Raw genomic sequence first — 576,716 nt, 5'->3', positions numbered from 1 at the left:
TCATAGCTGCAAGGATTTCCTGCTCAGAAAGATTTTTGTCTAGGAAGTCTAGATTTTGTTTAGAGAGTGTAAGGTGTGCTAAATCTTTTGTAAAATCTTCAAATGAGGAGTAGGAGAAGAAGATTTCTGGGCTATAAAGTGATTAATAGAAAATTTGGAACTGTTGTGCAATATTATTATCAGATATTACGTTCATTATTATCTGAATCTATTATTTGAGGAATTCTGGATACCTTTTGTTTGGATTTAAGGTATTGGGCTAGTGAACAGTTGGACTTATTATTTCCAGCATAGTATAAGGACTTTTGTGAATGAATACAAGATCAAGCTTCCTGTGATGTGCAATATTAAATTATTATATTCACATTTGTATTTTTGTAGTTCTGAATATGTAGAGGTTTATTGTCAATGTATTGGTTTTCTAAAGATTTAATTGAATTCTGCAGGGAATCTATTTTACCTTTCCATTCTTTATGTTTCACAGCTGTGTGATTTATTATTGCTTCTCTGGTATTGGCTTTAAATGTGTCCTACCAACTAGCTAGTTTAACATCCATAATTGGATTGTTATCAAAGTAAATCTGTAATTATTTTTTTCATGTAGGCAGTGAACTTTGAATCTTGCAAAAAGGAGATGCAAAATCTCCAGGGAGGTCTATTTATTTATTTGTGACATTTATATCCCACATTATCCCAAACAAGTTAAGTGATAGTAACATAGTAGATGACGGCAGAAAAAGACCTGCACGGTCCATCCAGTCTGCCCAAGAAATGTGCCACTTTTTTGTGTATACCTTACCTTGATTTGCACCTGTCTTCTTCAGGGCACAGACCGTACAAGTCTGCCCAGCACTATCCCTGCCTCCCACCATCGGCTCTGGCACAGACCGTATAAGTCTGCCCAGCACTATCCCCGCCTCCCAACCACCAGCCCCGCCTCCCACTACCGGCTCTGTTATCCAATCTCGGCTAAGCTCCTGAGGATCCATTTCTTCTGAACAGGATTCCTTTATGTTTATGTGGCTTACAATAAACAGCATTGGATACATAACTAAGAATAACCCATAAGAAAGTAATTTGTTGTAAGAATCCAATTTTACAATACAGTATCATAAACATACTGGGATAGCTATGGATGTTTAACATTTAGAAAATCTTTTATGAATGAGAAATTGTACATGAAGAGAAAATCAATGGTAAATAGAGTAATAACTAATTCAGTTAATAATTAATTTAGATATGGTTGTTCTTTGTGAGATAAAGAGAGATGGCAGTTGACTACAAAGGGAAGAAGGGAGGAGGAGATCAAAAAAGAATCAATCCTAGAAAATCTTGCATGAGTGGGGGAAGAAAAGGTGTATTCTCTGAGTGTGGGGTGCTGTGCCAGGGGTCACATAAACCAAATATTTTTTAAATATTATCAATGGCTAAAGAAGGTTTGGAATATCTTAAGGGACATTTGGACTGTCTAATGTAGGGTCTTGAAGGTAATTAAAATCTCCACCTAGTATGGCAGAGTGTTCTTGGAAAAATTCAGGGGAATCCCAGTTAGGAGCATATATGTTTGGTATGACAGATGTTGATCCTGATAAGTGAAACTCCATAAATATCTATCTACGCTGAAAATCTGCTGACTGACAAATAATGGTAATTGGGAGGGTTTTTTTTTAAGGTGAATAGCAACACCATTACATTTACGTTGAGCAGGAGAGTATGCAGCGAATATAAAATGCTTATCTACCAGATGCTTATTATCAGCTTCTAGGAGATGTGTTTCTTGAAGCATGATAATTTCTGGATCAATCGTATTAAGATATAAAAATAGTTTTTTTTTCTTTTTGTTGGGTTATTTAACCCATTTACATTTGAGACAATATGCATAACTATGGAGAGGAAGGAGGAATACTGATAAGTGGACACATACTAAAATTTGCAGTATTGGAGATAAACAGAAGAAATGTTAGTGAATAAGGGATTATGGACATTCTGTATTTGTGCATCATTAAGGACCAAGCAATATAATAATACATTTGCAAAGCCTGAGAAAACATAAGTTTATCTAGAGTAACACACAACTAAACTAGGCAAGGGTATTGTAGGACGAGAGAGAAGGCCCCGGTAAACCGTTAGAGAAGACATTGTGAGAACAAGCTGTTATATAAGAAATACATCACTATAAGGAGAGAAGAAAAATATTTATAACATCGAACTAGGTTAATTTAAGATATCTTAAAGCCAGATAACAATTTCAGCAGAATGGCAAAGACAACTAGTAAGTATTTTAAACATTAGTATAATTTAGTAAAAAGGTATATTGCAGTAATTATTGTCAAACCTTAACAGAGTCCAGGAACGCCTGAAGGGCTTTGGGTCTGTAAAGGATCTTGTTGTATTGTGAACCATGGTACTAAATCGGGCCAGGTAGAAGAGTTCGTATTGGGCTCTGAGCTTCTGAGTTGGTCTCTGTATGATAAGAATTTCTTTCTTTTCTGAACCGACATTTTATTCAGGTCATGGAAAAGCATTGTCTTCGAGCCAACATAACATACTGAATTGGAGATTTATCTTTCGCCAATTGAAGTACAGAGAGAGCCTATTGATATTGAAGTAGATGAAGTACAATGGGTCTAAGATATTTCTGGTTGGCAGTTGACGACGAGGGAACTAGATGAGCATGTTCGATTTCCAGTGCTGGGGTAAATGAGAGATCAAGTATGATAGGAAGCAGTTTTTCTAGAAACACTATCATGTTGTTGCCTTCGGCACCTTTGCATATTCCAAGAATATGTACGTTGTTTCTTCGTGATCTGTTTTGAAGGTCTTCTATTTCTTGATGAAGAGTGTCAATTTCCTTGGCTTTACGATGAAAAGCTGTAATGGCTGCGGCATTGGCAGTGCATTTGTTATCCAGTGTTTCCATGTGATTAGTAGTTTCTGCTATTCTCCCTTTGATTTCTTTAATTTCTTCTCTCAGCTCAATGAGTGAGTTAAAGTTATCCTGTAGGAGACCTTTTATTGTAAGTATTTCACCCATGACTGACTGTAAGGTGATGTCGATCTCATCTTGTGCTATAGATTTGATTGGACACGGCAGAGCATGTTTTTGTCTTTTAGAGGCAGAAAGAGACTGCAAAGTCATTTCAGATTTGGTATTTTTAGAAGCCATACTATGATGATGAAAGTTCCAAAAGAAAATTTAAAGTTGATCGTAGTCTGAGCTTGAAATCACCGGAATCTTATATCAAATGGAGGGAACAAACGGATCAGGTGTCCATTTTCTCTCAGGCTCACCAGCGCCCCCCCCCCCCCCCCCCCAAACTCAGACTCTTTAGAATGCTCCACAGCAGAGGCGTAGCCAGAAGTCCAGTTATGAGGAGGGAGGGGGAAGGAGTGGATAGGGGTTGGGGGCAAGCAATTCCTCTCAGCTCTTCTCTCCTCTCAACCCTCACCTCCTTCTGATTCTCCCCCTTCTCCACTGATACTTTTGTTGACGGGGATGTCCAGGCCCTGCCAGCCAAAGAGATTTGCTTGCCAAGCCTCACCTCAGCAGTGAGGAAGCTGGCAGAGTGCTTCAGCTGAGAATGCTGGCACTTCTGTGCATGCTCAGAATTTAGCATAAATGGAAATGCCAACATCTGTAGCTTAAGCAATCCACCAGCTTCCTCACTGCTGAGGCAGAACGGGCGGAGCTCGGGCAGGAAATCTCTTCAGATGGCCTGGTGGGGTGTGGACATCCCCCGCCAGCCATTCATCCAGTGCTGCAATTTTAGAGGAAGCCTACAAAGTCGGGGGAACTCAGGCCCCCAAGGCCCCCCTAGTGGCTATGCCACTGCTCCACAAACAGCTTTAATTGATAACTTCAAAAATACTGCAGTACAAAAGGTCTGAAGGTCTCCTCAGAGCTGATAGCTCTGATAGCTCTGATGAGTTGATATCTCCTGTACTGAAAGCTACGGTTGTTATATTGAGATGCTTCTATGCAAAGATATACAAATATAATTCCAACAAATGATACACCAAATAATGAGATTTGATGATATCCCTACCACCTTCCTCCTAGTTCTGATTGCTGGTGAGGAATATTTTACCTTTGTGTTGTCTGATGATCCTGATGCTTGTTTCCCTAATTTTATTAAATTTTAGAATTTTTCTTGCTACATGCCATATCTGATCTAATTTGAAATGACCAGCTGATGACCTTGATTTTACGTGGCACGCTTCAACACACAAAATACTACACAGAGGGTAGGCGTGCACATTTGTGTACTTAATTGTGAAGCTCGGGTTTCTTACAGTTTGCACTATTTATCTATCTTAGCATGTCTTAAGTAAATAATAAAAAAAATCCATGCCTGCTAGCTGTTTCTTCAGCACATGTGACTGCAGTTCATTAAACATTTAAGGGGAAGTGACATGCCTAAAAAGTACATTTTATGGTACAGGAGGCAGAAGTGCTGTTTAAAAAAAGACGCTGAAATGCAAGTGTTGGATCTCATTAGAGTCAAACCTTTATAAGACTGCATGACAGAGATGAGACAAAATAAGAGCAATCTTATCCAGATGAGTGACATTTGGTTAATAAAAACAGGTTAGGGAGCTGAAAAATTGTGGCTCTGTCTATATATAGTAACATAATAGATGACGGCAGAAAAAGACCTGCATGGTCCATCCAGTCTGCCCAACAAGATAAACTCATATATGCTACTTTTTGTGTATACCTTACCTTGATTTGTACCTGTCCTCTTCAGGGCACAGACCGTGTAAGTCTGCCCAGCACTGTCCCCGCCTCCCTCCACCGGCTCTGGCACAGACCATATAAGTCTGCCCAGCACTATCCCCACATCCCAACCACCGGCTCTGGCACAGACCGTATAAGTCTGCCCAGCACTATCCCCGCCTCCCAACCACCAGTCCCGCCTCCCACCACCGGTTCTGGCACAGACCGTATAAGTCTGCCCAGCACTATTCCCTCCCGCCACCGGCTCTACCATCCAATCTCGGCTAAGCTCCTTAGGATCCATTCCTTCTGAACAGGATTCCTTTATGTTTATCCCACGCGTGCTTGGGATATAAGATCCTAGTACTTTCTTGTCATGGACTAACTGCACGCAACCGCACACACACACAGGTATGTTACATTCTTGCTGCCCAAACACTTCTAAAATAATTTGGTTGGCATTTAGAGCAAGCAGGTTCATTAAATACTTATCTTTTTTATTCCAGAAATAGACTTTGTTACTAAGTAAAAGGTGTGGAAATGCCAAGGTTAAATTCAAACAAGGCAAGTTCAGCCTAGATTTGAGTTTGACAGGATTTTCTGATTTTTCACCAGATTTGTCTGGAAACTTTTATTGGTGATATGCTCTCTTCTGTGGGTCTGGGAGAAAACCTGAGTATATTTGCTTACCATAGGCGGCCTGTGAAGAATGCACGGCTGTGTGCACAGACTCATTGCAGGGCTTCATTTTCATAAGTCAGTAGTGGATGAAAAGCAGGGCCATGTGTGAAAAACACATTGTTACTCACCTGTGTCTGCTGAACATTTAATTATTTATTGAATTTATGACTTGCCTATTCACTATAGTCCAGGGGTTCTCAATCCAGTTCTCAGGACACACCTAGTGATCAGGTTTTCTGGTTATCCACAATGAATATGCATGAGATAGATTTGCATACAATGGGGGCACTGTATGCAAATGTCTCTCATTCATATTCATTGTGGATATCTTGAAAACCAGACTGGCTTGGTTTGTCCTGAAGACTGGATTGAGAACCCTGCTATAGTCCAAAGTCAGATAGAATACATGTACGCATTAATCAGATATAACAACAAATGAACATGAATGACAATATTACATGAGCATTAGACTTGTGGTGTAGCAACCAGTGAGCCCAGGTGGGCAAGGACCCACCCATACAGCCGCAGCACATGCCACTTTTATAGCTGGCCGGCCGGGATCCCTATGTCCTGCCAGTTGAAGACATTTTCCAAGGAACTCTCGAACCTTCTGAATGTTGTGGCAGTCAGTGGCTTTACTTTCAGCCACCGATGCTGACACCTTCTGCATTCTCGTTTTTCACATATCCTCAGTTCATGCATGAGAACTGAGCATGTGTGGCTGGGGTGCCGGCTTTGGTAGAAAGGACTGGGGTTATATGATCATACCTTGATTTGTTTGCATGAAGCCTTGCTGCTGAGTTCTGTGCAGGTTATAGCACTCTAATAGAGTAAGCAGGCAGTCCATTATAAATAATTCATAGAAACATGATGGCAGATAAGGGCCAAATGGCCATCCAGTCTGCCCATCTTCAGTAACCACTAACTTCTCCCTTTCCTAAGAGATCCCACGTGCCTGACCCACGCTTTTTTAAATTCTGACACGACCTCCACCGGGAGGCCATTTCATGCCCTTTCTGTGAAAGAGTATTTTCTTAGATTCCTTCTAAGCTGATTTCTACTTAACTTCATCCTATGCCCACTCATTCCAGAGGTTTCCTTCATTTGAAAAAGGCTCACCTCCTGTACATTTATGCCACTGAGGTATTTAAGTCTCTATCATATCCCCTCTCGCCTGCCTCTCTTCCAGCTTATACATGTTGAGGTTCATAAGCCTGTTCCTATGCGCTTTATGCAAGACAACCACAGAAGATGGAAGGAACATAACGATCCCATGAGGTGAATAGAGACCGGGAACAAGGAGTGGGGAATGGATCAGGCTCTTCAAAAACAGACTCAGGCTCTGTTTTTGAAGAATCTGATCCAGTTCCCACTCCTTGTTCCTGGACCCTTTACGTTTTATGGCAGAGACCGCTAACCAATTTTGTAGCCACCCTCTGGTCTGACTCCATCCTGTTTTTATCTTTCTGTAGGTGCGGTGGCCGTAGCGAGAAGGTTGCTAGGCTGTATAGAGAGAAGTGTGACCAGCAGAAGAAAGGAAGTGTTGATGCCCCTGTACAAGTCGTTGGTGAGGCCCCACCTGGAGTATTGTGTTCAGTTTTGGAGCCCGTACCTTGCTAAGGATTTTTTAAAAATGGAAGCGGTGCAAAGAAAAGCTACGAGAATGGTATGGGATTTGCGTTCCAAGATGTATGAGGAGAGACTTGCTGACCTGAACATGCATACCCTGGAGGAAAGGAGGAACAGGTGTGATATGATACAGACGTTCAAATATTTGAAAGCTATTAGTCCGCAAACAAATCTTTTCCGGAGATGGGAAGGTGGTAGAACGAGAGGACATGAAATGAGATTGAAGGGGGCAGACTCAAGAAAAATGTCAGGAAGTATTTTTTCACAGAGAGAGTGGTGGATGCTTGGAATCAGTGGCGTAGCCAGATCTGAATTTTTGGGTGGGCCCAGAGCTAATATGGGTGGGCACTATATATATAGGTGAGAGTACCAGGCATACTGTGAACAGAAGTGGAGCCAGGATGAGGCAGGTTGATGGTACGGGGGGAGCAAGAGCGGACTTCCACCGGCACCGGCGCACATTTTCTGTGCAACAGGATGAAAAAAAATAGGTGCCGGAGCTGGCAGAACTCCGTTTGTGGGCGCAGCCGCTCCCCTGGCGCCCCACCTAGCTATGCCACTGACTGTGAAGTAATACAAAACCCAACAAAAATCACTTAGGACCTATAAAGCAATTCTACCATAACACAAAACCTTCAGGAGTCACCATAAATTGCAGTGGGCAGAACATCATCAATATACCTATTGGAAAGCTAAACAAGCTGGATTAGTACAGGTCAGTCCTACACAGACACTCAGTGCTAACAGAATACCCAGCCTTTTTCATACATGATCACAAGTAGACCCTCATCAAGTATAGAATAAGTAACCACAAACTAAAAATAGAAATATGTAAACAAAGATTAAACTGAACCCCAAGAAGCGAGAATCTGCATACAGTGCAAAACCAAACAAATAGAAACAGTGACACATCCCTTTGTACCATGAAAAATCTAGAAATCAGATGTAAATGTCAAAAAACTAAGATATTTCAATTGCTACATTAAAAATTAGCAAATAAAACAAAACCAAAAAATAAGGTGATATCTTCTTATTCAATTAACATAACATTTTTTGCTAGTTTTCAGAGACCAAAAACTCCTTAAGTCAGGACAAGCATACTGTTACAGCAGTATACTGTCCTGACCTGGAGAATTAGGTTTTGGTCTCCAAAAGCTAGTCACAACAATGTATTTAGTCCAATATAAAAGGTGTCACCTTATTTTTTTGTTGTTTTGTTTTTATTTTATAACTATTTATTAACTTTTAAAGTGGACTAACATGGCTGCTACATTACTTATACATAAGTACATAAGTACATAAGTACATAAGTACATAAGTAGTGCCATACTGGGAAAGACCAAAGGTCCATCTAGCCCAGCATCCTGTCACCGACAGTGGCCAATCCAGGTCAAGGGCACCTGGCACGCTCCCCAAACGTAAAAACATTCCAGACAAGTTATACCTAAAAATGCGGAATTTTTCCAAGTCCATTTAATAGCGGTCTATGGACTTGTCCTTTAGGAATCTATCTAACCCCTTTTTAAACTCCGTCAAGCTAACCGCCCGTACCACGTTCTCCGGCAACGAATTCCAGAGTCTAATTACACGTTGGGTGAAGAAAAATTTTCTCCGATTCGTTTTAAATTTACCACACTGTAGCTTCAACTCATGCCCTCTAGTCCTAGTATTTTTGGATAGCGTGAACAGTCGCTTCACATCCACCCGATCCATTCCACTCATTATTTTATACACTTCTATCATATCTCCCCTCAGCCGTCTCTTCTCCAAGCTGAAAAGCCCTAGCCTTCTCAGCCTCTCTTCGTAGGAAAGTCGTCCCATCCCCACTATCATTTTCGTCGCCCTTCGCTGTACCTTTTCTAATTCTACTATATCTTTTTTGAGATACGGAGACCAGTACTGAACACAATACTCCAGGTGCGGTCGCACCATGGAGCGATACAACGGGATTATAACATCCGCACACCTGGACTCCATACCCTTCCTAATAACACCCAACATTCTATTCGCTTTCCTTGCCGCAGCAGCACACTGAGCAGAAGGTTTCAGCGTATCATCGACGACGACACCCAGATCCCTTTCTTGATCCGTAACTCCTAACGCGGAACCTTGCAAGACGTAGCTATAATTCGGGTTCCTCTTACCCACATGCATCACTTTGCACTTGTCAACATTGAACTTCATCTGCCATTTGCACGCCCATTCTCCCAGTCTCGCAAGGTCCTCCTGTAATCGTTCACATTCCTCCTGCGACTTGACGACCCTGAATAATTTTGTGTCATCCTAAATTAAAAATAAAATTCTTTTTTCTACCTTTGCTGTCTGCCCATTTAATTTTTCTAATTGTGTTGGTCCTGGTCTCTGGTGACTACTTCCTTGTTTTCTTTTAACTCTCTTTCCATGGGTCTCCTGTCCATGTGTCATTTTTTCTTCTTCTTCTTCTTCTTCTTCTGTCTTCTTCACCTCTTCCATAACAAGTAATATCAACACTAATCTGTTCCTTTCAGCTTTCTTCCATTTTTTGTTACCTAGCCATTCAGATTTCATTCATATTATCCAGTCTTCCATCTCCCTCTTTTTACTGCACCTACCTATAGCTTTTCATCTCTTTTATCTAATTCTCCAGTCTTTCACTAGCTTTTTCCTCTCTCCTACTGCCATTCAGCTTCTCCTCTCTCTTTACCTCTGCCATCCAGCATCTCCTCCTTTCTGTTTCTATCACCTGCCATCCAGCATATTCTCTGTCTCTCTCTCTCTCCCACCCACCACCATCCAGCATTACCTCTCATCTTTCTCTCCCACCTGCCATCCTGCATCCAGTCTCCTGTCTCTCTCTTTCTCACCCCCCCACCAGCTAGCATCCGTTCTTGTCTTTCTGCCCCATGTGCACCTATTTTTTTAGCCTGCCCTCCTCAGATCACGTCACGAGCGAGCGGAGGAGCCAAGCCGAGCGAGATCGAGGCTGCGAGCACACCACCGCACACAGCCACGTCCGGGTCCGCTACCGCGTAGGAGGATGGAATCTTTCTACCACAACAGCGATTCACTCTCTGCCTTTCTCTAAGCCAGAACTTAGGTAGGTGGGCTGAATCTGATGGGATCAATCATCGATAATCTGAGCCTGAGCGCGGGTGCCCGCAACCGCGACGCGATGTACGCTACGGCTACGTGTGTGCACTTGGGTGGTGGGCAGGCCTGAAATCAGAGCCTGTGTGGAGAGGGGAGATCAGCTGCTGCCAGAGCGCCACGGGTGCCGTCTCTGCCTCTGCCATCACGCTAGGCTGCTGCTGCAGTTGTGTGGCGCGCGGGCGGGCCTGGGCCAAAATTGGGTGGGCCTGGGCCCACCCAGGCCCACCTGTAGCTAAGCCCCTGCTTGGAATGCCCTCCTGCGGGAGGTGGTGGAGAAGAAAACGGTAACGGAATTCAAACATGCGTGGGATATACATAAAGGAATCCTGTGCAGAAGGAATGGATCCTCAGAAGCTTAGCCGAAATTGGGTGGTGGAGCCCGTGGGGGGAAGACGGGTTGGTGGTGGGGAGGCGAAGATAGTGGTGGGCAGACTTATATGGTCTGTGCCAGATCCGGTGGTGGGAGGCGGGACGGGTGGTTGGGTGGCGGGGAATAGTGCTGGGCAGACTTATACGGTCTGTGGCAGAGCCAGTGGTGGGAGGCGGGGCTGGTGGTTGGGATGAGGGGATAGTGCTGGCCAGACTTATACGGTCTGTGCCCTGAAAAAGACAGGTACAAATCAAGGTAAGGTATACACATGAGTTTATCTTGTTGGGCAGACTGAATGGACCGTGCGGGTCTTTTTCTGCCATCATCTACTATGTTACTATGTTACTATCCTGCTTATTTTCGAAAGAGAAAAACGCCTATAGTGTGACCTAAATCGGGAGATAGACGTTTATGTCGCAAGGGCGCCCAAATCGGTATAATCGAAAGCCGATTTTGGGCGTTTCCAACTGCACTCCGTCACGGAAACGAATAAAGTTGACGGGGGTGTGTCGGAGGCATGGTGGAGGCAGAACTGGGGCGTGGTTATCGGCCGAGGAGAGATGGGCGTCTTTAGATGATAATCGTTAAAAAAAAGGCGATTTTGGGTCACTTTTTTTTTTTACCCTTTTTTTTCACGAACAAGTCCCAAAAAAGTGCCCCAACTGCCCAGATGACCACTGGACTCCCCCAGTGGTCACTAACCCCCTCCCACCAAAAAAACCCCACTTTACAAACTTTTTTTCCAGCCTGTATGCCAGCCTCAAATGCCGTACCCACCTCCATGACAGCAGAATGTGTTCGATCCTGTCACAACCTTTCCCTGGGTCAGATGTGGCTCTCGGGTGCAGTACAGGATCACATCAGCATTGCATTGTGGTGGATGTAGGGTACTGGGCTCCGTGATTTCATTAGCTTGTGTTACAGTCTCACGATGTTGGTAGTTGGTAGGCTCTTCTCCCATGGTGCTTTTCCCCCTGCCTACTGGGTCAGAGTGTGCCCTGTTGTGTTTCCTGTTGTAGTCCATGCGGTAGTGGCCATTTTTGTAAGCCAGTTTTAGTTCCCTTTCCTGTGTTAGCCACGTTACAGAACTTAGTTCTTCCCTTGAATGTGGCTGAAAGAGGGCATTGTACAGCATTCTGCCAGCTCTGACCTACTGCTCATCTCAGTACCAGGGAGACTCGTTGCCAGTGGGGCACAACCTCTGATCTGCAGTTAACTGTGAGTAAACGCGGTTATTCCAATAAAGGATGTTTTTGGAGAGATTAGTTTTCAGGTGTCAACTGGTGTGCCAATGTTATATAGCAGCAACCAGTCCTAGAGGCCTGCGTGTATGCAGGTCCCTGGAGCACTTTTAGTGGGTACCGCAGTGCACTTCAGCCAGGTGGCCCCAGGCCCATCCCCCCCTACCTGTAACACTTGTGCTGGTAAATGGGAGGCCTCCAAAACCCACTGTACCCACATGTAGGTGCCCCCTTCACCCCTAAGAGCTATGGTAGTGTTGTACATTTGTGGGTAGTGGGTTTTGGGGGAGGGGGGTTGGGTGCTCAGCATCCATGGTAAGAGAGCTATGCATGTGGGAGCATTGTCTGAAGTCCACCACACTGACCTCTATGCCCAGTTGGTGTCCTGGCATATCAGGGGGGCGAGTGTACTACGAATCCTGACCCCTCCCACGACCAAATGGCTCAGATTAGGACGTTTCTGAGCTGGGCGTTTTTAGTTTCCATTATCGCTAAAAAAAACAAACGCCCAGCTTTAAAAAGGTCCATTTTTTCGAAAATACGGTTCTGCCCGCCCCTTCACGGACCCGTTCTCGGAGATAAATGCCCATGGAGATAGGCGTTTCCTTTCGATTATGCCCCTCCACATATGTTTCCAGAATAGTACTCTAAATGGGACCTCTCCAAAGACTTATACAAGGGCACTATCACCTCTTTTTTCCTGCTGGTCAACCCTCTCCTTATGCACCTGAACATTCTTCTGGCTTTGACCATTGCCTTTTCCACCTCGCTGGCCACCTTAAGATCCTCAGAAACAATTACCCCCAAGTCCCGCTCTTCTTTCGTACACAGAAGCATTTCACCTCCTATACTATTCTGTTCCCTTGGATTCTTGTAACCCAAGTTCATGATCCTGCATTTCTTAGCATTAAATCTTAGTTGCCAATTTTTAGACCATTCATCAAGTTTCGCTAGATCCTTCCTCATGTCATCCACATCCTCCGTGGTGTCCATTCTATTATAGATTTTGGTATCATCCACAAAGAGGCAAACCTTACCAGACAGTCCTTTTGCAATATCCCTCACAAAGATGTTAAAAAGAGCCGGCACAAGGACCGTCCATAAGGTACACCATTGATAACATCCCTTTTCTCAGAGTAAGCTCCTTTTACCGCTACCCTCTGTCTTCTTTTGTTTAACCAGTTTTTAACCCGGTCAGTTACTTTAGGTCCCATACCAAGGGCATTCAGTTTATTTATCAGTTGCCTATGTGGAACTATGTCAAAAGTTTTGCTAAAGTCCAAGTACACCACATCTAGTGCCCCTCCCACATCCAACTGCTTAGTTACCCAATCAAAGAAGTCAATCAGGTTTTTTTTATTTTATTTTATTTATTTATTTATCATTTTACTTAATTACATTCACATTTATCACATAAATGTAAGGAAATACAGAAATTAATATAAAAAGGAAAACATTTTCTCTCAACAATATATATTTACATAATTGTCCACAATTGGAAGATCCAAGATCAGGAAAACAATCTTAAAGAAAATAAGAAAAACTCAAAATGGTTAATCTTACACTTCACATTTTCTGAGGGAGGAAGGTTAATCGGTTATTGCAGCCGGTACAGTGGTAACTGAAGGAAGTTGCTGCAGAGCATTCTTCATCTGTTTCCACAAACTCTTATAATTTCTTAGGTTCAAACAAATAAGTAATAAGGAAATAAAACACAAGGGAATCGCGCTAGGAAGGTCCCACCTAGGGCAATGATTCCTGGCTTAAAAGCCAAGACTTCACATCTCCCAGTCTGCGATTCCCTTGATGTGTCAGGAAATATATTCATCTTTGAACCCAAAAAACTATCAACCATGTATCGGAAATACAATTTCAAAACATTGTTCCTATCTAAATCAAAGACGAAAGTCACTAATAATATAACTCTATCTATAACTTCTGATTTTTCCAAAATGTCAGTTAAACTTACATCTCTTTTCTCTGATAAAGAAGATTTTAAAGGAAATATAATTTTAGTCACCAATAGGTGGCTATAAGAAGGTATTAGCAAAGTATCAGAGAAATATTTCTTCAAGAATTCAGTAGTTGATATATAGGATATTATAGGTAAATTTATCATTCTCAAGTTTTTTTTCCCTTAATTGGTTCTCCAGAAATTCCAATTTTTACAAGAAAGATAACTATTCTTCATTACCAAATTGTCTGATTTTCATAGAGAAGCCATTTCCGTAATCAAAGTCTCTATTTTTATATCTTGGATTTCCGCTTTGTTAGATAGGTATTAATATAAATTCTTTAACTCACATAGTGAAAAATTTTAAACATCCGAAGAAGAGAGTTATTCACATTCTGCTGCAGTTCCTATGGTACGTCCATTATGACATTATTGGCTTCACCAAGTCCAATTTCTCCACAGAAACCGCTCCAGATATCTTCAGGGGGAAGAGCTCACTCTCCAATCCCCCAGTTGGTTTATTATCCGAGTCGATGCTGCGCCAGGACCTCCTCGGGTCACGTGAAAATCCTAACCCACTTCGGGCGTTTCTATTATTGACCTCCATAGCGAAGCAATACTGTTTCCGGGTCTTGGAGGGGTTGTGCCAACAGGGGGACTGAAAGTCACTCCCTCGCCACTGAGATTTGACAATAAAGCCTTGCTGTTCCCCAAAGCAGGAACTGATATCCCCGACGTTATGACCCCCGAATCTCTCCAAAATAGACTGAGAAGTGGTGGGAACCCCAGCCATGTTCGAGGAGGACAACACCATGGCTTTGCCTTTTCTCTTCCCCATTCTCTGGGGAGCGCGCCTTCTTCTTCAGGCATTCTGGTGTAAAACGGGAACTCAACTAGCGTACGTCCTCCCTCAACGCCATCTTGGATCCTCCAGGTTGGGACACTCTTTGTCTGGTTTCTCCTCAGAGGCCTATCTGATATGGGTAACCCTACAGCATAGCCCTCTGAGTCATTGAAACACGGAAGCCCCTCCACCAAGTCAATCAGGTTTATCTGACAAGACCTGCCTCTAGTGAAACCATGGTGCCTCAGGTCCTGCAGTCCATTTGATTCGAGAAGCCTCACAATCCTCTTTAGAAGCATTTCAATTAATTTACTCACTACTTAGGTCAGACTGACAGGTCTGTAATTTGCAACCTCCTCCTTCTGCTCTTGTGCAGAGGAACCACATCTGCCCTTCACTAGTCCTCCAGGACCGCTCCAGACTCTAAGGAAGCATTGAAGAGGTCAGACTGTGGAGCTGCCATAACTTCTCCAAGTTCCTTGAGTACCCTCGGATGTATCCCATCAGGTCCCATCACTTTGTCTACTTTTAGTTTAGCTAGTTCCTCACAAACACAGTCTTCCGCGAATTGGTCCTGGTCTACCATACATCCATCCCCATTAGCATTTGTTTTCTGTGGTCCCATTCCTGGCCTTTCATCCATGAACACAGAGCAGAAATAATTGTTAAGCAGTTCAGCTTTATCCTTATCAGCTTCAACATATTCCTGCCCCTCAGCCTTGAGCCTTACAGTGTTAATGTGGCACTTCCTGCTTTCACTTACACATCTAAAAAATGTCTTGTCCCCCAATTTTACCGTATCGGCTATCTTTTCCTCCATTTGCCTATTTGCTTTCCTGACATCTTTTCCAGCTTCTCTTAGCTTTTCCAGATATTTTTACCTATCCCTCTTTCTGCAATGTCTTGTAATGCATGAAGGCTAACCTTTTTTCCCTTAACTTTTCAGCTACTGCGTTCGAGAACCAGAGCGGCCTTCTTTTCCCCTTACTTTTATGTAATTTTCTAACATAAAAGTATGTCACCTTAAAAATAGCTCCTTTCAGTTTTGTCCACTGCTGTTCTACTTCCTTCAGCTACTCCTATCCAACTAACTCTTCCTTGAGAAATTCTCCCATCTTGGTAAAGGTTAGTTCTTTTAAAATCTGGGACCTCCAATCTTGAATAAGCCTTCTCTTTCTGTCTCTTAATATCGAACAACACCATTCGGTGATCACTAGATGCCAAATGATCCTTCACCATAACATTAGAAACATTCTCCCCATTTGTAAGCACCAGGTCTATCTTTCCATCTACACAGATCTGTAGAATGTGTTAGCTGTGAAACCTATCTCCAAATGCTATGCTAAACCACCTTACTACACCTCTGCTTTGAAACAAAAGCCTGCCTCCAAGATCAGGTAACTACTTTAGAGAAAAGGTGAGGGAGGGGTCAGAAGGCTAATACAAATAACTTTTAAAGTCTCAAATGCACAGATAGAGTAACAGAAGAGAAAGCCAGGAGTTTCAGTTAGATTAATAAAATAAGATAATGCAGATATCTGGCTTAGCTTGAGAGGGCCCAGCAGCTGCAGGACCAGTAACAGGCTTGACTTCCCTAGAGGTTCAATGTGGATTTGGAGAAATATGCATTTGATAACTTTTGGTGAACAATCATGAAAATTCTTCCAGAATTGTTGGATCAGTTAGCAAATCATTTTTCTGCAACATTTAAACCTCCCTAAAGGGAAATATTTTGGCTCCTGGCAGTAGCGTTCCGTGCTTGGCTGACACCCGGGGCGGAACGCCGCTGCGCGCACCCCCCCCCGGGTGCAGTGCAATACGGCGCCCCCCCCAGTGTGGAACGGCACCCCCCCTGGTGTCGGCACCCCCCCTGGTGTGGACCCTAACCCCCGCCCCCCCCGGCGCAGCACCTCTCACTCCCCCTGAAAGTCCCCACCTGCCTACCAGCTGAGCTCCGGCTGGCACCTCTAATCTGCAGTGCTGCTGACTTTCATTGAAGAAAACCATCTCGTCGTTGGCCCTTCACTACTGAGTCCCACCCTCTGATATAACTTCCTATTTCCTCGAGGGCGGGACTCAGTAGTGAAGGGCCAATAACGAGACGGTTTTCTTCATTTAAAGTCAGCAGCGCTGCAGATTGGAGGTGCCGGCTGGAGCTCAGCTGGTAGGCAGGTGGAGACTGTCGGGGGGAGTGAGAGACGCTGCGCCCGGGGGGGGGGGGGTGGACGGAGCACCCCCTCCAACCCGGTAACACCCGGGGCGGACCGCCCCCACCGCCCCACCCTTGCTACGCCACTGGCGGCAACTCTACTGTGCTGCAAGCCAGTTGGGTGTCCAGGACAGTCACAATTAATATTCCATTAGTGTGTGGTCATTTTGAAACATCACAGTGGGAACACTTACTGCCACCTATTGTGGAGGCAGTAAGGGTTCATTTGTTAACTATGCACTAACCAGGTAGCGCGCAGTAATGTAGATGCAGTAACTGAAAAAAAAATAACAAAACATATTTACCATGTAGTTAGCATGCATAAAAAGTAATGTGCAATGCTTTAACATGGCCCGTGTTAGACCTTTTTTGCTGCATTAATGTAGCTTAGTAAATGGGGGGTTATTTATGGTTGCCTTAAAAATGGCCTTAGCACGCAAGAAAGACCAACGTTAAGAGCTTAATTACCACAGCTTAGTAAAAAGACCCCTAAAAGATTATCTTATATGTTGATATGATCCTGAATATATGATTTTATTTTGGATACTTCAGGACAAAAATGTATCAACATATATTGATATAGTGTTGTTAGTGATTTATGGATCTCGGGTAAAAAGTATACAGTTGGTGTCACAGAATGTTTCTGGATCAAGAATTGAACCTCCTTTGTTGTTAATACATTTTGTTGGAGTCCTTTATCAGTCACATTCCTGATATGAGATTGATCAGAGACAGTAGAGTTTGATCCTAAAAGTTTATGAAACAGTTTATCTGCCAACAGCCTATTGACCTCTTGATCCATAATCACTATCCCCTCACCCTGGTCTTCTAATTTAATAATAAATAACTCATCATTATTCAAGCACTAAGTTGTTTGACACATTATTCTTCACACACATGAACTGTTCATCTTTTGTCAGACTCCAACGAATATGTTGTTAGGTAGATTCCAAACTTGATAAATCCCAATAAGTGGCATTATCGATTTGATGTCTAAGTCAGCCTTTGGACGTTTTGCACTAAATGTCCCATATCCAAATAGGAAATAGAGCCATTTTTGAAACAGTAAAATGTCAATCTTTTTTATCTCAAAAATAGCCACATGCTAGATGGTTTTGTGCTCTGTGCGATTATCTATTTTTGTCCATTTTCGAAAAAAAAAATGTCCAAATGCAAAACACACAAAATCAAGCCATTGGGATGTAGGAGGAGCCGGCAATTTTAGTAGACTGGCCACACAGACATCCCGGGAGAGCAATGGGGCATCCTAAAGGGTACTGCTGTGGACTTCATATAAAAGCTCACAGATACACTTCTCACCATTACCCCCTTATCTTATCTACTGAGCCCTCCAAAACCCATTCAAAACCTACTATACCCAACTTAGCACCACTTCTATAGCCCTTATGGGTAAAAGGGTCACCTATATGTGGGTACACTAGGTTTTTGGTGAGTTTTGGAGGGCTCACAGTTTCCACCACAAGTGTGACAGGTAGAGTGAGATATGGGCCTGTGTTCCCTTCTCTTCAGTGCACTACACCAACCACTACACTACTCTAGGGACCTGCTTGTTGCTCTAATAGAAGTGGCTATAACATCTAAAGCTGTCATGGAGGCTGGTAAGTACTATTTTTATTCACATCTTTGGGGTGAGGGGGAGGGGTCAATGACCACTAAGGGAGTAAGGGATGATCATCCCTGACTCCTTCCAAGTGGTCATCTGGTCATTTGTGCCTTAATTGTTCTAAAAACAGGTCTAGATCAAAACATTGAAGTTTTAACCCTAGACGTTTTTGTTGTGTTCCTTTATGGTTGTAAAATGTCCAAGTGTCAGAACACCCCCTTGTGATTTGGATGCACTACAGACAAATTACATAGATAATTGTCTGCAAAATAGGTTTCAAAAATACCAATTTGAATGTTTTGAGAAGACATATGTCCAAATGCTGCTCTATTACACTTTTTGGACATTTTTCTCTTTCACAAATGATCCCCTATGTATACGAAATTCAAAAAGAATTAACAATGGATGAATGGGACTCAGAGGAATCCATATAGATGGATTTTCACAATTGAAAAATCATGTTCAGAAGAATTAACTTGATAGTAAAACATTTAAAAATTGTTAAAGACACAGCTGTTTGTTTCAGCTTTTATGTAAGAGTAACCTGCTATACTTTTCTGAGGTTGGAAGAGCAGTACTGTTTGTCTGATGATCTGTAATGGTAGTTATGTTATTTTTTGTTTGTTTTACTTTTGTATGTATGTTTTAATTATGTATGGGTTTCATGGAAACTGCCTAGGTTGTAGGCAGTGTATAAATTTTTTAAAAAATAAATAAATGCAATGCCCCATTATAAAGGGAATAACTAAAGATCATGAGAGTACTCTCCAGAGTTTCTGAGGTGAGGGTTCTGAGGATGTGGATGGTAAAGATCCAGCCCAAGAGGTGGGTTTCGCCATACGTTGCAGAGGAAAATGTTTCTGGTTATTGAATTGCAGTAGGAGAGGAGTTAGGAGTTGATAAATGTTATGATATGGTTCGGGATTGCACAAGGTCTTTGGTTGCCTGTACCCCCGCCTGGACCCTTGGAAGAGAGGGGGGAGTCCTGGATGGGTTCAAGAAACTAAGGCTGACCAGATAGGTGGTTTCTGCAAATTCAAGCATTAAATGTGAGAAGGAGGACTAGTCCAGATGGAGTGGAGGAGTGGCCTAGTGGTTAGGGTGGTGGACTTTGGTCCTGAGGAACTGAGTTCAATTCCCACTTCAGGCACGGGCAGCTCCTTGTGACTCTGGGCAAGTCACTTAACCCTCCATTGCCCCATGTAAGCCACATTGAGCCTGCCATGAGTGAGAAAGCGCAGGGTACAAGTGTAACAAAACAAAAAAAAAAGGTGATCCCCAGTCTGGGAGCAGGAGCAGTGAAGAGCTGTTTAGAGCCAAAGGTGGTAGCCCAGACAGGTACTCCTTTGGAGGAGAGGAGAGTGGACAGATAGGGAGGTCTGATCCAGAGGAAAATCTGTTTGTTGCACAAGTGCTGCAGGCACAGCCATAGATTGTTACACCCAGAAGGGATGGGTATGGACAGGAGAAGTTTTAAATATGTACATACTGTAGGATTATAAATTGCATTTAAGAAGATACACCATATCTCTATATTTGCTCTGGATTTATAGTTTGCATCTGCTATCAAGTTGGATTATAAACTGTTTGTTTCAAAGAAGATTTGAACTGCTTGTTGTAGAATATTCGGTAAAGTTGGTTATTTTGCATAACTCTCTGGACTGGAGTCTTTTCTTAGAGTGAGAGTGAAATTTATTTGCTCTTAGAGTGGTGAAGGAGAGATCAGAGAATAAAGAGAAATAAAGCCCCAGCTCAAAACCCTATGGCCTTCTGGACTTTTATCTGGCCCAGTGAGTCAGATGTGATTAAGAAACGTTCTTGGTTTTGTGGCCCTGGTCTCGGGTACTGACCCATGACAAGCCAGTTGGCGCCCGAACAGTGTTGTGTGGTAAAATCAGGGTTATATAAATAAATAAATAGTGGGGGCAATTCTACAACTGGGTGCCTCCATTTAGACACCCTAAGGACATTCTGTAGGAACCCATTCTGTAATGGCACTTGGGTACCCAGATTCGGTTATAGAATACTAGGGTAACTCAATATCGGCATGCAGAACATATAGGTACCTGCAGTTATACCAGCCATAGATCTGGCATATGTGTAGACACCTAAATGCAGTAGACATGCATGTAATGTACAGTATTTTCTAAGTTATGCACATGTTTCACCTATGCTCCACCTGTGAGTATACCTCCTTGCAAATACGCAGTATGAGGATGGTGCAGAAAGCCATGCCATAGAGCCCCATGCCGATGGCTGAACGCGTGGCATCTACTGTGAAATTATCAAGAAAATAGTCCATGTGATGCAGGAAGCTAACGAGTACATAGCACATGCACACTAATCAAGGAAAGCCCGCTGAACACATGCGCAGAAAGGTTCTGCGACTTCACCGTGCACATGTCTGAAGCAAACAAAAGTACCAACACACATCCAAGTATGTTAAATATAAACCTCAAAAAAAAAAATTCTTGTGCATAAAGTTTTTGTGAGGCAGATTGTGTGCAAAATAACATTCTGGTTCATGTGCAGATGTGTGCTGTTGCTTTCACTTTCTTCAGACACACACAACTGCCTTTTAAAGTTGCAAGTACCTACTATGGTTGCAGGAAAAAAAAAGAAAACAAAAAACGATGGCAGTAAATGCCAAAAACTCAATTACATCTTCTTGACTAATCATTCTATGGTACTCTGACATTCCCTGTATGATACTGAGGATGGGGACATAACTGTAAAAAACAGATGTCAATTCAGAATGAAGAGGATGGACTGTTCTTTCTTGAAGAACTGCTAGATCAGTAGTTCCCAAATCTGTCCTGAGGGATCCCCCAGCCAGTCGGGTTTTCAGGACATTCACAATGAATATGCATGAGATAAATTTACATGCAGAGGAGGCAATGCATGCAAATCTCTCTCATGAACATGTATTGGCGATATCCTGAAAACCTAACTGGCTGGGGGGGGGGGGGGGGGGGAGGCTCCCCCAGAAAAGGTTTGGGAACCATTACGCTAAATGAAATAGCAAAAGATACTTTTTAAATTTGACTTGATTATACTGTATCTCTGTTTCATCCACGGGTAAACACAACCTTTTCTGTCAACAAATTCATCCTGTCTGAATTCAGAATTTTATTTTTTCTTGTATGTTGCCTGAAGGACTCCATTTATTTTTGAAACTTCTACACTTCAATATTAAATTCATCTGTGAGGTTACAAGGTTAGTTCTTCCACACTCAATAGATTGGCTGGTTTGCAAGAAAGGCCTAAAGGGATATGATGTCCAAGTTACATCCTTTCCAAATGTCATATATGTCACCTATCCTCCATGACATCTTCCATCCCCAGGTGTCAGAACATAGTTCTTTCCCTCCCTTGTACCGCACAGTGTGAAATCTGAAGCCCTACTCCTTGGAGACAGACTCCCGTCCAAATGTCAAGAAAGCCCCTATTCCCCACTCCCAACCCCTGTTTTCCAGAACCCCTATGCAAAGGCAGAAGCAATCACCAGTTGTTCCCACCTCAGTGGTACCATCATTCAAAATTATTCTGGCTGATCCACAGTTCCCCTTTTTTCTGTGAGCATTATAAGACAGCTGTATTCTAGAGAAAATGCAGCAGCTCTGAGTGTGTCACCAAATTTTGGAGCTAAGAAGAAATATATTTCATTGCTGAAAATTTGTCTGTTAAGTAATAGGAAAGTTTGATTTGATGGCTCACTGGCCTTTAGCCTAATCAACTATGGACAAAACCCTCCAAATATAATAAGTATGTGAATTATCTGAAAGTTAAGTGTCCCCCCATGCCAATACTCACTGTAATTTTCAGAATACCTCTGGAATCTAAGAGGCTGTTGAAGGTGTGCAATCTTAAATACATTGGAAGTATGAGTCGCGGCTTGGTTTTGAAATAAGATAGGAATTCAGGAGTAGTTGAGGATTTAGGTCAAAATAGGAAACATACAGTCACATCCTGCAACTGAACTGCAATATATCCATCCAGCTATGAGGCAATACTTAGTCACTGATAATATCTAGAAAAAGATTGACATTTTAATGAACTCCAGTTTTTAATTTGACAATTTATTAACATTACAGGAAAGGATTTATTTCCTATGAGAAAAGAAATACCACAGTATGTGGCATATAAAAGATTTGTGTGTGTGTGTGTGTGTGTGTGTGTGTGTGTGTGTGAGAGAGAAATGGAGGCAGCTAAGGAGAACCACAAGAAAAGGGGAGTATGAACATATGTGAAGAAATTCTACTTTGTGCTGTAGAACATAGTAACTGACAGTAGATAAAAGACTGGTTTATTAAGTATAATATACTACCCTTCCTAAAATAATAGTAAGCTGGTGTACAAAGCAAAATATAGAGGAAACAGAAAGGAATGCCATTACAATAGGAAAGCCAAAGAAGAAATTTTATAACATAGCTCCATTTTACAGTCTGACAGATTGAGCATGTAGTTACATGAATAAGCGGAGCCTGGAAAAACCAGAGCCACACAATGGGTGAAGAACAGAAATTATATTTATTAAAGGGGTCAGGTGTGTGTGTGTGGGGTGGGGGGTCCTGTTCAGTTTACAGGTGGAGAAGAAAGTAAATATAAAACTTGTCCGTAGAAGTAAGAATGTCCTCTTGTGGCCTGCTCCTGTAGGGCCATGGCGTGTACTACTGTCCCTTAGCAAGGCAGCACATGTCGCTTGAATCTGGCCTGGTTCTCCAGAGTTATTGGTACAGTCTTTAGCAATTAACATAGGCTGACCTGCATCGGGCTGGGTCAAAGCACAAGTCAGCCAGGTCCCAAGTTGAACTTGTCCTACCTGACTGTCACGGCTGCAGTTCCAGATTCATGGGGGAGGCATATGCAGTTGGGCATCACTGCTTCTCTCTGGGCCTCCTTAACCTAACTGTGGCCTGTGCTTTTATACTTCCTGGACCATGCCCTTCTGGCTCTGCTCCTCCTATTTCACTTTCTCCCTGGGTGGGGTACAAATGTGACATATAAATAAATAAATACTCTACCTGTCACACTTGTGGTGGAAACTGCGACCCCTCCCAAAGTCATCAAAACACTACTGTACCCACATATAGATGCCCCTTTCACCTATAAGGGGTGTTGTAGTGGTGTACAGTGGGGGACAGTGTGTTTTGGATGGGTTTTGGAGGGCTCAGGGGACAAGATAAGGGAGCAAAGGTGAGATGTGAACCTGGGAGCATTTTCATGAAGTGCACAGAAGTGCCCTCTAGGGTGCCCCATTGCTCTCCTGGGATATCTGGGGGACCAGTCTGCTAAAAATACTGGCTTCTCCTACATCCCAAAAGCATGAATCTCTACATTTTACACTTCTGTGTTTGTTTGTTTTTCCAAAAATGGACCAAAACACAAAACATCCAAAGCACAAAACCTTATTTGAAACAGTATTATAAAAAAAAAAGATAAACGTTTTTCTTTTTTTCAAAAATGACCTTCTTTCCTATTCGGATTTTGGGTGTTTTGTGCAAAACGTCCAAAGTCGGACTTAGACATCATATCAAAAATGCCCTTCCACGTATCTTTGAAAATAGGCAAAACATAGGCACCTTTCTGCCTAATGAACCTAGCTGCCATTGTAAAATTATTCTCCTGAAGCTTGTTGAGTCCTTTTACCATGCTGCGGGGAAAAGGGCCCTGCGGTAGGGGTGGGGGTCATTTTTCCTGCACACCAGGGCCCTTCTTGTGTTTTGTTTTGTAAAAAAAAATCCATTGTATTCACAAAGAAGGTTATTTTAGAAGCCCCGTTCGCAATTTGCATGTGTAAATGCCAGCATTTACTTTTGCATATCCAATAAACATAGAAACCAAATCTTAGAAAGCCAAGACTTTTACAAGCAAACTGTAAATATGTGTATATGACGAGGGGGCATGGTTTGGTCATGGTTAGGGTGGGACTAGGATGAGGTCAAAGTATACATGTGTATTCCCCATTTCAGAATAGGAATGCACATCCATGCACACCAAAATCAGTGTTGGGTTTACACCTGCTTCCAGGCATGCCTTCTGTTATATTACTATCATGTATTCCATTACCATGTAACCCAAAATCCTTCTGTAATACCAAATGACTATTATCTTCTTATTTCCACTATTCATGATGTATTGTAAGCCACATTGAGCCTGCAAAGAGGTGGGAAAATGTGGGATACAAATGCAACAAATAAATAAATAAATAAAAATTGTCTAGGTTTCGGCATAGTGCTTGTTTTAGGCAGCTCTCTACAGGAGGAAATGGGGGAAGGCTGCCCCCCCCCCCCCCCGTATTCCTCCTGAAATGTGATTGTGCCAAATGATTTTTGGCCCTATCTAACTGAGGTGCCCTTTTACTAAGGCGCACCTAGAAGTGGCCTTCACGGGTGGTAGGCATGTGTTTTAGACACACGCAGGTCCATTTGCTCAACGCACCTGGAAAAAAAGGCGTTTTTTTGTGTGCTGGAAAATGGACATGCGGCAAAATTAAAACCAGTGTGCATCCATATTCAGGCTGATACCTTACCGCCACCCATTTTAGTGGTAAGATCTCATGTGCTAACCGGGCGGTAAGTGGCCAGCAAGCGTAAACAGACAATTACCGCCAGGTAAGCACCATGCAGTAGAAAATAGAAAATATTTTCTACCGCATGTTTTGGGCACGCATCAAAAATGGAATTATTGGCCAGGGCACGCGGTAGCTGGGTGGTAGTGCCAATTTGACGCACATTGGACATGCGCAGGCGCCTACGCGCCTTTGTGAAAGGGCCCCTGAGTGGAGAAAGATGTGTAGGTTTCCAAAATGCAACATATGTGTCAATCTGTTGGCCAACATCTAGGATCTGAATTACTAATTTGCATGTGTAAGTACTGACACTTATATGTGTAAGCTGCCTCCACTAATGTTTTAAAAGACATTGACAGTTATGAAATGTTTGCTCCTGCTGAATCTAACTGGAACATACATGTGCATTCCTGCATGAATTTTAGAAAAAGCTCTGTGTTGGCAGATCCTGTTTGAAAGTACATAAGTATTGCCATACTTATGGTCCATCAAGCCCAGCATCCTGTTTCCAACAGTGGCCAATCCAGATCACAAATACCAGGCAAGATCCCCAAAAAGTACAAAACGTTTTATACTGCTTATCCCAGAAATAGTGGATTTTTCCCAAGTCCATTTAATAACGGCCTATGGACTTTTCCTTTAGGAAGCCATCCAAACCTTTTTTAAACTCCGCTAAGCTAACTGCATTTACCACATTCTCTGGCAACAAATTCCAGAATTTAATTACACGTTGAGTGAAGAAAACGTTTTTCAGATTTGTTTTAAATTTACTACATTGTAGCTTCATCGCATGCCCCCTAGTCCTAGTATTTTTGGAAAGTGTGAACAGACGCTTCACATCTACCCGTTCAACTCCACTCATTATTTTATAGACCTACCACATATTGACAAATCCTGACCTGGCCATCTCAATTCTGAGTTCATCATTCTATGTAGTAATCTGAATTTACTTGCTTAGTGTGTGTTATTCTTTTGAAAAGTGTGTGCTAAAAACAAAATGGAAATGAAACAAAATACTGAATTCTCCCCACTCTGAAACAAAACACACACACACACACAAAAAAAACCAGTGGCGCACCCTTGACTCCGGAGTTCACTTTCATCTTATAAGAATAGCATTAGCATCATATCTATGTTATTTGAATGTTCTTCCTTGCTGTCTATTATGGTATCATTTGTATTGTACGGACATTTATCATATTTCTGTTATATGATTGTTCTATAGTGCTGTTAAATGTGTATATTTCCGATACTGCTTTATATTAGTTCTATTATTTACACTTATATTTGGTCATTTCACAATTGTTATGCTGTTAACAAAATTGTAAGTTTTATGTTAAACTGTACCTGCTGTACAATGCCTTGGGCAAATCTCTTTATAAAGGTGGTTAATAAATTCAAATAAATAAATAAAGTTTTTTTTTTGTTTTATTTGTACCCTGCGCTTTCCCACTCATGGCAGGCTCAATGTGGCTTACATGGGGCAATGGAGGGTTAAGTGACTTATCCAGAGTCACAAGGAGCTGCTTGTGCCTGAAGTGGGAATTGAACTCAGTTCCTCAGGACCAAAGTTCACCACCCTAACCACTAGGCCACTCCTCTCAGAATCGCTATGATTTAGTGCTATGTATGTATTAATTCTTCTTCTGACTGAGTAACACGCCTGGAAGAGATCTGCAACTTTTTATTGTGCAGCTTTTTATTCCTGAATATCTCTTACAAAAGTGACACTCAGCACACTTTAAATGACAGAATACAGTACAGTGAAGAAACAATGCCACAAGGTGACAGCCGTGGCCAGAAGGATGGTAGGCTGCATAGAGAAGGGTATAACCAGCAGAGGAAAGGAGGTGTTGATGACCCTCTACAAGTCATTGGTTAGACCCCACTTGGAGTATTGTGTTCAGTTTTGGAGGCTGTATCTTGCTAAAGATGTATAAAGACTGGAAGTGGTGCAAAGAAAAGCTACGAAAATGGTATGGGATTTGCATTGCAAACCATAAGAGGAGAGATTTGCTGACCTGAACATGTACACCTTGGAGGAAAGGAGAAACAGGAGTGACATGATACAGACGTTCAAATATTTGAAAGGTATTAATCCGCAAACAAACCTTTTCCAGAGACGGGAAGGCGGTAGAACTAGAGGACATGAATTGAGGTTGAAGGGGGGGCAGACTCAGGAGTAATGTCAGGAAGTATTTTTTCACAGAGAAGGTGGTGGATATGTGGAATGCCCTCCCGCGGGAGGTGGTGGAGATGAAAATGATAATGGAATTCAAACTTGCGTGGGATAAACACAAAGGAATCCTGTTTAGAAGGAATTGATCCACAGAATCAGCAGAGATTAGGTGGCAACACCGGTAATTGGGAAGCAAAACTGGTGCTGGGCAGACTTCTACAGTCTATGCCCTGATTGTGACTGAATAGATAGGGATGGGCTGGAGTGTAAATTTTAAGGGGCTTCAACGCTAGTTTTATAACTTAGTACAAGAACAGTGCTGGGCAGACTTTTATGGTCTGTGTCCTGAGAATGACAAGGACAAATCAAACTCGGGTATAAAGTATCACATACCATGTAAAATGAGTTTATCTTGTTGGGCAGCCGTCATTTACTATGTTACAATGTTACAATAAAATTCTTATAAATCGCTGCTACCCAATAGTCTGGTTCAGTGCAGTTTACAGGAAAAAAAGCTAGTACAAAACTAGGAAAAGAAATTACATAGGGGTTCTTTTACTAAAGTAAGCCAAAAGTGGCCTGTGCTGCTGTAGACACTTGAATTGGATGTGTACAGGTTCATTTTTCATCGCTCCTGCAAAAGTGGCCTTTTTTTGGCCAAAAATGGACGTGTGGCAAAATGAAAATTGGGGCATGTCCATTTTGGGCCTGAGACTTTACCACCACCCATTGACTTAGCAGTAAGGTCTCATGTATTAACCAGGTGGTAACTGTCAGTGCACATACAATGCCATTTACCACCTGGTTAGTGCTGTGTGCCAGAAATTTTCCGGTGCGTGTACTGGGTGTGCGTTAAAAAATCAAATTACCAACCAGGCAACATGGTAGATGGGTGGTAGTTCCGAATTGGCGAGTGTTGGGTGTGCGTAGGCGCCTACGCGGCTTAGTAAAAGAGCCACTTAACAAGAAACAGTCACCATAACACTAATTTTACTAAGCCACATAGGCGCCTATGCACGCCCAATGCGTGCCAATTTGGAACTACCACCTGGCTACCACTTGGCCTGGGTGGTAATTTCATTTTTTACGTGCGCTGGAAAATTTCTGACTCATGGTGCTAACCGGGCAGTAACCGGCATTGTACGCGTACTGACAATTACCGCCCGGTTAACATGTGAGACCTTACTGCTGTCAATGGGTAGCGGTAAGGTCTGAGGCCCAAAATGGACACATGCCAATTTTCATTTTGCCGCACGTCCATTTTCGGCCCCCCCCCAAAAGACCTTTTTTGCAGGTGCTCTGAAAAATGAACCTGCGCGCATCCAATACACACGTCTACACCGACACAGGCCACTTTTTGGCACACCTTAGTAAAAGAACCCCTAAAACAACTGAGTAACAGAAAATAAAAAGGTTTTCAGTTTACTCCTGAATATCAAATAGTCTCTAATCTAAAACTAACAGGCAAAGAGGGACATAATCGAACGCGAACGCCCATGGGCGTCTATCTCCGAGAACGGGTACGTGAAGGGGCGGACAGACCGTATTTAAAAAAAAAAAATGGGCGTCCATCTTTTTTTCCCGATAATATGGTTTGTGCCGGGCAAATGCATCGGATTTGTGCGGATCTGAGCTGGGCGGTTTCGTTTTTCAGCGATAATGGAAACTGAAGGCGCCCAGCTCAAAAACGAACAAATCCAAGGCATTGGGTCGTGGGAGGGGCCAGGATTCGTAGTGCACTGGTCCCCCTCACATGCCAGGACACCAACCGGGCACCCTAGGGGGCACTTGTAACAATTAAAAAAAAAAGTTAACTACCTCTGAAGTCCATAGCTCCCTGAGCCCCCCAAATCCCCCACAAAACCCACTGCCCACAACTCTACACTATTACCATGGCACTTATGGGTGAAGGGGGGCACCTACATGTGGGTACAGTGGGTTTTGGGGGCGGTCTGGAGCGCTCCCAATTACTACCACAAATGTAACAGGTGGGGTGGGTGGGCCTGGGTCTACCTGGCTGACGTCCACTGCACCCACTAACAACTGCTCCAGGGACCTGCATACTGCTGTGATGGAGCTGGGTATGGCATTTGAGGCTGGCATACAGGCTGGCAAAAAAAGTTTTTAAAGTTTTTTTTTTTTTTGGTGGGAGGAGGTTAGTGACTACTGGGGGAGTCAGGGAAGGTCATCCCCAATTCCCTCCGGTGGTCATCTGGGCAGTTGGGGCACTTTTTGGGGACTTGTTTGTGAAAAAAAGGGTCCAAAAAAAGTGACCCAAATTCGCGCTAAAAATGCCTTTCTTTTTTCGATTATCGGCCGAGGGCGGCCATCTCTCCTCGGCCGATAAACACGCCCCAGTCCCACCTTCACCATGCCTCCAACACGCCCCCGTCAACTTTGGCTGTTTCCGCGACAGATTGCAGTTGAAGACGCCCAAAATCGGCTTTCCATTATACCGATTTGGGTGCCCATGGGAGAAAGACGCCCATCTCCCGATTTGGGTCAAAATACGGGCGTCTTTCTCTTTTGAAAATAAGGCTGAAAGTATTTCATATTTGTGCAGCTTGGAAGTTAGAAAGTTCGAGAGTGTAGCTCTTTCAATTTAACTTGCACTAAAGACAGAAACTGAAGGATTTGTGTGTAGGAATATCTTACACAATTACTCCTTTTGTAAAAAAGAATAGAGAAGTTCTATAAGGGTTTTTTTTCTTTCTACTGAGGCATGCTAGCAGATTTAGGGGTCCTTTTACTAAGTCATGGTAAAAAGTGGCCTGTGTCAGTATAGGGACGTGTATTAGGTTGCACTGGGCCAGTTTTTATTATGTCTGCAAAAAATATGTTTTTTTTTTTAATGTGATGGGAAAAGGCATGTGGTAAAAGTGAAACCAGCGCGCATCTAAAAATGGCCTTTAGCCCTTAACGCTACCCATTGATCTAGAGGTAAAGGCTCACGCGTTACACTCGCGGTGAGTGGTTGGCACATGTCAACTGCTGATTACCATCAGAAATGGTGTGAGTGGGAGGAAATAAATAAATAATTCGACCAGGCATTATGGCCGTGTGCCAAATCTGAAATTACCTCCAGGGGGGAACGCTGGCCTGGCAGTAGTCTCATTTGGGGGCATGCTGCATTTGCGTATAGCCTACTGCGGCTTAGTAAAAGGACCCCTTAGCGTGTGCTAATGCTTAGTGCACATGCATGATAAGACACCCATAAGGAATAGATTGGGTAACATATCATTTAGCTCATGCTAATCGTTAGTGCACTAAATCCATTAGCACACCTTAGTAAAAGGACTCCATAGTCATGTGCCTTTCCATAAATGACCAGAAAACAAATTGGGCAAAGGTTAAACAGCACTCGGGATTGACTGGATAACCAACGAGGATTTCCTTTTTCAAATCTCAATGAAAATTTTGAACACAGTAGACATAGCTTTAGTTTTTTCGAATGCCTTTGGGTTTGGCATAATAGTTGATTGGCAGCTGTTCTGAACTTGGTGCACTTCGCTTGAAATAGCCAAACTGATTTTTGTTGTATTGGGTGATTCGGTTGCAAGGCTCTTCTTCGATCATCTGAAAGCGTAGGATTGATCTTAGGTGACGGGAATAATATTGCAAAACTTCTTGGACTTTACAGACAACATGGTCTCACAGATAAAAGGTTTACATTTTCACAACCACTGCAGGACTCTGCCAGCAAGTGAAGTTCTGAAATGCGGCCTGTAATACTTACATTGGGGTATTATATTCTTTTGTGGAATTCTGTAGCTGAATCTAGAAGGTCTAGGTAAGAATGTGCTTTCAGGAAGTCACAATCACTTTGCTTTGTAGGTGATACTGTAGGGGGCAAAACTTGCGCTGAACTTGCAAAACTTGCAAGTTTCCTTTATTTGGACTTTTGCACTAGCAGCATTTTCTATTTGGACCTTGCATTCACACTTGCACCTTTGCATTGTACCAAAACCTCAGCTTTCCTATGATGAGCCTAAACTAGAACCTAAAACTGTGCAGTTTGGATTTTTACTAGTAACATCTATTTGTTAACCAGCAGCTAGATAACAAGTTGTAGTAGTCAGCAATTTAGGGTTGTAAGGGGACGGCTGGCACTGTCCGTGCAGTCTCGTGATCCATGTACAGAGGCTGTATTGTGTGAATGTGCTGAAACACTGCAATAAGTTACATTTCTTGCAAAGTAACAATTTCTATGAAAGCTATGAAACTGACGTATCTTTTCTCTGTGAGAACTACAGAACTACTAATGTATTGCGCATGTGCATGTACTGTGCATGTGTATGTGTGTTGTATGGTGTGTTTTATGCGCATGACCACTAATTTGTATAAGAACGAGTGTCAGTTGATGCTCGGGGTGCAGTATCCTGAGTCTGAACTTAGTACTGTGACAGCTAGCTAATAAAAGTTGACTTGCTTTGGAAGTCAGCGTCTCGGCCTCCTGATTTACTTGCTGATTAGTCCGGTTACAATACTGAACAGGTGAGGCAGAGTAGGTATGTGTTTGCTTTTCAAACATTTTGGTATACATTTAGTAGTGCCAGTTTTCTGTATGATACAGGATGGCTTATGAATTAAAACCAGTGCATTATTCATAAATTATTTTATGCTTTCTCACCATTGGTGCTGTACAATGTGTATTAATATAAAATGTTATTTTTTGGATAAGACTTTGGACTTTCCTTTTTAGTGTGCAGAAGAACATTATTGAAACAAAAAACTCCCCCCCCCCCCAATATTAAGCCTGTGACAGTTAGCATTCTCTTAAAACATCTCCCTTATATGGTAGTGAAGCCCCACCCAGTGTATCCCAGACTGCACTGGGCAGTGCTGGGCACCACCATTTTTAAGGCGGTGCTGAAGAGAGGATGGAGTGTGCTACTCCCTCCTTCATTGCTAACGTATGGGGGGAATGGGGCCGCTAGACCACCAAGTGGGGTGGGGGGTCTGATTGCAGCCCAGTGGCCACCAAGGCTTTTTTTTTTAATTGGGTGTGAGGGGGGTAGGGGGACTGGAGATCCACTGGCTCTCCAGCTTCCCATGAGCTTGTGTCGGGGAGGGGTGTTGGGGGCAGGCTTTGATTTTATTGGGGGGGATGATGGGGGGCCTGCTAGCATGCAAATGCATGCTGGACAGGACTCCCCATTCCTCCCCTGTGCTTTGGAAACCCTAATGCCAGCTCCGAGCTGGCGTAGGGTTTGCCGAAGGCAGCGTACCATTGTTTGGCACACTGCCCGCTGAGCATTGGGGAGGAATAAGTTCAGCATGCATTTGCATCTATTTGTGGTCAGAGCTCATGAGCATTCGTGTCTGCTTCTGATCATCTATGAGGAGCAGAGAGGTCTGGAAGGACAATAGGAAGTCAAGTGGTGGGATAAGTAGGGGGGGGGGGGATGACTGGATTGTAGAATCTTTTGAACTAGGAGAAGTAGTTTATACGCGATCCTAAATGTGACTGGCGACCAGTGTTTGTCACAGAGAAATGGCGTCACATGGAAAAGGCATGAAACCCCTGTCAAAAGGCAAACGACCACTTTCTGGACCATTTGCCGACATTGAATGTCTTCTATTTGGATATTGCCACTCAGGGCCCTAGCGAGGGCGGCTGACACCTGGGGCGGGTCGCCGTTGTGCACCCCCCCCCCAGGTGCAGCACGATGTGCACCCTCCTCCGCGGCGCACCCCCCCCTCTGGAGCGAATTCTTACTTACGGGGGATGGGCGGGAGGGCGGAGTGGAGGAGTGGCCTAGTGGTTAGGGTGGTGGACTTTGGTCCTGGGGAACTGAGGACCTGAGTTCGATTCCCGGCACAGGCAGCTCCTTGTGACTCTGGGCAAGTCACTTAACCCTCCATTGCCCCATGTAAGCCGCATTGAGCCTGCCATGAGTGGGAAAGCGCGGGGTACAAATGTAACAACAACAACAAGTGCACGTCGCTCAGAGCTGCGTCGGCTCCGCTGGTTCACTGCTCTCTCTGCCCCGGAACAGGAAGTAACCTGTTCCGGGGCAGAGGGAGCAGGGAACCAGCGGGGCCGACAACCCCCCAGCGCGTGCACCCCGGGCGGACCGCCCCTCCCGCCCCCCTTCCTACGCCACTGGTGCCACTGGCCACTGAATATCTGTCTTGGCAGGACTTATCCTCATACCAGATGCTGCAACCCAGATAAATCATTTTAAATCAACCACTTACATTCTAATAAGTGAGATATTCTTAAATACAGCTAGATATTAAAATATGTTTGTAGGTGAAATGCAACTACTTTTAATAGAGCAAAGGGAATAGTGTGAAATCATTTATTTTATTGGGCTGATACCTTTATACAAATATCAGTGTTAGAAAATGTCCATTCATTTGTCATCATGGGCAGTTTGATTCAGATTTTGGGATTCTCTTGACCTCCACAATCGCATTAGTAAGACAAAAGTGCTGCTTCCATGCTTTGGTTAAGAAAGCTGACCAACTTAATTGTTTCCTCAGATGTGAAATTATTCTTCCTCAGAGGTACTTACTTTGCCGCGGCCTGCTGATGGATTGCTCAGTGCAAGAAATGACATGAAGAGTTTTAGTTTCATTAATCTGTTGGGAAGGTGAAAAACCTCTGGAATTTGTTAGTTTTTCACCATGTCTTTTAGACAGAATGTTGGCTGCGTTCACGAGAAGCCTTTAAGCAAAACAGCCTGAGCAGCCCGATTACTACATTTTTTAGAGAATGAAAGAAAATACTTAAGGTTTTACATTAAAAAGACTTGGACTTAAGAGAGAGGTGAGCCTGCGGTTAATGTTCTCTCGTTAGTTTACTTTATGTACATTTTTGATGTATAAATGTATTATTTTTAAGAATTGACAGATTTAAAATAAATCCTTGGCTTCTGGCCTTAGAGAAGACAATGGGATGTGCACATTTATGGGGGTCATTTTATAAATGATGTTTTTTCTGTGTAAATCCTATTTAATACAAATAAAAGAAATCTTATAAAATTACCATACCGGCTATGTGCATAATGGGGTTGGGGGCCCATTTACTATGCCGCATTAGGCCCTTAATGGGACTGCCACAAATGCATTAAAGGTTTTACAGAATTTCCCCCTTTTCTACATGCTGACCACGTGCTAACTATGTTTAAAAAACATTTTTATTGCAAGGGGCATATCATGGGCGGAGAATGGTTGTGGAAGGACTAGCATTGGCTCTGGAACTACTATTAGATTGTAAGCTCTTTGAGCAGGGACTGTCTTTCTTCTATGTTTGTGCAGCGCTGCGTATGCCTTGTAGCGCTATAGAAGTGATAAATAGTAATAGTAGTAGTCTCTTGTAACCAGAGCTAATATTGTGATGTCATAATGCCTCAGGCCACCAATAAGAGCCAACCTCATCAGTGATGTCACAATGGCTTGATTGTCCTATACTTGGCTTACTTTTATTACATAGCTCTTTGAGCAGGGACTGTCTTTCTTCTATGTTTGTGCAGCGCTGCGTATGCTTTGTAGTGCTATAGAAATGCTAAATAGTAGTAGTAGTAGTAGTAGTACTGCCGGCGCCCACGTTGGGCCGGCAGCAGCTCCAGATTATTATGCGGTGAGAGACTGGATAATAAGAACAATCCAGGAAATGACAGACTTAGGTGCCCTTTTATGAAGGTGCGGTAGGGCTACCACACAGGTAGTGTGTGCCAAAACAGCACTACCACTGGATACTCCCAGGTACCCGGTGTGCACTGTTTCCCATGCTAGAACCATATAAATATCTTATGTGCACAGACATAAAAATGAATATAATACCATACATTTTATAGTTGAACTGGTGCATTCAAGCAGTACAACTTAAAATGCTAAGGAGTTGTGACACAAAACTGTTGTGAAATTATAAATAAATAATAAAAGTGCAGAAATAGAAACACATAGATTAATACTCTAAAACCAGAGCAAGCATTCTGAGTGGCTTAAACAGTATGAAAGCGTTGAGTGTGATCAAAAGACTATTATAAACAAGTAACCACATGTAATTGAATAATACTACTGCAAGGACTAATGCTCTGCAAAACGATGTAAAAAAAAATAAAACAGACATAAGTGTAAATTAAATAATAGCCTTAACAAATTATATAAAACCAGTAGAATACTAGGAATAGTGCAAACCAATCTATGTCCGGCTTATAGAGATCAACAGCTCCACAGGGATTAAACAGGGAAGTAGAGTGGATGACATTAATTTAACTTGGGGGGGGGGGGGGGGGGGGTAGGTGGATTTTAGTGTGTGGTGACCTTAGCACGTAGTTAAAAGGGGAAGTAAGAACAATGTCGCCATCTTGCCGAGATGAAAATACTGACTGGTAAAGGTAACTGACAGGTAATTTGGGGGTATAATGATAAAGAAATGAAAGTTTTTGTAAGTTGTAATTTTAGAGTAGCTTCTAACTACAATGCTTTGTTTGTAGGGGGCTTTCCTTGAAACAGTTTTTGAGCAAAACATGAGTCTTGTCGGATAGTCAGTCCTTGACCCGGCAGTAAAACGACAAATTTCAGACGAGTAACAATTGATATATTTGATAAAGACATTAGAAAAATGAATTTGAAAAAATGTTTTTGAGAAGTTATCGTAAACTTGATGAAAAGTGCAGTATGTGTGTTACCGATGAGGAGGTGGGTGTGTAATTCTCGCTAGTGATGAAGTACATATTGCTTTCAAAATCTGCACCCTGGTTCATAAAATTATCTACGGCGAAGCCCCGAGATACATGACAGACCTCATAGACCTACCAACCAGAAACACAACAGGATCAACACGAACATACCTAAATCTCCACTACCCAAACTGCAAAGGACTCAAATACAAATCAACCTATGCATCCAGCTTTTCCTACATAAGCACACAACTATGGAACGCATTACCAAAAGCCATGAAAACAACTTATGATCATCTAAACTTCCGGAAATCATTAAAAACTAACCTGTTCAAAAGGTATACCCTACCGACCCAACTTAAATGCCTGTACCCTGCAACACAACGAAACCAAAGCTCGTAATGGACATATAATAACTCTTCCTCTCTACGATTCTCTTCCTCTCTACGATTCCCTAATGTGTCTGTACACACGAACCTTATTCTACCACAACATTACTGTATTTGTTCATACCGGAATTGGCGAACGCCTTTACGGTACTATGTAAGCCACATTGAGCCTGCAAATAGGTGGGAAAATGTGGGATACAAATGTAACAAACAAATAAATAATATTGAGTGGCACCCCTGAGGTACACAGAAAGCTATTTAATAATTCAGTGGGAATTTGACATGTTGGATATGGTTGTTAGTTGATCCCACAAGAGAATATTTGGCTTTAAATAGAAGGTTTCTTAGTGGTTTATTCATAGCTTATGTGTCATGATCAGGAATGCTGAGTGTCACCATAAACCTTGGTGTAATAGCAGAACACAGGCATGCAAAGTTCAGATCTAGCAGCTGTGTGATGCCAGAATATTAACAGCCCCGACCCCCACCCTGGCCCCAGGTGTGCACAGTTCCTGTATTAGGACAGCCCACTATCAGCCACCTGCATTATTGCACCATAGGGACTCACCTTTGTGCATGCGTCATGAAATGTGAGCAAATAAGGCCCCCACAAAAGAGGGGGAAGTTGCTGGAGTTCAGCATGTCATGTTGCCAGATATATGTAGACTAGACAGGCCCTGTACATCCTTTTATGTGCCAAATGTAACATCAGACCACCAGTCCACAACACAGGGAGCCTTGACAACAGACTAACAATGATGCAAAGTGAAGCACTTAGGGAATAGAAATCCATGGGAGACGTATGTGTTAGGCGGGGAGAGTCTGATAGGTACGGGCAGAGAGAGGGATCTTGGGGTGATAGTATCTGAGGATTTGAAGGCGACGAAACAGTGTGACAAGGCGGTGGCCGTAGCTAGAAGGTTGTGAGGCTGTATAGAGAGAGGTGTGACCAGCAGAAGAAAGGGGGTGTTGATGCCCCTGTATAAGTCGTTGGTGAGGCCCCACCTGGAGTATTGTGTTCAGTTTTGGAGGCTGTATCTTGTTAAGGATGTAAAAAGAATTGAAGCGGTGCAAAGAAAAGCTACGAGAATGGTATGGGATTTGCGTTACAAGACGTATGAGGAGAGACTTGCTGAACTAAACATGTATACTCTGGAGGAAAGGAGAAACAGGGGTGATATGATACAGACGTTCAAATATTTGAAAGGTATTAATCCGCAAACGAACCTTTTCCGGAGATGGGAAGATGGTAGAACGAGCGGACATGAAATGAGATTGAAGGGGGGCAGACTCAAGAAAAATGTCAGGAAGTATTTTTTCACGGAGAGAGTAGTGGATGCTTGGAATGCCCTCCCGCGGGAGGTGGTGGAAATGAAAACGGTAACGGAATTCAAACATGCGTGGGATAAGCATAAAGGAATCCTGTGCCGAAGGAATGGATCCTCAGGAGCTTAGTCAAGATCAGGAGGCGGGGCTGGTGGTTGGGAGGCGGGGATAGTGCTGGGCAGACTTATACGGTTTGTGCCAGAGCAGGTGGTGGGAAGCGGGACTGATGGTTGGGAGGCAGGGATAGTGCTGGACAGACTTGTACGGTCTGTGCCAGAGCCGGTGGTTGGAAGGCAGGGCTGGTGGTTGGGAGGTGAGGATAGTGCTGGGCAGACTTATACGGTCTGTGTCCTGAAGAGCACAGGTACAAATCAAAGTAGGGTATACACAAAAAGCAGCAAATATGAGTTATCTTGTTGGGCAGACTGGATGGACAGTGCAGATCTTTTTCTGCTGTCATCTACTATGTTACTATGATGGGAAATGTTCCATATCCATCCAAAAGTGCCAAGTTATGTTGAATCCTGGATGCCCCAGCAGCTGATTGGTCACTCCACCCATCTAACCTCCCCTCTGCTTTTCCATACAGATAGAAGAGCTGAAGAAAAGAGCCAGATACCTGGGCCATGTGAGCCATACCTTCAGTGTGTCCAGGAGCAGCTCATCAGAGAGGCACTCTATGAGGTCCCTAGTACAATCAGTGTAATACATAAATAGCAGTGCTGGCCCCAGTAATACATTGGCCAGGCATCCAGCCAAGCTGGCTGCATTGGTACCATGCCATAGAAGGCTGTCTCATATAGCCAAGTTGTCACATGGTTCCATTATCTCTGCTGGGACTACCCAGAAACTGGGTCCCCCTGGGTCATCCAACGCTGGAGGGGAAAATCATGAAGCATCAGTGCAGCTCTGCAGTAGTAAACACAGGCAAGAGCACTGCTATGATATGGCCATGCCCCCAGCCACTGTGATTCTGGACGGTGGGGTGGGAGACAGCTCACTGGGCTAAGCGGACATGGTGGTCACAGCATCACTACCTCAATGTGTGCCCTGCAATACTTGGAAAAGGTTGGTGGACCACTACAGGGGTAGGCCTGTTGGATTATTTGTAGTAAATAATTAGCAGATTTTATACACACAGCTTCAGCTTTAGAAATGTTAATTTCTTTTCTTCATCTCTCTCATACACCCCAGAATAATTCACTGCTGAGTCACTTTAAAGTTGAAGTAACAAAACATCTGTTTACTCACAGTTTGTAGTTAGATTATATTCAGACAGGCTTATATATACATAATACTATACATTTGGATTATCAGCTCTTTCCATGTGCTTAGATGGTAATGGATGCTCACACCACCATAGATCCTCTCAGCTTAGGAGAGATCATGAGCACCATGTGCTGTGCCTAACCCCCACAGGAAGTTGCATAGCTGTGACCTCTCTAAGTAATTCACATCAGAGGTCACAGAGTAATCACAGAGACAAACATTTGTGACAGGCAATGCATGTAAAATACAATACATTCCAACAAACCCCTTCTCATGCATAACTGTCATGCAATTATTAATTCATACAAAGTCCAAGCTTTATACGCAGATTCTCAAAACGTTCTCTGGGTAACGGTTTGGTCATGATGTCAGCTGTCATCTCACTGGTGTGACAATAGTGTAGACTGATGACCCCTTCTTTCGCCAGCTCTCGCACGTTGTGGTATTTCGTTGCGATGTGCTTGGTGCGTGACTGAACCTTGTCATTCTGTGACAGTCGGATGCAGCTCTGATTATCTTCCATTAACTGGATTGGTCTCTGTTCAGCTATTCCAAAATCCAGCAAAAGTTTTTCAATCCACATCAGTTCTCTGCATGCTTCTGATACAGCCACATATTCAGCTTCTGTAGAAGACAGACTCACAATACTTTGTTTATGACTGGCCCATGAAATTTGTACATTTCCATACATAAACAGATATCCACTTGTGGATTTATAATCAGAATGATCCCCTGCCCAATCTGAATCACAGTAACATATTAGTTTTGGATTACTATTGGCTGAAATCTTTAATTTACAATCAATGGTACCTTTTAAATACCTTACCATCCTTTTAACTGCAGTCCAATCTGATTTGGTAGGTGAGCTGACCCTTCTGCTCAAAATTCCTACTGCATTTGCTATATCAGCCCTGTATGTGGTAGTTAGATATAAAAGCTTACCTATGGCTGATCTATATTGGATGTTATCTGGTAAAGGTTCTCTTACTGTTTCATCCTTCAGAAAATCAGTGATCATGGGAGTGCTTACAACTTGGGCATCTTGCATACCTAAACTTTCAATAAGCTCATTTATTTTCTGCTTCTGGCTTAGAAGATAAGAACCATCATTTTGTTTCTCAATTTCTATACCAAGATAGTATGACACATTACCAAGTTCTTTTATCTCAACATTCAGGTTTAAATATTTTACAATGTCCTTGTACTCTTGCTCACTTTCGCTTGCAATGAGCAGATCATCAACAAAAGCTAAAATGTATGCATATTGTCCATTTCTGCACCTAGTGTACAAGCATTTATCTGCTTCACCTTGCTTAAATCCTAAATTTGTCAATATTTCATGCAATTTGTCATTCCAACATTTTGCACTTTGCTTTAATCCATAAAGACCTTTGTTTAATTTACACACTAGCTGTCTTTGTTTTGTATTTATGAAACCTGTTGGCTGTTCCATGTACAAGTCTTCAGTTATATCTCCATGAAGAAATGCTGTTTTCACATCAATGTGGTTGACTTGCATGCCTTTTGAGACTGCAATGCTCAGAAGTGTTCTAATTGTCGTGTGTTTCACTACAGGTGCAAACACTTCATCAAAATCTTCTCCATATTTTTGAAGATATCCCTTTGCGACTAATCTGGCTTTATACCTTTCCACTTTTCCTTGTGCATTCCTTTTTAACTTGAATACCCATTTGCATCCTATAGCTTTCTTGCCAGGAGGTAATTTTGTAAGAATCCAAGTATTATTTTTATGCAATGCATCAATTTCTTCTTGTGCTGCTTTATGCCATTCAGCAGCTTCTTCTGCTGGCATTTTCTCAATCTCATCCCATGTTAAGGGCTCTTGAGCTTCTGCTGACTTTGTTAGGTAAGACAGTCTTGGGGGTGGAACACCTTTGTTTTCCCTGGATGAGCGTCTGACAACAGGTTGGTCTGACCTTTCCGCATCCTCTAAATCTGAGAGTCCTTCTCCAATTTTCCCCTTCTCCAACTGTACTGTCTTCTGCAATGATCCTTTCTGTGTCTGCTTCCTCTGCCTGTTCCTCATTAGATACAGATGAGTTGCTTTCAGACATCTGCCTTGGTATGGCATTTATATACACTGGCATGTCTATTATGGTTCTAGTTTCATATTCTGGATGATAAGGCTCATCTGGGATAATCCAGCCTTTATCAACCCTTTTGTTTTCATCAAAATATGTAACATGTCTTATGCCAACAATGCCAGTTTTCAGATTCAAAATTCTATATCCTTTGTGTCCTGGAGCATAGCCAACTAAAATGCCCCTTTCTGTTGTGGAATCCAGCTTATGCCTTCTTTGCTTTGGTACATGAGCATATGCTGTACTTCCAAATGTTCTTATGTGTGACAGGTTTGGCTTCCTACCATGCCATGTCTCATGTGGTGTGCGCTCAGCGCCTTCAGTTGGCATTCTGTTTTGTAGGTACACTGCTGTGAGAATGGCTTCCCCCCATAGTCTTTTAGGGAGATTGCTATCTGACAGCATACACCTGGTCATTTCCACAAGTGACCTAAATTTTCTCTCTGCAACAGAATTTTGCTCTGGTGTATAAGCTACTGTTGTGATATGCTGAATGCCTTCTTGTTCTAGAAATGTGCGCATGCTTTGTGAAGTGAACTCACCACCATTGTCGGTCTGAAGAACCTTTGGTTTTCTTTCAAATTTATTGCTCACCATGGCTACGTATTTCTTCAGCATGTCTGTGACTTGACTTTTTTCTTTCAGCAAATAGGCCACACAGTATCTAGAGAAATCATCCAAGAATATTAGCACAAATCTGTTATTTCCCAATGATGGGATATTAAACGGTCCACATAAGTCACTGTGTATTAAGTCCAGTACTTTATTACTCCTATTTCCTGTGTATGCAGGAAATGAGGGTCTCACACCTTTTTGAGTAACACAGTCTATGCATTTCTCCATTTTACCAGTATCTGCACTTATCTGAATGCCAGTGGCTAGTTGCCCACTGTGAAGATCCTGGATCACCTTAAAATCACGATGTCCCAGGCGGCGATGCCAGATTTCCAGACTACATTTACCATCATTCTTCCTTACTTGCGCCAGATGTGAGGCTTCACCTGAAATGCTCAGTTTATAAATATCATTATGCATAAAAGCTTCAGCATACACTTCATCATTTTTAGAGATTGTGCACTTACTGTTTTCAAAATGAATCACAAATCCCTTCTTATCTAATGTAGATACACTAAGCATATTGCAAACTGCTTGGGGAATATACAAGACATCACTTACAGGAATTTCTTTAACTTCATTAGACACTTTGCATTTTAGGAATCCAAAGCCTTTTGCTTGGATCTTAGCAGTCCCTGCGTTTGCAGTATTAAGAATACCTTCTTCTGGACTCATTTCCTGAAAGAAATCCTTACAATTGGTTAAATGGCATGTGCTCCCCGAATCCAAAATCCAAGTACTTTCATTTGAATTATTATTTACCATAGTCAAAGATTTTTCTACCATTAGAAAGCTCTTATGTTTATTATTGTCCTTCATACATTTCCTGGTTGGAGAATTCTTTTGTTCCATTGGCTTAGGTGAGCTAGAGGGAGTGTTTTGTGTTTCCTTACACCATTTAGATACATGTCCCTCCTTTCCACATGAGTAGCAAATCAGCTTGCCCTTGGGTGGAGTTTTCCCATAGCTCCGCCTTCCTCTGTTCTTTGCCAAGAAATTTGTTTCATTTCTCTCTGACTTGCTTTGAGAACACATCTCCTCAGAATCATTAATTATGCATTCCTGCCTCAGTTTTGATGCTGCTTGTTCAAAAGATTGCCCTTCAATGGCTTCATTTACAGACCTAAAAACATCAAACTTCTTTGATAGTGAGGTAAAAAGAAATGCTCTTTTCAATGCATCACACATGGGAATTCCAGAAAGTTCTAACTTTTGAAATGAAGACATAAGATGCATAATGTGATCATTACACTTACTTTTATCCCTTAATTTGGTTTCATTCAACTCTGCCAACCAAATTGGTTGCTGTTTTGCATATGTAGTTGCATACATAGTTCTCAGTTTATATAAGATGTCCTTTGGTGTATCTTTTCCCTCCACTAATATGGCTTGTTTCTCTGAGAGAGCTTCCAAAAACATGCACTTCACATAATAGTTTGCATTGTCCCATTCAGCCATATTTTCAGCTGTTCTGTTTTGGTCTAAGCATATATTTAATTTCTTTGCTTGAAGGAGACATATGAATCTTAGTTCCCACTGCTGATAATTAAATTCAGTTAATTTAGGCACCTTGAGAGAGTAGAAAAATGGTGAATTTCCTCCCTCAGCCATTTTCTTAGCCTTCTGTCTGGTGTGTGGGGGGAGAGAGAGACAGACTGAATCTTTCTTTTAAAACTTAAGAGAAAAATGTGGCTTTTTTATTGCCTGGTAATATTTCTCCCTTTTTCAATTCCTGGACCCTGGGCCCATAACCCTTTTGTTGGATTATTTGTAGTAAATAATTAGCAGATTTTTATACACACAGCTTCAGCTTTAGAAATGTTAATTTCTTTTCTTCATCTCTCTCATACACCCCAGAATAATTCACTGCTGAGTCACTTTAAAGTTGAAGTAACAAAACATCTGTTTACTCACAGTTTGTAGTTAGATTATATTCAGACAGGCTTATATATACATAATACTATACATTTGGATTATCAGCTCTTTCCATGTGCTTAGATGGTAATGGATGCTCACACCACCATAGATCCTCTCAGCTTAGGAGAGATCATGAGCACCATGTGCTGTGCCTAACCCCCACAGGAAGTTGCATAGCTGTGACCTCTCTAAGTAATTCACATCAGAGGTCACAGAGTAATCACAGAGACAAACATTTGTGACAGGCAATGCATGTAAAATACAATACATTCCAACAAGGCCCAGAAGCAAGAAGGGATGTTTGGAGAAACAGGTCACAGGGAGGCTGAAGCCATGTTTCCCTCATGCATAATATATCTAATGAGTGCTCGTTAATGAGGTCTGCTATCAGGAAACCCTTGTGGTGAAATGAACACACATTTAGTAAACCAATTTTAAGTGGCCCATTATTGTGGATGACCATAAATAAAGCATTCATCGATTGTGATGGGACAGAAATCAAACAGCAGAAAAGAGGACATGGTTTATCTACAGTGGAGGCGGAAGGGGGAGGTTGCCTTAATGGACTAGAAACTGACAAAGGATGGAAGATATGCCAGTTGAGATGGAGCCATTAAACATGCGGCAAATGACGATCAGGAAATGAAAGGGTAGTGGTAAAAATGAGAAGAATTCTCCAGACAGCACCCAAAGAGCATCCAAGGAGTGCACAAGGAGCATGACCTGTTCCATTGTTGTGCTCCTTTGGCACATGCCAGCAACATACCTGTGGCACAAGCACCTTGTGACTATGGTCCTTATGGGCAGAGGTAGAAATGATGTCACCATGGGCAGTTGGGTACGAAAGGTCATGGTCAGGTGAGTAACAGCAAATGTTGTAAAAGCTGAAATGAGAGAGCAGAAGAGATATAGCAACAGCAAAACAGGTAAAAAAAACATGAGCACATGAATAAATCACAAACACCTTGTGACTATGGTCTTTATGTGCAGAGGAGGAAATGACATCATTTTGGGCAGTTGGGTATGGAAGGTCAGAATCGGGCAGGTAATAGCAAGTGGTACAAAACCTGAAATGAGAGAGCAGAAGAGATATAGCAAAACAGATAACAGCCTAAGTACATTAATAAATTATACATTATTTGCATATCTTGAACAGATTGTAAGCTTTGTTGAGTAGGGATTTTCTCTTTACATGTTTGTGGATGACGCTGCACACATCTAGTAGTGCTATAATGATAAGTAGTGCTAGAAGCAGCCCAGTATTATCACCTCTCTTCATTCCCACTTTTATGAAACCATAGATCAGATCCCTGTCCAGTTCTTCTGCTTGAGTTGGAGGTCTGAAGACTACACCTGTGAGGATTTAAGTGCCATCTTCTCTTTCTAAAATGATCCACAGCCTCACCAATGTACTATATTTGTTTGAAGGGGTGAACAAACGTGGATAAAGGTGAACCGGTTGATACTGTGTATCTGGAATTTGAAAAGGATTTGACGAAGTACCTCATGAAAGACTCCAGAGGAAATTGGAAAGTCATGAGATAGAAGGTAGTGTTCTATTGTGGATTAAGAACTGGTTAAAAGATAGAAAACAGAGAGTAGGGTTAAATGGTCAGTATGCTCAATGGAGAAGGGTAGATAGTGGGGTTCCCCGGGGGTCTGTGCTGGGACTTCTATTTTTTGACATATTTATAAATGATCTAGACATGGGAGTAACTAGTGAGGTAATTAAATTTGCTGACTACACAAAGTTAATCAAACTTGTTAAATCGCAAGAGGATTGTGAAAAATTACAAGAGGACCTTACAACACTGGGATACTAGGCATCCAAATGTCAGATGACATTAAATGTGAGCAAGTGCAAAGTGATGCATGTGGGAAAGAGGAGCCTGAACTATAGTTACGTGATGCAAGATTCCACATTAGGAGTCACCAATCAGAAAAGGGATCTAGGTGTCATCATTGATGAAACGTTGAAACCCTCTGCTCAGTGTGCAGTGGTGGCAAAGAAAGCAAATAGAATGTAAAGTATTATTAGAAAAGGAATGGAAAACAAAAATGAGGATGTTATAATGCCTTTACATCGCTCCACGGTGCGACCGCACCTCGAATACTGTGTGCAGTTCTGGTCACCGCATCTCAAAAAAGATATAATGGAATTAGAAAAGGTACAGAGAAGGGCGATGAAAATGATAAAGGAGAAAAGACAACTGAAGGGAGATGTGATATACTGTAGATGTATAAAATAATGAGTGAACTGGAACAGGTAGATGTGAATCACTTGTTTACTCTTTCCAAAAATACTGGGACTAGGAATCATGCAATGTAGCTACAAAATAGTAAATTTAAAACAAATTAGAGAAAATATTTATTCACGCAACGTGTAATTCAACTCTGGAATTTGTTGCCAGAGAACGTGGTAAAAGCAGTTAGCTTAGCGGTGTTTAAAAAAGGTTTGGATAACTTCCTAAAAGAAAAGTCCATAAGCCAGTATTAAGATGGACTTAGGGAAAATTCACTGCTTATTTTTAGGATAAGCTGCATAAAATGTATTGTACTGTTTTGGGATCTTGCCAGGTACTTGTAACCTGGGTTGGCAAGGATGCTGGAATTGATGGACCTTTGATCTGTCCCAGTATGGCAACACTTAGGAACTTATGTACTTATGTCCTCTTTTCCCCACACCCCCTGCATTTGTGTTGCTTTAATTTTGTTATTTTTTTTCACATAGCCCATTTCTCCCCCTTTTCTGCTTACTCTATCCCTTGTAAATAGATTATAGCCAGATATGGTGATATCCCAATCATGTAACTCATTGAATCATGTCTTCATAATGACCACAATATCCAAGTTTATTTCCACCATCATGGCTTCCTGATCAGGTATTTTGTTGCCTAGACTTTGAATATTTGTGCATATAGCCTTTCATTTTTTTTTTTTTGATAGCTTGCTTAGATTTTGTATAGTTTTTACTTTGGTCCCTCATCCTTTTTTTGTTGTTGTTGATAAGTAAGTTAAGATTTATTTATTTAGATTTTGCTCACACCTTTTTCAGTAGTAGCTCAAGGTGAGTTACATTCAGGTACTCTGGATATTTCTCTGTCCCAGGAGGGCGCACAATCTAAGTTTGTACCTGAGGCAATGGAGGGTTAAGTGACTTGCCCAAGATCACAAGGAGAAGCAGTGGGATTTGAACCAACCACCTCTGGATTGCAAGACCAGTGCTCTAACCACTAGGCCACTCCACTCAAAAAAAAAAGATGTCTCCTTTTATTTGTGCTACTATTGTAATGCTTTTGCTGAGGCTGATATCCTGAACTTTTCTTCCATCTGCCTCCTCCTTGGTCTAATTTAAATGCCTATCCACATATTGTTTGAATTTTTCACTCAGGATCCTTCTTCCTACCACAGAAAGACATAGACAATCTTTGCAGAATTGCCTCTTGTTTTTCTATCTATTGATTGATTGGGATTTATTAACTGCCTTTATGAAGAGATTCACCCAAGCCAGTGCACAGCAGGCAGTTTAACATAAAACTTACAATTTTGTTAATAACATAACAATAGTGAATTACCAAATCTAAACATAAATACAGCAAATGTAGACCTAGTAACAGGAGTAACACAAAACAGTATCAGAAATATAAACAATTAACAACACTATACAGCAATCATGATAAATGTCAGTACAATACAAATGATACCATAATAGCAGAGAAGAACAGTTACTAATGGCCCCACGGCCCCACAAAGGGCAGTTTAAAGAAAGTTGAACTCAACGGAGCAGCTCTTTGAGTCAGTAGCCGGCACGAGCCAGCTGTGGAGCAGAAGAGGAAATACAAAAATCTGCAGAGTCAGGTGTAAAATTTTCATTCTAGTAATTGTAAATATAGAAAAAACACAGAATTTTGTTGTTGGCATCGAGAAGGTGCTGGAGGCTCCGGGAGGCAGAGAAAGGGTGGAGCCCCATTATGTGGGCTGCTGGCTCTGGGAGGAGGCAGCAGCGAAGAGAGGAGGGAGAGCTGTGCCCCCGTGAACCTGGAAGTGCTTCGGGCCGTGGGCCATGGCTGCAGTCTGGGCTGCCCCAACCACCTATATATTCAAAGCCTCCTTGCTTACACCAGGTTTGAAGCTATATATTAAAGCTGGTTGTGTGGTACAGCCTCTCATCTCCATTACCAAGAACAGACTGGACTTCCAAAAAATGTCATGAAGGGCAATTCAGGAACTGGGTGCATGAAGTTATGTGCTCCTTAATATTATTCTATACAGGAACACATACATATTATAGCACGTAACTGAAATGGGGCATTCACATGGGAGAAGCATGCCCCCTTACCACAGTCATAGACCTGGCATAAGTGGGCATGCCTAAATATAGGCATGTCAATGCCTACACTAGTATTCAATAATGGAATCGTGGTGCCAAGATGCCGTTATAGCATTGGTGCTCAACAGATGGTATTGAGGCTCTTAACATAGAATTGCCCCCATAGTGTTGACAATGATTTGTCTCTCAAAATTTGGGAGTCTTTCTGCACTTCAGAGGTGCTGTTTTTAGCCAAGTAAGTTATTTATTTATTTATTTATTTGCTGCATTTGTATCCCACATTTTCCCACCTTTTTGCAGGCTCAATGTGGTTTACAATGTTCCTTCATGGCATTTGCCATTACAGAGTGAACAAGGTACAATGGATTACATAGAGAGCATGGGTGACATAATAGATATGTGGATAACATAGTGGATCGTCTTACAGAGTAATAGAAGCAATTGGTGCTATCTAAGGACATTGATGACCTGGTAAATTAAGCAGATAGAATTAATAGAACGGCGTTTCATAGTAAGATGCACTTGGTATAGAACATATAGTATAGATGAACTAAAACACCATCAATTTTAAAATCCTTACTTTTCTTTTTCTCTGATTCCACTAACAATTTTATTTGTTCCTGCTTGCTGAAGACTCTGGGAGACATTTAACCTTTTTTTTTGGCCCCCTGAGCTGTGTTTCCAAATTACCAGGAATGCCTCTAATAATAGAGACTCCTTCATGAAGCGTTTTGACATTGCCAAGGAATTTTTGCATCATCATTGGCCAAGGAAGAGAAGGCATATTTCTGGAGCATCCTTTGTGGGTGTCTCTCCGTTAGAGGACATATCTAGCCAAATCCCACTGTAATCCATCTATTCTTGTGTTGTTTGATTTTTTTTTTTTTTTGTGGGAATGGGACTGGATTGTTATGTTCTGATAATCTGGGGGAGGACATTTTTATTGCAGCTAATTGTTCCTTGAGCCGAGTCACCTTTTTCGAAGCAGAGATCTGGAGACAGATGGGGCAAGCTCTAAGGCTCCAAATGTTACGTTTTAGGATCAGAGCTCTGCAGCAATTGCATTGAAAAGTAGTCACTTTGGGGTTAAATAAATGTCAGTTGTACTATCAAAAGCAATACATGTGTGTTTGCAAAACTAAATTTTAGGAAGACTAATAGGTAAATACAGCTTTTGGGGATGATGGGAGGGAACTGAAGTGCTGAAGGCCTACAGACTGTCAGAAATGAGAGCAATCTAAAATTTCTCTTTTGCAAAAACCAAACAGGTAAAAATAAAGAAGTATTTCTAAACACAAGATCCACAAATAGTTAGCAGTTTACCAAGAGTCTGCCGTGTGTGAAAGACCAGATAGCTAGCAAAACTAGTAAACAGTTTTCTTTGTTAGTGAAGCAGGGCAAGTTTTTTTTTTAAACTAATGTAAATGACAACCATTTGAATCTAAACACACATTCTAAATACCCCACCTAATTTTATAGGCAATTAAATCCTGAATCAACTCTAGAACCTATTGTCTTTCTACAGATTTGTTATCTAAGAAAAACTTCAATTGGGAGAGCTCAAAGAAAACATACTTAACCTCCTCTAAATGCAAAGTACATTAGCAAGGAGATCTTACAACAAAAGCCACATCAAGCCCTAAAGCCTCTGAACACATCTCAAGAAGTTTCTTCCTTTTGATTTGGGTCTCAACACAACAAAAATCTGAACCTTATTGTCCATAAATAGAGCTTGTCATTTTCTAAAGTACATTTGCATAACTAGAAGGGTAGCGATTTCCACCTCTTTTCTGCCTGATGATTCTCATAGGGCTGAGATGTCCAAACTGTCCATGGAAAATCCACCAACAGCCCTTATGCCTCTTCACTCCCTATCCTACTCCCTATCTTTATCCTATGAGTAAAAGGGACAATAGAAAATTCTGCCAATCGGACGGACAATTCATGTCTGAAATCCTGAGTATCTCTCTCAAATACTTCTGAACGAGATGCTGGGGAGTAGAGAGGGCTGACTTGTGGAAATTTAGGACACTAAAATTGAGATCTTTCAAAACAGTGTCAATGTTTTCCAGTTTTCAGTGGCTAACCGCCTTATCCTAGATCAGACCCAGGGCACCACCTGGAGCAGAGCTGTGGTTTGCTCCAGTTTACTAATCTTTTCTCCTTGCTGGCAAACGGCAGAAGCCTCAGCTTGTTTCTTAAAGTGAATATCCACAGTCAGAAAAGCAGCCAAATAAACCAAACATTCAACAGACGCCATGCAGTTTTAGAGACTGCGGTTCATTTAATCAATACTGACTTGTTCTGGGGGGATGTTAGCATGGTCTCCTACCTAAGTAGGCACTGAAACCTACAAACTTGGAGTGGTGGCCCCAAAGACCTCCACTACAGCTGATGACTCCAGACATTCAGCTCATCTCTTTGGTGATCGCTGGTCCTGGAAGGCAGCAACTCTCACGAGGCTCTTATCAGTAGCCCTCTCATTGGCTCCTCTCTTCATGCCAATCAAAATAATATAAGAGAAGGCCTGCTGCAGATCTGATGACTCCTAAATAGGAGGCCAAGGATGTATGGGACCTTTGGAAGAGAGAGAGGGAGACATCCAGCTCAGTTGTTTGAAGACTGCTGGCAGTGAATGACTTTCCCATGATGATTCAACACATCTCACTGAAATACCATCTTAGATGCCCCTCTAAATCAAGAATTTTTGTTGTAACACATTTTGAATAATAATGAACTGTGAAGCATGCAAATGCTTGCAAAGTAGCTCATTATATTATGCTAAATTAATAATGCACCTTGCATTAAATTCATAAGCTACACTATTCAGTGAAAGTTAAAAACATGTCAAGAGGTGATGCTAACTGTTCTCTGAAAGCATCAGTCCAATTATGCCTGAGCTAGTGCTCTGAGGATACAAAGAGGTCAGATCATGTAGTAACCCCCCCCCCCCCCTCAGTTTCTAATGCTTGAAAACAAGCGTGGGATCCTGTCATCTATCCTTCACTCCTTACCCTAGTGGGTATCTCCAGGAGTTGGGTTGCACTTTAACTTTTATCAATGGTTTGTGGCTCAAGAGTGGCACTTTTAAATCCATCAATGGATCAGGGGCTAGGGGAATAGGTGGTAGATGGGGAGGGGGGCAGTGACATTTTAAATTTAATCAATTGAGAATAATATATTGATTTTATTCAGAGCAATCTTGATTAATATTTTCAGTACATGCAAATGAGAGGGCCACTCTTTTGTTAACAAAATTACACTGGTTACCGGTAGAGGCCTGAATCAATTTTAAATTCTGTGTGATGATTTTTAATATTTTATATGGGAATGCTCCATGTTACATGTTGGAATTGATAGGTTTCCCTAATCCAGATAGGCTAGGAATCCTTTATTGTTGCAATATCCAAGTCCGAAGAAAGTATGCTTCAAATCTGCATTTTCTACTATTTTTTTCTTTTTTAGCTGCCATGATATTCCCAATTACAGCAGCAGAAAACCACATTTAATATGGGGTTCACTATCCCACAGTATTGAGACCCTACGGGTCAGTAAATCCTGTGATAATTAAGCATACAAATATATTATTTTAGCACAGGTTAGTAAATAGGGCCCTAAATGTGTAGCTGGAGTAGTGGAGATTGAAATGACTAGATCAAAGTAACAAAGACCATCAACTGGCAAAGCAGGATCTGAACACCTGTTATCTCTTGTTCTCAGCCCACTACTCTGTTCAGTAGCCCACACCTTCTTCATTCTCTATGCTGTTTCAAATGGTAAGCTGAAGAGAAGTTTCAAGTTTATTCTGTGTTTGATATACCACCCTGGGATATACTATCTGAGTGGTTAACAATTTAAAATTAAGGAAAAGAAAAAAATGAAACGAACTATGAGGGATGTAATTAATACCACTGTGATACTGCGAGCGAGGGATGAGGGTGGGCCTTCCCAATAACACGGCCGGACAAGGTTGTAAACATGAAATAAGTGCTTTATTAAACTTCAATATGATGCTTCTTACTTCACATGCCCAGAAACAAAGCTAAAATCTCTTTACGTCAGAGAACAAAGTCTTAACCACGGTCATGGGTGGCAGAGCCCAAACATAGTCTGTAGCTTGTGATTACCATGCCCCCAAACAGCCTGTAAGTTCCACTCCCTCTCTTTCTCTCTCTCTCTGGGTTTCTAGGTCTGGCCCCAGTCAGATCTCAGAACAAGACTTGCATGTTTTCAAATCAAAAGTTGGCTTACCTCAGCCAGGTCACACAATATGGTTTGATATAAGGGCAAAGGCAGAGTGCAGATGCATAAAACTCAAAGTACTGGATTTCAGACGTACTGATTTTGATAAAATGGGGGAATACCCAAAGAAAGTGCTGTTGGCATGGGAAGGCATAGGAGAAATGGAAAATCAGTGGTCCAAGCTAAAGGCTGCTATAAATATGGCAACTGATCTTTACGCAAGGAAAGTAAACAAAAACAAGAGAAACAGGAAGCCTATATGGTTCTCCAAACAAGTAGCTGAAAAAATAAGATCAAAAGAGGCTTTGTTCAAGAAATATAAAAGAACGCAATGAGAGGATCATTGAAAAGATTATTGGATTAAACTCAAAGAAGTGAAGAGGTAAATACAGCTAGCGAAAGCACAAATGGAAGAAAAAATGGCTAAAGATGTAAAGAGAGGTGACAAGAACTTTTTCAGATATATTGGAGAAAGGAGAAAAGATAGGAATGGAATTGCAAGACTGAAAGATAATGAGAATGACTATGTGGAGAGTGATGAGGATAAAGTGAACATGCTAAACAATTACTTCTCTTCGGTGTTCATGGAGCAAAATTCTGGAGAAGGACCATGGTCGGCTGCAGAGGGAATATCTGAGAATGGAGTGGCTATTGTGTCGTTTACGGAAGAAAGTGTTTATAAACAGCTTGAGAATCTGAAGGTGGACAAAGCTATGGGACCATATGGGATACATCCCAGGGTACCGAGGGAGTTCAGAAAAATCCTGGCGGGACCTCTTAAAGATTTATTTAATAGATCTTTAGAGACAGAAGAGGTTCTGTGGGATTGGAGATGAGTGGATGTGGTCCCTCTTCACTAAAGTGGAGACAGGGAAGAATTGGGAAACTACAGACTAGTAAGTCTCACACTGGTGGTAGGAAAAATAATGGAGTCGCTGCTGAAAGAAAGGATAGTTAACTTTCTAGAAGCCAACGGGTTACAGGATCCGAGGCAACATGGCTTTACCAAAGGAAAATCCTACCAAATGAATCTTATTGATTTCTTTGGGTGACCAAAGATCTGGATGAAGGACGTGTGCTAGATGTAATTTACTTGGAATTCAGCAAAGCCTTTGATACGGTCTCTCACAGAAGACTCATGAATAAGATGAGAGGGCTGAACTTAGGACCGAAAATGGTGAACTGGATAGGAAACTGATTGACCAACAGGTGGCAGAGGGTGGTGGTAAACGGAATCCGCTCGGAGGAAAGGAAGGTGAGCAGTGGAGTTCCTCAGGGGTTGGTGCTGGGGCCAATTCTGTTTAATATATTTGTGAGAGATATTGCTGAAGGGTTGGAAGGAAAGGTTTGCCTTTTTGTTGACAACATGAAAATAGCCAATAGAGTGGATACCCTGGAGGGAGTAGAAACAATGAGAAGGAATCTCCAAAAGTTAGAAGGATGGTCAAGGGTCTGGCAGTTAAAATTTAATATGTAATTCAAAAAGAAACTTTCATCTTAATGTATATATAATTTTCCTAAAACATTACATTTATAAAAAATGTGATTTGTGCTCAGTGCTTGGTACATTGCACATGACCAAAGTCAAGAGACATGGTTAGTAATGCCACCATCCCTACCTATAAATCAATTGCCCTGCATAGCAGTGCATCAAAAATTTCAAAAATATAGATGATAAATTGTACTTAGCTTCAAAGGTGGTAGGCTTGCTTGTGTAAAAAAGATTCTGTGGTCTGTTTTTTCTGCTGGTAGAACTCTGATGAACTGGAGCTCTGTCACAGGTCACTGTATTATCGTCCTCCTGATGATGCCTGATTAGTGAAACATGATTCATGTTGAGGACACAGAGGACTACAGGTTCCATTGAGAACATTTGCTCTTTTGAAGAGATGTAATATGGAAATGGGAGTTTATCCCTAAATTTCATAGGATTCACAGCGTTATACAGGACCGGGTGCATTTAACAGAATCCCAACCACAGAATCTTTTTTACACAAGCAAGCCTACCATCTTTGAAGCAGGAAAGAACATGTCCCCCCCCCCCCCCCCCCCCCGCGGAGACCACTAGATCACCACTGGTGGACCTTTAAAGGTAGGACCGGGGAGGGCTGTAGTGTGCAGCTGGCATTGGGGCAGAGCCTCTGGGCCCCCTAGAGCCAGTTGCCCAAGTGGTCAGTTCGTCCTTGGGCTGGGTTGCTTCCAGGACCAGGTTCAGGAACCACTGTTCTAGTCATTTATGTGTGTGTAAGTGTCCACTTCAGCACGTACATGACCTCTTATAGAACACTGCCTAACAAACAAGCACCATGATTTGATGACTTATACTTTGCTGGTACACGTACACATGGGTGAGGTGTAGACAAAGTGTTAACATCTAGGTGTGAGCATTTATACCAGTATGATTGATCGTCAGGCTTATTTTCAAAAGAGAAGGGCGTCCATCTTTCGACACAAATCGGGAGATGGACGTCCTTCTCCCAGGGTCGCCCAAATCGGTATAATTTTGGGCGTCCTCAACTGCTTTCCATCGCAAGGATGACCAAAGTTCAAGGGGGTGTGTCAGAAGCATAGCGAAGGCGGGACAGGGGCATGCTTAACACATGGGCATCCTTGGCCGATAATGGAAAAAAGAAGGGCGTCCCTGATGAACACTTGGTCGACTTTAGTTGGTCCTTTTTTTTTTACGACCAAGCCACAAAAATGTGCCCTAAGTGACCAGATGACCACCAGAGGGAATAGGGGATGACCTCTCCTTACTCCCCCAGTGGTCACTAACTCCCTCCCACCCTAAAAAAAATTTTTAAATATTTTTTCCAGCCTCTATGCCAGCCTCAAATATCATATCCAGCTCCATGACAGCAGTATGCAGGTCCCTGGAGCAGTTTTAGTGGGTACTGCAGTGCACTTCAGGCAGGCGGACCCAGGCCCATCCCCCCCACCTGTTATAGTTGTGGTAAATGTGAGCCCTCCAAAACCCACCAAAACCCACTCTACCCACATCTAGGTGCCCCCTTTCATTCCTAAGGGCTATGGTAGTGGTGTACAGTTATGGGGAGTGGGTTTTGGGGCTCAGCATACAAGGTAAGGGAGCTATGCACCTGGGAGCTTTTTCTGAAGTCCCCTAGGGTGCCCGGTTGGTGTCCTGGCATGTGAGGGGGACCAGTGCACTAGGAATGCTGGCTCCTCCCATGACCAAATGGCTTGGATTTGGTCATTTCTGAGATGGGCGTCCTCAGTTTCCATTATCGGCGAAAACCGGGGACGACCATCTCTAAGGTCGACCTAAATGTTGAGATTTGGGTGTGTCCGACCGTATTATTGAAACAAAAGATGGCCGCCCATCTTGGTTCGATAATATGGGTTTCCTTGCCCCTTTGCGGAGACGTCCTGCGACGACATCTTCAGGAAAACTTGGGCGCCCCATTCGATTATGCCCCTCCACGCCTCAACGTATGCATGTTTTTGGCTGTTTGCACTAGTGTTCTATAAGGAAAAGTGCCTACTTTTTGCTATATATGGACTTTTTAGTGAACAGTTAAGTGCCTTTTTTTTTCCATTTCTTCTTCTTCTGTTAATGGAAACCCATATCTCCTAAGATTTTCTGTTATACAGACTTTACAGTGTTGTTCTTTGCATATGGCTAAAGACCTGAACTAGCATGGAGCATCAGCTTGTTTAATGCCTTAGCATTATGTTGGTGGTTTCCTAGTCTGGTTCCTTGGTAAAGTTGTTTTTCTAAGGGTTCTTTCTGTTCACCACATTGTACTGCTCTGTATTGCTACTACACTGGCACAGTCATACTGTTTGTGAAGGTGTATCCATGAGGGAATTAATGAAACTATAAAAGGGGGAGGCATTCTTGGCAGGAAGAAGGAATTCACACACCTAATCCAATAGATCATCTTTAGATGCTGTAAATTATCCAAGAAACTTGCCAACGAGCTGACATCAAATCTTAGCAACTGGGTATTATTCATGCTGAACTTCTTTTCTTTAAAGGTGCATTATTTCCACTAAAATTTCACCTGCATGAAAAATAGTTGCACGATTTATGGGTGCTTTGTATCCATGGGCTGTTTTCTAAGGGAAAATATATACAGTATGTACTTTTGCATTAGAAATTAGATGCATGGTTCATGGTGACATGGCACCTAAGTAATTTGCACTCCAAAGGGGCAATTTTCTAAAGTAGGGGTGTCAAACCTTGGCCTTCGCCAGGTCAGATTTTCAGTATTTCCCCAATGAATATGCACGAGGCAATGGAGGCAGTGCATGCAAATAGATCTCATGCATATTCATTGGAGAAATCCTGAACACCCAACTGGATTGCAGTCCTCAAGGACTGAGGTTGGAAAACTCTGTTCTAAAGCAATCCAAGAGGCTAAATAGTGATTTATGTGAATAAACTATCTAAAAATTGCTCTCCCTTAATGCAATTAAAAATATTCATGCTTTTATACAATGCACATCCTTTTAGCTTTACTTAGGTGAAGCATTCCCTGCCAAAGAATGTACTCGTTTTTTGAAAAATAGTAAAACACAATGAATGAGGCCATTTTTCAGTATATATACCACTAAACAAACTGAATAAGCATGGGTTCCAAATGATCCTAAAACCTGTTTGTTTTTCAACACCCGTTATAGATTAGGGGGACAGAAAATCAGCAGGAGACTAAGCAGGGATCAAATCCATGACCCTTGGGTAAAAAGGCAATTGACCTGTAGATAAAGCTACAGAGCCAAGCAGTGGTTATGCTCTAGGCTGCAGAAGATAAGCCAAGCCCCTAGAGGAGCCCACAGGACCAGCATTTGGTCAATAATCAAGGACAATCCCCATATTGGTCCAATGGGCTCCTTGTTAGGGGGGGGGGGGGGGTGTCTTGCCATCTGCTGCCCAGAGGATATTCACTGACTTTTAACTTAACTGTATAGCTCCCATGCTTTCAGATGTAAATTTCTAAGCTTTTCTCCTGATGGTCATGAGTTTAATCCCCAGTGACTGTAAGGGCTGGAAAGAGTGGTAATACCTTTCTACCAATGTTAGTGCCATGCTATCCCTCTCCCAGTGCCTTGAAGTGCTTCTGCCAACATCTTTATTGCTATGTTGCTCTCTGGATAGCTTATGGTCTTCATTCCATTGTTTGTGTTGCTTTGCCCTTCTCATGGCTTGTAGTTTTCATGCCACTGTTAGTGACCTTTGACTCTCTTTTGATGCTGTAGAATCTTTGTACCACATTTGATTTCTTGTAGTGGTCTTGCCTCTGCCATAGATGCCTGTAAATCTGCAAGCCTGTTTGAAAATGTGTAGAAAGACTCACTAGAATAGTACAACTTCGCTTATTCCATTGACTAATTGAAAGAAATCAAATGGGTGACTGATCGGAAAATAAAACAAATGGGTGATAGATCAAAACATGAACTGCAAACAATTCTGTCATTCACAACCCTACTGGAGTGTAGTTTGGTCAGGGAAGAATATAACATGCACAGTTTGAATTTTCACATCAAAATATTGTTGCCTTCAGACCTGAGCAGGACGGGGTGTAGCCAGACTGCCCCCTTGCTGCCCTGCCACTCCTCCCCGCCGCCCTGCTGCTCCCCACCCACTGCTGCTGCAAGTACCTTGGCTGGAGGGGGTCCCCAACCCCCGCCAGCTGAAGCCTTGTCCAGCGCCGGTCTCTGGCACCACCGTGTTGCCTGTCCTTCTCTCTCTGCCCCCTCACATCCTGTACGCTCCTTTTAGTGAAAAAATTGGTGCACGTCCATTTTGAGCCTGAGATCTTACTGTCACCCATTGACTTAGCGGTAAGGTCTCATGCGTTAACCTGATGTAATCGTCAGCACGCGCATGCTGCCAATTACAGCCCGGTTAGCGCCACATGGTAGAAAATAAAAATATTTTCTGCCACACATATCATATGTGTGTAAAAAATGGAATTACTGCCCAGGGTACATGGTAGCTGGGAGGTAGTTCCAAATTGACGCACATTGGATGCGCATAAGGCACCTATGTGCCTTAGTAAAAGGGCCCTTCGGTGAATTAATATAAATTCTCATGCTTTATAGTTAAGATGTAATACTTATCTTCCAGCTGATCTAAGTTCCTAGGCTCAATGGAGCCATCCATTTCATCAATCCTGGGTTCATTGGGAGCCTAAATCACAGTGCCTTGTAGCTGGAGTTGGGGAGCTGATTTGCAATTTATTGCATTTTTTTACTGCTCTAATAGCCTGAAATAAAATACACAGTTACTACTACTACTACTTATCAGTTCTAAAGCACTACTAGACATAAGCAGCGCCGTACACTTGAACATGAAGAGACAGTCCCTGCTCGACAGAGCTTACAATCTAATTAGGACAGACAAACAGGACAAACAAGAGATAAGGGAATATTAAAGTGCGGATGATAAAATAAGGGTTCTGAACAAAGAGAATAAGGGTTAGCCACAATAAGGGTTAGCCACAAAATATCTAAAAGACAGTGCCTGATGGACAATTCTTAGGAAAAACTACTGACATCTTACTGAAAAGGAGCAGCAGCTGGCAGAGGTTCACTATAATAAAGGTTCACTGTAAGTAAAGATGGTGCCCATCATTTATAAAGGACGCTGTTGAAGTCAGCAATGGAAAGACAGAGCCTGGAGCAGATGAGAAACAGATCACCAGCTACTTGTATAGAAACTTTGGAATGTAAAGACTGCTTGCAAAATCAATTTCCCACATTGAATACCAATGGCAGAATACCAGAAGAATTATGGGAAGACATCAAGAAAATTGTACCAGAACAAAGGGAAAAGTCCCCGCAAAAAATGAAAAAGTATAAATGGCCAAAATGGTTGTCTGAAGAAACTCTCAAAATTGCTCAGAAACACAGAGAAACTAAAGCCAGAAGAGAAAGAGAGGCAGTTGCAGACTTTGGCTGGAATTTCTAATGAACTGCAAAGAAATAAAATCAGAATATTTAACAGGGTGAACAAAATTGACTTTCCTAAAGTTCTGAGAGTTAAAGAGAAAATTCCAGGCCTGAACTGGAATGCTAAAAGACACTCAAGGATCCCTGTTGAATAATGCTGAGAAGATCAAGAAAAGTTGTAAAGAATACATTGATTCATTATAACATACGGATCAAATGGATCAACAGCTGTTTCAACCTTATGATTAAAAAAAAAAACATCGGTGATGAAAGAAGTTGAAGCAGCATTGAAAGATTTATCAGACAGGGCACCGGGTACTGATGGCATTCCCATTAAAGTATTACAGCAATCAGATGCATTTGTTGCTTTACCTACAGTACAAGGCTCTGCAAGGAAATCTGAAAGACAAACATCATGGCTGACTGGAAAATGTCTATGTTCATACCAATATGGAAGAAAAGACATTTGACTGACTGTGGAAATTATTGCACAATCAGCAAGATTCTATTCAAGATTATTCAGTGGAGACTACAACCATATCTGGAATAAGATCTGCTTAAGGTTCATGCAGGGTTCAGGAATTGGGAAGGAATAAGAGATATCATCACGGATCTGGGATGAATCCTTGAAAAGACAAAAGAATACCAAAAGGATATTTACATGAATATCATTCACTATAGCAGGATCTTTGATATGTAAATCACAAAAAGCTGGACCACAATAAGAAGCATGGGTACACCAGAACACCTGAGAGCTCTTATGCACAACCTTTACATTGATTGAGAAGCAACAGTTCAAATGGAACATGGAGATACAGATCTGTTTAAAATCGGCAAACGTGTACTACAAGGTTGAATACTTTCTCCTTACCTGTTCACCCAATATGCAGAAAAAATCCTCAGAGAAACAGGTCAGTATGAAGAAACCAGAGATGTGAAAATTGGTGGAAGACTCATCAACAACCTTGGCTTTGCTGTTGATAACACATTACTACCTTAAAGTGAAGACAATCTGAAACATCTGATTATCAAGATGAAGAAACATAGCCTCAAAATGGGCCTGCACACTAACATGAAGAAGACAAGGATCCTGACATCTGGTAAAATCAATAATTTTATTCTTGACAGAGAAGTAATAGAAATAGTCAATAACTTCAACCTGCTTGGACCAATAATCAATAATAATAATAATAATAAACAAGCAGTCAAGAAAGCTGATGACATATAGCTCTTGACAGAATGGCTTTGAAGGACCTAGAGCACATCTCAAGTGCATAGAAGTATCTCTGAATACAAAGATTCAATTTGTCCAAGCCATCATTTTAAAAATAATATCATACAGATGTGAAAGTGGAGAAGCAAGGTAGTACGAAAATCGATGCCTTTGAATTATGATGCTAAAGAAAAGTACTGCTTATATTGTGGACCACCTGAAGAACAAATCAGTAGGTATTGGAGGAAATCAAACCCTAAATGACAAGACTTTAATTTCCATATTTTGGACTCTTGTGAAGAGAAAGATTATTAGAGAAAGACAACATTCTTGGCAAGTTTGAAGGTCAATGCAAAAAAGGAAAGGAAGCAATGTAATGGATCAATACAATATCAACAGCTATAGATTTATTTATTTTATTTATTTTATTGCACTTGTATCCCACATTTTCCCACCTATTTGCGGGCTCAGTGTGGCTTACAATACATTGTATTAATGGAAGTACAATTTGTTACAACTCGATTGTGGTTACATTGTTATGCATTGAGTTTAAGACAGAGTCTACGTATTGTTAAGAGAATAGTACAATGGAACAAAACAATGGAACAAAGGAAGAACAACGGATACTGATAGGACTATAGAACAATAGCGCAAAAAATTTTCGGGTATAGCATTTTACCTGTAGATTAAGGTTTAAGTATGTTAAAATGAGAGTACAGATGAGAATGTGTTGATGTATTACTAACAGCGTGCATAGATTTCATGTGTTTTGATCCTTTTGATAGATATTTTCGAAGAGATGAGTCTTCAATAGTTTGCGGAAGTTGGTCAGCTCGTTGGTCGTCTTCAGGTTACGTGGAAGATCATTCCAAAATTGCGTACTCATATAAGAAAAGGTTGATGCGTGCATCACTTTGTATTTTATGCCTTTGCAATTTGGGAAGTGGAGGTTCAGGAAAGTTCGGGATGAACTTTTAGCGTTTCTAGGTGGTAGGTCTATTAAGTCAGACATGTAGGCTGGGGCTTCACCATGAGTAATTTTATGGACTAGTGTGCATACTTTAAAAGTGATGCGTTCCTTGAGTGGGAGCCAGTGTAGCTTCTCTCGTAAGGGTTTTGCGCTTTCGTATTTTGGTTTCCCGAAAATGAGTCTGGCAGCTGTGTTCTGGGCTGTTTGAAGTTTCTTCAGTATTTGCTTTTTACAACCTGCGTATAATGAGTTGCAGTAATCCAAATGGCTAAGTACGAGTGATTGCACTAGGCTGCGGAAGACGGATCTTGGGAAGAATGGTCTTATTCTTTTCAGTCTCCACATGCTGTAAAACATCTTTTTGGTTGTGGTGTTTGTGTGATTTTCGAGTGTTAGGTGGTGGTCAATAGTGACTCCAAGGATTTTTAAAGTTTCAGAAATTGGAAGATTTAGTTTTGGTGTGTTTATAACGGTGAATTCATTCGTGTTGTATTGGGAGGTAAGTATCAGGCATTGAGTTTTTTCTGCATTCAGTTTCAAACGAAATGCATCTGCCCAGGTGTTCATGATGTGTAAGCTTTGGTTGATTTCATTGTGGATTTCTTTAATGTCTTGTTGATAGATGCCACTCTATCAACAATTAGCCGCTTGACTGAAGACCAAACATAGTTCAGGGCAACTATCCAGAGGGTCACAATGAGTCAACAGTGACTTGACAGCACTTAACAAGAACAATATATATATATTTTTCATCTAGAGAAATAACTTACTTTGGCTGCAACTTTCAAACAATGCAGCTACAGGTAAGTCCAACTCAGTGCAGCGAAGGGTGACTAAAATGATAGTGGGGATGGGACAACTTCCCTATGAAGAAAGACTAACGAGGCTAGGGCTTTTCAGCTTGGAAAAGAGACGGCTGAGGGGAGACATGATAGAGGTATATAAAATAATGAGTGGAATGGAACAGGTGGATGTGAAGCGTCTGTTCATGCTTTCCAAAAATACTAGGACTAGGGGGCATGCGATGAAACTACAGTGTAGTAAATTTAAAACAAATCGGAGAAAATGTTTCTTCACCCAACACATAATTAAACTCTGGAATTCGTTGCCAGAGAACATGGTGAAGGCGGTTAGCTTGGCAGAGTTTAAAAAGGGGTTAGACGGTTTCCTAAAGGACAAGTCCATAAACCACTACTAAATGGACTTGGGAAAAATCCACAATTCCAGGAATAACATGTATAGAATGTTTGTACGTTTGGGAAGCTTGCCAGGTGCCCTTGGCCTGGATTGGCCGCTGTCGGGGACAGGATGCTGGGCTCGATGGACCCTTGGTCTTTTCCCAGTGTGGCATTACTTATGTACTTATGTACAGTATATGGACATCCATGTCAGTACTTCACAAATGGATGTCCATCTTACTTGCATTTTAGAATAGAGTAGAGCCTGTTCTAAAAATATATGTGAGATGGAGATTCAAGTGCTGGAAATGTCCAGCATGAACATTAATTTTACAAACCGAAATGTCCAAATTATGAACTGGGGAAAACAAGGGACATGGATGGCTGTGTGGTAGCATAGAAATACCCATCTTATAAAATGGCCAAACTGACATCTATGCAGAGCAGAGGGGTAACCTAGTGGTTAAAACAGTGGGTTGAGAATCAGAGGGCCCAGGCTCATATCTCTTGGAACAGAAAAATACCTAATGCAGCTGAATATACACCACTTCAATAGCCTTCAGGTATAGTAGGTATTTTTCTGTCCCTAGAGGGTTCACAAAAAAACAAAAACAAAGAGCTGAAACAGGATTTGAACCTTAGTTCTCAATCTACTACACTAATCATTAGGTTACTCCTCAGGTTTGCACACTGATCTGTTAAGAATGTCCGTAGCACCTGAAGCTATCATAAAACCTAGCATTCCTTGCCATTTTCACACTGGGGGAGAATAAGTGGAAGCGCAACCACTGGGAGATAAATGAGGTGTCGTGCCTTAATCCCTCCAGTGGACAGCAGCTCAATCAGAACACTTTTCTGTAACCTGTATGTGCCAAGTATCAGGTCTAAATATCCTGCATCCATCTTTTTAGACATGGACATCCCTTCCCCTTCTGTGATCAGAGTTGGAAGTTCCGATTTTGGTCCGTCTCTAGTCCAACCCAATACATGCTGAGACCATCAGGTGAATTTTCGAAAGAGAAGGGCACCCATCTTCCGACACAAATGAAGAGATGGGCATCCTTCTCGCAAGGTCGCCCAAATCAGCATAATCAAAAGCCGATTTTGGGCATCCTCAACTGCTTTCCATCGCAGGGACAACCAAAGTTCATGGGGGCTTGTCGGCAGTGTAGCGAAAGCGGGACTGGGGCGTGCTTAGAAGATGGGCATCCTCGGCCGATAATGGAAAAAAGAAGGGCGTCCCTGACGAACACTTGGGCGACTTTACTTGGTCCATTTATTTCTTACGACCAAGCATCAAAAAGGTGCCCAAACTGACCAGATGACCACCCTAAAAAAAAACTTTAAAAATAATGTTTTGCCAGCCTTTATGCCAGCCTCAAATGCCATACCCATGTCCATCGCAGCAGTATGCAGGCACCTGGAACAGTTGTAGTGGGTGCAGTGTACTTCAGGCAGGCGGACCCAGGCCCCCCCCACCTGTTACATTTGTGGTGGTAAATGTGAGCCCTCCAAAACCCACTCTATCCACATCTAGGTGCCCCCCTTCATCCCTAAGGGCTATGGTAGCGGTGTACAGTTGGGGGTTTGGGGGGCTCAGCACCCAAGGTAAGGGAGCTATGCATCTGGGACCTTTTTCTGAAGTCCACTGCAGTGCCCCCTAGGGTGCCCGGTTGGTGTCCTGGCATGTGAGGGGGACCAGTGCACTAGAAATGCTGGCTCCTCCCACGACCAAATGGCTTGGATTTGGTTGTTTTTGAGATGGGCGTCCTTGGTTTCCATTATCGCCGAAAACTGGGGACGACCATCTCAAAAATGACCTAAGGACGACCATCTCTAAGGTCGACCTAAATTTCAAGATTTGGGCATCCCCGACTGTATTATTGAAATGAGAGATGGACGTCCATCTTGTTTCAATAATACGGGTTGCCCAGCAAATAAGATAAAACCAAAATAGAATTGAAAAAAAAAAAAAGAATGATCACTTCAGCCACTGGAGACTGGCACCCCCTCAAAAGTCTGTGCATAAAGAGGTTCTTTAGTCCAACCTTAAGTTTTTCATATGGCTTCTAAGTTGTAAGTGTTAACATTGCATCCCTATGACCTCTATTTAAACTCAATCTTAAAACATAACATTTTCTGGAACCCCAGAGGCTCTATATGTATTTATTTCCTCATCATTTCGCAGAGTCAAAACCTAAATTGCTACTGTATTTTCTTTCTCAACTGGGAGATGAAAATATGTTGAAACATGCAAAATTGGAAGCTTCCACAGGTTCTGTCTTATGTTTTCACCCTAATGTTTGTGACCCAAAAGAGATGGTCTTCCAATGCTTTCCATATTTTTGTCATTGTGATGCAAATGGCAACTAGCCACAAAAAGTCCCTGATGATATGATATTCAAGTTTACAAAAAGATTAATAACTTCAGACTTGTTCTGACACAGAGGCAAAACATTGTGCTCTTCATCCATTTAATGCTGTATTTTGGGTTTAGAGAGGCATGGCATGCAGATTTGGCATGTGAAGTTTGCTGACTAAACATTTACTTTATTGCTAATAGCACTAGGACAAAATTTCTAAGGTTTTTGTGTAGGAGTCTGAATGTATGTATATGCGTATGCTTTTATAAATGTTTTCCATTTTTAACACCATGAAGGTTTGTACTGAAAATAGAATGTGTTGATACAGTGGCAAACAATGAATACATTTATACACTATGGGGTGAATTCTATAAATCATATCTAAACAATCAGCGCAGAAAAAATCCACTTAAGTGCTGTTCTATAAGCCGAGCCTAAAGTTAGGCATGGTTTATGGAATAGCGCTTAAGTGCAGGGTCACATGTAAATTTAGGCACATCCATTTGCACCAACGAAACCATGGTGCAAATGTCCCCTCCTAAATTCACATGCGGAACCCCCTTATTCTACAGTTGCACACATAACTCAAATCCATGCCCATGCTCCACCACAAAATGCCCATGTCCTTCCCATTTCTGCACTCCCTTTTCCGGGATGCGTGTAAATTTAGGCACAGATCACATCCTAAAATTATGCCCGTACATGCTTATTGAGTTCAATTAGTGCCAATAATTGCTTTTTAATTAGCTTGTTATTCAATTAAATTGCATATGCAAATTGGGCATGGGCTCAAATTTGCACGCACAATTTTTAGTGACTTTTATAGAATTAGGGGCTATGGGTTCCATTTACTAAGGTGCGTTAGTGTTTTTAGTGCGCATACACTTAACGCATGTGCTAACCATGTAGGCACCTATAGGGCTATTGTAGGCATGTACATGGTTAACGCGCCTTAAAAATGTTAATGTGCCTATAACGCTGCTTAATAAACAGGGCCCAAGTGTCATAAGATATATCGACTCTTCTTTGGAAACTATGTAATGTTCTAAGGAACAGAACCCTGGATTCTGTATAGGTCATCCAAATTTGGGCATGGATCCTAGATGCACATGGAAACTAATTAGTCAATTGGGCTCTATCAATGAATGGAGTTAATTGGCAACTAATTGGCACTAATTAGAGGTTATACATGCATTTGCCCTACACTCCAATCTATAAAATAGATGCTTAAATTTCATAGCACACAACTCAAAAGGAGTTTATTTATTTATTTGTGACATTTATATCCCACATTATCCCAAACAAGTTTGAGTTCAATGTGGTTTACAATAAACAGTATAGGATACATGACAAAGAATAATGCATAAGAAAGTAATTTGTTGTAAGAATCCAATTTTACAATACAGTGTCATAAACGTACTGGGATTGCTATGGATGTTTAACATTAAGATCTATTATGAATGAGAAATTGTACATGAGGCAAAGAGAAGGTTAATAGTAAATAGAATAATAACCAATTCAGGTAATAATTAGTTGTTTGAGATGTGGTTGTTCTTTGTGAGAGTTTGCTTGAATGGGAACAATTTGAAGATTTTGCAGAATCCAGTATATTCATGTTGTGGTCATGGGAGGTGCATGGGCAGTTAGCAGTCTCCCCAGAAACTAGATGAGATGCTATAGAACACATGGATTTATGTGTCCAACTGCCATCAGTCAGGTGACAGGATTTACACCAGCTTTTGGCAGGTGTATGTTCTCACACCCACAGTTCAGTGCAGGATATGAACTATGCTAGTATTCTGTAAAGGGCACTCTGCACAGGGCGCCCTTTACAGAATACTAGCTTAGCACAGATATCAATGATACCTAATTTTAGCCAACAAAAGAAAAGAGTGAGGCGGATCCAGAGAGGATAACAGGTACAGATGTGACACTTTCTGGGAATGTGGATTGTGGATTGTGGAGGATCCTGAGTTGTCGATGTTGATGGACTTTGAGCCTTCCATTTCGATCTGGTACAACCTTCTCAATGATTCAGTTGCCTGTGTTTTTACATCATCTGGGAAGATAATTGGATTTTGAAATTAGAAACGTTTTCAAGAGCACTACTTCATTTTGACTTATAAGATGCTGCAGCTCCATTTCAATACCATCAATTGAATGACAAACACAACAAGTGAATTTTTTGATCATAAAAGACTCCTGATGCAGGCCTCACAGGCTGAAACACAACTGTGTCGAGTATTGTTCATCGATCAATAAATAGTGTTTTTTTTTACTTGGAGCTTCGTTCATTTTTTAGTCGACTTCACTATTTTGTTCTACAATCTATATCCTTGCGAAGATTTGTTTCTTCTGTTTTTGCATTGCATGATGCAGACATTCATGTATTTGAAAGGTGTTAATCCGCAAATGAACCTTTTCCGGAGACGGGAAGATGGTAGAACCAGAGGACATGAATTGAGGTTGAAGGGGGGCAGACTCGGAAGTAATGTCAGGAAGTATTTTTTTCACAGAGAGGGTAGTGGATATGTGGAATGTCCTCCCGCGGGAGGTGGTGGAAATGAAAATGGTAATGGAATTCAAACATGCGTGGGATAAATACAAAGGAATCCTGTTTAGAAGGAATGGATCCACGGAATCTTAGTGGAGGTTAGGTGGTGTCGCTGGTAATTGGGAAGCAAAACTGGTGCTGGGTGGACGTCTATGGTCTATGCCCTGATCATGACTTATTAGATAGGGATGGGCTGGAATGTAAATTTTAAGAGGTTTCGACATTAGCTTCAGAATTTAGTACAAGAACAGTACTGGGCAGACTTTTATGGTCTGTGCCCTGAGAATGGCGAGGACAAATCAAACTCGGGTATAAAGTATCACATACCATGTAAAATGAGTTTATCTTGTTGGGCAGACTGGATGGACTGTACAGGTCTTTATCTGCCGTCATTTACCATGTTACTATGTTAAAAGCAGCTTTTTTTAATCATTCAATTCAGTTGACATTTGTGTTAAGTTTTTACATATTATTTATTTATTTGTATGGATTTATTTACTACTTTTTTGAAGGAATTCACTCAAGGCAGTTACAACAAGAATAATTGCAGCACAGGGTATTGTACTTTGGACAAGAAACTTCAAAAACAGCAAAAAAAAGGGTAGAAAAAATTGATTCTGTAGCACTGAAGTATTACATACCTTGCCACTGGTGAGTTACTTGCATTGATACTAGTATTTTATAGATGCTGTTCCATCCAGTTAGAACAGCCTGTTTAAAGCTAGTCTCAAGCTTTTACAGAATGAAACATGGAGTGGACAAAGTTTGTCCCCGACCCGGCGGGCTCTGTCCCCATCCTCATGGTTAACCGTGTGTCCCCATCCCTGTCATTCTTTAGTAGTGGCGCTGTAAGCTGATTTTTGGTGATAGTAGTAGAGATTTCTGCTGCGCCTTGAGTTATACCTTCCCCTAGATGGTAAGGGACACTCCCCCTGCTGATAAAGGAGATAGAAAGGGGGCTACATCACAGGTTTGCTTTTCAGTATAAACTAGAGTTCATTGTAAAATAGTTTTAGCACAGGAAAACAATAAAGCCCCTCAGAGTTGCCAGTAGATAATTTTTCTAGTGATTCACCCCTACAAAATTTGTAATAAAACTTTGCACCACACCCTTCTCTTAGTTTGGCACAACTCCTTGCCAGTTTTATCTTTGTTTTATGCGTGTTTCAATTAATGCAAATGATACTGAATAATGCTAAAGAACCTTGCAATTTTTTTTATAGCCATTGTCAATCACTGATCCAAAGGACCACAACTCAGTATATGTATAAATTACCTGGCCAAGCACAATAGTCACCCATACTGCATTCAGGTCCCTTCTATGTCTGGTATAATGTACTTATTTTTCATAGTCTATTCAATGTTGAATGCACCTTAAACATCATGAACTTATCCCTGCCGTGATAATGCACTGACTTGCTTTTGAGGCCTATTGCGGTTTGTATCTTCTAATTAAATTTGTGAAACAGATTTTGGGCATTTGGGAGGTCTGTCTTTTGGTTTCACAGTACACGTATTATCCATGTTAATGGTTTCTGTGTTCTGTATGCATACCTAGCAGACCTGTCATCTTTCCTGAGGGGGTCTATGCTTCTTGGCTGGGTTCTGATTTCCTGCCCCAGCAGTTAAACATTTCATAGTTCATTCTGCTTTTCCTTTTCTAGTAAACTTAATCCTATATAATAATTCTCACCTCCAGCGTTCGAATGTGCCTGGGACCGTGCCTCCCTCGGAGGTGGTCTGCTAGGCAGGCACGCACTGACGTCAGTGACAGCTGATACCAAAGCAAGGGGAGGAGTAGGGAAACACGTGGAGCGTGTTTACCTACTCCTCCCCCTGCCTGGGAATTAGCTGTCATTGCGCCGCTCCCTGCCACTTCGGAGCAAGTGGCAGAGAGCGGAGCAACACATACCCCCCCTCGCCCACCGAGTTCCACACTCCGCCCTCCCTCCGATTACAACAACCCCCCCCCCCGCATTACGGCCCACTGGACCCCCCTTCCGTGACCCTGTCAATCCCCCTTCTCGGCAAAAACTGTCCCCCACCTCCGTCCAGTACCTGTGCTGATGGGGGACCCCAACCCCCATCAGCCGAAGTCCTGTGCTGGCCTTTGTGGCGTTGCTTCTTCAATGATCTTTGGTTCAAGTTCCTCTGCGTGCGTCTGACGTCAGACGCATGCAGAGGAACTTGAACACAAAATCATTGAAGAAGCAACGCCGCGAAGGCCAGCACAGGACTTCGGCTGATGGGGGTTGGGGTCCCCTGTCAGCACAGGTACTGGACGGTGGCGGGACCGGTTTTAGCCGAGAAGGGGGATTGACAGGGTCGTGGATGGGGGGGTGAAAAAGGAGGGAGAGCAGAGTCTGGAACAGCGAGGGACGGGTGGGGGATGACCTTGCTAGCGCCCGTTTCATTCCCTTTTGAAACGGGCATTTTTTACTAGTATACATTAAATCCTCCATACAAATAGCACTAGAAAATAAAGTCTTGTACTTTTACTCAAAACAGGTTTAGTACAGGTGGCTCCAGCAACAAGCCTGTAACAGGGCTCCCCTCTTCCACCCCATGTATCTCTGCATGGTTGTCGACCCAGTCCTTAGGGACACACCTAGACAGACAGGTTTTCAGGATACTCTTAATGAATATACAAGAGACAGAGCGGGCATTCCACAGGGCACATGAGAAAGGCAGAGAAGAAAGGGAGAGGAGAGGAACAGAAATTAGATTGGAGACATTGTGGTGTGATCTGCATGAATAGGATGAGAGCTGATTTGGAGGATCAGGATTGGGATTGATATCCCCAGCAAGAGAGTAGGAGAAGGAGCAAGAGGCATGATGACAGCGATAAAGGTGAGATGCAGTCAGACAAAATGGAGATGGTTGAAAGGAAGAAAATTTTGAAGCTGGAGAGATTAGAAGAAGGGAGAAAATAAAAGGGATGGTGAGGTGATGAAAGCAGAAAGTGGGCAATGTGGTCTTGAGATATACAGTGGTTTCAGATGGAGAAAGAGGTTGAAAAAAAGAAATTGTACTGGAGTCATTGGGAATAGCAGAAAGCAAATAAAACCTGTAGAGATAAAATATTTCAGCACATGGCACCTGGAACAGAGGTCCTGGGTAGATCGGGGTGGACCTGGGAACCACCCCAGAGAATGATGGGAGGATATGCAGATGGGCTGCAAGTCCTCCACAGCACCTGGTGGGTAGCTGGAAGGAGAGCTAGGCACCTGGAGCGGAGGCCTTGGGTGGATCGGGTTGGACCTTGGAGTCACCCCAGAGAATGCTGGAAGGATATGCAGATGGGCTGCAAGTCCTCCATAGCACCTGGTAGGCAGCCAGTGGAAGTGCTAGGCACCTAGAGTGGAGACCCTGGGTGGATTGGGGTGGACCTGGGAGTCACCCCAGAGAATGATGGGAGGATATGCAGATGGGTGTAAGCTCTCCACAGCTCCTGGTAGGTGGCTGGAGGGAGAGTTAAGCACCTGGAGCGGAGGCCCTGGGTGGATCGGGGTGGACCTGGGGGTCACCCTGGAGAATGCTGAGAGAATATACAGATGGACTGCAAGTTCTCCACAGCACCTGCCTACTAAGAGGAATTATACAATTGGTGAGCTACTGGCTATTAAGATGGTGTTAGGGGAGTGGTGCCATCTCCTCAAGGGAGCCAAGCACCTATTTACCATGACTACATATCATAAGAACCTCTTATACCTATAGGAGACCTAAAGACTTAACCATTGCAAGGCCCATTGGTCTCTTTTTTACCTCGATTTGACTACCAAGTGACATTCTACCTGGCTGAGAAGAACGTAAACCTGGCACTCTCTCTCGATCTCTAGAAGTTACTGATGAAAGCTCAGACCTTCAGACCATCCTGGATCCCCTCAAGATTCTGACTGTGACCTGAAGGCTGGTTTCTCCAGGCAAGAGTGTGGTGTCCAAACAACTTTGGGACTAGGTGTTGAGGTGGAGACATGAATACAAAATTGCTGGTCATCCCGAAGTTCGGTGCATATTAGAACTCATTTCCCGAGTCTATTGGAGGCTGCAGCTGAGTAAAGATGTACAAGATTTCATGATTTCTTACCCTGTCTGTGCCTGTGACAAGTCATCCCACTCCTGCCCATGGGGGCTTCTTCAGTTATTCCTGGTATCAGAAGCACCATGGATCCACATATCCATGGACTTCACCATGGACCTCCTGGAGTCAGACGGATTTACCACCATTTGAGACATAGTAGATAGATTCTTCAAGATGGCTCATTTTATTCCTCTATCCAGCTTACCTTCTGCACCCATTCTGGTATGGAATTTCTTTAAGGAGGACTTTCAACTTCATGGCTTACTGGAGTCTACCATCTCAGATTGTGGAGTCCAATTTACCTCCACATTTTGACGGAGGCTCTGTGGGTCCTTGAAGTTTGGCTACTCTTCTGGATATCATCCACAGACCAATGTATGTGATTTCTTTTGCAAACCATGAGGTTTATATTGAGCTGGCGAACACTCAAAGGTTTGCTGACTGCCACCAGTGTTGTGCCTGGACATTCAAAGCCAGGCTTTGGCATTGAATTTCTGGGTTTTCACAGCCAGCTACACCTTAGCTGGTGAAGTGTGATATCTAGCAGTTAACAGACTATGGAAAACTGCATAAAGATAGGCCTGACTTGTATGCAGTACTATTTATACAGTTACTCTGGTCAGTTAAGTACTGAATATTGGCATTTAACTGGACAAATGCCAAATCTGCCCCCGGAACGCCCCCAGAATAGCCAGTTTTTAGTTGGGTGCTAAGCAGATATTTTCAGTGGCACTAACTGGTCATAAGCCAGTGAAAATGACCGGTTAATCCTTAAGAGGTGATTTATTCAGCCAGGAGCTGTTGCTGGCTGTTTAGCAGGGCTCATATTCAAAAGAGAAAAATATCCAAAAAGTGGCATAAATCTGTATTTGGACGTTTTTCTCACAAAAAACATCCAAATTGATATTTTTGAAACCAATTTTTAGATATTTTTCTATGACGTTCATCAGAAGTGCGTTCAAATCACAATGGAGCATGCCAGGGGCATGTTAAGGATGGGATCTGGGCATTCCTAGCACTTGGAAGTTTTTCTGCCATAATGGAACAAAACAAAAACAGCTATGGATGTTTTGGTCTAGACCTGTTTTAATAATAAATAACTAGTCACTACACTTGAGCGTCTACGAGGATCAACCTACTCCAGTACTAACTTACTAAAATCCTATTCCTAATCCGGAACTCTACATATTCATGTCTATGTGATCTTCTATGAGACGGAGGAAAAAGCCTCAACAGACTCCTTAACGTAGCTCTATGGCTCTTAATAATCCGGAGTTCTTGCTCTCATCATTGACAATAAACCTCCACAGTCTCTTTCTTTCCGGATTACTGTCTTTATGTTAAATAAAGACTCTGAAGCACCGAAACCTTGGCCATTGTTAACCGTAGAAAGGAGAGACTGAGCGACAGCAGATTGAACACAACAGCAAGTTAAGTGCTGGTTTAATATTTAACAGGAGTGAATAACGGGCTGCAGTGAAAGTTGCCAGTACCATGGACCCTGAGGCAGAAATTGAAGGAAGCACCGAAACCTTGGCCATTGTCGGCCATGGAAAGGAGAGACTGAGTGACAGCAGATTGAACACAACAGCAAGTTAAGTGCTGGTTTAATATTTAACATAAAGACAGTAATCCGTAAAGAAAGAGACTGTGTAGAGAGGAGGTTTTTTGCCAATGATGAGAGCAAGAACTCTGGGTAATTAAAAGCCATAGAGCTACGTTAAGGAGTCTGTTGAGGCTTTTTCCTCTGTCTCATAGAAGATCACGTAGACATGAATATGTAGAGTTCCAGATTAGGAATAGGATTTTAGTAAGTTAATAATAAATAAGCCACAAAAAGTGCCCTAAATGACAAGATGACCACTGCAGGAATAAAGGAATGACATCCCCTAACTCCTGACCACCTCCCACCATGCAAAGATGTAAATTAAACAGTACATACCAATCTCTATGGCAGCTTCAGATGTTATGGCCAGTCCTATTAGAGCAGCAAGTAGGTCCCTAGAATAGCCTAGTGGTCAGTGCGGTGCACTGTAGAGAAGGTGACCCAGACCCATAATCTACTCTAGCTATTACACTTGTGGTGGAAAGTGTCAGCCCCCCAAAACTTCTGTACCCACCTATAGGTGACACCTGCAGCCATAAGGACTATTGTAGTGGTGTATAGTTTATTATATATTTATTTAATTATTAGGATTTATTTACCACCTTTTTGAAGGAATTCACTCAAGGCGGTGCACACTAAGAATAGATCAAACATGAGCAATAAGCAATCACAGCAGTAAAAATATTCAACTAACAGATTGTTGCCTATCTGATAGACAGGACCTGAACCAGGCATACTGGTTGATACATTGATACCTGTTTCTGTCAGTCGTGCTAGCTAGATATCATGATCCATAGTGTCAAAAGCTGCTGAGAAACAGCAGTACTAACATCGCGGCGAATCCCTTGTCTCGGTTTCTGTGAAGATCATCTAGCAGGGATACGAGGACAGTTTCTGTTCCATAACCGGGTCTGATTCCAGACTGACATGGATCTAGCCAGTTACTCTTTTCTGGCCATTCATTAAGTTGAACACAGACTGTTTGTTCTAAGAGTTTCCCTAGAAATGGGATGTTGGATACTGGCCTGTAACTTTCAAGTTTGTCCTGGTCAAGGTTGTTTTTCTTCAGCAGAGGGCAAACCATTGCCCTTTTTAATGCTGTTGGTAGTTGCCCATTAGAAAGAGAGGTGTTCACAATTTTTGTGGCACCTTCTATAAGGCCCATACTTGCCTGATGCACTATCTTTGATGGGCAGGGATCGAGGGAGCAGGTAGCTGGTCGAAGGTCTCTTAAGATTTTGCAAAGGCTCTCCTCTGTCATTAGGTTAAAAGTGTTCCATCTGTCTCAGTAGGTACAGTAGGCTTTATGTGAGTTTTGAAAGGCTCACCATACAATATAAGGGGGTAATGGTGAGATATGTACCTAAGACCTTTTATGTGAAGTCCACTGCAATACCCCCTAGGGTGCCCCACTATTCTGCTAGGATGCCTGTGTGGTCAGTCTACTAGGAAAGCCTTTCTCCTCCTAAGTCCCAATGGCTTTATTTTACGCGTTTTGAACTTGGATGGGTTTTTTTTTTAAATGGTCCAAAAATATAGACACACTTAATACAACAACATCTAGGAAATGGTCATTTTCAAAGAAAAAAGATAAACATTTTCTAGTTTGAAAATGGTCGTTCTCCCTATTTGATTTTTGGACGTTTTAAGCAAAATGTCCAAAAATCAAGTAGTGAGAATGACCATTTTAAGCAAAACGTCATATCGAAAATGCCCCTCTAAATCACTTTGAATATTGACCCGCTCGATTTTAGCATGCATACCCTTTATGAGTTCTCTCACACAATCAGTGCTAATGAGTGATTGCCATACAAAAGTAGGTAAAAGCAGCTGATTAAAGTTCGATTATGCACACTCAAAGCTTTGCAAAAGCAATATCTCATGATATGTAACTACACCCCAGGGAAGCGCAGTTAAGCATTTTGCAATGATGTGTGCAGTGAAAGTATATGCATTATTTGCAGTTCTTATGTAACTCAGTTACGTAAGTCGGGAAGTTCACACTGCCAAACTGGGTGGCTAGGTGTGGCTCCTGAGCACAGATTTAAAATGCTGCAGCGAAGCTATGTTGTACTTATTAAAAAAAACAAAACAAAAGAAGAACAACACTCTGTAAGTCAAATCTTTCTGAAGATTATTTTACTTTACATGCATATTGCATGAGGAGAGGAACTTGTGCCCACAAAGTGCCACAGTCACGTGGACTTCCATAAGTGCATCCAACGCTGTTGTTCCAACAGGAACCTTTGACAGTAAATACACCCAATAATACAGACAGCAGCCAAAATCCACCGTTTTGATGCCGCACATTCCATCATCTGTGTTCATGAGATGAGTAGGATCACGGAGAACCTAAAAGGACTGTAGAAGAAGATTAATGATATTTATAATCAGAATAAACTAGTGTCCTCTCCTTTTATTATATACTAACTAGCCGTTAAGCCCGTTAAAATGGGCGAGACCCTCCTCGACGCCACTCCCGCCCCCCTCTGTACCGGGCCCCCTGCACTGAACTGACAGCGCCTCTCACCTCCGTGAGAAAGTGCACTGAAAAACGGCCTGCAGTAGAGTAGGTGCGTGTTTTGGCTGCATGCAGGATCATTTTTCAGCGCACCTGTAAAAAATGCCTTGGTGGGGGGGGGGGGGGGGGGGGGGGCTGAAAATGGACATGCAGCAAAATGAAAATTGCCAAGCATCCATTTTGGGTCTGAGACCTTACCACCAGCCATTGACTTAGCAGTAAAGTCTCACGCGTTAACCGGGCGGTAATGTTCAATGTGCGTCCAAATGCCGATTACCATCTGTGCATCAAATATTTTCTGATGCTCGTATTGGACTCGCATCAAAAATGAAATTACCGCCCAAGCCACGTGGCAGCCGAGCGGTAACTTGGAATTGACGTGTGTTCGGTGTGCGTAGGTGCATATGTGGCTTAGTAAAAGGACCCCATAATTATTTTTCTACATCTATTTGGCTTCAATTTTTTTGTACCATAGATCAAATTTTTACTATTTCAGAGCAAGTTGTGGAATGGTTTAATAATAAGTTTTTGTATAGAAAAACTAGACACAGCACTGTAGAGTGATGAGAAGTATTCAATCTAAGCTTCTACGCCAAAGATCTGACAATCTAAATAGGCATCTACAGGAGATAAAGTGATTTGTCCAAGGTCACATGGAGTGTTAATGAACTCATTGTTATTGTTTTAAAAATATGTTAAAGCATTTAATATGAAGGAAAACCTAATGTTCACCACCTAACTGCCTTCACGCGATTGGTGGTATATCAAATAATGAAAAATAAATAAATAGTAACATAATAAATGACAGCAGATAACGATCTGCATGCATGGTCCATCCAGTCTGCCCAATGAGGCAGCCAGAGCCTATAAGCAGTTATATGTGATGCAATCTTGAAATATAATACAACAGCATACCAATAGTCTGAAGAGTGGTTTATTATTATGGCTGCAGCATGGTCACATTCATTAATACATGCTTAAACTAACAATCTAAAAATACTGTTAATAACATGTTACTTGCTAATTTCAGCCTTAAGTTGTTTTCTCCTTTCCAATTAAGATACACTCATAGCATATGATATAAATGTGATATATACTATGCATCAGTAGCTACGTGGGGCCACGGGGGCCTGGGCCCCCGTAGATTTGGCCCTGGACCCCCCTGCTGATGACCCTCTCGACCCCCCCTCCCGCCACCAACCTGCCATCGCCGTTGCCTACCTTTGCTGGCGGGGTACCCCATCCCCCGCCAGCCGAGGTCCTCTTCTTCTGGCGAAAGGCTTCGTTCTGTTTCTGTGAGTCTGACGTCCTACACGCCGTCAGACTCAGAAACAGAACGAAGCCTTGTGCTGGAAGAAGAAGAGGACCTCGGCTGAAGGTAGGTGACGGCGATGGCGGGGGAGGGTTGGCGGCGGGAGGGGGGGTCGATAGGGTCATCGTCGGGGGGGGTCAAAGTTGCTGTTGGTGGTGGCAGCAGCGGTGGGGGTCGGCAATGGCAGGGGGGGGGGGTCGGCGGTGCCGGGGGAGGGGGGCTAAAATGTGCCCCCTCACCTCGGTCTCTGGACCCCCCTCCCGCCGAAGTCTGGCTACGCTCCTGCTATGCATACTTGATCCTGATCTGTTTTTGCCATTTCAGGACACAGACCATAGAAATCTGCCTAGCACTGGCCTTAATTCTCAACTACTGGAGTTGCCATCAAAGCCCACTCCCGCCCATCTTGATCTGCTGTTTGCCATTTTCGGGACTTGGACTATAAAAGGTCTGGCACTGGCCTTACTTCCCATTATAACATGCCGACAGCCTTGGGGTCATAAGTTTTGTTTTGATTCCATCTTCTTTCTATATAGAAATCCTCTGTACATAAGTACATAAGTACATAAGTAGTGCCATACTGGGAAAGACCAAAGGTCCATCTAGCCCAGCATCCTGTCACCGACAGTGGCCAATCCAGGTCAAGGGCACCTGGCACGCTCCCCAAACGTAAAAACATTCCAGACAAGTTATACCTAAAAATGCGGAATTTTTCCAAGTCCATTTAATAGCGGTCTATGGACTTGTCCTTTAGGAATCTATCTAACCCCTTTTTAAACTCCGTCAAGCTAACCGCCCGTACCACGTTCTCCGGCAACGAATTCCAGAGTCTAATTACACGTTGGGTGAAGAAAAATTTTCTCCGATTCGTTTTAAATTTACCACACTGTAGCTTCAACTCATGCCCTCTAGTCCTAGTATTTTTGGATAGCGTGAACAGTCGCTTCACATCCACCCGATCCATTCCACTCATTATTTTATACACTTCTATCATATCTCCCCTCAGCCGTCTCTTCTCCAAGCTGAAAAGCCCTAGCCTTCTCAGCCTCTCTTCATAGGAAAGTCGTCCCATCCCCACTATCATTTTCGTTGCCCTTCGCTGTACCTTTTCCAATTCTACTATATCTTTTTTGAGATACGGAGACCAGTACTGAACACAATACTCCAGGTGCGGTCGCACCATGGAGCGATACAACGGCATTATAACATCCGCACACCTGGACTCCATACCCTTCCTAATAACACCCAACATTCTATTCGCTTTCCTAGCCGCAGCAGCACACTGAGCAGAAGGTTTCAGCGTATCATCGACGACGACACCCAGATCCCTTTCTTGATCCGTAACTCCTAACGCGGAACCTTGCAAGACGTAGCTATAATTCGGGTTCCTCTTACCCACATGCATCACTTTGCACTTGTCAACATTGAACTTCATCTGCCACTTGCACGCCCATTCTCCCAGTCTCGCAAGGTCCTCCTGTAATTGTTCACATTCCTCCTGCGACTTGACGACCCTGAATAATTTTGTGTCATCGGCGAATTTAATTACCTCACTAGTTATTCCCATCTCTAGGTCATTTATAAATACATTAAAAGCAACGGACCCAGCACAGACCCCTGCGGGACCCCACTAACTACCCTCCTCCACTGAGAATACTGGCCACGCAATCCTACTCTCTGCTTCCTATCTTTCAACCAGTTCTTAATCCATAATAATACCCTACCTCCGATTCCATGACTCTGCAATTTCTTCAGGAGTCTTTCGTGCGGCACTTTGTCAAACGCCTTCTGAAAATCCAGATATACAATATCAACCGGCTCCCCATTGTCCACATGTTTGCTTACCCCCTCAAAAAAATGCATTAGATTGGTGAGGCAAGACTTCCCTTCACTAAATCCGTGCTGACTTTGTCTCATCAGTCCATGTTTTTGTATATGCTCTGCAATTTTATTCTTAATAATAGCCTCCACCATCTTGCCCGGCACCGACGTCAGACTCACCGGTCTATAATTTCCAGGATCTCCTCTGGAACCCTTCTTAAAAATCGGAGTAACATTGGCTGCCCTCCAGTCTTCCGGTACTACACTCGATTTTAGGGACAGATTGCATATTTCTAACAGTAGCTCCGCAAGTTCATTTTTTAGTTCTATTAATACTCTGGGATGAATACCATCAGGTCCCGGTGATTTACTACTCTTCAGCTTGCTGAACTGACCCATTACATCCTCCAAGGTTACAGAGAATTTGTTTAGTTTTTCCGACTCCCCCGCTTCAAATATTCTTTCCGGCACCGGTGTCCCCCCCAAATCCTCCTCGGTGAAGACCGAAGCAAAGAATTCATTTAATTTCTCCGCTACGGCTTTGTCCTCCTTGATCGCCCCTTTAACACCATTTTCGTCCAGCGGCCCAACCGACTCTTTGGCCGGTTTCCTGCTTTTAATGTATCTAAAAAAATTTTTACTATGTATTTTTGCTTCCAACGCTAATTTCTTCTCAAAGTCCTTTTTTGCCCTCCTTATCTCCGCTTTGCATTTGGCTTGGCATTCCTTATGATCTATCCTGTTACTTTCAGTTGGTTCTCTTCTCCACTTTCTGAAGGATTGTTTTTTGGCTCTAATGATTTCCTTTATCTTACTGTTTAGCCACGCCGGCTGACGTTTAGTCTTTTTTCCCTTTTTTCTAATACGTGGAATATATTTGTCCTGAACCTCCAGGATGGTGTTTTTAAACAGCATCCACGCCTGATGCAAGTTTTTTACTCTGCGAGCTGCTCCTTTCAGTCTTTTTTTCACCATTTTTCTCATTTTGTCGTAATCACATTTTCTATAGTTAAACGCTAGCGTACTTGATTTCCTAGTTTCACTTCCTTCAATGCCAATATCAAAACCGATCATATTATGATCACTGTTATCAAGCGGCCCTCGTATCGTTACCCCCTGCACTAGATCATGAGCACCACTAAGGACTAAGTCTAGTATTTTTCCTTCTCTTGTCGGCTCCTGAACTAGCTGTTCCATGAAGCTGTCCTTGATTTATCCTATGCATGTCCTGTGTTTATCCTATGCATTTTAAAATTCTGACAGCTTTTGTCTCCACCACTTCCACTGGGAGGGTATTCCAGACATTCACCACAGTCTCTGTGAAAAAGTATTTCCTGATGTTACTCCTAAGTTTACCACTCTGCAACCTCAACTCATATTCTCTCATTCTACTGCTTCCCCGTCTCTGAAAAAGCTTTGTCCACATATTAATAGCTTTCACGTATTTAAAGGTCTGTATCATATCAACATTGTCTCTCCTCTCTTCTAGGATGTACATATTTAGGTCTTCAAGTCTCTACTGATGTATCTTCTGGTGCAGACCCCATACCCATATTGTCACTTTCCTCTGAATTGAATCCATAGGTATTATGTTACAATGGGGTCCTTTTACTAAGGTGAACTGAAAAATGGGCTGCGCTAGTGCAGGCATGTGTTTTGGGCATAGATCCAATTCTCAGCACAGCTGTAAAAAAGGCCTTCACTGGCTTCCTATCCATTTCCGCATACAGTTCAAACTCCTCTTATTGACCTATAAGTGCATTCACTCTGCAGCTCCTCAGTACCTCTCCACTCTCATCTCTCCCTACATTCCTCCCCGAGAACTCCGTTCACTGGGTAAATCTCTCTTATCTGCACCCTTCTCCTCCACTGCTAACTTCAGACTCCGTTCCTTTTATCTTGCTGCACCATATGCCTGGAATAGACTTCCTGAGCAGGTACGTCAAGCTCCATCTCTGGCCTTCTTCAAATCTAAGCTAAAAGCCCACCTTTTTGATGCAGCTTTTAACTCCTAACCCTTATTCACTTGTTCAGAACCCTTATTTTATCATCCTCACTTTAATATTCCGTTATCTGTTGTTTGTCTGTCCTAATTAGATTGTAAGCTCTGTCGAGCAGGGACTGTCTCTTCATGTTCAAGTGTACAGCGCTGCTTACGTCTAGTAGTTCTTTAGAAATGATAAGTAATAGTAGTAGTAGTACTTTTTAATTTTTGCAAAAAATGGATGTGCGGCAAAATCAAAAATTGGCTCGCGTTCATTTTGGGTCTGAGACTTTACCGTCACCCATTGACTTAGCAGTAAGGTCTCATGCGTTAACCAGGCGGTAATCGTCTACGCACGTAGAATGACAATTACCACCCGGTTTCCGCCGTGCGCCAGAAAAAAAAAAATATTTTCTGGCGCACGTAGTAGACGCGCATCAAAAATGAAATTACCGCCCAGGCCACACAGTAGCTGGGCAGTAGCTCTGAATTGAAACGCATTGGGCGTGCTTAGGGGCCTACACGGCTTAGTAAAAGGGCCCCTCTGTTTGGATAGCTATCTGGGTACTGACATTGATGGGTTGATATTCAATGCAATTTAATTGGGCAGGAGAGGCTCCTGCCTGGTTAAATTGCCTGTACAGCTCTATCCAGGGATATTCAGCGGCACTTAATCGGGTAGTGCCCCTGAATAGCCCCTCTAAGTGCCTAAGCTGGGGGTGAAGTCAGAGCAGAGTCGGCACTTCTGTGGTTACATGCCAGTGTTCAGCATTTAACAATGTAACCCAAGAGTTAAAATAATAATAACAAATTATCTAGGGGGGGTAGTCTTGGGGTTTCTCCCATTTATTGGTGATCAGTGTTGACCCTGTCCGTGAGGTCTGAAGAAGTTTAGGGGTTTTCGGGGCAGAGCTGAAGAGTTTGGAACCTGCCATGATGCCTCCTGGCTGGGAAATAAGCTTTCCCAGGCAGTCGCAGTCAGGAAAATGACTGGTTTGAGGCTTGGCACCGGCTCTGAAGGTTCCGGAGGATCCATGAATTATCTCTGGAGCCACATTTAGGTCCAAACTGAAGCTGGGGCCTCAATTTTCGAGCTGCCTGGCCAGAACTCCAAAGGATTTCACAGTTTTTGCGGCTGGCATTGGGGGTCAACTCAGAGGGAATCTGACGTTTTGGCTGGCCCGGTGCAAGTCTGGGGACCCAGGTAAGAATCCCTATGGGACTGCTTTAATTTTTTTTTTTTTTTATGAACACTTTTTAATGTTGTGGAGCTTGGGCTCCAAAAGTGATTTTAATTTTCTTTTTGTTTCTCAGGGTTCTTTTTTTTTTTTTTTTGGGGGGGGGGTCTATAAATGCATGTTTTCTGTTTCTGTTAGTTGTGGCCATGAGTGGGGAATTTTATTAAATGGTTTATGTAATTTATTTTGAATTTGGGGTATTATACGGTTTGTTTTTTTAATTGAGAAAAATGCATGGCGTCTTAAAAAATTTATATTTTTAAAAATTTTAAAAACCATGATATTGGTATAGATGTGCTAGTGCAGCATGGACATTTTGTTTTTTTTTTTTAATACAAAAATATATAAAAATGTACTTTTCCCATTCAAACCTATGGGGAAATTAATTTCAAAATGGAGAGTGGTGTCTGCAAAATGTGTAGCGTGCATAACTGCCCTAATTAACCCCTAATTAACATTGATTTGTTATAACTCTAATATTATTATTATTTTTTTTATTATTATTTATTGCATTTGTATCCCACATTCCCCCACCTATTTACAGGCTCAATGTGGCTTACATAGATTTGTTAACATTCTCATATCAGGATATCAGATACAGTTAGTAATGTGTAGTGCTTAGGAAGGGGTGAGGGAAGAGGGAAGAGAGTTGTTAGGGTAATTATAGGAGGTGTGCGCTCATAGTTGAGTGGACTTAGTGAGGTTATAAGTTCTCATTGTAGGCCTTGTTGAAGAAGAATGTTTTCAGAGATTTTCGAAAGATAGCTGTTTCTTTGATTGCTTTCAGGTCTGTAGGTAATGCATTCCATATCTGCATGCTCTTGTAAGAGAAGGTAGTGGGGTGCATCAGCTTGTATTTAAATCCTTTGCAGCTGGGGTAGTGCAGGTTGAGGAATTTGCGGGATGATCTTGTGGCGTTTCTGGGAGGTAGGTCCACAAGGTTTAGCATATAGATTGGGGCGTCTACATGAATGATTTTGTGTACAATCGTGCACAGATCTTGAACGCAATGCGTTCCTTAAGTGGGAGCCAGTGAAGTTTCTCTCTTAGGGGTTTTGCGCTTTCATATTTAGTTTTTCCAAATATGAGTCTGGCGGCTGTATTCTGGACAGTTTGGAGTTTTTTGATTGTCTGTTCTATGCACCCAGCGTATAGTGCATTGCAGTAGTCCAGATGACTTATTACCATTGACTGTACTAGGGTACGGAAGATGTATCTCGGGAAGAAAGGTTTTACTCTTTTAAGTTTCCACATGGTGTAGAACATCTTTTTCATCGTTTTTTTCACGTGGGTATCAAGAGTGAGGTTTCGATCAATGGTGACTCCAAGAATTTTCAGGTTTTGTGAGACCGGGAGAGAACAATATGGTGTGATTATGGTGTTGAAGTTTTTTTGTGTTGTGTTGTGAGGTGAGTACAAGACATTGTGTTTTTTCTGCGTTAAGTTTTAGTTAGAATGCATCTGCCCAAGTGTGCATTATTCGGAGGCTTTGGTTGATCTCGTTGGTGATTTCATTTAGCTCACGTTTGAATGGGATGTAAATTGTGATGTCATCTGCATAAATGTAGGGGTTGAGGTTTTGAGTGGCTAGTAGTTTGGCTAGAGGTATCATCATTAGGTTGAATAATGTTGGTGAGAGAGGGGATCCCTGGGGGCTCCACACTTAGGTATCCATGGTGGTGATCTGTCTGCGTTCGTTGTTACTTGGTAGGATCTTGTGGTCAGGAATCCTTTGAACCATTTGAGAACAGTGCCTCCTACTCCGAAGTATTCTAGTATATGTATTAGTATTTCATGGTTAACCATGTCAAAGGCACTGGACATGTTGAATTGCAGGAGGAGGATATTTGATGGAAGAGTTCCACAATTCAGAGCCTTTTCCTCATAAAGTTGAAATAAAGGTCTTCTTCGGTTGACATATAGATTTTATAGGGATTATTAATCTAATAATAGAAATTGACCTAAAGGTTCTTTTTGGTTGATACAAATTAACAAAATTCAGAAGATAACCTAGCCCTATACCATATAAAACCATGAAAATCAGGGTCGGCAACTTGAACTCTACCCTAGCCTTACAAGGGAGTCAATTTCTTCAAATACAGTGTGGCTTGACAATCTGAACACCACCACATATCAGCTTTGTAGCAGTGTTTTTAACTATCTGCAGTCTTTTCAGTTGTTTATCTGGCAGTCCTATGTACACAATATTACAGTGATCTATGACAGATAACGCCATAGACTGAAAATCCACCTAGAAAAAAGAGAAGGGATCAAAAATGCTTGATCAGTTGCAACATTTTCATTTTAAAAAACGATTTATGAACCACACTATTCACTTGTGTGGGCATTGTTATTCCAGAATCTATCAGAACCCCCGATAATTTTATCTCTTCCCCAGCCAACTTAAATGGCATTTGCGTTTACAATGTGGAGAACATCCAACCCAAAGAACATTCATTTTATCAGGATTATAAAACATCAGGTATATAAAACATCAAAACCCCTATTCATAAAAGCATATACTAAACCCCCATCATTTCATTTTTGAGTTCTTTCAGTACTCTTGGGTGTATACCATCCGGTCCAAATGATTTGCTATTCTTTTGCTTGTCAGTCTGGCCTATTACATCTTCCAATTCACTAAGATTTGTTTCAATTCATCTGAATCTTCACCTTTAAATACAATTTCTAGAATGGGTATCTTACTTACAGGTAAATCTTGCTCTGTTAAGACTGAAACAAATAATTCATTTAGTCCCTTGTAAGCTCTATCAAGCAGGGACTGTCTCTCCATGTTCAAGTGTGAAGCGCTGCGTACGTCCGGTGGCGCTATAGAAATGATAAGTAGTAGTAGTAGTCCCTCTGCAGTGGCATTGCCCTCCCTGACTGGCCAATGATCAGGAGCAAACACAGGCGTTAGAGGTCAATAGCGCCGTACTAGCACACGTGTTTGCTCCTGCCTGATGATCGGAAATGGCAAGTGCGTATAATAATGTTATTATGCTAATTGCATGCAAATGCATGCAAACAAGGGTCTCCCGCATTCCTCCCTCATGATCAGCATGCAGCATGTCAAACAAGGGCACTGTTCCTGCTGCAAAACCTACGACAGCTCAGAGCTGGCGTTAGGGTTTCCCAGCAAGGGAGGAATGGGAGAGACCCACAAAAGAGGTTTGACAGGTCCGGGATTTTCTCCCAAACCTGTCAAACCTAAGCCCGCTAGCTACCTAGCTTGCTAGATAGCGGTCCCACTGGACCACCAGGACATTTTTGTTCGATGGGGTGGTAGGGGAGGAAGGTATAGGTCCCACTGGATTACCAGGGTTTTTGTGTTTTGGAGGTGGGGAGCCTGGAGATCCACCGGACCTCCAGGGCTTGTGTTTGGGGTGGGGTGGGGGGCAGGCTTAGGTTTCAAAGGTCCTGGAGAAAATCCCGGACCTGTCAAAGCTCTTCTGCTGTTTGACAGGTCTGGGCTTTTGACAGCCCAGACCTGTCAAACAACTTCTGTGGGAGGATTGTGCCTAGGATACATGTCCAGGCACAATCCTCCCACAGAAATACCCCTATGATCAGAGCTAATAACACACATAAATTTGCATGCTATTATCTTTGATCATAGGGGCATTATAGCCCAATGCTGTTCTGGCGATATTTTTAGAGTGTTGTTTGGAACAGCGTGGGGTTTCTGATCATCTGCACCTGAGTGCCCCCTTTACTCCATGATGATCTAGTGGTCCGACCAGATAGTGCTGTGATAGTCTCCCTGGATTTTCCATGACACTATCTAATTATGTACCACTGAGAACATGGGAACACATGGTTATCTCCCACTGAAAATTGTTTCCTATTTATTTTGTTAAGACTATTTCCTTGGGCACAACATCAAGAGTGACCCACAGAATTATCTTTATGTTTCATTTGGCAATAAACAGTGGAAAGGTATCTAGCCAAAAGGAGATTTACAGAAATTGTTTTGAGTCCCCTTTTGGGGAAAAATACATTATATAAGTATGAGAATAGAATAGAGTAGCAGTCACTGCTTTGAAAAATCTTTGGTAGAAAATGAAACTGGATCAGAACCTCTTTTTTAGGTAGAAGTTGCGTTTGTGCCCTATGCAATTTGCATGCAAAGATCATAGACTACTGCTTAGTATCTGACCACCACTTATGCTCAAATCTGTAACATTCTCACACAGAAACAGATCTGTTCAAGAAGGCATACCATAAACATCCATCTTAAATACTATATAATAAGACTATACACGCCCTAGACACAACTGAAATCTTATCACTTGACTGATTAACCTCTTTGCTATTAGTGAACAAGCACTACCACTTCAATCCTTATGTTGAATATGGTCTCTCCATAGTCGATGACCTAATGTATGTTATAATTCAATTATTACTCAGGAACCGTCATGCAATACCATAATGTATTCTTCTTTACCATGTATGTATGTATATGGTATATATATACCATGATCTGTTCCATGTATGTTATGTTCCATGTATGTTACCATGCATGTATGCACCTTAACGCAACAACATTTGTAATTCTGTTACCCGGAAATGGCAACTGCCATTACGGCAAATGTAAGCCACATTGAACCTGCAAATTGGTGGGAAAATGTGGGATACAAATGCTACAATAAATAAATAAATAAATAAAATAAGTGCTAGCTTTCAATAATATGAACCTGCAAATGGCCCTTACATTTTTTTAATTTAGATTTTGCTCACACTGTTTTCAGTAGTAGCGCAAGGTGAGTTACATTCAGGTACACTGGGTGTTTCTCTGTCCATGGAGGGCTCACAACTTAAGTTTGTAACTGAGGCAATGGAGGGTTAAGTGACTTGCCCAAGGTCACGAGGAGCAGCAGTGGGATTTGAAGGACCACTTCTGGGTGTCAAGACCTGTGCTCTAACCACTAGGCCACTCTTCCACTCCATTTATAGAATGCGGATAACTTTTTAATGAGCCTTTCACTTCTAACTAAATCACCATATTGTGGGTTATAAAAACCTGCAATTAAAGTTTTAGTCCTCTAAAATCACTCACTTGTGCACTAAAGTATACATTAAACTCCACCTACTGCTGTTATTCAATTCTTTCCTTTGCCCTTGTCTGTGAACCTGGTCAACGCTGCATTCATTCATCCAATTAACTCTGAAGAGCATGGTTTCCTTCCTAAAAGCATGTTAGGTCAGGCAGATAAAGGGGAAACGACACCTAGCAAATTGCTACATTTGCTAAATGGGTGTTGCATGCTTGTGAGGAAAGGACATGGCAGCGCAATCTCCAAGAATGACGTCTCCAGGTTTGAGGTGGAAAATCTAGCTGGGAATCATGTTATGAGGAACAGGAGGGCTTAACTTCTGGGGACATCTGGACGTTTTAGGCCTAGAGGGCCAAACAGTGAGCTGATTAGCTTTTCACTGAATGTTTCATGTCAGAACATCTTACCCTGTCTGACTTACTGAACTGCAAGAATGCTTGGCTTCTTACTTTTCTGGTCTGTTGCTCAAGGGAGCCAGCCTTGTCATGTACCTGCCTCAGTCATGTATTATGATAAACACCAGGCAAAACAAAAATCAATTAGCTCCTTGTTGAACTGTCCTAAAGCTAAGCCACTAATAGCAAATATTCTTTCGTGTCCAGGTTGCTACGATACAGAAGGAGCTAAAGGAGCTGCTTGTACAAAGTATTTTCCCTATAGATATAAAATGAGAGAAAATCAATTTAGCACATCTGGCCATGGTGAAGTAAAATGAACTGATAATTGACCTGATTTGCTCTTTTAGTAGTAAAATCATCTGGAGAGTAGTGAAATACTTTCATTGTAGCCTAGTTAGCCAACCTATTGATTCCTATCATAGTTGTGAGTCAGCAGCCTGGCTGGAATCGAAATCCCACTGAAAAGAATGAACACTGGACACACATGGAAAATGTTCTCTTGAATGGAATCTAGTATACTGTCTAGCAATTATATTGCAAATCATATGACACCTAGGAATTTATTCATTTCAGTGATGGCCTTGTTCTTTTGTTGCCTCAGGTAAACTCCTTTTGGGGGCTTTTCATACTCACTAATTTCAGTTTTACTTGGTGTGAAGAAACAGTGGGGCCCTTTTACTAAGCCACATAGGTGTCTACGCGAGCCCAACGTGCGTCAGTTTTGAGTTACCGCCTGGCTACTGTGTGGCTCTTGTGGTAATTTCATTTTTGCTGCGCGTCTGCTATGCACACTGGAAAATATATATTTTTTTCTGGCGTGTGGGTGGTAATCGGCATTTTATGCACGTAGACCATTACCGCCCAGTTACTGCATGAGACCTTACTGCTAGGTCAATGGCTGGAGGTAAGGTCTCAAACCCAAAATGAACATGTGGTATTTTTCATTTTGCTGCACGTCCATTTTCGGCAAAAATTAAAAAAGGCATTTTTTACAGGTGCGCTGAAAAATGATTCTATGTGCGCCCAAAAAATGCGTCTACACAACCGCAAGCCATTTTTCAGCACACCTTTGTAAAAGAGCAACAGTGTGTTTTAAGCCTGTAAAATGTGTTGGATATTTTCCTGCATTAATTATGTCTTGAAGTGTATTTCTCCAATTTGGCCAGCAGGTGGTATTTCTCTGCTCTAAAGCTGTTACAGAGAATGAATGCTCTTTTCTTTAGTTTAATACAAACAGGAAGCATGATGCGGTATATTTTTGAAATGTTGTGTTCTGGGCCTGGAGTTTAAAGCTAATTAGCAGTTACTGGTTTTGAGTTCAGTCCTAGCCAGGAAGAAAAGAGAACAGGATCTCTTTCCTGAGGCTCAGTGAACAATTATATGTCCTGATCTTCCCAGGTACATTTTAGAAAGTAAACAAATGTTTAGTTAGTTTTCTAATTGATTTATTTTTCAGTTACCTGTTATTGTTTGCTGATTGCACATTTTCTGTCCACCGTTCAAGTTCTTAGAATAAACATGTGTTTGCCCTGCCTGTCTGGACTGATAAAGAATTTTGGTGATTTGTGTGTTGGGTCTGTGAGTGCTTTCTGGGAACTGTGAGACCACTGGGAATGTGGCTCCAGTAACCTAGAAATCACTGGGGATCATTTGAAAGCGGGAGACTTGCCCAGAGGCGGTTTTGACCCAGTTGGTGGGAGTAGGGTTACCATATTTGCCCTAAGAAAAAAGAGGACACGTGCCCCGCCCCCTGACACACCTCTTCTCCGCCCCTGTCCCACCCATGCCCCACCCCTTGCCCCGCCCCCTATACAAGACTTCAATGGAAGTCTCCAACCCTAATTCTTGTTTAATGTGGGATATAACTGCCATAAATATGTAAATAAATAATTAGAAAGAAACTCTGAATGTTGACCACCTGATTTTTATACCTTGATGTCTTTACCAGGAGAAACAAAAATCTCTGCAGTGCATGAATATAACACATGCTAAGGTGTCCTTATAACCAGCCTCTCCAAATAACACACCGTTTATGATTTATAACAAATTCCTACAATACCTATGAAAAGTTATTCCGTTATTTATACTTCCATCTGTGTACATCCGTGTGTTGCACAAGGCAGCATGCATGGGCCACATGGCAGCCTACCAAGTTACCTACCAGCTCTAGACCAGTACCATCCGAAAGAAAGTGGCTCTGACCTCGGACTCAGACAGGGAGGCCGCCCTTGGAGGAGAGACAAGTCGGAATCAGGATTAAAAAAATTGACCTCATCGTCGTCGATATGGCAGCGGCTGTGCAGGCGGCAGGCACTAGAACTGAAGCGCTGCACTGCGCGCCTGCCTGTGTGCTCGTGCAGGAGGACGGACGGAGGGCGGATCATTTTAATCAGCTGACTGGGGCGGGCGGGCTGGGCTGGCTAGCGCACACGCACGGACGCTGCACGTCGGCGTCGGATGACGGGAGGAGTCGAGTCAGACAACGGGAGGAGTCGAGTCAGGAGGAGGAGAAACCCGGACAAAGCCAACAAATCAGGAAATCCGCCCGGACTCCCCACGGCGCCCTCAAAAAGAGGACATGTCCGGGGAAATCCGGACGAATGGTAACCCTAGGTGGGAGGAGGGTGTAGTGTAGAACACAAACAGCAGGTGCAGGCAGACCTGAGCTTTGCTGGGGATAGATCCTCTAAGTGGCTGTGTGGTAACCCCAGGCGGGTGGCTAGGTGTTTCGTGACACTTGGGCACATAGTAAAAAATATTAGAGTTTTAAAGGCAGCAGTGTAATTACACTCAACGTGTAATTAAATTCTGGAATTCATTGCCAGAGAATGTAGTAAAAGCAGTTAGTTTAGCAGGGTTTAAAAAAGGTTTGGATGGCTTCCTAAAGGAAAAGTCCATAGACCATTATTAAAATGGACTTGGGGAAAATACACTGCTTATTTCTAGGATAAGCACCATAAAATTTATTATACTTTTTAAGGATCTTGCCAGGCACTTGTGATCTGGATTAGCCACTATTGGAAACAAGATGCTGGGCTTGATGGACCTTCAGTCTGTCCCAGTATGGCAATACTTATGTACTTTTTGTATGGCATCTCACACCCTAACCGTTCAATGTTAATCCACTCCCAAAAGTCTCTGCAGCATTCTATTAACTGAAGCACTTTATTCTCTTCCTGGCTGGCACAGTAAACCAGGACACAGTAAACAACGGCCATAATGACTCAGCACTCTCTTCCCACCCTTTCCCAGGTATTCACAGTTCTGGCAGGATTTTCTGTGGTCCGTTAGCACAGGCTTTCTCTGGGAAAATTTAAACTTTTACCGGGTCTGCTCTATAGTCCTTTCCCAGTCTCAGTAACAAATTTATAAATACCAAGCCCTCTGATATTTGTAATCCACAATATGGGAGTCCCTTTTCTCTGTTCTCAGTCACAGGGCAATACATTTGTAATTCACGGACAACAAAGTTCTTCTCTTCAGCCTCCCAAAGGCCCCAGGTTGGTCTCTCTACAAGCAGAGCAATACGTTTGTAATCCACTAGTAAGGAAGTTCTTCTCTTCTGCCCCCCATATGCCATTTTTGTGTATCCCAGGTCTCACCCATGCGCTAGCTCCAGCCCCAGGTCACAAAACAGATCTTCAGTTCAGCTTCATATTCAGGGCCAATCTCCCCTTACTCATCAATTCCAGCACATACGCAGCCAAGCTTGGGAGTGGATCAATGGTCCAGAATAGCGATGCAGGGGTTTCAGAGACACTTTTCCAGTTCTGGATTCCACTCAGCTCTTCAGTCCAGGAACCACCCAGCATTCCAAACGGTTTAATAGCAACATTAACTTTTATTGCAACTTCTGCAACAGGCAGACTTTAACTTTAACCTTCTTCCCAGTCACTTAATAAATTCCAACACAACTCAATCCCAGATGTCTTCCACTATTCTTCTTAGGTATACTTACAGGAGCACTTTCTTTCAGGGCCTATATACAAATTCATGAGGCTCCTGTCCATGCCTACCCTGTAGAGAGATTTTATTTCCAAAGGCTGCACTCCTCATCACAATATAATTTCTCTGTATTGGGCCCAGATCCCCTTTGTCTGGCCCTCCTCCAGCAGTAACCCCACTATAGATCCACCCTGGTCCTGGGACGAGCTCTCCCTAGCTCTGGTCCCTTGTTCCTTGACTGGGCCTTCCTTTACTCACCTGTAGCACAATCCACTCCTGGTTGCCACTTTATGGAGCTGCAGCTGGCCTCTTACAACCAAAGGATCTCTCTGCTTTCCAGGAATCCCCTTTCCCTTCCTCCAGGTCAATGGCATGGGACAATGCAGACAGCTTAAACCTGCAGGCAACCAAAGACCCCTCTAAAGGGCAAGCACTCCTCCTCATTTCCTTCCACTCTCCTCCCCATCACTCTTCAGTCCCCAGGCACTATCTCTATGCTTCAGCAGTGAATATGGGCGGTGCCTGGATAACTTCTGCGTCCACCCTGATTGTTCCTCAGGACTTTCTCAGATATAAGTGAAGAATGTTGCAGCCATTGGTCTGACCCAGTATGGTTATTCTAATGTTCTTATGCTATTTATGTTAAATTGATATTTTAAGTCTATTTACACCATTCCATATGTGGAATGGACGTACAGGACGTCAGACTCACAGAAACAGAATGAAGGAAGAAGAGGACCTCGGCTGGCGGGGGTTGGGGTCCCCCGCCATCAAAGGTAGGCAACGGCAGGTGAGGGTTGTCGGCAGGAGGGGGGGTCGAGAGGGTTGTCGGCGGGGGGGGGGGTCAAAGTTGGTGGTGGCGGCAGTGGGGAGGGGTAGACAATGGCGGGGGGGGGGGGGGGTCGGCAGCGCGGGGGGGGGGGGGCTAAAATGTGCCCCCTCACCATGGGCTCTGGACCCCCCTCCCGCCGAAGTGTGGCTATGCCCCTGATCTGGATAGTAGGCCAAATAAGTGGCCAATACTATCTGATATTCAGTATGATAGCCAGGATAATGCAGAGGCTGTGGGAAGACAAAGCAGCAACTTATTCATATTACAACAATGGCATGAGGATAACAACTTAGAACAGCCAGTGGTGATCCTAGGTCGGCTGCCACCCGGGGCGGATCGCCGATGCGCATCCCCCCCCCGGGTGCAGCACAACACCCCCCCCCCCAGCGCAATGGCCCCCCCCCCCCGGGTGCATTTTTTAGCTGCTGGGAGCAGCCGCGCGGCTCTTGCCTTCGCTGGCTCCCTGCTCCCTCTGCCCTGGAACAAGAAGTAACCTGTTCCGGGGCAGAGGGACCAGGGAACCAGCGGAGCCGACAGGCACGTGGCTGCTCTCTGCCCCTCCCCCCCCCAGCAGCGTGCACCCGGTGCGGACCGCCCCCACCGCCCCTCCCTTGGTACGCCGCTGAGAACAGCAAAAAGGATTGTTATAGTTGATACCAGTACTGGATTTCACTACTATCTGGATAATGCTGCGGAACTCCACCCTGTCCAGATATTCAGTGATAGCCCCTTTCCGGATACCTGTGCTGATTATTCAGATATTTGACAAGCGCTTAGAAAAAATGCTGACTCCAGAGACTCAATATTGGGCCACACATTACTAAGGGCCCCATTTACTACGCTGCGGTAAGCACTAACGCATGCTTACTGTAGCAAAATATGGTGTACCGTGGGGCACACTGAGGCATCCAGCAATAAGTTTGCCATGTGCGTGCACTACCCACATGCTAAAAAATAAAATTAATTCTGTTGGCACAGGAATGGAGAGTGGACACATCTATGCAAGTTGGTAGCACATAGTGCTAACCACTTTGCACAGGTTTAGTGCGTGAGTCACTACTGCCTACAAAATTGATGCCGGTAGGGACTCATGCACTAATGGGAAAATTAGTACGTGTCAAACTACAAAAATTGTTAGGGAAAAGGATATAAAACGTCTAACAACACAAATAAACAAATAAAGATTCCTTAGATGATGATAAATAAGCAATGAAAATATAAAGGGAGGAAAGAGCGTCAAGAAGCTTTTGGCTGGAAGAGCAAGGCTTCATCATCATTGGCAAAGAAACCTCCCAAATAGACTTGTAGATTTAAATAAATCACAAATTTAGCTAAATTTAGCTAAATTATCAGCCTTAAATACTTAGCTGCATAGTCTCGTTCTTCCAACTGAACCAAAAACCAGACTGTGACCGACGATGGGCAGCATTTCCTTAGGCTGCGTCAGGGTCAGTTGGTCAAAACTCTGTGGTGAGAAGACAAAATAGCAGTATGTGTTCAAAAATATTTTCACGTTAACATCCACAAAACATTGCTTACTTAAACTCCGTTCGGTGCTGACGGAACTGCAGAGACACAATCTGAATGGCGATCCCTCTAAATATTCATTACATGACGTCAGACGCTTTGACAAGCAGAAGCCAATCAAGGAAGTTCCAGCTAAAGGATAGGACCAATCAAAAAAGAATAGTCAAAATATTAGAAAAAATGACACCATTCAATTTTGGCATTTAAACCACGTGGTGTCAGTGAATTCAGTCTAAAGATCCACTGTTGCTCTTTTTGTAATAGCAGATGCCATCTATCACCGTCCCTCACCGATGGCGCTATTTGTTGTTGTACTAGACATGGCCGTTAATATCAAATTCTGAAAAGTGGCCATTTTACTGCTGTGGTTTAAAAAATGGCCTTTGTATGCAGCAATATGGAATTCTTTTCCTTCTTCTGTCCGTTCTTTAAATCATTTGTGGCCTTTCCGTAAACAACTGAAGATGGTTTTATTTACAAAATATGTGAAATGATTATATTTGAGGTATTGGTTTTAGGTTTTGTAAATTCCCAGATGATTGTTCTGGTTTTCTTTTAAACTATGTTATTCGCATGGAACTGAACAAATTATTGCGGAATAGAAGCTCTTGATGTAATGTAACGTAATGTAAAAGATCCATTTAAGGGTGTGCTAAGCAAGCAGGAGTAGAGACTGACCAAAAGAGGAATCCAACACTGAAGAGAGTGTGAGGAAATCCCTAGTGGTTAGTGCAGTGGACTTTGATCCTGGGGAACTGAGTTAGATTCCCACTGCAGCTCCTTGTGACTCTGAGCAAGTCACTTAACCCTCCATTGCCCCTGGTACAAAATAAGTACCTGAATGTATGTAAACCGCTTTGAATGTAGTTGCAAAAACCTCAGAAAGGCGGAATATCAAGTCCCATTTCTCTTCCCTTTCCCTTTATTGTTGCTGATACAAAGGGACCCGACACAGTCAGTGTTTCGGCGTTACAAAACGCCTACATCAGGGGTCTTAGTAGTATTCATTGAATTGTGCTGTGTACTTAAAACCAGTCAAAGCCATCAGCTCAAGGGACTGTAGTGCAGCCAAAACCGCCAAAAGGCATGTGTTCTAATAAGAAACACACTCTGCTTTCCCCGGTGGGGTCTGCTTCTTACTGCATCTTAGTAAATGGGCCCCTAAGATTTTTAAGTGCAATTTAGTGCAGAGGTCCCAATAGGTTTCAGTGCCAGGATCATTTTCATTTTCTTGCTGAATCATTTTCCAACATTAATAACACTGCAGCTCTGACCCCAACAGCTTAATTTAATTGTGAGAGCAGACTGTTGGGTACTTTAATTATTCTTGGTGCTGCGATATGGAAAACATCTTCTAATCATATTGTTGAAATCCCTTTTCAGCACTCTCAGCCCTGTGCATGCCAGGCAGCTGTGCCATGTAATGAGTTAGGGAGACCCAGGCAGTTTCCTGGGTGAAATGTGTCAGATACATTATAAGCTCCCATTGTCATATTAGCTGGCCGGTAACCATAAACCTGCACTCACTTCCCTTTCACTTTGTTTCTAATCTGGCTGAGTAGCCACCTTTCTGTGCCACTCAACACACTCTGTGCATATAGCAAGACTTTTTTTTATTAATTTAGTGCATGAAACCATGGAAGCAGTGATGATAAACTACGAAAACATATCAAGTCTCTTCTGCCTCTGTGTAACCAGGTTGTACTTTACTCCTTCCTCCAACACGTCTTATCAGTCCTTTCAGAAATGCCCCCATTCTTGGAGTCTGGGTTGTAGTTGATGACAATCCATTCTTCAGTTGCTTGTATATTGCAGTATTAAACCTAATGAATATTCATTGTCAATATCCTGAAGGTGAGAGCTGATGAGGATGCATATGGACTACATTTTGGGATAACTCTATAAAACAAAGGCACAGAGGAGCAATTTTCAAACTGTCCACATGGGTGTAAAGTCATCCAGAATTAGTACACATGGTATGTGCATACTTTTTTTTTTTTTTTATCAAAATTGCTGTTTAAAAATTCTATGGAAAATAACTTACATAGATTTGCAAATACAATCCATGTATGTTATTTTGTTATCCTACTCAAAGATGTCCCCCTGCCTCCTCCAGGAATGCCTCCCCACAGTTTACGTAAAGTGTACATGCTAGGGAAACCTACATATTTACTTTTAGTTGGAAAGCAATTGGTAGACTTCCATTTTGCTTTGGTAAATTGCCCTGAAATTTACCCTCCAAACGCCTACAGAAGTTGAAGTTTAGGAAGATTGAGGATTTTAGGATTAATTGTTAAGAAGATGTATTTACTCAGGGTCAATGTGAAACTGTGAATTATTTATAGTAGGAGTGGACATGATTCCCCCCCCCCCCCCCCATAACCAGGTAGCTAAGAAGGAAGTGGCTCAGCCTCCTGCAGTAACAAGTGTAATCCTCCATTATATTGTGGATTACTAAGTGTTATCTGAGAGAATGCTCCAGAGTTTCTAATGGAAGGGATCTGGAGTTGTGGGTGGTAAAGGATCCAGCCCAAGGGGGTGGGTTCCTGGGCAAGTTACAGAAAGAAATGTTTCTTGCTATTACGTGACAGTGTGGGAAGGTTTTAGAGTTGATAAATGTTGGTAGTGGGGAGTGCACAAGGTCTTTGGTTGCCTGTACCCCTGCTAGAACCCTTGGAGGAGAGGGGGAGTCCTAGATGGGTTCAAGGAATTAAGACTGACCAAAGAGGTGGTTTCTGCTAATTCTAGCATTAACCAAGAGAAGGAGAAGTGCTCCAGGTGGGAAGTAAGGGATCCCAGCCTGAGAGCAGTAACAGTGAAGAGCTGTTTGGACCCAAAGGTGGTAGCCCAGAATGGTACTCCTTTGGAGAAGAGGAGAGTGGACAGACAGGGAGGTCTAGACCAAAGCAGAAGATCTGTTGTTGCATAAGTGCTGTAGGCACAGCCTTAGATTGTTTTAACCAGAAGGGATGGGTATGGACACTCGAGACCCAAGTTAACTCTACAATCAAGAAAATGTTCTACTCAATGTGGAAACTTAAACGTGTGAAACCATTCTTCCTGAGGGTAACTTTCCGCAACCTGATACAATCAATGGTATTAAGCCATGCTGACTATTGCAACGGACTATATGCAGGATGTAAAGAACTACTTACAAAGAAACTACAGACTGCTCAAAACACAACAGCCAGGCTTATATTTGGTAAATCCCAATTCAACAGCACCAAATCCCTATGAGAAAAACTGCATTGGTTCCCAATCAAAGAACGTATTACTTTCAAAATCTGCACCCTGGTCCACAAGATTATCTATGGTGATGCCCCAAGTTATATGGCTGATCTCATAGACCTACCAACCAGAAACACAATTAGAACATCACGAACATACAGTGGGGGAAATAAGTATTTGATCCCTTGCTGATTTTGTAAGTTTGCCCACTGACAAAGACATGAGCAGCCCATAATTGAAGGGTAGGTTATTGGTAACAGTGAGAGATAGCACATCACAAATTAAATCCGGAAAATCACATTGTGGAAAGTATATGAATTTATTTGCATTCTGCAGAGGGAAATAAGTATTTGATCCCCCACCAACCAGTAAGAGATCTGGCCCCTACAGACCAGGTAGATGCTCCAAATCAACTCGTTACCTGCATGACAGACAGCTGTCGGCAATGGTCACCTGTATGAAAGACATCTGTCCACAGACTCAGTGAATCAGTCAGACTCTAACCTCTACAAAATGGCCAAGAGCAAGGAGCTGTCTAAGGATGTCAGGGACAAGATCATACACCTGCACAAGGCTGGAATGGGCTACAAAACCATCAGTAAGACGCTGGGCGAGAAGGAGACAACTGTTGGTGCCATAGTAAGAAAATGGAAGAAGTACAAAATGACTGTCAATCGACAAAGATCTGGGGCTCCACGCAAAATCTCACCTCGTGGGGTATCCTTGATCATGAGGAAGGTTAGAAATCAGCCTACAACTACAAGGGGGGAACTTGTCAATGATCTCAAGGCAGCTGGGACCACTGTCACCACGAAAACCATTGGTAACACATTACGACATAACGGATTGCAATCCTGCAGTGCCCGCAAGGTCCCCCTGCTCCGGAAGGCACATGTGACGGCCCGTCTGAAGTTTGCCAGTGAACACCTGGATGATGCCGAGAGTGATTGGGAGAAGGTGCTGTGGTCAGATGAGACAAAAATTGAGCTCTTTGGCATGAACTCAACTCGCCGTGTTTGGAGGAAGAGAAATGCTGCCTATGACCCAAAGAACACCGTCCCCACTGTCAAGCATGGAGGTGGAAATGTTATGTTTTGGGGGTGTTTCTCTGCTAAGGGCACAGGACTACTTCACCGCATCAATGGGAGAATGGATGGGGCCATGTACCGTACAATTCTGAGTGACAACCTCCTTCCCTCCGCCAGGGCCTTAAAAATGGGTCGTGGCTGGGTCTTCCAGCACGACAATGACCCAAAACATACAGCCAAGGCAACAAAGGAGTGGCTCAGGAAGAAGCACATTAGGGTCATGGAGTGGCCTAGCCAGTCACCAGACCTTAATCCCATTGAAAACTTATGGAGGGAGCTGAAGATGCGAGTTGCCAAGCGACAGCCCAGAACTCTTAATGATTTAGAGATGATCTGCAAAGAGGAGTGGACCAAAATTCCTCCTGACATGTGTGCAAACCTCATCATCAACTACAGAAGACGTCTGACCGCTGTGCTTGCCAACAAGGGTTTTGCCACCAAGTATTAGGTTTTGTTTGCCAGAGGGATTAAATACTTATTTCCCTCTGCAGAATGCAAATAAATTCATATACTTTCCACAATGTGATTTTCCGGATTTAATTTGTGATGTGCTATCTCTCACTGTTACCAATAACCTACCCTTCAATTATGGGCTGCTCATGTCTTTGTCAGTGGGCAAACTTACAAAATCAGCAAGGGATCAAATACTTATTTCCCCCACTGTACCTAAATCTTCACTACCCTAGCTGCAAGGGACTCAAGTACAAATTAATTTACGGATCCAGCTTCTCCTATATAAGCACGCAGCTATGGAACGCATTACCGAAAGCCATAAAGACAATGCACAATCACCTCAATTTCTGGAAATCACTAAAGACCAATCTGTTCGAAAAGGCATACACTACTGATCCAACTTAAGTAACTGAACTCAGCAACACAACGAAGCCATAACCTGCAATGAACAATATATCACTCTTCTTCTCTTGATTCTCTAATGTTCTGTAACAACATCACTCTGTATTTGTTTCATCACTGGAGGTGGCTAACACCTCAGGGTACTATGTGAGCCACATTGAGCCTACAAAGAGGTGGAAAATGTGTGGTACAAATGCAACAAACAAATAAATAAATATACATGCTGTAGAATTATAAATTCCTTTTAAGAAGATACACCATATCCCTAACTTGCTTTGGATTACAATTTGTTCTTTGACTTATAAATTGACTGTTTGCTTCAAGGAAGAATTGAACTGCCTGTTGCAGAATGTTCAGTGAAGTTCACTTATTTTTGCTTAACTCTCTGGACTGGAGTCTTTTCTGTTAGTAAGAGTGGAATTAATTTACTCCCACACTGGTAAAGAAAAAAAGAGCAGAGATTAAAAGAGAAATAAAGCCCCCAGCTCATAACACTACAACCTTCTGGATTTTTATCTGGCCCTGGCCTATGCCCAGCTCAGTAAATCAGAAGGACTAAGAACTTAGTAAGGTGTGGTCTCGGGGTGCTCCAGGCCCGCGATGAGCTAGCTGGTGCCCCAGAACTGTGAGTGTGGCAAGACCAATGTAATACAAGGACTTGTCAGCAGTAGCACCAACACTTACTTAAGGACTCACGGATCAGCAATCATTTAATGGAGTTTTAGTACCTAGAAGACATCTGAGCCAACAGAAGGATATATCCAAATGATCGAAAGATCACACACTTAAGTAGAAAGAGAGTCTGTAGCTGTGTAAGTCAACATGGAGGGGCATAATGGAACGGCGCCAGTCAAATCGATGGCCGGCCATCTTCGGGGCCAGCGCCGTAAGCGGGCGGAGCCAAGCGTATTTTCGAAATACGCTTGGCGCCGGCCAAATCGCTCGCCGGGTTTAGAGAAGGATCGCCGGGTTCATATGAGATGGCCGGCTTCGTTTTTCAGCCATAATGGAAACCGGGCCCGGCCATCTCACACCCAGTGAAATGCAAGGCATTTGGCCGTGGGAGGAGCCAGCATTTGTAGTGCACTGGCCCCCCTCACATGCCAGGACACCAACCGGGCACCCTAGGGGGCACTTAAAAATATTTTTTAAAAAACCCAAAATAGCTTCCAGGTGCATAGCACCCTTACCTTGTGTGCTGAGCCCCCCAAATTCCCCCCAAAACCCACTCGCCACAACTCTACACCATTACCATAGCCCTAAGGGGTGAAGGGGGGCACCTACATGTGGGTACAGTGGGTTTTGGAGGGCTCTACATTAACCACCACAAGTGGAACAGGTAGGGGTGGGATGGGCCTGGGTCCACCTGCCTGAAGTGCACTGCACCCACTAAAAACTGCTCCAGGGACCTGCATACTGCTGTCAAGGAGCTGGGTATGACATTTCTGGCTGGCATACAGGCTGGCAAAAAAAGTTTTATTTTTTTTTTGGGGTGGGAGGGGGTTGGTGACCACTGGCGGAGTAAGGGGAGGTGATCCCCGCTTCTCTCCGGTGGTCATCTGGTCAGTTGGGGCACTTTTTCCAAACTTGGTCCTAAAAATAAATGGACCAAGTCCTGCCAGCGAAATGCTCTTTCGAGCTGGCCTCTTTTTTTCCATTATAAGGTGAAGCCGGCCATCTCGTACCCATGCCCCCACCCCGCCCCCTTCCCTCCTTCGCTACCCTACCAACATGCACCCTTCAAGGTTGGCCGGCGCCACGACGAAACAGCAGTTGAAGCCGGCAGTAATGGCTCTCAAGGTAATCCAGCAGTAACTGGGCAGCACGCGGTGATGCCTGATTACTGCCACGTTAGCACCATGCTACAGGAAAAACTTCTGGAGTTCTAGAAATGACACGCGGTTCAGCTGGATCTACTGCCGGTGGCTGCAATGGGCCAGCAGTAGTTCCAGATTAGCGAGTGGTAAGCCCACGTTGGGCTTACCACCACTTTATAAAATACCCCCTTAGAGCAGGCTTCCCTCCTGCCACTAACAAAGACTTTGACTCACTAGCCATCTTGTTTTCCAAATTAGGCATCTCTGTAAATAGAGCCTGGAAGGAATTTGATACCCTGCAATAGTCTGACTTCACCAGATTATTCTCGAAGTATATCTCCTCCTATTAGACATCTGCCTCCACTACTTAATGAAAACGGCCCTACCAGCATTCCATGCTAATGTCTACATAGGGATTGAAGAACAACTGTCACATGGAAATTTCCCTCAAAGCTTGGACAAAATTATTATCACACCAATACCAAAAGACCTAAGTGTTAAGTGAAGGAAAAAGTGCATTATTACTCCAATTTGATCTGTCCTCCTCAGTGTTTGATCTAGTAGACTACATTCTCCTGCTATGGAATATTGAGGAAATAGGAACCACAGGAAACGTATTGAAATAGTTCAGAGGATTCTTGGAAAACAGGTTGTACAGGGTTAAACTACACACAGACCTATCCCTAAACTGGAGCAATAGGTGCAGAGTCCCACAGGACTCTACTCTTTCCCTAATAGTGTCTAATGTCTTCCTGTGATCCTTATGGTCACCATAGGTGCCGACTCCGTGGGTGCTGTGGGTGCTCAAGCACCCCCAATAATTCAGAAGTGGCACGTGACGACATTAAGTGGGGCATAAAGTCCCTCCCGGCTCCCGCCCGGTCCCGCTCCCTGCACAGTTCTGACCCGACTCCGTCCTTGCCCTGCTGCACCGCTGTCGCTGTGCTGTCCGTCCGCTCCGCCTCCTCCTTCAATGTTCCGGAATCCAGATTGACTCTGTCTTTGTCTCTGTGACATTGCCTTCGCCGTCGGAAGCTTTCCCTCTGGCTCTGGCTGCTCTTTCCGGTCCTGCATAGGCGGGATAATGATTATCATGCTGCACAGGCACAGTCAGAGCTGAGGCAGAGCACAGAGGAGCTTCCGAGACCGGAGCCGCCGCCAAAGCCCGAACTTAGGCAGTGGGCCGGTGGCGCCATGTGTGCATGTCTGTCCGACTCCTGTCCCTCCCGTGCCGCCTCCTGCTGCAGTCCCTGCATGCTTCCTGGACCGCCCTGCACACAGCTTCATTGTTCCAACTTCCGGGCCCGGAAGCTGTGCAGGGCAGGCTACAGTGTAGAGTAAGCAGTTTCCTTTTCCTGTCCTGCATAGGCGGGAATCTGCAGAAGGAGAGCGCCGAAGGCGAAGCTGTGTAGTGTGTGATGCTCACGGACGGTCGGTGTGCTTACTAGCGGGCGGCCCTGCCCCCGATCAGAACAGAACTGAAAAAGGGCAGAGACGTCTCAGAGAGCGAGCCAGCCCAGAGAGAAGTACAACAAGCCAAGGAAAGGTGCCAGCCCAGCGGCCCCAGACAACAACGATGTTAAAAAGCTGAAGTAGTCAAGAAGGAAGGTAACTTTTACTTTTCCCTCCTTTGCTCTGCTGTCGGGTGGGGTCAAGTGCTGATGTTGGATCGGGGGGGAAAGAGATAGAAAAGATATCCAGGGAAAGACAGATGGATGATGTTGGATGGGGGAAAAACAGAGAGGAGATGTTGCATGGCCAGCACAAGAGAGAGAGAGAGAGAGAGAGAGAGAGAGAGAGAGAGAGATAGAGAGGGGAGATAATACATGGAGGGGGAGAGGGACAGGAGATCCTTGAATGCAAACTAAGATTTCTTTTTTGTAGGGAGAATATTGGGTTGTGTTCAGCACCCCCAATCATTTTGAAAAGTTGGCTCCTATGATGGTCACTATTAGACAGAAACAGTTTCCTACGCTACATTTATGCGGATGACATCACAATGTTAATCCCCATTCAAATCAACTCTTAATATTGACTCACCTAGGATCCAACAATGCATCAACCGACTAAAACACTGGATGTGTGCTCACAAATTAAAGCTTGATCCGGATAAAAACAAATTTTTATGTTTCAAAGTACGAAATAGAAATAAATCAAAACATAGAAAAGAAAACAAGATGATTCCTTTTCTATTGGACTAACTTAATACATCTTTTGATTTGCTTTTGAAGGTAACTCTTCGTCTTCAGATCGGAAATAAGCAAAGGTTGACAAATATCAGAATATAAAGTGAAATACAGAGGCATTCTAATGACAGTCTCACAGGAAAAGGAAAGGGTAGGTTAGGTGAGAAACAGGGAGAGCTGAGTGGATGAGAGTCAGAGACAGATGTGTTTATTTATTATTAGGATTTATTTACCACATTTTTGAAGAAATTTTGCAGTAGACAAAGCAGTAGAATTTTATGGTTTAGAGTGGGATAGAAAATGCAGATCTTTGTTAAGTCCTGTCTGGAGGGTGTCAAAATATTTCATCATTTTGACTTGAAAGGTCTTGGATTGTCTTAAAATTTCCTTTTAGTGTTCTTACCATAAGATCATTGATGCAATGTTCTGGTTTTGTAAAGTGCTGTCCCACAGAGGTGGCATCCTGGTTGGCATTGAAGTGTTTAATATTGTGTCTGTGTTTCAACGTTTCAATGCAAAGTCAGAACAAACTTCTGAGATAATTACTATCAATAAAGTCGACTTCATACTTTCCCCAACTATTACATTCCTAGGCATTCAAATTGATTCATCCCTTTCCCTGGAGGTACAAGTCAATGCCTCAGTCAAAAATTGTTTTTCCTAATGAGAAAATGATGTACTATTTGAAAGTTCTTTGAAGCTAGTCAATATGAACAGTTGTTACATACACAAGTAATATCATCTCTGGATTACTACAACTTAATATACCTGGGCTGCGCAAAGACCCTAATCAAAAAGATCCAAACAATACAAAACACGGCAATCAGATTAATCTTTGGTTCATCAAAAGTTGACAGTGTCTTCACTTATTATATCAACCTCTACTGGCTGCCCATCAAGGCAAGAGTTTGTTTTCAAACTAGCATGCCTCCTCTTCAATACAGTACATGGCCTGATCCCCAGCTACATGCTAACTCATTTCTGCTTCACGTCCTCTGTCGGAACTAGGAGACAAGAAGCGGCCAATATTTTCACCTTCCCCTCGCCTAAAGGTAAGAAATGACTAGTGCTCTTCGACAAATCACTCGCCATTCAAGCAGCCAGATTCTGGAAAGATATTGATCATAAGTAGATAAGTATTGCCATACTGGGACAGACCAAAGGTCCATCAAGCCCGGCATCCTGTTTCCAACAGTGGCCAATTCAGGTCACAAATACCTGGCGAGATCCCCAAAAAAGTACAAATCATTTTATGCTGCTTATCCCAGAAATAGTGGATTTTCCCCAAGTCTAATTTAATAATGGCCTATGGACTTTTCCTTTAGAAAGCCGTCCAAACCTTTTTAAAACTCTGCCAAGCTAACCAACTTTACCACATTTTCTGGCAACGAATTCCAGAGTTTAATTACACGTTGAGTAAAGAAAAATTGTCTCCAATTTGTTTTAAATTTACTACTTTGTAGCTTCATCGCATGCCCTCTAGTCCTAGTATTTTTGGAAAGTGTAAACAGACGCTTCACGGCTACCCATTCCACTCCACTCATTATTTTATAGATGTCTATCATATCTCCCCTCAGACGTCTTTTCTCCAAGCTGAAGAGCCCTAGCTGCTTTAGCTTTTCCTCATAGGGAAGTCGTCCCATCCCCTTTATCATTTTCATCGCCCTTCTCTGCACCTTTTCTAATTCCAGTATATCATTTTTGAGATGCGGCGACCAGAATTGAACACAATATTCGAGGTGCGGTTGCACCATGGAGCGATACAAAGGCATTATAACATCCTCATTTTTGTTTTCCATTCCTTTCCTAATAATGCCTAACATTCTATTTGCTTTCTTAGCCGCCGCAGCACACTGAGCAGAAGGTTTCAACGTATCATCAACGACGACACCTAGATCCCTTTCTTGGTCGGTGACTCCTAATGTGGAACCTTGCATGACGTAGCTATAATTTGGGTTCATCTTTCCCACATGCATCACTTTGTACTTGCTCACATTAAACGTCATCAGCCATTTAGAAGCTCAGTCTCCCAGTCTTGTAAGGTCCTCTTGTAATTTTTTCCACAATCCTCCTGCGATTTAACTACTTTGAATAACTTTGTGTCTTCAGCAAATTTAACTACCTCACTAGTTACTCCCAGCAGTGCTCCCAGCACAGACCCCTGGGGAACCCCACTAACTTGACTTCTCCATTGAGAATACTGACCATTTAACCCTACTTTCTGTTTTCTATCTTTTATCTTTTGCCAGAACGTTTTCTCCTTCACAATCATACCTCTTGTTTTCAAAGAAGATAAAAACTCCCTTATTTAAGAAATATATATTATAATTAGTTTCTTACTGTTCCACCAGCAATCAATGTAATTGTCAGAGGAATGTTCTGATTTCCCTTTAAAAAGTCTGTAAACCACTTAGAACTGAAAAGATAGCAGCAGGATATAAGCCCCCCTAATGTAATGTAATCTGCCACTTTGTGCCTCATTTTGGACATTGTTCTGTTTTGAAAATACTACTACTACTATACTACTATTTAACATTTCTAAAGCGCTACCAGGGTTACGCAGCGCTGTACAGTTCAAACATAGAAGGACAGTCCCTGCTCAAGGAGCTTACAATCTAAAAGACAGGTGTACAATCTATAGACAAGTGTCCAGTCAAAGACAAGTGTAGATTCCGAATAATAGGGCATACTATATTTCATTTTTCACAAACATATGTGTGGACATTAAAAATAATATATAAAAGTAACTGATTTCATGGGATATTGTTTATGATCTATGAAAGATAATTGGAACTGGATCAGCTGAGACACCTCAAAATGGTCTCTGATATGGTCTCTGAGGTCTTTTTCTCTCATTTAAGTTCAGTTGCGTCACTTATAGGGGCCCTTTAACTAAGGCGCTGCAGGCCTAATACGGGCCTACTGTGCGGTACAAGGACATTACCGTGGATGCCTCAGCATGTCCCACAGTAGTTTGGCCTGCAGTGCTACTTCCATGGTAACAAATTAGCGCAGGAGCCCTTACCGCCTCCTAAATAGGTGGCGGTAAGGGCTCCCAGCGGTAGTACTACTACTACTACTTGACATTTCTAAAGTGCTACTAGGGTTACGCAGCTCTGTACAATTTAACATAGAAGGACAGTCCCTGCTCAAAGGAGCTTACAATCTAAAGGACAACGGTAGTGGCCCTGTGCTAATGAGGAAATTATTGTGTGGCCATTAAAAAAAAAAAAAACAGACTGTACATTTTTCAGCCACGCTAGAAAGTGGATGAAGTGCGCAGCAAACCCACATGCTAATCGCAGAACCAGCCACTTTCTAGCTTGCTAAAAGTACTCCATAGTTTTGAAATGTAATGCTACTACTTTTAATTCAGATGTCTTTATTTTTATAGTCCCAAGGAACATTTCTGAAGCTGCCATTAGCTTTTAAGGCCATAAACAGTAAGACCTTTCTTCAAAGGTAAAATCTAATTATCTATTTCATGGGTCTAAAAGTTAAAGCCTGTGAAAGTAGTGCAGAGGTTTAAATTTGTAGATTTTTCTCAAACCATATACTTACGTCTTTGGAATGAAGACTTTATGTTATTATTTATTTATTTTACAATAGGGTGGTGTGTGGTCCCAAACCTTCCAGCATAAAGCTGTCAACTGTGAGTCTGTTGTCTGTCACTTCCCTTTGAGCTTTTCATTTACAGATAGCTCTGGTTTAATGGAAGATAATTTCTTAAATTATTTTGTCCTGGAGCTAAAGTCGTTCTAATTCTTCCATACAGGATACTCATAAGAACATAAAAATAGCCATACTGGGTCAGCCCCATGGTCCATTTAGCCCAGTATCCTGTTTCCACAGTGGCCAATCCAGGTCACACGTACCTGGCAGAAGGTAGACCAAAAAGATAAAGGGGATGGATCTCCTCCCATTTGAGAAAAAGCTAAAGAGGTTAGGGCTCTTCAGTTTAGAAAGAGAGGGCTGAGGGGAGATATGATTGAGGTCTACCAAACTCTGAACTCTGAATGTTGTAGAATGAGTAAAAGTTAATTGATTTTTTCACTCTTTCAGAAAATACAAAGTCCAGGGGACACTCAATGAAATTACATGGAAATAATTTTAAAATAAATAAGAGGAAATATTTTTTTCACTCAAACAATAGTTAAGCTCAAGGATTGGTAACATGAAATATTGCTACTATTTGGGTTTCTGCCAGGTACTTATGACCTGCATTGGCCACTGTTGGAAGCAGGATACTGGGCTAGATGGACCATTGGTCTGATCCAGTATGACTATTCTTATGTTCTTATGCTACCAATTCCAGGGCAAGCAGTGGCTTCCCCATGTCTATTTCAATAACACAATATAGACCTTTCCTCCAGGAACTTGTCCAAACCTTCTATAAACCCAGATATGCTAACCATTGTTCCACATCTTCTGGCAACGAGTTCCAGAGCTTAACTATTCCTTGAGTGAAAAAAACATATTTCCTCCTATGTGTTTTAAAAGCTTTTCCATGTAACTTTATTGAGTGTCTCCCTACTCTGTACTTTTTTAATGAGTAAAAAATGGATTCACTTTTACCCGTTCTGCACCATGCATGATTTTATAGATCTCAATCTTATCTCCCCTCAGTTGTCTCTTTTCCAGGCTGAAGAGCCCTAACCTCTTTAGCCTTTCCTTAAATGAAAGGAGTTCCATCCCCTTTATCATTTTGGTCGTTCTTCTTCAAACCTTTTCTAATTCTGCTATATCTTTTTTGAGATAAGGCGACAAGAATTGAATGCCATACTCAAGGTGAGGTCTGACCATAGAGCGATACAGAGGCATTATAGTGTTCTTCGTCTTACTGACTATTCCTAATAATTTCGCATATCCTGTTTGCTTTTTTGGTGCTGGGCAGAAGATTTCAGCATTTCAGATCTTTTTCTTGACTGCTGACTCCCTACCTGGACACTCGATCAGGTAACTATGATTTGGATTATTCTTCCCAATGTGCATCACTTTGCATTTGTCTACATTAAAATTAATCTGCCATTTGGATGCCCACATTAAATTTCATCTGCTTTTTGGATGCCCAGTATTCTAATTCCCTAAGGTCTTCCTGCAATTTTTCACAGTCCGCATATGTTTTAACAACCCTGAATAGTTTTATTTCATCTGCAAATTTAATCACCTCACTTGTTGTTCCAAGTTCCAGATCATTTATAAATATATTAAATAGCACCTGACCCAGTACAGATCCCTGTGGCACTCCACTATTCCTTCCTCTTCTGAGAAAAATGGCCATTTAACCCTACCCTCTGTTTTCTGTCCAATAACCAATTTCTAATCCAAAACAGAACATTGCCTCCTATCCCATGACTCTTTAATTTTCTTAGGATTCTCTCATAAGGATCTTTGCCAAAAGATTTCTGAAAATCTAGATACACTACATCAACTTACTCACCTTTATCGACATGTTTATTCACGCCTTCAAAGCAAAGAAGCAAATTGGTGAGGCAAGACTCTGTCTCATTAAACCATGTTTTTCTATGTGTTCTGTAATTTTATTATTTATAATAACTTCCACCATTTTGCCCAGCACTGAAGTCAAGCTTGCTGGTCTGTAATTTTCTGGATCACCCCAGAACACTTTAAAAAAATCGATTTGGCTCAGTATGTTACTATGAATTAAATACATACATTCATATTAGGACTGCAAGACGAATTGCTCGTTTTCAAACTGGTTTTTGTGGTAGTAGTTGAATTTTTCCAGTTTGCCCCTTTTTTGGCATTTTTTGAGTTAGTTTAACAATGTAAGATAATATTAATTCTTTTTTCCATTCTTGGAAGGATGCTCTTTTGGCTCTAATAGCCTCTTTCACTTCACATTTTAACCATGCTAGCTGTCATTTGCTCTTCCTTCCACCTTTTGCAAATACATGGAATACATCTCATGTGGGCTTCCAAAGTAGCATTTGTAAACAACGTTCATGCCTGATTTAAAGTCCTAACCTTCATAACCGATCCTTTTAGCTTCCTTTTAACCATTTTCCTCATTTTACTCATACTACCCCTCTCCTCAAGACCCTTCACTGGCTCCCTATCTGTTTTCGCATCCTGTTCAAACTTCTTCTACTAACCTATAAATGTACTCACTCTGCTGCTCCCCAGTATCTCTCCACACTCGTCCTTCCCTACACCCCTTCCCGTGCACTCCGCTCCATGGATAAATCCTTCTTATCTGTTCCCTTCTCCACTACTGCCAACTCCAGACTTCGCGCCTTCTGTCTCGCTGCACCCTATGCCTGGAATAAACTTCCTGAGCCCCTACGTCTTGCCCCATCCTTGGCCACCTTTAAATCTAGACTGAAAGCCCACCTCTTTAACATTGCTTTTGACTCGTAACCACTTGTAACCACTCACCTCCACCTACCCTCCTCTCTTCCTTCCCGTCCACATTAATTGATTTGATTTGCTTACTTTATTTATTTTTTGTCTATTAGATTGTAAGCTCTTTGAGCAGGGACTGTCTTTCTTCTATGTTTGTGCAGCGCTGCGTATGCCTTGTAGCGCTATAAAAATGCTAAATAGTAGTAGTAGTAGTATTTTTATCATAGTCACCATTTCGAAAATTCAATGCTGCCACAGTGGATTTCCTTTGTGACCTTACTCCAGATATTAGCTAAAATTTGATTATGTTATGATCACTGTTTCCTAGCGTACTGTGCCCTGCATTCCACCAAAAACTAGATCTAAAATATCTCCTCCCCTTGTCAGTTCTTCTACCAGTTGCTCCAAGAAGCAGTCATTTATTACATCTAGGAATTTTACATCCCTAGTGCTCCCTGATGTAACATTTATCCAGTCAATTCTGGGGTAACTGAAATCACCCATTATTATTCTGTTGCCCATTTTGCCAGCTTTCCTAATTTTTGTAAACATTTCTTCATCTGTCTGTTCATTCTGTCCTGGCAGATGATAGTACAGCCCTACCATTATAATCCTTCCCTTCACACATGGAATTTCTACCATAAAGATTCCATGCTGTTATCTGTTTCATGTAGAATGTTTATTTTGTTTGACTCGATTCCCTACTTGACATATTACACAACCCCCTTTCCAGTTTGATCCACTCTATTATTATGATATAATTTGTACCTGTTAACACAGTGTCCCATTGATTGTTCTCCTTCTACCAGACATCTGAGATGCCTATTATATCTATCGTTTCATTTAGTGCTATATACTCTTAACTCTCTCATCTTATTTATTAGGCTTCTAGCCAGTGGCGTTCCTAGGGGGGCTGACACCTGGGGTGGATCGCCGATGCGCCACGCCCCCCCGGGTACAGCGCCCCCCCCTGGATGCAGCACGACCCCCCCCCCCCCCGGCAAAAGGACACCCCCGCGAAAGACCCCCCCCCCCCGGGTGCACGCCGCTGAGGGGGTGCCGCGCGCACCTGTCCTTCATTCGTTCCATGCTCCCTCTGCCCCGGAACAGAGGGAGCATGGAACGAATGAAGGACAGGTGCGCGCGGCACCCCCCCCAGCGGCGTGCACCCGGGGCGGACTGCCCCCACCGCCACCCCCCTTGGTACGCCACTGCTTCTAGCATTTGTATACAGACACTTCAACTTGTGTTTTTTCTTTTCACCTACAAGTTGCTTAGATGTTGATGGGGATAATTTGCATCTTTTACTCTGCTCTCCCCTTGAACTCTTCTGGCTTTCTTTCACCATTGTTGAAACCTGTCTATTGGGATTCCTTAAATGTCCTGTTTCAATAGTATCCTTCAAGGATACTTCACAACGAACCATGCGCTCCTTGTTGACTGTTGGCTTCTTTCCCCCCCCCCCCCCCATTTTAGTTTAAAAGCTGTCTCTTTTAAAAGTTAGTGCTAGCAGCCTGGTTCCATCCCACTTAATATGGAGTCCATCCTTTAAGAATAGGTTCCCTCTTTCCCAGAATGTTGCCCAGTTCCTGACAAATCTAAATCTCTCATCCCTGCATCATTGTCTCGACGATGCTTTGAGACTTCAGAGCTCCGCCTGCCTCTTGGGTCTTGCGAGTGGAACGGGGAACATTTTTGAAAATGCTACCCTGGAGGATGTGGATTTTAGCTTTCTACCTAAGAGCCTAAATTTGGTTTCCAGAACCTTCCTCCCATATTTCTATGTCATTGTCACTCACATGTACCAAGACAGCTAGCTCCACCCCAGGACCATCTAAAATCCTATCTAGGTTACACGGGAGGTCTTCCACCTTTGCACCAGGCAGGAAAGTAACCAGATGATCCTCATGTCCACCAGCCACCCGGCTATCTAAATGCCTAATGATCAAATCACTTCAACAGCTGTCCTAACCCTTCCTTCCTGGGCAGAAGCTCCTGGAGACACATCCTCCTGGCTGCAGGATTACATCCTACTTCACCACGGGTGTGTGGGAGTTGGGGAAGGTGGATGAATATGAAGACTGAACTAGGCCCTACTGTGCCTTCTAGAGGCTATCTGTTAATGCTGTAGGCTATGACAGTTAAGTTTTTACCTCTAACAGAAAGTTCAAGTTTAAAACTGTGGTGAAAAGAGTTTTACACTAAGGAAACTAGTTAATATAGTTTGTTTTTAAAATTCAAACTGTCTTTATCAATAAACCTGGTGCAACTGCAGAAGAGAGGCTCAAAATACACACAACAGTGGGAATACAAAAATGCACCAAAGGCCGTTCAAGCATGGGATAGTCAAGAGTCATTTACTGGTAGACCCAACACGGGCCGTGTTTTGACGTAAGACGCCTGCATCAGGGGTCCATGAGATAAATCTAAATTGTGGCATAACCTTCTTAATCTAAGAAACTGTGAATATGGTAAATTTTCTTTTAAACTTCTGTTATGGAAACGTTCAAAATGCAGAAAATGATTCCTATCTGTGGGTTTTCTATAGATAGTGGTTTCAAACCCATATGTAGGCTTGATGGATGTTTGTTCTGTCCAAGTATGGCAACGCTTATGTTCTAGGACATAAAGTTTGAACCCTTCTCTGCTACTCTCCTTTTTAATGATCTGGGCCAGGGGCGTAGCCAGACAACAGATTTTGGGTGGGCCTAGGCAAGAAATGGCTGGGCACCAAGTGTTCTTCCCAACCCCCACTAGAAAAATATCTGAGCTGGGAGGAAAACGCTTCTTTCTACCTTGTCAGTCTGCAGTAGGCATGCGCTGAAAACTGAGTATGCACAGGTGCCAGTATTGTGGAGAGCAGCGTTTTAATTACTTTCAGGAGGATGTCTTCAGCTGGCGGAGCTTGAGATCCCAACAGGCTACTGCTAAACGTGTGCTACTGTTGGGTGGGCCTGAGCCCTAAGTGGGTGGGCCATGGCCCACCCAGGCCCACCTGTGGCTACGCCACTGATCTGGGCTGTTACAGTTAAGTTTCTACCTCTTGCAGAAAGTTTCAATTTAAAACTATGGAAAAAAAAAGGTTGTACTCTATAGAAACTAGTTAAAAAAAGTTTGCTTTTTATTTTTGTTTAAATAAAGACTGATCTAGGCCCTGCTGTGCCTTCTAGAGGCTATCTGTTAATGTTGTAGGCTGTGACAGTTAAGTTTCTACCTCCTGCAGAAAGTATCATTATGGGTCAGAGCTTTCATATTGATCCTATGTGGCAATTGGGCAGAAACATAGGGTGATTGTTCATGCCCATCCATTATACCACCAGGGCTACCCCAAAAAAGAGTTGGGGGAGCAGCAGAGGTAGGGGAGGGTCAGGTATACTCTTGGGGTGGGAGTATTTGATTGAGGATTGCTGCTGTGATTGGGGGGTTGGGAGTATGTTCATGGTTAGTTGCACTTCACCAGTGATTTTTTTTTGGGAAGGGGATTAAGCAGCGGTAATGCTAACTGCCTGCTGGTAGCATGGGGGCACTTAATGCCACCTCTTGATAATCACATCACCACACAATACCACCCACTTCCCAAATATCTCCAACATGGGCACTTCACTCCCAATATCAGACAAACTAAAGATACTAGGAGTCACCATAGACCGTAATATAACCCTTGACACACAAATCTCTAACACTACGAAGAAAATGTTCCACACCACGTGGAAACTGAAATGCATTAGAAACTACTTCACAAGAGATATAGTCTGCACACTAGTCCAATCTATGGTCTTCGCCCATGCTGACTACTGCAGTGGACTTTATGCAGTGGTGTGCTGGTAAATTTTTAACAACAGGCTCTCTCCCTGGTCCACCTCGGCGCCCCCCCATCCACGTCTGTGCCCCCCCCAAAATTGCAGAGCCGGCTATAGCCAGGGGGGGGGGGGGCAATGCATTACTCTCTCCAGGAAAAAAAAATTAAATGATCCCAGGTTCCAATCTAATTCATGTTTAATGTGGGATAAAATGCCATAAATAAGTAAATAAATATAAACTTTTAATGTTGAGCACCTGATTCTCAAAGTGAACATATTCCAAACACTATAATGAAAATAAAATGATTTTTTTTCTACCTTTGTTGTCTGGTGACTGTTTTTCTGATCATGCTGGCCCAGTATCTGATTCTGCTGCAATCTGTCCTCTTAACTCCGTTTCCAGGGCTTCCTTTCCATTTATTTCTTCCTTTCCTCCTTTCTTCTTCATTTCTGGTCCTCAGCTTCTGCCTATTTTCTTCATCCATGTGCAGTTTTTCTCCTCTCTTCCTTTCCCCTCATCTCATCTCCTTCCTCACTCTTCTCTCCCCTCCATCCATGTCCAGCATTTCTTCTCTCTCCCCTCCTCTCCCCTGCCCTGCATGCACCCATGTCCAGCAGTGACCCTCCATCTACCCATGCCCAGCAGCGACTCCCTTTTCCCCCCTGCCACCCCCTCCCGAGTTGTTTGGCGAATTCTTCTCCTCCCTCCCTCCCTCCGGATCTGGTCCCTCACTGCCCGCTTGTTCTTTGAATTTTTCAGGGCAGGCAGTCTTGCCTGCCCGCTTTCAGCGCTGACTGTCCCCTGCTGACGATTCACGCTTAAAAATGGCTGCCGAGACTTCAGCAGAAGTCTCGCGAGGCCGCCTCTGGAAGTCTCGGCGGTCATTTTTAAAGCGCGAACCAGCAAGGGAGAACAGTCAGCGCTGGAAGCGGGCAGGCAAGACTGCCTGCCCCGAAGAATTCAAAAAAACAAGCGGGCGGTGAGGCGGATCCATAGGGAGGGAGGAGGGAGGGAGGGAGGAGAGTCAGAGCCGGCTCGCAATTTTCAGCAACCGGCTCGCAAGCCGGAAGAAAATTTAACAACCGGCTCTTGCGACTTGTAAGCCACATTGAACCAACCACCTGATTGGAAAATGTGGGTTACAAATGCATAAATAAATACATAAATTTGATGGTTTACAATATAAAAAAATGAAATATTTGAAGCAGAAAGGAACTACAAATTATTATAGACAGTCACTCAAGAAGCAAAAAGCAGAGATATCAGTAACACATTCAAACAGCAATGACAAATTCACTGTTGTCAACACATATCATGGTAACCTATCATGTGCTGTCTGTGCTATCCAGGCCCGTTCTTCACCTATACCCCGTCCAGGTCCCACTCTGCAGAGCCTTATGCAGTTAGCACATGATTTTTAGTGTGCTGCTGTTTTTAATATTTTAATATTTTAGATTGTAAGCTCTCTTGAGCAGGGACTGTCCTTCCCCATGTTTAAACTTGTACAGCGCTGCGTAACCCTGGCAGCGCTATAGAAATGCTAAGTAGTAGTAGTAGTAGTAGTAATATGCGGTATTATTATTATTAGCATTTGTATAGCGCTACCAGACGCATGCAGCGCTGAACACCTGATACAAAGAGACAGTCCCTGCTCAAAAGAGCTTACAATCTAAATAATACAGACAGACAAGACAGTTACGGGTGAGGGAAGTAATGGGTGAGAAGGAAGGAAGGAAGGGACAAGGGGAGGACAATTGAGTAGTGGCTAGGAGCTAAAAAGCAGCAGTGAAAAGGTGGGTTTTCAGCATAGATTTGAAAACAGGTAGAGATGGAGCTAGACGTATAGGTCCAGGAAGTCTATTCCAGGCATAAGGTGCCGAAAGAGAAAAGGAGTGAAGCCTGGAGTTAGCGGTGGAGGAGAAGGGGGACGACAAGAGAGATTTGTCCAGTGAGCGGAGTTCACAGGGAGGAATGTAGGGAGAGATGAGAGTGGAGAAGTAATGGGGGGCAGCAGAGTGGATGCATTTAAAGGTCAGTACGAGAAGTTTAAATTGTATGTGGAAGCGGACAGGGAGCCAGTGAAGTGACTTGAGGAGTGGGCTAGTGTGGGTATAACGATTCTGGCGGAAAGTAAGTCATGCCGCAGAATTTTGGACAGATTGGAGAGGAGAGAGTTGGCTGAGCGGAAGACCAGTGAGAAGTAAATTGTAATAGTCCAAGCGAGAGGTGACAAGGGTGTGGATAAGGGTTCTGGCAGCGTATTCAGAAAGGAAGGGGCGAATTTTGCTAATATTGTAAATAAAGAAATGACAGGTTTTGTCAATCTGTTGAATATGCGCAGAGAAGGAGAGAGAAGAATCAAAGATGACTCCAAGGTTATGAGCCAAGGAGACAGGGATGATATGAGAGCCATTAACAGAGATAGAGAAAGGGGGAAGAGGGGAGGTGGGTTTAGGAGGGAAAACGAGAAGTTCAGTTTTGGACATGTTGAGCTTTAGATGGCGTTGAGACATCCAAGCAGCAATGTCGGATAGCAATGCGGTAGCCATTAGCATGGCCCAACGCAAACAGCACATGTTAAAATGCATGTTAAATGCTTAATGCAATTTTGTAAACATGCTCCTATATACTGTATGCTTTCCTGTACTGAAGCTTTAAAAAAAACTATGTTCTCATGGAAGTTAGAATGTCTTCTTTAACTGATATTTTTGTGTACATGAAAATATTTCTGAGAGGTATGAACCCAATTCATTCTTGTAGTGGTAGCAATTAAAAGTCTGAATTCCTTGCTGCTTTCTTCCTATTATTATAGCCTGGGAAGACATATTAAAAATAAATCCTTTATGTTTAAAATTAAAATGTCATGTCTAATTTGGCGCTAAGTTCTTGAAGCATGTGAGACTGGATTTTGAAGAACGCTTGATAGAGCAGCTGTTTGTGTCAAACCAGGCCTTGTGACCAACAGTGAACTTGTCAGATTAATGCTTTGCTGTTACTCCAACATAAGATTCTTCCTCATGAGGGATTTTCTTGAACATTAAAAAAAAAATGTGTTCAGTTTTCTGCACAGTATTCATATGTTTTATTGGCAACATGAAAATTGGATATCAACTTTGATAACCTGGTCTGCTTCAGTACATCTAAAATTAAACCAATTCCTTCTAGATACCTCCTTGTCTAGACATTGATCTGTACCACTGGACAGTATTAATAAATTGCATCCATTTGAAATTACAGCATAGTAACATTAGTAACAGTATAAAATACTGAAGCGTTTTTTATAAACTGAAACGTCTTTAACCAACATTCATGGGGAATTTTTCAAAATAGAACAGGTATTTGTAAAATCTACAATTATTTTTATCCTCAAACCTTGCACTGGTTCTCAAAGGGACACTCAATGAAATTACATGAAAATACTTTTAAAACAAATAGGAAGACATATTTTTTTCATGCAAAGAATTGTTAAGCTCTAGAACTCGCTGCCAGATGATGTGGTAACAGTGGTTAGCATATCTGGGTTTAAAAAAGGTTTTGACAAATTCCTGGAGGGAAAGTCCATAGTCTACTATTGAGACAGACATGGGGAAGCCACTGCTTGCCCTGGGATTGGTAGCATGGAATGTTGCTGCTGTAAAACACAGAAACATAGAAACATGACGGCAGATAAAGGCCATATGACCCATCCAGTCTGCCCATCCTCTGTAACCCCTAATTCTTCCTGTTCCTAAGCAATCCCACATGCTTATCCCATGCCTTTTTAAATTCTGGAACAGTCCTCGACTCCACCACCTCCACTGGGAGGCCATTCCACGCCTCCACCACTCTTTCTGTGAAATAATACTTCCTTAGGTTACTCCTAAGCCTATTCCCTCTTATCTTTGTCATATGCATTCCAGAGCTCTCCTTTATTTGAAAAAGGCTCTCTTCTTGTACATAAATGCCCTTGAGATATTTAAACGTCTCTATCAAGTCTCCTCTCTCCCTCCTCTCTTCCAGCTTATACATGTTGAGGTTCATAAGCCTGTCCCTATAATTTTTGCATTCAAGACCGCTTACTAATTTCGTAGCCGCCTTCTGGATCGACTCCATCCTGTTTATATCTTTCCGTAGGTGCGGTCTCCAGAACTGCACGCAGTACTCCAAATGAGGCCTCACCAGAGACTTATACAAAGGCACTATCACCTCCTTTTTCCTGCTGGTCATGCCTCTCTTTATGCACCCAAGCATCCTTCTGGCTTTGGCCGTAGCTTTTTCTACCTGTTTGAAAGCTTTAAGGTCGTCAGACACAATCACCCCCAAGTCCCGTTCTTCCTTCGCACACTGAAGCACCTCACCCCATATACTGTACCGTTCCCTCGGATTTTTGCGACCCAAGTGCATGACCCTGCATTTTTGGGGATTAAACCTTAGTTACCAAATATCGGTCCATTCCTCTAGCTTCGCTAGGTCCTTCTTCATGTCACTCACACCCTCCAGGGTGTCCACCCTGTTGCAGAGTTTAGTATCATCCGCAAAGAGACAAACCTTACCAGACAGCCCTTCCACAATATCGCTCACAAAGACGTTAAAAAGAGCCGGCCCTAGGACCGATCTCTGCGGTACTCCACTGACGTCATCCATTTCTTCAGAGCAAGCTCCATTTACCACCACCCTCTGTCTCATGCCAATCAACCAATTTTTTACCCAATCACTTACTCTAGGTCCCACACCGAGGGCACTGGAGTTTGAATTGTATGTGGAAATGGACAGGGAGCCAGTGAAGTGACTTGAAAAGAGGGCTAATATGAACATAGTGATACTGGCAGAATATTGTATAAAAGTTTGTCTTAAATCCTGAGGTACATGAACAGGTAGCTAGGAGATATTCTGATCTAAAGAGACAAATATTGACAGATACCATTCAGATAAATGATTTCATATTCTACTTTAGATATGGGAGGAAGTTCAGGTATAAAAGGCCACATTTCATTCCACTCACGCTCTGAATGCCAGATCTCTTGAATTGGAAACCTACATCTGTATGCCACATTTGTAGTTCTGAACGATGAACAAATTAAAAAATATTACTTTTCATCTTCGAGCCATTGAAGCATTTCTTGCTGTAGTCAACAACCCAAAGAAGTGAGTTTGTTTGTTGATTCATCTTGCATCTGTTGCTAAAGCCTTTTCTTTGTTCTCAAATCTACTCTCCTCTCACTCCCCCATTCATTTCTCTAATCTCACTCACCTCCCACCCCTTTCTTCATTCCTTTGCAAATATCTAGTCACTGATACACTGCAAGGCTTTTTCAGAGACCAGGGTAATAATATCTGGCATTTGGATAACAGCTTTCATTTCTCCAAGCACTGTCCTAGGGCATTTTATAATTTCAGGGCCTGATATTCAAACAAGCAATGAATTTGCCAGTGGGTGGCAAATGCATAACTCACTTATTCTTTGGTTTTTAGCACTTACACAGATAAGATTGGAGCTTTTAACTTGTGCTTGCTAAACAGCATAATTTATCTATTGGACATAGTTTGGGCTAAGCAGAGAAGCAGTTATGATGTGTGCACATAGGACTAAATTTGATAAATGGCGCCTAAAAAATCAGCACCAAAAAAACAAGCTTGCCGCTATTCTATAAACTTCACTTAAAGTTAGGCATGGTTTTATAGAATACGTATAGCGCCTGTCCCCGTGATTAAAATTTAGGCACGACCATTTACACCAACTAAAACCTGGTATAAATGCTTGCATCTAACTTGGATGTGGATCTGGCATATTTTATAACAGTGCTCACAATTTTCAGGAAGACTCACAACCCACCCATGCCCCTCCCATGCCCAAGCCCCCTTTTGTGATCTGCACATTATAATTTACATGTACCACTTTACAGAATACACTTAGAGCCCTGTTTACTAAGATGCACTATCGTTTTTAGCACATGCACAAAATTAACCCACACTAACTGAACCAATTCAATTTCCATGGCGTCCCACAGATCAATCCAGAGACTTGTGGGTTGTGTCCCTCTACCAGCAGGTGGAGATATAGAGAACCTCCGAGGTTTGCTATATGTGGACCTGTGCAGCCAACTGAACCTCAATATTCTCTCTATCTAGCAGGTGGAGGGACATCTCTGTGCAGCTCGGGTTTGATCTGGCTACTGGTGTCCTTTAGGCCTAGTTTAGCACAGACAGGGGTTGAGTGGCTGTTTGCAGCTTGTGGTGTACATCTGGTGGTGTCAGGTCCCTCCCAGTCTCCCCAGACCTTTCCTCCATCGCCCGGGGCTGTTGGCCTGATCGGGTGTTTCTTTTCTCTCCTGACAAAAAAAAAAGGTAAGAGTCTTTGTTTTTGTTTAATCATACGGAGGAACTAGACGTTCTGCCGAGTCAGTTTTGGGGCAGGCGTTTGTGGCGCATATCAGTTCCTTCTGAGGCGGCTAAGCACTGCTCCCGGTGTGGGGGCCAGAGAGCAGCATTTGGGGAGTGTGAGTCCTGCCGCCGTCAGTCCGCAGCGGGTGTTCAGCATGACAGGGGTTCCCCTTAGGTGTCCGGTGAGTCGGAAGCGCAGGGGATAGTTTTGGCGGTTTCCTCAGGGCAGTTAGTGCAGCACACATTGGCGGGCACCATTTTTTCCTCTCAGGCACGACCCACTCCGCATGTGGCGATTGATAGACAAGAGGCACAGCATGTTTCTGTGGCACAGGCTCCGATGGAGGGAAGCGATGTACAGGGAGCAGGGGAGTCCCTTGCAGTTCCTTTGTCCCCGGATTTTGTTTTATTAATGCACAATGCCTTTCTTTTGAAGAAGTCAGGAGCTTCTCTTCAGGCAGCCCCGTCTCTTCCTCAGCAAACTTCGATTGCTGCAGCCTCTCAGTTTTTCCTGCCAAAACACAGATGGCCCGGTTTTGTCTCCGGGCTCTCCCTCAGAATCTTTGGATTTGGCAAATGAGGTTACCCTGCCCTCTGAGGAGGGGGATGATCCGACGGCTGCCCGCCTTTTTATTCGCAGGGAAGAACTTCCCTCCGTGATTGTTAGGGCTTTTGAGATTTTGGCCATTTCCGTCAGGGGGATCAGGTCCGGTGCCCTCTATTATGTCTGGCACCAAATGCCCACATCATTCATTTCATGTGCATGAAGCCATGAAGATCCTTATTTCAGCAAAGTGGGATACATTGGACAGTGGGCTTAAGGTTGCATAGAGCTATGTCGCGTCTTTACACGCTACTTGCTCCTCACTTAGACTTGCTGAAGATCCCTACGGTGGATTCCTTAATCACAGCGGTCACTAAGAAAACCACTCTCCCTGTGGAGGGGGGCACAGTGCTCAAGGACCCTCAGGATCATAAGTTGGAGACTTGCTTGAAGCTGTCCTTTGAAGTAGCGGCCCTTTCCCTGCAGGCCTCAGTTTGTGGCTTCTATGCGGCTTGGGCATGCTTATTGTGGGTACAGAAAGCCTCCTCTCCGGAAGATCTCATGACTGTTTTGCCAGCCTTGGAGTTCGGTTTAGCCTTCCTTGCAGATCTTCTTTATGATCTTTTGAGGGCTTCGGCGAAGGAGGTTTTCCTAGCGGTCACCGCGAATCGCTGGCTGTGGTTGCGGCATTAGGCTGCAGAAATGGCCTCTAAGTCACGTTTAGCAAGTCTTCCTTTTAGAGGAAAGCTTTTGTTTGGGACAGACTTAGAACAGATTATATAGGACCTTGGTGAGTCTAAGGGCCAGTGACTCCCGGAGGACAGGTCCAAGTTTGTACGAGCAGCGGGACCTTGACCTAAGTTCAGGGATACACGGCATTACCGTCCAGGTCATGGGGCCTCTTTTTAGAGAGCAAAGTCCTCAGCCCTTTCGAGGTGACAGGTGGGCCTTCCTTTCCAGTAAAAGAAACCAGCCCGCAGCCAGGTCTGCCCAATGATGGGGCCCTGGTCCATATCCAGTCGCTTATTGGGAGCAGACTGTCCCTATTCCTGGTGGAGTGGACCAGGGTAACATCCAACGAATGGGTCTTGGAGGTTATCAGAGATAGCTACAAGTTAGAATTGGCTCGTCTGATAGTAGACACTTTTCTGGAATCTCCTTGCAAATGTCCCGTCAAGGTGCGAGCCGTTCTACACACCCTTCTCAACTTACAACGGCTGGGTGCCGTCCAGCCTGTACCCCCAGCAGAAAGAAGGTGTGGTCGATACTCCATTTATTTTGTGGTGCCAAAAAAAGGGCGGTTCTTTGCAACCCATATTAGATTTCAAGTGCATCAACAGGTCCTTACGCGTTTGGCTTTTTCGCATGGAAACCCTCCGATCGGTGATCGCAGCGGTACAGCCAGGGGAGTTTTTGACCTCTCTCGATCTCAGAGGCCTATTCCAATCTGGCCTCCCCACAGGTGCTTTCTTCGCTTTGCAGTGCTCGGTCGTTATTTTCAATTCAAAGTGATGCCCTTCGGCCTAGCCACAGTGTCTCGGGCCTTTTCCAAGGTCCTGGTAGTAGTGGCGACCTATCTCAGGAAGGAAGGGATTCAGGTCCATCCCTATCTAGACAACTGGCTTGTGCGGGCATCTTCTTTCGAGGAGAATCGGTGGGCAACCGACAAAGTGGTCGGGTTGTTTCAGTCGCTTGGTTGGGTGATAAACTCCCTGAAGTGCAGCCTAACGCCTTCCCAAACGCTGGAATACTTGGGGGTGTGCTTTGATACTCGAACAGGGATAGTTTCTCTTCCTTCAGCTCGAGCACAGCGGTTACAGGCTCAGTTACGAGCGCTGTTTCAAACTCCGAACCCGCGGGCTAGGGACTATGTACAAGTTCTAGGTTCCATGGCCTCCAACTTAGACATGGTAAAGTGGGCCAGAGCTCACATGCGCCCCCTCCAGTGGCACCTTCTGAGCCATTGGTCTCCGCTCTTGGAGGATTACGAGGTTCGGGTGCCATGTTCAGCCCATCTTCACACAATCATGCACTGGTGGTTCATTCAAAAGAATCTGGGGTCAGGCATTCCTCTGGCAACCCCGGACTGGAAGATAGTAACCACGGATGTGTTACTGTCTTGCTGGGGGGCTCATTGCCTGCAACAGATGGCCCAGGGCGTTTGGACTTCGATGGAGGCGTCATGGTACATCAACCGCTTGGAGTTCCGGGCGATTCATCTGGCCCTTCAAGAGTCTGTCTCTTCACCGTGGTTGCCCAGTTCGAGTTCTTTTGGACAATGCAATGGCAGTCACCTACGTAAACCATCAGGGGGGCACCAGGAGTGCACCCTTAGCGTGCGAGGTGGCTCTGATCTGCCGTTGGGCAGAGACTCATCTCTTGTTCTTGACAGCGGCTCATATAGCGGGGTCACAGAATGTGCAAGCGGACTTTCTCAGTTGCCACCAGTTGGAGCTGGGGGAGTGGATGCTCTCCCCTCTGGCCTTTGATCAGATAACTGCCCATTGGGGGATGCCAGAGATAGACTTAATGGCCACCGCATTCAATTTGAAGGTTCCCCATTTCTTCAGCAGGGGATGAGAGCTGGGCTCAGCATCGATGTCTTTCCCCCGTGGTCAATGGAGGGCAGGTTACTGACTGGCATTGCCAGTCATCTCGGTCGAGTGATCCTAATGGCCCCGGATTGGCCCAGATGACCCTGGTACGCAGATGTGATCAGGCTTCTGTTTGATCGTCCTTTTCTGCTACCGGTGCAGGAAGGTCTCCTGCTGCAGGGGTCAGTCACAATGGAGGATCCCTCCCCCTTTGGTCTTACAGCCTGGCCCTTAAAAGGGCGAGGTTGAGAAGAAAAGGGTATCCAGACATGGTTATCGCTACGATGCTGTAGGCTTGGAAAAGATCCACCTTGATAGCTAAAGCTAGGGTATGGCGTACCTTCGATTCGTGGTGTGCAAGTTCTAGATTGTCAGCGGCTTCGGCTTCAGTATCGGTTATCTTCGCGTTTCTTCAGGAGGCTGTACAAAAATCAGTCTCTTAAGGTGCAGGTGGCAGCTCTGGCATGTTTTAGAGGCCAGCTTCAGGGGGCGTCCATTGCCTCCCACCCAGATGTGGTTCGTTTCTTGAGGGGCGTAAATCGTTTGTGCCCTCCTCACGTGCCAGTTCTGCCATCCTGGAACCTTAATCTCCTTCCCTCTCAGGTACTGCTGTGTCCTGATGGCAGTTCTCTCCGCCACCAGTGTGCACAGCTCCTCCCCTTTGGGGGCAGTTTCTGGATTCCCTTCTCCTGACATCAGACGCCTTCTCCTTTTAGGGAGGGTCAGTCCTTTCTTTAGTGCCTTAGCTACAACTTTGGTTGGAGTACTCAGATGCATTTATTCTTTTCTATTGTCTTCTGCTTGCCACCTGCCTGAACCTAGAGCCTGAACTTGATACTGTCTTCTGCTTGCTTCCTGTCTGAACCCAGAGGCTGAACCTAAAGCTGTCTTCTGCTTGCTTTCTGCCTGAACCTGATATTGTCTTCTGCTTGCTGCCTGCCTGAACCTGATACTGTCTTCTGCTGTTCCTTCAGTGCCCAGATCCTCTCCAAATCCTTCTGGTTGCCAGAACCCAGAGGCTGAACTGCTAGGGAATGGCGGTCATCGCAGGTGAAGCACTGGGCTTTCCGACTGCTGGTCCTGGAACAGAACTAGAGCCTCCAGGCTTGCCGACTGCTGGTTCTGGAACAGCTCAAGGGCTCACTTGTCATGACATGCTGTCTGTTTTATAGGTAGGGTCCTCGCTGTTTGAATCATAGGATTAGTGTTACTGTTGAATGACATGTTTGCTACTTGTATATTGAATTAGGATTTTTTTTCAAGTATTTCACATTGTGCCTAGTAGTGGTGAGATTTGTGTTGATATTGCTCAGATGACATGAAAATCAGGATTTTTAAAACATTTTCTATTTATTTGTTTATTTTTGATATGGTGACTTCCATGGAGAAATGTTCTAGTTCTGCTCTGTACTTGCTGTGGTGAGGTTGAATTTTTGTGGATGCAGATCATGTTTACATTTAACTCATAAGAACTGCTATGCTGTGTCTCACCAAAGGTCTGTGAGGGTCATTAATGCAGTGTGTCACTCATGCAAGCATTGTCCATGAGTTGTGTCCCAACTGAAAAAAGATTGATAGTTATTGCCCTCAGCAGTATTTAGAAAGCAAAACAACATGCAGATCTTTCCAAATTTATACCCCAAATATATTGCTATAAAACCTCATTCACTGGCCTTCAATCTCAGTCCATTGTGATGGTGTATCTCACTCTTTGGGATGGGCAGGGCCGGTCTTAGCAACTGTGGGGCCCTGTGCAGACCAGTTCGCTGTGCCCTCAGTTTTCACAGCCCTCCTTTCCTTCCAGCCGCCCTGCGCTTAAAAAGTCACAGCAGCAGCAGCAGCAAAAAAGCTGGCTTGCCTCTAGCCTTTAAGCCTTCCCTTCTCTCTCAGCGTGCACTGTGCCGCCTTCGCAGAAACTGGAAACAGGAAATTGCATCAGAGAAAGGCGGCACAGTGTTGGCTGAGAGAGAAGGGAAGGCTTAAAGGCTAGAGGCGAGCCAGCTTTTTTGCTGCCACTGCCGTCGCTGAAATTTTTTAAACACAGGGCGGCTGGAATGAAAGCTGATGATCAAATGGCAGGGAGTGAAAGGAAGCGCCGCAGGGCCCCTGGAGGTGCGAGGCCCTGTGCGACCACTCCTGTCGCCCCTGCCTAAGACCAGCCTTGGGGATGGGCCTCCATTGGCATTCTGATTTGGAAGGGAGGCGGGCACAGGGTATTATCCCTGGCCTGCTGGCTCTTGACCATCAAAATTTGTGCCAGATCCTTTCTACTACCTGCCTTTCCTAGTGCCACTAAATCCACTACAGAGTGAGGAGCTCCTTTTTATTCGCTGCAGCCACTATCCTGCTTATAATCGAAAGAGAAAAACGCCTATATTGCGACCCAAATCGGGAGATGGGCGTCTTTCTCCCGTGGGCGCCCAAATCGGTATAATCGAAAGCCGATTTTGGGCGTTTCCAAGTTCAATCCGTCGCGGAAACGGGTAAAGTTGACGGGGGCGTGTCGGAGGCATGGTGAAGACGGAACTGGGGCGTGGTTATCGGCCGAGGAGCGTCTTTAGCTGATAATCGAAAAAAAAGGCGTTTTACCGCGATTTTGGGTCACTTTTTTTGGACCCTTTTTTTTATCACTAACAGGTCCCAAAAAAGTGCTCCAACTGCCCAGATGACCACTGGAGGGAATCTGGGATGACCTCCCCGGACTCCCCCAGTGGTCACTAACCCCCTCCCACCAAAAAAAACCCACTTTAAAAACTTTTTTCCTCAGCCTCTATGCCAGTCTCAAATGCCGTACCCACCTCTATGACAGCAGAATGTGTTCTATCCTGTGACAGCCTTTCCCTGGTTCTGATGGGGCTCTCGGGTGAGTGTGACACCTTGTCTGTTATGCGCACTGCAGAGTCACATCAGCAATGCATTGTGGTGGGTGTAGGGTATTGGGCTCCGTGATTCCACTAGCTTGTGGCAAATCCTCACGATGTTGGTAGTTGGTAGGCTCTACTCCCATGGTGCTTTTCCCCCTGCTTACTGGGTCAGAGTGTGCCCTGTTTTGTTTCCGGTAGTCCATGAAGTAGTGGCCATTTTTGTAAGCCAGTTTTAGATCCCTTTCACGTGTTAGCCACGTTACAGAACTTAGTTCTTCCCTTGAATGTGGCTGAAAGAGGGCATTGTACAGCATTCTGCCAGCTCTGATCTACTGCTAATCTCAGTACCAGCGAGACTCGTTGCCAGTGGGGCACAACCTCTGATCTGCAGTTAACTGTGAGTAAGCGTGCTTATTCCAATAAAGGACGTTTTTGGAGAGATTAGTCTTCAGGTGTAAACTGGTGTGCCAATGTTATATAGCAGCAACAAGTCCTAGAGGCCTGCGTATATGCAGGTCCCTGGATCACTTTTAGTGGGTACCGCAGTGCACTTCAGCCAGGTGGACCCAGGCCCATCCCCCCCTACCTATAACACTTGTGCTGGTAAATGGGAGGCCTGCAAAACCCACTGTACCCACATGTAGGTGCCCCCTTCACCCCTAAGAGCTATGGTAGTGTTGTACATTTGTGGGTAGTGGGTTTTGAGGAAGGGGGTTGGGTGCTCAGCACCCGTGGTAAGGGAGCTATGCATGTGGGAGCTGTTTCTGAAGTCCACCGCACTGACCTCTAGGGTGCCCAGTTAGTGTCCTGGCATATCAGGGGGGCCAGTGTACTACAAATCCTGGCCCCTCCCATGACCAAATGGCTCGGATTAGGACGTTTTTGAGCTGGGCGTTTTTAGTTTCCATTATCGCTAAAAAAAACAAAAGCTCAGCTGAAAAACGTCCATTTTTTCAAAAATACAGTCTGTCCTGCCTCTTCACGTACCCGTTTTCGGACATAGACGCCCATGGAGATAGTCGTTCGCGTTCGATTATGCCCCTCTATGCCGGCATCGCATAGCTGCCAAAATCAGAGAAGCTACTTCCTGTTTTGTGTACAGAAAGTACTTGTTCTCTGCTTTCATCTCCTACGTAGTTCTATCAGTCAGAGTGGCTGGAGAGAAGAAAGGAGCTCCTCACTCTACAGCAGATAAAGTGGCACAGGGTAAGTAGGAGAAGGGGGGTGATTAGACCAGTCATGCTGGAGATGGAAAAAGGGGGCTGGGGGCTCACAAGGGAGCAGGTGGGAGACAGGTGCTGGGGCTTGGAGATGGGTCTGATACTGGGATGGGAGGAGGGCTTTTGTAGTGGAAGAAGGACAAATATTGGGGGGAGGGGAGCGAAACATGGGTATATATAGGGGAAGGTTAAAATAGAGGAATAAGGAGATGGCATAAAGTATAAAGTACTACATGCATCAACCTTCTCATACAAGAGCACGCAACTCTGGAACGCACTGCCACGCGGCCTGAGAGCGGTCTATGAGCTGACAGACTTCCGCAAACGATTGAAGACCTATCTCTTTGACAAAACATACCGCAAGGATCAAAACATATAAATCCCATATGCACCATAACAAAGCCTCAAGATATTACCCCATGTACTCCACTTCCCCGTACTCTCCCCCATTCAACAATCTACCCACAGATAAAAAATGTCTACCCCATCGCCCTCTTGCTATTACTCGATCAGCGTAGTAATTCCCCAACGTCATATCCTTAAGCTTCTATGCCCCAAAGGTGATTGATCTGACTCTGTCTTCCTTAACTATTCGCAATGTAAACCATAATCGTAATGTAACAAATTGTACTTCCATCATTTACAATGTATTGTAAGCCACACTGAGCCCGCAAATAGGTGGGAAAATGTGGGATACAAATGCAATTAAATAAAATAATAAATAAATGGGTGCTGGAGATAAGGTGGAGGAAAGATAGGGTAAATAAATATTGGAGAAGGAGATAAGTGGGTGGATGCTGGGGAAGGAGAGAAGGAAGTGTAGGAGAAGAGGCAGGGACAATAACTGCTGGAGAAAGAGGAAAAAGAGACAAAGGGCTATGAAGACTGTGAGGGATAAAAGGTAATATAGGTGAGAGTAAAAGGGGGAATGTGAGCCTAAACAAGGCAGTAAGACATAAGAAGGGGAGGGAATGAATAGTGAAGGAGCTGGGGTGGGTAAGAGAATAAGAATGAGAGTGCCACACGTCCCTTTTGGGTCTGAGACCTTACCAACAGCCATTGACCTAGTGGTAAAGAATCCAGGCGGTATTGACCTACATGCATCAAATGCCACTTGGCGCATGTTCATTACGCGTGTCCAAAAATAAAAAAATATTTTTCAGACGCGTGTATCAAACGTGCGCCAAAAATGAAATTACCCAAGCGCCATGCGGTAGATGGGCAGTAACTCCAATTTGGCGCACATTGGGTGTGCATAGACGCTTATGCGGCTTAGTAAAAAGGCCCCTATGTTACTTGTTTTCTTCAAGATGGAGAAGGATGGCTAATAATGTTTAAATTATTTTGTATATGTTACATCTTGCAGTATTCAATTCTAAATCATATAAACTGCTTTGGTTCTTCTTGTGGGGGAACGAGACAAGCCTGAGGACAAAATAAAATAGATACCCTGAAAAGAGTATTCCGGACTTGCTTGAGAATAATTGGTCAATCATTTTTACTGTAATCAGCATTCAGACACCCAATCACCCTCACGATCCCTGAATATACATACAGTTACACAATGGTTTAGATTCCATCACAGATATACACATTTATGTGGGCAGTTGAATATGGAATGCATGCTCAGTCCTGCAATGTCCAAAAATCCACTGAAGTATTTGCCCCTCCCTTTCTCCCCACCTCCAGGCCACATGCTCTTATGCTTGAATCAGAAGGAAACACTATCGCCTCAACATGAGCTGATGCACAACATAGTAGTTTGGTCCAGTAAGGTGCTTTATTAAGCTTTCAATGGCCGATTTTCATGCCTTGTGAAAAATAAGGCACTTCCTCTTTAATTTTGCCTTCCTGAGCTAAATAAAGAAGCATTTTTTTTTCTCTCATGACGTTTTCAGTCAGGCAAACACTTGCGTTGCTAGTGAAAGGCCTCTCTATTAGTATTTTTTTTTCCTTGATCACACCTGCCTAGCTCAGGGCAAAATAAGAAAGCTACGTAGCTGCCAGAAGAGACGGTTCTTGGTTGGTTTAAGCTACTGTATGTAAGAATCTCAAAAGAAATGTCAGATGGTTTTAATTGAACCATACTGAAAACTTGTTTGACAGTAACATTGTGAGAGATCAGGACCTTCACTCTAATTGGAATTGAGTTGAAAAGGTCACTTCAGTGAATGGAGTTTATAGTTATTGCTTTTTTAAAAAATAATTATTGACCGACAGTACCCTAGGTGAGTGATAATCTAATCAAACGACTGTGCTCCGGCAGACTGGCTTGGATTAAGGTTGGGTCATGAGGTGGAGATCAGCTATGCAACACACCTTGTATGTTTGCTCAAATGTACAGTTCTTTTCACAGCTACTGCGAATATTATGCAACAGGGTAGAAAGAAAAATTATCTTCCAGGTAGAAAAATAGGAGAAACGTCACTTATTTTGACTGAATGGGAATATGTGTTTTCTGCTATGCAATAGGTTATCAATAGAAATCAAACAAAATAAAACATGGAAAAGAAAATAAATGATACCTTTTTTATTGGACATAACTTAATACATTTCTTGATTAGCTTTCGAAGGTTGCCCTTCTTCGTCAGATCTGACGAAGAAGGGCAACCTTCAAAAGCTAATCAAGAAATGTATTAAGTTATGTCCAATAAAAAAGGTATCATCTTATTTTCTTTTCCATGTTTTATTTTGTTTGATTTCTATTGATAACCTTAAGAGTGGACTAACATGGCTACCACACTCCTCTGCTATGCAATGAAAGAGATACATTGTTGAATCAAATTGTAAAAAAAAAAATGAATGCACTTTAGAGGCAACTTTCAAAGAAAGTGTATATATGTAAAGTTTCACAATTTCCCTTTTGAAAATTGACTTGATGTGCATAGATTTGCATATGATATTTGTGTGATTTTCCCCTGAAAAAGAAATTCGACTCACGAAATTAGTTCGTTACTCTACTATCCTGTTTAACTATTATCATGTTACCCAAGATCCTCAAGCAATACTAAATGTGTATTTTCCTATAGATTTCCACTATTCATAATGTAATGTAAGCCACATTGAGCCTGCAAAGAGGTGGGAAAATGTGGGGTACAAATGCAATAAATAAATAAATAAATAAAATATATGCATGTGTTTGGAAATCCAAAAGTACACATGTGCGCATACCTCCAGCCCCCATGTTGCTGGCTTGGGGTGGGGGTTCGGTGTGGGGCACTAGGTTACCAGGGCCATGATGTTTGGGGTCTGGTGGTCTCACAGACCTCCAGCTCCTGTGTCTGACAGGTCTGGGCTTTTGACAGCCCGGACCTGTCAAACAAGTGTGGGAGGATTGTGCCTGAATATGCCTCCAACACTTCTACCCTATGATCAGAGATAATAGCGTGCTTAAATTTGCATGCTATTATCTCTGATCATAAGGGCAGTAAAGCCCCGCGCTATTCCAGCGTTGCTTTTAGAGATATGGAGAACTCTCCTGAGTATGAATCAGCAGACTACAGATTGTATGCAACCTTTAACTAAAATGTTTAAAGAGCTGAAACTGCATTCATTGAATCAAGAAAATAAAGATACTGAAACTGCTAATCATGTCCAAGTTTTGAAAAACAAATGTATGTCACTGTAAAACTTTTCTTCTAATATTCTTAAATGGGAAAACGATGTTATTAAGTGACATAGAGGGGCATAATTGAAAGGCGCCGGCCATCTCCGACGCTGGCGCCGCAAGCGGGCAGAGCCAACCGTATTTAAAGATGGCCGGCCATCTTTTTCTTCGCTAATACGGTTGGGCAAACATGGCCAAATGTCAGAGTTCGCCGGGTTTGAGATGGCTGGCATCGGTTTTCGGCCATAATGGAAAAAAATGCTGGCGATCTCAAACCCGGCGAAATACAAGGCATTTGGTCGTGGGAGGAGCCAGCATTTGTAGTGCACTGGTCCCCCTGACATGCCAGGACACCAACCGGGCACCCTAGGGGGCACTTCTAAAAATTAAAAAATAAAAATAGCTCTCAGGTGCATAGCTCCCTTCCCTTGGTTGTTTAGCCCCCAAATCTCCCCCAAAACCCACTCCCCACAACTCTACACCATTACCATAGACCTAAGGGGTGAAGGGGGGCACCTACATGTGGGTACAGTGGGTTTTGTTTTTTTTTGGAGGGCTCAACATTTACCACCACAAGTGTAACAGGTAGGGGGGATGGGCCTGGGTCCACCTGTCTGAAGTGCACTGCACCCACTAAAAACTGCTCTAGGGACTTGCATACTGCTATCAGGGAGCTGGGTATGATATTTGAGGCTGGCATAGAGACTGGAAAAAAAAGGTTTTTTTGTGTGGGAGGGGGTTGGTGACCACTGGGGGAGTAAGGAGAGGTCATCCCTGATTCCCTCCAGTGGTCATCTGGTCAGTTGGCTCACTTTTTTGAAGCTTGGTCGTGACAAAAAAGGGACCAAGTAAAGCCGGCGAAATGCTTGTCAAGCCTGGCTTTTTTTCCCCATTATTGGGGAAGCCGGCTATCTCGTGAGCATGCCCCCATCCTGCCCCCGTCCTGCCTTCACTACCCTACCGACACGCCCTCTTGATGGTTCGCCGGCTCCGCAACGGAAAGCAGTTGAACCCGGCCAAAATCGGCTTTCGATAATACCGATTTGGCCGGGTTCAGGAGATCGCCGGCCAGAAGAAAATGAGCTGTAGTGCCAACCTACACCAACTGTTGGCTCACTCCAAAATTTGTCTCTGGCTATGCCACTGATTTGCAGATTCTGGACTAGATTCATGTAAGCTATTCTTTGAGAAAAAGAAAGTTGAGTGCCTGGTATTCAAAAGATTTATGTCTTAACTTTGGGTGGGGTCCTTTTACTAAGCTGTATTAGGCACTAATGCATGCCTAATGCAGCTTGAGTGCATCCTGCGGAAATGTCCAAATTAGCGCTAATCCAGGTATTAAAAAGTTTTGGTAATTTTTTGTGGTGGGGCATGTCAGGAGGTGGGGAGTGGGTATTTCTGTGCTAATCAGTTAGTGCATCTGCATTACTGCACGCTAACTGGTCAACAATTAACACGTTAGCCTTTACCACCTACAAAATGGGTGGTGGTAAGTGCTCATATGCTAATTTTTGTTAATTGCCATACGCTAATGGCATATCAGCACATGGTCATTAATACTGCTGCAGTAAAAATGGCCTTAGCATGTGAGAAAAACACACGCAAGGGTGAGCTAAGACCAGTTTTTGCCACAGCTTAGTAATAGGACCTCTTTGAGAGTTATGCTCCTAAATTGGCATCTTTGATAAATTAGTAGGGCTGAGTCCCTAAATTTCTACTCAAAATTTCACTAAATTACTAAATTTAGGAGCACAGCTTTTAGGTTGGGGAAAAAAGGTAAGGGCTTAGCACTGATTTTCTTCACTAGGCATAAATTAGGCTCATAAATGAAGCAGGGGCGTAGCCAGACAGCAGATTTTGGGTGGGCCTAGGCAAGAAGTGGGTGGGCACCAAATGTTCTCTCCCCCACCCCCACACCAAAAAAATATCTCAGATGGTGGGAAAATGCTTCTCTCCAGTCTCCACCTTGGTAGTCTGCAGCAGGCATGCGCTGAAAACTGAGCATGCAAAGGTGCCAGTATTGTGGAGAGCAGCATTTTCATTACCATGTGCTACTGTTGGATGGGCCTGAGCTCTAAGTGGGTGGGCCCCGGCCCATCCAAGCCCACCTGTGGCTACATCACTGAAATGAAGGCAAATGAATGGCAAGCATAAATGTTATCAGCATAACCTTTAAGTTAAATAGTATTTTAGCACCTAACCACAAATATTCAGCAGGAGATAACTGGTTAGTGGCTAGCTGCTAATCGTCTATATCGTGCGACACAGCCAGTTAGGCACAGATATTCAGCACCAAACCGGCTATGTTTAGCAGTTAAAATAGGTTGCATAAATAGCAGGCCCAACTTTAACCGATAAGGGCTAGATTCTATATATAGCACCTGAAAAATCCGCGTGATAAAGAAATACACCTAAATTTTATAGAATAAGCTTAAATTTCCATGCGGTATATAGAATACGTCGAGCAACACTCCATGTGACCACGTCCATTTAGGCCATGTTTTACTTGGTGTAAATCCCAACACCTAAATTAGGCACAGAGCAGGTGTATGATATAATAATGCACACGGATTTTAGAAACACCCGTGACCCTCCCATTCCACACCTATAACCACGCCCCTTTTCAACTATACACCTTGGACTTTATGTGCACCACGTTACAGAATACACTTAACGAGTTCTGCACATAAATCTTATTTAATGCCAATTATTGCTGATAATTGCTTATTAGCAACCAATTAACGCTGATTAGCTAGTTAACCAATTAAGTTACGCACATTGTTCAAGAAAACATTTCAATTTCTGCACGGAAATTAAGAAACGATATATAGAATCCGGGGATAAGCACTTAACTGGCTACTGCTGGATATCGGCTTAACCGGTTAAGTTGTCACAGTCGAAAATGAAACCGGATATTCAATGCTGGTCACCGGAGATGGCCCGGCATTGAATATCTGGTCTGACCGCTGGTGTCGGGCGGTCACTGTACAACCCGACGTCGGTTGAATTTCTGAGAGACAAAAACAAGCCATAGGGATGACTGTGTGACACTATTTCTAGCAAACTAGTCCTATAGACATCCCTACAGAACAGAGGGGCAGCCTTGTGGTCAGTGCTGTGGACTTCACATAAAGGGACCCAGGTACAAATCCCACCTTAACATCCTTATTTTGTGCTTTGAGCCCTCCAGGAACACCTAAGAACCTACTCCACTAAAATCCAAAGCTAATTAACTGGCCAGACACGACCACTAGCCGGTTAAATAGCATATCAGCACTTAACCGTTAATATTCAGCTGGAGATAACTGGCAATTTCTTCTGAATATTGCCAGTTGGTACCTAGTGCATAACCAGCTCTATCGCATGACTTATCTGGTTAGGTGCCGATATTCAGCGGCTAACCAGATAAGTTTAGCAGTCAAATAGGACCACATAAATATCTATCTTATCTTTAACAATGAAAGCAGCAAGATCATACCTAACCCTCCACTACCCCAGATGCAAGAGCCTGAAATATAAATCATCACACGCCTCCAGTTGCTCCTTTATAGGCACCCAACTCTGGAACTCATTGCCAAAAGACCTGAAACTTTTGAACGATTATCTGAACTTCTGAAAAAAAACCTTAAAGACCCACCTTTTCAGAAAGTTCTTCCCCCTCAGCACCAGCTTAATTTTCGAGATCACTGAAACACAAATGAAATACTCACATAAATGGACAACAACAACGCAAACCTCACTATTCGCCAGTTCAGCCCAATCCTCCCCATACGTACCGTAAACGCAGACTATGCAATCTCTGATCAATTGTACTAAGTACTCTGCATCAAACTAAGCTGAATTCTGTAACTGTCTCTCTTGAAACATGTAAGGCACATTGAACCTAGGTGGGAAAATGTGGGATACAAATGCAATAAATAAATAAATAAAATAAGTAAATATAACTGCTAAAACGTTAACTAGTTTGCGCTGAATATTGGCCAGCTAGCTTTTTAGCAGTTAAAAAAGTCTGGGTATTCAATACCGATCTCCAGAAATGGCCCGGCATTGAATATCCAGGTTTAACATCGGTGACAGGCAGCAAAAGTGCTGCCAGCTGAATATCGGGCCCACTGTACCTAACTGTACAACCCTAAAAAAGCCCTCAGGTCTGCAGGTGTCTCCTATCTATAGGTACAATTGGTACTTTGTGATGTAGAGAGGTGTGGTAGCCATGTTAGTCCACTCTTAAAGGTTATCAATAGAAATCAAACAAAATAAAACATGGAAAAGAAAATAAGTTGATACCTTTTTTATTGGACATAACTTCATACATTTCTTGATTAGCTTTCGAAGGTTGCCCTTCTTCGTCAGATCGGAAATAAGCAAATGTGGTAGCAGGTAGTATATATAAGAGAAACATCAAAGCATTACTTTGACTGTCTGACAGAGTGGGAGGGTGGGGGTATGCATGGGGACATCAAAGCATTTCATTGATATTCTAACAGAATGGGTGTTGGTAGGTGAGAGGAGGGTAATAAACAGAGAAATAAACAGAGAAATACAGCTTTATGGTTTATAATGAGTTAGAAAACCCAGATCCTTATTAAGTCCTGTTTGTTGGGTGTCAAAATATTCAATCATTCTTATTTCAAAGGTCTTACATTCCTGTATTGTTTTAAAATTACCTTTCAGTATTCTTACTGTGAAATCACTGGTGCAGTGTTCTGGTCTAGTGAAGTGTTGGCCCACAGGGGTGGGGGCCTGACTGGCACTTTGTGATGGAAATTGTGAGCCTTCCAAAACCCACAAGTGTACCAGTTTAGAATGGGATATGGATCTGGTTCCCTTTCTCTACAGTCCACTGCACTGACCATTAGCCTATTCCTGGAACAAGCTTGCTGCTCTAATAGGAACGGCCATAATATCGGAAGCTGTCACAGAGCCTGTTCTGTACTGTCATTGTCACATCTTCGGGGAGTGGGAGATGGTCAGTGACCACTGGGGATTTAAGGGGGGGGGGGGGGTCATGCCTTAATCCCTTTAGGGGTCAGCTGGTCAGTTAGGGCACTTTATTGTGACTTGTCCAGATAAACATGTCCCTGTTTGGGCCCTAGAAAGTTTTATTTTGTTCCATTATTACTGAAAAATGACCACATTCTGGCCCTACCCAAATGCTGCCCAGAACACACCCCTAGCACACCCCCTAGTGATTTAGATGAACTGTAGAGAAAAATGTCTCAAATCTGAGTTTCGAAAATTGTGATTTGGATGTTTTTTGTGAAAAATGTCCATCTGTCGCTTTGTGCCGCTTTTGGGACATTTTTCTCTTTTGAAAATGAGCTCCATAAGCTCCTAAGTTTCACTAAAAATAATGCACAAATTTAGGAGACCAACTTAAAAGCATAAGTTTATGAGCTCAGCCTTTTTGAAAATCGAGCCCTTAGTAGATCAGAACCATAATATATGCTGATATTTTTATGCCAAATGTGTTTGCTTGAGACATGTTATATTAAGAAAAGGAAATGCAAATATATCAGTTCAATAAGTGCAGCTAGTACATCTTTTATGCCGATAGCATTTTGTAGTCAGCATTTTACAGCTTTGGCAGGGTAAGCCCTCGAACTCCATTCTTTTCTCTAGATGCCATTCTGGGAGGGGGGTGGCATGGGATGCATGGCAGCAGTGGCGTAGCTATGGGTGGGCACAGGCTCACCCAGTCTTGGCTCAGGCCCACCCAGCTGCAGCACCACACTGCTCTCTTCAACCCTCTCCTCTGCTGAGTCCCGGTATCTGCGCTCCGGTCTCTGAACCCCTTCCCTCCCCGGTGTGGTTACAGGTGTCCTAGGCGCCTGCAGCGATTCATTCTCGCTGCTTACGCCGGCCCTGCAGGCTTCCATCTGCCACGTTCTGCCAGACAGGAAACAGGCAATGACGTCAGCGAGGACAGACATGGCAGATGGAAGCCTGCGGGACCAGCGCAAGCAGCGAGAATGAATTGCTGCAGGTGCCGAGGACGCCTGTACCATCATTGGGGAGGGATGGAGTTCAGAGACAGTCAGAGGAGCACAGATGCCGGGACACCACAGAGGAAAGGGAGAAGATATGGGGTAGGTAAAATAAATGAAATAGTCACAACAAGGGTGACAAAAGAAAGAGCTACAGATGATGTACAAACTAACACCTTTATTTTGACATCCAGGACTCCTTCCTCAGGAGTCTTTGTTTGGATGTGTGCTAATATTAAGCTAAGCTTAATGTAATAATGGTGATGTTCCATATCTGGCTGCTTTGCTCCAAAAAGCTTCATAAAACTTCATATATCGCTTGGGCACTCGGCACTTACGGGCCGAAACACGACTTGTATCAAGTCCTGGATGTCAAAATAAAGGTGTTAGTTTGTACATCATCTCAGGGGCGTAGCCAGACAACAGATTTTGGGTGGGCCTAGGCAAGAAGTGGGTAGGCACCAAGTGTTCTCCCCCTCCCCCCACCACCACAAAAAAAAATATCTCAACTGGCGGGAAAACGCTTCTTTCCACCTTGGCAGTCTGCAGCAGGCATGTGCTGAAAACTGAGCATGCGTAGATGCCGGTATCATGGAACGTAGCATTTTTGTTTCCTTCAGGGGGAAGTCTTCAGCTGGTAGAGATTGGGAATCCCACCAGCTACCACTAAATGTGTGCTACTATTGGGTGGGCCTGAGCCCTAAGTGGGTGGGCCCTGGCCCACCCAGGCCCACATGTGGCAATGCCACTGCTTCGTCTGCAGCTCTTTCTTTTGTCAACCTTGTTGTGACTGTTTCATCTGTTTGACCACAAGGGTTACTGTTCTTCTGATTTTCTGTAGGTGAAATAAAACTTCTTATGTTCTTAAAAAATATATCCAGGAAGATATTTGTGGTATGTGGTTGGGGGGGGGGGGGGGGGGGGAAGAGGGGACAAGTGCGCGTGCAATGGCCCATCCAATTTACCTCTGGGCCCATCCAAAATACCAAATCTGGCTACGCCTCTGCATGGCAGGCAGAGAGGTAAAAAAGCAAACTGCCTTTTGTTGATTGAAGCCAAAGGGCTGAGGGACCTGCCTTATCTGAGGCATGACTCCAGACATCCTTAAACAGCAGGGGGCAGTTATTAAGGAAACCATATTGTACAATGTCAGTGTACCAGAAAACACGGACACAAAAAGGACTAATGCTCCCCAAACCCCTCAGTAAGGCTTTGCCATTCTTTAGAAAGCTGGATCATGCCAGATGCTCCTTAGTTGATGATCTCTTGTTTATATTTCTTAATCCCGAACTATTCTAAAAACTCCCCTCCTTTTCACAGGCAGACACAACCCAGCCACCTAGCTGCAGACGAGCAGAGATTTTGCTATTTAGAAGCATAATCTCTACAGAAAGAAGTCTGAAGAGTTTGACAATCGCAGCAGATCTGTCTTGAAAGGTGACTGAATCCTAAATGTTTACAGAAACTTAGTTAATGTTACAGTAGTAAGGTTGAAAGAGTGATGATCGGCCACACTGCTTACAATTTGTGTAAATCAATATGGAAAATAAAGCTTTTCAAACTCCAATTCAGACATGGAAGGCATGATTTGAGGCTTCAAGTTATAATTATTTTTAATAAATCTGATGAATACCTTAATGGGTTTTTTTTTTATGTTTTACAAAACAAAACACTTTTGCATTACCTCATCTTATTCACTACAGGCTCTATTTTATGCATATAAAGCCTGGTGACATCTTATATCAGTGCTCTTCTCTCCCAGTCCTCAAGGGCCACTAATGAATCAGGCTTCCAGGATATCTGTCATTAATCTGCATGAGAGAATCCCTCCTTTGACTCTCAGTAGCAGTGGCTAAAGATTTGTAGCTGAAGCCACAGAAAAGTACAGGGAAAATAGAAGCCACTGAATACTTATTCTCTCATTAGCAGAAACTGAGCCATATCCCAAAAGAAGTATATTGGAGGCAATGGGCATGCAAATCTCTCTCATACTTATTTATTAATCAATCAATCAATCCGGGCAACCACAATAGTGCAATTAAATATACATAACAATGCTACAATAAATCATTGTTACATTATATAAAAACTAGTAAAAAAGGCCCGTTTCTGTTTTAAAGGAAACGGGCACTAGCAAAGTTTTCCTCGGAGTGTGTATGTTTGAGAGAGTGTGAATGTGCGAGTGTGTGTGTGTGTGTGACAGAGAGAGCTAACTGGGTGCGAGTGTGTGTGTGAGAATGAGAGTATGTGATTTTGCATTTGTCAGTTGTGGCTGTGTGTTGATTTTTTGGGGGCGGGTTCAAGTTGGAGGCATACATTAATTGATAATTGGTACAGTTTTGAGAGTTGCTGACAGCAAACCCTAACCCCCTTGATTAGTGCAACTGCTGCTGGATTAGGGTTTCCCAAGGTTTCCTCCCAGTCTGCCTTTGCTGCTGAACTCATAGCTCCACTGCCTCTTTAGACTTATAGTTCCCCCACTTCTTTGAGTAATATGCACCTTTTCTTATTTTGTTACATTCCTCACCTCTATGAGGGACACTTCCCGCTCCGTCTGACGCCGGCGATTTGGGGCGCTCGTTCCTGCGGCCATCTTGGCATTCCCGTGGCATGCCTGTTCCTCTGCCTACCTACGATACGGAGCACCGGCCATCTTGGCGGGCCCGGCGCTCCAGGAGCCCTCTCTGCCTGTTCCAATCCTCGTGGGGACGCTGAGATCGTGGTGCCGCCCCCGGCTTGTCAGATTGGAGCCTCGGGTCTACGCTCCGCCCCCTCTTTCAGTGGGTCAGCCAATTGTAGACTCTCCTGGCCAACTGATTCCGATTTCATCTGATGGTGGCCGACCCCTGCCCTGAGCCCTCACCCGCCTCCTCTGCTCGCCGTGTCGCCGCCTTCCCTCTTCGTCCTCTCCGACGCTCGTTCGCCGTGTCGCCGTCCTCCCTATTCATGCTCTCCGATTGAGGGCGGTTAGTTCTGTATGTTGGCAGGCAGTCTGCAGCGATTCCTAGGCAGGGGGAGGAGTAGGGAAACACGCTCTACGTGTTTCCCTACTCCTCCCCCTGCCTGGGTCGCTGTTTCATGCTGGCTGGGTCGCGTTTTGTTGCTGGGCATCGGGCTGGAGGCGCAGCCAATCAGTGGCACTTCAGGAATGACGTCACTTTTATCTACTCCACTTTCCTGTGCAGCTCTAGCCGGAATCCACGGTTCCAGGCAGCGTCAGAACGTTGGAGGTGAGAATTATTATATAGGACAATGCATCTTTATTAATACACATTTCGAAAAAATACGCATTAAAAACTAGCAGAACCCCATTAAAAACTAGCAGAACCCCATAGTACCTAGCGCGGCTACTAACTATAGCTAAAATACAGAAAATATTTTACAACACTGCTTTGTTTTATACACTGCTGCCTGTGTGCATATGCTAAACCTAGTCCATGATGTTAAACATACAGTCCTTGAACAACTCCCAAACTGTTCTCACTACAATTGCTCCTTGTCATCAGCATCAAAGTCAAACTCCCGGAAGACCAATGCAGTTCACTGTTGCCGAGCAACATCCTGTGGGAATGTGTAATCCGCAAAAACCACAGCAACTTAACCACGTTCTTTATATCGTGTGGATAGTTTCCACTTAATATGGCAATAATGCAATTGACACGATGTAATTCTAGGTGTTTGTTGTTCAGCAGTAGTGCTGAATTAGTCTCAACATAGCATTGTGTTTTGCCAAATGCGGCGTTCTCAGGAGACTAAAACTGAAACACATAAAAAAACCAATAGAAACTTCCAAAATAACGACCAACACATATAACCCCTCTATATAGCAAAGTTAAACATACCTTACAGCAAAATTGAAACCATACTCGCACAGACGCTGCCAGTACGGACATTCTCCCAGCGAGGACCTCCCTAACCGGAAGGCTCCAGTGGGTGCTGAAGCAAACAGGAGAAATGACTGAATATATATACACCCCTCTAGAATAGATTTATACCTGCACCCAATCAATTTCCTTATTGAGACTAATTCAGCGCTAGTGGTAAACAACAAATGCCTAGAATTAAGGTTTCCAGCTATTTACATCATGTCATTTGTACTATTGCCATATTAAGTAAAAACTATCCCTCATTAAAAGAAATTGTACAATGTGGTACCCACCAGCAAGCCTTCTCAGGAGTAGCCTCCACTCTCTGGAATTTACTCTCAGAGGGGCTATGTATAACTTGAGACTACCTCTACTTCAGGAAGCAGGTGAAAGCCTGGATCTTCTCCCAAGCCTTTAATGCTCAGGGTGACTGACTATACACCCATTCTGCACCTGCACTAGCTTGCTACACACACTGTAACTTAGACCTGTTCCTTATGTCTTGCGTAACTATATAAAGAACTTGGCTTGATTTTAGCTAACCATCAAATTATCCCAACTGACTCTGTACCACTCTCGTTCCCATCATGTTGCTCCCGGCCCCTCAGCTATATCGTAAGCCATACTGTAGAAAATCTTCAGCATCATATCTATGTTAGTTGAATGTTCTAATGCATGCTTATTAGGTTTATCATTAGTATTATGCTAACATTGAATCATATCTCTAGTATTTGAATTCCAGTGCTACTAAATGTGTATATTTTTTATATTGTTTCACAGTAGTTCTATTATTAGGTTTCAATTTACTGTTTCAAGTTTACCTCATTTATTGTATTTATGTCTATTCTTGGTTATTTTACTATTGTTATGCTGTTAACAACATTGCAAGTTTTATGTTAAACTATACCTGCTGTACATCGCCTCATAAAGGCAGTTAATAAATCACAATAAATAAATAAAGTTGCTGTGGTTTTTGTGGATTGATGAATAAGGCCTTATGGGTTAAGCATGGTATAAAAAGAGACTATTTCATCCAACAAAGGACTTTAACAGCAATAATAAAAAATCAACCCACTTCTTCGTAGATGTCAGGTTACTCACCTTTCCAAACCCAAGCTCAAAAATAGTTACATGGAGGTAGATGGCCAAATATTCAGCCCATGACACTAAGCGGCTTGTAAACCACTCATAGCCAGCTATTCAGTGTTGGGGCATGTCCGGCCTCTGGCGTTCAGTATCCAGGTTAGAGCAGCAACCCGGAAGCTAACTGGGCACTGGCTGATATTGAGACCAGTGCCCAATTCACTTGGCAAATAAAGTTAAGACAGCCAGTACAGAGTTATCCTGTGGTTAGCAGGTGAGCCACAGGATATGTCCATACTAGTAATCATTTTTTTTTTTTGTTACATTTGTACCCCATGCTTTCCCACTCATGGTAGGCTATGGAATGTTAAGTGACTTGCCCAGAGTCACAAGGAGTTGCCTGTACCAGGAATTGAACTCAGTTCCTCAGGACCAAAGTCCACCACCCTAACCACTAGGCCACTCTCCAGCTCTATAGTGCTACTAGACATATACAGCACACATTATATGCAGGTACTTTCGCTGTCCCTAGAGGGCTCACAAACTAAGTTTTGGTACCTGGGGCAATGGAGGGTTAAGTGACTTGCCCACAGTCACAAGGAGCTGCAGTGAGAATCAAACCCAGCTCCCCAGGATCAGAGTCCACCGCACTAACCACTAGGCTACTCCTTGATTAGGGATCAACTGCTGCTCCAATTTTCTCCTCCAGTGGCTGCCACACCTTCTGCTGCCCAGATGAAAAGTACTTACTGGTTTATAGTGTGGCTTTGACTACAGCTCTGTAATTTCCATGTCCATTCAGGGACTCGGTTATTAAGGTTAGCATGGGACTTAACATGCACAAATGACATCCATGCAGTAAACACAGGCAGAGTGATAACAATTCTATGCTCACTGCATAGCTGGTGATATCCTGCCTGTGGCAGTCAGCATTTAAAAAAAAAAAAATTATGGCCACTGGGAGCATTTTATACCCAAATACTCAGAGCTGAGCCATCCTCAGATTAGGAGGCCAGTAGCACTCATTCAGATGCAGGTGATATTCAGACCCATACTAGAATACATTTAGGAGATTCTTTGTACTGTCCTAATTTTATCCAGGTAGTTGCCTGGTTAGAGCACTGGAAATTGTTACTAATTGGGTAACTGCTAGCTCCACTGGATCACACCAGAAACTGGATAGTGCCAAGGTGGTCTGAGTGCCAGTTAAGTGTCACTGAATGCCTGAGGACAAACTGGTCAGTGATTGAACCAGGTAGGAGCTGCTCCTATCTGGTTAACTTACGATGAATATTGACTTCTTAGTGTGATTTGGGGTGGACCACGGGCAGACATAGGGCATGGACCGCACTTGCAGTTAGCAGATGGTAAGTTACCAGGTGCCATCACTATGGCATATAGAGAAGTTGCATTTGACTCCCATTCAAGAAGAGACATATGCGCACAGGACATCAGACGCACACACACAAACAGATTAAAACTTGATCACATCATTCGTCCACGCCGCACAGCCGAGAAGAGGACTTTGGCTGACGGAGGTTGGGGTTCCCCGCCAGCACAGGTACGCGATGGCGGCGGTGGAGGGTTGGCGGCAGGAAGGGGGGCTAGAGAGGGTCAAGGCAGGGAGGTCCAGGGGTCAGGAACTCGGAAAGGGGTCTGGAAATTGGAGGGAGGGAGGCAGGGAGATGGGGTCTGGAACTCGGGGGGGGAGGGAAGGGGGTCTGGAACTCGAGGGGGGCCTGGAATTCGGGGGGAGGGAGGGAGGGGGTCTGGAACTCGGGAGAGGTAGGGGCGTGTCTGGAACTCGGTGAAGGAGAGGGGTTTGGAACTCGGGGGAGGGGATGAGAGGGGAGGAGGAAGGAAATGCACCACCTGTACACAAACTAGGAAAAAAAATGTGGGGGGACGACCCTGGAACTGGGAGGGAGGGGGAGGGAGGGAGGGGGTGACGATGACCCTGGAACTGGGAGGAAGGGGCGGGGGCCCCTGGCACACACTCTCACTCTCACACACACACACTCTCTCACAGACACACTCGAACCCAGTCTGCATCTCTCTCTGTCACACACACACACACTCGCACATTCACTCTCTCTCTCTCTCACAGTCACTCTCACACAATCTCTCAAACATACACACTCCGAGGAAAACCTTGCTAGCGCCCGTTTCATTTGTGTCAGAAACGGGCCTGTTTTACTAGTTGTTTCATAATGCCATTTTTGTCATTTTGAAAAATCAATAAAAAGATCTGGGAAAGAAAAAACTTGTAAAAGGCAGCAAAACCCTAAGCACTATTCTCTAATGATGTGTGTAAGTGGCATAGCTTGCAAATGCCAGGGGGCATTCACATGGGCAGAGCATGGGAGGGGCAACTTATAGAAAACAGTAACTTACATGTGCTGCTGGTGCATTTGGGTTCCTGCAGACATACTAGATCTATAGCCCAGTGGCATAGCCAGACCTTGAAGTGTGTGTTTGTGTGTGTGTGTTGGTGTGGGGGGGGGGGGGGGGTTCAGAGCCCAAAGTGAGGGGGCACTTTCCCCACTGCTCCACCCTGCTGCAACATAATACCATGCCACGCCACATACCTTGGCTGGCAGGGCCCCCCAATCCCCGCCAGCTTGGGGACCCCCGCCAACCAATGTTTCTGATGTGGTGCTGCGATGGCAGGGGGGAGCAGTGGGGAGGCAGGCCAAAATGTGCCCCCTCACTTTGGGCTCTGGACTCCCCGCTTTGAGGTCTAGGTCTAGCCCTGCTTCCCCTCACATTGCAGATGCTCTGAAATGGAGCATGCATGAAGTATTGAGCATGCTCAGTTTCACTAAAACCAAACATATACACGAAAGGGAAGCAATGTAAGAAGAGCAGTGCTGGAGAAACATTTCAGATGGCAGGAGTTGGGGACCCCTGCCAGCCAAACCAGGGGCCCTGGATCTATTTTGGGGGGACCCAGGCCCCCTTGGCCCCCCATAGCAGATGCCTAAATGTTAGGTGCGCTGATACCAGCTTACAGTATTGATTAAACACTGTTTCAGTATAGGGATATACCATACATCTCCTTTGTATATATCTGTGACCCCATCACACTTTTTCTCAAGTCTTTTGCTTTAGGGGTTTCCTCAGTGCTGGGTAACCTTATTCCCTACAACGGATCTTGTAGTTTAAATATATATGGGCCCCTCCCCTCTACTATGGAATCCACTTCCGCACAGAAACTTTCCACATGGAGATATCCCATTCATTGTTAACTTGGGTTCCAAACTGGTGCTTTCTCTTGCCTCCTTTAGCTTGTACTCCAGGTTCCTGAGTTCACACCTTGTTTTATAGTCAGGCAGAGGGGTGGGCAAAACCTTACATGCACTTCACAAGGACGTTAACTTAAAATTCAAGGGAGGTTTCTTCACATGACATAAATTCCATAGGCCCAGGCAAAGGATCAAAGAAATGTATTGTTTCCTACAAAGTCTAAAGCAAAGTCCATGTTGCCACCTAGAAGGAGATGCTATAGCAAAATAGTTTAGACCTTCTCGCTATACTAAGATGGTATGGCCTGCAGCCAGGAATATACTGGGTTAGTGAGGGTCCCAAAGGGATCCTTACACACATGTAAACCCCCTAGTAATACCAGTCTTTTTTGACTCTTCCTGTTTTACATGACACCAAATATATGTGCTTCTTTGGGGAGGGCTATATGTATTTTATGAAAGGCTCTACATTTGTCAAGTCTTTTATATATTTATTTTATTGCATTTGTATCCCACATTTCCCCACCTATTTGCAGGCTCAATGTGGCTTACAGAGTTTGGTTATGACATAATCATTCCATGTTATCAGATACAATTAGTATTGTACAAAGATTAGGAAAGGGAAGAGAGAAGGAAGGTGTTAGGTAGGATAGAAGGTGAACTTTAATAACTGGGTGGATTAGTGAGGTAGTTTTGTAAGGCTATGGGTTCTCTTTGTAGGCCTTGTTGAAGAAATGTGTCTTCAATAATTTGCGGAAGTTAGTTATTTCATCAATAGCTTTTAGGGCTGTAGGTAATGCATTCCACAACTGCGTGCTCATGTAGGAGAAGGTGGTGGCGTGTATCAGCTTGTATTTTAGTCCTTTACAGCTGGGGAAGTGCAGATTGAGATTGTATAGTTTTCAATCTCCAGACCTAAACGTCAGTTTTTGAACCCAGATGGCCTATACAAAGTGGTTATCCAAGTCTTTTCTACCATTACTATCCCTTATATTTCATACTCCTATAGTACACAGTTCCTTGATTAACCCCAACAGTGGAGGAAGTATTAGATTCAGAGAAATACATGTATAACAAGCACACTTCAAAGGGTTAGTTTAATGTGCTATCAAATCTGCTATTACTTATATGTGCTGGATTACAACACCAACCATCCAATTTGTCAAGCACTATGCAATAAATTATATATGTTGCATACTTTGTATATCTAGGCAGCTGAATTTAGGCCCACCCTTTGTGGAACTCTGAAATTCTTCAGGCGAGATGAATCAGAATTCAGCTAGAATCTATTTGTTCTTGGGGACATCCATCTCTTGCACAGATATGGCTACCAGCAAGACTTTCAACAAGCTGGTGCAGGTAGATAGCCCCGGGACCTCCTGAAAGCCCAGCAGTCTTGGCTTTGTAATTTGATTTTGTTTCATACTCTATCTGATTCTTTATGATTGCATTATATAATCTGAAGATGAAAAAAAAATATTATCAGAGAGATTAGAGCTTTCATAAAAGTTCAAGAGGATCTTTATTCCAATATTCAAGTCTTCCTCTGAGCAAAATGACATTAATAAAAAATACAGATGTCTTACATTCCATGTTAGCATATGTGCAACCTGCTTGATAATTGTTACAGGTGTTTCTTGGATGTTACAGGCAACAGTTGGAATTCTATAAAGTTGTGACCTTCGATGATACGCTGAAACCTTCTGCTCAGTGTGCTGCTGCGGCTAGGAAAGCGAATAGAATGTTGGGTGTTATTAGGAAGGGTATGGAGTCCAGGTGTGCGGATGTTATAATGCCGTTGTATCGCTCCATGGTGCGACCGCACCTGGAGTATTGTGTCCAGTACTGGTCTCCGTATCTCAAAAAAGATATAGTAGAATTGGAAAAGGTACAGCGAAGGGCGACGAAAATGATAGTGGGGTTGGGACGACTTTCCTATGAAGAGAGGCTGAGAAGGCTAGGGCTTTTCAGCTTGGAGAAGAGACGGCTGAGGGGAGATATGATAGAAGTGTATAAAATAATGAGTGGAATGGATCGGGTGGATGTGAAGCGACTGTTCACGCTATCCAAAAATACTAGGACTAGAGGGCATGAGTTGAAGCTACAGTGTGGTAAATTTAAAACGAATCGGAGAAAATTTTTCTTCACCCAACGTGTAATTAGACTCTGGAATTCGTTGCCGGAGAACGTGGTACGGGCGGTTAGCTTGACGGAGTTTAAAAAGGGGTTAGATAGATTCCTAAAGGACAAGTCCATAGACCGCTATTAAATGGACTTGGAAAAATTCCGCATTTTTAGGTATAACTTGTCTGGAATGTTTTTACGTTTGGGGAGCGTGCCAGGTGCCCTTGACCTGGATTGGCCACTGTCGGTGACAGGATGCTGGGCTAGATGGACCTTTGGTCTTTCCCAGTATGGCACTACTTATGTACTTATGTAATTCTGGTGCTAGTGAAGACTATAGGGGAAAGTCGTTGAGACAGCCTGTGGAGGCAAAACATGCATGTTATTGTGTCCCCCATCTGACAATTTCTAAAGATGAGTACTTTATTGAGCAATCATTAATTGAAAATTATTATTTGGAAATATATTAATGAGGGATTTGTATATCAGCATTTGCTTGCTAACAAGATTGCTTATATATACTACCTGGTGGGAGTGAAGGGACTATACTTTTTCAGTCTCCCGCATAGTAAAAAGAATTTATTCCTGCTTTTTCTGGAGAGTACATTATGTCAATGGCAGATGTAAATTGCTGTGTTTAGGTGCACCTTGCAGCTCATAGAGTTCAACAAGTTGTGCACGTCGCTAGGCACCCATTACGTGCCCATGCTCCATCAACAGGCATGGCTACATGCAGTTGTGCACTAAGGGGGTCTTTTAAAACTAAGCCAGGTTAGCGTTTTAAGCTTGTGGAAGAAATCAGCTGGTGGCAAACGCTGAGACACCCATAGGAATATAATGGGCGTCTTGGGTTTTATCACCAGCTGATTTCTACCTTGAGCTATCAATAGAAATCAAACAAAATAAAACATGGAAAAGAAAATAAGATGATACCTTTTTTATTGGACATAACTTAATACATTTCTTGATTAGCTTTCGAAGGTTGCCCTACCTTGAGCTAAAAATGCTACCTTGGCTTAGTAAAAGACTCCCCTAAGCAATAGGCGCCCCATGTTTACAAAATAGCACCTAGCACTTACACGTGTGTTTGACAATTAAGGACGCCAATCCCATGCGTAAATGGTAGTATTCTGTGTACACTGGTGCACAATTGGTGCCTTAATTTACATACACCTTATAAGATTGCCCTTTATGTCTATTGCTTTTGGATCACTGAACAGCCCATATCTGATTGGTTGGTAGCCAACCCTGAACTTATTCTGTCAACTATCAATGCTCTGCTTGTGAATTTTTCAGGTGCCAGAAAAAAAGAGCCATTTGAGCTCAAGGGAATGAAATAGGGATGTGCTTGGAGGGGGGGGGGGGGGGGGGATTTGGTTCACTTCATTTTCAGATCAATCACCCATAAAGTTTGTCCTTGGATTACAAATTATGTGTTTGATTTATGTTTTCTTTCATTCCAATAAAAGTCAATGAGGCAAACAATTTTCTACTCTAAAAGCATGCTTTTTTTTCCATCCATTTTCAATTGTCTTCTTAAAATCTGTTGGCAGGCATCATCATCAGAGGCAGCAACATTACAAGGAATCAAGACTGACCTGAGGACCCTGTGGCACCAAAAGAGGGGCACAGGGCACTAACAGTGGCATGGAGACTCCAAGCCATCATGAGAAGGGCAAAGCAGCACAAGCATATCTCCCCTCAACAATCTCTTTTCCAAGCTGCAGAGCCCTAACCTCTTTAGCCTTTCCTCATACGAGAGGAGTTCCATCCCCTTTATCATTTTGGTCGCTCTTCTTGAACCTTTTCTAATTCCGCTATATCTTTTTTGAGATACAGTGACCAGACTTGAATGCAATACTCACCATGGAGTGATACAGAGGCATTCTGCCAATACTGGGGTTGCTTTGCCCCTGTCCCAGAGTCTTGTACATTCAGGTACAGTAGGTAATTGACTGTCCTTGGAGGGCTTACAAACTGATCCCCCCCCTTTTACAAAGCCAAGCTAAATGCTTCTGGTGGTAATGCCGACACAGCCCATTCACTGAATGGGCTATGTCAGCATTACCGCACCGGCAGCCGCTAGCGTGGCTTTGTAAAATGGGGGAAGTCAGTTTGTATCTGGAGCAATATAGGGTTAAATGAGTTACCCAAGGTCAGAAGGAACTACAGAAAGATTTAAACTGGGTCTCCCTGGTTCTCAGACCACTGCTCTAACCAAATACACATCCCTAGAATGAAAGATCTGTACGCCAAGCATTGTCAGTCCTGTGTGATGACAGGTTCTCAGTTGTATCTTTTCATTTTACATCACATGTTGAACGGAATCTGATTTCACTATGTAATGGGTAGGGATTTTGAAAGCATACACGGTAATAGATCAAAACAATGCACCAGCTGCTAGAAAACATAAATAAACTGCCTGCTTCTTAAATCGTATTTACTGCCAGTGTTTCAGTCCAATTTATCAATGTATGTACTTTTCTTTAGTGGTGGGTTTTGATCTTTCCCATTGGCATTTCTACTGCATACTTATGGTTTCATTTAACATCTAAGGTGGAAATGAGTCATACAAAGATAAAAATCCCAGATTTCAAAATGCTAGAATAGAAATACTTCAAGGAGGCATTGGAAAGTTGGGAGAATATAAGTGAAGTTAAGGAACACTAGGGCCCAGATGCACTAAACGTTTTTCATCGTTAAATGAGCCCTTAAGGAAGAATTTCCTATTCTTTCCATGCACTAAAGCCTATTTTTCGACGGCAGTAGCAGCTAACGAAACTGGAATGCAAATGAGAAACTACCATTGAAATGTAGACAATTCGGAATGCACTAACCATACCGACGATAGCAACGATTCACTTACCGCCAGAAATTTAACGTCAGTTCAGACCTGTCGTTAAAGCCTGAGCTGTCATCTCCCCACTGCCCCCTGCACGATGAAAAACCAAATTGCTGGCATGTTTTAAAAGAAAAGTGGCTCCCTGCTTCCCTGTGCCTACAATAAAAAAGGAAACTAAATTAAAAAAGGATCTGGAGGGGGCAAAGGCGCTCATCAGCAGCGTCCTATATGGACGGCCTTGCCTGGCCTTGCCCCCCCCCCCCCCGAAGTCCCCGCTGCTCCCCGCTGCTCCGTTTGTGAAATAAAAGCTTTTAAAAATGAAACCTTTGCAGTTGCTAGGCTCCCCCTCCCTTCCTGTGTCTCTCTTCTTTAGTCGGCAATGCTCCGCCTCCTGCCCTCCTCCACCTCCATGCCCCGCCCCCCGATTTCATCCCCGCCGCGCCCCCCCCCCCACCGGACCCCCCTCCACCATAATGGCCGGTGCAGCGCCTCTCACCTATGTTTGAAGGCGCTGCACAGGATGGATCAGCTATTCTTGAGCTCTTCTGTCTCCTCCGATGTCTCCTTTTTCTTCCTGTGTCCGCCCTCCTCTGACGTCAGTTATCTACGTAGATAGCTGACGTCAGAGGAGGGCGGACACAGGAAGAAAAAGGAGACATCGGAGAAGAGCTCAAGAATAGCTGATCCATCCTGTGCAGCGCCTTCAAACATAGGTGAGAGGCGCTGCACCAGCCATTATGGTGGAGGGGGGGGGGTCCGGTGGGGGGGGGGGAGCGGCGGGGACGAAATCGGGGGGGCGGGGCACAGAGGTGGAGGAGGGCAGGCGGCGGAGCATTGCCGACTAAAGAAGAGAGAGACAGGAAGGGAGGGGGAGCCCAGCAACTGCAAAGGTTTCATTTTTAAAAGCTTTTATTTCACAAACGGAGCAGCGGGGACTTCGGGGGGGGGGGGGGGCAAGGCAAGGCAAGGCCGTCCATACAGGACGCTGCTGATGAGCGCCTATGCCCCCTCCCGATCCTTTAATGTTTGTGGAGACATGCAGGGGAAAGTGGGGAGCCACGTGTTTGTGTTTTCTTTTTTTTCTTACGTTTCTGGTATGCGCAGAGCAGCCAGCATAACGCTTGGCTGCTTTGCGCATGCTTTACGAGCCGATTACCGACGGGGATTAGTGCATCGTTCTTTCCACTACCGCACCAAACTTTTTGGGGCTGTGTTTTTGGAGCATGCTTCGTTGTTTGAGATTCGGTAAAGGTTTTTACGTTTCTGATTTTTTTACGTTTGCTTGATGCATCTACCCCTAGGTACATTAAAAAGAGCTACAGTATATCAAAAGCAACAAATCTCTATGGGACTGATGTACTAATTCACAAATTTGTGCAAGATAGGGATGCACATTTTGGAGGTGATTCTGTAAGGAACCATGCAGAATTAGGCAGCAGGTACATGAGTAAATGCCTGTATTCCAGTCATGTGGACAAATGCAATGTGATGCACATTGGAAAGAATAATGTGAATCATAATTACCTTATGATAGGGTCCAACTTGGGGGGGGGGGGTCAGCATTCAAGAAAAGATCTAGGAGTCATTGTAGATAATACGCTGAAATCTTCTACTCAGTGTGCGATGGCAACCAAAAAAGCAAACAGGATGCTAGGAATTATTTAGGAAAGGGATGGTGAATAAAATCAAAAATACTATAATGCCATTGTATCACTCCATGGTGTGACCGCATCTTGAGTATTGCGTTCAGTTCTCGTTGCCATATCTCAAAAAAGATGTAGCAAAATTAGAAAAGGTTCAAAGAGGAGTGACCAAAATAATAAAGGGGATGGAACTCCTCTGGTATGAGGAAAGGCTAAAGAGGTTAGGGCTCTGCAGCTTGGAAAAGAGATGGATGAGGGAACATATGATTGAGGTCTAAAAAATCCTGAGTGGTGTAGAACGAGTAGAAGTAAATTGATTTTTTTACTCATTCCAAAAGTACAAAGACTAGGAGGAAGTTACATGGAAATACTTTTAAAACAAATATGAGGAAATATTTTTTTCACTTAACGAGTAGTTAAGTTCTGGAACTCTTTACTGGAGGAAGTAGTAACAGCGGTTAGCGTATCTGGGTTTAAAAAAGGTTTGGACAAATTCCTGGAGGAAAAGTCCATAGTCTGCTATTGAGAAAGACATGGGGAAGCAACTGCTTGCCCCAGGATTGGTAGCATGGAATGTTGCTGCTATTTGGGCTTCTGTCTGGCACTTGTGACCTGGCTTGGTCATTGTTTGGAAAACAGGTTACTTGGCTAGATGGATCATTGGTCTAACCCAGTATGACTACTCTTATGTTCTTATTTTGTGATCACATATATCTGTAAATACAACATTCTAGCTATGAACTAGCCTGTAAGCAGGCATGTGCTTTATAGGTGGGGGTTTATAGAGCAGAGTCTGGGTGGAGCTCACATTTACTACTGCTACTAATCATTTCTATAGTGCTACTAGACATACGTAGCGCTGTACACATTTTATACAGGTACTTTCTCTGTCCTTAGGGGGCTCACAATCTAAGGGGTCCTTTTACTAAGCTGCATAAGGTCTACATGCGCCCAACATGTGCCAAAATGGAGTTAAATGGAGTTGTCGCCCGACTACCACGTGGATTTTGTGATAATTTGCATTTTTGGTGCATGTCTCAAAATATTTTTTGTTTTTGGATGTGCATAACGGACACATGTCAAGTGGCATTTGATGTGCATAGGTCCTTATCGCCTGGATTTGTTACCGCTAGGTCAATGGCTGGCAGTAAGATCTCAGACCCAAAAAGGACGCGCAGCAATTTTGATTTTGCCACATATATATATATGTATATATATATATATATATATATATGTTTGTCTGACTGGGAAATTGCGGGTTTTAAAGAACATGGCAGCTAGACATTTAACAGATCATGCAAGCAGTAAAAGTGCATCACCTTTATTAAGGTCTCTACACTGGTTATCAATAAAAGAACACTGTGGCCCCCTTTTACCAAGCTGCAGCAAAAGGGGGCCTGCGTGGGTGTCGGTGCGTGTTTTACATGCGCGCCAAGGCTCGCTTTTACCACAGCTGGTAAAAGGGCTGGTCTTGCTTTCCTTCAGGGAATGGCCAGGTGGCAAGTAAAGCACTTGCCGCATGGCTATTTTGTGGGGGAGCCCTTACTGCCACCCATTGAGGAGGTGGTAAGGGCTCCCGTGCTAAGCCTGCGGTAACCGGGCAGCGCACGGCACTGCCTGATTACCATCAGGTAGTATCTGGCGCTACAAATTTACGTAGCGCCGAAAATGATGGTGTGGTAGGGGTAGGAAGTACCACCGGCTGCAGCGGTAGCCCAGAGGTACTTCCTAAATATCGAGCAGTAAGTCCATGTTGGGCTTACTGCCGCTTAGTAAAAGCAGCCCTGTGTTTTTAAATGATCAGTATTGACTTTTAAAGTGTTAAAAGATCTAACACCCAAATTATTTTATGAATGATTATATCAGTACATTCCAAGTCCATCCTTGCACTCAATAGAAATAACTGGTTAATGTACCGTGGCAAAAATGTTAATGAAAACAGAGGTCTGGAGAAGGAAGACTTTTAGAGTAATAGCAGCTGAACATTGAATAAGTTACCGGAGGTGTTAAAATCAATACACCCTTGTAAGGGTTACAGTAATATTTAATCTTTCTTGTTTAAATTGGCTCTGGGGTTAATTCTCTATATTTTGTTTTATGGGAGTGTTTTGTTTGTTTTTGGTATTTTCCATAAAGAGGGTATATAAAGATTTATAAATAAATACATTGATTTAACAGACTTGCTTTCCCTCCCTCCTCCTGACACTTGGGCATTCCTGGGAGGATAGAGAGGTAAAACCATAAAAGAGCTGTAAAGGCCAGTTTAGTGCAGTTATCAGTGATTAAGCTGACGCCTTGGGAGACTCCGACTGCCAGAAACTGAGTGTGAGAATTATGATAGGAATGCTACATCTACCTCCAATTTTCTAATTACCAGAAGAAACTTCCCAGTATCACTTCCCTCCCAATATCCTCTCTCTTGAGGTAATAGCAGCCTCATCAGCACCTTTGTCATTGATATGAGCCCTTCCCAACACCCACTTTCCTGTTCCTATCCCACCCCATCACCTTGCTGCAAATTGCTGCTTTCACAGAGGTGATAATGTGCTAGTTTCTTTGACTTCTGCATAGGTTTTCTCAGGGAAATTGCAGCACTTCATTGACCTGTTAGTTATGACAGATAGGCAGGTTTCAAAAAAGAAGGCCTGCTTGGGAATTTGGCTGCCAGAGCATTCAACACAAGGCTATGGTCTTGTGTTGCACAATTACCCCTTAATGCTATAAATGATGCTTTAAATTGCGTGTGCAAATTTGGGCATGTGCCCGATTTGTGTGTGCAATTTAATTGAGCACTGATAAATGTGAGGCTAACAAATATTGATGCTAATTGGCATTACATAGTAACATAGTAAGATAGTAAGTGACGGCAGATAAAGACCTGAATGATCCATCCAGTCTGCCTAACAGTCACATTCATTATCAATACAAGATTTAAATCAACAACGTACGTGATATTGTATACTTAATCATGGTCTTTCTTTGGTGTTTCTGGGACATAGACCAGAGAAATCTGCCTGACTCTGTCCTTGTGTTCCAACTACTGGAGTTGTCGTCAAAGCCCACTCTAGCCTATCCGAATCCATCTTGTTATTTGCGGGACAAAGACCGTAAAAATCTGCCCAGCACTTTGATTTGCTCAATCTATACTGTAGATACAGGGAAAACATAAGCTGAAAAAGCCCTCCCCCCCCCCCCCCCAAGAAAACCTTTACATCTGGTACAAATAACTACACACTTACCCACATCAACATGGAGATCTTCCATTATCTTCTTATGTTTAATATACATGGGCCAGACATGACCATCAAACAGTCCAGGTGGATCAGGAACAGTATAATTTCTTGAACTTCTTCATTAATGAAAATTTACACACGTAAATAGTATGGCTGGCTATGGGAAGGACATGGGTAGTTTAGGGGCGTTCCCACAATTTCTGTGCACTATTATTGAATAAGGGGGATCTGCACCTAATTTAAGCATGGGGATTTACACCAAGGTTTTGTTGGTGTAAATGGTCATGCCTATATGTAGTTGCAGTTCATGGCACCTAACTTTGAGTGCCATTTATAGAATAGCACTAAATGCTATTTTTTTCAATGCTGATCTTACTGGATTTACCCCTTAATACATACAGCAAAGACTAGTGTTTCATACACCACAGTGAACTGTGATTTAAATTCCTATACCAGGCATGGATAAGAATTTCTCTCCAGAAACCGATTCACTTGGCAGCTTCAGTTAGCTATGTAGCTCTGGCACTGAATATCGATCGTACTCGCACAAGTTCTAGGTGTCATCAATAACCTGGATATTCAGTGCCACTGAATCTATAGGTTTAATTAGCTGGCACAGTCAGTGCTTAAAGAAACACTGACTGTCGCCGACTGAATATTGATCCATACGAGTTCCCATCCACAAATCCACATCTGGATCTTGAACTGCCATTCTAAGAGCATAAGAGCTGCCCTACTGGATCAGACCGATGGTCCATCTAGCCTAGTATCCTGTTTTAAACATTGGCCAGTCTAGGTCACAAGTACCTGGCACAGTCCCACAGAATAGCAACATTCCATGTTTTCTTAACCTCAGGGATAAACATTGGCTTTTCCCATGCCTATCTTAATAGCAGATTATGGACTTTTCCTCCAGGTCATTGTCCAAACCTTTCTTTAACCCAGCTACCTAACTTTGAGTAACGCAGAAGTTCTGCGATATAGAGGAGTCTCTTGTGATGGTAACAATTTTTTCATCAGCAAGGGTTAATATGTGGATATTGTTCACTGAACTGCCTCTTGTACCCATAAAACTTAGCAAACCTCTTACATAAATTAATTAATGGAAATAAAAATAAAATCATCCTGCTCAGAAAATTACATTACAGCATAGTAGATGATGGCAGATAAAGACCTGTACAGGCCATCCAGTCTAAATTGATAGCATATGGTATGATGTGGTACTATATCTGAATACTTGATCTTGATTTGTCCTTGTCATTTTAAGGGCACAGATCGTAGAAGTCTGCTTGGCACTGTTCTTGTTTGGGAAGTTGTCATTGAAACCCCACTCCAACCCATCCAAATCTGTCCAGCCAAGATCAGGACACAAACTGTAGAAGTCTGCCTAGAAATGGCTATGCTTCCCAATTACTGGTGGTGCCATCTAATCATAGCTAAGCTTGTTTGCTTCCATGCCTTCTATACAGGATTTCGTGTTTATCCCACACATTTTGAATTCCGTTACCTTTTTCATCTCCACCACCTCCCGCAGGAGGGCATTCCAGGTATCTACCACTCTCTCCGTGAAAAAGTACTTTCTGACATTATTCCTGAGTCAGCCCCCTTGCAACATAAGTACATAAGTATTGCCATACTGGGACAGACCAAAGGTCCATCAAGCCCAGCATTCTAGAGGGACCATTGGGTCTGACCCAGTATGGCTATTCTTATGTTCTAATAGTAAACATAGTTTCATGTTTCTTTTTCTTTTGTTGAACCAATCATCTCACCCTCCAAACTCCTCTATTCAGCGTTTCCTAGGAATGGGAAGGTAGGAGTCTTTTTTTTTTTTTCTATGAATTTGTGAGAGAATGGAATGGCAATCAAGGCGGGAATGGATGTCAAAAGTTCAATTTCAGGTTTGTTTTCTCAAACCAGTTCAACTTCCCAGTCAGTTATTCATTACAAAAATCTACTAAATTTACTGAAGCAATATTCCTCAAAGAAGGGGACACCCAAGTTTTGCTGAGGACGTCCTCGCAAAACATCCTGGTGGAGGGGCGGGGAAACCCGTATTATCGAAACAAGATGGACGTCCATCTTTCGTTTCGATAATACAGTCAGGGACGAGGAGTGGCCTAGTGGTTAGGGTGGTGGACTTTGGTCCTGGGGAACTGAGGAACTGAGTTTGATCCCCACTTCAGGCACAGGCAGCTCCTTGTGACTCTGGGCAAGTCACTTAACCCTCCATTGCCCCATGTAAGCCACATTGAGCCTGCTATGAGTGGGAAAGCACGGGGTACAAATGTAACAAAAAAAAAATCTTGACATTTAGGTCGTCCTTAGAGATGGTCATCCCTAGACTTGGTCGTTTCTGATTTTCGGCGATAATGGAAACTAAGGACGCCCATCTCAGAAATGACCAAATGAAAGCCCTTTGGTTGTGGGAGGAGCCAGAATTTGTAGTGCACTGGTCCCCCTGACATGCCAGGACATCAACCGGGCACCCTAGGGGGCACTGCAGTGGACTTCAGAAACTGCTCCCAGGTACATAGCTCCCTTACCTTTTGTGCTGAGACCCCCAACCCCACTACTCACCACTGTACACCACTACCATAGCCCTTATGGGTGAAGGGGGCACCTAGATGTGGGTTTCTGGTGGGTTTTGGAGGGCTCACATTTACCACCACAAGTGTAACAGGTAGTGGGGGGTGGGCATAGGTCTGCCTGCCTGAAGTGCACTGCACCCACTAAAACTGCTCCAGGGACCTGCATACTACTGTGATGGACCTGAGTATGACATTTGAGGCTGGCATAGAGGCTGGCACAAAAGCTTTTTAAAGATGTTTTTTTTGAGGGTAGGAGGGGGTTAGCGACCACTGGGGGAGTAAGGGGAGGTCATCCCCCGATTCTCTGTGGTGGTCATCTGGTCAGTTTGGGCACCCTTTTGTGCCTTATTTTATTTATTTATTAGGATTTATTTACCGCCTTTTTGAAGGAATTCACTCAAGGCGGTGTACAGTAAGAATAGATCAAACATGAGCAATAGGCAATTACAGCAGTAAAAATATTCAAGTAACAATACAAAATATGACATGGTATACTACTTGCAATGACTACACAATATGTAATAGAACATTATAATTGATAGTGAAGGGTAAGGGAAGGGAAATGGGACTTGATATGCTGCCTTTCTGAGGTTTTTGCAACTACATTCAAAGTGGCTTATATATATTCAGGTACTTATTTTGTACCAGGGGCAATGTAGGGTTAAGTGACTTGCCAAGAGTCACAAGGAGCTGCAGTGGGAATTGAACTCATTTCGCCAGGATCAGAGTCCACTGCACTAACCACTAGGCTACTCCTCTGTGCCAAGGCAAAGTTATAACATATAGATGAGTAAGAAAGTAGGAAGAATTTGAAAGTAAGGTGACGGATTTGAAGAAAGTTGCACATGAGGTCAGAGAGATGGTTAAATATTATCTCAGTTAGGCTAGGAGTGGATAAACATGTCCCGCTGCAGTATGTGCCTTGGTCGTAAGAAACACAGGACCAAGTAAAGTCGTCCAAGTGCTCGACTCGTCAGGGACGCCCTTCCTTTTTCCATTATCGGCCGAGGATGCCCATGTATTAAGCACGCCCCAGTCCTGCCTTCGCTATGCCTTCGACATGCCCCCATGAACTTTGGTCATCCCTGCAACGGAAAGCAGTTGGTGACGCCCAAAATCGGCTTTCGATTATGCCGATTTGGGCGACCCTGTGAGAAGGACGCCCATCTTCCAATTTGTGTCAAAAGATGGGCATCCTTCTCTTTTGAAAATGAACCTGATAGTCAACCAATAAAAATCCTGAAAGCTTGTTTCAGATGTCACTGTAGGAGTTCTTGGATGAAATAACAAGTATACGTTTCAGACTCCGTCATTCCTTGCTGTAATGTAGGAGGGTTTTTTCTGCAGTAACAGTCAGATTCTTGTATCAAAGTGTGAAGTTTCAATATGTGCAGATGAATTTTGTGAACCCAGTAATTCTAGATTAGCCTACGAGAGGTGCGTTTGGCCAACAAAAACCTTTTTGATGTCTCTAAACTAGAATTAGGATCTTAGAAGAAACCCGATTGCTCTGTGTTTATTTTCTAATTGTAGGATCCAGATCAGTGAGAAACATCAGAGTTATCATTACTTATGTCATCAATTTGATCATCTGCAATAAAAAAAAAGTTGCTTGAATACTAGGTTGAAGGAAAGTTTTATTGTGTACATCACAGGTCTAATATGCACAACCTGCAGTTAACTGAAATCTATTGGGGGGGGGGGTGTTATTTTATAAAGCTTTTACTGCATGGAAATTCTGCTATATACATAGAAAAGGTACACGAGTAAAATGTACATACATGGATGTAATTTGCATGTATCCTTCCCAAGGGCATAGGATGAATGGACAGGCCCCAGAATTGTGATGTAAGCACACATATTAAAAAAATAAGTGTGTACCCATGTAAAGTACAGACAAAAATGTATATCTCCTTTGGAGCAGGTATGTTTGTGTCTCAGCATTTGTGTGCTATTGGTGCCATACAGACATTATGTTCTAAAATGATCTTGTAGTAGCCAAGTGGTTAGTGCAGTGGACTTTGATCCTGAAGAACTGGGTTCAATTCCCACTGCAGCTTCTTGTGACTGTGGGCAAGTCACTTAACCCTCCATTGCCCCTGGTACAAAATAAGTACCTGAATATATGTAAACCACTTTGAATGTAGTTGCAAAATATCACAGAAAGGCGGTATATCAAGTCCCATTTCCCTTGTAAGGGACACATGCCTTTATAGGTGCACAAAAATCTCTAACTTCAAGTTGGTACGTACCTGTATGCCGGTGGCATACCTACCTTGGTTGCTACCCGGGATGGAGCACCCCCTCCTCTAGGTGCAACCTCCACCCTCCATCTTCTGAGCAAGGGGATGCACTGAGCAGTCATTTGGCTGTCTGCTCTGTAGATCCCCTGTCCTCCCTGACATCAACTTCCTGGTCCGGGGCAGGGGCCCAGCAAAGTTGACAATCGCATGACTGCTCAGGGCACCCCCTGCACCCAGGGCATACCCTCCCCCACCGCCCCGCCTTTGGTACACTAGAGCTGTATGCAACTTCAGTATAATGGTACTTAGGGGCAGGGGTTTGGGTGGAGTGTGGTTAACATGCATTAAATTAATTTAGGGGTCCTTTTACTAAGCTGCAGTAGCAAATGATCTTAGTGTGCCCTTATGCGGGTCATTCCCATGTGCTAAGGCCATTTTTACCATGGCTACAAAAACCCATAATATTTTATTTATTGCATTAATGGCCATGGGGTAATGTTAGCCAAAGGACGATCCACCAGAGGAGATGCTGTTTAATCACACTTTATTCAATTGTCTATTCAAAGCACCAGTCAAAGGACCCGACACTGGCCGTGTTTCGGCAATGAAAACCACCTGCCTCAGGGGTCGCAGTCAAACTCTTTGAGCACAAGAAGTGTTTAGTAGCTGGTGCAGAGATACTTGTACTCACAAGAAAAGCAAATGCAAACGCTAAACAGTGGTTTGCTTTGGCTTCAACTTCTGTTTAGCGTTTGCATTTGCCTTTCTTGTGAGTACAAGTATCTCTGCACCAGCTACTAAACACTTCTTGTGCTCAAAGAGTTTGACTGCGACCCGAGACAGGTGGTTTTTATTGCCGAAACACAGCCAGTGTCGGGTCCTCTGACTGGTGCTTTGAATAGACCTTTGTATAATGTGTTATTAGACAACATCTGTAGTGGATCGTCCTCTGGCCAGCCTCTACTCCTTCCTGTTTGTGCTGCTGTTTCATAGAGGTTTCTCAACGCTTGCTGTGCCTACATGGAGTAATGTTGCCCTTAGCACACAAGACATTTTTAGAAATGGCCACGGGAGCACTTACTGCCACCTCTTTTGTAGGCGGTAAGGGCTGCTGTGTTACTGTGTGCTAACCAGTTAGTATCCAGGAAGACAGATATGCTAACTGGTTGATGGAGGAATGCCCACTCTCTGCCCCTGACTCGCCCCTTCAAAAAATTACAAACAGATATTTACCATAGAGTTAGACTGCATACATGCAAAACCTAACACGTGGTGACCAGTACCAGCATTATACATGGAAATTCAATGCTGGGTTACGGTATATGGAGCCGACCTAAACAAAGCTGGTTAAGTGCAATATCAGTACTTAACGGATTATGAAGAACCACATAAAGATAGGACTGCTTTTCATGTGGTCCTATTTATTTATTTATTTTAGCACATTTATATCCCACATTTTTCCCACATGTTAGCAGGCTCAAAGTGGCTTACAATGTACTGATTAGGCTAGCGCCAGACCAGTGGTGAAACGGTTACAATTAAAATTGAGAGGATAGAAGGAACGAAAAAAAAGAAGTCAGTTAAGTGCTGAATAACATCAGGCTTATTTTCAAAAGAGAAGGACGCCCATCTTTCGACACAAATCGGAAGATGGGCATCCTTCTCGCAGAGTCGCCCAAATCGGCATAATCGAAAGCTGATTTTGGGCGTCCTCAACTGCTTGCCGTCGCGGGGTTGAACAAAGTTCATGGGCATATGTTGGAGGCATAGTGACGGCAGGACTGGGGCATGCCTAACACATGGGCGTCCTCGACCCATAATGGAAAAAAGAAGGGCGTCCCTGACGAACACTTGGTCAACTTTATCTGGTCCTTTTTTTCTTACAACCAAGCCACAAAGATGTGCCCTAAATGACCAGATGACCACCGGAGAGAATCGGGGATGACCTCCCCTTACTCCTCCAGTGGTCAATAACCCCTCTCCCACCCTCAAAAAAAATTTAAAGAATATTTTTCCAGCCTCTATCCCAGCCTCAAATATCATACCCAGCTCCATGACAGCAGTATGCAGGTCCCTGGAGCAGTTTTAGTGGGTGCAGTGCACTTCAGGTAGGTAGACCCAGGCCCATCCCCCCCTACCGGTTACACTTATGGTGATAAATGTGAGCCCTTCAAAACACACCAGAAACCTACATGTAGGTGCCCCCTTCACCCATAAGGGCTATGGTAGTGGTATACAGTTGTGGGGAGTGGGTTTTTGGGGGGGTTTGGGGGACTCAGCACACAAGGTAAGAGAGCTATGTACCTGGGAGCAATTTATGAAGTCCAATGCAGTGCCCCCTATGGTGCCCGGTTGGTGTCTTGGCATGTCAGGGGAACCAGTGCACTACGAATGCTGGCTCCTTCCATGACCCAATGGCTTGGATTTGGTCATTTCTGAGATGGGCGTCCTTGGTTTCCATTATCACCAAAAATCGGGGACAACCTTCTCTAAGGGCGACCATCTCTAAGGTCAACCTAAATGTCAAGATTTGGGGGTCCCCAACCATATTATCGAAATGAAAGATGGACGCCCATCTTGTTTCGATAATACGGGTTTCCCTGCCCCTTCGCCGGGATGTTTTGCGAGGACATCCTCAGGAAAACTTGGGTGCCCCTTTCGATTATGCCCCTCCATATTAACCAGCTAAGTCAGGGGTTTTCAACCCAGTCCACGGGGCACACCCAGCCAGTCAAGGTTTTCAGGAATTCAGTGAGGGTATCTTGGAAACCCCCTGACTGGTTCGGTGTGCCCTGAGGACTGGGTTGAAAACCTCTGGGCTAAGTGCTGTGTCTGCCCCCGGAACACCACCAAAATAATTGGCTTTGGCTTGGGTGCTAACCAAGCACTGTCAACGGCATTATTCAGTTCAGTGCCACTGAAAATACCAAGTGAGCCCTGGACGGGAGATTTAAAGGGCCAGAAGCCTCTCCTGGCTGTTTAAAAGGTTTTGAGTATCGGGCCCATGATGTGTTAGTGTGTCCTGCCTTAGGCCATTTTTCCTGCATTACACACACGCTAGCACCTAATGCAGGTTATTAGTATAAGGACCCCTTAGTGTGCAGTAAAACGTTTAAGGCATTGTTATTGAACCAAATGCCTGCTAACGGTGAACATCTCTAGTATTTTTTAACACTGCACCTGCATCTGAGAAACAAAAGCAGTTGTACAGTGCTCTATCAACATTTTTTACACAGGCTTACAGAATATTCTTTTGTTGTATGTCTTGCTAACTATCTATTTGTGTGTGGAAGCTTTATAATGGAGCATTCATTGTTGTTGTGACTGCATCAATCCATCTTATTGCTGGTTTTCCACACACCCTTTTTCCTTCAACCTTTCCCAGCATAATTTCTATTTCTAGAGACTCTGGGCATCGCAAAATGTAATAGTTTCAGTCCAGTCATATTAGCTTCTAGTGAGAATTTGGGTTTTATTTGGTCATGGACCTATCTCTTCTTGAGTGACCTGGTATTTGTAATAGTCATCTCCAGCACCACAACTCAATTGCTCGGTGATCTTTCTGTCTTGGTTTTTCATGGTCCAACTTTCACAGCTATACAGTGTAATAGAAGAAAACATTGCCTGAATAATTCAAATCTTTGTTGAAACATCACATGACCTGAAAATCTTCTCCAGTCCCTTCACTGCAGCTCTACCAAGTGCTATCCTGTGATGCACCTCTTGACACCTGGAGCCTTTGTTGCTGATGGTAATTTTGTGAGCTCTAAGGTGACCATAAAATTATGCACAGGAATAATTCTTCATGGGACAGAAACGAATATACCCTGAACTGGCCTGACTGTTTTCTTTTTGTGTTAGAAACCTGATGACGATTGAATTCCAGAGGCCAAATATACCTTGCAAATGTGACTATTTGCATAGCTCACAAATTTTGCAGAACTGAATGATAAGTGAGGGTATTAGGAACCAAACATGCACCTCCAAAATGTTACAGGATTCTGTGTTCTGACTCCTAAGCTACTTTCCTAGCTCTCTTTCCACACCTAATCCTGATCTTATAAATAATTACTAACCCCATAACTCAAAGCCAATGCATCTGGCTACAGCTATTTTTTCTCTTTTGTGGTAAGGCTTGCTGTTCGGTCCCGTGAGCTGACTTTAACCAGCTGGTGGCTCGGGAATGTAAACACCGTGGCAGAGGTTTAGGGGAGGGGGAATTTCTGAGAGCTGTTTGGGTTTGAAAAGGATAGGGAATAGGTGATTGGTTGGGTGATGAGAATGTCAAGAAATTGAGAGCAGGATTTTGGGGGAGTGTTGCTTCAGTGGGAACCAGCTCACTCAGCTTTGGCTGGTCCTTCCATTTTCTGCTTGCTCTCTAGGTTGTCTAGGACTTAGTGATTTATTAATGAAAGTGGGGGATCAGTGGCGTTCCTAGCTTGGATTGCACCCGGGGCGGATCGCCGATGCGCCCCCCTTGGGTGCAGCGCCCCCCCCCTCGCCTGCGAAATTACACCTTCCCCCCCAGCGAAATGACCCCCCCCCACGGGTGCACGCCACTGGGGGGGGTGCTGCGGCGTGCGCCTGTGGGCTCAGACTTCACTAACTTCGCTCATTCGCTGCAGCTCCCTCTGCCCCGGAACAGGAAGTAACCTGTTCTGGGGCAGAGGGAGCTGCAGCGAACGAGCGAAGTTAGTGAAGTCGGAGCCCACAGGCGCACACCGCGGCACCCCCCAGCGGCGTGCACCCGGGGCAGACCGCCCCCCACCGCCCCCCCCCTTGGTACGCCACTGTGGGGGATTCGTCACAGTTGGGCATGGGGTGTCTGAGCCAAGGATTCTATATGGGTGAAAAGTTGTATTGTTGGTACGAGAGCTAGGATATGTTTTTTTTTTTTACAATATCATGGGCTTGGCAGGCACTGACCTGGGGGCTGTAATAGTTCACAGCTAGTAACATGACATGAACTATGGATGGTAGGGTTCTTTGAGATACTCCATTGGGTACTGAATAGCTAGATGGCATTCAGGTAACCATCTAGTTATTAATATGGTGGGTGGATATATTGGGTTTATAGGTTAATTTTCTCTATGGATATTTTCTTCTTGGTTCAGGCTTATTGTTTGATCTGATCAGAATAAAGCTGCGATCAGGTTGAAGCCCTGCTTTTTTGTGTCATATGTACTTTAAGATGGTTTGGGAGTGGGAAGGTTTGGAGGGTGGGGGGTACTTGGTGCTGGACGTCTGGCTGCCAGCTACCTATGTTTATTGTGCAATACAATATGTTAAAGGAGGCTGAAAAGGTTTTTCCTTGGTCATTACTGTGTCAGCTTGAAACCCATTTGTTTAAGCTGGCTTCTGGGGGTCTCATTTTGGGAAGATGACTTGGGTGGATTTGGCCCTATACCCAGTAATAGGTGGCCTGAGCTAGGTGCGTTTGTTTGTTCTTATTGCTCTGTATGAGTGAGCTCTTTTCTCTTTTAAACTGCATTCTTTTCAGTTTTCCAGATTTGATTTTAAAGTTTGTAAACTGCTTTGTCCTGTGATTCAGTAATAGTGTTATATCAAGACCTAAATAAACATAAACATTTACAATATATAAACAATGCCCATCTTCAAGTCCTTACTCAAAGCCCATCTCTTCTCCCTTGCTTTTGGCGCATAACCACCTTCTCCACTCATGATACCTACACTGACTACATAGTTTGTAACCTTTAGATTGTAAGCTCTTTTGAGCAGGGACGGTCCTTCCCCATGTTAAACTTGTACAGCGCTGCGTAACCCTGGCAGCGCTATAGAAATGCTAAGTAGTAGTAGTACCTAACAAACTTCCGAAAATCACTAAAAACCAACGTGCTCAAAAAGGCATACCACAGTGATCTATCCTAAATACCAGATAACGAAACTTATACCACAACTGGACAAAACCGAACCCTGTATACTTGATTGCTTAACTTACTCTATCACCATTGAATTTTAACGCAATAGCACTTTATTTCTCATTCCGGAAATGAACTCTCTATACCTGACTGCTTAAATTATTCTTGTCACTTATGAACTTTAATACAATACCACTCTGTATTTCTCATTCCGGTAATGGCGATCTCCATTACGGCATAATGTAAGCCACATTGAGCCTGGATATAGGTGGGAAAATGTGGGATACAAATGCAATAAATAAATAAATAATCAATAAATAAATAGCTCATTTAAAGCACTTAAATGGCATTTCTTTCTTTTTGCCACTGCTGTCATGCATTCTATACAATTTTTTTTAAGTAGTTAGTTATGAGCTGATATTCAAAGGGGAAATATCTGCTGCCAATATCTGGATATTTCCCTTGGCCGCTACTATCTGTGCCAGATAGTACCAGGTCTGTGCAATGGTGGAAGCCCAGACCAGATGCATTTCATGTATTTACAAAGGTGGAAAGAAGAGAAAACAACAGCCAGTATGATTAAAAGGTGAAGGGAAAGAGGCTATTAGAGTCAAAAGAATGTCTTCAAAGAATGGAAAAAGAACCCAAATGAGGAAAATGAGAAGCAATATAAGCACTGGCAAGTCAGATGCAAAGCATTGATAACGAAGGCTAAAAAAGAATATGGAGAGAAACTTGCTGCAGAAACAAAAGCTCACAATAACAACTTGTTCAGGTACATCAGAAGCAGAAAGCCTGCAAGGAAATGCGTGGAACCATTAGATCATAAAGGAGAAAAAGGAGCACTTAAGGAGGACAAGGCCATAGCGGAGAAACTGAATGAATTCTTTGCTTCAGTCTTTATAGAAGATGTAAGAGATCGACTGTACCAGAAATGGTCCTGAGCCAAATCTACAAATTAAAGAGTAGTAAATCACCTGGACCAGATGGCATGCATCCAAAGGTACTGAAAGAACACAGACATGAAATTGCTGATCTGCTGTTAGTACTCTGTAACCTGTCATTCAAGTTGTCTGTACTACCTGAAGATGGAAGGGTGGTCAATGTGATGCTGATATTTAAAAAGGGTTCCAGGGGTGATCCAGGAAATTACAGACCGGTAAGCCTGACAACAGAGCCAGGTAAAATAGTGGAAATTATTATGAAGAATAAAATTACAGAACATATAAATAAACATGGTTAGATGGGACAGAGTTAGCATGGTTTCAGCCAAGGTAAGTATTGCCTCACCAATTTGCTTCATTTCTTTGAAGGCATGAATAAACATGTGGATAAAGGTGAGCCAGTTGATGTAGTGTATCTAGATTTTCAGAAAGCTTTTGACAAAGTTCCTCATGACAGACTCTTGAGAAAATTAAAGAGTCATGGGATAAGGAGCAATGTTCTGTTGTGGATTAGGAATTTGGTTATTGCATGGAAAACAGAGGGTAGGGTTAAATGGCCATTTCTCTCAATGGAAGAGGATGAATAGTGGAGTGCCACAGGGATCTGTACTGGGACCGGTGCTATTTAACGTATTTATAAATGATATGGAACGACGAATTAGGTGATTACATTTGCACATGATACAAAACTATTCAAGGGTGTTTTAACATGCTTTGAAAAATTGCAGGAAGACCATAGGATGAAATTTAATGTGGACAAATGCAAAGTGATGCACATTAAGAAGAGTAATCCAAATAATAGTTACCTGATGCTAAGGTCCATCTTGGGGGTCAGCACCCAAGAAAATGATCTGCCATTATAGACAATACGCTGAAATCTTCTGCTCAGTGTGCGGCGGCGGCCAAAAAAACAAACAGGAAACTAGGAATTATTAGGAAAAGGATAGTAAATAAGATTGTGAAAATACTATAATGCCTCTGTATCACTCCATGGTGCAACTTCACCTTGAGTATTGTGTTTAGTTCTGTTTGCCTTGTCTAAAAAAAGATATAGTGGAATTAAAAAATTTCAAAGAAGAGCAACCAAAATGATAAAGGGAATGGAACTCTTCTCATATGAAGAAAGGCTCAAGAGGTTAGGGCTCTTCAGCTTGGCGAAGAGATGGATGAGGTCTACAAAATCCTGATTGGTGTAAAATGAGTAGAAGTGAATTGATTTTTTTACTCTTTCAAAAAGTACGAAGACTAGGGGACACTCAATGAAGTTACATGGAAATACTTTTAAAACAACTATTCACTCAACAAATAGTTAAGCAGTGGAACTCTTTGCCTGAGGATGTAGTAACAGCAGTCTGCGTATTTGGGTATAAAAACAGTATGGAGAAATTCCATTGTCTGCTACTGAGATAGACATGGGGGAAGCCACTGCTTGCCCTGGGATTGGTAGCATGAAATGTTACTACTATTTGGGTTTCAGCCAGGTACTTGTGACCTGGTTTGGCCACTGTTGGAAGCAGGATACTGGGCTAGATGGACCATTGGTCTGACCCAGTATGGCTATTCTTATGTTCTTGTCAAGAGAAGCTTCCACAAGCAGGCCATGTGGCACATAGCTGTCAGCACACACTGGTAGCAGTGTTAGAATGTGCTGATAACTACAGTGTCTGCTTACGTGCTACATGGCTGCTTTTGAAAGCTTTTCCTGATGAAGCGTGTGATGTGAAATGGATGGCTCAGTCGAGAAGATAGTGATTTTGAGCTTCTATTGGTAAGATAAGTGTGTACTTGTAAGAATTATAATGATTATAGTTGTATGAACATTTGACAAAATTCAAAAATTGACTGTTTAATACAATATTGAGTGAGAAGCTTTTTCTGACTAGTGATGTGTTCATTGTAAGGGAAATGGGACTTGATATACTGCCTTTCTGTGGTATTTTGCAACTACATTCAAAGCAGTTTACATATATACAGGTACTTATTTTGTACCTGGGGCAATGGAGGGTCAAGTGACTTGCCCACAGTCACAAGGAGCTGCAGTGGGAATCAAACCCAGTTCCCCGGGATCAAAGTCCACTGCACCAACCGCTAGGCTGCCTAGCAGAGTTTTGGCTAATAGAAGTCACCAAAGTTTTTTCCTCCTCATTCATAATTTTTTTAGAACGTTTTGATGGATGGACTTTTTTGTTTAACTTCCATATAAATCTTTTCTTTGTATTCCTGAATGAGGTTCTGTTGCTATTACTGGACTTCTGTTGTTTCATATTATATAATGGCCACATGGACATCCATGTAGAGAAGTAGTCTGATGGTTAGACCAGCTTGTTGTCAACCAGGGTGGAAAACTAACAGGTGCTGGCTCAGGTCCCACTGCAGCTTTTCGTAATTTTTATTTGTTTTGTTTGTTTGTTTTAATTGTGAGCCCTCCAGGAACATGAAAATACCTACTGTGTTTTTCCTTACTTCATTCAGTGGAGATGTGCTCAATCAGAGCACCTCTCTGTCACTGGACATGACAACTACCAGGTCTAAATGTGGATGCCCATTTTTTGAACATAGATGTCCATTCCCCTTCTTCAATTGCTACTACTTACTACTACTTATCATTTCTAAAGCGCTACTAGACGTACACAGTGCTGTACACTTGAACAATTGCAGTTGGAAGTCCATCGTTTGGCCCCTCCTTAGTCCCGCCTAAAACATGGCCAGTCACACCCCCTTGCCATATGGATGTACTGCAATTTTAGACATCCATATTCTGGCTTTATAAAATTGCTATTTGGACGTCTATGCAATATGGATGTCTAAATGCCAATATTCAGCTGTCCAAAACATGAATGGAGCTTCCAAAATAAGCCTCACATACTCCAGGATTTTATTATTGTATTGTGCCCCCAGTGTGTTTGAGGACAGCAAGGGAAAAAGAGGCAGGTGAGGTAAGCTGAGGAGAAAGAGAAAGGACTGGGCTGAGCATAGGATGCAGTAATAGTCCAGGAATTGCTTCTTCATGCCACAGCTAGTCCTGGTCAGCAAACCTTAACATAGGAGGCAAAGAAACTTCTCAGATTTTACTCTTAGAAGGTGTTTTATTTATTTACGTCAATTTAGCTCAGGAATTTTCATTGGTCAGTCAAGGTAAATACTTCCAGGCAGAGTGAAATACTTCCCTGCCCCTAGATGGTCTGTTCTATTCTAATCTATTCAGGGTATTTACATTTCGCTAAAATCAATAAAGAGTCTAAGCAGGTTACACAAATATAAAACATAAATTGGAAAGTTAGGAAAGCTGACAAAAATTAGTCATTCAAATATTTATCAAAAAGATACGTTTTTAGCCCCTTGCAGAATTGTAAATAATTATAAATCACACAGAGTTGTTCAGATATGGGATTCTACAACTTAATAGCCTGAAAAGAAAAAGAATTCTCATAGATTCTTGTATAATGAATTTTGCTAACAGATGGAAACCCCAACAACAAAGCAGAATGGAAAAACGAGAGCTCCTTTGCAATGTTCTCGAGATAGAATGTCAAATTTCAGCATCCTACCTTGAGTAGAGGAGTGTGGTAGCCGTGTTAGTCCACTCTTAAGGTTATCAATAGAAATCAAACAAAATAAAACATGGAAAAGAAAATAAGATGATACCTTTTTTATTGGACATAACTCAATACATTTCTTGATTAGCTTTCGAAGGTTGCCCTTCTTCGTCAGATCGGAAATAAGCAAATGTGCTAGCTGACAGCATCCTACCTTGGAAATCAAATTGAGGTTTGCAAATTCTTCCTGTCATATTTGTAGTCTGCTCCAAGTCTTCAAGCCTACAGGTGCAAAGTATAATGTTAAAGAATGCGTGTGGAGTTAAAATTGAAATCCTGCATATACCTCAGCTGGCCTACCTGGGCTCACTTCCAGCCCCACACCTTGTCCTGGTAAGGAAAGTCTGCCCGCTATTGACAATGTCCGTATTTTTCCCCACACGGGATGTGCTAAAGCACCATAATTTTTTTTTTTCACGTTCTTGTGCTAACTGCACGGTAAATTTTATTTTGTATTTTTTAGGGGGGGTGTCACAGGCGGAGAGTGGGCGTTCCAGTGCTAACCAGTTACAATATCTACATTACTGTATGCTTTCTGATTAGCACACAGATAACAGAGCAACCCTTACTGCCTACAAAATAGGTGATGGTAAGTGCTTATGTGGTAAAAATGGTTGTATGCAAATGGCAACGGTAGCGCACAAAAATTCTGTAGATACTAACCCCTAAGTTTACTAAGGTGCGCTATGGGCAGGTTAGCATTTTTAATGTTCGTAAATGGCTTACGCGCATTAAACGCTAATGCACCCATAGAAATGTATAGGTGCGTTAGCGTTTAACGTGCCTTAAATTTAAAGGTGTATTAGAAATGCTAACACACCTTAGTAAACATACCCCCCCCCCCAAGTCAGCAAAAATCACCAGCACTATTTTTTGAGTTCAGCGCATTGGCGATGACCAGCAAGCGTTATATTCCACTGTGTGTTATGTTTGTAAATTCATTTTACCTGCACTGCTGGTTGATATCAAGGAGTTCTTGCACTGTTGGATACTATTAATGAGTTCCTTTTTTTTAGGTTCTAGAAGCACTTAGGCCCAGATGCATCAACCATACGTAAAAAAAATCTAAAACGTTAAAGTCCTTAACGAATTTGAAAAAACGAAGCATGCACCAAAAAAACAAGTCGCACATGTTCGGTGCGATATTGAAAAGTACAATGTATCAAAGATTCGTAATCCCCGTCGGTAATCGGCCCCTAAAGCATGCGCAGAGCAGCCAAGCATTATGCTGGCTGCTCTGTGCATGCCACAAACATCCAAAACAGCAACAAAAAAAAAACTCAAACACGTGGCTCCCCGGCTTCCCCCTGCATCAATAGAAAAATAAACATAGACCGCTATTAAATGGACTTGGAAAAATTCCGCATTTTTAGGTATAACTTGTCTGGAATGTTTTTACGTTTGGGGAGCGTGCCAGGTGCCCTTGACCTGGATTGGCCACTGTCGGTGACAGGATGCTGGGCTAGATGGACCTTTGGTCTTTCCCAGTATGGCACTACTTATGTACTTATGTAAAAAAGGATCTAGAGGGGGCAAAGGCGCTAGTCAGAAGCATCCAATATGGAAGGCCTTGCTCCCCCCCCCCCCCCCCCCGAGGTCGCTGCTGCTCCACGCTTTTGCTGGTATAAAATAAAAAATTAAAACAAAACTAAAAAGTTTAGCAGCCCCGGTCCCCCTCCCTTCCTGTCTCTCTCTGTACTGCTTCTCCCATAGCTCTGCCTCCTGGCATCCTCCGCCCCTGTGCCCCACCCCCTGAGTTCGTCACCGCTCACCCCCTCTACCGGACCCCCCCTCCGCTTTACCGGCCCGCGCAGCGCCTCTCACCTCTGTGTGAAGGCGCTGCACAGGATGGAACAGCTGATCGGCGATCGCTTCTGCCTTCACCGACATCTCTCTCCTTCTTCATGTGCCCGCCCTCCTCTGACGTAAGTTACCTACGTAACTGCCTTACCCCCCCCCCCCCAGTGTGTCCGAGCTGCAGCTGCAGAGAGTGTGGCACTAGGAAAGGAAAAGCTTCTTGCCTCGCCTGCAGAGTCTGTCAGGTGGCTCTGTGCAGCTAGGATTTCAATGAGAGACAGAGCAAGAGAGAGAACAGCTCAGATCTGAAGCTAGGATGTGCTTTTTCATGGTCTGAATCCCTTGTGAGCCTTCCTCATTCAAAGGGGGCGGAGGATGCCGGGAGGCGGAGCTTTGGGAGAAGCAGTACAGAGAGAGACAGGAAGGGAGGGGGAGCGGGGCTGCTAAACTTTTTAGTTTTGTTTTAATTTTTTATTTTATACCAGCAGAAGCGGGGAGCAGCGGCGACCTAGGGGGGGGGGGGGGCAAGGCCGTCCATACAGGACGCTCCTGATGAGCGCCTTTGCACCCTCCCGATCCTTTTTTGATGTTTGTTTCATTTTTTATTTTAGGCAGAGGGAAGCGGGGAGCCAATTGTTTGTGTTTTTTTTTCTTTTTAAACATGCCAGGGGATTTTTATGGTGCAGGGGCCAGTGGGGAGATGACAGCTCAGGCCTTAACGACAGGTCTGAGCTCACTTAAATTTCAGACGGTAGATGATTCGTTGCAATCGTCGGTATGGTTAGTGCATTCCGAATTGTCCACATTTCAATGGTAGTTTCTCGTTTGCATTCCGTTTTCATTAGCTGCTTGCTTTGTTGGAAAAAGGCCTTTAATGCATGACACGGTTAGGAATTTCCTTCCTTAAAGAGTTGTTAGAGGGTCGTTAAGGTTTAGTGCATCTGGCCCTTAAATCCCTGATGAAGCCTTATAAAGAGTGAAACGGAAAGCGCTGTTGGGAAAAGTAAAAGCTAAGTGACCTCATATATAATTTTTGCTTATGAACTATTTGTAGTCAAGTACTGCTGTTGAAAAAGTTCAAACCAAACCATATGAAGTTAACTACGGTGCAGCTTTTTGAAAGAATTGAAAATGAAAAAGTACAAAAATAATCAATTTAAATAATTTGAAAATTTGAAAGATTTGAGAAATAAAAAATATGTTTACATAAAACTGATTGAATTGAAACTGTTGGAGGTTTTTTGACCAATGATAGGACTGGAGTCTGTGATGTGCCGGCACTAAGAGATTTATTTGCTGCCGAGCCTGGATTTTTGAGGTCTTTTTCCTCCATTTATTAATATATTACATATACAACCCACAATGAGAGTTAAAAAGCATGAAGTTAACAGCAGCGCACAGGCATAAATGTAATAAATAGAAAATCAGGGCTATTTGCAGCTATGGTGAAAATGGCCTTAGCATGCAGGAAAGATTCACGTACGGGTTCGCTAAGGCCATTTGTTACTGCAGCTTAGTAAAATGACCTCTTTGAGAGCTTTTTAGGGGGTCTTTCACTAAGGCGGGCTCATGTGTTTGGGGTGCACTAAAAATAGGCTCATTCTAAATGTTAGAGACACCAATGCATTCCTATGGGCGTCTCTAACATTTAGTGCACGCCCAATTTCAGCATGCGCCAAAAACGTGAGCGCGCCTTAGTGAAAGACCCTCTTAAATGTTTCAGCTTTGATGAACTCCATGTAAGGCAAAACTATAAATTATAAATTGAGCAAAACTATAATGTATAAATAGAGCAATAAACATATACAGGTGGAAGAATTGCATGCCTTCTGGAATCTAGAGTTTGAGCATACAGACCTGGACATCACCATGAATTCTCCACTCAGACAGAAGGCTGACGCTTTGTCTATTTCTCTCAGAATATCAACACAATTTGGGAAAAAACCCTTTGAAGTCCTCACAAATCTTTGATGTGTTTTTCCTTCAGGTGTAACAGTACACATCTTACTAAATCCAGTTCTCTTCCCCCTCATCATCCTCGTCGCCCTACCTTTCCCCTGATTCTGGTTAAATTTAGTAAGCTGAGTCATTTATGAAAGCCAAGAAAGGTTTGAACTGACTTGCCCTTGCAAATGAGAAACAGCTGCAAGAATGTTCTACCCTCAACATTGTAATTATTCATGATAACTGAACTTGAAACAAGTGCTGACCTAGCCATGAAGGAGTTTCGTAGGATGAAGCAAAACCAGTCTTTTGCTCTTCTTGGGCCTGACCCATATGACATAAGTCACGAGGCGAGTTCTTTCTTCTATTAATACAAGTTTGGTTTCTCGTGCATTTATGCAAACAGTTTAATTTTCACAACTGGTGTAAACACTCATTTGGAGAGCACCGCAGAGTTAAATTATTATTTACAGGATTTTGGCATGGCTGAAGTAAAAGAAGCTCACAAACCAGCAATTAGTGCTTTACTATTTTTGAGGTGTATTTTTTTCTGTGAGGCCAATGTTGTATGCATCACACTAGATAACCCCCCTTTGGGGCTTTTATGCTAAGCCGTGAAGGCACGTACACATGTCCTATGCGTGTGAATTTTGAACTACAAATCGGCTACCACATGGCCTGGGCAGTAATTTCATTTTTTATGTGCATCCGCTCTGCGTGCCGGACGGTAATCGGCATTGTACACGTGCTGATGATGACTGCCCAGTTAATACGTGAGACCTTACCGCTAAGTCAATGGGTGGCGGTAAGGTCTCAGGCCCAAAATGGACGCGCACAATTTTCATTTTGCCGAACGTCCATTTTTGGCCAAAAAAGAGAGGCCTTTTTGGCAGGTGCGCTGAAAAATGGACCTGCGCGCATCCAATTCCCGTGTCTACATCAGCACAGGCCATTTTTCAGCGCACCTTAGTAAAAGGACCCCTTTGTCCCTTTATGGTATGCCATTCATGCAAGTTCTCGAATTTTGACTGCTTGTAGAGTGTGATGATTGCAACTGTAAAATGAAAAGAAATAGGAAAAATGATAGGGAACAACTGTGATAAACTGCAAATGTGAATGGCTGGAGGGGAATTTATTGATCAGCAAACATCTAGGTTTTACAATCTTGTTGATAGCTCATTTAATATGCATTTGTTCTGTTAACAAAAAGTTGCTTGAGAGAACCTGTGAATTAAGTATTTGTAAAGGAAAATAGGCTCAACATTTCTTGTATTTCTGGGATACCATGTGATCAACCTAATATTTTTCTGTAAGAGCAAAATAATTAAAGATTGCTACCTATTTCTTATTAATCAAATTGAAGCACAGGGAGATAAAGAGATTTGCTTATGGTCACAGAGGAAGATGGTTGAAGATTGGTAACAAAGTAACATAGTAGATAACGGCAGATAAAGACCTGTACAGTCCATCCAGTCTACCCAACAAAATAAACTCATACCATAAGGTATGATGCGATACTATATATGCATACTTAAACTTGATTTGTCCTTGCAATTTTCTGAGCACAGATCTCTGAAGTCTGTCTAGCACCGGTCATGTCTATCACCGGTCTGTCTAGGACTGGAGCTGTCATTGAAGTCCCACTCCAACCCATCCAGATCTGTTCAGCCATGATCAGGGCACAAACTTTAGAAGTCTGACCATCACTGGCTTTATTTTCCAATTACTGGAGTTGCTGCCTAAGCACTGCTAGTAGCCCAAAATTCTCATGTTCAATTTACAGCCTTAAGAGGTCATTTTAGAAAGGTTAGGAGCCTTTACACATATAAATTGGTGTATATGTGTCAGTAGCAATTTTTAGAGAACCACACTTACAGGCATATACCAATGACAAGCACAGATTTCAAAGGGGTGTGTCTGGGATAGTCTGGGGGACTTTAAAAGTATACACATATTTCCTATTTTACAATGACTCCTCCAAACATTTCCCCATAATATTTTCACCTGATCAAAGTCTCACATAAGTATCAGCTAACTACTTGTTTGGATCTGGGATTTGATGGAATGATTGATGGGGTGATGGTGCTTACCTTGCTGGTGTTTAAGAGCATCTCCATTTTTTTTTTTTTAATTAAGGGTCCCTTTTACTAAACTATGTTAAGTCCTGCCTCAGACCTCAGAAACTCTTGGTTCTCCCAACTCAGGATCCTTGACTTTTATTCCTCACACCAGGTCCTTTCAGGGGATTCTTTCTGGCCCCTCCCTCTGCTTCTCTCAGTTCTCGACAGCAGGGCTCTCAGAACATCCCCCCCCCCCCAAAGAAAGAGTCCCCTTTGAAGATTTTCCTCACTTACATGTAGACCCCCCTCCCTAAGAACCCCCATCTCCTGAAGACCACCCTGGGTCTACCTTCAAAGTTCCCTGGTGTGTAGAGAGTCGGGGCAAGAACAATCCCCTGTCACTCCTGCCTCTTGCTGGTCTTCAAGATGGCAAATAAGGCCTCGGTTCCACTTTTATCTTTACATTGGCAGCATGAAAGGCTTTATTTATGATTGATATACTGTTTATGGTATAACTTTGGGTTAAAAGTATTTTAATTGGTAATCATTTCAAAAAGGGTAAATGTAATGATTATTAAGCTGATCCTTTTTTTATTTACCCAAGATGCAATTTGTTCCACAATCTTGGTTAATAATATTTGCCATATACTACTACTACTACTACTACTTATCATTTGTATAGCGCTACTAGACGTACACAGCGCTGTACACTTGAACATGAAGAGACAGTCCCTGCTTGACAGAGCTTACAATCTAATTAGGACAGACAAACAGGACAAAAAAGGGATAAAGACAAACAGCAGCAAGATTCCCGAATCCCAAAGAGTAGCAACATTCTGTGCAGAATCCCAAAGAGTAGCAAGATTCCGGAACCCAAAGACTACTACTACTACTACTTATCATTTCTATACTGCTACTAGATGTACGCAGCGCTGTACACTTGAACAGAAGAGACAGTCCCTGCCTTTAGCAGTATCAAATACAGCAGTGCGCTCATAGTCACTTATGGTTCGATTGTAATTATGGTTTGCTATTGTACCTTTGAGAATTTGGGAAATTGATGTACCAATATGTTGGTATTCCATCTTACCTAAAATTTGTTTTATAATAAACAGATGTCAAATGATTTATGGTTGTACTATGGGGCCAAGTAAGTGCTCTTCAAAGATTGTAGATATCTTGTAGTTTTTAAAAAATGAAACCTGTTACACAGGATAGTGCGTTTTGTTTGTGCTTCCAAGTTGGTCGGTGTTAGTCATTGTTTTAGAACTGATCAAGGCACCGTGTGTATAGTTAGTTAATCCACTTCATTCAAATTTGATGTATTAAAATACATGTGTTGAAAGTTTATGTGCTTTTTAATAGATTGGTAAGTAAGATGGATCATGGTGATTAGAGTTTCATCATTGCATGGACAGATAAGATCACTGTTCTTGTGCATAATTTGTTTCTGTACCATGCAAGTTGTTACTATATAAAACATTTTTACAAATGGTTTTACAAACAAGATACATTATTCGTAGGCTATCCCATTGCTTTCAAGTTACTAATAAGATTTGTTTGATCACCTGCTCTTCTTGTGTTTTCAGATAGTTTTATTATTTGGATCCTTCTGAAAAACATGGGGGGGGGGGGGGGTGGAGTTATCTATCTGCATTAGGGCAATGACCCACATTATTTGCCCCTTAAAATGACTTAAAAAGCACTAACAGAATAATAACATTATGTATCTGTTAATCTCTGGTAAATAGGTACAAACTATCTCTCAAAGAAACCAGAAAAACTGTTACCAACAAGTGGTCTATTTACTACTACTACTTGACATTTCTAAAGTGCTATTTCTTCATTAGCTGTTATATTAAGGAGCACCCTCAGATATTCCCACTATGAATAACGCCCAGACAATCTCTGTGGCTTAGTGGTGTAGCACCTCATTCATCAGAATGCTCCTGTTTATCTTTTGAAAACGTTATATCCCAGTGCAAGTGCTAACAGACTGGTGCAACAAATTTCTACATTTCTTTTTCTTTTTATGTGATTTTTTATGTGTGCCCAACTAGTCTAAAATTCCTTGCCTCACTGATATTTCAACATGCTTAAACGTGCAACGTAACTGCTATTAAATATAACCAATCACTTATCTGGATCATATGTCTGAGTTGTGCCCTGACTGCGTTGTTATGGTAAGTCATCCGCTTTCCTCTTCATAACTGAAGGTCACATTAAATCCTACACCTTCCCCTGAAGACGCTCGACGCCATGGGTTTCACTCTTCTTTCCTCAGGGACTAGGTTTAAGGCGGGCTCGTTCTCATCAAATAATCAAAGCGCCAACTGCAATTTTGTAAGTTGGGTGCCCTTTTACTAAGGCCTGTTAAACCCATAATGCATAATCAGCACGAGAAAATGGGCTATCGTAAAATGTGTTAAAGGCTTTTGTAATATTTTGCCTGTTAATGCATGCTAACTCCCACGTTAGGCATTTTTTTAAAATATTTTTTGAGGGGCATTTCATAGATGGAGAATGGGCATGGAAGCATTAGCATTCCTGTTTAATACAGAGTTAACATAGAAGCCCTTAATACCTTCTTAATAGAAGGTGATAATTCCCTGGTAATGCACACTATTGGTAAAATTAGTGCATGACTGGAAAATTAAGGAAAAAAAAAAAGAAAATAGCCAAAAAATATGCCACATAAAATCTAGGCTTAACATTCGCTAAAGTCTCACTTTAGGATGCATTAAGCCTAGATGTCAGCCCACTTTAGTATAAGAGCTCCTAGGTTAGGAACATAAATCCTTTGAATACCTGGCCTTATGTCTTTTACTACTGTTTTAAAATTATTTGTATGATTGATTTATTTATTGGAATTTATTAACTGCTTTATGAAGAGATTCACCCAAGGCTGTGTACAGCAGGTACAGTTTAACATAAAACTTACAATTTTGTTAACAGCATAACAAGAGTAAAATGACCAAATATAAGCAGAAATACAATCAATGAGGTAAACTTGGAAACCACAAATTGTAACCTAGAAATAGGTCTAACATGAAACAGTACCAGAAATATACACATTTAACAGCATTGTAGAACAATCATATAAAAGAAAGATAATATATATGGTAAATACAAATGTGTTGTGGTTTTTAGATCCCTGATGTAGGCTTTAAGCCAAAACATTTTCTCAATAAAATCTCTTGCATTTCGTCAGTGAGATCTTCATTTATTGCCATTTGATAAAGGGGAAACTGTGATTTTATAGTTGAATGTGGAGGGTATCACTCCAGCAAAGAGGGACTTACGTCAATATATTGTCAAAGCCAATAATGCTTTTCTTGCAGGATATGTATCTGAATGATGAAAGCAAAGCTAACATCCTAGGTTTTAAACTTTATGCCTTTATAGGAAGTCTTCAACATACATAGGCACCAGCTATGTGATGTTCACAGTTAATATGACTATATTTTAACAGTAGTTGTATCAATATTCAGTCAATGGCAGTCAGCTTTTTTTTTTAAATGCTAGCTGCCATGGGCTGAGAACTGGTTATTCAGTAGCAGCCCATATCCGTGTACTTGCTTTGCATATCCAGGTCTTCAGCAGCTCCTGGAAGTTATTTGGATACCACTGATATTCAGGTCTGGTCAGGGCCGGTCTTAGGCAGAGGCGACCAAGGCGGCCGCATAGGGCCCCACGCCTAAGGGGGCCCCACTCAGCGTGCCTCAACTCTGCCTCGTGCCTCCGCTCCGACCTGGACCGGGACCGCATCGAGTCACTCAACCTCTCTCCAGCCATAGGCAGATAAAGCATTCCTGGCATACCTTGTACACTGTAGCACTGTGCTGGATCTTTTCTTAATATTTTTCCTTATTTTCTCCTTTGTTATGAGAATTGGAACTACTAATTGTAGTGGACTTGAACTGAATAATTTCTGGGGAGGGGAGGTTTCATGATGATAGCATTGTGCTTATTATTTCAATCAGTTTAGCTTTGTTTGTCTTTATTTGAAATTTCATAAGTAAAAAAACATTTCAAAAAAATTGAATAATCTTATCAATGGGGTGAAGCTAGGGTGGGGGCAGGGCTAGGATGGGGCCCCACCAAATTGGTCTGCACAGGGCCCCGTACTTGCTAAGACCGGCCCTGGGTCTGGTAACCAGATAGCTATAACCCTCAGCTCAGCTTCTGATTGCTCTAGCACTAACAGGAGAGTACCATGCAATAGCATAACCATGGGGGGTCTTGGGAGCCTGGGCCCCCCCCCCCCCAATTTGGGTTCAGGCCCCCAAAGTCTGCTGGTTTGACTGGCGGGGATTCCGAAGTCCTGCCAGCAGAAGCTTTCCTGCGGTGATATTTGCCGCTACGCTGCCTACCATGCTTCACCCTCCCTTGCACACATGTGTTTTCACTAAAATCAAGCATGCACGCCAGGGCGGGAATGCAGGGTAGGCAGCACGGCATCGAGTATCGCCACAGGAAGGTTTCTGCTGGCATGGCTTGGGACCCCCACCAGCCCAGGTTTGTGGGGTTGTAGTGGGGGCAGAGAATGATGGGTCAAAATATGCCCCCCCCCCTTCGAGTTCAGCCTCTCTCTCAAAAATCAGGGCCTGGCTACACCTCTGGTACCATGGTGGTCTGTGCTGATATTCAGCAGCAATCTCTGGATAAGAGCTTCTGAATATCAGCACCAGATCTGGTCAGTGGGATTAACTAGGTAGGAGCCATTCTGCTCAGATAAATCATGCTGAGTGTCAACCCCTGTGTCTCCATGTGATAATACATAATAATAATCATCAGTGCACATTGTAAATGTGAACACACTTCTACCTGCACAATTGCAATCTAGCAATCTCCCTTCTGCACAATCCTCTATAGTATAAAGAGTATGGCCTAAAGCAAACGGGGAAGTCCTACTACTACTTGACATTTCTAAAGCGCTACTAGGGTTACGCAGCGCTGTACAATTTAACATAAAAGGACAGTCCCTGCTCAAGGAGCTTACAATCTAAAGGACAAATGTACAGTCAGTCAAATAGGGGCAGTCTAGATTTCCTGAAAGGTATAAAGGTTAGGTGCCGAAAGCAACATTGAAGAGGTGGGCTTTGAGCAAGGATTTGAAGATGGGTAGGGAGGGGGCTTGGCGTAAGGGCTCAGGAAGTTTATTCCAAGCATAGGGTGAGGCTAGGCAGAATGAGCGGAGCCTGGAGTTGGCGGTGGTGGAGAAGGGTAGGGAGAGGAGGGATTTGTCCTGTGAGCGGAGGTTACGAGCAGGAACGTAAGGGGAAATTTTATTTATTTATTTATTTATTTTTTTTATTTACGTCAATTTATATACCGTATCTTATTGCTACTGCAAGACAGAATGGTTTAAAATTTATAAAAAGAAGCAATACAATAAGTACAAATTGGACAAACATTAGAACTCCAATCTACAGGAAAGCACAGCAAACCCACAAACTAGCTACATAAGATGAAAACAGTATAACTCATGATTAGTACACAGGAGAACACCGCAAATACAAAAATTAAATACGTAATATAGACTACACAGACAGATAATACAGTTTTGATTTAGTATATATTACAGATGCCCATTTATAACCTTTCTTCCATTATTCTAAATTCTGGTCTACATACTCGATAAAGTAGAAGGTTTTCAAAAGTTTCCGAAAATGAAAATAAGATTTCTCAAGTCTGATCTCTTTTGGAAGGCCATTCCAAAGAGAGGGAGACAAATAGAAAAAAGCCGAATTCCGTGTAGAGAGGTAATGAGGGGCTGCAGACTGAGTGCATTTGTAGGTACAGTAAGTCCTCTGCACCATCTCCTATTATCTACAGAGTACAGGGCTGTAACTACTCCAGAGCAAACAAGGAAGGAAAAAAAAATCTATAACTGGGTCTCAAAAAACTTAATCAACAGTCAGGCACATTTTAGGTAAGCCACTGGAACACTTAAACAATCCACATTTGAAATGATGGAAGAACAGTATCTGTGACACATCAACCAGGACAGTTCTTGGTCCCTTCACTCATTCTCATCATAAATCTGTTCTTCGCAAAACATTCTGGTGTCCTTTCACTAAGCTGCGGGAAAAAGGGCCCTGCGGTAGCGACGGTGGGACTGAGAACTAGAGGAACTGGGTTCAATTCCCACTGCAGTTCCTTGTGACTCTGGGCAGGTCACATAATCCTCCAATGTCCCCTGTACAAAATAAGTACCTGTACCTAAAATGTAAACTGCTTTGATTGTAACCACAAAAGACAATAAATCAAATCTCATCCCCTCTTTCTTCTGTTGGCTGAATAGTGAAGACCATACAAAAAAACAAAACAAAACACAGGAGACTGTTGGGATTGGGAGGAAACAGAGGGCTATGAGCAAGTTGTCTCCTGAAGATATTAGTTATGACATTTATATCCCACGTTATCCCAAGGAGTCTTGAGTTCAATGTGGCTTACAGCAATTAATCGATAGAGAAAACATTGGAAAGTGAACAGAGGTATAAGAAAAATATTGAATATAAAGTGTTTCAATTATTATTATAATACTACTCCTACTACTACCACTGATCATTTCTATATCGCTACTAGACATACGCAGCGCTGTACAGTTGACCATGAAGAGACAGTCCCTGCTCGAAAAAGCATACAATCTAATCAGGACAATAGAAAATGAGATAACAACAATGAAACAATGAATAGTTATAGGTGGGGATGCCGGAGATTAATTGTGGGGATGGGGTTAGAGTCCATTGGGGATGGGTAAAATTTCTTTCCCTGTGCAACCCTGAAGCAATTAAGACAAAACTTACAGCATTGAGTGCCATAGAGGCGTTTACTTTGGATGATGAATTATGGATTTTGCTGTTTATTTTATGACACGATAAATACATTTTGGGCTCTTGTACTTAACTATTGATTTATACTTCACCTTAGTGCACTGTTACTGGAGGTAGCCCTATGAAAGAGATTTTTTAAATCTACCCGCTAGTGGCTAAATTACAGTAAGGCTGGGATATGGGTGAGTTATACTTCTGAGGACCATTCCGTTGCACACCATTATATATTTATTTTTGTGGGATACTGGTTACCTTGGATTATATTTTATTCTTCTTCTTTGGCATACCAGTGGTTTCTAAGATTTTTTGTTTATTTCGACTGTGTACATTTGTACCACATACTGAGCAGGTGCATTTTAGCTGCAACTGTGCTGGTTTTGTGAGGTTATTTTATAAAGGGATAATTTTATAGCAGTGCACCAGAGGGCACCTGATTGGCATATATTCTATAGAGAAAACTAGGGGCCTACTTTCCTTTATCGAATACTAGCATAACCAGATAGATACACGCTTATGCACGTAGGCGTGAGCATTTATGTCAACCACAGAACACTTGTAAGTGGCTGCATCTATGTTCCAGTAGTATAAAATATAAGTTACACATGCAACTTGGAGGGGCATAATCGAACGGGGCCGGCCATCTATAAGGCCGGCCATCTCTAATGACGGCCCCGTAAAGCGACGTACCTGACCGTATTATCGAAACAAGGTGGCCGGCCATCTTTCATTTCGATAATACGGTCGGGGCCGGCCAAATCTCAACATTTGGGATGCCCTAAGAGATCGCTGGCGTTAGAGATGGCCGCCATTGGTTTTCGCCGATAATGAAAACTAATGGTGGCCATCTCAAACCGGGTCAAATCCAAGCTCTTTGGTCATGGGAGGAGGTCCCCCTCACATGTCAAGACACCAACCGGGCACCCTAGGGGGCACTGCAGTGGACTTCACAAATTGATCCCAGGTACATAGTTCCCTTACCTTGGGTGCTGAGCCCCCCAACCCCCCCCAAAACCCACTACCCACAACTGTACAACACTACCATAGCCCTTAAAGGGTAAAGGGGGGGCACCTAGATGTCGGTACAGTGGGTTTCGGGTGGGTTTTGGAGGGCTCCCATTTACCACCACAAGTGTAACAGGAAGGGGGGATGGGACTGGGTCTGCCTGCCTGAAGTGCACTGCAGTACTCACTAAAAACTGCTCCAGGGACCTGCATACTGCTGTGATGGAGCTGGGTATGACATTTGAGGCTGTCAAAAAATGTTTTTTAATTTTTTTGGGGGGGGGGGGGGTGGGGGGTGGGAGGGGGTTGTGACCACTGGGGGAGTAAGAGGAGGTGATCCCCGATTCCTCCAGTGGTCATCTGGTCAGTTCAGGCACCTTTTCAAGGCTTGGCTGTGAACAAAAAGGGACCAAGTAAAGCTGGCCAAATGCTCCTCAGGGCCGGCCTTCTTTTTTCCATTATCATCCGTGGCTGGCCATCTCTTAAACACGCCCCCGCCCCGCCTTCGATACACTGCCGACACGCCCCCTTGAACTTTGGCCGGCCCTGTGACGGAAAGCAGTTGAAGTCGGCCAAAATCAGCTTTCGATTATACCGATTTGGCCGGACTTAGGAGAAGGCCGGCCATTTCCCGATTTGTGTTGGAAGATGGCCGCCCTTCTCTTTCGAAAATAAGCAGGTTGGTGTACTAACCATGCTTTGCCCAGACTCTGCCCATGCGTAAGCCCACCTGCAAACTATGCAGTATTGGAGATATGTATGTAAATATCTGGTAAAAACCAGGAAAAAAGACATATAAAACGTGAGAGTGCTGCCCTTATACAACTACCACACCCATGAGGTGGTCATAATGAACAACCGCTAACAGGGTGAAATAGTGCACTTCATTCATTGGGCAACACTCACAGCTTTTGCGATTTTGTAGTTATAAAATAATATTTGTATGGATGCACATAACTGGATATCCTACATTATAGAATGACCTCCACAAAGCTCATTGTACATAGAAAGTAAATATTGGAATTGAGACGTCTAGTTCATGAGGTGCTCAATTCTAGTGGCATTTTAGAACACGTGTGGTGCTTGTACATGCGGCAGAAGCAGCCATTTTACAAAAATACATGTTGAAAAAATGAACAACACAGACCTAAAAGTTTCCACATGTACTTGCTACTATCTACACTTACAAGTGCTTGCATCATGTTGTAAAATCAAATGAGTTTAGGAACTCAGGGCCCCTTTTACCAAGCTCCCTATCCGTTTTCGCATCCTGTTCAAACTTCTTCTACTAACCTATAAATGTACTCACTCTGCTGCTCCCCAGTATCTCTCCACACTCGTCCATCCCTACACCCCTTCCCGTGCACTCCGCTCCATGGATAAATCCTTCTTATCTGTTCCCTTCTCCACTACTGCCAACTCCAGACTTCGCGCCTTCTGTCTCGCTGCACCCTACGCCTGGAATAAACTTCCTGAGCCCCTACGTCTTGCCCCATCCTTGGCCACCTTTAAATCTAGACTGAAAGCCCACCTCTTTAACATTGCTTTTGACTCGTAACCACTTGTAACCACTCACCTCCACCTACCCTCCTCTCTTCCTTCCCGTTCACATTAATTGATTTGATTTGCTTACTTTATTTATTTTTTGTCTATTAGATTGTAAGCTCTTTGAGCAGGGACTGTCTTTCTTCTATGTTTGTGCAGCGCTGCGTATGCCTTGTAGCGCTATAGAAATGCTAAATAGTAGTAGTAGTAGTAAGCTGCGGTGAAAGGGGCCCTGCGGTAGTATCGGTGCGTGGATCTGCTGTGCATTGAGGCCCCTTTTAGCAAAGCGGGTAAAAGTTAAAAAAAAGGGAATGGCTTTGCGGTAAGTGTACACTTGATGCACAGCCATTTCCATGGGGAGCCCTTACTGCTACCTATTTAGAAGGTGGTAAGGGCTCCTGTGCCAACCTGGTGGTAACCGGGCAGTGCACAGCGCTGTCCGATTATTTATTTGTTACATTTGTATCCCACATTTTCCCACCTATTTGTAGGCTCAATGTGGCTTACATAGTACCGGACAGGCCTTTGCAGGCTCCGGTGTGAACAAATACAGGGTGATATTGTGGTAAGATCAAGTTTATGTGGCACAGCCACATTAGGGAATTGGAGAACGGAAGAGTTGTGTTATGTCCATTACGTGCTTTAGTTTGGTTGTGTTGCAGAGATTAGGCATTTAAGTTGGATCGGTAGGGTATGCCTTTTTAAACAGGTTGGTTTTTAGTGATTTCCGGAAGTTTAGGTGGTCGTCAGAAGCATAGCGAGGTTTTGCCACCAGGGGGAGCAGACCTATTGTAAAACAGGCTCCAGTGCAAGGCTGAAGGGCCAATCCACATAGGCGCCATTTCATTCAAAATCCATTTGGGGGAGCGACTGTTCCCCTTCCACCCCACCTGGCTACGCCTCTGGTGGTCGTACGTCATTTTCAAGGCTTTTGGTAGTGCGTTCCACAGTTGTGTGCTTATGTAAGAAAAACTAGATGCGTAAGTTGTTTTGTATTTAAGTCCTTTGCAGCTTGGGTAGTGCAGATTTAGTTAAGATCGTGTTGATTCGGATGTATTTCTAATTGGTAAGTCGATCAAGTCTGTCATGTAACTCGGGGCTTCTCCGTAGATGATTTTGTGAACCAGGGTGCAGATTTTGAAGGCGATGTGTTCTTTGATTGGGAGCCAGTGTTTTGGAGGGGTTTTGTGCTTTCAAATCGCGTTTTACCAAATATTAGCCTAGCTGCTGTGTTTTGAGCGGTCTGAAGTTTCTTTAAGGTTTGTTCTTTACCGCCAGGTAAGCCCCAGTGCCCCCCAAAAATCTGTCATGCCAGAAATGGTGCATAGTGGAGGCAGCACTGCTGCTAACTCTCACAGTGAGCCAGCAGTAGTACTAAAATGACGTGTGAAAAAGCAGTGGTACTTGTAAAAGGGGCCTTCGATCTTTTATATTGCAGGTCCCTCTTATTGGAATAAATTGCCTCTCAGGATGAGAAAGATCCAAGATGTGAATGAGTTTTAAAAAAACCTGAAAATTCTTCTTTTTCTGCAAGTATTCGAGGGGGTAGATGGCTGATAACTTCCCTCTTCTTTGCGTTTATCAGTTTCACATGATGTATATTTTGTAAGAATATTTTATGTCTTAATAATAATTATTCTTGCATGTATGATTAGTGATCAGCCAAGAACTTTGGGTTGCGCAGAATTCAAGTTTTTAAATAGATAGATAAACAGACAGATGCATATTTTCTACTGTTTTGCTAGTATTCTATAAAGGAAAGTGGACACCAACATTCCTTTCTACCAGATGTCCCCTTTCTATTACCAGGTGTCTCATACTAGTCCACAGGAGTCCTTCCCACCCAGCCAATCTGCTTTTCCTGTAATGAATTTGCATGAGATAAAATTGCATGTATCAAATAGGTTCTTAGACTTAGGGGCCATTTAACTAAGCCACGTAGGCGCTTACACGCGTCCTTACACACATCAATTTTGAACTACCACTTGGCCTGGTCCATCATTTATTAGTAAAAGGAGGATGACTAAAAAGGGAATTGTGAGTCTGAAAGATGCTGCAAACCGCTATGTAGATAATGATGAAGAAAAATTTACTAAATAGATACTTTGGTTCTGTTTTCACAGAAGAAAATACTGGAGAAGGACCATGATTGACTGGCAAAAGTACATATGAGAATGGAGTGGATATAGCACCATTCATGGAAGAGAGTGTGTATGAACAACTTGAAAATCTAAAGTTGGACAAAGCCGTGGGACCGGACGGGATCAACCCCAGGATATTGAGGGAGCTCAGAGAGGTTCTGGCGGGTCCTCTTAAATATTTCTTTAATAAATCCTTGGAGACGGGAGAGGTTCAGTGGGATTGGAGAACAGTGGATGTGGTCCCTCTTCACAAAAGTGGTGATAGGGAAGAATCTGAAAACTACAGGCCGGTAAGCCTCACTTCGGTTATTGGAAAAGTAATGGAAGCGTTGCTAAAGGAAAAGATAGTGAATTTCCTGGAAGCCAATAAGTTGCAAGATCTGAGACAACATGATTTTACCAAAGGTAAATCGTGCCAAACAAAGCTCATTGAATTCTTTGACTGGGTGACTGGAGAACTGAATCATGGACGTGCTATAGACGTAATCTACTTAGATTTCAGCAAAGCTTTTGACAGGGTTCCCCACAGGAGGCTCTTGAATAAACTTGACAGGCTGAAGATAGGACCCAACATGGTGAACTGGATTAGGAACTGGTTGACGGACAGACGCCAGAGGGTGGTGGTTAATAGACTTCTCTCAGATGAGTGAAAGGTGAGCAATAGAGTGCCTCAGGGATCAGTGCTGGGGCCAATTCTGTTCAATATATTTGTGAGTGACATTGCTAAAGGGTTAGAAGGTAAAGTTTGCCTTTTTGCGGATGATACTAAGACCTGTAACAGAGTGGACACCCAGGAGGGAGTGGAAAACATGAAAAAGGATCTGAAGAATCTAGAAGAATCGTCTAAGGTTTGACAATTAAAATTCAATGCGAAGAAATGCAAAGTGATGCACTTAGGCAGTAGAAATCCACGGGAGACGTATGTGTTAGGCGGTGAGAGTCTGATAGGTACCGACGGGGAGAGAGATCTTGGGGTGATAGTATCTGAGGATCTGAAGGCGATGAAACAGTGTGACAAGGCGGTGGCCGTAGCTAGAAGGTTGCTAGGCTGTATAGAGAGAGGTGTGACCAGCAGAAGAAAGGAGGTGTTGATGCCCCTTTATAAGTCGTTGGTGAGGCCCCACCTGGAGTATTGTGTTCAGTTTTGGAGGCCATATCTTGTTAAGGATGTAAAAAGAATTGAAGCGGTGCAAAGAAAAGCTACAAAAATGGTATGGGATTTGCATTACAAGACGTATGAGGAGAGACTCGCTGACCTGAACATGTATACCCTGGAGGAAAGGAGAAACAGGGGTGATATGATACAGACATTCAAATATTTGAAAGGTATTAATCTGCAAACAAACCTTTTCTGTAGATGGGAAGGCGGTAAAACTAGAGGACATGAAATGAGATTGAAGGGAGGCAGACTCAAGAAAAATGTCAGGAAGCATTTTTTCAGGGTGAGAGAGTGGTGGATACTTGGAATGCCCTCCCGCAGGAGGTGGTGGAGAGGAAAACGGTAACGGAATTCAAACATGCGTGGGATAAACATAAAGGAATCCTGTTCAGAAGGAAAGGATCCTCAGGAGCTTAGCCGAGATTGGGTGGCAGAACCAGTGGTGGGAGGCGGGGCTAGTGGTTGTGAGGAGAGGCTAGTGCTGGGCAGACTTCTACGGTTTGTGCCCTGAAAATGGCAGATACAAATCAAAGTCAGGTATACACATAGAGTAGCACATATGAGTTTATCTTGTTGGGCAGACTAGATGGACCGTACAGGTCTTTCTCTACCGTTATCTACTATGTTACTATGTTACATGCAGTTAATGTGTGAGACATTACCGCTAGGTCAATGGGTGGCGGGAAGGTCTCAGGCCCAAAATGGACGTGTGCCAATTTTCTGTTGGCCGAAAATGGACATGCGGTAAAATAGCTGCATGTCCATTTTCGGCCAAAAGAAAATGGCCTTTTTCGCAGGTGCGCTGAAAAATGGACCTACACTACACCAGCGCAGCTATTTTTCAGCGCACCTCAGTAAAAGAACCCCTTGATGCTTAAAGATATAAAGCTTTAAAATCAAACTGAAGGGGTTGTCGAAAGGGCAGTTTTGAGAATCACTGATCTAACAGAAATCCAATTGTCATAGGAGTAATTCTGACAACCCAGACTGATTTTATGTTTAATTTATTTATTGATTTCAATATAATTAACAAGCATAACTTGTTTATGAAATACAGCCAAAAGAAAATATACATTCCACTTCTTTTTAAATAAGAAACAATATTTTAGCTTCCTCAGACCACAATTTTAGAAGTGGAGGAACAAAGAATAGAGGAGATTACAAAGTAGAAAACAACATATTTAAGGAAATATTTGCTGCATACTCCCAATAATTACTTTTTAGATTTTATTTAAGTTGCTTCAAATCTAAAAATGATTTTAACTGGTCTGGTGAATAGAAGACAAAGAGGGGCATAATCGAACGGTGCGGGCCATCTCCGGGGCCGGCTCCGCAACTGGCAGAAGCCAACCGTATTTTCAAAAAAGATGGCCGGCCATCTTTGTTTTCGATAATACGGTTGAGGCCGGCCAAATGTCAGAGATGGCCGGGTTTACGATGGCCGGCATCGGTTTTTGCCAATAATGGAAACCGAAGCCAGCAATTTCAAATCTGGCCAAATCCAAGCCATTTGGTTGTGGGAGGGGCCAGGATTCGTAGTGCACTGGTCCCCCTCACATGCCAGGACACCAACTGGGCACCCTAGGGGACACTTCTCAAAAGTAAAAAAAAAAATTTAAATAGCTCCCAGGTGCATAGCTCCCTTACCTTGGGTGCTGAGCCCCCAACCCCCCCCCCAACCCCACTCCCCACAACTCTACACCACTACCATAGCCGTAAGGGGTGAAGGGGGGGCACCTACATGTGGGTACAGTGGGTTTCGGGAGGGTTTTGGAGGGCTCCCATTTTCCACCACAGATGTAACAGGTAAGGGGGGATGGGCCTGGGTCCGCCTGTCTGAAGTCCACTGCACCCACTAAAACTGCTCCAGGGACCTGCATACTGATGCGATGTACCTGAGTATGACATTTGAGGCTGGCAAAAAAAGTTTTTAAAGTTGTATTTTTGAGGGTGGGAGGGGGTTAGTGACCACTGGGGGAGTCAGGGGAGGTGATCCCTGATTCCCTCCGGTGGTCATCTGGTCAGTTCGGGCACTTTTTTGGGACTTGGACCTGAAAAGAAAGGGACCAAATAAAGTGGACCAAATTCTCGTTATGGCCGGCTTTCTTTTTTCCATTATCGGGCGAAGCCGGCCATCTGGTAGACACGCCCATGCCCGCCCATGTCCCGCCTTTGCTATGCCACCGACATGCCCCCTTGAACTTTCAGCAGCTCGGCGACGGGGAAAGCGGCGATGGTGTCAAAACAGCAGCTTTTGATTGTACCAATTTGAGAGATCGCCGGCTATCTCCCGATTTATGTCGGAAGATGGCCGGCGATCACTTTCGAAAATAAGCTGGATACTTATTTAAACCCAATTTTACACTGCATTTAAATGAGTATGCAAGTAAAAAAGAACCCCCTATCTCCAATGTCCTCTTTCTCATTGACAGGAAAAGTTTTCTTCTTTGCTGGGTTTGCTTCGTAACGTCTGGGTATATCCATATCCTTTCCCCTCCGAAAAGAGTATTGGAATTTTTGAAGTAGTTTCTCATAATGGCATTTAAGTCCTGCTCAAATACCAGAGAAACTATGAGGGTCGCCCTTTCAGTACAATTGTCCAAAGTTTGTTCTAATAGAGCAGAAATATCCAAATTTTCATTTGTTTGCTTCAAATCCGGTTTTTTCCCAACCTTCTCCATGGAATTCACAATATAGTACATTTTATTTATTTCAAGAGGAAATTTTAAATTCTCATTTAAGTATCTTTTAAAGAGATCAAACGGAGAATTTCCTAGGAGTTTTGGGAAATTAAGAAATCACAAGTTTAATCTTCTGTTATAGTTCTCAATCTGTTCAATTCTACGCCGAACATCACCACTATCTCTTATTGCTGCATTCTTAAATTCATGGAGTAAATCCACTTCTTCTGGATATTCGTAATCTTTATTGACGTTTCTCGTTTTACTTGCTCTATTGTTATTTTCAGTTCCTCAAATTTTTCATTTAGGACGTGGACTTCCACAGACGTTTTTAACAAAGTTTCATTCATTCCATTCAACATTGTCCAGATCAAATTTAAATTTACCTCCGGCTTTTCCCCCGAGATAATCTTCTCAGGGCTTGGCAGCGACTGTAGCAGCTCGAGTCCCTCTCCCGACGCCTCTCCAGCCACACTTCCGGTGGTGTATTGGGTCGCCCCTAGAACTGCTGACGCTGCCGGATATGGAGGAAGCATCTGCGATGAAGGAGACAGGGAGGTCTCTTCAACCGGTGGAGATTCCGCTTCACCGGTTCACTCCACTACGGTACTACCTCCCCTTGGTAATTGAGAAATTGATGTCAAAAATCGATCCAGACTTAGCTGGGTTGGTGTTGAGGTAGTGGAGGGCGAGGGAACCCTCTTCACAACCCCTTTTCTCTTTGTATAAGGCATTTTGAAAGAGGAAAAACGCTTTACCCAAGTAAGCTGGAACGCTGTTCACAACAGCTCTATGCAGCGGCAGCCATCTTGTTCCTCCACTCCCCCAGACTGACTTTCTGAGTATGAGTGAAGGACTGAATTGAAACTCCTACTAACAGTTTGATACCCTGATGTTACCAAAGCAGTAGTAAAGTCTCTACTTTACTCATCTTGGTACTTACTTGTATAAATATTATAGCCTGTCTGTGGAGTGCCTCAGGGATCGGTGCGGGGGCCGATTCTGTTCAATATATTTGTGAGTGACATTGCCGAAGGGTTAGAAGGTAAAGTTTGCCTATTTGTGGATGATACTAAGATCTGTAACAGAGTGGACACCCGGGAGGGAGTGGAAAACATGAAAAAGGATCTGAGGAAGCTAGAAGAATGGTCTAAGGTTTGGCAATTAAAATTCAATGTGAAGAAATGCAAAGTGATGCACTTAGGGAATAGAAATCCATGGGAGACGTATGTGTTAGGCAGGGAGAGTCTGATAGGTACGGGCGGAGAGAGGGATTTTGGGGTGATAGTATCTGAGGATTTGAAGGCGACGAAACAGGGTGACAAGGTGGTGGCCATAGCTAGAAGGTTGTTAGGCTGTATAGAGAGAGGTGTGACCAGCAGAAGAAAGGGGGTGTTGATGCCCCTATATAAGTCGTTGGTGAGGCCCCACCTGGAGTATTGTGTTCAGTTTTGGAGGCCGTATCTTGTTAAGGATGTAAAAAGAATTGAAGCGGTGCAAAGAAAAGCTACGAGAATGGTATGGGATTTGCGTTACAAGACGTATGAGGAGAGACTTGCTGAACTAAACATGTATACTCTGAAGGAAAGGAGAAACAGGGGTGATATGATAAAGACGTTCAAATATTTGAAAGGTATTAATCCGCAAACGAACCTTTTCCGGAGATGGGAAGATGGTAGAACGAGAGGACATGAAATGAGATTGAAGGTGGGCAGACTCAAGAAAAATATCAGGAAGTATTTTTTCACGGAGAGAGTAGTGGATGCTTGGAATGCCCTCCCGCGGGAGGTGGTGGAAATGAAAATGGTAACGGAATTCAAACGCGTGGGATAAGCATAAAGGAATCCTGTGCCGAAGGAATGGATCCTCAGGAGCTTAGTCAAGATCGGGAGGCGGGGCTGGTGGTTGGGAGGCGGGGATAGTGCTGGGCAGACTTACACGGTCTGTGCCAGAGCCAGTGGTGGGAAGCGGGACTGGTGGTTGGGAGGTGGGGATAGTGCTGGGCAGACTTACACGGTCTGTGCCAGAGCTGGTGGTGGGAAGCGGGACTGGTGGTTGGGAGGCGGGGATAGTGCTGGGCAGACTTTGTACGGTCTATGCCAGAGCCGCTGGTTGGGAGGCGGGGCTGGTGGTTGGGAGGCGAGGCTAGTGCTGGGCAGACTTATACGGTCTGTGCCCTGAAGAGCACAGGTACAAATCAAAGTAGGGTATACACAAAAAGTAGCAAATATGAGTTATGTTGTTGGGCAGACTGGATGGACCGTGCAGGTCTTTTTCTGCCATCATCTACTATGTTACTATGTTACCACGCAACCTGTTTTTCTCACTGAGAAATTGTTAAACCAAAACAAATACAGCTGCTTACAGAATCTATCACTTGACTCACCTCCACTATGATGACAAAGACGAACTAGCATCTTCTGAACCATAAATTGGTATTACTGTCTGCATGCAAATGCTGGCCTTTAGAAACCCTAATCACATACTCTGGGCACCTCAAAGTGTTTATCCTAGTCTTGAATGAAAGATTTATGAGTTTCAATTTGCCTTAAGTATCCTTAAATGAATTGTGTACAGTGTTGTAGAATGAGCTGAAGGACTTTACTGCAATCAATCTGAAGTTCATTTGCAATAAGAAAGCTGAGCTCTTAATAAAAGAAACATTTACTCATTGTGTGTGTAATAACACTGAAAATAGTGTCTGAGGCTCATCCTTATTATTTAAGGGGCTTGTTTCTATCTACTGTCGCTTTCTCCTTTTGCTCCTGTGAATTGAGCAGGTACATTTTGTTGTTCAGTCTTTGTCTGTGATTAGTGTTCTGACCTAGTAATTATTCACATCTGGATAGCGCTTTTTTGGACTTTGAAGTCTTGAAATTATTTTTTTTTGTCACAGGTTGTCCCTCCTTTAATAATTTTCAAGAAGGCTAGTGGGCCTGGAAAGAAATATAGGTAGCCCGAGGAATTTCTTCTGAATAGAGCCAGAAGCTGAAAGGAAGGTCTAGACCTGAAGTCTGACCTTTCCAAAGTGTTGTTTAAGTCAATAACAGTTTACGTACCCTATTGCCCCCCGTTGCTACCCCCCTATAATTGACAGTGACTGTGAACTGGGTCTCCTTTCTTCTTGTGCTATGATCTTTTAATCTGAGAGATGGAGGATGGTGATAACGGATAATTAGTTGACTGCAAAGCAACCTAGCTACCTCTGACTCTGAATCCTTTCCATCCATGTTGCATATTAAAAAAAAAAATCCATTTTTGTGCAGAGAGGAGGAGACAAATGCCTCTTATATATTGGAGATGGAGACAAAAAAATTACTTTTCTCTAAAAGATGAACTTATGAGGACTTGAAATAAATCATGAGGAAATAGCTTTACATATTCCTTTCTAGCATTTTAATAACTATCTTAATTACTAAAAAATGATGATCATTATTTTATCTTCTTTTAAGTTTTTATTTATTACATCAGTGGTTCTCAAACCTGGTCCTGGACGCACCCCAGCCAGTCAGGTTTTCAGGATATCCACAATGAACTATTCATGAGAGATATGTGCATGCACCACTGCATGCAAATCTCTCATGAATATTCATTGTGGATATCCTGAAAACCTGACTGGCTGGGGTGTCTCCAGGACCAGGTTTGGGAACCACTGTATTACACTGATGTACGCAGTAGTAAACAAGATAAATATGCATATTTCATTTCATTTATTCCAAGTTTAAATTCCTTCATATTCACAAGCTATACACCTGACAATCAAACTTATATAATTAAAGTTTGACAAAAGGGATTGAGACCCAATTGCAATAAAAAAAAAAGCCACTGTAATCTGACTTTCCTGCTCAGATAAGTCCCGGGTCCATATCTTCAGCAGTGCTATCTTGATTAAGCCGCTGAAAATGAGGAAAGATTGTCTCAGGATTACCCTGGAGTGGAGGGGGGGGGGGGGGAGGGGAGCAGGAACAGAGCCCACATTTACTCTGTCTACTGTCTTAACTTTAACTGGCTGCTTATCTTGGCACCAGTCTGAATATTGCTGGTATCTGGATAAGTAACCGTGGCCACATTATACCCGGATGTTCAGTGCAAGTTAATATCCACATACCAGCACTAACCAGATGACCACCATGAGAGGAATATGGAAGGGGGGGGGGTGTAAATTAACATATTAATCTGATTATAAAATTATCTCTTGCCTTTCTGTGGGTATAGCCAAAACAGTTCTCAAATATAAGATGAGGTGACGTAAAATCAATATTTAAGATGAACAAGTGGGAAGAAGGATACCAAGTTTATAGAGAATCTGGGTAGGGTGGGCATAAAAGTTCTTGCTGTGCCAAAAGGGGTCTCCTTTCCCTGGAGGTAGAACATGGTTATGTACAGGCAAGGCTGAAATATTGAGCAAAGGATAGTCATTCATTATGTTTCATCAACAACACAGATCACAGCAGCAGCAGAGCAAGAAAAAAGACACATGGTGCAATTATACAACCATACAAAAAGAGAAGTCCAAATCTCCCGTGAAGACAAAACAAAACAAAACACAAAAAAGGCGGAAGACAACCCAAAACAGACCAAAAACAAGGGAGTTAGAGCGCCAGAAAAGTTTAATAGGACCCTACACAGTCCGTGTTTCGGCCAGAAGGCCTTCCTCAGGGGTCCTGAATCTGACGTTTATAGGTAATCCTCCAAGATATTCATGAAACAAAACTAAAAAAAACTTAGGTGATTGCCAAGGTCCATGTTAGCTTCTGGTGACTGTCTACAAACTGTATCACTGGCTACTTCAGTTTGTAGACAGACACCAGAAGCTAACATGGACCTTGGCAATCACCTAAGTTTTTTTAGTTTTGTTTCATGAATATCTTGGAGGAATACCTGTAAACGTCAGATTCAGGACCTCTGAGGAAGGCCTGCTGGCCGAAACACGGACTGTGTAGGGTCCTATTAAACTTTTCTGGCGCTCTAACTCCCTTGTTTTTGGTCTGTTTTGGGTTGTCTTCCGCCTTTTTTGTGTTTTGCAATTATACAACCAGCAGGAGACATCTCTTTGCCTCCACAGCAAACTGAAACCTATGAAAATTGAGACTTAAGGATGAGAGATGCGAGCATGGAAAAAAAACCTGATACAATAGACATTTGTAGATTCTGGAAATGGGTTACTTATCTCAAAGATGGCTGCAAACTGCTGATGGCAGAATTTTTTTTTTTTTTTTTAGTATGGAAACGCACAAGGTGGCATGTCATATTCATGGGAAACGCTATAAACATTACAACATCCCTATGCCAGAAAAGCACTAGGATCATGGCCCTAAGCGAATCGTGGAAACCAAAGAGCTTATGATCACCTGGGACATCCCCATCCCAACAGTTAAAAAGCTGGATGTAAGAAAACCGGACATAGTGGTAAAAGAGAAAACACCTGAATAGCATCGATTGTAGAGGTGTCAGTCCCAAGCAATCATTGTGCGAATAACATTGAGAGAGTGAAGATCCTCAGGAAGCAAGAAATACAGTCTGAGACTAAGAAAATGTGGTAGAAAGTTACAGAAAGCAGTGGCATACCAAGGGCGGGGTGGTGGGGGTGGTCCGCCCCATGTGCATGCTGCAAGGGGGTGCAGGGAGCAGCCGCGTAGCTGTCAGCTCCACCGGTTCCCTGCTCCCTCTGACATTACTTCCTGTTCCGGGGCAGGGTACTGGCGGAGTCAACAGCCATATGACTGCTCCCTGCACTCCCCAGGAGGTAAGAGCAATGTGCTTGAAGGGATGGAGGTGATCTGCCGGGGGGGGGGGGGTGATTAGCTAGGGAGGGGGCACAGCAGCGATCCGCCCTGGGTGACAGCTGACCTAAAAACACCACTGACAGAAATATTTCCCATCATTTTGGGTGCCACAGGCTTGATTAAAAAGAATTCCTAGCACATATATGCCACATCTTAGGAACTCCAGAGGGAAGATCTCTTTACCACAATGCATATTTTATGGTGCACCTGAGCAGTAAATTTGAGAGAGTGAGATCATAGTCCACATGCCCTGCCTGAGGAGTGAGGATCATTCCTGTCATAGTATGTGCAAAAATAACCCATTTAGAGAAATTGCCTCAGTGACAACCCTCAGGGAAGGCATCCACTTCTGGTATGACTAGTAGCCCTGGATTAACCATAAAACAAAATAAGCATGTGCTTAGAGCCCTTAACTCTTCCACTACCATTAACCAACATGAAATATATAATGTTTTGTTTCATACAATAATGATATTTTTCAACATTTATGGAGGGGCATAATCGAACAGGGCGCCCAAGGTTTCCTGAGGTCGTCCTCACAGGACGTCCCCACAAAGGGGTGGGGAAACCTGTAATATCAAAACAAGATGGGCTTCCATCTTTCGTTTCGAAAATACGGTTGGGGACGCCCGTATCTCAACATTTAGGTCGACCTTAGAGATGGTTGACTGTTGAGATGGTCGACCTTAGAGATGGTCGTCCCTGGTTTTCGGCCATAATGGAAACCGAGGACGCCCATCTCACAAATGACTAAATCCAACGCATTTGGTCATGGAAGGAGCCAGCATTCGTAGTGGACTGGTCCCCCCCACATGCCAGGACACCAACTGGGCACTGCAGTGGACTTCACAAATTGCTCCCAGGTACATAGCTCCCTTACCTTCAGTGCTGAGCCCTCCAACTCCCCTCCCCCAACCCACTCCCCACAACTGTACACCACTACCATAGCCCTAAGGGGTGAAGGGTTGTACCTACATGTGGGTACAGTGGGTTTCGGGTGGGTTTTGAAGGGCTCACATTTACCAGCACAAGTGTAACAGGTAGGGGAGTATGGGCCTGGGTCCGCCTGCCTGAAGTGCACTGCACCCACTAAAACTGCTCCAGGGACCTGCATACTGCTGTGATGGAGCTGGGTATGACAGTTGAGGCTGGCCAAAAAAAAAAAAAAAAAAATTAGGGTGGGAGGGGGTTGGTGACCACTGGGGGAGTAAGGGGAGGTCATTCCCTATCTCTCCGGTGGTCATCTGGTCAGTTTGGGCACCTTTTGAGGCTTGGTCATGGAAAAAAATTGGAACAAGTAAAGTTGACCAAATGCTCATCAGGGACGCCCTTCTTTTTTCCATTATCAGCCGAGGACGCCCATTAAGCACACCCCAGTCCCTCCTTCGCTACGCCTCCGACACGCCCCCGTGAACTTTGGTCATCCCCGCAACGGACTACAGTTGAGGGCGCCCAAAATCGGCTTTCAATTATGCCGATTTGTGCGACCTTGAGAGAAGGACGCTCATCTCCCGATTTGTGTCAGAAGATGAGCATCCTTCTCTTTTGAAAATGCCCCTGATTGAGTCTCAAACCCCTGCTTATTAAGCCGCATGGCAATGCCACCACAGCCCAGTCAAAGTGAATGGGTTGTGTCGGCATTAGTGCACAGAAGCCACCAGTGTGGCTTAGTAAACAGGGGGATTAATGTCTTGTCAGTTAAGCAATGGAAGGGCTAAGAAACATGATTGCTGGGCTGTGCTTAGGGGATCAGTTGGCCTTAACCCAGTCCTGATGACTAGCATACAGCACACCAGCCTTCTGAAGAAGCTACTGTTTATTCTGAGAAGCCTCAAGAAAAGTTATTTCATTGCATTTAAGCTTCTTCCCTCTTAACTGGGAGGGCTGACTGGGTACCTACAGATGACATCATGATCCAGGAACTATTTAATGAAGCTGTGCTCTCTCTCACACTGCCTTTGCAATGGGTAGCCCACCTTGTCTAGTGTGGAATTGCAGTCTTGTTCCAGTCCTTGTACCAGCCCTTGTCCTTAGTTTTGTTCCAGTATTCATCCTCAGAATTGCTCCTGCATTGTTCCAGTCTGTGTCTGCCACCCTGTTTCAGTTAATGGCTTCCACCTTGTTCCTGTCAAGTCCCGGCCTGGCAGTCCAGCTTTCGGATCTCCTGATCTTCAAGTTTCCAGCTACTTCCTGCTACTTCTCTTAAGACCCACTCTCCACCCTGACTTGTCGTGGCGCCCCCCCCCCCCCCCCAAGATGAAAAGGGAAATGTTTTTTTTCAACTACATTCAAAGTGGTTTACATAGTACATACAGGTACTTATTTGTACATAAGGGCAATGGAGAGTTAAGTGACTTGCCCAGAATCACAAAGAGCTGCAGTGGTAACCACTAACAACTAGACTACTCCTCCACTCTTTTAAGAGCTATTTCCTGGCCTAAATTCTCTTTGGCCGGCCCCCAAGGGCTCTTGTAAGAGCCACTCTGTGGTTTAGTCTTGCCGAGGTGTGACTCACTTGCCACCGGCTGGGGGGCCGCCTAGCCTTTGGGCTGGTAGGCAGCATAAACCCAACTGAGACCTTAGGGCTCACCTACTCTGAGTTGTGACACCTTTCATATAATAATGTTCTTCTGCGGCCTGCTCCTGTAGGGCCACAACATGCACCATACACTGCTGGGCTCTGGTCTGGTTCCCCAGAGTTACTAGTACAATCACTAGCACTTCACCCAGACTGGCCTGCATGAAAGATATCAAGTTGCAAGGTTCAAAATCAAACTTGACCTTCTTTACTGTTGTGGTCAAAATTCATAGTTATGTGGTGGAGGTATATACAGTCAGGCATCACTGCTTCTTTCTAGGTCTCCTCAACCTAGCTGTGCCTCGAGCTTTTATACTTCCTGGATCATAAACTTACAATCCCACCCAAGGAGGAAGTGACACTGGAAGGGCAGACACAGGATACTGTGGTCCACAATGAGTTCATGCTGTGAAAGTTTGAAATTGGGTTCCTTGACAAAGCAAATAGCGAAACATGGTCCGTGTTGGGACTCTACTAGAGTTAAGACAATAAAGATTTATATATTAAAGACTTTTGCCATATAACTATTTGGTTCTTTCGGAATATGTTGGAATTTTTTTCAAGTGTCATGTGAGCTTGCATCATACATAGCCCTCTATATTTTATTTTTTGAAACAATTTTTTTCCCGTGGGGTTATTTTTGTAGTTGTGAACTGTTAAAATGTTGGCATGACAATGCACACTAATTCTTGCTAATTGCTCGTTGTACTATGGAGTGGGAACTGGGCAGGTTATGGATGGAAATTGGGTGCAGTCTGCACCTTAGCATATGATACTTTACTACATGCTGTCATGGTTGCCAAATAGTCTAGATGCATGTACTGTCTCCCCAAAAAGAAGTGGTAACTGCCCTGGTATTGGTATGTAGCTACAGGGCTTGCTGTAGTTTAAAAAAAAATTAAGAAGAAAAGAAAAAAAATAATTCCCCATGATCAGGATCCAGACCCCCCCCTTATGTCCCCAATCAAGATCCTGCTCCCCCCCCCCCCAGCACTATCTCAAGAACACTATCTCCTCCTCTGGTCAGGATCCAGACTCCTCCACTTCTGATCCCCCTGGCACTCAGCAGAGGTATTCCTAGTGGGTTGGTGGGGTAGGGGGAGCAGGAGTGATCTATGAATGTTTCTGACTTATTCTGAGGTGCAAAATGGCAGCTCTGATCCTTCACGACAATCGCATACTACTACCAATAGGATATTTGACTCTTAACAGTGGTACCATGAGACTATCGCTAGAGGTCAAAGCAGCCATTTTGATCCTTGTCTGTTCCCCACCCTCCCCCACTAACCCACCAGAGACACTCCCATTGAGTGGAGGAGTAGCCTAGTGGTTTGTGCAGTGGACTTTGATCCTGGGGAACTGAGTTTGATTCCCACTGCAGCTCCTTGTGACTCTGGGCAAGTCACTTAATCCTCCATTGCCCCTGGTACAAAATAAGTACCTGAATATATGTAAACTGCTTTGAATGTAGTTCCAAAAACCTCAGAAAGGCAGTATATCAAGTCCTGTTTCCCTTTCCCCACTAAGTGTGTGGGGGAGGGAGGGAATCAGGAGTGGTAGAGTCTGGCTCATGATCAGGGTTGGAGGGGGTCCTAATTAATGGGAGGGGGCGGGTAGGGTCTTCATTCTGATCACAGAAGTAAGAATAAGTCTGTATTCTAATCATGGGGAATTTATTTTTACTGCAGTGGGCTGTTGCAATGGCATCCAGATAGTATGGATACATTTACCTCACTGTGTGCTGACACATTTGTTGTATTTGACACTCCCAACAGTTACTACACAGGCTATGGTACTCTTTGGTGCTCATTTTCAAAATAGAAACGATACGAGGGCCGCTTGATAACAGTGATCATAATATGATCGGTTTTGATATTGGCATTGAAGGAAGTGAAACTAGGAAATCAAGTACGCTAGCGTTTAACTATAGAAAAGGTGATTACGACAAAATGAGAAAAATGGTGAAAAAAAGACTGAAAGGAGCAGCTCGCAGAATAAAAAACTTGCATCAGGCGTGGATGCTGTTTAAAAACACCATCCTGGAGGTTCAGGACAAATATATTCCACGTATTAGAAAAAAGGGAAAAAAGACTAAACGTCAGCCGGCGTGGCTAAACAGTAAGATAAAGGAAATCATTAGAGCCAAAAAACAATCCTTCAGAAAGTGGAGAAGAGAACCAACTGAAAGTAACAGGATAGATCATAAGGAATGCCAAGCCAAATGCAAAGCGGAGATAAGGAGGGCAAAAAAGGACTTTGAGAAGAAATTAGCGTTGGAAGCAAAAATACATAGTAAAAACTTTTTTAGATACATTAAAAGCAGGAAACTGGCCAAAGAGTCGGTTGGGCCGCTGGACGAAAATGGTGTTAAAGGGGCGATCAAGGAGGACAAAGCCGTAGCGGAGAAATTAAATGAATTCTTTGCTTCGGTCTTCACCGAGGAGGATTTGGGGGGGACACCGGTGCCGGAAAGAATATTTGAAGCGGGGGAGTCGGAGAAACTAAACAAATTCTCTGTAACCTTGGAGGATGTAATGGGTCAGTTCAGCAAGCTGAAGAGTAGTAAATCACCGGGACCTGATGGTATTCATCCCAGAGTATTAATAGAACTAAAAAATGAACTTGCGGAGCTACTGTTAGAAATATGCAATCTGTCCCTAAAATCGAGTGTAATACCGGAAGACTGGAGGGTAGCCAATGTTACTCCGATTTTTAAGAAAGGTTCCAGAGGAGATCCGGGAAATTATAGACCGGTGAGTCTGACGTCGGTGCCGGGCAAGATGGTGGAGGCTATTATTAAGAATAAAATTGCAGAGCATATACAAAAACATGGACTGATGAGACAAAGTCAGCACGGATTTAGTGAAGGGAAGTCTTGCCTCACCAATCTAATGCATTTTTTTGAGGGGGTAAGCAAACATGTGGACAATGGGGAGCCGGTTGATATTGTATATCTGGATTTTCAGAAGGCGTTTGACAAAGTGCCGCACGAAAGACTCCTGAAGAAATTGCAGAGTCATGGAATCGGAGGTAGGGTATTATTATGGATTAAGAACTGGTTGAAAGATAGGAAGCAGAGAGTAGGATTGCGTGGCCAGTATTCTCAGTGGAGGAGGGTAGTTAGTGGGGTCCCGCAGGGGTCTGTGCTGGGTCCGTTGCTTTTTAATGTATTTATAAATGACCTAGAGATGGGAATAACTAGTGAGGTAATTAAATTCGCCGATGACACAAAATTATTCAGGGTCGTCAAGTCGCAGGAGGAATGTGAACGATTACAGGAGGACCTTGCGAGACTGGGAGAATGGGCGTGCAAGTGGCAGATGAAGTTCAATGTTGACAAGTGCAAAGTGATGCATGTGGGTAAGAGGAACCCGAATTATAGCTACGTCTTGCAAGGTTCCGCGTTAGGAGTTACGGATCAAGAAAGGGATCTGGGTGTCGTCGTCGATGATAAGCTGAAACCTTCTGCTCAGTGTGCTGCTGCGGCTAGGAAAGCGAATAGAATGTTGGGTGTTATTAGGAAGGGTATGGAGTCCAGGTGTGCGGATGTTATAATGCCGTTGTATCGCTCCATGGTGCGACCGCACCTGGAGTATTGTGTTCAGTACTGGTCTCCGTATCTCAAAAAAGATATAGTAGAATTGGAAAAGGTACAGCGAAGGGCGACGAAAATGATAGTGGGGATGGGACGACTTTCCTATGAAGAGAGGCTGAGAAGGCTAGGGCTTTTCAGCTTGGAGAAGAGACGGCTGAGGGGAGATATGATAGAAGTGTATAAAATAATGAGTGGAATGGATCGGGTGGATGTGAAGCGACTGTTCACGCTATCCAAAAATACTAGGACTAGAGGGCATGAGTTGAAGCTACAGTGTGGTAAATTTAAAACGAATCGGAGAAAATTTTTCTTCACCCAACGTGTAATTAGACTCTGGAATTCATTGCCGGAGAACGTGGTACGGGCGGTTAGCTTGACGGAGTTTAAAAAGGGGTTAGATAGATTCCTAAAGGACAAGTCCATAGACCGCTATTAAATGGACTGGAAAAATTCCTCATTTTTAGGTATAACTTGTCTGGAATGTTTTTACGTTTGGGGAGCGTGCCAGGTGCCCTTGACCTGGATTGGCCACTGTCGGTGACAGGATGCTGGGCTAGATGGACCTTTGGTCTTTCCCAGTATGGCACTACTTATGTACTTATGTACTTATGTCATAGAGGGGCAGAAGGACTTTTTCTCGTCAAAACGTTTGTTGCAATTTTTAAAACTCTGATTTTATTATTATTATTATTATTATTATTAGCATTTGTATAGCGCTACCAGACACACACAGCGCTGAACACCTGACGTAGAGAGACATCTAAAATAATACAGACATACAAGACAATTAAGGGCAAGGGAAGTACTGGGTGAGAAGGATTTGAGATGTTTTTCTCTGCAGTTCATCCAAATTTCAAGGGAATGTGTTTTGGATGGGACTTGGGCAGTCGTTTTCCTACCATAATGGAACAAAATGAAAACATCTGGGGCAAGAATTGATATGGTTTTGTCTAGACCTGTTTCAAGCACGACTAAGTTACAAAAAGGTGCCCTAAATAACCAGATGACCACTGAACAGATTAAGGCCTGACCCCCTCCCGCTCCATAATCCCTCAGTGGTCACTGACCACCACCCAAAAATATAACAGTAACAGTGTATACCAGGCTCTATGGCACCTTCAAATATGATCTCCATTCCTATAAGAGCAACAAACTGGTCCCAGGAGTAGGCTAGTGGTTAGGGCAGTGGACTGTTCAGAAGGGGACCCAGATCCATATCCCACTCTAACTGGTACACTTGTAATGGAACATGTGAGCCCTCTAAAAACCACTAAATATCTGCTGTACCTATATATAGGTGACACCTGCAAGCTTGAGGGCTACTGTAGTGGGGCACAGTAAGGTACAGTTGTTGTTTTTTTCTTTCCTGGAGGACTCACAATACAATATAAAGGAGTTAAGGTGAAAGCTGTACCTGGGACCTTTTATGTAAAGTGTACTGCAGTGTCCCCTAGACTGCCCCACTGCACTGCTGGGATGTCTGTTTGGCCAGTCTACTAAAAATGCTGTCCCCCAGACATCCCAATGGCTTTTTTTTATGTGTTTCCCCCCAGGACAGTGTTTTTCTCTGAAACTGATACCTAAAGAAAGATGCACCAAGCGCAAAAACATCTAGAAAATGGCAATTTTCAAAACAAAAAAAATAGACATTTTTCTGGTTTGAAAATCGCTCTACTCGTCACTCGATTTTTGGATGTGTTTCACAAAATGTCCCAAATTTGACTTAGAAATCATATTGAAAATGCCCCTCTTTGTTAATTAAACCCCTTAAATTACTGAGAGGTCCTTTTACAAAGGCGAGCTGAAAAATGGCTTGCGGTAGTGTAGGCGTGGGTTTTGGGCGCATGCCAATCCATTTTTCAGCGCTCCTGTGAAAAAGGCCTTTTTTTTGCCGAAAATGGACCTTGCCACCAGCCATTGACCTAGCGGTAAACAATCCAGGCGGTAATGACCTACGCACATGAAATGCCACTTGGCGTGCATCCGTTACTTGCGTCCGAAAATAAAAAATCTTTTTCAGACGCACATATCAGATGCATGCCAAAAATGAAATTACCGCAAGAGCCACGTGGTAGTTGGGCGGCAACTCCATTTTGACGCATGCTGGGCATGCGTAGATGCTTACACGGCTTCGTAAAATGGCCCCTGAATGCTTTCCTTTGAAACACCTGTTTGGCATATGAAATGTTGAAGTACTTGCCACTGTTATAATGGTAGGTATCTTTTAGTCAGGATACAAAAAGATTTGAATGTAGCCTGAAAGTCCTTTTTTTTGCAAACATGTATATCAGTAGGATGGGGAACAATCTTTGGAAAATATGTTTGCTCCCGTAATTTGTAATGAAACCCATAACCGTATAAATATTCCACCTGTTTCTTTTTCTGCTTAACCCTCCTGACTGATACCGTGTTTTTAGTGTTGATATCAGATTCAGTTCGTAATGACAGACACTTTCAGGTGTCTTTGATGAGTACTTAGAGAACTCTTTCATGTTCGGTTGCTAATGCCTGGATCATGAGCTGACTACTTAGCTTACCTCTGTTGAAATAAACAACATGAAAGGAGAACAATTGTCAAAGATGCATGTGTAGGTAAATGTCATTCCCATTGGACAGAATGCTGGTTTGGAAAATCAGCCATTGAGTGCAGTTACTATATATGTAATGCTTCACAATATGCAGGTTTAGCCCCAGTTAGGAAAAAAGAGTGCCTAGGAGTGTGTTTTGGGAGGAATCAGAAAACAACTCTTTCTAGACTGTATTTTCAAATCTTTGTACATCATTTTTCAGATAAAATGTACTGACAACAAAATTATTTTATGCATGCCACTTTTCAAGGAAAAATGCATACCTACTTTCCTTTTCAAAATTAGGTACAGCATGCTTGCAGACTTCGTAACCAGGTGGGAAGTTTGAACATTTTCTGCTTATTGCTCAGTTATGAATAGAAACATAGAAACATGACAGCAGATAAAGGCGGCCCATCCAGTCTCCCCGTCCTCTGTAACCCCTAACTCCTCCTTTTCCTAAGCGATCCCATATACTTATCCCATGCCTTTTTAAATTCTGACACAGTTCTTGACTCCACAACCTCCTCCGGGAGGCCATTCCACGCCTCCTCCACACTTTCGGTGAAATAATACTTTCTTAGATTACTCCTAAGCCTATTCCCTCTTAACTTCATAGTATAGTGAGGGAAGTAAAAATAGGCGAGGTGGGTAGGGAGGGAAAAAGGGTAAAGAGAAAATAAAGATCCATACTTTACAATTAGTCAAAGGAAGTTGTGCAACATTGCCGTTTCGTTTCTTATTTTAGAATTCCAAGTACCTCAGAGGAAGTATTGTTCTAATATTTTACTATGTGCTTGTTTATGGATTATTAATAAAGATATATATATATATATATTTTTTTAACTTGTCTTGGTCATGAATCTATACTGAAACAATTGCAAAGCCAATGCTTAAACTATTGAGCTGCAGAGAGACTAAAAGATCTGTGATTCAACTATCAGTTTGCACTTCTGCTTCTTCAAAAGTGGGTAAAATTATGGGAGTCATAAGAGACAGGATAAACCTCCACGTAGAAAGTACAACCAAACCCAAGTAGAGGCTGGCCAACAGACACTCCAACACAGTAAAGTTGTGTTTGCATTTAACATAAAACCTGGAGTGGAGAGTTTTCTTAGAGTGACAGAGAAACCAATTTACTCACAGACTAGTAAAAAAATAAAATAAAACTGTGGCTTAAAACCCTACGACCTACCAGGATAAAGCATGGCCTGAGCTTGCGCCCAGCTCAGTGAAATAAAACTTTTGTTTGTGGCCCTTGTTCAGGTACCTGACCTGAAGAGCTAGTTGGTGCCTAGAACTTTGAGGTGATACCAGAGCTACACAGAGCTATCTGTGTTTTAAAGGGGGTCATAACTGACTGTCGGAATGAAACCCAACCCTAAGACCAAAAGCTTTCGTTGTTGGTTGGTCAATGTAGTTTCTGCTATAATCATCACTACCAATCTTGAGCTCTCTTGGCCCTGGTTTGCAGGTCCATCTGTTGATGGTCTTGAAATTCTGCTTGCCAGTCGCCTAAGTCCCAAGCACCACCTTTCTTGTTGACTGAAAAGAACACACTCTTGTCTTGCAAGAGGAACACCCATATCATCATCTTTGGAGTCAGAATCCCCAGAAGAATTGGCAAATACTGTCTGCCAGTCCCCTTTTCTCCTTCAATCTTTATTCAAACAAAAATACACATTATTGGTTTGATAATCACGTTCATCACATTTAAACTTCTTAATTTTAACTTGCTGCACTGTGTCTTTAAATGGCCAAATCTCTAAAAGCAAATCTTGATGTCATTATCATAATTTTCCATTTCCCCTGTTTGCTTTTCAACATATTGGGGACAGACTCAATCTCAACCTTCAATTCCTATTCAGACTTTGTTGTGGTCTTTATAATAAGCAACATCAAATCTTTACTGCTTGTTAGCAAAGGTGGTATAGAAAGTCTGAATAAATAAATATTTAATATTGCATTCCATTTATTAACGAACTCCGAGTCATAAGTTAACAACTTGGGCTCAGTATACACCCTTAACCCTTGAAGGATCATATGACTTAATACACTGCATTATAGTATTACCATACAGCTCAGCCTGAATCAGATCTTTATGTAATTCTTCCAATTCAATCCAAGATGCTTTCAATGTCCCCAACATGCCAAAGTTCAGTAAGGCTGATCGCTGCAATATAATGACTTCCTGGTCTGCTGAATAACTAAAAATCTCTGGTTCTGGCTGAGCCATAGCTGTTTGGATTTAACAATATGATAAATCAAAATTTAGCAGTCCAAAAATTATTAGTGGGGGTATACCACAAACATAACAACTCAACACATCTAAATATTCCTTAATTCATAAGGTATGTAGATCAATGACTTCTAATACACTATAAAGGATCCTTGTGTGAAAAGAGTGCTGCCGAGGCTCCTCTCTACTATATTAGGAGCCATTGATCCACATATCTTATCAATTAAGGAATATTTAGAAGTGTTGAGTTGTTATATTTTAACATTTTTCAACTTGTTTCATGTCATTAAAATTCAATGGAAAGAAGTGCAAAGTGATGCACTTAGGGATTAGAAATCCATGGGAGACGTATGTGTTAGACGGTGAGTGTCTGATATGTACAGGCAGGGAGAGGGATCTTGGGGTGATAGTGGGGCTCATTTTCGAAAGAGAAGGACGTCCATCTTTTGACATAAATCGGAAGATGGATGTCCTTCTCCCAGTGACATCCAAATCGGTATAATCAAAACCTGATTTAGGACGTCCCCAACTGCACTCCGTTGCAAGGACGGCCAACGTTCGGGGGGGGGGGGGGGGAGCGTGTCGGAGGCGTAGCGAAGGAGGGACTTAGTACTTAGCTCAAGTGTTCATTGCTCCTAGGACCATTCGCTGACATATGGCATGTTTCGCTTAAGCTGCGTCAGGGTTGGTCCTCGCACCACGTATCATAATCATTCTGATAAGCAAGTTCAGGATGATTATGTTATGTGGTGCAAGGACCACATATCATAATCATATCAGAAATCATACCACATTTCCAGGGAAGAAGGTTTCATGAAAACACATGTGTTGAACAGTATATTGAAAGAGGAAGTTATTCTCTTTCCAGCTCACTCAACCTACCTTTCCCTGCAAAAGGAAATGGGAATTTTTCATAACCACTGTGTGCTCTACCTGTCTTCCCAGCAGCTGAATATCAATTTTTTTAAAAATGCACATGGCCTCTCTAGTGTCCATTTCATTTTCTTTTCATTTGAAGTTATGGCATTCCTCATCAGTGACTGCATGAAAGGAATAGCCCTCTGCTAGGGTCACAGGCATTATTTGCTCTTGTTACTTAGCCATCCACAGGTGACTGTCACAGCCTGGGGGGAGACTAGGGCTGTTCATCCCTGACTAATACATACTTAAAGTAAGATGTCAAAATTTAATTGTCTGCCAAAACAATACAAATAGGGACTTCAAAAGAGTTCTTTCCCTCCCTATGCTATATAACTAGGGCCAATTAAATAGTTTAGGATTTTTTTTTTTCTTAATAAGCTAAACCTACAGCTTTATTTTCTTTAAACTGATTGATTTCTTTTATGATTTGGGGACATTTCAGACACTCTGGGCAGACGGAGGAAGGGTTGGAATAAGCAAAGGGCATTCTTTTAACCAACTTAGAAATATGTCATACACTGAAATTTCCTGCCAAATGTTTAACCTTTAAGGGAAAGGGAAAAGAGAAAGGGGATAGGATTTGATAGAGCACCATTCTGTGGTTACAATCAAAGTGGTTTACATATTAAGTACAGGTATTTATTTTGTACCTGGGGCAGAATTAGAAAAAGTTTTAGTGACCTCTCATAGTCAGCACATACCGACTGCAGGAACTGGTAGTATATTCTGTTACTCTTGTTTAATTTAATTTTAAGTTGTTTAGTATTTAGGCTTAATAAATATTTTTCTATGGCTTCTCCCACTTTATTCTGGACTAAAGGATGTCTATTTTTTCTTGATTGTTTACTGTATATTTCTTGCAATTTTCTGTTTCCTAGTTTTAGTATATATTGCTTGAATATATATATATATATATATATATATATATATATATATATATATATATATATATATATATATATATATACACATATAACTTGTCATGCCCGTGGTCGTGCAGGAAAGGACGAAAAATAGGTTTGAGAAAAGCAGCAGCCACCGGCGCAGAAAACTCGAATAAAACACAACCAGGGTGTCAGCTTTAAATCTAGATTGAAAGCCCACCTCTTCAACATTGCTTTTGACTTGTAACCACTTATACCTCTCGCTTCTACCTACCCTCCTCTCCTCTTTCCTCTACACATTAATTGATTTGCTTGCTTTATTATTATTGTCTATTAGATTGTAAGCTCTTTGAGCAGGGACTGTCTTTCTTCTATGTTTGTGCAGCGCTGCGTACGCTTTGTAGCGCTATATAAATGCTAAATAGCAGTAGTAGTAGTAGTAGTCAGCTGGTAGATTAACACTGCAGAATTCAAGCAAGATTTCAACAGACTTGTAGGACCTCAGGACCCCCTCGGACAAGCACCACACTTTCAGGTCAGTGTCCACATTTATTCCAGGAAAGGCAAAAAACTAAATCCAAAACAGAAAGTAGAAAAAATATCTGTATGTAAGTCCAGTGCTTGGCAGCGAGCAACTCAGTCCACACAAACAAAAATGTTCCTGTTCACCACAATTTTCAGTAGCATGGTTCTCTTCATCTCTAGGACAAAAACCCCTGCCCCACAAATTATAAAGGTCCCAAACTTTGAAATAGGGCCCTTTCAGAAGTGTAGCCAGGTTGAAACATTGGGGGAGCGGAAAGCAGACTGCGCAGGCACACGTAGGTGTGACGAACCTTTGGGACCACGTAAAAAATAGGTGCCGTCGCTGTCAGAAGTCCATTCGAGGGAGCGACCGCTCCCCTGGCGACCCATCTGGCTATACCACTGGGCTCTTTATGTCCCAGTTATCTTCACAGGCAGCATTCTTTCCAGCAGCTTTACACAGCAGACCACTTTTACTAAACACCACAGTCTTCAGGCTGTCACACAAGGGCTTTCTCCTTTATAGCCCAGCAGGTGGTTCCCACTGCTCCCCACCTGGTTCAGTGCTTCTCTGCCACAGAGCACTGGTCTCTGCCTTCCAGGGCTAATGAAGGCAGAGGGGGAATGGTCCTTTCCTGTATCTCCCTTTGCTTTGGAACCCTCCCACTGACCATTTCCCAGAGCAGAGGCAAATGAATTACATTTCATTCACTGTTCCTTTGAAGAAAGCCATCAGCTCTCTATAGCTTCCTGAAACCCCAAATCCTTATTTTCTTCTGGCAATGCAGTTTTAAGGCAACCCCATATCCATAGCTTCAAAGGCAAGGCAAGGCAGGACAGGTCAGGACCATGACTTTCTGGGGAGTGGCTGCCTGTCTCTCTCCCAATGCTCCTCTCCAGGCTGCCCTTTTTAGTTGCCTCCTCTCTTTCAGTGGTTTCCCATCCTGCCCCTTCCTTCCTCCCAGCAGTTTCCCCTGGGCTCTCATCCTCCAGCCTTTAAAGGGACACACTCACACCCTTCCTTCCATTATCATAGGCCAGTGATTCCCAAACCTGGTCCTGGAGACACCCCAGCCAGACAGGTTTTCAGGATATCCACAATGAATATTCATGAGAGATTTGCATGCAGTGCATGCAAATCTCTCATGAATTTTCATTGTGGATATCCTAAAAACCTGACTGGCTGGGGTGCCTCCAAGACCAGGTATGAGATCCACTGTCATAGGCTCTGTTGGGCTACTAAAACCCCTTATATGGGCCCCGTTGTTTATTCAATCAGAGGGGTTATTGCGCTACTTCAGTGAAAGCTAAGTGCTGTTTTGAAGATTTTACTGTCGTTTATTCAGATAGCAATATTCAGCAAAAAGAATGATTGTCTTGATACGATTAAAAAAATGATTTTTTGTATATAAGCAAATCATTACAGTTATAAAATAGCCCTATGAAAGAGATAGGACCGCAGACATTATAATCTTATGCAGATATTGGAGTCTTGCAGGTCAGACCTTGGTTAATCCTTGGTCTCTGAGGGCTATACCCATAGATTAAGAACTTTAAATTATTTTACCCTTTGGGTTTATTTTTTGCTGTTCACCAGTATCGTGGTATTAGATTACGGAAGTAAAGGGAACAGCTCATACTGTTTTCTTGCATTTATCACTTTCTACTAAAACCCCTTCCATTATGAAGGTACAGTTCCAGATTTTCCTCATCCACTCTAACAATACGTTCTGGGACATGTAGTTTCTGACTTTCTCTGCTACTGTGACAAGCAATGGCCCTTTACTTGTTACATAAAACATTTAGGGACCCCTTTTACAAAGGCGTGTTAGGTGCTACGTGCATGCAGCGTGTGCCCACATGAGACTACCACCAGGCTACCACACCCCCTGGTGGTAATTTCAGATTTGCCACGCGCCCATAATGCCTGGATGATTTATTTATTTCCTCCCACACGCGTCATTTCTACCTCCTCCCCCCTTCCTCCCTCCCCTTCTCGTGTGCCCTGTGGAATGCCCACTCAATCTGCAACAAACTTACCTTCACCCATGATCTCTTCATCTCCCATTCCCTCCATCTGCTCGCCCTAACCGAAACCTGGCTCACCCACTACTTCCAGGAATCTCCAGGCTGTTGACCCCCCCACCTTATCCGCTAGTATCTCTGATCTCCTCCCGTCCATCACGCCCTCCGAGTCCGTCGACAAGGCTGTTTCCAAGTACAATGCCACTCTCTCCTCTGCCCTAGACACCCTTGCACCGTCTGTTTCCCGTCCCACAAGGCGCACTAATCCCCAGCCCTGGCTTAACCCTTGCACCCGTTACCTTCGCTCCTGCTCCCGATCGGCTGAACGCCTATGGAGGAAATCTCGCACCCATACTGACTTCATTCACTACAAATGCATGCTATCCTCCTTCCAGTCCTCCCTATTCCTCGCCAAACAGGACTACTACACTCATTTGACTAATTCCCTCAGCTCTAACCCTCGTCGTCTCTTCTCCACCCTTAACTCCCTCCTCAAAGTGCCCTCCGCTCCCACCCCCCACTCACTCTCTCCTCAATCACTGGCTGACTACTTCCACGACAAGGTCCAGAAGATCAACCTCAAATTCACCACTAAACCTTCTCCTCCTCTTCATCCTATCACCCACTCCCTCAACCAATCAACCCAGGCCTCCTTCTCCTCTTTTCCTGATATCACCGAAGAGGAAACCGCCTATTTTCTCTCCTCCTCGAAATGCACCACCTGTTCCTCAGACCCTATCCCCACCAACTTACTTATCACCATCTCTCCTACTATCACCCCTCCCATCTGTCATATCCTCAACCTCTCTCTCTCCACCGCAACTGTCCCTGACACCTTCAAGCATGCTGTTGTCACACCTCTCCTCAAAAAACCTTCACTTGACCCTACCTGTCCCTCCAACTACCGCCCCATCTCCCTCCTACCCTTCCTCTCCAAAATACTTGAACGCGCCGTTCACAGCCATTGCATTGATTTTCTTGCCTCTCATACCATCCTCGATCCGCTTCAATCTGGCTTTCGCCCACTTCACTCGACAGAAACGGCATTATCCAAAGTCTGTAATGACCTGTTCCTCGCCAAATCCAAAGGTCATTACTCCATCCTCATTCTCCTCGACCTATCCGCCGCTTTTGACACTGTCAATCACAACTTACTTCTTGACACACTGTCCTCTTTTGGTTTCCAGGGCTCTGTCCTCTCCTGGTTCTCCTCTTATCTCTCCCATCGTACCTTCATTGTACACTCTCATGGCTCTTCCTCCACCCCTATCCCGCTCTCTGTTGGAGTCCCTCAGGGTTCTGTCCTTGGACCCCTTCTTTTCTCTATCTACACCTCTTCCCTGGGCTCCCTGATCTCGTCTCATGGCTTCCAGTATCATCTTTATGCTGACGACACCCAGCTTTATCTCTCCACACCTGACATCACTGCGGAAACCCAGGCCAAAATATCGGCCTGCTTATCTGACATTGCTGCCTGGATGTCCAACCGCCACCTGAAACTGAACATGGCCAAGACCGAACTTCTTGTCTTCCCACCCAAACCCACTTCTCCTCTACCTCCACTCTCTATCTCAGTTGATAACACCCTCATCGTCCCCTTCTCATCTGCCCGCAACCTCGGTGTCATCTTCGACTCCTCCCTCTCCTTCTCTGCGCACATCCAGCAGATAGCCAAGACCTGTCGCTTCTTCCTCTATAACATTAGCAAAATCCGCCCTTTCCTCTCTGAGCACACCACCCAAACTCTCATCCACTCTCTCGTTACCTCTCGCCTTGACTACTGCAACCTACTTCTCACTGGTCTCCCACTTAGTCACCTATCCCCCCTTCAGTCCGTTCAGAACTCTGCTGCACATCTTATCTTCCGCCTGAACCAATATACTCATATCACCCCTCTCCTCAAGTCACTTCATTGGCTTCCGATCAGGTACCACATTCAATTCAAGCTTCTGCTACTAACCTACAAATGTACTCGATCTGCAGCCCCTCCTTACCTCTCAACCCTCATCTCCCCTTACGTTCCTACCCGTAACCTCCGCTCTCAAGACAAATCCCTCCTTTCAGCACCCTTCTCCACCACCGCCAACTCCAGGCTCCGCCTTTTCTGCCTCGCCTCACCCCACGCGTGGAACAAACTCCCCCGAGCCCATACATCAGGCCCCCTCCCTGCCCATCTTCAAATCTCTGCTTAAAGCCCACCTCTTCAATGTCGCCTTCGGCACCTAACCTCTACACCTCTACCCAGGAAATCTAGACTGCCCAACTTGATATTTCGTTCTTTAGATTGTAAGCTCATTCGAGCAGGGACCGTCCTTCTTTGTTTATTTTGTACAGCGCTGCGTAACCCTAGTAGCGCTCTAGAAATGTTAAGTAGTAGTAGTAGTAATCGGCAGTTGGCACGCACTGACCGGTCACCATGCATGTAGCATATGAACCCTTACCGCTAGATCAATGGGTGGCATTAAGGGCTCAGGTCGGTTTTAGGTGCGCGCTGGTTGCCCCGGGCCCGGCTCAGTCTCTCGGCAGCCCTGATGCACATTAAAAACGCTAATGCGTCCATAGTGCCACTTAGTAAACATAGGCATTAGTGCGTGCTAATGATTAGCACAGACACCCATAGGCAATGGAGGGTTTAGTGACTTGCTCAATGAGGGAAGGTGTGGCAGTGGGATTCCTTAAGTTGTTCTTGGTTGCAGGTGAAGTTTTTTTGTTTGGGGGTGGGGGAGAGTGGTGAGTGGTGATTTTAAAATTCTAGGTTTGTAAGTTTTCATAAAAATTGCACTCCTTATAACAGTGACCTCTGCATTCTTTGATCCCAGGGGTTAGGATAGCATATATTTTTGTGTGTTGAGCTATAATTACAATTTAAAAAATATTTGTAAGAAAAATCACTATTCTTTAAGCGTTTATTGTGTGTTTGGTTTGAGTAAGTAAGAATGGAACGGGTTTGCACTGAGGGGCTAGATTACAACAGTCTTCAGCACAACACTGACTTTGATTGGTTAATAGTAAATCTGCTTGCTATATTTAGATGTGATCAGTTCTGAATCATGTTTTGGCATCTTATAAGCCAAAGGTTGCTAAGATCAGCAGTAGGGAAGCAGCCAGCAGTAAAAATCTTTTTAGAAATTTGAAATGCATTATTGATCCTTGGATTGGCCCAGAATCAAAATAGCATCACCGGTCCTTTTAATCAGTGATCGAATACTTTAAAACACTGACAGCCTTTAAGGATGTATATTTGTTAGTATGCATTCAGTTCTTTAGCATGCCTTAAATATGAGCACAAATTATTCCTACTGTACTCTGCCTTGAGTGAATTCTTTCAAAAAGGCGGTAAATTCTAATAAATAAATAAAATAATGGACATCTTATCATTTAGCGCACGCAAATCATTGGCACACCTTAGTAAAAGGACCCTTTAATGTTTTACAACAACCTAGATGGCAGAAGAGAGGAGGAGGGTTATATTTACATTTGAGGGTAGCTACAGGAAGTTTTATTTCTGGAATTTCAAAAATAAATTACAAGAATAAATTTTGATTGGAAGGTGAGATAACAGTCAGGAAAGTTCACTTTAAACTAGAAAATTATGAATAAGAGAAAACAAGTAGCCTTAGCTTTCACAAAGTCCTCCATATATGGGAGGAGAATCAGAATATCAGGAGCATTTATAAGGAAATTCCAATTAGATTTATAAAAGAAAATCAATGACAGCATAACCATCCGGTTACATTAATTTAAGAGCAATCATGAATAAGAACCCACATGAGGGGTAGAGGCAGCAAGTACTACTACTACTTATCACTTCTATGGTGCTACAAGGCATACGCAGCGCTGTACATCATACACGAAAAGACAGTCCCTGCTCAAAGAACTCACAATCTAAATAGGACAGACAAACAGACAGAACAACTAAGAGGTAAAGTAAAGTAGCATCTTATCAGCAAGACGTAATGATAATTGAGAAGATTCAGAGAAAACAAACCTAGGGATCCTTTTACTAAGGTGCGCTAATGGATTTAGGGGTTCTTTTGCAAAGGCGTGATGAAAAATGACTTGCGGTAGTGTAGGCGCGGGTTTTGGGTGCACGCTGATCCATTTTTTAGCGCGCCTCTAAAAAAGGCCTTTTTTATTTGCCGAAAATGGACGTGCGGCAAAATCAAAATTGCCACGCGTCCATTTTGGGTCTGAGACCTTACTGCCAGCCATTGAACTAGCGGTAAAGAATCTAGGCAGTACTGACCTATGCGTGTCAAATGTCACTTGGCGTGCATCCGTTACACGTGCCCGAAAAAAATATATTTTTCAGACGCGCGTATCAGGCGCGCGCCAAAAATGAAATTACCACAAAAGCATGTAGTAGTCGAGCGGTAACTCCATTTTGGCAAGCACGTTGGGCGCATAGACGCTTACGTGGCTTAGTAAAAGGGCCCCTTAGTGCGTGCTAAATGCCACACAGCCCATTGTTTACCTATGGCTGCATGGCACTTAACGTACACTAATTCATTAGTAAAAGAACCCCTTACAGGCTCATTTTCGAAACAGAAGGACGCCCATCTTTCATCACAAATCGGAAGATGGGCGTCCTTCTCACAGGGTCGCCCAAATCGGCATAATCGAAAGCCAATTTTGGGCGTCCCCAACTGCTTTCCATCGCAGGGACAACCAAAGTTCATGGGGGCATGTCGGAGGCGTAGCGAAGGCGGAACTTGTGCACGCCTAACACATGGGCGTCTTCGACCCATAATGGAAAAAAGGGCGTCGCTGACGAGCACTTGGACAACTTTACCTGTTCCTGTTTTTCTTATGACCAAGCCACAAAAAGGTGCCCGAACTGACCAGATGACCACCGCAGAGAATCGGGGACCACTTCCCCTTACTCCTCCAGTGGTCACTAACCCCCCTCCCACCCTCAAAAACATCTTTAAAAATATTTTGTGCCAGCCTCTATGCCAGCCTCAAACGTCATACTCAGGTCCATCACAGCAGTATGCAGGTACCTGGAGCAGTTTTAGTGGGTGCAGTGCACTTCAGGCAGGTGGACCCAGGCTCATCCCCCCCTACCTGTTACACTTGTGGTGGTAAATGTGAACCCTCCAAAACCCACCAGAAACCCACTGTACCCACATGTAGGTGCCCCCTTCACCCATAAGGGCTATGGTAGTGGTGTACAGTTGTGGGGAGTGGGTTTTATTTTTTTTGGGGGGGGGGGGGGTTGGAGGGCTTAGCACACAAGGAGGCATATTTTCAAAGCACTTTGGGAGGCTAAGTTCCATAGGTTTCTATGGAACTTTGGGAGGCTAAGTGCTTTGAAAATAAGCCTCAAGGTAAGGGAGCTATGCACCTGGGAGCAATTTCTGAAGTCCACTGCAGTGCCCCCTAGGGTGCCCAGTTGGTGTCCTGGCATGTGAGGGGACCAGTGCACTATGAATGCTGGCTCCTCCCATGACCAAAGGGCTTGCATTTGGTCATTTCTGAGATGGGCAACCTTGGTTTCCATTATTGCCGAAAATCAGAAACGACCAAGTCTAGGGACGACCATCTCTAAGAACGACCTAAATGTCAAGATTTGGACGTCCCCGGCCGTATTATCGAAACGAAAGATGGAAACTGCATTGGCTTCCAATTAAGGAACTATCATCTTCAAAATCTGCACCCTAGTCCACAAAATTCTTTACGGAGAAGCCCCTGGATACATGACAAACCTAATCAATGTACCTTCCAGGAATACATCCAGATCATCCTGTTCATACTTAAACCTCCATTACCCTAACTGCAACGGTCTCAAATATAAATCCACTTATGCATCCACCTTCTCCTTTATAAGTACACAACTATGAAATGAACTGCCAAAAGCTGTGAAAACAATCCACAATCATCTTAATTTCAGGAAATCACTCGACCAGCTTATTCGGAAAGGCATACCCCAAGGATCCAACATAAGTCCCTATATTCTGCAACACAGAAAATTAATGGACCGTATTGACCACTTTTACCCTTTCACCTTTTGCCCTTTATACCCTGTTTTTTTGATCCCCCTGTCATCTACACTATGTTATTTGTATAGTTACCGGATTGGCGACTGCCTTTACGGTTTGATGTTAGCCACATTGAGCCTGCAAATTGGTTGGAAAAGGTGGGGTACAAATGTGTAAAATAAATAAATAAAATTATATTGCTTTGAATATTTTTAAGGTGAAGACAGATCTATATATTTCTCAATTTCTCAGAGTACTGGTCTCATTTATATGCCATTAAAAAATACGAAACAGCTAACTCTATACACTTTCATACCTTTTCTTATGGGCTTCCCTTGGACAATTTCTGTGAAACCAATAACTCTTAAATATTGTACATACCTTTAGAATCCTTTCCCTATTAAATTTCAATATTGCTGTTCAGCTTAACATTTGAAGACACACTGTATACACAGTGATAATGCTTGAATTTTCTGTATTATTATTCAGGAATATAATGCAAATCTTTTGTTGTTAATGCAGTGGTTCCCAAACCTGTTCCTGGAGGCACCCCAGCCAGTTAGGTTTTCAGGATATCCACAATGAATATTCGTGAGAGCGATTTGCATGCACTGCCTTCTTGGTGTGCAAATCTCTTTCATGAATATTCATTGTGGATATCTTGAAAACCTAACTGGCTGGGGTGCCTCCAGGAACAGGTTTGGGAACCACTGTGTTAATGATTTTTGTAATATCTATACCTCGTTTTGACGACATGTATCTCATTCATGTATGTTCACATGTTTAAGAAAATCTTTGAATAAAAATATTTTAAAAAATACAAAAGCTTTTCCTTTCTTTTTTTTCCTAAGGAAGTAAAACTGATACAGATAGACATACGCCTCTTAGAACATTGCTGGCATAAAATTGATAATCAAGATTTGAGGGAATTATGGAAAGTTGTGTTTCATGATTATAGGAGATTGTTGCATACATTGAAAAGAAATGATTATACTGACAAGAACCTGCGTGTTAAGGACTCATCAAAAGATCTCTTTATTGTTGTGAGGGAACTCTTAGATGGGCATAATAAGGATTAGAAGGAGATTTCTTCTAAGCCTTGTAGTGATGAGTTGGCAATTTTTTTTTTTTTTTAGGAAAAAAATCAAGGATATTCAAAAAGATTTTTAATCAGGGTAACTTCGCAGTAATTTTAAAACATCTAATTCAAAAGAGAGGGTCAGAAATGCCCTCCATGCACTCTCTGAATTTTATATCTCACATGAAGACTAGACTTAAAACAAAACAACTTTGTTTGTTTGCAAAAGGTAATAGCGTAGTAGTTCCTTGCCCTGCATGGGTTTTGAAGACACTGCCTGAATCAGGTATATCCTGGTTAAAAGATTATGGTCTGCATTTCATTGGAAAGTAGGCATGTTGAGGTCTAATTTGAGACTTTAGGATTTTTGAATGGTGGTCTAGACAACTGTATTAAGACATTTGAACTAGTCTAATGCAGTATTTGGGTCTGCTAAAAAAAAAACGTAGTGAAACTCCAACAAGTACAAAACTTTGCAGCAACATAATTACTCGGAATGAGAAGTGAAATGGTGTTGAAATTTAATAGGGAAAGGATTCTAAAGGTTTATACAATATTTAGGAATTATTGGTTTTGGAGAAGGTTGCTTTAAAAGAATTGGAAGATTTTGTGGGGGAACTTGGGTGTCTCGATCCTTTTCAATTCAGGTACCAACACACACAGGGGGTAGAGACATTGCTGGTTTCTACAGTGGATGTCTTGAGGACAGGTATGGGTATTGGTAAGAATTTTTCTGTGGTATATTTGGATGTATTTAGTGTGTTTAATTCTGTAAATTTGGAACATTTGTTGAAATTTAACGTTTGTTGTTGAAATTGAAACAGTTGGGAATGAGTGGATATGTACTTCGCTGGTTTTCATCCTATTTATTGGAACGTACGTTGCATGTAAAGAGTGGGGAGACAGTATCTCAAGAGGTGCATATGAACAGAGGTGTGCCACAGGGTTCTGCTCTCCTATTTAATATCTACTTGGCGTCGCTAGGAAAGGTATGTTTTACCATATGTACGCTGATGATGTTCAAATTTTTCTTCCAGATTAATGAGTGGGGGTATGCGTTGGTTGCCCAGTTGACATTGTATATGTATCGGGTACAAGTGTGGATGTCTGAACATAGTTTGATGTTGAATATAGCTAAAAGAGAACTTAAGATTGTGGGGAGATCTGGGGAAGAGCTTTGGCTGGATTGTTTGTGTGTAAATGGTGTGCAGATAGATGGTCAGAAAGAAAAGAAATTATTGGGGGTTGTGTTTGATTCTAAGCTCTCAATGCAGAATCAGGTTGTGAAAGTCATTCAGTTTTCTTTTGCACAACTTCATATATTGTAAAAATTGAAGCCTTATGTTGTTACAATATGACTTCCGGAGCATACCATAGAGTATGGTTCTCTCTAGATTTGATTACTGCAATGCTGTTTACCTCGGGCTGTCTAGTGCGAGGTACAGGGCATTGCAGTTGGTTCAAAATGCAGTGGCAAGAATTGTAGCTGGTATTTCTACGTTTGAACATATAACACCTGTGCTAAAGCAGTTGCACTGGCTTCCTGTGCTTTTTTGAATTCGATATAAAGCATTGGTATTGATTCATCAAGCATTATATCTTGGAACTCTGTTTTATTTTGCTCAATCTGTTCATGCATATTGTCCACGACGGTCGTTGGATTCAGAAAATGCGATGTATTTATCTTTGGACACAGTAGCAAGAGTTCGTTAATCTGATATGAGTTTGTCTGCTTTTTCTATTGTTGGGGTTTGGCTATGGAACACCCTTCCTGGACAACTTCAGTTGTGCAGCTATGTAGTTCAGTTCAAGAAATTGTAAAAAAAAACGCAGTTGTTTCTGGAAGCTTTTATGTAGGATTAATCGTTGCTTAATCTATTAATGAAGAGCAGTATAAGCAGTTCATAGTTTGTTTGTGATATATGGCATGTGATTGTTTTTAAGTTTTGTTTTTATTATGTATATTATGTTTGTAAATCGCCTAGGTTATAGGTAATATATAAATATTAAACATAAATAAATAAAATACAGTGACCTGCCACTGTGTTCTTTGTGCTGCCTCCTTTAGATCTAAGGAAATGGATTAAAATTGTTCATTTGGCATTTTCAGCTTACCATGATATTGGCCTAGGGTATTTGATTGAAAATTAGTTCATTATTTGCTTTTGAGGGATCTCAGATGAATAATGCCTGTTATCTGGTGTTATCTTCTCCATGAGAAGTTTAATTAGTAAGGATAAGAATGTATGTCTTTTCTCGTATTGTTCCTGCAATTTGGAATGGATTGCCCAGTAAACTGAAATATATCACTAATTATCTTCAATTCCAGTGGTTATTAAAAACATGTTTCTTTTATATGTATATGAATGATTGAGATGTAATGGGAAAATGAACGCAAGGGGAGAGGCTTGATCAATTAAGGGTCCATTTGCTACAATGTACAAAACTTTTAACACTTCATTCAGTGTCCCCTAGTCTTTTTACTTTTTGAAAGAGATAAAACATTGATTCACTTTTACTCCACTCAGGATTTTGTACACCTCAATCATAGCTCCCCTCATCTGTCTCTTTTCCAAGCTGAAGAGCCCTAACCACTTTGGCCTTTCCTCATACAAGAGGAGTTCCATCCCCCCCCTTTTTTTTTTTTGATACATTTGTACCCTGTGCTTTCCCACTCGTGGCAGGCAATGGAGAGTTAAGTGACTTGCCCAGAGTCACAAGGAGCTGCCTGTGCTGGGAATCAAACTCAGTTCCTCAGGACCAAAGTCCACCACCCTAACCACTAGGCCACTCCTCCACTGTCTTATCATTTTGGTCACTCTTCTTTTCAGAATGGCACTCCCATGGCAATACCCCCTTTTGAGTTATGTGCTATTGGTGATAGGCGCTAAGTCAGATGCACATGCAAATTTTAATGAATGCCAAGTAACATCAAAACTTGGTTGTCAACATCCAATTCTTGATGTGAACTGGCTCATAAATTAATTTGCGCATGCATCTTGGGTGCATAATCCTGGAAACCATATATAGAATCCGGGCGATAGTGCACATTTTTCTTAAAGATTGCATTCTATTTGCACATAGGGCCCCTTTTACAAAGGCACACTAGCATTTTAGTGCACGCTAACAATTAGTGTGCCCTAAATGCTAAAATGCCAATTATATTCCTATGGGCATCTTAGCGTTTAGTGTACGTGAATTTTTAGCCCACGCTAAAAATGCTAGCATGCTTTTGTAAAAGACCCCCATAGTGTGCACTCACAAACCAGTACACATGCATGCGTATGTGTACAAAGTTGCGCACACAAGTTATAGACTACTGTCAGTTACACACGTAACTTGATTGATTAATGAGTTGCTAATTGGAATTAACCAACAATTCTTCACTATAATTGGTGCCAATTGGCACTAATTAGCAGTTGTGTGTAACTGCCCTCATTTGGTATTCTATAAACTGCGCGTGCAAAATCCAAACTACAAAAGAACATAAGAATAGCCATACTGGGTCAGACCAATGGTCCATCTAGCCTAGTATCCTGCTTCCAACAATGGCCAATCCAGGTCACAAGTACCTGGCAGAAACCCAAATAGTAACAACACTCCGGAATCCCAAGTACTAGCAACATTCCGGAATCCCAAATAGTAGCAAGATTCCATGCTATCAATCCCAGGACAAGCAGTGGCTTCCCCCATGTCCATCTCAATAACAGACTATGGACTTTTCCTCCAGGAACTTGTCCAAACCTTTTTTAAACCCAGCTATGCTAAGGGATGTTGACCTGGGAGGGGCATGGCTGCATCAGGGCCACGCCCAGCATGTGAGTGAACATGTTATAAAACAACTAGCATTTACACGCCTGACAGCAGTTAGTCACGAGCATTTACACCAGCCATTGAGCTGGTGTAGATGCTCATGCCTAAATGAGGCACTTAACTGCAGACTTAGGCTAGTATTCTCTAACAGCAATTGCATTCACCATTGCCAATATAGAATTGAGGCTTAGTGTGCATTGTGCTGGCAGCTAGTTTTAGGTGATCTATAGCAAATTACCGCCTATGTGCTCAGAGGGTAGATTCAGTAAGTGGTGTTCAAATTTAGGCACCAGATAATATCAACTCCCAGTGCGACTCTATAAAGGGTGCTCCAGGATGAGTGCTCTTTATAGAATAGTGCTGGTACTGAATTTTATGTCCAACTGTGGGAGTGAGGACCTAGACTAGCTCAAACCTGGTATAAATGATGATGTGCAAGTTGGGCATGCATCAGCAATATTCTGTAACACTGCGTACAATTTTCTGAAATGCCCTGACCTGCCCATGCTCATACCATGACCACACCCCTTCTTATTTATATGTGAAAACACTTAGGCACTATCTTATAACATAAGTACATCAGTACATACATAAGTATTGCCATACTGGGAAAGACCAAAGGTCCATCAAGCCCAGCATCCTGTTTCCAACAGTGGCCAATCCAGGTCACAATATACCTGGCAAGATCCCAAAAAAGTACAAAACATTTTAGCTTATCACAGAAATAATGGATTTTCCCCAAGTCCATTCAATAACGGTCTATGGACTTTTCCTTTAGGAAGCTGTCCAAACCTTTTTTAACTCCGCTAAGCTAACCACCTTTACCACATTTTCTGGCAACGAATTCCAGAGTTTAATTACATGTTGAGTGAAGAAAAATTTTCTCCAATTCATTTTAAATTTACTTTGTAGCTTCATCGCATGCCCCCTAGTCCTAGTATTTTTGGAAAGCATAAACAAACGCTTCACATCTACCCGTTCAACTCCACTCATTATTTTATAGACCTCTACTACTACTACTACTACTACTTAACATTTCTTGAGCGCTACTAGGGTTACGCAGCGCTGTACAATTTAACAAAGAGAGACAGTCCCTGCTCAAAGAGCTTACAATCTAATAGACAAGTGAACGGTCGATCCGATAGGGGCAGTCAAATTGGGGCAGTCTGGATTCACTGAACGGTAAGGGTTAGGTGCCGAATGCAGCATTGAAGAGGTGGGCTTTAAGCAAAGACTTGAAGACGGGCAGGGAGGGGGCTTGGCGTAAGGGCTCAGGAAGGTTGTTCCAAGCATAGGGTGAGGCGAGGCAGAATGAGCGGAGCCTGGAGTTGGTGGTGGTGGAGAAGGGTACTGAAAGGAGGGATTTATCCTGTGAACAGAGGTTACAGGCGGGAACGTAAGGGGAGATGAGGGCAGAAAGATAGTGAGGGGCAGCAGACTGAGTGCATTTGTAGGTAAGAAGGAGACCTCTATCATATCTCCCCTCAGCCGCCTTTTCTCCAAGCTGAAGAGCCCCAGCTGCTTTAGCCTTTCCTCATAGGGAAGTCGTCCCATCCCCTTTATTATTTTTGTCGCCCTTCTCTGCACCTTTTCTAATTCCACTATATCTTTTTTGAGATGTGGTGACCAGAATTGAACACAATATTTGAGGTGCGGTTGCACCATGGAGCGATACAAAGGCATTATAACATCCTCATTTTTGTTTTCCATTCCTTTCCTAATAATACCTAACATTCTATTTGCTTTTTTAGCCGCAGCAGCAAGCTGAGCAGAAGGTTTCAACGCATCATGAACGACACTTAGATCCCTTTCTTGGTCTGTGACTCCTAACGTGGAACCTTGCACAACATAGCTATAATTCGGGTTCCTCTTTCCCACATGCATCACTTCGCACTTGCTCACATTAAATGTCATCTGCCATTTAGACGCCCAGTCTCCCAGTAACGTAAGGTTCTCTTGTAATTTTTCACAATCCTCCCGCGATTTAACAACTTTGAATAACTTTGTGTCATCAGCAAATTTAATTACCTCACTAGTTATTCCCATCTCTAGGTCATTTATAAATATGTTAAAAAGCAGCGGTCCCAGCACAGACCCCTGGGGAACCCCACTAACTACCCTTTTCCATTGAGAATACTGACCATTTAACCCTACTCTCTGTTTTCTATCTTTTAACCAGTTCTTAATCCACAATAGAACACTACCTTCTGTCACATGACTCTCCAATTTCCTCTGGAGTCTTTCATGAGGTACTTTGTCAAACGCCTTCTTAAAATCCAGATACACAATATCAACTGGCTCATCTTTATCCACATGTTTGTTCACCCCTTCAAAGAAATGTAGTAGATTGGTGAGGCAAGATTTTCCTTCACTAAATCCATGTTGACTTTGTTTCATTAATCCATGCTTTTGAATATGGTCTGTAATTTTGTTCTTAATAATAGTCTCTACCATTTTGCCTGGCACCGACGTCAGACTCACTGGTCTATAATTTCCCGGATCTCCTCTGGAACCTTTTTTAAAAATCGGCATTACATTGGCCACCCTCCAATCTTCCGGTACCATGCTCGATTTTAAGGATAAATTACATATTTCTAACAATAGCTCTGCAAGCTCATTTTTCAGTTCTATCAGTACTCTGGGATGAATACCATCCGGTCCAGGAGATTTCCTACTCTTTAGTTTGTAGAACTGCCCCATTACATCCTCCGGTTTACAGAGAATTCATTAAGTTTCTCTGACTCGTCAGCTTAGAATACCATTTCCGGCACCGGTATCCCACCCAAATCTTCCTCAGTGAAGACCGAAGTAAAGAATTAATTTAATCTCTCCGCTACGGCTTTGTCTTGCTCGATCGCCCCTTTTACACCTTGGTCATCTAGCGGTCCAACCAATTCTTTTGCCGGCTTCCTGCTTTTAATATACCTAAAAAAAATTTTACTATGTGTTTTTGCCTCCAACGCAATCTTTTTTTAAAGTCCCTCTTAGCCTTCCTTATCAACGCTTTGCATTCGACTTGACATTCCTTATGGAATTCCTTTCGGAATAGGCTTCCCCTTCCCCAGAATGTTGCCCAGTTCCTAACAAATCTAAAACCCTCCTCCCCGCACCATCGTCTCATCCACGCATTGAGACTCAGGAGCTCTGCCTGTCTCTTGGGCCGTGCGTGTGGAATGGGTAGCATTTCAGAAAATGCTACCCTAGAGGATCTGGATTTGAGCTTTCTACCTAAGATCCTAAATTTGGCTTCCAGAACCTCTCTCCCACATTTTCCTATGTCATTGGTACCCACATGTACCAAGACATCCGGCTCCTCCCCAGCACTATCTAAAATCCTATCTAGGTGACACATGAGGTCTGCCACCTTCGCACCAGGCAGGCAGGTCACCAGGCGATCCTCACGTCCACCAGCCACCCAGCTATCTATATGCCTAATGATCGAATCACCAACTACAACAGCTGTCCTAACCTTTTCTTCATGGTCAGCACTTGGAGACATATCCTCGGTGCGAGAGGATAGTACATCCCCTGGTGGGCAGGTCCTGGCTACAAGAGTACTTCCTACTTCACCAGGGTGATGCTCTCCTCTTAGGAGACCTCCCGCCTCCAAGGTAGCACAGGGGTGGGACTTCTCTACAACATCCCTGTAGGTCTCCTCTATGTACCTCTGTCTCTCTCAACTCCACCAAGTCTGCTACTCTAGCCTCTAGAGAACAGACACATTCTCTGAGAGCTAGGAGCTCTTTGCATCGGGCACACACATATGACATCTCACCAACTGGGAGATAATCATACATGTGACACTCAATGCAAAACTGGGAGCCTACGTGTATTTGCCTGCTGATCTGCCATTTCAATCCCATTTTGGCATCTTCTATCCATTAGAATGTGTTTCTGCATTGAAAGTTGGGTGCTTAATTCCCCAGATAGTATTTACTCTTAATGACTGCTCATTCCTAAGAAATACCTGTCTCACCCTTTGCAGGTCTTCAAGCTATATAAAGCGACTCATACTTGTGGGGTGAGAGCACACTCCTCAGGTTTTCCTTCTTCTCATCTGGGCCTCCCTGCTTCCTTCTGGATTCTGGAGCTGTGCTTTTCACTTGCTACCCTGGGCCCCATCCAGACTTAAAGGCTTCACAGCCATACCCTTGTTGAGATGGGCTGGGTGGTTGTCCTTTAAGGTGGACCAGGAATCCCTTCTATATATCCCTTCACAGGACTTCACTATTACTTATTAGCGGCAATATTTATGTATTTATATATTTTTCAAACTTTTATACCTAAGCGGCTTACAAAACACAAACACAGCTATAAAGAAATATTTTAAAAAACACACAAAATTTGTAAAACAATTAAAACTCTCTCTCCAAATAGCATAATCTGCTATTACACTCAAATTAAAGCTGTCATTTCATATGGCTGAAATTACATATATGCTCTAACAAACATTAAGATAGCATTTAAATTGTAAAATCTGTGTACATAAATGTAGCTGCCCATTCCACATGGGAATCCCTGCAAAAGAGAAGGTTGAAAGTCTTGTATCATTATATCTCACACCAACAAATGGATCAAGTGAAATGCACAGTTCTGTCTCAGATCTCAAGAACTTCCTGGGACGATATATACAAAAACAAGTATTCAAGTATTGTGGAGCTGGCAAATAAAATGCTTGATACACAAAATAAAGTATCTTAAACTGTATACAAAAATTGACTGGCAACCAGTGCAGACGTTTCAAAATGGGTGTAATATGGGTCACCCTAGACACACCAGCATTTTGTACCAATTGCAGAGCTCTGAACCTGGACTTACTCAACCCAAGATATAGAGTGTTGCAATAATCAAGCTGTGACAAAACCATACTCCTTATAAATCCACAAAAATCGCTTACTGGTAACATAGGTTTCAATCTATACAAGAGTCGAAGCTGAACAAAGCAAGATTGAACAATATTCACCATTTGTTGTTTCATTGTAAACCTTGAATCTAAACACACACCCAGCAATTTCAGCACTCTTTGTACAGGTAAACTTACCCCATTTAGCATCAAAGAAGAGGGCCAGAAATCTTCTACCTGTCCCAAAATCATTACCTCAGATTTTTCTGGTGGTTGGGAGGCGGGGATAGGGCTGGGCAGACTTATACGGTCTGTGCCAGAGCCGGTGGTGGGAAGCGGGACTGGTGGTTGGGAGGCGGGGATAGTGCTGGACAGACTTGTACGGTCTGTGCCAGAGCCGGGGTTGGGAGGCAGGGCTGGGGAGGTGAGAATAGTGCTGGGCAGACTTATACGGTCTGTGCCTGTGCCAGAGCCGGTGGTTGGGAGGCGGGGATAGTGCGGGGCAGACTTATACGGTCTGTGCCCTGAAGAGCACAGGTACAAATCAAAGTAGGGTATACACAAAAAGCAGCAAATAGGAGTTATCTTGTTGGGCAGACTGGATGGACCGTGCAGGTCTTTTTCTGCCGTCATCTACTATGTTACTATGTTACTATGTTTTTCAACATACAGTCAGAAACCATGTTCACATATTCAAGCATTGATTTCATTCATGTAAAACTGTACTTGTACCTCTTAACAGGCATCCCACACATGAATAGGAAAGAAAAACTGGATATCACCAGCATCAGTAGCGTAGCTACGTGGGGCCACGGGGGCCTGGGCCCCCTAAAATTTTCTATGGGCCCCTGGTTTTGCTGGTGGGGGTCCCCAACCACCGTCAGCTGAAGCCTTGTCCAGTGCCGGTCTCTGATGCTGTTGCCTTGCCTGCCCTGCTCTTTCTTCCCCCTCATGTCCTGCATGCCGGTTTTAATGAAACCCCCGTCAGCTAAGGTATTTACTGCAGCAGTGGGTGGGGAGAGGCAGACCAAAATTGCCCCCCACCTCGAGTTCTGGCCCCCTCCCACTGCAAGGTCTGGCTACGTCCCTGAGTCAGCATATATATATATGGTAACTAACCTGCAAGTTTTTAAATATTTTCCCTGAAAAAGCCAGGTATACATTAAACAATAGGGCTGAAAGAACAGAGCCCTGAGGCACCCCCTTTTCTAATACAACATCCTGGGAAACCTGTCCCCTGCTCCTCAGTCACAGAGAACTTCACTTCAGGTAAGAAACAAACCACTGTAATACTCGTTCTTTGATTTCCATCTTACCTAATTTAGATAACAACATCTGCACAGTGTAGAATGTAACTTTAAATTTATGTCTTTCCAAATGTTTGCAATTTCCCATTTCTTAATTAGATAATGTAATGTGCTATAAATTATCATTAATTGCAATTAAAATGCTTCACCATTAAGAAAGTGGGTGTTTTCATGATGTTTCCTGAATGATACAAGTATTTTCATGTTCTTTTTGTTCATGTGTTAAACCTTTTACACCTCTACCTGTTCGTTCTTGATTTCAGCACCTACTACTTCAGTTATCCGTGAAATATTAAATGGCAGGTTGAATTAGTCAGGTATGGACCATGCCCGATGTATCAACCCCCACCCTATCTCCTCCCAGTACCAATCACTCATAGCACTGAACCTTCACAGGGAGATTTGTGAAAAGTGACTGGACCAGGGAGATTAGGAAATGGGGATATGGCCCTGGGGAGGAAATACTTGCTTAACAGGGCAAAGTCACGTCAATCACTTCATTTCACATCTATGTTCACCAGAGGTTAGAAACTAGTCATACAAGGATGTGGTCCCATAATCCCCGAAAGGCAGACAGTGATCATTTTTGTACATAATTATTCTGTAGAACTATCAGCGTCTTCTTTTTGGTAAAGAATAATTTCATGTGGAGGCGCATTTTTGATTTGATGTCTGAATGGTGAAAAAAAATGTTTACCGGAAAACATTGAAAAACGTAATATTCTAAAATACACATACACAAAAAAAATGTTTAGAAAAAGGCAGTGGCGTAGCCAGACTTGACATTTTTATTTTTTTTGGGGTGGGGGGAAGGCTTAAGATGAGGCATATAGGGGGAGATTCAATAGATGGCAGCTAAAAATTCAGCACTGAAATCTGTGCCGACTAAGCATACTTTAGAATTGGTGCCTAGATCTAGGCACCGATTACAGAATATGCTTAGTTGATATTTCAGCGCCATAGTCGTGTCCTTAGGACCTACATAGATGATTCATCTTGTTGCATTTTAACTTCATGCTTTTGTCATCTCAGAGCTTGATTACTGCAATATCGTTTATTCCGGCTTTCCCAAATACTTAATAAGACCTCAATCTTCATTACCACACCTGCAGGCACGTAAAATACAAGACTCTTTATGCTTCCTCCTTCCCTACATCAGTACACAATCCTGGAATGTTCTGCTGAGACAGCTTAAGGAGCTCATCGACCATCAACAGTTCAAGAAGTCCTTAAAAACCTTCTTGTACGCCAAAGCTTATTCCTTTGGCTCCTCCATTGTTTAACCTCTCTCACAGGTTGGCTCTTCACCCCTGTCAGTTACCTGTGTCATTCCGTGTTCCTTCCCCTCCTGTCACATTCTGTTTCTGTGCCATCTCTGTGTTGCATTGTATCCTTTTGACTTAATGTAAGCCACATTGCACCTGCTTATGTGGGAAAATGTGGGGTAAAAATGCACCAAATAAATGAATAAATAAATCTACGCGCATCCATTTATCCCAATTGGTGCGTAGATTTAGGTGCACCGGGTCATACTCTATAAGGTGCATAAATTCTGGAATGCCCATGAAATGTCCATTTCCCCACCCATAACCATGCCTCTTTTGGCCTGCATGCATTAGAAGTCCTGCACGGATCTTAGTGATCTGTGTGCCTATATTATAATCAGTGCCAATTACTGCTTATTATTGTTCGTTAAGTGCTGTTATCAGCGCTCATTACCTTATTAAGCCAAGTTAGTTGTGTGCATTGTTGTAGAATCTGTGCCAATTTCAGTGTGGATTCTCTAGGCACGCTATTGAGAATCCAGGGGATAGTGTATGGTGTACTCTTAAATAATGCTTTAGCATGCACTTGATAACAGATTTCTAAGAAAATAGTCTATCCTGCACCAAATATAAACCCTATCCTGCTTATAATCGAACGAGAAAAACACCCAAGTTCCGACCTAAATCGGGAGATGGACGTTTATCTCACAAAAACGAATAACGTGGTATAATCGAAAGCCGAACTTGGACGTTTTCAACTGCACTCCATCGCGGAAGCGTACAAAGTTGACAGGGGCGTATCGGAGGCGTGGGGAAGGTGGGACTGGGGCATGGTTATCACCTGAACAGAGATGGGCGCCTTTCGCCGATAATGGAAAAAAAGTATGCGTTTGTAGCTAGAATTTAGGGCACTTTTCCTGGACCCTGTTTTTTCACAAATAAGGCCCCAAAAAGTGCCCTAAATGACCAGATTACCCCCAGAGGGAATCGGGGATGACCTCCCCTGACTCCCCCAGTAGTCACAAACCCCCTCCCACCACAAAATATGCCGTTTCACAACTTTTTATTTTCACCCTCAAATGTCATACCCACCTCCCTGGCAGCAGTATGCAGGTCACTGGAGCAGTAATTAGGGGGTGCAGTGGACTTCAGGCAGGTGGACCCAGGCCCATCCCCCCCCCCACATGTTACACTTGTGCTGGTAAATGGGAGCCCTCCAAACCGCCCCCCAAACCCACTGTACCCACATGTAGGTGCTCCCCTTCACCCTTAGGGCTATAGTAATGGTGTAGACTTGTGAGCGGTGGGTTTTGAGGGGGATTTGGGGGGCTCATCACCCAAGGGAAAGGTGCTATGCACCTGGGAGCTCTTTTACCTTTTTTTTTGTTTTTGTAAAAGTGCCCCCTAGGGTGCCCGGTTGGTGTCCTGGCATGTGAGGGGGACCAGTGCACTACGACTCCTGGCCCCTCCCACGAACAAATGCCTTGGATTTATTCGTTTTTGAGCTGGACGCTTTCATTTTCCATTATCGCTGAAAAACAAAAATGCCCAGCTCACAAATTGTCGAATAAAACATGGACGTCTATTTTTTGCGAAAATACGGTTCGGCCCGCCCCTTCACGGACCCGTTCTCGGAGATAAACGCCCATGGAGATAGACGTTTTCGTTCGATTATGCCCCTCTATATATACTTATGGAAACTTTAGGCTCCTTTTACAAAACCACAGCAATGATTCCTGGCATGGTAAATGCAACAAAGCCCATTCAATTCTTTTGAGCTTCGTCACTTTTGCCAATTGGGAATCACTACCACGGCTTTGTAAAAGGAACCCTTTTGAAACACTGCCATTTTCAAATAAATTTGCGTTATCCCATAGCTTAAACTTTGCCATTAATAGTAGAGTTGAATCTGGCCAACATATCAACACACATCACAGTATCCTGCAAAATAATTCCTACTATGGTGCATATCCTTCAACTTTGCTGTATAATAAATACAAACACCTTAATAAGCTTTATTAATTAAACAGATATATACTTTTGAAGTAGCAGTTTAAATATGTAGCCTAAGAAATCTAATATAAGAAATACCAACCCCTAACACTGCACACTAGACTATCAAGCTGTTAATTTAAACATATATTTTGCATCCACAGAAATCTCCATAGCTCCTACTCTAGGAATGGATGCAAAGCAGAAAAATGGTATTTTCCCAGGAATGATTTTGGTGTAATCTCAATAAAAGCATAGATTCTTTCTAGTCCCAAGCATATTGTGAAGTACTGTATCTATAACACAAAGCCTACAAAAATCACTCAGGACCTACAGAGCTAATCTACTTTTTTACCATAACACCGCTAATTTAAGGGTTCTTTTACAAAGCCATGGTAAAAAGTGGCTTGCAGTAGTGGGGGTGCATCTTTTGGGCATGCACTGGACCACTTTTTACCACGGCTGGTAAAAAGGCCATTTTAATGGGATGGGAAATGGGCGTGTGCAAAAACTAAAACTAGCGTCTGCCTATTCATGACCTGAGCCCTTCCTGTCAGCCACTGACTTAGCAGTAAGGGCTTGTGCACTACCGGTGTGGCAACCATGCAGCATGTGCCAACGTGGCCACACTGCTGATTACCATCAGGAATGCCACCACGGTAGAAAATAGAATAATATTTTCTACCATGGGATTTGCACGCATCAAACATGGAATTACCACCGGGCGCATGCACTACCCAAGAATTAACTTTCTTGCGGCTTTGTAAAGGGTCTCTTACAGAATAACACAACAAGGACCCCACCTAGGATAATGCAACACAATAAATATTGCAGTCAGACCTAGAACATCAATATGCCTGCTGGGAAACTGAACAAACTGAATTATTACACACTCTTATCACCTCTCGCTTAGACTATTGCAATTTGCTTCTCACAGGTCTCCCATTTAGCCATCTCTCTCCTCTTTAATCTGTTCAAAATTCTGCTGCACGACATATTCCGTCAGTGTCGCTATGCTCATATTAGCCCTCTCCTCAAGTCACTTCACTGGCTTCCTATCCGTTTCCGCATACAGTTCAAACTCCTCTTATTGACCTTTAAGTGCATTCACTCTGCAGCTCCTCAGTTCCTCTCCACTCTCATCTCTCCCTACATTCCTCCCCGGGAACTCCGTTCACTGGGTAAATCTCTCTTATCTGCATCCTTGTCCTCCACCGCTAACTCCAGGCTCCATTCCTTTTATCTTGCTGCCCCATATGCCTGGAATAGACTTCCTGAGCCGGTACATCAAGCTCCATCTCTGGCCGTCTTCAAATCTAAGCTAAAAGCCCACCTTTTTGATGCTGCTTTTAACTCCTAACCCTTATTCACTTGTTCAGAACCTTATTTTATCATCCTCACTTTAATATTCCCTTATCTCTTGTTTGTCCTGTTTGTCTATCCTAATTAGATTGTAAGCTCTGTCGAGCAGAGACTGTCTCTCTTCATGTTCAAGTGTACAGCGCTGCGTACGTCTAGTAGCGCTATAGAAATGATTAGTAGTAGTAGTAGTAGTAATTACGGAGGCTTAAGCAGAAACTCCATGCATACAGACTACCTAGCATCAGTCACACACACTGAACCCAAATAGACCCTTTCTAGGTACAAAATATGTGACCACAAACTTAAAATATAGATACGTAGACAAAAATTAAACTTAAAGCCCAAGAAGCCACACTCTGCAGGCAGTGCAACACTAGAGAAAGCAGTATAAATTCAACTTACTGTAAAACTGACATTTTCCATTCACTGAATTAAGAATAAAATTCTACCTTTGTTGTGTGGTTGTTTTGTTTTTTTCCATTCATGTTTGTCCCAGTCTCCAGTTTCTGCTTTTCTCTAGCTTTTCTTAACTTTCTTCACAAGATCCAGTCCATCTCCTACTTCTTCTCTCCCTTTCTGCCTTCTTCACTTCTCCTACATTCATCTCTAACTTTGATCTTTCACTTCTCCTATAAACATCTCTAACTTTGATCTTTTCCCATCAGCTCTTCTTCATTTATTTTTCCGCCTCTCAGGGGTCTTTTTACTAAGCTGCAGCAAAAGGAGACCTGTGCTGGCATCAACTCGTGTTTTTGACACGTGTTGAGACCCCCTTTTACTGCAGTGGGTAAAAGACTGGGTTTTTTTTAAAGAAATTGCTGTATGGCAAATGAAGCAATTGCTGCATGGCCATTTTGGGGGCGGTGGAAGCACTTACCACCACCCATTGAGGTGGCAGTAAGAGCTCCCGTGCTAATCTTATGGTAACCGGACAGAATACTGCTGGGTTAACACTTACACTACAAAAACAAAAAATATTTTTGTAGCGCTGGAAATGGAACACTCTGGGGGTAGGATCTACCGCTGGGCTGCTGCGGTACCCCATTGGTACTTCCAGGTTATGAGCAGTAAGCCTGCATTGGGCTTGCTGCCACTTAGTAAAAGACCCCCCCCCCCCCTCAATCTGCTCAGACTTAGCATTCAATTTTCCTCTTTTTAAAGCCACATCTACCTACAGATTTCCATCTCCCTTACCCCAATCATCCCATTCTTCATCCTCTCTTCCAGCCCCTTCTCTTTATATTTCCTCCATTCAGTACAGCACCCACTCTCTCTATTTTCATTTCTCTGACCAGTATCTTCTCTCTCTGTTTCTCTCGCCCCTTCTCTCCAGCATATCCTCCTTCCCTTACCTCAATCAGCATCTCTGTCTGTCATCCTACTCCCCCCTCATATCCAGCATCCCTCCATGTCCCTCTCCGCTTTCATGTCAGCATTTCCCTTTATATTCCTATTCCTCCAATATCCATCATATCCTCCTTTCAGTCTATATCCCTGTCCAATGTCTAGCACCCCCCCCCCATTGTTTTCCTTCTCCTCACATTTCTAGCATCTCCTGTCTTTCTACTCATCCCATGTCCAGCATCTCCAATATTCCATTTTCCTCTCTACAAAATCTAGCATCATCTCTTTCCCCTCCTCCAAGCCAGCATCTTCCTCCATCCCATTCTAATACATCTCTTCTCTTCCCCCCATCCCAGTTTAACATTTTCTTTCTGTCACCTTACTCCCCCCATGTTCACTACATCCCTTTCTCTCCTTCTTTGTTGTCTGGGCAATTTTTTTCTAATTGGGCTGGTCTCAGTCTCTTATCCACTTTCCTTTGTCTGGCTCTAATTTTTTTTTTAAACTTTTCTCTCTTCTGTGTTTTATCTACCATTTAATTTTACCCTCATTCTCACTTTCTCTCACCCTGTAGCCATTAGTCTCCTCCTTTCACATCTCATCTACCTACTGGTTTTTCCCATTTCCCTCTCAACCCCTCTCCAGCACTCCCATACCACATACTACTTAGTGAGAAAAAAGAAGAAACAGAACTGCTACAGATCTCTACACAGAAACCACAGGCTAGTAGAATACCACACCTTAGTCAAATGCACAAAACACAAACAGACCCTCAACAAATAGGAAACAAAGGACCACAGGTTAGCAATATAGAGCTGAACAGATTGAAATGAACCCTGCAAAAAATCAAACCTTGCATACAGCAAACAGAGAAACCAAAACTAAAGTAAGGCATCAGAGATGCACATTTCCAAAAGTTGGAAGTTGACCATGAACTCAAGAGACAAGAACTGCACTGTAAATTTTCCCAAATCGATTTTATTTAAAGGAGACTCAAAACAGTACTGTGTTTCGGCCAACGGACTGCTTCAAGAGTCTAAAGTAATAAACATATATATATCATAAATGTAAAAAATAATGAGATAAAAACATAGAACATAATAATACAACAATAACAATGTGTACAGAGACATTGTATAATTCATTTTTAAAAAAAAATATATTGTACCTAAGAAATACATATATACATAAAGTAATTAAAAAGAAAATCTGCTTTATTGTTTGGTCAATTCATACTAGCGTGTCATCAATAAATATTTTAGCAACAATAAAAAAACAAATTAAACAATAAAATAATTGATAATCAGGAATGCGACGACAGTAATGTAACTTTAAATAAAAGGAATATAGATCATACTTGACACCAAAAGACAGTAATAAAATGCAATGGTAAAAAAATGTGTCGGCACAAAAAATTTATAAAAAAGTAAATAAATGCTGAGACTTATAAAGAAACATATATAAAAAAAATGAATCTTACAATATCTCAAAAATACATATATAAATATCAGTCATAAAAGATTTAAATAATACATATGTATAAACTATGAAAGGGAATAAACTGAATGGCTAAGTGGTTATTAAATGCTTGACCGAATAAATAACAACAGTAATGCACCATCTGATTAAAAAGTACAAATAATACCTGGCAACGAAAAGCAATAATTGGATGCAGTGGATAAAACCAGTCTATATAAAAGGTAAGCAAAATGCTAACCCTGGAGAATGGTGAGTTGAAAAAATGAAAACCTGCTTAACTGGATCTAGTGTTCAAATACTCCAAAATGCAGTATGCTTGAGTAACGAAGAAGGGCAACCTTCAAAAGCTAATCAAGAAATGTATGAAGTTATGTCCAATAAAAAAGGTATCATCTTATTTTCTTTTCCATGTTTTATTTTGTATGATTTCTATTGATAACCTGTAAGAGTGGACTAACACGGCTACCACACCTCTCTACTTGAGTAACAATAAACCACTCTGGTCTATGAAGAAAACAGTAATGCAATGATGAAACATGGAGTAATAAAATAATGTATTTAAAACATAAACAAGAAAGGTAACTGAAAACTTGGATAGATATACATAAAGAAAAAATATGAAGTAAAATTAAAATTAAAAAGAACATAGACGTGGAATAAAAAAGTGGAATGAAAAAAGGGGAGGGGAAAGCAGATGATGTTATCACAAAGGTCTGGTGAGAGTGTGGCGAACAGTAGATCATGCAAAATTCAGTATTCAAAAATAAGCGATCGTTAAGGATGAAATAAACGACTGAAAAAGAAGATAATTAAAAATACATGATAATTTATAGTGAACACCTCAAGAGTATGTGATAACACATGCAATATATAGTGCCAATAAAGCAATCCACAAAATGAAAAAAAAATGATTGGAAAAGATGTGTTGGAAAAGAAGTGTTAAGTTCATATCTAGTGAATATAACAATGAGAGAAAGTGAGTACATTTGTAATTATAAAATATGGCACATGTGTGTTGATAGAACTACATAGTAATATAGTAGATGACGGCAGAAAAAGACCTGCACGGTCCATCCAGTCTGCCCAACAAGATAACTCATATTTGCTACTTTTTGTGTATACCCTACTTTGATTTGTACCTGTGCTCTTCAGGGCACAGACCGTATAAGTCTGTCCAGCACTATCCCCGCCTCCCAACCACCAGCCCTGCCTCCCACCACTGGCTCTGGCACAGACCGTATAAGTCTGCCCAGCACTATCCTCGCCTCCCACCACCGGCTGGCTCTGCCATCTAATCTCGGCTAAGCTCCTTAGGATCCATTCCTTCTGAATAGGATTCCTTTATGTTTATCCCACGCGTGTTTGAATTCTGTTACCATTTTCATTTCCACCACCTCCCGCGGGAGGCTTGTAAAATTGAATGGCAGAATAGAAAAATGATCCCATAGGGACATAGTGAGGTGTGAAGCTAAGCAAATGTGGCCAGAAACTAATGCGAAGTGGCCGCTACTGTAATGTGGAGATAATGGAACAAGAATAAAGATTATGTCCAACCTGGCACGGTGAAATAAATAACATAAAGCAAAGTGAGAGAAGTATCTGGATAGTGACACCATGTGACATCTTTAAAAAGTTGAGGGGTCCTTTTACTAAGGTGCGCCAGAGGATGTGGTACCGGCGGTTAGCATATCTGGGTTTAAATAAGGCTTGGACAAGTTTCTGGAGGAAAAGTCCATAGTCTGCTATTGAGATGAGCATGAGGGAAGCCACTGCTTGACCTGGGATTGTTAACATGGTATGGTGCTACTAATTGGGTTTCTGCCAGTTACGAATGACCTGCATTGACCACTACTGGAAGCAGGATACTGGGCTAGATGGACCATTGGTCTGACCTAGTATGGCTATTCTTATGCCCTCAATAGCTACACCCCTGGAAAGAGGATGCACTGTGAACGTCATGGACATTTGGAGATAAACGTGTCTGCCAATCATAAATAAACTATGCAAAACATGCAACAGCAGTATTGGTTCCCACGTCGAGAAAATGTTCATGACAACGACAGCACAGTCCCTTCAGTGCATATTTACCTCCTGCACATGGAGGAGCGTTCCTCAGTGTGACTAGTGATGTCTCTTCACAGGGGCCTAATTTTACTGTGCCAGAGACAGAGCTCTTGATTCTCCTGTGCATCAAGCACTGAAGAGAGATATTCAAGCACCACCACCACCTGCCACCACACAATGTCTCCTTGAGGGCATGGAGATCCATTAGAAACAGCCTGGAAAGGTGAGTTTGAAGCAGTGCCCCCCCCCCCCCCCCCCCAGAATCACTCATATGCAAGCTCCATATATAGGCAGAGTCACATATAGTGAGGTTCCTTTGTTGTTGTAATATACTGTTATTGAAAGTTTCATAAAAATGAATAAAAAACATATGTGATATCAGAATGTCCAGAATATTCAATGACATGTAATTATGGGGATCCCTCCATTCTCTGAGGACAAGCAGGCTGAATTATTCTAACACGTGGGTCGATGTCTGCGTCGGCCCGGGAATCGGCATTTGCCATAGCAAAACCAAAAACTTTGCTAGAGCCTTCTGGCACGTGTGCAGCATGCACCGTGCATGTGCGGACTGACTTCCTGCCTGCCACGCACGTACCTCAGTTTCTTTTTTTCTGCGATGAGGTGTGGCAGGTTCCTCCTGTGCTCCTTGTTTTGGTCCGGGAAGAAGAGCCTTCTTTTTCAGCGATTTTTTATCGTGTGTTTTCCCTTCATTTAGTTTCTCTAACAAAAAAAAAAAAAAAGAGTGTTTCCTTATTTAAAGCCTCAGTTCTTTTTCCTTGTTTTAAGTTTTCTTTCTTTTTTTGACACGGCCGTTTTTAGGCTGAATGGTCGAGTTTCTCCCTTTTTATGCCCTTTTTACTAGGCAGAATTGAGCCCTTTGATTTCGCTGGTGCCGCTGTTCCTTCCATGTCATCGAAGACACCCAGTGGCTTCAAATGTTGTACTCGGTGCAACTGGACCATCTCAGGTACTAAGACCCATTCTTGGTGTATGCAATGCCTTGGGCCCGACCATAGCCCAGCTAATTGTGCTCTGTGTCTTCGTATGAAGAAATGGATCCAAGTAGGTCGAGAAGTCCAATGCGAGAAACCTTTTGGGGATCGGTCCGGTCCTTCGGCGTTGACATCGACATTGAGGGACGCATCGACATCAGGAGCAGAGGTAATGGCTGTGGAGAAGTCAAGAAACGCTGGGATCAGTGAGGCATTGAGTGGGTCTCCACCTGTCTCAAGGCCTCCTGCTGTACAGGCCCCCTGGGACTGACCATCGTCGGACCAGACCCCGAGGCGACGTGAGGATTCAACGTCATCCTCGTTGGTACCGAGTAGCCTCGTTGACGGGCATCGAGCAAAGGCGAAGAAGAACCGTCACCGTTCTCCTTTGACACACGGTGCCGGGAGCTCCAGGGCTTCGAAGGATTTGTCACCCAAGAAGCATCGGCGCTGAGAGGATCACTCCCCCTCCATACAGGAGGTGCCGATGCGTCGGCCTCTTTGCAGTCCGGTTCCTGCTCCTGAACCTCAAGCGATTTTGCCACCGGCTGCTCCACTGGCCCCTCAGCCTTCTCCGATGGCAGCTCTCAATGAGCGCATCCAGGCCCTGCTTCCAAAACTTCTGTAAGGACTGCTACGCCAGTCTGCTTCAGCATCGGAGGTGCTTGCACCTTCCATACCGCCTGCTGCAGCGATGTCTGGCCCTTCACCTGCGATGAGGTCCCCATCCTCGGTGCTGCAAGCGGCACCAGTGTCGGCTACCACCCAGGTTGACTCTCCTTCGACATCGGTAGAGGAAGCTTCACCGCAGTTCATGCGGGCATTGGACTCTTGACATCGCCATCGAGGATGTCGATCCTCGGCATCGAGGCAGGCTCAGTCTCGGAGATCCCTAAGGGAAGTACTTTCTGATACTGAGGAAGAGCGCTCATGGGAGTCAGAGGAAAGTCCCAGATACTTCTCCTCCGATGTGTCTTTTGGGATTCCCTCTGAACCTTCCTCTCCACCTGCAAGGAGACTGTCTCCTCCCGAGAGCCTCTCCTTTACCTCATTTGTGCGGGAAATGGCTGAGGCCATTCCATTCCCTATGGAAGTGGCGGATGAGCCCAAGGCTGAGATGCTGGAGGTCCTGGACTACACCTTTCCACCTATGGAGGCTGTGATGGCTCCTTTGCATAAGGTACTCAAGGAAGTCCTTATGCAAAACTGGTTGTTCCCTCTGTCTGCCCCCATGATCCCTAAGAAGACTGATTCTCAGTATTGGATCCACGGTGAACCTGGGTTGATGAGATCTCAGTTACCCCACAATTCTATGGTGGTGAACTCCGTCCTCAAGAGAGCCAAGAGTACTAGAGACTATGCTTCAGCGCCCCCAGGCAAAGAAGCTAGGACCTTGGACTCTTTGGGAAGAAAGACGTATCAAGCCTCTATGCTCACTGCCCGTATTCAATCTTACCAGCTCTTCACAAGCATTCACTTGTGGAACTCAGTGATGCAGCTGTCTACCTTGGTTGATGCTCTCCCTCAGGAGCAGGCCGAGCCTTTTTGCCAGGTGGTCAGGCAGCAGAAGGCGTGTCGTAAATTCCTGTCCAGGGGCATCCAGAATTGCTGCTCAGGGTATAGTGATGCATAGACTCGCATGGCTGCATGTCTCTGACCTGGATCATTTGGTCCAGCAGAGGATGGTGAATGTACCTTGCCGGGGGGATAATCATTTCGGAGAGAAGGTGGAAGATCTAGTCGACCAAATCAAAAAGCACAATGATGCTATGGCTTCTTTCTCCCACCGGACGCCTTCTGCTACAGCCTCCTCAACCAGGAGTTTTTTTTTGGGGGGGTGCGGAGTGCTCCCTATTCCTATGCTAGGCGTAGGTACACTCCGGCATCCCGACAGCCTATTCAGGCTCAGCCCCAGCGCGCTCGTTCTCATCAACATGTGCCTAAGCCCCTGCTGCTCCACAACAAAAGCAAGGGATGGGCTTTTGAATGGCTCCAGCGAAGCATAGCCAAAGTAACAGTGTCCGTACTGGACAACTTGCCGGTTGGGGGGGAGGTTAATGTTTTTTCACCAAAGGTGGCCTCTCGTAATCTCCGACTGGTGCGTTCTTCAAATAGTCCGGTTAAGATGCACCCTCAATCTGGAATCCAAACCTCCAAATTGCCCACCAGGAGCTCATTCATACAGCTCCAAGCACAGGCAGGTACTTGCAGAGGAACTCTCCGCCCTTCTAAAGGCCCATGCAGTTGAACCCGTTCCACCAGGGGAAGAAGGGCTGGGATTCTATTCCAGGTACTTCCTTATGCAAAAGAAAACAGGGTAGATGCGTCCCATCCTAGACCTAAGGGCCCTGAACAAATTCCTAGTCAGAGAAAAGTTCAGGATGGTTTCCCTGGACACCCTTCTTCCCGTGATTCAAGAAAATGATTGGCTATGCTCTCTGGACTTAAAGGATGCTTACACACATATCTCGATACTTCTAGCTCACAGAAAGTATCTTTGATTTCGGCTGGGAACACAGCACTTTCAGTACCGTGTACTGCCCTTTGGCCTGGCATCTGCGCCCAGAGTGTTTACAAAGTGCCTAGCAGTAGTCGCAGCGTCGCTACGCAGACTGGGAGTGCATGTGTTCCCTTATCTGGATGATTGGCTGGTGAAGAGTACTTCGGAGGACAGATGACTATTCAGGTGCTCGAGCTACTAGAGTTCATAATAAATTACACCAAGTCCCATCTTACTCCTGTTCAAAAATTTAAGTTCATTGGAGCACTGCTGGACACAAAGACAGCTCAAGCTTATCTCCCTGACATGCGGGCGAACAACCTCCTGTCCCTGGTGTCCACAGTTTGAGCATCTCAGCAGGTCACAGCTTGGCAGATGTTGAGACTCTTGGGGCATATGGCCTCCACAGTTCATGTAACACCCATGGCATATCTACATATGAGATCAGCTCAATGAACCCTAGCTTCCCAGTGATATCAAGCTGCGGGGAATCTGTAGGATGTAATCCAACTTTCCACCGACTTTTGAAATTCTCTTCAGTGGTGGACAATCTGATCCAATTTGACCTTGGGGCGATCATTCCAAATTCCTGAACCGCAAAAATTGTTGATGATAGAAGCATCCCTCCTGGGGTGGGGAGCTCATGTAGATGGGCTTCACACTCAAGGAGCCTAGTCCTTCCAGGAAATGAATCTTCAGATCAACCTCCTGGAGCTCCAAGCAATCTGGAATGCTCTGAAGGCTTTCAGAGATCGACTGTCCAACCAAATTATCTTGATTCAAATAGACAATCAGGTTGCAATGTACTACACCAACAAGCAGGGGGCACTGGATCTCAGGAAGCCGTCCAGATGTGGCTTTGGGCATGGCGTCAGGGCATGTTTCTCCAAGTCATTTATCTGGCAGGCGTAAACAACAGTCTGGCCCACAGTTTGAGCAGGATAATGCAACCTCACGAGTGGTTGCTCAACTCGGGTGTGGTACACAAGATCTTCCGAGAGTGGGGCCCCCCCTTCGGTGGATCTTTTTGCCACTCAGATCAATCACAAGGTCCCTCAGTTCTGTTCCAGACTTCAGGCACATGACAGACTAGCGTAGGGTGCCTTTCTCCTTCATTGAAGGAAGGGCCTTCTGAATGCATATCCTCCCATACCTCTGGTGGGAAAGACTTTGCTGAAACTCAAGCAAGATCGCGGAACCATGATTCTGATTGCTCCCATTTGGCCGCGTCAGATTTGATTCCCTCTTCTTCTGGAGTTGTCCTCCGAAGAACCATGGAGATTGGACTGTTTTCCAACTCTCATTACTCAGAATGAGGGGTCGCTTCTACATCCCAACCTCCAGTCTCTGGCTCTCATAGCCTGGACGTTGAGAACTTAGAATTTGCCTCCTTGGGTCTTACAGAGGGTGTCTCCCAGGTCTTGCTTGCTTCCAGGAAAGATTCCACGAAGAGGTGTTACTTTTTCAAATGGAGGAGGTTTGCCTTCTGGTGTGACAGCAGGACCCTAGATCCTCTCTCTTGTCTGGGTCTCAAGACCAACTCCGTAAGAGTTCACCTCAGTGCAATTAGTGTTTATCATCGGCGTGTAGAGGGTAAGCCTATCTCTGGACAGCCTTTAGTTGTTCACTTCATGAGAGATTTGCTGTTGTCAAAGCCCCCTGTCAAACCTTCACCAGTGTCATGGGATCTCAACGTCGTTCTCACCCAGCTGATGAAAGCTCCTTTTGAGCCACTGAATTCCTGCCATCTGAAGTACTTGACCTTGAAGGTCATTTTCTTGGTGGCTGTTACTTCTGCTCGTAGGGTCAGTGAGCTTTAGGCCGTAGTAGTGGATGCACCATATACTAAGTTTCATCATAACAGAGTAGTCCTCCGCACACACCCTAAGTTCCTGCCAAAGGTGGTGTCAGAGTTCCATCTGAACCAGTCAATTGTCTTGCCAACATTTTTTCCCCGTCCTCATGCTCACCCTGGCAAAAGCAGCTTGCATACCTTGGACTGCAAGAAAGCACTGGCCTTTTACACAGAGCGGACGAAGCTCTACAGACAGTTTGCCCAGTTGTTTCTTTATTTTGATCCCAACAGGAGGGGAGTCGCCATCGGAAAACGCACAATCTCCAATTGGCTAACAGATTGCATTTCCTTCACTTATGCCCAAGCTGGGCTGACTCTGGAGGGCCATGTCACGGCTCATAATGTCGGATCCATGGCTGCTTACTTAGAGACAGCCTCTATTGAAGAGATTTGCAAAGTTGCAACATGGTCGTCAGTTCACACATTCACTTCACATCACTGTCTTGAACCGGATACCCGACACGACAGTCGGTTTGGGCAGTCGGTGCTGCAGAATCTGTTTGGGGTTTAGAATCCAACTCCACCCACCTAGGCCCATTTTATTCAGTTCCAGGCTGAACTCTCAGCTAGCTGTATATAGTTTCAGATCAACCTACATTATGTCCTCACACTGCAAGGCCCAATTGACCAATGTTTATTGTTTTGGTTGAGCCTGGATGCTAGGAATACCCCATGTGCGAGAATAATTCAGCCTGCTTGTCCTCGGAGAAAGCGAAGATACTTACCTGTAGCAGGTATTCTCCGAGGACAGAAGGCTGATTATTCTCACAATCCCACCCACTTCCCCTTGGAGTTGTTGTTATTTGTTTATGCTTTTAGACTTAACTGAGGTACACGCTCGAGCGGCAGGCGGGAAGTCAGTCCAAGCATGCGCGTCAGAAGGCTCTAGCAAAGTTTTTGTTTTTGCTTTGGCAAATGCCGATTCCCAGGACAATGCGGACGTCGACCCACGTGTGAGAATAAACAGCCTGCTGTCCTCGGAGAATACCTGCTACAGGTAAGTATCTTCGTGCTAACCCTTCAATGCAGAAATGAGGGGCTGCAAATATCTGGACTGCCTTCCCCACCCCACCTCCAGCACTTTGTCCCATGCCTATATATTGATGGAAATGTTGGCTGCAGCACTCTAAAGTATATTGAACTACCCCAAGGCACAACTGTTTTACCCCTCTACCCATCCTTACTTCTGAGCAACAGTGCACATTTTCCACAGAAAAGTCATCATGCCATCCTCTGTCCCCATGGCCACCTCAGCCTGTACCTGTGTACTGCATACTCACCCCCTAAGCCCCCCCCCCCATCTGACTGTGGCCATCTGTCACAGGCTATATGAGGAGCTTAAAAAAAAAAATCTATGTGATGCCAAGAAGGCCCATCACATGAATCTTGTCTCCACCAACTTTATTTTGTAGGATATTCAGCATACACAGGGACCTTGAGGCACTCAGGCACTGTTAACGTAAGATACGATGGGAAGATCCAGCCTTATCAAGCACATGAGGGAGCGCCTCAGGGCCCAATGTAAGTACCACTGACACTGGGCCCCTATAACAGCAATGTTCTGGATCAAGGCCTGAGTATGCAGCTACCCCTATTACAACATGCTTATAACCCCCATATCCACTAGAATGTTTTGCAGCTAAACCCAAACCTATGAGATGACATGGAAAGGAAAGGGGGAAGGGATGTTAGACAGCACCCTCCTGTGACCAAAACAAAAGTGGTCAGCATGTCACACACAGCTACCTAGGCCAATGCAGCAGCAACGGCAGGATAAATAGGACAGTAACCAAAAAGACCCAAAGTGGGAATCAAACTAATCTCCCCCTGCATTCAGAGGCCACAGCCCTAATCCCTATGCAAAGGATTGTACAAGGAGGACAGTACACTGACCACAGAGGGCTGTGAGAGCACAAGCTGCCACCCAAATGGATGGCCTCTCATGGCCCGGACCCCTCATTGGGTTTATATATCACTGTGAAGTCTAATGCTACCCAGTGAAACACCCTCAAGGCCCAAGCTGGGGGCCCTTCAAAACTCTATGTGATAGTAGCATACTACCTCTCAGCCAGTGCCTGGTCACCCAGGGCCCTCCAGCAGGAACAGGATCCATCCTGTATGCCAGTAAGTTGACAACCCTCTCAGTGGACAAACAGATATCACATCAATGGCTTCAGGTCACCCTTCAGATGACACACAGCCTGCCCCAGACCAGCTAGCTCTGGACCAGCCTGCAGTCAAAAGGGCCTGGGAGGAGGTGGTAATGGAACCTGGCCACTGGGAGGCATCCCTCACCCATGACAGGGTAGGGTTACCATATTTGCAGTGACAAAAAAGAGGACACAGAATAAAATTCAGCCATGCCCCTCTCACACCCCTGCCCCCTATCATATCCCTCCCCCTGTCACACCCCCACCCCACTAGCTTAACCTCATTCTTTATGCAAAGAAATGTCTTCTAATCTCTTTTTTCCTTTCCCATAATCAACTTGTCTATAGCTCTTTCTACAAAAAAAACCTCTACCATTTATTTTATTGGCATAGAGTAAACCTACATAGTAACATAGTAAATGATAGCAAACAAAGAGCTGTGTAGTACATACAGACTGCCCTGTCAACTTTCTTACAAAGGGATGCATCAATCTGGACCATACTACTTCATACCCAGGTCCCCACAAATCATTTAAATTCTAGTAGGAGCAAAAGGCCTTTGAACATCTAACCATAAAGAAATGGGGGGGGGGGGGGGAGAGGAGCTGAGGATGAAGCACTGTCAGATTTTGACACAAAGAGGAAGATGTGAGGAGAAGAACTCAACAAAGGTACAGTAGAAGAACAATCAAAGGAGTGTAGCAGAAGCCTACAGAGGGGATTATGGAGGAGAAAAGAGTTATCACAGTAACATGGGCCAATATTCAAAGCAAGTTATATGTGCACCAGCAGCCGTATGTTTTTAAAAAATATACAACTAATATTGTGCTGTTTGAATCACTAAGGGATGTAGTTTTCAGTGTGGACTATTGTTAGATATATTATTTTACTACTAATTTCTGCTGTTTTAGCACAGGTCTCATTTCATGCAATGAGACCTAGTTACTAATAACTCTGGTTACCAGTAAAATAACACAGCCCAAGTTGATAACTTCCTTCCTGAATGGACAAATACTATCCATATAAAAAGGGGTGGAGTAATGGCAGGTGAAAAACACCTATCTAGTGTGACACTTGTGAGGGGTTAGGCAGATCTAGGAGCCGGAACTCCGGACCGGGGTGCTGTAGAGGCAGGTGTGGGTGGGAACAGTGGAGGGACTACCAATCCCAGCATCCTCGGGAAGGATCACCTGAATCCTCTAGGAAGGCTAATTAGCGCTGCAATGCCCCTGACTCCCAGAGGAGGCCACTAGACTCCCTTAGAGAAGGTGAACCAGACTACAACTCCCAGGTTTCCAGGGGGGAGGAGGAGGATGCTTTTGAGCAGGCTCATGATAAAGATTGGGAGCAACTGGAGAAAGGAGAGAGACAGATAGAGCCTATGAAATGGATGCCTGAGGAGGTGATTACCGAGGCCAAAGAGGTTGGTGAAGGAATGCAGGTAGAGCCCATGGATATTTCAGCCTTAGCCTGGGTGGAAAAGGGGCAATCGCAGGGCTTGTTAGCAACCTTGATGAACCGGTTAATTCAATTCATTGAGAGAAAAGCCCATTTTACGCCAAAGTCACTATGTTCACATTAGCCCTCTCAAGTCACTTCACTGGCTCTCTATCCGTTTTCGCATTCAATTCAAACTTCTCTTACTGACCTATAAGTGCATTCACTCTGCCACTCCCCAGTACCTCTCCACTCTTGTTTCTCCCTACACCCCCCCCCCCTCGGATACTCCGCTGTGTAGATAAATCTCTCTTGTCTGTCCCCTTCTCCTCTACTGCTAATTCCAGACTCCGTTCCTTTTATCTCGCTGCACCTCATGCTTGGAATAAACTTCCCGAGCCTGTATGTCTAGCCCCGTCTTTGGCCGTTTTCAAGTCCAGGCTAAAAGCCCATCTCTTTGACACTGCTTTTGACTCCTAACCTCTCTACTCACTTGCCCTGTACCCCACTTCTTTAATACCCTTTAATTCTTAGTTGTTCTATCTGTTTACCTGTCTTTTTAGATTGTGAGCTCTTTGAGCAGGGACTGTCTTTTCATGTATGGTGTACAGCACTGCGTATGCCTTGTAGTGCTATAGAAGTGATAAGTAGTAGTAGTAGTAGAAGTATCTGAGCAGGGTCCCTGGGGAAGTAGCTTCCACCTGGCCCTGGGCTCAAGCATGACCCTTGGGGAGGATACCAGGAGTTAGTGGCTGGTATGAATAGGAGGGGGTCCCCTTTCCTTAGGTTGCTGTGAGGTGAGGGTTTGCTAGGGTGAGTGTGAAGTGCGCAGCAGAATCTTTTTCGCTGAATGAACTTTGGGGAACTTTTGGGTGAAAGATCTTTGGGGCTTTTTGCTGAATGGACTTTGGGAACCCTTTTTGCTGTGGAAAGTGCTGGAACTTTTGCCCAAAGATTAGTGGACTTGATGAACTCGGGGAGGGAAGGATTTGGACTGTGTGTGTGTGTGGTGGTGGTGGTGGGGGGGGGGGGGGGGGGTTAATACCTGTGGGAAAATAGCTTGTTTTTCTGTTTTTCTTTTTGTTACTGAGTTGAAACTACAAGAGCGCTGGAGCTATGTACTAAACCCGGGGAGGCATATAGCCCCAGAGAAGAGACTGTTCCTAATTAAATACAGGAAATTCCTGACTGGTTTGATGTTGTTTGAACTGCCAAGCATCCAGAGTTACTGTACCTAGTAAACCTGGTGTGGAGTTGGGCCTAGGACTGGGAAAGTCGAAGCACAGCCAAGTGGCGGGGGAAGTGTTTACACTAGCTAGCAATGATATTCAGCTGTTATCTGGATAAGTAATGCTAAATGGCCAGTTTAGACAGATGGCGAACCACACTATCTGTGTATTCAGTGGCACTACGTATATAGATAGTGGTACTGAATACAGTACAGTCTCGATTATGCAGCATAAATGGGACCGATCCATTATCAGATAAGTGAAGAGTCAGATAATACTGAAAACACTATATAAACCCCTCAAACAGTGCATACATAAAAGCATAGAGTTCCCGATTTTTGAAAATTCAATTCAATTCTTCTATATGTCTAGTATCCCCTTTCCAGGGTTCAGTGTGGTTTACATTCTAGGTGAGACAAAAGCAGATAGTGTTAGTGACAGGTATGAGAAACATTAGAGACCACTGGTGTAATATATGAGACTAAAAACATTAAAGGAAAGGATAATAGATGATATTAGGAAGTAGAAGTCATGGTTGATTATTATGAAACAGTCTTTGGGAAGAGAAAAATTGTTAGCCTCTTCCTGAAGTTGAGGTAGCTGTTTTCTGTTCTGAAGGGAATAGGTTGAGAGTTCCATATTTTGACTCCAAGTACGGGGAATAGAGAGCTGAAAATCTTCTGATTTCGGATTGACTTTTGAAATGGTGATACTAGCATTAGTTGTTGTTTCAGTCTGTTAGACTGGACCAGCTATAGAGAAACGGTCTTGGTCAGCAGTTCAGAGGTGAAGCCCTGTAAGATTTGAAAAACTAAACAAGCAGCTCTGAACCTCTTTCTGCTATGGGAGGCCAGTGCAGTTTGTTTAGATGAGTTGAAACACTAGCATATCTATTCAACCTGTATATTAGTTTTGCAGCTGTATTCTGTATGATTTGCAGTTTTTTCTGATATTAACACTTAATACCAAGAAATAGAACGTTACAGTAATCCAAGTGAGGTAGGACTAACATTTTGATTAGTAGTGCGAAGGCTTTTTGGTCAAAGAATGGTCTGACTAGACATAGCTGTCTCATTTTGAATAGTATTTTCTTTCATAGCTGATTAATATGGGAAGAGAAGGTGAGTGAAGAATCAAGAAAGACCCCTAATACTCTGGTTTCAGATTTGACTGTAAAGCTTTGACCATTGTACAAAGATATTGATGATGGGACCTCAACTCTCTAATTTTGGATCCACAGGACCTTGGTTTTTTTGTGCATTCAGTTTCAGTTTATTGGTCAGGGCCCAGGTGCTAACAGCAGTCATACCATTCGCTACAGACTGAGTTGGTTCTTTGTTTGATGCTCTTACTGGTAAGAGAAGCAGGATGTCATCCGCATAGGATAATAGTAGTTCATTAAGTCCCAGGTGTATTGAGGCATGGGATGACATAAAGAGGTTGAACAGAATCGGTGAGAGGGGAGATTCCTGAGGGACCCTGCAGTTAGTAGACCAGTAGTTGGAAAATTGGTTGACAGAATAGCTTCAATTTGAAAGGAATTCACTGAACCATTTTAGCACAGTCCCTGTTATTCTTATGTGATCCAGGCGTTCGAGTAGCGATGTGTGGTGGTTATTATTATTATTATTATTACATTTGTACCCCGTGCTTTCCCACATAATGCAGGCTCAATGCGACTTACATAGTAATTTGAAATACAAAGTTAATGGTCAACCCATCAAACGCCGCCGATATATCAAATTGGAGAAGAATTACTTGCTTGCCTTTGCATAGGTGTTTGACATATGTAGTTAGAACTAGCAGTAATGTTTCCATACTATGTGATGATCTGAAGCCAAATTGTAACCAGTGTAAAATAGAAAAATTTTCCAGATAAAAAGAGAGTTGTTTACTAATGTACGTTTCTAATGCTTTAGTAAAAAGGGGTATGCTTGCCACTGGACAGTAGCTTGAAGGCAATGTTACGTGTAGCCCAGATCCCTTCAGTAGTGGAGTGAGAACAATTTTGCCCATATCAGGAAGAAGAAAGACAGTATTTAACAGCTCATTGAGATCATTGAGTAACCCGTTTACTGCTTCCATAAGGATGGATTTGAGTAGGTGTTTTGGGCATTGATCCAGGGAGCAGTTGGTGCGGGAGCATTTCAACAGTATTGATTTTACTGTTGTTAGTGGTTGAAAAGATTCCCAGTTTTGGTTGGTTTTGAATCCTTGGGTTGTAGGATCTCTGGCGATTAAGGCTGAACTATGGGTTGGGCTATTTTTCTCTGTTGGAGTAGCCTTAGATAGTTCAGACCTAATTTGGAGGATCTTATTGGTGAAATGATCAGTGAGGTCTTGGGCAGAGGAACATGTTTTCTGTGAATGTTCATCCTTATTAGTGGAAGCTAATGTTTTATCTAAGAAGAAAAAAATGTTGTTGTCAAGATCATCTTGACCTATTAAGCTGCTATAGTGTTGTCATTTTGAGTCAGCTACCTTCTTTTTGTAGTGTCAGAAGGCTGACTTCCATTTGGATTTATCAGTAATATCTTTGTTCTTTCTCCATTGCTTTTCAAGGTTTCGACATTCCTTTTTTAGGATGATTAGCTCCTCTGTAAACCATGGCAAATTTCTGGATGTCTTGACCTTTTTAGTGGGAAATGGAGCAATTTTGTCTAGTATGGCTTTCACCTTGGTATCCCAGCGAGATTTAATCGAACCATTGTAGGAGATGCGGTAGTGAGGGAATCTGTTAGCTCTGACCAGAAAGTGGCCTCGTTGATTTTACCTCTGGTGAAGATGAGTTTGGATGACTTGTGTCTGGTTAAGCTTGACATACAGATATCAATGGTGAAGTTCAGTTGGAAATGGTCAGACCATGGTACTGGCTTCCATTTGAATGAACTAATCAAGCTATTAGGATAGTTAAAATTCTTTGTTCTAAAACAAAGATTTTTAATAGAAATAAATGCGATGATACCACCAGGGAGCCTGTCAGGTATGCCAGATGGTCAGATTAGCGAAGGTTGGATAATCAAGATGGAACTGCATATGGATTAAGTGAAATGCTTTTGCTGCATTCTAACATTACAATCATGGCTTGAGCTGCCAATTGGCTTAATAGTAACATTAGACGATTGGCAACTCAAGCCATGATTGTAAAGTTAGAATGCAGCAAAAGCATGATAGGATGATAGGATTGTAATTGATGTTCTATGCAAGGTACCATCATGCCTTCATTTAGAGCTATAGCTGCCACTTCATACTGGTTACTACTCTTGCAAAAAGTCATTCACTGTTCTTTTTAGCAGTAATACTCAATATCTGGTTTCCATCAGGTGCACTTAAAATATGTAGAAAGAACTGGAAGAATAAGCATGGAGCAATAACAACTCATTTTTGTGAGCAGATGTTATCAAGAGAAATGTGAGTGCTATGGGTGAGGCACAGTTGATTGTAGGAAGTTAGGTAGGGCAAGAACAATAATGGGAAAAGTACAAATTTAGTCCAAGTTCCTCAAGTAGCTTAGAGTAAAAAGAAGTGCAGAAGTGGGGAAAACATTGAAGGGAAGGGGAGCTTTCCATATGACTGCATCCCTCTTCCTTACATTGGGTTGACTTGCAATTGATGTTCCTTTTGATAAGTAGAAAGATCACCATCAGGTTAATTTTGATCAGTAGAATTCCTTATATTGAATCGTCACAAAAATTTTTTCACCTACAACGTTTTGGTTGACTCTTATTTGTACATATTCAATCGGCCTAGCACTGCAACCTTGCTTACTTACTTACTTAATTTAGATTGCGCTCATATCTTGTCATTCTGGATTTTATTTAATTTTACATTGGAGCAGCATTATTTCCCACTCTCTGCAGAATGTAAGTTTGCTGTGAGTAAGAGACTGAAAGAAGGGGATAGGTCATAAACGGGGATTAGAAACATAGAAACATGATGGCAGATGAGAGCCAAATGGCCCATCCAGTCTGCCCATCCTCAGCATCCACTATCTCCTCCTTTTCCTAAGAGATCCCATGTGCCTGTCCCACAATTTCTCAAATTCAGACACAGTCCTTGTCTCCACCACCTCTACCAGGAGACTATTCCATGTATCCACCACCTTTTCCATGAAAAACTATTTCTATAGATTACTCCTGAGCCATAACCCCTTAAGTTCATCTTATGCCCTCTCATGCTAGAGTTTTCCTTCATTTGAAAAAGGCTCATCTCCCGATTAAGATGAATACAAAAGGGTTGAATAGCAATGGGGAAAAAATGAGGCTTGAAGTGAGACGAGAAAAATGTGGAATAACAAGAGAAGGGAGATAATAGGAAATGAAATTTCCCCCAGTTAATAAAAGGTCCTGGAGAGTTAATATCTGAGTCGTGTTTCAGAATAAACTGAGCTCTGTGAAAACACTTGGCATCTTGCTGCAACATTTCTTCTTAAGCTCCTTGATATCTAGTCAGTGGCCTAGTCACTAACTGGGTGTTGCTTTAAAGACAGATAAACCATATTGTCTAGGGCTTATAATCACAGTAAAACTCTCAGGACCAGGCATGTACTGCGTTGGGTTGAGGCCATCAACCTTGATACTGTAGACTACAAAAATCTTTGATGGGACTAAGTCATCTCAAAGAGATGAGGACTGTGATGTCATGCTTGTGCAATTATGGTACAATACATCTTTTCAAAATTCCATTTCATAAAATACATTATTAAGGAACCATTGTCTAGTAATCATTTTGTAAAGAAAAGTAGAGTGCTCCTAATTCCATCATTTAAATGTTATTGTCATTGCTGCCAATAGCATAATAATCAAATGCAAAAAGATGCATTAGCACTAAATTACATTGTTGTGTCTGTTGCTGAGACTTGAGAGGAGCTTGAAGAACTGTGAGTCAGAGTTTTTGTGGCTGGAGAGTTTGCTGAATGTGTGTACGTCAGCAGAGATGGTGGGAATGGGTAAAAAAAGCATCTGCACTTCTTCACCAATTGTCTGTTCTTCTTTCAAGAAACAATCCTAGCTATATACAATCTGAACCATGAAACAAATGTCTGACTCTAGAGGTGGAGCATGGGCATTCCGCCCAATTCATTGAGCCGTTATGGGGTAGACACTCAAATGATGTGTGCTAAGGTAGTATTCTGTAAAAGACACTCTGACTGGAGCATCCTTTTTAGAATACTAGCTTAGCGTGCATTTCACACCAGTGGCGTAGCCAAGGGTGGTCCCGGATGGGCCCAGGCCCACCCACTTTGGGCTCAGGCCCAACCTGTAGCAGCACACCTATGATGTGGCTGGTAGGGATTCCCAAGCCCCAACAGATGAAAACTCCCAACATCTGTCTCTTCTGCACACATTTTCATCTGCAGAAAGCAGATACATACCGCTCACTCTGGCCCCACAGCCTTATTCCCGCCTATGCGGAAATAGGAAGTTGCATCAGTGGGAAGGCTGTGGGGCCAACATGAGCAGTGTGTATTAGTTGCTGCTCGCTGCCAGTGAAAATCTGCTATTTAAAAGGTATGTGGGAGAGGCGAGATGATGTTTGAGAGAATATATGGCATGCAGGCGAGAGATGGAGAGACCAAATCACCTGTGGGACGGTGTGGGGTTCTTCTGCCCACCCATCTTGGGCCCAGCCCACCCAAAATTGGGTGTCTGGCTACGCCCCTGGTTCACACCTAGCTTTGGGTGAGAGCATGTTCGCCTGCCAAAGGCTGATGAAATGCTGGTGCTCAACCGTTGGCAATTAGACCATGCAAATGTAGGTACTCTATAACTATTACCCCTAAATTTTGAGAGTGCTCTTGACCTGCCCGTGCCCCTCCCATGAGCAGGTCAGGGGCATTCCCAGAAATGAGGTGTGTTGTTATAGTGTCATTTATTCACCCAACTGCCATTAGCTACATGCTAGCATTTATACCAGGTTTCAGCAGGCATGAGTGTTAATCCCAAAGGGGCCCTTTTACTAAGCGGCGGTAAACCCACCGTGGGTTTACCGTGTGCCAATCTGGGACTACTACCGGGCTAGTGTAAGAACCCGGCGGTAGTTCCTACCCCCAGCATGCACCATTTCCAGTGCTACAAAAATATTTTCTACTTTTATAGTGCTGGTGCTTACCCAGCGGTAATCAGGCAGTACTGCTCGCTGCCCGGTTACCACCGGATTAGAGCGCGAACCCTTAGCATCATCTCGATGGGTGACTGTAAGTGCCCCCCCCCCCCTGAAATAGCCACGCAGTAAGTGGTTCACTTACCACATGGCCACTTCTTTTTCAACAACAACAAAAAGCCTTTTACCCACGGCGGTAAAAGAGGGCCTCAGTGTACAGGCCCCTTTTACTGCAGTTTAGTAAAAGGGGCCCAAAGTTCGATGTTAAATGCGCACTTAAGGGTTCCTTTACTAAGCTGTGGTAAAAGTGACCTGCGGTTGTGTGGGTGCATGTTTTTAGCACACACTGGGCATTTTTATAATGGGCCGGGAAATGGGCATGCGCTAAAATGAAAATTAGCATGCGCCTATTTATGGCCTGAGCCCTTACTGCCACCCATTGATCTAGTGGTAAGGGCTCATACACTGCTGAAATGAGCACACGCCAAATCTGAAATTACCACCAGGGGGTGCGTTAGCCTGGTGGTAGTCTCATTTTGGCGTGTGCTACATGCATGTAGGCCCTATCACAGCTTAGTAAAAGGACCTCTAAGCTAGTATTCTGCAAAAGGTGCTCCTTTATCGCATAGGCTCCAAATAGTTATCTTCTTGATAACTACAAATAGGCACCTCTTTATACAATTGACCTCAAAAAGTACAAATCTACACTTACACCTTCATCAACACAGATGTAAATTTATGGGATCAAATTTATGCTCTATTGGGGAATCCTTGCCAGGGCCGAAGAAGCAAGCTATGTGCGGCTGGTGCAGCTGCACAGGGCATAAGGAAAGCTCTCCATTGATTTCCCTTGTGCTGACATCACCAAAGTAGGCGGGACAGGGGCACACAGTTGGGGGCATATTGCATAGGGTGCATTTGGTGTTTCTGACGCCCTGATCATTGCAAAAAATAATTAGGGATGGACTTGTGTTTCGGTGCACAGTGCCTGTGTCAAGAGTCATTTAATCTGAGAAGTTTGCTCTGTCGAAATTGCATCAGAATAGGCACCCAGAGAGAAGCCAATTACAACAGCACAAATATAGGCATGTATGGTCACAGCCCTTGCGGCTAGTCCGTGCACATGACTGTTGTGTCTGTTATTTTTCCAGTCACCACCAAGCGCCTCATTGGATTTCATTGGAAGGCTGTTTGTCTATCCCTATTTTTTTCGGTTCTGATTTTTTACATAGGGCTGCTTATCCTTTTGCTGTGTTGCTCCTGATCATTGCCCACAGATATTTTGTTTTTAATTGGATTTTGCTCACATCTTTTTCAGTAGTACCTCAAAGTGAGTTGCATTCTTATAAACTGGGTATTTTCCCCATCCCTAGAGGGCTCATAATCTAATTTTATAGATGAGGCAATGGAGAGTTAAATGACTTACTCAAGGATTTAAACCATCTACCCATGGTTATGAAGCTTGATGCTCTAACCACTAGGCTACTCCTCCACAGATATAGGCCCTAATTCAAAATTACACTCCATATGTAGTACTTCAGTCCTTAGATAAATCTAATTTTCTTATTGCCAATTAAACTTATACAACCAAAATATGTTTATATTTCTGACTCTGGCTTTCAGTCTCTCTTTTTCACTCTCTTTTGTTCATCCAGAAGCAGGCTATGTGGGACAGGGGTGGAGACAGAGGGATCAGACACTAGAAGCCTTAAGGCTATAGACAGAAAAGAATCAAGTCCATATTCAAAGCACTAATGCGGCCAGCACCTGATGTTAAGTGACTAATATTTAGGTCATTTGTTTAAAATCTAGTTCCAGCTAAGGAATAGGTGTTTGTTGGGCAACATGAAGCCTTGGCAACATTTATCTGTATGGTGGTGAAATTCAGCTTCTAGCCAGATAAATTTATCATTTTAGGAGGACAGTGCAAATAGCAAATCTAACTTAAATGGATAAGTTTAAAACCTTATAATCAGTCGCCTACCTAAACAGCTGGATATAGATCATTAAGGGGTCCTTTTACTAAGGTGCGCTGAAAAATGGCTTACGGTAGTGTAGGCGCGGGTTTTGGGCCCATGCCGATCCATTTTTCAGTGCGCCTGTGAAAAAGGCCTTTTTTTCAGTTTTGCCTAAAATGGAAGTGCAGCAAAATCAAATTTGGCGCGTATCCATTTTGAGTCTGAGACCTTACCACCAGCCATTAACCTAGCGGTAAAGTTTCACGTGGTAGCCAGGCGGTAATGACCTACACGCGTCAAATGCCACTTGACACATCCAATTGGACACACATCCAAAATTATTTTTCAGACGCGCGTATTGGATGTGCACCAAAAATGAAATTACAGCAAGAGCCACGTGGTAACTCCGTTTTGGCACGCATTGGGCGTGTGTAGATGCTTACATGGCTTAGTAAAATGGTCCCAAAGATAGGTGGATAAATCATCTGCTTATCTTTACACAGCAACCATGATTCTGAATACGGTCTCTAATATATAAAAAGACAATGTACAGTAGAAAAATACATCCAGAGGACTTATAAAGGACAATTTTCAAAGCTATTTACCCACATTGATAGCTATGTGCTGGTAAAATGGCTTAGCTGAAAATTAACTCAGACAAAATAGTGGTTGGGAGGCGGGGCTAGTGCTGGGCAGCAGGGGCGTAGCCAGACACCCAAATTTGGGTGAGCCTGGGCCCAAGATGGGTGGGCAGAAGTACTCCGCCTTGTCCCCAAGTGATTTCATCTCTCCCTCTCTTGTCTGCATCCGTATGGTCTCTCAAACATCCGCCCTTCACTGAATACCTTTTAAATAGCAGATTTTCACCGGCAGTGAGCAGCAACTAATACACACTGCTTATGTTGGCCCCATAGCCTTTCTTCTGATGTAACTTCATGTTTCCGCAAAGGCGAGAATACATTAGAGGGAAGGCTGCAGGGCCGGTGCGAACAGTATGTATCAGTCGCTGCTTGCTGGAGGCAAAGATCTGCTGTTTAAAAGGTATGCAGGAGGGACAGTTGGGAGTTTTTGGCTGGTGGGGCTTGGGAATCCCTGCCAGCCACATTATAGATGTGCTGCTACTGGGTGGGCTTGAACCCAAAAGTGGATGGGCCTGGGCCCACCCGAGCCCACCCTTGGCTATGCCACTGCTGGGCAGACTTCTATGTCTGTGCCCTGAAAATGGCAGACACAAATCAAAGTCAGGTATACACATAAAGTAGCATATATGAGTTTATCTTGTTGGGCAGACTGGATGGACCCTACATGTCTTTCTCTGCCGTCATCTACTTATCCTGCTTATTTTCGAATGAGAAGGCCAGCCATCTTCCGACACAAATCTTTTTCAGACGCGCGTATCGGACGCACGCCAAAAATGACATTACCGCAAGAGCCACAAGGTAGTCGGGCGGTAACTCCATTTTTGTGCATGTTGGGCGCGCATAGACGCTTATGCAGCTTAGTAAATGGGCCGCTAAATTAGGCTCCTTCTCCACTCCGTATACATAGAGGGGCATTTTCGAATAGGGATGACCATCTCTAAGGGCGCCCAACTCTAAGGATGGTGCCACGAAGGGCCAGGGCAACGCATATTATCAAAACAAGATGGACGTGCATCTTTTGTTTCTAATACGGTGGGGGACGCCCAAATCTTGACATTTAGGTCAACCTTAGAGATGGTCGTCCTCGGTTTTCGGCGATAAACATGTCCAAATCCAAGCCCTTTGGTCATGGGAGGAGCCAGCATTTGTAGCGCACTGGTCCCCCTCACATGCCAGGACACCAACTGGGCACCCTAGGGGGCACTGCAGTGGACTTCACAAATTGATCCCAGGTGCACAGCTCCCTTACCATGGGTGCTGAACCCCCCCAACCCCTCCCCCCCCAGGTCCGCCTGCCTGAAGTACACTGCACCCACTACAACTGCTCCAGGGACCTGTATACTGCTGCGATGGACCTGAGTATGGCATTTGAGGCGGGCAAAAAAGTATTTTTAAACTTGTTTTTTATGGTGGGAGGGGGTTAGTGACCACTGGGGGAGTAAGGGGAGGTCATCCCCGATTCCCTCCGGTGGTCATCTGGTCAGTTCAGGCACCTTTTTGAGGCTTGGTCGTGAAAAAAAATGGACCAAGTAAAGTCGGCCAAGTGCTCGTCAGGGACGTCCTTCTTTTTTCTATTATCGACCGAGGACGACCATCTCCTAATCACACCCCAGTCCCGCCTTCGCTACCCTGCTGACACCCATGTGAACTTTGGTCGTCCCTGCGACGGAAAGCAGTCGAGGGTGTCAAAAAATTGGCTTTCAATTATGCCGATTTGGACGATCTTGCGAGAAGGATGCCCATCTCCCGATTTGTGTCGAAAGATGGGCGTCCTTCTCTTTCGAAAATAAGTGTGATAATGTATAAATGTGTTATTTGACCTTATCCACAGCCACAGATGAGGAGCATGCCAATAGCCTACTAATTCTGTCAACTTTAATTTCTTACCACTATGGTACATGTATTCCAATGCACCTGATCTGACTGAAGCCCCAGTCATCATAGAATGAATCCACTTTATTTTATCTTAATGCAAACTCATGAAGTCAGGGGACTGAATTTTGAGCTGAGATCTTTCCTTTTTTTGTATGTCCCTTAACATTAGACAGGAAGAAACAGATTATAATAACCTGCATACCATCCTGTATCCTCACAGACATCTAGAGCAGGAACCTTTGCAGCAGTAATTGGTGACATCAAAGGCTAAGGAGACAACAGCTACCTTATTTGACCTCTTGTGTGACATTTTCCAGCAAAAGCAAAGGCTTGGGAAACCATGTAAGCCTGAGGCATGTGAATAGAGCAGCCCACAGCGGTGGGGCTTATAGAAATGCGAAACCATGTGCCTGTAGGCGCTTCTTCTAGCAGGGAGCTGGGGCACTTGGTCTGCTTTGAGGAGGAAGGGTTGAGGAACTGATTGCAATTAAATCTATTGTTGCTCTTTTATATGGTTATTAGCCAACATGAATTGAAGAGCCAAAGTGCAAGAATTCTCACGCCTTCACCTCCCTTTCCAGTCTTCTCTCAAGTACCTGCAAACAGTTAGATTTCTCTTTAGTCACAATGGCAGGTCCCATTTTTGATCAGACAGCCTTCTAGGTTGTGAGGGATCAAAGAAGTTGAAAATATTTCTTTTAGTCTTTTAAAACTTTGGGTTATGTGTTTTGAGATAGTGTAAAACCAAGATGCACAGATGACACATGTCTCTCATGCCTCAGCCCCAAATACTGTTAATTGCTTCTTGTGAGGTTTGTTGAGGGAGATAAAAGTATAGCAGTGTTTAACTTAGGTTGTGAAGAGGTCATCAGGTATTGCAACAAAAATAAAAGGCTAACTGAGAGATACAGGATGCCTTAAGAAACAGAGTACAAGTACCCTTAGCTATCTCAACATAACTTTTCATCTGCTACTTTACCTAGATTAATCCTAATAGACTGATCCAGCTCCATTTTTGCACCATTACATGCATGGAGATATAACTCTGTATGCCAAAATTAAAGCTACAGTTATATGTATGTATTAGGGACTGGATCAATTTATTTTACTTTACCTGGGGATTATATTACGCTCACACCTCAAAAGGTTTGAAGCGGATTACATTATAAGAAGCCAGTAACAATAAACTGTGAGGTACAAATGAGATAATAAATAAATAAACTGGGGCATATTACATAATAGAACAGAAAACTAATATAGAGGGGTCTTTTACTTAGGCGCACTGGTGATTTTAGCGCATGTTAAAAATAGGCACGAGCTGAACGCTAAAGACGCCAATGTATTCCTATGGGCATCTAGTGTTTAGTGCATGCCTATTTTTAACGTGCACTAAAAACGCCAGCGCACCTACGTAAAAGACCTCCATAGAGGGGCATAATCGAACGGGGATGACCATCTCTAAGGTTGCCCATCTCTAAGGACGTCCCGACGAACGGGCAGGGAAACCTGTATTATCGAAACAAGATGGGCGTCCATCTTTCGTTTCAATAATACAGTCGAGGACGCCCAAATCTCAACATTTAGGTCAACCTTAGAGTTGGTCGACCTAATTGTTGAGATGGTCGACCTTAGAGATGGTCGTCCCCGGTTTTCGGCAATAATGGAGCCATTTGGTCATGGGAGGAGCCAGCATTCATAGTGCACTGGTCCCCCTGACATGCCAGGACACCAACCAGGCACCCTAGGGGGCACTGCAGTGGACTTCAGAAATTGCTCCTAGGTGCATAGCTCCCTTACCTTTGGTGCTGAGCCCCCCCAACCCCCCCCCCAAAACCCACTCCCCACAACTGTACAACACTACCGTAGCCCTAAGGGCTGAAGGGGGGCACCTACATGTGGGTATAGTGGGTTTCCGGTGGGTTTTGAAGAGCTCCTATTTACCACCACAAGTGTAACAGGTAGGGGGGTATGGGCCTGGGTCCGCCTGCCTGAAGTGCACTGCACCCATTGAAACTGCTCCATGGACCTGCATACTGCTATCAGGGAGCTGGGTATGACATTTGAGGCTGGCATAGAGGCTAGCAAAAAAAAAAGTTTTTTTTAGGGTGGGAGGGGGCTGGTGACCACTGGGGGAGTAAGGGGAGGTCATCTCCAATTCCCTCCGGTGGTCATCTGGTCAGTTTGGGCACCTTTGTGAGGCTTGGTCATGAAAAAAAATGGACCAAGTAAAGTCGGCCAAGTGCTCATCAGGGACGCCCTTCTTTTTTCCATTATCGGCTGAGGACACCCATGTTTTAAGCACGCCCCAGTCCCGCCTTCACTATGCTTCTGACATGCCCCCAGGAACTTTGGTCATCCCCGTAATGGGAAGCAGTTGAGGACGCCCACAAAATCGGCTTTTGATTATGCCGATTTGGGCGACCCTGAGAGAAGTACGCCCATCTCTCAATTTGTGTCAGAAGATGGGCGCCCTTCTCTTTCGAGAACAAGCCTAATAGTGATCTAATAACATACTACAAGAACAACTTCCTTGCACGACCTATTAGTCTGATCTCAGTAATATATAGGCAATTTCTTAAAAAATGTATGATAGTACATGTTTCTTAAAGAGTACAGTTTTTATGGCCTTACAAAATCGAGCATAACAAATAAATGTTAAGCACCAGTGTTGGCAAGTTGTTCCAGATTTTGGCAGCTGGAGAAAATTCTCTTGAAGGGTGGAAAGGATAATTTGAGGAGGTCTCTTGTGCCGTGACCAAAATTCAGAAATGAAATTGAGGGAAACATATATGATAGATCAAGACCCTTAATAATTTTAAAGACAAAGTAACAAGGTTTAAAGGTAATTCTTGTTTCTATGGGTAGCCAGTGAAACTGAATGTAAAGTTTAAAGACCCTTCCAAGCTTTTTCAAGCCACAAATGAGTCTTATGGCCATATTTTGTATTGTCTTTAGTTTCCATAATAAGTTATTAGGATAACCTAAGTAGATTATATTGCAATAGTCCAATTTAGTTAAAGTCAGAGCCTGAGCGATAAGTCTGAAATGTTCTCATGTAAAGTACTTTCTTATTCATCTGAGTTTATGCATTTGAAATAAACATCTCTTTACAGTCCCATTCACTGTGCTTCCCAGGACAGATTCTGATCTATTTTGATATCTAAAATTTTCAGGGAGGATTCTAGTTTATAGGATAAACCATTCACAACAAAGGAGCAATTCTGACAGCTGAAGTTTGCCTTACCAGAAGGAATTTTATTTTGTCACAGTTTAGTTTTAGGCAATTGATTGGCCTAGGTGAGGTGGCATCTATGCTTGATTGATGCCTCAGAAAATCGGGGGTTTAGTGGCTAGTGTATGTTAATATTTCCTGGGTTGAATACCATTTTCTTTGACCACATAAATTAGATTATTTGTCCGTGTTTTTTCCACATATAATCAACACTGGCATAAACACTACTGTCCCAGGCCTAAAGTTGCAAAAGGAATAGTAACATAGTAAAATAGTAGATGACGGCAGAAAAAGACCTGCATGGTCCATCCAGTCTGCCCAACAAGATAACTCATATTTGCTGCTTTTTGTGTATACCCTACTTTGATTTGTACCTGTGCTCTTCAGGGCACAGACCGTATAAGTCTGCCCAGCACTATCCCCGCCTCTCAACCACCTGCCCCTCCTCCCAACCACCGGCTCTGGCACAGACCGTATAAGTCTGCCCAGCACTATCCTCACCTCCCAACCACCAGTCCCGCTGCCCACCACTGGCTCTGGCACAGACCGTATAAGTCTGCCCAGCACTATCCCCGCCTCCCAACCACCAGCCCCACCTCCCGATCTTGACTAAGCTCCTGAGGATCCATTCCTTCGGCACAGGATTCCTTTATGCTTATCCCACACATGTTTGAATTCCGTTACCGTTTTCATTTCCACCACCTCCTGCTGGAGGGCATTCCAAGCATCCACTACTCTCTCCGTGAAAAAATACTTCCTGACATTTTTCTTGAGTCTGCCCCCCTTCAATCTCATTTCATGTCCTCTCGTTCTACCACCTTCCCACCTCCGGAAAAGGTTCGTTTGCGGATTAATACCTTTCAAATATTTGAACGTCTGTATCATATCACCCCTGTTTCTCCTTTCCTCCAGAGTATACATGTTTAGTTCAGCAAGTCTCTCCTCATACGTCTTGTAATGCAAATCCCATACCATTCTCGTAGCTTTTCTTTGCACCGCTTCAATTCTTTTTACATCCTTAACAAGATACGGCCTCCAAAACTGAACACAATACTCCAGGTGGGGCCTCACCAACGACTTATATATAGCTTAGCAGTAAGAGCACCAGGCTGGCAACTAGGGCGGCCTGGGTCCAATTGCACTGCTGCTCTTTGTGATCTTGGCCAAGTCACTCAACCTTATATTGCCATAGGGACAAACTTATTTTACTAAGGTGCGTCAGCACTTCTAATGCGCCTTTAAAGTTAAGGCATGTTAAATGCTAACATGCCTATACATTTCTATGGGCGCGTTAGCGTTTAACACGTGCAAACCATTTACACACATTAAAAACGCTAACGCGCCTATAGCACACCTTAGTAAAAACATAGGCGTGGATATGCAAATATTTATTGTATCTTAATTTAGCTCACATTGAGCTACTATTGGAAAGGGTGTGAGCTAAATTCAAATAAATAAACTGACTGAGGGCAACCTTAAGAGGCTGATTCATTTCTAATTTTCCACTCATTGCATTCATAGAAATGTATTTTCGCTTTTTTCTTTATGAAATGTGATTCAAACAAGATAGATTCGACTGATCCCACCTAGTGATACCTTAAGTACTGATTATATGGAATATAAAATAAATATATCAAAAGAAATCAGTTTGGCTCCCTATAACGTGACACCTAAATTATATAATGTGACACCTAAATTGTCAGTGTAAACTAAGTCAACTAAAACTGGTAAGAACATGACTGCAACTGATACTGAATACAGTTAAAAAAGGGAGCTAAATATTCAGAAACAAAACACAATCCAGGGGTATAAGGCCAAACAGATCATATCAATCATTGTCCACTGGTCGGTGAAGGCATCTACCAGTAAAAAAAACTTGGTATAGTTCTGTGCCTGGAAGCATCAGCATACAATCACAGTCCAAGGTTATCTTCCCATCTAAACACTTCTGACATTGTTTCAGACCTGTGGTTCCCAAACCTGGTCCTGGAGGCACCCCAGTCAGCCGGGTTTTCAGGATACCCACAATGAATATTCATGAGAGAGATTTGCATTTACTGCCTCCACTGCATGCAGATCTATCTCATGAATATTCATTGTGGGTATTCTGAAAACCTGACTGACTGGGGTGCCTCCAGGACCAAGTTTGGGAACCACTGTTTCAGACTGTCATCTGTGCAAGATCCAAGAGGAGGTTGACGAGGATGCCTTGTACCACAAAACAATCAAGTGAGATGAAAGATGAAGTCAGAAATGCTGTAGCAGGCTTATATCTATATCTACATATTTAATAAAAGGATATGGATCTGTAGTCTGGCATTACTCAAAACAATATCAAAGGGACACAAGGGTAAGGAGTCCATGTACCATGCTATAAACTAATCAGTACTTAAAGTGTCGTACACAGTTCTCCATCTTAAGTCCCTAGTGGGTCTCAGGCTTTCTGGGAATAGAAAGATGCCCTTTGATGGTGAGAAAGCATCCTTCCAGATGGTATCTAGGTAGAAAATTAATATTAGGAAGAGTATACTGAGCAGCATGAACAAGTAAACCTTCTAACATGGTGCAGTATCAGAACAAAATTCACCAAACTTAAATTGTTTTTGAGATGGGGCTTGGGGCTGATGAGCAGATTTGGAACATGGGAGCTCAGAAGTCACTTTCTTGCAGAACCAGTATGGTAAACCTCACACATGTACCTGTATTTGTGAACACATAATGCCAGTATTCTAGTTATCTGCATATGTAATTGGCATGTAACTGTGCAGGATAAACTAAATGGTCAGTGCATACAGTTGTCTAGACAAGAGCATTATAGGACCTGCTTCTCAACTGAATGCTATCCTACCCCCTAACCACAAAACATGTAATCCACATGGAATCCACTAACGTCTTAACCTAACTCAGTACTTCCATGGGAGACCTCTACAGACTCTCACTGTTTCCACTGAATTGATAACCCCATGCAATACATTGTAAGCCACATTGAACCTACCAATAGGTGGAAAAATGTGGGATAGAAATGCAAATAAATAAATAAGACACTCTAGAAAGCTCTAAAGGAGTTGGACCATATCCACAAGAGGTTGGTTGAAGTCAGATACTGTCAAGATTTTTAACAGGTAACCATGAACCATCCTGTCAAATACTTTCTCCTGATCTAACATGACTAGTGCAATTAATAGAGCAATTCCATAAGTGAAGTGAGTCAGATCACAGAACAAGAAAATAGCATTGAATATGATTTGTCACAGGATAGTGTAGGGCTGGTTTTAGGTGAATCATATCTGCCAGCATAGACTTGAACTCTAGTGAGATGTTTAGGCTAGGATCAAATAATCTTCACATAGCAGCAAGACTTGGCACCAGTTGTTCATGTCAAGCATCCCTCTTTCCTTAGTAATACAGTTAACACTATGCAATGCCATGACAGTGATAACTCTTTGGTCTTGAATGCATGTGCCTCCATTTGCAGAAATTTGGACCATATTTCACTCCAGAAGTAATGTGAGAACTCTTGAGGGTTCTGCCAGACTTAAACTTCTGTCTAGCCTCCTGTTACCCCAGTTGAACATAGGAACTTGGGAAACCCAAGCATAAACTCATGTAGGCATTTTGATCATAGGATCTGGAATGAAGAATGCTGAGTAAAACTCTTGAGCTGTAGATTTAATATTCTCTCAATCTATGAAGAGAAATCCTTCAGCAGACACCTAGGCAGGTTATTTCTTAGCTGACCTTCCTTTCTCCAATTTATAGTGTGAAACATAGCTCATCTCCTGTAGGTTCTGAACATGAGATCAGACATAACCCTCATGAGGCCTTGACCTTCGGCAAGGTCTCAGATTGTGCCATTCTTCTTTTCATACAGGTTCTGCAGATCTTGGCCTCTAAATATAGGCAGATGTTTCTCTGGATGGAGCACTTTCCCCTAAAACTGCTTATGCCCCTGTCATACACTTATGCTTATGTTTATTGTAGAATTTGATATATCGCCTTTACTAACAAAAGGTCAAAGCAGTTTACAAATGTTTAATTATAGATAAAATGTAAAGAAACTCCAGTTAAAACAGGAAAAAACAGATGCTCACACAAAGTATATAAATAGATAAGTGAAAAAAAGTGTGTGCGTGGGGGGAGGGTGCATCTCTGAGGATCTGCACAGGCTGAAAGTGGCAGCATTCAGTTGCTAGGCAAATCAAATACCTGCTGAAAAGAGTGGGTTTTTAATGGTGATTTAAATTTTGACAAAGAAAGTTCTCCTCTAATATTGGAGGGAAGATTGAACCAAAGACTCGGTGCCAAATAGAACTCCGATGACCTAGTGGCCTCATAATTCGCAGATTTTAATGATTGTAGAACCAATTGATGATCATCCAAGGAACAGAGGGAACAATTTGGGGTATATGGAATGATCTGTGAGGAAAGATACATAAGTACATAAACATTGCCATACTGGGACAGACCGAAGGTCCATCAAGCCCAGCATCCTGTTTCCAACAGTGGCCAATCCAGGTCACAAGTACCTGGCAAGATCCCAAAACAGTACAATACAATACATTTTATGCTGCTTATTCTAGAAATAAGCAGTGGATTTTCCCCAGGTCCATTTTAATAATGGTCTATGGACTTTTCCTTTAGAAAGCCATCCAAACCTTTTTTAAACCCCACTAAGCTAACTGCTCTTACTACATTCTCTGGCAATGAATTCCAGAGTTTAATTACACGTTGAGTGTAGAAATATTTTCTCCAATTCTTTTTAAATTTACTACTTTCTAGCTTCATTGCTTGCCCCCTAGTCCTATTCTTTTTGGAAAGCTTAAACAAGTGATTCACATCTACCTGTTCCACTCCACTCATTATTTTATAGATCTCTATCATATCTCCCCTCAGCCACCTTTTCTCCAAGCTGAAGAGCCCTAGCTGCTTTAGCCTTTCCTCATAGGGAAGTCGTGCCATCCCCTTTATCAATTTCATCGCCCTTCTCTGTACCTTTTCTAATTCCACTATATCTTTTTTGAGATGTGGTGACCAGAATTGAACACAATATTCGAGGTGCGATCACACCATACAGCGATACAAAAGCATTATAATGTCCTCATTTTTGTTTTCCATTTCTTTCCTAATAATACCTAACATTCTATTTGCTTTCTTAGCCGCCACCGCCGCACACAGAGCAAAGGGTTTCAACGTATCATCAACTATGATGCCTAGATCCCTTTCCCGGTTGGTGACTCCTAATGTGGAACCTTGTATTACATAACTCTAATTTGGATTCTTCTTTCCCACATGCATCACTTTGCATTTGCACTTGCTCACATTAAATGGTAGAGAGGGGATCTTGTGTGCAACACTTTATGTATGAATGATAGGATTTTGAACCAAATTTGGAACTTTACGGGTACCCAATGGAATTGCAAAAAAAAAAAAAAAAAAAAAAAGGGTTGATGTGATCATATTTCTTAGCCTGAAGTAATAAACATATTGCTGAATTTTGAATGGTTTGGAAACGTTGAAGCTGAACTTGAGAGATACCAGTATAGGCAGTCTTACTGTAGTCCAATCTAGAGATAACGAATGCATGGAACAGAGTATGCTTGGAAGAGAAATCAAGGAATTTGTGAATAAAGCGAATACGGCAGAGCCAAAAGTAACCTTTCTGGACCTCCTGAGAAATCTGGTGTTCAAATGACAGTGTAGAATCAATTATTTATTTGTTACATTTGTATCCCACATTTTCCCACCTATTTTCAGGCTCAATGAGGCTTACATAGTGCTGGAGAATACACTGTTAGAAGTGAAATGTTGAAGAGGGTAGGGATCCAAGTAGATCCCTTATATGCTCTGGTAATCCATCATACCATGTGTATTCCCCCATGTTATTGTCATCCTTCCATACTTGAAGCACCTAGAAGTCTCCAAAGGCCCTGGGGGAGGGAGGTCCCTAGTGGGCTGGAGAGAGAGTGGGAGGCCTGTCCAAGGGAGGGGTTGGCCAAGAAGTTGCAGAGGAACAATGGGTCTCTGTGGTGAATGGCAGCAGGGGTGGAATTTGGGAAAATGATAAAAGAAGTTGTAGTGGGGAACATGAGGTCTTTGGTTGCCTGTACCTCTACAAGGACCCTTGGGAGTATTGGGGATCCTGGAGTGAAGAATAAACTCAGGCTGAGTAAAGGGAATAGTTGCTGCCCATATAAGTGACAAATGAGAGAGAGAGTTGGAGCTTCAGGTGTAAAAGGGGAATCCAATCTGAAAGCAAGAATCAGAGCAGGGGAAGCCTGTTCAAGGCCGGGGTCCAGCCCTGGGAGGTGCATCGCTGGAAGAAGGACAACCTAAAAGGCCTATGCCTGAGGTAAGCAGATTGCTATAAAGAGTAAAGGAGCAGCCTTGAAATTGTTCCTGGTTCACAGAATGGGAAATGGACTGGAGGAATTGTACTTATGTAAATAATAAGACTCTGAAAATTGCTGGTGTAAATACAAGTGGAACGAGGAGAGTGGAGAAAGATAAAGTACTATCAGTGCTGAAATTATCCCTGTACCCCCAGGTGTAGTTTGACTGTTTCGTTTGGGGGGGTGGGGGATGGAACATTTGCATACATACATATTCATTACAGTTATTCAAAACACACAAAAGCCTAAAACACTGAATATGAAGCCAGTATATATATATATATATTTTTTTTTTTTTAAACTGAAATAAGCCATCACCATGGGAAAATTTCTCTCATTATGCCTCCTGTCACATTCACATAAATTAACAAGGGGAGAGTGCACTTACCCTTTCCTCTTACCTAGGCCTGACACCATCACACACCCATTTTCTCCTTCTCCAAATCCCAGCTCTTTCTCCCTTCCTTCCTCCTTACCAGTAGTTCCCCATACCATGCACATGGATAGAAACACATAGCCCCCACCCCCCAACCCCACTCCAAACAGGCAAAATCTTCTTTCTTGAGCCATCCACAGGCAGCACTTTTTCTGAAATGGAGACCCCCCCCCCCCCCTCCCCTTCGCCCAAGAAAACCAGACTCTACAAGCAGGGCAATACTGGTAAGAGAGAAACAGAAATGTTTTTTTTATTTCTCCTGAACTCTAAAAAATACAAAACTAAAAAAAAAAAAAATGTATATTTCACAAAGCAGGCATATCTCAATCCTTAAAAAAGTATTAAATAAAAAAATATATATTTTTTGTTTTCTACCTTTGTTGTCTGAGCACTTTATTTTTCTGATTGGGCTGGTCCCATTCTCTTCCACTTTTCATGTGTAAGTCTTTAAATTCTTTTCCAGGTTGGCTTTTCCATTTCTTCTCTCTCCTCATGTTATCTTCTTTTCCTTTTCTACATTTGTCTGGTGCCGATCTTTTATTTTATCAGTCCTAGCTCCATCCCTGTCTCTCCTTCCTTCCCTTGCCTCTAAGGCCATTCTTCCATCTCTTACCTTATACCCCATGTCCTATTGCCTCTTTTTCACAATCTTTTCAGCCTCATTTCCACCCTCACTGAACCCATTCAGAGACACATCCTCTTTCCCCCATACTCCTCCCAAGTACCCCCATCCCCTTTCAATACCTCATCCTTTCTCTCCAGTCTTTCAGGTCATTTGCATTATGTCTCAACCGTTCCCCACAATCAAACCCTTTGTTCTTATCCCTCATTTAACACCTTCACTCATTCTCTCAACCCATCAGTATACCCCCACTCATACTTAAAATTGCCAAGTATTCACTATCTCCACAAAACTCCCACTCCCATCTCTCCTATGCATAATTCCCTGCTCTGCTTCCCAACATTATCCCATTCAGTCACCGAGTTCCACTCATCTTCTACTCTGTTCCCCTTCCTCCCACACCCCTAGTCGCATCCATCTTCTGTTCCTTCTCCCTCCCTCCCACCCACACTCCCTAGTCCCATCCATCTTCTGCTCTTTCTCTCTCACCTCACCCATACCCTCTAGTCCTATCCATCTGCTCCTTCCCTCTCCCTCCGTCCCTCCCCCCACACCCACACCCCAAGTTCCATCCATCATCTGCCTTCAGTATCTCCTGTCCATTCTCCTGTATTCATGTCCACCATTATTCCTTCTGCGTCCCTAGCTGATCTGTCCAGCACTTCCCCTCCACCCCCTGATCCCCCCATATACAGTATCTGCCCTCTTTCTCCTCATCATTTCCCCTGTGTTCATGTTCCACTTTCTGTCTGGCTACTCCCTCTTCTTCCTCCTGCGCCCCCACCCCAGGTCCAGCATCTCTCCCTCTTCTCACCCCTGCCCCCTCCTTATGGTACTGCATGTCTCTCTCTCTCTCTCTCTCTCTGGATCCAGCGTCTTCCCATCATTTTCTACCCTCATTCCAGCATCTGTCTGTCTCTTTCTCTCTCTCCCCCCACACACATCCTATTATTCTCTGCTCCCATTCCAGAATGTCTCTCTCTCTCTCCCCCACCCCTGTGGGCCCAGCTTCTCTCCCTCTCTTCTCCATCGGAGCTCTCACATGTATCCAAAACTGTCTTAAAATGTTCTCTTGTTATATTACCAGTGCGTTTTGTCTAGCAAAAAAGGTGCCAGAACTCAAATGCCAGGCCAACTTTCAGGGGTGGAGTGATCATTGAGGGACTCACCCCACAATAGCCAGGACCTCTGCAAACAGTCATAGAATCTATGACAAGGCAGAATTTGTATGTAGAACCTGAGCTCTTTCATTAAAATGCGAGAACCATGGGTCAAGTTTAGCAGACAGTGGAAAAGGTGCCGGTACTCAGTACCCCCAAGTACCCCCTCAAAAAAAGCCCTGTATATTACTATCATGTTTTTCATTATCATGTAACCCAAAATCCTTCCGTAATACAAAACGTCTATTCTCTTCTTATTTCCACTATTCATGATGTATTGTAAGCCACATTGAGCCTGCAAAGAGGTGGGAAAATGTGGGAATCAAATGCAATAAATAAATAAATAAAATCCCCCCTCTTTCTCCCCTGCAGTCTGGCATCTCTTTCTCTCTCTTTTTCTAACCCCCATGGTTTCATTTTCTTTTTACCCTTCCCCGCTCCTGTCTCGGTCCCCTTCCAGTCCCGCGGTGCCCATTATCGGCCCCTGCCTGCTGCAGCAGCAGCAGCAGCAGCACTGAAGTCTTCCAATCTCTCTTTCTCTCCTTCTAGCCCCATGTCTCCTGGTATCACTCCCCCCCCCCCCCCCCAGTCTTCCAATCCCCCAAGCTGCTGGCAGCCTAAGCAAGAAAGCAGTATGCATGCTGCTTTAGACCTGCCCCCAGAAGCCTTTCTCTCTCCTTCAGCTTCCTGTTCTCGCGTAGGCGGGAAGCTGTAGGAGAGAGAAGGGCTTCCAGGACAGGTCTAAAGCAGCATGCATGCTGCTTTCTTGCTGAGGCTGCTGGCCGCTTGGGGGATTGGAAAACTCGGGGGGGGGGGGGGGGGGAGAGATACCAGGTGTTGCAGGGCTGGAAGGAGAGAAAGAAAGATGCCACTGTAGCTGCACCACTCAGTCAGGGGGATGCCAGGCAGAAAAATGGTGTGGCAGTCTGGAGGCTTTCCACTCAGGTGGCAGCTCATTGGGGGGGGGGGGGCAATGCCCCCTCATCCCCCCAAACTACACCTCTTTAAGTGCTCTGATGCCGTACAGTCAAAACATTTCTCCAGATAGTGGCTGGTGCTGAATATCTGGATAATGCATTTGGCACCCTAACTTATCTGGATAACTTAGTCATCATTTTCTGTCCTAAGTTATCTGGATAGCAGACTGAATACTGCCTCTATCTGAATAAGTTCTGGGATTTCCCTGGCTCCGCCCACATTCTGCTCCAGGACTATATAGATAGTACTAAGGCGATCTGCAAGGATAATTCGAGGACGCTATTCAGATAGTGCCACTGAATATCCCAGTCATCAGCACTTATCCAGATAGCCGATTAAGTACTTGCAGGAGAATATATTTGTAACACTCTTCAAAAGTAGGTTTTAAACAGCACTATAATACATATTTTAAACTTTACTCTGCATTGATTGGTAGCAAATGTAATTTTAACAGCTATGAAGAAATACGGGCATTCCTTGTGAGCCCGAAGATTATCCTTACGGCAGAGTTCTAGGCCATTTACAATGCTTTCATAGACTACTTTGGAAGACTTGCAGATACTGAACTACAGTAATCTAATGAAGACATCACCAACATTTTAAATGCCAAACAGAGGTTCTGCTGTGACAAATAGGGTTTAAGTCATATAAATAATTTACAGCATAGGAATCGACTCTGTGGGTGATATGGATGCTTGAGCACCCCCAATATTGAGAGAATTCCTGGTATGTATCCAGGGAGGGGTTATTTCCATTGGGTTTAGCACCCCCAATAATTTTGAAAAGTTGGCTCCTATGATTTACAATAACCTGATTTCAGAACCGATCTTAACAGATTTCATAGATAGGAATCTAAATAGTTTCACAAGTAGTAAATCTTTAATTTTATGAATAACTGAGTACTATGAAATTGAAATATACTCATTTATGGATCCTACCTTCCTACAGTCTATTAGCAGTGCCTCTGTTTTAGTGCAATTAAAAGTAAGCTTCCTAACTTTCAATCAATCAGCAATTTCTAAAAGGTTACCTCTCATTCTATCAATCATCAAAGCTAAATTAAACTTAAAAGGTAAAAAAACATCATCATGTCATCTGCATAAATGTAATAACTCAAGTCAAATTTTTTAAACTGCTGACATAATGGTCAGAGATAAAGAGAAAAGGTAGCACAGACAGAGCTAAGACTTGCAGAATTCCCCAGCACAAAGGTACCTCTTCTGTCCTTGTAATGTTGCATCACAACGTCTGACATAGAGCTAAACCAGTATTAAAATCACCAGTGAAAGCCTCAACTCCTGATCCAATTGTTCTTTAATGCAGTTAATCCAAAGAAAAAGAAAAAAAAACACTTACTATTGAGATGTATCGGAATAGAGTCACTTCCACTGCAGATAAGAGTCTGTTAAGTATCCAGCTCTAGGGAATTCAGTTACACAAGCTGGCTGGTGAAGTTGCAAATACTTAATCTTGTGATATAAACACAATGAAATCACAGGGACTTGAAAAAGGCTCAAGCAGCAAGATAACAGCGGAAGGTGTATCAAGAGGACATTTTGCTTCTCCAGACATGACGGGAGCAGAGTTGCCAGATGGCAAAAAGCATTTCCAGCCAAATTTGTTGCCAAAAGTAGCCCCAAAATTAGCAATATTAATATTATTAAGGTTGATATGAATATTAAAAAGGTTGATATAAATATTGATATTGTAATCATCATAAACATCAGCAGCATAATTATCATCATAATATTATTCATATTTTCAAGCTATCTTCATTTTCTTTTTCATAAAAAGTAGACGTTAACATTAATTTGTGTAAGCACTTAGCAGTCCACAACACGTAAAGTCAGAAACAACACAGTTTATACCTGATTGTGCAACCGCCCTTAGGATTCACTTTTGGGTTTAAAAGCAAATGATAGAGAGTAGGAGATGCATCAGGATTAATGAGGGAGAGCAAGACTGATTGTTGAGCAGCACCTGATTTTCATAACATGATGATGTCTGTTTTGGTGGCCATTGAGGTGAAAACATCTGCACAAATACAGGGAGTCCCTATAACCAGCCCCTCCAAATGACACAATGATTTACAATTTAGAATGAATTACTACTCTAACTGATGAAACCAATACTTCCTCTGTGTACATCCATATGCTGTACAAGTTGGCATGTTTGAAAATATACGCGAGATCCAGTGGCGTTCCTAGGGGGGCTGACACCCGGGGCGGATCGCCGATGCGCCCCACCCCTCCGGGTGCAGCGCCCCCACGGATGTAGCGCGCCCCCCCCCCCCCGGTGAAAGGACACCTCCCCACGAAAGAACCCCCCGGGTAAACGCCACTGTGGGGGTGACGCGCGCGCCTGTCCTTCGGTCCTGTTCCGGGGCAGAGGGAGCATGGAACGAACGAAGGGCAGGCGCGCACGGCACCCCCCCCAGCAGCGTACACCCAGGGCAGACCGCACCCACCGCCCCCCCCTAGGAACGCCACTGGCGAGATCAAATACAAATGCTACCCAACAATAAAGAACAATGCAGCTGCGGCCCCCCTCCTCTCTCATGCTGTCTCCTGTTACCAATTTAACCTCCGTCCTTGTGTGCAGAAAAGGAAGGGACTACCATATCTGAAAAGATGGATATCTGTATTTAGACCTGGTACTTGGTATGTTCAGCTTACAGAAAGGTGCCCTGATTGAACAGCTGTCTACCGTAGAGATTAAGGCGCAACATCTCCTTAATTCCCCTTCCTTTCCCCCAGTTTGAAACCAGTAAGGGATACCAGGCTCTATGTCAGCTTCAGATACTATAGGCATTCTTGCAAGCATAGTACTCATCTCTGAGAAGTAGCCTATTGGTTAATGCAGTGACTTAAGAACCAAGGTGCTCAGGTTCAAATCCCATTTTAGCTCTCTTTTTTAAAAAATTATTATTATTATTTTAAAATTGTGAGCCCTCCAAGGACAGAAAATAACTACTGTGCCTGAAGATATAAGACACTTACAAGCGTAAAGGCTACTGAAGTGGTGAATATTTTTTCTGTCCCTGGAGGGTTCATAATTTACAAAGAACATTAAAAAAAAAAAAAAGAAACAGCTGAAGTGGCATTTGAACCTGGATCCCTTAGGTCTCAGTTTACTGCTCTAACCTTAGGCTACCCCTCTACTCTACATAGATGACTGTGTGGCCATTTTATAAGACGGATGTTCCTATGCTACTACAGATATCCATGTCCCTTGTTCCCCCTCCCCTTTCATAATTTTTACATTTCAGTTTGTAAAATGGATGTTCATGCTGGATGTTTTCTGTTCTACAATATATGTGAGATGGTCATCCATTTGTGACATCCTGACTTGGACGTCCTTTCTAAAATGCTACTCTGTACTTTCAATCAACTGTACTTTAAAACAAGTCCTATTAAGTCCAACAATTGTCTGTTATATTAGCTGTAAGTAACCAAAAGCTATTTTTAGTTCACCCATTTGCAAATCTGCAATAAACTGTCTCTGCTATGTGTAACCTGAGTCTCATCCGAGTAAACTCTAGACCTAGGCCCATCACGCTTCTTCAACTCCACAGCTTCTGTTTACTCTCAGGCCAAGCGTATCTCATACCTTCTCTCCAGGGACGTAGCCAAGGGCGGGCCTGGGCCCACCCAATTTGGGGTCAGGCCCGCCCAGCAGCAGTGTTCCTGCACAGCGATTCCGGTCGCAGGCTTGGCTCGCAACGAGGGCCACACACTGCCTGTCGGCTGCCGCTCAACAATCTCCTTGCAGCTACAAAGCGCTAACCTGGAAGCCTCTGCCGCATCTTGACTGGGCAGAAGCAGGGAGTTGTGGCAGAGGAGAGGCTTCTGGGTTAGTGCTTAGTAGCTGCAAGGAGATTGTTGAGTGGCAGCCGTTAGGCAGCGTGTGGGAATCACTGCGAGCCGAGCCTGCGACCGGAATCGCTGTGAGCTACAGGTACACTGCTGCTGGGCGGGCCTGCAAGGAGGGTGAGGGAAGATGGGGTGAAAGTTGCTGCATGGGGGAAGGGATGATGGGGAAAAGATGTTGCACAGGGGAGGGAAGATGAGGGACAGCAGCTGCACAGGGGGAAGGGAAGATGGAAGGAAAGATGCTGCACAAGGGGGAGGGAAGATGGAAAGATGGGGCATGGTGGGTGGGGGAGATGCTGCACGGGGAAGAAGGGAGAGGAAGGGAGAAGTCTTGGCTGCATATGAGGTGGAGGGGACGGAGACATGCTGCATAGAGAGGGGATAGTTGGTGAGAGGGGGAGAAATGTTGAACATAGACATGGAGAGGAGGGTAAAATGGTGGGCATAGGGGTGGAGGGAAGGGAGAAATGTTAGACATGATGGTAGAGGGGAGGTAGGGAGAGATGCTGCATGGGAAAGGGAGAGAGATGTTGGACCAGAACACAAGGGAGAGGGAGAGAGAAATGTTGGACATGATGGTAGAGGGGAGGAAGGGAGAGATGCTGTATGGGAAGGGGAGAGAGATGTTGGACCCAGAAAACAAAGGAGAGGGAGAGAGAGAGATGGTGGACAGTGGGAATGAGAGGAGGAGGTAGACATGGGGGTGGATGAGAGGGAGGGAGAGGTACACAGTAGGTGGTGAGGGGAGAAAATGCTGGGCCATGGGGAGAGGACAGAAATGAAGAGAGAAGGGGCAGGAAAATATAAGGCTACCAGGGTGGGGTGGGGAGGAGATCAGATGTTGGTTAGAAGGGTGGAGGGAGGAAGATGATGGGAATGGTGGAACCCTGTGGGAGAGGCCAAAAGGGGAAGGAGGGGGTGGCAAGGAAATGAATGAGATATAGTGATAACAGAGTGTAGAAATATGGTAATGGGGAGTAGATTAAAGATAAAAGAGAAAGCGGGGATGGGGAGGAGTAAGATGGGGAATGGGAGAGCTAGTGGGTGAAAGAAGAAGATGGAAATTTGATAGGTAGTTGAAAAGTAAAAAGGAGACGAAGAAGGGTGAGAGAGAGGCAGAAAGAACTAAAAAGGAATGATCAATATGTCAGAGGCAGGAATAGTGAGGGAACAGACAGGAGAGAGGAGAAAAGACAAATGGACTGCAGCCGCTTGAAGAAGAATTAGCAGAGGACAGAGAGGAAAGCAGAAAAGAGAAACTGGAACCAGCAAGATGGAAAAATAAAATGTCCAGACAACAAAGGTAGAAACAAAGCATTTTATTTTGAATGTTTTAAATGGAATATGTTAGCTTTTGGAAATGTGCATAGCAAATGTCTTTGTATTGTGTTCTGTAGAAAAGGAAATGCATCTCCGTTTTATGTCTCCAGTGTTGCAGTAATGCTATGTTTAACTTCTTGGGGTTCCCTTTCAACTTTTGTCTAAATATTTTTAGTTCTTTTTTTTTTTTTTTTTTTTTTTTTATTATTTTATTAAACTTTTAACAAACATAATTTCACATTTATGAATGATAATACACTATATAGAAATATCCAACAGAAATAATTTCTAAACGCAAGTTACAAACTTTATATCGACCACAAATTAAAGAAATGATCCAAGAGGAAAGATTATTCAAATAACCTAAAAAGAAATAAATCAATAACACAGTTTACAATGGTGCGCCCGACTTGGGTAGTTCCACCAGCTCCGGTTAATCAGTGTACATATAGGATTACACCTTGACATTTACCTCCTCCCTACTTGTTACAAATTCCTCCAACTGTTTGGGATCAAAGAATTGAAATTGTTTAGATTGAAATACAATTCTACAAACACAAGGGAATTTCAACAGGAAACTAGCTCCTATTGCCAAAGTTCTTGTACGCAAAGCCAAAAAGGCTTTACGTCGTTTTTGAGTTTCTCTTGATAAGTCAGGATAAATTCTTATTTTAGACCCCAAAAAGTTTGAATCCAAGTGTCTTAATGAGAGCCTCAAAACTACATCCCTATCAATCTCTAGAGCAAAGGTAACTATTAGCGTTGCTCTCCTCGTAATGACCTCCAGTGATGATTCCAAAAAGGCTGTTAGATTCATCTCTCCACCCTCTTGAGGAAATTTTTCTGAAACCCTAGGGTCAGTTTGTAAATAAAATGCACGAGTAATGGGTGGAAGAGAAGTGTCCAACATACCCAGTATTTCTACAAGATATTTTTTTACCATTTGTACTGGAGATACCAGAGGAGAGCTAGGAAAATTTATTAACCTTAATATTTTTAGTTCTAATTTGTGATCCCTTGTTCTGTATTTGGTGAGGATCTGTTGGTGTGATAGTAATGGCAGTGGGAAATTGGAGGGGAGGGAATCGGGTAGGGGAGCCCTCCTTTATTTTCTGACCTGGACCCAAGCAGGTCTAACACCAGTCCTAACCCTTGCTGTATAGCTGGTGAGGATTCCCAGGCATCCCCAGCTAAGGACCTCCTCCAAAGGCGGCCAGAACTCCCTTCTACCAAGCTCTGGCAACAGCATCCTTGAGCCATCGACAGCTAAGCATGTGTGGGGTGCTGGCATCAGTGACTTAGGGTCATTGCTGCTGCCTGCCAAGCTTGGTAAAAGAGAGTTCTGGCAACCTTCAGAGAAAGTCTTCAGCTGACTGAGCTTGAGGATCCTCATTAGCTAAAGTATTTATATTTTGAGGTGGAGGTAGGGCGGAGCAGATAAAAATTTGGTCCCACCCACTTTGGGCTCAGGCCCACCTAAAACTGGCTGTCTGGCTATGCCACTGCTTCTCTCATTCTCCTTTTCAGTCAAGCTGAGATGGGTAACAGTCCGGAATGACATGTGGGGTCTTTGGTAGACACTTATCTAATTCCTGGTTCCATTCAATTCTTCAGTCCAGGAACCACACGGCACTCCAGGAGGCTTAACGATAACTTGGACTTTTATTTGCAACTTCAGAAACTGGCAAACTCTTGACTCAATGGTCCTCAACACAGTCAATGAAATAGGTGCTCCTATAACTCAAGGTCAGACTTTAGTCACCATGCGGAACATCTTTCCCCTACACCTTTCAGGAGTATAAGTAAGGAGCAGTTTCTTCCTAGGGCTATACACATAGGCACAGCCTCTCTATGCCTGTCCTGCAGCCAGATGTAACCCAGGGCTGATTTCTTCTCCTGATGCACTCTGGACCCTTTATAACTGTCTTTCTCTCATGGGTATCACCTCTCAGCCATGGCTGATCACATCCTAACGTGAACCCCACTTAAGGTCCAGACTCCCCAATCTGCCCGAAGCTCTGGCTCCTTCATTGGCTGTTGTGAACTTGACAACAACTGTCCCTTAAATTCAGCCAAACTGGATTTGGCACTTCAGGACCCCACTTATTCCTCTGCGGGTCACTTGGCAGAGGGTTGGTAGGCAACTCAAGACCATAAGCAACCAAGGACTCTTTCCCACTCTAATTATGCTCTTTTAAGTCCTCCCAAACTCCTCATAAGCTGTAACACTACAAATCATGGACACTATTCTGTATTTTATTGCATACACCCTCCACCCACCACCCAGGGACATCCCAATCACTTCCTCCCAGTGACTCTCTATTAGGTCTATCCTTTTACTACTACTACTTAACATTTCTAGAGCGCTACTAGGGTTACGCAGTGCTGTACAAATTAACAAAGAAGGACGGTCCCTGCTCAAAGGAGCTTAAGCAGGGGTTACATATGGGTCTCCTGGTGTACGGAAAACTTTCTGAAGTAAATTAATGTAACATTTTTAAAAGGAGCAATATATGTTAAAAGAAATGCATCACACAGATTAAATAATGCATAGTTCTTTTTTAAGGGGCCCTTTTACTAAGCCATGTAGGTGTCTTCGTGTGCCCATCATGCGTCAATTTGGAGTTAACCACCCGGCTACCACGTGGCCCTTGAGGAATTTCATTTTTGACGCACATCTGCTAGGCGCACCGTAAAACATTTTTATTTTCTGGCATGCGGGCGGTAATTGGCATTTCTTCGCGTAGTCCATTAATGCCCAGTTACCGCTTGAGACCTTACCACTAGATCAATGGCTTGCGGTAAGGTCTCAGACCCAAAATGGATGCGTGGCAATTTTCATTTTGCTGCACATCCATTTTCGGCAAAAAATTTAAAAAAAGGTATTTTTTACAGGTGCGCTGAAAAATGATTCTGCGTGCGCCCAAAACACGCATCTACACTACCGCAGGCCATTTTTCAGCATGCCTTTGTAAAAGGGCCCCTAAGCTTTTGTTTTCTTGTTCTTTTTTAAATGTATCTAGATTTTCATTTATCATAGTTTATCCTCTCTTTTGATGGTGCTCATGTTTTACAGTAATTCAGTCAAAGTGGAGAGGAGTGGCCTAGTGGTTAGGGTGGTGGACTTTGGTTCTGGGGAACTGAGTTCAATTCCCACTTCAAGCACAGGCAGCTCCTTGTGACTCTGGGCAGGTCACTTAACCCTCCATTGTCCCAGATATAAATAAGTACCTGTATACAAGATGTAGACCACATTGAGCTTGCCATGAGTGGGAAAGCACAGGGTACAAGTGTAAAAAAAGTAACTCACAAAAATGGTTTTTGAATATTTGCTTCACAGTAGATGGAGATCCGTATGAAAATGGTTATCTGAAAAGCCAGTGCTGCTCTACAAGAGATAAAATTTAAAGTAACACCCTTCTATAACATTTTAAAATAGAAATAGCCTCTTCAAAAATCTTTTGTATCCTTGGTCAGAGAAATTTTTATCCCATTCAATTTGAACAAGATTAATTTAGCAACAAAGAAGGAGAACTTGGTGGGAGAGAAAGGGAGAGATTGGTTGAGAAGGAGGGAGGTAACATTGTTAATACAAGCATCAGCTGGGGGGGGGGGGGGGGGGGGGTCAAATGTCTATGTCTTACACTTAATATATGAGATCCAAGATTGCTAAAAACTGCATCACCTTGAGACAATGAAAAATGCATTCAGTTTGTGCATGGTTTTCACCCTGCTGAGGCTTCTGGGAAATAACCTTTCTGAAACCTTACAAGTCTCTAATGAACTGTTACAACCCCTCTCCAGGAATTCGGCTGATTGTGTTCCCGTTGGTAATTTGTGTGTGTGGCACAATTAAGAACTGATATGGTAAATATGAATGGGATACTTCACGATGCCTGAATAGTACTGAAAACATTGTTGAAAAAGTTCCACTCATCCTGGGAGGGAAAGTTGTGTATCAATCTACTTCTATAATAGTGTAATTTAGTGTCTAGGCCTGGACTCTGGTGGTGATATTGTAGTGGAATGAATGAGACAGAGACTGCAGGCTGTGCCTCAGCGCTAGGCCCTGCCTGGCTCTATTCAGGCCAAACCTAATCGGCTTCAGCTCCACTCTGCGCCAAAGCTCCCCTCTCAGTAGTGGGTTTTTCTCTGGGTTTTGTTACCATTTCTTAAAGAGCTCAGCTGGCTGCTGGGACTGAAAAGAATCAAATTATTAAAGATTTTGTGGAAAATCCAATGAGAATGGGCCCATGTAATAATGATAGCATTGTGCCACTGTGGACCATTCCCAGCTTCCAGTGGGGTGAAATTGTCAACTCTGTCTTTGTTTTCTTAACCCTTTCAATGGAAACAAAATAATATTTAGCTTAGCACAAAATGCCTTCTTTTTATTTTTTTAATCCTTTAGGGATTTTTTTTTTTTTTACTTTCCCATTTTTGGCCCTTCTCCCAAGTAGATTAATATATGCCCATACATTCTTCACTCACTATCCAGTTGGCTTAGCTCAGTAACAAATGCTACTTTGCCCCCCACCTTAATATCTACAATTCAAGCTAAAATTATCTTTCTATTCGGCAGTAATGCTAAGCAGCTTTCAGGCTATATTCTAACCTGGCACCCTACACTATTTCTTACATACAAAGGACTTTCATTGGTTCCTGAAAGTTGTTGCCTCTGTGCAATCTCTTTTCCCCCTTTACATTCGGAGGAACACAGGTGCTTTAGGTATTCGGGATGCTGATAAGACAGTTTGCTCCTTGGATCGTCTATTCCGTTGCACCTACTGTCTGATGAGGTGGTTTCGGTGGTCTCCTGTCCTTGAAAGCCTGTGCTTCAATAAATTGGTTAGTCTCCAAGGTGTACCAGCCTGTCATTTTTGCTATACGTTGAAGAAATGTTGAACACGAGTCCAAAATTTCTTGAACTTATAGCAAAAATGACACGAGTCCAGTCAGAACTTAGGGTCACCTTTACGTTAAGCTGTTAAACAGCTAACACTCGACCATGGTAACAGGATCTGTGGTAAAATATTCACTAGCGTATGATATGTCACATGTTAATGGCATTTTTTATTAGGAGGTTGAATTAGGCAGGGCTTAGGCAGGAAAGAAGTGTTGCCAGCAGACTGTGGTTAAGACATTACACATATGCCCTTGGATTCCATATATGGCACCTAAAAATCCATGCAGAAACTGAAGTATATTCTATAATAATGCATATAACTTAATTGGTTAACTAGCTAATTAGCGCTGTTAATTGGATGGTAACAAGCAATTAGCACTAACTGGCATTATTTATAATTTACACTTACAACTTATTTAGGGCTCTTGTTGCTAAGCCGCACTGTAGGTGCGCTAACTTTTTAGCGTGCAATATAAATTAATGCATGCTAATGCTAGAGCCACCCATATATTCCTATGGGTGTCTTTAGTGTTAGCGCATTCTAAAAAGTTAGTGCACCTACAGCGCGGCTTAGTAAACAGGGCCCTTAGTGTATTCTATAATGTGATGCACCTAAATCCTGAGTCACATAATTGATGAGGGGGCTTGGCAATAGGTAGGGCGTTGGCGTTTCTAAAATCTATGTGCGTTATTACAGAATACACCTGATCTGTGCCTAATTTAGGCAACGGGATTTATACCAAGTAAGACGTGGCCTAAATGGACGTGACCAAATTTAGTCATGTGGCGAGCCGCTCGGCGTATTCTATATACTGTGTGGAAATTTAAGTCTATTGCAGAAAATGTAGGCGTATTTTTGAGAATAAGCCTAGGTGTAATTTTTTTTCGTGTGGATTTTTCAGGCACCATATGCAGAATCTAGCCCATGGCAAATGTGACATTAAAAAAAGTGGGAAGTGGACCAATGACTCCAGGATGCTGAGACTGTGGTGGTATATAAAGGCGCAAACTTTATTGCAGACTCTACAATAAAGTTTGCTCCTTTATGTACCACCACAGTCTCAGCGTCCTGGAGTCATTGGTCCACTTCCCACTTTTTTTATTTGTATCTTTACCTCGTGGGATTTTATGTTCATCCACTTAGGTGGATAGCCTACCCCAATAAATGTGACATTAAACCAGAGGCACTTAGGGCATCCTAAATAGGAGGTGCTCAGTGGCAAATTCTATAAAGTTGGGCACCCATGCTTACATGTAGAGTGCAAATTTGCACAATCAAGTTAAAAAATGAGGCCAGTTGCCTGGGCAAATTAATTTAATGATGAGGAGATAATTGGTGTAAACAAGTAATAAATTGTAAATAGCCTGAATTGGCACAAATTAGCAGTTTTATTTAGCTAGTTAGTTGGATTTTGCTCACTCCTTTTTTAGTAGTAGCTCAAGGTGAGTTACATTCAGGAACACTGGGTATTTCCCTGTCCCTGGAGGGTTCACAATCTAAGTTACGCATGCATTCTAAAAGTTGCGCACAGCTTCTAGGGGGAGGGGCATAGGCATGCTCGTGGTAAGCACAGGTGGGATATAGCTGCTGAAAGTGCTGGAACCTAAAGGTTCCACACGTAGATGGACACTTACACTAGTGTTCTATAACAGTAATTATGCACCTAAATGCCATTATAGAATTTGTGCTTAGGGACCCTTTTACTAAACTGTGGTAAAAAGGGGTCCTGTGCTAGCGGTGGCAGCCATTTTTGCCCCACACCAGGGCCCCTTTTACCACAGCATGTGAAAAGGCCAAAAAAGAAATGGCCATGCGGTAAGTTTGCACTTGCCAGACAGCCATTCCGGGGGGGGGGGGGGGGGGGGGGGGGGAGGGGGAGCACTTACTGCACCCATTGAGGTGGCGGTAAGGGCTCCCATGCTAACCTGGTGGTAACCCCCTGTGGAAACATTTTTTGCAATATTTCTGCTAGCACTGTTTGCCACACAGCAAGCCCATTGCTATGCAAGAACCATTTAGTAAAAGGGACCCTTAGTGCGTTCTACTGGGGCACCTAACTTTAAGTGTCCTTTCCTGAATTTACCCTTAAGTGCCTCTGCATTTATTTCAATTATAGTAGCATCCAGTAATGGGCATTTTAATGCAGCATCAGCTGTTGCTCTGTTAGTTTTGTGCTTACCACGCAGTAATATCTTTGTTACAGCATGCTAAGCACAAATTTTAACACACGTTAATAAAAGGTCCCCTTAGCGTATGATGCGGACATATGGCAGTTGAAATTACCTTTAAACAACAAATTATGACAGCTGTGGTGAACCTGAATTCAAACACAGCCTTTTGTAGAGGTATAAGATGCAGCGGGATTTCAGTACCGCTCAACTAAATGAGCTAACCTTCAGGATAAGGCCACAGCTCTAGTCTGCTTTCACCTATTGATGCCAGAAGTGGGTCATCATGTGGCTGAATAGAACAGATTTTCTGCTGCCGTACAGCTTTGGAAGGAAGAGTTTGCTCTGTGTTACAATGACTTTGTGTCTGTACTTCCAAACAGCGACAGTGCTTGCATAACAAAAAGGCTTAGTGAATCTGCCAAATAGCTCCACGTCATTGGGGGCAATTCACGGCACTCCTAGGTTTCAAGCTGCCCATACCAAGTATTCTGGGATTTTGCAGTCTCATACGTGCAATGATAAAAGAGGAAAAATCCACACTGCTTACTTAGTGCTAGGAGATTTTATTTATTTTATTTATTTATTTATTGCCTTTGTATCCCACATTTTCCCACCTATTTGCGGGCTCAGTGTGGCTTACAATACATTGTGAATGATGGAAATACAATTTGTTACAGTACAATTATGAGTTACATTGTGAGGAGTTAGGGGAAGACAAAGTCAAAGTCATTTGGGGAATAGAACAATGGAATTTAACAATGGGGAAACGATAGGGCGATAGAACAAATAGTCCTTCTCTCAGGGTCGCCCAAATCGGCATAATCGAAAGCTGATTTTGGGCATCCTCAACTGCTTTCCGTCGCAGGGATGACCAAAGTTCCCGGGGCATGTCGGCAGTGTACCGAAGGCAGGACGGGGGCGTGCTTAACAGATGGGCGTCCTCGGCTGATAATGGAAAAAAGAAGGGCGTCCCTGACAAGCATTTGGGCGACTTTACTTGGGCCCTTTTTTTCATGACCAAGCCTCGAAAAGATTTGAAACACAGGATTGACTTAACTAGTCTGGATGGTTTGGAGCTGGCATGCAACGGTAACTACACATGATTTTCTTCATAACAAATAGAAAATCTGTGCATCCTCATCTGAAAGTCACAGGATTGTCTCCTAGAAGGAGGTTATGAATGTTGGGAGATTCCTTATGAATGAAATACTGGTGCCAGTAGGGCTCCCACCCCTGTTGGTCAGCATTTTACAGGACCAGGACACTGTACCAGTGACTTCACAGTGAGAATCCTGAAAGGTAACTTTAAAACCATACAAGAACGTAAGACCTTTGAAGTCAGAATGATTGAATATTTTAACACCCAACAGAAAGGACTTAACAAGGATCTGGGGTTCCTAGCACATTATAAACCATAAAGCTGTATTTCTCTGTTGATCCCCCCCACCCCTCACCTATCCACATCCATCCTGTTAGAATATCAATGATATGCTTTGATGTCCCCATGCATACCTCCGACCCACCCCCATCCTCCCACCCTGTCAGACTGTCATAGTAATGCTTGAATGTTTTCACTTATATACACTGTCAGCTAGCACATTTGCTTATTTCCGATCTGAGGAAGAAGGGCAACCTTCGAAAGCTAATCAAGAAATGTATTAAGTTATGTCCAATAAAAAAGGTATCATCTTATTTTCTTTTCCATGTTTTATTTTGTTTGATTTCTATTGATAACCTTAGGAATGAAACAAATGAAGCTGGTGAGTATTACAGGGCATCACCAATCATTCTGCCAAAGTGTCCAAATCAGAAAAGATCATCTGGTAAATCTATTGTCAAAGCCCTATAATACTTTCCTGCTTTTCTCATTCAGCTCTAACCTACCGTCCAACATGAATAATCTTCTGTGAAAAGTTTCCAAATCAGAGAAGACAGTGGAAAAGCGCTCTACTCTTCAAATAGGAAAATTTGGAATGCAAGGTATAGGTACACAGATGAAACAAAGTTTGACAGAAACTGTTTTATGTAGGTAAAATACTAGACAAAAAGAATAGAAACTGAAGTTTTCACAGTTAAGACCTGTCTTTTGCTAATATGCTTGTATTTACCATTTACAGGACATGACAAAGAGACTCTTTCCATAGAAATGAAAAGCAGATGACAGCCACAAGAAGATATCAGCATGGAATGGATCAGAAGAATAGTTTGAAAAGAGATGGAGTTGGGGGTCCTTTCTTTTTAAACAGATGGTATCTAAATGGCATTTAGTAAAAATAAAAAGTAGGTTCTTTTGCAGCCTACATACGGGATCAAATGACTGACCAGATAGAGTATGTGTGAGAAAACCTTAAAAAAAAAAAACAATTAAATTGTGACTTAATGATGCCCATGATACTGTGCAGTTCCTACATCTCTTGTTCTTCAAGGTCATACCATGACATATACTTACATGCTACGCATCTTGGAAGTTATCTTTCACCCCAAACTTACATTCAAACACCATATTAATAAAGTTATTCAATCTTCATTTTTTTTGACTTGCACCGGATCAGCTTGGCTAAGTCCTGTCTTCCTCTTTCATATTTTCACACTTTCCTTCTCTCTCTTGTTATCACTCACTTGGATTACTGTAATGCACTTTTTCAGGCTTAATTCTATCTTCATTAAAGTGCTTGCAACTTGTGTAGTCTACCTCCATTAAATTCCTATTTAACGCTCACAAGAAAATTGGCTGCCATCTCCTTCTGAATTTAATTACAAATTATTCCTTCTGGTTTGCAAAGGTCTCCTTCCATCTGCCCTAGAATACATTTCCAATTTCCTTATGCCTCCACTTGATCCCTGGGTTCTTCTCAACAAGCTCTTCTTCACCTCCCTCTTTCCTCTGTTATAAGGCTTGTTACGACCTGAGCCAAGGCTTTTGCATATGCTAGGCCTAAACTTTGGAACGCTCTACCTCCTCATCTTAAATCCGAATCCTCACACCTTACTTTCTAAAGCCCTCTTGTTTTCAGAGCCACCTGATATGACACTTCCTACGCCACTTCTATTCTGTGATGTACAAGTCCCACTGGGACCCACTATAAGACTTCTCAGAATTCGACTTGACTATCTAGCTTATAATCGAAAGAGAAAAATGCCTATATTGCGACCCAAATCGGGAGATGGACGTCTTTCTCCCGTGGGCACCCAAATCGGTATAATCGAAAGCCGATTTTGGGCGTTTCCAACATCAATGCGTCGCGGAAATGGGTAAAGTTGACGGAGGCGTGTTGGAGGCGTGGTGAAGGCGGAACTGGGGCGTGGTTATCAGCCGAGGAGAGATGGGCGTCTTTAGCTGATAATCGAAAAAAAAGGCGTTTTTACCGCGATTTTTGGTCACCTTTTTTTTGGACCTTTTTTTTTCATGAACAGGTCCCAAAAAAGTGCCCCAACTGACCAGATGACCACTGGAGGGAATCGGGGATGACCTCCCCGGACTCCCCCAGTGGTCACTAACCCCCTCCCACCAAAACAACCCCACTTTAAAAACTTTTTTCCCAGCCTCTATGCCAGCCTCAAATGCCGTACCCACCTCCATGACAGCAAAATGTGTTCTATCCTCTGACAGCCTTTCCCTGGTTCTGATGTGGCTCTCGGGTGAGTGTGACACCTTTTCTGTTAAGGGCACTGCAGAGTCACATCAGCAATGCATTGTGGTGGGTGTAGGGTATTGGGCTCCGTGATTCCACTAGCTTGTGGCAAATGCTCATGATGTTGGTAGTTGGTAGGCTCTACTCCCATGGTGCTTTTCCCCCTGCTTACTGGGTCAGAGTGTGCCCTGTTTTGTTTCCGGTAGTCCATGAGGTAGTGGCCATTTTTGTAAGCCAGTTTTAGATCCCTTTCACGTGTTAGCCACGCTACAGAACTTAGTTCTTACCTTGAATTTGGCTGAAAGAGGGCATTGTATAGCATTACTACTACTACTATTAAACATTTCTATAGCGCTACTAGACTTACGCAGCGCTGTACAAATTAACATGAAAAGACAGTCCCTGCTCAACAGAGCTTACAATCTAAATTGGACAGACGAACAGACAGCTAGGGTGCCAGCTCGGACCTACTGCTAATCTCAGTACCAGGGAGACTCGTTGCCATTGGGGCACAACCTCTGATCTGCAGTTAACTGTGAGTAAGCGTGGTTATTCCAATAAAGGACATTTTTGGAGAGATTAGTCTTCAGGTATCAACTGATGTGCCAATGTTATATGGCAGCAACAAGTCCTAGAGGCCTGCATGTATGCAGGTCCCTGGAGCACTTTTAGTGGGTACCGCAGTGCACTTCAGCCAGGTGGACCCAGGCCCATCACCCCCTACCTGTAACACTTGTGCCGGTAAATGGGAGGTCTGCAAAACCCACTGTACCCACATGTAGGTGCCCCCTTCACCCCTAAGAGCTATGGTAGTGTTGTACATTTGTGGGTAGTGGGTTTTGGAGGAGGGGGGCTGGGGGCTCAGCACCCGTGGTAAGGGAGCTATGCATGTGGGAGCGTTGTCTGAAGTCCACCGCACTGATCTCTAGGGTGCCCAGTTGGTGTCCTGGCATGTCAGGGGGGTGAGTGTACTACGAATCGTGGCCCCTCCCACAACCAAATGGCTCGGATTAGGACATTTTTGAGCTGGGCATTTTTAGTTTCCATTATTGCTAAAAAAAACAAATGCTCAGCTGAAAAACGTCCATTTTTTCGAAAATACGGTCTGTCCCGCCTCTTCACTTACCCGTTTTCGGACATAGACGCCCATGGAGATAGGCGTTCGCGTTTGATGATGCCCCTCCACGTCCTCAACTTCCAGCCACAAATTTCCTCATTGATTCAACATTGCTTCTTTAAACTACATTTTATTCAATCAATTAGATCACTTCTCCATCCCCCTGCTCTTCAAATAGTGGTCCATTCTCTTGTTCTCACCCAAATAGATTACTGTAACTCATTGTATAATGGTCTTAGGCAAAAAGATTTATACTGCATTTAACTAATTCAAAATGCATCTATCAAACTGATCATAGATTCAAAGAAATTTGATCATGTTACCCTTCTTCTTAAAGGTGCACGTTGGTTGCCAATCTCACACAGAATCACCTATAAAATCCTTCTCCTAGTTTTTAAAATCAAGAGCTCTGGTTCCCCTTCTTTCTTGCAGCATGCCCTGACTCGTTCTCCATCATGTGCTCTTCATTTATCCCAACAGCATCTCCTAGGTCAGGGGTAGGCAACTCCGGTCCTCGAGAGCCGGAGGCAGGTCAGGTTTTCAGGATATCCACAATGAATATGCAGGAGATAGATTTGCAAGTACTGCCTCCATGGTATGCAAATCTATCTCCTGCATATTCATTGTGGATATCCTGAAAACCTAACCTGACCTGCCTGCGGCTCTTGAGGACCGGAGTTGCCTACCCGTGTCCTAGGTATACCCTCACTCCAACAAATTAGATATGATACTAGACGTCATTTTTTTTCATTAGTTGGCCCCACCTTATGGAATGCCCTACCCCTTCATATCAGACTGCAGACCTCCGTAGTGAAATTTAAATCTGATCTTAAAACATTTCTTTTTGAAGCTGCTTTTATACAGATGCTTTTATATTCTCCTGAGGCTGTCGTTGGGCTCAGATTTGCCAACTCAGATTTGCTTCTTTAATCCGTTGCTGTCTCCCACTACTGCCCATCTTTCCTTTCATCTATTGTAGTTCCAATTTCACCCTCCCATAATTCTATCTTTCCCTATTTCTCTCCCTCTCTCTCTCTCTCTCTCTTCATCTACTATCTCTAGAATTGTAATCCACTCAGATAATTGTTTGATAAACTTGGAAACTTGGCAAAGTGATGGGCACTACATTGTTTAGTTGCTCACGTTCTCGTTCTTTCTCTTCTCCCTCCATACCTAACAATATTTTATGTATTCAATTTAATGTACTCCCTGTTATATAGCATTTCTAGACTTCAGAATACCCTAAGGTCATATTCAAAATGTGGCTAACTTTGGATTTACCTGCATATATTGTTGGCCTTTAAATTTCGACCTCACAATTCACATTGATGTTGGCAAGACATCAAGATGTCCAACCAAATGTTACATGACTAAGAGGCTTATTTTCGAAAGAGAAAAACGCCCAAATTCCGACCTAAATCGGGAGATGGACGTCTTTCTCTTGTGGGTGCCCAAATCGGTATAATCGAAAGCCGATTTTGGGCGTTTCTAACTGCACACCATCGCGGGAACGCATAAAGTTGATGGGGGCGTGTCGGAGGCGTGGTGAAGGCGGGACTGAGGCGTGGTTATCGGTTGAGCAGAGATGTGCGTGCTCGGCCGATAATGGAAAAAAGAAAGGCGTTTTCAGAGAGAATTTAGGTCACTTTTGTTGGACCCGTTTTTTTCACAAACAGGTCCCAAAAAAGTGCCCTAAATGACCAGATAACCACCGGAGGGAACCGGGGATGACCTCCCCTGACTCCCCCAGTGGTCACTAACCCCCTCCCACCAAAAAACAACGAATGTTAAACACTTTTTTCCCAACTTGTAAGCCAGCCTCAAATGTCATCCCCAGCTCCATGACAGCAGTATGCAGGTCCCCGAAGTAATTTTAGTTTAGTTAGTGCTGTGCGGGACCCATGCAGAGAGGAAAAATCGGAAAAAAAACAAACAAACAAGCAAGTGCAGTCAGGGACGTCTAAATTACCAGGATAGTAAAAGGGGAAATCGAACCAGCAACCTTCTGATTACAAGCTCAGTGCTTTAGCCACTGAACCACATTATTCAGGTGCTTAGATGTCCGTCCCTTTCCATTAAGTCCCTCCAAGTTTCTGTCAGCCAATCACCGCTGTTTAGCTGACACAGATGTCAGCTAAATGAGCTGTGATTGGCTGACAGAAACTTGGAGAGACTTAATGGCATGGGAAGGGCATTTAATCAGTGGTGCACTGGCTAGAGCACTGAGCTTGTAATCAAAAGGTTGCTGGTTCAATTCCCCCTTTTACTAACTTTTAATTTGGACGTCCCTGACTGCACTTGCTTGCTTGTTTTTTTTTTCTTCCGATTTTTCCTCTCTGCATGGGTCCCGCGCAGCACCAACTAAAGTAAAATTGCTCTGGGGACCTGCATACTACTGTCATGGAGCTAGGTATGATATTTGAGGCTGGCATAGAGGCATCTCAGGGGGACCAGTGCACTACGAATGCTGGCCCCTCCCATGACCAAATGCCTTGGATTTGGTCGTTTTTGAGCTGGGACGCTTCGGTTTTGATTATCGCTAAAAAAACAAAAATGCCCAGCTCAAAAAAACACCCTAATCCAATGTATTTTCGAAAAAAAAGATGGACGTCCATTTTTTTCGAAAATACAGTTCGGCCCGCCCCTTCACGGACCCGTTCTCGGAGATGGACATTTTTACAAATGGGCGTTCGCATTCGATTATGCTCCTCTAAGTCTGGAGAGATCAAAAGGGTTTTTGGGGTGGGGCTAAAAATGCATCAGATAGCACCTATATTTAGTGCAACATAAATGGCAGTCCTAATTTACACAGCTAGGGCTAGATTCTATATATCATGCCTAAAAAACCTGCATGGAAAAAATACACCTATGCATATTCTATAAAGTATGCCTAGATTTAGGTGTACTTTATAGAATATGCCTACATTTTCACGTGGCTTATAGGATATACCCAGTGGCTGTTCACATTAGTTGCAGGCTTTTTCGCCATTTGTCTAGGTTGGTTGGGGTCTTTAGGTATTGTTGTGATGATGATTTTGGCCAAGCTTTGAGAGAAGGTGCCCCGTGACAGTTGCTGTTTCATCCATGAGTGAAAATTAGCACGGAATGAAGATGAGACCATAGTCATTAAATAGGAAGGCCAGATATATAGTATGCAATAAGAGGGAACATATTTTGAGAATAGTTTGGTAAAGACGGACCACTGTCAAGTATCAAATTCTTTCCAGGTTCTATTTATAGGGATGCCTTCTTTAGGAGACAGGGTCATTGGTGATTCAAAATCTTTGTCAGTGGCAGGGTAGAGACCATATCTGAGCTTATTAACTTTGTCTTGGAAGTATATGTCTAATTGATTAGATATGGGAAGTTATTCTATTGCAGCATCTTCAGATTTTGAAGGTATAGTAAACGATTGACAATGGAGAACAATTGTTTCATATTTATTTATTTATTAGGATTTATTTACCACCTTTTTGATGGAATTCACTCAAGGCAGTGTACAGTAAGAATAAATCAAACATAAGCAATAGACAATTACAGCAGGAAAATATTCAAATAACCATACAAAGTTTAGAGTTGTATACTACATTACAAATCAACACAATACATAATAAAACATTTTTATAGACAGCAAAGATGGAACATATTACTTGTGTAGATGCGATAGGATGTGTAGATTTTAAGTGGTTATATTACATCCTCCCTTTTGAATCAGTTATGAATAATATTTTTTCATGGCTAAAATTGCAATTTTTTTGTAGGTAAGGACTGCTGCTTGCCAGTTGGTACTAGATAGATTGAATTTATCTTTATTCCATTTGTGCTCTAGTTTTCTGCATTCTCATTTTAGTTTCAATAGATCTGGAATGAACCATCAATCACTCTTCCATACCAACTTAGTTTTGGAACAGAGAGTTGCTGTTTCATACAAAATCTCGAAGCCAACTTTAGGCCAGTCGATTTCCAGATTGAAAATTCCATCTTCAGGCAATCTTAATAGTACAGCATCCCAGAAAGTATTGGGTTTAATTCTCTCTCTGGATGTAACATGCTGTTTTTGTAGGTTGGAAACTGTCTTAAAGTGGTTCCAATTAATTGTGAAAGAACATCTATAGTGATCAGACCATAATTATTCTTCCCAACAGATATCTGACAATCTGATAGTAGGTTTTATGTTTCCAATATCGCTGAAGGTGTCCAGTCTAATTGGTGACCTTTACTATGGGTTTGGGAGGGGAAAGGTATTACATAGTTGAAGGAAAACAGAAAAGCGTAGAAATCAGTCCAGCTAGTATCTGACAAGTTTTCTAAATGGACATTAATGTCTCCCAGTAATAGATTATAAGAACTGTCAATAGAGTTTTTTGAAACAAATTTACAAAATTGAGGATAAGCTTTAGACCACTTATTTTGGGGGGGGGGGGGGAGTCTGAAGTTAGAAATGAGTCAGTAAGAGAAACGTCAAATATGTCCTTGTATATGAGGGCAATGCCTCCTCCTCTTTCCCCATTCTGGGACAGTATAATTGTTTTATATCTTGCTGGAGATAGTTCTTTAATTCAAGGGTCTTCTTCAGAAAATAACCAGGTCTTCTCTTAACAATATTCAATCCATAAGAAATGTACCTGTTATCACAAAATGATTATGTCATAACAACACTCTGTAAGCCACTTTGAGCCTGCAAATAGGTGGGAAAAGGTGGGATACAAATGCAATAAATAATAATAAAAAGAGGCATTCTGGCCGGTGTTCCTCTAACCAATCTCTAAGGAATTGTATTTTGTTGCCCACTGATCTAATATTAAGTTAATAACAAGGAATGGGAATAGAGGAGGAACTGAAAGTTTTTTGACGTTGTATCTGTTTGAAAGATCAACCCTGGTTCTTTGATCTTAGACCGGTTTTGTTTTTGTGTCCTTTGAAACATTTGTAGTTGGAACTACATTGTAGAACTTCAATAGGGTGAGGCAGAACTTGCGTACAATCGATCAAGTTACTGGTAGGCAGTCCCCAATTAGGAAAGTACGGGTGAGCTGGGAGGGGGTTATAGTTGTGTGCTAAATTGAAGAATTGGGTATGGTGCCATTCAACTAGTAAGGATCAGAAACAAGCAAAGACAAAGCTTTGACACCATGATGATTGTAAGTTATGTCAGTGTTTTACAACAGGAACCTCTATTTTCTTCCTCTTTATATTGTTCTTATGCTCTGTCATTTGAACATATAATCTCCGTGAAATTTATCTGACATAAATTTTGTCACAAAGATAAATAACAAAATCAGTTTTACAAGAGGTTGTATATTTAAATCTATACCCTTTATGAGCCAGTGTATTAACAAAAATCTGAGTAGTTTGCATATTGTCACAGATGTGACGTTTACCACAGGGACCATGACCCCTGTCCAGAGAATTCTGTACTTGAAAAGGTTTAGATAGAGCTGTTGGACAAAAAAAATCTCTTTCAAAGTTTGGTCCCTGCAATAAGCGCTTCTTAGTGTCTTTCCTTTCAAAACATCACAGGTTCTTAACAGACACCAATGTTTCTTCAGAATGTGTGATAATTGGAAGTTCTGTCATGTATATTTCATTACACAAGTAATAAATTCCTCTGGTTGAGAGGAGGCTGATTTTGGTTGCAATAGAAGCTCTATGTTATTATATAATGCTCTTTTATTTGTTAATTAATTTGTTATTTGTCAATTATGACAGTTGTTTAGGGAATAGATTCTACTGTGTGGCACCTATGTCAGGTTCAGCAGTCTGTAGTTCCATGGATCAGCCTTAGAGCCCTTTTTAAAAGTTAGTGTTGCATTGGTCACTCTTTTGGTCCTCAGGTGCTGTGGTCATTTTAAATGATAGGTTAATTGTTTAGCAAATTTATGTCTACATTTTTTCACAACGGGGAGGGGGGGGGGGTATCATCCAGTTCTGGTTATTTGCTATTCTTTAGGCATCTATTTATCTACTACTACTACTACTTAACATTTCTAGAGCGCTACTAGGGTTACGCAGCGCTGTACAAATTAACAATTAAGGACGGTCCCTGCTCAGAAGAGCTTACAATCTAAAGGACGAAATGTCAAGTTGGGGTAGTTAAGATTTCCTGAGAAGAGGTGTAGTAATTAGGTGCCGAAGGCGACATTGAAGAGGTGGGCTTTGAGCATTGATTTGAAGATGGGTAGGGAGGGGGCCCGGCGTATGGGCTCAGGGAGTTTGTTCCAGGCATGGGGTGAGGCGAGACAGAAAGGGCGGAGCCGGGAATTGGAGGTGGTGGAAAAGGGTACTGAGAGGAGGGATTTGTCTTGAGAGCGGAGGTTACGGGTAGGGACGTAAGGGGAGATGAGGGTAGAGAGGTAAGGAGGGGCTGCAGATCGAGTGCATTTGTAGGTGAGTAAGAGAAGCTTGAACTGTATGCGGTATCTGATTGGGAGCCAGTGAAGTGACTTGAGGAGAGGGGTGATATGAGTATATCGGTTAAGGCGGAAGATAAGACGTGCGGCAGAGTTCTGGATGGACTGAAGGGGGGATAGATGGCTAAGTGGGAGGCCGGTCAGGAGTAGGTTGCAGTAGTCAAGGCGAGAGGTAATGAGAGAGTGGATGAGAGTTCGGGTGGTGTGCTCGGAAAGGAAGGGGCAAAGTTTGCTAATGTTATAGAGGAAGAAGCGACAGGTCTTGGCTATCTGCTGGATATGCGCAGAGAAGGAAAGGGAGGAGTCGAAGATGACACCGAGGTTGCGGGCAGATGAGACGGGGACGATGAGGGTGTTATCAACTGAGATAGAGAGTGAAGGGAGAGGGGAAGTGGGTTTGGGTGGGAAAACAATAAGTTCAGTCTTAGACATGTTCAGTTTCAGGTGGCGGTTGGACATCCAGGCAGCAATGTCGGATAAGCAGGCCGATACTTTGGCTTGGGGTTTCCGCAGTGATTTCTGGTGTGGAGAGATAAAGCTGGGTGTCGTCAGCATAAAGATGATAGTGGAAACCATGAGAAGAGATCAGGAAGCCTAAGGAAGAGGTGTAGATTGAAAAAAGAAGGGGCCCAAGGACAGATCCCTGAGGAACTCCAACAGAGAGCGGGATAGGGGAGGAGGACGAACCATGAGAGTGTACTCTGAAGGTACGATGGGAGAGATAAGAGGAGAACCAGGAGAGGACAGAGCCCTGGAACCCAAAGGAGGACAGTGTGTCTCTTCCTTGTGTTTCTTCTCTATTTATATTGGACTCCCATCTCAGTTATAACTTTGGTTAGTCAGAAAGTAAGGAACTGACTCAGATGTTTTTTCTAGCCTTGTGTTTTCAGGGCAAAATAATCAGAACTAGAGTTTATAAAAAGTTAGAATCATGGCGCTTTGATGCTTTGGAGGGGTTCACAGTCTAATTGGAATAGCCTTTGCTTTTTTAAAAGTGGATAACTGCTGTAAACATTTCTGGCAAAGGTGGAAATTTGGAAAAACTGAAACAATGATCCCATAGCAAATAAAAAAAACTCTGCATGTATTTCTTCAGCTTCCACTCTGTAATTCTTTCATGCTTCTAATTCAAAAATGTTTACATTTATCTTTCACAGGCAACCTCCTCCCTCCCAACAACCCCATCCTATTATATAGGATTAGTGCAACAAGTAAAATACACATGTATAATTTGCTGCAAGCGCTGGTGCAAATGCTCACACCTGAATTGCTATATAATGTGTCTAAGTTATTGCATTCTATAATTTGTATGCATAACTATGTGCCTACCTACACTGTGTTCAGGCACCACCCATGTATATACCCACCTTCAAACTGTTCACCGTCACATTTAGACACCAATTCATAGGATAGTGCATAGGTGGAATATTGGTTAGGTACTATTCTATAAATATTTTGGCCAGATACATGCATTCTTGATGCCTAAGGGGCTGTTTTACTAAGCGCAGCGTGCGCCAAAATAAGACTACCACCAGACCAGTGTGACCTCCTGGCAGTAATTTCAGATTTGGCATATGCCCATAATGCTTGGATGAATTATTTATTTATTTCCTCCTATGCGTGCCAGTTTCAGCAGTAATCGGCACTTGGCGCCAACCGGTCACTGCGTATGTAGCGTGTGAGCCTTTACTGTTATATCAATGGGTGGTGTTAAGGGCTCATGCCAGTTTTGGGTGCATGCTGGTTTCATTTTTACCACAGGCCCTTTTCCCGTCCCATTAAAAAAAACATGTTTGTAAATGCGGTAAAAACTGGCCCAGCACACACCCAATCCACGCAAATACAGTACCATAGGCCACTTTTTACCGCAACTTAGTAAAAGGACCCCTAAATGTTTGTGCTTGAACCTGAATCTTCTTACCTGAGAAACAAGTTGACATGCAGGCTCATTTTCAAAAGAAATGGACGTCCATCTTCCGACATAAATCGTCACTTGGACGTCCATCTCTCAGAGACGTCCAAATCGGTATAATCGAAACCCGATTTTGGACGTCTCTAGTGAAAGTCCTTTGCAAGGATGTCCAAATCTGAGGGGGGATATATCGGAGGTGTGGTGAAGGTGGGATTTGGGCGTTCCTAAGACTTGGACGTCTTTGAGCCATAATGGAAAAAAACAGAGTCGTCCAAGACTAAAACTTGGACGTTTTCACCCAGACCTGTTTTTATTGCAGATAAGGCACAAAGAGGTACCTGAAATGGCCAGATGACCACTGGAGGGAATCGGGGATGACCTCCTCTTACTTCCCCAGTGGTCACTAAACCCCTTCTCACCCTCAAAAAAATCATTAAAAATATTGATTGCCAGCCTCAGATGTCATACTAAGGGCAATGACAGTGCATGCAGGTCCCTGGAGTAGTTTTGTAGTAGGTGCAGTGCACTTCAGACAGGAAGACCCAGGTCCATACCCCGCCCCCCTACCTATTACATTTGTGGAGGAAACAGCGAGCCCTCCAAAACCCACCAGAAACCCTCTGTACCCACATACAGGTGCCCCCTTCACCCGTAAGGGCTATGGTAGTGGTGTACAGTTGAGGGTAGTGGGTTTTGGGGGGCTCAGCACACAGGTTAAGGGAGCTATTTACCTGGGAGCATTTTATGAAGTCCACTGCAGTGCCCCCTAGGGTGCCCGGTTGGTGTCCTGGCATGTCGGGGGAGCAGTGTACTACAAATGCTGGCTTCTCCCATGTCCAAATGGCTTGCATTTGGTCATTTTAGACTTGGACGTCTTTGGTTTCAAAAATTGCCGAAAATCAAAGACTTCCAAATCTAAGGATGTCCAAATCCAAGGACGTCCTTGGTATTTTTGAAATGAAAGATGGACGTTCATCTTTTATCGAAAATAACCTTTTCCCCGCCTCCGAATTTGGATGTTTTACAAAGACACCCAAATTCCAACTTAGATGTTACTTTTGAAAATGCCCCTCATGGTATAGTCCACTGTGAGAACTATGTTCTTCTCAGTCAACATTGATGAGTGCTATCTGATAAGGAAGTGAAAAGGATTTTTGTTTGCAGTAGTGTATTCTCTGTTGCAGTTCCTTATTTATGGAATAATTTGCCAGCTATGATTCATACAGAAAGAAATGTTTTCCTTTTAAGAAAAACAGTAACTCTTGGATTCCATATAAAGCGCGGCGAATTGCACTTTAAATTGGAAACAAGCCCAATTTACATGCACAATTTAATTGAGTAATGAACCAATCAGTGCTGATAATCGGATAATAAAAAAAAGTATCAGCACTAATTGGCAATATTTGGGATTTACGCATGCATCTTTTTAGGTGTTTTCTAAAAAGAGGCATGCATTAATTTTAAATTGCGTAGCTGAAAAGGGCGCATGGTCATGGGAGGAGTGTGGACTTGTTAGGTCTTTCCTTAAATTTTCACATGTGATTATAGAATTCAGGGGAACTACGTCTAATTTAGGCATGGGTATTTACACCAGGTTTTCAGTGGCATAAATGAATACGCCTAAATGTAGGTGCGTTCCCCGACCCTATGTGCTATTCTATAAACCGTACCTAAATTTAGGTGCAGTTTATAAAATAGCACTAAGTGCTATGTTTGGACACGTCTATTTTTTTAGATGCCATTGGTGCAAAGTGCATACAGGGAGATGAAATGCTGTTTGATGAAATGGTGAGGCATGCTTAATAATGTGAGTTGGGCCATATTATATAACTACGTGCGTAAATTTTTGAACACCCATGAAACGACCATTTCCCCACCCATAAACATGCTCCTTTTTGTCTGTGTACGTTAGAAGTTAGGAGCAGTGTATTACAGAATACGCTTAGCAATTTGTGCACGTAAATTCTAATTATTGCGAATTAGTGCTTATTATTGCTTAAGTGCTGTTATCAATGCTAATTAGCTTGTTAAGCCAATTAAGTTACATAAGTTGTTACAGAATCCACCTGGATTTTGGCGGGTCCCTCTAGGCGCTATATAGAATCTGGGGGTAAGCGCTCTTCTATAAAGCTTGCTTAGTGCTAAGTGACTTTTATAGAACTGACACTTGGTGTGGATCCTAGCAGTGTCTAACTTTGGGCACCATTTACTGAATCCAGTCTGTGTGTTCTATTTGCTTTTGGATTTGTACATAAGATGGTTCCCATTTTGGACCCAAGACTGCAATATATAAATTTTCTTTTAAATACAAACAGAATTAGCTATAGCTGGATCTGCCAGTCTGGCTGTCCAGAGGTTAAGGTGTCTCTTTTTTTTTCCCACTTGGCGCTCCAAGATACCTGTTGGGACTCAGTCATGGTATGTTGGTGCATCATCCTGTCTACCCATATAAGTCTTTCTATCACTTTTTACATTTAGATTTTAGCTTTGTATGTAAGTGGTGGGAAATTGATATATTCTAGTATTATGAAGAGGATGATTCAAAGTAATAAATGCTTGCCATGATTAAACAGAGACATATGGAGGCATATTTTCAAAGCTCTTAGACACACAAAGTTTCATAGTAACCTATAGAGCTTTGTAAGTCTAAGTGCTTTGAAAATGAGCCCCTTAGTCAGCTGGGAAAGCTTGTCATGGTAATATAATGTTCCTTGGGACAGACTTTCTTTGAAATTATATTGCAAGAAGTTGCTCCATGAGAAGTGAGTAACTGAGTAGGCAGGGTTGGATTTAAAGTATGAATAGCCAGGTAATACTGTGGCTTCTATTAAACAACTGTTTATGTGACTGGCCAGTCACCATTTTCCTGTGGTTTGCAAGAGTCATCCTCAGGGGCCCTGTTTCCAAGAACACACATTCGTCTTAGTCTTTGAAATGAGAACTATGGCAGATCTGCCTGTTGCCAAAATTGCAGCGTGTGCATACTCTATTTTTCACTGAATGTTTTTATTCTTGATTGAAACATTCTCATAGCAAGCTTTGACACTGCCAATCACAGTAATAGAGGCTCCTTTAATTTCACACATCAATTTCTTCAGGTCAATCCAGTGTATTTCTCTGTTTAATAATAATCCAAGTTTCCAAGTTGAATCATGAGTAAAGTGGTATGGTAGCCGTGTCAGTCCACTTTTAAAGGTAATAAACAGAAATAAATCAGAACACCGAAAAGAAATATTGGATTATTGGCCCATTGCCGGCAGCACTGCAATTCACACAGGCATCTCCGCTCCCCTTTGCCACGTCCATCCGGCCCTCTCTGATGCACTTCCTGTTTATGTAGGGTCAGATGGACGCGGAAGAGGGCAGTGGAGCTGCCTGTGTGAATCGCAGCACTGCCAGCAATGGGCCAAAAAAAGAATGCTGCAGGGACCGAGGCAGCGCCGGGGAGGTGCAGAATTTGAGGCAGGCAACACTCCCGGACGGTCGGACCCGGAGCTGCGGGAGAAAAGGCAGCGAGGGAAGTTGGGATGGGGGCTAGTTAGGGCGGGCCTCGAGCAAAAGTGGCTGGGCCTGGGTCTGTCCAGGCCTGCCCGTGGCTACGCCCCTGGAACTGGTGTCTCGGGGACTCCAGGTCCCACCGAATGCCAAAACGTCTGCAAGATACAAGTTTGTACACCAGGAGTCAGGCGATGGCCCTTCTTGCTTTCACAACACAAATTCATTTGGCAGCCAAATTGTAGAGACACACAACACTGCTGATTGGGGGGGGGGGGGGGGGTGAACGTTACATTGGTACAGGTGATGTCATTGAGGGCATGAGGACAGAGAGCACCATTTGTGTGCAGTATTGTAGGGATGTGGAATGCTTTTCCTTTCTAGTACATAGATTCTATTAGTGAATGTGCATGTGCACATATCACTGATTACCCTTGAATGCAGACTACAGTTAGTGCTTACATTGCTGAGGGAGCTCTTAAATGTGGTGCTACAGGAGGGGGACCTGATAACCCAGGAGCAGTGGGTGTGTGTGTGTGTGAAAAAAGCAGTTACCTTTCCAGGATCTGTCATATCTGTGTCCATGTTCTAATGGACACAGTCCTGGGGGGCAGGTGGTGGTGGTGCATGAAGAGCCTGTGCCGGTGCCTCAGGCAGAGCTGCACCAGGAGCAGACTCTCAGCGATGCTGTAGTTTGGCTCGCATCTGAGAGACATGTTTCTCAGTGAATAACCATTGGAAAACATGCATCGCCTTATATGGACACCCATGCATGATGGACGTCCGTACATGAACAGTTCCATATATGGACGACCATCCCATATATGGACGACCATGAGGCATAGATGCCCATGACATGCATGGACCGTCGTCATGTGTGTGGGGCCTTATTTGGATGAGTACGTGTTCATACGTGCGGAGCCTTATAAATCATTATCAAGTGTACGAACCTCTTCATATATACACAATAAAATATGTATGTTCCTTATATTTCCCATAACTGCATGTTCCACAAGTACAGTGCATGTAGTTGCGGACATCCAGGTATGGGAATATAAGGAAACTTCATGTGTAAAGTACAGTAACAAGGACGTGTTTCTCACAGAACTGCAGAAGGACGTCCCTCTTACAGGCCCGCCGTCCTTCGGTGGGCCTAGTAAGATGGACGTCCTGTGGCAGTTCTGTGAGAAACACGTCCTTGTTACTGTATTTTACACTTATGAATGTTCCTTATATTCCCATACCTGGATGTCTGCAACTACATGCACTGTACTTACGGAACAGCCAGGTACATCAGAGAAGTCCAAAGTACAGTAATAAGGACGTTGATATGACAAATTGGCAAGTACAGTGAATGATTTAGGGACATCCTTTTGTGGTTCTGGAAGATGGACGTCCTTTTTACTGTACTTTGGGCGTCCCTGATTTGGGCGTTTTGCACTGCGATAATGGAATGTCTAAGGACGCCCATACTGTTTTTCAATTATACCTACCTGATTTTGGCCGACTTTGCGAGGGCATCCTAATTCATACTTGGACGACTTTCAAAAATGCCCTTCCACATCAACTGGCTTATCCTTATCCACATGTTTATTCACACCTTCAAAGAAATGAAGCAAATTGATGAGGCAAGAGTTCCCTTGGCTGAACTAGTGCTGACTCTGTCCCATTAAACCATTTGTCTATGTGTTCTGTAATTTTATTCTTTATAATAGTTTCCACTATTGTGCCTGGAATTGACGTCAGGCTTACTGGGAAGGGAGAAAATGCTGCATGGCGAAGGAGGAAGATAGATTTTGGGCACAAAGGATGGAAAGAGAGAGAGAGAGAGAGAGAGAGAGAGATGGTGGATAATAGGATAGAGGGAGAGATTTTGGACATTGGTGTAGATGAGAGGGAGGGTGAGATATACAGGAAGTAGAGAAGAGAGAAAGAAGGAGATGTTGGATCCAGGAGCAGAATGGAGTGATAGAGACATGCTGGACAGTGGAAGTGAGGGAAGAGAGAGGGAGAAATGCTGTAGAAACGAGGGAGCAAGCATGAGGAAAGAGATGCACAGGGAGATGTCAGGCTACAAGAGGGGAGAGAGAGGGAGCAGCTGTTAAGCTAGAAGGGTGGAGGGAATGGTGAAACCATGTGGGGGAGGCAAAGAAATGAATGAGAGGATAGTGATTACAGAGAGTAGAAATATGGTAATGGGGATTAGATTAAAGATGAAAGAGAATTGAGGGCTGGGGAAGGTTTGAGATGGGTAATGGGAGAGCTAGTGGGTGAGAGAAGATGGAAATTTGATAAGTGGCTGAAAAGTAGAAAGGAGGAGAAGAGTGATAGAGGATGAAATTTGAGTTGACAGAGCAGAAAAGAAAAAAAAGAGAGGAAAGAGCTAAAAAGGAACGATTAATATGTCAGAGGAGGTGTAGTGAGGGAATAGACAGGAGAGAGGAGAAAGACAATAGTCAGCAGCCGCTTGAAGGAGAATTAGCATACAACAGACAGGAAAACAGAAAAGGGAAACCAGAACCAACATGGTGGAAAAATAAAATGTCCAGACTACAAAGGTAGAAAAAAGAATTTTATTTTGAATGCTTTAAATGGAATATATTAGCTTTGGGAAATGAGCATAATATTATGTTTAGTAGAAAGGGAAATTCGTTTCTATTTTTCCTTTCTCCAGTGTTGCAGTACATGCTAAGTTTAACTTATTGGGGTTGCCAGCTCAATTTTTGAATAAATATTTTTATTTCTAATTTGTGATCCCCTTGTTCTGTATTTGGTGAGGGTCTGTTGGTGTGTTGCTCAAGTTTCTACAGTTCTGTAATCTGCATTCTCACATAAGTAAACTGGTCGTTGTTTTGTTGTCTTTAAAAAAAACGTTTGTTGCAGAAGTGCATTTCTATGTAAAGATAAAATAAGACATTGGATGCAAAAGCTATTCTTGATCCACTTCAATCTGGCTTTCACCCTCTTCATTCAACTGAAACAGTGCTTGCTAAAGTCTCCAATGACCTGTTCCTGGCCGGATCCTCATCCTTCTCGATCTATCTACTGCTTTTGACACTGTTGATTACAGCCTTCTCCTTGATACGCTGTCCTTGCTTGGGTTTCAGGGCTCTGTTCTTTTCTGGTTTTCTTCTTATCTCTCCCATTGTACTTTTAGTGTATACTGTGGTGGATCCTCCTCCACTTCTATCCCACTGTCAGTTGGTGTATCTCAGGGATCTGTTCTGTGACCTCTTCTTTTTTCCATATATACTTCTTCCCTTGGTACTTTGATCTCATCCCATCTTTACCATCTCATCAGTACCATCTTTATGCTGATGACTCCCAGATCTACCTCTCCACACCAGAAATCTCAGCAGGAATCCAGGCAAAAGTATCAGCCTGCCTGTCTGACATTGCTGCCTGGATGTCTCAGTGCCATCTGAAACTAAACATGACCAAGACTGAGCTTCTTATCTTTCCCCCTAAACCATCCTCTCCTCTTCCCCTATTCTCTGTTTCTGTGGATAACACTCTCATCCTCCCTGTCTCATCAGCTCGTAACCTTGGGGTCATCTTCGACTCCTCCCTCCTTCTCTGCACATATTCAGCAGACTGCTAAAACCTGTTGTTTCTTTATAATATCACCAAAATTTGCCCTTTCCTTTCTGAGCACACTACCAGAACCCTCATCCACACTCTTATCACCTGTCGCTTAGACTATTACAACTTGCTTCTCACAGGTCTCCCACTTAGTCATCTCTCTCCTCTTCAATCTGTTCAAACTTCTGCTGCACGACTTATATTTTGCCAGTGTCGCTATGCTCATATTAGCCTTCTCCTCAAGTCACTTCACTGGCTCCCTATTCGTTTCCGCATACGGTTCAAACTCCTCTTATTGACTTATAAGTGCATTCACTCTGCAGCTCCTCAGTACCTCTCCACTCTCATCTCTTCCTACACTCCTCCCTGGGAACTCCGTTCACTGGGTAAATCTCTCTTATCTGCACCCTTCTCCTCCACCGCTAACTCCAGACTCTGTTCCTTTTATCTTGCTGCACCATATACCTGGAATAAACTTCCTGAGCGGTACGTCAAGCTCCATCTCTGGCTGTCTTCAAATCTAGGCTAAAAGCCCACCTTTTTGATGCTGCTTTTAATTCCTAACCCTTACTCACTTTTTTCAGTACCATTATTTTATCATCCCCACCTTAGTAATTCCCTTATCTCTTATTTGTCCTGTTTGTCTGTCCTAGTCAGATTGTAAGCTCTGTCGAGCAGGGACTGTCTCTTCATGTTCGAGTGTACAGCGCTGCGTACATCTTGTAGTGCTATAGAAATGATAAGTAGTAGTAGTAGTAGTGTGATAGTAATAGCATGAGGGGAGGCACAGAGGAGAGGGGTTTATTTATTTATTGCATTTGTATCCCACATTTTCCCACCTTTTTGCAGGTTCAAAGTGGCTTACAATGTATCGTTCTTGGTGGTAGTGGATTAGAACATAGTTACTTATTGTTACATAGAGAATTAGAGTAACATGGTAAAAGTTTAAAACAAGCAGATATTATTAAATAGTTACATATTGTTGCACAGAGATTTTGAGTAACATAGTAGAAGTTTAGAACAAACAGATATTATTAAAAAAAAAAGGAGATGGTTCTGGGAGGGGGTTCCTTCTTTGTTTTCTCACCAGGGATCTAGCATGGCTAATAAGTCCTGACCCTTGCTGTATGGCTGGTGGATATCCTCAAGCATCCCCAACTGTGGAATTCATCCAAAGACAGCCATAACTCCCTTCTCCCAAGTTCTGCAGTCGACATCAGCAGCCTTGAGCCGCCATCAACTAAACATGTGTGGGGTGCCGGCATCAGTGGCTTAGAAACATTGCTTCTGCCTGCCAAATTTGGTAAAAGGGAATTCTGGCTACCTTCAGAGAAAGTATATTTTGAGATGGGGTAGGGAGGAGCAGAGAAAAATTTGTACCCACCCACTTTGGGCTCAGGCCCATCCAAAATTTGTTGTCTGGCTATGCCACTGCTGATGGCTTATTGCAGCATTCTATACAAGCGTTGTGTCAGAGGAGACAACGAAGCACGCTCACCTTCACAACGGTCTTTCTAAAGACCTCCCTTTGTTGAGGATTTGCCTTCATCAAATAGTTCTCAAAAGCATTCAGCATTAAGACTCCTGATGCAGGCCTAACGGCCGAAACACGACACTGTGTCGAGTCTTTATACCTCAATAAACATCTTTATTATTATATATCCTTTCAGTCTTTGGAATCCTTGGTCGTCCTCCCACTTTTATTTTATTTCTTGTTGTTGTCCGTGGGGCGTCTAGAGTTCTCCGCCTTCTGGCGGATATTTTTTCTCTATACATACTGCTGATGGGCAACATTTATCCAACACTGGCATGGATATATTCTTGAGTTCATTACAGCTCAGTTTGGGGGGAGCTATGGGCTATCACTGCTTTGGTAGGAAAGTTTGATGTGGATTTAAGTGACCTTCACATAAGGGCAATACTTCAATTTGATTGGTGGATTGACATGATGTAATCTGCTTAAATACGGAACTGCCATAAGCAAACGTGAGGCCTTGATGTCAACACAGGTCATACTTTACAAGGGCAGTGTTGATATTTATTGCATTTGATGAAATATGTATGTAAATCTAGGTTGGCACCAACTAACTTTGGAAAGTCAATAAAGTGAGGTGACGGTTGTATTGAGTTTGACAAGCTAATTTTATATGTTATGATTATAATATTAATTTGTTAATAAAGCTGCGCCCAAATTAATTTTCCAACAAAACAAGTTGTCCTATGATTTATTCATGTGTGAATTTTGAATGGATGCAGTGCAACAGTTTAATCAGGACAGACGAACAGAATTAATAAAGAATAAGGGAATTACTTAAAGTTGAATATTTTTACTTCTGTAATTGGCTATTGCTAGTTTGATTTATTCTTACTGTACACCACCTTGAGTAAATTCTTTCAAAAAGGAGGTAAATAATTCCTAAAAATAAGTAAGTAAGTAAGTAAGTAAGTAAGTAAATAAATAAATAAATAAATAACGTGTCAATCCATAGATTTAACTATGGGCTTATAACATTGGCATTGCTGAAGCAATATAATTAATATTATGTTGGGGGGGGGAGAGGTAGTGGAGACAAAAGGTTTTGGTTTGGGGGAGGGTAGGAGAGAAATTAGTAATAAAAAGAAGAATTTATTTAACTGAATTAAAATTAAGAAGAAAGAAATTGGAATTCATGCTATTAAAACTTTAAGCTAACTAGTACTGAGTTTTAAAATTTTAGCTATTTCATTTAATTATTTAATTAATAAATTGTGGGGTTAAAATGAATCCAAATAGGGAGAATTGGGGTTTATTCTAGAAGGTATAACAAATGATGAATTGAGGGATAATTTTTTAAAACTAATGATAATTAAGGAATTTTAAATGGGTTTTACAATCAAAGCTTAGGGGGTGGGGCTGAAGGAGCACGAAGAACGTGATAGTTTTGGTGGGCAGTGGACTGTGGAGATTCGGTGGACAGGTAGGAAATGAGAGGCTACGGTAATTAGGTGTGTTAAGTTCATTTCTACCCTCTCCCTCCCTAATTTTGAACTGATGTGGGTACAGAGGGGTTAGCAGTATATTTTGTGGTTGGGAATTATTCAAGTTGTGAAAAAGTGATTTTAGTTGCAGCATCAGTAAAGTTTGATGTTGATTTAAGTGACCTTCACTTAAGGACAATGGTTCAACATGATTGGTGGATTGATATGATGTGATCTGCTTATGTGCAGAACTACCATAAGCAAAAGTGAGACTTTGATGTCACTGCAGGTCACATATTACAAGTGGAGTGTTGAGATTTAATTCATTTGATGAAATATGTATGTAAAGCTAGGTCGGCAACGACCCTGCTTTGGAAACTCAATAAAGTGAAGGTTGATGAGTTTGGCAAGTTAATCTTATATGTTATGATTATAATATTGATTTGTTAATATATTTATGGTCAAATTATTCATATGTGGGCTTTGAACAGATTCAGTGCAAGTGCCAAAGTTATGCTATATTGTTACATTTCTACTTTGTTGTCACATGTTGTTTATTCCTATATCTTTTGCCACTATTTGGGTTTCTGCCAGGTACTTGTGACCTGGATTGGCTACTGTTGAAACAGGATAATGGACTAGATGGACCGTTAGCGAAACATGGACCATGTTTAGGGGTCTCAGATGAGGTATAGTCTAACCATGTTTTTTTTTTTACATCTGAAAGTTCTTTTTAAAATTTTCTTTTATTTGATAAAGTATACTTGAAATGTGCTGGAGACTAGCAGGTGCTCTATTATGAACACACAATCACATAATTTTTTTTATTGCATTTATATTTTAAATTCTATCTCCCAGGATATATCTTCTGTTTATATTACAACCCTTCCTGTAGGTGTTTGTGATGATTGATTTATCCATATTATTTTGGTACTTACAGATGCATTTGCTGTCATCAAGAAAGCACCTTCTCAGCAGCATTTTTTCCCCTAATAGTTCTGTCTGATCTGCTGACTTAGAAAAGCCTCTTTGTGGTCTTGATGTAAGCCCTCCTTGGCTAATGAAAGCTGAAAAAGGCTTGCTTGCATTTGTACTCTCATAGAGGGCTCAATGCAAAAAGCGGCGGGTTCGAATCTCTGACCATACAGTTTCTAATATGAAGTTTGTGCTATTGCTACTGGGACGCAGTAATCAATGAGCATATAAATTACTGCCATGTTAAAATCATTGCCAAACAAATGTGGACCTTCACTCTATCAAGTGTAAAAAATCGCAAACAAAATATACACAAAGTGTATGAATGCAAATATAATGAACGTAGAGACTAGATAGTTGCTGTAAAGTGAGGTAGAGTCTCATATATTTAACACAGTAATATTTTTTCACTCAATAGGTGAATAACTAACTCGTGTTCATAGCTTAATCATTGACTCAGCTTCCACCATCCTATTTCTATCATTAATTCATGACTGTAAACTGGTACAATGTTCTTAATCCAAAAAATACACACAACACTTATCTTAGGCAGGTTGGGGCACTCTTTCGAAAATGAGCCCAATAGTGGTCTTTTACCAGGTCCCAGTGGACTGCACTAAAACTACTATCACAATAGGCTGACTTTGCCCTTTGTTTGGTAGTCTGAGTAGTATAAGTAACATTGTTCTATTATTGATCACTAGGAAAAAATGCCCGTTTCTGAGCAGAATGAAACGGGCGCTAGCAAGGGGCCCCCTCCCTCCATCCCTCGAAGCTACTTGCCTTGTTCGCTGTGGGCCGTTTCGGCCCTCGAGTGTCAATAGCTCCGCCCTCGACGTCATGACGTTTTGACGCGTCATGACGTTTTGACGCAAGGGCGGTGCAGACACTCCAGGGCACACCGGATATCTCGGGCGCCTCAACTTCCGTGGAGGCTTCAGAACGTTGGGGTTGCCTTTTATATATATAGATGTTGTAAATATTTGAATGACTCAGGATATAGTGCTGTCAACTTGGGCAGCTTCCATGAACCTGATTTTTTTTTTAAGTTAAAAGGTTGTGCAATTTTAGTAGCTGCATTGATTCTGGTGTAAAATTAAGTTTAAAAGGATTTTGATATGCTCTAAAAGATCCATAAAAGAGATGCGCCATGTTCTTCATGACTTTTCAAGACCACATAAGTCCTTAGTATGTTCGAACTAGGGACCTTTGTAAGCTTATGAACTAGAAAAGCTCTTACTTTGGTTTTGAAAAAGCATGAAAACTTACTAAGACAAAATTTAGTGAAAATAAAATAGAGAACATTTGTTGCAGGTCTTACAGCACTGATAAAACAGGTGAGTCAATGTATTTCCCATGGATCTTTTTCCATTCTCCGTCTATGAATAAGGTCATTGACTAAGGGGTCCTTCTACTAAGGTGTACTAATGGATTTAGTGCGTGCTAAATGCTGAACAGCCCACTGTATACCTTTGAGCAGCATGGTACTTAATGGATTTAGCACTTAGCAGGTGCTAAATCCATTAGCGCACCCTAGTAAAAAGACCACTACATCCTATAGCATCATCTACAAGTCTGTAAAGTATGAGTGGCCTGGCCCAAGCCATGCCTGAGTTTTGTCCTCAAAAATCCAGTTTTTGTACGAGTTTAAAATTCCATCTAATGTTCCATGATGAGCAGTATATAGTAGCAATAATACAAACTGTCATCAATAGCAGAGGGTAAAATTAATGCATATTTTAATTATCATAATAGAGTTAACACATCTATCAACTTATGTGGTAACAAAAAACAGTTACAAATATTTAACATTACAAATGTTCTGTCAGTAGAAAACAGGGTAAGACTCTGAGGTCACAAGCACAACAGTAGAGCAACAAGAACACTGTCCCAACAAGTTATTTCTGCAAATATATACTCTTACTAATATATACATTTATTCATAAAATAAATAGTCATAAAAAATCATCAGACTTAAGAAACACAAAAAGGTGAAAATCCTACTTTGTACATAGCTTTGGAATTTAAGATTTTACAATATGTGCATTTTGTGAGGAGGAACAGGACGGGGAATATTGAATGGAGAAAATGTAGAGAATAAGGGAGCAATGAAGTGTAACTTTAAAAGAACGTTTGACTAATCAAGAACTAGGCACTTGTTTGAGACGTTCATGAAGAGTAGAATTACCTACCCTTTATGAAATACAGATTTCAATTTTAAGTTATCTTTAAATGAAGCAACCTTCTTTTAAATCTTCAGCTCTACTAGAGAAACCATGTTGGCTAGTGTCTAAAAAATGGCTATCACAAACTAGATCATGATAGACTTATGCAGTGAATCTTGCTGATTGTGACATCATTGACATGATAGACCAATTAAATCTAAGGAATGGTATAGGTTTTCATGCTATGAACAATATGGCGGCTTTTGGAGGGAGCCAAGGAATTTTAGACAAGTTGCCTAGAAAATTTGGAAAGTGATAACTCTGAGAAAAATTCTTAAAATTATGAGCATGAGTGTGTGCTTCAGGTATTTATTTTGATAATGTTCTACAATGCATGAGGGCCAGAGTTTTCTTTTTAACATGTTGTTTAATAGCGAGGCTAGCTTTGAAGTTGAGAAGAATATATATTGTGGTAGAGACAGGGATCCTTTGCATATAATGAACTGATGCACTACGACATCAAAATAACTAGCAAAGAATCCTTATGATGGCTGCTTCCTGATCCAGGCACATTTTAGTAAGACTTTGTGGACTTTTCTGCGACTATTTGAGTTCCAATTTTGTCATTCAAGATAAACCTACCATACATCATAACATGTTGTCATTCATACCAGCAGTGTCCCTATGCACCAACACCTTTAAGACCAGTCTATATTGTGAACATATATTTCAGAAGATGAATTAGTACAAAACTTCACATCTTTAACATAACAACAACTAAGTCTAAACCATTTCTTTCATAGAAAGAAAACAATTATGTCTTTACAGCTATAAGTCAGATAGCAGCATTCAAAGAAAAGAATCCATTTATTGACATGCATCACTTCTGTGTTTTGCTTTCCCCCTCCATTACATTGTACAGATCAAGATGGTAAATGCAATTTGTACCATATGTAGTCAAGTAAAATATAGTTATGAAATAGATATTTAAAAATTAAAATGCCTCCGTGATGTTATGCAACAGTGTTACACAAGTGGAGACTCAGGTTTATCTAGTTTCGATTATGTTATCACAGCTTCATTGTAGTTATGATTGGTTTAGGTCTGTCATTGTATCATAATCACCCTAACATTTATTTAGTGATTTATCTACCCCCATCTAGGGTTAATACAAGAGTATTGGACTCTCTAGGCAAACTTCCAGCTTTATATCTCCCCCCCTTAATTAACTTTCAGGCCCTTAACCTGTACCCCAAGAAATGAAGAGGGAAATAAGAAAAGGATGAAGGGAGAACAACCTTAGGAAGGAGGAAGAAAGAGAGAGAAGAGGGAGAAAGGGAGATCATCAGAAAGGAGGAAAAGAGAAAAGGAGAACATTCTCAGGAGGGAGGGTGGAAGGAAGGAAGGAAGGGAGAATATCCCCAGGAGGGTCAGAGATAGTGAGAAAGAGAGAACATTCTTAGAAGAGAGGAAGGGGGGGGGGTAGGGAAAACATCCTGATGGGGAAAGGGAGTGAGGAAGGGAGAACATCACACACATACACACAAATAATGAAATCTTTCAAAAGTCATTGACATAGTTAAACTGGCTATTTGAAAATTGCCCACCCTTCCTGCAAAGAAAAGTGTACATTGATGACCTTTTGTGTTTGTGTGACTGCAAGAGAGAACTATTCAGGCATCACTTACTTTACAGAGAACCAAGACTTTCTTCTAAGTTAAATTTAACTACATACCCAGGTGCTTAAATAGCTGTCTCAAAGTTACCCACTTAAGTTTAACTGACTAACTAACTAACCAGTTAGATCCAGGAGTAGGATTTACCCATTTTGGTAATAATTTTACAAAGTCATTTTCATGTCTATGTAGCCATGATGGTGCATACTTTGCTGGTAGGCACGTGTAGGGGAGGAATCCACATGAATACATATAGATTAAGCATAATTCACACCATACCTCAATAATCTAGGTTCAGACATTTAAACCTGCACAACTGCAGGTGTAAGTGTCTGTGCCTGCAAGCTAAGTCCAGTTTCTGCCATTTATGCTAGTACTTTATAAAAACAAACAGGTTCTCATGTGTCTTTATAAAATAATGCCTAAATAGGCACATATTTAAACCAGATGCCGTGTTTAAAAATTATACTATGTAAGTCCACTGAATTTGGTTAAAGTTTATCCATATGACGGATCTGGAACTGTAAGCAGACATTTTTTTTTACTGAATATCAACTAACGAGGTTGTTCCATGTATGTGTGTGTTTGAGGTGGGGAGAACAGGGGAGGGGTGAGTCTATGTAACTATTTGTTATATATGTGACTAGCTACAAAAATCCCAGATGACAAATAGTAGAATTTTATCACGTAGTCATGTGATCTTTACTGCCCAATCATGAGACTCTATTTCTTAATTCTGATCCTTTTCCTCATAAGTTGCTCAGGTGTACATTTAATAGATATACCTGATATCTTCTAATGATGGCAGTTAGGCAGGGAGAATGGCAGTGTGCTTGTAAGTGTAGGGGAAGGTACCATAGATAAATGGTAGAGAAAATGCTGAGAGAAAGTTGGGCAAAAAAACAAAACCAAAACCCTTGCCTCTTCCTTTTTCTGGTCTGTAAATATTTTGCAAACTGTGAAATAAAAGCATTTGTTATAGATGCAGCGGTTTTCTTTGTTAGTATAAACTGTTGAGTCTGATCTAAGCAGTCTGAAACAAATGTGAAGGAAGGAAGATGAAACACTATCTCAGATAAACAGATAATGTAGTCCAAAGGATAGACCTTTCTTTCAGCAATATCAGAATTCCTGAAAGTGGGTGAGATTTACTAAGTGCAGTTCCCAATATTGGGAAAGGTAGATTGGACTCAATTAGTTGCTCTGAAGATTACGGACAAGGGAAATCCTGGAACATGATGCACCTTGGCTGGAATTGCTTTCATCCATCTCTGGTTTGATCTGCTGAGTCTTTGTCCTATCTAAAAGGCAACTGGTGAAATGTCTCCTGTGGCGATGACCACAGTAAATGTGAGCAGTCTCAGAGGGTCAATAACACCAAATTGATATAAATGCCGGTTTATTAGTAGACTCACTCCCTAACATGCACTGAAATTTCAAAGATTTAAAAAAAAAAAAAAAAAACCTGGTAAAAATAGACCATCTGTCAAAAGCTATCAGTTTTCTTCCTCTGTTGATGTGTTCACTGCTGCCATCCTTGATGTCAAGTCTGAAAACTACTACCTGAAAGTTTACATGTGAGAGCTTGTCCATTCTACAGCACTAGGATAAGATATGTGTACAGAAGTTGCTTTTCCAGAAGACCTAGAAAGAGGATATATGAAAATTCTTTTTCCTGTTATTTACCATTTTCTGCTGATTAGTTATATGTAGGTCTGCTGTTCAAGGTTCAACTTCACTCATGACTGCTAGAGTTGTCCCTTATTACTGCTGTGTCGCCCTTTTGCTCCATGTAACCAGGATAGATTTTGTTCTGTGACATGTCTTTAAAAGTCATTTCATGATATATCTCTCCAGACAACTATGGGGAGGAGCTAAGACCCCTCCCTCCCAAATGCTGATCCTTGGTGATCATCTTTAGTCGGAAGCCAGTCTCCTACAGGATGTTTCATGAGGGTTTTCTCTTTTACAGAAAGTTCATTTTTTTGTAGGGTTAGCCTTCAATTCATCATTGGACATTTAAGAAGTCTTTAGATCTACACTCTTCAGGGGTTCTTTAGCCTCTTTTTAACACACCAAAAAAAAAAAAGACCTTTGACATATAAGCATCACGGAAGAAGTAGGCTACAACCCATTTTTTTTGAATCAAGCCTACATCAAAGCTTGCTTATTTACATGTATGAACATCATAGACTCGTACACATTCCTGGCAACTCACATAACAGCACCAGTGAAAGATACAGTGGCATTTTTCTTTCCTTTTCTCAGTTCTCGTGTTATGTCCACGGCCACAGCATAAAAGGTCACATCCGTCTATTCCATGAGAGGACACATTGCATATCCTGTCACGAGTGCCAAAGGACCCTGTCTCTGGATTAGGCTCACAAAAGTTAGGTGAACTCTCATAGTAAACCAGATCTCTCTCGGTTGGAGGCTTGAAGAACGTGTATTTGGGTCTGAGGGTCTCAACCCAGCCACGAGATTCTCGGTGCTTTTCTACCACCATCTCAGAAGCGCTGTCATATTTATCCTTGAGGTAGTCACCGATGACCCTAAAATCAGGTTGGGACCACCAACACGTCTTCACTTCACAGCTTCCAGATAACCCATGGCATTTGCACTTCAGATGCATGTGATCTATGATAGACTAAATAAAAAAGGGCGAGAATGTTAATTAGTCCTGAAAGTTTGGTTTTGATAGCGTACTTCCAAGGCACACAGTAATCAATATAAATATACTTTCTCAGCTAAAGAAACTAGTATTAATACTAACAAGCATGGCATTTTTACTTAACAATGTATAAAAATAGGAATAAATCAGTCAAATAGTGGTAATAACATACATATACCTTTTCCATCTATACATTCAGGGGTCCTTTTACAAAACCATAGTAAAAAAGTGGCCTGCGGTACTATGGGTGCGTCTTTTAGGCGCACGCTGGGTCACTTTTTACCATGACTGGGAAAAAGGCCATTTTTTAATGGGTCAGGAAATGGGTGTGCCCAAAAATGAAAACTAGTGCATGCCTATTTAAGGCCTGAGCCCTTACTGCCAGTTGTTGACTTAGCGGTAAGGGCTCACGCGCTACCCACAAGGTAGCCACGCAGCATGCGCCAAGGTGGCCACGCTGCCGATTACTGCCAGGAACACCCCCATAGTAGAAAATAGAAAAATATTTTCTACCATGGGATTCAGCACTCCCGAAACTCAGAATTACAGGCGGCCGCACATGCTACCCCTGCGTTAGCCCTCCCGCGGCTTTGTAAAATGGCCCCCTCAGTTCTCCATCTTTATTATTAAGCTTCATTATAACAGATGTATTTAGCTTCTGGATCATAGTTTTCACAACAGTAAATGATATCTATTGTACTTAAAAAAGAACTCTATTGGCAAAACAAAAGCCTTTTTTACTGCCGCTGAGGATCTGCAGAAAGGAGTCAGGGCAAGATGTGCTAAACTAAACGAGCCTTTAACGAACCCTTTAATGAACAAGTTTTTAACCCTGGCATGTACTAAAGCCCAATTTCCGACGACAGTAGCAGCAAACGAAAACGGAATGCAGATGAGCAAATTGTATAGAAACCCTATTGAAATGAGATGCACTAAGGTTTTCCGCTTGCCTTAACGCTGGAAAACTCCGGGAAAGCTAATGAGAGGTCTGTACCTCTCGTTGAGGCTGCCCGGCATCCAAAATAATTTGAAGAAAAAAAAATTGGGAGGGGGCAAAAACGCTCATCAGGAGTGTCCTTTATGGATGGCCTTGCCCCCTCACCTCGTCCGAGGTCGCCGCTGCTCACCGCTCCCCTCTGCATTAAAATAGTGACTTTTTTTAGGCAGCCCCGGCCCCCCTCCCTCCCTTCCTCTCTTTCTCCTTTTTTAGAAAAAACAGCTCCCGCCATCCTCCGCCCCAGTGCCCCGCCCCCTCCCCCTGAGGTCTTCGCCGCCGCTCCCCCTTCCACCAGGCCCCCCCTACGTGGGTTACTTACATCAGACGAGGGCGGGCCCAGAAGGAACGGAGGGACGTCTGAGGAGGCGATCAGCTGTTCTTGCCCATGCAGCGCCTTCACACAGAGGTGAGAGGCACTGCACGGGCCTGGTTTCATGGAGGGGGGCCTGGTGGAGGGGGGAGCGGCGGTGACGACCTCAGGGGGGGCAGGCGGGGGTGGGGCACGGGGGCGGAGGATGGCGGGAGCTGTTTTTTCTAAAAAAGGAGAAAGAGAGGAAGGGAGGGAGGGGGGCCGGGGCTGCCTAAAAAGTCACGATTTTAATGCAGGGGGGAGCGGGGAGCAGCGGCGACCTCGGGTGGGGCGGGGGGGGCAAGGCCGTCCATAAAGGACATGTTTGTTGGGGGGGGTTTGACGTTTTTGGCATGGGCAGAGCAGCCAGCATAATGCTTGGCTGCTCTGCGCATGCTTTACGGGCTGATTATCGCCGGTTTTAACGAAGGGTTAGAGAATGCAAGTGAGCTGCAACGAGCAGCTCATTTGCATTCCCTTTCCTTCATGCATAGCCGTTCCTTACCAATTCGTTATGGAATTTGGTACGGACCGGCTCTAACAAGGACTTTTGTGCATCTTGCCCTCAGTCTTTACTTAAAGATGCCACCTGATAACTGGATTTAGGATCCTTGAAAGTAGAGTTCTGGAATAAGCCCTGCAGCTTGAGCTGTGTCTCAATACCATCGCTGCCTGTATGACCAAAATAGGGGTCTTTCGGACTAACATTTTTTTTTACAGTTTGGCATTAATGAGCTGCTGCAATGAAAGTTTGCGCAATGCAGTTCATTAATGACAAACACACACACAGAGTTCTCCTTTGGAGGTATAGATATTTTTTCAGATCTACTGGATAAAAAAAGATCTACTTGGGGGTTCTTTTACTAAGCCATGGTAAAAAAAATGGCCTTCGGTAGTGTGGGTGTGTGTTTTGAACGTGTGCTGGGCCATTTCTTTATCATGGCTGGGAAAAAGGGTATGTGCGGAAATTAAAACTAGCTCTTGCCTATTTATGGCCTGAGCCCTTACTGCTACCCATTGACCTAGTGGTTAAGGGCTCACATGCTACCTGCACGGTAACCATGCTGCACGTGCCAACCGTTGATTGGCGCTGGGAACGCCCCTGTGGTAGAAAATTATTTTCTACTGTGGGATTTGGCCCATGCCAAACTCAGAATTACCGCCAAGCACACATGCTAGCCAGGCAGTAATGCTGATTTGGCGCATGCTATCCGTGGTTAGCCCTCCCACGCCTTAGTAAAAAGGCCCCTTGATGTTTCATTGTGGAAAATTTCCAGAGACTTCTAATTTATTTATTTATATATTTGGATTTTGCTCACACCTTTTCCAGTAGTAGCTCAAGGTGAGTTACATTCAGGTACACTGGAGTATATGAATTTGAATGTAAAGAGTCCTTTAACTTGCAGCCACTGGCATGCAAAGTAGCTTTATTTATTTTTCTTTTTGTTAAATTTTCACATGTTGCCAATGTCAGGAATGTGCAAATTTCCTGGCTATGGCAATATGTGAAAAATGTCTTGCAAAATTTAATTATAGGATGCAAATGAGTAATGAATTCATTTTCATCCTATAGCTAAATTTTACAAAAATGGATACTAACCCGCAAATATTTTCACAGGTCAATACATGGGGCTCTAGGTGCATGAAGGAATGGAGGTTAAATAAAACAGGAAAATATCCCTGAGTGGTTCAAAGTGAAGGCTGATTGTGTCAGATTACTTCCTCGGTTCTTATGGAGCTGAAATATAAAACAGCAGATACTGCTGGGTCAAAAAAAGAGTGCAAAATCACAGGATCAAATATGTCTTGCTCAGAAACAAACAAGGAAACAATGCATGTAGAATGTAATGCATGTGAAGTGTGAAGATACATTTTAATAGGAAAGCCCTAGATATTTTTGATATAAATAGAATTTGCTTTGGTAGACTGTGGCTTTTCTCAGTCTGACTCAAACCAGAGGGGCCAATGCAGAAAGCTGTGTCAAGCCTAACCATAGGGTGCCCTGCACCTTAGATACCAAACAATGTACAGAGGGGTTGAGCACAGGTGTTAACTTGTGCAGAAGACATGGCTGTAGATTCTATTACAATGTATGTTAATGAGGCCATTAAGTATTTCCCAGCAGGCGGAGAAGGGAGCAGTGGGTTTTGAGGAGAAGACAATATGAGAATTTGTTTTGCAAAGAGGACTTAATGCCAGCTTTTAAGGTTTAACCAGCCACAACAAAAAGAGGAAACCCTACACAGAACATTGGGGGTAATTGACTAAAGCTTAGCTCAAGTTATCTGCAGCAGGGCCCATGTTATTCCTATGGGCCCTGCTGCAGATAACTCGAGCTAAGCTTTAGTCAAAGACCCCCCAAAGCATGCACAGGAACGAAGGTGATCAAAGGAAGGAGGAGTCACCAGATATCATGCAACAATTGTTTATTGAAGGAAGACCCAACCTGACCAAGATTCAGCTAAACAGTCCCTGATGAAGGCTGTTTAGCCATAAGTTGGCCAGGTTGGGTCTTCCCTTAATAAACAATTTTTGTGTGATCTCTGGTGACTCCTCCTTCCTTTGACCACCTTCGCTCCTGTGTGTGCTTTAAGATTTAACTGCTAATTTTATCTTCTTCTACAACCAGAAGTGTCTACAAGTTTAAAAGCCTGATGGGAGGTAACAGAGCTTTTACACCTGTTGGAACAAAATCAAAAGTATCAGTACACATCAGCCCCTATCCTTCTACACATAAACATCAGCTTTGGTAAATTTTTATGTGTTAGAAATTTTGCAAGGCTGATATCTATATGCAGATGGACAGGCGGCCAATGTGTGCAGACACTTCTGTTTTTGTTCTAATATGTGCACAAGAAATTATGTTTACTGTGAAACGTTTGTGCGCTTGCATCTGGCAAGCTTTCCCCCCTAATTTGCATGCAAGTTCTGCATGCAAAAAATTTGCATACGCTTGGCTTTCTGCATGCCACAGTATTAACTCACAGTAGAAACTGACCTCTGCCCGTGGTCTATCTGTAGCTTTCTGCATTGGCCCCAGAGTTTGTTTTAAAGAGGAACCATTTTGACAAAATAAGACTAAGGTAATCTTACAGTCCTTCCAGCTTCATTATTGTGTCTGTTCATGGCCGACCTCGCATCTGGCCGGTTCTCTCGGGCATCTGCAAATTCTCGAGACACCATACTTCCGAACTCCACATCCTCACTGCATCCTCCCCACTTCCATCCTTCTCCGGGTGGGCCTTTGTGACGAGTGTCACAGCTGCAGATGGTGGCAGACCCTTCAGCACAGGACCTGGTCACAGCAAAAGCTACTCCTGCTGATGCTATGGCATGAACAAATGCAGACTCCCTCGTAGCTGGAAAAAGAAAAACGATGACACCTATTATTTACAATATATTTTGCCCTCACTTTCTATGTGTGAAATAAAGTTATATTGAATTTGAAGGAAAGCTATTGCATGGTAAGCACCAGCTGTGAGAGTTACATTTTCTGAGAAGTCAAACCAAAAGAGACTGCCCGAGATGACATTAAAAGAGAGCCATGTAGATATAGGTGACAAGAAAGCACACAAATACTAGCATTCTGGTTAATTACATGGGTATGCGAACACATATGTAAGGGTAACACATTTTCGATATACTGCCTTTCTGTGGTATAGTTTCTGTCTGAGCACTAATCTGTAAATACATGCTAGTCTTCAGTGGCTGGTGTAAGTAGTCAAATGTATTTGACTTGCTACGTTAGCATTCTGGAAAGGAAAACGGGTGCCTACTTTCCCTTATAGATTAGGCTCCAAACAGATACCTTTTTGGTGCCTAAAAATAGGCATCCCTTTACAGAATTACCCTCAAAATGCTTATTTTATAGAAGCATTAATTCACACAGAACAGGGGTTCTCAACTCAGTCCTAAGGACACATCAAGCCATTTTGGAGTTCAAGATATCCGCAATGAATATACATGGGGTAAATTTGTATGCACTGCCTCCACTGTATGCAAATCTATCTCATGCACATTCATTGTAGGCATTATGAAAACTTGACTGGCTGGGTGTGTCCTGAGCACTGGGTTGAGAACCTCCGACATTGAGCAATACAGTTGGTAGAAATTAGAAATAGGTTAAAGACCAAGGGCATCTAGAATTACTTCCACTGAAAAAATGAAGTTTAAATATTCCAATAGAAAGCTTCAACAGGTCAAATAAGGGGAGCTTCTAGGCTCGACACTCAGTGATGGTGTTGTTGACTATCATGCAGAGAGATCTGGGTTCATATTCTAGCTTAGCAATTCTGTTCTACAGATTGGCTCAGGGCGGCAGTATTCACAGCCCTTCAGGGTGGGAGGAGCCATAACTTTATGGTGGCTCTTAGTGGCCAAATTTTGGAAACATTATTGCAGAGTTCCAAGAGGTGACCTGGCATGTTGTCTCTGGTCAAGATCTGCTGCTGGTCTGACAGAACAATAAACTAGGATGGAATATAAAATAAGAAATAAATCCCCAGATGGTTGCAAATGAAGGCATCATATTCCAGCTTGGGGTATGAGTGTGCTAGAAGATCAAAGCAATAGCACAGCTACTGAGCAGAAAGGGAGGTAACCAAGATGGTTGTCCTCAGGATGGGTTTCATTAGAGCGTAAGAGGGGAAGAGAGTGTAAGGAGACAGAAGGAGCTCCAGGAGGGTCAGGATATTGAAGTATTCTATAACATTGTGCCTAACCTCTGGGAACATTAGAGGGGCTGTGTTGCAACTTAAGGTCACTGACATTCAATCTTGCTTCAAGCAGCCTAGTTCAAATGCTGGTATTGCGGCTGACCGATTGTGGTCCTCCTTTCTGTTACCCATTCAAGAGACTGTCACATCCTTTCTCACAAAGGATTTTTCTTTACATTGCCTTCTGGATGCTTGTCTGAGTAATTTATTAAAAACTGCACCAGTAGGATTCATTGACCTTCTTCAAGCTCATATCTCATTTATGCTGACTCAAGGGGCTTTTCCTCAGTGGAAAGGTTCCATAATACTTACCCCAATCCCTGAGAGCATCTTGGCTTCATTGGGAGACAATACTAACTACAAGCCTGTCACTTCTATCCCATTGTTGACTAAAGTAATGGAGAGAATAGTTGGTACTCAGCTTATGAATAACCTTTCCTCTTTCTCCCTCTTGCATAAATCCCAGTCAGACTTTAGGCCTTGTTATAGTACTGAGACAGTCTTGACCACCTTAATATTTGATTTTAGGAAAGCAGTCAGTCTTGGCTTTTAAGTTTTTAGTGATGCAATTCGATATGTCAAGTGCCTTTGACCTTGTTGATCATGAGTTGCTTTTAGGCCTGTTGGATCAATTTGGATTGTGTGGGAAGGTCCACCAATGGTTCCACAGCTTCATAAAATCTAGAGCATATCAGGTGAGGTTGGCAGAGGCAGCGGGGTTCTTTACTTTTATTTACACAGATGATGTCACAATCTATATCCCTTTCAAGATTGGTCTTCTAGAAATTGTCCGTAAGATTAGGCTTGGTCTGGATTTCTTGGAATCTTGGGCTTCCAAATTTAAGTTTAAATTAGAGATATGACTAAATTTCTTGTGGTAATATATTAAACAGAATTGGCCCCAGCACTGACCCCTGAGGCACTTCACTTTCCTTTCCTCCAAGTGAATTTCATTTACCACCACCCTCTGTCGCCTGTCAGTCAACCAGTTTTCACTCCAGTTCACCACTTTGGAGCTTATTTTAAAAAGAGAAAAACATCCAAACAGTGGCATGAATCTGCATTTGGACGTTTTTCTCACAAAAGCGTCCAAATTGGTATTTTCAAAACCAATTTTTAGACGTTCTTCTATGAAGTCTGTCAGAAATGCATTCAAATCACAAGGGGCGTGTCAAGGGCATGTTAAGGGTAGGATCTGGATGTTCCTAACATTTCAGCCATAATCGAACAAAACAGAACCATCCAAGACTAAAACTAAGACATTTTGAGCTAGGCCTGATTTTATAATGAATAAAGCACTAAAAGGTGCCCTAAAAAACCACTGGAGGGAATCAGGGGTGACCTCCCCTTACTCTCCCAGTGGTCACTAACCCCCTCCAGCCCCCCCCCCCCAAATGTGATTAAAAACATTACTTGCCAGCCTCAGATGTTATACTAAGGTCCATTAGAACAGCATGCAGGTTTCCAGAGTAGTCTGTGGTGGGTGCAGTGCACTGCAGATAGGTGGACCTGGGCCAATACCTCCCCCTACCTGTTACACTTGTGGAGAAAACTGTGAGCCCTCCAAAACTCACCAGAAACCCACTGTACCCACATATAGGTGCTCTCTTCACCCGTAAGGGCTACGGTAGTGGTATACAGTTGGGTTTTGGGGGGCTCAGCAGACAAGATAAGGAACCAACGGTGAGATGTGTACCTGGGAGCATTTTATGAAGTCCACTGCATTTCTCCCTGGTGTTCTCTGGACCATCAGGGCTTTAGATTTAACAGCTTAGACCCTTCAAACCTCTTTTGCCAGAGGATTGTGCTTGGGCTCTTGAGCGAACGCATATGCACAATTCTACTTCAGAACTGGAAACAGCTCCCTAATTTTCAGTGCAGACATCACACCTAAATTTGCATGTCATTAACACTCAACACAAATAGCACCAGAATTTTGAGCATCTGCCCTAAAGTGCTTACTAGATGGTAATGGACCTATGGACTCTTTCCCCTTTCTACTTCTAAGCCTGCTGCTTGCCAATGTAGAATTTATCGGACTATATCAGAGTGCTTTCCTTGGAGGCCATAGCGTCTCTTTGAATTTGAATTTTATTCTAGTTTCCTAATTATTGTTGTTCCAGTGCATGTATCATTTTATTGTTGGAGTTTTTTGTGGGTGTATCTGAAGGATGGGTGATTGGTTCGAGTGAGTGGGGCATATGTTTTGGATTTTTGTATAACTGTAGTGGATATTGTGTTCTTTTGGAAGGGTATGGATGGTGGGTATGAGTGTGTATGTTGATGGTGGTGGGGAGTGAGGGTGATTCGCTAAAGAGAAGATCATCTGGAAAAGTTTGCAAGAGTGGCTCTCTGTAAGCTTTGTTCCTTGCGTCTGGTATCTACAGGGACCTCCTTCCCTTTTTCCTTAACTTTCCGTTTATGCACTAGGATGGTCCTGAAAAGTGTTGTTTTTTTGCTTGTGTACTTGGCTTTATAGCAATGTTAGATATGGCTTTTCTACTACACATCCCTGTATCTTGTAAACATTAATAAAGATCTATCTAGCTAGCGAGCTAGCTAGCTATATTATAATTAAGAGGCCTTGCACCATTCCTGCTCTCTTTCTTTTCCTTTCCTAGATTTGAAGCTTCTACACTTTCCTGTAAAATACTAGCGTTCCTTTCCTAATTTCTACTTATTTGTAAACTGCCTTGTGCAACCACTTGGTAAAGCGGTATGTAAAGGAACAAATAAAGCTAAACAGAAATATTTCTGCCTGACAGCTGATGGCTAGAAAAGTTTTTTTTTTTCTTTTTTGTTGTTCCTTGATCACTGCTGTTTGGATGTATACTTGTCCAAAAACTTCAGATAAGTAAGTTGCTGTATCCAGTCAGAGTGAAATACAGACATGCTAAGATTTTTCCTGCCTGTAGACACAACATGGGAGAAACTCTTTAATGCACAGGTCCCACAGTGAAGCTTTCTGACAGCCCCTACAGACAAAAATGTGAGCCTCATGCCTCTGGCACGCCCTTTGCTCATGGGCATTACTTGCAGGGCACCTGCATTCACTATGTTTTAGTCTTAGAGGAGTTCCTGTGATGACGAATGAAATTTCTGTAGAGTGGAGGAGTAGCTAAATGGTTAGGAACATCAAGTTGAGAATCAGGAACACCAGGTTCAAATACCACTACTGCTCCTTGAGACCTTAGGCAAGGCACTTACCCCCAGATTCTATACATAGCACCTAGAGTTATGCGCAATTCCATGTGTAAATCTAGACGTATTTTATATCTACATTGTTTTAACAAGCTGTTAAGCATTGTTAACAGCTCTTAACAAGTGATAATGAGCACAAATTGGCAAAAATTAGAATTTACGCGCGTACATTGCTAGGCGTATTCTGTAATGTACTGTGCCTAAATTCTAATGTGCGCAGGCAAAAAGGGGTGTGGTTAGGGGGGCATGGAAACGGGCATTTCGTGGGCGTTCCAAAATCTACATGCATTGTTATAAAATATAGGCCAGTGCTCGCAAATCTACATGCAGGGATTTACACCAGCTTTTCATTGGCATAAATGGACTAATATAGATTCAGTTGCATTAACTATGCCTAAGCATATTCTAAATATCACATGTAGATTTACACATGGTATTTAGAATACGCTTAGGTGAAATTACCTAGTGCGTGTTAATTCTAGGTGCCAGTTAGAGAATCGGGCCCTTAGGAGGCAATTGTAGAACTGGGCATCTCTAGTTGTACAATTGCCTAATGACCTAGTGGTTAGAGCACTGGTCTTGCAATCCAGAGGTGGCCATTTCAAATCCCACTGCTGCTCCTTGTGATCTTGGGCAAGTCACCTAACCCTCCATTGCCTCAGGTACAAACTTAGATTGTGAGACCTCCTGGGACAGAGGAATATCCAGAGTACCTGAATGTAACTCACCTTTAGCTACTACTGAAAAAGGTGTGAGCAAAATCTAAATAAATAAATTTAGTTGCCCAGAGATCTATAAATTCTCCTGGCACCCAGGTTCCTTTATTGAACCTGGTATAAAAGCGCCTGCAGTTGCAGCAGCCATAAATGTGGCAGGAATGAACGGATGTCAACGGGAGCTCCATCCATGCTCTGCCCCTGTGTCTGTTCCTCCTTGCATTTACACTGGGCCACTGAGGTGGGGGGGGGGGGGGGGGGTAAAATTCTCCAGGCCCAACCTCCAAGGGGGGCCTGGTGCCAGAGTGTCTCTCTTGCTCCTGCTCCTGAAGGAGAGAGAGATAGCATGTGTTACTTGAGAGAGTAAGCAGCTGCAGGGGCAGGCAATGCGGCAGAGTGAAGAGCAGCGCTGGAGGAAGACCTCTTTCGAGGGGGGGGCCTTGGGATCCCCTCTAGCCAAGGTATTTGGAGTTGTGGTGGGGGGGGCAGCAGCAGTGGCGATCCTGAGGTGGCAGCAACAGCAGCTAGCCTGGGGAGGGGGCGGCGGCGGTGACCCTGCCCCAGGCCGCGTTCAGTCTCTCGGCAGCCCTGCATTTACATATTCTTACAGACTAGTGCTTAGGCAACCTGCTGCTACTTTTGTGGGTAAGTGTACACTTAGGCATGAAGGAGGGTATTCTATATATGACAGGTTAAAAAATGGCGCTGAAAAGTGCTAGTCTATAAGCCACGCTTAAAGTTAGGCACGGTTTATAGAATAGTGCTTATGCGAAAACATGGTACAAATGCCTGTGCCTAAATTTACGTGTGGTGCCTAATCAAAAACCACGCCAACAATCCGCCCTGAAATGTCCATGTCCCTCCCATCTCCGCACCCCCTTTTTGGGCTGAATGTAAAATTTAGGCATGGATTCCATGCTTAAATTTATGCACGTAGATGCCAATGAAATTTAATTACAGCCAATAATTGCTTGTTTAAAAGCCAATTATTGGCACTAATCGGCTTGTTATTCAATTAAATTGCGAGTGCAAATTGGGTGCACACCCACATTTGCACATGCAATTTTTGGTGACGTTGAATAAGGGGGAAAGGGCTAATATTGACAATTACACACTGAAGGGGGATGTAAATAACGACACCCAGATCAGGGCTTCTCAATCCAGTTCTCAGGACTCACCCAGCCAATCAGGTTTTCAGGATACCCACAATGAATATGCATGAGATAGATTTGCATACAGTGGAGCGCATGCAAATTTATCTGATATACTGTATATGTATTGTACATATCTTGAAAACTAGACTGGCCTGAGGGCTGGGTTAAGAACCCCTGGCCTTGGTTGTAGAAATGCCCTTTGAACCCTTCACTTCCTCAGGTACAAGCTGAGATTGAAAGCCCTCCAGAGACAGGAAAATAACTCAAGATGAACTACAACTTAAAAGAGCATGAACTATGAGCTAAATCCCAAATCCCCCCCCCCCCCCCCCCACCCTCCACCAAAGTCAATTTCAACATAGGTTAATTCAGTGATAAAAAGATCTTATGTCACCCATATACAGGATGATTTTCCATATATATAGTAGTCTAATCACCCGTAAGAAAGATAATTGTATGACAGCAAACATTTGGATGAGATACGAGAAGCACATGTTATCCTTAACCCAGTGTTTTGGTTGATAAGTGTTTAACTCCTGTGTTTTACACAGGTTAGAACAGAGAAAGTGTCCTTTCCCTAAAGAAAGAATTTCTAAAATCCAGTCCTATAGAAAATTAGAGTTTATAGGATGAAGGGTTCACTATATGAAATTACATTCTCCTGTGAGAGAAAATGATTTCATAACAATCTTAAAGAGGAAAAAAAGAGGTTAAAAAACCAAAACAAAACTGTAGGCCTCTGGTTCACATTGTTTCTTTTACAGACCTTCCCTCTCTTGCCCCCCCCCCCCAAAAAAAAAAGCACACTCTGTGATCAGGAGAACCTTCCCCAACAAAAGGATTGCTCTGGCCCACCTGAGAATGGAATGCGAAGCTCTGCCGAAGTGACCTGATCTTTTGTGACAGCCCCCCCTTGACACTGCCTGGTTGGTATGGCAAAACGTCCTTATTACCTGCTGGGGTGAATGAATCTCCCTTTGTGCTGGCACTGTCACACTGCATTAGATCGACAATGGCCCAAGATATTTTATATGAAATTCGCCCTCGCCAGTGATTAGCAAGGAGCAACCAAGTCATAGCAACCCAGAACTATGCAGTGGCCGGGCCCCGTTGTCGGCCGAAAGGGAAATCCCTATTCAAATGGTTTAATAAAACAATCTAAAGGGCGTGTGAATCGTGAAAAGCATTTTCACTTTTCTCTTTAGCTTAATCTCATGGTCGCTGGGATATTGTGTTCTGAGTAGGCCCCAGCGGGGTGCGGGCTAAGGTCCCCCATCAACTCTTTTTACAGCCCCCTCTTCTGTGAGTTAATGATATACTGGTGTGATTGCCTCCTGCAGCAAGGAGAAACACGCATTTTGTGAAAAGGATGGACCTCCTAACACATCCTAAGTGGCAACAATTTCTCATCTAAAGGTCACAGGTCATAACCTGGATTCTGTGACACCATCCGCCCCTTCTCAACAGCCTGGTTAAGCTGCATACAGCAAGATCTTAGACCACAACAGAAAAATTACCTTGGAGGCTCTTACTCTTTTTTTTTTTTTTTAACTTTTGATGATGTATCAAGTTGTTGTATTAAAATAAAGTTGCCATCAGAATTTCATTCACATTTTCTTTCTTTATGGGTGGACTTCCATATGCTATCTGTATGTAGCATGACAAAACATTGCCAGCTCAGGCTAGGGCTTATAGCAGAGCTCCTGGTATAGGGAGACATGCATATATATAAAAAATGGGATCTGGAACCCTCAACATATGTATACGACAGCTAGTAAATGTAACTTATTTTTTTTCCATTCCCGCAAGATACACACACATACACATACACATACACACACAAATCAGTCAATTAATCTAATATAACGTGGTAACATAGTAGGTGACGGCAGATAAAGACCTGTATGGCCCATCCAGTCTGCCCAATAAGATAAACTTGCCATTTTTAGGGCATAGACTGTAAAAGTCTGTCTGGCACTGGCCTTGTCAAAGCTCCTTCTATCTATCTATCTATCTATCTATCTATCTATCTATCTATCTATCTATCTATATCGCAGAAGATCTTGGTCTGCCTGTGCAGTGAGGTGCATCAGTGTGCACATGCTTCCACCTCTCAAAGCTGTCGTGGTGTCCTGTGTCTCCTTATGAAAAATGGCAACAGATGCTGTATCTCCACACCTAGAAGCACAGATATGACATGACATGAATTAACTCGTCTCATTAAAAGTGCTGAGGAAGAGAACCCTAATGGCCAGAACAGTGGGCTGAGAAACAGGAAAGCCAGGTTCATAGCCCACTGTCTCTCCTTGCCAGTGAAGGAGTAGCCTAGTTGTTAGGGTGGTGGACTTTGGTCCCGAGGAACTGAGTTCAATTCCCACTTCAGGCACAGGTAGCTACTTGTGACTCTGGGCAAGTCACTTAACCCACCATTACCCCATGTAAGCTGCATTGAGCCTGCCATGAGTGGGAAAAGCACGGGATACAAATGTAACAAAAACAAATAGTAAGCCCTCTGGGGACAGGACAGTACCTTCAATACCTGAATGTAACTTGCCATGAGCTAAATCCCAAACTCCATTTTTCTTCTGAAATGTAGGAATTATTATGGGCTTTAAAAAATGCTTTAGTTATAATTTTAAACAAATATATCCAAGCATACCACCTGTACCAGTAATAAAGAGAAAAAAGTAAAGAATTATTTTTCCAAGAAATATTACAGAAACCTAATAAAGAAATATCTCTTCCTTAGACCAGCTTAGGCAGCTAAAGAATATAGGCGATTACACAAAGGAAAAAGAATTATACAATTAGAAAATACTTAACATCATTAATCCCACATCATATTAAAGTCAGCATTAGATGATACAACGCCATTAGAGATGTTCTTTAGGTCCAAAAATGATCTCAGCCGTTCTGAAGCAAAAAACACATATTAAACCCCTAAATATTGAACCTGGCATTTACATGGATAGGCTAGTAAATATGAAACACCACGTTTCTTAACTTCATCTCTCTTCAAAAGAAAAGTCTTTTGTCTTTCAGGAATTATTATGTTGACTTCCTAAACCTAAGAATAATGTTGAAGGTTAATACATTATGGGGGAGGGGAGAATTTTAGATATAGGACTAGATTCTAAATATCATGTCTAAAAGTTTGGTGCCAAAATTAAATTTGCCTCTGCACATTCTATAAACTATGCCTTTCTAGAATGAGCCTAAATTTCTGCATGATTTATAGAATAGGCCGAGCGCCAGTCCACGCGACTAAATTTAGTCGTAGGAAGTAATGCCAAGTAAAACATGGTGTAAATGCAGACGCCCAAATTAGGTGCAGACCAGGTGTATTCTTTAACAACACACACAGATTCTAGAAACACCCATGACCCATCTATTCCACGCCCATGGCCACGTCCCCTTTTCAATTATATGACCTAGAATTTACACGCAGCACGTTATAGAATATTCTTAGACAAATCTGTGCATAAATTCTAAATAATGACAATTAGTGTAAATAATTGCTTGTTAATTGGCACTTTTCAGCGCTGATGGACTTGCTAACCAATAAGGTTATGTGCATTGTTCTAGATATGCTTTGATTTCCACTCAGAAATCTTGGCATGATATATATAATCTGGGGGATGGTGCCAAAAATATTGGTGCAGAAAAAAACACTATTCTATAAGCCACGCTTGAACTTAGGGATGGTTTACAGAATAGTGCTTATGTGCAGGAGTCGCGCATAAATTTAGGTGCCGCCATTTGCACCAATGAAAATGTGGTGCAAATGCCTGTGCCTGAATTTATGCACAGTACCCCAATTATGCGCACAATTCAAAAACCATGCCCCCATTCAGCTGCTACTACTACTACTATTTAACATTTCTAGAGCGCTACTAGGGTTACACAGCGCTGTACAATTTAACAAAGAGAGACAGTCCCTGCTCAAAGAGCTTATAATCTAATAGACAAGTGAACGGTCGGTCCGATAGGGGCAGTCAATTTGGGGCAGTCTGGATTCACTGAACGGCTTTGGATTCAGCTCCAAAATGCCCACGACCCTCTCATTTCCACACCCCTTTTTTTGGCCATGCATAAAATTTAGTTGCAGATCCTGTGCTTGTTTACACACATAAATATCAATTAAACCTAATTAGTGCCAACAGCTGCTTGTTAAAAAAACAATTATTGGCAATAATTGACTCGTTATTCATTTAAATAGCACACAAAAATTGTGCGTCTGCCTAAATTTGCGTGTATAATTTTTGATAACTTTTGTAAAATTAGAGAGTATATGCATTGACTTCCAAATATTAAAATGGAACCCAGTGCATTTTAAGATGAGTTTTTTTAAAGGCAGCCCTATTCCCAGTTCAGATGCATTTCACAGAACCGTAATGATTTGTAACTGTGCCCTGTGTCACTTGGCTACTGGCATCCCCCCTCCCCACAACCACCTGCTTTACCAGTGCCAGTGAAAGGAAATGATGGACTAGGAGCAAATGTGCCCCTCTATATTTTCCACCTGTATGACACGTCACTCATACACCCCACTATACGACACTAGCATTACAGACTCTCCAAGTTTGACTTTGAACTTCTAAAGATTTGCTTTCAAGCTTTTCAAACTCCTTTACATCATCAATGTAGTTTGACTGCTTGCTCTGGAGGAAGGGGCAATGAGAAACAACAGCATGGGGTCCTTTTACTAAGGTGCGCTGAAAAACGGCCTGCGGTAGTGTAGACGCGGGTTTTGGTTGCTCGCAGGTCCATTTTTCAGCATGCCTGTAAAAAGGGCCTTTTAAAATGTTTTCCCGAAAATGGATGTGCAGTGAAATCAAATTTGGCGCACATCAATTTTGAGTCTGAGACCTTACTGCCAGCCATTGACCTAGCGGTAAAGTCTCATGCGGTAACCGTGTGGTAATGACCTATGCGTGTCAAATGCCACTTGACGAGCATCCGATACATGCATCTGAAAATAAAAATTATTTTTCCGACGCGCGTATTGGATGCGTGCCAAAATTGAAATTACCGCAAGAGCCATGCAGTAGCTGGGTGGTAACTCCATTTTGGCACGTGTTGAGCACATGTAGACACTTATGTGGCTTAATAAGGGCCTCCATATTGGCAAGAGAAGCAATTCCTCAGTAGCTCTGCAATATTTAAGGGAAGGGGCATTGCTCCCCCCACACCCACCCTAAACTATGTTTATGCTTTCTACCTGTGGGAGACATCTTTTACATTACATATGGGCTTATATTCTGCATTTACCTGAGCGGTTCAGTGCAGATCACAATACATCATTTATACAGTCCAGACGCTGATTGACAACAAGTTTAAAAACAGAAAATGATAATAAGCAGAGGTCTAACTAAATCATAAATTTGCAAAATAAAAATGTTTTCAAATGCTTCCTAAATAACAAATAATTAATTTTATATCATAAAACGTTTGGTAGAAAATTCCATATTAGAGGAACCTGATCTGAAATAGAAGAGGTCAGTTGTTTCTAAAATCTTACTTTCTTAACAGTTGGAAATTGAAGCAACATTTGATTCCCAAAAGAAAGAGAATACCCAACAGTAAGGGAACAAGTGCAGTCAGATAAGGCGGAGCCATCTCAAATACAAATTTAAAAACCATCATAGAGATTTTAAATGGTATCATGAAAGTTTGCTAAATATAATTATTTTGTTGTACTAAAATGCTAGAATGGACAATTACCTCTCTCTACACCTTCTCTCCTTACTGGCTTCTACCTCACTATCCTCCCTCTTCAGTAAACCATGACTACAGGTTGAAGTATAGGAAGATAGACACATTTCATTTAAAAACAACAAGGTTTATTTGAAAGTATCTGAGCCTTCCCTCACTGAGGGGGTCTTTTACTAAAGCTTAGCTCGAGTTATCTGCAGCAGGGCCCATAGGAATAAAATGGATCCTACTGCAGATAACTCGAGCCATAGGAGCCAACTTTTCAAAATGATTGGGGGTGCTGAAATTTTTTTTTTTACAGGTGGTGCATTCCCCCCTCCCCCTCTCCCGTTCCCCCTCCTCTCCCCCCTCTCCCCCTTTTCCGAGTTCCAGGCCCCCCATCCCTCTCATCTGAGTTTCAGGCCCCCCTCCTTCTCCTCCGAGTTCCAGGCCCCCCTCCCTCCCTCCCTCCGAGTTTCAGTCCCCCTCCCTCTCCTCCGAGTTCCAGGCCCCCCTTCCTCTCCTCGGAGTGCCAGTTCCAACCCCAGCCCAACCTCACTCAACAGTCCTCCGCCCTCGCCTTCCTACGTGCCGCCCAGAATTTAAAACTCATCTTACCTCGGGATCTCAGCGGCAGCAGTGAAAGGCGAGCAGGCTCGGCGCTTCAGCCTTCCCTTCTCTCTCAGCTCTGGTCCCGCCTTTGTGGAAACAGGAAATGAGGGCGGGACCAGAGCTGAGAGAGAAGGGAAGGCTGAAGCGCCGAGCCTGCTCGCCTTTCACTGCTGCCGCCGGGACCCCAAGGTAAGAAAGATGAGTTACGCAGGAAGGTAAGGGTGGAGGACTGTTGAGGGAGAAGAGGGCAGGCAGGCAGGTCAAGTTGGCTGGGAACTTCCAGCGGGTCAAAATATTGGGGGTGCTCGAGCACCCACAACACCCACAGAGTCAGTGCCTATGACTCGAGCTAAGCTTTAGTAAAAGACCCCCTGAGACTCTAGGGCAGAGGTTTTCAGTTGAGATATCCTGAAAACCCCACTGACTGGGTGTGCCCCAAGAACTGGGTTCAAAATACCTGCCTTAGGGTGTGCTATCATTCTTTTTCATTTCATGTAATGTGCCCTAAAGTCCCTGCTACTATTGTTTAGTGTACAATACCAGTGTGCTATTGCAAATCCTATTTTATACAATGGGCTTTTGGCAGACAACACATGATAATGTTGCTATTGGGTTAAGAATGAGTAAATATGACCCTAAATCTTTAAGGATAAACTAGGGGGGGGGGGGGGCATTTATTGACAGCAAGCACAAACACTATTAACTGTCTCTTCATGTTCAAGTGTACAGCGCTGCGTACGTCTAGTAGCGCTTTAGAAATGATAAGTAGTAGTAGTAGTACTAGTAGTAACTCATTATTTTACTGCAGGGCCCAATACATCTAACACACATTAATAGTGTTATTACAGGCTGTTAGCAAGTAACCTCCAAAATGTTTTGGTGTATTTTAAAGCTATTAACATGTACTAAATGGCCTCAGGGTATGTTAACATGTTTTAATATGCACTAAAGTGGTTTTAGTGTGCATGTTTAAAAAATGCCTGCTGTGCTTGAACTTAACTTAGCTAGATCAAGCAATAGACACGTATGAGCTAAATTCACAACTCACTAAACTAAATAAACCAAACAAAATAACATAGAGGGCCATAATCGAACAGGGCCGGCCATCTATAAGGGCGGCCATCTCTAACGCCGGCCCCGTCAAGCGGCATACCCGACTGTATTATCGAAACAAGATGGCTGGCCATCTTTCGTTTTGATAATATGGTCGGGGCCGGCCAAATCTCTTAGAGATCGCTGGCGTTAGAGATGGCCGCCATTGGTTTTCGTCGATAATGGAAACTAATGACGGCCATCTCAAACCCGGCCAAATCCAAGGCATTTGGTCATTGGAGGAGCCAGCATTTGTAGTGCACTGGTCCCCCTCACATGCCAGGACACCAACCGGGCACCCTAGGGGGCACTGCAGGTAGTGACGGCAACTGGACTTGCTGAGTTTAAAGGGGGTCTGGACAGATTCCTGAAGGAAAAGTGCATTGATCATTATTAAATTTGGGGTTTTTGCCAGGTTCTTGGGGCCTGGATTGGCCGCTGTCGGAGACAGAGTGCTGGGCTTGATGGACCTTTGTTCTTTTCCCAGCATGGTAGTGCTTATGTACTTATGATCCCAGGTACATAGCTCCCTTACCTTGTGTGCTGAGCCCCCCAAATCCCCCCCAAAACCCACTACTCACAACTGTACACCACTACCATAGCCCTTAGGGATGAAGGGGGGCACCTACATGTGAGTACATTGGGTGGGGGGGGGGTTGGAGGGCTCCCATTTACCAGCACAAGTGAAACAGGTTGGGGGGGGGATGGGTCTGGGTCCGCCTGGCTGAAGTGCACTGCACCGACTAAAACTGCTCCAGGAACCTGCATACTGCTGTCAGGGAGCTGGGTATGACATTTCAGGCTGGCATAGAGGCTGACAAAAAAATGATTTCTTTTTTTTGGGGTGGGAGGGGGTTGGTGACCACTGGGGGAGTAAGGGGAGGTGATCCCCCATTCCCTCTGGTGGTCATCTGGTCAGTTGGGGCACCTTTTTAAGGCTTGGTCGTGAACAAAAAGGGACCAAGTAAAGTCGGCCAAATGCTTGTCAGGGCCGGCTTTCTTTTTTCCATTATTGGCCGAAGCTGGCCATCTGTTAACCACGCCCCCGTCCCGCCTTCGGTACCTTACCAACACGCCCCCTTGAACTTTGACCAGCCCTGCGATGGAAAGCAGTTGAAGCCGGCCAAAATCGGCTTTCGATTATACCGATTTGGCCGGCTTTAAGAGAAGGCCGGCCATCTCCCAATTTGTGTCGGAAGATGGCCAGCCTTCTCGTTCGAAATTAAGCAGGATAGTAACATAGTAAGTGATGGCAGAAAAAGACCTGTACGGTCCATCCAGTCTGCCCAACAAGATAAACTCATATGTGCTACTTTATATGTATACCTGACCTTGATTTGTATCTGCCATTTTCAGGGCACAGACTGTAGAAGTCTGCCCAGCACTAGCCCAGTACTGCTACTGGTACTTAAGACCAGTACTCTAACCACTAGGCCACTCCTCCACATAAATGAAACAAACAACAACACCTCAGAAACAATACAAAATGAAAGGAACATTCTTTTGTCTGAACATCCCTAGTTTTGATTTCCATGCCTTGTTAAAGGAATAATAAAATGGAGAAATGTATGTACTCACTGAATGCCACCTGCTCACCAGCAAACAAACATGGAGCAATGCCCAAAGCCCTCCAAAAACAAAGCAAAACTGATGGTTGATAAGCAGTTCTTGAGATCACATCTCTTGCATTCCTGTGCTGACTTGTGTGAGTTTAGAAACATAGAAACATGACAACAGATAAGGGCCAAATGGCCTATCCAATCTGTCCATCCTTAGTAACCACTAACTCTTCCTTTTCCTAAGAGATCCCACGTGCCTGTCCCACACTTTCTTAAATTCTGACATAGTCCCTGTCTTCACAACCTCCACCGGGAGGCCATTCCACACATCCACCATCCTTTCCGTGAAAGGATATTTCTTTAGATTCCTCCTAAGCCTATTTCCTCTTAACTTTATCCTATGTCCTGTCATACCAGAGTTTTCCTTCATTTGACAAAGGATTATCTCCTGTATATTAATGCTATTCAGGTATTTAAACGTGTCTATCCTATCTCCCCTATCCCGCCTCTCTTCCAGTGTATTCATAAGCCTGGCCTTATATGTTGCATGACAGAGACCACTGACCAATTTTGTAGCCACCCTCTGGATCAACTCCATCCTGTTTATATCTTTTCGTAGGTGCGGTCTCCAGAATTGCATACATAACTCTAAATGGGGCCTCACCAGAGACAAGGGCACCACCACCTCCTTTTTTTTCCCCTATTCATCCCTCTCGTTATGCACCTGAGCATCCTTCGGGCTTTGACCAATTAATTAATTAATTCAATGAATGAATCTGGGGGCCTGATGTCCAGATAAAGGCCACTGACTGAAGCCATCTGTTCATGTTCAGTGAATGATGCTGCTGAATATCGCTGGATAGCTACTACTACTACTACTACTTAGCATTTCTATAGCGCTGCCAGGGTTACACAGCGCTGTACAAGTTTAAACATGGGGAAGGACAGTCCCTGCTCAAGAGAGCTTACAATCTAAAGGTAAAAACTATGTAGTCAGTGTAGGTATCAGGAATGGGAAGGTGGTTAGGCACCAAAAGCAAGGGAGAAGAGATGGGCCTTGAGTAAGGACTTGAAAATGGGCAGCGAGGGCGCATGGCGTATGGGCTCAGGAAGTCTGTTCCAGGCATAAGGTGATGCGAGGCAGAAGGGGCGGAGTCTGGAGTTAGCGGTGGTGGAGAAGGGTACAGAAAGGAGTGATTTGTCCTGAGAGCGGAGGTTACAGGTGGGAACATATGGGGAGAGGAGGGTAGAGAGGTAATGGGGGCTGCAGATTGAGTGCACTTGAAGGTCAATAGGAGAAGCTTGAACTGTATATGGTAGCGGATCGGGAGCCAGTGAAGCGACTTGAGGAGAGGGGTGATATGAGAGTATCGGTTCACGCAGTAGATAAGACGTGCGGCGGAATTTTGGACAGATTGAAGGGGGGATAGGTGGCTAAGCGGGAGGCCAGCGAGGTGAAGGTTGCAATAGTCAAGACGAGAGGTAACGAGCGAGTGGACGAGGGTTCGGGTGGTCTGTTCAGAGAGGAATGGGCAAATTTTGCTAATATTATAGAGGAAGAAGCGACAGGTCTTAGCTGTCTGCTGGATATGGGCAGAGAAGGAGAGGGAGGAGTCAAAAATGACTCCGAGATTGCACAAGCAATTTAGCAGCCAGAAGATCTTCTGAATATCGACCCCCTAACTTACAGAACACTATCAGTTACACGCATGGCATGAGACACCTTCTCATTTATGCCTGCCATTGACCCGGTGTAAATGATTGCACCTAACTGTAGGTGTGTGTCAGTGATGACTTATGCTAGTAATCAATAACTGCATTTTGGCATACAGGTGCCATTATAGAATTGGCACTCAGTGCATGATATTGGCACACCTAACTGGAGGGCCTTGTTATAAAATTGTCCCCATCAGCTCCTGAATTCTATAAAAGTCACTAAAAATTACGCCAGTAAATTTGGGATTCTGCCCAATTTGCGTGCACAATTAAATTGAATAGCAAGCAAATTAGTGCTGATAGTTGGCTTGTTGACAACTAATTATTGGCACTAATTAGATTTAATTTATTTATTATTTAATTCATTTATTAGGATTTATTTACCGCCTTTTTGAAGGAATTCACTTAAGGCGGTTACAGCAAGAATAAGTCAAACATAAGCAATACACAATTACAGCAGTAATAATAGTCAAACAATTCAAAGTATGGCTTAGTATACTACATGAAAACTCAAAACTCAAAATATGCTAAAGAGCAAAAACAGAGAAACTAAATCTAACAACTTTCAATTAACCCAGGACATTATATATATAGAATATTTAAATAACGGAAACCTCAAAAGCCTAGGGCGCCTACAACGATGGTCTTCCGCTTAATAGGCTCTCATCATAGGCTTCAATGTAACCTCTGAAACCAACTTCCCCAGCATGGCATGACTTCTGGACACAGTTTAAATCACTCACTGCCTCCCTAGCATGACATTACTTCTGGACATAACTTCCCTCTCTATGATTCCATAATGTGTGTGTACATACCTATTTCATTGAAAATTAACCTCACTCTGTATTTGTTTCTTCACCTTAGGTAGCTATCATCTTACGGTATTATGTAAGCCACATTGAGCCTGCAAATGGGTGGGATAATGTGGGGTACAAATGTAACAAATAAATAAACTGCAGTGCAAAACAACCCCCTAATGGAGAAAAAAAAAACCACTGCAGCCCCCCTCTCAAAAACAGGAAATTTCTTAATAATAATAACAAAGAGTCAAGATTCAAAATGGCCGCTGACTAGTTCGGACGCTCAGCAACGCTCCGAGAATCAAAATGCCAAAGAGAAGGGGCCGCTTGTCCTCCGCTGCTGCCCCTCCACGGCAAAGTCTTTCTTTACAATCCACAATGATTAATTACCTTCGCGGTGCACAGATACCAGGAACACCGGGAGCAGGTTCGCTAGGTCGACCGGGTGGAAATGGAACCATTTCGGAGACCGCTGGACTGGAGCTATCGCTCAGCCCCGATGATAGGGCACCTCCCCCGCAACCCTCGGGAGCGAGCACGTCGACGCCGGATCCTAGCAGAACGCCACCGAAGAGTGTAGTCGTCCATAGGACCGAGGAGGAGAGTCGAACTGCGGATAGTGTGGACCTTTTTTGCGATCTAGGTGCCTCTCGAGGGGGAGATATGACAACTATTAACCAGCACCAGACGGAAGCTGTGACCGGAGATAAAACACTACAGTCCGCTGTTGCAGTTACAGAGGTACTTTTTCCTAAGTTTCGGAAACCTACTGAAATTACACTAGAGACTCTATACACCTTGATTGTGGACTTGGGGAATTCCTTAAGTCCACAAATTAAACAATTATCTCAAGAAATGTCTAATATGGACCACAAGGTTCAACAGACTGAACTCAAGATAGAGACAATATCGAAATGTCAAGAAGAATTGGAAAAACAAGTGAAAGAGGTTCATTTAAACCAAGAGACTATGATTAAAGATTTAACTTCTTTGAGGAGACGTACTGAATTCTTGGAGAATGTAACCAGAAACAATAATATCCGCTTTTTAAATTTTCCAAAAAAAATTGGTGTTTTACCAAGGGAAATGCTTAGAAAATACATTACTGAGACACTTGGCGCTTCGGAGGAAATGGTTCCACCATTTACACAGATATATTATTTGCCCCTGAAGCGCCAGGTGTCTCAAGAGCAGCCAGATTTGGATATTTCTTTGATATTGGAAGCTTCAGATACTGAATTAATCCAAGCCTCTACATTAATTGCCACAGTAGCCTTGTCGCAGATAAAAACTGGCTGATGAGACTTTTCTTCCAAAATAAGGATAAGAGTTTCCTTGGTTTAAAAGTTAGTCTCTTCCCTGATGTGACTAAGGAGACTCAAAAACGTAGACAGAGATTTTTACTTATGAGGCCTGGGGTAATTCAGTTAGGAGGAACGTTTTTCTTAAAGTACCCGTGCAAATGCCTAGTTAAATACCAATCTAATAAATATGTGTTTTATGAGCCGGCACAACTTTCTTTATTTCTGGCTGCAAAAGGACAAGGGAGTATTTAACTTATAGCCCTATATGTTAAGAGAAGATATCTGTTATGAGCAACCGATAAAGGAAAGCTTCCTTAATTATTTTCTTTCGATATCCATTTTGTAATTTTTGAATCTCACAATGTGGACTTTAATTAACATGCTGTAATTGTTTTGAATATTAATTGGTTTCCTTACATATTTGAACAGTGATGTTATTTACTTGACAAGTTTCTTTTTGCTTGTTTAATATATCTAAATTGATAAATAAAGAAATAAAAAAAAAAAAAAAAAAAAATAACAAAGTACTGATTTAATACCCAAACTACTAAGAAAAATGACTATTGATATTCATAAATTGAAAAACATGTGCACAGCAAAAATGTAATCACTTAGCTATACTACTTACAATGTCAGTACAATGCACAATAAAACATTTTAATAGACAGCATAGAGTGTAAGCAATAGATAAGTTAGAGTAACAGGAGTAAGAAAATAAGGGGCTAATTTAAAGAAGGTTTCAAATGAGGTCAGAAAGGTGCTTGAGTATTATCTTAGTTAGGGTAGGAATGGATAAACTTGTCCCACTACAGTATGTGCAGCCGATGTCATTAAAGTCCTGGTTGAATTAAAATATACGTATGTAATTTAGGCACGGTATCCACGCCTACATTTTACACGTGAGTTCAAAAAGGGGGCATGGAACCAGAAGGTCATGGGGTTTCAGCTGGTGCAAATGGCCATACCTAACGTTAATTGCAATTCCCAGATGTAAGCGCTATTGTATAAACCGCACCTAACTTTAAGCACGGTTTACAGAATAGCACGTTTTCAGCACTGACTTTTTAGCGTCATGTATTTAATTCCACCCCTATGTGGTTAGTGTCAGATTGGCTTGGGGCGGAGTCAACATGGAGCCAGAAGATATCGGTTAGTGGCAACATTCAGTCCTAACTTTACCTGTTGTTTTATATGGATAGGTAGCTCAATATTCACATATTTCGAATTGGCCAATATCCAGATTTGTTTTAGCCATGGCAGCTGGTAGCTGCTTGTATGTTTTTTTTTAAATTATTATTTAGTTACTTGCCTTTTCATTGGCAGCTCAAGGCTTACTGCAATCAAGTAGACCCCATAGGTTCCTGCTCTAGAGCACTTACAATCTAAGGGCTGGATTTGCTCACATGTATCCAAGTTTTATAAATGTGGGCTCCCAGCTTTACATTTATCATCCAAAGTTGCATAAACAAGCCATTCACTTAGCGGTAAGGTCTCACACAGTAACTATGCGGTAATCGCCTACACGCGTAGAATGACAATTACCACCCGGTTTCTGCCACACGCAGGAAAATAAAAATTATTTTCTGGCACACATAGCGGATACGTGTAAAAAATGAAATTACCGGCCAGGACTCACGGTAGCCAGGCGGTAACTCCAAATTGACACGTGTTGGGCGCACGTAGGCACTTACGCGGATTAGTAGAAGGGCCCCTTAATTTCCTTTTGCTTCTCCTTTATTTTCATATGTCCACTCTCCCATATCCAAGTTTATGTAATATCACAGGGGAATGGGTATTACTAGAGTGATAGATTTTTCAAGAACCTTAGCGGGGGGGGGGGGGGGGGGGAGGGAGGTCCCTGCTAGAGGGCTGGAGTAGTAAGATGTCCCTAGAAGGGAGGAGGCACAACCTATGGGGAGTGGTTTTGAAATCGAATGCAGGATAAAAGAGTTGACCTTTTAGAGAATGACAAGGGGGGAGGAGTTACAAAGGGAAACGGAATGGGACTTGATAATACTGCCTTTCTGCGGTTACAATCAAAGCGGTTTACATATTATATACAGGTACTTACTTTGTACCTGGGACAATGGAGGGGGTTAAGTGACTTGCCCAGAATCACAAGGAGCTGCAGTGGGAATCAAATCCAGTTCACAAGGCTCAAAGCCCACTGCACTAACCAGTAGGCTACTCCACAGGTTGGAATTATGCCCAAGAGGGGGGTCTTTGGATGCCTGGTTATCCCCTGCCAAGAGACCAGGAGAAGAAAAGTGGAATCCTAAGTGAGGAGTGTGATCACAGGCTGTAAAGGAGGGTTGAGGCTCTTGAAAATGGCAACCAGGAGATTGTCCACCTTATAATTGAAAGAGAAAAACGCCTAGATTTCGACCCAAATCGGGAGATAGACGTTTATCTCACAAAAACGAATAAATCGGTATAATGGAAAGCCGATTTTGGACGTTTTCAACTGCACTCCATCGCGGAAGCGTACAAAGTTGACGGGGCGTGTCGGAGGCGTGGTGAAGGTGGAACTGGGGCGTGGTTATCGGCCGAGGAGAGATGGGCGCCTTTCGCCAATAATGGAAAAAAAGTATGCGTTTGTAGCTAGAATTTAGGGCACTTTTCCTGGACCCTGTTTTTTCACGAATAAGGTCCCAAAAAGTGCCCTAAATGACCAGATTACCACCAGAGGGAATCGGGGATGACCTCCCCTGACTCCCCCAGTGGTCACTAACCCCCTCCCACCACAAAAAATGATGTTTCACAACTTTTTATTTTCACCCTCAAATGTCATACCCACCTCCCTGGCAGCAGTATGCAGGTCCCTGGAGCAGTTGTTAGGGGGTGCAGTGGACTTCAGGCAGGTGGACCCAGGCCCATCTCCCCCTACCTGTTACAATTGTGCTGCTTAATGCTTAGTCGTCCAACCCCCCCCAAACCCACTGTACCCACATGTAGGTGCCCCCCTTCACCCCTTAGGGCTATAGTAATGGTGTAGACTTGTGGGCAGTGGGTTTTGAGGGGGATTTTGGGGGGCTCAACACATAAGGGAAGGGTGCTATGCACCTGGGAGCTCTTTTACCTTTTTTTTTTTTTTTTTTGTAAAAGTGCCCCCTAGGGTGCCCGGTTGGTGTCCTGGCATGTGAGGGGGACCAGTGCACTACGAATCCTGGCCCCTCCCACGAACAAATGCCTTGGATTTATTCGTTTTTGAGCTGGGCACTTTTATTTTCCATTATCACTGAAAAACAAAAACGCCCAGCTCACAAATTGTCGAATAAAACATGGACGTCTATTTTTTTCAAAAATACGGTTCGGTCCGCCCCTTCACGGACCCGTTCTCGGAGATAAACGCCCATGGAGATAGACGTTTTCATTCAATTATGCCCCTCTGTGTGTGCTACAGGTGGGCAGAGGAAAAGACCCAGCCTGAGAGCAGGGGATTGGAGCGAGGGAGACCTCAGTCCCAAGACAAGGGTGGATCCAGAGAGGGGTCACCACTGGTAGAGGGTCAGACCAGAGGAGGATCTGAACCCACAGAGTTTTGAGTCTGTACAGAAAAGGAGGAGAAACAGTCAGGGGTAAGAACACTGCCCAAGGGATAGGCATGAACAGGAGAACTGTAAATGTGTACATATTCCCTGAGGAGAAAAGTGGTAAAGGAGTTCCCCTGAGAAACAACAGAAGAACTGGAACAGAGTTTGTGTTTACCTGGAGTTGGGTCACAAAAGGCTGTTTGATGTTGCTGCTGTTGCAAAGTTGGAAAATAAAAGTTAAAATAAAGGTTTGAGTTCTTGGCATAGACTGTGGATTACAGTGTGTCTTTGGGGACCAAGAGGTGAGAGGTATCTCCCAAACACCTGGATCTTTATTCTAGACCATTGACTCACTCTTAGGGTTACCATATGGCTCCAGAAAAAGGAGGACGGATTGAGCCAGCCGGGTTTTACTTCCATTGCTTTCAATGGAAGTAATTGAGCCAGCCGGGTTTTACTCTTCCATTGCTTTCAATGGAAAGCAATGGAAGTAAAACCCGGCTGGCTCAATCCGTCCTCCTTTTTCTGGAGCCATATGGTAACCCAGTCAAGCTCGACTGCATATGTGCTGGAACTGATATGAGTGAGGGGAGAGTGTCCCTGAAATGACTGATCTGCTTTGTGGCCTGGGGCCAGAGCTGGAGCACGGGTGAGACCTAGGTTCCATTAATTAAGCGCTTGATATCCTGACATTATATTACATATCTAAGTGGCTTACAAATCCAATATAGTAGGAGATAGAAATGGAAATGAGAAGGGGAAGGGGTGGGACAGGAAGTATAGGGAGGGAGGATAAAGGAACTACAAAAAATGATAGGAAAGAGGGGGTAGCAGATGGCAATAGATAAGGGTAATTACAGTGGTAAACAGGATCACAATGGGAGGGGGGGGGGGGGCTGCCCCAAGATCAACAGAATTAATTTATGGCAAAAGGCATCTTCAAAGAGCAAAGTTTTAAGGTCAGTTTGAATTTTTTTTTAAAGAAGTGTGGTCTAATGAAGTGTTTGATTATATTTTTTTCTTTTTCATGAAATGCCTGTACTATAATTTGGTCTCAGTTTTCCTGGTACAAGTGGTATGCTTGGGTTGATTTTTGTAAGATTATAAATAAATAAAATAGAATTAACGTGTTAATAAATCTATCCCTCAGTGTTACAAGGAGCATGAGCGGATTTGATCTCCGGCTTCCCTGGTTCTTAGCCCATTCTCCAATGATTTGGCCATGCCTCTGCTTGTTTTGTATTAAAGCACTTCCTTCTGGTCCATCACTCTCCTTACTACATTCTGCCCTGCATTTTTCAATACTCTCTCTTTATGCCATATCTCACTACCTTCCATGCATCTTCATATATTTGTACCCATCTCCTGAATGTCACTCTGTGTTTCTGACACAGTGAACTCCAGTCACTGAAAGCTCACGCAGCATGGTAGAGACTATTATAAAGAACAAAATTACAGAGCATAGATTAATGAGGCAAAGTCAACATGGATTTAGTGAAGGAAATTCTTGGTAGCCAGGTGCCAGGTACAGTATGACTGGGGAGGGCCCACTTTGGCTCAGGGGTCTGTAGTGTGTGGGAGGGTGGTGGCAATGCAGCAGTGTGTGTGTGTGTGTGGGGGGGGGGGGGTGAGGGCTGTGGTGTGTTGGAAGGGGGTGCTGGTGCAACTGTGAGAGAGCAGGCAGTGTTTACTGCCTGGGGGCCCTGACCACTGTCAGTCTGCCCCTGGAATAGTTATTTATGTGCTAAAGTGCTACATTTTAAGTGCATGCATTTACACCTGCTATTAACATGGCGTAAACAGGCATGCCTAAATGTTAGCGTGCAAATACTGACTTGTACTAGTATTCTCTAATGCAGGGGAGGGCGACGTTTATACACAGAGGATTGTATGAATGTCAGAACTAACCCTAGAGGGCCGCAACATTGCATAATGTCAGAACCAGAAATGCCCAGAGCTCTACAGACTTTCTGTGATACATAACTAAATCGCTAATTGGCTAATAACATTTTCTGTGTACAGTTCCTATGGTCTTGGGGAGGGGACGCATAAAATTTAATGGCAGATCTAATAGAAGCTGTGTGCCCAGATGCCATTATAGAATTTGCGCTCTGTGCACTGCATTTTGGCACCTAAATTTTGGTGCACTTTATCAAATCGAACCCAATGTGGTAGTAGTATAGTACACAGCTGTCATAGAGAGATATGAGCCTCTTTGTCCATTCATTCTGCCCAGTTGACCCTGTCTGTCACCAAAGACTTTATTCATTCTCCAGTCATCTCCCCCCCCCCCCCTCCCCTTGTCTTTACTGATGCTCTTCTGTGCTATCCCAGGGTTAACACATACATTCGATGACTGTTTTGGTCGCCTTCAATTCCTGGCATCCACTATTCTCGATACAGTAGCGAGTCCCCAGATTTTCTCTGAGCCTTTCCCTCTTCCAACTCAGAAACGGACTTGGACATGACATGCATTTATTTACAAATCAAACCAATTGTAAAGAAAGTTTCAAAACTAGTTTATAATATCATTATAAATTTAGTACAAGTTTATTCATTTCAACAAATCTTATCAATATTAGTAAAGCACAGCAATCTTTACCCCCACATATATAACAATATTAAAACATCTCAAATCCTTAGCAGTTTGTCCATGGTGAAAGTACTAAGTGAACGGAACCAGTCAGCGCACTATAAATGCGTAAGGGTGCTCTTTGAAGCAATGGAATAATAGACTGATTGGGATTTTCAGCTATGTCTCGCTAAATATGAGAATTGTTTGACATTTGGCTGACAGCTCCTGATGACACCCAAGGGGCGAAACACAAATTTTAAGTCAGGCTGGAAGATCGCTGTACAAGTGGAGATCCAAGAATATGTCACAATTTGTTTATACTATTATGGCAAACTAATGTGTGAAGATTGCTCTTTTCAATTGACTGAAAGACTGATTTGGACATTTATAGTGTGCTGACTGGTTCAGTTCACTTAGTATTTTCACCATGGACAAACTCCTAAGGATTTGAGATGTTTTAATATTGTTATATATGTGGGGGTAATGATTGCTGTGCTTTACTAATATTGATAAGATTTGTTGAAATGAATAAACGTGTACTAAATTTATAACGATATTATAAACTAGTGTAGAAACTTTCTTTACAATGGATTTGATTTGAAAATTTGAGGAAGTATTGCTTACAATAGATTCCTGAATGTGTACTTTTTGATGCATTTATTTACATACATATTTTAGTGTATTTCTCTATATTCTAATTTTCTACTTAAGCAAAGGAGTTAAACTTTTAAATGTAGCAGTAAAATTTTTTAGCATGCACAATCCTGTATAATAAAAGTCACCCTCAACGTTCTGAGGACACTGACGTCAGTGAAGCCAAGCCACTGACGTCACTTCCTTCAAGACAGGTTCGAAGGGTTCGTGGTGGTGAAGCCACCGAAATCGCCAAGTCTCCGGGCCCCGCCCTCGCGTCAAACGTGATGACGTCGAGGGCGGAGCAATGCCATCACTCACCGAGGGCGGAGCAATGGCGTATGGGGCGTTCAGGAGGTGTGGAGCAATGGAATCACAACGACGAAGGGGTCGGTAGGTAGGTAGGGAAGGAGGGAGGAGGGGGTGTTGGGGAGGAAAACCTTGCTAGCGCCCGTTTCATTTGCTCCAGAAACGGGCCTCTTTTACTAGTAATGAATAAAAGTTGACTTCATGGTTCACTGTTTCAATCTATGTGACTTATACATTGCTTTCAAAGATGTATGTTTATTAGTGCACATTTGGTTTGTTAGTGAGCCTTAAAAAATTAATGCAGGCTAAATCAATTTAATGCACATTATCCTACAAATTAATGCATGTTAAGTCAATAAATATATAGTAAAAAGTTATAACATGCATTTATAAAGTTTTATAAAAGAAAAATGAACCAAAAATTCTTGCTCTGTACATATTCCTAATTTCTTTGATCACCATGAGAAATTTAGAGGATTTGTTATATTTATAGCAATACATTCATTTAGAAAATTCAGTTGATGGTTAAACAGTAAAGATGATTGAGATCTCACTTTAAAAACAATAACGTGCTTGTTCCTTAGAAGTCTGGGACATTTTTTGGAGGTAAATTGGAGATATTATCTTTCCCTCTCTGAAATTTCTTCCCAATCATCTACATAGGTAAAAGGTGGTGGTAGTGATGGTAGTGAGGGTGGGGTTGCTATACCGATCCTTAGGAAAAATCCCATATAGCAGCCACGGTGGCAATCATAGAGAAAGAGATTTAAAAAAGAATAGGGCAGGGGTTACCATCATTTCATACACAAAAACCAAGGAACCTGATGTTTGGAGGACCATGGTGGGAGGGGGGAGAGAGGGAGAGGTAGTGGCATAGGAGAGAGAGACATCAGACTGAGGGGCAGAGAGGGGGATAGATGAAAGATCAATAAAGGGAAGGAGAGAGAGAGAGAGATGAGGGACTGTAAGGGCTGCAGGAACAGCAAAGGATAGAGAGAAAGAGATACTGGCCCCAGGTTTGGTGGGGTGAGGGAAGAAGGGAAGAGAAAGGGCAGAAGCTGGACCTGGCGAGGACGCAAAAAAGGATGCTGGGCATTGAGGAAGTATAGGGTCAGGGATACAAACAGGCAATATTGGGCACAGGGGGAGGGATAGGGACACAGAGGGGAGATTCTGGACACAGGGGGCAGGATAGGGACACAAAGGAGAGATACTGATACATGAAGAGGGATAAGGACAGTGAAGAGAGATGCTGCATAGGGCAAGATAGGGACACAAGGAAGATGCTGTATATGGGGGAAGATAGGGATGCTGAGAGGTCAAATGTTGAGTATGGGGAGAGGATAAGGACAAGGACACAGAATATTATTAATGGATCTTGTTTCCCCTTAGAAATAGATGTGGAAATTTAGGGAATTGGTCTTGACAGTAATTTATCCTTTGAAAAACATGTTGCTTCACTTACAAAGAAAGTTTTTCTTTGTTTACCGAGATTAAGAAGGGTTAGGCACTGTTTTGAACATGTTCAGTTTAAATTGATTGTGCAGACTCTGATATTAAGCCAATTGGATTACTGTACTTATTATATGTCAGGTGTGTGAATGTACTTTTTAAAGTAGCTTCAAACACAGCAGAATACAGTAGTTAGGTTGATTTACTCTGCCAGTAAATTTGATAGAGTAACTCCATTGTTGATCAAAGCTCATTAGCTGCCTGTCCAGGCTAGGATCTATTTTAAAGTTTGTGTAACAGTTTCAAAGTTGAGAGAGTTTCTGATTCTGCATTTTCCATCATTTAAAAAGTTAGATTTAAGAAAGTTTATCATCTTTCTTTTTGTTTTTGGCAATAAAAATGTGGAATGATCTATTCATGGATTTTAGATATCTTAACATTTCAGTTTCAGAAATTTTTGAACACTTGGCTGTTTGAAAGATATTTAGCATAGGTTGATGAAAGATATCTATTATTTAGAGCCTTTTTAAATGAAATTAAATTGTAACTTTTCATGTTATTGTAAATTATAATGAGGCTATTTTTAAATATCCTGCATGTACCCAATCTCTTTTTACATAATCCATGTTGAATTTACAAGGTATTGCAGAATACAAGCATTGTATTAGATTAGATTAGAAGGGAGATGCAGGACAGGTAGGGACAAAGAGGAAAGATGATGGTGGGTATATAGAGAGAAGAAATGTCTAATGGACGAGAGACCTTATAGTAACATAGTAGATGATGGCAGAAAAAGACCTGCACAGTCCATCCAGTCTGCCCAAGAAATGTGCCACTTTTTTGTGTATACCTTACCTTGATTTGTACTTGTCTTTTTCAGGGCACAGACCGTACAAGTCTGCCCAGCACTATCCCCGCCTCCCACCATTGGCTCTGGCACAGACCGTATAAGTCTGCCCGGCACTATCCCCGCCTCCCAACCACCAGCCCTGCCTCCCACTCTGTTATCCAATCTCAGCTAAGCTCCTGAGGATCCATTTCTTCTGAACAGGATTCCTTTATGTTTATCCCACGCATGTTTGAATTCCGTTACCGTTTTCATCTCCACCACCTCCCGCGGGAGGGCATTCCAAGCATCCACTACTCTCTCCATGAAAAAATACTTCCTGACATTTTTCTTGAGTCTGCCCCCCTTCAATCTCATTTCATGTCCTCTTGTTCTACTGCCTTCGTATCTCCGGAAAAGGTTCGTTTGCGGATTAATACCTTTCAAATATTTCAAAAGAGATGCAGGATCCAAGGAGGTGGGGGCAGGTGCAGAGGTGGGAAGCAGGAAGCAGGGAGCCAATGTGTGAAAGGAGGACACTTTAGTCCAACGGTAGGTGGCTTGTACCAGTGGTCAGCCCCTGTCTTGTTGTCAGGCTTATTTAGTTGTAGCTACACCCCTGCTAAGCACCTACTATGTGCTCTCCTGACGCTTATTTGGACTTCCCAGTTATAGAATTTGATTACCTTTTTCATCTTCACTGCCCATAGCAGGTGGTGGAGAAAAAAACAGTAACAGAATTCAAACATGTATGGGATAAACAAAGGAATCCTGTATGGAAAGGATGGACCCAAACAAACAGCGGTGATTAGCTGGTGACTCCAGTAATTGGGTAGCAATGCCAGTGCCAGGCAGACTTCTACAGTTTGTGCCTGGTTGTAGAGATTTGGATGGGCTGGAGTGGGGCTTTGATGACAGACTTGGGAAGTTGAGAAACAAGGCCAATGTTGGGCAGACTTCTAAGGTCTGTGCCCCAGGGGCATAGCCAGACAATAGATTTTGGGTGGGCCTAGGCAAGAAGAGGGTGGGCACCAAGTGTCCCCCCCCCCCTCCCCAACCACCACCAAAATAATATCTCAACTGACGGGAAAACGCTTCTTTCCACCCTGGCAGTCTGCAGCAGGCGTGTGCTGAAAACTGAGCATGCTCAGGTGCCGGTATTGTGGAGAGTAGCGTCTCCGTTACCATCAGGGGGAAGTCTTCAGCTGGCCAAGCTTGGGATCCCCACCAGCTACCGCTACACGTGTGCTACTGTTGGGTGGGCCTGAGCCCTAAATGGGTGGGACCCGGCCCTCCCAGGCCCACCTGTGGCTACGCCACTGCTGTGCCCTGAAAAAGGCACAAACAATTCAAGATCGAGTATGCATGTGTAGTATCACATCAAACCTTATGTTGTGAGTTTATCTTGTTGGACAGACTGGATGAACCGTGCAGGTCTTTATCTGCCCTCACAGATAAAGACTTATACACAGATAAGTGTTTCTGATTATGACTATAACAAGCAAGAAAGCTTTCACTGTATTTTTGGTCACTGAACTGCACGAGAAGGTTTAGTCACCAGCAGAAGTAAAAAAATATCAAAAAAATATTTAAAAAGTATGGATGGCAGGGGGTTGTCTATGATTAAAATTGTCACATTTAATAGGCACTTCAGATCGGTAGAAGCCATTTGCCTTAGTGACTGTATGAGACTTCCCCATAGTACATTAAACAGTGATCAAGTTTGTATCTCTACCAGTATGTTCTAGTTGCGTTTCTATATGTGTTGAAGGTAGAGTGCCACCAAGATTTTGACAGTATTTATAGGATAAGCAGCATAAAATGTATTGTACTATTTCGGGATCTTGCCAGGTACTTGTAACCTGGATTGGCCACTGTTGGAAACAGAATACTGGGATTGTATGTGTAACTTGATCCCTAGTACAAAAACACTGATAAGCACTGATTTTTTCTACTCTCACATCCGTTAACCAGCTCAAAAATAAACATCTAAATTTAATGCACATGTAATGCTTAATTTAATTTACTTTAATGACGGTCACCGTTTTTGCAGAGGTTGTGGCAGCCATTTTCCAAGTGCAGCTACAAGGGGCAGGAGGGAGGGGACATCCCCAGGGAAGGGGGCTACCTAGACCTCTGGAGTGGGGGGTTGGGAGGTGAGAGGGCTCATTCTGGTGAAGGGAAGGTGCTCTGATGCTCATGGTCTAGGGGAGGGGGAAGGAAGGAGGGGACAATTTTGGAGTCTGGGAGAGGGATCAGGAGGGCGTTTAAGGAGAAAAAAAGTTATGCGGGTCCTGGACAATATTCAGTGCCGGGGTCTGCATAGCTAAGTAGGTGAAGTCAGGACAGCTTTTGAGCTGTCCTAAATTCACCCATTTAGCTATGTGGGTGCTGGCACTCAATATTGCTGGCACCCTCATAACCCCCGGCGGGTTCTCAATGCCGTCCCTGACCTGCCAACTTTTTTGTTTATCAGAATGTGGGGATATTCAATGGTACTGTCTGGTTAAATGCCGTTAAATATCCCCACTTAGGGGGCAGTACGCGATTTTAGCAGACAGGAGAGGCACTTGCCAATTTAAATTGCTTTGAATATTGCCGGACTGTTTATATGATTAATAACTAATATAAAACTGAAATGTTATGGGTATGGGGAAAGGAGATGGGATTGTTGGTTATATTGGAAATGGGAGACGGAGCTGTCATTTATACTGGCATGCACTACACTCAAGACAGAAGAGCTCGATGGAGAAGTGGTCAGTGATATTCAGAAAGTGAGAATGAAATGGGGGGGGGGGGGGGAGATGTGAGATTATAACCTACAAGGGGTCCTTTTACCAGAGGCGTAGCCAGACTCGTTGTTTTGGATGGGCCCAGAGATAAATTGGATGGGCCCTTTCACATGCGCCTGCCCCCTTCCCAATCACACACCACAACTATCTTCCCAGAGATATTTTTTAAGAACATGAGGTGTGTTTTTTTCCACTTACCCCACATCTTCTACCTCTCCTCTGTGGCACCCCGGCATCTGTGCTCCTGTGTCTGAACTCCGTCTCTCTCTGATGTCGGTACAGACGTTCTCGGCACCTGCAGCGATTCATTCTTGCTGCTTGTGCCAGCCCCGCAGGCTTCCATCTGTCATGTCCCGCCCTCACTGATGTCATTGCCTGTTTCCTGTCTGGCACCATGTGGCAGATGGAAGCCTGTGGGGCCGACGTAAGCAGCGAGAATTAATTGCTGCAGGCGCAGAGGATACCTGTATCGACACCGGGGAGGGAAGAGGTTAAGAGACCAGAGTGCAGATGCCGGGATGCCGCGGAGGAGAGGGGGGAAGAGAGCAGTGTGGCGCTGCAGCTGGGTGGGCCTGAGCCAAGATTGGGTGGGCCTGTGCCCATCCAGGCCCACCCGTAGCTACGCCACTGCCTTTTACTAAGCTGCAGTAAGCACTAATGTGCTTACCGCAGGTTAAAAAGCACTGCTGTGAGGTGCATTCAGGTGTCCCACAGTAGTTTTGGAATCACCATTTATTTATTTATTAGGATTTATTTACCGCTTTTTGAAGGAATTCACTCAAAGCGGTGTACAGTAAGAATAGATCAAACATGAGCAGTAGGCAATTAGAGCAGGAAAAATATTCGAACAACAATACAAAGTATGGCATGGTATACTACTTGCAATGACAACACAATATGTACTAGAACATTATAATTGGTAGTGAAGGGTAAGGCAAAGTTGTAACGTATAGATGAGTAAGAAAGTAGGAAGAATTAGAAAGTAAGGTGATTGATTTGAAGAAAGTTGCGCGTGAGGTCAGAGAGATGGGTAAATATAATCTCAGTTAGGCTAGGAGTGGATAAACATGTCCCGCTGCAGTATGTGCAGCCCGAGTCAATCCTTGTGTGTGTGAGTGAAACTAACAAGTTAGTTACTTCTTCCATTAAAGGCTTTCACCTGCTTCCTGAAGTAGAGGTAGTCTTGTGTTAAGCGACACCTTTCAGGCAATGCATTCCAGAGTGTGGGGTCTACTCCGGAGAAGGTTCTTGCGGGTATCACATCGTTTAATTCGTTTGGAGAGGGTGTAGTTAGTGAAAGTCCTTGGGAGGACCTTAGTGTCCTTGGCAGTGTGTGGAGGATCATCCTATTCTTCAGATACTCGTGGCCATTTCCTTTCAGATCCTTGAAGATCAGACATAGAGTTTTAAATTTAGCTCTGTATTGTACTGGTAGCCAATTAAGTTTTTTCAAAAATGGTGTGATGTGGCCACGTCGCTTGCAACCTTCTATGAGTCTTGCTGCTGCATTCTGAATCAACTGGAGCTGGTGCAGGCCCTTTGTAGTCAGACCATTGTATAGTGCCATGCACTATCAAAGTGCTAAAATATAGAATTCATTTTTTTAACACTAGGGAGGGTGTGGGGATGGAGAGTAGGCATCTTCTGCACTAATTGGTTAGTGTAGCTACATTGCCACTCACTAACCTGGTTAGCGCTTCAGCCCTTACCGCCTAAACACTAATGGCCACGTGATCATAGGTGTCACTACAGAAGTGCAGGGGTGCAAATTGTGAGAGTACAGGTGGAAGGGGATCCGGGAAGGCACGAAGAAAGGGGGTACAGGGAGCCGGGGAATCCCAATGGGGCAGATTTCATGTGCACAACACCCACATTCAGAAAGCTGGGCTACCGGAGGCAGAGAGGTTGGCTGGGTTAAGGAAGAAGGGGAGGAACTACCAGTCCCAGAATCCTTCTCTTCCCCACCCGGCTGTGCAAGAGTTAGGGGAGGAGAAAGAAGATTGGGAAATGGTCTCTGAGGAAGGTGATGAGGGCCAGCTGGAGAGATTGGGGGCAGGGGAAGTTGAAGAGGAGGATAAAATGGAGATTACTGAAGGCCTAGGGGAGGAACAGATGGAGATTGGAGCCCTGGCTCAAACCCAAAAAGCTGCTGTAAGAGGGTGGCTAGCTGTACCTTGGAGAGACTGGTGGAAGACCGGAGGAGAGAGGCTGAGGCACTGGGGGAAATCTCTACTAAAGAGGAAACAGGTGCAGCCTGTGGGAGAGAAAGAGAGCTGGGTACAATTGAAACCCCAGCCTGAACCAGGTGGGAATAAAGCTGTGTAACCGTGCTGTAAGAAGGTGCAAGAAAGACTGTGTAAACTGTTTCATACTAAAAAGGTCTGGGCTGCAACCTACCAAGCTATTTGGTTTTTCCCTCTGATAATGTACTGTTCCCTAAGTGAAGTAATCTGAGCTAAAGTGAAGTGAAGTTATATGGACTGTTTTTGAACCTGAGTTTGAAGTTATATGGACTGTTTTGAACCTGAATTTGATGGTGTTGAACCTGAATTGTGCTCTGGGCTGCTAGCCTAAACAACTTGGAGTGAAGGGTGGTTTTGTTGATTTGAAGCAAGAAAATAAAAGCTCTTACGTATAAACATTGGGCTTTGAATGTGCCTCTGTGAAAGGAACGGAGGGAGGAGGAAGTCCTGGGAGTTCACAGGGCCTGGAACCAAGGCTCAGAGGAGCCAGATTGCTGTGGAGTGAAGGTAACAGTTGTGTGGAGGAAGAGACAGCTAAGCAGGGTCAAGCCTGGCTGGGTCCTGGATGGGTGACCCAGCTACAAAATGCACCCCCAAAAATCTTTGTTGTGCCTCTAGTGAAAGCTGCACCCCTAATAGTTCAAGTAGGTCAGGGGACTTGGTGTTTTCCTCAGTTCATGGAGGGGGCTTTGCAGTTGGTGGGGCAGCAGCAATCCCCCAATCGCTGCTTCCTGTGCCAGCTCCATGGTTATAAATGGTGGCCATGAACTCTATCAACACTATTGGAAAAGGTTGCTGCCACCATTTTGATTCTTGGAGCTGGCACGGGCAACAACAACTGGGGATTGCTGCTGGAAAAAGGAGAGAAGTGTTGCGTTGGGGGCAAGGAGGGAGAGATGCTACATGATGGGAAGGGAGAGGGGCAAAGGCTGCACTTGGATAGGAGGGAAATGGGAGGGGAAAGGCTATACTTGGATAGGAAGGAAGAGAAAGTGGGAAAGGTTGTATATGAATGGAAGGGAAGGGAGGGGAGGGAGAATTGCTGCACTTGGACAGGAGGGAAGTGAAGGAGGGGAAGGCTGCATATGAATGGAAGGGAAGAGAGAAACATACATGGATGGAAAGGAAGGGGGAATACTGCACCTGGATAGAAGGGCAGGAAGAGGGGAAAATGCACATTAATGGAAGGGAGAGGGGAAAAGGCTGCACATGAATAGAAGGGAAGGGAGAGGGGAAAATGCTACACTTGGATAGGAGGGAAGGGAGAGGGGGAAATGCTGTATATGAAGGGAAGGGAGAGGGGGAAAATTTTCAACTTGGATATGAGGGAAGGGAGAGGGGCAAAGGCTGCACTTGTGCCCAGATGATCAAAAGCCCTGCGCTGTTCCAAACAGCACCCTAAAAATAGCGTAGGGACAGCGCAGGGCTTTTCTGCATCGATGATCAAAGATAATGCATGCAAATCTAAGCAACGCTATTATCTTTGATCATCATGTTTAAGTGCGGGAGAATTGTGCCGAGCATGCACTCAGCACAATCCTCCCACACTTGTTTGACAGGTTTGGGCTGTCAAACGCCCAAACCTGTCAAACAGCATGCCGCGCAAACTGTCTCCCACCCTCCCGCCCAGCGATGGGGGGGGGGGGGGGGGGCTGGAGGTCCGGTGGGTCTCCAGCATCCCCACCCCCCTGAACCCAATCCTTAAGTGGCCGCACCCCTGAACCCACGCCGCCTCCCTAAAAACGCTATCCTACCATCCCACCCACCGATGGGGGGGGGGGGGGGGGCTGGAGGTCTGGTGGACCTCCAGCCCACCCCAAATTCTCCCCCCAGCGTTGTCCTTAGATTCCCTGGTGGTCCGTGGTGTGCTGTGGTGTCGTGACACCCCCCTCACGGTCCCCTACCTTTTGTTGGAGGAGGGACGCAGCCTGCTTGCCTCCCTCCTCTTCCAGTCAGTTGACGCCCAAAATGGCGGCGCCCAGCCCTGCCCATTGCATCCTGGGATGCGCTGGGTGGGGCTACAGACCATGTAAGGGAATCGATGGATCACAGTGGTGGAAGGGTAGGACAGCGTTTTTCTGGAGACGGCGTGGGTTCGGGAGTGCCCTCTGTGAACATGGGGGGGGGGGGATCGTCGGGGGGAACGGAGGTCCACCGGACCTCCAGCCCCCCATTCGCGTTTGCCTTGGGGGAGAAGGGGGGCCTGCCAGGATGCAACTGCATGCTGGACAGGGCTCACCATTCCTCCCCAATGATCCGCAAAATCTAACGCCAGCTCGGAGCTGGCGTTGATTTTGCTGCGGCCAGCGACCCAATCTTTGGCGCGCTGGTCGCTGATTATTGGGGATGAATGTGTTAAGCGCCAATTAGCATGCATTTGCAAGCTAATTGCACTAGAAGCCCTGTTTAGCATGCATTTGCATGCTACTTGCGCTGAGAGCCCTCGAGTGCGCTGTTTCAGGCGCTCGAGGGCTCTGATCATGGGTCGACTGCAAACTCTGGCGCTAGTATGGCGTTAACAGCCTCTAGCGCCGGAGTTTGTTTTTGATCATGACCCCCTTGGATAGGAGGGAAAGGGGCGGGGAAAGGCTATACTTGGATAGGAAGGAAGAGAAAGTGGGAAAGGTTGTATATGAATGGAAGGGAAGGGAGGGAGAATTGCTGCACTTGGACAGGAGGGAAGTAAAGGAGGGGAAGGCTGCATATGAATGGAAGGAAAGAGAGGGGATGGGAGGGAGAATTGCTGCACTTGGACAGGAGGGAAGTGAAGGAGGGGAAGGCTGCATATGAATGGAAGGGAAGAGAGAAACATACATGGATGGAAAGGAAGGGGGAATACTGCACCTGGATAGAAGGGCAGGAAGAGGGGAAAATGCACATTAATGGAAGGGAGAGGGGAAAAGGCTGCACATGAAGGGAAGGGAGAGGGGAAATGCTACACTTGGATAGGAGGGGAGGGAGAGGGGAAATGCTGCACTTGGATAGGAGGGCAGGGAAGGAAGAGGGGCAAAGGCTGCACTTGAATAGGAGGGTAGAGCGGGAGAATGCACATAGATGGATGGAATGAAAGGAAAGGGGGAGGATGAAAGACTGCATATGAAGGGAATAGGGGAAATGTGTTGCACATGAAGGCAAGGGAAGGCAGGCTGCTCACGAAGAGGAGAGGAGAGACAGGCTCACATAAAGGGAAGAGAAGAGGGAAAGCTAGATAGATCTGAGAAGGAGGCAGAAAAAATGAAGAAAGTTGAAAGTGAAAGATCAGTGCCAAAGGGCATAAGATAGGAAGTGGAGGCGTGGCCTAGTGGTTAGCATGGTGGACTTTGGTCCTGGGGAACTGGGTTCGATTCCCACTGTAGGCACAGGCAGCTCCTTGTGACCCTGGGCAAATCACTTAACCCTTCATTGCCCCAGGTACAAATAAGTACCTGTATATAATATATAAGCCACATTGAACCTGCTATGAGTGGGAAAGTGCAGGGTACAAATGAAACAAAAATAAAGGAGATGAGGAAAGAAATAACAAAAGAAATGGAAAGGAGGCCCTGTAAACAGAGTTAAAAGCACAAACAGAGGAAAGCAGAACAAGAAATTGTGAACAAAATGATTAGAATAATAAAATCACACAACAAAGGCAGGAAAAATTATTTCATTTTGAGTTCAGAATTATGTTGGCGTTGAGAGTTTGCACTGTACAGGAGAGCATGCTTTTCTTTCTGTTTCTCTGGTGTTCACAACATGCAGAGTCTGGTATCTCTGCTTTCAGTTTTTGTCTCCATTTTAGTTTTTTGTGTGCCTGTTTTTGCGAGTCCCTATTTTGTATCAGGTGAGAGTTATGTTCTGCATCTGCAACAGAGATGAAAGATTCTGCTGGTGTGTGGTGCCCGTGTAGGATTATGTAACAGTCCATCTTGTTCCAGTTTCCCAGTAGCAGGTTATTTTGGGTGCCCTAGGGCCTGTCTTCATAGGTGGGTTGGGGCTGTTATGATTTGGTAAGTTTTCTATATAGGTTTTGAGTGCCTTTTTGCAGGGTTTTGTAATATTTTTCAAAGTATTTGGCCTATTTGAAAAATAAAAATGCTTAGGATTAGTGGGGTCGCCACTTCTGGTGGAGCAGTGCTGGGCACGTCCAGCCAGTCGGGTTTTCAGGATATCTACAATGAAGAGGCATGGGAGAGATTTTCATACAATGCCTTCTTGGTATACAGACTTATCTCATGCCTCTTCCTTGTAGATATCGCGAAAACCCCAACTGGCAGAGTGTGCCCCAAGGACTGGGCTGAGAAGTACTGTGGTAGAGTCATCATACAAACAAAAACCCATGTACTGTAAGCAAAGTATTTGGCAGTGGAAGGAGCGGGTGCTGTTCCTGAATTGATTGTCATAATTTGAATATTTTTTGAGTGGCCAGTTGTAAGGGGGTAGCTTTATCGTTGGGGAACATGAATCTGTGATATAGAACTGGAGTTTCAAGGCTTATACTCTGACCAATCCAGTAGAGAATCCAAACTTCACGCCAGTGGCGTTCCTAGGGTAGCTGACACCCGGGGCGGATCGCCGATGCACCCCCCTGTTCCGGGGCAGAGGGCACACGGAACGAGCGGAGCTGACAGGCGTGCGGCACCCCCCCAGCAGTGTTCACCCGGGGCGGACTGTCCCCACCGCCCCCCTTGGTACGCCACTGCTTCACACCCATATAGAAGAATTTGTTGAATGATGCTATCAATTATATAATGATGGCTTTACTGGGTAGTTTAAACGGGCTGGAGGGGGAGGGTTTCTTTTATGTATAGAAGATTGCTAATTTAAAAGTGGAGGGGGGAAGGGGGTTATGTATGGAAATGTTGCTATGGCTTGCCCCCCCCCCCCCCACATACCTAGCTTGCCACCCCAAATGTTTATTTCTAGAGACGCCACTGTACGCACTAATGGGATCCATCCAGTCTGCCTAACAAGATGATCTGAGATGTGCCTGCTGCTTCATGTAGGTTGCACCCTCCTATACTCTGTTTAAAGTGTGGAGGACATTTAAGTTTTGCTATGATTCCATCTTCTTCCTGTTTAGGGATCTTCTGTGTTTATCCCATACATTTTTGAATTGTCACTCTTTTTGTCCCCATCACTTCCCCTAGGCTTTCACCACTATGAAAAAAAAAAATCCTGATGTTACTCCTAAATCTATCACCCTGCATCCTCTATTCATGTCCTCTAATACTACCACTTCCCTTTCTCTGGATTGGAGTATTATACCAGCAAAATTGGTTCAAAGTAGAACTCCATCCCAAAGACTTCTCTAAAGACATCTGGAGAGGCATTTTTGATATGACGTCTGAATCCGATTTAATCCAGCAGCAAACATGGACATTTTCAAACCAGAAAAACATCCAACTTGTTGTTTTGAAAATGGCTATTTACTAAACATTTTTGTGATCACTGCATCTATCTTTTACGACCATTTTGGTGGGGAAAAAAGTCCAAGGGAAAAACACACAAAAACTAGCCACTGAGGATGTATTGGGGGGGGGGGGGGGGGGGGGAGAATTCTTACTAGACTGGTCACACAGACATCCCAGCAGAGCAGTGGGACACATAAGTGGACTTCACATAAAAGCTCCCAGGTACACATCTCACCGCTACCCCCTTATATTTTATGGTAAGCCCTCTAAAACACAGTGGAGGAGTGGCCTAGTGGTTAGAGCACTGGTCTTGCAATCCCGAGGTGGCCAGTTCAAATCCCACTACTGCTGCTCCTTGTAATCTTGGGCAAGTCACTTAACCGTCCATTGCTTACTGTCATCGAGCTGAAGCTGTAGACAGGCAATGCTGGAACAGACAAGACTGGAACAACAGGACTGGAGCTGAAGCTGAAGGCAGAGGGGACCAGAGCAAGCAAGGCAGACTAGGCAGAACACAAAGCTGACCCACACAGACAAACAACAGAACTAAGGCTGAAGGCTGACCCTAGTACACAAACAAACAGAGAAGAACAGGCACCCTAAACAAGAAATCAAGACAGAAGTGCCCACGGGCACACAGACTATGAACAAAGCAGACGTGCTTCACTGCACACGGACTAACCTGGAGACCTTTGACATTGCAAAGGCCTTGAATGAAAGTCCACCACTTCCTTCTAAAGGCCCTCACTAATGATGTCACAACTACAGGACAGAGGCAGGATACACACTGAACACCAAAGTGAGGCTTGAAACACCAGTGGCGTTCCTAGGGGGGGCGGTGGGTGCGGTCCACCCCGGGTGCACGCTGCTGGGGGGGGGTGCCACGCGCCTGTCTGCTCCGCTCGTTCCGTGCTCCCTCTGCCCTGGAACAGGTTAATTCCTGTTCTGGGGCAGAGGGAGCATGGAACGAACGAAGCCGACAGGCACGCGGCACCCCCCAGCAGGTAAAAATGTACCTGGGGGGTATCGTTAAACGGGGGGGGGGCGCATCGGCGATCCGCCCCGGGTGTCAGCCGCCCTAGGAACGCCACTGTGAAACACAGGAAGTGGAAACACTACAGGAAAGAAACAACAATGTAAGGTGAAAAAAACAGACAGGAGCCAGCTCAGATTCTGACCATCGGGAAATAAGGTGAGTCAAAGAAGGGTCACGACCACAGTCGTGACAGCTAAGGAGAGAAAAACTCATAGTAACACCTTTTCAAGTACATCAGAATCAGAAAACCTGTGAGACAATCCATGGGACTGTTAGATCATGAAGGAGCAAAAGGGGTACTCAGGGAGGACAAGGCCATAGTGGAGAGACTGAATGAATTCTTTGCTTCAGTTTTTACAGAAGAAGATGTAAGAGATTTGTATGTACTGGAAATGGTTTTCAAGGGTGACGAGGTGGAGGAACTGAAAGAAGACGTACTGAGCCAAATCAACAAGTTAAAGAGTGATAATTCACCTGGATCAGATGATATATACCCCAGGGTACTGGAAGAACTCAAACATGAAATTTCTGATCTGCTGTTAGTGATCTGTAACCTGACGTTAAAACCATCCGCAGCACCTGAAGATTGGAAGGTGGCCAATGTAACACCGATTTTTAAAAAGGGTTTCAGGAGAGATCTGAGAAATTACAAACTGGTAAGTCTGACTTCAGTGTTGGGCAAAATATTGGAAACTATAATAAAGAATAAAATTATGGAATACATAGAAAAGCATGGTTTAATGAGACGGAGTCAGCATGGGATCAGTCAAAGGAAGTCTTGCCTTACCAATTTGCTTCATTTCTTTGACGGTGTGAATAAACATGTGGACAATGGAGAGACGATTGATATAGTGTATCTAGATTTGACAAAGTTCCTCATGAGAGATTCTGAGAAAATTAAGTAGAGGAGTGTGGTAGCCGTGTTAGTCCACTCTTAAGGTTATCAATAGAAATCAAACAAAATAAAACATGGAAAAGAAAATAAGATGATACCTTTTTTATTGGACATAACTTAATACATTTCTTGATTAGCTTTCGAAAGGACTTAACAAGGATCTGGGGTTCCTAGCCCATTATAAACCATAAAGCTGTATGTCTCTGTTGATCACCCTCCCCTCACCTATCCACACCCATCCTGTTAGAATATCAATGATATGCTTTGATGTCCCCATGCATACCTCCGACCCACCCCCATCCTCCCACCCTGTCAGACTGTCATAGTAATGCTTGAATGTTTTCACTTATATACACTGTCAGCTAGCACATTTGCTTATTTCCGATCTGACGAAGAAGGGCAACCTTCGAAAGCTAATCAAGAAATGTATTAAGTTATGTCCAATAAAAAAGGTATCATCTTATTTTCTTTTCCATGTTTTATTTTGTTTGATTTCTATTGAGAAAATTAAAAAATCATAGGATAGGAGACAATGTTCTATTGTGGATTAGAAACTGGTTAATGGGTAGAAAACAGAGGGTAGGGTTAAATTTCCAATTTTCTAAATGTAGGAGGGTGAATAGAGGAGTGCTGCAGGGATCTGTACTTTGACCTGTGTTACTTAACATATCTATAAATGAGATGGAAATCGTAACGACTAGTGAGGTGCTTACATTTGCAGATTACACAAAACTATTCAAAGCTGTCAAAACACATGCAGATTGTGAAAAATTGCAGGAGGAACTTAGGAAACTGGAAGACTTGGCGTTCAAATGGCAGACAAAATTTAATGTGGACAAATACAAAGTGATACACATTGGGAAGAATAATCCGAATCTTAGTTACCTAATGCTAGAGTCCACCTTAGGAGTCTGCCTAATGTGCGGTGGCAGCCAAAAAAGCAAACAGGATGCTACAAATTATTAGAAAATGGAACAAAATAGACCAAGAATATTATAATGCCTCTGTATCACTCCAAGGTGTGACCTCACCTTGAGTATTGCATTCAGTACTGGTCGTTGCATCTAGCGGAATTAGAAAGGTTCAAAAAAGAGCAACCAAAATGATAAAGGGGATGGAATTCCTCTCATATGAGGAAAGGCTAAAGAGGTTAGGGATCTTCAGGTTGGAAAAGAGATGGCTGAGGGGGGATATGATAGAGGTCAATACAATCCTGAGTGCTATAGAATGGGTAAAACTGAACTGATTTTTCACTCTTTCAAAAAGTAGAAAGACTAGGGGACATTCAATGAAATTACATGGATATACGTTTAAAACAAATAGGAGGAAATATTTTTTTTCCACTCTAAGAATAGTTAAGCTCTGGAGCTCACTGCTAGAGGATGTGGTAACAGTGGTTAGCATATCTGGGTTTAAAAAAGGTTTGGACAAGTTCCTGGAGGAAAGGTCTATAGTTTGCTATTGAAATGAACATGAGGGAAGCCACTGCTTGCCCTGAGATTGGTAGAATGGAATGTTGCTACTATTTGGGTTTCTGCCAGGTACTTGTGACCTGGATTGGCCACTGTTGGAAGCAGGATACTGGGCTAGATGGACCACTGGTCTGACCAAGTATGGCTATACTTATGAACTTATGTTCTTATGTGAATAGGCGGACTGGACAAGCCATGTGTTTTTTATTTACCATCATTTTCTATCGAGCAAATTTTGAGCCAGCATGTTGAGTGGCTTAAATTAAATGCTGGCACCTTAATTAATCCATATATTTAGTACAGCTATGAGTAAAAGTAGTGGTGCTGAATATCTGGCAGAATGTCATAAGTTTGGTACTTTTCATTTAGTTTAGGCCTGGCTAAACCAAGCATTAATTGGGACAGTAGATGAACATCACCACTATCCAGATAATTTAGTGGCCTGTCTTTGCACCATCTTCTTCCTTCCCCCTTCTTACTACTTACTACTTAACATTCTTACATTCTTATACGGGCTGTTCAGACAAATCTTGAGCCCACAATGAGCCATATAGGGTTTGAATATCCATGCATTAGCCAGTTATCTATTCATCGACTGCTGGTGAACATATAACTGATTTTGAATACCAGGCCATCATAGCAGCCACTCCCTGGACAAACTCCATCTAATTATATGACCTACTCCTGTTGTGTTAAAGTGAATTTTGGTTAAATAGGGAAGTACCATATGGAAGCACTGTCAAGGTGATAGGAGGTGGGCAACAGCAATCTATTCTGAGAAAATCAAATTAAAAGACAAAAGAGATGATTTAAAAATTAAGGATTAAAAGATCATAATAAAAAAAAAAAATACAGGGTATGACAGAAAGATGAGAACAGGGAAGAATATCTAGTATAATTGGAAAAAAAAAAGCAAGGAGACCAGTTTGGATGGCAAAGAAATAGGTAGGTAGAGACAAGTAAGAACCAGAAATGCTAAACAAATAATTCATGATTCATTGAAGAAGGACTGCTGTTTACTGACAAGGTTAATAGAATAGATGACACACCATCTCTGGAAGAGAGTGTTTGTGTGGAATTAAAAAAAATCTTAACTTGGAAAAGCCATGAGGCAAGATATTAAGAAAAGTCAGATAAGATCTAGCAGTGACACTAAAGTTCCTGTTCAGTAGATCTTCAGAGATAGGAGTGGTACTGCAGAACTGGAGAAATATGTATGTTATCCTGTTCATAAAAGAGGTCAAAGGAAAGAGGACATAAACTTCAGATCAGTGGTGGAATAATGGAGACCCTTTTGAAAGAAAATGGAATGCAGAATTCAAGGTAAATGGCTCCTACTAGAAGAAGATCACACCAGACAAATATGATCAATTTCCTTGACTAAAGGACCAAAGAACTTGGGCAAAAGGCTTGCACTGGATGCAGTATACTTGGATTTCAGCAAAAGAATGGATACTGTCCTACAGAAGAGGCTAAAAAATATATTAAGCAGACGAGGAGTAGGACCTATGGTAATGGGTAGATTTATAAGCTGGAAGGCAGATGACATGAGGTGATGGTGAACAGAGTCCACCCTGCAGAAAGAAAGGTGATGAGTGGACTGTTTCACAGATTGGTCTTGGGGCTGGTGCTTTTCAATGTTGTTGTAATCCATAATGCAGAAAGATTAGAAAGGAAAATGAAGTTACATTTTTGTAATCACATGAGAAATGCAAATGAATGAATTTGCTCGAGTAAGTAAATGGTATGAGAAGCTAGTCAACTGGTTGGCAACAATATTTCCGTATATACAGAATGATGTAGTTAGGATGATAAAATCCAAGGGAGCAATGCATCATGGGAGTGAGGTGAGTTGGGCTGACGTCCACAAAGGGAAGCTTGCCAGGTGACCTTGGCCTGGATTGGCCGCTGTCATGGACAGGATGCTGGGCTCGATGGACCCTTGGTCTTTTCCCAGTGTGACGTTACTTATGTACTTATATATAAGGAGGTAGAAAATGATGTGACGCATTCTTGACCAGTGCTGGAAGAAAGTTTAACTTCATAGAGGAAAGAATAACTAGAGAAAGCCAAGGAAATTATTATGTCATCATACAGATCCTCAATGAGATCATGTCAAGAGTATTGTGTCCAGTTCTGGAGTCTGTACCTTTGGAAGAATATTCTATCTAGTGAAGGAAATTGACAGGGTCCTGTGATTGAATACCACCCTGGCAATGAGGGGGGATGAGAGAGGAGATAAAATATAGTGTATTTGGTATTCTCTGTTTATAGACTACTAAATTAATCTTGCCCTAACCTCAGCAGTGGAAGGAGCAGCAGACCTCTTGGAAGTTTTTCTTCCTAGAGAAAGGGAGTCAGAGAGAAAAACAATTACCCTGTTCAGATTTAAATGTAAGTGACAATCCTCCCCTCATATAAAAGCACAATGTGCCAAACTAAAGCAGCTCCTCCTGTTGTGTTGCAGTGAATGTATCCCTTGTTGTGCTAACTACAGTTGTTGCATACTAGACCCCCACAATAAGGTGCCGTGTAGGGAGAAAAGAGGAGGCAGTTGGCATATGTGGGAAGAGACAGTAAGACAACATGAAATCCTTTTCATGGGAGGTTTATAAATACGTTAACCATTAAGCACAATCAAGTTGAGTACCCTGTTAAGCTACCCAAGATTAGTTGTAATTGGCACACTGAAGAGCCCATGAAACACAGAGCTAAGTTATAGCCATCAGGCATGAAAGCTGAGCAAGAAAAATGTATAGGTTTTGAGGGAGAGCAGAGAAAACAGCCAACGCTTCATCTTCTAACATGCCAAAGTATTATGAGGAAATGTTCTATCGCTGTTTTACTATGACCCATAGGATGTGGTTGCTGTACCTCTGGTGAGTGTCAAGGGAGTGCCTCCCAGAGAGGATCGAGACCACAACAGCAGTTTTATGTATATTGTAACTGCTTGTGCTTCAGCAAAGGGAATTTTCTTGAGGTTTTAAAGGCCTGGGCTCTCTCTGGCTTACCCAGGTTTTCTTGTTTGGGCTTATACTTAATAGCAAAGGCATAAACTTTTGACTCAACATACAGCAGGTCCCTAAACTACTTATAATATTAGGGAATTATTGTTTTGTGTAATTTCCTAAGTTTGTTTCTAGGATTGTTTGCTTTCCTTGTTTTTTTTTCCAGGCATGTGTTCATTATGGGAGCTATGTCATCATGAGTGTACACTCTTTGCAATGAATGCATACTATTTATAAAGAGTGTACACTTTTCCTGATAGTATATACATGCGGAATGGTTTGCACATGCACACACTATCCGAAAAAGAATGCACCCTCTTTGCAGTACAAAATATCATGTTTTTCAGCTTGTTTTCATGCAATGACATGGGACATTTTCCATGTCATTGTAAACAAGAGCCCATCCCTATACATTGGTTAGAAATCAGTTCTTGTTGAGAGTTTATGAGGAAGGGGAGGTACTTTTCCATAGCAAAACTCGCACTCTATTTAGTTCACAATGGGAGCTGGTCCTGTAGAGGAATGGCCTAGTGGTTAGCATACCAGTTGTGACATCTAGAGGGGGGCTGGTTCAAACCCCACTGCTGTTCCTTGTGATCTTGGGCAAGTCACTTAACCTTCTATTGCCTCACTATCTACACAATTAGATTGTGAGCCCTCCAGGGACAGAGAAATTCCGAGTATACCTGAATATAACTCACCACGAGCTACTACCAAAAAAGGTGTGAGCAAAATCCAAATAAGTCCAGTCTAAGTCAGGAACATTTTGGGTCAATATACAAGGCCATTTATCTAGGCCACGGCTGTTGTTATCCAAAGAAATGAGTTAGTTGGCCCTGGCTATGGATATTCGGTGGCACTATCCATTTAGGGCTAGTGCCAGATCAGTACATGAACAGAGCTGGCAATTTTACAGAAAAATTGCTGACTTAACTTTATGTGGTTAGCTCTATGGATAACACTTTGAATATTGCCATTATCTGTAGAGTGGTGGCACTTGCAGGTCTTCCCAGATACAGCGCTGCTTGATATCTGGGTAGGGATGCTGAATATCCATGATTAATTTAAACACCATGACTAGCCTTTTAAAAAAAAAAAAGGCTGGTCACGGCAGCTAAATATTGACCCATTGCCAAAATACATAAACCCCCATATTCTATAAAAGTTGCCAAAAATTGCATATGCAAATTTGGGTGCTCAATTTAATTCAATATTGAGCCAATTAGTACCAATAATTGACTTTTTAACACCATTTATAGAATAATGTCAGTTACCGAACAATGGTTTAATAAGATGCTAATTTGCTTTAACAACCAATAATTGCCAATTATTGATGTTAATTGGCTCTAATTGGCAGTTAGGCACATAACTGACCTTAGTCGACATCTATAAACTGGGTGCACAATTTCCATAGCATGCAAGTGAGTGTGGACCTGGGAGGGGAGCGAGCCGGTCAGGGGCGTGCCTAGAAGCTACGCTCGTGGATTATAGAATACTGGTAGGAACACACTTGCCTACAGTTAGGCACTTGTAAAAAGAATTGCCATGACCTATCTCGGACTACTATCCTAATGAAGAAACCGAAACCTGGCCAAGTTGGCAGCAAGTCTGATTTCAGTGAGAAATGCTTCGGCAGCAGCTTGGCATAGCAGTTTCAAGATAAGTAATTGGAAAACTGTTAATGCGAAATATATTTGACTTCAAGTTTTGAATAAGAAGATGTGTTTATATAAAAATTGGGACCAGTAAGGAATGACTATCCTAGCACAAAGAGGAGTGTTCTGTGCTTTGAGTATGCCATATATTCTGAGCATCCCCTAAAATATATGTAGCTGAATGACTGAGTGACACATTTCAGTATATTTTATTGACATCTGTTGCTGGGGTATAGTCAAATGGACAATTAGGCTCAAGCGTGTACGCCAGCCTTTTGGCTGGTATAAGTGCTCAAGCCTAAAGTTAGGTGCAAAACTTACGTTATAGAATTCACATTTGGTGCGTATCATCCTGGGGCCTAAATTTTGGCACCATTTCTTGAATGAACCCCATAATGGGCACATGTAAAAAGTGTGAAGAAGGGTGCTATATTACAGAAACAAGCCAGATGCTAAAGATGAGATTTAATTCACATAGACGTCATATGAAAAATGCCAGTGCCAACCAGGATGTCACCTCTGTGGGACAGCACTTAACAAAACCAGAACACTGTATCAATGATTTTATGGTAAGAATACTAAAAGGAAACTTTAAGACAATCCAGGAACATAAGACCTTTAAAGTCAAAATATATTATGCCATACTTTGTATTTTTATTTGAATATCTTTACTGCTGTAATTGTCTATTGCTCATGTTTGATTTATTCATACTGTACACGGCCTTGAGTGAATTCCTTCAAAAGGCGGTAAATAAATCCTAATAAAATAAATGTTAGCATCTATGAGGTCCTTTTACTAAGGTGCACTAACAGATTTAGCGCACGCTAACAATTAGCACACCCTAAATGATAAGGCACCCAGAGGAACATAATGGACGCCGTCATTTAGCGTGCCTTAGCAAAAGGACACCTATGTTATAGAATTACCCTATTTGTGGTTAAAATAGAAAATAGTTTTGCCAGCAGCTGGTTATAATTCGGACCCAAAGATCATGTACCATCCAAGCCTTATGGTAAAATGGTGTAGCATATTATCACAGATTAGAGACGTGAAAGAAAAGTAATCCTCCTTAAACAGGTGAACTGTGGGGAAAGGTCAGGCTCTCCAAAATCCATCCATGCTTGTGATACAGAAAAAGTTTGAAAGGAATTTATCTGCCTATGTCCGAGTCTCCCTCCCTGTGTCTGGCTTGAAAGATTATGTTCTGGCCTCACATCCTCTTAGTGCAGACCCTTTCTGAGTCTTCGAAGAAAGGATACTGCCACCTTCAAAGGTTGCATGAGTGTTAAACTCTAATAAACAAGCTCTGCTCAGGAAAGCTGAAAGAATCTAAGACCCTTCAACAAAGCACTTAATCCAGTTAGCTTGACCTTTGACATTATTAGGGGTCGTGCTGACCCTAATCCAATCAGATTGATTAACTGGAGCAGAGAGCCCATAAGCTGACCCCCCTCTGTCTGCCTATTTAGCCCTGACAGAACAGTTGGAGAGATGTGCCATATTTACACCACAATGGGCCCGCACTGAGAACCTGTTTCATTACAGGAGGACTTAAACTCCCATTACTCCCCTCAATGTATCATTCTTCAATAGTTCATTAAAAGCTACTCCTCCACAATAACCATTAGCCATTTCTCAGTCTGGCTGGCAGGTTTAGGGCCTCTTCCAGTCCTAAGTGAAGAGAGGAGGGGAGGACAATGTTCAATGGGCAACTAGTGGTGACTCAAGTTGCTAAAAAAAACCAACCTATAATTATGTTCAGTTTATTATACAGTCTTGCATCCATGCTACTAGATTTTTAATTTTTGCAAAGTACATTATAAAAGAAATTAGGACAATTTTTCTCAGATATATAAGCATTTAAATAAAGTTTTATATATTTAAATTCTTGTATACCACAAATATAAGATAAAAACCTATTCAAAATGGTGTGCAATCTGAATAAAATATATTTCTGTGACTATTTAGGGCCCTGTTCACTAAGCAGTGTTATAGGCGCATTAACATTTTTAACGTGCATTAACCATAGACGCGTGTTAACCAGGTATGTGCCTACAATATCCCTCTAGGCGCCTACATGGTTAGTGTGTGCACTAAGTGTAGGTGTACTAAAATCACTAATGCACCTTAGTAAACAGGGCCCCATCTTTGTTCTTTATTGTGATTTGTTTTTGTAGATATTCTCGATGTTAGAGCAGTAGGCTGAGATCAGGGCCGCCGAGGGGGAGGGGGCAGGGGGGGACAAAATTTCCCGGTCCCGGCGCCGGAGTCTCTCTCCTTCTCCTGCTCCCAGGTCTCTGGCACTGCAGTCCCTGGTCTCACCTGCCTGCCCTCGGCTCCGTCGGTGGCCCCCTTCTGTCTGCCACTGGGTCCCCTGCATTTGGAAAAGGGAGACTCTCTAGTTGGCAGCGCCTCGTGTTTGTTTGAGAGCGGTGGATCGCCTCGGGCCTTCCCTCACTGTGTCCCGCACTTGTATGATGTAATTTCCTGTTTCCACAAGGGTGGTGCACAGTGACGGAGGGCCCGAAGGGAGGCGATCTGCCGCTTTCACACGGAGGTGAGGCGCTGATGATTTGAATGCAGGGGGCCCGGTGGCAGATGGAGGGGGGCTGTCGACGGGGATGGGGGTGGGCGGGTGGAGACTGGGGACTGCGGTGCTAGTGGCCTAACAGCAGGAGAGGGAGGCGACAGTGGTAGCGATTTGGGGGGGGGGCGCGGAGGCCCCGGGCCCGGCTCAGTCTCTTGGTGGCCCTGGCTGAGAACCAAGGGAATTCAGTTTAAATCTGACTGTGTCTCCTTGTGATCTTGCCTCAGGTACAAACTGCCCTCCAGGGACAGGAAAATACCCTACTGTACCTAAATGTACACTGCTTCAATAGCTTTCAGGCTTACAGGCAGCATATAAGAAATTGTACTAAAACACATTAAGATTTGGAGTTACCACAGCTGATCATGGGATATTCTAGCATGTTAACTGGAAATCTAATGTGACACTTCTTAGGGCATTTTCAATTTTGCTCTATCTGGGTCACGTACTTGTGTTGTCATCAGAAGACAGTACTTGCTAGGAGTTAACGTGAGAGCACTTACCGTATTTTACAGCTGCCTTTGTGCATCAGGTTCTAAGTAACATGGGGATTAGTGTGTGCAAACCGGCAAAGTACTGCAAAATGCTTTAATGTGTTTCTGCAGCAGCCTGTTTGTGTGTGCTAACTGCGCATTAATCCCCGGATTCTATATAGTTCTGAAATTCAAGTGTATTCTATAATAATGTACGTAACTTAATTGGTTTAAAAAGCCAATTGGCATATTTAATAGCACTTTTAGTAGAAGAACATTTAGTACAAGAACAGTGCTGGGCAGACTTCTACGGTCTGTGCCCTGAGAAAGGCAAGGACAAATCAAACTCTGGTATACATATAAAGTATCACATACCATGTAAAATGAGTTTATCTTGTTGGGCAGACCTATGAACAAGCCAACTTCCGAAGTCTACTGAAGACCCATCTCTTCAACAAGGCATACAACAATGATCAACAAATATGAATTCCTGTACACACATCCAGAATTGCCCCTACAATATTCCCTTGCCAAACTACTGTCATGTTTTTCATTATCATATTACCCAAGGTCTTCTACTGTTACTAAATGTACATTTTCTTTATAACTCTTTTATATTTCTTAAATATCTCTTACAATGTTTGCTTGTTAAAATACTACCACGTTTTATCATTATCATGTTACCCAAAACCCTTCTGCTATTACTAAATGTATACTTTCTCATGTACTCTCATTATTCATGATGTATTGTAAGCCACATTGAACCTGCAAAGAGGTGGGAAAATGTGGGATACAAATGCAATAAATAAATAAATGGACCATTCAGGTCTTTATCTGCCATCATTTACTATGTTACCACGTTACTTAACAAGTAATTATTTATTTATTTGTTTGTTGCATTGGTAACCCACATTTGCCCACCTATTTGCAGGCTCAATATGGCTTACATTATTCCGTAATGGCGATCACCATTTCCGGAATGAGAAATACAAAGTGGTATTGCATTAAAATTCATAAGTGACAGAGTAGATTAAGCAGTCAAGTATAGAGAATTCATATTCGGAATGAGAAATAATGTTGTGTTGCGTTAAAGTTCATTTGTGACAAAGTAACTGAGGCAGTCAAGTATAGAGAGTTCGGTTTTGTCCAGTTCTAGTATGAGTTTTGTTGTCTGGTATGGATCATTGTGGTATGCCTTATTGAACAGGTTGGTTTTTAATGATTTTTGGAAGTTAGTTAGGCCGTGCATTGTTTTTATGGCGTTTGGTAATGAGCACTAATTGGCAATGATTAGAATTTATGCACACAATTCACTAAGTGTGTTCTGTAATGCAGTGTGCCTGACTTCTGATGTGCACAGGCAAAAAGAAGTGTGGTTGTAGGCAGGGAAATGGGTGTTTTATGGGCATTCTATTTTTCGCAACCTGGTACAGTCAATGGTGCTTAGTCACCTAGATTACTGCAATGCACTATACGCTGGCTGTAGAGAACAAATCATCAAGAAACTCCAAACTGCCCAGAACACTGCAGCCAGATTTATATTCGGAAAATCAAAATATGAAAGTGCTAAACACCTAAGGGAAAAACTACACTGGCTTCCGCTTAAAGAGCATATCGCATTCAAGATATGTTCACTAGTTCATAAAATCATTCACGGAGATGCCCCAGCCTACATGTCAGACCTGGTAGACTTACCACCCAGGAACGTTAAAAGATCATCCCGCACGTTCCTTAATCTTCATTTCCCCAGTTGCAAAGGTCTAAAATACAAACTAACACATGCGTCAAACTTCTACCTGGGCACACAGTTATGGAACGCACTGCCACGCAACTTAAAAACGATTTATGAACTAATGAACTTTTGTAAATCTCTGAAGACCCACCTCTTCGAAAAGGCATACCATAAAGATCAACACATGTAAATGTGACACATCTCCACCTTTACCTAATATCAGGACAGTTTTTTTCATATATCTGCTTGTTCTATATACTATTATGTCATTCATGGTCTTTATGTAACACTATGATATAATTTCTAATCTGTTCTCCACCAAGAACGATATATTGTAAGCCGCATTGAGCCTGCAAAAAGGTGGGAAAATGTGGGATACAAATGCAATAAATAATAAATAATAATAATTCTGAAATTTATGCGCATAATTCTAGAATATGGCCCAGGGTGCCCAAATCTATACGTCGGGATTTATGACACGTTTTCATTGGTGTAAATGGAGGCGCATAGTTTTAGGTACTGAGATATCAGCTAAGTATATTCTATATACTGTGCCAAAATCTGGGCTCCACTTATAGAATACACTTATTTATTGATTTATTAGGTTTTATTTACCACCTTTTTGAAGGCGGTGTAGCTGGTATTGATTTCCATGCCAATTTTTAGGCACCTTTTATTAGAATCTCCCCCTAAAGGCTCAATGCCCTTTAGTAAAAGGGTGCCTAATTTTTTTTTTTAAGTCATTTTCATAGGATGCATATTAAAAAATCAGAATCTATAAGCACAGTTTAAATCATAAACATACAGTGGTATCTGGTACAAATCAGATATGGTAAATTCTTTTTATTTCAATGTACACACACACACTCATCAATTGCCACAAGCACTCAGGTGAAAGTAGTAAGCAAATTCCTCCCACAAGTTCCATCGCTCAAAGTGCTTGGCGTAATTATAGAAAAGGATGGCATTGGTTATAAACAGATTGATCACAAGTATTTGCCAAGTCTGTTCTAAGCTAAACATAGTAAAAAGACTCCCTACCCTACCTATTATCCAATCTGTTCACAGCAGTTGTCCTCTCATTAATTATAAGCTCCGTGGACTAATGCAATGGTCTATATACGGGACTATCTACCAAACGTTTGATGAACGTACAAGTCATCCAAAACACTCTCTATCCCAGATCAGAAAAAGAGTAATAGTGCTTCATCAGTCTTGCATTCATTACACTGGTTACCTATTAAGGGAACTTTCTCTTTTTAAACTACTGGTTCTCACCTTTATACTCAAAAATCCACTGTCCTAGCAGAATGTCTAGTTAAATACTATTCAAACCATCTGTCAAGATCCACACAGAGCAACTCCTCTTACTGAGGTCCAAGTACATTCAATCTGCAGTTCCTCAGTACCTCTCCTCTCTTTTCTCTCCCTACACCCCTCCTCGGGAACTCCAATCATGAGATAAATCACCCTTATTTGTACCCTTCTCCTCCTCCACTGCCAACTCCAGATTCCAGGGCCACCGAGAGACTGGGCCAGGCCCGGGACAAGGCTGCCCCCGGGCCCCACCACCCACCCACCCGAGGTCGCCGGGCCCCCCCTACACCCGCCACCAGGCCCTCTCTCCACCCCCGGGCCCTCTGCACAGACCTTAAGCGCCTCACCTTAGAAAGCGCAGCAAGCAGCGGCAGACCACTCCTTCCTTCCGTGTCCCGCCCTCTCGGGTTACGTCAGGTGAGGGCGGGACACGGAAGGAAAGAGTGGTCTACCGCTGCTTGCTGCGCTTCGAAGGTGAGGCGCTTAAATTCAATGCCAGGGAGCGATGGAGGGCAGGCGGGCCCGACTGTGGCGGCGGCGCCGGCCCCCCCCCCCGCCCCGGAGGCCCGGGCCTGGGGAATTTTGTCCCCCCTGTCCCCCCCCTCTCGGCGGCCCCGCCAGACTCCATTCCTCTATCTTGTTGTGCAGTGTGCTTGGAATAGACTTTTTGAGTCAGTGTGCCATGCTCCTTATTTGGCCCTATTTAAATCTAAGCTAAAAGCCCCCCTTTTTGAGGCTGCTTTTAACTCTTAACCCCCTCTTCACCTTTTCAGAACCCAAGTTTGTTTTACCCATTGCCACAATAAATAACTCTCAAATCCCTTATTGGTGCTGTTTATGTTTTGAACAGATTGTAAGCTCTGTCGAGCAGGGACTGTCTCTTATGTGTTTTCCCCCAGGTTCTATATATGGCACTGAAATATTGGCGCTGAAATTTTGGCATGGATCCAAGCTGCATGCACAACTAAATTAGTTGACAAGCTATCAAGTATGAATTAATGAGCCTTAACAATCAATAATTGCACTTAATTGGCACTAATTTGGAATTGCATGTACATCGGCTGGCACACTATTCTATAACCCTGAGTGCCTAAAAAGCTTATTTTCGAAAGAGAAGGGCGCCCATCTTTCGACACAAAGTGGGAGATGGGCGTCCTTCTCTCAGGGTCGCCCAAATCGCCATAATCGAAAGCCGATTTTGGGCGTTCCCAGCTGCTTCCCGTCACGGGGAAGACCAAAGTTCCTGGGGGCATGTCGGAGGTATAACAAAGGCGGGACTTGGGCATGCCTAACAGATGGGCATCCTCGAGCGATAATGGAAAAAAGAAGGGCATCCCTGATGAACACTTGGCCGACTTTACTTGGTCCATTTTTTCTTATGACCAAGCCTCAAAAAAGAGCCCGAACTGACCAGATGACCACCGGAGGGAATCGGAGATGACCCCCCCTGACTCCCCCAGTGGTGACTAACCCCCTCCCACCCTGAAAAAAAATAACTTTAAAAACTTTTTTTGCCAGCCTCAAATATCATACTCAGGCCCATCGCAGCAGTATGCAGGTCCCGGGGTGGGGGTGGGGGGGTCAGTGGAGGCATAGCGAAGGCATGGACATCCTTCTTTCAAACATTTTGGATGTCCTCAACTGCCCCTCCCCCCACAGGGACAGCCAAATTTCAAAGGAGTGGAGTGGCTTGGAGGAGTGGCCTAGTGGTTAGAGCATTGGTCTTGCAATCCAGAGGTGGCCAGTTCAAATCCCACTGCTGCTACTTGTGATCCAAAATCCAAATAAATAAATAAAGGGGGTGTTAGAGGCATAGCAAAGGCATGGACATCCTTCTCACATAAACATCCACATTTTGGATGTCCTCAACTGCCCGTCGCAGGGACGGGGGCATAACACTTGGACGTCCTTCACCCATACTAAAAAAAAAAAAAAAAGATGTCCCTGACGAGCACTTGGATGTTTTCACCTGGACTTGGCAGCTTGTCTGTGTGTATGAAGCCATCTTTGGCATGCACAGAGCAGCCACACATAACGCTTGGCTGCTCTGCACTGGTTTCCCCTCCTTAGGAAAGAAATTGTGTGCAAATGAGCTAACAGTGAGCAGCTCATTTGCATGCGATTTCCTTCATGCATGCCCATTCCTTTCCGAATCGCTAAGGGATCGGTAAGGGAAAGGATTTTTCCGTTCAGTTAGTGAATCAGTTAGTCCACTGCAGTGCCCCTTAGTGTGCCCGGTTGGTGTCCTGGCATGTCAGGGGGACCAGTGTACTATGAATGCTGGCTCCTCCCACGACCAAATGAGTTGGGTTTGGTCATTTTTGAGATGGGCGTCCTCGGTTTCCATTATCGCCGAAAACCGGGGATGACCATCTCTAAGGTCAACCATCTCAACATTTAGGTCGACCATCTCTAAGGTCTACCTAAATGTTGAGTTTTGGGTGTCCCCGACCGTATTATCAAAATGAAAGATGACCGCCCATCTTGTTTCGATAATACGGGTTTCCCTGCCCCTTCGCGGGGACGTCCTGCGAGGACACCCTCAGGAAAACTTGGGCGCCCCATTCGATTATACCCCTCCACATCTCATAGCATGTAACTCAAAAGGTGGCATGGCCAGGGGAGGGGCATGGTCAGGTCAGGGGCATTCCAAAAATTTGCACACAGTTTTATAGAATAGCACCATTTTTGTGCTGAAATGTCATGAGGATTGTGATACCACCCTTGAAAAGTATGCTTGGCTCATTGAATGATTTAGCCAAATAAGGGCGGGTACGCTGATCTGACAGATCCTATTATGATTCCCTGGTTCTATTGATCCTTAGGGTTTAATTGATTGATATATAGAAGCTGAGCGTATCTTGAATTACACATGAGTTGATCACTGGGATTGATACCAGGTTTCAGCTGGCATAAATACCGGCATTCAACTTTAGATGCAAGAATCAACTCTAAGCGTTATTCTACAAAGAGCACTCATCTCAGGAGAATCCCCCAGTTATATGAACAACCTGATTGACCTCCCAATTAGAAATAGAACAATGTCATCACGAACATACCTCAATCTACACCTCCCAAACTGCAAAGGTGTCAAGTACAAAACATACTAGTTTCTCCTTTCTGGGTAGTCAACTTTGGAATGCTCTCCCAAGACCCATCCGAGCTATTAATAACTATTTACCTTTCAGGAAAATGTTAAAGTCCCATTTTTTCAAGCAAGTTTACCCTAATGGACCAGCTTAATTCCACCAGTTCACCTACGATACTCCTGCTAGGACGTCGACACTTACTCTGACCCCAATGTTATACTCAATCCCTCATCTTCTTCCCTCCATCCTTTACCATTTCCCTCCCAATCTCCTTCCCTTTCACCTACCATATCCTTGTCTACCTTCCCTATTCTAGTTCATTACGTTCTTTTCACATGTCCTTTGTAATGCCTTTCATAATGTAAGTAGTTATGATCATCACAATTTGTAATACTGTTCCTACATTTCCTTGTTTTTACTGTATTCTTTACCATGTAAGATGCTTTCTTTTACTATGTAAGCCGCACTGGACCTGCTGTATGTGGGAAAGAGCGGGGTACAAATGTAATAAATAAATAAATAAATAAATCTCGGAGCGCCCTTTATAGAACACTACTTAGCTTTGAATTTTTGTTTAAAGAAATTACAAAATCAAATTCAATTAAGCTACAGAGACTAAAGTAACTAAGCTCCATAAATTAGACCACAATGGAGAGAAACTAATTCAGAAATACCAGAGGAAGTTGGCATTAATGCAAATTTAAATAAAGGAAACAACAGTGACTAATCCTCTTCAATTATAGAATGATTCAAACTAAAAAGGCTTCTCTATGTTTAAGGCACAGACAATGAAATTCCTCTTCCTTCAAGAAATAATTGTGAGGTTGCTTAAAAAACAACAACCATAAGAATGTTGACCCAAATAAACTCATGTTCACTAATAAAGAGGATGAAAGAGTCAAATATAAAACTGATTCTTAAAATACTCTCCCATATACTAAGCCAAAAGCACTTTCCAAACCTCAAAAGTGCCCATGAAGTACACAAATTCCTGAAAGGGAAAAAACATTAGTACCCTCACCTCTCTATTGCACAAACAATTACTTAAGGGGCGCCATTTTTTTGTAATTTTTTGTGCAATAGAGAGATCTTACAGAGCTAAGGGTAAGTACATAGAATTTTGAATTATATTGCATGGCAACAAAAAGAAATCTAAAGGTGAAACACAGGAGGGGAGCTTTGATTTCCAGTGGCTAATAAAAGATTTTGGTTCGCAGAACACAATTGCAGTAAACCACAATTGCAATAAGAGGTCGATTTTCCTTGAGAAAGCCGAGGACGGTGAAACGGGATCCTGTCGGAGCAGAACGGAGTTACCAAACTGCAATTCACAACATCAAGATAAGTGTTGAATTAAGTCTGTTTTGAATATCTACATACAAAAGAATAAGTTACATCTTCAATTGCATCAGGGAGGTTTTTTAGCCGATGAAGATTTCGCCCTGGGTATTCAGATCAAATATTCTGAACCGGGAACTCAGAGGCTTTTCCCTCCATAAACACATGCTATAATAGCCACACAACAGACAGTCATTCATTATATTTTAACTGAAACCAAGCACCCAACGAAACAATAGAATGCTTATATATCAAAATGTTCTTCTTCATACTTTGAATCCATTTTGAAATATCAGGAAAGATAGAAATCTTTCCGTCCAGAAAGTTAGTGTCAGAAGATCTGGAAAAAAATAAGATGTAAAAGCACCTCTTTATCTTGCTGAAATACAAATGCCACCAAAAGTGTAGATCTTGAGGTCACTTCAATTGAACTTTCTAAATGTTTGCAATATTCAGATTATCATATGAGATATCCACTATTGAATTACCATCAGGAGAACTAGAACCCTGATTAGGAACAGGCAAGTAATCTATCTTGTGGAAAGGTGGTAGCCCAGAATTGGAATATTTACATTTCTCTTTCAAAAATCTATCAAATAGATCTTTCAGAGTTGCCGTAAGCAATTTGGGGAAATTCAAGCATCTCATATTTAAATGTCTGGTAAAATTCTCCAAATTTGCCACCTTACGATGCATTATCATTTTATCGTGCATCAAGTTCATTGGTAATTTCTGAGTCTGTTGAAGTTGAGAATGCAATGTTTTTATTTTGTTGACCGAGCTTTCAATTCTTCTTCACATTTTATGATGAATTAGAGGAGAGATTCCAGCACATACCGTATAAAGAGATTCTTTCCACCTGTCCATCATGAAAGCATTAAAGAGCATTGCAATTGAGTTTATTGAAATCACTGCTAACAAATCATTGTTGGAAGGTGGATTACTAGAGAATTTAAAAATAACGACAGTTAGACCTCTTTTGAAAAATACAGCATCTGATCCTAATTTAGTACAAGAATTGTAGGCCAATTTATTTTCTGCTCTAGCTTCCTAAAATTATTGAAAAGTTAGTTTGTGATCAGTTGCTAGAATGTTTGGAGAAGAACAATGTGCTAGACCCGCATCAGTTTGGTTTTAGAAGGAACCATGGTCCTGAAACTCTCCTAATTTCTTTGCTGGATACAGTGAAGACAAGATTTGATAGAGGTAGTTGGTATTTGCTTATCACTTTGGATGTATCTGCAGCATTCGACACAGTTAATCATCACAGTTTAAAAAGTCAATTGAAATCTATTGGACTGAGTGGTCAAGTGTTACATTGGTTTCAATCTTATTTAGAAAATAGAAAGTTATGTGTAATGAAGGCTACAACTAAATCTATTCTATTGTATTCTATTTCAATCTTATATTCCGCAAAATTCCTCAAATGAGGATTCAAAGTGAATCAAAAGTAAAGAAATCTCAACAAAATAGGGAAGTACTAACCAGATATCGAGCTTGAAAGCAAGTTTTTAAAGCCTTCTGAAAAAGCAGATAGAAACGCAACCCCTAATTTACATTGGGAGACCATTCCAAATTCTCACTCCCTGAAAGGGAAAAGACAATGCGATCTGCTTCTATTTAGAAACTCCTTTTAAAGATGGAAAACCAAGCTTCAGCTTATGAATCTCACATACAGTATTGGGCTCATTTTTGAAAGAGAAAAATGTCTAAAAAGTGGCATAAAGCAGCATTTGAATGTTTTTCTCACCAAAATGTCAAAATTGATCATTTCAAAAACAAAAATGTTTTTCCAGATGTTTTTCTATGCAGTTCATCTGCAGTGCATCCAGATCTCAAAGGGGCATGTTAAGGGCAAGATTTGGAGTGGCCTAGTGGTTAGGGTGGTGGACTTTGGTCCCGGGGAACTGAAGATGTGAGTTCAATTCCTGGCACAGGCAACTCCTTGTGACTCTGGACAAGTCACTTAACCCTCCATTGCTCCATGTAAGCAGCATTGAGCCTGCCATGAGTGGGAAAGTGTGGGGTACAAATGTAACAAAAATAAAAAAAATATTGGGGCATTCCTAAGACCTGGATGTTTTTCAGCCAGAAAACATCCAGGAATAAAACTAAGATGTTTTGAGCCAGACCTGTTTAATAATGACAACAGCCACAAAAAATATATATATCCTAAACGACCAGATGACCACTGGAGGAATAAAGAAATAACGCCCCCAGTGGTCACTGACTCCTTCCCACCCCACAAAAATGTATGAGAAACAGTACATATCAGCCTCTATGACAGTCACAGATATTATATCAAGTGACATCAAACTCGACTACATCAGCTACATGGACACCTGAATGCGGAGTCCCGCAGGGATCCCCACTCTCACTGACCATATTCAACCTAATGATGACACCCCTGGCCAAACTACTATCGAATATGAACCTAAACCCACATATATATGCTGATGATGTAACGATCTTCATCCCATTCAAACAAGATCTAAGGGAAATCTCCAACGAAATCAAGTAAAGCCTACATATCATGAACTCCTGGGCAGATGCATTTCAGCTGAAACTTAATGCAGAAAAAAACCAATGCCTAGTACTCACCTCGCAATACAATAAGAAAAAATTTACCACCATCAACACACCTAAACTAAACTTACCAGTCTCAGACACCCTAAAAATTCTTGGAGTCACCATTGATCGACACCTAACACTTGAGAGTCATGCGAAAAACATAACTAAGAAGATGTTTCATTCAATGTGGAAAATAAAAAGAGACCATTTTTTCCAAGGACTGTCTTCCGCAATTTGGTACAATCATTGGTACTCAGTCATCTGGACTATTGTAATTCACTCTACGCTGGCTGCAAAGAGCAAATACTCAAAAAACTCCAGACAGCCCAGAACACGGCAGCCAGACTACTATTCGGCAAACCAAAATACGAAAGCGCAAACCTCTATCAGAGAAACTACACTGGCTCCCACTTAAAGAACGCATCACGTTCAAACTCTGTACCCTAGTCCATAAAATCATCCATGGTGATGCCCCAGCCTACATGTCAGACCTAATAGAACTACCACTCAGGAACGCAAAAAAAATCTTCTCGCACATTCCTTAATCTTCATCCTCCCAAGCGTAAAGGTCTGAAATACAAATTAATGCATGCATCTACCTTTTCCTATATGAGCACACAGCTCTGGAACGCGTTACCACGCAACCTGAAGATGGTCTATGAATTGACCAATTTCTGTAAACTATTGAAAACCTATCTCTTCGACAAGATATATCACAAAGATCAGCACGTGTAACTGTATATTCCATAATATATCCAGAAATGTCTTATAATGTCTTTTACTTTAAAACTATTATGTATTTCAACACCATGTAACAAATACCCTCTGTAAACCAAATGTATATTCTCTTCTATTTCCAATTTCCATGATGAATTGTAAGCCACATTGAGCCTGCAAAGAGGCGCGATAATGTGGGGGTACAAATGCAATAAATAAATAAATAAAATAAAAATAACCAGTCCTATTAGAGCAGCAAGCAGGTCCCTGGAGTAACAGTGCTCTGTGGAGAGGGGGACCCAGGCCAATAATCCACTGTAACTGTTACAATTGTGGTGGAAATTGTGTGCTGTCCAAAACCACCAAAATCCTACTGTACCCACATATAGGTGACACCTGCAGCCATAAAGGCTATTGCAGTGGTGTACAGTTGGGTACAGTAGGTTTTTGGTGGGTTTTGGCGGGCTCACTATATAATATAAGGGAGCAATGGTGAAATGTGTACCTGGAAGCTTTTAGGTGAAGTTCACTGCAGTGCCCCTTAGGGTGACCCACTGCTCTGCTGGGATTTCTGTGTGGCCAGTAAACTAAGAATGCTGGTTCCTCCTACATCTCAATGGCTTGATTTTGTGCGTTTATCACTTGAACTTTATTTTATTTTATTTTTTTTTAATAGACCAAAAAGATAAATGTACAGAGTACAAAAACATCAAGCAAGTGGCCAGTTTTGAAAAAAAAAAAAAAAAGATAGACATTTTGCTGTTTTGAAAATGGCTATATTTGTTATTCAGATTCTGGATGTTTTGAGCAAAATGTCCAAAGTTGGACTTGTTTTAGTGCCAAGTCAAGACTATTGGTTGTCCTGACTTTCTTACATCTCAAGCTATTATTGATCCACTTCAATCTGGCTTTTGCCCTCTACATTCAACTGAAACAGCCTTTGCTAAAGTCTCCAATAACCTGTACCTGGCCAGATCCAAAGGTCTCTATTCTATCTTAATCTTTCTCAATCTATCTGCTGCTTTTGACACTTGATCACCACCTACTCCTTGACACGCTGTCCTCACTTGGATTTCAGGGCTCTGTTCTTTTTTGGTTTTCTTCTTATCTCTCCCATTGTACTTTTAGTGTATACTCTGGTGGATCCTCCTCCACTTCTATCCCCCAGTCAGTTGGTGTACCTCAGGGATCTGTACTGGGACCTCTTCTTTTCTCCATCTATACTTCTTCCCTTGGTACTCTGATCTTAGTATCACCTATACGCTGATGACTTCCAGAGCTACCTCTCCACACCAGAAATCTCAGCAGGAATCCAGGCCAAAATATCAGCCTGCCTGTCTGACATTGCCGCCTGGATGTCTCACCGTCATCTGAAACTAAACATGACCAAGACTGAGCTTCTTATCTTTTTCCCCTAAACCCAACACTCCTCTTCCCTCATGCTCTATATCTATGAATAAAACTCTCATCCTCCTTGTCTCATCAGCTCGTAACCTTGGGGTCATATTTGACTTCTCTCTCTCTTTCTCTGCATATGTCCATCAGTCTGCTAAAACCTGTTGTCTATTTCTCTATAACATCACCAAAATTAGTCCCTTCCTTTCTGTGCACATTACCAAAACCCTTATCCATACCCTAACCACCTCTCGTTTAGGCTACTGCAACTTGTTTTTCACAGTACTTCCACTAAGTCATCTCTCTCCCTTCAATCTGTTCAGAACTCGTCACTTAACCCTCCATTGCCTCTGGTACAAAATAAGTACCTGAATATATGTAAATCACTTTGAATGTAGTTGCAAAAACCTCAGAAGGGCAGTATATCATTTCCCTTCCCTTCCCCCCTTGGTTCAAAGATTTTATTCCCTGTAACTTCTGAAAGGTATTAAACAAAACCTCAGATAAAATTGTACAAATGATAGCTTTGGCAAAAAGCATGGTGGACATTTAACCCCAAGAACTAAATTTTAGGAACGCCACAAAAGTCCAACAGTTCTTTTAGCTGTGTCATTTTTTTTTTTAATTCCCCTTCCAGAAATTGCAGCAAATTAATGTGTGTGTAGTCAGTCAGTCAAAGTCTGCTGAGTACATGCCCTTCTTAGAGGTGCAGTAAATAATAATTATGTACTTTATCATGAAAACAACACTAAAGTAGTCACAACCCATGGGCTGAAGTTAATCCTGGCAGCCAATATCATGTATTGCTGTGGAGGAATAGTTTTGAAGGGCATAGTGTCAAGATTTTAAAACAGACCCATTTTAGCTCAGTCTGTTTTACCCAGCAAAAATACACAACTATGAAAGAACTAGAGTACATATTCTTCAGATGGTGATCACAGGAGAATTAAAATTTCATACAAAAAGTTTTGTAAAATATTTTTGGCCATCTCTACCCCCTGCAAGATCTCACAGCTCGTACCAGGTGCTTAAGTGATTTATCTACTGCCCGGCCATATTGGGGAACTGAAGCAATGGACTGGAGGCAGAGCGGCAACCATGCTAGAGGCAAGTGCCCCGTTCCTGACAGCTCTCCCCAGACTCAAACATGAAGAAAAGGTGGGGGAGGGGGCTAAGAGGAGGGATGGAGAGCAGAGGGAGGAGTCTGTTCCTTTCAACACTCCACTGCATCCGTGGCGACTCCCCAAATATCCACCTCAGACGTATTCCACACCAATCCCTCAAACACCCTCCTAGATTGAACACGCTCAAACCCTCATTGTAAACCTGACATCTGTCCTTGGTTGGTGTCACATGCCTGTATATATACACACTACACATTGTCCCAACCCCCCACCTATTTAACTGACAGCCCCCAAACATCAGATCCCCACACTTTGGACATACGCAAGTGCTCACTCCCCTTCCTTAGAATCTCACTCATAATAAACAACCTCCTATCTCTCTCTCTCTCTCTCTCTCACACACACACACAGACACACACACACACCAGTACCCTCACTGACCCAGATACCCATTGCATACCCCACATGTACTTCCTGCCCTCCACATTGATGTCACATAGTTAGTGAAAGAAGGCTTCTGTTCATGTCATGGGTCACATCATCAGTAGATGGGGTCATAGAAGCAGGGCTGCTCCCCGTGTGCCAGGACTTCCAATGCCACTACTGGTGCAAACAGTGAAGTTACGAAGAACATGCTAGCTGCAGCCTAGATCCCTTGACAAAGCAATTTGCGAAACAGGAACCTGTTAGGGTCCGGAAAATTTGCAGACTACACAGATAAGTGACTGTTTCTGCCTGCCTAAACAAACAAAAAAATTGTATGATAATTTACAACAAAAACTATAACAAAAATTATAACAAAAAAAAATACTTGAACATTGAGTGTGAGCACAACGTAATGAAAATGTTCGGTGGATGGGGGATTTGTCTATGATTATACCAGCCACGTAAAGGACATCACGTACATGGTGATTGCAATATGTATTGAGTCTCGGTGGCTTTATAAGACTTTCCCCTTACACTGTATGGCTGTGCGAGATTGAGCCACTTACTTAATTTTGTTTTTGAAGTTCACCACTGGTGTTTTATAGATTATAGCCGCACTTGTTTGGAGTAGACAGTACTACTGATTATAGGTCACAATGGAGACCAAGAGGGAGGGGGAGCAGCTCTGTTTCTGTGTCCTCATTCTCTGATGATGTAACCCTATTTGGGGTCTTGACCCTTATTATGGGAACCACTGTGTTAAAGCATGGATTATTTATCAGGCGGAGTCCCGCAACATGAGCTGAAAACATCTGCTAAACTATTGTATTAGTGTGAACCAATACCATTAAACAACAGCTAGGTCCCATTGCATAAAATGGGCTTTGTGGTAGAGAAACAAAAAAGTCACAACAAGGGCAATGAACAAAAAGAGGGGGGGGGGGGGGGGGAACAGCAGATGATGTAGAAAATTCCACTTTATTGAATATCCAGGACTTGAAACGAGCTGTGGTCTATTAGATTGTAAGCTCTCTGAGCAGGGACTGTCTTTCTTCTATGTTTGTGCAGCGCATGCCTTGTAGCGCTATAGAAATGCTAAATAGTAGTAGTTTGGCCCACAAGGGCCTTCTACAGGAGTCACTTGAATTGGATATATATATATATTTTTTTTTTTTTTTTTTAATTTTACATTTGTACCCTGCACTTTCCCACTCATGGCAGGCTCAATGTGGCTTACATGGGGCAATGGAGGGTTAAGTGACTTGCCCAGAGTCACAAGGAGCTGCCTGTGCTGGGAATTGAACTCAGTTCCTCAGGACCAAAGTCCACCACCCTAACCACTAGGCCACTCCTCCACTCCATATAGTGTTACAACTAGAAAAGTCTTGTTACGTTCAATGTCAGAACCAAGGCTAAATCCTTATAGACTGTATGGAAAAGCACCTCCAAAGTTGCTTGGACTCAGATGAGTACAAACTTTTACATACAGTCTATAAGGACTTATCCTTGTTTCTGACATTGAACATAACAAGACTTTTCTAGTTGTAACAACATATATCCAATTCAAGTGACTCCTGAAGAAGGTTGGGCCGAAACACGGCTCGTGTTGAGTCCTGGATATTCAATAACGTGGAATTTTCTACATCATCTGCTACCCCCCTCTTTTCTTCATCGCCCTTGTTGTGACTGTTTTGTTTACATGGCTACAAGGATTGCTGTTCTTCTGTACTTTGGTTGTGCCCTTCGTGGTAGAGGACACACATTAATGCACACTAATTCAGTGACACATTTTAGTAAATGTAGGGCAAAATGGAAAAAAAAAAAGAAATGTTATAGAAAATCAGGGCCAGTGTAGCTCCAAGAGCCTTCTGGACCCAAGCATCTAGTTTTGCCAATGAACAGATTGTTTCAAACAGTGCTTGTCTTATCAGTCTCAGAAGGATGAGTCAGCCATGCTGGATCCTAACCTGCCTGCTCCAGATTTGCAGGAATGTTACAGGTAAATGGAAATATCCCCTGGGCTATGCAATATCCTTTACTGTCACACTGACATTCCAAGACTCTTAGCAGCAGTTTAGATATATTAGATAGAAAAACACATTGATGTCACTAGTAAGAGGAGTTTGTTGGCCTTTGGGGGCTGACGGTGGAGTTCTGTTATCTTCACAGTTAAAGTAAGTTTTCCAGCTGTATTTTGGAGATGAGTGATAAGTAGTCAAAAAAATGTAACAGTACTCTAAAAATCTGATGGAGATTGATAGCACTTTTAAAGATCATGATATTTATCATTAGGTGTGTGCAGCCTGAACATTTTTATATCCTGTTATTTCCTGTGTCTTTCATGGGAATTTTAGAGATTTTTTTTTTTTTTGAGAGGTGGCATTTTCTTTGTTACCTGAGCAACGTCATATTTGAAAGAGCACATGGTCTTCTGAAAGAGGGGTATGAATGCACTATTTGCACGTATGATGATTCATGCATGTGCACACAACTGGGAAACAGAATCAGGGGCATAGCCAGAAGTCCATTTTGGGGGGTCCCACAAGTGGAATGAGGGGGCCCAGTGAGCCCATTAGGGACAGTGCAAACTAACTGTAATAGAAATTGTAAACCTCATAGTCGCCTCAAGGATCACTTGTGGTAAATCAAGTGCTGAAAATAAAATAAAATTACTTTAGAAAAGTATTCTCCTCCCCTTCCCCTTCCTCCCTCTGCTGCCACCACCTCAACCTCCGCACTACAATAAAATATTACCTTTGCTGCCAAGCCCCAGCCTGTGCTGAATAAGTGGCATTTAACTCAGTAGGTGTGTTAATAGTGGGAGAGCCGGCATTAGTGGCCGAATTGTGCCTGCTGAATTAAGTGCTGCTCATTCAGCACAGGCTGGACTCATGCAGCAGACATCTTTGGCTGGCGGAGCTTGGAATCCCTACCAGCCATGAAAACAGAGGGGGCCTGAACTGAAGGTAAGGGAGCCCAGGTCCCCGAGGACACCCCACCCCCCACCCCATTGCTATGCCACTGAAGAGAATGCAGTCTGTCCGAAAGAGTGCACCCTCTTTGCAAATAGTGTGCACTCTTTTTAAAAACTGCACACTATTAATGACATGAGAAGCTAAAGTCCTGCTTTTTCTTTGACAATGACATTTCCCATGTTCTTTGCATGATCTAAGTCACCGGTTGCACGGAGAGTTGTTTGTATTGCAGAACAGTTACGCTTGTTTTTCAATTTTGAAGGCATGGTGATTTGCACAGCAAAGGACATCTTCTGGATTCAAGTTTACTTTTTATCAACATCAGCTTAATAGGCTTGTGACCCCTGAGGCAGGGCCATGTGCCGAAACATGGCCATGTTGGGTCCCTTTACACAACTGCTACAATAAACATCCTTGCATATTTTGGAATCCTCTTGGTATTTGCCTCACTTTTTTTGTTTGATGCTCACTGTTCTGTGGAAACTTTGTCTCCTTCCTTCAAACAAATGCACATCCTTATTTATTTATTTATTTGGATTTTGCTCACACCTTTTTCAGTAGTAGCTCAAAGTGAGTTACATTCAGGTACACTGGGTATTTCTCTGTCCCTGGGGGGCTCACAATCTAATTTTTTTTACCTGAAGTAACTTGCCCAAGATCACAAGAAGCAGCAGTGGGGTTAGAACCAGCCACCTCTGGATATCAAGGCCAGTGCTCTAACCACTAGGCCACTCAACTCCACTCATTTATCTACTGGCCTACTATGATTCCTAAACCTGCTTTAGCTGTTCTTGCTGCTGTGTATGGCCTAAGAAATATGAAACTGAGTTTCCATGACAGCCATGGTATTTCTTATCAGCTCCCTCCACCTCAACAATTCAAACCTTGTAGGAACTGTCCTCTATCAGAGAAGCAAAGGCTGAAACTCTTTTTGGATTCTGGTGCAAGTGTACCTATTGAGTGGCTAGTAGGATTCACTATCTAATCAGGGTGGGATGTGCCCTCCTGGGTACTATCTCTACACTATTCTACCTCTTGTTCCAAAGTTCCTGGAATTGAAATATTTACCCATGTAGGTCTCTTGTACAGGAGGATGTAGTGAGAAGTAGGCTAATAGGTCATTGTTGAGGCTCTTCATCTGAAAATATTGTCTCCTGTATTTAGCATACAGTGGTCAATGATTTTAAAGCTGTTGCCTACTGTGGGATGAACGTAACATGGATAATCAGTGTTAGGCCATATCCAGGCAACCAGTATTATCTTCAGCTGCAGACCTAGAAGTTATATGGGTACCTGCTGACATTCAGTTTTGGTACCCAGATGGATAATCGGGCAAAGATAGGACTGCTTTTTGTACGGTCCTATCTAACTGGTTAGCTACGTGGGCATTGGTATTAAATATTGCCAAAGTGTACACAATTACCGGCTCCACCCCAACTCTTCCTACAGACACCTCAGCATTAACTGTTCAATGCTGTGGATGTCAGAGGGGGTATTCATCTATGGACAGCCCACTTAAAATATCTTCCCCATTGATGTTTACGAAGGAAGAAACGAATCAGAAAGGAATTTAGCTGCATTATTAAGTAGAAGCCTGTCTACTGAGATTATTAATTAATTAAATATTTCTGGTCTTTTTTTGGAGGTAGACTTACTACCCAGATTCTACCTATCAGAGGTCATTCTAGACAAATGTCAGATGAATAATCCGCTACTTGCCAATAGGATTAGTACGGATTATTTTATTTATTTATGTATTCTTGTATCCCACTATTATCCAAAAACAAATTTTGGTTCAAAGTGGCTCACAATTTACATTTTGGTGGCGTTACAGTAGTGTTGTGCAATGTGGAGAGGGCATTTATAGTTTGTGTGGCTATTCACAGGGTTTTTTGAAGAGATAGATTTGAAGAGAAAAAGGTGGCGATAGCTTTTATATTCAATTGTAGAGTTTTGGTGATATTTATTCATATAGGGGTAAGTTTACTAAGGTGCGTTAGCGTTGCTAATGCACCTTTAAATGTAAGGTGCGTTAAACGCTAACACGCCTATATATTTCTATGGGCATGTTAGCGTTTAACACATATAAACCATTTATGTACATTAAAAATGCTAAGATGCTCATAGCGCACCTTAGTAAACATAGGCGCTAGTATTTGAAGAGGTAGATTTGAGAGGAAGGGAACATAACATCCCAGATTACGATTTAAGCAAATACTAATTACAGGAAATTCTAGAAAATAAAGAGCATACCAACTCTGATTAATCAATAATAAAACCAAATTTACCTATTTCAAGTCTGACATTTAATATATTTTCTAAAAAGATAGGATTTCGAAAGTTACCTAAAGGGGCTCTTTTACAATGCTGCAGCAAGCACTAACGTGTGATTACCGCAGGTTAACAAGGCACTGCTGTGGTACATGCACAGCCCAATTGCCTAGTAAATAGGTGGTGATAAGGGCTCATGAGCTAATGGCTACGTGCCAATTGGGAAATTAGCATGCGGCCATTAATAGTAAAATAGAAATTGCTGGCATTTTACAGCCACGCTAAAAATAGCCTCAGTGCATGGAAAACCAACATGCTAAAAATAGCACAGGCCACGTTTTAGTGCAGCTTTGTAAAAGGGGTTCCTAAATCTGAGGTAAGAGGACTCAGTCCTCAGAGTAGGAGGCAAGGAATTCCAGCTTGATAAGGAAAAGAAGCAACAAAATCCATATAAAACGTATAAGAACATAACATAAGAGCAGCCATACTGGGTCAGACCAATGGTCCATCTAGCCCAGTATCCTGTTTTCCAAACAGTGACCAAACCAGGTCACAAGTACTTGGCAGAAACCCAAATCGTGGCAGCACTCCATACTACAAATCCTGCATTCAGATGGAAAAAGGAGTAGCAGATGGTTCAAAAACTGTTGACTTTTTGGTAACTCTATCATAGGGAGATACCTCGAGACCATTCCATGAATTATTCTGAATATTATAACTTACATTTACAATGAGCATGGAAAGGAAGCCAGTGAAGTTTACATAAAAGAGGAGTAATTCTTTTTTAACGATTCAAGCCAAAAGTCATTCTAGCATTTTGTAATAATTGTAAATGATCAAAGAATTTTTCAGAACAACCGATATAAAGGTCATTGGCCCCCCCTGGATGCTGCCCACACTCTTACATCCTCACACTGCTGCCCTACCCACCCCCACACACTAGTGTGCCCTTCCCGGTCCTAACTTGTAGAACCTTGGTGGTCTAGTGGCCTCTTCTGGGCAGGAAAGAACTCTATTCATTCCTTCTTGCTGCTGCTGCTCTGTTCAGCGTCGCCAGGTTTTCAAAATGGTTGCTGAGACTTCCTGCGGTAGTCTTGCAGGTCTCGACAGTCTTATGAGACTGCCACAGGGAAGTCTCAGCAGCCATTTTGCAAATGCAGCGGTGCTGGTCAGAATAGCGGCAGCGGGCAGGAAAAGAGTGGGGTTCTTTCCTGCCCTCGAAGAGGCTGCTAGACCACCAGGGTCCTTCAAGGTGGGAGGCTCGGGGGGGTGGGGGGTGGGGCTGTAGTTTACAGGGGGGGGGGAGAGCCTCTGGGCCCTCTGGCACTGCCCGGTTGTCCATATGGTCAGTCCACCCCTGCTGCATGTAACTCTTACTGTTGCAGGTAATATGGATGCACCTAGGAGTGGTAAGTGCATTCACTTACCACCACACTTACCGTGTGGTGAATGTTTATTCTGTGTATTAACTGTGTAGGAGGATTTTGGGAATACCCCTAACAGTTACTGCACAGGCTTTGCACATATCGCATAGTAATTGAGGCATCTACTTGGTATGCGCAAAACTTTACCACATTTTAATAAGAATCCTTGCTTTCTTTTCGAAAACAGTTGAACGCCTATTTGTTTTTTTTATTTTTTATTATGTTTTACCTTTGCTGTTTTTTTAGCATTTTGATATGTATGTCTGATTTAGATTTATTATGTATGCATTGTTGTAAGCCACCTAGATTTGCAGATAGACGGCATATAAAAATGTTATAAATAAAAGGGCCGTTTAGTTAGAAGAAGTCTTGCAAACTAGTTTAGTAAGGAACCAAGCCACTGGAGGCAACTTTTAAAGGTAAAACTATGACAAACTTCTTTGGAAACGAAAAGTCCATTGTGGCAATAGATAATAGAGCCTTCATGTAATTTTCCCTTAAGGGATGTACAGGATAGTTGCAACCCTACATTCTAGTCAAGTCACAGTCTCTGGAATTGAGCTGAAGATTTACAATGTATAAATGATAACTAAAACAGAAGAGCTAATGTCTACCTTTATCTAGTACAGGCCCGAAGATGGCCAGGTTGTCATTAACAGTCGTGCAGTTCCACCTCCTGCCACGGAATTGGTGTTGGCACTCTTGGATACCAATTTTGACTCCTTCTGCTACACTGGGCATGATCTCCACAAAATTCCGACAGAATCGCAGCTGCTTGGGCACCAAGCCAGGGATGCTACCACAAAGAATAGGTTGTGTTCCAAGAGAGGAGTACTGGTGACCAATGGCTAATGACCTAAGAGCAAAGAGATAGAAAAGCAAAATCTGAAATGTATGAAACACTTAGGATACATATCTAGACCTCATTAAGGGGCCCTTTTACAAGGCCGCGGGAGTGCTAACAAGTGGGTAGCGTGTGTCAAATTGGCACTGCCGCTGGGGTAGAGCATGCACCCAGCAGTAATTCCAAGTTTCACGTGTGCTGAACCCCATGGCAGAAAATATTTTTTTATTTTCTACCATGGGGGCATTCCCGGCGCACTACATGGTTACCGCATGGGTAGTGCGTGAGCCCTTACCGCTAGGTCAATGGCTGGCAGTAAGGGCTCAAGCCATAAATAGGCACTCGCTAGTTGTAATTTTTGCACACGCCCATTTCCCAGCCCATTAAAAAAATGGCCTTTTCTCAGCCACGGTAAAAAGTGGCCCAGCGTGCGCCAAAAAGATGTGCTCACACTACCACAGGCCACCTTTTGCCATGGCTTTGTAAAAGAACCCCTAAGAATATTCAGAACTGTTCAAAAGAAGTGCTTCATATCACCATGCCACCACTTTGCAGAAGCCCCCTCCCCTTTATTGCCCAGATCATTTATTGAAAAATAAATCTATTTCTTAAGTACTTTCTCAGGTCTAACAAGGGGTAATTCTCTAACTGGGTGCTTCCATTTTGATGCAATAGGAGTCTATTCTATAACAGAATCTAGACACCAAAGTTCCATCATAGAATTCTAGCATAACCTGGTCTTGGCATGCCTAAAATGCAGGTGTCTAAATGTGGCCGGGACTTGTGTAACTTGCAGTGTATTGTAAGCTATATGCTTGAGTGGGAGCCCCACCTATGTCTCACCCATGTTCACACCCCTTGCAAATATGCGTTATGCAAAATAATTGTGTAATCACAGAATAGCGCTTAGGTAGCATGCGGGCATATATTACTCCTGGGGGAATTCTGTGCAAAAGTTTTGAAACTTCCACACAATTCTACACTATTTATTTGTAGCATTTTTGTGCAGAAGTTTCCAATCTTAAGACCTGAAATTTCCTCCTATTTCCCTCTTCAAGCTCCAGCCTCCCCCACCCATCCCAATGGCACATTCATATTTGTCTGCTCCCCCCAACCCTCCCCAATGGCACATTCAAATTTTTCTGCCCCCTCCCTTCATTGTACTCCTGGAGCTGGCTTTCCCCCTCCCCTGTTGAGATCACATGGCAGGAGGAACAGGAAGTGAACCACTGCACACTGTGTCACTTCCTCCTCCTCTACCGGCTTAGCACGTCCTAAATAGCGGGCAGTAAGTGCTCCCACAATAATTATTTTCAGTTGCCACATACTAATGGCAACATTAGCGAATGACCAGGGGTGGAGTTGACACTTATGTGATTAAGTGTTGATATTCAGCACTTAACTGCACATGATAACCAGTTAACTTGGGCTGCATAAAAATCAGTTCTATTTTGTGTGGTTCATCTTATGTGGTTAAGGGCTCAATACTGCACTCAACTACATAAGGTTTTGCAGCTAACATATAATCGGATATTTAATGCTGGTGCCCGGACATGGCCTGACATTTAATATATTGACTACAAAGGGTTTTGTAGACCTCAATCATATCTCCCCTCATCCATCTCTTTTCCGAACTGAAAAGCCCTAACCTCTTTAGCCCTTTATCATTTTGGTCGCTCTTCTTTGAACCTTTTCTGATTTCGCTATATCTTTTTTGAGATACGACGACCAGAACTGTATGCAATACTCAAGGTGCAGACACACCATGGTGCGATACAAAGGCATTATAGTGTTTTCAGTCTTATTCATCATCCCTTTTCTAATAATTCCTAGCATCCTATTTGCTTTTCTGGCCGCCACTGCACACTGAGCAGAAGAATTCAGCTTATTATCTACAACAACACGCATGGACATCCACGGTTGGTCTTAGATGTTTTGAAGAGTTTAATTACTGTTTGCTGAAGTTCCAGTAAAGTTGGTTTGCATTGAATGATAAAACTCCTGGAGTACAGAGTAGTTTTTGGCATTAGAGCAAGAACGTTTGCTCTGAGACTGAGGAAAGGGCCACTATTGAGGCTCTCTCAAGCTCCCAACACCTCAGATCTCTATTCCGGATCATTAGCCCACTCCCAAGCTTGACTGCAGGTGAATTAGGACATGAGTGCAGTGTATGTGTGATCCCCTGTGACACTGTCTCGAAAGAAAAGTTATTCCCGTGACTGAGCTAGAAGTGGCAAGACACAGATTACATATATAAAAACAGAGCTCTTCCGGTGCTCTGAGTCAGGTTTTAGGATATCTGCAATGAAAATGCACAAGATATATTCACATGCACCGCATGGACCTTCATTGTGAATATCCTGAAAATCTGATTGACTGGAAAGATGGGGATTCAGTGGCACTATCTTAAAATATCCCATCCTAGGTTCCATACTGATTAGACCACGGGTTCTCAACCCTGTCCTTGGCATACACCTAGCCATTCAGGTTTTCAGGATATCCACAATGAATATGCATGAGATACATTTGCATGCACTAGCTCCATTCTGTCCATTATGTGCATCTATCTCATGCATATTTGTTGTGGATATCCTGAAAACCCGACTGGCTAGGTGTATGCCGAGGACTAAGTTGAGAAGCCCTGGATTAGCCCCACAGAAAGAGTAGTGGATGCATAAAACAGATTCTCAGTGGAAGTGGTGATGATCAGGACTGTATCTGAATTGAAGAAAGCATGGAACAAGCATTGAAAATCTCTAAAGGAGAGGAAAAGATTATAGAATGTAGTAGTTGGTATAGAAGGGCAGATCATATGGTCTTCATCTACCATCATTTTATTTATTTATTTATTTATAACACAATTTATAAACCGCACTATCTAAAATTATAGGCAGTGTTCAAAAAACATTCATAATCCATTAAAAATTAAAATAAAATAAGTCTAAAAAAAAAATCACAGGAAGTCAATAATAAAGATCCAAACAACACCTTAACCAAAAGCCTGAGAGAAAAAAAGGCTTTATACAGTTTTTCCCTGAATTGAAGGTAACTCTTAATCTTTCGTAATTCCACAGGGAGGCTGTTCCACAAACATGCACCTTCCACAAAAAATGTTTTTTGATCTAATATCTTCTAATCCAATCTGTTTGTAAAAAGGAACATTTAATAACATTTTATTAGCAGATCTTAGAGGACGAGGTGGACAGTAGATCCTTCAGGCAGTTGCTGAAGGGATCGGAATATCAGCATTCACAGTCCTATAAATCAAACAGAAAATCTTAAACTGCACCCTCCATTTCAATCAACACTGGAGTAATATGCTTGTACCTAGAAACCCCAGAAGTAAGACAGGCTGCAACATTTTGTGCAGTCTGTAATGTTCTCAACAGATACAGGGGCAAACTAAGGAAAAGTGAATTGCAATAACCAGATATTGGAGTCACCAAAGATTGAAGAACAGTGCTAAAGTTCAAACTAGAGAGCAAGTCCTTCAGACTACGCAGTACTTATAACTTGAAAAAGATTTTCCTCACTAACATTTTTATATTTTAAAAAGGCATACCCTACCTATCCAACCTAAATGTCTGATCACTGCGACACAACAAAACTTAAGTACGTAATGGACATAACTCAACTCTTCTGTTGTACGATTCCCTAATCGTGGTTGTGCCACACGAATTTTATCTTATCACAACATCACTTTGTATTTGTTCTCACCAGAGTCAGCAAATGCCTCTCCGGTACCATGGAAGCCACATTGAGCCTACAAATAGGTGGGAAAAATGTGGGATACAAATGTAACAAATAAATAAATAAAATAAATAAATATGTGATTGAAAAGACGAAAGTAGAGTCAACCAAAATACCTAAGGGGCCCTTTTACTAAAGGATTGGCTGTGCACCAATCTGGAACTACTGCCAGCTACCACGGTAGCCTTGCAAAAATTCTGCCCCCAGCACGTGCTATTTCTGCCACTGTGGAAATTTATTTCCGTATTTTTTTTTACCGGTGATAATCGGGCAGTGCCACATGTGCCCAGTTACTGCCGGATTATAGTGGGAGCCCTTACCGCCACCTCAATGGATGGTGGTAAGTGCTCCCCCCAAAATGGCCACACGGCAAGGGCAAACTTACTGCGCGGCTATTTCTTTTTTCAGCCCTTTTACCCTCTGTGGTAAAAGCGGCCTTGGTGTGCAGCAAAAACACACGCTGCCACTAGCGCAGGGCCCCTTTTACGGCAGCTTGGTAAAAAGGCCCCTAAGCATTTAATCTCATGTTGAATTTGAATAATGCCCTCCCCTATTTTAAATTCCATAGAGAATTCTACAGGGGAAGAATAAGAAAGTACTAACGCTTACAGGCTTATTTTCAAAAGAGAAGGGCGCCCATCTTTCGACACAAATCGGGAGATGGGCATCCTTCTCTCAGGGTCGCCCAAATCTGCATAATCGAAAGCCGATTTTGGGTGTCCCAAACTGCTTTCTGTCGCGGGGACGACCAAAGTTCCCGGGGGGGGGGGGGGGGGGTGTCAGAGATGTAGCGAAGGTGGGACTGGGGCATGCCTAACAGATGGGCGTCCTGAAGCGATAATGGAAAAAAGAAGGGCATCCCTGACGAACACTTGGCCAACTTTACTTGGTCCTTTTTTTTTTACGACCAAGCCACAAAAATGTGCCCTAAATGACCAGATGACCACTGGAGGAAATCGGGGATGACCTCCCTTGACTCCCCCAGTGGTCTCTAACCACCTCCCACCCCAAAAAAAAACTTTAAAAACTTTTGTCTTTTGTTTTTAGAGTATGGCTGAAGGACCTCCTTCGCTATGCCACCAGCAGTTGAGGACGTCCTTTGCTATTTATTTATTTAGATTGTGCTCACACCTTTTTCAGTAGTAGCTCAAGGTGAGTTGCATTCAGGTACACTAGATATTTCTATGCCTCCATCCCTGCAACGGCAGTTGATATGCCTCCGTCCCTGCGACGGCAGTTGAAGGACCGAGGATGTCCAAAATGTGGATGTTTGTGTGAGAAGGATGTCTATGCCTGCTATGCCTCTAACACCCCCTTTATTTATTTGGATTTTGGATCACAAGTAGCAGCAGTGGGATTTGAACTGGCCATCTCTGGATTGCAAGACCAGTACTCAAGCCACTAGGCCACTCCTCTCCACTCCAGTGGTAATTGGGCAGTGCTGCTCGCTGTCTGGTTACCGCCAAGTTAACACAGGAGCCCTTGCCGTCACCTCAATGGGTGGTGTTAAGGGCGCCCCCCCCCCCCAAAATGGCCGTGTGGCAAGTGCTTTACTTGCCGCATGGCCATTTCCTGTAGGAAAGCAAGACTTCCCTTTTACCAGCTGTGGTAAAAGGAGGCCTTGGCATGCATGTAAAACAAACACCAACGCCAGCACCAGCTCCCATTTGTCGCACCTCGGTAAAAGGGGTCCTCTTCACTTGTGCATTTAGCTTGGATGCACATGTGCTAATTGTGAATGATGTACTTGAAGCATGAGGGCACATTGGAAATGTCCCCTGCAGTTAGACATCGCCATTTACTTATCACATGCTAATTTTTGCTTTAAATACATGTAAAGAAAAAAAAATTGCCACACTTTAATAAACAAGAATTTAAATCATGTTTGGTTCAGGCAACTCAAAGTTACAGCTAACAAATATTGATGGATTGTTTTTGACAAATCCAGGAAACTCTGATGTTTTGAGGTAAAAACAAGACTTGCTGGAAGCTAACCTAAAGTTTTCACTTGTTGGTGTCCAACCTCAACCCTTGAGGGCTGCAATCCGGTTAGGTTTTCAGGATTTTCCCAATGAATATGCAAGAGATATATCTGCATGCACCATCTCCATTGTATGTGATCTCATTCATATTCATTAGGGGAATCTTGAAAACCTGATCTGGTGAAGACTGAGGTTGGACACCTCTGTCTTAGATTTTTAGTTTTCCAGTTCACTTAATAATTACATAGAACATACTCTTATCTAAAAGTAAAGGGGAAAAAAACATATGTAGGGTCAAAACCCATCATATGTAGGCAGTGCGTTTTTTTCTAGCAAAAAAGGTGCTGGTATTCAAATGCCAGGCCACCTTTCATGGGTGGGGTGATCACTGATGGACCCACCCCACAACAGCCAGGCCCCCTGCAACCAATCACAGAATTTATGACAAGGCAGAATTGGTGTGTAGAGCCTGTGCTCTTTCATTAAAACTTGGGGTCCATGGGTCAATTTTAGCAGACAATTTAAGAGGTGCCGGTACTCCATACCCCCAAGTACCCCCTCAAAAAAAGCCCTGTATGTAGGTATTTAAGAAAGCCTTAGTTGAGAAGTCATCTAGTAGTTAAAATAGTAGCCTGATAGTTAGTGCAGTGAGCTCAGATCTGGGAAACCTGGATTTGATTCCCACTACAGCTCTTTGTGACCCTGAGCAAGTCACTTAACCTTCCATAGCCCCAGGTACAAAAAACTCCCTTAGACTGTGAGCCCACTAGGGACGGAAAAAGTATCTGCATGTAATGTGTACTATACTGTGTGTTTAGTAGGGCTATAGAAATGATAAGTAATAGTTAGAACAGCAGCTGTGCACCAGGAAAACAAAGGCTCACGTTCCACAACAGCCTCCTGGGATATTGAGAAAGTCCCTTAGGGGGTGAGAGCCTATTGTAGAACATCCATGGTGCAACCTCAACTTGAGTATTGCATTCAATTCTGGTCGCCGAATCTCAAAAAAGATATAGTGGAATTAGGAAAGGTTTAAAGAAGAGTGACGAAAATAATAAAGGGGATGAAACTCCTCCCATATGAGGAAGGGCTAACAAGGTTAGGGCTTTTCTGTTTGGAAAAGAGACAGCCGAGGGGGGATATGATAGAGGTCTACAAAATCTTGAGTGGTGTAGAATGAGTAGAAGTGAATTGATTTTTTATTCTTTCAAAAATTACAAAGACTAGGGGACACTCAATGAAGTTACAAGGAAATAGTTGTATAACAAATAGGAGAAAACATTTCTTCATTCAACGAATAGTTAAGTTCTGGAACTCTTTGCTGAAGGATGTAGTAACAGATGTTAGCATATGTGGGTTTAGAAATGGTTTAGACAACTTCCTGGAGAAAAAAAATCCATAGTCTGCTATTGAGACAGACATGGGGAAGCCACTGTTTGTCCTGGAATTGGTTGCATGGAATGCTGCTACTATTTGGGATTCCGGAATGTTGCTACTATTTGGATTTCTGCCAGGTACTTGTGACATGGATTGGCCATTGTTGGAAGCAGAATACTGGGCTAGTACAGCGCTGTGTACATCTAGTAGCTCTATAGAAATTATTAGTAGTAGTAGTAATACTAGTAGATTGACTATTGATCTGATCCAGTATGGCTATTCTTATGTTCTTATCTGGGTGCCCAGATTCCATTATAGAATACCAGCACAACCTAATATCGCTGCACCCTCAATTGCGCCAACCATGAACTCAGCATAACTGTGGTCAGGTAAATGTGACAAGGATGCAAGTAACTTTCTGCATTCTGTAAGTTATGCAAGCGGGAGATACGCCTACATATGCATGCCCCCTTGAATTTATGTGCTATGCCACTTGCATGCACCCTTACAGAACAGCAGTTGGGCGCCCTGCTAATACTTTCACAGATAAGCACACACAGGGAGTGGAGGAGGACTGAGAACCTGGTGAATTGGGTTCAGTTTCCACTGTAGCTCCTTGTGACTCTGGCCAAGTCACTTAACCCTCCATTGCCCCAAGTACAAAATGAGTACCTGTATATAATCTGTAAACCACTTTGATTGTAACCATAGCAAGGTGGGATATGAAATCACACCCCCTTTCCCTAAGTGCTAGTATTGCCCACAGAGGCCAGAAGCATATTTAAACTATGCACATTTGTTTTTAGAGCTTATTGTGTTTTGGGCCAGGATATTTTGCACCTTCAAGTAATCTTACCCACCAATGTGAAGGGATTTAAACATAAAGGAATGCTGTCCTCCTCGATGCCTTACCTCACTGCTCAATGGTAGAACTCTCTTCCTTTAGATATTAGATGTAAAACTAATTATATGAAGTTTCAGAAGAAACAAAAAACTTATCTGTTTCAGAAATTTATTGTCTGACCAATTTAAAACTTTTACATAGATTGATACTATTAGATTACTATAATGTGTTATCTATAGGCTATTTTGTTGCAGATTTAGTAATTATTAATTACAGTCTCGACAGAAGCTACATACTTATTTTGGCTCAGAAATGTTTTACACAAGCTATGTTAGTTTTTTTTTTTTTAATTGATTTTTGTCTGTATTTCCTGGTATCATTGTAGCTTTTTTTTTTTTTTTTTGTAAACCCCATAGAACTGTTGACACAGGTTGATTGTGGTCTCTAAGAATTATACTGCATTGTATTGTATTCTTTAAACTTGCACCCATATGGGGCAAGTAAATTCAGCAGGGGCGTAGCCAGACTACAGATTTTGGGTGGGCCTAGGCAAGAAGTGGGTGGGCACCAAGTACTCTCTTCCCCCTACCCGCCACCACCACCAAAAAAATATCTCAGCAGATGAGAAAACGCTAATTTCTACCTTTTCAGGCTGCAGCAGGCATGTGCAGAAAACTGAACATGAGCAGGTACCGGTATCATGGAGAGTATTGTTTTCGTTACCATCAAGGGGAAGTCTTCAGCTGGCTGAGCTTGGGATCCCCTCCAGCTACCACCAAACGTGTGCTACTGTTGGGTGGGCCTGAGCCCTAAGTGGGTGGGCCCTGGCCCATCCAGGCCCACCTGTGGCTACGTCACTGAAATTCAGGCACTCACAATAACACATTAAAAGACAACATATAAAGACCTGAACAGTCCATCCAGTCTGCCCAACAGTCTCACTCATTATCAAGCCATGATTAAACTAACAATGAATGTGATATAAAATATTTGATCATTGTCTCTCTTTGACATTTCTGGCACACAGATCATAGAATTCCACTCTGCCTTATCCTTGGGTTCCAACTACTGAAGTTGCCGTCGAAGCCCACTCCAACCTATCCAAATCCGTCTTGTCATTTGCGGGACACAGACCGTAAAAGTCTGTCTGGCACTGTCCTCACATTCCAAATTGTTTCTTTTGAAGACCTCTGTAGCCCATCCTAGATTGTCATATATGGGACCCAGACCGTACAAGCTTGCCCAGCACCTGCCTTAATTCCTCAAAGCTAGAGTCACCATCTAAGTCCAGTTATGGAATTGCTCTTTTAGGGGGGTAAGTCTACTGGTTACACATGCAAATATTTAGAATAATAGCAGTTACATGAGTAATTACCAAACCTGCACCTAAGCATTATTATGCCAATACCTCCTTAACTTACATATCACAATTTTGCAATGGAGAGTATATGGAACTCACTGGTAATGGCAGTTAGCATATCTGTGTTTAAAAACGGGTTGGACAAGTTACCGGAGGAAAAGGTTATTGAGATAGAAATGGGGGAAGCCACTGCTTGCCCAAGGATTGGTAGCATGGAATGGTGCTACTAATTGGGTTTCTGCCAGGCAGTGGCATAGCTAGGGTAGTTGACATCCGGGGCCGGTCATTTTTTAACACTCCCTCCCCCCGAAATCCAGTACTAGGCATACCGAGAATACAAAACACTCAGGACCTATAGTGCAATTCTACCATACCATAAGCAGTCATTTGTACAAGTCACACAAGCATCTTAAACGCTACAGTGAGCACTAGAACATCAATTCACCTATTGTAAAACAGGTGAAACAGACAGATTAGTACAGATCGTCGATCCTGCACAGTCAATGCCAACTGAAAGCCATGTCTTTTTCACAAACACAGATACACCCTAATCCACTATAGAATAAGTAATCATAAACTTTCTATTTAGACAAAAATTAAACTGAACCCCTGATGCCAGACTCTGCATACAATGCAACACCACAGAAACAGAAAATGTCCCGTAGTACTGTGCAAAATATAAAATTTGAAAAAACTAACAAATCTGATCACCACTTTACAAATTAACAAATAGAAATAAAACAAATATAGAAAATAAAATACCATTTTATTGGACTAATACATTTAGCTTTCAGAGGCCAAAACCTCCTTCCTCGGGTCAATACAGTATAGTGCTGTTATAGTATCCTATCCTGACCTGAGGAAGGGGGTTTTGTTCTCTGAAAGTTAAGTCAAAATGTATTAAAAATTAGTCCAATAAAATGATTACCTTATTTATATGTTCTATTTATAAACATTTATTAACACATAAACACAGATACAATACCATACCCTAAAGCAAAAAAATAAAAAATATATATTTTATTTACAGTTTGTTGTCTCTGGTTTCTGCTTTCCTCATCTTCTTTTCACTGTCTTCCTTCCATCCAGCATCTGTCTTCGCTCTTTCTCTGAAATCCAGTGTCTGCCGTCTTTAATGTCCCTTCCATCCAGTGTCTGCCCTCTCTCTCTGCCCCTTCCATCCACCATCTGCCCTCTTTCTCTCTCCCCCTTCCACCCACCATCTGCCCTTTCTCTCTGCCCCTTCGATCCGTCTGCCCTCCCTCTCCCATCCATCCAGGGTCTGCCCTCCCTCACGCTCCCCCCCTTCCATCCAGGGTCTGTCCCCTCTCTCTGCCCCCTCTTTTCAGCCCCCTCTTTCCACCTGCACCTAGTTCCAGTTCCAGCCCACATCTCCCACATGCCACCCTTTTCAGCCCCACTATCCCACCAGTCCCCAGCCCTTTTCTCCCATCAGTCCTGTGCTTCAGCCCCCCCAGCCACTTCTCCCTGTCCCCTTTAAAGCCCCCAGTCCCCACAGTTTCAGCCCTGCCCCTTTTCAGCCCCCAGTTCCAGTTTCAGACCCCTTCTCCCATGAGCACTTCCCTCCCCAGTCCCCTTATCCCCTCTGAGCACCCCCACCCCTCCCCAATCCCCAATCCCCATTCTCCCCTCTGAGCACCCCACCCTCCCCAATCCCCTTCTCACCTCTGAGCATCTCTCCTCTGAACTCCCCCACCCCTCCCCAATCCCCTTCTCACCTCTGAGTACTCTTCTGAGCTCCCCCACCCTCCCCAATCCCCTCTGAGCACCCCCACCCTCCCCAATCCCCATTCTCCCCTCTGAGCACCCCCACCCTCTCCAATCCCTTCTCCCCTCTGAGCACCCCTCCTCTGAACTCCCCCACCCCCTCTCCAATCCCCATTCTCCCCTCTGAGCACCCCCACCCTCTCCAATCCCCATTCTTCCCTCTGAGCACCCCCACCCTCTCCAATCCCCTTCTCCCCTCTGAGCTCCCCCCCGACCTAGTCCTGTCCCCCCTCCATTGAGAGCCACAGAGCTCTCTTCTCCTGCCACCGCCTGCCTTTTTCTTTTTTTTAAAATCCGTGCAGCCACGCAGGCAGCGCTTCGCGTCTGCCCTGCGTGTGCTGTGAAAGAAGTAAATCGCCAGCGCTGGCTTCGGGCCTTCCCTCGATGTCCCGCCCTCGAGGAAATAGGAAGTTACCTCACAAGAGGGCGGGACATCGAGGGAAGGCCCGAAGCCAGCGCTGGCGATTTACTTCTTTCACAGCACACGCAGGGCAGACGCGAAGCGCTGCCTGCGTGGCTGCACGGATTTTTAAAAAAACAAAAAGGCAGGCGGTGGCAGGAGAGAGACGCGACGGAGCACCCCTCACCCGCGGACACCCGGGGCGAGCCACCCCCACCGCCCCGCCCTTGCTATGCCACTGCTGCCAGGTTCCTGTGACCTGGATTGGTCACTGCTGGAAGCAGTATGCTGGACTAGATGGACCATTGGTCTGACCCAGTATGGCTATTCTTATGTTCTTATTGTGAAAATATTTGCAAAATATAGTATTTAAAATTGCCCAAACTCTGGTTAATAATGTTTTCTGTGTATAGTTCCCGTGGTCTTATTGGCTGCACAATAACAGACACAATAATAAACTGGGTAAAATCAGTTTAAATGAAATGTTGCAAGCCTGGATTGCTTTGAGTATCCTCAACCCCGCCCCTCCCCACCCCCCACTTCATGTAGAGCTGGATATCTTACAGGATATTCCTTTTGTCACTGGTATGGGAAAATACTTAGGGAGTTTGGCCTCCAAATGACATCTCATTCTTAATGACGCATCATGAAAGCAGGGTAGGCTGTCATTTGGTGAATTGCAAGGTTGAGTGACACAAGCACTAGGGAAGTATAGCACAGTTCAGACTAATTTAAATAATGATTCGGGGACCTACAGATGAAAAAAAGCAGTGCCTTGACTTATTTCTTGATTTCTTTATGATGTGAAACTTCATGGTATCACACCAGTGTTTGCACCTGATCATGACACAGGAATGTAATATCACATAACAGCCTTTTTAGTTCATCACAGTGCAATTTTCATTCAATCAGCCTCCTAGTCTTTACCATGACAAATATTTTACTGTACTGGAAAATGCTACATAATTGTTTTAACAACTGCAGTATAGATTCTGACTGTTCCTCACTGCAAGGCCCAGTGTCCACAAATGAAGCAGAATGATTCATTTATAGGGATGTACATTTGATTCATTTGGGTGCCTTAAACATTTTAGTACATATACAATCTATTTAGTGCACAATTATGAATATATCATTATGTCCCTGCTGCCCAGGAGCAGTGAGTGGCTCATGGGGCAACCACAAGGGTGATGGTTTCAACAAAAAGCGCTAAATGGATGAATTTGCCAGCACCACCCCTGGCTATCCCAAGCCAGTGGAGAGTTGAGTGGCTCACCCAAAGACACAGAAGCTGCTTTGGGATTTGAACCTGAACCTTTCTGATCCCCAGCCTGCTGTTCTAGCCATTAGACTACTCCTTTGCCCATGCAACTTATGTGCATGCATTAGAAAGCTCTAACCTATGTCAAAATAAGTTATTTAAATGAGTTTATAGACAAACTAAAACACACTGGAAAATCAGGAAAATAAAGCCTTACGAAATTGAAAGCAAACCACAAATGTTTCCCAGGCATATCCCTAATAATTTGCTTTTCTGCTTTTCAGTGCATAAGGTCTCATAATCGAACCTAAACTCATTAAACTCTCCTAAAACTCTTTGAATAGCAACACGAACTATGAATGCCCTCCCACATTCCCTCCCTATCGTAACTTCACCAACATGTAAACTGCAATGTAATGAAATATAAATTGTAAGCCACTTTGAACCGAACCTTGTTTTTGGATAATAGTGGGATACAAGAATACATTAAATAAATAAACAAATAAACAGGAATAAGCACTAATTCATATAATTAGCAATAAATTGGATTATCCAAAATTATAAAACCCCTCTTCCATGACTGGGTGACTGCCCTATTTGTTGTGCCAGTATTTGATCATGATGAAGGTTAACCTGCATGGAGTGGCAAGTGTGGCTCTGGTCACCGTATTGGGCAGATTAGATGGAGTCTTTATCTGCCATCATATACTGTGCTACAACCTGTACTTAAAAGAAACGAAAAAGCCCTAAAAAAATGCTGCATTCAGTCTGGGCTTAATAGTGTGCCTGAAAATCCTGTATTAACCCATGTTCAGCCAAGATTTCACTGTACTTTAGCAAAGCGACCCCAAAGAGAGCTCCAGTTTTGAAAATGTGTTGATGTTTGGTTGGCTGTATTGTTAAAGAATCAATTCAAATGTCTGCAATAAAGGCAAAGGACCAAATAGCTTCTAAAAAAGAGAGCAGTATTAACTGCCACCATCAAAACAAGTAAATTAGGAGGCCTGCAGCTCTATATTTATTTATTTTGATTTAGCAAATACGTTTTTCAGTAGTAGCTTTTCAAGGTGAGTTACATAAGGTAATTTCCCTGTCCCTGGTGAGCTCACAGTCTAAGTTTATACCTGAAGTAATGGAGGGTTACGTAACTTGCCCAAAATCATAAGTTGCTGCAGAGGGATTTGAATTGGGCTCGCCTGGTTGTCAGCTACTCCTCCAATCTATAAGGTGTCTACACTTATTGAACCATCTGTCATGTCAGTTGGAGATACGTTAGCGTAAGAATCTCCTGGCGAATAGGAGATTATGTAAAGAGCATGCTAGAATAGGTTTGCCAAGAAGCAGCTTAGGTCAGCTATTAATTGGTCTAAAGTTATTCCAAATTGTCAGAGACTTGTCTAGTGTTTAGCGAAAGGGGCATCTGGTTAACATATCGTGACTCCTGGCTGTTTTACCACCAATTTTTCAGAAAACCGTAATGGCAGTTCATCCAATAGTTACATCATTTCAGGAGACAGGATGAACTAGAGAGTATGGCTAATAGTCAGTGGCGTTCCTAGGGTGGCTGACACCTGGGCGGATTGCCGATGCACCCCACCCCCACCCCGGCGAAAGGCCACCCCCCGGTGCAGCGCGACCCCCCCACCCCCCGGCAAAAGGCACCTCCCCCCCCACAAAAGGACACACCTTCCCCCCCCCTGGTGAAAGGACACCCCCCCCCGGGTGCATTTTTACTTGCTGGGGGGGGGGGGGGTGCCGCGCGCCTGTCTGCTTCGCTCGTTCCATGCTCCCTCTGCCCCAGAACAGGAAGTAACCTGTTCCGGGGCAGAGGGAGCACGGAACGAGCAGAGCAGACAGGCGCGCGGCACCCCCCCCCCAGCGGCGTGCACCCGGGGCGGACTGCACCTCCCCCCCTAGGGACACCACTGCTAATAGTGTGTAATAAAGACTGCCATTAGGTGAAATAGATTTGCCAGTTGCAGAGATGCCAAGTTACCTGGTTCCAGGATGGAGATTTTTGGCCAGTCCTGTGTTTCTGACCATCCCACTCCTGCATTATTGGACCTGCAGCACAGATTTCAATGGACAGAATCAGGCACTACAAATACCACACTGTTTTGGGATGTAAGATTAAAACCAGGACTGTCCAAAATGTCTCCCTCCTTGAACCGGGTAATTTGGAAGCTCTGGGTTTGTGAGCGTTGTTCAATTTGATTGGGCAGAGGTCGTTATGGCCCTACTCAGTACTTGCAATTTTATTTATTGAAAACTACTTATATTCTGCCAAATCCATTCAAAAGACAATCTATCACATGAGTTTTCAGTAGAAACTAGGGTAGAACTGCTCCTATGGATTGCTACTAATAATAATTATAGCGCTGTACACATTATATGCAGGTACTTTCTTTGTTCCTACAGGGCTCACAATCTAAGTTTTTGTACCTGGGGCAATGGAGGGTTAAGTGACTTGCCCAAGATCATAAGGAGCTATAGTGGGAATTGAACCCAGGCTGTCTGGATCAAAGCCTGATGCACTAACCATTAGGCCACTCCTCCCTAATTAAGATTACTCTATATGTATGCATGCTGACCATATTTCTCAGCGGCTCTGTATGTGCGTGGCTGTATATGGACATTTATTTGTCATATATGTGTGTTTTGGGGACTTGTGTTGGCAGTGTATGTTGGGAGGCTGTGTGTGGGAGGGATGTTTGCATATAGGCTTCTCTCTCCCTTGCACTTTTTCTGTCCTCCTGCACTCATTCCTTATCTCTCCCACCCTCTTGCACTATTCCCTTCCCTGCCTTTTGCCACACTTCTTCCTTCCCCTGACACCCAACCTTGCACACTTTCCTCCTTTCCCTAGCACCCCCCCCCATCTCCCTCTTGCGATCTCTCTATATCTTTCCTGCCATCTTGCACTCTTCCACTTCCCTCCTTTCCCTGCACTCTCCCCTCTCCTTCTCTCTTCTGTGACCTCACTCCTTTCCTTATGATCCACCTCTGAGCTTTTCCCACTCCTTTCCACCTACTTAACCCCTACCCTTTTGCTCCACTTCCTTACTATGGCCTTCTCCTTTCCTCTTCATTAACCTTGCACCTTTCATTATGCTTTGCCTCACCCCAGTCCTTCTCTTATGTTCTCCCCTCCCTTCGTTGCTGCCTAGTCCATTTTGAATAGCAGGACTTGGTACTTCTGCTGGCTCCTGCAGCCGCAGCTCCCCCTTTTCTGCCAGTTGGACCTAGGAACTCCCACCAGCTTTTGCAGCAGCAGCTCTACCTCTTTTGCTGGTGGGAGCTGGGGACTCCTGCCAGTAGCTTTCCAGATCTACTGAAGCCCTGTGCATCTATGTGTTGGTGCATGTGTAAACCGTAGGTCGGCGTTTGTTGTGGGCGAGATTTGAATGCTCTCCCTCTGGGATTTTATTGTTTCTCCTGAAAAAGATTTTGAAATGTGGTCCCGCATATATCATTCCACCTGAAGAAGATTTCGAAATGCGGTCCCGTATAGGAGAACAATTGAGTGATTAATATGCTAGTTTGTCTAACTAAGGAACTTCATGCACCATGAGACCAAAACAACTGTGGTGACTATGAAAGCTTGATTTGAATTGACATTTTTATAAAGATATATTCCAGTCCAGTGTTTTGAAAAGTATCTTCAGTTCTATACCCCATGGTCTACAAGAAGCATTTGATATTGGAAATTTCAACTGACTGAAATTCTTGATCAGTACAAAAAACAGAAGAAACCAGTCTTTGAAAGGAAATCAACAAGAAACAAAACAGCGAAGATGACAAACAAAAGCAAAAAACAAAAAATATAAAAATAAAAATAAAAAATATATATAAAAAACGTCAAAATTTAAAATTAATCATAAAATATGTATTTAAAAGATGAATCCACCAAAATCAAAAAAATACATAAAAAAGACGACACTTTGGATGTAAAAATGAAGAATCAACTTTTTTTTTAATATTTTTTGTTTTTTGCTTTTGTTTGTCATCTTTGCTGTTTTGTTTCTTGAAATTCTTGATCAAACATATTTATCCAGTGTGGGGACATTTATATAGACATGGGGTTTTGTTTCAATTAATTCACAAGCGTTTGTGTTGACGTGTGATATGTCGATTCTGGATCTGGATTGATTCCTTTGATTAGATAAGAATGTCCAGCAAAGTGATTGAATGAATGTGATGGTTGATTGGAATAAATGAAGGAAGAGTGAAGTTATCTATTTGTATTATATTTGATTTGTGATTGGAATAAATACTTTCATATAGTTAAGATTTGTGTTCTGGAGCATATATGTAGAACATTGTTTATGAGTTATCTGCTCCGGTTTATTTTTAAATTTCCCCAATTGTTGTAATAGCACGTGTAAACAGATATGCACACACAGATGAATGGATGGACATGTGGATGGAGCCTCCCTAAAAGGTGCAACCATATTAGAAAATGTGCCTAAAAAGAATATAAGATGATACTAATTTTTATTGGACTAATCTAATACAGTTTTTGCTTAGCTTTCAGGAGCTAAAACCTCCTTCTTTGAGACAAGATGGAAGCACAAGAATATATAAGTGAGGAGGGAGAACTAAGGGCACCTTTTACTAAGGCGCACTCACGTTTTTAGCGTGAGCTAAAATTGTGGGCGCGCTAAACGTTAGAGACGCCCATAGGAATGCATTGGCGTCTCTAACATTTAGCTTACCTACAATTTTTAGCGTGCACCAAAAATGTGAGCGTGCCTTAGTAAAAGACCCCCTCAGTGTATGATCAGAACGTGACAAAGCAGTAGAATTTAATAGTTTATACCTTGACAGGTAACTTAAGTCTTTCCTTGGTAGATTCAAAGTATCTTATCATTTTAACTTCAAAAGCTTTACTTCCCTGGATTGTTGTTCCCTCCTAGCATCCTGATCATAAAATTAGTGATGCATTGTTCTAGTCTTGAGAAGTGCTCACCCACAGAGTTGTCACCTTGGGTTTTTTTTTATAGCTTCTGATGTGATGTCTATGTGAATTGTTTCTTACCATTAACATCTGGCCTATATTGTCAACATGCCATTCTTTTCAAATATTCTTAATTGAATAATATGTAGTATATAGCATTAGAGACGGAGCATGAGTGGGATCCCCTTACTTTAATGTTTTTCTCAAAACCTATACATGCCTTTGATCTGGTGTAAAACCGATGTTAAGAGTGTGCACCTTTTCCTCAAAATGTGCACTAACATGTTTTTTAATTTCCTGTTTGTCTTGATTTGTTGATAAAATGCAATGACATGGGGCATATCCCATGTTGTTGCATAGGACTGCCCGTCCCTAGTGAGCAGGTCCTGGAAAAGAAACAACTGATTCAAGTTGTCTTCAACTCATTAGTCTCACTCACACACACAAGGAGTATTCAGGCTGCATATACTGCAGCAGGACATGTTTATCCACTCCTACCCTAGTTGAGATAACATTTAACCATTTCTCTGACCTCATGTGCAACTTTCTTTAAATCAATCACCTTACTTTCTAACTCTTCCTACTTTCTTATATGTTACATCTTTGCTTTACCCTTCGCCAGTGCATTTTGTCTAGCGAAAAAGGTGCTGGTACTCAAATGCCAGGCCACTCTTCAGGGGTGGAGTGATCATTGAGGGACCCACCCTACAATAGCCAGGACCCCTGCAACCAGTCATAGAATCTATGACAAGGCAGAATTTGTATGTAGAGCCTGAGCTCTTTCATTAAAATACGAGAACCATGGGTCAAGTTTAGCAGACAGTGGAAAAGGTGCCGGTACTCAGTACCCCCAAGTACCCCCTCAAAAAAAGCCATGCCCTTCGCTATCACTTATAATGTTCTATTACGTATTGTGTTGACATTGTAAATAGTATACCGTGACATACTCTGTATTGGTTTTTGAATATTTTTACTGCTGTAATTGTCTGTTGCTCATGTTTGATCTATTCTTACTGTATACCGCCTTGAGTGAATTCCTTCAAAAAGGCGGTAAATAAATCCTCATAAATAAATAAAAATAAAATAAGTAAAAACACTGGCAATTGTATTAGTTAGGAGAAGTTCATTAAATATTGTGGCGCATCTGTTACCTATATAGCATGTTACTGATTTTGCCTGAGTGTGCAGTTGTATCATTAGTTCATAAGCAGCACGCATTTCAAAGCATTTACACTGATAAAAGGGATAGGCATGCCTCATAGGATCTGGCTCATGTGCAAGTACTGTACAGTTTTGGCTGGTCTGGCTCAGATTTGGGTCTGATTTGCTGCCTGTACACACAGGGAGCGGTCTGGATTAATAGTGCAGGAACAAATGATAAATGTTGATCAACATGTTGCTACTTTCAGAGGACTAACACAGGTTCTGCAAGGTCTGATCCACCGTAGCTAACAGACACTAAGGTTAAGTGTTCAATGAGTACTTCCACAAGAAAATAAAACTGCAAGTTTCAGGCTACAGATTTCTGATTCATAGGCGCTGCAGTGTGAATGCTTTTGCTCTGTTCCTTGGAACTGGAACGAGGCCAACAATTCAGTTCATGTACACCAACTATAAGCAAAGGCAATATGGTACTATAAGCTCAGGGGCCCTTTTAACGAACAGCAGTAAAAGTGACCTTAGTGTGGCCTTACGCAGGTCATTCATGACCTCTAAGGTCATTTTTACTGCTGGAGTAAAATGGCTGTTTTTTTTTTTTGAGGGGCCCTTTTACTAAGCAGCAGTAAGCCCAACATGGGCTTACCATTCACTAAAAGGGACGTACTGCTGGGCTACAGCAGCAGCCTGTCAGTAGTTCCCTCCCCCAGAGCGCGCCATTTCCAGCGCAGCAAAAATATTTCAATTTTTGTAGCGCCGGTTTGTACCCGGTGGAAATCGAGTAGTGCGGTGTGCTGCCTGGCTACCGCCAGGTTAGTCCAGGATCCCTTACTGCCACCTCGATGGGTGACGGTAAGAGCTTCCCCTCTAAAATGGCCACGCGGCAAGTGGTTCACTTTATTCCAGGCGGCCTGTTCTAAAATGATCCACGTGCCCCTGGATTCTATATAGTGTGGCTTAAGTTGCGCGTGCAAATCCAGTTGTATTCTGGATTTGCATGTGCAACTTAATTAGTTAACAAGCCAATCAGTGCCAATAATTGCCAATTAACAGGCAATTATTGACACTAATAGGCATTAATTAGAATTTGCACACCCAACTGTGTATTCTGTAACATGATGTGCATAAATTCTAAGTTCCATTTGAAAAGGGAATGTGGCCATGGGCATGGAATGGGTGGGTCATGGGCGTTTCTAAAATCCATGCACGTTGTTATAGGAAACACACAGTTCATGTGTATTTAGGCGTCAGCATTTACACCAAGTTTAACTCGGCACAACTGCCTGTGACTAAATTTAGTCTTGCAGATGGGCGCTCGGTGTGTTCTTTAAACCGCATGGAAATTTAGGCTTATTCTTTAAAGTACGCCTAACTTTAAGTGTACTTTACAGAATACTCCTAGGCATATCTGATTTCGATGCTGATTTTTTTTAGGTGTAACATATAGAATCTAGTCCATCTTTACAGCATGGACTAGATTCTCACTTAGCCAGGGTATGTGATGTGCTAGTGCCCCTCATAATACTTTCATTGTTCCAAAAACCTTCCTTCTGGAATTCATTTGGTTCAATATGTACAGGTGACTTATCAAGGCACATTTTCTTGCTGTTTAATTCTATCTCATGCTGCTTAATGATCTTTACCTAATACAAAATAGTTGTGTTATACTTAATCGGATGCCTTTTTCTGCATATGGTCTCTTATGCTAGAATTTCAAACCCAGCACAAGAATAATCAATTCCAGCATTGTGCTACAAAATCCACATTTGCTGCTTGGCTTTTTTCTATGCTGTGCTGCTATCATCAGTCTCTTTTTCTTTTGGAGGACATCAGTACCTCACCTCTCTCCCTACCCCATCATGTGCTGCTCTCTTGAATTTCTGCACACATGGAGGGAATTTCTATAAAAACGGTGCCTCCTTTCCTTTGTCGAATTCTGGCATATTTGGATATATACAGTCACAAAAGAGAGGGAAAACAGCATACAAATACAACAAGGCAAACAAAAAAAGCAAACACTGGGCCTTCAGGATTGAGAAAAATGTAGTCCTTTAATATCACAAATACCCGACACGGGCCGTGTTTCGGCGTACAACCGCCTGCATCATGGGTCTTGCTAGTCAGTCTGGGTCCCTTCACGGCCCGTGTCGGGTATTTGTGATATTAAAGGACTACATTTTTCTCAATCCTGAAGGCCCAGTGTTTGCTTTTTTTGTTTGCCATATTTGGATATATATGCATGTATCTCCCCAATATTCACAACTATTTAAGTACCTGAAGAATAGGATGATCCTCCACACACCGCCAAGGACACTAAGGTCCTCTCAAGGACTATCAGTAGCTATACCCTCTCCAAAAAACATTACATAATGTGATACCCGTAAATGAGCCTTCTCCGGAGTAGACCCCATACTCTGGAATGCACTGCCTGAAAGGCTTCGCTTAACACAAGACGTACCTCTACTTCAGGAAGCAGGTGAAAGCTTGACTCTTCAACCAGGCCTTTAATGGAAGAAGTAACTAACTTGTTAGTCTCACTCACACACACAAGGATTGACTCGGGCTGCACATACTGCAGCGGGACATGTTTATCCACTCCTACCCTATCTAAGATAATATTTAACCATCTCTCTGACCTCATGTGCAACTTTCTTTAAATTAGTCACCTTACTTTCTAACTCTTCTTACTCTCTTACCTATCTATATGTTCCATCTTTGCTTATACCCTTTACTGTCAATTAAAATGTTCTATTACATATTGTGTTGACATTGTAAGTAGTATACTATGCCATATTTTGTATTGTTATTTGAATATTTTTACTCCTGTAATTGCCTGTTGCTCATGTTTGATCTATTCTTACTGTACACCGCCTTGAGTGAATTCCTTCAAAAAGGCGGTAAATAAATCCTAATGAATGAATAAATAAAATAAATAAATAGGGTTTAAGCACCTAACCATGGATATTCAGTGGGAGATAACCAGTTATCGCCTGCTAAATATCCTGGTTAGTGTCTAGCTGCTAACCGTCTATATCACGTGACAGAGCTGCCTAGGTGCGGATATTCAGTGCCTAACCAGCTATGTTAAGCAGTCAAAATAAGCCACAAATATTAGACCTATCATTGACCACTAAAAAGTTAGCCAGTTAGCCATGAATAGCAGAATAGCTGGTTAACTTTTTGGCAGCCCCCCCCCCAAAAAAAAACAAAATCCCCAATATTCAATGCCGGTCACTGGAAACAGCCCATCATTGAATATCCATGGTCAGTGCCAATTGTGGCACTTATGTGGGCTTCCTCCAGTGGTGGACTGTCCATTGGGACAACAGGGCAGTGCCCAAAGGCCCATAGCAGTAGGGGGCTCAACCTCCATTAGCATACACCTAGTTTAATCATTTTTGATGGGTGGTTAGGGGCCCAGATCACTGTCAATCCTCTTTTTACATAGAGCTGGTATAAATGCACACATCTAGATTTAGGAGAAATAAGTGGAATTACAGTAGTCTATAAATTACATGTGTAACTATGCACCCCACCCACGCTATACCCAGAGTACACTCATGTGAATGCTGTCCTGCAGATATGTGCAAACTTACAGAATAGCATCTGGCTGGATGGTTGTCATTTATGCACATAAGTGCCCATATATGCACTTAAATGCCTAGAATACTGTATACTTGCCACTAACTTAAACAATTACCTCCCAAATGTGTGAATCTGCATTGCATGAATTACATCCTATTTGCCAAACAGCAGATTACTCAAAATGTCTTAAATCACTTCTCATTTTTCTGCTTTATCAGGAGCGCCTAATCTATTCCAGATCTTTGCATTTTCTACAAAAAGACAATTCTGGATCCAGGATTAATCTTTAAGGCACGCGACTGATAACCCTCCTTTCCATAGCATGAATTCCATTTTTCACTACATTCTGTTCATTCTGTTACCTATTACAGAACCGGTTTTTAAATAAATATACCAACCAAGACCTACTTCTAGACTGCTGAGCTTATTTCTGAGCCTCGTGTGTTGAACAATGTCAAAAACCTTCCTGAAATGTAAGTACACCACATTCAGCATTTACTCCTATTCATGCAATCAAGGATATCGGTCATATTTCTTTGACACAGTCTTCGTCTAGTTAAATAAAGCTACCGTACTTTGAATCCTTTAGCCTGTAGGATTTAAAGTAATCCTCTATCCTTTCTTTTAGTAATGGGTCCATTGATTTCCCACCAAACAGGTCAGACAGATTACCCTGTAATTGCTAGCCTCCTCCTTGCTCCCATTTGCTGTCTAAAAATTGTCCATCTACAAGGTGAGTATTTTTAGCCACGTTAAGAAAAGGCATTCCCTGGGTCATATTTAGGTCGAGGCACAAAAATAAAATAGGTTGAATTTGCTGGAAAATTATAAAGTATCCATAAGATTTTGAAAATGCAAGTGTACATGTGTATTTTTTTGTGCCTCGACCTAAATACGACCCAGGGAATGCCTTTTCTTAACGTGGCTAAAAATACTCACCTTGTAGATGGACAATTTTTAGACAGCAAATGGGAGCAAGGAGTTGTAAGAGATGCCACATATTTCATACCTATAGCAAGTTAGCATACACAAACACTTTTGCTCAGAGGATTGCTGTGTGTCTTCGGAATGTGCATTTGTTAGTATGTATTTGTCTCATTTAGGCCCGGATTCTATATATGGAGACTAAAATTACATGCACTAATTTGGCAGTGAGGCCAAAATGCACACGCAACTTAATTATTATTATAATGAACACAATCAAAACTGATAATTGGCAAATAACAAGCAATTATTGGCACTAATTAGAATTTACATGCGCAATTTTCTAAACATATGCTATAAAGTAGTACATGTAAATTGTAACGTGCAGGTCTCAAAAGGGGTGTGGTCATGGGCAGGGCATGGGCAGGTCATGGGCGTTCCAAACAATTATACGCGCTTATAGAATATGCCCAATCTGCGTCTAAGTTAGGTGCAGGAATTTACACCAGGAATAAGTTGGTGTAAATGGTCATATTTCAATTTTAGTCAGGGGGATGGGCACTATGCATGTTCTATAAACCATGCCTAATTTAAGGAGAGGTTTATAGAGTAGCGCTAAGTGTAGTTTTTTTCAGCCCCATATATAGGATCTGGCCCTTAGTGCATGCAAAATCAATTGTATGTACATGAACCTAAAAATTAACATGTATGCAATCAATCTGTGCATGTTAAAAAGTTGTAAAAATAGTTATCAACATGAATATGTGAAACAGCCTGAAAATATCACCTGAAAATTGAGAATAAAAGCCAAACTAACTAAAAATGAACCACTTTTTTTGCCCATGCTCATCCCTCATGTGGTCTTTTCCCCAATGACAGCAGTATGAAGATTCATCATTTATGCAAAAGAATGGTCTCTTGCAGGCCTTTTTTTGAGGGGGTACTTGGGGGTATGGAGTACCGGCACCTTTTAAATTGTCTGCTAAAATTGACCCATGGACCACAAGTTTTAATGAAAGAGCTCAGGCTCTACACACCAATTCTGCCTTGTCATAGATTCTGTGACTGCTTGCAGGGGGCCTGGCTATTGTGGGGTGGGTCCCTCAGTGATCACCGCACCCCTGAAGGGTGGCCTGCCATGTGAGTACCGGCACCTTTTTTGCTAGAAAAATTGCACTGGTCTCTTGTAATCTTCAATCCTTTGGAACCTCTCCTGTCTGCAAAAGGCTAATTGAACCGAACTGGCAGAGGGGCTGCCAGAGCCTCAAAGCCTCTTTAATATCCTGCATTTGGTTCATTTATAATCCTAAACAAAGTATACACAAAGGGGGGAATTATATATATATATATATGATGCCTTAAAAATTAGCACCGTAAAACCATGCAGTTAGTGTAATTCTATAAACTACGCTTAAAGTTAGGCATAGTTTATAGAATACACTCACATGCCATTCTTGCAACTTAAAATTTAGGTGCACACATTTAGGCCACCTAAAACCAAGTTTGTTTGGTGCAGATAATAACATATAGTAACATGGAGGGGCATATTCGAACGGCGCTGGCCAAATAGCTGGCCGACCATCTTTGGGGCCAGCGCCGTAAGTGGGCGGAGTCAACCGTATTTTCAAAAAAGATGGCCGGCCATCTTTTTCTTCGCTAATGCGGTTGGGCCCGGCCAAATGTCAGAGTTCGCCGGGTTTGAGATGGCCGGCATCGGTTTGCGGCCATAATGGAAAATAATGTTGGAGATCTCAAACCTGGCCAAATCCAAGGCATTTAGTTGTGGGAGGATCCAGCATTTGTAGTGCACTGGCCCCCCTCACATGCTAGGACACCAACCGGGCACCCTAGGGGGCACTTCTAAAAATTAAAAAAATAAAAATAGCTCCCAGGTGCATAGCTCCCTTTCCTTGGTTGTTTAGCCCCCCCAAATGCCCCCCAAAACCCACTCCTCATAACTCTACACCATTACCTTAGCCCTAAGGGGTGAAGGGGGGCACCTACATGTGGGTACAGTGGGTTTTGGGTGGGTTTTGGAGGGCAAACATTTACCACCACAAGTGGAACAGGTGGGGGGGGGGGGATGGGCCTGGGTCCACCTATCTGAAGTGCACTGCACCCACTAAAAACTGCTCCAGGAACTTGCATACTGCTATCACGGAGCTGGGTATGGCATTTGAGGTTGGCATAGAGGCTGGCAAAAAAAGGGTTTTTTTTTTGGGTGGGAGGGGGTTGGTGACCACTGGGGGAGTAAGGGGAGGTGATCCCCAATTCCCTCCGGTGGTCATTTGATCAGTTGGGGCTCCTTTTTGAAGCTTGGTCGTGAAAGAAAAGGGACCAAGTAAAGCCGACAAGTTTTCTGATGTTACTGTGGGAGATCATTTGGCATCTAATCATCACCAAATGGTGTGGGTTCAATATCAAGACAAAGGAGGAGAGGGCTTAGTCGAGATTGAAGGTCCTAAATTTCAAAAGAACTAACTTTGCTGAGATGGGAGAATTTCTCAAGGAAGAGTTAGTTGGATGGGAACAGCTGAATGAAGTAGGACAGCAATGGGCTAAACTGAAATGAGCCATCTTAAAAGCGACAAACCTTTACATTACAAAGCTACATAAAACTAAGAGGAAAAGAAGACCACTTTGGTTCTCAAATGTAGTGGGTGAAAAGGTAAAGGTTAGCCTGTGTGTGTTACAAGAGGACTCAAAAAGAGGAAGACAGGCAGAGATAACTGTACAAGCTAAGAGAAGCAGGAAAAGCTGTCAGGAAAGCAAAGATTAGGGTGGTGGACTTTGGTCCTGGGGAACTGAGGAACTGAGTTTGATTCCCACTTCAGGCACAGGCAGCTCCTTGTGACTCTGGGCAAGTCACTTAACCCTCCATTGCCCCAGGTACAAATAAGTTGCTATTCCACTAGCAACATTCCATGTAGAAGCCTGCGCGGCCACATTGGTGATCTGCAAGGGCCGACTTCTACATGGCATGTTGCCAGTGGAGGAGTAGCCTAGTGGTTAGGGTGGTGGACTTTGGTCCTGAGGAATTGAGTTCGATTCCCACTTCAGGCACAGGCAGCTCCTTGTGACTCTGGGCAAGTCACTTAACCCTCCATTGCCCCATGTAAGCTGCATTGAGCCTGCCATGAGTGGGAAAGCACGGGGTACAAATGTAACAAAAAAAAATGAAAGAAAAGATAGCTGACACAGTAAAATTGGGGGGACAAGATGCTTTTCAGATATATAAGTGACAGGAGGAAGTGCCACAAGAGCATTGTGAGGCTCAAAGTTGAGGGGGAGGAATATGTAGAAGCTGATAAGGATAAAGCTGAACTGCTTAACAATTACTTCTGTTCTGTGTTCATGGATAAGTAGAGGAGTGTGGTAGCCGTGTTAGTCCACTCTTAAGGTTATCAATAGAAATCAAACAAAATAAAACATGGAAAAGAAAATAAGATGATACCTTTTTTATTGGACATAACTTAATACATTTCTTGATTAGCTTTCGAAGGTTGCCCTTCTTCGTCAGATCGGAAATAAGCAAATGTGCTAGCTGACAGTGTATATAAGTGAAAACATTCAAGCATTACTATGACAGTCTGACAGGGTGGGAGGATGGGGGTGGGTCGGAGGTATGCATGGGGACATCAAAGCATATCATTGATATTCTAACAGGATGGGTGTGGATAGGTGAGGGGAGGGGTGATCAACAGAGACTTACAGCTTTATGGTTTATAATGGGCTAGGAAACCCAGCTCCTTGTTAAGTCCTTTCTGTTGGGTGTTAAAATATTCAATCATTCTGACTTCAAAGGTCTTACGTTCTTGTATGGTTTTAAAGTTACCTTTCAGTATTCTCACTGTGAAATCACTGGTACAGTGTCCTGGTTCTGTGAAGTGCTGTCCCACACAGGATTACACAAAACAGCTGAAAGACCTTATCAAAACATTTCCTACACAAGCGCAACCTCACCTGAAGAAACTCATACCAAACCAACCTGCTGTGGGCTCATTCTACATGCTACCCAAGATCCACAAACCGGGAAACCCTGGCAGACCAATCATATCAGGTATTGGCACACTCACGGAAGAAATATCTGGATTCATAGAGGGAATTCTGAAACCTCTCGTACACAAAACTAACAGCTTCATACAAGACACCACAGACTTTCTGAATAAATTAAAAAATATCAAGCAACTACCACCTAACACCCTTCTGGTCACGATGGATGTAGAATCACTATACAGCAACATTCCACATGCGGATGGCTACCAGAGCTACCAGGTACTTCTTAGCCAGGATCAGGTGACCCTCAGGGGGAGGAATGCTGGCTTCGGCCTAACCCTTGGTAAGCCTTTTCTTGGTTGAGAGGTGCCCAGCTCTCCCACCGGTTGCCTTCTCAGGTGCCGTGGAGGACTTGCAGCTCATCTGCATATCCTCGGAGCCTTCGCCGGAGTGACTCCCAGGTCCGTTCCAATCCACTCGGGGCCTCTGCTCAAGGTGCACAGTGCTCCTACCAGGTGCTGTGGAGGACTTGCAGCGTTCTGCATATCCTCACAGCTGCATCCGGGGTGACTCCCAAATCCACCCCGACCTTCCCAGGGCCTTCGCCACAGTTACCCAGGGCTTTCGCTCCACCTACCCAGAGCTACCAGGTACTTCTTAGCCAGGATCAGGTGACCCTCAGGGGGAGGAATGCTGGCTTCGGCCTAACCCTTGGTAAGCCTTTTCTTGGTTGAGAGGTGCCCAGCTCTCCCACCGGTTGCCTTCTCAGGTGCCGTGGAGGACTTGCAGCTCATCTGCATATCCTCGGAGCCTTCGCCGGAGTGACTCCCAGGTCCGTTCCAATCCACTCGGGGCCTCTGCTCAAGGTGCACAGTGCTCCTACCAGGTGCTGTGGAGGACTTGCAGCGTTCTGCATATCCTCACAGCTGCATCCGGGGTGACTCCCAAATCCACCCCGACCTTCCCAGGGCCTTCGCCACAGTTACCCAGGGCTTTCGCTCCACCTACCCAGAGCTACCAGGTACTTCTTAGCCAGGATCAGGTGACCCTCAGGGGGAGGAATGCTGGCTTCGGCCTAACCCTTGGTAAGCCTTTTCTTGGTTGAGAGGTGCCCAGCTCTCCCACCGGTTGCCTTCTCAGGTGCCGTGGAGGACTTGCAGCTCATCTGCATATCCTCGGAGCCTTCGCCGGAGTGACTCCCAGGTCCGTTCCAATCCACTGGGAGAAGAGGATATTTCTCTGGTAAGTGAACAAATTTTGCTTGTGCTTTCGGAACTTGAAGATTGGGGTTTAAAGGAGGAACTGTAAGTTAGTGATAGGCTGATATCCTTAATACTTTAGCAAGTTTTAAATTACGGAAAAACTAAAAAAAAAAAAAAAAACACTAAGATGGAGTCAGCAGTCCAGCAGCGAGAGGGGTGCTATCCAGTCTTTTGCATTGAGTGTCACATGTATGATTATCTCCCAATTGGTGAGGTGTCATATGTGTGTGCCCGATGCAAAGAGCTCCTAGCTCTCAGAGAACGTGTCCGTTCTCTTGAGGCTAGAGTAGCAGACTTGATGGAGCTGAGGGAGACAGAGAGGTACATAGAGGAGACCTACAGGGATGTTGTAGAGAAGTCCCACCTCCAGTCAGGTAGCCCCTGTGCTACCTTGGAGGAGGGAGGTCTCCTAGAAGGAGAGCATCACCCTGGTGAAGTAGGAAGTACTCCTGTAGCCAGGACCTGCCCACCAGGGGATGTATTATCCTTTCGCACCGAGGATATATCTCCAAATGTTGCCCGGGAGGGAAAGGTTAGGACAGCTGTTGTACTTGGTGATTCAATCATTAGGAATATAGATAGCTGGGTGGCTGGTGGACGTGAGGATCGCCTGGTGACTTGCCTGCCTGGTGCGAAGGTGGCGGACCTCACGCGTCACCTAGATAGGATTTTAGATAGTGCTGGGGAGGAGACGGCTGTCTTGGTACATGTGGGTACTAATGACATAGGAAAATGTGGGAGAGAGGTTCTGGAAGCAAAATTTAGGCTCTTAGGTAGAAAGCTGAAATCCAGATCCTCCAGGGTAGCATTTTCTGAAATGCTACCTGTGCCACGCGCAGGGCCCAAGAGACAGGCAGAGCTCCAGAGTCTCAATGCGTGGATGAGACGATGGTGCAGGGAGGAGGGCTTTAGATTTGTTAGGAACTGGGCAACATTCTGGGGAAGGGGGAGCCTATTCCGAAAGGATGGGCTCCATCTTAACCAGAGTGGGACCAGGCTGCTGGCATCGGCGTTTAAGAAGGAGATAGAGCAGCTTTTAAACTAGAAATGGGGGGAAGGCCGACAGTCGCTCAAAAGAGCATGGTTCGGGATAAGGTATCTTTCAAAGATATCACCATAACAGGGAAGATAGAGTATCCTGATAGTGAGGTTGCAAAAGAGATTGTAGTAGATCGGGTATCTTTAAATAACAATAAAAATCAGACAAAAGATTGCCAATTAATACTGTCAAGTACTAAGCATGATGTACTTAGGAACAACAAACATAGTTTGAAATGTCTATACGCGAATGCCAGGAGCCTAAGAAATAAGATGGGGGAGTTAGAATATATTGCACTAAATGAAAAATTAGATATAATAGGCATCTCTGAGACCTGGTGGAAGGAGGATAACCAGTGGGACACTGTCATACCGGGGTACAAATTATATCGTAGTGATAGGGTGAATCGGATTGGTGGAGGGGTAGCATTGTATATTAACGAGAGCCTTGAATCAAATAGATTGAAAATTCTGCAGGAAACAAAACACTCCTTGGAATCACTGTGGATTGAAATTCCATGTGCAAAGGGGAAAAGGATAGTGATAGGAGTGTACTACCGTCCGCCTGGCCAGGACGAACAGACGGATGCGGAAATGTTAAAGGAAATCAGGGACGCAAACAAACTGGGCAACACAATAATAATGGGGGATTTCAATTACCCGCATATAGACTGGGTTAATGTAACATCTGTACACGCAAGGGACATAAGATTTCTTGATGAAATCAAGGACAGCTTCATGGAACAGCTAGTTCAGGAGCCGACAAGAGAAGGAAAAATACTAGACTTAGTCCTTAGTGGTGCTCATGATCTAGTGCAGGGGGTAACGATACGAGGGCCGCTTGATAACAGTGATCATAATATGATCGGTTTTGATATTGGCATTGAAGGAAGTGAAACTAGGAAATCAAGTACGCTAGCGTTTAACTATAGAAAAGGTGATTACGACAAAATGAGAAAAATGGTGAAAAAAAGACTGAAAGGAGCAGCTCGCAGAGTAAAAAACTTGCATCAGGCGTGGATGCTGTTTAAAAACACCATCCTGGAGGTTCAGGACAAATATATTCCACGTATTAGAAAAAAGGGAAAAAAGACTAAACGTCAGCCGGCGTGGCTAAACAGTAAGATAAAGGAAATCATTAGAGCCAAAAAACAATCCTTCAGAAAGTGGAGAAGAGAACCAACTGAAAGTAACAGGATAGATCATAAGGAATGCCAAGCCAAATGCAAAGCGGAGATAAGGAGGGCAAAAAAGGACTTTGAGAAGAAATTAGCGTTGGAAGCAAAAATACATAGTAAAAATTTTTTTAGATACATTAAAAGCAGGAAACCGGCCAAAGAGTCGGTTGGGCCGCTGGACGAAAATGGTGTTAAAGGGGCGATCAAGGAGGACAAAGCCGTAGCGGAGAAATTAAATGAATTCTTTGCTTCGGTCTTCACCGAGGAGGATTTGGGGGGGACACCGGTGCCGGAAAGAATATTTGAAGCGGGGGAGTCGGAGAAACTAAACAAATTCTCTGTAACCTTGGAGGATGTAATGGGTCAGTTCAGCAAGCTGAAGAGTAGTAAATCACCGGGACCTGATGGTATTCATCCCAGAGTATTAATAGAACTAAAAAATGAACTTGCGGAGCTACTGTTAGAAATATGCAATCTGTCCCTAAAATCGAGTGTAATACCGGAAGACTGGAGGGTAGCCAATGTTACTCCGATTTTTAAGAAGGGTTCCAGAGGAGATCCGGGAAATTATAGACCGGTGAGTCTGACGTCGGTGCCGGGCAAGATGGTGGAGGCTATTATTAAGAATAAAATTGCAGAGCATATACAAAAACATGGACTGATGAGACAAAGTCAGCACGGATTTAGTGAAGGGAAGTCTTGCCTCACCAATCTAATGCATTTTTTTGAGGGGGTAAGCAAACATGTGGACAATGGGGAGCCGGTTGATATTGTATATCTGGATTTTCAGAAGGCGTTTGACAAAGTGCCGCACGAAAGACTCCTGAAGAAATTGCAGAGTCATGGAATCGGAGGTAGGGTACTATTATGGATTAAGAACTGGTTGAAAGATAGGAAGCAGAGAGTAGGATTGCGTGGCCAGTATTCTCAGTGGAGGAGGGTAGTTAGTGGGGTCCCGCAGGGGTCTGTGCTGGGTCCGTTGCTTTTTAATGTATTTATAAATGACCTAGAGATGGGAATAACTAGTGAGGTAATTAAATTCGCCGATGACACAAAATTATTCAGGGTCGTCAAGTCGCAGGAGGAATGTGAACGATTACAGGAGGACCTTGCGAGACTGGGAGAATGGGCGTGCAAGTGGCAGATGAAGTTCAATGTTGACAAGTGCAAAGTGATGCATGTGGGTAAGAGGAACCCGAATTATAGCTACGTCTTGCAAGGTTCCACGTTAGGAGTTACGGATCAAGAAAGGGATCTGGGTGTCGTCGTCGATGATACGCTGAAACCTTCTGCTCAGTGTGCTGCTGCGGCTAGGAAAGCGAATAGAATGTTGGGTGTTATTAGGAAGGGTATGGAGTCCAGGTGTGCGGATGTTATAATGCCGTTGTATCGCTCCATGGTGCGACCGCACCTGGAGTATTGTGTTCAATACTGGTCTCCGTATCTCAAAAAAGATATAGTAGAATTGGAAAAGGTACAGCGAAGGGCGACGAAAATGATAGTGGGGATGGGACGACTTTCCTATGAAGAGAGGCTGAGAAGGCTAGGGCTTTTCAGCTTGGAGAAGAGACGGCTGAGGGGAGATATGATAGAAGTGTATAAAATAATGAGTGGAATGGATCGGGTGGATGTGAAGCGACTGTTCACGCTATCCAAAAATACTAGGACTAGAGGGCATGAGTTGAAGCTACAGTGTGGTAAATTTAAAACGAATCGGAGAAAATTTTTCTTCACCCAACGTGTAATTAGACTCTGGAATTCGTTGCCGGAGAACGTGGTACGGGCGGTTAGCTTGACGGAGTTTAAAAAGGGGTTAGATAGATTCCTAAAGGACAAGTCCATAGACCGCTATTAAATGGACTTGGAAAAATTCCGCATTTTTAGGTATAACTTGTCTGGAATGTTTTTACGTTTGGGGAGCGTGCCAGGTGCCCTTGACCTGGATTGGCCACTGTCGGTGACAGGATGCTGGGCTAGATGGACCTTTGGTCTTTCCCAGTATGGCACTACTTATGTACTTATGTACTTATGGCATAGCTGCATGTGGAAGACTCCTAAAAAAATCCACACTAGACCATCGATACTCAACAGAAACTATTACAAAATTAATCAAATTCATTTTAACTCACAACTACTTCCGCTTTAACAATGATATCTATCTGCAAATAATGGGCACTGCGATGGGCACCAGGACAGCACCCCAATATGCCAACCTTTTTATGGCTGAGCTGGAAGAGACATTTCTGAATACATACCAGACCAAACCTCTAAAATACTACCACTACTACTACTACTTGACATTTCTAAAGCGCTACTAGGGTTACGCAGCGCTGTACAGTTTAACATAGAAGGGCAGTCCCTGCTCAAAGGAGCTTACAATCTAAAGGACAAATGTACAGTCAGTCAAATAGGGGCAGTCTAGATTTCCTGAAAGGTATAAAGGTTAGGTGCCGAAAGCAACATTGAAGAGGTGGGCTTTGAGCAAGGATTTGAAGATGGGTAGGGAGGGGGCTTGGCGTAAGGGCTCAGGAAGTTTATTCCAAGCCATCCTTTGAATGATGCTCTTTTGACTCTAATAGCCTCTTTCACTTCCCCTTTTAACCACGTTGGCTGTCGTTTGCTCTTCTTTCCACCTTTGTTAATATGTGAAATACTTCTGGTCTGGGCTTCCACAATGGTAATTTTAAACATCGTCAATGCCTGATTTATAAGCCTCTGGTGAGGCCCCATTTAGAGTACTGTGTACAGTTCTGGAGACCGCACCTATGGAAAGATATAAACAGGATGGAGTCCAGAGGGCGGCTACAAAACTGGTAAGTGGTCTAGAACACAAAGAATATAGGGACAGGCTTATGAACCTCAACGTGTATACGCTAGAAGAGAGGAGATATGATAGAGACGTTTAAATATCTCAAAGGCATTAATGTACAGGAAGTGAGCCTTTTTCAACTGAAGGAAAGCTCTGGAATGGGAGGGGGCATACAATGAAGTTAAGAGGGGATAGCCTTAGGCGGAATGGCCTCCCGGTGGAGGTTGTGGAGTCGAGGACTGTGTACTACCGGTACATCGATGACATTTTTATGATTTGGACGGAGGGTGAAGAAACTCTGAAACAATTTTATTCTGCCTTCAATACATACCATCCTACAATCAGATTCAAAATTGACTACTCCCCAGAAAAAGTCAATTTTTTGGACACCACGGTCTCAATCAGTGATGGCTGTATACAAACATCTATATACAAGAAACCCACAGACAGATGCAGCTACCTCCACAACTCCAGCTTCCATCCTTCACATACAAAAAGATCCATCATTTACAGCCAAGCCACAAGATACCACCGTATCTGCTCTGACCCAGGGGACAGAGACAGACACCTTAAAAGCCTGAGTGCATCCTTCAAACAGAAAGGCTACAAACCCAAAATAATCTCCAAGAATATTGCCTCCTCCCTCAAAACACCCAGGGAGAATCTGCTACAGTACAAGGAGAAAAAATCCACAGACAGAATTCCCCTTGTAGTGACATACAATCCAGAGCTGGAAAAACTGAGGAAAATCATAAGAGATCTACAACCTATACTCCAGGAGGATGAATTACTGAAAGAGATATTCCCATCCCCACCAGTACTGGCCTTCCGACAACCACCCAACTTAAAACACAAGCTAATCAGAAGTAAACTTCCATCACAGACTGAAAAGGAACAGAAGGGCACACGTCCCTGTAATTTATCCAGTTGCAAACTATGCCAAAATATTTCACAGGACCCCACAGTTACCCACAAAGGAAAGATAGTCAACATAAAGGGATCTTTCACTTGCTCATCTTCCAATGTGGTATATATCATTCAGTATAAAAAATGTGACGAAGGATGCTATATTGGAGAAACAGGCCAGATGCTTAAGACAAGATTCAATTTACATAGACATCACATGAACAATACAGCCAGTAGGGCCCCCACCCCGGTGGGACAGCACTTCACAGAACCAGGACACTGTACCAGTGATTTCACAGTGAGAATACTGAAAGGTAACTTTAAAACCATACAAGAACGTAAGACCTTTGAAGTCAGAATGATTGAATATTTTAACACCCAACAGAAAGGACTTAACAAGGACCTGGGGTTCCTAGCCCATTATAAACCATTAAGCTATATGTCTCTGTTGATCACCCCACCCCTCACCTATCCACACCCATCCTGTTAGAATATCAATGATATGCTTTGATGTCCCCATGCATACCTCCGACCCACCCCCATCCTCCCACCCTGTCAGACTGTCATAGTAATGCTTGAATGTTTTCACTGATATACACTGTCAGCTAGCACATTTGCTTATTTCCGATCTGATGAAGAAGGGCAACCTTCGAAAGCTAATCAAGAAATGTATTAAGTTATCTAATATAATAAAACGCACCGTGAACGTTCTGAAGACAACGTTCTGAAGTCACTCAAACACTCCCTGGCTGTAGGGTTCGTGGATTCATGGTGTGAAGCCAGCCAGGCTGCCAGCCGTCTCTGCCCCGCCCTCACGTCAAACGTCATGACGTTGAGGGCAAACGTCATGACGTCGAGGGCGGAAAAAAAAACAAACAAAGCGCAGCGTCAGGGAAGGAGGCGGCGCTCCCGACGTCTCTAGTCTTCCCTTCGCTGTGTTCCGCCTTCTTCTGACGTCAAGGATGACATCAGAAGAAGGCGGAACACAGCGAAGGGAAGGCTAGACGTCGGGAGCGCCGCCTCCTTCCCTGACGCTGCGCTGCCAGAACCGCCACCGAGGTAAATTTAAAAAGAAAAAAAAGGGATGTTGGGGGGAGAGAAGAGGGTGGGCAGTAAAGTTGAACAATGGGAGCGGGAGGGCAAGGGAGAAACGACAGCATGGATGCGAAGGGGGGGCATGGATGCGAAGGGGGGGGGAGAAGAGGGCGGGCCAGGCTGGGACATGGGAGAGAGAGGAGCATGGATGCGAGGGGGGGTCATGGAAGGGAGAGAGGGGAATTGCTGGAAAAGGATGAATGGAGGGGGCAGGGGACAGAGGAGCATGGATGGGCATGGATTGGGATGGCAGGGCTCAGGGAGAGAGGGGAATTGCTGGAAAGGGATGAATGGAGGGGACAGATGGGCATGGATGGATATGGATTGCAGGACAGGGCTCAGGGAGAGAGGGGAATTGCTGGATAGGGATGAATGGAGGGGGCAGGTGACAGAGGAGCATGGATGGGCATGGATTGGGAGGGCAGGGCTCAGGGAGAGAGGGGAATTGCTGGAAAGGGATGAATGGAGGGGGCAGGGGACAGAGGAGCATGGATGGGCATGGATTGGGAGGGCAGGGCTCAGGGAGAGAGGGGAATTGCTGGATAGGGATGAATGGAGGGGGCAGGTGACAGAGGAGCATGGATGGGCATGGATTGGGAGGGCAGGGCTCAGGGAGAGAGGGGAATTGCTGGAAAAGGATGAATGGAGGGGGCAGGGGACAGATGGGCATGGATTGGGAGGGCAAGGCTCACACTCTCTCTCTCATATACAATGTCTTTCTGACTCTCACTCTCACACACTCTGTCTCACACTGTATCACATTCACTCTCTATGTGCCACACAGTCACTCACACACTCGCTTGGTCTCATACACTCACTCTCACAGAGAATCTGTGTCTCACACACACTCTCTCTCTCGCACACACACACACACACTCTCTCTCACACTGTGTCTCACATACACACTTGCACACACTCTCATTCTCACACACACACTCTCTCACAAACACACTCACACCCAGACTCACTCTGTCTCTCACACACACACACTCACACTTTCACTCTGACTCTCACACAGTCACTCTCACATACACTCTCCCAAACATACACACTCCGAGGAAAACCTTGCTAGCGCCCATTTCATTTGTGTCAGAAATGGTCCTTTTTTACTAGTGTCCAATAAAAAAGGTATCATCTTATTTTCTTTTCCATGTTTTATTTTGTTTGATTTCTATTGATAACCGTGTTCATGGATGAAAGGCCTAGAGTAGGATCACAGAAAACAAATGCTAGTGTGGATGGATGTATAGTAGACTGGGACTGATTCTCAGCAGACTATGTTTGTGAGGAGCTAGATAAACTAAAAGTAAACAAAGCAATGGGACCTGTTGGGATACATCCGAGGGTACTCAATGAACTCAAATATGCTCTGGTGGGTCCGCGGTCAGACCTCTTCAATGCTTCCTTAGAGTCTGGAGTGTTTCCGGAGGACTGGTGAAGGGCAGATGTGTTCCCCTGAACAAAAGCGGAAGTAAGGAGGAGTTTGGGAATTACCTGTCAGACTGACCTCAGTAGTAAGTAAACTAATGGAAACGCTTCTAAAGCAGAGGATCGTGAGGTTTCGCGAATCAAATGGCCTGCAGGACCCGAGGCAGGATGGCATCACAAGAGGCAGGTCGTGTCAGATGAATCTGATCGGTTTCTTTGACTGAGTGACCAAACAATTGGATATGGGAGGGGCGCTAGATGTGGTGTACTTGGATTTTAACAAAGCTTTTGACACGGTTCCACACAGGCGACTGATTAATAAACTGAATGCCCTCAGTATGGGACCTAAAGTGACTGACTGGGTTAAAAACTGGTTAAATGAGAGGAGACAGAGGGTAGTGGTAAATGGAGCTTGCTCTGAGGAAAGGGGTGCTATCAGTGGTGTACTGCAGGGGTCGGTCCTTCGGACGGCTCTTTTTAACATCTTTGTGAGTGATATTGCGGAAGGGCTGTCTGGTAAGGTATGTCTCTTTGCGGCTGATACCAAACTCTGTAATAGGGTGGACATCCCAGATGGTGTGGATGGCATGAAGAAGGATCTAGTGAAGCTTGAAGAATGGTCCAATAATTGGCAACTAAGATTTAATGCTAAGAAATGCAGTGTCTTGCACTTGGGTTACAAGAATCTGAGGGCATAATACAATATAGGGGGTGAAGTGCTTCTTTGTACAAAAGAAGAGTGGGACTTGAGGGTGATAGTGTCTGATGACCTTAAGGTTGCCAAACAGGTAGAAAAGGCAATGGCCAAAGCCAGAAAGATACTTGGGTGCATAAGGAGAGGGGTGACCAGCAGGAAAAAAAGAGGTGATAATGCCCTTGTCCCATTTAGAGTACTGCATGCAATTCTGGAGACCGCACCTATGGAAAGATATAAACAGGATGGAGTCAGTCCAGTGGGTGGCTCCAAATTGGTAAGCAGTCTCGGTCATAAAACATATAATGTGATAGGCTCATGAACCTTAAAGTGTATATGCTGGAAGAGAGGCGGGTGAGAGGAGATATGATAGAAACGTTTAAATACCTCAGTTGTGTTAATCTACAGGAGATTACCCTTTTTCAAATGATGGAAATCTCTGGAATGAGAGGGCAAAGGATGAAGTTAAGAGGATATAGGCTTAGGAGGAATCTAAGAAAATACTCTTTTATGGAAAGGGTGGTGGATGCATGGAATAGCCCCCCAGTGGAGCTCGTGAAGATGAAGATTGTGTTAGAATATATGAAAGCTTGGGACAGGCACGTGGGATCCTTTAGGAAAAGGAGGAGTTAGTGGGTACTGAGGAAGGGTAGACTGGATGGGCCATTTGGCCCTTATCTGCCGTCATGTTTCTGTGTTTCTATATAGGCCAGAGCCTGTCTAATTAAAATTTAAAAAATCATAGTACACAACATACAGTAAAATTGAGCGTCTAACAGTAACCAATGTAACTTGCATAACACTGGAGTAATCCTGTCTAAATTATGAAATGGCAGTCATTGAGTCCTGGCTGAAGACCTTCTATTTTCATATGAATTATTTATTATGCTTGATATTTTCTCAATCCTGCATCTTTATGGTGGTTTCTTATTTGTGTTTTTTAAAATTATGAGCTGAGGTCTACAAAATCACTCATTCAAAAAGCACAAAGACCTGGGGACACTCAATGAAATTACATGGAAATACTTTTAAAACATATATGAGGAAATATTTTTTCACTCAAAGAATAGTTAAGCTCTGGAACTTGTTGCCGGAGGATGTGGTAACGGTGGTTAGCGTATCTGGTTTTAAAAAAGGTTTGGACAAATTCCCGGAGGAAAAATCCACAGTCTGTTATTGAGATAGACATAGGGGAAGCCACTGCTTGCCCCAGGATTGGTAGCATGGAATGTTGCTTCTATTTGGGTTTCTGCCAGGTACTTGTGACCTGGATTGGCCACTGTTGGAAGCAGGATACTGGGCTAGATGAACCATTGGTCTGACACAGTATGGCTATTCTTATGTTCTTATCCTTGCCTCCATATTTTGCAGTGTTTGAATTTTTTGCATATTTTCTGAACAACCCATATAAATCATGTTGCAGAAGTCTACTTATGTTAAATGCCTGTACCAAAATTTTAAATTGTTCAAACTCAAAACAATGTCTGATTGTTCAAAAGTTTCAAACCAGAGACCTACACACAGCTGTAGCATGCAGGGAAAAAGTAATACCTGCTCTTCCCAAACCCTTCCCCTGAGCATACATGTACCTGGGTCATGTAAAGATCTCAATATAAGTAGCACTTAGTTGTTCCTTCTCCTTCACAGGCTCAATTAGACATGATCAGACACACTGCTTATTTTTTCCTAGCCCCTACTGTATGAAATTTATTGCCAGCATCCTCACACTCTGAAGTTGTGCTTAAAAGACTTAAATCTGAGTTGCAATCATACTTAGTCTAATTTTCATACCGCAGATATTAGCCTAGCTAGCTCTCGCAGTCGGCGATAATGATGGATATTCAGTAGCAGGCTTAATCCAGTGACTGGCATTAAATATCCAGGTTATTTTTGGCTGATTTGTTAAGTTCAAATTGGCCAAAGATATTCCAACTATACAAGTGGCCAAATATGGCCACCAACCCACTCTAAAAATTGGAAGATACACAGTTATATCACGCAATATAACCAGCTAGTCACTAGCTGCTAACTGGCAATATTCAGTGGGAGAAAGCCAGATACTGTATCTCCCGTTGAATATTGGCAGATAGCAGACCAAGTACCATTTAACTAGCCATTTGCTTTTCCTGACCAGTTAAATGGCTTTGAATATCGGAGGGGTGGGGGGACTGTATTGAAATGTTTTGGGGTCAACAGGGTTAGAACACAGACACCTCTCAATAACAGAAAACAAAAACAAACAAACGAAATCACTTTCCATACTGAGCTCTATTAAGTTGGGAAATATAAGTGATGTACAAAATGTAGGTAGACAATTTAGCAGACAGTACATTTAAGTGTGGTGTAATTCATTCAGAAATCAAAATCAAAATATCCAAAAATATCCACACAACAGTCAGTTGAAGTCTGCATACAGCAGGCATTTCTTCAGCAACCACTCCCTAGCAAAGACACTCTTTGGAAGGAACCCTCCCTGATTTCCAAAAACAAGGTACCCGATTCAAGATGCAGACTCCAACTCCAAGCAGGCCAAGGATTCTTCTCCTTGGAACAATCTTCCTGACACACATTTAGGAACAATTCTGAAGCAGCTTCTAAGGCTTCACCTCTCAACTGCAACCTTTCCTCAAATGATGCACCTTTCAAAATTTAAGTGGCATTATCCAGTTTGAATAATAATAACCAACTGCTTTGCACGTAACGCAGCTCATTATTTTATGTCTCATGTTAGGCCTGATCTAAGCTGTGTAATTACCAATTAATGTTCGATAATCACGATTAATGGGCATTGTAGGCTAATAAGACATGTTAATTGGCTTTTACATGTATTAATGCCATAATATAATTTAGTAAACAGACTCCTAAGCTTGTACCTGAAGTAATGGAGGGTGAAGTGACATCAGTTGGAGAAGCAGGATTTGAACTCCGGATTCACTGGTTCTCAGTCTACTGCTCTACCCATGGGTTTAAAAGGAAGATTCAAATTCAAGGTAGTTGATCACAATAAAACGTTTGTTGTGTTGAATTTACAACACTGTTTACTTGGTCTATGCTCTTCCTGTAACCTGAGTTGTGGGAGTCTAAAAGAGCTTCACTAGAATTGTAACAACCTTCTTTCTCTTTCTTTCTTTCTCTCTCTCTCTCTCTCTCCATCTCAAGGAATATTGGGGCCCTTTTACAAAAGGGTGGTAGGGTTAGTGCAGGATTGGCTTGTGGCAATTTGGCCCTACCACCAGACTCCCGGGGGAGCCTGGCAGTAGTTCCAAATCCCACCATGTGCCAATTCCAGTGCTAGAAAATATTTTAACATTTTCTAGCACCGGGGGCATGCCTGGTTACCACCATAGCCCCTACTGCCTCCTAAATAGGAGGCAGTAAGGGCTTCTCCAGGAAATGGTTATGCGGCAAGTGTTTAACTTACCAAACAGCCATTTCCTATTTTTTTAAAAGCTTTTTACTGGCAGCAGTAAAAGGGGGCCTCGGTGTGTAGCAAACCCTTCTGCTGACACCACCGTAGGACCCCTTTTACCACTGTTTGGTAAAAGGGCCCCTTTTTATGCCCTTCTGCCTCCAAGCCACACATATCCTTATTCTATTTTATTTATTTAGATTTTGCTCATACCTTTTTTAGTAGTAGCTCAAGGTGAGTTACAGTCAGGTACTCTGGATATTTGTCTCAGGAGATCTCACAATCTAAGTTTGTACCTGAGGCAATGGAGAGTTAAGTGACTTGCCCAAGATCATAAGGAGCAACAGTGGGATTTGAACTTACCACCTCTGGATTGCAAGACCAGTGCTCTAACCACTAGGCCACTCCTCTACTCCATGATGAGTATTTGAACTCTTTTTAGCTCCTAGTATATAACTCATCCTAAGACAGAAATCACAAATTCTTGGCATTATCTTCTTTATTTTTTTTGTATATATTGTGGGGGCAGAATGAATAGCCTGACGTATTTGTAATATATATGGCCACTGAGAGCAGGCAAAGCCATTGTGCCTGATGGAACACACCAAGGAATATATGAGGTCTATTTACAAAAGTGAATTACGGTATTGCTCTTAATACATATTAATAGCTAGCATCTATTAGGTGCAAAATCTGTGCAGTAATTATAGGAGGCTTTCCTAGCACTTTGGGGGAAAGGCAGTCATGCAGTTAACACAGAGAAGTAATCACTAACATATGCTAATGGTATGCCTAGAAACATATAAACATGACCGCAGATAAGATCCAAATGGCCCATCCAGTCTGCCCATCCACAGCAACTGCTATCTCCTCCTTTCCGTAAGAGAACCCATGTGCCTGTCCCAAACTTTTTTTCAGACACAATCCTCATCTCCACCACCTCCATCGGAAGGCGATTCTACACATCTACCACCCTTTCTGTGAAAAAGTATTTCCTTAGATTACTCCTGAGCCTATATTCATACCTCTCCCCCCATTCCAGAGCTTTCCTTCATTTGAAAGAGACTCACCTCCTGTACATTAATGCCACAGAGGTAAAATACAGTTAACTACACCTGTTGAAGTGTAGCTAACTGCATTGTATAATCTGTGTTGCTGGCTGTTTGTGTTCATTTCCCAACCCTCCCGTGCTTACTAATGTCAATTTCTATCTTAGCTGTTTAATGGGGCAATTAATGCATGCTATCAGTTACCATCCCGAAGTGCCCTTTTATTAAGCAGTGCTAAAAAGTGATCTGCACTGTCCCCAGCATGTCTGCCACCAGGCCACAAATATCTGACTGTTCCCTAACACGCTATGCCAGAGGCTCCGCCACAAAGGTAAACAGTAAAGGGAATAAAGGACACTACTGATGGGCTCTTTCCTTGATACAAATTTTGAAAAATGATCCCCATTCCCTTTTATACAAGCTTCTGGAGCACTATAAAGAGCAGCTCATCAATGAAAGCAGTTTGTACCTATAACTTCTGTCTTGACCTCTACTCGCAGTTTTACGTGCTGCTCTTTCTTACAGCTGTTTTTATTTAGAAAATTCTGTGGTTAAATTTCTTGTTGTATGACCTTAATTTTTGTTAACTACTTTGAACCATCATTTGGTGGGAGCTAGTGGTAGTGGTATACAAGCAATATCATCATCAGCTGGAGATAATGGGCTTTAACCCATTCATTTAAGCAGATGATTTTGCAATTTATTTATTTATTAGGATTTATTTACTGCCTTTTCGAAGGAATTCACTCAAGGCGGTGTACAGTAAGAATAGATCAAACATAAGCAATAGGCAATTACAGCAGTAGAAATGTTCAAATAACAGTACAAAGTATGGCGTGGAGGGGCATAATTGAACGAAAACGTCTATCTCCATGGGCATTTATCTCCGAGAACGGGTCCGTGAAGGGGCGGACCGAACCGTATTTTCAAAAAAAATAGACGTCCATGTTTTATTCGACAATTTGTGAGCTGGGCGTTTTTGTTTTTCAGTGATAATGGAAAATGAAAGCGCCCAGCTCAAAAACGAATAAATCCAAGGCATTTGTTCTTGGGAGGAGCCAGGATTTGTAGTGCACTGGTCCCCCTCACATGCCAGGACACCAACCGGGCACCCTAGGGGGCACTTTTACAAAAACAAAAAAAAAAAGGTAAAAGAGCTCCCGGGTGCATAGCACCCTTCCCTTGGGTGTTGAGCCCCCCAAATCCCCCTCAAAACCCACCGCCCACAAGTCTACACTATTACTATAGCCCTAAGGGGTGAAGGGGGGCACCTACATGTGGGTACAGTGGATTTGGGCGGGCGGTGTGGAGGGCTCCCATTTACCAGCACAAGTGTAACAGGTGGGGGGGGATGGGCCTGGGTCTACCTGCCTGACGTCCACTGCACCCCCTAATAACTGCTCCAGTGACCTGCATACTGCTGCCAGGGAGGTGGGTATGACATTTGAGGGTGAACATAAAAAGTTGTGAAACGGCATATTTTTGTGGTGGGAGGGGGTTTGTGACCACTGGGGGAGTCAGGGGAGGTCATCCCCGACTCCCTCCAGTGGTCATCTGGTCATTTAGGGCACTTTTTGGGGCCCTATTCATGGGAAAACAGGGTCCAGGAAAAGTGCCCTAAATTCTCGCTAAAAACGCATATATTTTTCTATTATCGGCGAAAGGCGCCCATCTCTGTTCGGGTGATAACCACGCCCCAGTCCCGCCTTCACCACGCCTCCGACATGCCCCCGTCAACTTTGTACGCTTCCGTGATGGAGTGCAGTTGAAAACGTCCACAAGTTCGGCTTTCGATTATACCGCGTTATTCGTTTTTGGGAGATAAACGCCTATCTCCCGATTTAGGTCGCAATATAGGCGTTTTTGTCTTTCGATTATAAGCTGGATAGTATACTACTTACAATGTCAACACAATATGTAATAGAACATTTTAATTGATAGTGAAGGGTAAAGCAAGGAACATATAGATAGGTAGTAAGAGAGTAAGAAGAGTTAGAAAGTAAGTCATACCTTCTACAACAATATCACAGAAATAATAGACAAAGTTAAAACAGGTCTGGACCCTATGGAAAACTGGGCAGAAACTTTCAAACTCAAATTAAATAGAGACAAAAGCAAATTCCTTGCACAGTCAAGCCCGCACAACCCCATAGCCCACCAAAACTTCACTATCAACCACCAAACACACCAAATTGAAACACAGTTAAAAATATTTATTTTTATTTATTTGTACCCTGTGCTTTCCCACTCATGGCAGGCTCAATGCAGCTTACATGGGGCAATGGAGGGTGAAGTGACTTGCCCAGAGTCACAAGGAGCTGCCTGTGCTTGAAGTGGGAATCGAACTCAGTTCCTCAGGACCAAAGTCCCCCACCCTAACCACTAGGCCACTCCTCCACTTCTTGACAAACACCTAACATGAGGTAGTCAAATATCAGCAGTAACAACAAAATGCTTCCAAACACTATGGAAACTGAGAAGGATCAGAGACTTTATTTTCTTAGACAATCATTCCGGATAATAGTACAATTGATGATACTATCATACCTAGGTTACTGCAATGCAGCATAAACTGGTTGCAAGAAAAGCACACTGAAATCGCTGCAAACCATCCAAAACACGGCAGCAAGGATAATTTTCATAAACCATCATTATAAGTCCCAACCAAAATGTAAACTGTAATGATAAACCATCACTGTAAGTCTCAACCAAACTGTAAAATGTAAACCAATACTGTAACTGTTAACCAGAATGTAATTTGTGAGCCACTTTGAACCAATAGTGCACATATGCATGTATATGCTGGTATTCTAGTCATTTATGAGCATATTTGCCCCTAAAATTCTAACTATAGTGCCCAAAATGGGACACTGATATTTTGGTGCCAATCTAAGATGTGCGTCCAACTTAATTGGCTGAGAAGTCAATTTAGTGCCGATAATTGGGTGCTAATCAGCACCAACTGGGACCAGTTTGGATTTGTATGCCCATCTTGCTACATGCTATTCTAACACAATATGTGTACATATCCCATGGCGCACAACTCAAAAGGGGGTGTGGCCATGGGAGGTATATGGGCTGATCAGGGAGGTTCCTAAAATTTGCATGTGGTATTATAGAATACCGCAAATGTGGGCCCAAATTGGTCAACAGGAATCATAGCTTAAAGCTCCAATTTTTGTGCACCATTTACTGAATCTAGCCCTTGGTGCATAAATGTTAGTGTCTTCTTTATAGAATTACCCCATTGGGCCCAATATTCATAAAATGCTTAGCTCCTAAATGTATGCTCCGAAGATAGCCTCCTGCTGTAAATGTGTGCTCTATTTTCAGCCCAACTTAGAAGTATAACTTTTTCTGCTGAAAATTCATCTTAATTTAGTAGCTTAAAAGTTATCCCTCAGATTCTATATAGTACGACTTAAGTTATGCGTGCAAATTCAGTCGTATTCTGGATTTGTGCGTACAATTTAATTAGTGAACAAGCCAATCAGCACTGATAAGTGCCAATTGACAAGCAATTATTGACACTAATTGACAATTAGAATTTATATGCACAACTGTCTAAGCGTATTCTGTAACGTGATGCGCGTAAAGTCTAAGTCACATAGTTGAAAAAGGGGCATGGCCATGGGTGTGGCATGGGTGGGTCATGCGCATTTCTAAAATCTATGCACATCTATGCGCCTAATTTAGGTGTCAGCATTTACATCAAGGTTTACTTGGCGTAACTGCCTGTAACTAAATTTAGTCATGCAGATGGGCACTCGGTGTATTCTATAAACCATACTGATATTTAGACATATTCTATAAAGTACACCTAAATTTAGATGTACTTTGTAGAATGCACCAAGTCATATTTTTTTGGCGTGACATATAGAATCTAGTCCTATGCGCATAATGTTAGGCGTGCTATTCATTTGCCTAGATTTATGAGCCTACCTCTGGATTCTATATAGTGTGACTAGAGTAATCTACGTGCATTCTATAACTATAAACATAGATTAATTGTTTTAACAATCTGTTAAATGTTGATAACAGCTCTTAACAAGCAATAACGAGCACTACTTGGCAAAAATTAGAATTGCGCCTAGGGTCGTGGAAATGGATGTTTCATGGGTGTTCCAAAATCTATGTGCGTTGTTGTAAAATATGTCCAGTGCACGCCAGAGGCGTAGCCAGGCACCCAATTTTGGGTGGGCCTGGGCCCATCATGGGTGGGCAGAACTCTGCCCTGTCCCACAAGTGATTTGGTCTCTCCCTCTCTTGGCTGCATGCCATGTGGTCTCTCAAACATCCCTCCTCCCCTGCATACCTTTTAAGTAGCAGATTTTCACCGGCAGCGAGCAGCAACTAATACACACTGCTCTTGTTGGCCCCATAGCCTTCCCTCTGACACATCTTCCTGTTTCTGCATATGCGGGAATATATCAGAGGGAACGCTGTAGGACCGCATGTATTAGTTGCTGCTCGCTGCAGGCAAAGATCTGTTATTTACAAGGTATGCAGGAGGGACAGTTGTTGGGAGTTTTTGGCTGGTAGGGCTTGGGGACCCCTGCCAGCCACTTCATAGGTGTGCTGCTACTGGGTGGGCCCGAGCCCAAAGTGGGTGGGCTTGGGCCCACCCGGGCCCACCCTTGGCTACTGGTGCGTGCAAATTTATGTGCAGGGATTTACACCAACTTTTTGTTGGTATAAATGGACAAGCATAGATTTAGTCACATAAACTATGCCCAAGCGTATTCTAAATACAGAATGTAGATTTATGTGCGGTATTTAGAATATGCTTAGGCGTAATTGCCATATATAAAATCAGGCCCCTAGTGCTGAAAGTCAGTGCTAAGCTTCTAATCTATTTTTCTGCCCTAAATCTGCTCCTTTTACCACCCACTTTTAATGCTCCCAAATTTAAGTGTTTATTAAAATTTTGAGTTTAAAGTTATGCACTTAGCCCTGATAAATTTTCAAAGAGGCCAATTTATGAGCATATCTCTCAAAGTTAGGAGCCCAGTCCTTTCAATTTTGGGCCCTGTATCCTTTCCCAAGCACAGCAAATGACAGCTTTTAGGGGTCTTTTTACTAAGCCGTGGTAAAAAGTGGCCTGCAGTGGTGTAGGCGCATGGATTGGATACGTGCCATGCCAGTTTTTACTGCATCTACAAAAAAGGTGTTTTTTTTAAAAATGGGACAGGAAAAGGGCCTGTGGTAAAAATGAAACCAGCGAGCGCCCAAAACCAGCCTGAACCCTTAATGCCACCCATTGATCTAGCAGTAAAGGTTCATGCAGTAGCGTACCTAGGGTAGTTGACACCCGGGGCCCTCCCTCTCCCATCCATCCAGGGTCTGCCCTCCCTCATGCTCCCCACTTCCTTCCAGGGTCTGTTGTCCCCTCTCTCTCTGCCCCCCCCTTTTCAGCCCCCAGTTCCACCTGCCCCTAGTTCCAGCCCCAGCCCACATCTCCCACCGCCCCCCCCTTTTCAGCCCCACTATCCCACCACCAGTCCCCAGCCCTTTTCTCCCATCAGTCCTGAGCTTCAGCCCCAGCCACTTCTCCCTGTCCCCTTTTCAGCCCCTAGTTTCAACCCCAGCCCTTTTCTCTCACCAGTCCTGAGCTTCAGCCCCAGCCAGTTCTCCCTGTCCCCTTTAAAGCCCACAGTTTCAGCCCCTGCCCCGTTTCAGCCCACAGTTCTAGCACTAGCCCCCTTATCCCAAATACCCTCCTTTTCAGCCCCAGTTCCAGCCCCCTTCATCCACCACATGCTTTGCAACCCCCCTTTTCAGCCCCAGACCCATTCTCCCACCTGCCCCAGGCATGGACCCATTCTCCCTCCTGCCCCCTTGTCGGACCCCAGTTCCAGCTTCAGACCCCTTCTCCCCTCTGAGCACCCCCACCCCTCCCCAATCCCCTTCTCCCCTCTGAGCACCCCTCTGAGCTCCCCCACCCCTCCCCAGTTCCCTTCTCCCCTCTGAGAACCCCTCTGAGCTCCCTTGTCCCCTCTGCGAACCTCTCTGAGCTCCCCCACCCCTCCCCAGTTCCCTTCTCCCTTCTGCGAACCCCTCTGAGCTCCCCCACCCCTCCCCAGTTCCCTTCTCCCCTCTGCGAACCCCTCTGAGCTCCCCCCACCCCTCCCCAATTCCCTTCTCCCTTCTACGAACCCCTGAGCTCCCCCACCCCTCCCCAGTTCCCTTCAACCCTCTGTGAACCCCTCTGAGCTCCCCCACCCCTCCCCAGTTCCCTTCTCCCCTCTGCGAACCCCTCTGAGCTCCCCCACCCCTCCCCAGTTCCCTTCTCCCTTCTGCGGACCCCTCTGAGCTCCCCCACCCCTCCCCAGTTCCCTTCTCCCCTCTGCAAACCCCTCTGAGCTCCCCCACCCCTCCCCAATTCCCTTCTCTCCTCTGAGCTCCCCCACCTCCTTCTCCCATCTGAGCCCCCCCCCCCCCCCCCCCGTGGAGAGCGACAGAGCCCTCTTCTCCTGCCACCATCCTGCGTTTTTTTTTTAAATCCATGCAGCGACGCAGGCAGCGCCTCGTGTCTGCCCTGCAGTGTGCTGTCAAAAAAGAAAATCGCTTTCCGGCGTCGGGCCTTCTCTCGCTATGTCCTGCCCACTTTTGAGGTAACTTCCTATTTCCTCGAGGGCGGGACATAGCGAGAGAAGGCCCGACGCCGGCAAAGCGATTTTCTTTTTTGACAGCACACTGCAGGGCAGACACGAGGTGCTGCCTGCGTCGCTGCATGGATTTAAAAAAAAACGCAGGATGGTAGCAGGAGACGACGGAGCACCCCCCCACCCGCCGATACCCGGGGCGGACTGCCCCCACCGCCCCCCCCTTGGTACACCACTGGGCTCATGCGCTACATGTACGGTGACCAGTTGACGCGTGCCAAATGCTGATTACTGCCAGAACCGGTGTGCGTAGGAGGAAATAAATAATAATAATTGATCCAGGCATTATGGGCGCATGCCAAATCTCAAATTACCACCAGGTGGGCATGCTGGCCTGGCGGTAGTCTTATTTTGGTGCAAGCTGCACACGCGTAGAGCCTACCACGGCTTAGTAAAAGGGCCCCTTATTGTGCAGCTAAGGGTCTATATTTTTTCTTGTTACATGGAAATGCACTATCAAAAATGCTCTTTACTGAATCACAAAGGTGTTGAGAAAAATGCTTAGTACACCTGTCACATCATTTAGGATGCTGACCTAATTGATAACATTAATGTCACTAGGCTGTTTTGGCATGATGACATAGACATATCTTTATCCAGGGTCACAACTGATGGCATTCTACGTGATAGATCCTTGCATTGCACTGATGTGATAACATTTCCTATTGGAAAAGCCAGAAAAATATCCACAATTCTGGTACATGCTATATGAAACTGCAACTCACATTGCACTATTGTATTCCACTACTACTACTACTTATAATTTCTAAAGTGCTTCTAGACGTACACAGTGCTGTACACTTGAACATGAAGAGACAGTCCCTGCTCGACAGAGCTTACAATCTAATTAGGACAGACAAACAGGACAACCAAGAGATAAGGGAATATTAAAGTGAGGATGATAAAATAAGGCTCAACAAGTGAACAAGAGTTAGAAGTTAAAAGCAGCATCAAAAAGGTGAGCTTTCAGCTTAGATTTGAAGACGGCCAGAGATGGAGCTTGACGTACCGGCTCAGGAAGTCTATTCCAGGCACAGACAAACTGCTTGATTCTGTATATGGAAAAACGGTAAGCTTGTAACTATGCATGCTGATGTACTCTGATATGCTATATCTAGGTTATGCAAGGTTAGCATTTCAATAACTTTAGGACTGGTCAAATAGATCCCCAGAAAATGACAACAATATAGACCTACTACTTAGAATTTCTAGACTTTTGATAAACATTGGGTCTTTAAACAACACTTTGTGGTCAACAGCAGGTATCTATTGTATAATTTCTAGAAACTTTTGCAGCACTTATATGCATAAATGTTGGCTGTATATATACATATATGTCCAAAGTTATTCTTGAAAAAATAAGCAGAATTTATAAATAAGCATCTAGTATAAGACCATTCTCAAGCATCTATTTTAGATCAATTTTATAAGGACTAGTATATGGTAGAAATCCTGTCTTAATTTCAGGTGTGGACATTTATACTGCCCTGGAGCTTATCATTTTTAGGTTATGTAAGCCTATTAGCATATTTTGTAATTTATGCCCATATATGCATGCGCTACCTATGCTCTGCCCAAACACCATCCCTATACACATCCACTGGTAAACTATGCACCATCATGTCAAAAAGCACACATTTTTTTACATTGGACAGTATTTTATGATCCCAAGAAGCAACAAACTCCAATGTGGAAATTAACAAAGCAGATCAGTGATCAGTCCAAAGTGTTCTTTATTGCAGAATCTCAATCAAATAAAATGCCCGACACAGGCCGTGTTTCGCCCAAAAGGGCTGTGTCAGGGGCTATATAGTGATCTTCAACATCAAACAAACTAAATGGTGTGTGTGATAGTTTCAACCCAATATAATTGGGAGTCAATAAAAAGTGGTGCCAAGGAAACAAAATAAAAACCAGCACAATCTCTGCTTCCAAGTGAATGCTCAATTTATATAATGGATCATATGGAATTTATTTCCAAAAATAAGGCTAGAAGATCATTTCACAATTCATTTTTCATCCTTCCATCTATTAAAGGAGATTTAAAATGAGATTTTTAAAAATGAGATTTAAATTGAGATTTTTAAAATGAGATTTTAAAAGAGATTTAAAATGTTTTATAGATTTCTTGTAGTTTAAGCATCGAGGTCCTGGAGTAATTTTAATATTTGTTTTGTTGCTCAGTTTTTTTCTTATTCAAGAAAAATGTAAAAACCCATCTTTTTAAGAATTTTGCTAAAATTATTTCTTGAATAAGATTCTCTGTTTTTTGATTCCCAGGAGACTACCTTGGTTTTTCAATTATTGTAAATCGCTAAGAACCTAAAGGTATCAACGGTATAGAAGTATATTGTAATATAATGTAATGACCACGAGAGGCGAAATGTCGGCCGGCTTATTTTTAACCTAATTATAAAGACACGTGGAGGGGCATTTTTGATATGACATCTAAATCAGTCATTAGGCATTTTGCGCTAATCCCTAGATTCTATATAGTGTGCCTAGATATTTGCTTTGAAATTCAGGTGCATTCTATAACTAGGCATGTAACTTAAATGGCTTAACAAGCCAATCAGCATTTTTAACAGCACTTAACAAGCAATAATGAACACTAATTGGCAATTAGTTACAATTTACATGCACGTCGCTAAGCGCATTCTGTAATGAACTGCACCTAAATTCTAAAGTGCACAGTTCAAAATGAATTTGCACAGTTCAAAAGGGGCGTGGTTACGGGAGGGTAAACGGGCATTTTGTGGGCGTTCCAAAATTTGCATACATATTTATAGAATATGGGCCAGTGCGGATAAATCTATGTGCCAGGATTTACACTAGGTTTTCATTGGCGTGCATAGATTTAGGCACTATGATATCAACTAAGCATATATACTGCACTTGAATCTTCTAGAATAAGCTTAGTCGAAAACATGTTCTGCGCGGATATTTTAGGCGCCATATATAGAATCTGGCCCTAAAAGTCCTAAATCCAAATAGCAAATGTAACCATTTTCAAAACAGCAAAACATCTTTTTTTTTTTTTTTAAATACCATTTGTAACAAGGTTTTGTGCTCTGTATCTTTTCAGGCCCTTTTAAAAAAAGAATGTAGAAAATCAGGTCATTGGGATGCAGCAGGAACCAGCATTTTTAGCAGACTCCCAGATGTCTCAGGAGAACAATGGGGCACCCTAGGGACACTGCTGGGGACTTCATATAAATGCTCCCAGGTACACATCTCACAGTTGCTCCCTTATCTTGTCTGCTGAGTCCTCCAAAACCCACTACCCACAACTGTACACCACTACAATAACCTTTATGGGTGAAGGGGGCATCTATATGTGGGTACAGTGGGTTTCTGGTCGGTTTTGGAGGGCTCACAGTTTCCACCACAGATGTAATAAATAGGGGGGAAAGTATGGGCCTGGGTCTACCACTACATTACTCCAGGAACCTGCATGCTGCTCTAATGCACCTAGCTATAACAACTGAGATTGTTATAGAGGCTGGCGAGTGCTATTTTTATTCACAGTTTTTGGGGGGTGGGAAGGGGTCAGTGATCACTGGGGGACTAAGGGGTCATCCTTGAATTCATCTGATCATTTAGGGCACCTTTTTTGTGCCTTACTCGTTCTGAAAACAGGTCTAGATCAAAAAGTTAAAGTTTTCACACCAGACATGTTTGTTTTCTTCCATCATTGCTGTAAAACATAACATAACATAACATAACATAGTAAATGATGGCAGATAAAGACAGGCATGCCCTAAACCTGCCCTAATCTCACCTTCAAAATGCCCCAAATACACCCCCTTGTGATCTGGACACACTACAGATGAAATGCATAGACAGACGTCTGCAAAACAGGTTTTAAAAATACCAATTTAGACATTAGAGAGAAGAAATCCATCCAAGTATTTCAGATTTTATATGGTGATAATTCAGTATTATTAATTCATTTTTCTCATTGTTTTTATATGTTAACCCGAGTTCATGAAAATTTGTTACTGAAATATCCTGCTTTCAAAAATCTTCAATTTAAGCGCCAATTAAATCTGCACCTTGGTCCACAAGATTATCTATGGTGAAGTCCCAGGATATATGGTCTACCTGATTGATCTCCCAACCAGAAACAGAACCAGAGCATCATGTACCTACTTGAATCTCCACTACCCAAGCTGCAAAGGACTCAGATACAAATTAACCTATGCATCCAACTTCTCCTACATAAGCACACAATTGTGGAATACACTGCCAAAGACTGTGAAATCAATCTACGACCATCTAAACTTCAGGAGATCGTTAAAGACCTACCTATTCAGAAAAACATTCCCCACCGACCTAACCTAGATGCCTCTACTCTGCAACACAGCAAAACCATAAACTGTATTGGACATTTTATATTACTTCCTATCTTCGATCCCTTGGCACCTGAATATACTAACTTTACCCGTCCCTAACATCAAATTATATTTGTTTCCATACCGGTCTTGGTGATCGCCTTACGGTAAGATGCAAGTCACATTGAGCCTGCAAATAGGTGGGAAAATGTAGGATATAAATGCAACAAATAAATAAATTAGGCTCTATGTTTTGTTTTCAAGCAGTTGCTATTTGAAATAGCTTACCAGATACAGTTCGAACAGTTCAAAATTATATGCATCTACGTAAAAGGATGAAAACGTTTTTGACTTTTATGATGGTTAATATTTTGGTTTTATTCTATTATCACTAATTATGTAAATTCCTCATTTTTGACTGAGTTTATTTTCATGTAAACCACCTGGAATCTTGTTTTGGGATAGACAAGTATATAAAACTTGGATTAGATTAGATTAGATTAAGACACGTTTTGGACATTTTTCTCTTTCAAAAATGAGCCCCATAGGTGCTATATGCTTTATAAAATACTAGCACAAATGTTACAGAAATCACATATAAAATGAATCCATCCATGTGCATTACACCAGCTCAAAGAGCTGGTGTAAATGAACGAGTGTACAGAGTGCACAATTGCAAGTCTTAAAATACATGCATAAATCATGACTCCTCCCAAACTCCACCTCAGAATGTGCCTACATTAAAGTTGTATACCAATACATGCATTTTTATCTTCCCAAATACTAGTATACAGGTATTTATAAGAATCTACTGGCATTTATGCATGAAAATGCTTTTATAAATTACTTCAATGGGTACTAATTCCAGGACTTAATTTGTAGACCACAAGGAAGGGAGGGTTCAGACAGGCTGTGGTCAGGACGAACAGGCAAAGAGGGGCTGGATTAGGGAGCTGAGAGATCACTCTGCTCCAGGCTCAGCCCCTTCCCTCCTCTTCCCTGCAGACTGCCTGGAAGGGAGAGACTGGAGCAGAACAGCCCAGAAGTCTAGAAAGAAGTGGTAGAAGTGGTTCCAGAATGCACTACTAGAAACAAAGCCCTGATCAATGCAACCCTGAATTAGAATTCTTTTATTGCTAGTGGTATTATTATTTTTTTTTTGTTACTTTTGTACCCTGCGCTTTCCTACTCATGGCAGGCTCAATGCGGCTTACATATTGTATACAGATACTTATTTGTACCTGGGGCAATGGAGGGTTAAGTGACTTACCCAGAATCACACGGAGCTGCCTGTGCCTGAAGTGGGAATCAAACTCAGTTCCTCAGTTCCCCAGGACCAAAGTCCACCACCCTAACCACTAGGCCACTCCTCCACTCTAATTATAAAGGACCAGATTCAGTAAATAACACCAAAATGTAGGCACTGGGAACAATTCAAATTTAGCATTAATTATAGATTTCCAGGTGAAGCAACCCACCTCCAGGTCCTTAAGGAGATGCCTCAACTTCCCCGTTGATAACTGGGCAGACCTTCAAATGGGGACCAAGTTAGTTTTCCCATCAAGTTCAATGGGATCGCAGCAGGGGCCATTCCCACAGCACCCTATGCAGTCTCTGGTCCACTATCTTTTCTTTGTCCAACTCTCCAGAACTGCAGCTTCCCCACCCCGCCGACCAACGATCCTGTTTGGTCTCTGCAGGACTGGGTGATGGTCACGGATCCCTCGGTCTCTGGGTCATCCTCTGGTCACCTTGCTGTCACTCCAGTCAACTGTCACCACTTTTCCACTGCTCCTCAAACTTTTGGACTCAGAGAGGGCCCTCCTCAATTCACTCATCTCTCGCACCATCTCTCCCTCCATGTCCGTAAAAGCTGGGCTAGGCTCCGTCCCACTGGAGCTGGCCTCCCATCTGGTCTCCAGGCTTGACAAGTCCTCCCCCTGTAAGGCAGCCTCCACAACTTCTAATGTTTCCTCTTTTACAAAGAACTTGCATCCGCAAGTATAACATTTCAATTGCACAGTCATAATGTCCCCACGGGTCTCACACCTGTCACACACAATCTGGCCGACAGAGCTCCCATCTTCCTCTGATATCTCCACTTTTGCAACTAACTGGTGTGTCATAATCAGATATCACTGGGGTTTTGCCTGCAAAGCTTCCAGTGTCCTTTCACTTCCCTCAGCACCACCACATTTTTGCTCCATTCTCTCTGTGCACTCCCTTGTTTCAGGCATGGCCCCAAGCTATATCACTCTCCTCTTCACCGGAAGACTCCTCTCCTGGAATGATGACATCATTGCAGTCCCACCACAGATGTCACCACAGATGTCAAAATCGTTGCGGTAAATTAATATAAGTACATAAGTATTGCCATACTGGGAAAGACCAAAGGTCCATCAAGCCCAGCATCCTGTTTTCAACAGTGGCCAATCCAGGTCACAAATACCCGGCAAGATCCCCAAAATGTACAAAACATTTTATACTGCTTATCCCAGAAATAGTGGATTTTCCCCAAGTCAATTTAATAACGGTCTATGGACTTTTCCTTTAGGAAGCCGTCCAAACCTTTTTAAAACTCCGCTAAGCTAACCACCTTTACCACATTCTCTGGCAACGAATTCCAGAGTTTAATTAAATGTTGAGTGAAGAAACTTTTTCTCTGATTCATTTTAAATTTACTACATTGTAGCTTCATCGCATGCCTCCTAGTCTTATTATTTTTGGAAAGCGTGAACAGACGCTTCACATCTACCCGTTCAACTCCACTCATTATTTTATAGACCTCTATCATATCTCCCCTCAGCCACCTTTTCTGCAAGCTGAAGAGCCCTAGCCGCATCAGCCTTTCCTCATAGGGAAATCGTCCCATCCCCTTTATCATTTTCATTGCCCTTCTCTGTATCTTTTCTAATTCCACTATATCTTTTTTTAGATGCGGCAACCAGAATTGAACACAATATTTGAGGTGCAGTGCCAGACTCTGATGTTATACTCAGGTCCATTAGAATAGCATGCAGGTCCCTGGAGTAGTCTAGTAGTGGTACAGTGCACTGCAGACAGATGGACCCAGGCTTCTACCTCCCCCTACCTGTTACACTTGTGGAGGAAACTGTGAGTCCTCCAAACCCCACCAGAAACCCACTGTACCCACATATTGGTGCTCCCTCTACCTGTAAAGGCTATGGTAGTGATTTACAGTTGGGGGTAGTGGGTTTTGGGTAGGTTTTGGGAGGTTCAGCAGACAAGGTAAGGGAGCAGTGGTGTGATGTGTACCTGGGGGCATTTTATAAAGTCCACTGCAGTGCCCCCAATGATGCCCTATTGCTTTCCTGGGATGTCACTTTTCCACTATTCTACCTGATGCCAAGCTTTCTTTTTTTATATATATAACATCTGAGTCTTGTGTCTATTGTTTATCAGTAAATTTGGACTTTGAAATCAGATCTATAGATAAAAAGGACGTCTCATTATATATACCAGAGTGCTATTTTTCATACTTCATAGTAAGTGTGTACATTCCCTAATTACCTGTCCCAATACAACTGAAGCTTTTACCTCCTCAGTGCATGTAAATGGTTTCATCCCTGTGTGAATTCTCTGATGCCATGTGAGGCTTTCTTTCCAACCGAAGCTTTGATCACACTCAGGACATGTAAATAGTTTCACTCCTGTGTGTATTCTCTGGTGCATTGTGAGGTTTACCTGCTGACCAAAGGTTTTACCACACTCAGGACATGCAAATGGTTTCTCTCCCATGTGGACCTTCTGATGCGCTTTGAGACTTACATTACAACCAAAGCTTTTACCACACTTAGAATATGTGAATGGTTCAATCTATTGTAGATTTTCTTGTGTATTTTGTTCATTTTGCATTTGGACATTTTTTGTTTCAAAATGTACCAAACAATAAAACATCCAAATCACAAAATGTTTTTCCAAACAGCATTTTGAAAAGGGAAAGATAGACTTTCAGGCTTATTTTCGAAAGAGAAAGACGCCCATATTTTGACCCAAATCGGGAGATGGGCGCCTTTCTCTCATGGGCGCCCAAATCGGTATAATCGAAAGCCGATTTTGGGCGCCTCCAACTGCAGTCTGTCGCGGTAACGGCCAAAGTTGATGGGGGCGTGTCGGAGGCATGGTGAAGGCGGGACTGGGGCGTGTTTATCGGCCGAGGAGAGATGGGCGCGCTCGGCCGATAATGGAAAAAAGAAGGGCGCCAAAAGCAAGAATTTGGGTCACTTTTTCTGGACCCTTTTTTTTCACGAACAAGTCCCCAAAAAGTGCCCCAACTGCCAGGATGACCACCGGAAGGAATCAGGGATGTCCTCCCCTGACTCCCCCAGTGGTCACTAACCCCCTCCCACCCCAAAAAAAACAACTTAAAAAACTTTTTTTGCCAGCCTGTATGCTAGCCTCAAATGTCATACCCAGCTCCATCACAGCAGTTGTATGCAGGTCCCTGGAGCAGTTGTTAGTGGGTGCAGTGGACTTCAGGCAGGTGGACCCAGGCCCATCCCCCCTACCTGTTATACTTGTGCTGGTAAATGGGAGCCCTCCAAACCGCCCCCAAAACCCACTGTACCCACATCTAGGTGCCCCCTTCAGCCAAAAGTGCTATGGTAATGGTGTAGAGTTCTGGGGAGTGGGTTTTGGGGGGGATTTGGGGGGCTCAGCACCCAAAGTAAGGGAGCTATGGACTTGGGAGGTATTTTAAAAATTTTTTTAATTGTTACAAGTGCCCCCTAGGGTGCCCGGTTGGTGTCCTGGCATGTGAGGGGGACCAGTGCACTACGAATCCTGGCCCCTCCCACGACCAAATGCCTTGGATTTATTCATTTTTGAGCTGGGCGCCTTCGGTTTCCATTATTGCTGAAAACTGATACCGTCCAGCTCAAATCCGATGCATTTGCCCGGCACCAACCGTATTATCGAAACAAAAGATGGACGCCCATCTTTTTCGAAAATACGGTCTGGCCCGCCCCTTCACAGACCCGTCCTCGGAGATAGTCGCCCATGGAGATGGGCGTCCGCATTCGATTATGCCCCTCTTTCTTTTGTAGAAAATGAACTTTCCTGTTCTGAATTTGGACGTTTTTACAAAAAACTTCCACATTCAGACTTAGATGTCATATCCAAAAATGACCCTTGTGCATTTAACTTGGCTAAAGTCACAAGGAGCAGTAGTGGAAATTGAACCCATGTTGCCAGATTCAAAGCCCACTACATTAACCATTAAGCCACTCCGCCTCTGTTTTGGACTTTTGCATTTGGATATTTTTTGTTCGAAAATGGACCAAAAAAAAAAAGCCTAAATCACAAAATGTCTAGCCCACAAGACATCCATAGTATTTTCGAACACAAAGATAGACAACTATCTTTTTCGAAAATGACCTTCTTTCCTGTTCAGAATTTGGACGTTTTTGTAAAATGTCCACATTCTGATTTAGACATTCTATCGAAAATGCCCCCCAAGTGAATCCAGAGAACCCTTTTGCCAGTCAAGTTTTCAGGATATCCACAAAACTGATTTGCAAATCTCTTTCATGCAATTCTTTGTATGACCTTTGGAAAATAAATAAAAAATAAAAAAAAAAAATCTCTGGTGACTCCAGAATGAGGCTTAGAATTCACTGAGAGAGGCAGTTGGAGCACCAGAATGAGGCTTGGAACACTCATTTGTTGAACAATGAAAACAATCTAAAAAAACATAGGATGCTTTTGGGGTTGGGAGGAAACAGAGGGCTGCAAGCAAGTAAATAATAGCGTCAACTCATGTGGGTACAGGTGGGGATGGAGGAGATTAATTGTGGGGATGGAATGGATCTTAGCAGGTACAGGTAGCTTTGAGTTAGATTCCATTAAGGATGGGTGGGGATAGATGAAATATCTGTCCCTGTGAAACTACTTGGAAATATTGAAAATTAATGTACATTCGTTCCTTGTAAAGATAGCCTTGTCATTGGGACATGGATAGATTTAACAAATTATAAACTGTTTTGAATAGATGATTAGAAATGATAAATACTAATATTTTCCGTAAAATAATACAGACTGTATTTCCAGGCTACTGCATACATTTTACAATGCAATTAATGTTTAAAATTTTCATCAGTACATGAATTCTACCAAGCATTCTCCAGAAGACATCCTTTCTGCTTCAATTTATGCTACTCCAGAGTATATTATGGGGCTGGTGTTCTGATAAGTATTGTGCACTATTTAATGGGGGTGAGTTTATCAATAATTATGGCTACCTCCTGATCCTAAATAGTGATATGGATGTCTCTACAAAGTGTTAACTTTGGCCCTATATATCCAAAGGTTTAAACCTGGGGCTGCTTGTTACTAGGAATTGATTCCAATCATCAGATACATTTTTTATTTAATACAATTGATGGCAAGATCAAACAAATCACTTAGAGTTGCATTGCGATAGATTAGGATTCTGTACATACAGAGTGAGTCTGAGTCTGTGAATAACTTCTTCTCTCAGAGACCGGTGCTTGAAATACTGAAACACATCATTAACAATACCATAGCAACTGTACAGCAAAACATTTTTACTAAAACTGGTGGGTATATTTGTCAATAAAGATAGACCTAATGGCTCAATCACAGTTGCAAACTCATGAGATGAACCAATCAGTATAGAATTAACATGGATATTAAAATCCACTAAAAACATGAATCCCTGAAACTTAGTAAAATATTATTTTCTTCTCATTTCATTTATTTCTTCTTTACTGCACTGTGATATACAAGTATTGCCAACTAACTGGGATTATCGTATAAGTAAATCATCTTAGTGTTTGGGGAATCTGTAAATTAAAGGATTGATATTTAACAGCAATTTATCTGGGGAGCAGCACCTGCTATCTGGACAAATGCCACTGAGGCAGATATTCAGAGGCACAATTTGGATAGTTCTGCTGAATATCTTTACAGAAGGCTTCCGGCACTATCCGGATAATGCTGGGGCAGTCCAGGAGAAGAGTCGAGGTTGGAGACACAGTTTATCTGGATAATGGCTATTTTTAGTGTCTCTATCTCAATAACTATCCTGGATTACCTAGGTCAACAAAAAAGCTTGACTGTGCCTACAGATGAGACCATGCCACTCCATTGTTTCAGATCAACACTGGCTGCTAAACACATACTGGGCTCAAGTTCAGTCCTATTAATCTATTGACTATTCTATACCAGTACCTAAGTAGATGGCTTGTTCTTTATGCCCCTATGTGACTTCTAAAATGCATTTCTAGTGCAGTTCCCGGGTTGTGGAACACCGTGCCTGAGGATTTAAAACAGGAGTCAAATGATATAGCATTCAACACGAAGCTAAAGATTTGGCTTGTCCCTGGAGGGAAGAATAGGTGGGATGAGAAGTGCTGCTGGTTTGGAAAATTTTTTTGATATAAGTTGAGGGGGGTAGTTTGGGAGTTTTTCATGGAGGGAGGGAGGGGATAAGGTTTGAACTGATTATGAGCTGTGGCATGCATTGTTGTTTTAACATGTAGATGGTTTACAAAAATCAATTAATGAATTCAAGGCAGTCACTCTAGTTTGTAAGGGGCAACAGTGCTTCCTCCAATGATCATATGTTAAAAGGAAGAGGATTAGATCTCTAACTATATAGTAACTATTGGCCACTATCAAATCTTCGTTTTATGGCTAAGGTCTTGAAAGGCACAGTGGAGTGATGTGCAGGCAAAATTGTTTGGTTCATTTTCTCTTTGGCTTAATCACCTGTTCAGTGTGCTTTGGAATGCTGAGTTATTTAGTACATAAGTAATGCCACACTGGGAAAAGACCAAGGGTCCATCGAGCCCAGCATCCTATCCACGACAGCGGCCAATCCAGGCCTAGGGCACCTGGCAAGCTTCCCAGACGAACAAACATTCTATACATGTTATTCCTGGAATTGTGGACTTTTCCCAAGTCCATTTAGTAGCGGTTTATGGACTTGTCCTGTAGGAAACCGTCTAACCCCTTTTTAAACTCTGCCAAGCTAACCGCATTCACCATGTTCTCCGGCAACGAATTCCAGAGTTTAATTATGCGTTTGGTGAAGAAACATTTTCTCCGATTTGTTTGAAATTTACTACACTATAGTTTCATCGCATGCCCCCTAGTCGTAGTATTTTTAGAAAGCGTGAACAGACGCTTCACATCCACCTGTTCCACTCCACTCATTATTTTATATACCTCTATCATGTCTCCCCTCAGCCGTCTCTTCTCCAAGCTGAAAAGCCCTAGCCTCCTTAGTCTTTCTTCATAGGGAAGTCATCCCATCACTGATATCATTTTAGTCGCCCTTCGCTGCACCTTTTCCAATTCTACTATATCTTTCTTGAGATGTGGCGACCAGAATTGAACAGGTGCGGCAGCACCATGGAGCGATACAATGGCATTATCACATCCTCACACCTGTTTTAGATCACTTGTGCTCAGTATAACCGATTTCTTAATACAATAGTGGGATCTCACCTTACTTTCTAATTCTTCCTACTTTCTTACTCATCTATATGTTACAACTTTGCCTTACCCTTCACTATCAATTATAATGTTCTAGTACATATTGTGTTGTCATTGCAAGTAGTATACCATGCCATACTTTGTATTGTTGTTCGAATATTTTTACTGCTCTAATTGCCTCCTGCTCATGTTTGATCTATTCTTACTGTACACCGCCTTGAGTGAATTCCTTCAAAAAGGCGGTAAATAAATCCTAATAAATAAATATAAAGGCTACTTATTTAAAGTGCCAGGACCAGCAGTTAGAGAACTGGGTCTCTTCCCTTTGTTTCATCCATGGTTAAGATCTAATGAGATCCCCAGATGTACCCCTGCAAAATATCCTACAGACTACTTCAAGCATCTGATAGAAAATGTCCCTAGCCACCATATCTTAGTAATCTTCTCCAACAAAAGAGAGTACTCTGCCAACTGGCAGGGAAATTGCACAAATGTTTGGAAAGTGGTAGACTACGAAATGTCCCATCTCTAACTTAGAGTGCAGTCTAAATAGGAATCTTAGTAAGCGACGACAGGGCAGGTTCTATATATACATTACTCATTTTAATGGCTTTTAAACTACACCATAACATTATTACATAGTAACATAGTAGATGATGGCAGAAAAAGACCTGCACGGTCCATCCAGTCTGCCCGACAAGACAACTCATGTGTGCTACTTTTTGTGTATACCCTACTTTGATTTGTACCTATGCTCTTCAGGGCACAGACCGTATAAGTCTGCCCAGCACTATCCCCGCCTCCAACCACCAGCCCCGCCTCCCAACCACCGGCTCTGGCACAGACCGTATAAGTCTTCCCAGCACTATCCCCGCCTCCCAACCACCGGCTCTGGCACAGACCGTATAAGTCTGCCCCGCACTATCCCCGCCTCCCAACCACCAGCCCCGCCTCCCACTACCGGCTCTGTTATCCAATCTCGGCTAAGCTCCTGAGGATCCATTTCTTCTGAACAGGATTCCTTTATGTTTATCCCACGCATGCTTGAATTCCGTTACCGTTTTCATCTCCACCACCTCCCGCAGGAGGGCATTCCAAGCATCCACCACTCTCTCCGTGAAAAAAATACTTCCTGACATTTTTCTTGAGTCTGCCCCCCTTCAATCTCATTTCATGTCCTCTCGTTCTACCGCCTTCGTATCTCCGGAAAAGGTTCGTTTGCGGATTAATACCTTTCAAATATTTGAACGTCTGTTTCATATCACCCCTGTTACTCCTTTCCTCCAGGGTATTCACTGTTCAGACTGAAGGATATTTATAGGTTGTGAGGCAGCTACATGAAGCACTGAAAGGTAAGTAGCAATGGAAAACTGAAGAACTGCTTTGATAAAATATCACATGTGAAAGCTTAACAGGTGCCTACAAATGTGTTTACATTATAATAAAACTCCATGCGTTGCTTATTAACAGTAATGACTTCCTTCAGGGAAGAGAGGGAAGGCTGTGTTAAACAGAGGCAAGCTGCCAAATCATTATCAATGGTTTAATGGCTGCTCACCGGTAAGCAAATACCAGCTTTGACATGCAGGGCTTGACAGTCAAACAACCCCAGCCTTTGCAGGTCCTGTGCCAAGACAGATATCAGATTTAGTTGAAAATCCAAAGAATGGAAACCCTCCTAATTCCTGCAGTAACACAGCTGAAGGTCATTCTTTTTGATGGAAGGATTTCCACAGTTTTGGTTTGATTTGATGCTCTCAGACTTTAGATACAGTGACATGTTTTGGATTATCTGAGGTTAATATTTATACTCTTAAAACAGCAAATAACAACAGAGGCCTATTTGAGAAATGCACTGTGGTATACTTAAAAGAACAGAGCTAAAAGCTACTCGCTGGATTTCACGGGCTTATTGTCAGCACTGTTATGTGAATCACGTGAAGTAAAACCTTCTGCTTTGCGCATACCAAGGGCTATATCCTTTTTCAATCCTGCAAAGTGAACGTGTTCTAGGGAGAATGGTGCTCTACATGACTGCCAAAAGTGATGGCTCCCCCACCCCCCTCCCAAGGATAATTGGATGGCAATAAGAGACGCGCTTATAACAAGCTGCTATTCTCTTTTTCTCACTCACCCCAGTCTCCTCATTCTTACTTCCCAATGCCCCTTACTACTACTACTACTAATCATTTCTATAGCGCTACCAGTCGTACGCAGCGCTTCACAATTTAACATGAAGAAAAGACAGTCCCTGCTGAAAAGAGCTTACAATCACTGTCTCACTTCCCTGGCTCCCATTGCTTATTGTACTTTTACTCCAGTTTAGGCCTTGAGCTTTGTCTCCCCCTATCCAACAGGAGCCTTTATTTTTGGTTGGTTCACTGCTCTACTGATTTTTATTGTATTTTCTCCCTAGTTAAAGAGATAGGCACCTAATACAATTTCTTTATACAACTCCTACAAGACTACCCTCACCCCTTTAGCAAGAGGTCAGCTATAGAAAACAAGATTTAAAAAAAAACCACAGGTTTCCTCAAAATATTTTTTTCAATTTTTTTCTAAATATTTGCAAAATACTTTTCAATTTTTCGTCTGCACTAAGAAGAAAGGTCCTGCTGTTCAGCTTGAGGAGTTGCTGTACAGAGTTAAGACCTGGCTCCAGCGACTAACTTTACACGTATATTCTGTGGCAATATCCATGTAAGTGACTTTATTGAATATGTGTGTAAGCGATGACTGCTTTTTTTTTTTTACATTTGTACCCCGCGCTTTCCCACTCATGGCAGGCTCAATGCGGCTTATATGGGGCAATGGAGGGTTAAGTGACTTGCCCAGAGTCACAAGGAGCTGCCTGTGCCTGAAGTGGGAATCAAACTCAGTTCCTCAGAACCAAAGTCCACCACCCTAACCACTAGGCCAGTCCTCCACTAGCAGCTATCTGTTTACTTTAGGCCTGCTATGCAGCCAGACTATTGCCACTAACCCCCAAATTCCATATAGATTACCCAAAATTAGGCATGCAGTGTTGGGCATGGATCATAGATAAATGTGTAAAGTAATTGGCTAAATTGGTGATAATGAATAATTAGCCTTAACAAATGTTAATTGGTACTAATTACCGATTACATGTGTATCTACTCTGCCACCCCATTCTATACTCTTCACACTTAATTAATCTTGCACACAACTGCAAAGGGGGTGTGGCCAGGGGAGGGGAATAGGTGGGTCAGGACATTCCCAGGATTTAGGCACGGAGTTATAGAATAATTCTATTTCTGCGCTTAACTGACAGTAGTTATGCAGGAAGAGTTACACCAGCCTTTGAGAGGAGTAAATGTTCATACCTAAAGTTACATAAGAACATAAGAATAGCCATACAGGGTCAGACTAATGGTCCATCTAGCCCAGTATCCTGCTTCCAATAATGGCCAATCCAGATTGCAAGTACCTGGCAGAAACCCAAATAGTAGCAAGATTCCATGCAAGCAATCCCAGGGCAAGCATTGGCTTCCCCATATCTATCTCAATAACTGACTATGGACTTTTCCTCCAGGAACTTGTCCAAACCACATTTAGAACACCACTAACTTCCAGGACTCAAAAAGTGTCAACTTTATCTGTGCTTTGGATCTCTATACAGAAACTACATACTAGCAGAATACGTCACCTTGGTAACATGCAAAAACATAGATAGACCCTCAACAAATATGAAACAAGGGACCACAGATCAGAGAGTTGAAGGCAAAGGACTTAACTGGAACTTCAAGAAGTCAGACCCTGCATATAGCAAACAGAGAAATAGAAACTGAAATGCAAAATATCAAATATGTGCATTTCCAAAATCGGACATTTTTCAATTAATACATTAAAAATAAATACTTTTTTCTACCTTTGTTGTCTGAGCATTTTATTTTTTTCTATTCAGTTTGGTCCCAATGCCTCTCTTCTGCTTTCCTGTTTTTTTTTCCAGTCTTTGCAGGGTCTCTGTCCTTTTGACATTTGTTCTCTGTGGCCACCATCTATCTTCCTTTTGCATCCCTATTTGTCCTTCTGTCCAGCATTTCCCTTCTGTGTCTTCAGTATCACCATTCCACCTGTTTTTCAGTATCACCCTGTTGTGTTCCCATCACCCCCTCCCTTTTCTAGCATTGCCCCTCTATGTGCCTATCTCCTCTATGTTCCTATTTCTCCTCTTTTCCAGCATCTCCAGCTTTATCCCTGTCCCTATCCTGCTCCCATGTTCATCATCTGCCCTCCCAATGTCCTTATCTCTCTCCCCCTTTTCAGCATTGCTCCTCTATGTCGCTATCTCACCTCCCTTTTTCAGCATTCCCCTCTCTGTGTGCCAATCTACCTCTATTTCAGCATTGACCCCTCTGTGTCCCTATCTACACCCCTTTCAGCATTTCCCCATCTATCTACCCTCTTTCAGAATTGCCTCCCTCTGTGTACCTGTCTACCCTCCTTTGGCATGCTCCTCTGTGTCCCCATCTACCCCCCTTTCAACATTGTTTAAGGCTATATACCAAGATATTTAAGTGAGAATCTTTATTGTTCTTGTTCAGAAAAGGACTATTCATTGTAGTAAAATACTCAAGGACCCTTTCATTAATGTGCACTAAAATCTGGGCTTAACACTCCCTAGATTTGGTCTTCCCTAGACTTGGTCATTTCTGATTTTCGGCAATAATCAAAACTAAGGACGTCCATCTCAGAAATGACCAGATGCAAGGCATTTTGTCATGGGAGGAGCCAGCATTTGTAGTGCACTGGTCCCCCTGACATGCCAGGACACCAACCGGGCACCCTAGGGGGCACTGCAGTGGACTTCATAAATTGCTCCCAGGTACATAGCTCCCTTACCTTGTGTGCTGAGCCCCCAATCCCCCCCCCCCAAAAAAAAAATCCACTACCCACAACTGTACACCACTACAATAGCCCTTATGGGTGAAGGGGCACCTAGATGTGGGTACAGTGGGTTTGTGGTGGGTTTTGGAGGACTTGCTGTTTCCTCCACAAATGTAACAGGTTGGAGGGGTATGGGCCTGGTTCCGCCTGCCTGAAGTGCAATGCAGCCACTAAAACTGCTCCAGGGACCTGCATACTGCTGTGATGGACCTGAGTATGACATCTGAGGCTGGCATAGATGCTGGCAGTCAATATTTTGACAGATATTTTTTGAGGGTGGGAGGGGGTTAGTGACCACTGGGGTAAGGGGAGGTCATCCCCGATTCTCTCCGTGGTCATCTGGTCATTTCAGGCACCTTTTTGTGCCTTGGTCGTAAGAAAAGCACGACCAGGTAAAATCATCCAAGTGTTCGTCAGGGACGTCCTTGTTTCTTTCGATTATGGGTCGAGGACGTCCACATATTAGGCACGCCCAAGTCCCGCCTTTGCTACTCCTCCGATACACCCCCTTGGACATTGGCCATCCCTGCGACGGAAAGCAATTGGGGACGTCCAAAATCAGCTTTCGATTATACCGATTTGGACAACCCTGTGAGAAGGACGCCCATCTTCCGATTAAAGTCGAAAGATGGGCGTCCTTCTCTTTCGAAAATGAGCCCAATAGTAACTTAGGCAGCGGATGGACATATTATGGTGATCTGTTCTTTTGTTATGTCTTAATGTGTTTGTATTGTATTTGATATGTTTTGTTTAGTGGGTCACATTTTTAGATTACATGCACTCACTGATTGTTATTCTGTCCAGTGCGTGTATGGGATTTATTGTCCCTGTAATTTGTAGCATATAGGGCAAACCAACCGTAAAATTAAATTTCCAATAGCTCAACACCTAAGTAATCTTCACCTGCGGTGGTTGGAAGCCCCCCCCTTCTGTCTCATTGGATGGAAGCAGGATATGTGGTTCAAAAATTAAAATTTGTAGTGTTGTGTCAAGTAATTGGGACTAGGGGAGGCAATATTCCGCTATTATTATCTAGAAAAGAACAGTGACTCATTTTTAGTTGGAATACGGTGGATCCGCATGGCTTGAACAAAGAAGTTTATTGGCTGAGTGTATGAAGGGTTAGAATTAATTGATATTTAAATGCTGATGTGGCGGGGGCATGTCAAGATGGCGCCGTGAGCGGACGTGTTGTTAGCGAGCTCCAGCTTTGTTCTCTCCGAACACCAACTTAAATACAAACTATGCCCCATACCAAACGAAAAGGGACTGTCTGCAGGGTTCCCCCACCTATCGGGACATCTACACCGGAGAGACCTGGGCTGGAATGCTTCTTCCCCGCCATCTCACCCACAAGTGGGACGGATTCCTTAGCGGGTGGTGTCGGAGAAGCAGCCCCCCCGCTGGAAGTCAAAACATCTCTTTCTCCTCCGCCAGACTCTAAGATCCCTCCGAGCTCAGCAACTGTTGCAAGTCGAGAAGGGTTTCTCTCAGAACCCGGAAAGGGCGATTCTGGTGAACCCTGTGGGGACTCTGACTTAGCGGTGAGATCTGCAGCTGCAGGGCAGGAATCGGAGGTGAGCCTAGGAAAAATTTGGCTGAAACTTCTTGAAATAGAGAAAACCTTGCGACAATCATCGAATGAGGTAAAAACTTTGAGTGTGAAAGTGCAGGAAGTGAAGGACTCTATAACTATGGTAAAACAAGATTTTTCCTTGAAAATAGAGGCATTACAGGAAGAGACTAAGAAAACAGATAAATTTAAGGTGGCTGTAATAAAGGATAATATTGAAATAAGAAGAAAGATCGAACAAATGGAGAATTTTAATAGGAGATTAAATCTCCGACTGTTGAACTTTCCTAAACTTTTGGGGGTATCACCATTAGAAATGTTTACAAGATTCTTGAAAGAAAATTTAAAGTTTCCTCAAGAAATAATTCCTCCATTGAATAAGATCTATTATATACCAAGCACAATGAAAAAATCAGAAGGAGAAAAATCTATAGATTTACAAAATATTACAGCCATCTTGGAACAATCATTGAAAGAGGGACGTTGATATTGTCATTTGTTTTTCAGCAGGACTTAAATTCAATAATGCGACTTTACTTTAAATCAACTAACCGCATGTTTGGAGGCCAAAAAATTTGGCTTTATCCTGATGTAACTAAGGTTACCCAAGAAAACTTTTCTTTCTATGAGGCCTAAAACATCAGAATTAGGGGGAACCTTCCTCCTTGCATTTCCCTGTAAATGTGTTATAAGGTTAAATCAAACAAAATAAGTGTTTTTTATTCCTGATCAGCTAAAAACTTTCTTGGACGCAAAACAGCAGTAGAGCTTTTCAATATGTGAGAAACGGCGCCATATTTTCTTATTTGGTTATTGTTGAAAAAAAATAAATAAATGTAATCTTCACTAATACCTACCCCCGCTTTGAATTATAGGGGTCTAATGAAGCTAATTTAGATTGTTGGAAAGAAAGTATTTCCTAAAGGTTAGTATTATACTTTTGGCTGTATTTCACTTAACAGTTTTATGTCTGTTTAAGTTATATAAAATCAATAAAAATTATAAATTAAATGCTGGTCTAGCAGGCTCCGTATGCATGTGCGGATGTCTTTTGGTAGACCCGCATTGTTGTGTGTGAGCCTGGAAAGGAGTCTTCTACCATTTGTTAATCTATATAACTATTTAAGGTACTGTATTTTAAGTGTATGAAAATAATGTTCTTGATGGTATTGTATGTATATGTGGGATGGGGGATAGTTTATAGTGACTGTTAGTTTGTATTTAGATATCTGACCCCTGGTGACGCCTTTTAGAGCAAAACACGGACTGTGTTGGGTCTGGTAATTTGGGGAGATGGACTATTGTTCTTGCTTTATGGTGACATTCAAGGTTGACACCCTACTGCATATAACACTTTGGGGATTGTCTTATTTTTGAAAGCTGACTCAACTGTTCAACACACTGTTCAGTCCATGCACTGGGTCAACATGGTGTGGAGCAATGTGGACTTCTTATTTGAACAAACTGTTGTAGGACTCTTTAGATAAGTACATTATCTAACCCCTCATACACTCAGCCAATCAACTTCTTTATTCAAGTCATACAGTTCCACCGTATTCCAACTAAAAATGATAAGTAGATTATTGTATCAAACCCCTCTAGCAGCAAGGTCGTGGGTAGTATTTATTGCAAACTATAGGACAGTGGTGATATATGTTTAGGTTATATGGAAAGCAGCACTATAACAACATGATTTTATATTTCCACAGTATTTTAATATAAAATTTGAAGTTTGTAATAAAGATTTTGGAATATTCATAGTTGTAGCAGTATATCATATGTAATAGAGTACAACTATATTGAAATTTATTTACTCTTGTGAAGTTGTTCAATGAATATGCATGAGATCAATTTGCATGCACTACTTCCATTGTATGCAAATCTATTTCATGCATATTTATTATGGGTATTCTGAAAACCTGACTGGCTAGGTGTGCCCCAAGGGCTGGGTTGAGAATCCTTGCTTTATAGAATAGGCTCCAAATAGGCCACCTTTAAGTGCCTCAGACGATTCAAAATGCTGCTATTCATTTGATTTACTCTTTATCTATTTATTTTTATTTATTTATTGTTTGCATTTGTATCCCACATTTTCCCACCTCTTTGCGGGCTCAGTGTGGCTTACAATAAGATATGAATAATGAGAATACAGTTGTTACAAATTGGTTATGGGTTACATTGTACAAGTTATGCGAGATAATCAAATTATCATTAGGAATATCACAATGGGACATCAACATTGAGACTTTGGGAGGAGACAATGGGAAGCTTAAGGGCAGTGTTAAGACACAGAGGCACATGGTGTACATATTTCTGTAAGTATATGTATGAGTAATGCGGAATTAGGGGGGATGAGAGATCATAAGTGGATGTGTGATGCATTGATGTGAGTGTGGACTCTATGTGTTTTGTTTTTTTCCGTAAATTGTCTCAAACAGATGGGTCTTCAGTAATCTGCGGAAGGATGCTTGTTCGTGGATCACTCTTAAGTTGCATGGCAGTGTGTTCCAATGCTGCGTGCTCGTGTGAGAAAAGGTTGACGCGTGTAGCGTCTTGTATTTCACGCCCTTGAAAGTAGGGAAATGGAGGTTGAGGTATGTTCGGGAAGATCTCCTAGCATTTCTGGGTGGTAGGTCAATCAACTCGGACATGTAGGCTGGGGCTTCGCCGTGAATGATCATAAGCACATAAGCACTGCCACGCTGGGAAAAGACCAAAGGTCCACCAAGCCCAGCACTCTGTCTCCGACAGCAGCCAATCCAGGCCCCAAGAACCTGGCAAAAAACCCAAAAATTAATAACGATCAATGGACTTTTCCTTCAGAAATCTTTCCTTTATTCATCCGTCTTCATTGGATTCTGGTTGAGGAGAGAATATTCTTTAAGTTTTATTCTTTTCTTGTTAAGATTTTACATGGTGAAGCACCAATTTGTATGTATGATCTTTTTGACTTCCCCTTATCTATAGAGACATACTCATTGAGATAATATTAGTCCCTTTAATTTCCCAAATCCTAGAGCATAAGTTTGGGAAAATAAGGGGAGAGGGAAAAGCTAGTTAAAAGATGAAGTGAAGGTTTCTGAGCAAAGGCCTGTGCCCCAAAATTGGCAGGAAAAGATTCTGATACGATATGTACATACTTAATCTTTTTCAAAGCATATGCTATGATTGCAGGTACTGTGTATATTTAAAGGGGGGAGGAGTAGAATAAATTATGCTAGTCAGTGGCGGGGAGGGGAAGAAATTCTTGGGGTTGACAGCAATGGTATCTTCTAGAGTGCATTATATAACTGCCCATATGCCCCAAGACAAACTGTTGACTGCTCTCTTTAGGGGGGGGGGGGGGGGGGCAGTGTTTAATCATGAAGAAGTGGATCCTGTGCAAGGTGAAGTGACATTTTAGAAAAGACATCCAACTCAGAATATGGACGGCCAAGTCACAACGTCATAAACACATACACACACGCCTAATGGTCAGAGCAGCGGATTAAGAAGCAGGAGATGTTTTGACCTCTGTTTCAGGGACCATATGTACTCAGAACTCCCCCACAGTGAACAATAACTTAATGGAAATGAAAAAAATATATCAAAAATCCACAGAGCGTCAGAGGTCAAAATAAGGCACCTCATTTGAGCACAGCCGGACTACAGCCATGTCACACCCACCTTTTATTGAAGATTTTAGGCACAGATAAGTTCTTTATTTTGATTGCCATTTGCTGGGCATGTTGTGAAACATTTAAAGTTTGGAACTATACTTTTTTTTTACATTTATTGATGGATATTTGGCCAGCATTTTGCTATTCAAGAAATACGGATATATGATGAAGATAATTGTGTTTTCTGTTTTGCAGCCCTGGGTGAGCTCTATATGCAGCTCAGCGTGGTAACTATCTGTTACAGTGCTGCACATTAACATTTACCTGCACAGAATGTTCAGAGGCCAGGAGCGTGGGAACAAACAAGCACAAAGACGAACCACGCAAGCAACATGCTAAAGTAGTCAAGCTCATGTTAATAAGGTCATTTTGTATTCCCCCCAATGCTCAGAAAAGAGTTCCCCCCCAAAAAACTACATTACCGCTACAAAAAAAATAACGCCAAGAGAATTTCCCATGATTCTAATGCTTCTCTCATGCTTCTTTCTGCGAAATATGATGATGCTCTTAAGCGCTGTTATGAGAAACAGCAGACCCATGTGAAAGTACACATTGGTGTCTGTTTCCTGCATCTAAACGTAAGCGTCCAAGCTAAAAAAAAAAAAAAAGTAAATGCTTATATTTAGGCCGCAGAAAGCAGTCACCAATGTGTGTTTCCATTCGGGTTTTACCAGGTGCATGGAATATTGGAATAACTAGGTATATACCCGTGTATGTGTGTGGCACGAGCACTTATGTACGCTGAAGAGCTGATGTAAATGCTCATACCTAGATTCAGGATAGAGGCGTGTAACTCATAGCATTCTATAATTATTCACTTAAATGTGTGCCACACTCATGCTCTGCCCAGACTCCGCCCATGTGAACCTCACCTGACAAGTACATGCTATCAAAGACAGGTGTGTACTTATAGAAGCTGGATTATTTATTTATTTATTTATTTATAACATTTATACCCCACATTTTCCAGGCTCGATGTGGCTAACATCAGTCCGTAAAGGCAATCGCCAATCCTGTAAACAAACAAACAAAGTATAGTAAGGTGAATAGGAAGGATAGTAATTACAAGGGACGAGGGAAAAGAGGGGAAGGGTAATAGAGTCCATGAGGTCCATAAATTAGTTGTGTTCCAGGAATTATGGATTTGAGACAGGTCCATTAGGGTAAACCTTTCCAAATAATCTGGTTTTAAGAGATTTTCTGAAGTTCAGATGATCATGAATGATTTTCACAGATTTAGGTAATGCATTCCATAGTTGAGTGTTAATAAAGGAAAAGGTGGAAGCCTATGTGGATTTATATTTGAGACCATTACAGGTAGGATGATGGAGGTTTAAATATGAACGGGATGATCTGCAAGAATTCCTAGATGGCAGATTGATAAGGGTATCCATGTAACCTGGGGATTCACCATAAAGAATTTTATGGACCAGGGTGCATTATTTGCACAAGTATGCCTTTACGTAAGTGTATACATGACTAGAATTCCAGCTGATCTTGATAATTATGAATTGAAACTTAAATGATTGATCACTGTAGCTGGTGATATCATAGAGCATTGAATTTATTTTTTTTATTGCATTTGTATCCCACATTTTCCCACCTATTTGCAGGCACAATGTGGCTTACAGAGTTTTGTTATGACGTGGTCATTCCAGGATATCAGATACAATTAGTAATATACAGAGATTAAGAAAGGGAAGAGAGAAGGAAGGTGTTGGGCAGGATAGTATAGATGGTGGATTTTAATAACTGGGTGGGTTGGTGAGGTAGTTTTGTAAGGCTATGGGTACTCTTTTTAGGCCTTATTGAAGAGATGTGTCTTCAAAGATTTGACAATTCAAAGAATTGACAATTTACCCCATTTTATGGTAAGTATGATCATTGTTCTTTGGAATATTTTAACCTGATTTTGTTAAATGTTATTGGAGCCGATATTCAGACCATGGTAGGGACCCGACTAACTCCCATGGTCAGCCCGAATATTCAATGCTGGGCCATTTCTGGTGACCAGCATTGAATATCTGGTTTATTTTTAGCCGGTTTAAAGTTAACTGGCTAAGTCGATATTCAAGGATAGCTGGTTAACTTTAAATGAGCTAAAGATATACCAGCTATTTAAGTGGTTCGATGTGGCTGCTTACAATAACTGGATATGAATTGAATATTCGGGGATAGCTGGCTATATTGAACTTACCGGGAATATTCAGCAGAGGACAACCGACTATCCCCCGCTGAATATCACTGGATAGCCGACTAAGTGCCATTTTAAATGGTTTTGAATATCGTGGAGATACGCGCAGTATTATGGAATTCGGAGGACCTGTGCCTAAGTTACATGCAAGGATTTACACCAGCTTTCAGTTGGGTGTAAATCCTTGCACCAAAAGTTGGGCACAGTTCCTGGCATTAAACGCTATTCTATAAATGGTGCCCAACTTGAAGCACCGTTTGTAGAATATCATTTAGCGTGGTTTCTTTTCGGCCTTTATGAAAATGTGCCTCCATACTTAGGATCTCTAGCTATTCTCCATACTCCAATAAGGGTTTTAAGGTCATTATTTCAGTACAGATTGGTCATCCCTGCACCTACACAAGCTCATTGGGCATCTACTCATGAGAGCACCTTTTTCTAGTTGGCACCTACTCTTTGGAATCAGCTTCCAGCAGATATTCCTGCAATAGACAGCTAAAAACATATTTTGTCATTCAAGTGCTTGGCTCACCTGATGATTTGGGGGTGAACTGAACATGGGGTATCTGTACGACATTTCCCTAATCTCTTTTCTAAGAAAATGATGTGTGTAATTTTATTCTAGATCACTGTTATATTGACACATCACTTCAATAAGACCTACAAAGAGGTCTATCATATATTTTATGAAGCTCCTTTCTATTTTTATTTAATTTATACTTTGTAAACTGATGTGATCACATATAGCTATGTGGTATTTAAAAAAATTATCACTATTGGTCATTATATTTTACCTGTTTTATTTTGTGTTATGTAAATAATTCTACTGACCTATCTACCTAATTTCTTACACAGTAATATGTTAAATTAGACCATACCTCTTACTCTGTTTATGATTATACCTTTTGCAACATAGTGTAAGCCACATTGAGCCTGCAAATAGGTGGGAAAATGTGGGGTACATATGCAGCAAATAAATAAACAAATAAATAAATAAACACAATCTGGATTCCAAAAGATCCAGAGAATGAGACGCTCTTACTAACCTTATTATCTGAGATTAGAACATTAATCAGGAAAAAGTAACAGGCCATTCCTGCTTAATTTAATCTTTCTTCTACCTTTAATTTAAGGAAATTGAGTGATTGAGGGATCTTGGGAAAGGTTTCTGTCATTCAGAACGTATAAGGTTAAAATATTTGGAATTCTGATTCCTAGGGAGTGACATGTGGAGTCCTGCAGGGCTCGTGTCTGTCTGCTGTACTTTTTAATATCCTTATAGTGTCCTTCGGTGTACAGTTATCAGACATGGACATTCATTGTTTTCAATGCTGAGGACATAATTTTAATAATTCTTGTAATGTCTGACTTTTCTACTGCTGTGTCAGTTGTGAAGATGTGTTTTAATGCATTACCGCAGAAGGACAAAATGAAACTCCTATGGCTGCTTACATTGGTGGAATTTAGGCCTTGCTCATACTAGTTCTGAATAAAATTTTGCTTCCTTTTCAATAAATGCTGAAATTTTTGGGCTTCGTTTTGAATTCTATGTTGATGATGGAGATACAGATTAATGCAGTAGTTCACAAAGAAACAATTTAGAAACAACTGATTGCAAAACTCCAGAGAATGTTTCCCAAAGGGCAGATCCTCTCAGATAAACTTCATTGATTAATCAAACATATAAACGGCAAGTGACCGACTCACCTGCAAATGCGCAGTAGAGACCTCCCTCTCTGTCCCGCCCTCGCATCAAGATGTGATGATGTCAGAGGGCGCAACAAAGAGGGAAACGGAGTCGGAGTCACTGTCGGACGCTGCCACCTGGAAACGAACATCGTGCGCACCAACCTCCACCCTCCCCCCATCCCCGCTGCCGCTCCCGCCCTCCTCCGCATTGGGCCCCCTGCACTGACCTGACAGTGCCTCTCACCTCCGTGTGGAAGCGCTATAGGTAGCAGCACAGCAATCTGCTGCTGCCTGCAGCGCTTTCACACGGAGGTGAGAGGCGCTGTCAGGTCAGTGCAGGGGGCCCGGCACGGAGGGGGGAGGGAGTGGCTGCGAGGAGGGTAGCTGGAAATCTTGCCCATTTTTATGGGCTTAACGGCTAATGAAGTAATAAAGGATGCAGATCATGAAGGTACAATGAGCGTTACTTTGCCCTATTCTGCATGGAAACAAATTAGCCATTATGGGAGTAAGACCAAAAGCTATTGACTGGGTTGAGTAGCATTTTTGATATATCTAAATCCGATTTTGAATGTTATGTGAAAAATGTCCAAAACTCCAGTAGCAAACATGGCCATTATCAAACCAGAAAAAGGTCCAACTTTTTGTTTTGAAAATGGCCATTTGCTAGATATTTTTGAGCTCAGTCTGTCTATCTTTTAGGACCTTTTTCAAAATAAAAAAAGTCCAAAGGAAAAATGCACAAAAATGAGCAATTGGAATGTAGGAGGAGCCAGCATTCTTAGTAGACTGGCCACACATATATCCCAGCAGAGCAGTGGGGCATCCTAGGGGATACCACAGTGGACTAAATATAAAAGGTCCCATGTAAACATCTCACCATTCCCTTATATTGTAAGGTGAACCCTCCAAAACTCACCAAAAATCTACTGTACCCTACTGCACACCACTACGATAGCCCTGATACCTGCAGGTGTCACCTATACGTAGGTACAGTAAATTGTTGGTGGGTTTTGGAGGGCTGACACTTTCCACAATTGTACCATTTATAGTGGGATATGGGTCTGGGTCCCCTTCTCTACAGTCCAGTGCACCAACCACTAGGCTATTCCAGAGAAAAACATCCTTCTGCCACCTTATGACTTTTCTTGACTTTTTTGTTTTGAAAATAATCCCCAAACTCTATTTAAATAAGGTTAAAATTATCAGTACTGTACCTCAAAGATCCCTACTAGGATTAGATCTATTCAAATGGACAAAACTAGAATGGACAAGGGTTAAGCAACTAGGTTTTAATAAAAAAAATGTAAAATCATACATCTAGGACAACAACTAAAGGCTACAAGTCAATGCAATAAATCAATAGGGAAAGCATAAGTAGAAATATGATTGATAGGACAAAGCAAGTAATATTTCTCATTAGTATATTTCTAGTGAAACACCACCATATATGCTGTGTTCAGTTTCGGAAAACATTAGTGATATTTATTTATTAATATACATTCAAAGGTTTTTTTTTTTTTACAAAAGTTCACCTTTTGCCACCTTTTGCCTCTCCGCCTTCTTTTCTTCCTTCCTTTTTATTTAACTTCCCATTACCCATCCCTCCTAATCTATTTGTATGTATCCTGTATGGTGTGAGTGCATTACTTTTACCACTTTCCTTTCATAACAATGGCATTCATTTTCCCTTTTCATATATGTGTTGTAGCATGTAAACTACTTAGTTCTGCCTAGCCAGTTAAAGCGGTATAGAAATTATTAATAAACTATAAAATATAAACTATGTTTGAGATAATATGGAATATAAATGTCGGCAATAAATAAATAAATCTATTTAAATCTGCCCCCAATTGCTTCATTGAAGTCCTTACATCTTATCTAAATTACAGGGTTTCTTTCCCAAAGAACAAAGCAACATCCTACTTACCCCAGTACCTAAAGACACAAAAAATTGAATGACCTTACCAATTATCGCCCATTTGCATCCATCCCACTAGTAGTAAAATTAATAGAGAACATGGTGTCCAAACAACTAATGGAATATATGGATAAGTTCTCATTATTACATGAATCACAGTCAGGATTCCGCCCCTTCCATAGTACGGAAACTGTACTAGTCACTCTTCTAGCTAAATTCAAACATGAAATTGCCATAGGTAAAAGTTTATTCCTCCTCCAATTCGACATGTCGAGCGCATTCGACATGATAAACCACAATATACGTTTGGGTTTACTTGAACACCTCGGGATTGGAGGTAATATACTTAATTGGATCAAGGGTTTCTTAACCACCAGAACATACCAAATTAACTCAAAAACAAACATTTCATCACCATGGAATGTACATTGTGGAGTACCTCAAGGTTCCCCGTTATCACCAATACTCTTCAATATAATGATGTCCCCTTTGGCCATCTTCTTATCCAGTCAAAGACTTCACTCGTTCATTTATGCAGATGATGTCACAATTTATATCCCCTTCAGACATGACCTTTCTGAAATCTCCAATGAAATCATGCGCTGTCTGAATATCATGGATTCATGGACTAACTCATTTCAACTGAAACTAAACACCGAAAAAACACATTGTCTTATCCTCTCATCCCCATATAATAATTATAAACCCACAACCCTAAGCACTCCTGTTTATTCTCCTCCTATTTCTGATAGCCTCAAAATCTTAGGTGTTACTATTGATAGCCATCTTACACTTGAGAGCCAAGTTAACTCCATTATAAAGAAGATGTTTCATTCTATGTGGAAACTTAAACGTATAAGACCTTACTTCCCATGGGAAATATTCCGTAACTTGATACAATCAATGGTTCTGAGCCACACAGATTACTGCAATGGATTATATGCGGGATGTAAAGTACAGCTTATGAAGAAACTCCAGACAGCCCAAAACACAGCTGCCAGGCTGATGTTCGATAAAACACGATTCGATAGCGCTAAACCTCTCCGATTAAAACTGCACTGGCTCCCAATCAAGGAACGCATTACCTTCAAAATCTGCTCTTTGGTCCACAAGATTGTCTATAGTAATGCCCCAGGATATATGATTGACTTGATAGATCTTCCGGCAAGAAACAGAACCAGAGCATCACGTACTTATTTGAACCTACACTATCCAAGCTGCAGTGGACTCAGATACAAATCAACCTATGCATCCAATTGTTCTTACTTAAGTACACAAATGTGGAATGCACTACCAAAGAGTGTGAAAACGATTCACGACCATCAAAACTTCAGGCGATCATTAAAGACCTATCTGTTTTGCAAGGCCTACCCTACTGGCCCTACTTAAATGCCTCAACTCTGCAATGCATCAATAACTTACATGGCATTGGACATTATATATTCCTTTATTTCCTTGTCCCTTTTTGTACCTGTTTACTCTAACCTTACCTAACCCTTATTTTAAATTGTATTTGTTTAACATCTACCGGACTTGGCAATCGTCTTCACGGTATTATGTAAGCCACATTGAGCCTGCTAATGGGTGGGAAAATGTGGGATATAAATGTTACAAATAAATAAATAAAAACTGTATTTTGTCCCTGTAAAGTTGTTTTTAATTTTGCACTTGTTGTTGTGTATTCATTGTATGTATATGATCTTTCCTGTCTTAAATGGATTTCCTTTCTGTTCCTAATTTGTTTTATGTAATAGGATTATTGTTCACCATTTTCACCTTTTATTAGTAAAAGCGGTATATCAAATCCCAAATAAACATAAACATACTTTTGTAAGAACATTGAGAGGATGAATGCATTTAGGAATGAGATACTAAACAGTTAAATAGCTTGCAACACAGATAGGCTTAGGAAACTGAAAGTGTACTCACTTGAGGAAAGAAAGGAATTGCATAAAATGATAACAATATTTGAATATTTTGAAGGCATCAATAAATTGCAAGAAGTTGTCATTTTCCATAGGAAAAAATGTCAAGGATAGGAGATCATGAGATGAAGTTGGATTGAGAAAGACTCGGAGGAAATATGAGGAAATACTTATTTACTGACCCCCCCCCCCCCCCCCGTTTACTAAGCTGTGCTAGCCACTGCCATGCGACAATGCCGACACAGCCCATTCAAAGTTAATGGACTGTGTCGGCATTAGCGCATGGCAGGGGGTAAGGTAGATATCTGCAGAGATTATGGAAACCAGTACTGATACGGAATTGTTTACGACAGTGGCAAGAGCAGAGTCGGGAAAAAGTCATTGGGATATTGTGAGTCTGGGAGTTGGATTAGTTATGGATCAAAAAAAAGAAAGAACACAAGGCTAACTTGAATTAAGTAATAGTCTACTACATGCAGCTGGAAATTATCTTTAACCAGAACAGTGTAGATAGAAACAACTGAACATAAGAACATAAGCATCGCCATATCGGATCAGATCAAAGGCAACAAATATAAGTCACATGTTCATGTCAGAACAGACATGGTGGTCCAATTGGTCCCTATCTACCATCACCTACCTACAGGGGCCGTCTATAACAGACATGGATCCATGTGCAGAGACTCATTGTTGACTCTCATTTGAATACATATTTGTATAAATCGGGCAATGTGTGATAAGCACTTCTGCTCATGTGTAAGGTTAACTCTGCTAGATTTTCTGTGCTAAAACTGTAAATTTGTGGTGTTATAAGCTTCAGCAGCATTTTAAAAGTCTTTTTAGCCATCCTGTAAAGCTAGCTTGGCTTCCTTCTTTGAACTGTGCTTTAGCACACAAAAACTGATTTTTATAACCTCAAAGATTTCAGAAATAGTAAAACATTCCAAGATATTGCCACCTCACATTGTTTACCATTTTAATTTTTATTTATTTATTTTATTATATACCAGAGGTGAAGCCATACCTGCTATTTTGGGTGGGCCGGAGTTAACATGAGTAGGCCCTCCCCCCCCCCCCCCCCCCACGTAGCTCAGAATTTCTCCAGCCCTTCTCACTCCTCACCCCCATAGATGTACTTATATATAAGTACAATTTTCTTTTAACCTTCCCATCTATCCCAGTATCCAAGATCTCTCCCTGTCTCTTTTTTCCCACCCCTTCTGCCCCTGGTCCTATCACGTCTGCATCTCTCCTCTACCCCATCCACCGACCAGCAAATCCCCCTCTTTCTGAACCCTCCTGTCCCTCCCCAGTGTACCATAAAGTCATTGCCAGTAGCAGCAGCAGCAATTCATATTCACTGCCTGTGCCAGCCCCACAGGCTTCTGTCCTGCCAATGAGGAAACAGGAAGTGACATCAGCAAGGTGGCATGGCATGGCATGGCATGGCAGAGAGAAACCCACAGAGCCAGTGCAAGCAGGGAATATGAGAATAAGAGGAGAGTGAGAGAGGAGAGTGAGACATTACTGCTGGGTGGGCCTGAGCCAAGAATGGGTGTGCCTATGTCCACCCAGGCCCACCTGTAGCTATGCCACAGTTATATACTGCCTGCAAGCCCAAAACTACTCTATTAAAGGGTGTACATTTAGTAACAATAGGTATTTTTCTGTCCCGGGAGGGATTACAATCTGAGTGTGTACCTGAGTCAATGGAGAGCAAATTGACTTGCCTAGATCACAAGGAGCTGCAGTGGGATTTGAACCAGTCTCTACTGGTTCTTAGCTCACTGCTCTAACCATTAGGTTACTCCTTCAAGCTTTCTATGAGAAAAGGAAAGATATGTCTACATATATTAAAATTCTAGGTTTTACAAGGTTATGTGAAACACGAAGGAGGTCATATAGAGTAGTTCTACAGTGTCTACATGTTTAAATGGCATACACATGTCAACTCCAATTTTACAGTTCCGCTATTTATTTATTTATTTTTATTTATCAGGATTTAATTGCCAACTTTTTGACGGAATTCACTCAAGGAGCTTGTACAGTAAGAATAAATCAAACATAAGCAATAGACAATTACAGCTGTAAAAATATTCAAATATAAAGTATAGAGTCGTATACTACATTACAATGTCAACACAATACATCCTAAAACATTTTTATAGATAGCAAAGGTAGAACATATTATTTGTGTAGATGCCATAGGATGTATAGATTTTAAGTGGTTATGTTCTGGGTATGGTCTGGATGTTCTGAAAACTACAGGGTTGATGTTTAATGTCACTTAAGCATGCAAGAGAGGTTCCTTAACTGAGCGGTTAAGTGCAAAGTGATGCATGTAGGTAAGAGGAGCCCAAAACCATAGCTACCTGATGCAAAGTTTCATATTTGGAATCACCACCTATGAAAAGCATCTAGGTGTCATCACTGATGCAATGAAACCTTCTGCTCAGTGTACAATGGTAGATAAGAAAGCAAATAAAAATGTTAGGAATCATTAAGAAAGGAATGGAGCATAACAAAAAAAATATTATAATGCTTCATGGTGCGACTGCACCTCAAATATTGTGTGCAATTCTGGTCACTGCATCTCAAAAAAGGTAAAAGGTACAGAGACAAGTGGCCACAATGATAAAGAGGTTGGGATGACTCATCTGTGAGGAAAGGCTAAAGAAATTAGGGCTCATCAGCTTGGAAAAGAGATGGCTGATGTAACAGAGGTCTACAAAATACTGAGTGGAGTGGAATGGGTAAGAAGAAGAACAACAAAATGTATATCGCACCATATACCTTATGGTTTAGTGCGGATTATTTTTACAAAAGATACTGGGCATTTCCAGGAAATACAACATTCATTCATCATGTTCATATACAATAACTGACTAAACTGAGAAGAAAAATATAATAGGGAAAGGGAAATGGGACTTGATGTACTGCCTTTCTGAGGTTTTTGCAACTACATTCAAAGTGGTTTACCTATATTCAAGTACTTGAATATATGTAAACCACTTATTTTGTACCATAGGCAATGAAGGTTAAGTGACTTGCCCAGAGTCACACGGAGCTACAGTGGGAATTGAACTCAGTTCCCCAGGATCAAAGTCCACTGCACTAACCACTAGGCTACTCCTCCACTAGCAACGTGCAAGACGTCAGACTCACAGAAACAGAAGCCTGCGCGGCTGCAAAAGCAGGCTTCTACATGGAATGTTGCTAGTGGAATAGCAACATTAACATTCCATGTAGAATCTCAAATAGTAGCAACAGAATCTCCACTAGTAGCAACATTCCAGAATCTCAAATAGCAGCAACATTCTATGTTCCACTGCACTAACCACTAGGCTACTCCTCCACTAGCAACATTCCATGTAGAAGCCTCCCCTTGCAGACCAGCAATGCGGCCGCGCAGGCTTCTGCTTCTGTGAGTCTGATGTCCTGCACGTACGTGCAGGACGTCAGACTCACAGAAACAGAAGCCTGCGCGGCTGCAAGGGCAGGCTTCTACATGGAATGTTGCTAGTGGAATAGCAACATTCCATGTAGAATCTCAAATAGTAGCAACAGAATCTCAACAGTAGCAACATTCCATGTTCCACTGCACTAACCACTAGGCTACTCCTAGTATTCAGAACATATTTCCTGAATAAATAAGTTTTGATGTTTTTTTTTTTTCAAAACTGAGTGTAATTTACAGCAGAGAGCAAAATAGTTCAAAGTTCTTTATCAAGACGAGTAGCTTGAAATGAGAAAAGGCTGTTCAATAATTTGGATCTTTTCAGCATTTTCAGAGCAGGAAAAGCAAAGTTATTGATCTTGAAATCCTAGGCTTTAGCGAGAACAAAATGTTCCCAAAAATACAATGGTGCTAATCCATAGAGTCTTATAAATGAGACAAAGGAATTTAAACAAAACCCTAGCATAAAATGGAAGGCAATGAGTTTTCCTAAAATACTGAGAGACACTATCATATCATGTCTCTTCAGTGAATATATCAGACCATGTGGTATTTTGGATAGATTGTAACCTTTTTAATAATTGTTTGGAGGACCCCAGATAAATGATGCCACAGTAGTCTAATATACTTAGGATCAGTGATTGTACTATAAGACAAAATTGTTCCTGTTCAAAATATTTACATACCCTCAAAGATTATACATAATGAGAAATGTTCTTTGAGTGAGTGTGTTAACCTGAGATTCTAAAGATAACTTGCTATGTAATAAAAACCCCAGTACTCTTATAGAAGATGAAAATTGGTAAGTAACCTGATTGATCCTCACACTGTTTTCCTCTACATATGTAGAATGACTGATCAGTAAAAATTTAGTTTTTTTCTGCATTAAGCTTAGGCATTTTCATCTATGATTCTAAGGTGTTAATGATGTGTTGAAGTAAAGCTGAATCAAATGAAACCAAAGAGGTTATTGAGACATGACTGTTATGTGAGCCCTATAACTATGAAGATAAACACCTAGGAAGCCTTTTACAAAGGTGAATAAGGGCCTACAAGTGTCCAGTGTGTGCCAAATTGGCATTGCCGCCCGGCTACCATTCGTTCCAGACAGTAAGTCTGAATTTGACACATGCTGAAAACATGTGGTAGAAAATATTTTCTATTTTCTACCATGGGGCGCCAACCAGGCGGGTAGTGTGTGAAACCTTACCGCTAGGCCAATGGGTGGTGATACAATCTCAGGCCAAAAATGGTCGCATGCTGGTTTCAATTTTAGGATACGTCCATTTTCCAGTCCCTTAAAAAAGGCCCTTTTTCCTAGCTCAGCACACTCCCAAAAGACACACTTACGCTACTGCAGGCCACTTTTTACCATGGCTTAGTAAAAGGACCTCCTAGATAAATAGATAAATACAAACTGCAGTTCATGTGGGAGGAAATGCCCCCCCCCCCCCTACACATACCCAAACTAGGTTTTAACCTAATTCAGCCCCTCAAAATGACATACTGATTATATGATTTATAACAAATTACTATTCTATCTATGCCCCCCACCCCTTCCAAACTAGGTTTCAACATAATTCATGTTTAATCTGGGATCTAAATGTCGTATATAAGTAAATAGATAAATACAAACTACAGTTCATGTTGCCCCTTCCACAACCCCCTAAATTAGGTTTCAAACTAATTCAGACCCTCAGAATGACACTCTGATTACGATTTATAACAAATTACTACTCTACCTATGAAAAGTTATTGATGGCCTTGACCAGAAGGATGCTAGGCTGTCTAGAGAAGGGCATAACCAGCAGAAGAAAGGAGGTGTTGATGCCCCTCTACAAGTCGTTAGTGAGGCCCCACTTGGAGTATTGTGTTCAGTTTTGGAGGCTGTATCTTGCTAAAGATGTAAAAAGAATGGAAGCGGTGCAAAGAAAAGCTACAAAAATGGTAGGGGATTTGCATTGCAAACCATATGAGGAGAGACTTGCTGACCTGAACATGCATACCTTAGAGAAAAGGAGAAATAGGGGTGACATGATACAGACGTTCAAATATTTGAAAGGTATTAATCCGCAAATGAACCTTTTTCAGAGACGGGAAAGCAGTAGAACTAGAGAACATGAATTAAGGTTGAAGGGTGGTAGACTCAGGACTAATGTCAGGAATTATTTTTTCACGGAGAGGGTGGTGGATATGTAGAATGCCCTCCCACGGGAGGTGGTGGAGATGAAAACGGTAATGGAATTCAAACATGCGTAGGATAAACTCAAAGGAATCCTGTTTAGAACAAATGTTCTGCAGAATCTTAGCGGAGATTGGGTGGCGACGCCGGTAATTGGGCAGACTTCTACGGTCTATGCCCTGATTGTGACTAAATAGATAGGGATGGGCTGGAGTGTAAATTTTAAGGGGCTTCGACGTTAGCTTCAGAACTTAGTACAAGAACAGTGCTGGGCAGACTTCTACGGTCTGTGCCCTGAGAAAGGCAAGGACAAATCAAACTCGAGTATACATATAAAGTATCACATACCATGTAAATGAGTTTATCTTGTTGGGCAGACTGGATGGACCGTACAGGTCTTTATCTGCTGTCATTTACTATGTTACTATATTATACATCCTCTGTGTACATCTATATGCTGCTCTAACCATCTTGTTCTAGACACTGTAAGAAAAAAAACCACCACCAGGACTTATGGGACCTGATACAAGAAAGAAACTACAGTCAGTAAAAAAAAAAAAAAAAAAGCTATGGAAGGTGGGATATGACTGGGGCATAGGGGAGTCCTTGGTGGGAATTGTCCCCCTTAAGTGGGAATTGTCCTAGGTGAGCATTGTTTCAGGGGGAATTAATGGATGGAAACTTGCCTAATATCATATTTATATGCAGAAGAACAGGCACCAGTGTCTACTTTCACTTTAAATTTTTGTTTGAATATGTGTAAAGAAGCTGTGCTTACCATGAAACCTTTCTGCGCATGTGTCTAGCACGCTGTTCCCCTATTGACCGCAAGTTTTTCATGTATAAAATTTGCGTGCCGTTAGCTTTCTGCATGGTCCTGGGGAACTGAGTTCGATTCCCACTTCAGGCACAGGCAGCTCCTTGTGACTCTGGGCAAGTCACTTAACCCTCCATTGCCCCGTGTAAGTCGCATTGAGCCTGCCATGAGTGGGAAAGTGCAGGGTACAAATGTAACAAAAATAAAATAGATACTATGGGAGATTCTACATGGAATGTTGCTATTCTACTAGCAACATTCCATGAAGAAGCCTGCGCGGCCACATTGGTGATCTGCAAGGGCCGACTTCTACATGGAATATTGCTAGTGGAATAGCAACATTCCATGTAGAATCTCCAGTAGTAGCAACAGTGGAGGAGTGGCCTAGTGGTTAGGGTGGTGGACTTTGGTCCTGGGGAACTGAGTTTGATTCCCATTTTAGGCACAGGCAGCTCCTTGTGACTCTGGGCAAGTCACTTAACCCTCCATTGCCCCAGGTACAAATAAGTACCTGTATATAATATGTAAGCTGCATTGAGCCTGCCATGAGAGGGAAAGCACAGGGTACAAATGTAACAAAATAAATAAGTATTACACTTGCAGTAGAAGCCATGCACTTAGACTTCATGTGGGCCTCTACTATGAGCCTTTCTGCATCATTCCCTCACTGTGCCACCATTTTACACTCATCCAGGTACAGTTCTGTTAATCCTATCTAGGCTGTAGGCTCCTTGAAAGACAGAACCAGTTTATTTGATTTATCAAGATAGCAGTATGAGTGCTGACAGCACTTTATAAATAAGAAATGTAGTTACTATTAAGTGCTATGGCATGACAGGGGCTGTAGGTACTGTAACATGAGTTATGTACCACAGTTTAGCCAGAGGGTCAGTTCTGCTGTCTAAGACATCAGCCTGTAACAGCTGTGTAAACCTGGGCTTTCCAAGCTGAAGTCCCTGTATGGCCAACGCAGTCTTTCATTCTTTTGAATGCAACTAATAAGAACCTAAACTGTAGCAGGGAATTCATCATACTGTAACTTTTTAATTGGCTTTGAACTGAAGTGCCAACTAAGAGCACACTGTTCTTTTACAATAACACTGGTAATCGCAAAGATCCATACTTAACACTTACACCAAACTCTCCACTAGCTGTAAATAACCATAATAATATATTTTCCTTGGCAAAACAACTAAACACAGCTTTAATATATTAGAATAATGTATCCAAAACTTGAAAAATTTTAACCCTCAAAACACTTCCAACATACCCTTTCCTAATAAGGACTTTTTTCACCTCAAGACAGCTAGTTGGTAATGAACTAGCCCCATCTGAAATACCATTATCATTATCAGAACATCAACCTCTGGAAAATTGCGATGATGTAGGGCCATGTGTTGCATATGCAACAACCATTAAATTCTCCCCCACCCCCCATTACTCCCCTTTCTTCCCCTTGTAACTTTCTGCCTCTCCCAAGCTGCAATCTACCCTATGCCCCACCCACCACTGACTTTCAACACTGGCTCCCCAAGACCTCTTTTTGTTGGCCACCTGCAAATCTCAACCCCCTCACAGAGCCAAGAAAGGGAAGGGAGCACAGGAAAATGTCTCACATCCACAGCCCTCACTATCTTCTCCCTGCCCCATCTACCCGAGAATCAGGGTTGCCAGCTGGGAAAAATTTTCCCAGCCTGAAACTAGCCGTAAACCCGCCCAAAATCTACCCATAGCCAATCCCCGTCTTCCACGTCACCGAACCCCGCCCCTCGAGTCACTAACCCCGCCCCTGCGTCACCTAACCCCGCCTCCCACGTCACTAACCCCGTCTCCCACATCACTAACCCCGCCTCCCATGTCACTAACCCCGCCCCTGCGTCATCCCTGACGTCAACCCCGCCCCTGAAAGGCTTCTATTGGTTCAATTTGGACCAATAGAAGCCCTGGAAAAGCTTCTATTGGACCAAATTGGACCAATAGAAGCCCCAGAAAAGCTTCTATTGGACCGAATTGGACCAATAGAAGCCCCGGAAAAAACCGCCAAACTCGCACAGCGGCGACGGGAAAACCGCCCAAAAAACCGCATCCCGCGGCCAGTGAAATTTTCCCGCCGCCACTGGCGAAAACCCGCCCAATTGGGCGGTAAAACCGCCCACCTGGCAACCTTGCCGAGAATGCCCACAGCCTGCCAAAACACTTCTGCTCCCTGTTCCCACATCCAGCCAATCTGCTACTTACACCCACACTTGACCAATCACCACACTTCTTGTAGTAGATGATGGCAGATAAAAGTATGCACATAGTAATATGGAGGAGCATTTTCGATATGACGTCTAAATCTAACTTTGGACGTTTTGCTAAAAACATCTAAAATTCAAGTGGGGGATATAGCCATTTTCAAAACAGAAAAATGTCTATCTTTTTTTTTGTTTTGTTTAATGGTTGTTTGCTAGATGTTTTTGTGCTCTGTGCGTTTATCTTATTGGTCCATTGTCGGAAAAAAAAAAGTCCAATTGAAAAACACACAAAATCAAGCCATTGGGATATAAGAGGAGCCAGCATTCTTAGCAGACTGGCCACACACACATCACAGGAGATCAATTAGGGCACCCTAGGGGGCAGTGCAGTGGACTTCAAATAAATGCTCCCAGGTACACATCTCACCATTCCTCCGTTATCTTGTCTGCTGAGCCTCTGAAAATCCACCCAAAACAAAACCCACTAACCCCCAACTGTACAACACCACAATAGCCCTTATGGGTGAAGGGAGCACCGATATGTGGGTGCAGTGGGTTTCTGGTGAGTTTCTCCGCCAGAAGTGTAACAGGTAGGGGGAGATATGGACCTGGGTCCACCTATCTGCTGTGCACTGCACCCACCACTAGACTACTCCAGGGGCCTGCATGCTGCTCTAATGGACCTGAGAATAACATATGAGGCTGGCATAAAAGCTGGCAAGTAATGTTTTTAATCACTTTTTTGGTGGGCGGTAGGGAATTAGTGACCATTAGAGGAGTAAGGGGAGGTCATCCTTGATTCCCTCCAGTGGTCATCTGGTCATTTAGGGCACTTTTTGTGACTTATTTGCTAATAAAAGAGGTCTAGACCAAAACGTTCAACTTACAGCCCTGGATGTTTTTGTTTTGTTCCATTATGGCTGTCACATCCTCTCATAGTACTTGCAGTACTGCGAGGCTGCCGCACGAGGTAGCAGCAGCCACTTTCAAGAAGCTGCCGCTAGGGACAGGAGCAAGGGAGGTTCGCTCCTGCCCCTGATACCCTGTTAGACCACCAGGGCTTAACTTTTGAATTACATGTGAAGGCTTTATCTAAAATAAATGTTTTTTCAATTATGGCAGCTGAGAGCAATTAGATCTAAATTATACCCGGATAACTTTAGAACAGTGGCACAGGCAATCCAGATTCCATACTTAGATTATTGTAACTCACTGTTTGGGGGTCTTAGAAAAAAAAAACTGTTATAAAAACTTTGTTTTCTGCAGAATACAGCAGCAAGATTGATTTACAGCCTGGGAAAGCATGAAAGAGCATCCCCACTGTTGAAGGAGCTACAATGGCTTCCTGTATCTTGAAGACTGAAGTTTAAACAAGCATGTATGATACACAAAATGCTGTATGTTGATGGAGGAGTGGCCTAGTGGTTAGGGTGGTGGACTTTGGTCCTGGGGAACTGAGGAATTGAGTTTGATTCCCACTTCAGGCACAGGCAGCTCCTTGTGACTCTGGGCAAGTCACTTAACCCTCCATTGCCCCAGGCACAAATAAGTACCTGTATACAATATGTAAGCCACATTGAGCCTGCCATGAGTGGGAAAGCACAGCATACAAATGTAACAAAAATATATATATAATTTTTGTGAACCCCCTTTTTGTGAATTTATTTTGTATTTGAAATTTTATTTATTTATTTATTTGTTGCATTTGTATCCCACATTTTCCCACCTATTTGTAGGCTCAGTGTGGCTTACATAGTACCGGAAAGGCGTTTACAGATTCCGGTGTGAACAAATACAATGTGATGTTGTGGTAAGATAAAGTTGATATGGCATAGCCACATTAGGAAACGTAGAGTGGAAGAGTTGTGTTATGTTCATTACGTGCTTTGGTTTTCTTGTGTAGCCGAGGTCAGGCATTTAAGTTGGATTGGAAGGTAATAAGGGAGTTCCCTGTGATTAGGTTTTATATGTTTGAATTAGTCATGATAAAAACAGCTCTAGACCAAAACATCTAAATTTTAGCCCAAGACATTTTTGTTTTGTTCCATTATGGAAGAAAATCATCCAAGTTTTGGGAATGTCCAAATCCAGCTCTCAGTATGCCCCCTTGTGACGGGACACACTATAGATGAACTGCATAGAGAAACATCTTAAAATGTGTTTTGAAAATAGCAATTTGGACGTTTTGGCAAAAAAAAAAGCCCACCTGCCGCTTTCCCCAGACTCTATATAGCTCGACTTAAGTTTCACGTACAAATCCAATCATATTCTGGATTTTCGCATGCAGCTTAATTAGTTAATAAGCCAAGCGACACTGAAAATTGCCAATTAACAAGCAATTGACAATAATTAGCATTAATTAGAATTTACAAGCTGAACTGTCTAAGTGTATTCTGTACCATTATGTGTGTAAATTCTAAGTCACATAGTTGAAAAGGGGGCCCATCTTTCGACACAAATCGGGAGATGGGCGTCCTTCTCCCAGGGTCGCCCAAATTGGTATAATCGAAAGCCGATTTGGGGCGTCCTCAACTGCTTTCCATCGCGGGGACAACCATGTTCCCGGGGGCATGTCAGAAACGTAGCGAAGGCAGGACTGGGGCGAGCCTGACAAATGGGCATCCTCGACCAATAATGGAAAAAAGAAGGGCGCCCCTGACGAGCACTTGGTCGACTTTACTTGGTCCATTTTTTTTACGACCAAGCCTCAAAAAGGTGCCTGAACTGACCAGATGACCACCAGAGGGATTCGGGGATGACTTCCCCTTACTCCCCCAGTGGTCACCAACCCCCTTCCACCCTAAAAAAATCTTTTCAAATATTTTTTGCCAGCCTCTATGCCAGCCTCAAATGTCATACCCAGCTCCATGACAGCAGTATGCAGGTCCCTGGAGCAGTTTTAGTGGGTACAGTGCACTTCAGGCAGGCGGACCCAGGCCCACCCCCCCTACCTGTTACACTTGTGGTGGTAAATGTGAGCCCTTCAAAATCCACCACAAACCCACTGTACCCACATGTAGGTGCCCCCCTTCAGCCCCTAATGCTATGGTAGTGGTGTACAGTTGTGGGGAGTGGATTTGGGGGGAGGGTTTGGGGGGCTCAACACACAAGGTAAGGGAGCTATGCACTTGGGAGCAATTTCTGAAGTCCACTGCAGTGCCCCCTAGCGTGCCCGGTTGGTGTCCTGGCATGTCAGGGGGACAAGTGCACTACGAATGTTGGCTCTTCCCACGACCAAATGGCTTGCATTTGGTCGTTTCTGAGATGGGCCCCCTTGGTTTCCATTATGGCCAAAAATCGAGGACAACCACCTCTAAGGACGACCATCTATAAGGTTGACCTACATTTTGAGATTTGGGTGTCCCCGACCTTATTATCGAAACGAGAGATGGACGTCTATCTTGTTTCGATAATACGGGTTTCCCCGTCCCTTCACCGGGACTTCCTGCGAGGACGTCCTCAGAAAAACTTGGGCGCCCCTTTTGATTATGCCCCTCCACGTGCGCCCATTGCACGCCAATTCAGAACTACCACCCAGCTACTGAGTGGCCTGGGCAGTAATTTCATTTTTTACATGCATCCTCTACGTGTGTCTGAAAATATGTTTTATTTTCCAGTGTGTGACGCTAACCGGGCGATAATCGGCATTGTACATGCGCTGACGATTACTGCCGAATTAACACGTGAGACCTTACTACTATGTGAATGGGTGGCGGTAAGATCTCAGCCCCAAATGGAAGCACACCAATTTTCATCTTGTTGCACGTCCATTTTCAGCCAAAAAGGGGTCTTTTTTACAGGCACGCTGAAAAATGGATCTGCGCACATCCAAAATACGCGCCTACACTAGCGCAGGCTATTTTTCAGCGCACCTTAGTAAAAAGACCCCTAAATGACCCCCCCCTTTACAAAGCCAAGAGGTAATGCTAACACAGCCCATTCACTGTTGGCATTACCACACATGCAGCCGCTAGAGAGGCTTTGTAAAACGGGGGGGAGGGGGTGAATTTGTTAAAGTAGAATCTATATATAATCCAGCTGTGGGAGCGGAATGTAAAACAGGTATCATATCTATAAAATTGTCACCAAAATTAAACCATTTCAAAACCTGAAATAAATAAAGGCCGTTCAACATAATCAAAACCTATTCAGCATCTAAAGAAACAGTATAAGCAGAGGCTGAGAGATGTTTTGCAACCCGTAGAACATGGCTTAAGACTCTGGTATTGTCCATAGCTAAACAACCCTTTGTTCAGGGGCAGCAAGAGAACCAATTACAGAATTTAAGCAATCAGCAACATTTTTCGCACAAATTTTTACAATTATAGTTAAGTATAACAAAAGAGAGGGAACAAAGTACAAACTAAAGTCCAAACAAAAAAACAGCACCACGGGCCTTTAAAATGGAACAAAGTTCTTTAATGAATGAGCCTTGACCCGACACGGGTCAAGGCTCATTCATTAAAGAACTTTGTTCCATTTTAAAGGCCCGTGGTGCTGTTTTACAATTATAGTTAAGTAATGAAATTAGTCTGTAGTTCCCAGTGAGCATAGGATCTCTACCTGGTTTTGCAAGTAGAACTATAACAGCTTCAGATATAGAAGTAGGACAGTGTTTATCCTTAATTATTTGATGATATAATTGGAGAAGCCAGGGAGATAATAATAATAATGTAGAAAACTTTTTATAAAAGTCAACATTAAATCCATCACTACCAGGTGCTTTCTGTGCTTTCGAAGATGATATCACTTTCTGGATCTTTTTAATTGTAATTGTAACATCCAGTACGGATAAGAGCTCTGAATTTGTGTTAGGACAATTTATGGATCTTAAGAAAGATTGAACCTGATCTGAAGAGACTTTGTATTGTGAGAAATATATCTACTTATAGAAATCAACCAAATGATCAACAATATCTGAGTTTTTGGTTAGAATGGAGTCATTCTGGTTAATAGCATGTATGACTGATTTCTTTCTATATCCTTTAAGAAAGTTAGCAAATACTTTCCCAGCCTTGTTTCTCCTGCATAGTAAGTTGCCTGTATACCAGCTTTCTGTCTTAGGGGCACTTTTACTAAGTCATGGTAGGGCCAAATTGACCCTACCGCCAAGGTAGAATGGCAGTATCTCTTATTTGTCCTGTTTGTCTGTCCTAATTAGATTGTAAGCTCTGTTGAGCAGGGACTGTCTCTTCCAGTGACAATCCTAGGTCGGCTGCCACCCAGAGCAGATCGCCGATACGCGCCCCCCCCCCCCCCCCCCGGGTACAGCACGATCCCCCCTCCTGGTGCAATGACACCCCCCCCCCCCGGTGCATTCTTGGCTGCTGGGAGCAGCCGCGGGGCTCTCGGCTCCGCTGGCTCCCTGCTCCCTCTGCCCCAGAACAGGAAGTAACCTGTTCCGGGGCAGAGAGAGCAGGGAACCAGAGGAGCTGACAGGTGCGCGGCTACTCTCTGCACCCCTCCAGCAGCATGCACCTGGGGCGGACCGCCCCCACCGCTCCGCCCTTGGTACGCCACTGGTCTCTTCATGTTCAAGTGTACAGCGCTGCGGGCGTCTAGTAGCGCTATAGAAATGATAAGTAGTAGTAGTAGTTCCGAAGTTTTCACGTGCAGCTTCCCATGGTAGAAAATAATTTCTATTTTCTACCATGGGGACATTCCCAGTGATAATCAGCAGCGCAGCCACATTGCCATGCACTGCCTGGTTAGCACACGAGTAGCGCGTGGGCCCTTATCGTCAAGTAAATAGGTGACGGCAAGGGCTCAGACAGTAAATAGCCTTGCATTACTTTTAATATTAGTGCATGGCCATTTAATGCCCCATTTTAAAAAAAGGCCTTTTTACCCACCACGGTAAAAAAATGGCCCAGCGTACCAATTTCACACACCCACACTAGCGCAGGCCACTTTTTTTTACCACAGCTTAGTAAAAGGGTTCCTTAGGATTTTGTTAAGCTGGAACTTCAGTTTTTGCAGATTGGCCAAATCAGTTTGGGATCCAGAGGACACAAACTTTCTCTCATGCATCTGTATTTCAGATTCCAAGCCTGTTAGTCTTTTGTTTGTTTGTTTCTTATTAACATTGGCAGATATCCAAGAATTTGTCCCCAAAGATACACTTTATAAGCATCCCATGTGGTTTGGAATGAAGGTTCCATAGAGTCATTCAATGAAAAGTAGTCAGATGTTCTTTGAGAAATCTTTTTAATAAAATCGTCATCTTGAAGTAAAGCTGAATTGAATCTCCACATGTTAGATTGTGAAACAGTAGACAGGGTGTCCAGATTAACAGTAATACCTGAATGGTCAGAGATGTGTTTTGGTTCTATGGGTGCAGACAGGAGGGAATGAACCAACAATTTTGAGATAAACCAAATGAGAATATGACTGGTGAGGAACAGAATAAAAAGTATTATCCAGAGTATTACGATTTAGTAAGTGCCAGGAATCAACTAAGCTCCAATTATTTACCAAGTCAATGAGAGATTTGAGTGATCTAGGTGGCTTATAGTGAGCTGAAGATTTTCTGTCAACAGTTGAGTCTATTGGGAGATTCATATCACCTCTCATAATTATATGATCAGTGTCTGTTAATGAAAGTTGGTGTTCTAAATCCTTGAAAAATTACGGTTGATCTGACATAGGGAAACAAGGGAGTAGCATAATCAACAGGACTCTTCCAGCAAACCAAGGAGGCGTAATGAAGAATTAAAGTCTTTACTCAATACTGAAGTAGGACTCGACATGGCACCATGTTTCAACAAAGTGCCTGCATCAGTAGTCTGTGTGTGGTATAGAAAGGTGAGGATGTGCAGATGGAGAATGAACAGGATCGAGTCTTTAAAAAGACAAACGATGCTGATAAACCATTAAGAAAAGCAACGGCGGTAAAAACACAACCTGGCTCAGTAGCCTTTCTGTCTTGTATGCTGCCAGCAAGAACCAGAAGGCTGCTGTGCTGTGTTGTGCTGTGGAGAGCTGGTGTCATTGTCTAACACATGGCACCTGGTTGTCTTTCTAAAGTCTCAATCCTGTTTATTCTCCATCTGCACATTCTCAACTTTCTATTCCACTCATAGACTACTGATGCAGACATTGTCGAAACACGGTGCCATGTCGAGTCCTACTTCAGTATTGAAAAAAGACTTTAATTCTTCATTACGCCTCCTTGGTTTGCTGGAAGAGTCCTGTTGATCACACTACTTCCTTTTTCCCCCCTCTTTCGTTTTGTAGCAGATCTTGTTTCTCCACCTTGGTGGTTGTTTTTTTTTTTTTTAAATCTGAAATAGGAGCATGCACATTGACTAGTGCATATGAAACGGAATTTAATTTTATTATCACAATAGCCCATCTCCCTTCATTGTCAGTATGATGTGCTATCACCAGGGCTTTTTTTGAGGGGGTACTTGGGGGTACTGAGTACCGGCACCTTTTCCATTGTCTGCTAAAATTAACCCATGGACCCCAAGTTTTAATGAAAGAGCTCAGGCTCCACACACTAATTCTGTCTTGTCATAGATTCTGTGACTGGTTGCAGGAGGCCTGGCAATAGTGGGGTGGGTCCCTCAGTGATCACCCACACCCTTGAAGAGCGGCCTAGAATTTGAGTACCGACACCTTTTTTGCTAGAAAAAACACACTGGCTATCACTGAACTATTAAGATTTTTAGATAATAAAATAGTAACACTGTTTTTTTCCTTTTTAACCCATGAGAGAAAAGGCAGTTAGGAAATCAAGTAGATTTCAACTTAGAAGATTCTAAAGCTGATAAATGAGTTTCCTGAATAAAAGCAATAGAAGCATTTAAATGTTGTAGATATAGTAAGATTTTCTTCCTCTTTATGGGATGGGTGATTCCTTTCACATTAAGTGAAACTAGTGTTAAATTACTAATCTCTGAGGAGTACAGCAATGATTATAACTTTGCTTACATGCATTATAGTCACAATGAGGCCAATATTCCGCCCAAGGGAGGCAACCCAGTTAACTTCCGCGATCAGCGCTGACCCCGGATATTCAATGCCGGGCTGTTTCTGGTGATCAGCATTGAATATCCAGGTTATTTTTGGCTGGCTCAAACTTAACTGGCTAAGGGGTCCTTTTACTAAGATGTGCACTGAAAAATGGCCTGCGCTAGGGTAGGCATGTGTTTTGAATGCACACTGATCCATTTTTTCAGCGCACATGTAGCAAAATGAAAACTGGCACGCATCCATTTTGGGTCTGAGACCTTACTGGCACCCATTGACTTAGCAGTAACATCTCATGCGTTAACCGGGTGGTAATGATCTACACGCGTAAAATGCCTTTTACCGCCCAGTTAGCGCCATGCACTGGAAAATAAAATATATTTTCCAGCGCATGTAGTGGATACACATAAAAAATGAAATTACCGCCTGGGCCACACTGTAACCAGGTGATAATTCCAAATTGACGCAAGTTGGGCACATGTAGGCACCTACGCGGCTTAGTAAAAGGGCCCCTCAGTGAATATTCAATGCTGGCCAGTTAGGTTTAGAGCACCCAAAGATAGGACTGCTATTTAGGTGATCCGATTTGGCCGCTAAACTTAGCCGGCCAGTGTTTGAATAGTCACGGATAGCTAGCTACGTCATGAGATATAGTCAGTTAGCTGCTATGTGCTAAGTGCTAATATTCAATTGAGATAACCAGCTATCCTGCACTGAATATTAGCGCTTAGTTGGCTATTTGTTATTTAACCGGCGAGAAGCCATTTCTGCCAGTTAAATAGTGCTGAATATTGGTCAGAATAATACTAAAGAGAGCATTAAACAGAAACTGCAATGCACAGTAAAACTGAAACGAAACATTGAACACAACCAGAAATATCAAATATTCCCACACATAATCTCCCTATGGATTAACTGGGAGAAAGAACAGATGGAAGATCAGGAGAAAAACTACAACCAAGAAATTCATCAACAAATACATTCAATTGTATCTTGATTACACAGCCTTATGACAGTTAACAGCAACTAAACTGAAGTCCTATATAAGGAGACAAACTAACTAGTTGTCATGGAGGGACATAATCAACATGATGATGATCCCACTGGCAAAGTCCTTTTCCAATCAAGGCCTTAGCCCATTCATCCATGCAGATGATGTTACAATCTTCATTCTCTTCAGATATGACTTGACTGAAATAACTAATGAAATCAATGATGGCCTGAATGTCATGGACTCTTGGGCAAACTCATTCCAACTGAAACTGAACACTGAAAAAACACACTGCCTTATCCTCTCATCTCAACATAACAACTACAAACCCACAACCATAAACACCCCAGGACATGCACTCCCTATCTCAGACAGCCTAAAAATACTCGGAATCACACTCGACCGCAACCTCACTCTCGAGAGCCAAGTAAAAATCATAATAAAGAAAATGTTCTACTCAATGTGGAAACTCAAACGAATAAAACCTTTCTTCCCGAGGGATATCTTTCATAAACTAGCACAATCAACGGTCCTCAGCCATGCAGATTACTGCAACGGAATCTATGCGGGATGTAAAGAACAACTCACAAAAAAAACTCCAGATCGCCCAAAACACAGCAGCCACACTGATATATGGTAAAACACGATTCGAAAGCGCAAAACCACTTCGAGAAAAGCTGCACTGGCTGCCAATCAAAGAACAGTTGGGGATGCCCAAATCTTGACATTTAGGTCGTCCCTAGAGATGGTCATCCTTAGACTTGGTCATTTCTGATTTTTGGTGATAATGGAAACTAAGGACGCCCATCTCAGAAACGACGAAATGCAAGCCCTTTGGTCGTGGGAGGAGCCAGCATTCATAGTGCACTGGTCCCCTGACATGCCAGGACACCAACCGGGCACCCTAGGGGCACAGCAGTGGACTTCAGAAAAAGCTCCTAGGTACATAGCTCCCTTACCTTGTGTGCTGAGCCCCCCAACCCCCCCCCCCAAACCCACTACCCACAACTGTATACCACTACCATAGCCCTTAAGGGTGAAGGGGACACCTAGATGTGGGGACAGTGGGTTTGTGGTGAGTTTTGGAGGGCTCATATTTACCACCACAAGTGTAACAGGTGGGGGGATGGGCCTGGGTCCACCTGCCTGAAATGCACTGCACTCACTAAAACTGCTCCAGGAACCTGCATACTGCTGCGATGGACCTGAGTATGACATTTGAGGCTGGCATAGAGGCTGGCACAAAATATTTTTAAACTCATTTTTTGAGGGTGGGAGGGGGTTAGTGACCACTGGGGAGTAAGGGGAGGTTATCCCCGATTCCCTCTGGTGGTCATCTGGTCAGTTCGGGCACCTTTTCGTGGCTTGGTCGTAACAAAAAATGGACCAAGTAAAGTCATCCAAGTGCTCATCAGGGACACCATTTTTTTTCAATTATGGGTCGAGGACGCCCATGTGTGTTAACATGCCCAAGTCCCTCCTTCGCTACGCCTCCGACACGCCCCCGGGAACTTTGGTTGTCCCCATGACGGAAAGCAATTGGGGGCGCCCAAAATCAGCTTTTGATTATGCTGATTTCAGCAACCCTGGGAGAAGGATGCTCATCTTCTGATTTGTGTCGAAAGATGAGCATCCTTCTCTTTCAAAAATAAGCCTGATAGTGATTTATTTTCACTCTCTAATAAATTATTCCAGAATAGTTGGATCTGTTAAAGTCTTAGTTATTGTTATGTATGATTTTCATTCATGCTGGAGACAGTAAATAACATCTTGCATTAAGTGCTTTGAGCCTAGGTCTGAGAACAAAAAACTTCCTGTGTACATCTACAGTATGTTTTTTTTAAGTCAGGGAGAATGAACAAGTTACTACCATGCAGGAAAAAGTTGTACTGCTGAAGTTATTTTATTAGTGAAATCAGTAAATATACAAGCAGACTCAAAATTTCTTCGGCTCTACTTTGGTTGGAATGGAAGGCTGTTCATTCATCCCTAATTTTTCCTACTTAGACTTCATGTGCAGGGTAGTTTTTCCTTTTCACATTGTGCGTTCAATTTTTTACTGTTTTATTTCAAAGCTTGTGAGGATTTAACTGCTTGTAGGATTTTAGAGACTTGTAGATAATGCAGGATTTTCATGTCTAAGGGCCAAGGTAGCTTTTTGAGATCTACTGACATGTGAGGGGTCATGATAAGCCTTTCAATTTCAAATGGATACTTGAAACGTTTGGGGAGAAAATCTTCCATGAATCTAACTGGGTCATTCAGTTCTCTCTGGTAGCCCCAGAATCCTAATATTATTCCTTCTGTTTCTATTACCTGCAGCTGTTTCTATTATCGATTGCAGATTGCAGATCCAGCACCATTTCGGAAGTTTTCTTGCGGGAAGCAGCTTGATCTTCCATGTGGCAGATGTGTTGTTCCATTTGCACCAATCTGGTCTCAAACATTGAGAAATGCAAATTTAAGTGAGTAATATCTGCTTTAATGTCTCTTATCAGTGCTGTTGTCCAACAAGATTTTGGTAATATGTTGAAGTTGATCCGTGATAGTGGTAAGACTACCCCCACTATTGGTGCTTTCTTTTTCCACCTTGCCAGAAGAGGGGGGCTCTATTTTCAATATTTTAGTCCTATCTCAAATGGCTACTTCTCCATATATTTATTTATGAAACCACCCAAATTTTAACATTCATACACGCAATTGGTTCCCAGTATATATTTGTTATATCGTCCAAATACTTTAATCCATTTGTTTCAGCAATGCTTTCTCCAATTTTTAGTGACCTCAGCAGTGCTCATTGCCAACCAACTTTCATGGCAATGGATGTAGTACCCACCTCTTCATCGGTTCACTATATATATATACTAGCCGTTAAGCCCGTAACAACGGGCTAGTTTTTTGTTTTCCTATGCCCCCCCCCCCAGTCCACCAACCTTGCTCTCTCCCCTGCTCTCCCCCCAGAGTCTGTTTCCCTTAGTTCCGCCCCCTCCTTCCCTCCCTGCTCCCTCCTCCTCCGATTTCCACGCCCATGTCCAAGCCCTCCTCCCTATTGGGCTGTACTGCTGGTGGAGGCGGGGCTTGGACTTCTACACTCTCAGTGTTCCGACTCTACTGCGCATTTGCAGGTGAGTCGGTCACTTGCCGTTTATATGTTTGATATATATATATATGTATAGTAATATTTATTATAGCCTACTTTTTCTTACTTTGAATTCAACATTCATGTTTCGCCCTTGCCCTGGGCTGTCTCAAGGACTGACCCCCTTAGCCATCTTCAGCGTCAGCTTTGCTCTATAATTAATGGATTGTCTCCCCGCTTCAGTATTTTAGTGCCATAAGCCATTGCAAACTAGCTTTTCTCTATGAAGCAGTTATTTATTTAAAAAAATCTCTATATACCATCTAATTGAAATACAATCATTCAAGATGGTGTAAACAACAACATAAAACAATAAAAGAATGGATATAACAGAAAAAAACATTCCTTTTGTCTTGAAATTTTACTTTCCTAGCATGTGCTGATATGATGTGTACCTATTCAATGTTAGGGTAATTGAGGTCACCTATTATTATTGTGTTGCAAATTTCTTAGCTTCTCTAATTTTTGTTCAAATTTCATTGCCTACCTGTTCATTCTGGTCAGGATAATGGTAGTTTTACCTTACTGCCCTTCTCTTCTCCTCATACATGGAATTTCTATACTTAAGATTTCACAATGTATTATGTTTCTTTCAGAACTCTTTTCTGTTTGATTCAATGCCTTCTTTAACACATACCATTCCTCTACCAGTTTGACCCACCTAATAATAACTGCAATGTAATGTCTACCCTGGTATCACACTGCCTTACTGCTTCTCCTCCAGTCACTGGGTCTCCTCATTTAGTGCTACACATTCTAACTCTCCCATCTTATTTTTAGACTTCTAGCATAATCATTTAGGATAATTTGGAATCTTTCAACTTTGGCCTTTATTTAAAAGCACCTAAGCTATGTTTGCCTTTATGGCAACCTCTGTATCGGGACGCTCTAACTTCTCTGTTTTGTTAGTATCCAACACAGATACATCATTCTGAACCATGTGCTCACAAGCAATTGCCAGCTTCATGGAAGTAAATCACTATTAATTAGCTTCCTGCAGTTGAAAGAATAAGCAGTCATCAATAAGTCTAGCTTGGTACATTCCTAAACAACGCCTTTGCCCCTAAAAGGAACTCCTCCCATTATGTCATAAGGCCAACTTTAACTCAAGGCTACTTCACCTTGAATCTACCCACTACGCCAAAGACCATACAGACATCAAAATGGCTGTTGCAACATGCATGCCCTAACATCATCCTGCAAAGTTATGTATACCAATTAATTTATATCTGCTCTTGAACTGAATGTTTTCCCCAAAGAGAGAGTCCCTAACCTCAACTGAAACTTGGTAAACAGATGAAAGGGATCACGACTGAATCTTTCTAATCGTGTCTGTAGGTACAATTCTCTTTGAAAGTCCTTTTTCCCTGAATGTCGTCAGGAGTATTTCCAAAAGAAAGAGAAGAATGTTTTGAGTTATGTTTGAGAGGCTTTATTGATATTGAAAGCATTTAACACAAATCTTTGGAAAGAACACTAATATCATTTTTATGTTACACTGTTTGCTGTAGCACTAACCTACTTTTGCGTTCCTAACAGGAGCCCTGCTGCTGGTATTATTGATGCATACTTCAAACAAGCCCATGCAAGGGACTCAAGATATTTCACTTTGCACATATCGCCTTGGGCCATAGATTCGCCTCCTTACATCGACAGCACTTTTTTTTTTCCCATAAAGAATGTACAGGCGTTCACCTCAAGCTATTTATCTATCTATGGAGTGCTTTAGAAAAAAGAGAGAGAGATAATGGGACACTTTCTGTCCACATCAGATGGTCAGTCCATCCTTTCTGCGGGCAGGGTAGGTGAAACTACTCACTAGCCTTGATTTACAGGGGATACGGAAAATCTAGGTGGAGGCAAAGAGGGAAACATGAGAAAGGCATGCTTAAAGGGAGAACTTCCAGTAATTTAGACTAAGCTGTATAGGGCAATACAAATATAACTTAAGCAATTGATGGAATGTCAAGAGAAAACTAATATAAAATAGAATAAAAATGAACTATGGAGACAACTCAACAGGATGTTCTGTTCTCAAGATCATCTCAGTACATAAAACTGCCTTTCTTGGGAGGAGGCATTTTGCTGCCTTCTGATATCACCAGTGATATCTGTTTGCCGTATTTCACGCCTCTGCATGCTCAGTGCTTTTATTAACTGCAAATTGAAACTGAGCAACTCACGACCAAGATGTGCCTAGATAAATTCATTAGATGAGATATGACCTTCTATGGGAAAAGGTGACTAAAGTCACCGGAAACAAAAAAAAGGAGGTTTTAATTAATTCTGTTACAGCATATTTGTAATACAACAGTCCAAACCCCATTCAATTATTTGAAAACATTAAAAAGTTACAGAAGTTCAAACATGTAAGTTTTGCAGACATGTGACATGAAAAATCGACCATTTTCAACATTTTGGATCTGCTACTTTACTCACCTTTTCCCAGAGATGGTCATAAATGTAAACCTTAGAGGCCCTTTTACTAAGTCGTGTAAGCATCTACATGTGCCCAATGTACGCCAAAATGGAGTTACCGCCCAGCTACCGCATGGCTCTTGCAGTAATTTCATTTTTGGCATGCTTCCAATACGCACGTCCGAAAAATAATTTATATTTTTGGATGTGCGTATCAGACGCGCGTCAAGTGGCATTTGATGCGCGTAGGTCATTGTCGTCCGGTTACTGCATGAGATTTTACCACTAGGTCAATGTCTGGCGGTAAGGTCTCAGACCCAAAATGGACGCGCACCAATTTTGATTTTGCTGCATGTTTTCGGCAAAAATTTTAAAAAGGCCTTTTTTGCAGGCATGCTGAAAAATGGATCTGCACGGGCCCAAAACATGCACCTACACTACCGCAGGCCATTGTTCAGGGCACCTTAGTAAAAGGACCCCATAGAAAGGTGGTATATCAAATGCATGACTCTTTACCCTTTTAGAATAGAATAGATAATATCCCTGTATGGTTTCAATAACACAGGACACGAATTTGATCTTTATTTGCTGAATTTGGTCACATTTGTTATAAATTTAGGGCCCTGTTTACAAAGGTGTGCTAGCATTTTTAGTGTGTGCTAACCGTATGGAAACCCATAGGAATATTATGGGCATCTACACGGTTAGCGCATGCTAAAAACGCTTGTGTGCCTTTATAAGCAGGTCCCTTACTGCTTTTCTTTCTACCCTAAGAATTGAAATTTCTGATTTTAGTATCTGAATCCTGCAGAAATGCTGAACCACACATACTTCTGCTTTTCAAGTGTTGTCAGCAAACTGGATAATTAATGAGCCGCAAATACTGGAGCAGATTAGCTATTTACCTTTTCAGCTGGAGACAAATAAACCAAAATGTATGCTAACTTGAGTGATCCAATTTTCTGAGCCAATATCATTGCAGTCTTAAGTAGAAAAATTTTTGTCCTAATCCATATTCTCTTATTCAAAGGGATTTGAATGTGTATAGTACCAGCAATTTCTGTATGTCTGCCAACTTCTAATTAAGTGGCATGTTTACAATGTGTCGTAAGGGCAAGGCCTGTGGGATAAATATTGGAGGTGTGGCAAGCATCTGCCATGCATTCACAATGCAGGACAGATGGTTAGTGCACGCAAAAAAAAAATCCCATTTCTCCAAAAATGAAACGGGCCCTAGGAAGTCTCTCGTCTAAGCGATTTCTTGTCTCTCCCCTGCCCTCCCCTCCCTGTCCAGCGATTCTCCCATCCCATCCATGTCCAGCGATTCTCCCCTCCCCCCCTGTCCAGTGATTCACCCCACCCCCACCTGTCCCCTTTTAAGCACCCAAGTTACAGTTCAACCCCAGCCCTCACCTTCCCGCCCTCTTCTCCCACAACAGCCCTTCTTTCTTTCCATTTTACCTGAAGTCGCAGCAGCATCAGTAAAAGTGGCAGGCTCGGCTCGGCTCCAGCCTTCCCTTTCCTTCTCTCTGTGTCGTGCCCTCCTCTGATGTAATTTCCTCTTTCTGCAAGGGCGGGACACTGAGAGGGAAGGGAAGGCTGCAGGCAAGCCGATTACGTATATGCAGTGCGTTTTTCTAGCAAAAAAGGTGCCGGTACTCAAATGCCAGGCCACCCTTCAGGGGTGGGGTGATCACTGAGGGAACCCACCCCACAATAGCCAGGTCCCCTGCAACCAGTCACTGAACCTATGACAAGGCAGAATTGGTGTGTAGAGCCTTAGCTCTTTCATTAAAACTTGGGGTCCATGGGTCAATTTTAGCAGACAATGGAAAAGGTGCCAGTACTCAGTACCCCCAAGTTCCCCCTCAAAAAAAGCCCTGTGTATACGTCATTTGCATACGGTTACGAATCCAGCCAGTCAGCCATCCAGGGAGGCAGATTGACCAATTATTATATAGAGAAGATAGTAAATGACAGCACATAAAGACCTAAACAGTCCATCCAGTCTTCCCAACAGTCACACTCATTATCAATTCATGATTAAATCAACAAGTCTTTATCACAAGTCTTTCTTTGGAGTTTCTGGGACATAGACCGTAGAGGTCTGCCCCGCTCTGTCCTCATGTTTCACCTATTGGAATTGCCATCAAAGCTCACTCCAGCCTATCCAAATACATCTTGTCTTTTTGCGGGACCAAGACTGTAAACGTCTGCCCAGCATGTCCTCGGTTCCAGCTACTGAAGTTGCCATTGATGCCCTTTCCAGCCTATCCTAAACTGGATTGCAATATACAGACACAGACCTACATAGTCTGCCTGGCACTGGCCTTAGTTCTTCACACAAATACATATCAAGGGTTCTCATACAGGATCTGATTCAAAAATACTGTGGAAATACTGTGAAAATACAAGGCGGAAAAAGCTTCAAGAAGCTCCCGGCTTTATTAAGCAATGGGAACAGGACTGCTTCATCAATGGCACAAAAAACCTCCTTGTCCGATTCAACAGTTCCTACACAAAATAGCCAAAAGATTTTTCTTTATTATCAATAATATTGCTATATCGCTGCAGTGTTGCTGTATTCAAAAAGTGTACTTAGCTTATGTGGTTCTTCCTCTCCCTTACTTTCCCAAAAACCAGACCGTGACCTACGGTGGCCAACGTTTCGTTCATCTGCTTCAGGGTCTGCCGGTCAAAAATAGGCTATACATATTCAGGTCTTCCAGTCTCTTCTCACACATCATTTTTATTGCCTCTCTCTGGACTGCTTCTAGTCTTTTTATATCTTTAGCAAGATATGGCCTCCAAAACTGAGCACAGATCTCCAGGTGGGGCCTCACCAATAACTTGTTTAGGGGCATCAACACCTCCTTTCTTATGCTGGTTACTCCTCTCTTGATGCAACCTAGCATCCTTCTGGCTTCGGCCACCAATTTGTCACACTATTTTTTTCACTTTAAGGTCCTCGGACACCATCACCCTAAGGTCCCTCTTTCCTGTGCATATCAGCCTCTCACCTCCTAGGACATACAGCTCCCTTAGGTTTCTACTCCCCAATGCATCACTTTGCACTTTTTTGAATTGAATTTTAATTGCCAAAAGTTAGTCCATTCTTCTAACTTTTGCAGATTCCTTTTCATGTTTTCCACTCCCTCTGGGGTGCCCATTCCGCAAAAAGGAAAACCTTACCTTTTAATCCTTCGGCAATGTTACTCACAAATATATTGAACAGAATCATCCCCAGCACCGATCCCTGAGGCACTCCACTACTTACCTTTCCTTCCTCTGAGTGAATTCCATTGACCACCACCCTCTGTCTGTCAAACAATGTCTAATCCAGTTCTCCACTTTGGTCCTAACTCCAGCCTTTCAAGTTTATTTAAGAGCCTTCTATGAGGGACCCTGTCAAAGGCTGTGCTGGAATCCAAGTAGATTATGTCTAGTACACATCCTCAATCTAATTCTCTGGTCACCCAGTCAAAGAATTCAATCAAATTCGTTTGGCATAATTTACCTTTGGTAAAACCATGTTGCCTCGGATATTGTAACTCATTGGATTCCAGGAAATTCACTGTCCTTTCCTTCAACAACGTTTCCATTACTTTTCCAATAACCAAAGTGAAGCTTACCAGCTTATAGTTTCCCATTTCTCTGTCACCACTTCTGCTCTTCTCCAATTCCGTGGAACCTCTCCCATCTCCAAGGATTTATTAAACAAATCTTTAAGGGGACCCACCAGAATCTCTTTAAGTTCTCTCAATATCCTGTGATGGATCCCATCCAGTCCCATGGCTTTGTCCACCTTCAATTTTTCAAGTTGTTCATAAACACATTCTTCTGTGAACGGTGTGATATCCACTCCATTCCTATATGTACCTTTACCAGCTGGTCGTGGTCCTTCTCCAGGATTTTCTTCCGAGAACACAGAACAGAAGTACATGCTACTATTCCCTAATGTGTCTATCACAGATGAACCTTCTACTATCACTTTGTATCTGTTATACCGGAACTGGTGATCGCCACCACTGTACTATGTAAGCCACATTGAGCCTGCAAATAGGTGGGAAAATGTGGGATACAAATGCAATAAATAAAATAAACAAGCATTTGTTTAGCATGTTCGCTTTTTTATCATCACTCTCCACATTGCCATCCACAGCATCTTGTAGTCTCAAAATTCCATTTCTAGCCTTCCTTCTTTCACTAATATACCTGAAAATATTTCTAGCCATTTGCTCTTTCACCTCTGCTTTGGCTAGATGTATCTCCCTCTTGGCTTATTTCAGCTTCTCCTGGTATACTTTCCTGTGTTCCTCTCCTTGAGTTTTCCTGTATTACATGAATGCCACCTCTTTTGCCTTTATTTTCTCAGCCTCTTGTTGGGAGAACCATATTGGTTTCCTTGTCTTCTTGCTTTTATTTACTCTCCTCACATAAAGTTTAGTAGCCATTTTAATAGCTCCTTTCAACCTGGACCACTGTCTTTCCACTTCTCATGTGTCTTCAGATATTCCCCCATTTTGTTAAAGTCAGTATGTTTCAAATCTAGGACTTTGAGTTTTGAGTGGCTGTCCTCCACTCTAGCTGTCATATCAAACCAAACCATTTGATGATCACTACTGCCCAGGTGGGCACCTGTTCTGCTATTAGAGTGGAGGAGTGGCCTAGTGGTTAGGGTGGTGGACTTTGGTCCTGGGAAACTGAGTTTGATTCCTGGCACAGGCAGCTCCTTGTGACTCTGAGCAAGTCACTTAACCCTCCATTGCCTGCCATGAGTGGGAAAGCATGGGGGTACAAATGTAACAAAAATAAAATATTAGACACAATTTCCAAATTTGTGAGCACCAGATCCAGCATTGCTCCTTTACTTGTGGGATCCATTACCATTTGTCTGAGCAGAGCACTTTGAAAGGCATCCACTGTCTCCTTACTTCTTTCCGATTATGCAGATAGAACTTTCCAGTCCAAATCCAGCAAGTTGAAATCACCCAGTAACAGCACTTACCCTTTCTTTCCCCACTTTTGTACATCTGCAATCAGATTTTTATCAAGGTGCTCCAATTGTGTGTTGAAGATCTGTAAACAACACCCATGTGGATAGAGGTTCCATCTTCTCTTTTCAACGCAATCCATATTGCTTCTTCAGGGCCGTGCCAACACGGTAAGCGAGGTAAGCATGGCAGGGGGGTGCTACCCTCTGGGGGGCGCCGCCGCACCATGCTTACCTCGCTCGTCCTCCCGCTCCCATTGTTCAACTACTGCCCGCCCTCTTTTCCTCCCCCCCCCCAACATCCCTTTTCTTTTTTTTTCTTTTTAAATTTACCTCCGTGGCGGTCCAGCAGCGCAGCGTCAGTGAAGGAGGCGGCGCTCCCAACGTCTCTAGCCTTCCCTTCGCTGTGTTCCGCCTTCTTCTGATGTCAAGGAAATGATGTCAGAAGAAGGCGGAACACAGCAAAGGGAAGGCTAGAGACGTCGGGAGCGCCGCCTCCTTCACTGACGCTGCGCTGCTGGACCGCCACGGGTAAATTTTAAAAGAAAAAACAAGAAAAGGGATGTTGGTGGGAGAGAAGAGGGCGGACAGTAGTTGAACAATGGGAGAGGGAGGGCAGGGGAGAGACGAGCATGGATGTGAAGGGGGAGGGGAGAAGAGGGCGGGCCAGGCCAACTGGGACATGATGGGAGCTGGAGGACAGAGGAGAGAAGAGCATGGATGCAAGGTGGGGGGGTCATGGAAGGGAGAGAGGGGAATTGCTGGATAGGGAATTAGGGATGAATGGAGGGCACAGAGGAGCATGGATGGGAGGGCAGGGCTCAGGGAGAGAGGGGAATTGCTGGAAAGGGATGAATGGAGGGGGCAGGGGACAGAGGAGCATGGAAGGGCATGGATTGCAGGGCATGGCTCAGGGAGAGAGGGGAATTGCTGGATAGGGATGAATGGAGGGGGCAGGGGACAGAGGAGCATGGATGGGCATGGATGGGAGGGCAGGGCTCAGGGAGAGAGGAGAAATTGCTGGACATAGAGGGGAGGAAAGAGAGATGAAGGAGATGAAATGAGGGAAAAGGAAGAGAGGAGAAAAACTGCACATGGATGAAGAAAATAGGGAGAAGCTGAGGACCAGAAATGAAGAAGAAAGGAGGAAAGGAAAGAAATAAATGGAAAGGAAGCCCTGGAAACAGAGTTAAGAGGACAGATAGCAGCAGAATCAGATACTGGGCCAGCATGATCAGAAAAAGAAAGTCACAAGACAACAAAGGTAGAAAAAAATCATTTTATTTTCATTTTAGTGTTTGGAATATGTCCACTTTGAGAATTTACATCTGCTATCTTATTTTGCAATGTATAGCAGTTTGTTTCTAAGAATATTGCTGACAATTCCTGTCAGTGTGGCAAGTGGTGAGCGATCATTTTCACGGGGGGGGGGGGGGGGGGGGGGGGCGCCGCCGCCGCCACCGCCGCCAACATAGTCTGCAGGGGGGCGCCAGAGACCCTAGGCACGGCCCTGTGCTTCTTCCTTTCCCCAGCTCCACTACATTTTTCTTTGCTTTATAGGTTGTAAGGAACCCCCATGATCCTCCTAGCATCAAGCACCTCATTTTCCTCAGCCCATGAGGCACATCTGCAAAATGCACCCACCATCCCAAAGCATATCAGTATTATACTCCTCATCCTACCAAAGGACTCCATGTTAGTAAAAATACAGAGCAAGCTCAGAATATATTATTGCATACCGCTACAAGTTGCTGGAACTTTTCATTAGTATATAGGTCTTTTCTTTAGGGGGGAAGGGAATGGGACTTGATATACAACCTTTCTGTGGTTTTTGCAAATATGTTCAAAGCAGTTTACATAGCATATACAGGTACTTATTTGTACCTGGGGCAATGGAGGGTTAAGTGACTTGCCCAGAGTCATAAGGAGTGACAGTGGGAATTGAACCCTGTTCCCCAGAATTAAAGTTTGCTGCACTAACCACTAGTCTACTCTTACACTCAGCTTGTGAAAACTCACATGAGCTACATTTACGTACTAGAGGGAGATATGGGTGCACCCAATACAAATAGCTCTTAGTTTCTCAGAGAATGATTCCATTCCACGGAAGCTGGAGTGGCAGACTTTAAGGCGCAGAGGCAGACAAAGAGGTATATAGAGGAGCATCTCCACTCTGACAGCTCTTATACTGATTTATGTGTCCATGATCACTAGGAAGATAAGCATCACCTGTAGATGATACATTATTCCCTCTAACAAAGGATTTGGTCTCAAGGAATATGTGGCCAGGTCACAAGACTTAGGAGTGCTATCATTAGTGGAGATTCAATCAATGAAAATGTAGATAGCTGAATGTCTGGTGAACATAAGGATACTTTGGTAAAGAATACTTTGGTTGAGTGGAGGAGTGGCCTAGTGGTTAGCGTGGTGGACTTTGGTCCTGAGGAACTGAGTTTGATTCCCACTTCAGGCACAGGCAGCTCCTTGTGACTCTGGGCAAGTCACTTAACCCTCCATTGCCCCAGGTACAAATAAGTAACTGTGTATAATATATAAGCCGCATTGAACCTGCTATGAGTGGGAAAGCGCGGGGTACAAATGTAACAAAAATTAAAAAAAATAATAATAAATTGCCTGTTTGGTGCAAAGGTAGAGGATCTACAGTAGGTAGAATTCTAGAAAGTGCTGGGGAGAAGTTGGATATTATGGTGCATGTGAGAACCAATGACATTTAGGATGGTACTAGAAATCAAGTTTAGGGGTTCATGCAATAACCCACAAGATTACACATTTCAGAACATAAGAATAAGAACATAAGAATAGCCATAATGTGTCAGACCAATGGTCCAACTAGCCCAGTATCCTACTTCCAAAAGTGGCCAATCCAGGTCACAAGTACCTGGCAGAACCATTTCTAATTCTGCTATATGCTTTTTTCAGATACAGCAACCAGAATTGCACACAACATTTTAGGTGAGGTCGCATCATGGAGCAATACAGAGGCATTATAATATTCTTTGTTTTATTTTCTATCCCTTTCCTAATAAATTCTAGCATTCTGTTTGCTTTTTTGACACCGCCACACACTGGGCAGAAGATTTCATTGTATTCTCCACAATGACACCTAGATCTTTTCTTGGATGGTGACTTCTAAAGTGGAAAAAAAGTGGGAGTACGACCAAGGAAACCAGAAACTGGAAGATGTTCTTGACAACAATTTGTTGTCAAGAACATCTTCCAGTTTCTGGTTTCCTTGGTCGTACTCCCACTTTTTTTACACATTCTTGTTTTTACCGTGGGGTGCTTGAGTTTTCCACTTACCGGTGGATCTTCTCTGACTTCTAAAGTGGAACCATGAGTTGAATTATTCTTCCCAATGTGCATCACTTTGCATTTGTCCACATTTTGAATTTCATCTGCCATTTGGATGCCAAGTCTTCCAGTTTCCTATGGTCTTCCAGCAATCTTTCATAGTCCACATACATTTTAACAACTTTGAATAGATTTGTGTCATCTGTTTAATCACCTCACAAATCATTCCCATTTCTGTATCATTTATAAATATGTTAACTAGCACCGTTCCCAGTACAGATCCCTGAGGCACTGCACTATTTATCTTCCTCCATTGAGAGAAATAGCCTTTTAACCCTACCCTCTGTTTCCTATCTATTAACAAGTTTCCAATCCAGAACAGAACAGGTTTTTAATTTTCTCAGGAGTTTTCTTTTCATACATACACCCTGTTTGCAAATTAATTTTACATTTTAGGATATAGGCCTCCTATGCTTTCATGTTCAGTATAAGAAACCAGAACCTCCCTGATAGCATTCTCAGAAATACTCCCAATTTCATGTGCAGTACCCTAGAATCAACTCAAGCCAAACCCTGGACATAATCCTCCAAATTCTATAAATGGCGCTCAAAACTGCGTGCACAAATTTGGGTGCATGCCTAATGTGTATGTGCAATTTAATTTCAGCTTACAACTGAAAAGGGGGTGTGGCCATGGAAGGGCATGGGCTGGTCAGGGGCGTTCACTCATAAGTACATAAGTATTGCCATACTGGGATAGACCAAAGGTCCATCGAGCCCAGCATCCTGTTTCCAACAGTGGCCAATCCAGGTCACAAATACTCGGCAAGATCCCAAAAATATACAAAACATTTTATACTGCTTATCCCAGAAATAGTGGATTTTCCCCAAGTTCATTTAATAACGGTCTATGGACTTTTTCTTTAGGAAGCCGTCCAAACCTTTTTAAAACTCCACTAAGCTAACCGCCTTTACCACATTCTCTGGCAACAAATTCCAGAGTTTAATTACACATTGAGTGAAGAAAAGTTTTCTCTGATTCGTTGTAAATTTACTACATTGTAGCTTCATCGCATGCCCCCTAGTCCTAGTATTTTTGGAAAGCGCTAACAGACTCATGATGTGTGCAGTATTAGAAGAACGTAAGAATAGCCATCCAGGTCACAAGTACCCGGCAGAAACCCAGTTAGTAGCAACATTCCATACTACCAATCCCAGGGTAAGCAGTGCCTTCCCTCATGTCCATCTCAATGGCAGACTATGAACTTTTCCTTCAGGAACTCGTCCAAACCTTTTTTAAATCCAGATACGCTAACCGCCATTACCATATCCTCCAGCAGTGAGTTCTAGAGTTTAACTATTTAATGAATGAAAAATATTTCCTCCTATTTGTTTTTAAAAGTATTTCCATGTAATTTCATTGAGTGTCCTCTGGTCTTTGTACTTTTTGAAAGTACCCATTCTACACTTCACAGGATTTTATAGACTTCAATCATATCCCCCCCTCAGCTGTCTCTGAAGAGCTCTAACCTCTTTAGCCTTTCTTCATATGGGAGGAGCTCCATCCCCTTTATGATTCTGATCACCCTTCTTTGAACCTTTTCTAATTCTGCTATATTTTTTTTTAGCTCCACCTACCAGAATTGGTTGTACCATGGAGTGACACAGATGCATTATAATATTCTTGGTCTTATTTTGCATCCTGTTCGTAATAACTCCTAGCATCATGTTTGTTTTGCTGCTGCTGCATACTGACAGAAGATTTCAGCGTATTGTCTACACTGAAACCTAGATCTTTTTCTTGCATGCTGACTGCTAAATTGGTAACTATTTAGATTATTCTTTCCAATGTGCGTCACTTTGCATTTGTTCACATTAAATTTAATCTGCCTGTTGGATGCCCAGTCTTCCAGTTTCCTAAGGTCTTCCTGCAATTTTTCACAATCCACATGTGAAAATAGTTTTGTGTCATCTGAAAATGTAATCACCTCACTCGTCATTTTGATTTCCAGATCATTTATAAATTTGTTAAAAAGCACCAGTCCCTGTACAGATCCCTGTAGCACTCCAATATTTACCCTCCTCCATTGAGAAAAATGGCTATTTAACCCTATCCTCTGTTTTCTGCCCAATAACCAATTCCTAATCCATAAAAGTACATTGCCTCCTATCCCATGACTCTTTAATTTTGTCAGGAGTATCTCATGAGGAACTTTGTCAAAAGCTCTCTGAAAATCCAGCTACACTACGTCAATCACCTTTATCCATAGGTTTACGCATGCCTTCAAAGAAATTAAGCAAGTTGGTGAGGCAAGACTTCCCTTGGCTGAGTCCATGCTGACCATGTTTTTTTATTTTTGTTACATTTGTACGCTGCACTTTCCCACTCATGGCAGGCTCAATGCAGCTTACATATTGTATACAGGTCCTTATTTGTACCTGGGGCAATGGAGGGTTAAGGGACTTGCCCAGAGTCACAAGGAGCTGCCTGTGCCTGAAGTGGGAATTGAACTCAGTTCCTCAGGACCAAAGTCCACCACCCTAACCACTAGGCTACTCCTCTATGTTCTGTAATTCTATTCTGTATACTAGTTTCCTCTATTTTGCCCAGCACTGATGTCAGGCTTACTGGTTTGTAATTTCCCCAGATCACCCCTGGAACTCTTTTTAAAAATTGGTGTTACATTGGCCACCCTTCAATGTTCAGGAACTACAGACAATTTTAACGACGGGTTACAGATCACTAACAACATATCAGCAATTTCATGTTTCAGTTTTTCAGTACCCTGGGGTGTATACCATCTGGTCCAGGTGATTTATCACTTTTTCACTTGGCAATTTTGATCAGTAAGTCTTCCAGGTTTACCAAGATTTCTTTCAGTTCCTCCACATTGTCACCCTTGAAAACCATTTCTGGTACAGGTAGATCTCTTACATCTTCTTCAATCAATGTCTCTGCTATGTCCTTGTCTTCCTCGGGTGTCCCTTTTGCTCCTTCATGATCTAACGGTCCTATGGATTCCCTCACAGGCTTTCTGCTTCTGATGTATCTGAAAAAGTGGAGTGGAGGAGTGGCCTAGTGGTTAGGGTGGTGGACTTTGGTCCTGGGGAACTGAGTTCAATTCCAGGCACAGGCAGCTCCTTGTGACTCTGGGCAATGTCACTTAATCCTCCATTGCCCCATGTAATCCACATTGAGTCTGCCATGAGTGAGAAAGCACGGGGTACAAATGTAATAAAAAAAAGGAGTTACTGTGAGTTTTTGTCTCTGCGGCAAGTCTTTCTTCATACTCTCTTTTAGGAAATGCTTTACAATGACAGTGCTTGTGTTGCTTCTTATTTTCTTCATTCTGATCTTTTTCCATTCTTTGAGGATTGTTGTTGGGTTTTTTTTTTTTTGCTTTAATAGCCTCTTTCACTTCACCTTTTAACCATATTGGTTATCATTTTCTCTTCTTACCACCTTTCTTAATACATGGAATACATCTGCTCTAGGCTTCCACAATGGTATTTTTAAACAATGTTCATACACTGATTTAAAGTCCTGTCCTTTGTGGCCGATCCTTTTAGCTTCTTTTTAACCATGTTCCTTATTTTCTTGTAGTCACCCTTTTGAAAATTAAATACTGCTGCAGTGAATTTCCTTAGTGAATTCACTCCAGATATCAGCTCAAATTTGATTATATTATAATCACTGTTTCCCAGTGAATCCAACACCATTACCTCTTGTACTATGCCCTGCATTCCACTAAGGACTAGATCTAAAATAGCTTTAGGAATTTTACCTCCTTGGCGCTCCATATTGTACCATTTACCCAGTCAATACTGGGGTAATTGAAATCACCCATTATTATAATGTTGCCCAATTTGCCAGCTTTCCTAATTAATGTAAGCATTTGTTCATCTGTCTGTTCGTTCTGTCCTGGTGGACGGTAGTACAGCCCTACCAGTATACTCTTTCCCTTCACACATGGAATTTCTATCCACAAGGATTCCACGCTGCTATTTGTTTCATATAGAATGTTTATTTTGTTTGACTCAATTCCCTCTTTAACATATAGCACAACCTCCCTCCAATTTGTTCCACTCTATCATTACAATATAATTTGTACCCTGATACACAATGCCCCATTATTTGTCCTCCTTCTACCAGGTCTCTGAGATGCCAGTTATATCTACCTCTTCGTTTAGTGCTATATACTCCAACTTTCCCATGTTATTGTTTAGGCTTTGCATCTACAAGCTGCTTTGAAGTTGACTGGGATAATTTGCATCCCTTATTTTGTTCTCCCATTAAACATTCCTGGCTTTCTTTCACCATTATTGAAACCTGTCTATTGGGATTCCCTAAAGATCCTGTTTTAATAGTATCCTTTAAGGATACGCCACACTGAATCATGAGTTCCTGGGCGACCGTCAGCTCCCCCCTCCCCAATCTTAGTTTAAAAGCTGTTCTAGCTCCCTTTTAAATGTTAGTGCCAGCAGCCTGGTTCCATCCCAGTTAAGGTGGACTCCATCCTTTTGGAACAGGCTCCCCCTTTCCCAGAATGTTGCCAAGTTCCTATCAAATCTAAATCCCTCATCTCTGCGCCATTGTCTCAACCATGCATTGAGACTTCAGAGATCTACCTGTCTCTTGGGTTTTGAGCATGGAACTGGAAGCATTTCTGAAAATGCTACCATGGAGGATCTGGATTTCAGCTTTCCTACCTAAGATCCTAAATTTGGCTTCCAGAAGCTCCCTCCCAGAATATCAGTGGATCTGTACCTAATTTAGGCATAGAACACCAGGTGTAAATCCTAGTGTTTTAGGGGGTTTTTTGGCGCCCAAATTTGGGAGCTATTTGCCGAATCCAGCTTTATTTGATATCTCAATGTAAAGGGGGGAGGAGCTATCAATATGGGCTATTTTTAAGCTAATGGTTTGTTATTTTACTGTTAACCCCAGTTATTATTACCTTGGTCTCATTGCGTAAAATGAGACTAGTGATAAATTAGCATGATTTTGTGGTAAAATAACACATCTTAATAGTAGCGCTCATTGATAACTACACTCCTAAATGTCAATATTTACATATGCAAATTGCAAATAAGCCTTCTAAAATAACCACCTTAACGTGTGGAAATCAACCGTAGGCATGTTAATTTGTAGGCTAACTCACGTTAAATTGATTTTGTGTGCATTACAATTAAGGATGACAAGCCTAATGCATACTAATGAGTGCATTTCCACAGTAGTAATCACTAAACCAAGCACTCTTGAAGTCCCTCTGCAAAACATTGAAGCCATGAGCTCATTATTTAGCAGTGTCCAAAGAAGGAGACAGATTATTTGGAAAGAAATAGAGAACAAATTTCCAGGGAATACAATGATTCCTGTGTGCAGTTCTGATTGCCCTATCCCAAAAAGATAAATATCAGTATTAGATATTTGTGATTAAGAGGATATAATAGTTATTTATAAAGAAGCGGCTTACCAAATTAAGGCTCTTCAGTTTGGAGAAGAGGTCATTTGGAGGTTACGGTAGAGGTTTGCACAATTAGAAGGGATATTGAAGTAACTAAGGAAAGGTTATTTATTCTATTAACAATGTTAGGACTGGAACACATTTTATGAAATTACCAAGATTTGAATATTATTTAAAAAAATATTTTTTTCAGTCAACAAACAATTAAGCTGTAGAAGCTTTGCCACAGAATATGGTCAAAGCTAGTAATATAACTGAGTTTAGAAAAGGCTTGGACAAAACAGGTTCATGAACCAATATTAGGCAGATATACTTGGATTTCTCAATTTCCTACTTTTGGGATGAGCAATAAGGAATGGATTTTGACCTAAGCTGAATGATCCTAGGCTCAGTGGATCATTAGTTTATCTTAGCATGACATGTCTTCTGTTCTTCTGTGACTTTGAGCTTAACGTTCTAAAGCATTTCTCTCATCTTGTTTCAGAGAAAAATACCAAGCACATCAGATATTCAATGTTATCATTTTCATGGCCCAATAAATGTCAAAGTATATCTGCAATGAATTCAGGATTTTCTCCCCCAGGACCAAAATAACTATTGGAAATGTGGACTTTCTGTAGGTTATGTTACTTCATAGTCAGATATAGAGAAAAACCGCGAGCTAACCTTCTACTTCATGACCTGAAAAACTCCCCAATGAGGTCTAGAAAATTCTAAGTAAATAAAATCAGTTCACAAGAAGTACCACCAAATACCTTCAGTTTAGAAAATGATTTAAAAACCTACCTTTTCAGGAAATTCTATGGATAACCAAAGTGATACAAAGCTCTACACCGCGTGATACAAAGTTCTACTCCGAGTCTAACTGCAATTGTAAATGCAAAAAATACTGTAATTTTTCAATACTGCAATCCCTCAATACCTGTAATTTCTCCTAACTGAAAATTGTAAGCCACATTGAACCAAAACTTGGTTTTGGATAATTGTGGGTTATAAGAATGAATGAATGAATAAATACATAAATACATTTTCTTGGTCTTCTAATTCTTATTGGATCATCTGCCCAGTGAAGGCATATGGAAATAAAAAGCTGAATATATTATGGAAGAAAACATACTATTTGTGCGTCTGTTTCCCAACTTTACAGCAGTATAATATCAAGAAAATAATGTAAATGATGGCAGATAAAGACTGCTGGGCTCATACAGATAGATAGATTATCAGATGACTCTTGGATCCTGGGGTCATTTTTCTCCATTCCTACTTTTTTTTTAACTCTTCAGAATACAACTATGGATTTAAAGTTTATCTCTATATATAAAAGGCATCACCAATGTTCTAAATGAAGCCTCCAGCCAGAAGTGTGAAGGGGGAGAGATATCCGGTTTCCCCATGAGTGTCTGCCCCGCCCTCGCTCTCTCTGTAACACAAACAGTGAAGGAAAACACAGCAAAGCACGAAATCAAATCGCTCTCTCTGTAACAGTGAAGGACTCAGAGGGGGGAGGGGAGAGAGGGCAGAAGCCCTCACTATCTCTGTAACACAAACATAGCAGGAAACTTAACACTGAAGGACTGGACTCCGAGGGGGGAGGGGACAGAGAGCACAGGGGAAGGGAGAGAGGGCAGAGGGCAGGGACACACACACCCCCACATGCACACAGAAGAAAACCTTGCTAGCCCCCGTTTCATTTGCATCAGAAACGGGGCTTTTTTACTAGTATATATCTATATATCTATATTTCTATATAGATAGATAGATAGATAGATAGATAGATAGATAGATAGATAGATAGATAGATAGATAGATAGATAGATAGGCCAGTAGTACTACAGATTACAGAATACTGTGCAGTGGCATTTAGGGAGCCAGAAATGGTGCAACAATGTTTTTGCTTCAGTTGATAGATGCAACTGTCTGGTTCTTTGTCACTCAATATCAGCGACTAGGCTGGCCCAAGTTATTTAAACAAGCAGAAAGCTCTATGGCAGGCATAAATGGACGTGTCTAAGAGGCCCTTTTACAAAGTCACGTTAGGCACTATGTGCGTGTAGCTTATGCCAAAATGGGACTAACGCCAGGGTACCACGCCCCCTGGCAGTAATTTCAGATTTGGTGCACACCCATACCGACTGCATTATTTATTTATTTTCTCTCACAAGTGTTGTTTCCAGAGGTAGGCGTGTGCTGACCAGTTGCCGTTCATGTAGTGCGTGAGCCCTTATGCTAGATCAATGGATGACGTTAAGGGCTCAGGCCGGTTTTGGGTGCACGCTGGTTTCAGTTTTACCGCAGGCCCTTTTCCCGTCTCATTTTAAAAAGCCCTTTTTTCAGACATGGTAAAAACTGGGCCCAGCGAGCGCCCAATGCACACGCCTATACTACCGCAGGCCACTTTTTACCGTAGCTTAGTAAAATGACCCCTAAGTGCGGCAAGCAACGTGCATAACTTAATAGTATTCTGTAAGTTGTACATGTCAGTCTGAGATATGCTCAAGTCCTACCCATGCTCTATCCATGTGTATTATCCCCTTGCAGTTACATGCTATGTCAACTATGTGCACCCTTATAAAATGTCACTTAAACTACTTTCATGTACATGTGGCACTTAAGAACATAAGAGCATAAGCATTGCCATACTAGGACAGACTGAAGGCCCATCAAGCTCAGTATCCTGTTTCCAAAAGTGGCCAATCCAGGTCACAAGTACCTGGCAAGATCACAGAACAGCAAAACAGATTATATGCTGCTTATCCTAGAATATGCAGTGGAGTTTCCCAAGACCACCTTAATAATGGCTTATGAACTCTTCTTTTAGGAAATTATCCAAACCTATTTAAACCCTGCTAAGCTAACTGCTTTTACTACATTCTCTGGCAACGAATTCCAGAATTTGATAACTGGTTGAGTGAAGAATTGTTTTCTATGATTCATTTAAAATTTACTACTTAATAGCTTCTTTGCATGCCTCCTAGTCCTAGTATTTTTGGAAAGAGTAAACAAGTGATTCACATCTACCTGTTCCACTTCACTCAGTATTTTATACTGCATTTGTGCATATAACAACAGGTGTGCAGTTATACACTTGCCTTTCACATGTCCACTGAGTAACATACTCCACATATAGGACTGAATTCAGTAAATGGAACTCAAAATTCAACACTGAATAAAATCAAAACGGAACGGTATTCTATAACAAGCGTTCCGTGATTGGTGTCCTTTATAGAATAGTACATAGTGCTGTGATCCATGCCCAGGTTTAGGCACAAGGAGTTACACCACCTGAAACCAATTATAAATCCTGCATAGAAGTTGGGTGTGGATCCGTACTATTCTATAACTCTGTACCAGGGGCGTAGCCAGACTTCGGTGGGAAGGGGTCCAAAGCCTCAGGTGAGGAGGCACATTTTAGCCCCCCCTGGTGCCGCTGACCCCCCCTGCTGCCAACCCCCCTGCCATTTTTAACCCCCCACACCGCCACCACCACCTTTGACCCCCCTGGTGCCAACCCTTTCGACCCCCTCTTCCCACCACCGCCAACCCTCCCCCACCACCGCCGTTGGGGACCCCCGCCAGCCAAAGTCCTCTTCTCTGGCGCGGCCGCATTGCTGATCCTCCCCTTGCAGATCAGCAATGCGGCCGCACCGGAGAAGAGGACTTCGGCTGGCAGGGGTTGGGGACCCCTGCCAGGAAAGGTACCCGATGGTGGCGGCGGGGAAGGGTTGGCAGCGGGAGGGGGGTTGAAGGGGTTGGTGGCGGGGGGGGGGGGTCGAAGGGATGGTGGCGAGGGGGCCAAGGCCAAATCTATGGGGGCCCATGCCTCCGTGGCCCAACTTAGCTACACCCCTGCTCTGTATACATTTCAAGGGAATGTCCCTTACCCACCCATTCCCTCCCATGGCCACACCCCCTTTGCAGATTCACACAGAAACACTTATGTGCTATTCTATAAATGGGCGAGTGTGTTTTCAGGTGAATCTGCTATTTCTGCCCTATTTCTGCACCTCATGTCCATTAGAATGCTTTTCCACGCCAAACATTCAGTGCAGACGTATATGGCACTATATATAAAGCATTCAACACCATATATAACATTTCCCCAATAGATGTCATCAGCAAACAGGGACTTCTTTTGACTCAAAAATCCCAGTCAGGCCTGCCAAGGGACTCCTTAGCCTTTTGGGACTCCCCTTTCAGTTTGTGAATATCCTTTGAAATCCTCTAACCACTGCTTAGGTTCCCTGCCTGCACTGCAGCAAGATTCTGGTCACTTCAGAAGTCTCCACTCTGAATTTTCTGAAGGACTCATCTTCATAGAAATCACTGTTGACACCAAGGGCATAACCAGACCTCGGCAGGAGGGGGGTCCAGAGCCCGAGGTGAGGGGGCACATTTTAGTCCCCAAACCCCGCCAGCCAAAGTTCTCTTCAGCGCTGGTCTCCGGAGCCTTCGCTGATGTTTCTGTGAGTCCTGACTCCTGACATCCTGCAAAGGTACCTGGTGGCAGCAGCGGGGGAGGGTCAGTGGCCAGAGGGGGGGGTCGAAAGTGGCGGGGTGGGTCGGCGGTGGGGGGTGGGTCGAAAGTAGAGGGAGCCAAGGCTAAATCTCTGGGGACCCATGCCCCCGTGGCTTCATCTAGTTATGCCCCTGGTTGACACCCTTCTGAGCACAGACCCTCTTCAGAATCTGACGTTTTAGGTACAAAGACACCTGAGAGAAGAGTGTTTCTTCTTCACAACATACTATTCTAAGTGACTCCCAAATGACCAGGACACCTGGGGTAGAGATCACAAGTGGGCCCTTTTAGTAAGATGTGGCAAAATGTGGCCTACAGCAGTGTGGGCGCATGTTTTTTGTGTTTCTGCCGGGCCAGTTTTTACCACGTCTGGGAAAAGGGGCTTTTTTTTAAAAAAATGGGCCAGGAAAAGGGCCTGCAGTAAAATTGAAACCAGTAAGCGCCTATTTACGGCCTGTGCCCTTAACACCACCTGTTGATTTAGCAGTAAGGACTTGTGCGCTACACATCCGATGACAGACCGGTACACGCCAACTGCCAATTAATGCCAGAAATGCTGCGCATGGTAGGAAATAAAAAAGGTAGTTTGGCCCGGTGGTATGGGTGTGCACCAAATCTGAAATTACCACCAGGGGGGCGCGCTAGCCTGGCGGTGGTCTCGTTTTGGAGCACACTGCATGTGCATAGAGCCTACCTTGCCTTTGTAAAAGGTCCTCAAGGTATCTTACCAAGATTCCTGCTTGAAATCGCTACATAACTGTTTCAAGCACTATCCCCTAGCGCCAGGGACTCCTATCCTGAGTCCATGACTACTTCAGAAGACAGAACCTTGAAACATTTGCCTTTGAGTTTTATTCAGTTTTCCTATACTCTCCAAAACCATGTATTGGGGTGTGAGTAACTATTAATACCATCTCCTCTCTGTCATCATGGCAATATGCCTCTCTGTAAGAACACTTAATATTGTCAACAAGGGAAAACCCATAGGCACAAATCCATGCCAAATGAAACTTTCAAACTACAGGTTCAATTTGTCCAATAATTCAAACAACCAGTGGATGAAAAGATCTCAGCAATTCATGATATAGGCAACTCACTTATCACATTCTGAACTCTGTGAACTTCAACTGTTGCTTCACTCATGAATAAGAGTCTATCATCGATCAGAAAAACCTCCATTAGCAGCTCATTTTTTAATATCTATTTGCTTAACATACTCTGCAAACTTCAAAGAATGATGCTCTAACAAGCAGGGTATTGAGAAAAGTACTTATCTTTCTGACTGATCCCGATGGAACCTGTTTCACCCATAGCTTCATCAGGGGATCCACAAGTGCTAAAATTTTATAAAGATGGCAGGCGTAACATCGTAACATAGTAAATGGCTGCAGAGAAAGACCAACATAGCCCATCCAGTCTGCCCAGGAAGGTTGACAGGGTTGTACCTGCCATGCAGTTCAGGTTACTTTCTTCATGTATTACTGTATTCTTCTTCTTAGTTGTGTCAGAAATGACAACTTTTATAAACTAGAAACTCAAAAACACAGCTTCACACTCACTGTGTAACAAAAAGGGTAGAGGAATCAGCTCACTTCCAATAGAGATCAATTGCTACCGTTTATATAGCTTTAAGTGGAGAAAAAAGGTTTCAGTATCGCCACCCAGTCAGACGGAAATTAACCAACTATTAGGCTTGAGCCCGGTGCACCATCATCACGCAAAAAAAAACCCTCCACAATATAACCATATGTTCACAATTCTCTGGTGAGCAATCTCATGTATCCATACGAGACAGGATTACCGTGTGTATACACTGCTTTACAGTTCAATAATCAGTGACTCTGGTCAATTACTTATCTCAATTCCCATGCATTTGGCTCCGTCACATCAGTTCTAACCCAACAGGGAATCCCCGTTTTGCTGTTGCTGCTTTTATAAACTACCAGGCTGATCAGTAAAATGAAGGTTCACTATTAATATACATTGCAAAGAAAAAAAATGCAACAGAAAAGTCTACAAGCCACTTACTTTGCCTGTGCAGGTTTGAAATAACAAACGTTTTACCTAAGGCTTGCATCTGACAAGAGTCAAGACTTGTGGGGGAGGGGAAAATTATATGATGAGGAAAGGTGTACAAAAAAAGAAAAAAAGAAGCTGCAGGTCAGTTTGTCAAGTTGAGAAGGCCTGTGAGATGGGGAAAAATGTTTGTGCTGCTGACGGCAGCAGAGATAATGGCTTCTGTCTCCCTAAAACAATACCTCTAACGTACAATTGACATCATCAGAGGTACTCAATAACTAAAAAATACCCTGGAATCACTTATTATTTTTTTTATATTTATGTAGTGCCCTAAACCAGTTTTCTTTATGATAAATTACATACATTGTGAGAAGCACAGAAACCACAGTTCCCAGAATGCATGGCGGGAGAGGGAAAAGCCGGAGCAGAAAAACTACAGATCCCAGAATGCATTGCAGGGGAGGGAAGGACAAATCCAGAACAGCTACAGAACCCAGAATGCACGGCGGGAGGGGAGGAGGCAGGAGCATAGAGAGCACAGATTTCAGACTGCCTGGAAGAATAAGGGTGGTCATGACAAACGAGAACGGGTGTGGCAGGAGAAGGAAAGAGAGGTGGCTGATTGGGAAATAGAATCAGCTGAGGAGAGGGTGGAACGTCTGAGTGAGGGGGTGGAGAATGAGAGGATGGAATGGGAGGAGTTGGAGGAGGTAGGAGGAGAAGGTGTGGAAGAGGAAATGGAGGTGGTAGAGGAAGTTGCTGGGGAAGAAGAGTGACTTCTAGAGGAGCCCAAAGTAACAAGGAAAGAATAATAGTCAGGAGAGATCCGGCGGGTGGATGTCAAGAGGTAAAGTGTTGACAGATGAGGGTGGTGGATCTTTAAAGCCTGACTAAGCTGTGCTGTGCTGTGTAAAGAGTCTAGCTGAGCTGAACTATTTTGTGGCCTTGCTGAAGAGGGCTGTGTTTGGAAGCTTGGCTAGCTGAACTTTGTAGGAAAGCCTGGCTAAGCTGTGCTGGGTTTAAAGCCTAGCTAAGTTAAACTGTTTTGTGGCCTTGCTGAAGAGGGCTGTGTTGGAAAGCCTGGCTAGCAGAACTGTGTTTAAAGCCTGACTAGCTGAACTTTGTTTGAAAAGACTGGCAAGCTAAACTGTGTTGCACCGCCTTGCTAGCGGAACTGTGTGGCGGTGAGAGCGAACTGCACTGACGAGTGTGGAGACGGAAGTGGACAGCACGGATAAGGGAGAGAGACAATTACGCGGCCGAGAGAAGCGGCTGACAACATGTACACCAAACCTCTGCACTAAGCAGTTTACAATCCCAATCAGTAACTGATGCAATGGGAGGCAAAGTGGCCTGCGCAAGACCTGAGTGACAGTGGCACAAACAGGATTTAATCCCAATTATTCCAGTATTTTCCAACCATTTGCCCACTGGCAGTCTTCCACTAGAACTAAGAAAGGATTGAAGCAGAGCAGATGTGAAGGATATTCCTGGAAAACACTAGGGGGTCCTTTTACTAAGGTGCACTGAAAAATGGCCTGCGGTAGTGTAGGCGTGGGTTTTGGTTGCACGCAGATCCATTTTTCAGAGCGCCTGTAAAAAAGGCCTTTTTTAAAAAAATTTGCCAAAAATGAACGTGTGGCAAAATTAAAATTGGCGCGCGTCCATGTTGGGTCTGAGACCTTACCGTCAGCCATTGACTTAGCGGTATGGTCTCACACGGTAACTGGGTGATAATGACCTGCGCGCGTAGGTGATGCGCATCAGAAAATAAAAAGTATTTTTTGGACGCGCGCAGCGGATGCACACCAAAAATGAAATTTCCGCAAGGGCCACGTGGTAACCTGGCAGTAACTCCAAATTGGTGTGCATTTGGCGCATGTAGGCACTTAAGCGACTTAGTAAAAGGGCCCCTAGATTTTTGTTTTAGATGCAACTTACCCCCCCCCCCCATTTACTAAGCCATGCGTCAATGCTGACACAGCCCATTAAAAGTGAATGGGCTGTGTCGGAATTAGCGCACAGCAGCCACTAGCGCGGCTTAGTAAATGGGGGGGGGGGAGTTAATACAGGTAATTCTCTATAGATCACCTAAAACTAGGCACTGGATTGATGAGCGCTAAGGGAAATACCAGAAGAGGAACAAAATGTTCTTCAGTACAGAAAGTAGTCCAAAGAGGATCAGAACACATGTCTTAGTATGATAAATAGGCTTTATTTGTGCCACTCTGTAAAAAAAAAAAAAGTCCCGGCGTGACCACATTTCCTCTCACTAGAGGTTGCATCAGGGGCTAAAACAGCTACTAAGGTCCCAAAAACCACAAACACGCAATAGAGCTAAAATCCAGTGAAAGCACTCAGCCTTGCAACTTGCAGGGTAGATAGAAACACAGCAACCGTCTCCCTCATTCAAGAGTTCTCTATCTACCTTGTTTCTCTCTACCCTGCAAGCTGCAAGGATCAGTGTTGCTGCTTCCTTTGGATTTTAGCTCTATTGCATGTTTGTGCCTTTTGGGACTGCAATAGCTGTTATAGCCCCCGACGCAGTCTCTAGTGAGGCGAAATATGGCCACGTCGGGACTTTGTATTTTACAGAATGGTACAAATAAAGCCTATTTATCATACTAAGACATGTGTTCTGCTCTTTTTTGATGAGCACTAAGTGCAGATTCTATATTGGCAATTGTGCACAGAAATACGGTTATAGAATATTAGCATATGTCTGCAGTTACTTGCCTAACTTTAGGCATAAGCATTTACGCTAGCTCAAGGGCTGATGTAAATGCTCGAGCTTAACTGCTGTCAGACGCATGGGACTAGATTCTGTACATGACACCTACAAAAATCTGTGCCGAAATGAAATACGCCTTGGTGTATTATATAAAGTATGCCTAAATTTAGGCATACTTTACAGAATAAGCCTAAATTTCCATGTGGTTTATAGAAGAAGCTGAATGCCCAGTTGCATCACTAAATTTAGATGCGGGCAGTTACGCCAAGTAAAACTTGGCGTAACTGCCAACACCTACATTACACACAGACTGGGTGTATTCTATAACCACGTGAATAGATTTTAGAAACTTCCATGACCCGCCCATTCCACGCCCGTGGCCACACCCCTTTTCAACTATACAACTTAGAATTTACACACATCACATTATAGAATATACTTAGACAGTACTGCTCATAAATTCAAATTAATGCCAATTAGTGTCAATTGCTTGTTAATTGTCAATTATCGGCATTGATTGGCTTGTTAACTAATTATGTTGCGTGTGCAAATCCAGGATATCAATGTATTTGCACGCACAACTTTAAACTATATACGTAGAATCTCGCAGATAGCTATAATTGGTGTTAATTGGTGCTAGTTAGCAATTACACATTTAATTGCCCTGTCGGTATTCTATAAACTGTGCAATCAAAATACAAAACATGCAAACACAAGAAGGCATGGACAGGGAGGGGCATAGGCAGGTCAATGGCACACCTAACAACAACTGAGCAACTTTCTTTATTGACGTGTTTGCTTTCCTTTGTTCCCTCAATGGGTTATGATGCATTCGATACTAGATGCCATTTGCAAAAGGCTTTCTTTTAGGACAAACCCAATGTGCAAGATGAGGAAGGTTGTAGCGCTATAGAAATGCTAAATAGTAATAGTAGTAGTAGTAGTCTACATGGGTTCCACTGGGAACCCTGGATGCTTCTATAGTCGCTTTTGAGAGGTAGGTCTTCTTAGAAATCTAGAGATTAGAAGAGAGTCTATATTTGTTCATCATAACCGACCAGGGATCAAAGAAAAAAACATTGTAAACATTAAGAACTGACCCCTCCCTTGTCATAAAATAAGCTGACAAGGGATGGACCATAATCATACAAGATAGGACTCAATATTTAAAAGAGGCATATTCTCAATTAACTGATAAGTGTCGGTTTTATCAGTTATTGGAAGAGGACCCAGTTTCTAATATTGATTTTCAGGTTACTTCTCCTATAGAAGAAGCATTTCAGTTAGGCGTGAGTGACTTAAAGGGAAAAACAATTTTTGTGTATGTCGAATCCCCAGACTACCAAAATGCTCAAATATATTAGGGCCCCACCGGGGCACCCTATAATATCAAAGAAGGGATCAATATTAGAACCGCTCTCACAATTTGTGGACTTTTATTTATTTATTTGTTGCATTTGTATCCCACATTTTCCCACCTATTTGCAGGCTCAATGTGGCTTACAATTTTCCATCTTGACTTATGTCATTTCAGATTACATATACAATTGGTAATATATATAGAACATGAATTCTAAATGAACAGTCAGGTAAAAAAGGGAAAATATGCAATGGGTATCACATATTGAACATGGATTGCATATTAAAATTAAACAATACAATATAGGGAGAACATAATCCAATTGTTAAGTAAATGATGGTGAATTACAGTTCCAACTATAAGTCATTATGGTATATCTTAATAAAGAGATGTATTTTCAGTGCCTTACGGAAGTTAATTAGGTTACGAATTATTTTCAGGTCCAATGGTAGAGCATTCCACATTTCTGAACTCAAGTATGAAAAGCTGGATGCATGTATTAATCTAAATTTTAGACCTTTAGAACTTTTGTTTTACAGGCCAGTTCCTATATCAGAGATTTATCACATTATATGCAACATTTGGATTCCATTCAGGTCCCATGTGATGACTCTCTGTTACTTGTCACTTTGGGTGCTGTTTACTAAAGTTTAGTAGGGCCTATTTTATTCCTATGGACCCTGCTGCAGATAACTAGAGCTAAGCTTTAGTAAATGACCCTGTTTGGATGTTAATGCTTTATACACTAACATCCATCAGGAAGAGAGGCCTTGCAGGTCATCGAGTTCTATCTTTTACAGGCATCCATTTCGGGTGATAAATTGACTTTGTTGAATAAGATGAGTGAATTGGTTGTAAAGCATAACTATTTCATTGCTGAAGAAAATTGTTTTCTCCAGGTTAAAGGAGTGGTCATGGGAGCTACTTTTGCTCTGTCCATTGCCTGTTAATGTATGACCAGATTTGAAGATAAATATTTGTATGGGCGCAATTATTAGTCTCATATTATATCCTGGAAGCGGTTCATTGATGATGTCATCTTAATATAGAGAGGCACAGAGGAAGAACTTAGAAAATTTGTGGCTTATATTAATGGAGCGGACACCAAAATTCAGTTCACAGTACAATGGGATAAACATCAAGTAAATATTTAGATATAATCATTTCTCTGACTAATTCAGGTCAATTCAACTCTTCTGCTTACCAAAAAGAGACAAATCAAAACATGATGCTTCCTTATTATGTAACAATATCCCCGTTGGCCATTTTGTTCGATTAAAGCTCTACATTGGAACAGTTTAAATATCAAGCAATTGGAATGTTCTCTAGATTTTTACAGCGAGGATATCCTAAACTGTTTTTAATAAAGCATATAAAAGAGCCCCTTATGCTGATAGGCGCTGGCTTATGCAGCCTTCTTTACAAGAAAAAAACAGACGCTTTGGTCTGTGTTTTGCTCATAATATTAGGTCTATTATATTGAAATACTGACACATTTTAAGGGTCCATCATTCATTAAGAGAAATACTTAAATTTGCTTATTATAGAGGAAACAATTGGGGAGAATTACTGTTTAATCCTAAATCCATGACGCCCGAAACAGGTAGTCTTTTTAAATGTGGAAAATGTATTTATTGTCAGTATGCAATTGAGACTGTGGTGGTCAACATACCCTATTCCACCCATTTGTTTTACATTCATTCTAGGACTGATTGTAACTCTGTTGGGGTGGTATATTGTATATTTTGTCCATGTGGGCTATATATATAACGGACAAACTATCAGAAAAATTAAAAACCCAAATAGAAGAGTATATTAGCAATATTAGGACAGGGAAAATGGAGGCTTCTTTAACCACTCAATGGATAGTAGATGACAGCGGAGAAAGACCTGTACGGTCCATCCAGTCTGCCCAACAAGATAAACTCATATGTGCTACTTTATGAGTATGCCTGACCTTGATTTGCATCTGCCATTTTCAGGGCACAGACCGTAGAAGTCTTCCCAGCACAAGCCTCGCCTCCCAACCACTAGCCCCGTCTCCCACCACCGGCTCTGCCACCCAATCTCTGCTAAGCTTCTGAGGATCAATTCCTTCTGAACAGGATTCCTTTATGTTTATCCCACACATTTTTGAATTCTGTTACCATTTTCATCTCCACCACCTCCCGCGGGAGGGCATTCCAAGTATTCACCACTCTCTCCGTGAAAAAATACTTCCTGACATAATATAATTACACAATATCAGAATAATTACACAACATCAGAATAAAGATTTGTAGTGTTGTTACAAGTGAGGGGAATGGGGGCATTGTTGACTGAAAAATCATTATACAAGGAACAACGTTTTATATACTTGTGGAATACTACCTATATTAAGGGACTAAACAGGGAAATTGAATGGCATTGATTGGTCCCAGCAGATTTTGATTGCAAAGTATAGAAAGGTAGAGGTGTATAAAAACCAAAAACCCCTAGCAGGAAGTGACATTTTGTCACGCTCCGTTTCAGAGTGGTGCATTATGGACTTGGATTTCCTACGGAGATGGCAGCTGAGCTTATGGTTATAAGATTCTCATAAGTGCCTCCAACTGGTAATGGGATAAGTTCTTGTATTTTTAGCAGATCCTTTTGAAAAAGCTACATGCGAAACTCAGTCAGAATCAGAAACTGCGCACAGCATATTTGAGGAAACACCATTATGAACTTTTGGCCAAAGTTTTGTGATGTCTTTTGAGACATTAGTGGATCCTTATATAGAATCACGTTTGAGGAAACGCATGCAACATATTTGAGGACATGCTACAATTAACTTTATATTATAGTTATTTGGTGGTGTCTCCTGGGACGCTTTGGATTTCCACATAGAACCATCTTTGGATTAATGTTTTTATGATCTTTTGAGATGCTTCAAGCCCTTTAACGGAGTGGTGCACAGTGATGATTGCCTGATTACAGGCACATTTAATACAACATTATAACTGATTGGACTTTGAACAGGGACATGAAAGGACTTATAGTATAGTATTAAAGAGAAATCTGGCTACAGATAAGTATTATGGGTGTATTTTTGGAATGTGATAAAGGTATTGTGTTTGAACATACTTTTTCTGGTGTAGAGGCACCTACTTTGATTTTGAAAAAATATTTCATATTTCGTAAAAACATTTATTTAATTTTTTGAAGAACACATAGAGGGGCATAATCGAACGAAAACATCTATCTCCATGGGCGTTTATCTCCGAGAACGGGTCCGTGAAGGGGCGGACCGAACTGTATTTTCGAAAAAAATAGAAGTCCATGTTTTATTCGGCAAGTTGTGAGCTGGGCGTTTTTGTTTTTCAGCGATAATGGAAAATGAAAGCGCCCAGCTCAAAAACGAATAAATCCAAGACATTTATTCGTGGGAGGGGACAGGATTCGTAGTGCACTGGTCCCCCTCACATGCCAGGACACCAACCGGGCACCCTAGGGGGCACTTCTACAAAAACAAAAAAAAAGGTAAAAGAGCTCCCAGGTGCATAGCACCCTTGCCTTGTGTGTTGAGCCCCCCAAATCCCCCTCAAAACCCACTGCCCACAAGTCTACACCATTACTATAGCCCTAAGGAGTGAAGGGGGCACCTACATGTGGGTACAGTGGGTTTGGGGGGCAGTTTGGAGGGCTCCCATTTACCAGCACAAGTGTAACAGGTGGGGGGGGGGATGGGCCTGGGTCCACCTGCCTGAAGTCCACTGCACCCCCTAATAACTGCTCCAGTGACCTGCATACTGCTGCCAGGGAGGTGGGTATGACATTTGAGGGTGAAAATAAAAAGTTGTGAAACGGCATATTTTGTGGTGGGAGGGGGGTTTGTGGCCACTGGGGGAGTCAGGGGAGGTCATCCCCGATTCCCTCCAGTGGTCAACTGGTCATTTAGGGCACTTATTGGGGCCTTATTCGTGGAAAAACAGGGTCCAGGAAAAGTGCCCTAAATTCTCGCTACAAACGCATATTTTTTTCCATTATCGGCGAAAGGCGCCCATCTCTGATCGGCCGATACCCACGCCCCAGTTCCGCCTTCACCACGCCTTCGACATGCCCCCATCAACTTTGTCCGCATCCGCAACGGAGTGCAGTTGAAAACGTCCAAATTCGGCTTTCGATTATATCGCTTTATTCGTTTTTGTGAGATAAACGTCTATCTCCCGATTTGGGTCACAATATAGGCGTTTTTCTATTTCGATTATAAGCAGGATACTGTGCTAAAGGTTAACCCCTCCCCATTTTAGGTTTAGTTGTATATTTAATTTTAACTGCTAGACCCTTGACCATTCTTCTAATGTTTGGAGATACCCTCTCATGGTTTCTATTCCCTTCTGGGTATCCACTCTATTTGCTATCTTCATGTCATCCAAAAAAAAGGTAAACCTTTACTTCTAACCCTTCAGCAATCTCTCTCATAAATATATTAAACAGAATTGGCCCCAGCACCAACCCTTGAGGCACTTCACTACTCATCTTCTTTCCTCCAAGCGGATTCCATTTACCACTGCCCACCGTCGCCTTTCGGTCAACCAGTTTCCTATCCAGTTCACCACTTTGGGGCCTAAGTTCAGCCCTCTCAGCTTATTCACAAGTCTTCCATAAGGGACCATATCACAGGCTTTACTGAAATCCAAGTAGATTACATTTAGCACATGTCTGCCATCCAGTTCTTTGGTCATCCAGTCAAAGAAGTCAATAAGCTTTATTTGGCAGGATTTTCCTTTGGTAAAGCCATGTTGCCTCGGATCCTGTAATCCATTGGCTTCTAGAAAGTTAACTATCCTTTCTTTCAGCAGCAACTCCATTATTTTTTCCTACCATTGATGTGAGACTTACCGGCCTGTAGTTTCCCACTTCTTTCATTTGCAGAACATCTGTCGTTTCTAAATCTTTAAGGGGTCTTTTACTAAGGTGCATGGAAAAATGGCCTGCAGTAGTGTAGATGCATGTTTTGGGTGCACACAGAATTATTTTTTAGCACACCTGTAAAAAAATGCCTTTTAAAAATGTTTTGCCAAAAATGAACGTGCGGCAAAATGAAAATTGCCACGCATCCATTTTGGGTCTGAGACCTTACCGCCAGCCATTGACCTAGTGGTAAAGTCTCACACGGTAACCGGGCGGTAATGACCTACGCATGTCAAATGCCACTTACACGTAGCTGACACGTGTCAGAAAATAAAAGATATTTTTTGGATGCATGTAGCGGATACACGCCAAAAATGAAATTACCACAAGGGACACGTGGTAGCTGGGTGGTAACTCAGAATTAGCGTGCATTCGGTGCGCATCCCACCAGGACTTCTCTGAGCTCCTTCAGTATCCTGGGATGTATCCCATCTGGCACCATAGATTTGTCCACTTTCAGAACTAGACAAACAAATTCTTTCAAGTGAAAAAATTTACAAATTGGTGTTATGCTAATGGGCACAATCCGGTGACATGTCCACAAACTATATTCTCATAGTACTTATGCCATCTGTATCGATGAGTCTTCAAACACTCTCCATGAAATTAAATTAATGTATTTATCTAGATGATAGGAACTGTACCATTCCCAGCAATGTTAGGGCCCTGTTTACAAAGGTGTGTTAGTGTTTATAGCGCATGCTAATATGGATGACCATAATATTTATATGGGCATCTACACAGTTAGTGCATGCTCATTTTTAGCACACACTAAAAATGTTAGTGTGCATTTATAAGCAGGGCCCTTAATTGAATGTTTTAGGTCCAAATTTAGTCCTTTATAGGGGAAAATGGGAGGGAGAAAAATGTTTCTAAATGTCCCTTGAGGAATTACCTAGAAATAAATGTTTCTATCACGGATAGAAGCGGACAGAGATTCAATTGATGACATTCAAAATGTAGCCGTGAAAGGGGAAGTACCACTAATAAGTGATTTTAATATACCAGATGTTGATTGGGGCATCCCTATTACAGGGGCTTTTAGAAGCAGGGAGATCCTGGATTCCCTACAGGGGGAACTATTCCAGCATTGGTAATGGAACCCTTGCAGGATGGGGGCATACCGGACTTAGTGCTTACCAATGGGGAGAGTGCTTCTGATGTTATAGTAGGTAATCATCTGGCATCCAGTGATCACTACATGGTGTGGTCTAATATTAAGATAGATGTGGAGAGGGTTCATTCAAAAGTGAGAGTTCTAGACTATCATTTGTTGAGATGGTGTAGCACCTGATATGGTGACTGAAGTAGGAACTAATTTTAGATAGGACTAAAAATCGTAATATATTGTGCATTCGGGGTTGAGATTTTAGCTTGGATTTAGTCTTTTTGTGAAACAAGTGGCTGTTCTGATGAACTGAGATAATGGCTGTCTTTTAGAATATCTCAATATAACTTGGCTAGGCTTTATTTTAGTATTGGTCATATTTTTTTTAATTTTATATATGAGCTGTGGAGCATTAAAGTAAGGATGCACTGGATTGTTATTATTATTTCAGCAATATTAGGCTTTAGTTCTTATTCAGGTCAGGAAATATTGGATCACAATCTGATGCTTTCACTTCCATCAATAGAATGTCCATCTCAACATTGCTGTTTTGAACAATTATTATTTAACAATGTTGTAAATTTGATAGATTGTTCTTTAGTATGTGAACAAAACATAGAGGTAATTTTGGGCAATCAGCCCTTTAAACAAAAACAATGGCAGGGTTCAAGGAGATCTTAATTTTCTGATTCTTTAAAATCAATACCTTTGATTCCATTCTCTGAGGATTCTGATGGTGTGACCCCAATTCAATGTTTTTATTTTAATTTTTGTTCAATTTGCAATAAGTCTGTTGTAATTCCTGACTTGATAGAAGACTCACAGGTTGATGTAGCTTTTATTTATTTATTTGTAGCATTTGTATCCCACATTTTCCCACCAATTTGCAGGCTCAATGTGGCTTACATTATGCCGTAATGGCGATTGCCATTTCCGGGTACAGAATTACAAATGGCATTGCATTAAGGTGCATACATACATGGTAAAGAAGAATACATTATGGTATTGCATAGAGGTTCCTGAGTGATAAATTGAATAGTAACATAAGTTAGGTCATCGACTATAGAGAGACCATTTTCGACATAAGGATTAAAGTGGTAGTGCGTGTTCATTAATAGCAACGAGGTTAATCAGTCAAGTGATAAAGAGTTCGGTTTTGTCTAGTTCATGTACAGTCTTATTATTTAGTATTTAGGATGGATGGTTATGGTATGCCTTCTTGAACAGGTCAGTTTTCAGTAGCCTTCGGAAGATTACTAGGTCTTGCGTTGTTTTTCTGGCCTTCGGTAGTGCGTTCCATAGTTGCGTGCATATGTAGGAGAAACTGGTTGCGATGTGGATTTATATTTTAGTCCTTTGCAGTTGGGGTAGTGGAGATTGAATCCGAAAGATAGCCTATAAAATCCAGAATATGACCCTTAGATTGAGTAGGAACCACATGATCTATTGTTATATTGAAATAATTCATAAATTGTATAAAATGAATAAAATCTGAATCATTATAGTAGAAACTTGGATTCCTGATTCGAGTTCCGTGCATATGGTTAATATTTGTCCTTTATGTTATAAAATAATAAACTATCCATGTTTTAACAAGGGTAGGGGTTAGCACTCAATTTTCTGATTCATTAATTGATAGCTTTGTAGATACCTATCTAGAAATGATGGCTTGTAAGTTGTCCGATTTAAGAAGCGTCTTTTCTATGAACCACCTGGAAAATGGACAGCTGCTTAAAAACTGTTTGAAGTTATTTCTGATTATGCATTCTTTACTGAGGATTTTATTGTTTTAGGTGATATAAGTTTACAACTGGAAATTACTAATGATACAGATTTTATTCATTTTATACAATTTATGAATTATTTAAATATAACAATAGATCATGTAGTTTCTACTCAATCTAAGGGTCATATTCTGGATTTTATAGGCTATCTTTCAGATTCACGCTCACAAATATTATTAGATCACCTAGACTGGAATCCTGTGCCTTGGTCAGGCCATTTTCATTTGGATTTTTTTTAAATAATCACTAAAGTTAATCAATAATGAAATGACTGTCTTAAGTGTACATGGTTTGAGCCTTTTACATTTTGGAAAAAGTTGGAAACTATTCGGATTGTTCAAACTCAGTGTTAGATATTTGGAATTCTGGGGTAACTAAGGTGCTATCATATTTGTCAGAGTTAAAGCAAAAGAGGATTAGGCAGAATAGAAACTAATCATGTCTTATGCTGATTATATATTTCTTCTTTTTCCAGCGTTGGATACTTTTGTGAATACTGGAGATATGTTGATCAAAAATATTTCTTTGGTTGATTCCTGGGCTCATAAGAATTTTTTAAAGAAATCAAAGTGGTATCGTTTGTGGATTTTGACACTTTACCTCAAAAATTTTTGCTGCTCACCACTGAGGAGATTTTAAAAATTGAAAATAAATCCAAAGTTATAATATTGGATTCAAAACTAAGGACCCTGTTTACGAAGCCATGTGTTTTTAGCACACACTAAATGCTAGAGTCACCCATATATTCCTACGGGCAACTTAGCATTTAGCCTGCACTAATCATTAGAGTGCGCTAAAAATGTTAATGTGCTCTTAGCACTGCTTAGTAAACAGGCCCCTTTAGTTTTGAATCCAATATTATACCTACAACTTTGGATTTATTGGAAGATCAGGTTAATGTCCTTGCTAAAAAGTTTAACTTTTGGTTTCGGCTGTTGAAGGCTATTATCTCAACTTTTAGTATCCAGAATTTTAGAAGCATTTCTCAGGTGGTATTACTACCATATCTGGATAACTGCAATTCTTTATCCGGTGGTATCGCTATGAAGCTGTTGAGGAGATTGCAGCTGTTTCAAAATACAGCAGCTAGATTCATTTTTTATGGACGGCAAATTTGAGAGAACATCTCCTCTTCTTAAGAGCTTCATTGGCTTCTGGTTTCCTCTCATATAAATTTCAAGATTGCATGTATGGTCTTTAAATCTCTTGCAGGCCAAAACTTGGTTGGCATAAAAGTATTGCTTGTTATTGAGTTCTAGCAGAGTCTCGCAAATAGCTTAGGGTCCCTTTTACTAAGTCGCGTAGGTGCCTACACACGCCCAACGTGCGCCGAATTAGAGTTACCACCTGGTTACCGTGTGGCCCTTGCGGTAACTTCAATTTTGGCACGCATTCACTACGCGCGCCTGAAAAATAAATTTTTTTCTGGCGCGTGTAGCAGACGCACGCCAAGTGGCATCTGATGTGCATGGGTCATTACTGCCCAAATTCTTTACTGCTAGATCTATGGCTGGCGGTAAGGTCTGAGAGCCAAAATGGACTCGCAGCAATTTTGATTTTGTCGCACGTCCATTTTGGGGGAAAAAAAGCCATTTTTTGCAGGCACACTGAAAAATGGATCTGTGCATCCAAAACCTGTGCCTACACTACCGGAAGCCATTTTTTAGTGTGCCTTTGTTAAATGCCACAGAAAATGACCTGATAGCCACAAATAAAGTGATTTAACCACTCGGCAGCTATTTCTGGCCGGTTAAATCATTTTGAATATTGGCCAGTTGGTTATTACTCTTGATGGGCAGACTAGATAGAGTGTAGTGTCTTTCCTGGGCCTTATGTTTCTATGTTATTTGTCATATAAGAGCAGAGAATTCATTCTTGAACACAGTTCATTTTGGGAAGTATAAACTCCCCCTAAAATCACAGGTCAGGAATCTTGGGATACTGCTATAGTCATCACTCACTCTGATCCCTCAAATTCAAATAACCTTTAAAAATCATTTCTATCATATGTGGCAGCTACGAAATCTCTCTTCATGTATTAACCCCCCCCCCCCCCCCCCAAGTCTGACCACAGTGCTCCATGCCATGATAACATCACGACTAGTCTATTGTAATGCCCTGTACACTGGTCAAACCAAAAAGGGTTTGTATCACCTCCAACTAATACAGAATGATGCAGCACGACTGATAGGCTTCAAACGGTGTGACCACATCACACCTTTCCTGCAAAAACTACACTGGCTACCAGTACCTTACAGGGCTAAATTTAAAACTCTATGCTTGATTTTCAAGGCCCTCAGACAAAATGGGACAGAGTACTTAAAGAAAAAGTTAGCCCTTTACACACCTTTGAGACCTCTAAGATCCTCTCAAGGATCATCGCTATCTGTCTCCTCATCAAAGGAAATTGTACGATGTGATACCCGCCAGCGATATTTCTCAGGAGTAGCCCCCACGCTCTGGAATTTACTCCCATAGAAGCTACGTATAACTCGAGACTACCTCTCTTTCAGAAAGCAGGTAAAAGCCTGGCTCTTCTCCCAAGCCTTTAATACATAGGGTGACTGACTATACTTTCATTCTGCACCTGGACTAGCTTGCTACACCCGCTGTAACCTTGATCAGTTCCTTATATCTTGATTAACTGTACAAGAACTTACCTTTAGTTTAGACACCCATTTATTTATCCCAACTGACTCTGCACCACACATTTTGTCCTCGTCTATATATCTGAATTTGACCCCTCAGCTATATGGTAAGCTGTATTGTAGAAAGCATAAGTATCATAGCAATGTTATTTGAATGTTCTAATTGTGTGCTTATTGGATATTCCATCACTATCATGCTTACATCCTATATAATAAAACGCACCTCCAACATTCTGAAGCCGAGAAAGTGAAGCCTTCAAGCCTTGAAGCATTCCTGCAACGTTCCTGAACTATGTGTTGTCAATTGAGGAGATGGAGCCTTACAGAGTGCATGAATGCTTCAAGGCTTGAAGGCTTCACTTTCTCACACACACACACACTCACTCTCTGTCTCTCTGACACAAACACACACACACACTCTGTCTGTCTCTCTCTCACATACATACTCCATCTCACCCACACACTCTCTCTCAAACATACACACTCCGAGGAAAGGGGGGCATGGAACTCTGAGGGGAAGGGGGGGGGCAAGAACTCGGAGGGGAGGAGAGAGAGGGAGGGAGGAGAGGAGAGGAAACACAAACACACACACACTCTGTCTCTCTCTCACTCATTCTCTCTCTTTCTCTCTCTCACTCACACACACACTCCATCTCTCACACACACTCCGAGGAAAACCTTGCTAGCGCCCGTTTCATTTGGTCAGAAACGGGCCTGTTTTACTAGTTATATTATATTTCTGTTATTTGAATTTCAGTGCTGTTAAATGTCTACGCTATCATTAGGTTTCAATTTTCTGCTTTCAAGTTTTCATCTTTCACTGTGTCTATGTCTATACGTGTTCATTTTACTTTTGTTATACTGTTAACAAAATTGTAAGTTTTAGGTTAAACTGTACCTGCTGCACACTGCCTTGGATGAATCCCTTCATAAAGGTGGTTATTAAATCCCAATAGATAAAGAAAAGGAGCCTAGTGGTTAGTGCAGTGGACTTTGATCCTGGGGAACTGAGTTCAATTCGCACTGCAGCTCCTTGTGACTCTGGGCAAGTCACTTAACCCTCCATTGCCCGTGGTACAAAATAAGTACCTGAATATATGCAAACCGCTTTGAATGTAGTTGCAAAAACCTCAGAAAGGTGGTATATCAAGTCCCATTTCCCTTTCCCTAGTTGAGATTCTACATGGAATGTTGCTATTCCACTAGCAACATTCCATGTAGAAGCCTGCCCTTGCAGATCAGCTGCGCAGGCTTCTGTTTCTGTGAGTCTGACGTCCTGCACGTACTGTAAGTGCAGGACGTCAGACTCACAGAAACAGAAACAGAAGCCTGCGCGGCTGCAAGGGCAGGCTTCTACATGGACTGTTGCTAGTGGAGGAGTAGCCTAGTGGTTAGTGCAGTGGACCCTCATCCTGGGGAACTGGGTTTGATTCCTACTGCAGCTCCTTGTGACTCTGGGCAAGTCACTTAACCCTCCATTGTCCCTGGTACAAAATAAGTACCTGCATATATGCAAACCGCTTTGAATGTAGTTGCAAAAACCTCAGAAAGGTGGTATATCAAGTCCCCTTTCCCTTTCTATACTGAGGAAGTTGTGAATGTATTGGAAGAGGTGGGGAGCATAGAAGGGACAAGGTGACTGAATCAAATTTAGGGGTAGTTATTAAGGTGAGGTAAAAAGTCAGGCTCTTAATGCACCTTCATTTCCCATGGAAGTGATTAACCTGTGGTATCTATTAGCTTACGTTATTTTTCCAGGCATAGCACTTCTTACGGTGTTCACCGCAAGCTGTGTCATTTGATTTCCATAGTAACGTGGTATTTTGCATGCATTTGCATGCTCTGTATCTCATTATTATGTCTCCCATGGTAAAGTAAATTAACACGTTATTGTCCATTAATGCATGTTAAGAAGCAAATAACACAAATGGCCATAACACCCCTTAATAATTACTCAGGAATTTCTGCCAGTGTCTGGACGTCATAATTCCACTTACAGTCTTTTTGTGCAATTGCAAAAATTGTCACCATTATTGATTAATTCCCATCAATCTTCAACACTGTCTTTCTAGATAGCAGACTGGAGTGGAGAGACAGAATAACAGTCTACTGGTTAGAGGAGAGGGGTGAGAACCAGGGGAAGTTGATTGAAATTCCATTCCGGCACCTTGTGATCTTGGGCAAGTCACTTAACCATCCATTGCCTCAGCTACAAACTTAACCCCCTGTTTACTAAAGCTGCGCTAGCGGCTTCCGATGTGCTAATGCTGACATAGCCCATTCACTTTGAATGGGCAACGCAGTATAAATAAATAAATATAGCTTTTATTGGTCACATGAATAAACAGACTTTTTATTATTACGATGATGTCAGTCAGAAATATTACAAGTGCCTTCCTGATCAATATTATCACTAGGCAAATACAGAAATCAGCCTGAGTTGCATAACAAAGGGCATCTTCAGACAACGGTTAGAGATCCGGTATTTTATTCTTCATCAGAAGCCAAAGTACTATAATTTTAACTTGACTGTAGCCCTCTTGCGGACAATTCATGCTTCTTCATATTAATATAGTGACTGTGCTCCCATGTGGATATGTTTTGATGAGCTGTTCTATGCCTGGGCTTTGTTGTGCCATCATGGATGAATAATCTCATTGATAATTTTGATATGAGTCATCCAGGATGTTTATTCATTAGGGCGGATAAAATATCAAAGTAAATAAATAATAAACAAAAGACATGAATAGGATCTGGCCTTGCTTCTAAACTGTAATCATCTCATTAGGGACAGTTAATAGATATGTGCTGTATCCTAGAGAAGCTTCAAATTATCCCCTCAGTAGAACCCCAGCTCAGATATCACAATGGATCAGAGGAAGTTATGGACCACAATTTGCCTGTAATAAATGTATCCGTACACTGAAAATGAAAAGGTTGGCCCTGAATACAGTAGCACCTTCAAATAAAGTCATAGGAAAGAATAGAATAGCTGTTATTTTTGGATAGAAGAAGGTTTTATCTATGAAAAAGTTCCTTTCCTTAGACTAGTATTCTAATAGGTCTATTTGCCCTACAGAAGACTGGAGGGGTTTATTGGTTGACGTAATTTTTAATGTGCTAATCAAAGAATTATGCAAAGATCTATTCATTTATTTAACTGTTTGCAGCCTGGCTGCCCACAAAAGTGACCCATATACACCATAAAAGAGCAATAGAAATACAAATTTCCAACTCCATACGAACATAAAATGTAACAAAACACCAAAAGCACATTAATCAATATATGAGCATCACAGCAAACATTAAAGCAAAAATAAAACCTATCCCATCTGCAGGTGTTGAGTGTGAGCTTTTAAGGCAAAGAAGGTATCTTCTGCATGTCTCAAATGAAAATAAGATCTGTAGAGTGTAAAACTCTCACTTGCAATATCATAATTGTTGGAATAGTGGAGGAAAAAAACCTTGCTTTCTTCAAAACACCAAGTTGTGTGTTTTATAAGGCCTACATAAATTTGGATTCTTTCCTGTGAGCGGAGGTTACAGGTAGGAGTGTAAGGGGAGATGAGGGTAGAGAGGTATTGAGGGGCTGCAGATCGCATATATTTGTAGGTTAATAGGAGAAGCTTGAACTGTATGTGGTACCTGATCGGGAGCCAGTGAAGAGACTTGAGGAGAGGGGTGATATGAGCATATCGGTCAAGGCAGAAGATAAGACGCGCTGCAGAGTTCTGAATGGATTAAGGGGGGGTAGATGGTTAAGTGGGAGGCATTCTGTTTGCCTTTTTGGCCTCCACCACACACTGGACAGAAGATTTCAGTGTATTGTTCACAATGAACCTAGATCTATATTCCGCCAGTGTCGTTATGCTCATATTAGCCCTCTCTTCAAGTCACTTTACTGGCTTCCTATCCATTTCCACATACAGTTCAAACTCCTCTTATTGACCTCTAAGTGCATTCACTCTGCAGCTCCTCAGTATCTCTCAACTCTCATCTCTCCCTACATTCTTCCCCGGGAACTCCGTTCACTGGGTAAATTTCTCTTATCTGCACCCTTCTCCTCCACTGCTAACTTCAGACTCCGTTCCTTTTATTTTGCTGCACCATATGCCTGGAATAGACTTCCTGAGCCAGTACGTCAAGTTCCATCTCTGAACTTATGTTGGGAGGGGTCAGGGGAGTCAGGGGGACTGGAGGTCTGCTGGATCTCCAGCCCCCATGTCATTGGCTTGGGGTGGGGGTTCAGTGGGGGCACTAGGCCACCAAGGCCATGCTGTTTGGGGTCTGGTGGTACCACGGACCTCCAGCACCTGTGTTTGACAGGTCTGGGCTTCCTGTCAAACAAGTGCGGGAGGATTGTGCCTGAGCGCATGCTGAGGCATAATCCTCCCGCACTTTACCCTATGATCAGAGATAATAGTGCACATAAATTTTTGAACTCTGTGATTGGTCACTAGAAGTAATATGCCTTTAAGGTCATAGGATACAAATAAGTCAAAAAACATTGACATTTTGACAGCATTGCTGAGTCTTCATAATGACATGGATTATTCCAAACGTAAGTTGGGTATGGTAAAACTTGTTTTTTAGGTTTTCTTTGAGTTTCAATTCACCTTTAAAAGACTGTTTTCAATATAATATATTTTTCTGCAATAGACATTCCTTGATACAGCTTGATGAGAAACATGATTTCATGTCGGTTGTCAATCCCCATGCCAATTTAAATGCAAAGATGAGTATAAACTAACTTATATTTTTCTATTTTTTTAAAAATTATTATGCAAATTGATATTAAAATTGGAAATTAGAGATGAATTTTGGACCAATGACAATTATAGTTCACTGATCTCGGTGAAGTAAGTAAGCTTGCAAGTGGCACTTCTGATGGTTCAACATACTAATTCTTCAAATTCTTGTATCTAGTAAGGATCTTCTACCACAAAGATGTCTATGTCCCTTGTTTTGCCTCGTTTATAAATTTAGACATTTCAGTTTGTAAAATAGATCTTCATGTTGGACATAGCCAACACATGGACATCCATCTCCCATGTATTTTAGAACAGGCTGTATGTTGGCAGATACTGTTCTAAAATACACGAGAAATTGACGTTCATATCTGACGTATGGACTTGGACATCCTTTCTAAATTTCCGCTCTATATGAAACAAGATGAATGGTTCAGAATTATCCAGTGTAAAATCAATGGGAATGAGCCAGCTCCACTGCACAGTTTCTATTTGCATACTGCGAAGGCACATGCCACACTGTCTACAAACACAGCAGCATACTGTACTAGCTGTTGACAGATAAGGATCTCATGGACCACCCAGTCTGCTGAGTCACCTCTGCCTAACGCATGACCACAGACCCTACCTGGCCTCTGGTCACTGCAGACCTTGCCTGACCTCTGGTCATCCTCCTCATTTTCCTTATCACTGCTCTCTCTCTCTCTCTCTCTCTCTCTCTCTCTCTCTATCAGTCCAAAGCCTGCTTGAATACTTCAGATTCTTCCTCTTCTGCTTTTATGAGTGAAAATAACTGCAAATGTTTACTACACTGTATTAAAAGTGCCCCTAAGAGAAGTGCTCCTTGCCTTCTGGCATCTTCTCTATTTCAGTCTGTCTGAAATGCTGCCCTAGCTTGTGATGTTTCAATCTCCTGTTTTCCCTCTTGTGTATTACCACATTTCAGCCCCCATTACAGGTTCTTTTCTCCAAGGCACATAATCCTGGTGACCTGGGTTTGATTCCCACTGCAGCTCCTTGAGACCTTGGGCAAGTCATGTAACCCTCCATTGCCCCAGGTACAAAAACTTAGATTATAAGCCCTCCAGAACAGAGAAAGCACCTGCATATAATGTGTACAGCACTATGTACATCTAGAATGGCTATAGAAATGAGTAGTAGTAAAATAATAAAGCTACACTTTTCCCAAAAACATCCAAGTTAACACGTTAACCATAACTCTAGTAAATTCATGCAACATTAAGGGAGAAGTATTCTGGCTCTTTCAAAAATTTGTGGAGGTATGCATGTATAAAATAGGACACACTAAAGACTGTAGGGGTGATTGCATCATTTACGTATGCAGGAGAGGTTCCTGCCTGCTTAAACAACACTGAGCTGGCCATGGACCAATATTCAATGGCACTTAAAGGGGTAGTATCATGGAATATTAGCCCTAACCACCCATTCAAAATCCAGGCAGTGGGGGAGGAGTCAGGAGTAATGTGGGTACCAAAGATATTCAGTGCTGGTCCCACATAGCTAGGTGACCAGATATGATCACACAAAAAGCTGTCCTATCTTTGGTCGCGTACATATGGAGGTGCTGATAGTGAATATTGGCTGGCATCTGCATAACTTCATGGTAATAGCCTTGTACTTTCTATGCTCTTCCCTCAATCCCATCCTGAACAACCGCCCTCTATATCAGCACCCCCTTTCTGGACCCCCCAAATAACATCCCGTTCCAGACACCCCCCAATAGTAGCACCCCCTCCCAGAACCCTTCCTCAAGAGCAGCTCCCCTCATGAACTAACCACTGACCTGTAGCTCCCTCCCCCAGGCTTATCTTAACAGTCCATGGTGGTTCAGCGCAATAGACTAGGCAGGAACGATCCCCACTTTCTCCTTCCTGTGGTGGCTCCAGACTCAAAATGGCTGCCACAACCTCTAGCTTCAGTCTCAAGGTATCAGTACTGTAACACTATTGCTAGAGGTCATGATCACCATTTTTAACCCAGAGCTAGTACAGGCAGCAGTGACTGGGGATCACTGCTGCCCACCCTACCCTAGACCACTAGAGTATCCTTCAGGTAGGCCTAGGGAGCTATTGGGATGGGTATTTGGGAGGGTGGTGGATGATGGTGGATGATATTTAGGGTGGGGTGGATCAGGATGGGACTTCTTGGGGGGCTTGTGGAATGGGGATGAATATATTTCTGGAGTTCTCAAGGAGGCTTTTTGGGGGGAGAATGGATGCTCTCAGGGATTGGGGGACAGGGGCACCATGGTGGGCAAGTCACATAGGGCACAATTACAGCTTGCTATGGCCTTGAAAACAGGCCATAAAAATAATTTTTTTGTTGATATTTTTTTAGGCACCCATTATAAATTTAGGGACAACAGCCAGGTAGGAAAGGCTCCTTCTCGGTTATATTCCATTGACTACATGATCCACAGATTTTCAGCGATAACTGAAAATCTGGGGCACTGCCACAGTAGTATCTAGTTAATGTTGGGGAGGTCTGGGAGCAAAGTCAGAGTAGAACCAGGGCTTGGCTTCCCAAGGTGCCACTGATATTCAGCAGCAGTACCTGAACAACTATCCAGTTTGGACAGCATTAAGGCTGTCCTGAGTTAACCAGGTAGTGATTCCAGGCCACTGACTGCCCGGATATTCCATGCCGGAACCCAGAAAGGTGCTGGTACTGAATATCCAGGCACAATTCAGCCATCAGTGATCAGTGTTTAAAAAAATGCTGACTGCCACAGACCAAATATTACCCCCTTACCCCTGGATTCTATATAGTGTGACTTAAGTTGTGTGTGCAAATCCAGTTGCATTCTAGATTTGTGCGTGCAACTTAAAACAAGTCAATCAGTGCTGATAATTACCACTTAACAAGCAATTATTGACACTAACTGGCATTAATTAGAATTTACATCTAAGCATATTCTATAATATGATACACACACATTCTAAGTTGCATAGTTGAAAAGGGAGTGTGGGCATGGAATGGGAGGGTCATGGCATTTCTAAAATTTGGATGGGCCAATTTACACCTGCCATCGACTCGGTGTACATGGGTGTGTGTCTACATTTAGGTGTACTAATGTGACTTTATAACTAGTACCTAAATGCCATTATAGAATAGGCACTCCTTTATAGAGCTGGCACCTTAGTTCCCAAGATTTTGAATATGTTTTAAATGTATTGTGATACTATCTTCAGCTTGCACTTATATCTCAACCCAGTCCTGGGGGTGCATCCAGCCACTCAGGTTACCAGGATATCCACAATAAATACACATGAGATAGATCCGTATGCACTGCCTCCTTGGTATGCAAATCACTGTCATGCATATTCATTGTGGATATCTTGAAAACCCTACTGACTGGGTCCAAAGGTACCAGCTCTGTGGGTGTTATGGCTGCTCGAGCACCCCCCAGTATTGAGCAAATTCCTTCACTGTGTCTAGTGAAAGATAATTTGGTTTTAATTCAGCACCCTAATCTTTTTGAAATGTTGGCTCCTACGGCTGGGTGTGCTCCAAGGACTGAGTTGACAAGCACTGTTATACACGGTAACATAGCAGATGATGGCAGATAAAGACCTGTACGATCTATCCAGTCTGTCCAACAAGATAAACTCATTGCAAACGGTATGATGTGATACTGCATATGCATAGTTGGTCTTGATTTGTCCTTGCCAATTGCAGGGCACAGATCGTAGAAGTTTGCCCGGCACTAGCCTTATTCTACTGAAGCTGAATCTGTCCAGCCCATCCAAATATCCCCAGCTTCAATCGAGGCACAGACCGTAGAAGTCTGCCTGGCACTGGCCCTGTTCTACAACTACTGAAGCTGAATGTGCCTTGATCAGGGCACAGACCTTAAAAATCTCCCCAGCACAGGCTTTGCTTCTCAATTCACCACTAAGCTTGTTTGGTTCCATACATTTCACACAGGATTCCTTTATGTTTGTCCCGGAATGTCTCATGTGCTAGGCTTACAAAGAGGGGATCAATATTTGAACTTATTTAACCATCCAGAAGCAGCCACTGGCTGGTTAAAATGCTTGTTTGGGGCTATCTGCTAATTTTCCGGAGGCGGAGTCAGCACTTTACCGGCCAGATTAACCGCATAAATAGGACTGCATAAAAGTCAGTCTTATCTTTATGCATAAAAGTCAGCCCATAGACAGTTAAGTACTGAGTATCGACTTAACCAGCTCCACAAGAACCGAATATTCAATACCGGAGCCTGGACATGTTCCGGCATTGAATATCCAGTAATAATGCTGGTGATAGTCAGCAAAACACTCATGGCCACCAGCTAAATATATAGCCCAGTGAGTTCTCTTCTACTTAATGCATGTTATTCTTACACACTGTGTATGACGGATTTAGCTTGTAGCTTTTCAGGAGTTTCACAACATGTCTGCACTAGGAATCATCACATATGTGCAGATCCCTCTTTCTTATATTGCCTTAAAGTAAACTTCATTCACAGGCCGATTCACATAACCTACCACCGGCAGTAAGGACAGTTAGTGTGGGAATATTGCATACTTTAATCTACGCTGAACGCTCAGAGGGCTTTACCTCAGGAAATGTGTGTGCCAGAGATGACCACAAATTGTATTTAAAATGTAGTCAAAATTATGTTAACGATGTCATTTGTGATGTTATGTTATGCATCGCTTCAAGCCCGCATTTACCAGAACAGTTTAATGCAGGTTGCCAAGATGTTGACATAGATAGGTCGGGAATTAGATCTTGCACAATAATTAAGATTGTTTAAGTGGGTCAAAAAATATTTCAAATAACTAAGGGGTCCTTTTACTAAAGGATTGCCGTGTGGCAACCCATAACTAACCACCAGCCCAACGTGAGTACCGGCAGTAGTTCCACCCCCAGTGCGTGTCATTTCTGGAGCTAGCAGAAATATTTATAAATATTTTCACAGGGGGTTACCCGTCGGTAATCAGGCAGTATTGTGCGCTGTCCAGCTACCACCACCTCAATGGGCGGCAGTAAGTGCTCTCCCCCTGAAATGGTCACGCAGCAAATGCAAACTCCAACAGAGTGGACACCCTGGAGGGTGTGGAAAACATGAAAAAAGATCTGAAGAAACTAGAAGAATGGTCTAACGTTTGACAATTAAAATTCAATGCGAAGAAATGCAAAGTGATGCACTTAGGGAGAAGAAATCCAAGGGAGACGTATGTGTTAGGCGGGGAGAGTCTGATAGGCACGGACGGGGAGAGGGATCTTGGGGTGATAGTATCTGAGGACCTGAAGGCGACGAAACAGTGCGACAAGGTGGTGGCAGTAGCGAGAAGATTGCTAGGCTGTATAGAGAGAGGAGTGACCAGCAGAAGAAAGGAAGTTTTAATGCCCCTGTATAAGACGTTGGTGAGGCCCCACCTGGAGTATTGTGTTCAGTTTTGGAGGCCGTATCTTGCGAAGGATGTTAAAAAAATGGAAGCGGTGCAAAGAAAAGCTACGAGGATGGTATGGGATTTACGTTCCAAGACGTATGAAGAGAGGCTTGCTGACCTGAACATGTACACCCTGGAGGAAAGGAGGAACAGGGGTGATATGATACAGACGTTCAAATATTTGAAAGGTATTAATCCGCAAACGATTCTTTTCCGGAGATGGGAAGGCGGTAGAACGAGAGGACATGAAATGAGATTGAAGGGGGGGAGACTCAGGAAAGATGTCAGGAAGTATTTTTTCACAGAGAGGGTGGTAGACGCTTGGAATGCCCTCCCGCAGGAGGTGGTGGAGATGAAAACGGTAACGGAGTTCAAACATGCGTGGGATATGCATAGAGGAATCCTGTGCAGAAGGAATGGATCCTCAGAAGCTTAGCTGAAATTGGGTGGCGGAGCAGGTGGGGGGAAGAGGGGGTGGTGGTTGGGAGGCGAGGATAGGGGAGGGCAGACTTATACGGTCTGTACCAGAGCCGGTGATGGGAGGCGGGAAATACTGCTGGGCAGACTTATATGGTCTGTGCCCTGAAAAGGACAGGTACAAATTCAAGGTAAGGTATACACATATGAGTTTGTCTTGGGCAGACTGGATGGACCATACAGGTCTTTTTCTGCCGTCATCTACTATGTTACTATGTAAACTTACCGCATAGCCAGTTCTTTTTCAGCCTTCTTACCCGTTGTGGAAAAAGGGGGCCCTGGCGCACGACAAAAATGGCCAACGCCGTAGGGCCCCCCTTTACCGCTGCTTAATAAAAGGGCCCCCGAGTTTTTAGAGTTTTTCAAAATATCAAATGGTTAGAATTTGTGTGAATTCCCAAGGGTAGAGAATTCCAAGATACTACCGATTGATAGTAAAGGGAAGAATTTAATATGGACCTCCTCCTTCTCATTGCTCAGAGAACAGTGCACAAACAAACCCTGCTCTTACTGCTGAAAAAAGAACGCTGGCTCGGAGCTGGCAGTGGAAGGTTTGAAGACAGGATTTCTTTTGATTTCCAATTTAAAATCTGGAAGCCCATGCAAGCCTGTGAGCGCCGGTACTGAGAAAGAAAAGTGCGCAACTCCGGGCAACTCGGAAATGAAAGCACACATTGGTGCCTGTTTTCTGAGTTTAATTAGATTGTAAGCTCTGTCGAGCAGGGACTGTCTCTTCATGTTCAAGTGTACAGCGCTGCGTACGTCTAGTAGCACTATAGAAATGATAAGTAGTAGTAAGTAGTAAATACGAGCCTTCCAAGTAACAATTGAAAAACTTATATTTAAAGGCACAGAGTGGCACTGATGTGTGCTTCATGGTTGGGTTTGCCTGGCACATGTGCACGAGAGCTGTGCTTATCGCAAAACTCTTCTGCGCATGCACCAAGCGCAGCCCTCCCCCTTGCTTTCGCTTTTAAGCTGCACATATAATTTGAATACCTTTTCCTTCAAGCAATACAGTGGTAGTTTTCTGCAGTGATCCAGCAGTATGGGATGTGCGCTGTTGGCTTTACTGCAGGAGCTCTGAGAATCTGCCTGCAAGAGGGTAGCTTTATAACAAGCTGCTTAACTTGCACAGCAGATATGCGCATTGGTTACAGCATTTTACAAACTGAATATATACACACTAGCCGTTGAGCCCGTGAAAACGGGCTACTTTTGGAATGGGGGGGGGGGTTCCGAGCCCCCCCCCCGAGGTCAGCGCCGCCCCGCCTCCCCCAAAGTCGCCGCCGCCGCCCCTCCAACCGGCCGAGCAGCACTGTAAACTTACATCACCACGCAGCAGCAGGCACATCAGCAAAGCTGCCGTCGGGACGGGCTTCCTTCTCTGCCTGTGTCCCGCCCTCGTGTGACGTAACGTCGGTGAGGGCGGGACAAAGGCAGAGAAGGAAGCCCGACGGCAGCTTTGCTGATGTGCCTGCTGCTGCGTGGTGATGTAAGTTCACAGTGCTCGGGCCAGATGGAGGGGCAGCGGCGACTCTGGGGGAGGGAGGGAGGGGGAGCGGTTCTGACGTCTGCAGCATGCCAGTAGAGACTTCCCTCTCTGTCCCGCCCCCGTCATCACGTATTGACGTGGGGGCGGGGCAGAGAGGGAAGTCTCTACTGTGCATTTGCGAGTGAGTACGGTCACTCGCCGTTTATATGTTTGATAAGTGGTGTCATAATATTATATCTCTCCTCCAGCCCTCTCACCTCCAAGAAAGCTCCCACATAGTGTCTTACTCTGAGCCGTGCAACGAAGCCGGCCCAATCATTTGGCAAAAGTATTAATCACCCAAGGCAAATCTTTGGCCTTGCGTCCCTTCGATTACATTTACAGCCTTTAGTCCATTTCTCCTTTCTAAAGAGTTTGATAATTAAACTTAACAATCAGGATAATCCCACAACAATCATATATCAGCACATAGCTGAGCATCAGACATTTATTAAATATTAAGTATGCTGCCCCATAAGTAGCTACTGCCCTAGGCAACTTCCTAGTCTTGCCTAACGGTTGGGCTACCCCTGGTTGTGCACAACTTTCCCAGTTTATTTTACATGCTTACATGTATATTTTATACAAGTGTAAGTGCAGAGCCTTCCCCCAGAAGCACCCCCCCCCCCCCCAATTATGGTTACAGAAACGTATGCATATACAGGGGCCAGATATTCAAGGGATTTATGCTTCTAACTTTTGAGAGTTATGCTCATAAATTGGCCTCTTTGAAAATTTACTAGGGCCAAGTGCATCATTTTTTACTCAAAATTTCACTGAACTCGTAAATTTAAGAGCACAAAAAGTGGATGGTACCAGAGGCGGATTTAGGGTAGAGAATTTAGGGGGAAAAAATTAGGAGCTTACCACTGATTTTCAGCACTAGGCTTATAAATCCAGGCAAACAAATGGCATACGGCCTAAATTTCCTAAATTTGGTTGAAAATAGGGCACAAATTTAAGGGCCCTTTTACTAAGCTGCAGTATCAGTAGTGTGGGGCTTTCCCGCACGCTGAGGCCACTTTTAGCATGGCTGTGAAATGGCTGCATTTCCCATTTTCTGTATTTATAGCCACGTGATAATTTCCCCAATTAGCACGTGGTCATTAGCGCAGGAACGCTTGCCGCCACCTATTTACTAGGCAATAAGGGCTCACGCACCGACTACAAGCTAATCAGTTAGCGTGTGGCGATACAGCTGTGCTAACCAATTAGCACTGGGCACGCCTCCTCTCCACTCCAATCACACACCCAGTGCTAAACATATTTTCCATTTTTTAGTGCGTGGGTAGCGTGCACTGCAAATACAATTACTGCAGGATGCGTGGCTCTGCCCCACAGTAGTGGATTTTAACCTGCGTTAAACATGCATTACTGCCTACCACAGCTTAGTAAAAGGACTCCTTAGGAAGCTCTCTTAGGGGCCTTTTTACTAAGACACAGTAGGGCTACCGTGCGGTTAGCACATGTCAAATCGACCCTACCGCTGGGGCAGTCCAGGTGCCTGGCAGTAGTTCTGAAGTTGAGGCACGCAGTTTCCCACAGTAGAATTTTCTATTTTATGCTGCAGGGGGCATTCCTGGCAGTAATCAGCAGCCAGGGCCAGTCTTAGGCAAAGGCGACAGGGGCGGTCGCACAGGGCCTCACATCTCTGGCATGTCTGTCCTCCTGTCTCAGAACACCTCCCTGCTACGTACCTCAATGTGCATCCACATTTCAATAGAGAGCATCAGGCAGTGACAGCGATTTTCATATCCTGTCAGCTGCCGAGTCCAGACCCTCCTCACTGCTGTGTCCCACCCCCTTTTGATGTCACTTCCTGCTTCCGCAAGGGCGGGATGTAGCAGTGAGGAGGCTCTGGACTCAGCAGCTGATGGGATATGAAAACTGCTGCCTTTCTCTACTGAAACATGCAGGATGCATATCAATGTATGGGGTGAGATGGGATTCCAAGAGCTCTAAATCTCATTTAAACTGATAAATTATGGCTTAAAGTGGCGGGGGGGGGGGGGGGGGGGGGTCGGGCATGGGGGCCCACTGAACTGGTCTGCACAGGACCGCACAATTGCTAAGACCGGCCCTGTCGGCAGCACAGCCACATTGCCGTGCTCTGTCCGATTACTGCACAAGTAGCGTGTGAGCCCTTATCGACTTCTAAATTTGTACCTGTATATAATATGTAAGCCGCATTGAGCCTGTCATGAGTGGGAAAGCGTGGGGTACAAATGTAATAAGAAAAATGGCTGGTGGTAAGGGCTCAGGCAGTAAATAATCATGCACTAGTTTTAATATTAGTACCCAACCATTTACTGCCCCAGTTTTTTTTAAAAGGCCTTTTTTCCTGCCGAGGTAAAAAAATGGCCCAACGCGTGTCAATTTCACACGTTAAAACTAGCACAGGCCACTTTTTACCGTACCTTTTTAAAAGGGCCCCTTAGGATCATAAATTTAGCATCTCCGAATTTTCTGAATATTGTTCCCAGGGTGTCTGCACATAAGTTTACATGCAAATATCCCAAACATTTCAAAAAAGAACCCCTATTCGTGTGCATAAAACACAGTTTTACCTGCAGAAATGGTTTATAAAATTATTATCGCTCTCTTTATCTCATTCTCTTCCCTGAACCTCAGCAGCCCAACTCTGATAAATGTGCAATTAGAGACCAGCTCTGAGATTCCGAACAAAAAAACCATGCAAGTCCATTTCCTTGCACAGTTTTGAAGCAGCTCATAACTTCTGTCTGGAAATGGTAAAATTACAAAGACGTGCCGTGCCAAAGTACGGGAACAATACAGGTTTATTTATGTTTTTTTTTAATTTCTACAGAAGTTTCTCCAGTCTCAAAATTGCAGGAACATGTGTAGCTCTTTACAAGAAGATTTGCAAGCAGTTTGTGTATTCTTGCCCTGCTTTTGCTCAAATGTTACATTTTCGTCCCACAAGTCTTGTCTTTCTATCCACAATCCTTCCAAATATTACTGTAGCACATTGCAAGCTTTGCCTTTTGTATTTTCTTGTAACTTTCACTGGCAATTTAGGCCTCTTTGTAGTAGTGGGAGAACATCAGGATCCTGAGATGCACAAAGCAGGAAGAATAGAGACTGTCACTGCCTGAGGGGGCATCAAGAGGGAGGGGATGAGTTTTCTTTAAAATATCAGTTTATAAGACCTGAAGTTCCAGTTTCCATAATGACCACCAAAAGGCCATGAGGATGTAATTGCAGGGAACTTATCTGATGCCAGAGACGGGCCTGCGCAGTCTTTTCCAGCAAGTGTCACTAAGGCATAAGGAATGAGGAAGAAAGGGGGGAGGGAACAGGTTTTGTTACCCTCTGATGGGTTGATTCTTGAGTCAGCTGCCTCAATCCCCTTTGTATTACTGAATAACATGTTGGGATTAATCTGATAACCGAACCCTAGGCGAAGTGAGCAAGGAAGACACCAATCGGTGCCATTGTATAAAGACACATGGGTAACTTTATAAAGTAGTAGAAGAAATTCGGCAGCAGAAGTACCTGCATTGAAGGCACGGACATTACAACTGTTCGAGTATAAGGTATATAATGTTAGCACCTACTTTACACACACCCCCATTTATTACATGTGGTCTAACCAGGAGAAGATAAATCTCCACTACCAAAGAGCTCTGCACCAGCTAAGGACATTTTTATATAGATATGAACCTTCAGAAGGTGTGTTTTCTTAAAGATTCACTCCAACGCCAATACCTGTATTCTTCATTGGTCCTTCTTTTTATTTTTTTTCTAATTTCAGTGGTGCAATTGTGCAGTGAATTTACCAAATCTATTTCATATAGTTCAATATAAAGTATAAAACATTGTATCTTCCTTATTAAACCACTTATTAAACCACTTATCTGTCCGAAAGGATTTCTTCTTCTCAAAAACACAGAAAACAAGCTTCTGAATAGCGCGATCTTTCGCCCCTCTTTTTCCACTACCAGGATGAGAAAATATTGAATTGGACTCTGCAGCTCTACCTCTGGCAGGGTAGAAGACCCAGAATGACAGCACCGCGGTTGCAGAATCCAAAATCACATGGGGGCAAGGGCTTGTTCAGTTTGTGACATTTGACAATAGTATGTTGGGTGCATCACATTAACGATTGGTACAGAGCTAGTCATATCATCTTTCCAACCAAGACTTTTTTTGCTTATCTACAGCTTAGTCATTATATCCACTCTTTGGACTGAGAACATTTGACAGTGGATGTTCAAGAGACATTATTGGATGCCTGCACTTTGGGATCTTATCAACATGTTCCTTTAACTTTTCACCACCGTTATTTGCAAGACACAACAGCGGACCTGGATTATGTTGCCTTGGCCATGGCATGGAATGCTGATTTGCAACTAGATCTCTCTTAGTCTCAGCTACAAGCTTTTACTTTCCCATTTCACAAACAAGTGGTTTCTGTTCTTCATCATGAAATGCTCTACAAATTTGCTCTTTGGTTATTTTTCTCTCCTCATCGGGCCTCTCGGGCAGGACTAGCTACGAATGAGGTCTGTCCTAAATTTCACGACTTAGGAGCCATGTTGGGACATATGTTTTGGAGCTGTGTAGCTGTGCAATGGTTTTGGACACGTCTATTTGCTAGCTACCATCACATGTGGTCCTTTTCTGTTCACAGTTCTCTTTTGATCTTTTTTGACTCTTATATTTTCAATGCCTTGGCTTCCACAGGTCATAAGGCTCGTCATTACAATGGCGTCAAAAATGATCTTGTTAGTCCGATTGTCTTCTGTGGAACCCTCAATGCAGCAATGGCGTTCCTATATGATTTATCAAATGTGGATGGAATGGCTCCAAGTTCATGATTTTGCAGATGTTCAGGTTACTAAGTTTTGTAATACTTGGAAACCTTTTTGGCAGACGTTGTCTGCACAAGCATGTAGTAGGCTACTGAATATTTGATTAAAGAATGTCAGATTTGGTATTTCTGATTATTATGTTATTTGCCATGGTGCCTCTGGGTAGGGAGGGGGAGGGAGGGGTTGTTAAATATAAGCTGTCTTGATTTGCTGGTTTCTCTTGTTGAATTATTGTATATGAAACTGCTCCCTGTATCTTCTCATGTTGGTTTGGTCAATAAACATTATTTAATCATTCTTTATATTGAACTATATGAATTAGGTTTAGTAAACTCACTGCACAATTGCACCACTGAAATTGGGGGGGGGGGGGGGGGGAAAGAAGAACCAATGAAGAATACAGGTCTTGGTGTTCTTTAAGAAAACACACCTTCTGAAGGTCCATATCTACAGAAACATTTCTTCAGCTGGTGGAGAGTCCTTTGGTAGTGATGTCCTATAAAGCGTATGCTCCACGCTAACTCAGTACTGTAAAAGTAAATGGAAGCTTACATTGTATGATCTGTTTAGATATGACTCAGTTACATAAAACCTCATTTATGCAACTAAAACAACATTTTAGGCATGAAAATGGTTTATAAAAGTTCATCTTTCAGTGTGAAGGAACAATGCAAAAACAATGTTTTTATTCTCTGCTCAATCGTATCTCTATTCCTCGCAGGGATACAGCAAGTTATCTTTTTCTTTTTGTTTTGTTCTCATTTTCTCTCCATGCATCTTTATTCTCTTCACTGTGGGAGTCATTCTCTAACAGCGTGCGTTAACACTGTTGACATGCATTACATATCCTGTGGCTACTACATAAAGTATATTGCACAAATTATTCCCGAGGTAAACAACACATGTGGATGGTGATCGGGTGTGCCAGTTTTTAGTAAATGACCCCTGACAGCAGGACTCTACTGTTACTTTAGTACAGGGGTTCTCAATCCAGGTTTTCAGGATATCTGTAATGAATATGCAGGAGACACATTTACATGTTCTTCTTGCCCAGAGGTGAGAGGCGCTGCGCGGGCCCGGTAAGACGGAGGGGGGCCCGGGGGCGTAGGATGGCGGGAGGCGGAGCTGGGGAGAAAGAGAGAAAGGAAGGGAGGGGGGGCCAGGGCTGCTAAAGTTTTGATTTTTATGCAGGGGGAAGCGGGGAGCAGCGGCGACCTTGGGCGGGGCGGGGCGGGGGGGGGGCAAGGCCATCCATAAAGGACGTGTTTGTTTTGGGGGGTTTTTTTGTTTTTGTTTTTAGGTTTGTGGCATGCGCAGAGCAGCCAGCATAACGCTTGGCTGCTCTGCGCATGCTTTACGGGCCGATTACCGACGTTTTTAACGAAGGGTTAGTGAATGCAAGTGAGCTGCAATGAACAGCTCATTTGCATTCCCTATCCTTCGTGCATAGCCGTTCCGTACCGATTTGTTATGGAATTCGGTACGGAATGGCTCTAACGAGGACTTTTGTGCATCTTGGCCTAATTCACCCATAGAAATGTATAGGCGCATTAGCGTTTAATGTGCCTTAACTTTAAAGGCGCGTTAAAAATGCTAACGCACCTTAGTAAACATACCCCTTAGTGAGCTGTGCGCGCAAATTTTAATTATTGCCAATTAGTGCTCATTATTTTGGATTCCAGGGCTCTGTCCTTTCCTGGTTCTCTTCCTACCTCTCCCTCCGCACCTTCAGTGTTCACTCTGGTGGATCCTCTTCTACTTCTATCCCTCTGCCTGTCGGCGTACCTCAGGGTTCTGTTCTTGGTCCCCTCCTCTTTTCTATCTACACTTCTTCCCTTGGTTCATTAATCTCATCCCATGGCTTTTCCTACCATCTCTATGCTGATGACTCCCAAATCTACCTTTCTACCCCTGATATCTCACCTTGCATCCAAACCAAAGTTTCAGCGTGCTTGTCTGACATTGCTGTCTGGATGTCTCAATGCCACCTAAAATTAAACATGACCAAAACCGAGCTTCTCATTTTTCCCCCCAAACCCACCTCCCCACTCCCCCCATTTTCTATTTCTGTTGATGGCTCTCTCATTCTCCCTGTCTCCTCAGCTCGAAACCTTGGGGTCATCTTTGACTCTTCTCTCTCCTTCTCTGATCATATCCAGCAGATCGCCAAGACCTGTCGTTTCTTTCTTTACAACATCCGTAAAATCCACCCCTTTCTTTCCGAGCACTCTACCAAAACCCTCATCCACACCCTTGTCACCTCTCGTTTAGACTACTGCAATCTGCTTCTTGCTGGCCTCCCACTTAGTCACCTCTCCCCTCTCCAATCGGTTCAAAACTCTGCTGCCCGTCTCGTCTTCCGCCAGGGTCGCTTTACTCATGCTACCCCTCTCCTCAAGTCGCTTCACTGGCTCCCTATCCGTTTTCGTATCCTGTTCAAACTTCTTCTACTAACCTATAAATGTACTCACTCTGCTGCTCCCCAGTATCTCTCCACACTCGTCCATCCCTACACCCCTTCCCGTGCACTCCGCTCCATGGATAAATCCTTCTTATCTGCTCCCTTCTCCACTACTGCCAACTCCAGACTTTGCGCCTTCTGTCTCGCTGCACCGTACGCCTTGAATAAACTTCCTGAGCCCCTACATCTTGCCCCATCCTTGGCCACCTTTAAATCTAGACTGAAAGCCCACCTCTTTAACATTGCTTTTGACTCGTAACCACTCGCCTCCACCTACTCTCCTCTCCTCCTTCCTGTACACATTAATTGATTTGATTTGCTTACTTTATTTTTTGTCTATTAGATTGTAAGCTCTTTGAGCAGGGACTGTCTTTCTTCTATGTTTGTGCAGTGCTGCGTACGCCTTGTAGCGCTATAGAAATGCTAAATAGTAGTAGTAGTAAGTGCTGTGATCAACATTGATTAGCTTGTTAAGCCAATTAGGTTATGCACGTTGTTATAGAATATGCATAGATTTCAGCAAGGCTCTCTAGGCGCACTAGATAGAATCTGGAGGAAAAAATAAAAACTTCCAGCTGCCCATTCCTAAAGGACACCCAAAGTATCTCTAGCACTGCGGGTCCTTAGCTGCCTCCACATTCCCTGTTTCTGTGATGACCTCAGTGCTAGAGTTTCCCACAGCTTCTCAGACTGACCGATGTGGAGATTAGTTTTGCTCTGTGAAAAGCAATAAATGTGAATAGGGAGCCACATGCTACAGTAGAGTAGAAAATAACTGGTTACCACGGGGAGATGATTACTAAGGACAGGTAATTACACTAAGCAGGCCAACCAAATTTCTATTTGATCTAACACACTAATGAAAAATAGGCAAGTAGTGGTTACTCTTCCAAAATAATAGCTGTAAAAAAAATGACTGTGTTTGAATCCATCAGTGTGTAAAAACTGTTTATAATTTGCAGAGCATTTATTTTTCTGGCATCTAACTTTCATGGGTGTAGGGAGGAATTTCTCCAAAGGAGGGGTGCAACGTACTTTTTTGCATTAACCAACAGAGCAGGTAGAAATAGGGAGGGAGACGCCAATGAGAATCGCTTTACATATAGTGGGATTGAATGTTTTAGAAAGGTTGAGAGGAGGGAAGTAGCAGGTAAGAAATCTGGGGGGGGGGGGGAGGGAGGATGCCCCTTCCTACCCTCCCCCCCCCCCCCGCATGCTCAATTGTAAAGTGCATCTGATACAGTAGTTATGCTTTACCTGCTGCTGTTTTGTGTAGAAGCCAGTGGCGTAGCCACAGGTGGGCCTGAGTGGGCCGGGGCCCACCCACTTAGGGCTCAGGCCCACCCAACAGTAGCAGACATTTAGCAGCAGCTGGTGGGGATCCCAAGCTCTGCCTGCTGAAGACGTCCCCCTGATGGTAACAAAAACGTTACTCTCCACAATACTGGCACCTGTGCATGCTCAGTTTTCAGCGTCTGCGTGCTGCAGACTGCCAAGGTGGAAAGAAGCGTTTTTCCGCCAGCTGTTTTGGTGGTGGGGTGGAGGGGGGGAGAACACTTGGTGCCCACCCAATTCTTGCCTAGGCCCACCCAAAAGCTGTTGTCTGGCTACGCCTCTGGTGGAAGCTGTATTGCTGTGAGGAGGTGGAGAGGTAGTCTAGTAGTTAGTGCAGTGGCCGGAAAACCTGGGGAACCGAGGGGCCCTTTTACTAAGCCGCGTAAGCATCTATGCGTGCCCAATGTGCACCAAATTGGAGTTACCGCACGGCTACCCCGTGGCTCTTGCAGTAATTTCATTTTTGGTGCGTGTCCGATACGCGCGTCTAAAAAATATTTTTTTATTTTCAGATGCGCGGAATGGACGCGCACCAAGCGGCATTTGGCACACGTAGGTCATTACCACCCGGTTACCGTGTGAGTCTTTACCGCTAGGTCAATGACTGGCAGTAAGGTCTCAGGCACAAAATGGACGCGCGGCAATTTTCATTCTGCCGCACGTTCATTTTCGGCAAAAATGTTTTAAAAAGCCATGTTTACAAGCACGCTGAAAAATGGATCGGCATGCGCCCAAAACCAGCGCTTACACTTCTGCAAGCCATTTTTCAGCGCACCTTTGTAAATGGACCCCTGAGTTCAGTTCCCACGGCAGCTCCTTGTGACTCTGGGCAGGTCACTTAACCCTCCAGTACCCCAGGTACAAAATAAATACCTGTATATAAAATGGAGACTGCTTTGATTGTAATCACAGAAAGGCAGCATATCATGCTCATCCCCTTTCCCATGGGTGGAAAGAGTGAGAGTGAAGACAGATGCAGTGATCAATGTAATATTACGAGCAAACTGGAGGATTCTATGTATGATGACTAAAGTTGTACAGCCATTGCTGTTTAACGCACAAAACTTAATTAAGCCTTCTCCAGAGTAGCACTCACACTCTGGAATAGACTCCCTGAAAGGCTACGCTAGGCTATCTGTACTTCAGGAAGCAGATGAAAGCTTGGCTCTTCAACCAGGCCTTTAATGGAAGAACTAACTAATTTGTTAGTCTCACTCACACACACAAGGAGTGACACGGGCTGCACATACTGCAGCAGGACATATTTATCCACTCCTACCTTAGTTGAGATAATATTTAACCATCTCTCTGACCTCATGTACAACTTTCTTTAAATTAGTCACCTTACTTTCCAACTCCTCTTACTCTCTTTCCTATCTACATGTTCCATCTTTGCTTAAACCCTGCACTGTCAAAATATTCTATTACATATTGTGTTGACATTGTAAGTAGTATACTATCAGGCTTATTTTCGAAAGAGAAGGGTGCCCATCTTTAGACACAAATCGGGAGATGGGCGTCCTTCTCTCTCAGGGTCGCCCAAATCGGCATAATCGAAAGCTGATTTTGGGCGTCCTCAACTGCTTTCCATCGCGGGGACGACCAACGTTCACGGGGGCATGTTGGAAACATACCGAAAGGCAGGACTGGGGCGTGCCTAACACATGGGTGTCCTCGACCGATATTGGAAAAAGGGCATCCCTGACGAGCACTTGGGCGACTTTACTTGGTCCATTTTTTCTTACGACCAAGCCTCAAAAAGGTGCCCGAACTGACCAGATGACCACCGGAGGGAATCGGGGATGACCTCCCCTTACTCCCCCAGTGGTCATTAACCCTCTCCCACCCTAAAAAAGCTTTTCAAATATTTTTTGTCAGCCTCTATGCCAGCTTCAAATGTCATACCCAGCTCCATGACAGCAGTATGCAGGTCCCTGGAGCAGTTTTAGTGGGTGCAGTGCACTTCAGGCAGGCGGACCCAGGCCCACCCCCACTACCTGTTACACTTGTGGTGGTAAATGTGAGCCCTTCGAAACCCACTGTATGCATATGTAAGTGCCCCCTTCACCCCTTAGGGCTATGGTAGCGTTGTACAGTTGTGGGGAGTGGGGAGTGGGTTTCTTTTTTTTTTTGGGGGGGGGGGGTTGGGGGAGGCTCAGCACCCAAGGTAAGGGAGCTATGCACCTGGGAGCAATTTGTGAAGTCCACTGCAGTGGCCCCTAGGGTGCCCGGTTGGTGTCTTGACATGTGAGGGGGACCAGTGCACTATGAATGCTGGCTCCTCCCATGACCAAATGCCTCGCATTTGGTCATTCTGAGATGGGTGTCCTCGGTTTCCATTATCGCCAAAAATCGGGGACGACCATCTTGAAGGATGGCCATCTCCAAGGTCAACCTAAATTTTGTGATTTGGGCGTGCCCGACCATATTATCTAAACGAAAGATGGACGCCCATCTTGGTTCAATAATACAAGTTTCCCCGCCCCTTCGCTGGGACGTCCTGTGAGGACGTCCTTAGGAAAACTTGGGTGCCCCTTTTGATTATGCCCCTCCATGCCATATTTTGTATTGTTGTTTGAATATTTTTACTGCTGCAATTGTCTATTGCTTATGTTTGAGTTATTTTGTTTTTTGTTACATTTGTACCCTGCGCTTTCCCACTCATGGCAGGCTCAATGCGGCTTACATGGGGCAATGGAGGGTTAAGTGACTTGCCCAGAGTCACAAGGAGCTGCCTGTGCCTGAAGTGGGAATCAACTCAGTTCCTCAGTTCCCCAGGACCAACGTCCACCACCCTAACCTCTAGGCCACTTCCACTTCTTACTGTACACCACTTTGAGTGAATTCTTTCAAAAAGACAGTAAATAAATCCTAATAAATAAATAAAATTAGTGCTAATATTTGGCTAAGAACCAATTAATTATTGGCCTTAATTGGGATATATTTCCAGATAGTATTCTATAATGCTCCATGTGTAAATCCTATAGCACGTAAATTGAAGGGGGCATTCCCAGAATTTACGCACATTGGTTCAGAATAGACCCCATCGGCACCTAATTTAAGCATCAGCATTTACATCTGCTGATTGCCACTACCTAAACGTAGTCATCATTTAAGAGCTCAGTGCCATTCTATAAAGGGTGCAGATCCTGTACACAATAGTACTCAGCGCTTAAATTGTTCAGCACCATTTATCGAATCTAGTCTAAAATGTGTATTCCAAGTGTTATCAGAGCTCTACAATCTTCTCTAATTTCACCTTTCACTAAACTACTGCATGCAATTCTGGTTACCGTATCTCAAAAAGATATAGCGGCATCAGAAAAGGTACAGAGAGGGGCGACGAAAATGATAAAGGGGATGGGAAGATTTCCCTATGAGGAAAGGCTGAAGTGGCTAGGGCTCTTCAGCTTGGAGAAAAGACGGTTGATAGAGGCTTATATAATACTGAGTGGAGTGGAATGGGTAGACGTGAATCGCTTGTTTACACTTTCCAAAAACACTAGGACTAAGGGGCAAGGAATCAAGCTACAAAGTAGTAAATTTAAAATGAATTGGAGAAAACATTTCTTCACTCAGCATGTAATTAAAATCTGGGATTTGTTGCCAGAGAATGTGGTAAAGTCAGTTAGCTTAACAAAAGGTTTGGGTAGCTTCCTAAAAGTCTGTAAACCATTATTAAAATGGACTTGGGAAAATCCACTGCTTATTTCTGGGATAAGTAACATAGAATATATTTGGGACCTTGCCAGGTACTTGTGACCCGAACTGGCCACTGTTCAAAACAGGATACAGGCTTGATGGACCTTCCATCTGTCCCAGTATTTTTTATTTATTTTTGTTACATTTGTACCCCGTGCTTTCCCACTCATGGCAGGCTCAATGTGGCTTACATGGGGCAATGGAGGGTTAAGTGACTTGCCCAGAGTCACAAGGAGCTGCCTGTGCTGGGAATGGAACTCAGTTCCTCAGCTCCCCAGGACCAAAGTCCACCACTAGGCCACTCCTCCACTATGGCAGCACCTATACTTATGTACTTATATACATTAATGTGTTTTCTTCTGTCAAAGCAAAAGGGGTTCCTCAAAAGATCTACTTGCCTGTTTCTTTATCTCCCAATGTTTTAGTTTTTATTTCTGGGTACATTTCCTTTTGTCGTGCTATGGTATTCTGGTATAGGTTTACCTTTATTATGGATATGTGCTTTTTAGTTTTCCTTCTGTATGTGCCCTATTTATCTTTCCATCCCAGTGATTCCCAGCTTTGATCTTTCTGAGTCCAACCAGGTCTGGTTTTTAAGATATCCATCTGCAATATTCATGAGATGTATTTGCCTATTTTGTGTCCTTCATTATCCTTGCATAAGACATTTTGGGCTTATCAAGGACTCATTTGGAAAACCCTGTCCTACCTGCTTTAATGGAATGTTCACATGTGAAATTTTGATAAGGACTGGCAAAGAAATTCCTTCCCTACACTTACTGGATTCCTTTTGTCCGGAGTAGTTCTGAAAGACAGGAGGGGAAAGACCTTGTTTCCTCCATTAATTTTACAAGCTAATAAATGTCAGGGCAAGGCTTATAGGATGTCACTAGCCATTGTGTTTGTACTTTAATACAGAAACAAGTATTATGCCAACATAATTCTGTAGATTGAAACATTAAAAAAATAAATGTAATGCTTTACTTTTAGTTAATATTTGTTGCCAATGTTTAATCTTGTATCCCAAACTAGCACTTAATTTTATTAACCTTAACACTAATCTTTTACCCTGCCCTTTTAATCCTCTAGGACCACCTAGAGTTGCTTACAAGAAATGGAAATATAATTTCACAAACACAAACTAAAAAAAACAAAATATAGTATATGAAAAATTCAATTCAGATATACAATTCAATAAAGAAGATCATAAATAATGTGATTTCATAGAAATAATTGAGAAAATACATTAACAAAATATGTTAAATACAATTAATAAATCCATATATCATTTTAAAAAACATTCAATATTTTATTCCTCTAGAGTAAATGTTATTATTTTGATACTTCTTTGCCATTACAATAGATACCTCTGAAAATAGGCAGCACAAATTTCAAAAGCATGTCTACATATAAAACAGGGTTGTCCAACATATAAGCACAGAAGTGCATAGCATAATAGCTATGAGTATTTTCCGGCTCAGGTCCCTTGAGAAAGTGGCAGTAAAACGGGTGCCTGTCGGGATCAGCTGAGCTTTCAGATGTGTGATTATATCTTTTCATTCTAAAGTGTCGGTCATTCTGGTTTATTTTTGAGTACACGAGAGGATAAAGTATCTTCACATGGAAAAAAGAAAAAAAAAGTTTCACAAACATTTTTTTTTACATAAGTGCACAGATCGAGGAAGGAGAGAGGTTTATGGTCTATGATTATCTAATCACTAGAGGGATTTGTTTACATTTAAAGCCACCACAGGGCAGCATATCCCAGTGATGTATTGGACCTATCCCTCTCACTTTAATATATCCAGTGGCGTCGCGAGGGCAGCTGACACCCGGGGCGGGTCGCCGCTGCACACCCCCCCCAGGGTGCAGCGCGACGCACCCTCCCCCCTCCGTAGCGCAACACCCCTCTGCCCCGCCCGCGAGAACATACCTGGAAGGTGGTGAGGGGCGGGTGGGAGGGCCAATCCGCCGAGAGCACGCCGCTGGGGGGGGGGGTGTTGGCGCCTCGCTGGTTCCTTGCTCTCTCTGCCCTGGAACAGGAAGTAACCTGTTCTGGGGCAGAGAGAGCAAGGAACCAGCAAGGCGCCGACACCCCCCAGCGGCGTGCACCCGGGGCGGACCGCCCCACCGACCCCCCTTCCTACGCCACTGAATTAGTGAATTGTGAGTGTATATCAGTAGACATTTGAGAGCCACTTTATATTATAACAAGTGTTCTTACCCAACATATAAGCACATACATACATTCATGAGTTACAGAGGGTCACTTTATAGCAGGCATCTGGACAAGAAGACATATACCCCTCTGTTTACTAAGCTGTGTTGGCAATGCTGACACTGTCCATTCAAAGTGAATGGTCTGTGTCGGTATTAGTACACCAGCAGCTGCTAGCGTGACTTAGTAAACAGGGGGGATAGGCATGTATGTAGCTTCTATTTTGTAATGGCAACATATGCACATATGTACTTTCACAAAATAGCCTATCAGAAAGCTCCCACACTAAATTAGAGGCGTATTTTCAAAGCACTTAGTAACCTATGGAACTTTGTAAGGCTATGGAACTTTGTAAGGCTAAGTGCTTTGAAAATGAGCCCCCTTTAAGGGCACCTTTTACCAAGCTGTGGCAAAAGGGGGCCAGGATCAGCGTGTGTTTTACCGCAGCTGGTAAAAGGGAAGTCTCACTTTCCTACAGGAAATGGCCGTGCAGCTATTTCGGGGTGGGGGTGGGGTGAGCCTTTACCACCACTCATTGAGGTGGCGGTAAGGGCTCCCGCATTAACCCAGCGGTAATTGGGCAGAGTGCAGCACTACCCAATTACCGCCAGGTAGCACCTAGGGGTGGGACGTACCGCTGGGCTGCTGCAGTAGCTTGGCAGTACTTCCTGTATACATTGGGCTTACCGCCGCTTAGTAAAAGGAGTCCTAAGGCCCTGATGACTAATGCCTGCATTTTCTTGCACAGAATGTTCAGAGGGGTCTAGCGCCGGAAACAATGAGTGCACCAAGCAGTAGCACAGACTGCATGCAAATGTAGTCAAGTTCATGCAAATGAGGTCATTTTGTATTCCCCCCCAATGCTCAGAAAAGAGCACCCAAAACAAAAGTTTCATCCCCTCTCCTTATGTTTCCCCCGCCCACTATCCTATCATATTATTATAGTTCCTCTCTTACTGGGATGTCCTCTTTCTCACTTCTCTTTTTAGTAGATTGTAAGCTGTCTCGAGGGCAGGATAAGAAATTCTAAATAAACTTGGAAATAAACTTACCACTGCAAAAAATAATGCCAAGTCGGAGCAGGCATTAGGGTGTTGCAAGAGAGGATATCCCATGATTCTCATTCTCTCTCTCATGAATCTTTCTGCAAACTCTGCTGCATTTGATTGCTTTTGGAAGCAGAAGGAAGCCTGCGCAAGCCCTTAAACACTGGTCATGAGAAACGGCAGACCCAAGCGAAAGCACACGTTGGCATCTGTTTCCTGCATCTAAATACAAGCATCCAAACTGAAAATAAAATGCTTATATTTTGGCTGCAGAAAACAGACACCAGTATGTGCTTCACATTCAGGTTTAACCAGGCGCCTGCGCACAGGAGCCAAGCTTACCATGGAACTCTTCTGCGCATGCGCCAAGCATACTCCTCTCGTGCCGAAGCACAATCCAACCGCTGAACTCCCTAATGCTCAATGCTAAGAGCTTTGCATTTCATTAGAGTTGAGCATTAGCGTGTTGTCCTTCTGCACTGTTCTGGTGGTATTTTCACAGTGCTGAAGTCAGTAGGGGTGTGCTGGTCTACTGACACACAGATAAGTTATCAATGACTTAAGCCATTTGTAGCCAACATAAGATCCATCAGCTAGTAGCACGCCAAAAAATCATATAAAAAATTACAGTGAACACAAGAAGTACAAGTGTTACATAAAAAATGCGAGCGTGTTACGTAGCTTTAGTTATTTTTTTTGTTGTTGTTGTTACATTTGTACCCCGCGCTTTCCCACTCATGGCAGGCTCTATGCGGCGGGCAATGGAGGGTTAAGTGACTTGCCCAGAGTCACAAGGAGCTGCCTGTACATGCAGGACGTCAGACTCACAGAAACAGAAGCCTGCACGGGGCAGGCTTCTACATGGAATGTTGCTAGTGGAATAGCAACATTAACATTCCATCTAGAATCTCCAATAGTAGCAACATTCCATCTAGAATCTCCAATAGTATCTATTTTATTTTTGTTACATTTGTACCTTGCGCTTTCCCACTCATGGCAGGCTCAATGTGGCTTACATGGGGCAATGGAGGGTTAAGTCACAAGGAGCTGCCTGTGCCGGGAATCAAACTCAGTATGGTAGGAGGGTGGGCAAGCATCAATGATTAGAATGTTAGCAGCCATGAGCATATTGATTATTGGCTGCTACTAGAATATGAGACCTTGCCTAAACAAATTCCACCATATTGATTCTCCCATTCTACTCTACTTTTGCATTTGGTGTTGTAATTATGTTAAGAAAACGGCAGATCTGCTGAGGATTTACTCCAGGTTTCAGCTGGTGTAAATCCTTGTGCCCAAAACTGTGGATCTTGGTGCTGTTCTATGAACAGTATCCAAATTCAGTCACCGTTTATAACATAGCACTTAACACTCATTTCTTTTCAGTGCCCAGGATCCAGTGCTAAATGTATGCACATACTCCCTGCAAACACGTTTCTCCAAGCTGAATGGGGTGGGGTGATAAAATAGGAGCGTAATCATGTAAAATAAATGAGCCACGGAGCACATGTACTTCTTGTGGGATCATTTTAAAAGGGTAAATATGTGCATACTTCCCTTTATGCACATACAGTGGGGGAAATAAGTATTTGATCCCTTGCTGATTTTGTAAGTTTGCCCACTGACAAAGACATGAGCAGCCCATAATTGAAGGGTAGGTTATTGGTAACAGTGAGAGATAGCACATCACAAATTAAATCCGGAAAATCACATTGTGGAAAGTATATGAATTTATTTGCATTCTGCAGAGGGAAATAAGTATTTGATCCCCCACCAACCAGTAAGAGATCTGGCCCCTACAGACCAGGTAGATGCTCCAAATCAACTCGTTACCTGCATGACAGACAGCTGTCGGCAATGGTCACCTGTATGAAAGACACCTGTCCACAGACTCAGTGAATCAGTCAGACTCTAACCTCTACAAAATGGCCAAGAGCAAGGAGCTGTCTAAGGATGTCAGGGACAAGATCATACACCTGCACAAGGCTGGAATGGGCTACAAAACCATCAGTAAGACGCTGGGCGAGAAGGAGACAACTGTTGGTGCCATAGTAAGAAAATGGAAGAAGTACAAAATGACTGTCAATCGACAAAGATCTGGGGCTCCACGCAAAATCTCACCTCGTGGGGTATCCTTGATCATGAGGAAGGTTAGAAATCAGCCTACAACTACAAGGGGGGAACTTGTCAATGATCTCAAGGCAGCTGGGACCACTGTCACCACGAAAACCATTGGTAACACATTACGACATAACGGATTGCAATCCTGCAGTGCCCACAAGGTCCCCCTGCTCCGGAAGGCACATGTGACGGCCCGTCTGAAGTTTGCCAGTGAACACCTGGGTGATGCCGAGAGTGATTGGGAGAAGGTGCTGTGGTCAGATGAGACAAAAATTGAGCTCTTTGGCATGAACTCAACTCGCCGTGTTTGGAGGAAGAGAAATGCTGCCTATGACCCAAAGAACACCGTCCCCACTGTCAAGCATGGAGGTGGAAATGTTATGTTTTGGGGGTGTTTCTCTGCTAAGGGCACAGGACTACTTCACCGCATCAATGGGAGAATGGATGGGGCCATGTACCGTACAATTCTGAGTGACAACCTCCTTCCCTCCGCCAGGGCCTTAAAAATGGGTCGTGGCTGGGTCTTCCAGCACGACAATGACCCAAAACATACAGCCAAGGCAACAAAGGAGTGGCTCAGGAAGAAGCACATTAGGGTCATGGAGTGGCCTAGCCAGTCACCAGACCTTAATCCCATTGAAAACTTATGGAGGGAGCTGAAGCTGCGAGTTGCCAAGCGACAGCCCAGAACTCTTAATGATTTAGAGATGATCTGCAAAGAGGAGTGGACCAAAATTCCTCCTGACATGTGTGCAAACCTCATCATCAACTACAGAAGACGTCTGACCGCTGTGCTTGCCAACAAGGGTTTTGCCACCAAGTATTAGGTCTTGTTTGCCAGAGGGATTAAATACTTATTTCCCTCTGCAGAATGCAAATAAATTCATATACTTTCCATAATGTGATTTTCCGGATTTAATTTGTGATGTGCTATCTCTCACTGTTACCAATAACCTACCCTTCAATTATGGGCTGCTCATGTCTTTGTCAGTGGGCAAACTTACAAAATCAGCAAGGGATCAAATACTTATTTCCCCCACTGTACCTGTCACACATTAGGTGGCCTGTTATAAAATTATCACCCCACCACCATCCAAATTTCTTAGCTCCTATGGGGTCCTTTTACTAAGGTGCACTGAAAAATGGCCTGCGGTAGTGTAGGCGCGTTTTTGGGCACGTGCAAAAAACATTTTTCAGCGCGCCTGCAAAAAAAATGCCTTTTTTATCATTTTTGCAGAAAATGGACGTGTGGCGACATCAAAATTGATGTGCATCCATTTGGGGTCTGAGAACTTATCGCCAGCCATTGACCCAGTGGTAAAGTCTCACGTGGTAACCAGGTGGTAATGACCTACGTGCGTCAAACATCGCTTGGCGTGCGCCCGATATGTGCATCCAAAAATATTATTTATCGGAAGTGCGCCAAAAATGAAATTACCACAAGAGCCACATGGTAGCCGGGCAGTAACTCCATTTTGGTACACGCTGGGCACGCTTAGACACTTACGCGGCTTAGTAAAAGGGCCCCTATAAGTTTAGCCCATTAATCTCGTAGCCCTCCCACCCAGAAATGCCAAAAGATCTGCCCGTACTTTTCTTAACCTACACTTCCCCAGTTTCAAAGGACTAAAATACAAACTAACACATGCGTCCAGCTTTTCCTACATGAGCACACAACTATGGAACGCTATACCAAATCATGTGAAAACAATTAACGAAATCACTGACTTTCGCAAATCGCTGAAAACCTCTCTCTTCATCAAAGCCTATCACGAAAACCCATAACTAATTACAACATAACACCACTCATCCCTTGCTTGATTAGACTAACCTACGACCCTTGTTATCCTTGATATCTCTGTAACATCAATTGTATCTCTTGTACCCTGATATGGTGATGCCATAACAGGTCTCTGTAAGCCACATTGAGCCTGCAAATAGGTGGGAAAATGTGGGATACAAATGCAATAAATAAAGCTCCTAAGCAGAGTTTTGCTTTTTTTGTTTATGATTTTCAGCTCTTACATTCTCTTGACCCCCCCTATTCTCTCTCCTTCTCTACCTCTGTCGTTGAGAAACCGGACAAAGTTGCTGATTGTCTTTATGTGAACAAGTTAGTGCTCAATACAACAAGTCTGTCGCCATACTTTTTTGCTCTACTCCTCCCTGAAAAGTATTTCTGATTTTTTCCATTAAGGGTAAACCATTTCCATACGGCACCTCCACTAAAATACTAGGCGTCACTCTTAATAACACCTTATCATTCCGCTCCCATATGTCCAAGCTGGTTTTTTTTTTCTTATTTCTTTACTCTCAAGCAAATTCGCTCCATTAGATGTATTTTAGAATCCTTCTTCGTGAGCATTGTTCTTCTTGCACTTGTGATCTCCAGATTAGGTTATTGAAACATTGGCATTCACAAGCTTCACTCGCCACTTCACAGACAAACCCAAATCCAATGACACACGTGAGGCAATTATATTTCTCAAACTGGCAAGACACTGTCTGCAGCTTTCTTTACTAAACATTAACTTTACAAACTTAACCTTTTTCAAACATATTATCATAAACTTTTTTTCACCACATATGTAGCTAGACAGTAGCATACTAGCTTCACCACTTAACCTCCTCCCACCATACCTTCCCCATTACCGACCCCATGACCCGCGGTACCACAAGGTTGTGCCCCATTCCGTGGCGATGACACACAAGAGACCAACATTGCTAGGCCTAACCTAGGCCCTATGATTTGAAATTCTGCCCAAATTTACAGAAATAAGCTTAATACCCTGCAACCCCCATAACCTCCCCAATTCCAAAACACACACACACACAAAAAAAAATCACCAAGGTGGGCCAGGTGGACAAATTTCACCCACACAGGTACCCTCCCTCTCCTTTCCTCACACAACTTTTCCTTCATGCCCAGAGTCCCTCATTCTCTCCCCCTAGCTCAACCCTGCATCAAAACATTTTCTTTCCCCCAATTGCCCCCTTTTCTCAAATGTCCTAACTTTCCCAACCCTTAATGCATTAATATCACTCCCAGAAAACCCCCAATTTACTAAAACATCACTTTACAATTTAACCCCTTCTCCCACCCCCTATTATAGTGACTCTCTGCTGTCAACCAATGTGATACCCTCCACTTTAGTGAGTAGAATTTTTTAAGTCTCTTTTTGCTGGTCTTCCTAACTCTCAAATACATAGGCTCCAGCTAATACAAAACACAGCTATTAAACTTACTCGCAATTGAAATAAATATGATCCAGTAATGCCTCTTTTCATCACTGAACACTGACTTCCAGGATTCCCCTATAAGCTACTAACCTTATGTCACCAGATTCAATCCTCCAGAATGCCCTCGTTTCTGGCTAGCCTTCTCACTCCTTGCTCCTCAGCTCGGACCCTCTGCTCATCCCAGCAGTGTCTCTTATCTGCCCCCTCTTTTCACCAAGTGTATCTGGACACTAGTACATCGTCATGCTTTGGAACAGTCTCCCTCTTTATCTCAGCCTGGAATCGTCAATTCACAAATTCCTCCCAGGATAAATAATGTTTTCTTTTTATTTGCCCCAGTATTCTTGAAAGACATACACCAGTCAATATTCAAAATGACTTAACCAGCTGGAAATGGCCGCCGACCGATTAAATTGCTTGTTTCCAACTATCCAGTCATTTTCAGAAAAGATAGCTGGTTAAGCCATTGAAAATGAGGGCAGACTCAGTTTATGTCCTGATATTCAGTCTCTCGTTACATAAGTAAAACAGCTTAAATTGGGCCACAGAAATAGTAGTCCTAGCTTTATAAGGTTTGGCTTATGCTGTCAAGGGATAAATATTGATTTAGCTAGTTATGTGCTAGCTGGCTCAACCCCCCCTCCCCTTCCCCACATAGATATTTAATGCTGAAGCCTGGACAGGGCCCAAAATTGAATATCTGGGAATGTCAGCTGGAAAGCACTGTGTATGCCCTACCTTAGACACTATTCCCTCCACCTCTCCTTAAATATATAGATATATAGATATTGAATATGACCTGAATAAAATATATGTATACATTTGGAAAATACAGGTTTCTCAAGTAGACAATAAGATGATGTTTCCATGCTTTCCACAGTTAAAGGCTATGGGAAAAACTAAAACAATTCTAACATTTTGTATATTTAAAAATGTGTTTATGTTTAGCACAGATAAAACGTTAAGGTGGCGAGAACTAATATCTAAGTCACAACTGCAACCTGCTTCAACAACTGGAATGATCGATCAGACCTTGCTGCTACTGTTACACTCATTTTGGTTGGCTTAAATTGTTATGGTTTGTATCAAGTAGTTAGCATGCTAACTTCTGGCCAGATGAACAGGAGCTGTTGACTTACAGGTGGATCCTTGTCTGATGCTATCTTGCGGTTTAGAATTCTTTGTATGTTGAGACTAAACCAAGAAACACAAACAAAAGAAAGAGACAAACGTAAGAAAAGCCCAACCATGAGCTTTAGAGACCACACATATATTCAAACGTCAAGACACTAACATAGATCTGAAAAGCTCACATCGATCTTTCTTTAAGCTTGTATTGCTACCAAAAAAAAAAAAAAAAAAAAAACCCGATTATTCTAGGACTACTCAAGCCCTAGAATGTCATCCTGAAACTCACAGGCATTTACAGTAGAATTTACTATTAGTCTGGAATTTTTTTGATTGCCACATGCCCTATGTTGTGCTTTGCAAGCTATTGTCTCACTCTCTTCCTAGGGTACAAAGCCCCTCTTCAGAAAGCAAAAGCACTTAGATCAATTGCTCTTCGGCTAACAATTCCCGGGACGACTCAAAAGCCCTCATTAGGGGGGGGGGGGGGGGGGGGGGGGGGGGGAAAGACTGCTATGAAAAGCTGTATAGTCTACAATTGGATTTGGGGAAGTGTGAGTGTGGGTGTGGAAGGAGGAGGGTCTAAAACCCAACAATTTGTTACCTCAACAGAGAAAACAAGGTCTGACTACATCATGGGAGACGGGCAACATTCAAGACATAGCCCATAAGAAGGTCACTGGCTGCCATAGTCCAATGCCTGCGTTCAGCCCCCTCGATTTTAATTTTATTAAGCAAGACGTCCTCAGGACAAGCTCGATGCAATTTACAGACATAATAGAACCCAGAAGCGTAAAACATACACGCACAGATCCCATTTTAAAACGACTCATTACGAAATAAAACATAATCTATACAACATTGACCCCACCGCTCTAAGCCTAGAAAAAGACTATTTTAAAGTACTAATGGAAAACCCAAGGTAGTTTTTTTTAACCCTTTCCTAAATGACAACCATTCCCCCCTCAAAGGTGGAATCTAGACTGCAATGAAGTTCACCATGTAGGTGTCACTACCGAGAGCATTTGCCAGACTCACTTCTTCTCCATCTGGTTAATACCAAGACTCCTCGAGATGTAGAGAGTTGCAGCGGCAGACTGAAAATATTAAATCAACAGCTGCATCTCAATGTATCCCTATCTCATTTGTGAGCGCTGTAGGGTAACCCAAGACAAGTATCTTAAAATTAATGTTGCTCTTTAATGGACCGATGGAGTTCCCACATAGTCGGCGTCACGTGATCTCTCCCTCTCTCTCTGACTTACATTTTTGAATGAATTGGTCATATTTGATGGTCTCTCTCTCTCTCCCCCCCCCCCCTTCCCCCAGCCTGCAGGTAGTATATGTATTACTTACAGTCAACCTACCAAATGTAGCGCCCTAGACCCTGGCTGAACAAGAGTGGGGAACGGCTGCCTCTGTCTGCCACTTGATTATGGAAAAGTGCAAAACCCAAACACAGACTGGATGGACCGTACAGGTCTTTCCCTGCCGTCATCTACTATGTTACTATTATGTAACAACAAACAATCAAAAGGAAAACAAAGCAAAAAAGCAAAGCCTAAGCGCAGTCTCGTATAGGGAGCAGGCATGTCACACCTGCCACTTCACAAGGAGCGCTACAGCGCACTATATGTGCGTGGAAGAAAAGGCAAGTCGCTCTTCAAACTCTGCAGCGCTGTATTTCAGGAAGGTGGGAAGGAAAAAGGCGTCAGTTTCTTAAGTTCGTGCCACAAATGAAAACAGAAGATGCTGCCGTGAATGGAATGTATTTCCTTGGCGAATAAAGAATGCGGGAGAAGTTGCCTAATTATAGCCGTGCAGTGACGGAATAAAAGATTGCTTTTTAATGACTTCAGTCCAGATGTTCCGGGCTGCTTGTCTTATCAAGGGCACATTAGCATTTTACTACCTCCTCCTAACCGAAATGAATTCTCTTCTGACATACCTAGAATTTTCTTTGCCTGACCTCCTCCCCTCCCTTCTCAACCCCCCCCCCCCCCCCACCCCACCCAAAAAAAGGAACCTTGAGTTTTCAGATACTCTCTTATGGCTACAGTAGCCGAAGTTACCTTGGGAAAATAAACCAACTATTCCAAGCCCCCTTTCCTTCCCCATTCCCTGCACCGGCTTCTTCTGTGCGGATTACAGGAAATAAAATTGTATTCGCGTTTAATACGCGAGACGGGTGAAATCAAACGGCGGTAAATATATGATGGAACAAGGATGACATTGCACCGAGAAAGAAGTTAAATATCGATATACTTATCTGTGCATTTCAAGATATATTTTCGGACAACTGCACATAAATACTGCCCTTCTGATTATTAGTATTATTATTATTAACATTTGTATAGCGCTACCAGACGCACGCAGCGCTGAACATCCAACGTAGAGAGAGAGACAGTCCCTGCTCAAAAGAGCTTACAATCTAAAAATAAGACAGACAGACGAGACAGCCTTGCATGTTACCTATATCCCGTCCCTGTCTGACACAAAGAAAAGCGGATCCACTGCAAATTCACGTACAAACTGTATTAAAACTTTTCAGCCTGCCGCAAACTGAACTAACAACCCATGTGCGCCTTAAATTCAGCTGCAGCATTTTGCAAATTAGTCTAGAAAAGAGCTGGTAGGATTACTTACTAATAGTATTTTATAATTACCCTGGTATTTGCTAAATGCTCGTTTATTTATCTCCTGCTTGCTAGGAAATTGTGTTCAAGGCACGGCCCTTTTCCACTGGGATTTCCATCATCTCAATTATCTAAACTTAGTAATTATATCTGTATCTACATGCCTTGTCAAGCACCATTCGCTTAATTTGCTCTGTGGTAAGCGTTATAATTATGTGCTCGTCTCTTAAAGGTGCAGCGCGCTGGCTTACGAGCCCGTCTCTTTCTTTAACCTGCAGCGCTAGACCCTGGAATACTGTAGCTTCTCAAACAGGGGGTTTCCAAAACACAAAGGAAAATAAAATGCACTCTTTCAAAACTGCTTCCTTTTGCAGTCCTCTGGGGTCCTGTGTTCATAAAGCGGGGGGGGGGGGGGGGGTGGATTTTTGCATTGCACACCTGCTTTGAGTTTGCACGCTTATCGATCTATTTAAGCTCCCCTTTGCTACTAGTTCTCTCATATCTCATTAAAAATCACAAAACAAACAAACAAACAAACAAAAAAACAACAAAACTCTCCATTTTATTTCCCCGGTGGCCAGAAAACCAAACATAGGTCTAACAAAAGGTAAACAAGAATCTTGCATATGCAGGCCACTTGCTAGGTATGAATCTGTAAAAAAAATTAAAACTTGAATTATTTAAGCGTTTGCTTTGCAAAGAAGTCCGAATTAGAATATAGTGTTATAATGAGAAAGAATTCTGGACATACCAGTTGGTAGTCAGTCCTATAAAAGGTTGCCGTATTTTTTTATATATATATTACATGCCGATTGCTTTGCTACTTATGTATTTTTTTTGTTTGTTTTAATGAAGACGTAAGAGGAAATGTCTCTTTAAAAACAAACAAACAAACTTTTGAGTTTAACCAGACGAAATGACTGCGGTTGTTCACGTTCATTTCTGCCTGCACCACAGTTCACCTCAAGCTTAATAGCTTTAAAGATGCCAGAGAGAGAGAGAGAACCTGACGGTTTTTTTTTCCTTTAAAGTTCCCTAGTTTTGCCATTCATCTATATCGCCTAGAAAAGTTTTCCGTCTGTTCACCTCGTTTGGCTATAAAATCATTTCTCTAAAGCAAGAGATCCTCCCTTTCCTTGCACGGGCTGTTCTTCCACCTTGCAAACTGGTTCCTAAATCATTCCATCTCGGGTTAGAACCTTTTCCACAGTTCCCCTGCCTGTCTTCGCATACTGTACTAACTCAAGTTGTTCAGTCTTGTCTTACCTGCTCTCTTTTTTTTTTTTTTTTTTTAATATTCCTTAAAGCGAAAAGTGTGTGGTGGTGGTGGAGGCAAACCAGATTGATTCTCTTTCTCCTTTCTTCCACCCGACTAATTCAAAACTACCTTGAAGAACTCCTGTCATCCTGTATCATTATCTCCTTAATTCAATCAGTGCCTTTTGTTCTTTGCAAGGGGTTCAAAGCGCAAGGATCACTTTAGAAGTCATCTGATACCTCTCTACAAGGCAGAGAATTGAGATCAAGTAGCTCAATGAAATTTAAAAAAACAAAAACACAGCGACAAAGTTTAGATACTGTATAAAAGAACGGCTTAAAGTCTGCTGCGCCTGTGGATTCGGTGCAACAGAAACTAGAGCTGCAAATGTGCATTAAAAATAATGATAATAATAACCTTTACATTAGAAAAAAAACGAAAGAAAGATAGGAAACTTACCACCAGATTGGGTAACTTGACATAGCCCGGCTCAGCCCACAAATAAAAAGGAAATACCCCAAGGATCTCATTTCCAGCAAAGTTTGTAAAAACTTAAAAGAAAAAAAAAAGGTAAAGGTTGTCCTTTTCTTAAAAAGAAAAAAAAAAACACGCACACAAAAAATTAAAAAAAAAAAAAAAAACAGTCCAAGAAGGTAAGTTTCCCACCCCCACTCTTGTAAAAGAAAACTCAGGTAACTCTTCTTCCAGCCAAGACACGAGTACACAAGAAGGCAAATATTAAAAAAAAAAAAAAAAAAGGTTTGAAGTAGCTCTCTTTAGAGACCCAATCAGCACATATTGCCAAAGGGGAAATTCTGCAGCTACTGCTCCTGCTCTGTCAATCAGGAAAGCCGAGTCGGGAATGAGCTAATTGCAAGGAGATAGTGTTTTAATACTCATTAGGGACATGTTCGCCCACAAGCAGTGATAAGATGTTGTTTAAAGGGGAAGCGAGATTTAGGGGGGTTTAAATAGACACGAGGACCCCTGTGGATTGGGTAGCTATAACAACCTGCCCGGATTTCACTCCCAGGGTACAAGCTGCTAAAATGCAAAAAAAAAAAAAAAAAACTATAAAAGTGTGAACTGCCCCCATCTGAAACTTTTTTTTTTTTTTTGATTCTGCTGTTTTATTTTTTTCCCAATGTCTGTAGATACAGAAGGAGACCGTTTAAAAGACTTTTTTTTTCGTTTGGGAAATAAATATGATCTATCTTATGCATTAAGCAAAAAAAAAAAAAAAAATGTAAAATATTTCTTTTTCTTTTCATGTCTGTATCAGCAGCTGATTCTAGGGTTTTTGCCATCTTTCCGTAAACGAAGATGAAGGAAAACACCGTGGGACACGGGGCAAAAATTTGGGAAAGATAACTAAAAGTATCTTATCATTTTGGGAATCAGAAAAAAACATTTTTCTTCATGCAAATCTGGCGCTCCACAAAAGGAGAGGATTAAAACCTACTTTTTGAAAGTACAAAAGAAAGGTCCTAGATTAGTTTTCATAATATAAAGCATGGTTTTTAAATAATAATATTGTTTGCCATCTACTATGTCTTCTGTTCTCAGAATTACTTGGATTTTTCTCCTAGAAAATAGAACAGTTTCGCAGACGTTTACTGCTTTTTTTCAAATGATTTTGCACCAAGTAAAATCTTAAAGAAACAAACAAAAAAAAATATTCCTTACGATATATCACAACGAAATAGGCAAATCTATCTACAGTGTATGTGTGATTTGAGGAAACTTGAGGTATCCGTTTGCAAGACCACTTTCCATTTTTACTCCTTGTGATCAATCGTTGCGACCTGCAACCAAGGGGGGGGGGGGTGCATTTTCTCAATCAAATCTACTGAAATTTGGACTGCATTACGCAACAATTTTTTTTTTCTGGGCGCTTTTTTATAACCGACTTGATTACTCTGTATTTTCAGCTCAGGCTCTCTGGAAACAGCCTGAGATCAACAAAACAAAATTCACGCATTGCGCACCCGGAGCACTTGGACATTTTCCTGCTTATTCTCACCAACTTCTGTACTTGGCTGTATTTCTAAAAAAGCTCATCCGTTAAGTACACTAAATAAACACTGAACTCATATGGGGTCCTAAGACTACATTTCTCTCTCCCCCTCCCTCTTTCTTTCTTTTCTTCCTGAAAATCCCATCCAATTATAGCATTAATGTAAAGAACCGGGCTTTAGGCTGCTCAAGGTAAGGCTTTTTTTTTTCTCCTTTTCAAGTTAAATTGCTCACATATCAGGTTAAAGAAGCACCAGACACACCTAATGACAAAGTCTGTGCCCAAAAGTGAAAGTGTTTTTGTTGCCCCCCACCCCCAAAGAAAGTTGGAAAGCTTAAGGCCGACTTACGACACAGACGTGGGAGTTTTCTCCCCAAAAATAACTGAAGAAACTAAGATAGGTTGCTACTCATTTTTTTGCTGCGGAAAAAATAGATTATGAAGTTAATTTTGTTATACTGCAGGTACCGAAATTGTTATTGCACACAGGGTTGGGGGTGGGTTTCTTTTTTTACATTCCTGGTGCGATCCTTAACGTCTGTTTTTTTCCAACAGTTACTGTACTTTAGACGCCTGCATTCCCATTCGTCAATGAACGGATTAATCCGAAGCCGGGAAGGTTAAACCCGAATCATTCAGGCAGATCAGAAAGTCATAGAACTACAACCCGAAATGGGCATGTTTAAGACCAGCCCCCCCCCCCCCCCCTCCTCCATAAATATTCCAATTTTCCCTGTCCTTTCTTTGAGAAAGAATGAAAAGAAGCAGCCCCTATCTGCTTTCTAACTAGGCAGCCAGCCCGACTCAAGGATGTGTCCTCTCTGATCCCTATTTCCAGGGACTCTCAAGGCCATGCGGAAGAAGGCTGTAGACTTGGATGCAGGTAGCCCAACCTGATGTAACACTGGCACACCTAGCGGCCTAAGACACGAAGAAGCGAAAAGCAAATTAAAAAAAAATAAAAAAGCTACCCCGTTTGATGTCTCCTTAGCGTTTACATGAAAAGTGACGGGGTGTGTTCGTGTTTCCTCTTGGGTTTGGCAAGTAGCTGTTGATGACGGAGGGCGGAAACTGGCCGGCACCGGAGGGCATCAGGGACGCTGAGCAGTCCGGGAAGCCTTCCCATTCAAGGTCGGGTGTGAAAGATCTCTGACAAGAGCTGGTCCCAGCTCCTGGATCAGTCGAGGAGGTTTGAGGCAGACGAAGGGACCACACAAAGACTTCTTTCTTGTACACAACAAAATCAATATATGCTATTTTGTTGTTATTACACCAGGATTTTGATATGAGGTGAACTGCTTCAGTAATCTATCAAAACAACAACCGTGCATTATTGTAATCGCACTCACAGGCCCATAATTAAATAGATTGGCCAATTTGTATTATTTAGGCCCATCAGAAACTGGATCTTTAATGTCAGCCGTGCTAAAAATACTCCAACAGATTTTTTTTTTAAATAAACAAAAATAAACAAGGCATCCCTTTGCAATACTGATAAGTTCCTTGGTTGAAATAGCCTGGCCTGCTAAAACAGGGCAAGGAAATTAGAGAGAATGCACTGTTTCAGGCAAGTGTGCACCTTCTTTCTCAGCAGTGAAACCACCATGCATGCACTAACCATTGCACTTGTGTCAACTATTGTGCAAACTTGTGCATGCATGCACTATCTGGAAGAATGCGCCCTCTCCCTACAATAGTACATGTTATTTTCAGAGTGTGCAATATTATCGAAAACTGACAAAATGGCTAGAAAAACAAAAACAAATAAACATTTTTGTAGATGGCACAGGAAATGACAAAAGATGACAATTTTCTAGCTGCCCATCCCTAGTAGAAATCACACCTAGATTGAAGTCATGGATATTTGCACGTGCCATATTTGAAAAAAACTACGTTTATCATTTCTCCTATTTTTATGATTTTAGTCTGACGTTAACAGTGGCAGAAAAGACTGGCAAATCCTTTTGAGATCTGGCATTTGCTGCTGTGCCTCATTGCTTAACCCATGGAGCAGGGAACCCTTCGACCAGGCATGCCCCTCCCCCTCCCACTTACTTTGCTCCCCCCCCCCCCTTATACTTCATCAATCAATAACTCTTCTGCACACCATTGTGGGATAACCATAGGCCGCAGATTGATTTATTAACAACTTAAAACTTTCAATTAACATCAGTAAAGGATAACCCCACCCCTGAGCTACAGTTGTGAAAGCATAACATCAACAGCTGCCCCCTTCCGCCGCTCGCCTTGGTAGCAAAGCAGCAACTTCCACTTCCTGCTGTCACCGCAACTCTTCTTCTTCCCGGCTCCGCCCTAACAGCAAGAGCCCTGGCCTGTGAGGACCTCCACACATTTATTCCGGGCCACCCGACCCGCCTTTAATGCCCTGGCTCATCCCCATGAGCCATTGCTCCTGTAGCTCGGGTTTTTGCCGCTGCGACAAATCCAACGCCATTCACCTGAAAAACTGAACTCTACAACACAACAAAGGAAGCCTCGCCCCCTCAATTAAATGTGAGAGCGGGAGGGAGGGCAAAGCCGCCTCCGAGGATCAGGAAACGCCCTGAGACTCGGAGGAAGCCCAGCCTTTATTCCCTCCCCACTGCCCTGCCCCAGGCAACCTCTCCTCCAATCGGAAGCAAGAATCAGGCTCAAGGGCTGGCTGCCTTCTTTTAAGCCAACCAATCCTTCCAGCCCACGAGCCCTCCGGCAGAGAACACTAACCCCCCCTCACCCCTCACCTCTCACCCCCCCCCCCCACGCACTCTCTCCTTCCTGTCCAGAACCTTCCCAAACGGGCCCAGCCCTCGTTTAACTGGGCATGTCGAGACTTTTGGGGGGGTGGCGAAAATGGACGTGTGGCAAAATAAAAACCAGTGTGCGTCCATTGTGGGCCTGAGACTTTACCGCCACCCATTGACTTAGAGGTAAGGTCTCACACGTTAATGGGTGGTAATCGTCAGCGCATGTACACTGCTGATTACCGCCCGGTTAGCGCCACCTGGTAGAAAATAGAAATTATTTTCTGCCGTGCGTTTTGGACACGTTTCAAAATTAGAATTACCAGCCGGGGCACATGGTAGCTGGGCGGTAGTTCTAATTTGATGCACATCGTACACATATAGGCACCTTTGTGCCTTAATAAAAGGGCCTCAATATCCCCAGGGCTTAAAACACAGAGGTTCAATATTCAGCCCTAAGTATTATTACCGGATATTCAAAGCCAGGACCAGTACAAACTTTGGCTTTGAATATCTGGTTATTTTTAAGCTGGTTAAGACGTAGGGGTCCTTTTACTAAGGTGCACTGAAAACTAGCCTGCGGTAGTGTAGGTGTATGTTTTGGGCGCGCATGCCTTTTTTTGCCAAAAATGGACGTGTGGCAAAATAAAAATTGGTGTGCTTTCATTTTGGGTCTGAGACCTTACTGCCAGCCATTGACTGCCACGTTAACTGGGCGGTAATGACCTATGAGGGTCAAATGCCACTTGGCGCATGTAGCAGATGCATACCAGAAAATAAAAATTATTTTTTTGATGTACATATCAGACACATGCCAAACATGAAATTACCACAAGAGCCACATAGTAGCTGGGTGGTAACGCCAAGTTGGCACGCATAGACACGCGGCTTAGTAAAAGGGCCCCATGGAGGGGCATAATCGAACGGGGATGATCATCTCTAAGGGCGCCTATCTCTAAGGACATCCCGGCGAAAGGGCGGGGAAACCCGTATTATCAAAACAAAATGGGCGTCCATCTTTTGTTTCGATAATACTGTCGGGGACGCCCAAATCTCAACATTTAGGTCGACCTTAGAGATGGTCGACCTTAGAGATAGTGGTCCCCGGTTTTCGGCCATAATGGAAACCGAGGACGCCCATCTCAAAAATGACCAAATCCAAGCCCTTTGGTCATGGGAGGAGCCAGCATTTGTAGTGCACTGGTCCCCCTGACATGCCAGGATTCCAACCGGGCACCCTAGGGGGCACTGCAGTAGACTTCACAAATTGCTCCCAGGTGCATAGCTCCCTTACCTTGTGTGCTGAGCCCCCCAACCCCCCCAAAACCCACTCCTCACAACTGTACACCACTATCATAGCCCTAAGGGGTGAAGGGGGGCACCTACATTTGGGTACAGTGGGTTTCTGGTGGGTTTTGAAGGGCTCACATTTACCAGCACAAGTGTAACAGGTAGGGGGTGGATGGGCCTGGGTCCGCCTGCCTGAAGTGCACTGCACCCACTAAAACTGCTCCAGGAACCTGCATACTGCTGTGATGGAGCTGGGTATGACATTTGAGGCTGGCATAGAGGCTGGCAAAACAAATTTTTTTTAAGGGTGGGAGGGGGTTGGTGACCACTGGAGGAGTAAGGGGAGGTCATCCCCGATTCTCTCTGGTGGTCATCTGGTCAGTTTGGCTACCTTTTTGAGGCTTTGTCGTGAAAAAAAATGGACCAAGTAAAGTTGACCAAATGCTCATCAGGGACGCCCTTCTTTTTTCCATTATCGGCCGAGGACGCCCATATATTAAGCACCCCCCAGTCCCACCTTCGCTGTGCCTCCGACACGCTCCCGTGAACTTTGGTTGTCCCCGTGATGGACTGCAGTTGAGGGCGCCCAAGATCAGCTTTCAATTTGCTGATTTGGGCGACCCTGAGAGGACGCCCATCTCCGGATTTGTGTCGGAACACGGGTGCCCTTCTCTTTCGAAAATGCCCCTGATAGTCACTTAAGTTGATATTTATCACTTAAGTGACCATGGGTTACCATGAAAAACTAGGACATACTTTTATGTGATCCCATTTCTGCGCTAAACCTGTGCGCTTAGGGCCAGATTCTATATAAGGCCCTAAAAAAATCCACATGGAAAACATTTCTGCCTAAGCACATTCTATAAGTGGTGCCTAGATTTAGGTATGGAGTATGGAATATGCTTAGTTGATATCTCAGTGCCTAAAACTACACACCTCCATTTTCACCAATGAAAACATGGCGTAAATCCTTGCAAATACAGTGGTGGAAATAAGTATTTGATCCCTTGCTGATTTTGTAAGTTTGCCCACTGACAAAGACATGAGCAGCCATAATTGAAGGGTAGGTTATTGGTAACAGTGAGAGATAGCACATCACAAATTAAATCCGGAAAATCACATTGTGGAAAGTATATGAATTTATTTGCATTCTGCAGAGGGAAATAAGTATTTAATCCCTCTGGCAAACAAGACCTAATACTTGGTGGCAAAACCCTTGTTGGCAAGCACAGCGGTCAGACGTCTTCTGTAGTTGATGATGAGGTTTGCACACATGTCAGGAGGAATTTTGGTCCACTCCTCTTTGCAGATCATCTCTAAATCATTAAGAGTTCTGGGCTGTCGCTTGGCAACTCGCAGCTTCAGCTCCCTCCATAAGTTTTCAATGGGATTAAGGTCTGGTGACTGGCTAGGCCACTCCATGACCCTAATGTGCTTCTTCCTGAGCCACTCCTTTGTTGCCTTGGCTGTATGTTTTGGGTCATTGTCGTGCTGGAAGACCCAGCCACGACCCATTTTTAAGGCCCTGGCGGAGGGAAGGAGGTTGTCACTCAGAATTGTACGGTACATGGCCCCATCCATTCTCCCATTGATGCGGTGAAGTAGTCCTGTGCCCTTAGCAGAGAAACACCCCCAAAACATAACAATTTCCACCTCCATGCTTGACAGTGGGGACGGTGTTCTTTGGGTCATAGGCAGCATTTCTCTTCCTCCAAACAAGGCGAGTTGAGTTCATGCCAAAGAGCTCAATTTTTGTCTCATCTGACCACAGCACCTTCTCCCAATCACTCTCGGCATCATCCAGGTGTTCACTGGCAAACTTCAGATGGGCCGTCACATGTGCCTTCCGGAGCAGGGGGACCTTGCGGGCACTGCAGGATTGCAATCCGTTATGTCGTAATGTGTTACCAATGGTTTTCGTGGTGACAGTGGTCCCAGCTGCCTTGAGATCATTGACAAGTTCCCCCCTTGTAGTTGTAGGCTGATTTCTAACCTTCCTCATGATCAAGGATACCCCACGAGGTGAGATTTTGCGTGGAGCCCCAGATCTTTGTCGATTGACAGTCATTTTGTACTTCTTCCATTTTCTTACTATGGCACCAACAGTTGTCTCCTTCTCGCCCAGCGTCTTACTGATGGTTTTGTAGCCCATTCCAGCCTTGTGCAGGTGTATGATCTTGTCCCTGACATCCTTAGACAGCTCCTTGCTCTTGGCCATTTTGTAGAGGTTAGAGTCTGACTGATTCACTGAGTCTGTGGACAGGTGTCTTTCATACAGGTGACCATTGCCGACAGCTGTCTGTCATGCAGGTAACGAGTTGATTTGGAGCATCTACCTGGTCTGTAGGGGCCAGATCTCTTACTGGTTGGTGGGGGATCAAATACTTATTTCCCTCTGCAGAATGCAAATAAATTCATATACTTTCCACAATGTGATTTTACGGATTCAATTTGTGATGTGCTATCTCTCACTGTTACCAATAACCTACCCTTCAATTATGGGCTGCTCATGTCTTTGTCAGTGGGCAAACTTACAAAATCAGCAAGGGATCAAATACTTATTTCCACCACTGTAGCTGTACATGCACTGTGCCATATTCTATAACTACGCACATAAATTTTGGAACACCCACAAAATGCCCATTTCCCTGCCCATAGCCTTTTGAACTGTGCTTAGTGAGTTGTGCATGTACATTCTAATTATTGCCAATTAGTGCTCATTATTGCTTGTTAAATGCTGTTAAAAACGCTAATTAGCTTGTTAAGTCAATTAAGTTGCGTGTGTTGTTATAGAATATGCCTATATTTCAGAGCGGATTTCTAGGTGCACTATATAGAATCCAGCAGTTAAGGGCTGAATATCAGCACTTAAGCAAACAAGTGCTGACTCCACCCCTGGAACACCTCAGATGTATCCGGCTTTGAGTTTGGCACTAACCACGATATTCAGTGACACTGAGGGGACCGTTTTACTAAGTCGTGTAGGCGCCTATGCGTGCCCAACCTGCGCCAAGTTGGACTTACCGCCTGGTTACTGAGTGGCCCTTGCGGTAATTTCAATTTTGGCACGCCCGCTACGCGCATCCGAAAAATATTTTTTATTTTCTGGCATGCGCCAGCTACCCGTGTCAAATGGCATTTGAAGTGCGTAGGTCATTACCACCCGTTTACCGCTTGAGACCTTACCACTAAGTCAATGGCTTGCAGTAAGGTCTCATATCCAAAATGGACACACAACAATTTTTATTTTGCCGCACGTCCATTTTAGGCAAAAAATTTAAAAAGGTCTTTTTTACAGACATGCTTAAGAATGGATCTGCGAGCGCCCAAAATCCTTGCTTACACTACCGCAGGCCATTTTTCTGCGCACCTTAGTAAAAGAACCCCTGAGCTACTTAAGTGTGCTGAATATTAGCAGCTACCCCAACCAAGCAATCTAGGGGTCCTTTTACTAAAGTGCACTGAAAAATGGCCTGCGGTAGTGTAGGCACAGGTTTTGGGCACACGCAGTTCCATTTTTCAGCATGCCTGTAAAAGAGGCCTTTTTAAAATTTTTGCTGACAATGGATGAGCGGCAAAATAAAAATTGGCGCACTTCCATTTTGGGTCTGAGGCCTTAGCACCAGCCAATCACCTAGCAGTAAGGTCTCACGCGTTAACCGGGTGGTAATGACCTATGCGTATCAAATGCCACTTGACGCGTGTAGCTGGCGCACGTCAGAAAATAAAAAATACTTTTCAGACGCGCGTAGTGGACGCGCACCAAAAATGAAATTACCGTTAGAGCCATGCAGTAGCTGGGCAGTAACTCCAAATTGGCACATATTGGGCACCAGGGGCATAGCCAGACTTTGACGGGAGAGGGGTCCCGAGCCTGAGGTGAGGGGGCACATTTTAGCACCCCCTGGTGCTGCCGACCACCCCGCCATTTTTGACCCCCCCCATGCCAACGCCGCCTCCACCAACAACAACTTTGACCCCACCCCCTGCCAACGACCCTCTCGACCCCCCCTCCCCGCCGTCACCGTCGCTGTCGGCTACCTTTGCTGGCAGAGGCTGATCTGCAAGGCTTCGTTCTGTTTCTGTAAGTCTGATGTCCTGCACGTTGTAAGTGCAGGACGTCAGACTCACAGAAACAGAACAAAGCCTTGCGCCGGAAGAAGAGGACCTCGGCTGGCAGGGGTTGGGGTCCCCCGCCAGCAAAGGTAGCCAATGGTGGTGGCGGGGGAGGGTTGGCAGTGGGAGGGGGTGGGGTCGAGAGGGTCAACGGCAG

The 576,716-nt window shown here is 42.9% G+C and overlaps 1 protein-coding gene across 1 annotated transcript; it reads right to left on the bottom strand.

Annotated features, from left to right (window-relative positions):
* Positions 1-314,012: 314,012 nt before the first annotated feature.
* On the bottom strand, positions 314,013-566,925 carry WNT3A (Wnt family member 3A). The gene is made up of 4 exons (XM_030197295.1): positions 566,855-566,925; positions 390,316-390,557; positions 318,970-319,235; positions 314,013-314,506 (listed from the first exon to the last, which is right to left on the bottom strand). Exons 1-4 carry the CDS (start codon positions 566,923-566,925, stop codon positions 314,027-314,029), a joined length of 1,059 nt encoding a protein of 352 aa, XP_030053155.1. The 3' UTR covers positions 314,013-314,026.
* Between the last annotated feature and the right edge of the window lie 9,791 nt (positions 566,926-576,716).

This window comes from Microcaecilia unicolor, chromosome 1, assembly GCF_901765095.1.
Source record: "Microcaecilia unicolor chromosome 1, aMicUni1.1, whole genome shotgun sequence".
Classification (NCBI taxonomy): Eukaryota; Metazoa; Chordata; class Amphibia; order Gymnophiona; family Siphonopidae; genus Microcaecilia; species Microcaecilia unicolor.
Note: the sequence above shows the minus strand (reverse complement) of the source record. Positions and strands in the feature narration are given on the sequence as shown.

Coding starts and splice junctions, on each gene's coding strand:
- WNT3A (XM_030197295.1), bottom strand. CDS start 566,925: ATGAGATCCTTGGGGTATTTCCTTTTTATTTGTGGGCTGAGCCGGGCT. Junction 390,558..566,854: donor TCAAGTTACCCAATCTGGTG/GTAAGTTTCCTA, acceptor CTTTGCTCTTAG/GTCATTAGCCATTGGTCACC. Junction 319,236..390,315: donor CGGGCCTGTACTAGATAAAG/GTAGACATTAGC, acceptor TTCTTTTTCCAG/CTACGAGGGAGTCTGCATTT.